The sequence below is a fragment of the Scyliorhinus canicula genome, chromosome 13 (genome assembly GCF_902713615.1).
Source record: "Scyliorhinus canicula chromosome 13, sScyCan1.1, whole genome shotgun sequence".
Lineage (NCBI taxonomy): Eukaryota > Metazoa > Chordata > Chondrichthyes > Carcharhiniformes > Scyliorhinidae > Scyliorhinus > Scyliorhinus canicula.
In genome coordinates, this window is record NC_052158.1 from 114,055,521 (window position 1) to 114,553,416 (window position 497,896).

Below are 497,896 nucleotides of genomic sequence, written 5' to 3' on the forward strand. Positions count from 1 at the left end.
GGTGGGAGAGTAAGCTGGGAAGAGAACACAAGAGTCACAATCTACCAGCCTCATTACGCCTCATGAAATATAACAAGATCACATGAGGCATAATAATCGAGATCTTGCCCACAATGGGCAAAGGATCCAGATTTGCATATAAGTGTGCAGTCAGGCTCATTTAAATATGTTTGCGCTGGAGTTACCCAAGACGTGGGATCTTACAGCTGTACCTGAGTGACCCTGAGCAAGCACTGTTTAGCACTAGTGCACACCAATGTGGAGTAGGCATACTGGCACTTGGCGGTGGAGGTCTCTGAGGCAATTGGGAGCTCCAGGGTGATTTGCACCCTGATACCACCTGGGTACTGTGCCACTGCCAGCCTGGCAATGCCCCCTGGCAGTCCTGCCCAGGTACCAGGCTGGCAGTATCAAGGCCTGCTGGGAATTGGGTCAGGGATTGTCCTGCCTGTGGGATGTGGGGGGCTTGAGTACCCCTCATTGTTAAGTTGGGATGTTGTAGGGGGTCTGGAGGCAGTGGTGGGAGTTTCAGAGATTGAGGTGCCATTAAAAATAGCGCCCCTTCCTTCACTGGCGAGCGGAGCTTGTTAATGCAGGAAACGGGATGAAGTGAGGCCTCAGCAGGGTATTCCTCGCCACAGCCCAGGAATGAAGCAAAGTCCCATTTAATAGCCGGTTCGTTCTCGCTGCTGCCAGTGCTGGGAAAGACCCAGCTAAACGTACACAAGAAGGGACTTTGTTTCATTTCTGTTTAATCGCGCCTAAGAGTCTGGAAAGGGTGAAATGGCAGATGGAATTTAAGATGAGAAAGTGTTACATTGTCCACTTTGGCAGAAGTAATAGAAAAACATTAGCCGGGATTCTGCAATACGGCTAGATGTTGACGCCGGCGTAAACACCGGATTGTATCACGCCGGCGTCAACAGGCCTCTTGTCCCAGTGATTCCATGGCCCATAGGGGGCCAGCATGGTGCCAGTGTACTCCACGCAACACCGGCACCGATATGCGGCCCTGGGCTGCGCGTGCACGTGGCGGCTGCTTCCGTGCCCGTGCAACATGGCGGAGCCACACAACGGGCCAGCATGGTAGAAGGTAGCCCCCCCCCCCCCCCGATCGCGCGTGCCCATGGATCGGTGGCCCCCAATCGCAGGCCTGGTCGTCAAGGAGGTCCCCCCAGAGTCTGATCCCCCTCGCCCCCCCCCCCCCCCCCCCACCAGAACAGACACCACGCCCGCGGGTCCGAGCTCCCGCCGGGTGGAACCATGTTCAAACCACACCAGCGGGAACTCGCCCGGTCGACCGCGGAGAATTGTCGCGGGTGCCACTTTCAACGGTTCCTGACCGGCGCCGCGTCGATCATGCGCGCGTGGTTGCCAGCGATTCTCCGGTTGCTGGAGAATCGCGTCCCGGTGTCAGACCGGCGTCGCGGGCCATCTCGGCGTCAACTCCGATTTCCGCGAATTATCCCGGCCATTATTTTATTTAATTGGAGAGGGATTGCAGAACTTACTTTGCTGTACACAGGAATCTGAGTGTCCTGGTATCTGGATCGCAGTAAGTATTCAGCTATAGAGAGTGACGGGACAGCAAATGGAATGTTGTTTATTACAAGAGGATGAATTAGAAAAGTAGGGAAGTTTTGCTACAACTGTGCATGCTATTGGTGAGACCACATCCGGAATATTGTGTGCAATTTTGGTCTCCTTACTTAATAAAGCATATGGGGGGTGGAGGGCGGGGTGGGGGGTTGGGGCTTGACATCAGGTGATGGGAGGTTTAGAAACTCAAAAAGAAAGGTTGAGCTATTGGAACTGTATAGTGGTGTGGGTAAAAAGAGGTAGTGTGGTACAAGAAGGGGGAGGGAATTTAACAAAAAATGTACATCAGTGAATAATATCACTACAGGGAATAGGAGTAAAATCATGAAATTAAAAGTTCTTTGCTTGAATCACAAAGCATCTAAAATAAGGTAGATTAACTGGCAGCACAAATAGAGGTAAATGATTTAGATCTAATCACCATTACAGAGACATAGTTACAAGATGATCAAGGTTGGGAAATAAATATTCCAGAGTAGACAATGGGCGGAATTCCCTGTCTGTTCATGGCATCGGGATTCTCTGGTCCAGCTGCAGTGAATATGAGATTTGGCTGAGTGCAAAATTCTTTGACCACCCGAGCAGCAGTAGCTGGGTGGATTCACATCCGAGAATCCCAGCCTATATTTCTGAAAGACAGACAGAAAAGACAGACCGTAGGCCGGTTTAGCTCAGTGGGCTAGACAGCTGCTTTGTAATGCAGAACAAGGCCAGCAGCATGGGTTCAATTCTCATAACGGCTTACCCGAACAGGCGCCGGAATGTGGCGACTAGGGGCTTTTCGTACTTCATAACTTCATACTTGTGACAATAAAAGATTATTATTATTAGAATGGCAAAGGAGGTGAAAGACCCCTTTTAGTGTAGGGCTGTCGTGAGAAGGGCAGCTAGCTTCTGAAGATCATGAAGTAGGATCAGTATTGGTGAAAATTAGGAATAGTAAGAGTCAGGAAATACTGATGGGAGTAGTTTATAAGCCCCCTGACAGTAGATATCCCATTTGACAGAGAATTAAGCAAGAGATCTTGGCAATTGCAGAAAAAGACATTTAATAATTAAAATTGGAATTTTAATCTACGTACAGGCTGGGATAATCAAATTCGCAAGAATGGTCTTGAAAATGAGTTTGTAGAGTGTTTTCCTGACAGTTTCTTGATCCAATACATAGTGGAACCAACTATGGATAAATCTACCTTAGATCTTGTATTGTGTAATGAAGCAGCGTTAATTAATAATGCCACAGTAAAAGATACTGGGAAATAGTGATCAGAATATTATTTAATTCCATGTTAAGTTTGAAGGTGGCACATTTCAAGCACAAAAAAGAATCCTAAAATTAAGCAAAACCAATTACATAGGTACAGGTGGAGAACTGACTAAAGTTCATTTGGCAAATAGACAAAAACATATGGTGGTAAATGAACAGTGGGAAACATTTAAATAAACAATTCAAAATGTTCAACAAAACACATTCCATTGAACAATGAAAACTCAGCAAGGATATCCACTACTCACTCGGCAAGTTCAGGATAGATGAGATCAAAAGAAGAGGCTTACAATGTAATTTTTAAAAGTAGATTGGGAATGTTTTCAAAACCGGCAAAGGGGCACCAGAAAAACTGATAAAAAGAGAAATAGAATATGAGAGTAAACTGGCCAGAAATATAAAAACAGTTTGTAAGGGGCCGGTGTAGACTCGATGTGCTAAATGGCCTCCTTCTGCACTGTAAATTCTATGATTCAAAAGAGCTTTAATGGTCCAGAATTTTATGGGTTATTTTAGAGTGCACGACAGACCCGGAATAACATGAAATTGCGTGAGAAAAATTGGGCACACATCCCGGCGTCATCACACATTTGCGCGATATTTTGGTCGCCGGGCAGGCGCACGGATTCAAAAGCATGCTGGCCGACAATTAACCATCTAGTTAAAACAATTCAAAGGGCAATCGACTGGAATTTGATATTGCCTGTGCATGTTTTAGGTCGCCGTATTAGCAACACAGGCAGGCCCCATCCCGTTTCTTTCACTTTCCTCATCGGCTGTGTCCAGAGCTGTGTCAAGCTTGTAACTGACACATGTTTGATTCATTGCTGGACAGACCAAACCAGCCAGACTGAGAAAGCCAGAGGCTTTGCAGCTATTGCTGGGTTCCCCCCACATCCAGGATGCCACAGACTACATTCTTGTGGCCACCAAGGATACAGCCAATCAGCCGGATGACTTCGTGAATACAAATGGCTACCACTACATGGACGTTAAGATTCTTGAAGTCTGCGCAAGGTACCCAGGAAGCTCCCATGATGCATACATCATACAACACTCCCGTGTGCCAAGGCTGTTCATGGCTCCAGCTCAGCTAATGGCGGGCTGCTGGGTGACAAAAGTTATCTGTTTAAAAGGTGTGTCATGCGTCCCTCCAGCAGCCTAGAACAAAGGTGGAAGAGAGGTACAATCGGTGTCATGCCACTACAAGGACAGTAATTGAGAGGACAATAGAGCTACTGAAGGTGAGGTTCCAGTGTGGCCTGCAGTACCCTCCAGAGCAACTTATTGCCATGGTCTGCTGTGCTTTGCACAACCTGGTACTGGTAAGTGTGTCCCATTCGAGAATGAGCATTCCAAGGCAGCTCCACACGCCTCAGAGGAAGATTCTAGAGGTGGATCCGATTGAGGATCTCCGGCAGGCACAGGGTGAGGACAAGGAGCCAGACATCATGACCTTTCAGAGAGGCAGGGCCACCATGCAGGTGGTTACTTCAATGCTCCTTTAGTTAGGCTTGTCATCCTGCTCGGTGCAAGGGCCCCACCTCCTTTGCACGCATTTATGAAAATGCCATGCCATGATCCCAATGTCACCTCACAACCTTGTAATAACATTTGCTTCCCCTGCCATCTACCCTATGGCACTGAAGAGGCCTGCACCCATCAAAAACATAAAGGTGACTCGGGGCATTGAAATAAAATCTTGATCTATATTTTTCACAGAGATGCAAGCAAGGAACAAATATAAACTGGCTGCCAGGTTGTACTGATAAAATGAACTAGTGTCACCAGTGAAAACCCCACCCTGTGCTCATGGTGCCTTTAGCCTATGCTTCTGAGTGCTACATCGTGGTTTTCCCCTCGTTGCCAGTGGCATTGAAGACAGATTGCTGACTCTACTGTCTTGTCGGCACTGATGAGCTTGATGATCGTGCTCTGGATTACAGTGCCTGAGCAGGCACCACCTGGGAGTCCCAGCGACATGCCTGAACGCTCCTTAGTCATTGCAGCCTCAGAGAATTCCACAGTCACTGGCAGAGGGGAAGAGAACAGTCACCCTGGTCCAGAGCACCATGAGCGGAGGCCATAGAGATGACAGGGAGCTCATCCACTAGTATGAGGGACGTCTGCACCTTCATTCTCACCATTAATGGAAGAGCACCTAGCAGCAAGTCTAGGTTCTCTCATTATCCATCTCTCACACTGGTGGTGTCCTCTAAAAATCTCTGCTGGGGTGTGGACTTGGTGGTCCCAGGGTGACCCCAGGAACCCTAGATTTTCTTCCTAAAGCTGCATCTCCGTGACAGTCATCACTCTCTCAATGGAGGGTGGTGTGCACTAGGTGCTCAGGGTCAACGCAGCTCTCGGGCTCCTCATTGACTACTCCACGACAGAGACCAATGCATGCAGACCTTCTGGATTCTCCACCAGATCTTCCTGCACACCCTGCTGGACATCCAGCATTTCCCATCTGATGAACGACTCCAGAGACTCATCGTGTGTTTCTGACTCAGCCTCATCTCAGGGGCTGGTTTAGCTCACAAGGCTAAATCGCTGGCTTATAAAGCAGACCAAGCAGGCCAGCAGCACGGTTCGATTCCCGTACCAGCCTCCCCGGACAGGCGCCGGAATGTGGCGACTAGGGGCTTTTCACAGTAACTTCATTGAAGCCTACTCGTGACAATAAGCGATTTTCATTTCATTTCATCTGAGTGCCAGCAGTTCTCTGACTACTAGAACCCTGGGCACTCTCTACCTCTGCTAACTTCTCATGCAAATGTGCTGTACCCACCCACAGTGCACTATCATTTGAGGTTTGAAAGGTTCAGCTTGTGGAGTAAAGCCCAGTTATGGGCTACACAGATCCAAGGTTTCAGAAATTAGAGGGTGAGAGAGGAAACGGCAGCAAACCAAGCCGAGCCTCTTTGGCTGGTGGATTCACTGGAAAATGTTCACTTTTAGCCAAATTTATCTTGTACCCTGAGAAAGTATCAAATATTGTGAGTTTGCTCATTGTGTTGTCATTGAGGAGGCCAGGTCTGTAACATGTAGGAGTAGATCATTGGTGTAGAGTGAGCCCCAATGCTCCACTCCCTCCCGGTGTATTCTCCTCCATCCTTCGGATGACCTTAACGTTATCGAAAGAGGCTCAATGGCCAGTGCAATGAGCAATGGAGAAAGGAGGCAGCATTGTCTAGTGCCCTTGCTGAGCGGAAAATAGTCTGAGGAAGCCATATTTGAGCAGATGTTGGTCTTCAGGGCATTGTACATCAGACAAACGCAGGATGAAAATTTCGGGTCAAATCCAAATCTATCCAAGATCTCAAAAAGGTGGTTCCACTTCACCATATCTAATGCTTTTTCAGCATCTAAAGATACTGTGCCTTTAGGTTCCCGAGCAGCAGGGGGAAAGGACAATGTTCGAGAGCATCAGACATTGGTCAATGACTATATGCCTTTAATAAAACATGTTTGATCTTCCAATATTATAACCAGAAGACAGGGCTCCATTCGGGATTATAGGACTTTAACCAGTGGGTAACGTCTGTGTTAAGGAGTGAAATGGGTTGGTATGGCCCACTCTATTGCCCTTTTAAGGTGCACAGTGATTATGGCTTGGGTGAAGGTCGAGGGTGGTCAGCCAATCATTGAACATGTCCAATAGTAGAGGTGTGAGTTGCTCTGAGAACTTCTTATAAAATTTGGTTGGGAATCCATCCGGACCGGGGGCTTTGCCAGATTGCAGCAGACCGATACATTTCTGTATTTCCTCTGAGCTTGAAGGGGATTGCCATTCGTGTTTCCTATCTTCCTCAATGGTTGGGATGTTTCGACCATCTAGAAACTTCGTCATGTCCGAGGTGTCTGGAGGGGGCTCTGACACAAATAGCTCATGGTAATATGAGCTGAAGGCCCATATCAGTTTGTGTGTGTCCAAGTCGGGGATGGCCCTATACACCTTCTTTGCACATCGTCCCAATTGGGACCGTATACACTTAACAGCGCCACTAACCTCCCCTCCAGCTCCCCTGTCACAAGCACATATCTACCCCCCTGATCTGCCACCACCTTCTCCATCTGGAAACGTTCTCTTTTGCTGACCATTACCGCTACCCCTCGAGCCCTTCCGTCACGTCCAGAGTGAAACACCTGACTAATCCAGCCCTTTTTAAGTCTCACCTGGTCCTTCACCCTCAAGTGAGTCTCCTGCAGCATTGCTACATCGACTTTCAAACTTTTAAGATGCGCAAGCACCCTTGACCTCTTGACCGGACCTCCTAACCCCCTTACGTTCCACGTGACTATCTAACTGGGAGTCTCTCACCTCCGCCACCCTTCTTATCCACCATCATCATATCACCGGGCCCTGCCCCATGAGCCTGACCCGCCCCTTTCCATTATTAACATTGAACCCCTTCCCCCCCTCCCAAAACCCCCCCCCCCTACATTTCCTCTCGAAAAAACATCTCCCAGCATCCATCTCTTCCGCCCCCTTGCTCGTCTCATAGGCCCACTGAAACCTGCTAACCTGACTCCAATGTCCGCAGCCCTCCTCTCCTCACCTCCATTCACTAGCCGACTTTAATTAGCTAGCGCGGGTGGCTCCCCCCGCTAAGGTATACCGTCCCCTCCCAAACAGTCCCAGAGAAATAAAAAACAAAAACAATAATCCAACCCATACAATTCTCTAAAATAAGATATAACCGTCGCAACACAGAACGCCAATCAACCCAACCAATAACTTGAAATCTGTAACAATGTGAAGTGAAGTAAATTACAATACACGTCAGTAAAAAGTAAGTTACAGCATTTATACATTTTCCAGCTCCCCAATCACAGTCCACAGTCTCTCTTCCAGCTCTGCTCCTCACGTCTGTCCCAAGCCTTCTGCCCTCACAAACGCTTCAGCCGCCTCCGCTATCTCTAAATAAAAGTCTTTGGCATCATACGTTACCCTCAGCTTCGCCGGTATACCATATCAAATCGCACCCCCTTTTTGTACAATGCCACCTTCACTCGCCCGAACAACGCTCGTCTTTTTGTCAATTCCGCCGTCAAGTCCTGGTAGATCCGAACTCCAGCAACATCCCACTGCACCTTACGCTTCTGCTTCGCCAAGCTTAACACCTTCTCCTTCATGCAGTACTTATGGAAGCAGATAATTACTGCTCTTGGCGGCTCATTCACTTAGGCTTCGGCCTTAATGACCGATGAACTCGGTCCAGCTCATACCGGGAGGGGTTTTCACCCTCCCCCATCGACTCCGCCAACTTCTTAGCAAAGTACTCTGTTGGCTTTTGTCCCTCTGTCCCTTCGGGCAAGCCCACAATTCTCAGATTGTGCCGCCTCGAGCAGTTCTCCAAGTCCTCGAGCTTTGCTCTGAGTCCTCTGTTGACCACCACCCTCCCCAGCTCGTCCCCATTGAGGTGAACTGGTCGCTGTGCTGCGGCACGGCCTCCTCCACTTCATCTTCTCGCCCTGCTCTCTCACCTCGGCCTCCTCTACCAATGACTTCAATGCAACAGCCATCTCCTTCCTCAAAGCCTCCATGTGCCTCGCAAACTGCTTTTCCAGCTCCACCACTATCACCTCGGTCATCTCCACGAAAGTAGTGTGGCCCCACCATGCGGCATCCGCCATCTTGGTGCGACTCGGCTAATGTTGTCTGCTCATACGCTGCAGGAAAGGATGTCCCACATCGAGACCTTGCAGACGCTGCAACAATGGATGAACGGGCATTACGCCAGGCAGAATGTTCCCTTCCAGTCAGGGAACACTTCAGCAGTCAAGGGCATTCGGCCTCTGATCTCCAGGTAAGCGTTCTTTCAGGACGTGTGACAACGCAGAATCGCCAAACAGAAACTTATCGCCAAGTTCCGCACACACAAGTATGGCCTCAACCAGGACCTTGGATTCATGTTGCATTACATTCACTCCCCACCATCTGACTTGGGCTTGCGAAATTCAACCAACTATCCTGGCTTGAGACAATTCACAACTCTTTAACCTGGGATTACCCCTCTCTCTGGATCTGTAAAGACTTAATTGCCTGCAAATGCTCGCATTCAAAGCATTGTCTGGCATCTTTGACTTTGTCTATATATATGTTTCTGGAACCTACCTCTTCATTCACCTGAGGAAGGAGCAGTGCTCCGAAAACTAGTGATTTGAAACAGACCTCTTGGACTTTAACGTGGTGTTGTAAGACTTCTTACTGCGCTCACCCCAATCCAACACTGGCATCTCCACATCATGCACAGATTTAGGCAGGAGAGGTAAAAGACCAGGCTTGGCTGTGATGTTTCCTGTGGTCAATGGTCCTGCCAAGAATTCACTATCATAATCAGATGGATGTATAGAAGGTAAAGAGGATGGTCAGCCCCATCAAAATCTATCACAAAATCGAATCAACGCCATTCATACAGCTGGAGCAAATGGAAACATAAGGGAAAAAATTATTTTCAAAAGGCAATGAGCACCTATAGAAAGAAGAACTTGTGTTTGAACATCGTTTTGTTCAATAACGTAGGAACCTGAGAAGACCAATGAATCCTCAGGCTTGCAAAATAATTCAGGTAGATGACAGCTAATATGGCCATTTTTCCGCATTTACTCCATATCCCTTGATACCCATACCTAACAAAAACCTCTTTGTTTTGAAAGTTCCAATTTGTCACAGAATCAGCAACCTTTCGGGAAGAGTATCAAATTTCCACTGCCCAATGTGTGAAAAAGTGCGTCCTGGTTTTGGTCCAAAACAGCCCAACTCTAATCTTAAGATTATGCGCACTTGTTGCGGGCCTAGATAGGGTTCTCGATCAGAGGTTTGGTGCAGACTCAATGGGCCGAATGGCCTCCTTCTGCACTGTATGGGTATATCATTCTATGATTTCACCCCTAGCCCTCCCCCAGCACCAGAGAAAATAATTTCTTTGCACGTACCCTATCAAATCCTTCCAGCATTTTGAACACTCGCCATCAACATATCAGGTTACAATGGCTACTTCAGGAAAAAAAATCAAAACAAAACAAAATTGACCTCAGTGCTGGGATCAAACATGACATCAGTGGAAATGTGGTTGTATGTACAGCTCTGATACTCAATTATATAATTGTGGAATTTGTAACAGAAATGTTATCAGGCTGCATGGACTTTCCTCCACTTTTAAAATCTGGGTTTCAGTTACCTCTGGTAGTTTTGAGTTGTCCTGATGGAGCTGTGCATTTGAGAGCTCCGTCAGTAAAAACATGAACATTTTGCTAGAAGCATCCATTCAAATCTTTAAATGACACAAATAATTCATAAAAATGCAGTCCCACATTAGTAAATTATTGACAATAAATTACATTGAAATAATTGTTTTTTGTGTGAATAAAATTATGTTATCAAAAACAAATCTCCGGGAACTATTTTAAAATTCCATGAATTTAGATTTTTAGCCACAACTGGTTATAAACTCCCAGATGCCTCTTTTGTAGCCAGTCGGTTATGGTGAATGCACATATTAGCGTCCTTAAGCTGGTTACACATCACCAGAGAGCAAAACGCACAATCACGCCACTGCTTTCCCAGACGTTGACACAAACAGCTTCAGACAAAAGTCACCTTTGAATTGTTTGTGGACGTAATACCGACAGTTGAAGTGTTTTCTCATTATTGCTTTGTCCCTCCCAACTTTAATATTTACACACACACGCACACACACTATGTAATGCAGAAAACAGCATATTGAACTCTATTCCATTGGCATCAATTATTACACATACATGAAAAAGCTCAGCTGAAAGAAATAAACTCCCTACGGTGGTTTGACCCTCCGAATAAAAAAAACATTGAGAGCTCAACTCCCTGTTTCGAATCAATATAGTTGCAGACTTGTTTGCTAAACAATTTTAAACAGGAATAGTTTCAGGCAGGAGCGAAAGCTTGTGTTTCTGAAGCTTTCTCTTTTTATCCCCCATTCCCAATATTCGTAAAATGGGTTTTAGACTTAAAACTATACTTGAAGCACTGCAAAAAGAAGGCACTCTGGCATTCCTGTTGCTAGTTCCACTCAAAGATGTGAGCCACAAAACACATTTACCATCAAAAAACACAAACAATATCCTCTACTTTGAAGGGCTCCTTGAACTCAAGGGGATCATGTTATTTAGACTGAAAAAGAATGGAAATGTTGAAGGAATGTTTTACAGGAAAAAAAGACTTATGAAAATATCTAATTAGAGAAGGGAAATACCAAGAATTGTAGCTAGAGTCGGGTCCATAGAATCCCTACAGTGCAGAAGCAGACCATTCGGACCTCTGAAAAAGCACCCTACCTCGGCACCCCCCCCCCTCCCTTTCCCCATAATCCCGTAATCCCCTAACCCCACCTAGCCTGCACATCTTTGGGATGTGGGAGGAAACTGGAGCACGCCGAGGAAACCCTTGCAGACACGGGGAGTACATGCAAACTCCACACAGTCACCCACAGCCGGAATCAAACCATGAATCCCTGGCGCTGTGAGACAGCAGTGCTAACCACTGTGCCACCATGTCACCTTCCCTTCCCCCCCCCACCTTCATGCCCCTTTACTGCCATGCTCCCCCGTCACTATCATAGGCCATGGGGCTCATTCAATAAGGCTCATTCCCATGAATAATCAGGCTCATTCCCTGCCTGCCCCGCTTCAGCCTGCATACTAGTGGCTCTAGCCCCGCCCCATGAACACCATTAAAAAACAACACCCTCACCAGAAAGCACCATGAGTGCTGAAAAATTCCCCAACTTGCACCCTCCACTGTCCCCACCACCAGCCAGTGGGGACCTGACCAATGCTATAACCTGCGGCTCATTCACAAAAAAGGAGGAATTTGGAATCTATATTTCGTTAACGTAGCCTTATTCACAAAACCCAGAGAACACAGACTAAGGTTTCCTCCCCCCACATAGGTGGAAACCAGTTCTTATACACACTTAAGAATAATTTGCTAATCTTTCCCCAATTAACAATAGCTGCTGTAATTTACAACTAGAGCATTCACTTCATTGCAGGCTGAAGCGTGAAATGGAAGAGATCGAAAGGCAAGATACAGGAGAAAACAATACATTTTTTTTAATCTCCCATAATTAAAACCTTGATTTTCAATGTCAGAAAGGTTGTTTGGTAATTGTTAAGACTTAGTATGCTCTTAAAACTCACTCACAAGCCCTCCATGTTTCTGTTGTGTTCAGTGGATATCTAACACTTCACACCATTCCATGTATTTCAATGTTGAGTCTCTCAATGAACCTGCTGGAGGAGCAGGAAACTCGGACTGCAACATCTTGATTTCAGCATTAACTGCACACATGGTCAGTTGCTCTCTGATTTACTCTTCAAATGCTTTGTCGTTATTTTTACCACAAAATCCAGACAGACACATTTGACAACTGCATTTCAAAGTGGACACTTTGCCTCACACAGTTTCTCACAGAGTAATGTGTAATTGCGAGAGTGCAGAGCAGCATTCGCAATGCCAAAAGTGTAATCGTACCAGCGTAGTGAGTTACACATTTGCATCAATAGCTCAAAATCATACCGTTGCACACACTTTGCGGGTAGGCTGAACACACAAATTGCAGTAACACATGAAATTCACAGTGGTAATTGACATAATCTGGATATGTATTTTCATTTGATTAGAATACAGCATTGAACAATATCAAATAGCTGAATCTGATATGAATCTCTGAATCCCATCCCAAAATGTGAGAATAGTTTAGCTCCCAGCAGAAATCTCACTCAGCAGGAGTGAGAAAACCTGAACACAGGGGAAAAGAACTGCTGCAGCCGCTATTTGTAGCAAAATCATGCAAACATCCTTTTTAAAATATATATCCTGTTAGTGAACATAGCAACAAGAGCTATGAGTTCTTTTGCCGAGCAGCTCTAAACTCCCTTTGCAACAATACTGTGAGGGACTGATCAGCACAGTCAGCAGAGGGTAAATTTCAGTGGTTACCCAAAATTTGATTCGTTTTTCCTTTTCCTGATGTTAATGTTATCAATAGTAATACAACAATAACAGAGACAGCCTGGTCCTCACTTTGAGAACTTCAATATGCTCCTTTAGAAGCTCTGTCTGTTTCTCCTCGCAGTGTAGTTCTGCCCATGTGGTGTGTGGTGAATTATACTGTATTGTAATTCACACTGTATTGCATTGCATTATATTATGTCCTTGTGGGCTCTGTACGTGACCCGTTGCGCGGCTCTGCCCATAGGGGGAGATGAGGAGCTTGTACAGGGCTCCGCCCTTGGCTCTGCCCATGGCTCCGCCCATGGCCCCTCCCACTACTGGAAGTATAAAGTGCTGCAGCCGTAAGCCTGCTCTCAGTTCCTCTGGTCACAGGCAGGCTCAGTTGTAAGACTATTAAAACCACAGTTTACTTCCAATCGTGTGTCTAGTGAATTGATGGTCACATCATGGTGAAACAACATTTTCAGCGGCAGAAGTACAGCAGCATCACAAAGAGACAATTATATAAATTGTGTCAGAGCGGCATGGTGGCACAGTGGTTAGACCTTCTGCCTCACAGCTCCTGGGACCCGGGTTCAATTCCGGGCTTGTGTGACTGTGTGTAGTCTGCATGTTCTCCCCGTGTCTGTGTGGGTTTTGTTTGGGTGCTCCGCTTTCCTCCCACAGTTAGAAGGGAGGAAGGTAACCAACCACAACCCCCCCTCCACCCAACAAAAAAAAGGGAATCCCGAAGCCCGAGGCAGACCCAGCGAGAGCAGAGGAGCAGGGTAAGTGAGAGCAAACCCAGGGGAAGGAACAACAGCGAGGAAAGAAAGAGAGACAGACAGATGGCTGGAGGAAAGAAAAACACCAAGGTGAAGGGACAGCGAGACGCAAGCAGCAGCAGCAGCGAGGGTGAGGCGCGAGCAGCGGCCGTGCAGGCAGGCGGCCCCACAAGGCGGGACGGAGATACAGGCGAGCCTGAAAGGGAAAACAATGGCGGACCAAGCAGCAGAACGTGAGCTGGACGCAGCGACCAGCATAAATGAGGCGCTCTGGTCAGAGCTCCAAGCAATGATGAAGGAAACGACGCACAAAATGCAGCAGACCATCGAAGGCCTGGAAAGGGAAGTGAAGGCACAGAAAAAAACGATTCTGGAGTTGGAGAGGGCCGCCTCGGACCAGAGTGACAGGGTAATAACCCTAGAAGCCGAGGTCAAAAGATTAGTAACGGACTTTCCTAAGAAGGAAAGTGGAGGACCAGGAAAATAGGTCCAGACAGCAGAACGGTAAAATAGTAGGTCTGCCAGAGGGAATAGAGGGCAGAGACCCAACAGGCGACATCACCCAAATGATGGGCAAGCTAGTGGGAAAGGAGGTATTCCCAAACCCACCGGAAATAGAGAGGGCGCACAGGTCGCTCCGGCCCAAGCCCAAAGCTGGGGACCAGCCCAGAGCAATTATTGCGAAGCTGCACCGGTTCCAAGACTGGGAGAGAATCCTAAAGTGGGCCCGGCAAACGAAACAGAGCACGTGGGAAGGGAAGACCATAAGGATGTATCAGGACATTGGGGCAGACCTGGCCAAAAAAAGGCCTGAATTCAACAAAGCCAAATCAGCACTGCACAAAAGCAAGGTAAAATTTGGGTTATTATTCCCGGCCAAACTCTGGGGAATATTTGAGGGGAAAGAGCTGTATTTTAACACCCCGGCGGCGGCTGATGAGTTTGTTAGAGTGAACAAGCTGGGGGAGGAGCACACGCAACTGCAATGAAAGACATGGGGATGGAAAAGGAAGGGAAAACCAGAACAAAGAGCGGAGGACAGACCGCAAACAAGGAAATGAAAAAAAAAATGAAAATCGCTTATTGTCATGAGTAGGCTTCAATGAAGTTACTGTGAAAAGCCCCTAGTCACCACATTCCAGCGCCTGTCCGGGGAGGCTGGTACGGGAATCGAACCATGCTGCTGGCCTGCTTTAAAAGCCAGCGATTTAGCCCAGTGAGCTAAACCAGCCCCTGGACTCATGACAGTGCACATGTGTGTTATGCCTTGCACAGGACTGTGCTGTCTTGTCTCAGAGCTTGTCTCCCTCCTCAATGCAATGGGGGGGGGGGGGGGGGGGAGGGAGTGGAGCGAGGGAAATGAGGGTGAAGAAAGCAAACAGGAGGGCGAGACAAGGGCCAGTAGGAGAAAGGTTAAACAGGGCCAGAACTGGGCAAATACTGGGAGGAGGGCCACCGTAACAGTGACGAGCGCCAGCACGGGATGGCAGGAAGGAAGGAGGGGCATGGTGCCCCTCTCAGGGGAGGGGGAGCATCTGGCAAAAGGGGGGGGCACAAGGGGGGGGTGAAAGCTGGGGGACAAAGGGACAGGGGCTGGGGGGGAAAGGAGTCTGGGGGAGAACGCAGAACAAAAGAGAAGCAAAGAGAAGGGTGAGATAGTGAAGCAATACAGACATAGGCCTCGGCGGGCATGGAGCAGGGCGAGGAACCAAGAGGGTGCCGTAAACAGCCACTCGAGAGGGCATCAGGGCAGAGGGAGACCCCGGAGCGCAGGGGCACATCCGCGTGGCGTACATACAGCAGGTGGCCACATTGGGTGCCCCTGGGCAAAGGGAAATCCCTGAGTGCTGGGGCCCGACCCTATGGTGAGAGCAGTGACCCTGGCCATTGCGGATGGCCCCCTAGCAAAGGGAACCCCGGAGTGCAGGGGCGCGTCCACCAGGTAAGTATGGGTGATCCCACAGGACCGGGGGGGTCAGAAACCCCCCACCAGGATTGTTACCTGGAATGTAAAGGCACTCAACAGCCCAGTGAAAAGATCCAGAGTGGTCGCCCACCTAAGAAGCCTAAAAGCCGACATAATCTACCTACAAGAGACGCACCTGAGGGTGAAGGACCAACTGCTGGTAAGGAAGGGCTGGGTGGGACAGACGTACCACTCATGCTACGAGACGAGGGCGATGGGGTAGCAATATTAATTAGCAAAAGGGTGAGGTTTACGGGAACCAAGACAGTTACGGACCCAGGGGGAAGGTACATCATGGTCAGCAGTGTCCTGGAAGGGGCACCTGTCGTACTGGTAAATGTGTGCACTCCCAACTGGGACGACTCAGAATTCATAAAGAAGAACATGGCGGAAATCTCAGACCTTGACACACACCAACTGATTATGGGGGGGCGGCTTTAACTGCGTGCTGGACCCACTGACCGACCGATCAAACCCCAGAACGGGGAAAACGTCTGGCATGGCGAGGGAGCTAGGGGCCTTCATGGAACAGATGGGGGCGGTGGAATAATGGAGGTTCCTGCACCGGGAGAAAGGGAGTTCTCATTCTTTTCACAGGTACACAAGGTATACATCCATATCGACTTCTTTGCAGTAGGGAAATTGGTGCTTCCAGGGATCACGGGAACGGACTACTCCGCGATCGTTATCTACGACCACGCTCCACATTATATGGATGTGAGGTTGGAGACAGGCCGGGCCCAGTGCCCCACATGGAGGCTGGACACAGACCTCCTGGCCGACAAGGCTTTCTACCAAAAAATATCGCAGGCCTTAGGCGATTACGTTAGTAACAACCAAAATGGGGCGGTCTCACCCTCCACGTTCTGGGAGGCATTGAAGGCCATGATCAGAGGAGAGATCATAGCCGACAAGGCAAGGAGAGATTGGGAAGAGAGGGTGGCCAAGCAACATCTAGTGGACTCCATTCTGGAAGTCGACAGAAAGTACTCCGAGGCTCCGACTGGAGAGCTGCTGGTGGAGAGGAAAAAGCTGCAAATGGACTTTAACCTGCTATCCACTAGGAAAGCGGTGTACCAACTCCGCCAGACACGGGGGACCTTCTATGAACACGGAGACAAGGCTGGCCGCCTATTGGCTCGCCAGCTGAGAAAGCAGGCAGCCACGAGGGAAATAGCGCAGGTTAAGGATAACCCGATAGACTGGTAACAGAGCAAAAGGAGGTCAATCGGGCATTCGAGATCTTCTACCGGAGACGGTACACCTCCGAGCCCCCCGACGGGGATGCGGGAATGAAACAATTCCAAGACAGACTGGAACTGCCAGTTGTGGGGAAGACAGACGGGGGGAGCTGGAAGCACGAATAGACCTGGAAGAAATCATGGGGAGCATCAGCTCCATGCAGGTGGGGAAGGCACCGGGACCCAAATGGAGCTACGTCCTCGAGGTACTGGAACGGTTTGGGCTAGGAGCGGGATTCACCGCCTGGGTGAGGCTCTTGTACAACGCTCCCAAAGCGAGCGTCCGAACTAACACCACCAGCTCTGAATACTTCCAGCTACAGAGAGGAACAAGACAGGGCTGCCCTCTGTCCCCACTCTTGTTCGCGCGAGCGATCGAACCCCTGGCGATAGCCCTGCGGGACGCAAAAAGCTGGAAGGGAATCCGGAGAGGAGACAGAGAGCACAGAGTCTCACTCTATGCAGCTGACCTGCTCCTCTGTCTTGAAGCCATAGGAGGGACTGAAGGCAATAGTGCAAATACTGAAAGAGTTTGGAACCTTCTCGGGCTACACACTTAACCTGGGCAAAAGTGAAGCATTCCCAGTGAACCCAAAAGGGGGAGGGACAGAGCTGAAGGGGCTCCCATTCAAAACAGCCCAGAACAGATTCCGTTACCTGGGAATCCAGATAGCCAGAGACGGGACACAAATCCACAAGTGGAACCTGACCAGCCTGGTGGAGGAAGTAAGAAAAGACCTTCAACGGGGGGCTCACTCCCACTCTCCCTGGCGGGACGAGTGCAGGTGATCAAGATGAACGTACTGCCAAGGTTTCTCTTCCTGTTTAGATCCATTTCGATCTTCATTCACAAGACCTTTTGCCAAAACATAGACAGGCTAATCATGGCGTTTGTGTTGGGGAGGTGGGGGGGGGGGCAAGAACCCGAGAATTCCCAAACCGACACTGCAAAGAGGGAAAGTCAGAGGGGGCCTGGCTCTACCGAACCTACAATACTACCACTGGGCAGCAACGGCAGAAAAAGTGAGGGGATGGGTACAAGAACCCGACACAGATTGGGTACAAATGGTGGAGGCATCCTGTAAAGGAACAACCCTCTGGCCCTGGCCACAGCAGCACTCCCATCCTCAACAAGGTACACAACGAGCCCGGTTGTAGCGGCCACGCTGAGAACGTGGACCCAGTTGAGACAGCACTTCAGGATAACCAAAATGTCCCATATGGCCCCCATCTGTGGCAATCACAGATTCCCCCCAGCCATGCTAGATACCACCTTCAAAAGGTGGAGGCAGGACGGGGATACACTGACGGTCGGGGACTTCTACTGGCGTCACTGGACGAACTGATGAGGAAGTGGAAACTAGCCAGGACAGGAATTGAGACACCTCCAAATAAAGCACTTCCTCCACAAAGAGACAGTAAGGTACACCGGGGCCCCAGATAACACATTACGAGAAGACCTGATAGGCACAAGCAGCGAGAAGGGGGGCTATGTGGGAAAATATACGGACAGCTACTGGACAGAGCCCGAACACCACTGGACTGGATCAGACAAAAATGGGAGGACGAACTGGGGACAGAGGTGGGATGGGGACTCTGGAACAAAGCACTGAGCAGGGTGAACTCCACCTCCTCCTGCGCAAGGCTAAGCCTAATGCAGCACAAAGTGGTGCACAGAGCGCATCTGACCAGGACCCAAATGAGCAGGTTCTTCGCAGAGGTGGAGAACAAATGTGAACAATGCCAGAGGGGCCCGGCCAAATATACCCACATGTTTTGGGCTTGTCCCAAGCTTGCTGGGTTCTGGACAGCCTTCTCTGAGGCAATGTCCAAGGTTGTGGGAGTGAGGGTGAAGCCATGCCCAGTAGTGGCAATCTTCTGGATATTGGAGCAGCCAGAGCTACACATGGGGAAGGGGGCCAACTCCCTTGCTTTCACTTCCCTAATCGTACGCCGGAGAATCCTGCTCGGCTGCCGATCGGCAGCACCACCCAAAGCTGCAGACTGGCTCGCTGACCTATCGGAATTTCTCCACCTGGAGAAGATTAAGTACGCCACCTAAGGGTCAGAGGAAGGCTTCCTGGATACTGGGGGGCAGTTCGCGGTCTGTTCTAAAACCTGTTCGAGGCCGGCACCCAGGAGTAAGCCAGGGAAGAAAAAGATGAAGAACCAAAGGACTGCGCAACCCCGGGGGCCGGGGGGGGGGGGGGTGGGGGGGGGGGGGGGGGGGGGGGAATGGGGAAACCACAAGAGGAGAGGAAGGGTGCTGAAACCAATGGAGGGGGGCGGGGGGAGGAAGGGGGGGGATATCATAGACTGATCCAGAGGGCAGCAAAATGTACGTACAGTTAGTCAAATGAAGGTCAGAACAAATCTCCCTATAAAATAAAGCAAATTAGCGCGGGCAAGAAAAATGTAATGTAGATGAGTAACAACTGTTTATAAATATGAGAAAAGCCAATGAAAAGATTTTCAAAATAAAAGATATGCAGGTTAGGTGGATTGGCCATGTTAAATTGCCCCTCAATGCCCAAAGAAATAGGGTTACAGAGATAGGGCGGGGAGTGGGCTTAGGTAGGGTTCACTTTCAGAAGTACAGACTCGATGGGCCAAATGGCCTCCTTCTGCACTGTTGGCACTCTATGAATAGCTTAGAATCCTGACACATAATGAAGGCAGAAACATTTCCTTGTAGATGCATCTAAACTTAGAAATGTCCCAAAACAGCAAAGGGTTCCACTCCCTCATTGTGCAATTGATGTGTGGCCATGCTCAGGACATAATGCAGGTTAATGACCAGTATCCTGGCAGCAGTGATATACCTTTATTCTGCACTAGTCTACTGGACCATTATTATTTAAGCCACGTTGAACAATCAGAGGATGGCTGCTTGAGAACACGGGTAATCTACTGGCCACCTGGCTCATGGGTGTGTAAATCCACTGACACTGAGGCAGCATACGGCTAATGACAGCCGTGCTACCACACAAAATGTTACTGAGCAGACCACTGCAATGCTGAAGCAATGTTTCTGATTGCTGGAACACTCTAGAGGAACCATTATAGTACTTTCCAAAGTACACATCATGATTCATCATGGCCTGCTGCATTTTGCACAGCCTCACCATCATGAGAGGATGGCCAGGGCCACCAGGTATAGAACAAACAGCTGAGGGGGATGAGCAGAGGCAAAACAACATGTCCCCTTTTTGATAGATTCTCCATGATCGTCGATCTGACTTTGGTACCATTCTCTGAAAACCCGGCCAAGTGTTGACACCGACATAAACACCGGAGTGGTGTATGCCGGCGGCAACGGGCCTCCTGGCCCAGCGATTCAGCGGTCCTCAGCGGGCCAGCACGGTGCAGGAGTGCTGCACGCTGCTCCGGCGCCAAAAGGCGGCCCTGCACGGCTGGCGTGGGTCCGCGCATGTACGTGGTGGCCTTCACCACGCCGCACCAAGCAATATGGCGGAGACCTACAGCTGGCCCACGTGGAAGGAGGTAGGCCCCCTCCAGATCGCGGTGGCCCGCCGATCGGCAGCCCCCGATCGCGGGCCTGGACGCCATGGAGGCCCCCACCAGATTCAGATTAGGACGGCAACCGTGGCCGCGGGTCCGAGTTCCCACCAGGTGATACCAGGTTGGAAACATGCCGGCGGGTCTCGGCGAGAATTAAGCCGGTCGATCACGGAGAATCGCCATAGGGGCCTCTTTCAGCGGCGTCACCTGGCGCCGCATCAACCGCACGGGCGCCGATTCTCCCGTCGCCGGAGAATCGCGTCCCAGCGTCAAAGTGGCGTGGCGGGAATTTCCCACATCACCACTGATTCTCCGACCCAGCGTGGGCTCGGAGTATCCCAGCCCTTACCTTTCTTCTATTGCTGACCATCATAGCATCCTCTTGATCACAATACAGAAATAAAATCCATCATGAAACAAATACTCCCAGGCAACTTTGTCAAGGAAGCAATCCAAGATTCCACACAAAGGATACTAATTAACCTCCTTCATTTTCTTAATGGCTGGTGGAAGGCTGCTAATTTTCAGTGATTGAGACTGCAGGTAGCCTTGCAGGGTGAAAGCAGCTCTGGCTGTAGACTGTCTGATTTTGGTCTGCACAATTTCAGAACCCAGCTCTTCCCCGGGTTCCCTAGTGGCGGGACGGGCGAGCTACACAAAATGCCACAGATATTGGCGCGACTGGAAGATTCCACCAGTAGCCAAAGGCGAGCCGCCTCTGCCACCGGAAAACCCATCGAGGGGGTTGTGGTGAACGTATTGTACTAACCATTCACCACTGTATTATTACATTGTATCACGCTGTTGCCCATGTGGGCTCCACCTATGGATCATTGTACTGTACTACACAGAATGTATCATGTTGGTGCCCTTATGGGCTCTGCCCCTGGCTCCGCCCCCTTGAGGGGAGGTATAAAGAGCAGCTGCCCTGCCGGCGGCTCTCACTTGCAGAGCAGTCGCAGGCAGGCACTGTTCTGGTCGATTAAAGCCACTGTTCACGTTAACTCTCTGTCTCGTGTGAATTGATGGTCGCATCAGAGGTGTGGAAAATCCTATCTATTCTCTATCTCTCGAGGAAAAATACAGTGAGAATAGCACAATTTTACAAGTCATAAACAGAAGAATAGTTCTTAATTCTCATGATCAACTCATGAGAAGCACACACTGCAGTCCCGGTGAGGAATGCATTTTCACCTCGCAAAGTGAGGCGGGTTCAATAGCTGGAATGATATGTCAGGATTATTGCAGGATTTCCGTGAAGAGATGGATTCTCAGCAGGTCATGAAGTTAGTTGCCTTTTGTTTTGATACAAAGAGGTCGGTTTGCTGTACAGGTGGATTTGGAAAGGATCAGACTTACAGACTATCTGATGTCGCAGTCTCTACATCTTCAAGGCCTGGATGTTGGTGCCCTTACTGCTGCTGTTGTTGTCCTGCATTCTGCAGACAGCTTTTGAGGTTTCTTTTCAATAAAAGAATGACCAACATAGCTGCCTGACCATGTCGTCCTTCACAGCTCCCTTCCAAATATGGCATTGGTCTAAAGTTAATTCACTACCTCGGTTTTTTAATGTAGAGACATTCACCCTAGGGTTCTGAGACAATGAGCATATTTTGTTCTGAAACGACCCATTCAAGTCAGGAAATCTCTTATGAATGGCCTCAAGATGTTGTCACCCCTTAGCTTGCAATGTGTCCTTTTTTTCTTTTCAGGCAGTGTGGGAAGCCGAATTCAAAGATCGGGTCAGGTGACTGTAGACAGCCACCTTTGCAACATTTTAATGTCCATTTTTAAAAGCTGGATGTCCTGAAAATACCAAATTGATTACAGTTCCTGCTTTAAATTATGTGTAGTGCCTTTACTGGGTTTGACTGAGAGAAACAACTGCTATATCGCTCCCCACACTGGTTCAATCTGAAAGCAATCTTGAGAATATGATTAGTTTAAATAGTGAGTTCTAAGTGAATAAAAATCTTCCAGGAAGAAAATTTCAGAAAGATTACAGCATATCATAGAATCATAGAATCCCTGGAGTGCATAAGGAGGCCATTCAGCCAATAGAGTCTGCACCAACCGTCCAAAGGAGCACGCTACTGTGGTGAATCACAATCTAGTAATTCACACTGTGTTATATTGTATGTGTTGTGTTCTTGTAAGCTCGGTATACGAGCAGTTGCGCGGCTCTGCCCATAGGGGGAGATGAGGAGTTTGTACTGGGCTCCACCCTTGGCTCCGCCCATGGCTCCTCCCACTAACTGGAAGTATAAAGCTTTGCAGTCATGAGCCTGCCTGCCAGTTCATCGCGTCGCAGGCAGGTTCTGTTGTAAGACTATTAAAAGCACAGTTCATTTCCAACCACGTGTCTTGTGAATTGATGGTCACATCAGCTACCTAACCTTTAGACACTTAGGGGTGATTTAGCACGGTCAATCCAACTCACCTGCACACCTTTAGACTGCGAGAGAACACCGGGGCACCCGAAAGAAACGCATGGTCACCCAAAGCTGGAAATGAACGTGGGTCCCTGACGCTGTGAGGCAGCAGTTCGAACTACTGTGCCACCATGCTGTGCCTGTCATATCAGGAATGCCGGGCTTTCTCAAGTATTGGGCCTTAATAAAGCGCTTCAGATCGTGCTTCACGCGTACATCTATTTCCATCTGTGCTCCCGGCTCAATACTGCCTGTGTTCTGCTTTACGGTCTATGTGTTCTCGACTCACTCAGATTATGTCTCTCTTGTTTTACTTTTCTTTTTTTTTGTAAATCATTCCACTATTCCTACACAGCAATTCAGCACCCACCCCACAACCTCAGTGCTGGTATTTTGATCCAGTTTCTAATTTCCACCCGGACACTCCTCTCCCACACCGAGCTGCGCCAAGTGCACAGCCAAAGCTTTCCTCAGCTTATGCGGAATGTCCTCTCAATTTTCTCAAAAATTGAATAAGGGATAAAGTCAAGTTCACCTTCATTGTTTAACATTAGCGTTCTGCCAACACTTGTTTTGCAAAAGCTGTGGAAGTAAAACCAAAACCAAGAAGCTACAGTTTCCACCTCTGATTTTCCAACAACGTTATTCTGGAAGTATTTCAGGCATCTTTTGTGTTGTCTAGATTGTAATCATGACAAATGTCTCTTAGTGCCGACATTTAAGTGATTGCATCCAGCTGCTTATGTCATGCACAGTAAATCTTGTCAGCAGAGCACAAAATGGCAGATTCCCTGAACCCACAGGTTCAGCTTCTACGCCTTACACAGGCAATAAGAGATATAAACAGATTGGCAAAATAAAAGCAAACACCAAATCAGCCCCAATAAGGGAACAAACCAAAAAAAGTGTTAACCTCTAAACTGTCTGAACCAAACATCCACATTCTACACATAAACAAAATTCTACCGTGCTTGAAGAAACGTTGCTTTGGGATGGACTCGAAAATACTTCAAATTCATTGGGCGAGATTCACTGGTCTTCCCTCACCGTGTTTGCCGGCGGCCGAAGGCGGCCTCCTATTGGCCAGTGGCAGGATCTTCTGGTCCTTTTCCTGTCAATGGAATTTGATTTGATTTGATTTATTGTCACATGTACTGAAGTACAGTGAAAAGTATTTTTCTGCGGCCGAGGAATGTACACAGTACGTACACAGTAGACACAAGAATAATCAACAGGGAACATTGACAAATGGTACATCGACAAAACAGTGATTGGTTACAGTGGGGAACAAGGTGCCAAACAAAGCAAACAAAGCAAATACATGAGCAAGAGCAGCATAGGGCGTCATGAATAGTGTTCTTACAGGGAACAGATCAGTCTGAGGGGGAGTCGTTGAGGAGTCTTGTAGCTGTGGGGAAGAAGCTGTTCCCATGTCTGGATGTACGAGTCTTCAGAATTACTGTACCTTCTGCCTGATGGAAGGGTCTGGAAGAAGGCAATGCCTGGGTGGGAGGGATCTCTGATAATGCTGTCTGCCTTCCTGAGGCAGCGACAATTGGAAACAGAATCAATGCGTTGGGCTGAGTTCACCACAGTCTGCAGTTTCTTGCGACCTTGGACTGAGCAGTTGCCATACCAGGCAGTGATGCACATCTGTAGAAGTTTGTGAGAGTCGATGCAGACATGCCAAATTTCTTTAGCTTCCGCAGGAAGTAGAGACGTTGTTGGGCTTTCTTGACCGTTGCATCAACGTGAGTGGACCAGGACAGATTGTTGGTGATGGTGATACCCAGGAACTTTAAGCTATCGACCATCACCACTTCTGGGCCATTGATGCAGATGGGAGTGTGTGTCGTGCTGCGCTTCCTGAAGTCGATGATCAGTTCCTTGGTTTTTCTAACATTTAGAGAGAGGGTGTTTTCGGTGCACCCATGCAACCAAGTGATTTATCTCCCTCCTGTAGTCTGATTCGTCGTTGTTTGAGATGCGGCCCACCACAGTCGTATCATCCGCAAACGTATCGATTGAGTTGGAGTTAAATCTTGCCACACAGTCATGGGTGTATAGGGAGTACAGTAGAGGACTAAGCACAGATCCTTGCGGGGCTCTGGTGTTGAGGACTATTGCGGAGGAGGTGCTGTTGCCTATCCTGACAGATTGCAGTCTGTTGGTGAGGAAGTAAAGGAAACCGCTGCACAGGGGAGGTCAAGTCTAAGATTGTGGAGTTTGGTTATTAGACTTGTTGGGATAATGGTGTTGAAGGCGGAGCTGTAGTCTATGAACAGCAGTCTTACATAGGTGTCCTTGTTGTCGAAGTGCTCGAGTATTGATTACAGAGACAGTGAGATAGCGTCTGCTGTGGACCGGTTGTGGTGATAGGCAAACTGCAGTGGATCGAGACCGTCTGGGAGGCTGGCAGTGATCCATCTCATGACTAGCCGCTCAAAGCATTTAATGATAACAGAGGTTAGGGCCACCGGTCGGTAGTCGTTGAGACAGGCTACCTTGTTCTTCTTTGGTACTGGGATTATGGTGGCCTTCTTGAAGGAGGCGGGACCTCAGAGCGGAGGAGTGAGGTGGTGAAGATATCTGCGAATATACTCGCCAGCTGGTCTGCGCAGGCTCTGAGTGCTCGCCCAGGGACTCCGTCGGGGCTCGTCGCTTTCTGTGGATTCACTTTCAAGAAGGCAGCTCTTACTTCTGAGGCTGCAATAGTGGGTATGGGTGTGTCCAGGTCTGTTGGGGCAGGTGGCACTGATACATTGGCTGACTGTTCAAAGCGGGCAGAGAATTTGTTCAGATCATCGGGCAGGGATGCTCCACCCCCAGATATTCCGCCTGGCCTTGCTTTATAGCCTCTGATCTTGTGTAAGTCGTCGTGGGTTAGTGTCATTGGCCTGGGACTCTAGTTTGATGCGGTATTGTCTTTCTGCATTCCTGGTTTTACGTACGTCATAACTGGATTTCTTATTTAGGTCAGGGTCGTCAGACTTGAACGCCTCCGTCCGGAACTTCAGCAGGGAGTGAACCTTTTGGTTGAGCCAGGGTTTCCGATTGGGGAATACCCCTATTGTCTTCTTCGGTACACAGTCCTCGACACACTTACTGGTGAAGTCTGTGACAGTGGTTACGTACTCATGCAGGTTGGCTGTCTTGAATATGGGCCATTCCACAGTCTCCAAGCAGTCGCGGAGGATGTCCTCAGATTCCTCTGACCAGCACTGCACAGTTTTCTTGACTGGCTCAGCAGGCTTGAGATGCTGTTTGTAAGCTGGAAATAGAAATACCGACTTGTAGTCGGATTTGCCAAAGTGAGGTCGGGAATGGAGCGGTAGGCTCCTTTGATGCTCGTTCCCATTGAATCCCATTTCCCATTGAATCCGCCCCATGCTGCCGAGAAATCCGGGCAGGGTTGCGCAGTTGGCAAGATCAGAAGGTGCCACTGGCGTGAACAGTCAGAAGCTCTTGCCTCTTGTCTCTGTAACTCATTTCTACAATTGCATAAATGGAATATGAACTCCCAATAGCCAAGCCCTGAAAGAGAGATGAGGATTTAAATCTACGGTCAGGATTTAATGCCACCCCCTCCCTCACCACCACTCCATGGGATATTTTGAGTATAAAAACTGGCAAGTCATGTTGCAGTTGTATAGAAACTTGGTAAGGCCGCACTTGGAATAACGCGCACAATTCTGGTCGCCAGACTATCAGAATGATGTGAAGGCTTTGGAGAAGGTGCAGAGGAGGTTTACCAGCACGTTGCCTGGTCTGAGGGTGTTAGCTATGTTGAGAGGCTGAATAGACTCGGACTGTTTTCATTAGAACGACGGAGGTTGAGTGGTGACCTGATAGAGGGGCATGGATAGAATGGATGGGCAGGCACTCTTTCCCAAGGTGGAGGGATCAGTCACCAGGAGGCATAGGTTTGAAAATTAAATGAAAATTGCTTATTGTCACAAATAGTCTTCAAATGAAGTTACTGTGAAAAGCCCCTAGTCGCCACTTTCCATCGCCTGTTCGGGGAGGCTGGTCTGGGAATTGAACCCGCGCTGCTGGCCTTGTTCTGCTTTACAAGCCACTAGTTTAGCCCACTGTGCTAAACCAGCCCCTAAGGTCTGTGGGGCAAAGTTTAGAGGAGGAGATGTGCGAGGCAGGGTGTGAGCGCCTGGAACGCATTGGCAGTGGAGGTTGTGGAAACAAATACATTAACGGCATTCAAAAGGCATCTTGACAAGCACATGGATAAGATGGGTACAGAGGGATAGGGCACAAGGAAGTGCTGAGGGCTTTGGCAAAGGTTGGTGTCATGACCGGTACAGGCTTGGAGGGCCGAAGGGTCTGCTGCTGTGCTGTATTGTTCTTTGAACTTTGTTCTTTGTTTTTGTGTGGTTCCGCTGAACTGAATGGAGATTTAAATAGGCTTGAATCCCTGGCCTATATCTACACCAGAACTTAGAAGTGCTGAGTAAATTAGCTAAGGCAACCTCCTAATAAAAGCGTCTACTGGTATATGGTGTTATGAAAAACAAGTATATTAGTATAGTATGTGCACATAATACTTCAACTGTTAGTTTCTCCTCATTTTATTTTTCTATATTGATACCAGATCAGGTCCTGAAAAAAGACCTTGATGGCAGAGATCTGGCGAGGCTGAATGGGACATTCTCACGTTTATCTTCATACAATACTCACATGAAATGCAATTTTTCAGTATTTAAAGAGTCTCTGAAACACTGTTGTCAATGGCAAGAAAAATCGTGAATAAAATGGTGCATATAAATTATTACCATGGGTTACTACCAGAGTGACTGACCTTGTCCGGTACTTTTTCTACATCACTAACATAATAAAAGATACATTGTTCAGCCAATGTACAGGAAAGTGTTCCACATTCTGAAAATTTTAACTAATCATAAATTTTATATAGCAACTGAAGCCTGAAGCTTTTTTCCTTCACTTGGTGTTCTAGCTTTGAAGTGATCTTAATTATTTATGTTAGACCCTGAGTCTTAGTTGACTTAATGTCGGATGACAGGGGAATAACTCTTTAGTTTTAATGTGAGGAATTTTGTTTTTGGTAGATTTTTCAAATAAAGTATGCTTTCATCTCATTAAGTTAAAATAAAGTGCTGTTCATCATTTGGAAAATGTTTTGTGCACATGGTTTTGTTTTCAATGTACTAATTAAAGGAATGAAAATGTACTCTGAAATAATCAACTCTACGTAAACCAATATTGGAACTTCATCATGGCCTATAACTGAGATTATTTTCTGTGATTTGACATCATTATCATGATAGTGGCCGGGGTTCTCCGAGGCCGCGCCAGATCAGAGAGTCTGCGGTGACGCGGGAAATTCCCGCCACGCCGCTCCGACGCCAGCATGCAATTCTCTGTCGACAGAAGATTCGGCGGCAATCGTGCCCGCGAGGTCAGCACGTCGCCGGTTGGAGGCCACTGAAAGAGGCCCCCGTGACAATTCTCCACGGTCGACCGGTTGAATTGCCGCCGAGTTCTGCCAAGTTCTGCCGAGTCCCGCCGGCGTGGTTCCAACCTGGTACCAGCCAGCCGTAGCTCGTATCGCGGCTGCGGTGGCAGTCATGGTGGGGGACAGGGCGGACCTAACTTGGGGGAGTGGGCTCCACGGTGTCCAGACCCGCAATCGGGGGCTACTGATTGGCGGGCGCCTACAATCTGGAGGGGGCCTACCTCCTTCCGCGCGGGCCTGCTGTAGGTCTCCGCCATGTTCCGTGACGCCGCTGGTGATGGCCAACACGCGCATGTGCCCGCATGAGATGGCCGTCACGTGCATGCGCCGACGTGGGTCCACTCATGCGCGCAACGGCCGCCTCCACACTGGCGCATGCGCGGACCTGTGCCAGCAGTGTAGGTCCACCTTTCAACGCCGGAGCAGCGTGCAGCACTCCGACACCATGCTGGGCCCCTGAGGACTGCTGAATCGCTGGGCCAGGAGGCCCGTTGACGCCGGCGTACACCACTCTGGTGTTTAAGCCGCCGTCAACACTTGGCCGGGACTTCGGACAATCGTGGCCAGTATCTTTACAAAAAGTCTCAGCTCAAAAGGCAGAAGAAGACCGAATCCACATCCACAGCGATCCACATCCACCCCCAACAGGAGATTATTGAGGATTTGATTAACAGTCTTGGTGATTCATTTTGTACTTTCCCCTTTCTAGAGCTCTCTCCCATCAACAAAAGATGAGCTAGATGGAGTGAATCATCTTTATAATATGCAACTATCTTTGTGATTATTCTGCAGCATGCAACCTAAGAGAAAGCGATAGGGGAAAAAAATCATCTTCCTTGAAAAACTCCATTTAGTAGTTACAAAGTACCACAGATAGACACTTGGGCCCCATCCTGCCTGGATTCCTACAATTTTCTCCTCAGCCAAAGGGACAATCTGGATGGCAAACCTTTTCAATGCATAACTGACTGAGAGAAAAATCATACAATCTATAACAATAATATTAAAATTTTGTCTGTTTGGACTGGTTTGATTTGGTCGGTTTAAGGGATGAATCGGATAGTGGGTCTATTTGGTGAGTGACAGCTACACACCTGGCACTGGAAGATGATGGCAGGGGTGGTGTGGGTGGGGAATAAAAACAGTGGAAAATTAGGGGAACCCAACAACACAGTTACCCTGGCTGGAAAAACTGTTTCAGTGAGAGATGTGATGATATGGATAAAATGGAATGGGATGGATGTGATAATGGGATTGGTGATGTTGTGACAAAATGGTGAGGAACATTATTTGACACAGTTTATTATTTGAAAGCTGCTCTTTGGCCTAAATATGACGAATTACCAGATTTGAATACAAAAGTTTTAGAAAAGCTGTCAAGAGAATTAAAAGAATATATTAGCATTCATTTTGTAGATGAGGAAGATAACAGTCCATGCACTTCAACAATTCTGCACAGTTTAACTTCAATGGGCACTCCACTGCACAAATTTATACTCAAGGACAAAGCCATTATAATGTTGCTATAAACTATGAAGCCTATAAAAGGGCATTACCATGGAGATGGATGAGTAGTTAGAAAGTAGTTTTCTTCAATGATAGGTGCTGAAATAATAAAGGGCAGATTTCAAGAAAATTGAGCATTTAGACCTTAAATAATCTTGAACCCATCAGCTGTAAACCTGTCTTTTCAACTCAGGAAAAAACAATCCCCAGTAAAACTTTCATACTCTATGACTGTTAACAAGTCACAAAACCAGACTCTTGATACAATTTTGATTTATATTCTTCTGCCTGTTTTTACACATGGATAGCATTATGTAGCTTTTTTTCCAGAACAAAAAGCTTTCATTCTGTAAAAGCCTTTGGCGAACTAATAACTAGAAATCCTCCAACCATACAAGTACTGCTGCAATAAAGACACTAACCTACGAAAAAAAAATGCAAGTCAATGGTAATAAGATTTGAATGACCTTTTCTTATTCATCTTTCCAATCATTTGACACCAACTTTCTCTTGTTCTTAACTATTTCAACTGATATTTCCATGAATGACTCAGATCCAGATCGGAGGACCTATTCCGATTTCAAACAGATCCTAATGTCATTAATAGGGGAAAGGGGATGAGACGTGACTCACATGAGGGAAACCCAAATACAGCAGGGCCATTTAAACTCAGTGCTGGGTTAAAACTGAACCCATTATTGCTGTAACGAAGGACTTATTCAACAGTGTGAAAATTGCATATTTCTAGAGTAAATTTTGATGCTCTTGGATAAAGTCTGAACAACTTTCCTTTTAAAAATAAAAAAAGCAAGTGTCAATGAGAGGTAGGAAAAAAATCTGTTCTCACAATTATAATAGCTGGTTGTTCACATTACACTAAGAATTATCATTATGCTATTATGAAAGCTTTGCTGATTTCCACAACCTATAATTATCCCAGCAGGGGTCCTAAATTCACAGTATGATTGACAGCTCTAAGAAGTTATTGAAATATAAGCTGTCGTTAATATTTGGTAAAGAATACGAATCTGCTTTTATAATTGATTAAGTAGCTGAGGGGATTTAAAAGTTTTCAATGGGCTTTCATGGATGGGCAGCACGGTAGCACAAGTGGATAGCACTGTCACTTCACAGCACCAGGGTCCCAGGTTCGATTCCCCACTGGGTCGCTGTCTGTGAGGAGTCTGCACATTCTCCCTGTGTCTGCGTAGGTTTCCTCCGGGTGCTCTGGTTTCGTCCCACAGTCCAAAGACGTGCAGGTTAGGTGGATTGACCATGCTAAATTGCCCTTAGTGTCCATAAAGGTTAGGAGGGATTACTGGGTTACGGGGATAGGGTGAAAGTGAGGGCTTAATGTGGTTCGGTGCAGACTTGATGGGCCGAATGGCCTCCTTCTACACTGTATGTTCTATGAAATGTTTTTTCAATGAAAGTCAAAATTGAATTGATATTTAGAACTTTATCGTATTTAATCTCAATATGGTTCCAGAGGTTTTTGCCCATAGTGGATACTGGGTGATTTGGCATGGATGGTGTAAAGGCAAAGGGTGGAGGGTAGGTTGGCATGAGTTGGCAATGGGCCTGTATTTTTGGATCAGCATGAATTATATGAAGAGCCAATGTCAGTGGCTGGGAGCATAGGTTGACATGGAGGATATGAAGGCCCATAGTGATTGGTAGAAGTGTGTGTTAGCAAAATCCAACTGGTTTAAATCTTGCAATTATGGGTGGGGAGTGAGTTGGAGAGGTGAGGTATAAGTCCTTAAAATATGAGCAACAACTGAATGAAGTCTCAATGCATGAAGGTAAGCTGTTCAAAAAGCCTGCTTCAACATTCAGTAGTCATGTTTATCTTTGGGAGCATGATAGCACAAGTGATTAGCACTCATGTTAAGTATACTGGGACATTTTACTATGTTAAAGGTGCTACATAAATGCAAGATGTTGTTGTTGAAGGGCCGTGAAGGCAGGACAAACACAAATCTGAGTGTGGGTGCCATCAAGGGACCCACATTTATCATGGGTCACCTGAAGTGGGGTGGCATTGGCAGCCAATTCACTCACGCCTTAGAGAGCTGAACCATTCTGCAAGAGATTCTCCTCAGCAGGTCAGGCAAGGTTACACATCATATAACTTTCCTTCTCACCAGGATACCAGTACACTCTGCGTCCTCTTAAATCAACAATTCCATAGCTGACCCTTTACAATGTCTGTGTTTAAAGTAACCTTCAGTTCTCTATGCTGAACCACAGCTTCATCATTACTTAGGGTATTCTATTAGCATCCAAACAGTGAGAGAGTAGCAAATCCTCAGCGTAATTATAGAGATGTTCCAAAGCTATTGAATGGTGATATTGAGGAACTTTAATTAATCAAATATTGACTGGTATAATGTGAGAGTATGGAGTAAGGAGGGGGAGTTTCTGAAATATGTTAAACAAAGCTTCTTTGATCAGTATGATCTCAGCCCAACTGAACAGGAGACATTACTGGATTTAGTGGTGGGGACTAAGGTAGGCCAACTGGTCAAAGTGTCTGGGCACTTCAGTCAGCACCGATCAATTACAACCACTTAACTATTCTCATCCCGTTTTCCAGCACTTGGCGCATAGCGTTGTATGCCTTGGCATCACAAGTCCACATCTAAAAACTTCTTAAATGTTAGAGAGTGTCTGCCTCCACCACCCTTTCAGGCAGTGGTATTCCAGATGCCCACCACCCTCTGGGTGAAAGGCTTTTCTGCACATCCCCACTAAACCTCCCACCCCTTGCCTTAAATCTAACTCCCTGGTCAGTGATCCCTCCACCAAGGGAAATGTTTGTTCCTGTCTACTCTATCTATGTCCATCATAATTTTGTACATCTTAATCAGCCCCCCCCCCCCACCCTCACTCTCCTCTGCTACAAAGAAAACATCCCCAGTCGATCTGATCTCCCTTCATAGCTAAAACTCTCCAGCCCAGGCAACATCCTGCTAAATCTCCTCTGCACCCTTTCCAGTGCTATCACACCCCTCCTATAATGTGGATTCCAGAACTGCACATAGTAGCTGTGGTCTACCAATGTTTTATATAGTTTTAGTATAACCTCCCTGCTCTTAAACTATATGCTTCGGTTAATAAAGGCAAGTATATCATATGCATTCTTAACCACGTTATCCTACATTAAGGGGCCAGTGTACCTGTACACTAAGGTCCTTCTAATCCTCAGTGCTTCCCAGGATCCCACCGTTCATCATGTATTTCCTTGCATGTTTGTCCTGCCCAGGTGCACCATTTCTCTCTTATCCAGATTGAATTCAATTTGCCACTCATCAGCCCACCTGACCAGCCTGTCTATATCCTCCTGTAATCTATGGCTATCCTCCTCACTATTTACCACCCCACCAATTTCTGCAACATCAGCAATCTTACAGATTAACCCTCCTACATTCATGTCTAAATAATTTCTATAAACCACAAACAGCAAGGGCCCCAACACTGATCCCTGCAGGACCCCACTGGACACACACAGGCTTCCAGTCAGAAAAACACCCTTTAATTACGACCCTGTGTTTTCTGCCACTCAGCCAATTCTGGATCACGTTTGAATTTCCTTGGATCCCATGAGCTCGTACAATTAATTTCCCATGTGGGACTTTATTAAAAGCCTTGCTGAAGTCCATGTGGACTACGGTAAATGCATTGCCCTCATTTACACACCTGGTCATCTCCTCGAAAAATTCAATCAAGTTGGGCAGACATGACCTCCCCTTACCAAAACCTGCTCCTGATTAATCCCTGCCTCTCCAGATTAGTTCTATCTCTCAGAGTTGCTTCTAATAGTTTCCCCACCATTAAGGTTAGATTGACTGGCCTGGTTTATCTCTTCCTCCCTTCTTGAATAATGGCATCACATTGGCTATCTTCTCGTCCTCCGCCAACTCTCCTGTGGCTCGAGAGAAATTAAACATTATTGCCAGTACCCGGGCTATTTCCCCCTTTGCTTCACTCAATAGCCTGGGATACATTTCATCTGGTCCTGGGGATTTATCTACTTTTATGCCTGCCAGACAACTCACAGCCTTCTCTCTGTCTATGTTCATTTCTTTAACTTTATCGCTGTCCTTCTCCCTGATTTCTATGCTCACATCGTCCCTCTCACGAGCGAACACGGCCACAAAGTATTCAATTAGAAGCCTACCTACATCCTCCAGCTCCACTCACAAATTACCACTGTGGTCCTTGATGAGTCCCACTCTTTCCATAGTTATCCTTTTGCCCTTAATGCACTTGTAAAACAATTTAGGATTTTATTTTACCTGCCAGTATCCGTTCATGTCCCCTTTTTTCTCTCCTAATTTCCTTTTTAATTTCCCTCTCGCACATTCTAAACACCTCTACAGGTTCTGCTGTTTTGAGTCCTCGATATCTTCTATAAGGCTCCATTTTTCTCTTTATCCAATGGTGTGTATCCCTCAATATCCAGGATTCATTGGACTTGTTGGTCTGACCTTCTTTCTTTATTGGAACATGTTGGCCCTGTACTCTCCCTTGAATGCGTCCCACTGTTCTGTCACAGTTTTACCAAAATGTGTCTGCTCCCATTTCACTCTGTCCAAATCATATGATATTATTAAGTTTAGAACTTTGATTTCAGGCCCATCCTTGCCCTTTACCATAATCTAACCGAATTATAATTGCTGTCTGCAAACTGCTCCCCCACTTGGCTGGCTTTGTTACCCAAAATTTAGTTCCCTCTCCTGTAGAATCTTCTACGTACTGGCTCACAAAGTTTCCCTGGACTCATTTTAAGAATTCCACTCTAAACTATTTACACTATGGCTACCCCAGTTAATGTTGGGGATTGAAATCCCCCACTATCACTACCCTATTATGTTTACACTTCTCTGACATTTGCTACATATCTGCTCTTCTATTTCTCTTGGATGGTTAGTGGGCGTATAGAACAGTCCCAGCAATGTGATTGCTCCTTTTTGGTTTTTAAGGTCTACCCATATGGCTTAATTTTAAGAGCATTCTAAGATTTCATCCCTCCTTACTGCTGTAATTGACTCCCTGATCAAATTGCAACACTCTCTCCTCTTTTATCCCATTCCTTGTCTTGCCCGAAGACCCTGTATCCTGGAATATTGAGCTGCCAATCCCGCCCCTTTCTCAACTATGTCTCAATGACATCACAAAGTATAGAATAGCAATGGAGGAGAGCATGAAACAATCTAATATACAATGTTTAAATTCGAACAAAGCTAATTTTAATGTGATGAAAAGGGATCTAGCCAGGATAGAATGGGAACAGGGAATGGCAGCAACAATGTAGCAGAATAATGGGTGATCTCTATGGAAAATATGCTCCATGTACAGGCTAGGCACATTCTAATAAGGGCCAAAAGGTAAGAGGGTCAAAAGCAGGGATCCTTGGATGACAAAGAAATAGAGATAATGATGGATCAAAAAAGTAAAGTGTATGAACCATATCAGGTAAATTCTCCAAATGAGAATCTCTGCTTTCTTTCCCTATATATAAATGACTAGGATCTTGGGAATAAGAAGTAAAATTTCAAAATTTATCATAGAGGATTATACAAATCACTTTAAACAGGATATTGAGGCTAGCAGAGGGCAGACAAGTGGTCAATGGAATTTAATACAGAGATATATGAGGTGGTCTATTTTGGTAAAAGGGATAGGAAGAGGCAATTTAGACTAAATGGGAGCAGCACGGTGGCGCAGTGGTTAACACTGCCTCACGACGCTGAGGGCCAGGTTTGATCCCGGCCCCGAGTCACTGTCTGTGTGGAGTTTGCACATTTCCCCGTGTCTGCTTGGGTCTCACCTGCCACAATCCAAAGATGTGCAGGGTGGGTGGATTGGCCAGGCTAAATTTCCTTTTAATTAGAAAAAAGGATTGGGCACTTTAAATTTATAAAAAAAAATACATAGACTAAATGGTAAAATTCTAAATAGTGTACAGGAACAGAAAATCCTGGGAATCCATGTGTATCAATCATTGATAACGGTAAGACATATTGAGAAAATACTTAGCATAGCATATGGAATTCTCGAGCATGGTTTGATACCACCGCGTTGCGACCGGCGCAGATCTGGGAACTTGGGGTAAATAGCAGGAAAGGCGTATATTGAGATTCACGCAGGGCACAGACCAATTTGTAATACCCTCCCGCTCCCTGTGGAGAGTTCCAGATCTTGCCCAAAAATGGCAAGCATATTATTAACCCTCATTTGCATTAATTTCAATCTCGGCAACGAGATAGAAGCTCAAGGGCACCTCAGCTGCAGGTCCCGGGGGCCGAGGTGGGGGGGGGGGGGGGGGACACACGACGACACACAACTCATGGGGGTTGTACTTAGTCGGGGGTTGGATCGTCCCAGGTCCGGGGCGCCCCTGGGCGGGGGCGGGGTGGGGGGTGAGGGGCTTTGTGCCTGTGAGGCCTTCAAGCCATGTTTAAATATTGTGGGGACAACCACAGCTGCTACCTGGGTCCTACCAAGCACTTCAGGGCTGCTCTAGCTTCTATGCTGAAAGTTAATTTCAATGCCTTTGACTCTGAACAGCCTCTAGCTTCACAGCCTCTAGCTATTGCACATGAGGAATTAGACTTATTAATTGTGAAAGCACTTTCACCTCACAGCAGCAGTTGCCACTGTTGCTGGTTGCCGAAGCCTAGAGCCTGCTGTTGCTATTTCTTTCCTTTTCTGTAACCGGAAAGATGGACAAGAGTTTCTACAATACCTAGGTCCTGGAACATCTGGCTCAGGGGACGTATGAATCCAGAAAGCAATCCAGTTTGAATCAAGAACTCGCTGCGGGACCTGGTGCGTGAAATGGATCCAAATGGGAGTTGAAGTATTGCTTTTGCAGATTGCTGATATTTTTGTTGCTGATGTGGTGAGTGCTGCATGTAGCTGGCATGTCACTGCGGGTTAAACATGCTGGAAGTCAAGGATGATCAACTGCACCTTGAGCGTCACTGGAATATATGGATGCCAGGATTTGGTTCCAGTAAAATCGGGCCGCTGGGAGAGCCTGCATAGCTGCTTCACCTGGATGGAGAATGGCACCGATATGTGAAACAAGTCACAAATACATGGACAGATCATTTCTATCACAATGTTCTGGAGAAGATAACGCCAGAGCTTATCTCACAGTGGGTTTTCATTATTGTATTGTGACCCACTGACAGTGCTCACACCCTGGAGTGATGTTACACAGACGCTGGGACAGTGGAGCAGGGTAATCAGGGAGGGGGGGGGGGGGGCTGTGTTGCAGGGTCGGGGATTGGAGGGGGCGTGGCCAATGGGGGAGAAGGGGCAAATGGATGGGTGGGAGGGGAAATGGGTGGGAGGGTGGGAATCGGGGGGTGTGGCCAATGGGGGATCGGGTCACCAATGGAAGAAGAGAGTAATTGGTAGGGTGGACGTGGGTGAGCTGTTGGACAAAGCCTCATCCTATGAGAAACAGGCAAGGATGAGGGTCTCCCTGGTGCTCCGGGCATGCCAGACAATCGCTGCCACTGCCCGTCCTCCATCCTCTAGCTGCTCCCATAGGTCCTCCCTTGGCTCGTCCTCCAGCCTCTCCTGGTCCGGCCCCTCCTCACCGCCTCAGACGAGACCACATGTCCCTCCTCCTTCTCCTCCATCCCATCGCCCCACTGCTATGCCAGTTTGTGGAGGGCAAGGCAGATGACCACAAAGCGGAAGAGCCTCTGGGAGATGCACTATACTGCAACACCAGAGTGGTCCAGGCATTGGAATCACACTTTGAGAGGCTGATGCACCATTCAATGACGGGTGGCAACATGGGCCTCATTATATGGGCTCTCCGCATCGAGCTCCAGCCTCTGCACTGGTGGCATCAGCCAGGACCTCAGCGAATACCTCTTATCCCCCATGAGCCAACCCATCATCTTGGGGTGGTCCTTGAAGTCAGCGGAGATCTCCGATTGTCCTGGGATGTAGCTGTCATGCACTCTCCCTTGGAAGTGTGTACACATGTGCATGATCTGGAGGTGGTGGATGCTCATGAGTTGAACATTCAAGGAGTGGACCCTTTGTGTTTAAAAAGGGCTCTTCCTGATGCCCTGGTGCGCACAAGGAGACATGCAGCCATCACCCCCTGGACCTGGGGCACCCTGACATATCTGGTCTCCGTGGCAGCACGGATGCCCCTATGCACCAAGCTCTGTGAGATTCTGACGGCCACCAGGAGTGGGTGTCCTCACTCATTCCCCATGGTGTCAGGTGCATCATGATCTGGCAGATTTGTCACACTGTCCCCCTGCTCAGCCTGAGTCTTCGACGACATGCCCAGTTCGGCAGGACCTCAAATGGCAGGCGACACCGTTACACACGAGGCCTGATGCAGTGTCTCCTTCCCACCTCCTCTCCATCCTGTTGGGCAGCCAGCTCACCATCCTCACCGGCTGCCTCCTGTTCCTCTGGGGCAGGCTCCACTGCTGCATGGTCCTCCTACTCAAGCAACTGCAGCTCGTACAGCCTTAGTGCATTCCCCAGGGCTGCAGCGGCTAGGAGAAAGGCCACCATTGTTGGTTGAATTCCAATATCCACTGTCTGCAGTGGGTGAAAAGCCAACATGTTGGCATGGTGCATACTACGATGCCCATCAGGTTTCAAAGGGCTACATGGTGGCCTCCATTTGCACTGCAGACCGTGCCCCACATTCCACCATCTCCACACCCTTGGTTCCGCCGGGTGCCTGGCATCGTGGGGGCCACTGGCCCTGGCGCCTGTCCCTGCTGCCAAGGATACCCTCAGCTGGTGCTGCCCTTGCCAGCGGTACACTCCACAGTCCCCGTTCAGCGCCCCTTTGTAGGGGCTACTGTGGGCGTTGCCTGTGTCTGGGCCGTGTGATGCTCCGCCGGCGGGTGGTGGCCAGTTGAGCAAGGGCGGGTAGTATGGCGGAAGTGGGGCGGAGGGTGGAGTGTGCGGGATCATGGGGTTGGGTACCCATAAAGCCGGTGTCACTCTGCAGAACCAAAGGCCACAGTGGGTGGTCAGTTGGGTGCACAGCAAGGTTGCTGCCTTGCGACCTTAACAATGATGGTCCATGCCTGGACACCCCAGTTCCATGTGGAGTCACCCTGGCCACGCAGCCCATCCCTTGGTCTCCCCCCCTCCAAGCCAGCCCAGCCAGTATCAGGACCGATAGCCCACGATCGCACCTCTGCATGTCCTACCTTCTCTCTCTCCCTCATCAGCCACTGCGTCTGTTTCCCGATTTTTAAAAGCAGAAGTGAACCTCGCTGTTGGGAACAGCCCTCCCCATCCCCGCACAGACAGAGGATCACGCAGGCCCCGAGAATACTGGGTCAGGTCCACTAATGATATGCGAATGGCATTTACTGTACGTGTGGAGTAGAACGCATTGATGCCACTGTCCAGGCACCAGAGAATTGCGATTTGGCATGAATCCGGCACCCGCCATGATTTTGGCATCAAGACTCATTATCTGCCCCATCGCCTTTCCCGATTTCAGCATCGGCCGACAAAGAGTCCCGTCCCTTATCTGTACTCTCTGTCTTTGTCAAAAAATCCGTTGCTGTACCAAATAAATATTTTTAATGCTCTTCCATCAATCACATGATGCAGAAACAATGGGTAAATTTCCATTCCAAATGTTTGCTAAATACAGCCACGGGCATAAATACATGAAGCATTGTGAAGGCTGATAAATTAGCAGTAACTTTAAATTTTTCATTTGCTGCCGCTGCTTATGGAACCTAAAATGGTCGATTATCTTGACATTTCCCAAACTCATCAGCATAACTGAGTTGGCTGTATTTCATATAACATGGACCACACAGATAGAATTGGTAAATTCCTGTACTGGCTTGTTCATGTCTAATTATGTCAATGGGGTGTTATTTAAAAGTTGTAGTCTGGCCATGAATTCTCTGAATATTATGGCTGTTGGATAAACCCTGCCACTAGCATCCAGAGCCTAATTTGCTACGCCATAAGCCCTTTTGAATATTTAGGTGTTCATTTCTTTTAGCCAAACCTTCACTGGAACAAAACCCATTCACACCTGCACTGTATAGTCTCAATAATCAAAATACTAAAAGCAGGAGAAGGCTCCAGCATCCAAAAGGTCAATGGGGAATACAACTGTTATTCTTCGTTTGACTTAAGCAGAAAGTAAAGTAGCAATGATTCCCAGAATTGCCATGTCAATGTCAAAAACACATTGCTTGAGCAGCATCTATTTATTAAAAGATTAATCTTACACAATTATATTTATATTGACAACTGCAGAATGTCAGAAACCCACAGTTTAACCCTGGAAAGATATTCTCTGGCAGTGATGGATAATTGTAGAATGCAGCCTGACTACTGCCTCCCAACCATATGCTCTTTCCCTCTGCCTTTAGGAAGGACAAGCTTCGACACAGTGTAAAAATAGGCAGCTGAACTTTTGAACCTAGTTCTTAAGGTCCTGATAAAATGCCATCATGTTATAGAAGTCTGTAGGTCTAGTTTTTATTAAAAGGGCTTTACCCAGAATAACCAAAGGTTTATCTGTAATATGTGCCAGAAGTAACATTCACGGTTCACTGGGAGGTCAGTAGGTTATATTTTTCACATTATATTCACACCCTTCCTGTCCACATGCCACTTTCAATTAAACACATTTTAATATTTGAAGTATCCATGCGGCTGCACAGCAACAGACCACACATCACAGTCCACTTGGCGCATCGCACATGTGACAAGATGACCTGTTTCTCTAAGATTATATGCTTCACAAAATAAATTGTTTTGACTGCATTTTAATTCCGAATAATTTGTACAGGCTACGCAAAAATATATTAGAGCTAGCTTTAAAAAATCTGAGACATGTTGGCACAATGATTTGCACAATCCAGAAAATAAATATATAATCTTGATTTTCCAATTGATGTGCTTAGGATATACCACAAACAATACACGTATTGTACTTGGCCATTTCTCAATAGATTTATCCTGGCACAAGATTATTGTTGAGCTTTTACTGGGTTCAATTAGCATTGAAGCCAAGTCCACGAGTTGAGGCCATCTGGCCCATTAAGGGCTATGGCTCCAACTGTTCCTCTCTCATAGCACAGGTGCAGAGGGCCATAGTTTTTCTTGTTAAGCACAGCACAGAATACTAATACTTCATCACACAGAGCCCTGCATAGTGACATAAATTGTACCATAGGTGTACTATGTATGGTGTAGAAATAACTGAAAATAATGTAGGAAGAATCTGGGGGTGATAATGGTTTCAACATTTCGCCTGTCAACTTGCTATGGAGCAATTATAAACAAAACCAACCAAATACTGGGTTACACTGTCACGTCAGGAGAACATTGGTTCAAATATGTTGTGTGGAAACTATTCATACTGAGTTTTTATTACCAAAACGTAAAGGAAACGATCAAGTTGTAGCAATGGCGCAAAGAAGAGTCTCAAGAGTTGAATTGCAAAGAAAAAAATTGGGAAATCTGAGGGAGGAGAAACCTTAATGTTGAACTTTTCTTATTTAAAAAAATCCAGACAGCTGCAGAGAACATGTTTAGCTTTGTATCTAAACAACATTTTAGCCTCTTTCTTAGCTATTTGAACATCACATGAATAATACATGCCACCCATATTCCTCCCTCTGTATAGACAGTATAAATTAATTCAACACTGAAGGCTATACAATGTTCAGTAATGACAGATTTACCTGTGGATAGTCAATGCTAATTAAAATTAGAGCTGAGTCGATTCAGGGCTAAATTTGTGAATAAGAAATTAGTTAAAGGGTAGAAAACAGTGAGTAAAACAGTGAGTACTGGATAGCCAAGTAATTTTACATTTGGAGCATTCCGAGTAGGGTGCTTGAGGGCTCACCATTTGGATTACTACTCTTTTTAATTTACTATCATGACTTGGATTCTGAAAGTAAATAAGTTGATATTACATATGGGAGCATATTAAGAAAAGGTAATGGAATTGAACAAGGCATCCCAGACACTACAGGATGAACAAAACAAAATATGTGAGTGGGCTGAACAATGGCAGATGAACTCTTATGCAGACAAGTACTGCATCTAGGAAGAAAAATAGATTTTGTGATCTTATGATTATGTTGACTTGTGTTAGAATTTATTCACAAACCAACATCTACTGTAAGACAATTCAGTCCGTTTTATGTCCTCCTCTCAGTTGCACCAATTCAGTGACAGCCATGTGTGGATCAGGCAGTGGAACATTATCAAGTTATCATGAGAAACTTCACTGAAGGCTGTAACTCTGCCCTCACCTAACATCAGTACACGCGACCCATCCATTAGTTGCTAGTGGATTGCACTTAAGACTGGTAAATGTTTGATTTACTCCTCTGTTGCCCAGGGCCACCAAGAGTATTCAGAACATCTATTCGCACTGCGGCTAGAATAAGTTAACTCAATGCAGCCCAACGAGCTGAGAACAGAACCTTGCAACTCCTGCTCTGTTTGAAAATCACAATGGTCATCAAGGTAACCAAAATATTTTACTTGCAGTTACTGCTTCTTCAATGATCTCAGGTCACCTTGAAAAAACAAAGCTTACATTTTTTGAAAACAGAGAAATAGAAATACAGAGAAAGACGACCAGTGGCGGAAACAAGTGTGATTAATTTACTTGGCTCTTTAAAAACATTGATGCCATCTATCATACAACATCTGTAAAAAAGATTTGCTCAAACCCTCAAAATTTCTGATTAAAATATAAAAGGTCTGTGTTTGAAATTAGTATGGCATGCTTACTGTATGGGTGCATAAATACACCAAAGAACTAAGATGAAAATTTATAATCTTCTTGATCCAAAGGAATGCTCAAAGAATTAAAAATCACCAATTTCGGGACTGTATGTAGGAGAGTCATGTGAAGATTTATTTGATACAATACACATCTCATCATTAGGCTGACCTGGTAACACAAAATGACAAAGTCAAGAGTTAGTTATGATTAGTGCTATGAGTGACTCATACTCCATTAGACTCCATAGTGTATTCTGTTTACCGCAGATGTTAAAAATTAATTTGCTGAAGACATAAAACCAAAATGGGATGTACAAGGCACATAACCTCTGTGCAGATTGGCTCCAGTGAAGTCAGAAGTAGTAACACAGACACAGAACAGTACAGCACAGAACAGGCCCTTCGACCCTCGATGTTGTGCCGAGCAATGATCACCCTACTCAAACCCACGTATCCACCCCATACCCGTAACCCAACAACCCCCCCTTAACCTTACATTTTAGGACACTACGGGCAATTTAGCATGGCCAATCCACCTAACCCGCACATCTTTGGACTGTGGGAGGAAACCGGAGCACCCGGAGGAAACCCACGCACACACGGGGAGGACGTCCAGACTCCGCACAGACAGTGACCCAGCCGGGAATCGAACCTGGGACCCTGGAGCTGTGAAGCATTTATGCTAACCACCATGCTACCGTGCTGCCCCTAGTGTGGATAATGATTCCATCCCCTTATGATTTGGGTTTATCTCATTTAAGCTGTGAAGACTCTATTTAAATTAATTTTCAAAGAAGAGCTCCAGTATTTGAAACAGCACCCACATGAAATCAGGAAAGCACTTTGCTGATGTGGCATTATCACACTTGGTACAACTTTTCACAGACCTTATGCAAAAACCTGCAGCGATTCATGAACCCCACCTATTTCACTATTTACAGCATGACAGACTTCTACAATATTACTCTTCTACATGCACAGTTTATGATATGGAATCTATTGTTGATGGTATGTTCAAATAATGCATGTAAAGCATCCCCATTTTTTGTTTATGCTTCCAAAGTGTTACACTTAAATACCGATAGATAACAGAGCCAATTTTACTTACAATAGTATTCATCCATTTACTTCCAATTCATTCCACCTATTGCATTGTTCCCTTTAGCTCGAGCCCCAAGAGAGTCCATGGGAACCAGGTATAGTGATCAGCAGAAGATACATGAACATGTATGTGATAGGACTAACTCTGCTCAAGTTTACTTCCTAGGACACAGCATTTCAGCTCAGGTGGTCAATAGCTAACAAAACTTGCTCATCAACAACAATCAAATGTATACACCATTCAAGCCTGGAGTAGAAGTCAGGAATAGCAAGAATGTGGTGGATGGCAAAGATTATTGAATCAACCATAACAGTAAGTATGAACTCTTGATTTAATTACTGAGAAGAATTTGTCATGAAGAAGATCAAATTAAGTAGATTCAGTTCTTTTGCTGCTCTGCAAACACAACAATTGTACTGTTGCATTAGTTAGAAAAATACAATATTTCTTAACATGGAAAATCTTTATATTACTTCTGTGCGAATGAATTTCATAGCCTGGAAGAGAGCAGCATTGTTACCTTTTGTTCAGTCTCTGAAACCCAATTCCACTGTCATGGATTTGGGAGAAATAGTGTAGAATTGTGCTTCTTTTTTTGTTTGCAATGTTGGTTTTGCGTCTTTTAGTGACTCTGTTCTACTCCCTCCTTATCTTTTGATGAATGTATTTTAAAATTTGATTTTCTCCTCCACCCCCTGTGGATTGGAGGGTGAGAAAGTTCAGATTAACCTTCTACAATTTTCAGAACTCTAACCCTTTGCCACCCAACCCCAGCCTATAATGACCCATTAACAATATTGTCACAGCACTATGTGAGCAGATGCCAGATTAAATATTTCACAGATGAACTGCAGTTTAGAACAGCGACTGTGGCAATAGCACATCATCATATTTTAATTGTATCAACATGACAAAGAAAGAACATTCACCATTTTCTGAGTGCTATAGAATTATTCGGAAAATATCCATTTTAAGATATTCATGGATTATTTCCCCCTTGCGAGTAGATAAAAAGAAACATTTTGATTGGAAACCTTCATCAGAACTGAAAAGATAAATGTCTTAATAGGCTTGAGAAGAAAAGAGGACAACATAATGTAAAAAGATAATTTCATTGAATCAGTGGAAAGACAGCAAAAGGGACAAAAGAATTTAAAGTAGCAAAAATGGTGAAAAGGCACAGAAGAGACTTGCACAAATCAGAAGCCACAACAAAGGGGGAATTGTATAAAGAATGCAGGAAATCTCAAGTGAAACAGGAACATTTTAGACGTGTACAGTAAGCTCCCTTGTCCTGAAAACAAAAAAGGAATATGCCTTCCGCACAGCTGCTTTGATAACGTATTTTTCTTTTCCCCCATTTTTAAAAACTTTTATACTTGTAGATCTACTTATAGATCTTTCCTATATATTTTCAACATCTTAGATATGTTCCTTTGTTCTTTTAATGACTTCCTATTGCCTCATTGAAGTGCTCTTTTAAATATTCTGCCTGCTATAATATACCTTGCTCTATATTAGGACTGGGCATTTAATATTACAAAGTATAATTGATAACATTATTTACATATTTGACCACAGACCCTGAAATACTTGCAGAGACTTCGAAAAGGGGGTGTAAAATTTGGCCCAACCAACGCGGAGGTCCATGTTGGTGAATCCAGGGTACGAAAATGGTTTTTTTCTTTTAAGTATCATGTTGCATAATTTCAGAGGCTTTGATGGATGTAGCATTTGCACTGTCAAAAAGATTAAGGGAATGTACATTCAGTCCTCTAAGATCATAATGTACCAAAATGCATTCAAATGCTAATTTCTTGCATTTGTTTGGCCATACAATGATTTATAGCAATGGCCCGAGAGATTCATGCTCCAACACCTATTTTCTGGCATTAAATGACCTCCTAAGCCTCTAACATGGCAGACAAGAATACACTCGTTAGTTCATTACAAATCAGAAACTCAACACCTGCCAAACTGATAAAGACCAAAATGTTGTATGCAGTGTCTAAGACAGACCAGTAAGAGGCCCTTGCCTGCTCGAGGACCTCCACCCCAAAAACATTGCAACCCCCGTATTCAAAGAATACAATTTACGGCCGGCAACCACTTTACCCCATTTGCTGATTATTATCCCAGCTCACCACCCTAACCCCCCCCCCAACCATTACCCCTCTCTCACTTGATAATTTTATCCCTCTTTCAAACCCACACACATAGACTACCTCTTGATCTAATCTCTTCCCCCTCCCCCCTCACTTTCTTTACTGCTTATTTTGTGCACCTCTGTTTCATCACTTATCCAAAGACTTCTGTTGGCATTGCAGTGGCTTGATCTTCAAACCTGCTTCGCCATTGAACTAGCCAATATGGTCCATTGCTCACTAACTTGATGGAATTGTGGGCTCAGGCCTCAATAGTGGGTGCAGCTCAGGCTTCACCGCTCCAGTACAGCAATTGATCATTTGGTGGTTCACACGCCCAAAAATGGGCAGACCCATTTTCAATATATATGTATTTAAATCATCGATGGTTGTTAATATTGTCTGCACCAAATGCTCACAAAGTTTAATCAAATAACTAGAAAGCCACAGTGCTCACTGAAAAGAGACTGAAAGGAAGCGGGAGAGACACATGTGCATCCTTTCCTATCAATTGGGAAATCAAATAGAAATAAAAGCAAAACAAGTTAGCATTCTTAAAGCAGGATTACAGCTGTTCTGAAGGAGCAGGGTCAATAGTTCAGCCAAGATGAGAACACACAATGATGGCATTCACACAGTAAGACAACTTTAAAAAATCTTGTTAACTGGTCAATGTTGCACATTTAAGTAAAAGCTTTTACAGAAGCTTGCACTTGACTTCCTATTGCAATCTCGGAACTTATCACAGCAATCATATTTTTGATTCAAATGAATAGGAGTGGGAAGTTGGGAGGAGCTGTGCAAAAGGATGGAGGGAGAAGTCTACATTTTCTGACTGGTTTAACTGTGTTGCTATTAACTCATTTAAGATTAATAGATCAACACAGAAAGTTAAATTGGCATCAATCAGAGAACTTGGTTCGTAAGTGACAGACTGAGATTGATTCTTATGTGTTAATGTATCATGGAACAAGAAACAAGGGTGGGTAAATGTAGCTGGCCCTGTAGCAACAATTATCTAATTGAATGACAGAATAGGCTCTAGGTGCTAAATTGCCTACTCCTGTCCTTACATATTGATCACTCAATGGAGCGATTTACATTTCAGTTATAAGGAACAAAACCTTGCCACATTTCTTGAACTTAGGGCAACGACATACCAGTATGTGACTGGATATATAGAAATAAACTAAGCAACCAAATATTTGGAACAAAAATTCCAAATTGAGTTTATTTCAAAAATAATTTCTACAAATGCCATTGAAGGAGCAAATTCTTTATAATAGTGTTTAATAAGCCAAATATTTGCTACAGAGACAGGTAGCTCAAGTTGGGAAATTTCCCAACTAGATGCACCCACCTCAGCACAAAGTGCCCAGAACCCATGCAGTCATCATTCCTGCAGTGGGGTGGAGCCAGGGGCAGGATTGCCTGCCTCCCCAAGCAGCAGGTTGAAAGTAGCCACACGGGCAGTCGATTGCTGAGGTGGGCAGCTTAACTGGTCCACTTTGGTTCTCTAAAATTTAATTCCAGTTGTTTGATTACATTATAGGCTCTCTAGCCCTCAACTCTCACACCCACCAACTCCCACCCATTTCCAATGCTTCCTCCATGCTCCTAAGCCAACTCAGTGTCCAATTCATGCCCCCATCACTGCCATTGTACCTTATAGCCCCCATGCCAACTCAATTTCAATTCACACTGCCCAGCAAACCCCATGGTCCCTCATACCCTCCCTGCAATCTCATGGAACTTCCATTCCCATTCAACAAGTATACGCTATGTACAGGACCACTGAACACTATAGTAATAATGTCATGTTCTGCTTATAAAAAAGGTAACCATTAAGATCACAGAACCATAAGAAATAGGAACAAGAAGAGGCCATTCAGCCCCTCGAGCCTGCTCCACCATTCAATAGGATCATGGCTGATACGACATTCCTCACATCCGCTTTCCTGCCCTTTCCCCATATATCTTCCCTTACTAATCAAGATTCTGTCAATTTTAGCCTTAAATATACACCAGGGCCGGAAACCTCCGGTTGTCGGGATTCACTTTTCCCGCCGGCAGCACACCTCCACCCGCAAGTTTTGTGGCAGGGTTGGGTGGTTACAATGTGAATTCCCATTGACAAATGGTGGGAAGATATAATCTGCCACCAGTTAACAGCGTATGGCCAAGAAGCATATGGCTGGAGAACCAGAGAATCTAGCCCAATGACTCTGCCCCCACAGCTCTCTGTGGTAAGGAGTTCCAAAAACTCTCAATCCTCTGAGAGAAGAAACTCCTCCTCATCTCAGTTTTAAATTGACACCTGTTTATTCTGAGACTATGCCCTCTGTTCCTAGACTCTCTTGTGAGGGGAAACATCCTTGGATTGGATTTGTTTACTGTCACATGTACCGAGGTACAGTGGAATGTATTTTTCTGTGAGCAGCTCAAACAGATGATTTAGTACATGAAAAGAAAAGAAAATACATAATAGGGCAACACAAAGTACACAATGTAACTACATAACAACGGCATTGGGTGAAGCATACAGGAGTGTAGTATTAATCAAGTCAGTCCATAAGAGGGTCGTTTAGGAGACTGGTAACAGCGGGGAAGAAGCTGTTTGTGAACCTGCGTTTTCTCAGACTTTTGTATCTCCTGCCCGATGGAAGAATTTGGAAGTGAGTAAGCCGGGTGGGAGGGGTCTTTGATTATGCTGCCCGCTTTCCCAAGGCAGCGGGTGGTGTAGATAGAGTCAATGGATGGGAGGCGGGTTTGTGTGGTGGACTGAGCTGTGTCCACGACTCTTGCGGTCTTGGGCCGAGCTATTGCCATTCCAGGCTGTGATGCAGCCAGATAGGATGCTTTCTATGGTGCATCTGTAAAAGTTGGTAAGAGTCAGTGTGGACATGCTGAATTTCCCTAGTTTCCTTAGGAAGTAACGGCACTGTTATGCTTTCTTGGTGGTGGCGTTGGCATGGGTGGACCAGGACAGTTTTTGGTGGTGTGCACACCTAGGAATTTGAAGCTGTCAACCATCTCCACCTCGACCCCGTTGATGCAGACAGGGGTGTGTTACAGTACTTTGCTTCCTGAAGTCAATTACCAGCTCTATAGTTTTGCTGGCATTGAGGGATAGATTGTTGTTGTTACACCACTCCACTAGGTTCTCTAACTCCCTCCTGTACTCTGACTCGTCGTTGTTCGAGATCCAACCCACTATGGTCGTGCTGTCAGCAAACTTGTAGGTGGAGTTGGAACCACATTTTGCCACGCAGTCGTGTGTGTATAGCACCTCTCAGCATTGATCCTGTCAAACCTCTTAAGATATGTTTCAGTGAGATCATCTTTCATTCTTCTACACGGTAGCACAGTGGTTAGCACTGTTGCTTCACAACGCCAGGATCTCATGTTCGATTCCCAGCTAGGGTCACTGTCTGTGCACACTCTGAACGTTCTCCCTGTGTCTGCGTGGGTTTCCTCTGGGTCCTCTGGTTTCCTCCCAACAGTCCAGAAAGACGTGCTGTCATGTGAATTGGACATTCTGAATTCTCCCAGTTACCTGAACAGGCGCCGGAATGTGGCGACTCAGGGCTTTTCAAAGTAACTTCATGGAAGTGTGAATGTGAGCCTACTTATGAAGATAAAGATTTTTTTTTTTTAAATTAAATTCCAATGAGTCGTGTCCCAATCTGCTCATAAGGTAGTTTATTCTATACCAGGGATCATCCTAGTGAACCTTCTCTGAACTGCGATTTAACTAAAAAAAACAGAGTCTGTTCTGGGCAGGAATCGATGGGAATGACCCAATTTTTCTAACAACACTGATATTTTTGTCCTCTGGCAGGCAATGCCGTGTCAACGTCGCACTTAGCCACATCTCTTGCGCTGAGGACCTTCGATGAATGGAGCTCAGAGTGTCATATTTAAATGGGGCCCTGATCTCTCGACCCCTAATGCAGCCCCTGGACCCCCCTGTTGGGGGTCCTCAATCTCCCCCTCGCTCGTACCCGACAACATATCAGCAGGGTACCCCTGAGCCCGATCCCTGGCGCGAGCAAAACGCTAGCCTGGCACCTTGGCACTGCCAGTCTAGCACCTGGGTGGCACTACCTTGGTGGCCTAGGTGGCACTGCCAGTGTGCCAAATGACAGTGTCAAGGTGCCCAGGTTACACCAGCAGTGCTGGGGTGTCGGTCTGGCCAGGGGCCGACCACCTGGGGACCTCCGATCACCTGGGAGACCCCCCCAAGTGCCGTTCCACCTGGTCCTCATTTGTGGGGACTAGTGCTAAGCGACGCCTGACTAGGATATCCTCGGCAAGTCCGATATATGCCGGGTGGCCAGTCTATCCAACGGCAGCATAGCTAAGTGAGCTTTTAAGCTCTTTTATCTATTCGAGTCTGGGTCCTGGCCATTGCGGGCCGGATCCAGATCTTGCGACATCTCGTGGGATTTCTTTAGATCTTAGAATGTGAAGTGACCATCAGGAAACTTCCCCGCCTAGAATCCCTGGCACATCCCTGTCCTCCAGTGTCCAGGACTTAATGCCATTTAGCTCCCGGCAGTGCATCTTCTGGCCACTGCAACACTGTACTTGGAGAAGCTGGCTGGCAGCTCTCAAAGGTGGGTCTCCCTCAGGTGTGAGGAGCGGAAGTCACGCCTTGTGCCAATCAAAGCTGATTAGAGGATAATATGGCATTGAGGCTGCTGGAGTTGGAAGGTATGCCCTGCCAACCCTTCAGATGGCCGGGGCTCGGCCCCCACAATCCTGCTAATTCAAGCCCTTGAAACATTTGCAATCTTATTAGTATGTGTCAACAATCTAGAAACCACATCAAAAGGACAATCTGTCATTGTAACTTCTTGAAACTGTCATTCATTCTCAAATGAGTGGAACGACTGTGCTGAAATCCATTGGCACTTGAAAATCTGCTCAGCATTCAGAATGGCCATAGTTGTCTAAACAATAGACTGCTCCTTGGAAGGAAAGAACATGAAGTGCTCATTTCCATTTCGAAGCGGAGTGCGGGTAAGGGACCAGGTCATTAGATTTTTGAAATGCTCAAACTAGTTTTTACAAAATCAACTGGAGCCATTTAAATCACAGCAGAAAGAATGGCTGCACAGGCTGACAGGAACCTTTGTAACGCTTTTCACTACATTGGCTGACCGCGCTCTTAAAAGATCTAGGGCTGAATTCTCCGCTATCAGGATTCTCCATTTTGCCGGCAGCCCGGGGGTTTCCCGATAGCATGGAGCTGCCCCATTGACCAGCTGGTGAATCAGAGAATCCCGACAGCGTGCCGCACCAGTGAGGCGGGGCGGAGAAACCCGACCCTACTCTCTATGATTTCTGTTTACACAGCTGAAGAGAATTTTTTTTTGCTTGATTGATATCTTTAGGAAGTTATAAAAAGTTGCTATTCTGTAATCTCTTTTGTCAATGCCTCATGTTTATTTGCGCAAGATTATGAGGGATGGCATTCTTTAAGCTTCTGCTATTAATGGTCTGTTTGACACGATTTTTATGGTTGTAGTGCACCAGTTTTCCCCCCAATCATAATGAGTGGGAAAAAGTGAAGGGGCGGAATTCTCCGCAGGGGGACGAATTCGTGAAGGCTGTCGTGACCTCGGCTGAGGTTCACAACGGCCTCGGAGCCCGCTCCCCGCACCTAATTCACGCCCACCCAGGGGGATAGGAGCAGGCCTCCGTCTTTCTCGGCAGCGACCTCGTCACACCGAGAATGTGAAGTCATCCGCGTACGCGCAGGTTGCCGGTTCCAATCCGCGCATGCGCGGATGACTTCATCGCGCAGATGGCACGAACCCGCGCATGCGCGATGCCGTCTTTCTCCACCGCTGCCCGGCAAGACGTGGCAGCTTGATCTTGACGGGCGGCGGAGGAGAAAGTGTGCGTCCGTTTTGGACGCTGGCCCGACGATTGGTGGGCACCGATCGCGGGCCTGTCCCCTCCCGAGCACAGTCTCGGTGCTCCCGTCCAAATCGGGCCCCTAGATGCCCCAAACGGGCATCTGGCACCAGTTTCACGAATGCAGCGACCAGGTGTGGTTGCTGCCGTGGTGAAACGGGCGTGAAGGGCCGGCCACTCAGCCCATCGGGCTCGGAGAATCGCTGTTCGCCGTGAAAAAGAGCGAGCGGTGATTTGTCTGAGCGGAGGGGGGGAGGGAGAATCGCTGGGGGTGCCAGTGGGGTGTAATAAATGTCGGGAGGCCCTCCCACGATTCTCCCACGCCGCATGGGGAGCGAAGAATTCCGCCCAAGTTGTTCATTTTGGAAGGGAAAACAAAAGAAAAGAGTATTATTTAAATGAATACTAACTGCAGAAAGCTGCAACGTAAAGGGACTTGTGCATGAAACACAGAAAACTAGCACACTGGTGCAGCAGGTAATCAGGAAGGTGAATGAAAAGTTGGCTCTTATTCGAACAGGGTTGATGTATAAGAGTAAGGAAGTCTTTCTGCAACTATACAAGGCACTGGTGTGACTACACCGGAAGGACTGTGAGCAGTTTTTGTCCCCTTATTTAAGGAAAGATATTGGACGAGATTTACCGACCGCACCCCGTCGGAATCCGAACGGGATGAGGCCAATGGATCCGGGAGAAGCCAAAAGGGTGGGGGGGGGGGGGGGGGGGGGGGGGGGGGGGGAAAGCCGAGGGAGAAATCCCAGAGATTCGAGTCCTTACTCCTATGAGGAACAGGCCCTGGAAATCGAAGGTTTGCCCAAGGAGAGAGTGGTCACTGACAGCGAGGTTGGCCTGCCCCGGAAAGGCGAGGATCCACTGCCCCTTCACCTGATGACGTCTCAAGTAAGTTGTTCATGTCAGACAAAATGATCTTTCCCTCTAATGGACCATGTGTTCATTCTCTCGCAGCTGTGAAGCTAGAGGTTGCTCACAGTCAAAGGAACTGAAATTGAATTTTGGATAGAAGCTGCAGCAAGGCTCTGTCTTGGAAGAGTATTATGGGACAGACAGATTGCAGCTGTGGTTGCCCAGGGCGACCCCCAATCTGGAATACTTCAGCCCTCTTGAGGGATCCCCGAGCAGTGTGGCAGCAGCACCGGTGCCCTTAAGTGAGATGCCAAAAAATGGAAAGGGTTACTCACTTCCTCACTTCCCCTTAGTAGCCATTGGGCCAGGTTCACTTCTTCGAAAAGGAGTACTAAATGACGCCCGTGTAACTTCCCGCTGGGGAGTCGGGTAATTCCTGGGAGGCTGCTGCATTCACCTTCAATCTTATTAAAGAAATTTAAATTAATGTAAATGAAGACTAATGATATTCTCGCCATTTTTCGGCGTGGCCTCGCCATTGGAAGCAGGCTGGGCCATTTGCAAAATGGTTCGACATGAATCTCGATTTTTCCCTCTCCCGCTATTCATCCTCGATTCGCATCGGGTGAAAGCTGAATCATGCCCATTGTTTAGTCAGGATTTAGGTCTCTTAAGCAAGTTTTGACTGTTATTGAAGTAAGTGAGATAACTTACACAATGCTACAGTATATGCCTCCAGGTATAAATTAACCATTATAAGGGATTTGTGTTTTACACACTACATTATCACTTTGAACATGGAATTTGAGAATATATAAATCATAATCAGTTTTACGTCGTAGAATTTTCAAAAAATGTAATCTTAGATGTTAACTTCATTTTAGAAGCACTGAATGTTAGGAAAGTGTTCCATAACTGACTAACCATGCAAATAATTTCACTCAACACACTGTTCCTTTAGGTTCAGCAGGGTAGCATGGTGGTTAGCATAAATGCTTCACAGCTCCAGGGTCCCAGGTTCGATTCCCGGCTGGGTCACTGTCTGTGTGGAGTCTGCACGTCCTCCCCCTGTGTGCGTGGGTTTCCTCCGGGTGCTCCGGTTTCCTCCCACAGTCCAAAGATGTGCGGGTTAGGTGGATTGGCCATGCTAAATTGCCCGTTGTGTCCTAATAAAAGTAAGGTTAAGGGGGGGGTTGTTGGGTTACGGGTATAGGGTGGATACGTGGGTTTGAGTAGGGTGATCATGGCTCGGCACAACATTGAGGGCCGAAGGGCCTGTTCTGTGCTGTACTGTTCTATGTTCTATGTTCCATTCCCTGAGAGGGCATTGACAACCATGGGTTGGTCCATGGTTATGCTTGGCAAAGTACTGCAGTATGGCTGACCATGAAGCCCACCCACTCTTCGCCATATGCAAACGATTTGCAGGTTGACAATCCACTGTTTGGCCACCTTATGAACGCACCTTCCATGGCCATCAAGTCTTGGGTGGGACTTGAGCCTAGAGCCACTGGCCCAGAGGCAAGGATGCTACTCAGAGTGCCACATAACCATTGTCAGCACACTAGAAGGAAAAGAATAGTCCTCTGGCAGCTGAACTGGTTCTCAACAGCCTTCTGTGGAAACCACAAGCTTATCACCGAAGCAAAACATTGGTTGGAGTCATACTTAATAAATGAGAGCTAAGGCGCAGTGTACAGGCGGAACGTCTGACATCTAGATTGGTTTTATTAATTGAATTTCCATGCAGCTGTCACTTCAGCAGGGCTACAGCCATTGAATTGTACCTTTTTATTTTAGTTACAGCAAATCTTTAAACTAGTACTATTGAACTTCCTTTAAAGAATAATCCCATGGGCTGAATAAACTGAATAATGTCCCTGGCCAAAATGCAAATCCTAATAAAGTAATGCAGTATGACATATTATTGGCAAAGACCTGCATGCAAAATACATTTTCAATGCAGCTTAAAGGTAGAATAAAGCAGTAAGAAAATACTGAAGTAAAATAATACTATTTACTGGAATTAGAATTATTCCTTTTTAACCTTCTCCAGGTGGTTTGAAAATAACCAGTATAAACGCCACCGGTGGATAGAATTACAGGATAAAGATTTTGAGAGAATTGGCGCTGTTCCAATGATGGTATTCCATGGTTAAGGCCATTTTGTTATAAGTAATGTACAATCAATCCTATCATAAGTTATTAAGTGTCCTGGGATAAAAGGAAACGAACAGGACAGAATCAGAGCGTTGGATAGTTTTGCAGTAGTTTGACGGTTTTGAGGTAAATGACTACCTGGCAGACAGAACCTAACAGACACAGTTTAACATTCTTGACAGCATCATTAAATCCTATTGATGTGCAAGCTGAAATTCAAAATACTGAAACAATTTGAAATATTCTTTACAGTCAGAGTCATGGAGTTTTACAGCACAGAAAGAGGCCCTTCGGCCCATTGTGTCTGCCCTGGCCATCAAGCACCTATCTATTCTCATCCCAGTTACTAGCACTTGGTCCGTTGTCTTGTATGCTTTGGCATTTCAAGTGTTCATCTAAATGCTTCTTAAATGTTCTGAGGGTTCCCACCTCTACCACCCTTTCAGGCAATGAGTTCCAGATCCCCGCTACCCTCTGGGTGAAAAAGCTTTTCCTCAAAACCCCTCTAAATCTCTGACTCCTTAACTTAAATATAAGCTCCCTGGTTATTGACTCCTCCACCTCTTCCTATCTACTCTATGTCCCTCATTATTTTGTACACCTCAATTGGGTCCCCCCTCAGCCTTCTCAGCTCTAAAGAAAACAACCCCAGCCTAACCAGCCTCTATTCATAGCTGAAAGACTCAAACTAGGCAGCAACCTGGTGAATCTCCTCTGCACTCTTTCTAGTGCAATCACATACTTCCTATAGTGTGGCAACCTTTATGTCCTTATTACCTAACTCTGAATTGGCCCCATTTATATGAAGTTTATTTTATATGAAGTTTATAGGCATGTGGTCAACTTGTTGCAAGTAGATTTGTCGCAAAATATATGTGTGCGAAGCATGGGGTTATGATCTTTCAATCTCTACAAATTATACATTTTGTTAATTCCTAACATAAGTTCAGCCAGATAAAATTTGAAGTGGAATTTGGCAGCCTTGAGCTAGTGACAAGGTAGTAACATTTGAGTGGTAAATTGTAAGATGAGAATTCAGAGTTACGGGTCATATCAGCTGCACCTCATTTGCTGAACTTGGAGGTATTTATACATTTTCTCTCCCAGTTGAAAAACATGTTGGAATAGTGTCCATTTTATTGGATGCCTTATGTTTATGGAGAGCTTCTACATGTTCTTGCTGATTCTCTTACTCCCCAGTAACAATTTTACATGTTCCTGCTACTTCTCAATCGTTCCTTTTTAGTTTTCAGTTCTCGTTAATGATTTTTGTTCAGCAGCTAAACAGGTTAACTCTAGTTCTCTACCTCCCTCTTTAAGCCCCAGTGGACATTTTGAACTATAGTATTGCTCTTTTCTACTGCTCGGTTTACCTTAAATTCAAACAATTTGATTAGCCTGTTCATCTATGCATAATATTCTATCCTGACCTCATTTTGCTACCACTGTTACCTATTACGGCATTGTAATCTGAAACAGCATAAGGTTAACTGAAGATTAACCTTTACATGCTGGCTTAACACAGCATAAGTGACTTTCATTTTTCTATCTTCTGAGGAGAGATCGTTAAATCACGAACTAACGTAAGTCTATAGTATGTCATTTCTTTTGATCAATTATCCATATATTACTTAATAAATCTATCTGATGGCTTAAGACATGGTCTACTGAAGTATTTATTCTGCAAGCACCAAAAATCAAGGGCAATTGCATGACGGCACATGGAACAATTCCAGCTGAAATACCTTGACATGCATTTTTGGTTAGCTACAAGCTATCTGAATATTAAGCAGCTAAAGGCACATGTCCGGTGAAGATTCACTAATGGGAATGGCCTTTGATGCTGAATATAAGAAAAATATATCTGGTGACAAGGGCGGCCTGCACGAGACCATTAATGTGAGCAAATTACAATTAAAACTGCAATTTCAAGTATACAATCTGTATTTTCAAGCATTTAAAAAAAATTCACAATGCCTGTATTTTACCACTCAAATTCAGAAGCAAAGACCGATGTAAAAAAAAGATATGGGGCGCGATTTAATGAAATGGGAACAAAGTCCCATAGTGACCACGTTTAGCAGTGTGTTTCCCAGCGCTCACAGCTCCGTGAAACACAGCATTATTGAACGGCACTTGGAGTAGATAGGGAGCCTCAGTGGGGAACGCGCGGCCAAAGGTGCACATTTTCTGTACCGAGAAGCTCCGCCCGTTGGACTTCTGAGTGTAGCGAGAGATCGGGATACCATTTTTAAATGGCGTCCCAATTCTGGAGCGCCCAACGCAGCAGGTGGCACTACCGGGGTGGCACGCTGGCACTGCAAAGGGTGCCAGACTGGCAGTGCCAAGGTGCCCAGGCAGTGCCAGGGTACAACCCTACCCAAAGGGCATGCACCTAAACGCCTCCGATCCCCTGGGAGACCCCGCGAGTGCCCTTTTATCTGATCCCTCTTTATGGAGACCAGTTTTTTTTTCAAAAAATATACTTTATTCATAAAATCTATAATAAACATTACAGAACATTTTGAATTGTCTTGACTATACATTTCCATCAAACTTACACATTCCCTTGACTTTCTTTCATTCAAATGGGATGACATTACACATATATCCCTCTTTACGTTACAATTCTTTCTTAAATATTTACATTGTCGTGTTTCTTTTATACATTGGAGTGTTGAAGACCCAGACCGAGGGGTTTTACACTGTTACCCACCACTCGGTGTACATTTGTTGGAAGACCTTACACAGTGGTCTTTCCCCATTGCGCCTTGGCGGCAGCTGCCCCAAGCTTGAGTGCGTCCCTCAGCACATAGTCCTGGACCTTGGAATGTGCCAGTCTGCAACACTCGGTCGAGGACAATTCTTTGCACTGGAAGATCAGCAAGTTTCGGGCAGGCCAAAGAGCGTCTTTCACCGAGTTGATGACCATCCAGCAGCAGTTGATGTTTGTTTCGCTGTGTGTCCCCGGAAACAGTCCGCAGAGCACAGAGTCCTGTGTCACAGAGCTGCTCGGGATAAACCTTGACAAATACCACTGCATCTCTCTCCAGTCCTTCTTTGCAAAGGCACATTCCACAAGGATATGGGTGACCGTCTCATTTCCCCCACAGCCACTCCGGGGGCAGCGTGCAACGGTGCTGAGCCTTCGGGTGTACATGAAGAATCTGATGGGGAGGGCCCTTCTCACCACCAGCCAAGCTAGGTCTTGGTGCTTGTTTGTGAATTCTGGCAGTCTGCTCAGGGAACCATCCAACGTCCTCCACAATCTCCTTTTCCCTTAGGGCCTCAAGGACATTACGTGCCGACCACTGCAAATCTTTATGGAGACCAGTATTGAACAGCGCTTGCCCCAGGCTTCCAAGGCAAAGGAGATAGATCCCGATACTTCGGCTGCCTCGGGAAACTGCATATTGCAGCGAGACTAGCTCTCTCACTCTAATATACAGATTTGCCAAAACATTACCCAGCCCACAACGGTCAGGATTTACATCGCTATGCTGTGATGTGGGCTGGGTAGATCCCGGAAGCGGGTTCTCCTGGCTTCTATCAGCCACATTGCACCATGGCCCGCTGCTTTCCAGGTGCAGCGTGGCCCACCGATCGCGCCCAAGTTTTCCAAGACCCTCTCCAAGTTGCTTTTATGACAAGTGGGCAAGTTGTAGATTTCTTAAAATTGTAACTTTACTTTGAGTGCTGCTCAAAATATTTCAGCTATTTCTCTTCATTTCTGTATCTGAAGTATTTGATCACCATAGGTGGTTAATAACAAGGGGCATCATCCAGGCCAAGCCCGGTAGCCTCTGGAAAGGTGCAAACTCAGCTGCAAACATCAGTGGTTATAACTTGATAAAATGTTAAAAATAGCAAGTTTCTTTTTAAATGTAGATTCTCGATCAAGTACTACCAGAGAACTGGGCTATTTCAATAATTAACAAAACCAAATTCCTTCTCCTTGTCAGTGGACAGTGATTGCAGTGATTTTCAAATGTAATTACATTTTGCAGAATCCTCTGCCCTCCACCGTTTCCACCCCAGGTCACCCCGCGCCGTGGCTATTTTCATGAAACACATTCTGTAGGTAGCTCTCTGGAGGCACATAAGCTTTAAAACAAATCAACACCTAATGACCATGTTTAAAATCTGTACCATTTGATAAATAGGTGAAAAATTCTAAATTATGATGTATCATTGAGGTGGTCTGTTCACAAAAATAAACATATGTAACAAGACAGCGCTCAAATGTAGGTCAGACAAGTTGCTTTATTTTATTAAACCTGCTCATCTCCTACAATTCTTTGGAAAACAAGATTAAGGGGGCAATTCTCCGAGCCCCGCATCGGGCTGGAGAATCGCCCCAACAGCGCCACGACACCCCGACGCAGGCGCACGACTCTCCGAGGTGCGGAGAATTGGCGCCATTTGCCGGATGGGCCAACCGGCCGTGCTGATATAACAGAGTCCCGCCGGCGCCGTTCACCCCTGGTCGCTGCCGGCGGGAACTCTGCGGAAACGGTCAGGGGGCTCCTTCACCGGGGGGGGCCTCTAATGGGGTCTGACCCTCGATCGGGGCCCATCGATCAGCAGGCCGACCTCTTGCTCCACGGGCCTACTTTCTGGCGCATCCAGACCCTGAACACCGACCCCATGTTTGGTCAGGGCCGGCGCGCATAAGAAGTCCCCCGCGCATGCGTAGGTTGGCGCGGTGCCAGGCTGGAGCAGCGTGAACCGCTCCAGCGCCGTGCTGGCCCCCTGTGCGGGCCAGAATCCGTCGTGCCCGGGCCCGGTTCACGCAGTCATGAAACGCAACGGCGTTCATGACGGCGCGAATACTTGGGCCCAATATTGGAGAATCGCCCCATTAGTTTTACAAAATTACATTGCTTTTTAATTTATTTTAAAAATAAGGGTTTTTTTAATGTACGCAAATGAAAACTATCTAATTAGTTGCGATGCAATACATTCAGAAATATCAAAATTTATATGAAACAAAACACTACCTGCAAATGAGGGGCTGGATTCTCCGCCGTCGGGATGTTCCGCGGGTTTCCTGACGGCATGGCCGCCCTACAATGGGAAACCCCATTGATCAGCCGGCAAAAACGGAGAATCCCGCTGGCATGCTGAACCAGAAATCTGGCACGGCGGGACGGAGAATCCAGCCCGACATGTGTACCAAATTCCATCCTTTCGCTGAAGCCCAGCAGATACACACAAAATCAGAACCATAGACACAATAATTATAATCCTTATTATTGTCACAAATAAGGTTACATTATCACTGCAATGAAGCCACTGTGAACTTTGCAATACATTCTCATCATACACCACATAAGCATTGCCCCCAAAGTAGTTTTCTTTTGTCAATGACAACTGATAACTAACTAACATGGTTAGCTAATAAATATTCATGGTCTCATGTACCATATATGTATTTACTACTGTTTTAAGTATTTTACTCTGTTCATTAGTGCAGTAAAATTTCAAAACATTCATCGCATGGAACTGTGCATGTTAAATCTATTTTACAATAGGCTGGAAGGATACTTGATATGAAGCTGTGACTTTGTTTGCATTTGGCAAGTTTTGCATATACCTGTAGGACATTTATCAATCATAAAGACTGATTCATGGCCACCTAGAAGTGCATTGCCTTCAGCATTTACACAACATTAAAGTTGTAATCTCCCACAAGTACTGTGATTACAAATTACACTGGCTCATCAAAAACATGCTCGCAATTTTCTGAATGAAAACAAAAGATTTGTTTTTTCTCCCCCCACATCTGACACATTACTGAAGGACACAATTCATTATGTGCACAATCTATTTGCCTGGTTTCATTGTCTCTTGGGTAACCTCATTCTTCAAATGAAGGAGAGATGGAAAAATAAAACAGTCCCTTTACAATTCGCATAAACCTCCCACCCTCCAGCTGCCTCACACTGAAGCGCACGGCAGTCCTTGCCTTAATGAAGATAAATTTTACAATATCAAATATGTCATTTTCAATATTTTGCTTGACGAGGCAACTCACCCTGAAAATATGGCTCAGCGCAATTATCAGCAGATTATATTTCAGTAAAAATGTTGAATTTCTGTCTCAGGCAATTCCAAGTTCTGATACTTGCCGTGACTTCGCGGATGAAAGAAAAAAAAAGAAAATATCTTGAAATAATTTAGATTAGTCTCCACTATTTCCAGTTGTTATTTCCTGAACCATAAAAGGCCAAAACAACCAAGTTGCATTCAGTCATTATGTGTTGTCCGGGTTGTGTTTTTGGGTATAAACTAGATATAGAGAGGAATATTAGGAGACTTCAGCCGTAACTCCAGCAGGTCTAGTTTAAATTGGATAATTATATAATTTGTGCCCCTGGACGATTCTTTCAATTTGGGGCTTCACTCACAGCACACACCTCACTCACATACAAAGCAACAAGCAGCGTTTTCACGCTGACATGTTTCCACGACCACATGTCACCGCATCGGTATTTTCTGACCAAAATCCATATATTTTTCAGCTCCAATTGTTTTGAGCGGCTATCACCCAAGAATGCCCCACATTTTTCTTTGTGCATATTCCCAGACTTGCATCCAATAAACAACACTCGCGTCCTGAGTATGCATGCTCACTTCCTACTGGAAAAACACATTTTTTTGTTTACTTTCCTTTCTTCCTACAATAAATATATCCAAAGTGTTGATTTACCACTGTATGCAGAACCAGTGGTTTTCACATCATGTAAAACAGGGGTGGGCAAACTTTTCCGTGCAAGGGCCACATTCAGAAATTCACAATTCACAAAGGGCCGCATAGTATATTAAGTAAAATAATTACTTCACCCGGTTATGATTCTGGGCGCCTCATATAGAACATAGAACAGTACAGCACAGAACAGGCCCTTCGGCCCTCGACGTTGTGCCGAGCAATGATCACCCTACTCAAGTCAACGTATCCACCCTATACCAGTAAGTAACCCAACAGCCCCCCCCATTTTTTTTTTTTAATGACTTGGTGGGCCGCAGAAATACCTTTGGCGGGCCGCATGCGGCCCGCGGGCCGTAGTTTGCCCACCCCTGATGTAAAACCTTCAGATATTATTTTTCGTGGTAAACAGGTTCACATTGTGAAATGTAATTCCCAAATATTGGAAAAACCTGGAATTACTCTAAAATTATATGGAAATTATAACACAGAAACAGACTGTTTTGTCCAATCATTATTGGTGTTCATCCTCCACAAGATTTGTAGTCCTAATCCCATTTTTCTGCTGTGTTCCCATGTCCCTTTACTCACAAGAGTGTGGAACAGAAGAATATAAGCACTGAGAGCAGAAGACCATGCGTTCTGTCGAGTCTGCTCCACTATTCATTATGACCATGGCTGATCTTGAGTTTCAACTCCTTCATAATCCTTATAATCCTTCATAAACTTCACTATTTCAATGAGATCACCTCTCATTTTTCTAAACACAGATCAAGCTCACTCAGCCTCTCATTAGAGGAAAGTCATCTCAGCGCAGGGACTAATGTTAATGCTAACCTTAATGTTCTTCCAACAATGAAAATATATTGTTCCTTAAATATGAGGACCAAAATTACGCACAGTACTAATTGTAGTGAGACTTCTTTATTGTTGTACTCCAATACCCTTGCAACAAAGGCCAACATGCCATTTGCTTTCCTGACTTAGATACATTTCTATCTCTTTGCCTAAGTCATTAACATAGGATATAAATAGTTGAGGCCTGTGCGTTGTTCCTCCTGACACTCTACTAGTCTACCAACTTGAAAATTCCCTCATTTATCCTTACCCTTTGCTTCCTGTTCATTAGCCAATCCGCTAGACAGGCTAACAAATCACCCACAATCCATGAGCTTTTATCTTGTGTATTGAATTTTTGTGCAGAACCTTATCGAATGCTTTTGGAAACCCAGTTATACTACATCTACTGGTTTCTCTGTATCGACCCTTCTAGTTACATCCCCAAGAATGCTAATACATTTGTCAAACAGAATTTCTCTTTAATAAAATCATATTGACTTGTTCCAATCATGCTATACTTTTCTAAGTGCATTGTTAAGGCATCCTCAAGAATAGATTCCAGTACTTTCATCATGACTAATGTCAGGCTAGCTGGCCCATAAATACCTCTTTACTCTCCCTCCTTTGATTAATAGTTTTTAAACTGCTGGGACTATTCCAGGATCTGTGGAATTTTAGAAAATCAGAACCAGCACATGCACTATCTCTGCAGCAAGTTAATTTAGAACCCAAGGATGTGTGTCATCAAGTCATGGGGGTTGTCAGATTTTAGACCTCCTTGGGTTGCTGTGGTAACTTTTCCTCTGCTGATATTAATTACCTTAATTTCCTCATTCCTTCCTCTGAAATTACTAATCCGATATGTAAACAAGTGTCTTGAAACTTAAAGACAGATGCAGGGCTGGATTCTCCATTTCTGTGGCCAAGTGCTGGCATCATGGGAGAATCGATGATGCTCCACGATGGAAAATCAGCACGTATTCCTCACTGATTTTTGGACCGGTGAGGGGCTAGCACTGGTGCTGTGTGGAGCACCCACGGATCGCGCAGAAAACGGCCGGAGAATCGCCATGTCACGGGAGGCGCATGCACAGGGCTGACAAGCTGCAGCCGCCCAGGCCGATGCCCCCACCAGTCACACCGGGAAACATGACACCAGCCGTGTTGGACAGCATACCTACCCACTTTGACTCCACAACCCACCCCCTAGCCACCCCCCATCACTCCCCCAAGCCCTCTCAGAAGCCTCCTGGCCAGCAGCACGGATCCTGGCTGAGTGTGGTGGCGACGGACACTGTCCACAATCAGCACACAAGGTTCCCAACTTCTGGGACGACACATGGCCCGTGCCATCGGGAAATCGGTCCAATGGGGGCAGAGCATCACATGTGGGCCGGCTGATGACGCGCCAACGGCGTTGTGACTGCGCACGTACCGATGATGCCGATTTGGAAGGGGGGAGCATCGCCAACCAGCCTCAAACCAGTACCTGCCCCGATTCCGGAGTCGGAAGCCTTTCCCCACCCGATCATTGATCCCGATTTCGCTGTCGGGCTACAAAGAATCCCGCCCACTGTTTTTTTTCCATTATTCATTCATTTATTCAAACCTTTCTGTACAATAAAGTAAACTAACGCAGGTAAGAAAATGTGATGTGTATATACAAATGTTTATAAATATGAGAAATGCCAATAAAAAGATTTTTTAATAAACTATCCTTTGTTACATTTCCATCGTCCTCTGCACATTAACGTCGCACAACCAAATATTGTTCCCATCATGCCTCTGTCATTTCTCATGATATATGCTTCTGTTCAAATTCATCAACTTCCCAAAATCAATCCATCTTGTACCTTCTCCAACTCTCCCCACATGCAATATGTGCACAAGCCCTACTCTCCTGGTCGGCGCAACATCGAGGGCCGAAGGGCCCGTACTGCGCTGTAGTGTTCTATGTTCTCCTCTTACGTGCTCAATCGTCACTCATTAATTCCAGCTTCAGGAAAATCCATAATTGCAGGGAAAGGACCAGGGCAGGTGTCAGGAGTCCCCAGCATCATCACTGCCCACACAGGCAAAACAAGAGACCCTGGAGATCACGGGTCCAGGCAGAACCATTATTGTTGTGGATGTAAAGGCTGGTGGTGCCCTGTAAATAAACGCATTGGGGAAGATTCCAGGAAAGTGAGATTCACTAGCATAAATGAACTGCACATTGAGAGAGTGAAACAGCTTCTTTTTCATGTAGATAATAGCATTCAGAAAATAAGCAAAAAATACCACATGGGTGCAATTTGTAGCGAGTTGAACCTGTGAGAGTCCTATCACTTTATACAATTGTAGTAAACTGCACACTGTCCATGGGGAAATGGATAAAAGTGCTTTCTGGTAAAAGCAATTAATTGAAAACTTATTTTGTGCATCTGTGCGCGGCTGATTGGTAAATGTTATTCAGCCCTCAGTAATAGCCTGCAATGACCTCCTAGCATAAAGGTCAAAGACAACTGTGCCTTTAACAGCTGACATCTGGTGGAAGTGACTGTGATTTACATTTGCTGGAAATATGCAGCTCAACGTCCACAGTCATTGCTCGGTGGATAGCTGCAAGTTTACACCTTGCTGATAGATTCGGATTTGAGGGTGCCAGTGAGGAATCTATGTGCCTCCATTGCTCTCGGACCAACCTGCGAGAGGAAATGATAACCCCACAAAAAGTGGAACAAAACAAGATGGCAGGGTTGCTGACTGCAGCAAAATAATTTCAAAAAATGAATCATACCTAATTTTCAAATTCCTGTTGTCGACATTGATAAATTCTGTCTCCTCTCATGTGGCAACTCTGATTAAGGGCAGAATTCTTCCTTGCCCCTTCCAACGGATTCAATGGTAAGGGTGGCATGGGGGGGGGGGGGGGGTGCAGGGGGTAGGTGAGGGAGCGCTGAATTCAGCAGGAGTCCAAACATATATTTCAAGCCTGAGTGAGTTTCCCATGGGAGCTTCCATTGGTGCCCACCATGGCAGATCGGGAATCTCAATGGTGGCTGACGTGAAATCAATTTGCTTCCCACTAACCGGAATTGCCCCCCCCCCCCCCCCCCCCCCCACTCCCAATTCTCCATGACACTCTCACACTCTCATCCTGGAGACAGGTGGGAAAACATATTGGTCCAGAACACGCCTGGGCTACAGTGTGAAAGTTGGGGATGGGTGGGGGTGGGGGGGGGGGGATGGTGGGGGGTAGACGGGGGCGGAGGAGTGGGGGGGGGGTTGGGAGGGGGGTGGTCTCCATGCAGCAACTTCTGATGTCAGAGTTACTTTGTAACCTCAGCACCCGTAGCATCTTCCATGGTCTTTGCTGACTTTTCCCACTTGCTTCGGAACGTTGGGATCTTCACCAAGTGCTGGTAGACTTGCAGCAAAAGGGAAGGAGGGAAAGAAGGTTAGGTGTGAGTGGAAGCTCTTGGGGTGTGGCGGGGGGGGGGGGGGGGGGGTGAAGCTTCAAAGGGCAGAATGGAAATGTAGGGAGGGCTGTGAGTATGGGAGAGGAGATGAAGATGGTAGCGGGTGAAACTGGGAGAGGGATGAAGATGACAGGGAGTGAAGCTGGGAGGGGAGTGAAGATGGCAGGGGGTGAAGCTGGGAGGGGAGTGAAGATGGCAGGAGTGAAGCTGGGAGAGGGATAAAGATGACACGTGAAGCTGGGAGGGGAGTGAAGATGACAGGGGGTAGAGCTGGGTGGAGGGGGTAGTGAAGATGGCAGGGAGTGAAGCTGGGAGAGGGATAAAGATGGCAGGGAGTGAAGCTGGGAGAGGGATGAGGATGACAGGGGTGTAGCTGGGTGATGGATGAAGATGACGGGGGGAAGCTGGGAGAGGGATGAAGATGGCGGTGTGAAGCTGGGAGGGGAGTGAAGATGACGGGGGTGAAGCTGGGAGGGGAGTGAAGATGACAGGGGGTGAAGCTGGGAGGGGAGTGAAGATTACAGGGGGTAGAGCTGGGTGGAGGGGGTAGTGAAGATGGCAGGGAGTGAAGCTGGAAGGGGAGTGAAGATGGCAGGGGGTGAAGCTGGGAGGGGAGTGAAGACGGCAGGAGTGAAGCTGGGAGAGGGATAAAGATGACACGTGAAGCTGGGAGGGGAGTGAAGATGACAGGGGGTAGAGCTGGGTTGAGGGGGTAGTGAAGATGGCAGGGAGTGAAGCTGGGAGAGGGATGAAGATGGCATGGAGTGAAGCTGGGAGAGGGATGAGGATGACAGGGGTGTAGCTGGGTGATGGATGAAGATGACAGGGGGAAGCTGGGAGAGGGATGAAGATGGCGGTGTGAAGCTGGGAGGGGAGTGAAGATGACGGGGGTGAAGCTGGGAGGGGAGTGAAGATGACAGGGGGTGAAGCTGGGAGGGGAGTGAAGATGACAGGGGGTAGAGCTGGGTGGAGGGGGTAGTGAAGATGGCAGGGAGTGAAGCTGGGAGAGGGATAAAGATGGCAGGGAGTGAAGCTGGGAGAGGGATGAGGATGACAGGGGTGTAGCTGGGTGATGGATGAAGATGACAGGGGGAAGCTGGGAGAGGGATGAAGATGGCGGTGTGAAGCTGGGAGGGGAGTGAAGATGACGGGGGTGAAGCTGGGAGGGGAATGAAGATGACGGGGGTGAAGCTGGGAGGGGAGTGAAGATGACAGGGGGTGAAGCTGGGAGGGGAGTTAAGATTACAGGGGGTGAAGCTGGGAATGGGATGAAGATGATTTTTGTGGGTTGAAGAAGTCCAGGTAGAGGTAAATGTCATGGGAGAAGGAGTTGGGGAGGGAGTTCTGGCAGCTGAAGGCGTCCGGGGGTGGAAGGGGTAGTGGGATAGAGAGATCCAGCTGTGTGTGACAGTTTCATAAATGAGGAAGGTGTGAGGGAGTGAGTAAGGAACAGTGAAAGAGGAGGGGGAGAAGGATTGAGAGTCGATGCAAGAGTGGAGGTAGGGAATAGAGTGAGGAAGGATGAAGGAGTAAGGGAAGGAGTCAGGAAAACTGGAGGGGTACGGGTTGAGAAAGGAGTAAGGAATGCTGAATGAGGAGGGGGGGAGGACAGAGTCAGGGAGGATGGAGGAGTGGAGGGATAGGATGAAGTGAGGGAGGATGCAGGAGTGGAGGGAGAGGATGGAGTGAGGGAGGATGCAGGAGTGGAGGGAGAGGACAGGGTGAGGGAGGATGGAGGGGTGGATGGAGAGGACAGAGTGAGAGCGGATGCAGGACTGAGGGAGAGGACAGAGTGAGGGTGGATGCAGGAGTGGAGGGAGAGGACAGAGTGAGGGTGGATGCAGGAGTGAGGGAGAGGACAGAGTGAGGGAGGATGCAGGAGTGAGGGAGAGGACAGAGTGAGGGTGAAGGGAGGAGTGAGGGAGAGGACAGAGTGAGGGTGAAGGGAGGAGTGGAGGGAGAGGACAGAGTGAGGGAGGATGGAGGAGTTGAGGGAGAGGACAGAGTGAGGGAGGATGCAGGAGTGAGGGAGAGCACAGAGTGAGGGAGGATGCAGGAGTGGAGGGAGAGGACAGAGTGAGGGAGGATGCAGGAGTGAGGGAGAGAACAGAGTGAGGGTGAAGGGAGGAGTGGAGGGAGAGGACTGAGTGAGGGAGGACGCAGGAGTGAGGGAGAGGACAGAGTGAGGGTGAAGGGAGGAGTGTAGGGAGAGGATTGAGTGAAGGAGGACGCAGGAGTGAGGGAGAGGACAGTGAGGGTGGATGCAGGAGTGAAGGGAGAGGACAGAGTGAGGGTGAAGGGAGGAGTGGAGGGAGAGGACAGAGTGAGGGAGGATGCAGGAGTGAAGGGAGAGGGCAGAGTGAGGGTGAAGGGAGGAGTGGAGGGAGAGGACTGAGTGAGGGAGGACGCAGGAGTGAGGGAGAGGACAGAGTGAGGGTGAAGGGAGGAGTGGAGGGAGAGGACAGAGTGAGGGAGGATGCAGGAGTGAAGGGAGAGGGCAGAGTGAGGGTGAAGGGAGGAGTGGAGGGAGAGGACAGAGTGAGGGAGGATGGAGGAGTGAAGGGAGAGGGCAGAGTGAGGGTGAAGGGAGGAGGGAGAGGACAGAGTGAGGGTGAAGGGAGGAGTGAGGGAGAGGACAGAGTGAGGGTGAAGGGAGGAGTGGAGGGAGAGGACAGAGTGAGGGAGGACGCAGGAGTGAGGGAGAGGACAGAATGAGGGAGGATGCAGGAGTGAGGGAGAGGACAGAGTGAGGGAGGATGCAGGAGTGAGGGAGAGGACAGAATGAGGGAGGATGCAGGAGTGAAGGGAGAGGGCAGAGTGAGGGTGAAGGGAGGAGTGGAGGGAGAGGACAGAGTGAGGGAGGATGGAGGAGTGAAGGGAGAGGGCAGAGTGAGGGTGAAGGGAGGAGTGGAGGGAGAGGACAGAGTGAGGGAGGATGGAGGAGTGTAGGGAGAGGGCAGAGTGAGGGTGAAGGGAGGAGGGAGAGGACAGAGTGAGGGTGGAGTGAGGGTGAGGACAGAGTGAGGGTGAAGGGAGGAGTGGAGGGAGAGGACAGAGTGAGGGAGGACGCAGGAGTGAGGGAGAGGACAGAATGAGGGAGGATGCAGGAGTGAGGGAGAGGACAGAGTGAGGGAGGATGCAGGAGTGAGGGAGAGGACAGAATGAGGGAGGATGCAGGAGTGAGGGAGAGGACAGAATGAGGGAGGATGCAGGAGTGAAGGGAGAGGACAGAGTGAGGGAGGATGCAGGAGTGAGGGAGAGGACCGAGTGAGGGAGGATGTAGGAGTGAAGGGAGAGGGCAGAGTGAGGAAGGATGGAGGATTGGAGGGAGAGGACAGAGTGAGGGAGGATGGAGGCGTGGAGGGAAAGGACAGAGTGAGGGAGGACACAGGAGTGAGGGAGAGGACAGAATGAGGGAGGATGCAGGAGTGAAGGGAGAGGGCAGAGTGAGGGTGAAGGGAGGAGTGAGGGAGAGGACAGAGTGAGGGAGGATGCAGGAGTGAAGGGAGAGGTCAGAGTGAGGGTGAAGGGAGGAGTGAGAGAGAGGACAGAGTGAGGGTGAAGGGAGGAGTGAGGGAGAGGACCGAGTGAGGGAGGATGTAGGAGTGAAGGGAGAGGGCAGAGTGAGGAAGGATGGAGGATTGGAGGGAGAGGACAGAGTGAGGGAGGATGGAGGCGTGGAGGGAGAGGACAGAGTGAGGGAGGACACAGGAGTGAGGGAGAGGACAGAATGAGGGAGGATGCAGGAGTGAAGGGAGAGGGCAGAGTGAGGGTGAAGGGAGGAGTGGAGGGAGAGGACAGAGTGAGGGAGGATGGAGGAGTGAAGGGAAAGGGCACAGTGAGGGTGAAGGGAGGAGTGGAGGGAGAGGACAGAGTGAGGGAGGATGGAGGAGTGAAGGGAGAGGGCAGAGTGAGGGTGAAGGGAGGAGGGAGAGGACAGAGTGAGGGTGGAGTGAGGGAGAGGACAGAGTGAGGGTGAAGGGAGGAGTGGAGGGAGAGGACAGAGTGAGGGAGGACGCAGGAGTGAGGGAGAGGACAGAATGAGGGAGGATGCAGGAGTGAGGGAGAGGACAGAGTGAGGGAGGATGCAGGAGTGAGGGAGAGGACAGAATGAGGGAGGATGCAGGAGTGAGGGAGAGGACAGAATGAGGGAGGGTGCAGGAGTGAAGGGAGAGGACAGAGTGAGGGAGGATGCAGGAGTGAGGGAGAGGACCGAGTGAGGGAGGATGTAGGAGTGAAGGGAGAGGGCAGAGTGAAGAAGGATGGAGGATTGGAGGGAGAGGACAGAGTGAGGGAGGATGGAGGCGTGGAGGGAAAGGACAGAGTGAGGGAGGACACAGGAGTGAGGGAGAGGACAGAATGAGGGAGGATGCAGCAGTGAAGGGAGAGGGCAGAGTGAGGGTGAAGGGAGGAGTGAGGGAGAGGACAGAGTGAGGGAGGATGCAGGAGTGAAGGAAGAGGGCAGAGTGAGGGTGAAGGGAGGAGTGAGGGAGAGGACAGAGTGAGGGTGAAGGGAGGAGTGAGGGAGAGGACCGAGTGAGGGAGGATGTAGGAGTGAAGGGAGAGGGCAGAGTGAGGAAGGATGGAGGATTGGAGGGAGAGGACAGAGTGAGGGAGGATGGAGGCGTGGAGGGAGAGGACAGAGTGAGGGAGGACACAGGAGTGAGGGAGAGGACAGAATGAGGGAGGATGCAGGAGTGAAGGGAGAGGGCAGAGTGAGGGTGAAGGGAGGAGTGAGGGAGAGGACAGAGTGAGGGAGGATGCAGGAGTGAAGGGAGAGGGCAGAGTGAGGGTGAAGGGAGGAGTGGAGGGAGAGGACAGAGTGAGGGAGGATGGAGGAGTTGAGGGAGAGGACAGAGTGAGGGAGGATGCAGGAGTGAGGGAGAAGACAGAGTGAGGGAGGATGGAGGAGTGGAGGGTGAGGACAGAGTCAGGAAGGATGCAGGAGTGGAGGGAGAGGACCGAGTGAGGGAGGACGCAGGAGTGAGGGAGAGGACCGAGTGAGGGAGGATGCAGGAGTGAGGGAGAGGACAGAATGAGGGAGGATGCAGGAGTGAGGGAGAGGACAGAGTGAGGGAGGATACACTCACTTTTCTTCATTACAAATGGCATGATGTTTATATTCAAATCATTCTGACACAACCCTGGCCATAATTCGCAAACAAAAGAATAGATAGATATTAAATAATTGGACAACCACGGGAGCTATTGAACCAAATACAGAGTCCCTCCGTAGTTCACGTTTGCGTAAGGAAAAGTGGCATCCTCACTGATAAATAAACTGACATCAAACCACCTCAACCTACAGTTGCATTTTTAAGAGAAAATTAGCAATTAACTGCAATTTAAATAAAATAAATTCCAGTGAGACCAAACCAGTATAATGTAAGTGTTATCGCTTGCGATTCTGAGTCGTTAAATTAAATACAAAAACATCTATCTTTTAGTTTCTATATGACTTGAATTTTTACTGTCGGAAGACACGGTGCAATATCAATTTCAGAACTCAAGAAAAAAAACATTCAACACATAGAATTTGTCTGTGAAACTTAGCTTTCATCTAACTCTGGAACTGGAGCACCTTCACCCTGAATACAAAGGTCCTGCTTTGAGAAAGACACCCAAAGTTCAGCTAATGGTTATGAAAAATGATATTGCTCAGGTTGTAACTGAACAAATATCTAGGCATAAGAGATGAATTTATATTTGTAAATTGTATTTTTTAAAGTAATGCAATTTTCCTGTATTGCTGTTCATGGTGACTTGACAGCTGCACTGCACTGTGAGCAATTTACCACGTGACGGATAACATCAAGGCCAATGATTTTATATCATTGAATAAGTCAGTCATGTTCTGTAGACTGAACAAAGTGAATGCTGAACCACAGAACATTTAGTTTAAATAATTTATTGTAGAACAAATGTGTGATAAGATAACTTGGATTAATAAAATAATAACCAACTAACATTACTTGATTATTGTGGAACTACTGCAAAATACGTCTATGCTCCAATACAACCTACACCCAACTCCCAGACTACAGGGTCACATGATAAGTTTACACTGCCACCTAGTGGTCAGAGGTCGTGCATAACATTATGTACAAATTTGCCTTCTGCATATCATCGCAATGTCCACCTACATTTAATTGTAACCTCCATACTGGTCATTTGGATCAATTGCTACTGCTGGTCCTTGGAATTTTTCATATTTACAGCTTTCCAACTTCATTCTTTGATTCTGATTCCTATTACACATGATGTTTTCCCCATTATGTTACCCCAGTCATATTTTATTAACTCACTCAAAATCAAACAAGATCAAATCAGATTTCTTTTAAAGTTTGTTAGTTCACGGGATGTGGCCGTTGTTGGCTGGACCTGCATCTATTGTCCATCCCTCACCTTCCCAATGCCATTAGCAATTTTAACCTCCCCCCCCCCACCAACCCGCCTCGGCACTTGGCAACATCTGAGGCTACCTCCAATCTGCATCAGGATTGGTAGGCTTGTCCGCATCCCACACTGTCCACTTCCAGCAACCCCACCCCACCACCCCTCCGGAATGAAAATCCCAACATTTGGGGAAATTTCTCCTGAGGCGGGTAGCATGAGTCGGGAAATATCTCAACTCCCGTTGCCTACCTCAGGAGCAAACGCTCGTTTTTAGGTGTTGTTCCACATAAATCAATGGATTCTCATTCCACCAGTCTGTCAGACTGCCACAGACAGTAAGATAAAAACGATTGTGATGTGTTAGGCAGGTTGGTTCGATGTGGACTGCACTCGATGCAGGGAAGTTAGAAACAGACGTCTAACACTGGCGAAGATCCAACACTGTTTTATTCAACTACAGAACTGCTGTACATATTCAGCTGTGGGTCGACACTATACTGATCTGACTGGTGACCTTGTAGTAGCCTGACCAGACTTACTAGCTACCGCATGGTGTTTGCACTTGCTAGATCGTGGAGTCTGACTGTCTCAATAGCTAGCTCCCGAGGGAGCAGGAAACCTAGTACCCTCTGACTTTATAGTGGTAGTGTCCTGAATGGTGATTGGCTGCACTGTGTTGTATGCTTACTGGTCATCCTATGTGTCAATCACTGCCTGTCTGCATCTTATTATATCCATGAGTGGATGTTATGACAGATTGCTCAATATGACTGTGTCCATAGATGTTGCTTTGTTATTGTTACAAAACAATTTAAAATACAAGCTCCTCTCAGCGAAAGCCCAAAATGGGCAAATACATTACAACCTGGAAAATCCTGGACCAAAGAATTTGGAAGTCTGGCACATGAGACTTTGGCCTGTAACTTCCGCAGGGTGGCAAGCTCCATCGGATTGCCACTCTCACCCGACTTACCCACACTGGGATTCTGATGCCCCTGTTTCACCCAACCTTCCGCACTCAGGCTGGATGAGAAAGGAGCAGCGAAGCTCGCCCCCGGCTGCATCCATTGTGGTCAGTCCGGGATGGTGGGAGTCAGTCCGGGAATGTGTGGGATGGACTGGAGGGGGTTTCAGTTCAGGAGGAGGGGGTCAGTCCGGAAGAGGGATCATGGATCAGGAGATTGTGAGGGGGGGGGGAGGAGGACTGGGGAGGGGGTTGGGGGGGGTGGGGGGGGGGGGGTGGGTCAATAGTCCATTCGACTAGTTCATAGACAAGAAGGGGAGATAATCCCACAGCCCAAGCCAATATTTATTCCTCAATCAATATCATGTGATTATTTTTAAATTACTGTTGATGGAAGCTTGCTGTGCACAAATCGGCTGCCATATTACCTACAGTACGCCACTTCCAAAGTAGTTCTCTGGCAGTAAAGTGCTTTGGGGCATCATGTGGCCATGAAAAACACTATATAAATGCAAGTCTCTCTTTCATAAAGGTATGTTTCAAATTGCTCAATGTGTTTTAATGCTAGGACTATGCTAGAAAATAAATATTGAATACTTCTATTAGAACTTAGTGATAATAAGCAGCTTTGAAACTTGACTGGTTGGAAGTCATTTATAAAACGCATGGAATTCCAAAAGGATAGTTTGAATCACAGAGGAGGGATGCAGTTTTATTTGTTGAAGGCAATATGATTGCACTTGAGAAGGTTAACAGGAATGAGTTATGTACAGTTCTATCCCAGAGTTGATGCAAATGTATTACTCAGCACATGCCATGGGTCTCCAGGGTAACACAAAATTATGAGGTATTCCCAAAGTGACTTAGTAGGAAATGTTGGGCTGCATCACTTCTTAATTGGTCAGAATTAAAAGGAAGGCAGAGTTTCCCGCCAAGCCATTCAAAATGTATGAGACCCTCACCGTTACTCCAGCAACCACTTAACTTAGGTGGAAGGAGGTAGGCCATCTTCCAATCTCGGGAAGGAGTCCTGCCTCCGAGAGCTGTCAGCCATTGATTGACTAGCAGCTTTCTGATCCCAGCAGGGCTACTGGAAAAAGCCGGTAGACGGATGAAGAGTAAGCCATGGGAGCTTGAGGTGGGACAACGAGAGGAGGTCCTGAGGGATGGTGGGCAAAGAGGGTAGGGATCAAGATGCAATGGCTTGGGGAGAAGGGTATCTCAGGCGGCGGGGGGGGGGGGGGGGGTAAGGCATTGGGGGAGACCCCCAATCAGACAAGAGGACTGGTGACTGAAGAAGACCCTACCTCCCACGATTTCTCACCCGAGACCCCAGCAGACTTACCTACCAGGCTTCTCCCCAAATTCCTCCTGCTAACCAAAATCTGCATGCAGGGCAGGAAGTAGCCAGCAATCAGCCATTTAAGGGCCTCAACCAGGGCAAGGGTTAGTGGGCCAGCCAAAGGTGCAACCATCACTCGTAAAATGGTGGCAAGATCAGTACGGAGGTAGGAAAATCACCTGTATAATATTACTGGTCCCTGAAGGGAATCTTAAAATTCTGCCTATTGGAGTTTGTTGGTGAGGTAACCAGGAAGTACCAGACAGATAGCCAATGGGAATAGGCTACCTATGGGAAGCCTGATATGCAATGTCAGATTCCCCAAATTATTGGATATATAAGCCGTAGACCTGCAACAGTCCCTATGAGCCTCACATGTCCCAATTGGGTGTTTAGTATGTTGGGTTTTGAGAGCCTGCACCTAAGCTTCAACAGGATCTGAAAATTAATGGCCCACAATTGCTTTTAAAATAATGATGACGCTAATAGCATTCAGCTTTATTTATGTGTTAATGCTACAGGAACTTCAGGCTAGGGCAGATGCACAGTTAAAAGCAGAAATCCAAAGGTTGGTATCTGATACTTACTTTTAGCTTCATGAAAACAGCATCTCAAGCATTGCCTCTGTATTGAAATGTATGAAATACTGCTAGGTTGCTGCATTTGCATGGGCAGTACAAACTAAAGTCACTACAAAAATGAAGTCCATTAATTTCAGTCTAAGGTTCCTTTGGATGGCTGTGATAAATATGAATAATACCCAGTCAGCCTCTCGGGCACTGAAAACTAAAAATTCCAAATTTGTAATCTCATTCCTTCAAATTTTAGTAATAGTTTCAAATATAAAAGGTTTTAAACAATTTACTTTTCCTTTCTGTTTCTTTTTATTATTTAATTTAATCCCGCCATTCTTCCCTTTGCTTCATTTCAAAAGCCGATTTGGGATTGAATTCACCCATTCGAACTCACACTTCCTTCTCAGTCCGAATGCAATAGCTTGATCTGCTTAGTTTTGGGGGCTACATAGTTGTTTGCCCTATTCACTCCGGTCCCAAATGGCCTGTTTCCCTCACAGCCCCATTATCATCTCACGCAAACATTTTAAAAACCCAATTGTGCAAGGGCAAGTCCCTGCCAGAGTAAATTATGGACTGTTCTAATTAATGGTATGCCCTATGATGCAATTGAACAGCACTCCAGCTGCAACACACCTGTTTGGAAAAGCGCCAATTATAAATTAAAGCCATCAGCCCTCCCCACACACCCTTGGCTATCCAGAACCTTCCCCCCTGTGCTGGAAAATTCCCTGGCACAAATTTACAGGAAGCAGCCTTTGAACCTGCAATTCCATCCCTGGTGCCCCTGGCACATCGTAGGGACAATGCAGAAACATCAGAAAGGTTCTTCAAATGAGCTGACCACTCATTACCTGGTAAGATTAACTTATTCCTTTACAAACACATGTGAACACCTAAATAGCCCTGGCAGCAATGAGTAAGATTCAGATTAGTGGTAGATAATTATTTTTAAAAATTCATTACGGGACAATTGCTGCTTAACATTTTCATTAATGGGGATTTAGATACGCTCATTAACTGGACTGGACTAGTCTTTATTCACGAATGACACAAACATGAGAACAGTTAATAATTTAAATTATTAGGTTGCAGTCTGAGTTAGCCTAGTTAGGGACTAGGCTCTTGTGTTTCTGAGATGCCCTTTAATATGAATGAAAACCTGCATTTGGAGAACTCCACCTATGTTTATACCATGCCGAGGCACCCGTTAAGAGGTTAAAAAGGGCCAGAAAACCTAAGGCCAATTGTTTGTCATTCAGTAATGGTGCATAAAGAATGAGATTGATCCGGAAAACAAATGAGGCTTTTGGTTGCCAGCCTCGGACCACTGAGAACAAAGAATGTCATAAAAAGTTGGTTTTGGTCATTGCACATAGTAAAGGTTATCTCTGATCTCTGGCGAAAGTAGAGAAGAAGAGAATCAGACTGATGCCCTGTCTGAAGAGTGCTTCATTATGAGGGGAGGCTCCAAGAGTTAGATTTATTTAATTTGGAGAAAGACAGGCTCTGAGGAGGGGTTTGAACTTAAATTCATGAAGAGATGAAGACTTACTTCAATGTTTCTTATGTGGATAGTGCGAATAGAAATAAAAGGTATTTAAAAAATCTGAAGCAAAAAATTAGACTCTGGAAATGGTTCATTTCGCAATGTAATAGGAACACAATTTGCATATTAGAAGTGGCCGGGCGTCACTTCAGCTGCCCAGTGGTAGATACCTGTTTTTTAAAAATCAGAAATTAAATTACCCTCAAGCTTTTATTCTTTCTGAAGAAAATAGTTTTGAAATATGGGGTATTAAAACTACTGTGTAAATGTTTTCACATTGAAATATGGATCTGTGAAAGGAGAGTTAACAGATATGAGAATTAACTATTGAACTATTCAAGATGGCACACTTGCTTTGTAAAGTTGAAAGCTATTTTGTGGGAATAAGTAACTGGAAAAAACACAATTCCTCCAATTCTATTGGTTTGATCTCAGGTCAGGGCAAGAAATGGGCAGCTGGAAGTTATGTCAGGTGCCAAACAGTCCCAACTGAGATAGTGTGAGGCCCCAGACATTTTAACTAGTCAGGTTCCCACTCAGAATTGTGGCAAGGGACAGGCAGAAGGAAAATGTAGAGCAGCAGAAGGTCGCCACCAGACACATACGAACATACGAATTAGGAGCAGGAGTAGGCCACTTGTCCCCTCGAGCCTGCTCTGCCATTCAATAACATCATGGCTGATCTGATGGTTTCTCAACCCCATATTCCTGCCTACCCCGATAACCGTTCACCCCTTTGTTAATCAAGAATCTATCTAGCTTGGTCTTAAAAAATTGAAAGGCTCTGCTTCCACTGCCTTATAAGGAAAAGAGTTCCAGAAACTGACTATTGTCTGAGAGAAAACATTCCTCCTCATTGCTGTCTTAAATGAGCTTCCCCTTATTTTTAAACAGTGACGCCGGATTCTAGTTTCTCCACCAAAAGGAAACATCCTTTCCATGTTCACCCTGTCAACACCCATCAGGATATTAAAGGTTTTGATCATATTGCTTCTTACTCTTCTCAACTCCAGTGGATATATGCCTAACCTCTCAAGCCTTTCCTCACCAGGCAGCTTGCCCATTCTTGGTATTAGTCTACTAAATCTTCTATTAATAGCTTCTAATGCAAGCAAAAGTTCCCTCAGTACTCTATTTAATTCCCATATGTGGTTCAGGAAGGTCTAACAATCAGGGGGAGTTGAAGCTAGGTAGTCTAAGCATTCCTCGCAAGTGAAGCCATGCATTCCTGGCTCCTCAACATGCAGACTAGAAATAAAAGTAAAACCATTCACCTCCTTGGGCATCTGCTGGACCTGATTGGTCTGGCTAGAAAGCCAAAAAAGTTTCCTCACACAGGCCTCTGGCTAAATCTTCAGACATGAATTTGAATATTTCAAGGGCGGTGCTAAATGAGCAGTGGGTGCCCTTACCGCCCGGTGGAAAACTTAAAACGTTCAGAAAGGAAAGGGGACTCTGTCAGGTAAGTTCCATCAGGAATATTAATTGCTTGCCCGTCATGTTTTCACAGAGTGGCCAATCACTGCTTAAATGTCGAGATGAACTCGTTAAAATCTAACGTTATACTTAGATCATCATAACAATCATAAAAAAGTAGTGTGTTGAGCAGTAATAATTTTGTTTTCAAGTAAAAACTGTTAAAACATATAGACTATTATTGGAATTTACTACAATTTTTTTTGATAAACAGCTAGTGTTAATGGGGCATTTTTACATCACCTATAAAATCCAGAGATGTAAAACACATTGCAACAAAGAAGAGGTAATCTCACTCATTAAAATAGTGGCAGTGCTACTAGGGGGTGAGCAATGAACTCAATTCTAGACTAGAAATTGGGCAATTTACAGTTAATCTATCAACAACCAGAGGTCATCTACTGTGGATCATTTGGAGATGGGTTCACCATTCCTGTTTTTTCAAAAAGGTGGTGGTAGACATGAATATGCTGGGAGAGTACATTTACCAAACATTCACAAAGCATTTCATTTTCTAGCCCCAACAATACAAATTAATTCAAATTTCCATCTCTCAACTCGGAATATCAGAATTCCTTTCAACACACTGCTACACACAGAATCTGACTAATTGGTCCTTTCCACAGTTGACCAGTTATCTTGTGCTGTCTTTCCTAATAGCTTTCAGTTTAAAGTCTACAGCAAAACACATGTGGCATCAGCTAGAGAAAGGTCAACATTTAATTCTTGCGCCTGTTCCATTAACTGTTTCCTAACTTGAGAGCTCTTACAGTTTTTGTTCATATTAATCTGAAAAATATGTTTAGCCTGGTTATCAAGATCACAAGATAATTACAGATGAGAAAGGCTGGCGGCTGTTGCAAATTCATCCAACCAAATGCATCCTATGTTTTCTTCAGTAGTTTCTGAAATTGTTTCAGAGATTTTTCCTCCGCTATCCTCCACTAGCTTCTCCTTGCTAATGAGGTGGCCTTTCAATGACCCCACAATCCAATGGAATCAGCACTGGACAGTGTCTCTGGGAGCTCACCCTTTAAGCAGGCGTCTTGCGAACCTTGACTCCCAAAAGGCTTTTGGTAAGGGTCCATACATTTCTCATCATTAAAATCAAAACAAGGAACAGGTGGGTGCAAGTGAATTGCTGGCACAACCTTGGGGAATGGCTTCCTGAGGGGTGGGGGGAGGGGCCTGTGGCCTCAGCCAGTAGCCATCACTTGTCATGTAGAAACAGCGGTGACCCAGCACACCTGGGTTTCAGCTGCCATCCTAGGGTTCTACTGGAGTCACAATGTCCCGTACCCTTTGACATGACGAGCCACTTTGCTTCCTCATCCAACTCGGTGCACTGAGATATAGAATTGTCCCAAGAAAACATCTTATGTGCAAATTTTAATTTTCTTTACAAGCATATAGCTATTTCGGAGCAGTGGGCTAATCGGTCATAAATTTAACAATCAATTTATACTGCTTTCAAACTTGCTTAAGTTGGAACTATTTCACTATTGTATTGCCAACAAAGGCTGCCTTTAAACCTAAAAGAAATGCGTTTACAATTCAAGTTCTGATCCACCCTCACTGACAGCTGGTCTGGATCAGCTCTGGATAAAAGATGTTACACAGGGTTCATGTGAAACAGTTTGGCAGTTGCAGACTTCCAGTTAGTTGCTAATCCATAACATAGACGTGTGAAGTCTTTGGTAAATGTCTGTCAACTCAGCATTTGGCGCACAACTCGGAGAAAGAAAGAGAATCACTGTTGCACGCATCCACTCACTGGACTCCCATCCACTTTTCCAGATGCATGAAACGATTCATAACTATAAGTGAAGCTAGATTTAATCCATATTCAGGATCGTCCTTGGGATGCTAAGGTATTGAGCCATGCAATTGCATTGCACCTTAATTGGCTGAGATTTCACTGAACGCATTGCATGAACGTTTTCGGTTACTCACAAATCTAGTCATTCGTCGAGTAGTAAATAACAGAATACCGTACTTATAACCCTTGAATTCCTGTGCTTACTGTGTGAGCATTTTGTTGCATAAAAGTAGATTTGAATGCTGCTAATATTCCTGAAGTGAAAAGGCTGGAAAGACAGAGAGCTGGATGGGATGTTAGGGGAGGATGTACAAACTACCACAGTGGGAGTTCTTGAAGCATTTTTGTGCCAAGTTAAAAAAAATTAGTAACAGTAGAAATCCCCATTAGTTTATACTCCCAGCGATAAAATTACAAGTTTATTAATTATGAACATTCTCTGTATTTTACGCACTCAATCAAAAAAATGCCCTAGTTCCATTATTCCATAATGCAGAACACATGCTTGGCTGAACCAGGAAGGCTATTCTGCATGATCATGTTTCATTTATTGCTATTTCACCTGAGGCAACGAGATACAAAGGACATCAGTGCCTCAGTCAGGGATGTTTATTAACACTTTGAATGCTATACTTCTCTTTAAATCACTCACACAGCAGTAAAAGCAGCAGTATGCTTTATATAATGTCCTCAGTGATTTACTTTCTAAAATAGCTTTCCTGCTACCAACATGGCCCTTAATAAAAGCAAGGATTGAATTAAGTCCGTGGCCATCAATGTTTATTGAAATGTGGACGAGCTGGGCAGTCTAAAGTTTGAAATTCCTACCCATCTGCGGCCAAATCCTATTCCTCAGAAAGTATACATGATGGAGACATTGCAATCAGTAGATCACTTGGGTTGATCTCGAGGAATGGGATAACTTAAGGATTTGTGAAATTAATTCAGCAAAGATAGATTTTGTGTGCAAAAACATAGAGTCCAGCGCAATGATACAGTGTGTTCTATATCTAGTATATCATGCTTGAAGACAGTGGCTTGGAGCTATGGGGCGGGATTCTCCAGCCCCGCGGTGGGGGCCGCGCAATTCCCGCCATGCCCCCCGACGCCGGGACGCGATTCTCCACAGAGTGGAGAATCGGCACCATTGGTGCCGGCGTGGTTGGTGCGGTGCAGGTCAGGAGCCGCTCTATGCGCCCCCCCCCCCCCCCCCCCCCCCCCCCCACGATTCTCCGGCCCGGATGGCCGAGCGGCTGTAAAAAAAAACCCGAGCCCTGCTGGCACCGTTCTAACATGCTCCAAACCAGCGGGACCTCAGCGTTGAAGGGTCCAGGGGTGGCTTGTGGGGGGGGGGGGGCTTCCAACCTGGGGGGAGGCCTCCGATGTGGCCTGGCCCGCGATCGGGATCCACCGATCGGCGGGCCGGAATCTCTATCTCCCAGCCTCCTTTCTTCCGCGCTGGCGCCTGTACGCCTGCGCCATGTTGAGTCAGGGCCAGCGCGGACAAGGGAGACACTGCGCATGCGCGGACATCGCGGCGATGGGACTGCACATGCCCAGGTTAACATTTACCATGAAACTTCATTATTATTGACACTAGTAATGAATTAATGAAATGAATTAACAACTTCTTGGGCAGTCCCTCAGGGTCAAGGATGACTTGTTTCCACTCTGGGGAGGTGGGTTCTGCAGTGGCAGAATAGTCCAATCCTGGATCCACAGACATTGCCACAGGTTTCTCAGGTGGTGTTTGATGAGGTGAGCGGCTCTGGATTTGACGCTCTCTTTCTGCTGTTTATGCTTGGCCTCCGCGTGTTCCACCCTGTGACACTCAAGGTGATTGGTACTGTGGATATTAGCCTGGGAGAGGAGGCTCACATTGGTACACCAATCCCGCCAGTGGATTTGCAGGATGTTGCAGAGGCAATGTTGGTGATATCTCTCGAGGGATTTGAGTTGTCCACTGTACATTGTCCATGTTTCTGATGCACACAGGAGAGAGGGGACCACGACTGTTCTGTAGACCATGAACTTTGTGCTAGATTTGAGGTCTCAGTCTTCGAATACTCTGTTCCCCAGCCGTCCGAAGTCTGCACTGGGGCATTGGAGTCGATGCAGGATTTCATCGTCAATGTCTGCTCGCGCCGAGAGGAGGCTCCCGAGGTCTGGGAAATGGTCTGTATTGTCCAGGGGCTCACCGTGGATCTTGATGGCAGGGGGAGGGTGGGGGAGAGGGGTGCAGTTTTGTGTGACAGGAGCGGGCTGGTAGAGAACCTTTGTTTTCCGGATGTTTAGTCTAAAGCCCATTCTCGCCTATGTCTTGGTGAATGCGTCGGCCTCTGGCTGTGCACACACACAGGCGTTGCCCCCCCAAAAGAGAAAAATGGTAAGAGACACATTAATATTTATCGTGAAACTTAATTATAATTGACACTAGTAATGAATTAATGAAATGAATTAACAATAGTAGCTTTTGAATGTTCATTAAAAATGACTTTACTTGCATCCCACAGTGAAACTATTGAATTACTCCAAGAACTCTGTAATGCAATGCCATGCTGAATGAGGCTCTAGCTCGAGTTTAGTGTAGTGCATGCTAATTTTGACACTTATAGTGTAAGGATTAAGGCCGCTAAATAATGAAGTGTTTCTTTCTTTTATAGATCGTTTAACAGCAGACTATCGTGCTTTTGATACGGTGTAGCCAGCAGCAATAGAAATTGCCTCTGACATTGCCTCTGTGCTACATCAAGTACGAGAAATCAATACTAGAATGTAGAAAGGGTCAGATCACATGAGGTTCCAAATATCGCCACGTCTGACTTCCACAAATGATTAACTTGTTTTGATTTCTACCAATTCTAATTCTTTGTCTCCATCTGCTGGTTGAATAGTGTAAAGTCATACAAAGAGCAAACAATCCAAATTTTTGACCCTGGAAAAATGTCCACCCAATTTCTAATTGAGAGGGCAGGCTGACAAACGAGTTGAGGTGACAAACAGACTGCCAGGTGCAGAGGCGGACTGGCACAACGCCTGTCTCTATGTAATGGCACTGTGTTGAAATGAATAAAAAGTGGAGCTGAGTCCACAAAAGATCAGCCATGATCTCATTGAATGGTGGAGCAGGCTCGAGGGGCCAGATGGCCTACTCCTGCTCCTAGTTCTTATGTTCTTATATAAAATCCTCCAAAACACACCCCTCATATCCCAAACACCGCCTATACCCATCCATACCAACCCATGCCAGCCCATGACCCCCATCCATCTCCATGATCCCCACGTCACTAAATCAACTCAGTTACCCTCTACCTACCCCTCACGGCCACTATGTCCAAGTGCCAATCCACGTCCCCACCCACCAACTTTATCCATGCCCCCTCCATGCCACTCACCTAGTATCTTTGGACAGTCCCTTGACACCAGTGACATTTCCTGGGTAGCATAGACAAGTTTGGCACTTCCAGGATAGCTTTGACAGCTAGCTCCTTAATATTTCCTTAATGAATGGACTGTTCCCGCAGTGCTCCATGACGGATAGACAGTTTCTGGACAGATAGTTGATAGCTGGACAACTCCTTAACATTTCCTTGACAGCTGGACATTTCCTTGACAGCTGGTTGGTTCCTGGACAGTTGTTTACAGCTTGACAGTACCACTGAGATTGTGTGTAAAAATTGCATGACCTTGTTCACTTTCAACAATCCCAAAGTGTGGGGGCGATTCTCTGAGCCCTGTGCCGGCCGGAGAATCGGAGCAACGGCGCCACGACGCCGGCGCGCGATTCTCCGAGGTGCGGAGAATAGGCGCTATTTGCGCCGGTATGTTTGGCAGGGCACCGGCCGCGGGCTCCTGGAATCCGTGGGGCTGCCGATGCTCCGGCCAGAATGGATCGAGCAACCGCTCCAACACGACAGAGTCCCGCCGGTGCCATTCACCCCTGGTCGCTACCAGTGGGAACACTGCGGGAACGCTCGGGGGACAGCCTGTGGGGGGGGCGGAGGGGAAGCTCCCACACCGGGATGCGGCTTTCGATAGTGTCTGGCTTACGATCGGGGCCCACCAATCGGTGGGCCGGCCTCTCTGTTGGTGGGCCTCCTTTCCTCCGCCGGCAAAGTTATGTCCCTGTGCCATTTTTGTGCAGGGTGGCCTGGGGGAGGATGGCCACTGCGCATGTGCTAGTTGGCGACTGCCCAACTACGCATGCGTGGGACCCAAGGCGCCACGTCTTACGCGGTGCCGGGTCTCCGATGCCGTGCCGAGGCCCCGCCCCTGCAAATCGCGCCACGCCCCTGCCAGCCCCACGGAGGCTCCAGAATAGGGGTTTGGGAACGGGCGCCGACGCCGGAGTAAAACACTCCGGTTTTTACTCCAGGTTCGGCACGTAGACTCCCGTTGGGAGAATCCCGCCCTGTATATCATCTCTCCCAATGGTATCCCAGAACTCTATCCAAAGCACCCTGGCTATCCATAAGGTTTCATCAAGTTCAGACTTCCTCTTACCTGTTCGAATCTGCACACTCTGGATTCCACATTCCTGTTCTTTCAAAATTCCACTTCAATGGAGGCAGCTGGAGATTTAATTGGATAACTGACTCATATAAAGCGTATGGCATATAAAGCGGCAAAGATTGCTGGGAGATTAGAGGACTGGGAAATCTTTAAGGGGCAACAGAAAGCTACTAAAAAAGCCATAAAGAAGAGTAAGAGTAAGATAGAGTATGAGAGTAAACTTGCTCAGAATATAAAAACAGACAGTAAAAGTTTTTACAAATATATAAGACAAAAAAGAGTGGCTAAGGTAAATATTGGTCCTTTAGAGGATGAGAAGGGAGTTTTAATAATGGGAAATGAGGAAATGGCTGAGGAACTGAACAGGTTTTTTGGGTCGGTCTTCACAGTGGAAGACACAAATAACATGCCAGCGACTGATAGAAATGAGGCTATGACAGGTGAGGACCTTGAGAGGATTGTTCTCACTAAGGAGGGAGTGATGGGCAAGCTAATGGGGCTAAAGGTAGACAAGTCTCCTGGCCCTAATGGAATGCATCCCAGAGTGCTAAAAGAGATGGCTAGGGAAATTGCAGATGCACTAGGGATAATTTACCGAAATTCACTAGACTCTGGGGTGGTCCCGGTGGATTGGAAATTAGCAAACGTGACGCCACTGTTTAAAAAAGGAGGTAGGCAGAAAGCAGGAAATTATAGGCCAGTGAGCTTAACTTCGGTAGTAGGGAAGATGCTGGAATCTATCATCAAGGAAGAAATTGCGAGGCATCTGGATAGAAATTGTCCCATTGGGCAGACGCAGCATGGGTTCGTAAAGGGCAGGTCATGCCTAACTAATTTAGTGGAATTTTTTGAGGACATTACCAGTGCAGTAGATAACGGGGAGCCGATGGATGTGGTATATCTGGATTTCCAGAAAGCCTTTGACAAGGTGCCACACAAAAGGTTGCTGCATAAGATAAAGATGCATGGCATTAAGGGTAAAGTAGTAGCATGGATAGAGGATTGGTTAATTAATAGAAAGCAAAGAGTTGGGATAAATGGGTGTTTCTCTGGTTGACAATCAGTAGCTCGTGGTGTCCCTCAGGGATCCGTGTTGGGCCCACATTTGTTCACAATTTACATAGATGATTTGGAGTTGGGGACCAAGGGCAATGTGTCCAAGTTTGCAGATGACACTAAGATGAGTGGTAAAGCGAAAAGTGCAGAGGATACTGGAAGTCTGCAGAGGGATTTGGATAGGTTAAGTGAATGGGCTAGGGTCTGGCAGATGGAATGCAATGTTGACAAATGTGAGGTTATCCATTTTGGTAGGAATAACAGCAAATGGGATTATTATTTAAACGATAAAATATTAAAGCATGCCGCTGTTCAGAGAGACTTGGGTGTGCTAGTGCATGAGTCACAGAAGGTTGGTTTACAAGTGCAACACGTGATTAAGAAGGCAAATGGAATTTTGTCCTTCATTGCTAGAGGGATGGAGTTTAAGACTAGGGAGGTTATGTTGCAATTGTATAAGGTGTTGGTGCGGCCACACCTGGAGTATTGTGTTCAGTTTTGGTCTCCTTACTTGAGAAAGGACGTACTGGCGCTGGAGGGTGTGCAGAGGAGATTCACTAGGTTAATCCCAGAGCTGAAGGGGTTGGATTATGAGGAGAGGTTGAGTAGACTGGGACTGTACTCGTTGGAATTTAGAAGGATGAGGGGGGATGTTATAGAAACATTTAAAATTATGAAGGAAATAGATAGGATAGATGCGGGCAGGTTGTTTCCACTGGCGGGTGACAGCAGAACTAGGGGACATAGCCTCAAAATAAGGGGAAGTAGATTTAGGACTGAGTTTAGGAGGAACTTCTTCACCCAAAGGGTTGTGAATCTATGGAATTCCTTGCCCAGTGAAGCAGTTGAGGCTCCTTCATTACATGTTTTTAAGGTAAAGATAGATAGTTTTTTGAAGAATAAAGGGATTAAGGGTTGTGGTGTTCGGGCCGGAAAGTGGAGCTGAGTCCACAAAAGATCAGCCATGATCTAATTGAATGGCGGAGCAGGCTCGAGGGGCCAGATGGCCTACTCCTGCTCCTAGTTCTTATGTTCTTATGTTCTTATGTAAACCCCAACCTGACTGTAGTGCCGTCTCCACTAAGATGAGAAATGTCATGTTTGGGTGAGGGATGAAGAATTTTTGCCATTTCCAAGATTTCCAGAGATTGTCTTTGTTGTAGTGGCGATCAGGGCCAAGGAAGACATTTCTTAAGAGCCTTTCATGTCCGATGTCCAAAAGTACTTTTCGACCAACAAAGAACTTTTATTTAAAGTGTTTGATTTGGAGTGGCTTTTACTTTTGTATTGTGGCTCAGTGGTTGCTGTGATATTCACTGACAGAGGGGAGGTTAGGTAGGACGTGTCACTGAGTGGGAATTGGACTTGCGATTATTGGCATTACACACAGATGAGCTCTTCATGCATAGCTGAGCCAGAAAGAGGCTGTCTACGATGCTTCCTCCCTTTCTCTTTCTCCTCATTCTCTTACTCCTTAACTGCTTGCTGTACATTGATGCCCCCTCATGATGTACAGCAGGCAACAGAGACCACAATGGATTTTGAAAGCCACTCGGACCAATACACAGGGCTCCCCTAGAGTAATCTAGGCAGTGGGGGAATTGCTGCGGCATGCCAAGGGTATACCATACTTTATGTACAGCATGGTTTTTACTGAATGCATGCTGCACACATTTACATGCACCGGAGTCATCAACCATGTCATCAGTGGATACCCTCGTCTCCCATTAACCACCCTTTGGCATTCCATGGCAGTACAATTCTAGGTGACACAGTGAACTGACACAGAGATAATAGGGGGGATTCTCCGCAAACCAGCGGGGTGGGCCACTCCGGCGCTGAGGAGTGACGTGAATTTGCCCGGCATCGGGCCGCACTGAAGGTGCTGAATCCTCTGCACCTTCAGGGGCTAGGCCGGGGCTGGAGTGTTTGGCGCCGCGCCAGCTGGGACGGAAGGGCTTTGTGCCACGCCAACTGGCGCTGAAGGGCCTCCACCGGCCGGCGTGACTTGGCGCATGCGCGGGAGCACCAGCATGCCCTGGTCTCATCCCAGCACAAGCGCCGGGGGGTTCTTCTCCACACCGACCATGGCGGAGGTTGACAGTAGACGTTGCAGAGGGAAAGAGTGCCACCATGGCACAGGCCCGCCTGCGGATTGGTGGGCCCCGATCGTGGGCCAGGCCACCGTGGGGGCACCCCCCGGGGTCAGATTCCCCCCCCCCCCCCTCCGAGAACTCTGCAGGCCGCCCGTGAAGCCAGGTCCCGTTGGTAAGGACCTGCTGCGATTTACGCTGGCAGGACCCGCCAAAAAAGGGTGGCCACTCGGCCCATCGCAGACCGGAGAATCGCCAGGGGGGCCGCTGGCCGCCAACCAGCGTAGCGCGACTCCCGCACCCGCCTAACCCCCGGCGCCGGAGAATTCGGCAGCCGGCGGGGGTGGGATTCACGCCGCCCCCTCAGCGATTCTCCGACCCGGCAGGGGTTCGGAGAATCCTGCCCAAGGCTTCATAACTTCTGCCAGGATACTAGGTATCGCCCTGAATGATTCACTGCCTGTGGTCACTCAGCATCTTGCTGTTGAGAGAGTGGAATCCCTGTGTGTTCTGATACCTATATATTTTTAATTCATTTACGGGATGTGGGCGTCGATGGTTAGGACAGCATTTATTGCCCATCCCTAGTTGCCCTTCAGGAGGTGGTGGTGAGCTGCCTTCCTGAACCACCGCAGTCCCTGAGATGTAGGTACGCCCACTGTGCGGTTAGGGAGGGAGTTCCAGGATTTCAACCCAGTGACAGTGAAGGAATAGCGATATATTTCCAAGTAAGGGTGGTGAGTGACTTGGAGGGGGTGGTGGGGTTCCCAGATATCTGCTGCCCTTGTCCTTCTAGATGTTAGGGACCGTGGGTTTGGAAGGTTCTGTCTCAGGAACCTTGGTGAGTTACTGCAGTGCATCTTGTAGATGGTACATACGGATGCCACTGTTCGTTGGTGGGGGAGAGTTTGAATGTTTGTGGAAGTGGGAGCAATCAAGCAGGGCTGCTTTGACCTGAATGGTGTTGAGCTTCTTGAGTGTTGTTCAAGCTGCACTCATCCAGGCAAGTGGAGATTATTCCATTACACTCCTGGCTTGTGCCTTGTAGATGGTGGACAGCCAGGGAGTCAGAATGTGAGTGACTTGGCGTAGGATTCCTAGACTTTGACCTGCCCTGGTAGCCACAGTATTCATATGGCCAGTCCAGTTCATTTTCTGATCAATGGTAATCCCCAGGATGCTGATATAGAACAGAGTTGGCGTGCAACACAGAGTGATGTATATTCAATCAATGGTATCCTGCACCATGGGGAAACCTAAAATCCTAGTGAAGACACATGCTTGCTCCAGCTGCTTCTCTCCAGCAAGGTGTTAAGAACCCCCCTGATGTTATCTGTGAGAGTGTCTCAAAACCCCAAATGGTAACTTAAAACATTGGTTCTTCGTGATGTATTTTTGTTAGATCTCACGAGGCTTTGCGAGCCGGGTAGATCCCGGAAGCGGCCATGCTGCGCCGTGGCAAGCTGCTTTTCAGACGCAGCCTGGCCGTTGAATCACGCCCAATATCTCCATTTTCATTCAATTTTAGTGGGCCTACATTGCTCTTGACCACTTTCTTTCTCTCATTTCTTCTTATTGATTTTGATGTCAGTTCCAAGTTTATTTTTATAATCATAATAAGATGTCACAATTCAAAGTAAAACATATAAAAATGAGAAAGCCTATGGGCTATATTTATGGGGAAAGGTTGGTGCCTGAAATTTACAAGCACTTGCCAATACACAAGCTTCACTCACTATCAGAAATTAAACTCTAGTTCTGATTATTTACATCAAAGAGCAAACCACCATAGATTCAACTCAACCGATTAACAAGATAACCCATTGTGTATTCTGGAATAACACTCCCATACTTATTGAATTTTACATTGTCCAACTCAATGCAAACAGCCTCAATGGGGACATGGTTAATCTTCCACCCAACTTCTTATACCCACATTTATCCATATCCCTTAATGCCTTCAATTAACAAAAATCAATCAGTCTTAGATTTAAAACTTACAATTGATCTAGAATCAATTTCCATTTGTGTAACGGATTCCAATCCTAGTTATCTAATTATTAATAGTAATCTAATAATAATCTTTTTATTGTCACAAGTAGGCTTACATTAACACTGCAATGAAGTTACTGTGAAAAGCCCCTAGTCGTCACATTCCGGTGTCTGTTCGGGGACACAGAGGGAGAATTCAGAATGTCCAAATTACCTAACAGCATGTCTTTTGGGGCTTGTGGGAGGAAACCGGAGCACCCAGAGGAAACCCACGCAGACATGGGGAGAATGTGCAGACTCCATACAGACAGTGACCCAAGCTGGGAATCGAACCTGGGACCCTGGAGCTGGGAAACTACAGTGCTACCCACTGTGTTACCGTGCTGCCCTATTGCTCCTTGTGATTTAACCTTTGGGTTTCAGTATCATTCTGGTAAACTCCCACCAAAGCCAATCAGTGGAATTCGCCGTCAACGGATTCCTCCAGGGGTGGGTGGGGGGAGTGGGGTACAGATTCATCAAGGGTGCCTTTGGTTCAGCATGGACAAGATAGGCTGAATTACCCTGCTCTGAGCTGTATCATTTATATGGCTCTATGGTCCCTGGGGAGCCCAGAACTACTCAGACCACTCCCAAGTGTGGTCCAGCCAGTGCTTTGTATAGTTAAAACATTACATTTACCCCCTTTTACTCTAATCTTCCACATGCAAAGACCAGCATTCCATTTGCCTTTTTGATTATTTTCTATACCTGTTCATGACATTTTAATGATAAATGTACCTGCACCCACAAATCTCGGCAGGCCTCTGATATTTCTAACTTTTCACTATTTCAAAAGTATCCTGTTCCATCCTTTTTAGGTCCAAAGTAGATGACCTAATGTTTGCTTACATTGAAATCCATTTGCCACAGTTTTGACCATTCACTTCATTTATCAATGTAATTTTATACTTTCATCCATCACCGTTTACAATGCCATCTATCTTTGTGTCATCAATGAATTTGGATATGTGGCTTTCCATTCCATTACTTAAATCATTAATAAATACGGTGAACAGATGAGACTCCAACTCATATCCTACTCGGAAACCATCCGTCACATCCTCCCAATTAGAGTCCTTGTCCATTATCCCTATACTTTGCTGCTCAGCCGGTTTCCTAATCAGGTTAATAGTTTGCCTTCAATTCTAAGAACTTCAACTTTAGTTAAAATTCTCTTCTGAGGGAGTTGATCAAATGTAACACAGTACTGGTGCCTCATTTTTTAAGTTTTGCACATTTTATTTCCTGTAAATGAATTGGATTTTTTCCCCTTTTCATGATAAACATCTGTTTCCGCTTAGCAGCTCAAATCTCGGTCTCGAGTGAAGACTGAGGATAGAATTTCTTGTTGCAACTTTGATGGAAACCTGGGAGAAACAGCGAAAATGGCTGTTTACGGATTCCTCTAGGGTCTCGAACACTCTTCCAATGAAGATGTGGCAGGAGATCAGGAGAAGCACCGTAGAAATTCCAGACATGTGTAACTGGTTTCTCAATACCCTTTTGATTTATTTCCAAACAAAGTCGTATGTAGCTTGCACTGTGCCAAAGTGATTGGGGAATGGGCGGGGAGCAATGGAGACAGAGTTTGACACTGAGGATTGAGCTTTGATGTGCAGTCAAGTATTTGCAAAATTTACTGTACACATTACAGTAAAAAGGAACCTTTTGTGAATAGTTTGCCAGCGGGCATAACCGAACAATTGATAAAAAAGTGCCTAATTACAAAACCAAGAGATATACAAGAATGTTTTTTAAAAATGTGGCACAAAATGTACTGCCGTCCAGAATTGGAACAAAACAGATCTATAGACATATGCTAACTGCATGATCTAAGGCTTCTGAATGGTGATGGACAACTCCCGCAATGATTCACTACTCTAAGAACAGATTGTCTGTGTTAAGTTCATTCTCCACATCAATCATTTGATCCTGTTAAGAGCTTTTTCTGATTAACTGATTAATCAAATATGTTGCTTTGCATACATCTTCCTTAAAAACCAAAGGAATGATAAACTAAGAACGTGTGTTGAAGAAATCTAAGTAACCCTGTAAGTTCCATTTGTATCGAATTGCTGCATACAAACAGCTGGGGCCATCACCTTCCACACTTGCCTTTTGCAACTGCACTGATTAATGGGCTGTCAAATTAAACAATACATTGGCAGCTCTAAAATATAGCAATAGTTATTCAGAATTAATGAAGTTCAATAGGTTTGTGACTGGGTCAGCACAAAGCACATCTACCTACCATACGACCCAGGTGTCAGATATCAGCACTCCTTCCTCTGAGTCTCCAGATTATAGGAATAACCCCACATGATGACATAGCTGAGGCACCAGAGCAGTCGTGCAGAAGTGCTGCATTGGTGTAGGTGCTGCCCTTTGGCTGTTGTGATTCAAGTGAGTGGTAAAGATCCCATTTTGTTTGTCAAAGAGGAACAATATTCTGGCCAGTATTCCTCCCTCAACCAAACCTCCACAATTAGACTGACTGGTCGTTTATCTTATGGATATCTGTGGGATCTTGTACAGCACAGTATGACTGCTATATTTGCCTTTTAACAGTTACGACACTCCCAGTAATAAATTTCACGTGTCGAGTTTTGAAGTATTTTTGAGATGAGAAAATCTGCTCTACAAATGCAATTCTTTTATATTGACTGGAATTCTCCTATTGCCCAAAATTTCAAATCGGTGCAGTGGAGTGCCTTCAATGAGAAATCCCATTGACAAGTGGCGGGAGTAGTGAGTCCCGTCGGCAGGGAATGGCGCACCGCAGAGAGAGTCGGGGCTGGGGACTGGACCAGTTCAAGCAGCAGGGTGGTGCAGTTGTCAGTTTGGTGAAGCTGAAGGGGTTGCTTACTCCTTCAATATGGGACAAAGCAAAGCCAATGAGCAGTGTTTATTTGCTCAGTGCATCTCGGAAGCTGGGATTCCGCCGGTGATTAGAAGATGGAGAGCAGCTTTGTAATTCCATTGGAATGCAGTCTTGAAAGAAGAGATTGAGTAACTTGGAGGTGAGCAGTCGTTGGGGCAATTTGAGAAGGAGTTCTGTTGCCCGACAATTCTTTACAGGCAGAATAAGCAGGAGGGCCTAAAGGCTGGATTGGACTTCACTGTTGAAGGGAAATCAGAGGTTAAATCCTCACTGGGAAGGTGCTGAGGAAAACAGAGTTTTGAAGGAATTTTGTGACTCATAATGATCAATGACATCTGGATGGATTGCTGAGAAAATTTGTGAGATAAGTCTTGGTTGTGCCATTTGGTGTAGTTTGTTCTTGACCACATGTTGATTCTACATGTTATAATATAAGATAGATTGTATTGACTGTTTGCTTTGTTGACTCGTGTGTAGTAAAATAAAATTGTTTGTTTAAAATAGTGGAATCTTGTAGCTTTATTCTCCTCGTAAATATCTTGGATTTAAAATGTTGTCTGTTTTAAATAAAATATTACTGGTCCCTAACTGGATCATAAAAAATTGAAGGCCCTTAAAGGGATTTCAAATGCATACTGATACCAGTGCTGGGACTTGCTAAAGTTAAGGCTAATGGGATCGCACTGTGAATTTTACCATACATAAAAATCAGAATGGCTTTGTCAGTTAAAAAGATATTTCTAGGAAGGGAAAATGTATCCCTGGAAGATTTGCAACCATCAACCAAGACTAGGTTCAGAGCATTAGCAGAGAAGTTAAAGATTGAGTTAAAAGCACCAGGCTAAAATAAGGAAAGTTGTGATTCTGGCAGATGTCATTAACCTAGAAGCCATCTCTGAGTGTTTTAAAATTGACAGCAAGCAACAGTGTTTTGAAGTGAAAAATAACTAGCCCAGGGCCTAGATATGTCGGTTTCAGAGATGCAAGAATGTCGAGAGCTGTGTGAGGAACTAAGATCTCCACCAGAGAAATTAGTTAGTGTAGAGAACCAACCTTCAAGCGCAAAAACGGTGAATTGGATAATGAAAAATGGGAGCTGGTGGATGTTGGTCGCAGGAAGTGGAACACTTGAATGAGGATTGGAAACATCTAAATGATAAACCCATGGAAGCAAATTCAGCAAAGGTAGATCATCAGGTAAAACTGAGGGCAGCACGGTAGCACAGTGGGTAGCACTGTTGCTTCACAGCTCCAGGGTCCCAGGTTCGATTCCCGGCTTGGGTCACTGTCTGTGCGGAGTCTGCACGTTCTCCCTGTGTCTGCGTGGGTTTCCTCCGCGTGCTCCGGTTTCCTCCCACAATCCCCGAAAGAAGTGGCAATTTGGACATGCTGAATTCATCCTCAGAGTATCTGAACAGACGCTGGAATGTGGTGACTAGGTGCTTTTCACAGTAACTTTATTGTAATGTTAATGTAAATCTACTTGTGATAATAAAGATTATTATTATGATGATGAACTTCAAGTATCAGAAGTCGTTATAATGTATTGTGCAAAACAATTCTAATAGGACCCAAATCTGCTGAAATATGGAAACTTTGTCATGAAACTTTGTCTTGAACTCCAATGCAATCTCGTGAAGAAAAGCAATTGGAAGAATATATCCGGAGCAGGATTCTCCAGTCTTGTCTGTGGCGGGCCCCTTTGCAAACGAGTACAGTACATTTGGCGTTCCAGCCAAAACCCTGTTCACTGACAGCAGCACTGGAAAATCCCAGCTGTGAAAGAAGAGGGAAGATTTTGGCCTAAGACTTTAAAAGCAACAAAACGTTAATGAGTAAATTCAAAAAAGTCTAAGGAACAATTAGCATAGAAAATGAACTGAATGCCTGTGTGAGGTTATAGGCCCATTGAGTCTGCGCCGGTCAAAACAACCACCCAACGATTCTAATCCCACTTTCCAGCACTTGGCCCATAGCCTTGTATGTCTTGGGATCGCAAGTGCACATCTAAATACTTCTTAATTATTATGAGGGTCTCTCCTCCACCACTCTTTCAGGCAGCAAGTTCCAAACTCCCACCACCCTCTGGGTAAAAATATTTTTCCTCACATTTCCTCTAAATCTCCTGAGCCTTACCTTAAATCTATGCCCGCCGGTCATTAATCCCTCCACCAAGGGGAAAAAAATTGTTCCTGTCTACTCTATCTATGGCCCTCATAATTTTATACATCAATCATAGCATTATAGAATCCCTACAGTGCAGAAGGAAGCTATTCGACCCTTTGAGTCTGCATCGACCCTCTGAAAGAGCACACCTCCCAAGCCCATTCCCCTGCCCCAATCCAATCACCCCTTAACCTAACCTACACATCTTTTGGGCACTGAGGGCAATTTAGCATAGTGTATCCAACTAACCTGCACATCTTTGCACTGTGGGAGGAAACCGGAGCACCTGGAGAAAACCCACGTAGACACAGAGAGAAAGTGTAAATTCCACACAGACAGTCACCTGAGGCCGGAATTGAACCTGAGTCCCTGGTGCTGTGAGGCAGCAGCGCTAACCAATCATGTCCACTGTCAGTCTGCTCTGCTCCAAGAAAAACAATTCAAATCTATCCAATCTCTCTTCATAGCAGGTTGTCTAACTTGTATAAGGGATCTTCGGAGGACACTGAAACAAAGTCAACTGAACTCCTACGAACAGTTGGGGACCGTCATAATAAGACACAGGAGCAGAATTAGGCCACTCAGCCCATCGAGTCAGCTCCGAATCTATTGAAACAAGCCAATGAAATCCTTGAAATATCTTGATCACCTGGTTGAGTAGATGCCTTCAGGAGAAGAGCAGCTGCTGAAGTAACTAGATCACCAAACTTGGGACGGAATTATTAAATGAGAGAGTAACCAATTATTTGGATGAAATTAGGAAAGAAGTGGGAATGAAAGTTCTACTTTTCAAATGTCAGTGTAAAGATGAAGGCGTGCAGAAGGCTGTGGCACATCTCTCAGCTAAACTTGAAGGCGCCATGAAGGAAATTCACCTTTTGCAGAAAGGTACTGGTGAGGTGAATAAGAATTCTTCAGTGCTCAAAGGAGAACCAGAGATTTAAAATGCAAGTGCCAGTCTTCTCTGATCAGAATCAAGCGCCTGGATTCTCCGTTTCTGAGGCTAAGTGCCAATTACGGGAAAATTGGCATAAAATCCTCACTGATTCCGATACCGGTAAAGGGCTGTGAAAAGGGGGAGGTTGCATGAGAATTGGTTTGCATTCCACCAAAAAGGCTGAAAAACATGACACACAATAGAAACACAAGCTGGGTAAGATGCTTCTAAAAAAAATGTCAATGTTTCATCACTACCTTTGGTTGATCATGAAAAAGATATGCAAAAAGCAAGGTATTGCTGATGTTCTGCCCAGAATTTAAAGAAATGGGGCGGGATTCTCCTTCCCGCCAGCCCTGTTTTCTGGGGTGGCACGTCCAAACCAGCAGCGGGATCCTCCGTTCCAGTAGCCGGCCAATGAGGTTTCCTATAGTGGCCCACCCCACATCGTCGGGAAACGTGCGGGCGTGGGTATGCTGCCGGTGGGGCGGAGGATCCATCTGACTGAGATTCCTGCAGAGGGTGTTTGGGAGAAAATGCTGGCTCTGTATAGTCATAGAATCATAGAATCCCTACAGTACAGAAGGAGGCCCTTTGACCCATCGAATCTGCACCGTCCCTTGGAAAGAGCATACTACCTAGGCCCACATCTCCACCCTATTCCCGTAACCCAGTAACCCCACTTAATCCTTTGGACACGAATGATAATGATAATTCTATGGTGTTAAAATCCTGCTAACCCTACATTTTAAATGTACTTGTTTTGTTTTGGTTAAGGCCTTGTAAATCTGTAAATGCGAGGTGTGCCATTGTGAAAAGTGAAAAGGTTGCCTGTTCAATATGTAATAAGTTGCTTGTTAATAAGTTTTAATAGTTAGGGCAGCATGGTGGAACAATGGGATGGCACTGCAGCCTACGGCACCAAGGTCCCAGGTTTGATCACGGCTCTGGGTCACTGTCCGTGTAGAGTTTGCACATTCTCCCCTTGTTTGTGTGGGTTTCGCCCCCGCAACCCAAAGATGTGCGGGCCAGGTGGATTGGCCACGTTAAATTGCCCCTTAATTGGAAAAAATGAATTGGGTACACTAAATTTATTTTTAAAAGTTTTAATAGCAAGAACTACAGTGGAGCTTTTGTTTTCCTAAGGAAAAAGAGTCTGAGGGTATTGAGCCATGGTGAGTTAGCACCAGTAGGAGGGACCACTGGTTGGCTGGTGATTGGAACATGTAAGTATACGGAATATATTAAGTTTGGTTACTTCAGACCGTGCATCAGAACAGAGGTTGACCTCTTGTAAGATTTAACAGGACACAGATCACTTCTAGCAGCAATTGTCAGCTCAATGACGCTGAAGTGATTGACTGCTCTATGAAGCTGGGAATTGGGGCAAAGGAAAGACAATGAGTTGTGGTTGTATGCTCAGTGCAGCAGACAAGAAGTTACTGGTCCATAACTGGACCGTAACATTATATATCACACTTTTAACATAAATGCCAAAATATGTTTTGTTTCTGAACACCATCGTTCATTCAGAGTGCAGAATTTAAAACATGCTTTATCATATTCCTTTTGTGCACGTTGAACAGAATGTTGGAGACTTTCCTTCTCAATCATTCACCTCGCTAACATGATGAAATAAATCCTGTTCAGTTTGTCTTAACTGATCCTGTGAATGTTATCTTTGCAAAACAAGCGGGTAATCCGAGGTGTCCGTATTTGTTAAACCAATGAAGACCTAAACATATTATTGCCTTTTGCTGAGAAAGAGACATGCCGTTGAATCTATTCATCCCGCATTCCTCACTCCTCAGGACAGATGCAAGAATGTCAAATTTCAAAAGGAACAACAATTTATACTGCATGAGAAAAGGGCGCTGAATGGTTGGCAACTCTATTCTGATTGGTCAAGGCATTGCCAATTAGAATGCACCAGGGAATTATTGTCCCCCAATTTTTTTGCTTAATTCAAAAAAGGCACAATGCCTGGGTATGTTCCCTTTGCCTGTAGGAGATGGATCCCTGCATATGAATGCATGTAGTTTCTAGCAAGCATAAGTGATTGTGAATCTGACTGATAATCTGAAACATTGTTTAGGAATGAAGCTAAATTAGGCAAAAACAACAGCAAGAAGAATGGATGGATTTATTTTAAAAGAGGGCCCTCCAGTGGAAATGTATGAAGCTGCTTATTCTTTAATATTGCTTTTTATCGTGTTTGCTCGTGTTGGAATTAATTCCAAAAACTTCAAAACTCAAAATTTAAAGTGTTATTTTTATTTCGACATGACATGCTTGGTAACACAAGTAAGACTCTTTTATGAACTCCACTCCTGAGTAAAGAACAGCCGATTCACCAAGATGATACAACTTGTATGATTGAGAAGTGAGTGAAAAACTTTTCCTGATGCTGCTCCTATTTATTAAAAAATTGTGTTTTACTTTTTTGCCAACATAAACTCAGAATAAGTACAGTCTGTACTATATCCTAAATTAAGATTTAAAAATTCAAAATGTCAAGATGCTCCACTCATCCCTGGAGGATTGCGACAACAAAGACTCCTACATCAAACTCTTATTCATTGACTGGCTCCACCTTCAACACCATAATCCCAGCCAAGCTCATATCAAAACTCCAAAAACTAGGACTTGGCTCCTCCTTCTGCAGCTCGCTGCTCGACTTCTTGACCCATAGACCACAATCAGTAAGCATAAATAACACCTCCTCCAGTGGGTTAAACAGCTGGCTTGTAATGCAGAACAAGGCCAGCAGCTCGGGTTCGATTTCCGTACCAGCCTCCCCGAACAGGCACCGGAATGTGGCAACTAGGGGCTTTTTACAGTAACTTCATTGAAGCCTACTTGTGACAATAAGCGATTATTATTATTATGATAGTCCTCAACACCGGGGCTCCACAAGGCTGCATACTTAGCCACCCTACTATACTCCTTACATGTGGCAAAATTTGAGTCCAACTCCATCTACAAGTTTGCTGATGACACGACCATAGTGGGTCGATCTTGAACAATGATGAGTCAGACTGCAGGAGGGAGGTAGAGAACCTGGTGGTATCATGCAATGACAACATTTTTTCCCTCAACATCAGTAAAACTAAGGAGCTAATAATTTCCTCAGGAAGCAAAGTATTGTACACACCCCTGTCTGCATCAATGGTACCAAGGTGGAGATGGTTGACAGCTTCAAATTTCTAGGTGTGCACATCACCAACAATCTGTCCTGGTCCACCCACATTGACACTACAATCAAGAAAGCACAACAATGCCTATACTTCCTCAGGAAACTAAGGAAATTCAGCATCTCTGTATTGACCCTTACTAATTTTTACAGAAGTACCATAGAAAGCATCCTATCTGGCTGCATCACAGTTTGGTATGGCAACAGCTCGGCCCAAGACTGCAAGAAACCACAGAGTGTCACGAATACACCCCAGTCCACTGGGCGGCATGGTGGCACAGTGGTTAGCACTGTTGCCCCACGGCACTAAGGACCAGGGTTCGATCCTGGTCCCGGGTCACTGTCTGTGTGGACATTTGCACATTCTCCATGTGTCTGCAAGGGTCTCACCCCTACAACCCAAAAGATGTGCCGGTTAAATGGATTGGCCATGCTAAATTGCCCATTAATTGGAAAAAGAGAATTGGATACTCTAATTTTTTTTAAAAAAGAACACAGCCCAGTCCATCACACAAACCCGCCTCCCATCCATTGACTCTGTCGACACTTCTCGCTGCCTTGGGAAAGCGGGCAGCAGAATCAAAGACCCCTGCCAGCCAGGTTATTCTTTCTTTCAACGTCTTCCATCAGATAGAAGATACAAAAGTCTGAGAACACGCACTAACAGATTCAAAAACAGCTTCTTCCCCATTGCTACCAGACTCCTGAATGGCCCTCTTATGGACTGAACTGATCTCTCCACGCATCATCTTTACTGTGTAGCACTCCACCCATATGCTTCACCCGATGTCTATGTATTTATACTGTGCATTTATCGTTTGTCCTATGTTTCTCATGTATGGAACGATCTGCCTGGATTGCATGCAGAACAATACTTTTCACTGTAGCTAAGTACATGTGACAATAAATCTAAATCTATCTTATTTGTAATGGTATGCAAATATTTTAAGGAAATATTTTGATCGCAATAAGTATGTGAGGAACTATCAGCCTATGAAACATCATGGTCATGTGGCAGTGGGATACTTAACTAACAGACGGTGCAATTAGGAGCCCAATTTAAAATAAAAGCCGGCAGTGAAAGGAAGGCAAGAGTTTCCAGATATACAAGGTAAAAATGCCTTTTCAAGGACTCCTTGGGGGCCAGGAGTGCTCCAATTGACACCTTTAAGCAACAGCTCAGCCATCCTCCATCGATTGTAACTTCTCTCTCTCCTGCCCTGCCACATTTGCTTACCTCCATCTACACCATCACCAGCCTCACTCAAATGTTTTTTTTACCCACCCCCATACACACACACACACACACACACACACCCAACCCACTGCTTCAAATGCCAACTCCTCCAAACACTCCCATTGCTGGGATGTCCCTATCAATTCCCTCCAGCTGCTGATTACTACTCCTGGCTATGGAATAAAAATTGATGGTGCGATCCTACCGGCCCAGTCTTGCCAGGTTCTTGAAGCATTTGCAACCTTCCCCATACACTCCCCTGGACAGAGGCACACTGAGAATCAAAGAGAGAAAGAGAGACAGAGAGGAAGGCATTGAGAGAAACATCAGAGGGGAGAGACAAACAGAGAGCAACAGACAGACAAAGAGAGACAGAGAGAATAAAATAAGAAAGATTGGAGAGTTAGATTTGTATCCCAAGATTTACAAGAGTATCGAGGCAATTTGATTGAAATCTTTAAGATCCTAAAGGGCACTGAAAGGGTAAATGTCCAAGAGGAGTTTTCTTGTAAAAGGATCTAGAACTATTGGTCGCTGTTTTAAAATAATGGGGTCACTCATTTGAGGTGAAGAGAAATCTTCCTTCTCAGAGAGTCGAGAGTCTTTGGAACTCTCGTCCTCAAAAGGAAGTGAACGCAGAGTCTATGAATATTTTTGAGGCAGAACTAGATAAATTCTGGATTAAGAAAGGTGAAAGGTTATCAGGGACAGTAGGAATGTGGGGTTGAGGTTACAATCAGATCAGCTACAAACTTATTGAATGCGGTGCAGACTCGAGGGGCCGTGTGGACTACTCGTGCTCCTAATTTGTATATTTGTATGTAGTATGAAAGCTAGTCTCAGCAATGGTGACCATGAAACTATCGTTAATTGTTATAAAATCACATCTGGTTCACAAATTACCTTTAGGGAATGAAATCTGCCACCCATACTCAGCCTAGCCTATATGACTGTAGGCCCATAGCAATGTGGTTGACTCTTAACTGTTCTCCTAAATGGTCCAGCAAGTCGTTCAGTTTAAGGGCAACTGAGGACCGGTGACAAACGGGACTTGACAGTGACACTAATATCCCATCAAAGAATACATTTTAAAAATGGAGAGAAACTCAATAGCCACATACAGGGACAAATAACGGGTTTGATCATTTTGTCACAACTACATAATAGGGGTTTCCTTAAAGTGGTCGGTGAGCTAAGAAATTGTGTGTGTATGTTCTCCCCTTTTAATTTATGTGTGGCTCAATTTAAAATAACACACTTTAGACTTAAATAAGATAAAACATCAGTTGATTACAAAAACTAACTTTACCTAAGTTACTTAGTAAAAATAATACATTTATTAACTGAACTTTAGATCCAAAGATTAGAAGCACACAAAGGTGAGAAGATACTTAAAGATGACTCTGGGGACTAAGTCCCCACGCCGGTGGGTAAACCGGTGCCAACCACTCCGGTGTCAACAGCCCCCGAAAGTGCAGAATTCTCCGGCGGAGGGGTTGGCGTCGCTCCAGCCAGCAGCAAAGGGACGGCACACGTTCGAGCATGCGTCGAAGGGTTGGCGTGATTCTGCGCATGCGCAGACCGGCCGGCGTATTTTGGCACATGCATCATAGTTCTCTTCACCGCGCCAACCATGGCGAAACCCAAGGGCCGGCGCAGAAGTAAAATGTGCCCCCACGGAACAAACCCACCCGTAGATCGGTGGGGCCCGATCGCGGGCCAGGCCACCCCCCGGGGTCGGATCCCCCCGCACCTCTCCAAGGATTGCCCTCGCATACTCACCTGCCAGGTCCCGCTGGTGTGTGAGTTGAGTGATTTACGCCGGCGGGACTGGCCAAAAATGGACGGCTGCTCGGCCCATCAGGGCCCGGAGAATCGCCGGTGGAGGGGGGGCCATTGCCATCGGCCATGGACTGGCATGGCATGAATCCCGCACCCACCCGAAAAATGGCGTTGGAGAATCCGGGATTCGCCGGGATTCACGCTGCCCCCCCGCCCCCCCCTCCGGAATTCTCCGACCGGCGTGGGAGGTTGGAGAATCCCGCCCAAGATTTCAAATCAGTCACATTGAGATATCATTGCAGGCCTGTTGCTTGAATTCCTTCTTTCCAAAGCGAAGTAGTTGAAATCTCGGGTTCAGTTTCGCAGCTGCAATGGCTTCTGTGGTTGAAGAGTTGAAGCTTGCCTTAGCAGGTGGACTCAACAAGCAGAACAGGTCCAGTGAGTGAAGGCTCCTGTTTTCACTTTTACAGTATACGGTCCTGCATGTGGTAGCTCTTGGTAGCCTGATTTAGTACAGAAGTATATCAGATATTCCTCAAAAACCTTCCTCGGTCTCTCTCTTTCTGCTGAGAAGCAGTTTCTGTTTCAAGGTGTCTCTTTCATTTTGGGCGCAAACGGGGTTGAGGCGCAATAGATGCCGGGAGATCCCTCTTCCGGGATCTACCCGCTCCCCACGCCTCGTGAGATCTAACGAGATCTCGCAAGACGTCGCAATCTGAATCTCGCCCATTGTGGGTGAGATCAATATTTGGTAAATTTGCATATTAGAGTGAGTAGCTGGTCCCACTCTAATATATGCTTGGCTGATCTACCCGAGGCCCTGGGATCTAACCCCTTTGCCTCAGAGACTTTAGGCGAGTGCCATTCAGTACTGGTCCCCACAAACTCTCGCGGTGCCACCTGGGCCCCAAGACTGACGAATGATGCTTCCAAATTAGGTATGGACCGTTCAAACAGCCTTTCTCCAACCTGGGGATTTTTGTTTTGCTTTCCACTAAAGTCCTTGGGCGTGATCCAATGGCCACACTGTGCCTGAAAAGCTCCTCGGTGTAAAACAACAGGGCTATGTGTGGCCTCAGTCACGCATTCTCCGCTGAGACCCCTTATACAAGGTATGTCACATTGTATAGCCATGTCTTTCCTGGCACTGCGAACACTGTGAAACACACAGCTAAACGCGCTCACAATGGGACTTTGTCCCCATTTTAGTGAATTGCGCCGAAAATTGTCTTTGTTCCGAAACAAAATCAGCAAATGAAAGGAGTTTAATTACACTTGTGGAACACTCATTCAACTTGATGAAATAAGCAGCCTGATGAGGTTTTGAACCAACACAGAAAGGTGTCAAGTTGTCTGTCCAAAGATCCCGGGCGCGATTCTCCGCTGCCCACGATGGGTCGGAGAATAGCGGGAGGGCCTCCCCGACAATTTTCATGCCCTCCCACTATTCTCTCCCCCCCCCCCCCCCACGGCTGCCCCACGACACGAATCGCTGCTCGCCGTTTTGTACGGCGAACAGCGATTCTCCCCAGGCCGATGGGCCAAGTTCCCAGGCCTTTACGGCTGTTTTCACGAACGCAATCACACCTGCTCTCACCGTTTGTGAAAACGGCCGCAAAGTGCCGTCCCGGACAACCATGGCACCGATTGGCACGGCCGTGGCATGGGCCTGCGATCGGTGGGCACCGATCGTGGGCAGCGGGTCCGATACCCGCGCACTATTTGTTCTTCCGCCGCCCCGCAGGATCAGTCCGCGGGGCGGCTGAGGGGCATGACGGGCAGCGCATGCACGGGTTTGACGCGTCTGCGTGATGACGTCATCGTGAGCGTCAGCCGGCGTGACGCTTGGCGCGCGGAATTAGCGACGGCCGCGAAGCCCGCGATGCCGTGCTTCATGGGGCCCCGCTGCTAGCTCCGCCCAGGGGGGAGAATCGGGTCCTGGGAGAGGGCGCGGAGAATCACGCCCTTCTCTGAACAAAAGTTTTTTTTTAGCAAACAAGTGCTTTTTAATCATTTGTATGTTTGTGACAATTTTATGTGAAGGATGGGTTTGTTATGTGACTGGTTAGCAAAGGTATGATTACTAAATATAAAAATCAAATCACTTTGCCCCTAATCTTATGACTTCTGCTGTAGCAACGTAAGATTCAATTTAACAAATGTTAAAAAGCGTGTTTCAAAGTTCTCTAGTCTAAAGGAAGTACTACAATGTTCAATTCTGGTCCTAAAACCTATCTACTTGTCTTGGACACACTTAAAATCTTGAGACGGTTTATGAACTACAATTCAGCTCGATACCAGGATTTGGTGGATTTCAGAATGCTTGCTTCCATTGATGTTTTGTTCATTATTCACTGCCTTGCTAGACTAAACAATGAAAAATTAAAACTGAGACTTTCTGTATGAGTGGAGAGTAATTTCATTGTGATTAAAATGTTATCCCATTCAATTATATGATAAATGATTGGAGCATTTCAATATTTGTATAATAGTTTCATTAAATTCATTGTTTAGAAAGTTCCACTGATGTATCAAATATCTCAAGTGGTAAACAAAGCTAAAGTACAATTAAATGGCCCATCATTTATTAACATTACCTAAAACACAAGATTGGTTTTGACCAGTTTACATTGTCCTAGCAATCTTAAACTATTTAAAGTGTTTAAAAAAGGAAGCGCACTGGGCAAGTCAGGGTTGAGGTCACAAATTACCAATTATATGTGGCCCAAATTGGGTTGCTTCTTCCTTTCATGCCCATAGGTAATCTGGAGTATTGGCCATTTAATCTGGAGGTTTGGACAAGGGCTGCTCCCTGAATTTTTATCATTCAGGAAGTAGGTTTCACCATGAATCCAGGCTGGTAGATTTTTTTTTAATTCCCAGTGTTATATTCAGGAGGATTGAAATGAAGCAGTGGTAGGTGGATGGGAGAAGGATTGTGAATCGAATGAAAGTGTACGATAACACCAGAAGGAAAAAACACAAAAAAGGAAAAAATAGAAAAACGGGAAAATATCAGTACTGGTCTGAACTGGTCTTGAATATTTTAAAGTGGAACACCAGCAAAAGAGGGAAGTAAGGTGGGCGGGATTCTCCCGTCTCCCAGCCACATGTTTCCTGGTGGTGGGAGGCAGCACACCACTCGCTGGCAGCGGGAATTCTCTGCTCCCGCCACTGTCAATGGGAATTGCCATTGAAGCCTCCCCACAATTCCAGGGGTGCGCTGCCAGAGGAACCAGCGAACCCCACCTCCAGCCGGAGAATTCCGACCAAGATTACTGGTCCGCACTGTTTTTCCTTCTGGGAGGAAATGAGCAAAGTTGAAAAATGAAGATGGATCAGGCTCTAAGAAGTGGACAACAACAAAGAAAGTTTCCCTGGATGTATGGGGTGGGGAAAGGGTTGTCCAATCCTCAATTACAGGGGTCTTCATGTGAGGGTGCTGTCAATTTGGGGGTTCAGGGGATCAGCGGGGGAAGCACTCCTCCTTCTGCTGGGCCACAAGCAGTGTCGTGAACATAGAACATGCAGTGCAGAAGGAGGCCATTTGGCCCATCGAGTCTGCACCGACCCACTTAAGCCCTCACTTCCACCCTATCCCCATAACCCAATAACCCCTAACCCTTTTGGGCACTAAGAGCAATTTATCATGGTCAATCCACCTAACCTGCACATCTTTGGACTGTGGGAGGAAACTGAAGCATCTGGAAGAAACCCACGCAGACACAGGGAGAACGTGCAGACTCCTCACAGTGACCCAGCGGGAAATCGAACCTGGGACCCTGGCGCTGTGAAGCCACAGTGCTATCCTTGTCCCTTACACAGAGCTTAATTTGTTCCTAAACCTTCAGTTACTGGTCACCAACTGTAAAATCTGCAAAGCAGCTTAACTCAGAGTCAGCCAGCTCTGATTGAAATTGTCATAATTCTCCCAGGGAGACTGACCACCGCAATCCCATTTTCATACAAGTGGATAGTTTGGAGATGGCTGGAGGCCAGGATTCAAATTGTTTAAATTTTACCATCCGACGCAGATGCAGTGTTCGCATGTGAAAATTCAGCTCTACATTTTTCACACGTTCCTTATGCGCGCTCCACCAACTGAGAAATGCCAGTGAGATTAAATACAAATGGATGCAAATCAATCAGCTGCTTTATTTTACAGACAGTGAACAAAAATACAGAATGACAGTCAAAGCAATTTCTATTTACCGTAGTTCAATCTAAAACTTCTCAAAAACTGAGGAAAAAATATACTAACCACGGTACCCTATACCCCTTGTGATCTGACTCAATTGCATTTGACACTCTCTTTCTCGCTAACTACTCGTTTCTGCAAAATTGACCTGCATTTTAGTACTTCCCAGCCACAGCCTTGCACCTCAGTTTCGCAGATTGCCCAAGTATCTCTTTTTCCATTTGTACTGCAGCAAGTGGCAATCATCCCTTCAACCTATTTCCTGTTAAAGGGTTCGGTTAATAGGCCTGTCAACCAAACCGACTCCATCCTCTCCCACGATGATATTCTCAACAGAGATTTCATACTGGAATCACATCAATAAAATTAATGTTTCAAATCATTTTTTCACCCTGATCTTGGTCTTAATCTGTGTTTAGTTATGTATTTCTTTTCAATCATATTTTCATTCCCCTTTTCGAAGCTGTTATGGGTTTTCCTTCCATCACTATTCATGGTAGATCATAAAACTTCCCTGCTTAAAAAACATATAGATTTTCCTAGTTATCTTACCAAAACCACTCCTAACTTTAAAGACAGTTGTCAGATCTCTGTAATTTTCCATGAAATAGGGAGAGAAACACTCAGGGAGTCAGAGAAGCAATACACACAGAAATATATAGAGAGAGAAAGTGAAAAGCACAGAAACAGCGTGACAGAGAGAGGGTGAAAAGCGTAAACATACAGGGAATGGGTAAGCAAAAAGCACAAACACAGGGTGAATGAGAGAAACAAAGATGCAGAGAGAGAAAGAGAGAGAGACAGTATCATAGGCACTGGGAGGGTGAGAGAGAGAGAGAGAGAAACACACAGTAAGAACTAGAGAAGTAAAGACAATGACTGAGAAATGCCCAGGCTCCTGATTTATTTTGCCTCCCTTTGAGGAAAACCTTGGCTTCCATTCATTGGATTAGAATATAACTCCCCCTGCACACCAGAAATGGCGTAAAAGCAGAGGTAGTACGGCCGTCCCATGCCCGCTCTTTTTCCATAGTTCATAGGGCCATCAACTAGGTGATTGAGAAGACCTCCATGAATAATCAATGCAAATCAGGGCCTCACAACATACATAGAGCTCTGGGTGCCATTTTCACTGCCTACTGAGGAAACATGCATATGGCAGTTTGGGTCAGTAAAACCTGACAGCACAGCAAAACAATCCTCGGAGTTAAGTTCCAAAATTAGGAGGATCAGTGGTACTTCAACTTCCACAACAATAATGTGTGCCATTGCTGCACCAGTATCTCCAGGCCCCAGCCCCTCTCAACTCAAGATGGCAAGTTGTTCACTCACAGGTGGCACTCACAGCCTGCTATATATTTCATAATAATGGCAGGTTCTGAAAATGAACTGGCCATGTCCCCCTGCAGAACTAATCATGCGATGGTTAAAATCTACCCAAACTATCCCCCAGTGTCACAGCTGACATTAGGAACTCATCGTATTGGGAAATCATTGGTCCGACTTATCTGAATTTTCCCATCTATGGTGCAACGCACTGTGCTATTGCACTGTCAAAATTCAATTTATAGAACTGTCAGCAGTGACATACGAAATGAATGTGCTTACATAGTTAGATACCATTTCCAATTCAAGGATGTGTTATAGTCTATTGGTAACTAGATTGCTTTCATACAGGTCTATCTTCTTCAAGCCAATGGAATGTAAAATCAGGTAAGGTGTATAACAGACTGCTGATCCACCACCATCAATTTGTTTTGTCCTCATTAAAATTGGCAATTACCCCAGATGACATTGTACTATACCATTGTTCAAACAGAAGACCTTTTAATTTTGGGCTGCTTTATCAAAGACCATGCCATATTTTTTTCTTTACAGGTAAAAATGTAACATTTTTTACAAAGTAAACATAGTATAGCAAATCAATCACTGCTGCTGTAATTAAATACTCCATACAACTGTTAAAAGAATTCACATGTAACAAATTATACTGATTTCAGTTATTGCACCACAGCATAAACCCAAACCCCTTAACCACATTCCATGACTTACAGGTGGTTACATAAAAAGTGATGTAGTGACCTTGGAGACTTCTGATATTGCTTTTAGATTTCCCCACGTTTACTTAAAACATTTTTCTACCATTACGTGCTTCAAATTGAAAGGTTAATCATTTTGAACGATATATTTATGGACGGAGTCTACTTATTGCTTTCCCTCAGAGTTCCAAACGAGATCCTTCAGCAATCTCTGCTGTACAAACATTAATAACATTTTGCACACACTATAATTCCTAAACTCAAGTTAAGAGTTTTGGGCAGGTTTTTATCTCACATAGAAGGACAAGATTCATGAAAAGCAAAGTCCAAAGTTGCAGAACCCGAACGGGAGAGACAACAGGAACACACGGTACGGTAGAAATGGTTTATTAAAATATACACAGAAACACGAAAACTACTACTCCTCTCCCCGAAAGGCCACCCTCCCTGACCTGCACCCAGGTCAGGGTTTTTATGCAGAGTAGGGGAAATCCCGTCCCCAATTACCAGGGGAGTTCATACTCAGCTGTGTAAGGGGGAAATCGAATGGAGCACAGTCCTTGGCCCCCAAGGGGGTCATAGCACCTCCTCCCGCCCCCGGAGAGTCCAGAGGAACGTCCATGTCCTCACGATCGTTTGGAGAGCAGACGGCAGTCTGGCATTGACGGGGCAGATCCGGAAGGTGTGTAACGCACCCGGTGACCAACATTTTTGGGAGGAGCGTTAAGGCAGGGGTGGTGTGGCCAGCAATAGTGCCAGTGTTGAAGGCAGCTGGTCGACCTGCAGCGGTCGCGCAGTACAACATGGCGCCGGCCGTGCGCGGACCCGACCCTCCATCCACGACCCCACAGGCCAACCCCTGGTCAACCCCCACCAGTCTCCACAGCCCTCGCGGAAGCTTCCCGGCCACCGGCACGGATCATGGACGAGTATGATTTGGGTATCGGAATGGATTCTCCACCTGATTGCTGAGTACGATATAAGTGTCGGGCAATGGAGAATCCCGCCCTTAGTCTCCCAAACGGAGAATCTAGCCCTTGTTTTCCACCGAGTGAAGCTCCATCTTGTCGATCCAGTACACTAAACAGGTGACTTCTGGACGCTGGCTTGTTCAAAACGCCGGAGGACTTTGGCCAGGTTCTCCAAATGTTCTTTTTCCAAGGTTTTTGAGTGAGAACTCAAAAGCTATTTCATGGGCATCACGGCAGCACACGTGGCTAGCACTGTGACTTCACAGCGCGAAGGTCCCAGGTTCAATACCCGGCTGAGTCACTGTCTGTGCAGAGTCTGCACATTCTCCCCGTGTCTGCGTGGGTTTCCTCCGGGTGCTCCGGTTTCCTCCCACAAGTCCAAAGCCGTGCAGGTTAGGTGGATTGGCCATGCTATATTGCCCTTAAGTGTCCAAAAAAGGTTAGGAGATGTTATTGGGGTTATGGGGATAGGGTGGAAGTGAGGGCTTAAGTGGGTTGGTGCAGACTCGATGGGCCGAATGGCCTCCTTGGGCACTTGTTGTTGGAAGCTCACCACTATTCTTAGGAGTCCTCCTATACCAAAAAGGGACGACATTATAAATGGTGAACAGGGATTCTCACTCCCTGACTCCGATGCAGGCTTCAGTGGGTGCTATTCAGGTCAAACTATATTTTCAAGTTATCCCCGGTATAACCCATACCTTCACAGAAGATTTCATCTACTTACCACTTAGTAGCATTGATCCTGGGTCCCGCATTGCTAAGTAAGTAAAGTAGACTTTGGAATAACCACTGTTTCAGGTTAAAACTTTTAAGTTATTTGATTATTATATATTTTTTTCTTTTAAAAGATGCAATCACTGTCTTTACATAAAAGTAAAAAGACCTTGGTTCTGGATATGCCTCGTTGGTTGAAAGGACCTTCAGGCCCACCTTGACAATCAATCTTCTTTAAAGTCTGGTCTTCTTTAGATGTATTCGCTGGTTAGCTCGGTTGCTATGTCCTATCTTTCCCATGTACCGAGCTATGAGAGCTGGCTCTGCTGGCTGTCTCTGAGCTGACTCTGAGCTGACTCTGCCTCCTCTTTAAATTTTGGTCTTCCTCAGATGTATTCGCTGTTTTAGCTCGGCTGCTTTACTCTGTCCTATGACCGAGCTGGCTGTAAGCTGACTCTGCTTGCTTCTGTTGTTCCTTCTCTGCTTCTCTCCCCTCTCTGCTTCTCTCTCAGGGTTTATATATTTTTCTAACAGTTATTAAGTTTTTATGACTTTATTGTAAAGTAACTTTTATTTCACTTGGATTGTAAAAGGTACCTTTAATCTAAATTTCTCAAACACAACTAAGTGTTCATTTTGGCATGACCTCAGCTCTCAGGTCTCTAATTACATTGTTTCCTTTGTGATGTTCAAAATGCTTTGATTACAATAGGGGTGTGAATTTTGGTTCCTGTCATTTCTATAGTTTTATTATCGAATTGTGTCCCCAGCTCATAATTTTGACTTTGATTTGGGTCTAATTTGTGTTCTTGTAGACAGGTTGTCTCCAGTTTTCTTTAATTTACCTGGTGTTAGCAGAATTTTACACCTATATAACCCCCCCCCCCCCCCCAGTAATTCTTTTCTATCTGCTGATTTTGCTTCAATGAAGGTGTGAATCATTGTTTTTAGCGTAATGCTAAAAATCCACCTGGTTATAACTTGAAAGGTTTACATTTATCACCTAACTCAACTGAAACCCTCATCGATGCTTTTCCAAATGCTTACTAAGATGATTAATTTCAATAAAGGTGTGAGCTATTGTTTTTAGCTACATACAAAAATCCTGCTTGTTTGCTTCACCTGTTTGGAAGAAGGAATCTGCATTTTATAATCCTGCTCTTTGCAGCTGCTGCTAACCCTTTATGGGATATTTCCCTGTATCCTCTCATGTTTCTCTCAGACCAGATATTGCCAGACTTCCATGTTTCAGATGACACATTTTTCAATATTTTCAATTACACACTGTATGTTCTATGATTAAGCAACAATAAAAATACTTATTGAAGTAAAAGAACGATAATGAAGCACTCCAAAGAACAATATTATCCTTCGACACATTCACAGAAAAGGATGAGAAATACCAAAGCATCTGTTTATTCATAATCTGAAACTCTGCTGAGACCCCCCCCCATTTCCCAAACAACAACCATGAATCTCTCGGTCAAATCTAGTCAGTGACTATCACACCATACAGCCTAAGTGACCGGGTCTTGAGAATGGTCTTCTGTTCAGAAAAAAAAGATCTTTTGCACAAACCTACTTTTGCCTTCAGCGCTTTACCTCTAGCTGGGTTGTTTCCTGAGGTTGTCTGCCCCTCTCTCTCTCTCTTGCTGATGCTTCTTCAAAACCTCATCTATGACTAGCCTGCTCCCTGGGTCAGAGCATTCTGACTACTAATTGTATCAATTCCTATTCTTTCCTGTTCCTTCCTTTACTTAGTTGCTGCCCAGACATGGTTTACAAAATACACGGCAATTTGATTTAACTTATGCAAAAAAAAAGTCACTTTAATAGCAAGAAGCCTCGCCAGTGATATCTCGCACCATTACATTGGTGATGAGAGTAAATGATCACAAGTCTGAAAATTTGTGGGGGAAGAGGTTGCATCGGAAATTTCCAAGAAACGGAAAAGATAAGGTCGGCAGAGAAAAACAACAGAGAGTGAGAAATAATGCTTTTGAGAGGGAAATTTGATCCTTTCGACCAATGGGCCAAAAATGTGAGCCACTATATCGAGAGCGCAAATCTTTAAGGTTTTCCCAGTAAACGTTGCCAACCTAGCCGTTGTGCTGCTTACACTCAGGCTGTAAGAAACTTTGCATCTGGTCCATCCTGGATACCTGGGAGAATTGTGGCAAAATCGGGTCCCGTCTCGTAGCTGGTTTAGCACAGTGGGCTAAACAGCTGGCTTGTAATGCAGAACAAGACCAGCAGCGTGGGTTCAATTCCCGTACTGGCCTCCCCGAACAGGTGCCAGAATGTGGCGACTAGGGGCTTTTCACATTAACTTCATTGAAGCCTACTTGTGACAACAAGTGATTATTATTAAAAGGGAGGCGAGTGCAAAAGCATGCAGATCAAAAAAGGAGCAGAGATGCTGCAACCCCAATGACTGAACATCTGGATCCAGTGGACACTACCAATACCGCTTCAGTGGAACCTGAAACAAGGGAAATGGGTGGACTCACTGCTGAGGGGACTGGAGCAAAGGCACCTCCAACTCACCTGTTGGGACCTTGAGGCAACCTCCTGCTGTTGACAAAGACACTGCCTGACTGGTGGAGAAACCAGTCAGGGAACTGAGGCGTTCCACCGAACCTAAGAAGTTCCCTGATAAACTGATGGATTGTACTGTACTATCCCCCCTTGGTGGTTCTGCCCTCTTTGTACATAGTTAATTGTAAATAACCTGTGATATATGTGTGATGTATATGTTGTCATAATATCCACTCATGTATATAATGAGGTGCAGACAGGCAGTGATTTACATACAGGACAACCAGTAAGCATACAACACAGTGCAGCCAATCACCAGACAGGACACTACCACTATAAAGCCAGAGGGCACTAGGTTTCCTGCTCTCTCTGGACCCAGCCATTGAGACAGTCAGAGTCCATGAGCTAGCCATTGCAAACACCATGTGGTAGCTAGTAAGTCTGGTCAGGCTAATACAAGGTCTCCAGTCAGTTCAGTACAGTGTCGACCCACAGCTGAACATGTATATCAGTTCTATCATTGAATAAAACAGTGCTGGATTTTTTCCAGTGTTAGACGTCTGCTTCTAGCTTCCCTGCATCAAGTGCAGTCCACATCGAATCAGCCTGCCTAACACATCATATGTGTCACGGGACTTAAGGGGGGAGGGATGGGATAATGTGGCTCCTTTAAGGGGCGACCTTTCACTGAGCACATAACCCACTCGCGGCCTATCCGATGGGGAAAAGCAAGGGGGGAGGGGGGGGGGGGGGGGGGGGGGGCTAGCAGCAGGGGCTGGGGCAGTGTGGACCCAGACCTGTTTGATATACCTCTGTGCCTTTATATAGTTAAACCTCACTGTTGTTTCCAATAAACTGCTTCATTATACAAGAAGCCTTCTCAGCGCTATTACACTTAGCAAGCAAAATTAGGCCATGAACTCCATAAGGTGATTTGGGCAGATGACCAAATTCATGAAAGAAGTAGGAGAGTTGGAGAGATTTAAGGTAGAAATTGCAAAGCCTGTGGCCATTTCAGGCATGACCTTCACCTGTGGAACAATTAAAATCAGAGGTGCACATGAGGACATTACATTTAAATTGATCTCATCAGCACTAATCTGAAGTGATAAACGTAAAAAAATACTGCATGTGCTGGAAATCTGAAATGAAAAAGAACATTCTGGGCAAAGTTTGCAGTTCAGGCAGTGTGTGTGTGGAGAGAGAAACAGAGTTACAGAGCAGAATTTTGTGAAGGCAACAGGGGTCTTGGTTGCCAGTCTGTGTGACCCAACATAATCTCTGTTGGGGAAGGCCCTCCACATCTTGTGCCTCTCAGGAAATTGATAGACCAGTGACAGACCTTCATCTGGGATCAAGGAGCCTGGGCGCAGAGGTCTCACCTGCCGCGAACAACCTGTCGGCTGCTCTTCTCGACTCAGCAGTGCCACAGAGGAGGCAGTGGCTGGTGCCAGAACTACACCCACCGGAGGGGTTAGATCGAGGAGGGTTGCAGGCACAGGTGGTGGGAAATTGATGATGGCGGAGGGGAAGCAGAGTTGGCAGCAAGGGCACGGTGAGACATCATGATGCAGGGCCCGCAATCAGGTGCTGAGTGCATGACTGTCTGTGTGAAGTTTGCACTTTCTCCCCGTGTCTGCGGCGTTTCCGGCGGGTGCTCCAGTTCCCTCGCACAGTCCAAACATGTGCAGGTTAGGTGGATTGACCGTGCTAAATTGCCTCACAGTGTCCAATGGGTGAGTGGGGATTCAGGGCTAGAGCGGGGATAGGGACTTGGTTGAGTGCTCTTTCGAAGGGTCGGCGCAGACTCGATGGGCTGAATGGCCTCTTTCTGCACTAGGGATTCTATGATAATTGAATAAGGGATCCTGCCACAAACATGCTAGAATTTGCTTGCCATGCTCCCTGCATGGTAAGTTCCCACACACCAGTACTTTACTACTAGCGACAGTGGGTTTCAATTGTCCATTTAAGACTTTAATTGGTGACAGGGCAGCAAGGCCAGCTATGGGTCTTCCCATCACAGACTTAATCAACCCTCCCTCCTGATTAAATGCCCCTCCCCCACCAACCTCACCACGTGGCAGAGCACAAGATTTTACCCAGTGTTTCAAGTTGATGACCTCTCGACAATTCTTTGCAGTTTCAAATCTTTTCCTCCTTTCGTTACCACTGATGTTTATTAGAACATCTTGAAGGACATTCCGGCCAGACGAAAGGTCATTGACCTAAGGCGTTAACCTGTTTCTCTCTCCACAGATACTGTCGGACCCGCTGAGTGTTTCCTGCAGATAATTTCTAGAATGTTCTACTTTTAATTATAATGTGAGGCGAATCTCTTTCAACAAATAAAGCTACATGATAAGGTGTATGGCTTTGAGCCAAAGAGTAGAGACCTGCCCTAAGTTGTAAAACTGGTTTCATAAGAGGTGGATGCTTAGATATTATGGGCAAGCCTGAAGTATTGTTCATTGTTTATCATACATACTCTTGAAGTTAGAGTCTAACCATTCCACTGGATGGAATAGTGTGTGTGTGTGTGTATGTGTGTGTGTGGGGGGGGGGGGGGGGGGGGGGGGGGTGTAATAAAATTATGCAATTCAATTTATTAGCCTGAGGTATTTCCGTTTCTATGCGGGAGCATTTTATCTTTATTATCTTTCAAGTCACTGAGGCTTCTGTTACAGGCAGGTGGAGGCTTAATGGAAATGGAAAATTCCAGCCATAATGCTATTTTTAATGGAGCTTGAGTTGCGGCCTGTTTGGTCAATAATCCACCAGGAAGACCTGGAGGAAGGTAGCAGAGTGGCCAGAACAAGTTAGTTTCTTAATTTTTGAAATTATTCCTCGGGACCAACAGCTTCTCCAAGATCTGCAAGGAATCCTTCTGCTCTTCAGCTGCAAACATTCCTCCACCTTCCCCAATGCCAATGCCAAACGCAGAGCTTACCGAATGCCAGGGGCTGTTCCTTTGGGCCCCCAGTGGTGTCCGACTCCAGCTCGCTGGCCCAAACAGTATTCCTGACAGCATTAGGTGGGAAAAAGATGTGCATATGGGGTTGGTCTTCCTAAAGAACAGGAGGTTAAGCTGATACAGCTGAAGGTGGTATATAGAACACACCTTACAAGAACGAGGATGACCCGGCTGGGCAGAAGATGTGTGTGAACATTGCGGGGGTGGGGGGGGGGGGGGGGGGGGGGCTGCAAACTACGTTCATTGTTTTGGAACTGTCCAAAGCTGGAGGATTACTGGAAGGAGGTTTTTAGGGTAATCTCTAAAGTGGTGCATGTGAAACTGGACCCAGGCCCTCAGGGGGGCCATATTCAGGTTGTCAGACCAGCTGGGGTTGGAAATGGGTCCGCCCGAAGGCAGATCCTGTTAGTGTGGAGATCAACCTCTCCATCCTGTGCCCTGGTATGGTGGGGGGACCTGCAGGAATTCTTGACTCTTGAGAAAGTCAAATTTGAACTGAGGGGCAGGATGGAGGGGTTCTACAACTCATGAGCGTTATTTGTTATGCACTTTTGACAATTGGATTACATCGAACATTAGGGAGGGGGGAGGCACTGGGAGAGTTGGAAAAGGGGGACTGTATGTGTAAATGGTGACTATGGGTGAATCCTGATTCCATTTTGTCATTTGCATATGTTAACATGCAAGCTAATGTCTGGGGTTTGGTGGGAGGATGGGATGGGATCATTGTTATTGATATGGAGATTGACATTGAATTCGTTTCTGATTATTGTTTATTGTTAGGTGTAAATTTGGGAGAAAATGTGAAAAAGGAGAATAAAATTTTTTTTAAAATAAAATAAAATAAGCTATATATACGTGTTATACACAAGCAAGGCCAGTCGCGTGGGTTCCTTCCCGTACTGGCTGAGTTTATTCATGTAGGGCTGTCTTCGCAACCTTGGCCCTCGGCTGAGGTGGGATGATAACTTAAATCACCATCAGTCAACTCTCCCTCTCAAAGGGGAAAGCAGCCTATGGTCATCTGGACCTATAGCAACTTTATCTTACTTACCTTTACACAAGTTGACACGGACAAAAGATATAAGGGAAAAGAGTCCATCAAAGAGTGAGTCTGTCCAGGGACCTTCAAGGGCTCATGGACCACTTTAGCCTCCCCCAGCTGGCTCCACCATCTACAAGGTAGTCTTGTCTGTAGAAGACAGGCCATATACCTCACCAACTCCCACCTGGCTGCTGGGAGTGTTCAAAATACTCTGACCTCCTGGCTCCCACTGCTCTGGAATAGCCACAGGAACACCTACATCACTAGTTAGACCCATCTGTTTTGGAATGGGTGTTACTGTCTCCCGGTTCCCCCTGTGGTCGACATGCTTTCACACAGTCCAACCATTGAAATTTACCACAGGTCCAGATTGGGACATGATCCGGACGGTTCACACGAGTGGGCCCGAGGCAAAATTTCGAATTAGAACCCTGTCACCCACCTGGAACGATCTGCCACCCTTCTGTGAAGTATGTTGAGGCCTGAGGTGCCTCCACCCTATTGTCAAATTTCAAAATATCAAGTCCAAAGGAGTTCTGAGGTGACGGCCCATAAGCAATTCAGCCGGCGTATCCTCCATGGTAGTGTGGGGGTCCGTATTGTAGACCAATAGAAAGTTGGCCAGCCTTTGGTGCAACAGCCAGTCTGATTGCTTTGCCTTGGCATTTTTAAAAATTTGTATTTCCCTTTCCACCAGCCCAAATGCAGGTTAATATGGGGCTGTTCTAGTACGCCGAAATCCATTTGTCTGAACGAAGTGTTGGAAATCTTCTCCAGTAAAAGGGGTGCCATTGTCAGACACAGTGGCTTCTGGAAGGCTGCATATGACAAATACACAGTGTAAGGCATCCACAGTAGACGCCAAGGTCGAATCTCCCATCTCTTGTATGGATAACCATTTGGAATGAGGAACATCCTGTCTGGGAAAGGTCCTGCAAGTCGGCGTGGGCCACTCCCTGGGGTGGAGATTGGCTGAAGGAGATAACGATTACTGAGTCTGGCAGGGAATGAATTGATGGACCAGGTTTTCGATAGCCATATTGATTCCTGGCCACCAGATAAAATTGCGAGCCAGAATCTTCATTTTGTTTGGCCCAGATGTTGCTTCCTCGCATCGAAATGAACTAAAAGGTTTGAAGATTGGAGAGCTTGTTTTACCAAGCGGAAAGCTTTCTCCCACTGCTCCTTCCTTTGCCAACATTGGTTTTTTTGTAACCGGTATGGTGGCACTAATTTCATGGTCGTTTGGAATGAACCTATCGTAATAGTTCATTATTCCCAGGAAGGATTTCAACTCGGCTACATTCTTGGATGCTGAGGCCTCTCGTATGACTTTGACCGTTTCTTCGATTGCATATAGACCTGTGGCATCCACTCGGAATCCCAAATATGTGACTTCTGTAGCCTGGAAGGTGCATTTCTTTAACGCCTCTTCCAAATTTGACATGTGCTCTTCGTGTGTGACTCGAGTAACTAAAACGTTGTCTAGGTAGACCATAACTTTTGGGATACACCAAGGAGGTGTTCCATGGTACACTGGAAAATAGCACAGGCCGAGGAAATGCCGAAAGGTAGACTCATGTGCCAAAATAGGCCCCTATGTGTATTAATCGTGGCAAACATTTGGGACTCTTCATCAATTGCTGGTACCTGTGGCTGAGGTTCAGTCTTGGAGTTGGTGAGACCTCCTGCCAGCTTGGCGTAGAGGTCCTCGATTCAGAGAACTGGATACTTACCTACCCTGGCAGTTTGGTTGATTGTCAGCTTATAGACCCCCAAATATCCTTACTGATTGGTCTGGCTTCAGCACGGAGACTATGGGGGTTGCCCATCTTGGAAAATTGTACGAGCTTAAATATTCCCAGTTCCTCTAATCATTTAAGCTCAGCTTCTACCTATTGATGCAGGGCATAATGGACTGGTTTTTCCCTGAAAACCTTCGGTGTTGGGTCCGTATTGACATAGATTGCGGCCTTCAAACCTTTGATCCGCTCTAACTCATTGTGGAATACTTCTTTGTATTTCCGCAGAATGCCTTGAAAAATGCTGTTTGAAATTTTAGAGATTTCCAACCAATTTAGTTTAATTTGCTGCAGTCAGTCCCTTCCCATCAGACTTGGTCTGTGTCCCTCAATGGAAATTAAAGGCAACTGGGCCTCTGGTTCTTTGTGAGCTATTAGTGCACTGGTGGTCCCAAGAATGTTTAAGGTTTCAGGGTATAAGTCGGCAAATTGACCGTTGAGCTACCTAAATTCAGGGTCTCAGCCCCTTCTCGAATGTAACCAATTGTCTGCTCCCCCACAGCCGTAACCAACGCCTTGATGGTGACCCCTCTCTTCAAGGGTCTTCCATTCACTTGCAGGATTATTTCAACTAGGACCGTCTTTTTCACTTTGATGACATTCAGACAGTACATTTCATGCAGAGCAAGGCCAAGGCCAACAGCCTGTACTGGCTGAGGTTATTCCTGAAAGCTCCGCTTTCTCAACCTTTCCCCTCACCTGAGGTTTGGTGATCCTCAGGTTAAATCACCAGCAGCCAGCTCTCCCCCTCAAGGGGAAAGCAGCCTATGATCATCTGGGACTATGGTGACTGTACTTACTTTATTACTTACATTTCGTGCTTCACCTCAGAGCTCTTCTCCACTTGGTTCAGTGGTGTTGTGGATTTCTGCTGTTCCTGGGTTTTTTGGCATCAGTACACAGCATCAGCCTCAATTACAATGAAAACAGACAAACTGGCAACAATGGCCTGCCCCATATCGATAGCAATCCACCTCTCTCTTAGGCCGATGACCCAGTCTTTTCCTGTTCGCTGACGTTGTTCCAGTCCCGAGGACCGTGTCTGGTTCTCTGCAGTTCTTGTTGGTCTTACCGGGCACCTTGCGGCCATACTGCCCCACAACTGATTCACTTTCCCTTCTGACAGGCTTTGGAGCTCAGCTGTGCCTGTTTTGGCACACTCTGTCGCCCGAGCTATTTTGATTGCTTTATCTAACATGGTTTTTGTTTCAACCAGGAGTTTTTACTGAATGCTTAGATTTTTAATTCTGCACACTAAATGGTTGCACAGCATATCGCTGAGCGCTGCACCAAACTCACGAGCCTGGCGACAAATGCAGAGGTGGACTCTTCTGGGTCCCGAACAGGAGAATTGAATTTGTTCCGCTGGAGGATGAGCGATGGCCTGGAGTTAAAATGTTCCTTGACCAATGTGACAAAGTGGTCGAAGGTTTTTGAGTCGGGAGCCTCTGGAACGCCATATTTTTTTATCAGGCTGAGGGTTTGAGTCCCACAAACCATCAAAAGTTATCACGTTCTGCTTGTCTTCTCCTACTATTTCATTCACTGTTGTACTGGCTCCTCTCTTCGGACCCCTTGGTGAACCCGTCCAACTTCCCATTTGTTGGCATTTTCACTCACTTTTTTGGTGCTACTGTTAATGCTTCCAATTCTCAATTGCCTTTGGAGGTTTGTCTGATTTGTTGAAGTGACAAACTGTTTGCCATGTCTCTACATTGTTGGAACCTTCCCTTAATGTGGGAGGTTGGTTTGAAGGGGGAGTCAGGTGTCCACATCCAAGTGGTCTTGTATGGTGATTTTCTGAGCGTCCCCTTCACTGTGGTTGGGTTTTCCATGTGGAAGCAGTGTTTGTGTCTCTGTTGAGGCAGCGCTGTCATTTCCCTTGCAATGGCTTGCAGTGTGGGACGGTGGCTAATGTGGTCACTTCAGGTATTCTTCCCTTAGGGTTTTTTTTTTTCTCTTCATCTGGGTGAGCAGTGTGTTTTGAATCCTGGTCCGGTGGTCTATTGTACCTCACGGGAGGGATTCAGCCAACTCCTGCTACCCGCCAACCACTCACAGGGTGTCCAATTATTGGGTGTCCTACAATTCTTTGTATCTTTGGTGAGGGGCTCTCCCCGGGCGTGGCTGGCATTGTGGGATTACGAACCCAAAGGTTGGGTGCTGATCATCTGTTATCCTGTGGGCCCCTCTTGGTAGTTCTGGCTCTCCTTCCTTTTTGTTTTCATAGAATCCCTACAGAGCAGAAGGGGACCATTCGGCCATCGAATCTGCACCGACCTCCAAAAGAGAACTCTACCCAGGTCCACTGTCCCGCCCACCTGGCCCTGTCCACACAACCCCGTAACCTAGCCTGCACATCCCTGGACACTAAGGGGAAATTTAGCATGGCCAATTCACCTATCCCACACATCTTGGGAGGTGTAAATGACATGGATCATAACCCATACCAGTTGCTGTTGGGCCCCACTGCATAAATGTGTGGAATGATGTTGGTTCAGCGATGGGTCTGACACTGGAGTAACATTTGCGTTGTGTGATTTATACGTAATATCTTCTTAGAACTGGAGTTCTCGTTTATTTTTATTGCATGTTTCCTTCCTTTTAGGGGTATCCCTGGTTTTAGTGTCCAGGGATGTGTAGGCGAGGTTACGGGGTATAAAGAATCTGTGATTGGTTCCTGCACGGGTGCAGACAGGTCCAGCGTCCAAGGAGAGGAGATTATGGTGTGTCATTGTTGATTCTGGCATTGGTGGAGTGGTGGGTGGCGTCTGCATGTTCTCCTCATGTCTGCGTGGGTTTCCTCCGGGTGCTCTGGTTTCCTCCCACAAGTCCCGAAAGACGTGCTGTTAGGTGAATTGGACATTCTGAATTCTCCCTCAGTGTACCCGAATAGGCACCAGAATGTGGCGACTAGGCAATTTGCAGTAACTTAATTGCAGAGTTAATGTAAGTTATTTGCTAGTTTAGCTCAGTGGCATAGACAGATGGTTTATAATGCAGAACCAAGTCAGCAGCGCGGGTTCAATTCCCGTACCAGCTTACCCGAACAGACGCCGGAATGTGGCGACCAGGGAATTTTCACAGTAACTTCACACTTGTGACAATAAAGGATTATTATTAAATTGTGACATTAATAAAGATTATTATTATGTATTGGTGCAAGCCCGAACATGAAAACTTTATCCTGAATTCTCATGGCGGCTGCGAGTATTCACTGCGTGGGAAGATGTGCACCATTCTACCATGTTTTCACTGCGTTGTCCAGTTGCTCCCCTTGTTCTCTGGTTGTGCTTATATAAGCATCAAGTTATGTCTAATGATTGGATAAGCTCCTTATGCTGCTGTTCTCTTGTCCTCCTCCGGATTCATGTATGTGGAGCCTTTCTTTTTGCTCGTTGTGCGTATCATTGTGGGTTTGTTGCGATGTTTGTTAAAATGTAAAACCTCAGAAAATATACTTTTAAAAAATCTTATTCATGTTTCCAAATCTCTCCATGTCCTCCCCGCTAATCTCTGTATTCTTATTTGGCTCCACAACCCTGAAGATCTGAGTTTGTGGAACTCTGGCTTCTTGTATATCCCTGATATTAATTACTCCAATATTGATAGCTAGGGCCTCTCTAAACTTTCCACCTCTCAATCTCATTCCCAATAACAGTTTCTATTTATATTGCATATTTCATGTAATGAAACATTCAAAGCATTTCATGGGAGCATTATAAAACAAAATATGATACTGTGTCAACGATGGAGCAGATACTGGATCAGATTACCAAAAGCTTGGTCAAAGGGGTAGGTTTTAAGAACTGTCTTAAATGAGGAAAGCAAGGCAGAGGCACAGAGAAGTGTTGGGAAGAAATTCCAGAGCTTGGAGCATAGGGAACTGAAAGCATAGCTGCTAAAGGTGGCCTAGCAGCAGGGAGAGGGTGGCAGGGTAGCGCAATAGTTAGCACTGTTGCTTCATAGTGCCAGGGACCCGGGTTCAATTCCCGGCTTGGGTCACTGACTGCACTTTCTCCCCGTGTCTGCGAGGGTTTCCTACGCGCACTCCGGTTTTCTCCCACAAGTCCCAAAGACGTGCTTGTTAGTTAATTTGGACATTCTGAATCCCCCCTCTGTGTACCGGAATGTGGCGACTAGGGGATTTTCACAGTAACTTCATTGCGGTGTTAATGTGAACCTATTTGTGACAATAAAGATTATTATTATTATTATTAATGGTAATGTCACTGAGCTAGTACACTGTAGGCATCCTATGATTCTATGGAAAGAATTTCAAAAACAATGTGGCTGTACCTGCACCACATGGCCTGCAGCAGTTCAAGATAGCAGCTCACCTCCACCTTCTCCAGGCAATTAGGGATCAACAATAAACGCTGGCCTCGCAGGCGATGCCCACACCTCATGAAAGCATTTTTTAAAATTGGGATTGCGCGAGAGGCCAGAATTTGAAGAATGCAGTTATCTCAGAGGGTTGTGGGTTGAAGGAGATTGCACAACTAAGGAGTGGCAATGCCATCAATAGATTAGAAAACAAAGATTAGAATTTTAAAACAATGGCAGGATTCTCTGTTCCCACCAGCAACACACCAAGCCCGCGGTTTTCCGGCAGCGTGGGGTGGCTTCAATGGGGATTTCCATTGACAGCGGCGGGAGCAGACAATCCCGCGGCCAGAGAACATCACGGCGCCTTCAGCCACCGAGAAACACACAGGTGGCAGGCTGGAGAGCCCCGCCAAGTGTGTTGTTTTGGGAGCTAATGTAGGTTAGTGAGCACTGGGGTGATAGAGGAAAGGGACTTCCTGCAAGCTCAGTCATGGGCGGCAGAGTTTTAGATAATTTTAAGTTTACAGAGGATAGAATATGAGAAACAAACCAGAAGTGCATTGGAATAGTCGAGTCTAGAGGTAGGAAAGGCATTGATGAGAGTTTCCTCCTTAAAGATGCTCCTTAAAACCTAATTCTTTCACTAAGCTTTTAGCCATCTGCTGCAATTTTGCTTTAAATGACCCAGTGTCATACTTTGGTCTCTAACGCGACTGTGAAGTAGATTGGGATGTGTAAAGTCTCAGGCAAGCAACCACTCAGAAGCAATGTCTGGAGAAAAGTTTGGTTTTATTCTGGTTACGATACACTCCTCCTACTTCCCAAAGTATCTCCCACGCCCAGCCCACACTTGGGCCGGGGTATTCATATCCCAGAAGTCTTAGGAACGGAGGTTGCCCCAGCAAACCCCCCCCCCCCCCCCCCATGTAAAATTCAAATGTAAATTTCAAGATGAGATTGAATAAATTATTGGCGCAAGCTTTTACTGGGCTGTGTTGAAAGAGCAGGGACATGTGACTAATTAGATATTAAAGGCTCAATGAGCCAAATGGCCTCCTTCAGTGGCTGTAACATTGATGAATGCAGATCAAAGCAGTTAAAATGTGGTGATATAACCACTGTAATTATGTGTACGTGCAGTAGGGGGATGTATGGCTGTACCTGTAATACAGGTTCCTCCGGTAAGCCCCTGCCGGCTAGCTCCGCCCACAGGGAGCTTATGTATAAATATGCGTGTGAGTCACTCAGACATTAGTCTACAGTTGCAGATGGAGGAATAGCATCGCACAGCAATAAAGCCTCGACTGTACTAGTCTCTCGTCTTTGAGAATAATTGTTAGCGCTACAATTTATTGCTGTGCGATTTTCCTTTCACCATGGACATCAGAATCAAGCCTGACCATCTGCAGCTGGATCCGCAGTCGCCTCACGCCAGAAAAGACTTTGTTCACTGGCTTGCAGTCTTTGAGGCCTACATCTCTTCAGCGGACCCTCCCCCAACGGAGGCTCAGAAAAAGCAACTCCTGTACTCCAGACTTAGCTCAAGTGTCTTTCCACTAATTCGCGATGCGACTGACTACACTACAGCTATGGAACTGCTCAAGGAGAACTATGCACAGTCGACGAACACCCTGTTTGCGAGGCATCAACTCTCTACTCGCGTCCAGCAGCCAGGTGAGTCGATTGAGGACTTCTGGAGGGCCCTTATACCTCTGGTACGAGACTGCGACTGCTGGGCCATCACAGCCACGGAACACTCTGACTTACTCATGCGCGATGCCTTTGTTACAGGCATTGCATCGGACCCCATCCGGCAACGACTGCTGGAAGGGGTCGCCCCCGACCTCGCGGCCGCAAAGGCCCTGGCGCTTTCTATGACGGCCACCTCCCGTAGTGCGCGATCTTACTCCGCTAGCCACTCGCCCCACCCGTCCTACCCCTCGTGGACCCCGCAAATGGCCCACCAGGCCCACCCGTCCTACCACTCGTGTACCCCGCAAACGGCCCCTCCAGCAGCCGCCCCGGCGCACTATGCCTGCGCTGCCCACCGCACCGCGCTCCCTGGGGGTCCCCACTGTTACTTCTGCGGTCAGCAGAAGCACCCCCGCCAACGCTGCCCGGCCCGCACAGCGACCTGCAAAGCTTGTGGCAAGAAAGGCCACTTTGCAGCGGTGTGTCAGTCCCGGACGGTTGCCGCTATCACGCCCCCGGTCCCCTCACCTCAGCCGCTCGCTCAATGGGCCCCGCCGTCCACTTCCCCCAACCCCACGTGCAATCAGTAGGTGGGCGCCGCCATCTTTCGCCGCCACCGCCATGTGTGCTCCATGGGCGTCGCCATCTTCATCCACCACCGCCAGGTGCGTTCCATGGGCGCCGCCATTTTGTCCCGACCCCACAACGTGCGCTCCATGGGCGCCGCCATTTTACCCACAGGTACACCAGATGCCGCCATTTTGTTCCTCCCCCGGGACGAGGCCACGGGACATGGGTCGCTACCGCTCCTCGTTGGACTCATCTGACTCGACGGCCGATCGCCCGCTACTCGCCTCCGTTACGCTCGATCAGTCCCGTCTTCGCAACCTGGCACCCTCTTCCACATCAGTGCTGGTCAACGGTCACGTGACCTCCTGCCTCATAGACTCCGGGAGCACCGAGAGCTTCGTCCACCCGGATACGGTAAGGCGCTATTCCCTTGCAGTCCATCCCGCCAACCGGCAGATCTCTCTCGCCTCCGGGTCCCACTCTGTCCCGATCCGGGGTTTCTGCCTGGTTAAACTTACTGTACAGGGCGTGGAATTCAACCGTTTCCGTCTGTACATTCTCCCCAACCTCTGCGCGCCACTCTTACTAGGCCTGGATTTCCAGTGCAATCTCCAGAACCTCACCCTCAACTTCGGCGGACCCCTACCTCCCCTCACCGTTTGCGGCCTCGCGACCCTCAAGGTCGAGCCTCCCTCACTCTTTGCCCATCTGACCACAGATTGCAAGCCCATTGCCACCAGGAGCAGACGGTACAGCACCCAGGACAAGGCCTTCATCAGGTCCGAAGTCCAGCGGCTGCTTCGGGAGGGTGTCATCGAGGCCAGCAACAGCCCTTGGAGAGCCCAGGTTGTAGTGGTTAAGACCGGGGAGAAGCACAGGATGGTCGTGGACTAGAGCCGAACCATCAACTGGTACACGCAGCTCGACGCGTACCCCCTCCCCCGCATTTCTGATATGGTCAATCAGATTGCACAGTACCGGGTCTTCTCTACTATTGACCTGAAATCCGCCTACCACCAGCCCCCCATCCGTAAATTGGACCGTACCCACACTGCCTTCGAGGCAGACGGTCGTCTGTACCAATTTCTTAGGGTTTCCTTCGGCGTCACGAATGGAGTCTCGGTATTTCAACGAGAAATGGACCGAATGGTTGACCGGTACGGACTGCAGGCCACCTACCCGTACCTCGACAATGTCACCATCTGCGGCCATGACCAGCAGGACCATGATGCCAACCTTTCTAAATTCCTCCAGACCGCATCTCTCCTTAATCTCACGTACAACAAAGAGAAGTGCGTGTTCCGCACAGACCGCTTAGCCATCCTCGGCTACGTAGTCCAAAACGGACTACTGGGGCCCGACCCCGACCGCATGCGCCCCCTCATGGAGCTTCCACTCCCCCACTGCCCCAAGGCCCTCAAACGCTGCCTTGGGTTCTTTTCTTATTACGCCCAGTGGGTCCCACAATACGCGGACAAGGCCCGCCCACTTATCCAGTCCACACATTTTCCCCTCTCGGCCGAGGCACAACAGGCCTTCGCCCGCATTCGATCTGACATAGCCAGGGCGGGGATGCACGCAGTAGACGAGACACTGCCTTCTCAAGTAGAAAGCAACACTTCAGATGTCGCACTTGCCGCCACGCTGAATCAGGCAGGCAGACCCGTGGCATTCTTTTCACGCACGCTCCACGCCTCCGAAATTCGACATTCCTCTGTTGAAAAGGAAGCACAGGCAATCGTTGAAGCGGTGCAGCACTGGAGGCATTACCTGGCCGGCAGGAGGTTCACTCTCCTCACTGACCAACGGTCGGTAGCGTTCATGTTCAACAACACGCAGGGGGGCAAGATCAAGAATGACAAAATCTTGCGGTGGAGAATCGAGCTCTCCACCTTTAACTATGAGATCTTGTATCGCCCCGGCAAGCTCAACGAGCCCCCAGACGCCCTCTCCCGAGGTACATGTGCCAGTGCACAAGTGAACCTTCTCCGTGCCTTGCACGAGAGCCTTTGCCATCCAGGGGTCACTCGCTTGTACCATCTAATCAAAGCCCGCAATCAGCCCTACTCCGTCGAGGAAGTACGGACAGTCACCAGAGACTGCCAGATCTGTGCCGAGTGCAAGCCGCACTTCTACCGGCAAGTAGAGAGGGAGAACAGGACAGTATGGAGGGCCGTCCAGCCGTCCAGTTGGCCCTACGGTCCAGGAACCTCCCAGCCGCTCGCTGGCAGCAGGTCCTCCCTGACGCGCTCCATTCCATTCGGTCACTACTGTGCACCGCAACTAACAGTACACTCCATGAACGTGTTTTTGCCTTCCCTAAGAAGTCTACATCTGGGGTGTCGCTCCCGACGTGGCTCACGACTCCGGGCCCAGTCCTTCTCCGTAGGCATGTCCGGCACCACAAGGCAGAACCCCTGGTGGACAAAGTACGCCTTCTCCACGCCAACCCTCAGTATGCCTACGTGGAGTTCCCCGACGGACGCCAGGACACAGTCTCACTCCGGGACCTGGCTCCCTCAGGTGCCGATCCCATGCCCATGCCCCTTTCTCCCCCCGCGCCAACCTCCTTTTCCCCGGCACCCCCCTATTCATCCCCACCAGGTCCATCCCTCGTTCCCCCTGCCCACACTGGAGGACACGGAAGATTTCGGCTCGCTCTCGGAGTCATCCCGCCATCAGCCAGCACCAACACCGCCAACACCTGCACCATTGTTGCCATCACCGCCTGTGCCGACGTCGCCACCACAGCTACGCCGATCACAGCGGAACGTTCGATCGCCGATTCGGCTTAACCTGTAACCTGCTAACCGGATGGAATCTTGGTTTTCTTTGTTTGGACCCTCTTGTAAATAGCTCATCCTTTGTATTATAGTTACACGTCACCCCCGCCGGACTCATTTTTTACAGGGGGTGAATGTGGTGATATAACCACTGTAGTTATGTGTACGTGCAGTAGGGGGATGTATGCCTGTACCTGTAATACAGGTTCCTCCGGTAAGCCCCTGCTGGCTAGCTCTGCCCACAGGGAGCTTGTGTATAAATATGCGTGTGAGTCACTCAGACCTTAATCTACAGCTGCAGATGGAGGAATAGCATCGCACAGCAATAAAGCCTCGATTGTACTAGTCTCACGTCTTTGAGTATAATTGTTAGCGCTACATAAAAGCAGCTGCATGCTCTCCAATAGCTTTCCCTCCAGGCGTGTGATACATTTTTTTCGCATCCACAAACTCATTACAGACCAGGGGCGGAAGTCTCCGGTCGGAGAATCGCCCGGGGCCGGCGTCAACCCACCCCCGCCGTGTCCCGAATTCTCCGCCCCCTGAGATTCAGCGGGGGCGGGAATTGCGCCGCGTTGGTCGGTGGGCTCCCAGCGGCGATTCTCCGGCCTGCGATGGGCCGCAGTCCCCCCGCTGACAGGCCTTTCCTGCTGGCGTGGTTTAAACCACCTCTGGTACAGGTGGGATTGGCGGCGTGAGCGGGCTCCGGGGTCCTGGGTGGGGGGAGGGGGGGGGGGGGGGGCTCGGGCCGATCTGACCCCGGGGGGGTGCCCCCACCGTGGCCTGGCCCGCGATCGGGGCCCACCCATCGGCGGGCGGGCCTGTGCTGTGGGGGCACTCTTTTTCTTCCGCCCCCACCATGGCCTTCACCATGGCGGGGGCGGAAGAGACCTCCTCCCCTGCGTATGCGACGGTATGACGTCAGCAGCCGCTGACGCTCCGGCGCATGCGCGGATTTACGCCGGCCGGCGAAGTCCTTTCGGCCCCAGGTGGCGTGGCGCCAAAGGCCGTTCACGCCAGCCGGCGGAGTGGAAGCCACTCCGGCGCGGGCTTTCCGGAGAATTCCGCACCTTTGGGGCGGCCCGACGACGGAGTGGTTTACGCCACTCTGACATGCCCCCCGCCCCGCCAGAATCCCGGCCCAGGTTAAAATTGACCTCAAGGGGTTCTTTGCAAGTTCAAATGTTTTCGATCCCTTGTTGGTGCGAAAATTATGAGAACCCATTTCAAGTAACTATCTTGGCCCTTTTTGTTAAAATGCAGAAGGTGTTGGGCACAGAATGTACTTTGATGGTCTGCAATGCCCATTACCAAAGGTGGCTGGGTAGCACCACTACTGACAGATTTGACTGAGTCCTGAAGAACACATGTGCCTAACTGGGCCTGCCGTAGGTGGTGAGGGAACCTACAAGAGTGAAAATTGTACGTAACCTCATCCTCATAGATCCGTCTGTCACAGATAGTTACTGCAAAGAAGCAGACCATTTGGTCCTTTGAACGGGAGTATTCTAGTGGGTCTCATTACCCACCCTTTCCCATAACCCAAGGTTTGTTTCCCTGAAGGGAAAACTCCCTTTCAAAAGGCTTATGATATCTTCCTCCATCAGACTCTAAAGTGGTGCATTCCAGATCGCGACTGTCCACTACATAAAAATGTTTTCCTTGTGTCACGCTTGATTCTCTTGTCAATCAATTTAAAACTGTTTCCACTGTCTCCTCTGCCAATGGGACTGGTTTCTCTCTGGCCAGAATTATATGCTTCCCTGAAAACAGGTTTTTTGGGGGGTTGGGAGGGTGGATGAGTAGCCTAAAATAGAAGGAAAGAAACATCTTCAGGGTTCCTGCCCGCTCTGTCCACCAAGCGATTTTACTCTTGAGTGGCCAAAGCCTTGGATAGGCAGCCACCCTTATCACTGTTGAGGCCCTTAAATGGCCACTTAAGGGCTTTGACTTGCCCAGCCTCAAGTTTTAGGCTGGTAGGATAATGGTTTGGGTAATGTCCGAAAAATACTGGGCCTAGATCTCCAGTGGGAACTGTGTGCGGGGTGGGGTGGTGGCTCTATCAGAAGCCTCCACCTGGAAGCCCCCATTTGACCAACCCCCTAGCTCCTAAGGTCCAGATAGCTGCTGGAACTTCCTATCATTTCAGTGCTGCAGGCATTGGTTGTCCACTGCTTCAGGCCTTTCTCCAACATTCTCACACCCGATCGCTCATTCGTAGTTCTTCCCCCATGCCCCCCGCTCCAGGCTTTCCCTATCCTCTTCGCCCTGGGAACATTTGGACTTACCTTTTCCTTGGGTTCTGAGACTTAGGTTCAGGCATCTTCCTCTCTGTCCACTACAGCTGAAGGGATGGGAGAGCTGCTGAGTGAGGGGCAAAGGTCCCCCCTGCAGCCATTTTATGCTCAATCACGCATGAAATGGCTGCAGGGCACTGAGAGTCAGCTCATCAAATGACAGGAAGGGAGGCCACACCCTCTGAAAAATTCAGGCCCCTATCTAGCTCAGTGGGCTAGACAGCTGGTTTGTGATGCAGAGCCAGGCCAGCTGTGCAGGTTCAATTCCCGTACCAGCTGAGAATTCTTAATTCTCCCTCTGTGTACCCGAACAGGCTCTGGAATGTGGCGACTAGGGGCTTTTCACAATAACTTCATTGCACTGTTGATGGAAGCCTACTTGTGACAATAAAGGTCATTTATTTTTTTTATTTTTTATTCTGTCGGGACCCCTCATGACTCTGAATACCTCTGTGAAACCTCTTCTCGGCTTTCTCTTCTTTAAGAAAACAACACCAACTGCTCCAATATGTCCATGTTGCTGGAGTTCCTCGGCCATGGAACCATCCTCAGAAATCTTTCCTGCACCCCCTCCAAAGCCTGCATGTCATTCCTATGCCACGAGCCCAGAATTGGGAAAAATACAGCAGGTGTTGTTAGAGCTGTGTTTTAGAAAGGTTCATCATAACTTCCATGCTTTTGTACTCTATAGCTGGGAGTTCCCCGGGTTGTGGAGTCGGGTTGGGAGGTGGGAGGAGTGGGAAAATGGTTGTGGAAGGTGTCAGAAGGGAAGTCCAAGCAGTTTACTTTGTGAGCAGATATTAACAGAGGCAGGCAGGCCGATGGGAGGAAATCATGCTGGAACACAACAGGAAGGTAATTAAGTCCAATACAGTCAATGAACTGCTATTTTACCAACTTTTGTTTTCCATTTTATGGGGGACACAGGGAACAGCAGAGCTTCAGAGCCAGCTATAAGAGGTTGGAGGCTCAATGGAAGGTCGGTGTCGGCTGACAATTGCAAGAGGTCCTGCAGCTTGGTTGACAGTGGCAGTCTGTAGCAATGGCAAACATGGCAAAAAAGCAGAGACATTCTCGCCAAACTGAGCCCTGATGAACGAGGAACTGACCCTGATGGGAAGCAGTGGACAACCAATGCCTGCAGCACTTAAATGCTTCCTGGCACTAAATTTCCCAGTCTCAGGATCATTCCTGGGATCTTTTGGAAACATCTGTGGGATTCGGACTGCAGAAAGATACGGAAAGACGTTCCCCAGAGGTCAGTATCAGGAACTCTGCTTTTCCTAATATCTATTAATGACTTACACTTGGGTATAAAGGATACATTTTCAAGATTTGCAAATGGCACAAAACTTGAAAGTATTGTAAAACTTTAGAAGACACTTGTACAGGCTGGTGGAATGAGTGGACAAATGTCAGATGAAATTTAATACAGAGAAATTTGATTTAGCCCTTGTAGTCTTATGGTCCCTGGTCAGACCCTTAAGCTGTTGGTAGGATCTGGTTTGGGACCAATAACGTTTTGTTTAAAGTAGGCAAAGTTTAGATTTGAGACACTTGCTCAGTGAATAAAGCCGCAAGATTCCACCATTTTGAACAAACAGAAATAAACTTGAACATACAAGGTTAGAACGTTAAAACAATTTACAATATCTAACTTATACTCTGACATTCAGTGTAAGTATAAGATACATGTGAATTAACAGGCAGACTGTGGTCAAACACACAGCCCTGTTCAATAAATACCAAATGCAACCAAAATGGATTTCTCAGCAACCCAGACTTCAGCAACAATAAGTCAACCAATCTCACTGTAACTCCATTTCTCTCATGATGGTTTCTAGTCTTCAACTTCGCAGATCTCACCTTGGATTTCTCTAAAGGTGTTGATAACTCGGACAGCAACAATGACACCTGGCAAGGTTTTAATTTCACCTACCGCGATCTGTTTAACTGGATTTCTGATTCTCGCTCAAGTACCAACAGCCAAGCACAACTTCAGCACTTCGGCCTTCCTCCTCTCCATGAGCCCCGGCTTCTCTGAAATCCCAAATATCGCCACCAAAGGGTGGTCCACCTCCTCTCCACTACCCTGGCTTAGACCATGAACACTCTCGCCCAGAATCTTCCCAAATTTTTGCAACCCCAAAACACGTGCGTGTGATTCACTAGCCCCCCGCACACACCTCTCACCTCATTTGCTACCCCCTGAAAGAACCCACTCATTCACACCCGAGTCATCAGGTTCTGCCTTCTCGAGGTATTCTCCTGCTCCTCCACCTTTGCCCTCAACATTTTACACAAGTCCTCTAGGAGCCCCACCTCTGCCTCCAGAGCCACCACACGATCAATGTGGTCCGAGATCACTCCTTCGATCGCCCGGATCTGCAACCCCTGCACCTCCAAACACTTTTCCACCCGTTCCAACGAACTCTTCAGGGGTGGGCTACAGCTCCTTCGATGGCCTTCAAACGATCCTCCCACATATCCGCTACTGGCAGAATTCCTCCATAATAAAAGCCATCAACTGCTCTAGCTGGAGCCTTCCACATTGCAGCAGCTCTTGCCCCACAGCCATCCTTACGCTGACTGCAGCAGCACAGGTTTCCTCCAACTCTTTGGCCAGGTCTCTCACTGTCTTCTGCCGGGTTTGGTAACCAGTGGACATACCACTCCCAGGGGAAACTACTCCAAACTTCACCAATGCCTTTTCAGCAAAATGTCCCCACGTATCTGTGGTGATTGTGTATCAGTGTAGATGCAATACAACTGAGCAAGCACTAGAGGGAGCACGGGAGAGCTATAAATACATAGGGACAGGAAGTGAGGACACTTCACGGAAGGGAGAACTGGTAGCAGGACACAGACACAGGCAGGCAGGCAGCTTTTGAGGTAGCTATAAGTTAAGCTCTGAAGACAGAACAAATTCACAATAAAGCATCTTCTCCAACTTTGAGACTACGAGCTTTATTAAGATACAAGGAACAACACATGGTACCAGAAGTGTCTTCAGAAGCTTAATACAAGATTACTCAAGGAAAAGCTGCAGACACAGAAAGACCAAAATGGCATGGAAACCTCCTACTGGACATTCGACTTGGGAAGACCTCGCTTACTCGAGGATGTGGGTTGGACGCCCACCTCAGCTGAACATAACCGGTAATGTAAGAAATGTCTGGAAAATATTTAAACAAATGTTCGATTTTTATATCATAGCTAATGATTTAGCAGCAGCCTCAGACGAAATGAAAATAGCACTGCTCATCGCAGGACATGAAGCTAGAAAAGTATATACTAGATTTAACTACTCAAAAGCTGAAGACAGCAACAACTTACAAATAATACTAAAAAAAATTTGAAGAGTACTGTATGAAATTTGAAGAGCACTGTATGCTCAGAGGCCAAACTGCACAGAGACTGAGTGATGCAAAACTCAAACAATCACTATCAGAACAGAAAGGGTTCAGTCACGAAATTGCGAGTGAAAACTACAGATCAAAAGGAAGAATACATTTTTCACAAAGCCAAAACGTTGAAATCCAGTACAGATCGAAAGGAAAAGGTAACTTACAACTTTCAGAAAGAAAAAACGCTGAAATCCACGATAAAATGGCGTCGGAGCACATTTTACAGTCTCTGGGGCACAAAGAACGAAGGTCTGCATCTGCACATGCGCAGGAAACAGAAGCTGCGCATGCGCAGTTAAAAAGGTTGTTGTTGCTGATCGTTATGCGCATGCGCAAGCCGTGCATGCGCAGTCTCAAAACATTTTGGTCGCGGATCGTTATGCCCATGCGCAAGCCGCGCATCCGCAGTGGACACAAAACCGCACGGTAAAGGAAGGCCGATTTGCGCATGCGCAATCGATTCCTACGCATGACGTCACGAGCGTCATGACGTCTGAGGATCCGGACCACGCCCACTTAAAAGGGAAATGCCCGAAAATTGAAAGCAAGATATTTAAAGCTGTAAAACCAAATTTTCTTGCCTCAGAAGACAGAAAAACGCCTGAACTTAAAGCAGCAGTTGAAAATAACTCTCACAACACCCTGGAAAAAGCAGTCTGCACCACCCAAAGTGAAGAAAAAATCCGAAACAAAAAAAGATGATTTGTTTTTCGAACAATACTACTCAGACATGGCTGAGTTATTCAGATATGCAAAAAATGATGAAGACAACGATACCAAATCCGAAGCAAAAAAAGATGATTTGGTTTTCGAACAATACTACTCAGACATGGCTGAGTTATTCGGATATGCTGATCACAGCATCAGCGACATGGTCGCAAAGCTCAACACGAGTCCACTCGTGGTAGATGAATCCAACACCATGGTGCCATGGCAGATCGTCGATACATTGGATGACAGCAATACCCAAGACGAAGACGACGCCACACAGAGAGCACAGAAAGACTCCACAGAGAGAGCAATGACAGGCTCCACAGTGAGAGTGATGAAAGACTCCAAAAGGGAAGCAAGCAAACACTCCCTGGCGAACACCATGCATGAACAAGACCATGAAGGTCAACCCGCCTTATCTGAGCAACCGCAAGCAGACTATGAAAGTCTACCAAGCTCACATAATCAAGAAGAAGACAATGTACAACTACCCACTGCATGCAAAAACAGTGACAAGGTGATTACACTCGACATACAGGAGGTATAGGATCACAGCGAGACTGACAGTTCTCAGCTTGTCTGTACAGAAGCACAGAGTAGGGCCACCCAAGAGTCCAGAGAGACCACGCCAATAGAAACCATGCAGATTTTGACTCCGGAAGAGGAGCACCAAGAGTCCAGTGAGACCACGTCAATAGAATCCATGAAGATTTTGACTCCGGAAGAGGAGCACCAAGAGTCCAGAGAGACCACGTCAAATGAAATCATGAAGAATTTGACTCCAGAAGAGGAGCACCAAGAAAGCAAAGATGAGGAATCAAATCCACCACAAATGACTGATGTCACCAGCATCAATGCAACATCAGATCATTCTCACCATTCTCGAGACGAAACGTTCAATGTAACAGATTCCACAAAAGACACTCGCACCAATAACTGTGACAATGACTCAAATTATCCACACGGGACCCTCATTGAGCATAAGCCACAAGAAGCACAGCAGAAACGAGAACAACAACAGCAAGAACAAAAGCAACATGAAGCGCGATAAGAACAACAAAAATCGCAGGAAGCACTGCAGAAACAAGAACAACAACAGCACCAACAAAAACTACAAGCACAATGACAAAAACTACAAGAAGAACAACAAAACCAACAAGAAGCATAACAAAGATAGCGACAACAACAAAGACAGAAACGACAAAAACAGCAGCAAGAACGGCAACGAAAACAACAAAGACAGGAACGACAGAAACAACAGCAATGAAAACGACTTGTACAAAATGGTACAACTCTGCACATGAAGGACAATGCCACAGCACACTGCAAAGCAATGACAAGACTACAAACATGCCATGGGATGACAACGAATCGCACAAACTCACATCTGCTCCAGAACAAGCAAGCACACCAGCTTTCAAGGCAGATGACATACTAAATCGATACCACAAGCACAGAAAAAAGTCCATGTCAGTCAACATCAGTGGTTCACCCATGGAAACACCATGGGATGACGTATTGGTTACTTAAATTAACAAGAACACTGGCAACATTCACAACGGAGTTGCAATATCAATATCACCACGTCAACAACAAAAAAAAGAAAAAACTCAGTGAACAAATGCATCACGTTTGGACTCATAAATGTTTTTATTAAGATTGGACTCATAAATATAAATTGGCTTTGTAAAATATGCAATAGCACCGTCACTTATATAGATACACATATCATAAGTAATCTAACTGTTTTGTACAATTTTCTTTAACGATGTACAGAAAATATGTAAAGAGAAAAAGGGGGGATGTGGTGATTGTGTATCAGTGTAGATGCAATACAACTGAGCAAGCACTAGAGGGAGCACGGGAGAGCTATAAATACATAGGGACAGGAAGTGAGGACACTTCATGGAAGGGAGAACTGGTAGCAGGACACAGACACAGGCAGGCAGCATTTGAGGTAGCCGTAAGTTAAGCTCTGAAGACAGAACGAATTCACAATAAAGCATCTTCTCCAACTTTGAGACTACGAGCTTTATTAAGACACAAGGAACAACACAGTATCGGGTAAAAAGAGCTCTTTCCTGTGTCTACATGCAGGAGCTGCCCTGTGTGCGACCACTCATACCATGGCCGCCACTGGAAGTACGTGGCTACAGAGCTGAGGAAATTCAGTAAGATGGATAGGTTGGAAAATCTGGGCTTGCTGTACTAGAAGAGAAGTTTAAGAGGACATTTTATAGGGGTAGACTGGACAGAGTAGATATAGAGAAAACTTAATTGATGAAAGGATCGTGAACCAGGGAGCACACATTAAAAATGATTGACAAAATAAACAGTTGCCACATGAGGTAAAACATTTTTATGCAATGCATGTTTGGATCTGGATGAACCACCTGAGAGTTGGGTTGAGGCACATTCAATCATGGAGCATAAGAGTGGGGACGTTTTGCTGCAACTGTGCAAAGTATTGGTGAGATCACATCTAGAGTACGGTGAGCAGTTTCAGTCTCCTTAATTAAGGATATTATTTCATTGTAGGCAGTTCAGAGAAGGTTCACTTGAATGATGCCCGGAATGGAGGGATTGTCTTATGAGCAAAGTTCAAACAAGTAGGGACTCTGCTTATTGGAATTTAGGAGAATGAGAGGTGATCTCTTTGGAACATCAAACCATCTCCCTCGCTTCTGGGTCGCACTCGGTGCAGATACGGGGGTCCACTACCGCAACCCTTGCAGTACAGGGTGCCGAGTAAGCCGATTTTAAGTTATATGTACTCCCCGACCTCTGCACTCCTCTCCTGTTGGGACTTGACTTCCAGTGCAACCTCAGGAGCCTAACTCTGAAGTTCAGCAGGCCCTTACCCCCACTCACCGTATGTAGCCTCACGACCCTGAAGGTTGACCCCCCCCCCCCCACCCCCCGCCCCAGCTCTCGCAAATCTCCCCGCGCTTCGCAAGCCAGTCGCCACCAGAAGCAGGCGGTACAGCATACAGGACACGACTTTCATCCGGTCCGAGGTCCAGCGACTCTTGCGAGAGGGGATCATCGAGGTCAGCAATAGCCCCTAGAGAGCTCAGGTGTGGTTGTCAGGACCGGGGAAAAGAACCGGATGGTTGTAGACTACAGCCAGACTATTAATCGGTACACGGACCTCGATACGTACCCACTTCCCCGGATTGCAGACATGGTTAACCAGATCGAGCACTACTGGGTGTTCTTCATGGTGGATCTGAAGTCTGCACACCACCAGCTCTCAATCCGCCCGGAGGACCGCCACTACACGGCCTTTGAGGCAGACGGCCGCCTCTTCCACTTCCTCCGGGTCCCCTTCAGCATCACAAACGGGGTCTCGGTCTTCCAAAGAACGAAGGACCGAATAGTGGACCAGTACGGGCTGCACATTTCCGTACTTGGACAACGTCACCACCTGCGGCCACAACCAGCAGGACCACGACGTCAACCTCCAGAGATTTCTCCAAACCGCCCAAGCCCTTAATCTCACTTATAACAAGGACAAATGCGTTTTCTGCACAACCAGACTAGCCATCCTCGGCTACGTCGTGGAAAATGGTGTTCTAGGACCCGACCCCGACCTCTCTTGCAACTCCCCCTTCCCCACTGCTCGCCAGGCCTTCAGCCGCATCAAGGCAGATATTGCCGAAGCCGCGATGCGCACGGTGGATGAGTCCGTCCCTTTCCAGGTGGAGAGCAATGCGTCAGAAGTCGCCCTCGCTGCCACCCTTAACCAGGCGGCAGACCAGTAGCATTTTTTTCACGCACCCTCAACACCTCCGAAACTTGACACTCCTCGGTCGAAAAAGAAGCCCAAGCCATCGTGGAAGCTGTGCGGCACTGGAGGCACTACCTCGCTGGTAGGAGGTTTACCCTCGTCACCAACCAACAATCGGTAGCCTTCATGTTTGATAATACGCAGCGGGGCAAGTTCAAGAATGATAAGATCTTGAGGTAGAGGATCGAACTCTCCACCTATAATTGCGATATAGTAAGCTCAACATGCCCCCAGATGCCCTGTCCCGCGGCATGAGCGCCAGCGGGCAATATGACCGACTCCGGGCTATCCACGATGACCTCTGCCACCCGGGGGTCACCCGACTCCTCCACTACATGAAATTCCGCAATCTGCCCTACTCCACCGAGGAGGTCAGAGCCATGACCAGGGACTGCCAAATCTGCGTGGAGTGTAAGCCGCACTTCTATCGACTGGATAAGGCCCACCTGGTAAAGGCATCCCTGCCATTTGAGCGCCTCAGTATTGACTTCAAAGGCCCCTCCCCTCTACCAACCGCAACACATATTTCCTCAACATCGTTGACGAGTTCTCCCGCTTCCCCTTTGCAATCCCCTAACCCGACATGACCGCGGCCACCATCATTAAAGCCCTACATAGTGTCTTCACCCTGTTCGTCTTCCCCACGTACGTCCACAGCGACCGGGGTTCGTTGTTCATGAGCGATGAACTTCATCAGTACCTGCTCGGTAAGGGCATCGCTTCGAGCAGGACTACCAGGTATAACCCCCGGGGAAACGGGCAGGTGGAGAGGGAGAATGCGACGGTCTGAAAAGTCGTCCCCCTGGCCCTACGGTCTAGGAATCTCCCAGTCTCCCACTGGCAGGAGGTTCTCCACGACGCTCTCCACTCCATTAGGTCTCTCCTTTACACGGTCACAAACGAGACCCCTCATGACTGCCTGTTTATTTTCCCCAGGAAATCCACCTCCGGGGTCTCGATTCCATCCTGGCTGAAGACATCGGGCCCGTCCTACTCCGCAAACACGTCAGGAGCCATAGGTCCGACCCCCTGGTCGAGAAGGTCCAGCTCCTTCGCACCAATCCCCAGCACGCATAGGTAGAACACCCCAGTAGCATGGCAATTATACCATGCGAAGCAGCACGGTAGCATGGTGGTTAGCATAAATGCTTCACAGCTCCAGGGTCCCAGGTTCGATTCCCGGCTGGGTCACTGTCTGTGTGGAGTCTGCACGTCCTCCCCGTGTGTGCGTGGGTTTTCTCCGGCTGCTCCGGTTTCCTCCCACTGTCCAAAGATGTGCGGGTTAGGTGGATTGGCCATGCTAAATTGCCCGTAGTGTCCTAAAAAGTAAGGTTAAGGGGGGGGTTGTTGGGTTACAGGTATAGGGTGGATACGTGGGTTTGAGTAGGGTGATCATTGCTCGGCACAACATCGAGGGCCGAAGGGCCTGTTCTGTGCTGTACTGTTCTATTCTATAAACCCCGATGGCTGACAGGATACGGTCGCGCTCCGGGACCTGACACCCGGATGTTCCCCGACCACCACCCCAACCTACCCCCCCCCCCCAACCTACAGCGCCCCGCCCCTACATGGCCTCTACACCTCTTCCTGTGCTCCCTTCCCCCTTCACCGACCCACAGGAACGAAGATCCAGAAGACACGCTCCCAGAGTTCATGTCTGTGCCTGCACCGGCGAGTTCACCACCCACGCCCGCGCCGATGAGTTTGACACCCGGGCCAGAGCTCCGGCGATCGCAGCGCACGATCAGGGCGCCGGACAGACTGAATCTGTGAACCCTTCTATCATGGCAACTGAACCATCTCTTCAGATGGCCAATGCCCTGCTCAGTGGTTGTTCAAGTTGTCCCTTTGTAGCTCTTGTACGTCCCCTTTGCATCTGTACTTGGATTCCTCACAGATGTAAGTAACCCGTTACCGAATATTCATCCCTAAAATGCACAAAGGGCCTGAGCAAGGCATTGGCCTTCTAAAGGAGCATTTCCTCCAAATATCAGTGGCCTCAACTGTCACAATCTCCATCAGGTGATTATGTAACTATGCTATACCACTGGATTGTGACTTCATTACTAACTGGGCACAACTAGCCACCAACATGAGTGTATCTGCGCTAGTGAAGAGTACAGGGAATAAGGTGACAATGTATTATTTGAGGTTTCCTTCTTCTCCTCCTCAGGGATGGAGGTCTGTCAAATAGGGTGGGACGTTCCATTCTCTGCGGCTTGTTTTCCGGTGCTGGAGATGGCTCACCATTGGCCACGGGTTGGATCTTCCGGTCCCACTGGTTGGATCTTCCGTTCCGGCCGATATCTACAGCATTTTGTGTTGCTCTGCTGTCCCACCACTCGGGAACCTGACACTGGGGGTTGACTTCGGTGGGACTAGAAGAATCTGCTGGCAGGGTGAGCTTGACCCATCCATTAGGCGCTCACACTGGCTGAGTTCCACACCCGTTTCACCATTCGCGATTACCAAGGCTGACTGTATTTATGACTGCCATGCCTCTTCTTCCACAGGTGAGGGGTTGGCCATGTCGAGAATGCCGTTGTGGTCCTTCATCTTTCACTTGCATTGTGAGCTCTTTCCTCCTTTAAGTATATAAATTCCCATTGTTACTTATTGATAAAAGACACTTCCAATGTCTTTGTAAATGGTGACCAAACTGTCTATCTTGGTGGCAGTCAGCACTGACTGTGCAGGAGTCACCTCGGTTTGATTGTCCTCTTTCATAGAGAGACTAACATGCATCTGAAAGTCAATGCTGGTGCCTGTGCATCTCCATTAACTGCACAGCAACCTCATCTGCCAACTTATATTCAGTCAAAGTTAAGGTTGCAAGCTCAATATTTTGCAGTGCACAGACCTTGCCAGATGCATTAGATCATTGACCCTATATCAGCACTGCAGTCAGGTATGGGGAACAATGGACAATCCCTGCTATCTCCATGCAGGCCTGCTAGCCTTGGAAAGCAGGTCTCCTCCATCTGTCCCAAGGAAAGGCTTTTCATCCATGCCCTTGAAGCCTGGAGAACACAACAGATAAGACTAAAGACCAGTTAGTAACATAGAGTGGTTAGTTTAACTTCTGCCATTGAGAAATTATTGGAATCCATTATTGAGGAAGTAATAACAGGACACTTGGAAAGTCAAAAGGCAATCCATCAGAGTCAGCATGGTTTTATGAAGGGTAAATCGTGTTTGACTAATTTGCTTGAGTTCTTTGAAGATGTAACAAGCCAAGTGGATAATGGAGTTCCTGTATATGTAGTATATCTGCACATCCAAAAGGCACTTGATAAAGTGTTGCACAGAAGGTTAATACACAAGGTAAGATCACAAGGGATTAGGGGTAATTTATTCGCTTGGATAGAAGACTGGCTAACCGACAGAAGGCAGAGAGTCAGGATAAATGTATATTTTTCTGGATGGCAAGGTGTAACTAGTGGGGTGCCACACAGTTCAGTCTTGGGGCCCCAACTTTTACAATATACATTAATGACTTGGATGTAGGATAGAAGATAATATAGCCAAATTTGCAGATGACACTAAAATTGGTAGGACAGTAAGTTGCAATGAGGAAATAAGAAATTTACAAATGGATATGGATAGGTTAAGTGAGTGGACCAAAGTTTGGCAAATGGAGTTTAACAAGGATAAGCGTGAGGTTATCCATTTTTGTCGGAAAAATAGGAAAGCGACTGATCTGAATGGAGAGAAACTTCAGAGTACTTTGGTGCGGAGGGATCTAGGTGTCATCCTATATAAATCACAGAAAACTAGCATGCAGATACAGCGGGTATTAGGAAAGACAAATTGAATGTTGGTCTTTATAGCTAAAGAAAGAGTATAACAGTGGAAAAGTGTTGCTGCAACTGTGCAAGGCATTGGTGAGACTGCACCTGGAGTTCTTTGTAGTTTTGGCCCCCTTATTTGAGGAGGAATGTAATTACATTAGAGGCAGTTCAGAGAAGGTTCATTCGATTAATTCCAGGGTTAAGGGGTTTGTCTGATGAAGAGAGATTGAGCAGCTTAGGCCTATACTCTCTCGAGTTTAGAAGAATGAGAGGAGATCTAATTGAGGCAACAAAAATGCTAAAAGGTATTGACAAAATAGGTGCGGAGCAGATGCTTCCTCATGTGGGACAATCTAGAATGAGAGGTCAAAATTTTAGGACAAGGGGTGGAAGATCTAAAACAGATGAGGAGAAATTACTTCTCTCAAAGGGTCATGAATTTTCGTAACTCACCACCCCAGAGTGCGGTGGATGCCGGGACATTGAGCAAATTTAAGGAGGAGATGGACAGATTTTTAATTAGTAATGTGTTGAAAGGTTATGGAGAATGGGTGGGAAAGTGGTGTTGATTCTGAGATGAGGGGCTGAAGTGCCTTCTCCTGGTCTAATTCTTATGTTCTTTTGTTCTAGGAGCAGCAATGGACCATTGAGCCTGCTCCACCATTCAATACAATAATGGCTGATCTTGGGCTTCAACGTCATCTTTTCCACCCACTCCACATATTGTATGATTTCCAGAGAGATCAAAAATCTGTTCATTCTAGTCTTAAATCTCTTGAACTGCCTGGCTGCCAGACAGGAAACCACAAAAGAAATTCAAATGAAACCATGCTGTTAATTTCGACCTGAAATCTGCATTACCTGATTTTCCATTTCTTATGACCCTGGACCAATGACCCTAATGTTTGGGACCGATAAAGTTTTGTTTAAAGTAGACAATATTTGAGATTCTTGACACTTGCTATGAAAATAAAGCCACAGGATTCCATGGGTTTGGCACAAAAAAAAAGCTTTACAAGATCAGAAAGGTAAAACTATTTACAAAATCGAACTTACACTCTGACATTCTGAGTTAATATGAGGTACAGGCAAACTGTGGTTGAAAACCCTGATGGGAGTTATGTATAGGCCACCCAGCAGTAGTCAGGATGTAGGGAAGAAAATAAATCAGGAGATAGAGCATATAAAAAGGCAATATTACAATGATCATGGGGGACTTCAATATGGAGGTGGACTGGGAAAACCAGGTTGGTAGTGGATGCCAAGAAAATAAATTTGTGGGATCTTTAAAAGATTTTTTTTGGAGCAGCTCGTTGTAGAGCCTACTAGAGAACAGGCAATTCTGGATTTGATGATGTGTAATGAGGCAGACTTGATTAGGGATCTTCAGGTGAAGGAACCCACAGGGAGCAGTGACCACAATATGATAGAATTTACCCTGCAGTTTGAGAGGGAGAAGCTGCAATCAGATGTAACAGTATTACGATTAAATAAGGGTCACTGCAAAGACATGAGGGAGGAGCTGGCCAGAGTTGATTGGAAAAGGAGACTAGCAGGGAAGACAGTGGAACAGCAATGGCAGGAGTTTTTGGGGATTATTCGGGAAGCACAGCAAAAATTCATCCCAAGGAGGAGGAAGCATGCTAAAGATTGGACAAGGGATCTATGGTTGATGAGAGAAGTCAAGGATAGCATAAAAACAATGATTATTAAAGATGAGATCGCAAAGTATTTGGATGTGCATGGTAAAATAGGACTGAGTCAGCACGGCTTTGTCAAGGGGAGGTCATGTCTGACAAATCTGTTAGAGTTCTTTGAGGAGGTAACAAGGAAGTTAGACAAAGGAGAACCAGTGGATGTGATTTATTTAGATTTCCAGAAGGCCTTTGATAAGGTGCCGCATAGGAGACTGTTAAATAAGTTAAGAGCTCATGATGTTAAGGGTAAGATCCTGGCATGGATAGAGGATTGGCTGACTGGCAGAAGGCAGAGAGTGGGAATAAAGGGCTCTTTTTCAGGATGGCAGCTGGTGACTAGTGGTGTGCCTCAGGGGTCTGTGCTGGGACCACAACTTTTTACAATATACATTAATGATCTGGAAGAAGGAACTGAAGGCATTGTTGCTACGTTTGCAGATGATACAAAGATCTGCAGAAGGACAGGTAATATTGAGGAAGCAAGGGGGCTGTAGAAGGATTTGGTCAAGCTAGGAGAGTGGGCAATGAAGTGGCAAATGAAATACAATGTGGAAAAGTGTGAGGTTATGGACTTTGGAAGGAGGAATTTAGGCACAGACTATTTTCTAAATGGGGAAATGCTTAGGAAATCAGAAGCAGAAAGGGACTTGGGAGTCTTGTTCACGATTCTCTTAAGATTAACATGCAGGTTTAGTCTGCAGTTAAGAAGGCAAATGCAATGTTAGCATTCATGTCAAAGGGGCTAGAATACAAGACCAGGTATCCACTTCTGAGGCTGTATAAGGCTCTGGTCAGACCCCATTTGGAGTATTGTGAGCAGTTTTGGGCCCCGTATCTAAGGAAGGATGCGCTGGCATTGGAAAGGATCCTGGGGAGGTTCATCCCTGGAATTAAGAACTTGTCATATGAAGAACGGTTGAGGACTCTGGAGTTTAGAAGGATGAAGGGGGATCTTATTGAAACTTACCGGATACTGCAATGCCTGGATAGAGTGGACGTGGAGAGGATGTTTCCACTTGCAGGAAAATCTAGAACCAGAGGACACCATCTCAGACTAAAAGTACAATCCTTTAAAACAGAAATGAGGAGGGATTTCTTCAGCCAGAGGGTGGTGAATCTGTAGAACTCTTTGCCGCAAAAGGTTGTGGAGGCCAAATCACTGAGTGTCTTTAAGACAGAGATAGACAAGTTCTTGATTAATAAGTTGATCAGGGGTTATGGGGAGAAGGCAGGAGAATGGGGATGTGAAAATGTCAGCCATAATTGAATGGTGGAACAGACTCGATGGGCAGAGTGGCCTAATTCTGCTCCTATGTCTTATGGTCTTATGCTCACATGGTCTTAACGCACCACGATATGCAATACAAAGAAAATGCAGCCAATGCAGGTTTCATGGATTTCTCAGTAATTCGCCCAGATCTCGGTAAAATCCAGATTGTTAATTTACATTATGAGAATCAGTGATCATTTTATCAACTTTTGGAGGGTAAAACTTTCTCTAGTCTGAAAAATAACCACTCCTCTCTGTTTTCTATCACTTCACCCATTTCATATCCATCCTGCCACTGTTCCTTTTATTCAATGGCCGTCAAATTTGCTGCCCAGCCTATTATGTGAGACTTTAAGCAAACAATTTTTGTGAAATCTATGTGCACCACAAAAACCACATTACCCTCATCAATACTCTTTGCTACCGAGCAAAAAATTCAATCAAGCTATGTAAACACTATTTACCTTTCCCAAATCCCTGTTGGTTTTCGTTGATTATTCCATAATTACTGTGGCTAAAGTGTGTGTGTGTGTGTGCGTGTGTGTATCTGGAGGGGGTTGGGCAGGAAATATCTGTGTGGGGGAGGTGAGAGGCATGCAGGTGCGGGATTGAGAGTCTGGGGGAGGTGAGAGGCATGAGGGTGTGGGATTGAGAGAGTATGTGTGCGTGTTATGTGTGTGGGGGAGTGAGAGCGTTGTGTGTATAAGCAGGATTGTGACAGTGAGTGTGGGACTCAGGGTATGTGTGGGGGATGGGAGCGAGAGTTTATGTGTGGGTTGTCAAATATTTGGAGTGAGAGTTTATGTGTATATGGGGTTGTCAAATATTTTATTTTAGGAATCACATTTATCTTATTTCATCGCATGGTTTCAAATATTCTTTTAAAAATTGTGCTTTTAACAAGTGAATTATCAAACTATGATTGCCTGTCACACAATACATTATTTCAATTAATATTTTGAAAAATACTTACATTTAACAAAAACAGGTGATCTTTTCTGAGATGCAAAGATGTTTGCACTCAAAATGAAAGATATTTGGGCAGCACGGTGGCGCAGTGGTTAGCACTGCTGCCTCACGGCACCGAGGTCCCAGGTTCGATCCCAGCTCTGGGTCACTGTGTGGAGTTTGCACATTCTCCCCGTGTTTGCGTGGGTTTTTCCCCCACAATACAAAATAGGTGCAGGGTAGGTGGATTGGCCACACTAAATTGCCCCTTAATTGGAAAAAATGAATTGGGTACTCGAAAGTTATTTTTAAAAAATTAAAGATATTTAATTCAAAGGGAGTCTGATACTGTTGAATTTCCTGTCACACCGGGCTCTGATTCTATGTGAGCAGGTCACCAAATAAAAGATGGCTATACTGCTTTACACAGAGTTCTATGCATGCTTACATAGTGCATTCATGTTCATGTATGCTTCTGCTGTTCTAACATTTAAACCCAGCAGAAATGTAGTTAATAGTGTTGATTTTTACTCGGGCTGGAAATTTTCCAAAGCCAGCGGTAATCCATCCGACCTCCCCTGGCCTAGAGAATTCAAACTTCCCGGGTTCATTAGCATTTTTGGCTGCTGACCCCGACATAAAGTCAGCAGGAATAAATTGGCGGCTAGCAGCTGGCAAGTCCATGGACTCCAACTATTGTCAAGGTGTAAGGATTAGACTATGAGGTCCTCCTTAACATGGATTTTAAAATTCCATTATGGTGCAAGAACATTATCGGGTTGTTCAATATAATATAGATCCCTCGGGGTTCGAATCCCAGCTTGGGTCACTGTCTGTGCAGAGTCTGCATGTTCTCCCTATGTCTGCATGGGTTTCCTCCGCGTGCTCTGGTTTCCGTCCTGAAAGACATGTTGTTAGGGATTTTGCACATTCTGAATTCTCCTTCAGTGTACCCGAACAGGCACCGGAATGTAGCAACTAGGGAATTTTCACAGTATCTTCATTGCAGTGTTAATGTAAGCCTACTTGTGACAATAAAGATTATTATTATTGAATTATGTGAAAAGGTGAACACCAATAGCACACATTAAAACACCAAAAGGCCAGACAGAACGGTGTCTATGGAACATCAGTCCTTGTATTTCTTAGGAAAGCAATTATACTTAAACCAAACAGAAATAGATTATATTTTGTGACCAAATTTTATGTGATTTGGGGTTTTAATCCCACAGAACAATAGTTTAACAAGCATTGTCAGAACTATATTAAATAGTTGAACATAACTGGTTATCTTTTATATCTTCCTTCAAGCCATGTACACCATTCTTCACAGCAGCTACATCAATCTATTTGATGCTATCAATGAAAGATTTTATTTCATACCTTGGCTCAATTTCAGATAACAATGCTGTATAAACACATGATCCATGACATTTTAAAAGTTTAGGGTGAAAAATAATAATTTTCCACATTTATTTATTGAAATGAAATGAAAATCACTTATTGTCACAAGTAGGCTTCAAATGAAGTTATTGTGAAAAGCCCCCAGTCCCACATTCCAGCACCTGTTCAGGAGGCTGGTACAGGAATTGAACCGTGCTGCTGGTCTGCCTTGGTCTGCTTTCAAAGCTAGTGATTTAGCCCTGTGCTAAACCAGCCCCAAAGTCCTGAAAGATGTGCTGTTGGGGAATTTGGACATTTTGAATTCTCCTTCAGTGTACCGAACAGGCACCGGAATGTGGCGACCAGGGGATTTTCACAGTATCTTCATTGCAGTGTTAATGTAAGCCTACTTGTGACAATAAAGATTATTATTATTGAATTCTGTGATTCTGTGAAACTCCAATAAAGCAAAGATTAATTTCAACAAAAAAATTATTGATACAATTTCAGATTTCTTTAATTCATTCTCTGGATGTGGTCATTGTTGGTAAGTCCAGCATTTACTGTCGAACACAACTCGAGATACTGATGGTGGGTCTTCTTAAATTGTCGCACTCTGTGTGGTGAAAGTATTCCCATGATGTTGTTTCAGTGGAAATTTCAAGATTTTGACAAATCAATATTGAAGCATTGGTGACACTTGTCCAAGTCGGAATGGTCTTGAAAGGGAACTTATAGGTGATCCTTTTCACATGTACATACATTTTTTTAAATTAATTTACAGGACGTGGGCATTGCTGGTTAGGCCAGCATTTATTGCCCATCCCTAGTTGCCCTTCAGAAGGTGGTGGTGAGTTGCCTCCTTGAACCGCTGCAGTCCCTGAGGTGTAGGTACTGTCCTTGTTCCAGGTCGTGGAAGTTGCAGATTGGTGAGGTGTGAACAAAGGAGCCTTGGTGAGTCATTGCAGCACATCCCGTTGATACCATGCGCAGCAGCTATGGCACTATGATTGCCCAGAGGGAGTGGATGTCTAAGTCAGTCAACATGGTGCCAAACAAATGGATTGCTTTAGCCTGGATTGTGTAAACCTTCTGGTCTGTTATTGGAGCATCCAATCAAGTGCAGTATATTCCCTCATACTCCTGACTTGTGTCCTATAGGTAACAGAGAGGCTTGGGGGGGGGGGGGGGGGGGGCAACACAAAGTTAACATTGTATTCAAGTCTCCCAAATGGCTCAACAAACTTCTCTCATGAGAATTTACCCATAAATACGAAGAATTTTCCATGTACCATTCTCAATCTTTCTTGGCTTAGCTGCTTTCAGCAAGGCAATGGTAGGAGTCCGCCTAGGGTTGAAGGGGCAAACTTGGCCATTTGTTTCTATTTGGTTTTGGGGTGTGGGCGTTGCCTTGCAAACTCAGCCTTATTGTCCATCCCTAACTACCATTGAAGATGCGATGCCGAGTCACATTCTTGAACCAGTTTAGCAGTTAGCCGCTAAAGTAGCTGGTAAATATTGACTGAAAAGCATCAGAATTCTTACCAGATATCCCGTATAAATTTTCAAATACTATTTTTAATTAGTAGGTCGGAAGCATGATTTAAAAAGATTAGTTAAAAATTGACTTCGAGTACAGGTATATATATTTTTTAAAAGCTGAATGGAACACATTGCTGGTGGCTTTCTTTTGAGATTTCTTACCTGACTGAGTAATGAGCTTTGCAAAATAAAAGAGTAAAGATTAAACCTTCCTGAGTGGTAGCTCAATGCTGGTGGCGGGAAGGGTTGAAATTTAACAGGTTACGTTGTGGATCGGATTTATTTGGCGCTCGTCCCAAAATTGAAATTCGTGCATTAGAAACATTAAAAGTCACATTCTTGGAGCAATTGCGTTTCCTCCTCTGCAGCCTGGAGTTTGGCATACTGTGAGGGGAGGCCTCCGCCATGGACCCGCTCCAGGAGCAAGCTGAATGCTGGCTTGGCGCCCTGGAAAGCCGGGCCAGCCTCCCGGCCGCAGCAGCGACTGTGCCACAGGCCGGTGAGTGAGAAGATGGCCAGCAGCAGGGCCATGTTCAGCGCGACGTGCCAGCAGAAGAAACTGGTGACAAACATGAGGTTGGTCATGTCGTCGGCCTTCCAGGGTCTCCCCGTGAACGGCCTGTAGAGGATGAAGGCGGCGTGGAGGAGCCAGGTGCCTTGGGTCATGACCAGGCAGGTCTTGGCGAACCAGAGGACGGGGTCGTTGGGTCTCCAGATCTCGGCGGTGAGGATGAGGCAGACGAGGAAGCAGGCGAGGAGCAGCAGGCTGTGCACCGAGTTCTCCACCCGCTCCTTCCCGTGCATGTGAGAGTACAGGAGCAGGGCTTCGGTGTAAAAAGCCAGGGCGATGGCAATGCTCTCCACCAGGACCACACGCCTGGGCAGACAGGCCTGGCTGATGATATCCACCCAGCCACTGAGGGCGAAATAGGAATACATGGTGGCGTGCTGCCACTCGTTGGGGTGTATGAATGGGTAGTCGGCCCTCTCTCTGTTGTAGAGAGTCAGCTTGTACACCCCGGGCGGGTAAAAGAACTCTGCCGCGACGGCCAGGGTACCGTACACAATCTTCATCACCCCTTCAGGAGGAATCCGCTTCAGGCAGCCCCGCAATCCGGGCGGCCGGGCGGGAGACACCAGCTGCATCTTTTGGCCCCGAAGCACCATCAGGGAGAACTTGAAAGCGTAGAGAATGCCGAAGGAGAGGAAAGCCAGTCCCGGCGAGATGTGACCGATAAAGGTGCCCATTCCGCCGCCCGGGTGCTCCTGTTGTGTGAATGAAGGAAGGCTACAGCGTTGAACCTGTCAGACCACATACAGAGCGGCAGGCTGCTTAATAAAAACATTTCCTGGGAACGCCTTTTTAAAGCTTTCCTCCGTAAAGCACCTGTGTCCAGAGCTGTCAACTTTCCAAAGACTAATTTCACTTGTTCAGTAGGAAGTGAGTAAGGTTTATCGTAGTTAAGTGCAATAAACAAACTGAAAGCTGATTAAGCTTCATCCCTTTTGTTTTACTGGGGTCAAGGACAGCAATGCAGATGAAATGTGTTCTTTTGCCAAGTTTCTTTAGAACAAAGAATACAGCACAAGAACAGGCCCTTCGGCCCTCCAAGCCTGTACCGGTCATGATACCACACTTGGCCAAACCTTCCGCATTTCCTAGTGCCGTATCCCTCCAAACCCCATCCTATCCATGTATTTGTGGAGATGCTTTTTAATGCATCTGCTTCCACAACCTCCTCTGCAACGCCTTCCAGGTACTCACCACCCTCTGTAAAAAAAACCTGCCTCGCACATCTCCTCTAAACTTTGCCCCACGGACCTTAAACCTACGTCCCCTGGCGGCTGACACCTCCCCGCCCTGGGATAGAGTGCCAGCCCATCCACTTTATCCATGACTCTCATAATCTTGTAGACCTCTATCAGGTCACCCCTCAACCTCTGTCATTCTAATCAAAAAACAGTCCCAGTCCGTTCAGTCTCTCCTCATAGCTAACACCCTCCAGACCAGGCAACATCCGGGTAAACCTTCTCTGCAACTCTCCACAGCCTCCACATCCTTCTGGTAGTGTGACGACCAGAATTGTGCGCAATATTCCAAGTGCGGCTTCACCAAGGTTCTATTCAATGTAGCATGACTTGCCAGTTTTTATACTTGATGCCCCATCCAATGAAGGCAAGCATTCCGTGTGCTTTCTTGACTACCTTGTCCACTTGTGTTGTCACCTTCAAAGATCTGTGGACCTGTACATTCGGAACTCTCTGGCTTTCTATATTACTAAGAGTTTTGCCATTTACTGTATATTTCCCCTCTATGTTAGACCTGCCAAAATGCATTAACTCACATTTGTCCGGATTTTTCTTTTAGAACAGTACAGCACAGAACAGGCCCTTCGGCCCTTGATGTTGTGCCGAGCAATGATCACCCTACTCAAACCCACGTATCCACCCTATACCCGTAACCCAACAATCCCCCCATTAACCATACACTACGGGCAATTTAGCATGGCCAATCCACCTAACCCGCACATCTTTGGAGCACCCGGAGGAAACCCACGCACACACGGGGAGGACGTGCAGACTCCACACAGACAGTTACCCAGCCGGGAATCGAACCTGGGACCCTGGAGCTGTGAAGCATTTATGCTAACCACCATGCTACCATGCTGCCAATGGATTAAACTCCATTTGCCATTTCTCTGCCCAAGTCTCCAACCTATCTACTGGCTGAGTTCCCGACGGCATGGTTCTAACCACGTGTTGGCCGTCGGGAACCATGGGTGGCGGCTGCGGACTCAGTCCGCAACCACTCTGGTGGGGGGGACAGGGGACCGAGCACCGTGGGGGGCCTCATGGGTGGCCAGGGCAGCGATCGGGCGGCTTGGATCCGCGGGTGTGCGCCATATCGAGGGGGGGGGGGGTTACATTTTGCAGCTGCCTCCATGGTCCGAGTCGTTCAGGGAAATGTCAGTCACGTAACAGGTGATTGGTTAATTAGACAATCAATTATTCCAAATTAATTATCTTTCCACTTCTCTTGTCCCACGTTCAAACTCCCTACGTCATGTCTGGTCTCAGTTACGAGATTGTTTCAAACTCGTTTAATGTACCCTCTTATCAGTAAGAGTATTTGCAATACAGTATTTGTAACATTTGAGACAGTCATGGACAGTATTCAAACGAATAACCAATTTTATAACCTACTCATATTTCCACAATTCAATAAATTTCAAGAACCATTTTATTTTCCAGAATATTTAGCAAATATTTCAAAGGACCCCTCTCTATAATTGCTGAATCCAACACCCCCATTCCGCTCTGGTCCGCAGTCTAATCATGCGTCTTGTCTTGTGTCTTACAGGACCTGCTGGTGATGGGGTGGGTCCTCTGACATCCCCTGCCCCGAGCCACTGCCACAGCAGGAGCCCCCTCGTGAGCTGAGCAGTGATGCTGAGAGCAGTTTGGACACCAGTCCTCCAACCAAGATGCAGGACATCCCGGAGCTTGAGTCTGAGGATGGTAGTGATTTTCCGTCACCTCCAGCATTCGAGAGACACGCACCTCGGTTGGGCACTTTAGTGAAGAGGCTCCTGGGACACTCTGCTGCTCACCGCACAGCTGCTCCGGTACAGCAGGGGGAGGTAGGAACTCCCGAGGGGGTGGACAGTCAAAGGGCAGGCCGACCCAAAGAACTAGTTGCCGTTCCAGAGCTTCTGGAACAAACAGTCCCATCTATAGTGGAGACGCAGTCGCAGAGCCAGGGACTACATGAGGAGGTTGTTGGCAGGTGCAGTTGGAGGAGTCCAACCGTGTACAGGAGCAGGAGGTGGTGCCAACAGTACGAGCCACCCAGCCCAACACTGCACAGATGGCATCCACGGTGGAGGCATTGGGGGCAACGGTTTTGACTATGAATCAGCATGTCCAAGGCCTGGGCCACTCTGTGGAGTCGCTTGCTGAGGCCCAGGGCAGGATTGCCGCCTCACAGGCGACCATGTCCCAGAGCCACCTGGAAATCTCAGCGGCGCTCCTGAGCATGGCCAGTCACAACAGGCCATGGCTGGGAACATTGGTGGCATTGCCCAGGTGCTGGCCGACGTGGCGCAGACACAGAAGGAGGTGGCCCAGTCCCAGAGGGAGATGGCACAGTCACTGGCTGATGTGACACAAACACTGAAGGTGGGGGCACAGTCGATGGGTGATGTGGCACAATCCCAGATGGAGATGATTCACTCTCTGTGCACCCTTGGCCGCATGAACCCTGGTCGAGACCAGAGTGGGCCTCCAGGACTGGCAGTGCCAAGGGGTTGGAAGTGTCAGGGGATATCGCCGCTCACACCCCCATCCATGTAGTAGACCGGGGGCCATTGGGCACCCCGAGGGAAGAGGAGATGATGGGAATATGCTGGTGACTCTGGCAGAGGAGGTGCCAGAACAGCGCAGCACCTCGGACCCCCCCTCCAGTCACCGGTGAATTTGGTGGGCAGCGGGCAGAATGGGTGGCACCTTGCCATCCAGGACATCCGATCAGCAGCCGAGCCCATCCAGGCCCGGTCGCCCCACAAGACGCCCTACTACAGGTCGCAGGGCAGGAGTCACAGCAGGCTGCCTCCACTCCTGCTGTACTGTCTGGGGAACCACCTAGGAGTAGCGTTAGGGTCCATCAGGTCAGAAAGTTAGGGCCCATAAGACCGACGCACTGCTCGATCAGGCTTCTGGTTGCTGCGTGGGCGTCGTTGGAGCGGGTCTCCCCGTCAGTCTGTGGCCTCCAGATAGGTGTCACCAGCCATGGCTGCAGCTCATGTCACCCAGGAGCCAACCCCCCAGCCGGGGGGGGGGCATCTCAAACATGTCAGGAATCATCGATTGTGCCAGGATGAAGGCGTCACGCACACTGCCCGGGTATCTGGTGCAGATGTGCATAATGCGCAGCTGTGACAGTATCCCAGGTGGGATTCAGCACATTGTTGGAGGGTCTCCTGCCAGCCCGAGGGTACAGCATTGTTCGACTCGCCTCCAAGACATCCAGCATACAGGACAGGGCCCTCACTGTAAATCTAGGAGCTGGTTTCCTCGCTGCCATCCTCCTGACTTAACTGAGAGCAAGTGCCGTGGGAACCATTTAAATGCAGCGCCTCTTCATTGAAGTGCTCAGAAGACTCCCGGGCAGGATAATCAGATGCATCACGCCTCAGGTACGGTGTTTTTCACATTGGGAAAAATACATTTTCTAAGTGCCTGAAATTTGCGGTCTGGACAATGTCACCAGAGCCGGAGGGAATCACACAGATTTTTGCGCCGAAAATTACACTTTGTCATTATTTTGGAAAATTCAGCCCAAGTCCTATATGACTGTTCTTTGGAACGTTAACCCTGTTTTTCTCTCCACAGATGCTGCCAGACCTGCTGCATTTTTTTTACTTTAACAAGAGATTGTGTTATAACCTGCCTGCTTACCACTGGCTGGGGACTAATGGCAATCCCACAATCCTTTGGGAGTATGAGCTTCCCCAATGAGGGGGGGCGGAGAAATCATTAGCAGATTCCCTGCATAAATAAAACTGGCCAGTTTGGAACCAGCTAGAGGAGAGTGAGCAGCAACGGAGCTGCTGCTGCTGCTGCTGCTGCTGCTGCTGCTGCTGCTGCTGCTGCTGCTGCTGCTGCTGCTGCTGCTGCTGCTGCTGCTGCTGCTGCTGCTGCTGCTGCTGCTGCTGCTGCTGCTGCTGCTGCTGCTGCTGCTGCAGCAGCATATATGTTATTATAAATAAATATTATTTCTTTCTATCCTTCAACTCGTGCTGGATTCTTCGTGGCCCTCACAAAACTGGTGACGAGGGTTAAAGTGGATAACTGTCTACGCTGCTGAAGCCAGCTCCCTGGATTTTTGTTGGATCCAGGTTGGAAGTTGTTTTCTATTCCACCATGCCTCTGTATGGACATTTGGATGTTTTTGGCGCTGCGCTGGAAAGTTGGAACCAGTGCGCACAACGGATGCGTTACTATTTCCGGGCAAACAACATCACCGAAAACGTGTGCCAGGTGGTCATTTTGCTCACTGCCTGCGGCCCACATACGTTTGGGGTGATTCGGAGCCTTATGTACCCAGCTGTGCTGGGCACCAAGGTATTTGATGAACTTGTGAACTTAGTGGGGCAACATTTTAACCCAACCCCGTCCACGATAGTCCAGCAACCCCAGGAGATTCCCTTGCAGTTTCTCTGCAGGCTACGCAGGATTGCGGAGTACTGTGACTATGGTGAGACCTTGTCAGAAATGTTATGCGACCGTTTGGTTTGTGGTATTAATGCGGTCACCCAGAGAAAGTTGTTAGCTAAGCGAACATTGACTTTTGAACAGGCCATTCAAATAGTATTGTCCCGAGAGAGCGCACAACGGGGAGTGCAGGAGCTACAGGGAATGGAGGTGCACGCCTTGGGGCGCAACCCCTTCCGTCCAAAAGTGTCTCCCCGCACCCCTGCGGTACCTTGGGTGAGGCAACGTCCGGATCGACGCCAGTGGCCGTCGGATGTTTCTCCCCGAAGGGAGCCTTCTCCAGAACTAATGGATGAGGAGCCATGTCCGTGTTGGACTTGTGGGCGCCGATCCCGTCGCGGATGCCGGTCCTGGGGCTGCCAGTGGCGCCGTCATTCCACCAGAAACTGGGGCCAGCCCAGGGGCCGTACCTTCCATTTTGATGAACCTGCGGCGACTACTCCCGAGGACGTGGAGACGGAGGACGACTGCCTGCAGCTGCATTGTGTGGCCCCCATTAAAGTGACAGTACGGGTCAATGGTCACCCGCTTGAGATGGAGTTGGACACAGATGCAGTGGTCTCCGTGATCGCCCAGAGGTCATTCGACCGCATCAAGCATGGTATACAGACCCTTACATTAACCGACACACAAGCCAGGTTGACCACCTATATGGGGGAACGATTGCACATTGCAGGAACTACGATGACCCCTGTTCTTTATGGACGCCAGGAGGGGCATTCCCACTTATCGTGGTGAGCGGCCACGGGCCCAGCCTGCGCCATTTGCAGCTGCAGTGGCAGCACATCCTCCAAACAGGTTCTGGACTGTTGACAGAGGTGCTGGGACGGTACCCAGTTGTAATCCAACCCGGTTTGGAGAAAATAAAAGGGGCCGTAGCCCGTATCCAAGTCGAACTAGGAGCCATGCCGTGCTATTTCCGGACGGGCCTGGTGCCTTACGCCTTGCTCGAGAATGTAGAAGGGGAGCTCACTCATTTGGAGACCTTGGGTATTATCAGGCCCGTCCGTTTCGCTGACTGGCAGCACCAATTGTACCTGTAATGAAGCCAGATGCCACAGTTCGCTTGTGCGGCAACTATAAATTTACAGTGAATACGGCTTCCCGGCTCGACTGATATCCAATGCCTCGGCATAGAGGATCTCTACGCGAAGCTTGCAAGCGGACTCTCGTTCACGAAATTAGATATGGGTCACGCTTACCGACAGTTGGAGCAGGAACCTGCCTCCCGGACGTATGTAACTATTAATACACACCGGGGCCTGTATGAATATACACGGTTGCCCTTTGGGGTATCCTCTGCATCGCGTCATAGAGGGCATCTTGAGAGGTTTACCGCGTGTCGCTGTCTACTTAGACGACGTTTTGATTACAGGGACGTCGGAGAAGGAAAATTTGGAGGCTGTCCTTGGATGCTTTTCAGAGGCTGGAGTCCGTTTACGTCACACAAAGTGCGTCTTTCAGGTGAAGGAAGCAGTCTACCTGGGTTATTGGGTGGACCGCGAAGGTTTGCACACCGTTGCAAAGAAGGTGCGCGCAATTCAACAGGCCCTGCCCCGACTGACTCTTCGTTCTTTTCTCGGCCTCATAAACTATTACAGGAAGTTCCTCCCCAATCTGGCAACTACGCTGGCCCCGTTGCACCTTCTGCTAAAGAAGAATCACACCTGGGTTTGGGGTCAGCCGCAAGAAACCGCTTTCCGGCGGGTAAAAAACAATTGTCTTCATCTGGGTTACTAACCCACGATAATCCTGGAAAGCCTTTGCTCATACGTGTGATGCATCCCTGTATGGTATTGGGGCCGCCCTGTCCCACAGGTGGAGAACAGGGCCGAGCGGCCGATAGCTTTCGCCTCCCGCACATTGACTGCAGCGGAAAATAAGTATGTGCAGATCGAGAAGGAGGGCCTCCCGGTGGTCTTTGCGGTGAAATGCTTCCACCAGTATGTGTATGGCCGCCACTTCACTATCGTGACTGATCATAATCCTCTGCTGGGACTTTTCCGAGAGGATAAGCCAATATCGCCCATTGCTTCCGCACCGATCCAGCGCTGGGCTTTGTTGCTATTCTCTGGAGCACAAACCAGGTTCCAGATAAGGAATGCCGAAGCACTGAGCTGATTGCCTTTATCGATTGGCCCATGTCGACCCCCACGACCGGTGAGGTGGTTGCAATCCTAAATTTCATGGGCTCCTTGCCTGTCACGGCATCACAGATCCGTGAGTGGACCCAGATGGAGCCAGTCCTGTCAAAGGTTCGGCAAATAGTCCTGTATGGTCGGCAGCATAGACAGCTCCAAGCGAGTTGCGGGCATTTTCCTCCAAGCTGTCAGAATTTAGCGTGGAAGACGGTATCCTCTTGTGGGGGACGCCTGTGATTGTCCCAGAAAAAGGACAGGAGCTGATACTGAGGGACTTGCTCAATGGGCATCCAGGTGTGACCAAAATCAAAATGTTGGCCCGGAGTTATGTCTGGTGGCCAGGCCTCGACGCCAACATTGAGATTGATTGGTGAAATAGCATGTGGATCCAAGATGGCTCTTTAAATTAATCCTTAGCGAGTTCTAGTTCATGACAATCGTCGAACATACTTATAATGCTCATTCATATTACAAAATACTAATGGAAAACTTTGTGAGAAGACAACACTGGTAGTATAAAAATGTCCTAGTTAAGGACTATTTTCTTCCAAAATAAAGCATATGGAATATTAGGATGAATACCTGTGCCTTCAACTTCCCAGAGTGAATTTATGATATTAACTTGCATGGTTTAGCATGAGGACAATAAATTAATCGTTTTTGAAGCAAACAATATGAGCAGTTTTGACCTCCAATTAATTATTTTAGCAAATACAGAAAAAAAAGTCATAGTTGGAAGGGGATGGATTAGCAGATCTTCATGGGCCATTAGCAAACAATCATTGGAGGCTGGCTGTAAAATGACATTGCAAAGGCCGAGGTGTTCATACCTGGCAAAGACACACCCGGTTAATGACATAATGAGCTGGATTAGCTTTTTCAACTCCAAGGCAAGTGACCATTTCATTACGATTTTTATTACTTTTAAGCACTTCAAACACTTCCATAAACTTTCAAAAGCATTAATAAACTTTGATTGCCCAGTGACTTTCCCTGGGAAAAAGTTGGGAATGGTGCACAGATCTCAGATCACAGATTGGGGCAGCACGGTAGCATGGGGCAGCACGGTAGCATTGTGGATAGCGCAATTGCTTCACAGCTCCAGGGTCCCAGGTTCGATTCTGGCTTGGGTCACTCTGTGCGGAGTCTGCACATCCTCCCCGTGTGTGCGTGGGTTTCCTCCGGGTGCTCCGGTTTCTTCCCACAGTCCAAAGATGTGCAGGTTAGGTGGATTGGCCATGGTAAATTGCCCTTAGTGTCCAAAATTGCCCTTAGTGTTGGATGGGTTTACCGGGTTATGGGAATAGGTTGGAGGTGTGGGGTTGGGTAGGGTGCTCTTTCCAAGAGCTGGTGCAGACTCGATGGGCCGAATGGCCTCCTTCTGCACTGTAAATTCTATGATCTGAAGGAAAGGAACTAAGGTGTGTGATCGATAGACTGGAACTAGTCACAATACCTACATATTCAGAAATGTCCCAGTGCCCAAGCTTGTTACTCTTACCGTGCACCTTCAAGGTTGGATTCTTGATGACAAGAGCCGCCCATTGAAGAGATAGCTATTGAGGAGCCTGAAAATAACCCAAACCGCCAGATTATATGAATTAGGGGCAGGAGAAGGCCACTCAGCCCCTCGAACCTGCTCCGCTATTCAATAAGTTCCTGGCTGATCTTATTGTAATCTCATCTCCAAATTCCCACTTCCCCCCTATAACCTTTCATCCCCTTGCTTATCAGCAATCTACCTCTGCCTTAAAAACGTTCAACGACTCTGCTTCCACCTCCTTTTGCAGAAGAGTTCCAAAGACTCTAAATTAACCTCACCTTTTTTTTTAAACTGTGTCCCCCTAGTTCTAGATTCTCCCACAAGAGGAAACATGCACATCCACTCTGTCAAAATCCGCAGGATTTTATGAGCTGGATTCTTCAGCCACGCCGGCCGCAAGATCGGCAGGGACGGTTCACGGACCATGTATAGGTCCATTGACCTCGGGTGGGAATTTCCGGTCGGCAGGCGGACAAAGCCGCAGCATCCCATCCTGTAAGATCAGCTCTTTCTTCTAAACTCCAGTGGATACCAAAATCCAGTGGGCATCACGGTAGCATGGTGGTTAACATAAATGCTTCACAGCTCCAGGATCCCAGGTTCGGTTCCCGGCTGGGTCACTGTCTGTGCGGAGTCTGCACATCCTCCCCGTGTGTGCGTGGGTTTCCTCCGGGTGCTCCGGTTTCCTCCCACAGTCCAAAGATGTGCGGGTTAGGTGGATTGGCCATGCTAAATTGCCCGTAGTGTCCTAAAAAGTAAGGTTAAGGGTGGGGTTGTTGCGTTACGGGTATAGGGTGGATACGTGGGTTTGAGTAGGGTGATCATTGCTCGGCACAACATCGAGGGCCGAAGGGCCTGTTCTGTGCTGTACTGTTCTATGTTCTATACAGGCCCAGGCTTTCTTCATAAATGATTTCCAATCTTAAATTAAGCTGTTTTTCGCTTTATTACATCAGTGATGCCAGGGGTTATTATCTCTGTTCTCCTAAAGATTTATTGAACTAATTTACTGATCTTTGGACTTCCTCGCTGTGTAATATTTGGTTAAATATCGTTTGTGATTGAAGTGGGTCTTTGTTCGGTACTAGGCTTCAATGGCGCTAATTGTTTCATGGCAGTTTCCCTCTGCTGACAGGAAGCCCAATGCTTTCAATGTATTTACAGTAATTTACTTCAGCACAAATGAATTCAAAATCATTTAAGAATTGCCTGTGAATATTAATCGGAAGCAGTATATTCCTTGTGTATAATTCACTGGTGTTAACAGATGTGGATGCAGTCAGCTCTGATGCCAGCTGATACCAACTCTAAATCAATATTAGATCTACCGCTAGTTGTGGGCAATCAGTGCAAATTAAAAGAAATATAGGTCTGCTTCTTTATAAAGGCAGGATTATCATCAGAGCTTCCTCAGTAGTACACTGAGGTACACCACAACTTCCAGTTTTCGAAAGTTGGACATTGAGGTGCTGTTTGGACTCCAAAGTCGGGCCTGATATCAAAAATCCTTTTCATCTTTTGAAATAATTCCTCCATGGAATGTGGGCTTGGCTGACTAAACCAGCAATTATTGTTAATCACCAATTGCCCTTGAGAAGATGGTGGTCAGCTCCCTTCATGAACCACCGCAGTCCCTGAGGTGTAGGTACATCCACAGTGCCGTTAGGGAGGCAGTTCCAGGATTCTGACCCAGCAACAGTGAAGTAACGGCAATATATTCCCAAATCAGGATGGTGAGTAGCTTGGAGGGGATCTACCAGGTGGTGGTGTTCCCATAACTGCTGTCCTTGTCCGTCTAGATTGTAGTGGCTGTGGATTTGGAAGGTGCTGCTTAAGGAATCATAGTGAGTTCTTGTAAGTACATACTGCTGTCATTGTGCATCGGTGGTGGAAAGACTGAATGTTTGTGGATGGCTTGCCAATCAAGCAGGATGTTGAGATTCTTGGACATTGTTGGAGTTGCACTCACCCCGACATGTGGAGAGTATTGATCACACTCCTGACTTGTGCCCTGGAGATGGTGGACAGACTTTGGGGTGTTACTCGTTACAGGATTCCTAGCCTCTGACCTGCGCTTGTAGCCACAGTATTTATATGGCTGGTCCAATTCTGTTTTTGGTCAGTGGTACCCCGAAGATGTTGAGTAATTGCAATTCATTCTTTCTAACGAGCTGAACAGTGACATTAACAGAAACCGTGGCCATCAAGTCCTGAAGAGGGACTTGAGCCCAGAGCTTCTGGCCTGGAGTTCAGGACACTACCCATTGCCCAGGATGTTGATCGTGGGGGATTCAGCAATGATAATACCATTGAATTTCAAGTGGCGATGGTTAAATTCTCCAATGTTGAAAATGGTCATTGCCTCATACTTGTGTGGGACAAATGTTACTTGCCACTTGTCATCCCAAGTCTGGTCCAGGCCCTGCTGCATTTGAAGGTGGACTGCTTCAGTATCTGAGGAGGGTACAGTTGAACTAACGGCCCTCAATGTCTGCGAGTTAGACCCTCTCGGTGCGAATGTCAGGCATGGTTCGCTAAACCCTAGACACTCACCCCAATCCCCCCCCCAAGAGCAAAGGGACAAAGGAATGTAGCACAGAACCTCACTCAGACATGGGGCAGGGAGTCTGCATGCTGGCAGCAGACAGACAGGAGTCAGATAAGCAGTAAGCTGAGAAGCATCACAGAGCATTCCTCACTATGAGTCATGATCATCTGTTGCATTGACTGGGCAGCAGGCACTTAAGGACTCGCCAGACCCAGCACTTTGATAATTAAAATCTTGACCACCTTCATCCCCTGGTCGCAGAGGGATCACAACAAACTTGGGGGGTGGTGGTTGGAGGGTGGCGGTCACACTGTCAGACAACAAGCTGGTCCTCCCCAATAATGCAAGAGGCGATGGTGGCACACACTTGCCCCACCTGGCCTCCACCCTGCGACTCCTCAGCACTCTTGTGTGACTCCCGCTTGAACATCCTCTTGTCCGAGGACATGTGCCATTGCTTGAGGTCGTCCACAGGTATGTCCAATGAAGAGGCATATGAATTGGCCAGGAAAATCAACAGACCTGAGAATTGGGGGCAGTTTAGAATTCAGCAAAGGAGGACCAATGGATTGATCAAGAAGGGAAAAATAGAGTATGAGAGTAAGCTTGTGGGGAACATAAAGACTGACTGAACGTTTTATAGGTATGTGAAGAGAAAAAGATTGGTGAAGACAAATGTAGGTCCCTTACATTCAGAAACAGGAGAATTTATAATAGGGAACAAAGAAATGGCTGATCAACTAAATACATACCTGAGTTCTGTCTTCAGAAAGGAGGACCATAAATAACATACCAGAAATGTTGGGGAACACGTCGCGAGAGGGAGGAACTGAAGAAAATCAGTATTAGGAGGGAAATGGAGTTGGGGAAATTGATGGGATTGAAAACTGATAAATCCGCAGGGTCCGATAATCTGCATACAAGTGTGCTTAAGGAAGTGGGCTGAGAAATACTGGATGCATTGGTAGTCATTGTCCAAGATTATATAGACTCAGAATGGTTCCGACAGATTGGAGGGTAGCTAATGTAACCCCACTATTTAAAAAGGGAGGTAAAGAGAAAACGGAGAATTATAAACCAGTCATCCTGCCACCGGTAGTGGGGATAATTCTAGAATCCATTAACAAAGCATTTGGAAAACAGTGATAGAATCAGACAGAGTCAGCATGGATTTACGAAAGGGAAAACATGCTTGAAAAATCTAGAATTCTTCAAGGATGTAACTAGTAGAGTTGATGCGGGGGAGCCATTGGATGTGGTTTATTTGGACTTTCAGAAGAAAGCACATGGGATTGGGGGTAGTGTATTGAGATATATAGAAAACTGGTTGGCAGACAGGAAACAAAGCATGGGATTCTCTGGAAAGATTTCTAAGTGTTGTCGCGAGCGGGATTTGCTGCGAGCTTCCAGGCGCTCGGCCCAGCGAGGCCAGCAATGCTATACATTAATTGGTCCACTTAACAAAACCTTACCGGCTTCTCGCCGCAAATGAAGGCTTGCCATTGGATCTGTCAGCACCGCCAGCCCTCCATTAAAAGGTCGAGTTGCACTTAAGCAGCATTTACGCAGCCAAACCTAGCCAGCTCGCAAAAATGGCGTTGAGGAGACCAGTCCCAAGATTTAGGGATACTGACCTGGGGAGTCTGATAGACGCTGTGGAGGCCAGGAAGGATGTCCTGTTCCGCCGAGAGTCCAGGAGGGTTAGCCATAGGGCAGCCAATGCTGCCTGGGATGAGGTAGCGGCAGTTGTGAGCACCGAAAGTGTGACTAGGGGGACTGGCCTCCAGTGCAGGAATAAGGTTGATGACCTACAACAAGCAGCATGAGTGAGTGGACACAAACGCCACACCTTTCCCCCCCCCCCACCCCCCCTGGGAGCATCCACCTCTCAACTCTCCACGGACTACCAACCCTCCCTCCATCCTCCTCCCCCTCCCACCACTGTGAATCATGCGTGTGGCTAACGATGCCCTCGCTGTGTCTCCTCTGGTAAAAGCTGTCCCGTATTCATTGGGAGAGAGCCCAGACTGGCGGAGGTGTGGCAGGTTAGGTGGATTGGCCATGATAAATTGCCCTTAGTGTCCAAAATTGCCCTTAGTGTTGGGTGGGGTTACTGGGTTATGGGGATAGGGTGGAGGTGTTAACCTTGGGTGGGGTGCTCTTTCCAGGAGCCGGTGCAGACTCGATGGGCCGAATGGCCTCCTTCTGCACTGTAAATACTATGAAACATCAGAATCCTCATCACCTTCAAGGGGCATCGAAGGCCACAGGACGTGGTAAGCAGCTGGCTGCCTCCACCTCTGATGTGTATCCTGGGGAGACACCTAGACAGAGTGGTAGAGCTAAGAAGGCCAAGCACATCGAGGATCTCTGAGGGCACTGTGGGAAGGGGGAACGGGGTGGAGGGCAATGCAGGGGGTAGGGAGGGGTGGGGGAGTGTGGGGTGCGGGACCATTGGGAGAATAGGGAACTGTATTACAAATGAAACACCCTTATGCACAACTAGTATGATGCGCCTGTCACTTTCCTCCACAATGCAGGCCGACTTCTGAACCCGTTGCCATCTGTCCAGGCATCTCCCTGTCACCGGGCACACCACATGCAGGTGATGGGTGTGAGCGAGGACTCAGCAGACAGGCAGGGGTCAAGACTGGCATAAATTGAAGAGCATTGGGAGGCAATGACTCCCACATACTACATCGCCCACCCACCCATGGGAATCCACTTGCGTTGTGTGAAGTGCTCACTTAACCATGTTTGCCAAGTCTATTAGCAATAGCCTTCAGCTACTCGGCAAGAGGTCTCAGCCGTCGGTGGGACTTATGGGTGGTCAGTGGGACAGACGGGCAGGGATAAGTGTTGCCCCCAGAATGGGTAAACATGATCCAGGGGTTGGCATGGTGGTTTCGCGAGCGGTTGCCCTTCCACCAGTCCCTCCTCTCCTTCCCATGGCGGCCGACCCCTGTGTGGAGGGTCCCCCACCCACACCTGAGGACACTAGGGTGTCAATCTCCGCGCCCCCAGGATCTATGCTTGTGAGCAAAGATGGCTACTCACCTCCTCAGCTCACCAGAGAAGCCCTTCCGCCAAGTTCACATTTTAAAAAAGGAGCACTAATCGGTGTCAGCGTGACCCCCTTGCTGGGGAGGCCAATGAATGACGGGAGGCCTAGGGCGTGGCTCCCGTTAATTGTATGGAAATGGGGCTTAAGTTGTAATAATTGGTTTCTCGCCAGCTCCCGATTTCACCTGTGGAAATGGGCCAGTTTCATTGTAAACTGGTGCCTGGTGTGGTTCTCTTTTCCTGCCTCTTCCGCTGTTCACTGGCCTTGTTTCGCTTGAGCGAGAGCATAACGAGGCCGGAAAAACGCACCCAAAGAGTAGAGAATAAAACAGTCTTTTTCCAAATGGCAGGCAGTGACTCGTGTGGTGCATGTGGTATGGGTGCAGTCGATTGCCTCATGCAGCAGTAGCAGATCAGCTATGCTTTCAAAGCCTGTATCCCTCACAACCTGCCGGGCCTGGTCCAGGCCAAAATGTATGTCGTCCAGAGCCCTAGCATAAAGTGCGTCCATGATCTCACGTACAGGTGGATACCTGCAAAATCCAACACAGGTCAGCGCGGAGTCCTGGAAGGATACCGTTATGTCCAAGTTCAGGACTGCCATAACATTCACGGCTACGGGGAGCAGGTATCCTCCACCACCACTTGGCACCAAGTCCGCAAGGATGTGGTACATATACCGCCCAATCTCTTTCGTGAAGTGAAAGACATTCGAGTCCTGTACACCTTTGTATTAAAAATTTAATTTCTAATCCTCTTTTATTTTCCAATTAATGGGCAATTTGGCATGATGGGCCCAGGAAGATCACGATCGGAAATCTCACAGTCGCAAATCCCGTTTTTGGCCTCTCGGGCCTGACAAGATTTACACCTACGGCTAACGTGGCCGCTAAATCCCGTCCTCTGTTTCTCCGTCCACAGATGCTTCCAGAACTACTGCATATTTTCAGAACTTTTTGCTAATTTAAAATACTTCTCTACATAGGTAACACAAGCAAAATTTAAACCCCAGTTGTCATAAAAGTTAGTTAATTACAGAGATGGATTAGTAGCTGAGATTATATATGCTTATATCTTTTCTTTTTAAATCGGAAGATAATCTTGTCTGGAATTTTGCATAATGTATTACGACCAGGTGAAAAAGTGTGAACTGATTCCCCTCTATTCAACCTGTTTGGTTGGTCACAACAATGGTTTAATGTTTTTTTTCAGAAGGTTACGTCTTTTCTGAATCCAAACGTATTGAACTACTTAAGCTGTGCGCAATAAGATGTCAATCAAAGTTTTCTTTAGATAAGGAAAGAGCAAATTTATTAACCACTAAACCAGAGGGGAAAAAAATAAAAACATGTCCAGCATTTGGCCCTCATGCTGTCATTCAGATACACACAAACACACATACACACAGTCATACAGGTATCAGAGATAAGGGAGGTTGGAGCCTAATAAAAAAAGTTAAAAGAATATACAGTTACGTGTCTTTTGATTGTCCTTGAGCTGCAGATTTTTGAACATTGTGGCCGATGTGGATTAGCTGGTTTCGTGGATACAGTCAGATGTAGATGTTACAATTATTGCAAGACTCATTTTGCAGATAGACCTCTAGTAAGGTTGCCTTTTGAACCAGGTAATACACCTGTTCAAAAAGATAGACGGGGAGGGAGAGAGACAAGGAGAGGGAGAGAGACAGGAAGAGGGAGAATGTAATTTCTGAATGCTGTTTTGCAATCTCAGCAGTGACATTTTATCGTTTCCAGGGGTTTGGGGTGGGCCTGGCTGCGGCAGCCATTGATTCAATATCCATAACTTTGTTATTCCTTAGTGATGAATTCTGGTGGGTCTCCAAATTCTCAGAAATGTTCCTCTCTTCACATTCCCCTGAGGGTGCATTGTTGGCTTTTTCACTTTCATGTTGGAAGGTGGCTTGCATTTTTAAACAGTTCCTTCTGTCTCATTTCAAATTGCAAAAAGTCAGTTGAAAGTTGGAAAATCATATTTTCACAAATAAAGGGGCAAAGCCTCAGGACAATTACAAGAATAGAAGGTGGGCTCGCTGATGTGTAACTCAAACACTGTAGTAAAAAGATTTTTTTTTATAAATTGCAGTAGAAATATAATTACAGGCTGGGTTGTTTTTGCAGCTATACATGGTTAAGAATATTGAGTAGAGGATTGGGTAGAAAACGTTATTTCACAGACTTCAACTCCATTTTATAATGGGTTTCAAACTATATTTTTTATTTAATATTTCCAATTAAAGGGCAATTTAGCATGGCCAATCCACCTACCCAGCACATTGTTGGGTTGTGAGGGTGAGACACAGGGAGAATGTGCAAAACCCACACAGAGACCCAGGTCCAGGATCGAACCCGGGTCTTCAGTGTTGTGAGGCAACAGTGCTAACCATTGTGTCAACATGCCGCCCTGGGTTACAAACTGCTTATATTGCCCAAATCCTCTGGTCAGCATTGATGCTGAACGCACTGAGACTGCCCAGGCAGGTATCTGTGACCTGACCTTTTTACAATTTTTCAGCCATGTTTTCCAAACCCAGCTAAAGCACCAAGGGTCAATGCAGTTTCGCCAGGGAAAGATGTCAGATATAAAAAGTTTCAGGGGAAAGGCGATCACATCCCATTTTACGACAGTATCGATCCAACGCTTTCATTAAGTGAATTAGTGAATGGGTGAGCGGGCAGGTGGGTAGTCAGCTGGTTGGAGGGTAATCGGGTTGGGGGCAGTTGGGGAGGATAGTCACGTTTTATGGAGTAGTCAAGAGGTTAGGGGGGAGTCAGGTCAGGAGGGTGACTATGGGATGGGGGAGGGGTGGTGTCGACGACATTATTCAGTTGAGTTACATTTCTTCACCGCTAAGTTAGACCAGGTATTAATTAAACTTTAACATTTCTTGAGTAAGTATGCAGCTGAGTCCCGTGTATCTGGCCCAGGGATGGAAATATCTGCAGGGGAACCGGGCAATAGAATCAGCTAATCGGAAGTTTCAACTTCTCGGGCAATTTCAGCGTACACCTGTGCATCAGGACTTGGGGTCCTTATGTGCATCTCTCAACTTACAGCCTTCCTCCAGCTATCTGAGGATGGGGAAATGTGGGCCATTAATTTGGCAGTACCTCTCCTTCCTAGCCATTAGAGGTCACCTTGCCCATTCAATGTAGCCCAAATCAAGCGCATATGTACACCCCTTGAAAATATTACCCATGTAAAATTCTACCCCATGATTTTTGGTCTAAACAGCTGGTCTCAGAGATGTGACTTTTATACAGGTATATGTTTTAATAAGATCACCTCTCATTCTTCTAAACTCCAATGCGTATAGACCCAACCTGTTCGTCCTGTCCTCATTCCAGGAATCAACTTAATGAACCTTTGCTGAACTGCCTCCAATACAAGTATATCTCCCCTTAAATAAGAAGGCCAAAACTGTACTCAGTGGTCCAGATGTTGTCTTGCAACTTCCTTCACAGTTTGTAATAAAAATTCCCTACTTTTATGTTCCATCCCCTCTTGCAGTAAAGGCCAACATTCCATTTGCCTTCACCCAGATCGCTCTTGAACATAGCATTCCATAGAATCTCTCCCCATTGAAATAATACTCGGCTTTTCATTTCTTCACACCTTGGGAACAACTTCACATTCTTCACATAATACTCCAATGGCCAAATGTTTTCCCTACTCACTGAAACGATTGATACCCCCTGCACTCTCCTCACAATTTGGTATCCTACTTATATATACAGTAAATTTGATAATACACATAGGGGTGTTTCTCCACCCGTGTTGTGTCCGGTGCACACCTGGTTATCTGGTTATGCTGGGAGACCCGATTCCGGGATTCTCCCTCCCCCTTCGCCGGTGCGACCAGACATGCTGACCATATTAGGGGGCTTGGAGACATTGGAGCCCCTGGGTGGTCAGGGAGATGACATGGTTGGCACTGCCACGGGTGCGAGGGAAGCATTGCGCCAGAAATTGGTGGGGCATGAATGGGTGTGGGGCATCTGGTGATCCCATAGTGGGGAGCTGCTCAACTGGGGGTTGGGGGGTGGTGGAGAGGTTTGATGCTGGCGAGGATGGTGGGGCAGGGGCGACACTGAAGCCCCAATGCCGCCGATATGGGGCTATTGCCTATGGCCTTTACTGTCTCTGTAGGGTGCCCGATCACTGTGAAGTCAGGCTTGCTGGCATGTTCAGACCCTACCCCTCTCAGTGCTTGTGCAAATCACACCCCCCCTGCAAAATAATTTGTAAATGTGCGTGGATTGCAATCTGAATCACGTTGTGTACAGTTCTGGTCTCCTTACTTGAGAAAGGATGTACTGGCACTGAAGGGTGTGCAGAGGTGATTCACCAGGTTGATTCTAGAATTGAGAATATTAGCTTTTGAGGAGAGACTAAGTAGACTGGGACTATACTCATTGGAATTTAGAAGAATGAGGGGTATCTTAAAGAAACATAGAAAATTATGAACGGAATAGATAGGATAGAAACAAGGAGATTGATTCCACTGGTGGGTAAACTAGAACTCGGGGCATAGCCTCAAAATAAGAGGGAGCAGATTTAGGACTGAATTGAGGAGGAACCTCTTCACCCAAAGGGTCGTGAATCTGTGGAATTCCCTGCCCAGTGAAACAGTTGAGGCTACATCGATAAATGTTCTTAACGCAAAGGTAGATAGATTTTCAAACAGTAAAGGAATGAAAGGTTACCATGAGTGGGCGGATAAGTGGAGCTGAGTCCACAAAAGGATCGGCCATGATTTTATTGAATGGCGGAGTAGACTTGAGGGGCCAGATGGCTTACACCTGATCCTAATTCTTATTTTCTTATGAATATCCTGCTGTGAATCGCACTTCGTTTCCTGCCGGAGACCACACCTCAAAATCTTTTGGAAGAATTGTGTCTGCAGTAGACATTAATGTGGATTGAAAACAACTGAGGCCCCTGTGACGCCCCCTAGAGTTTCAGGTTTCTAATCTGAAAATGACCCATTTCTCCTATGTTGCCTGTCACTTGACAAATCTTCTATGAATGCTAATGTCACCATCAACATCAGATCATATGGAATGACTTTTAGAAATCCAAATACTCCGAGTTGAATTTGCCCAAATTTGGTGGTGTCAGTTTCGGCAGAAAAACTGGCACAAATCCCAGCGGCGCAATCTGGACAGCAATTTTTAGGCACTTTGGAAAACAAAATTTCCCCACATCCAAATCAGGGTGATGTGTAACTTGCATTGAAACTAAGAGGTGATAACGTTCCCATGAACCTCCTGCCTCTATCCGAAGTGGCGGAGGCTACAGGTTTGGAAAGTGAGATTGGGAAATTAGCTTTTGTCATTTAATGTATGGCAAGTGGCATTTACCCAGAGTTCCAAGCTGATGGCTCAACCTTTCATGATATACACCAATGACTTAGAGGAAGGAATAAATAGTTGTAAGTGGAGATGCACTGGGTTGCAATGAGGGGCCAAAATCCCCACCGCGTCCTACCAGCAAAAAGGTCAGGGGGAAACCAGCCCATGAACCCGACAGCTGCCCCAGCATCATTTAACATTGGCTGGAGGCGGGACTACTGTCCTTCCTCAGAAATCTTGCCTTAGCTGTTGGCAATATCCCAGCAATGCCACTGAGGGGTCTGATGAAAAGCCATTGACCTAAAATGTTAACTTTCTCTCCTCAGGTGATTTCTGACCTGCTGATTATTTTCTGGTTTGATAAAAATAGAAATCTTTGGGCAACGTTATGTGGGTGGAAACCAAATGTCACAAATTTTTGTTTTTCCTCAGATTTGCACCTGAGAAATAGGTTTTAAGAACAAGAAAGCTCAAATCAGTTAAACATAATTTTCGGCCTTAAATATATTTCAAATACAGCAAAACAGTAGGTATTGATTCAGCCAATGAAAATGCTATTACTTTCAAGTTGAATAATTACAACTAAAAAACAAAAATAATTGCCATTATTTTTTTTAATAAACATTTTATTGAGATTTTTTTAGTATCACAACAACAATCTACAATGCACATGAAACTATAAACATAGTGCAAAACCCATCTCCGTCCCTTTATTAACCCCCTACTCTAAGCTAAACTAACCCCCCCCCCCCACTCCTGCTGACAATTAATTTTCCGCGAAGAAGTCGACGAACGGTTAGGGGCTGGTTTAGCTCACTTAGCTAAATCGCTGGCTTTTAAAGCAGGCCAGCAGCACGGTTTGATTCCTGTACCAGCCTCCCCGGACAGGCGCCGGAATGTGGCGACTAGGGGCTTTTCACAGTAACTTCGTTGAAGCCTACTCGTGACAATAAGCGATTTTCATTTTTCACCTCCGGGTGAACCCTAACAGTAACCCTCTCAAGGCGAACTTGATTTTCTCCAAACAGAGAAAGCTAGCCATGTCCGGTAGCCAAGTCTCCGATTTCGGGGCTATGAGTCCCTCCAGGCTAATAGTATCTGTTTCCCTGGGCTACCAGTGAAGCAAAGGCCAGAACGTCTGCCTCTTTCTCCTCCTGGATTCACGAGTCTTCCGACACCCCGAAAATCGCCACCCCTGGACTCAGTGCCGCCCTTGTTTTTAACACCGTGGACATCACATCTGCAAACCCCTGCCAAAATCCCCGAAGCTTCAGACATGCCCAGAACATATGGATATGGTTCGCTGGTCCTCCCGCACATTTTGCACACCTGTCTTCCACCCCAAAGAATCTGCTCATCTGGGCCACTGTCATGTGAGCCCGGTGAACGACCTTAAATTGTATCAGGCTGAGCCTGGCACATGTTGTGAACGCATTGACTCTACTCAACGCATCTGCCCATAGACCATCCTCTATCTCTCCTCCCAGCTCCTCCTCCCACTTGCACTTCAGCTCCTCGGTCTGCATCTCCTCTGACCCCATAAGTTCCTTGTAAATGTTCGAGACCCTCCCTTCTTCTACACACCCTCTGGAAACTACCCTGTCCTGAATCCCCCTTAGCATTAGGAGTGGGAAGGTTGACACCTGTTTAAGTAGGAAGTCCAGCACCTACAGATACCTGAATTTGTTTCCCCTCACCAACCCAAACTTCTCCAGCGCCCTCATACTCGGAAAGTTGCCCTCTATAAACATATCCCCCATCCTCTCAATCCCTGCTCTCCGCCATATCTGGAACCCCCATCCATACTTCCCGGGGCAAACCGGTGATTATTACAGATTGGCTATATTCGCCGCCCAGTAATAGTTACTAAAATTTGGCAGCGCCAGCCCGCCCTCTCCCCGACTCCGCTTAAGTATTACCTTCCTTACCCGTGGGGTCTTGCCCCCCCCCCCCCCAAACAAAGCCAGAGATCACTTTGTTGACCCGTTTAAAAAAATACCGCGGAATAAAGATGGGGAGACATTGAAACACGAACAGGAATCTCGGGAGGACCGCCATCTTCACCATCTGCACTCTCTCAGCTAATGCTAATCCCATCTCTGAAAATAGTCCTTCATTTGGTCTACTAGCTGGGCCAGATTTAATTTATGCAGCCGGTCCCATTCTTGCGCCACTTGAATGCCTAGGTACCTAAAGCTTCCCCATACTAATCTAAACGGCAGCTCACCCAATCGCCTCTCCTGTCCCCTCGCCTGGATCGCAAACATCTCACTCTTCCCCATATTTAGCTTATACCCCAAAAACCGGCCAAATTCCCCTAGAATCCTCATGATTACTTCCATCCCCTCTAATGGGTCCGATACATACAGAAGCAGGTCGTCGGCATAGAGCAAGACTCTGTGCTCCACCGGACCAGCCCCTTCCAGCCCATTGAGGCTCTCAGAGCAATTGCCAATGGCTCTATAGCTAGAGCTAACAACAGTGGGGAGAGGGGGCATCCCTGTCTCGTCCCCTGGTGCAGTGTAAAATAGTCTGATGTTGTCCTAGTCGTCCGTATACTTGCCACAAGAGCCTGATACAGCAACCTGACCCAGTCAATAAAACCCCGCCCAAATCTGAACCGTCCCAGTACCTCCAACAGATAATCCCATTCTACCCGATCAAAAGCCTTTTCTACATTAATTGCGATCACTATCTCCACCTCCCTACCTTCTGGAGGCATCATGATCATGTTTAACAACCTTCTTACATTGGCCACCAACTGCCTACCCTTAACAAACCCCATCTGGTCCTCCCCAATAACGTCCGGACCACAATCCTCAATCCTGGAGGACAGAATTTTGGCCAGCCGTTTGGCGTCCACATTCAACAGGGATATCGGCCTGTAGGACCCACACAGCTCCCGGTTCTTGTCCCGCTTCAGAATCAGCGAAATCGTGGCCTGTGACATCGTCGGGGGCAGCACCCCTCTTTCCCTTGCCTCATTGAATATCTTCATCAACACCGGCCCCAATATCCCAGAGAACTTTACCCACCTGCATGGCCTTCAGACCCTCCACTATCTCTTCCAACCCGATCAGGGCCCCCAGCCCTTCTACCAGCTCCCCGTCCAGCTTTGGGAAATTCAGCCCCCAAGTGCCTCATCCCCTCTAGCCCCGGAGGGGGTTGCGACCTATACAGCCTACTGTAGAAATCCCTAAACGCCTTATTCACCCCTGCTGAATCTCCAACCAGGTTCCCACCTCCGTCATTTACTTTCCCTATCTCCCTGGCTGCCTCCCTCTTTCTAAGCTGCTGTACAAGCATTCTGCTGGCCTTCTCTCCATACTCATAGATCGCCCCCTCGCATTTCTCAGCTGCTCCACCACCCTCCCTGTGGTTAACAAGCCGAACTCCGCCTGTAGCCTCCACCGTTCCCTTAAAAGCCCTGCCTCTGGGGTCTCCACATATCTCCTATCGATCTGTAGTATCTCCTTAACCAGTTGGTCTGTCTCTGCCCTGTCTACCTTCTCCCTGTGGGCCCCTATCGAGATCAGCCCCCTCGAACCACCGCCTTCAGTGCTTCCCAGATCACTGCTGCTGAAATGTCCTCCATGTCGTTGACCTGCAGGTAATTCTGAACACATTTCCTCAGCCGCTCGCACACCTCTTCGTCAGCCAGAAGTCCCACATCTAACCTCCAGTGCAGGCACTGGTTACTGTCTCTACTAACCTGCAGGTCAACCCAGTGCGGAGCATGGTCTGAGATTGTGATCGCCGAGCACCCCGTGTCCACCACCCCTGCCAGTAAGGCCCTGCTCAAAATGAAGAAATTGGTCCCGGAGTACAGCTTATGAACGCGTGAGTAGAAGGAGAACTCTTTCACCCTCGGCTGCCCAAATCTCCATGGATCCACCCCCCCCCCCCCCCCCCCCATCTGCTCCATGAACCCTTTTAGTTCCTTTGCCATTGCTGGCACCCTGCCCGATTTTGAGCTTGACTGGTCCAAGCCAGGGTCAATAACTGTGTTGTAGTCCCCTCCCATGACCAACCTGTGCGAGTCCAACGGCAGCCCGACAGCGGTATCTTCCCCAGCATCCTCTTTATAAACTCCACATCATCCCAATTTGGCGCATACATATTTACTAATACCACCTGCACCTTCTCCAGTTTCCCACTGACCATAATGTACCGACCTCCCACATCCAAAACTATTCTACCCGCCTCAAACATCACCCACTTACAGATCAGGATCGCGACCCCTCTAGTCTTTGAATCCAGTCCCGAGTGAAAGACCTGACTGACCCAGCCTTTCCTCAACCAAACGCGATCAGGTCCTCTAAGGTGCGTCTCCTGCAACATTACCACGTCCGCCTTCAGTCCCCTAAGATGCGCGAACACACGTGCCCTCTTGACTGGCCCATTTAACCCTCGAACATTCCAGGTGATCTGCCGAGTTGGGGGGGCTCATTGCCCCCCCCCCACCCCCCTTCGCCAATCAGCCTTCCCCTCTTTTGGGCCCACCTCCAGCCCATGCTCCCCGCCTCCACCGGCCTGCCCCCAGGCAGCCTCCGCCCCCAACCTCCTCCCTTGGCCCAAGTCCCTCCCTCGTCAGCAGAACATTTCCCCCCCCCTCCCTCCCAATCCCTTTGATAATCCGAATATATGCACACCCCTACTGCACTTCCGTGAGCTAGCCCACCCAGCTAGCTTGGTGGCCCCATCACTGGTGCCGGATGGTCTCCCACCTATTGTTCCCTCCCCACCACCACCACCACCTCCCCTCCCCCCCCCCACTCCGCTCATACAAACATACTCCAACATCAAACAATCCCCACACAATTGCCCGACAAAAAAACACCAAAATCTAAACAAGCACACCTCCATCCCCCAACAGTGCAATAATTGCCACTGTTAAATGATGTGTGGAACTTAAATTGGTAAAACAGCAGAGTTAATCTCTTATCCTGAACATCATATGGTCCAAAGCTTTGGGCAGGATTCTCCGTCCCGCTGGTGTGGCACACCATCGGGATTCTCTGTTTCGCCGGCTGGTCAATGGGGTTTCCCATTGTAGGGCAGCCCCACGCCGTCGGAAAATCCCCGGGCTGCCGGCAAAACAAAGAATCCCAACAGCGGAAAATTCAGCCCTTTGTTTTTAAATTAAGCCAGAGAGAGAGAAATATGAACCATATACTAAATTATGCACAACATAAACAAAATTGTGCATTTTTCAGCTTGCCACACCATTGCTGAAAATATCCTCAGCTGACCAGTTTGGTTTGGTGGAAACCCCAGATGAATAAATGTATAATTGGGGTTACTGCCAATCTATCAGCAGAATTATACAGCTGGCTGGAACTACTTGACTATTTGTATCAATTCCTGGCACCTTGAATAATGACTAAACATTGATGGCTCAGCCCTGATGAATTCAATTGTAATGAGAATTCCCAACTAATTAGACATTATGTAGGAGGTTCAAAAGAACTTAAATTTTCTCAGAGCATAATTATGCATACATCTTAAATGCTAGAAGCAAGGGTTATTGGTTAAACATAGGATTTTACACCCTAGGAAAAGGGTGAATATCTGAAATTTATTAATTTGTAAAATACCGAATTATAATTATTGATTTAATTATCCTTCAACTGTATTGAGTATTTCTCTGCACAGCTATCCAGTGGTAAGTATTCAAAGCACAAAACTAGCTGAACAACATATCTGCTGAGGGGATTCTCTGTCTTACTAGAAGCTTGCAAAAGAGCATTTCTTGCCAAGTACAGGCACTGTGCAATTTGTGCAATAGTAACCTTATATCCCTGAGCAGCAAAAATACCCCCTCGAGTTTAATTGTTCCCATTCCCTGACCTTGCAATGCTGCTGGGCATTCTTAATGCTTCACAACTGATTTGTCGTATGTTCTTATACCAGACTTAAACCATCAACCAGAAGCTTATAGTTTGTATTGAAAAATTAAGACCACATTATAAAATCATATTCAAAAAATGCTTTCTCTACTGGATTCCACATCAATTACATCACCGCTCTAAATGCTTATGCTAGAGACCAAACTGGGGTTGAGAAACAGCTTCAAATTTACATCTCAAAATGCATCTCAAGTTGTTTTAAAAATACATTGCAGCTACTCTAATCTATTTAGAATTAAATATTATGCTGTTCTGCTCAAATCACGGTTGCCCAATTAACCTTTAGCCTACAGGAAATCAAACACAGACAGAAACATAGGAACGGAAGTATATTCATCCTTGCAAGCCTGCTCCATCAATTTGATCATGGTTGATTTATATCTTAATTCCATTTACTCACAATTTCATGTCATTTAAAAACCTTACCTAATAAAAATAGATTAATCTCAGTTCTGAAATTTTCAATTGACCTAACCTCAACAGCTTTTTTGTGGAGATATTTCCAGATTGTCAGTACCCTTTGTGTGAAGGAGTGTTTCCTGACAACACCCCAGAACACCCTCGCAGTAGTTTTAAAGTTATGCCCATCACAAGGCGTTCTGAATCTTTATGACATTCAGATGACCTGCACTCTATGAAATTTGGCAATATGTTTGCTGCTTCGAATCAGTGCAAAACAGAACACAACCCATATATGCGGTGATTAGTTATATTACCAAAACAAGAAGAAACAAAAAATTTTCAATGGAATAACGAAGCAAAGAGGTCACGACATACATTAGAAAATAGCAAAAATATTGAAAACTCAGAAGTCTATAACTATTCCCCTTCTAGGCCTATGAAACCAAATATTTCAAAAGTGCACTGTAAGAATGCATGTGGACAATCAAAGTGACCCAATGAAGTGGATTATAATTGGCCTCCAAATATAGACTAACCTAGATTGGGAGCACTCCCTCGACAATCACCCTCACTCGCGTTTGATGTAGCTACTTTACATTGACACTTATTTGGGATCTGAGAAAGTGAACCAGGAAAATGACTTAAGATATTGCTTTTACTCAGATAGCCTGTTAAATTATTTGTTGGCCAAGTTCTAACTACTGTATATTATAAATTGTATTTTCCCACTTTCAGAACATACTATAGAACCATAGAATCCCTACAGTGCAGAAGGAAAGACCCTCTGAAACAGTATTCCACCGAAGCCCACTTCCCCGCCCTATTCCTATGATCCTTTAACCTAACCTAACATCCCTGAACACTAAGGGACAACTTAGCGTGGCCAATCCACCTAACTTGCACATCTTTGGACTGTGGGAGGAAACCAGAACATCCAGAAGAAACCCACGCAGGCACAGGGAGAAAATGCAAACTCCACACAGGCAGTCACCTGAGGGTGGAATTGAACCCGGGTCGCTGGTGCTGTGAGGCAGCAGTACTAACCACTGTACCACCGTGCCGCCCCACAAATTTCACCATCTCCCCTGACAGGATTCGAATCCGGATCACCAGAACAATACACTTGGTCTCTAGATTACTAGTCCCCACTGATGATACCATTACATCACCGCATCCAGGGCAGCAGTGCTTAGCACAGTTGCTTCACAGCTCCAGGTTCCCAGGTTCGATTCGCAGCTTGGCTCCTGTCTGTGCAGAGTCTGCACGTTCTCCCCATCTGTGTAGGTTTCCTCCAGGTGCTCCGATTCCTCCCACAGTCCAAAGATGTGCAGGTTAGGTGGATTGGCTATGCTAAATTGCCCAAAAAGGTGGGGTTACTGAGTTGTGGGGATAGGGTGGAGGTATGGGCTTGGGTAGGGTGCTCTTTCCAAGGACCGGTGAAGACTCAATGGGCTGAATGGCCTTCTTCTGCACTGTAAATTCTGTGATCCCCTCCAAGAGAGGTGCTTTTTTATACTCCATGCAGAAGACTACAAGGGTCGTTATACTTTATCAACTTATTTACAAGTTTATTCAGAACTATTTAATATGCAGTACACATTAGAGTGGATAAGTACCTTGCAATATTAATGGCTATAAAAGATTGGGCGACCTGGTAGCACAGTGGGTAGCACTGTTGCTTCATAGTACCAGGGACCCGGGTTAGATTCCCAGATCAGTGTGTGTGCGGAGTCTGCACATTCTCCGTTTCTGCGTGGGTTTCCTCCCACGAATCCTGAAACATGTGCTGTTAGGTGAATTGGATATTCTGAATTCTCCCTCTGTGTACCCGAACAGGTGCCGGAGTGTGGCAACTAGGGAATTTTCACAGTAACTTCATTGCAATGTTAATGCAAGCCTACATGTGACACTAATAAAGATTAACAAAGGCTCCAAACTCTTCCAGGAGTTGCATTATTGCATTTTGGCCATTCTGTTGGTGCAAGACGTGAAGGAGCAGGTCATCCGCATAAAGCAACACTCTGCTCTCTGCCCCCTCTTTGAATTCCCTTCCAGCTTTTTGCATCTCGTAGAGCAATCGCCAGAAGTTCAATTGCTAGGGCAAACAGAAGCGGGGATAGTGGGTATCCCTGCCTTGTGCTTCTGTGCAGCTGGAAGTGCTCAGAGCTAGTGGAATCTGGCCAGTCTGGTGGAGGAAGTAAGAAAGGACCTACAGAGATGGGCCATTTTCGACAAGGAAGATCAAATGACTTGGCGTTTGTGTGCGTGTTTGTGGGGGTGGTGGGGGAGGAGTGGTACGGACCTCAGGATCCCTAAAAGACACTGCAAAGGAGGAAAAATACGGGCGGTTTGGCCCTGCTGAATCTACTACATTTCCACTGGACAGCCACAGCCACATAGAAGAACCCAACACGGAATAGGTGAAGCTGGAAGCGTCCTCCTACAAGGGAACAACCCTCCGGGCCCTCGCCACGGCAGCGTTCCCAACCCCCTGACAAACTATACATCCTGCCCAGAGGTGGTAGCCACACTGAAGACATGGAACTAAATGAGGCAGCTTTTCAGTTTACCTGAAATGGCCCCCATCTGGAGCAACCACAAATTTCCACCAGCCATGCTCAACACCACCTTTAAAAGAATGGAGACAGGACAGGGTTCCAACAGTAAGGGAGTTTTAAATAGGGGACATGCTTGTGGCCCTGGACGAACTGACGACAGAGCTGGAACAACCGAAAGGCCTGGGATCTTCAAATTAAACACTTTCTCCGCAAGGAGACGGCAGGATACACCAGGGCCTCGAGAGAGACACACTACTGGAGGAAATAATAAACACAGATAGTAAGGGGGGGGAACTGTGGGAACATTATACAGACGGTTACTGGATAGGGCAAGATTGCATTTGAACAAAGCCAGACATGTCATGCTCCTCGTGTGCGATGTGGGAGCTCAGGGTCACGTCCGCTGTCCCTGGCTCCTTCACGTGCAAGAGGTGTGTTCAGTTGCAGCTCCTGTTAGACCGCTTGATGGCTCTGGAGCTGCGGATGGAATCACTTTGGAGCATCCGCGATGCTGAGGAGGTCGTGGATAGCACGTTTAGCGAGTTGGTCACACCGCAGGTGAAGCTTACTGAGGGAGATAGAAAATGGGTGACCAAAAGACAGAGCAAGAGTAGGAAGGCAGTGCAGGTGTCCCCTGCGGTCATCTCCCTGCAAAACAGATATACCGCTTTGGATACTGTTGAGGGAGATGGCTCACCAGGGGAAGGCAGCAGAGGCCAGGTTCATGGTACCTTGGCTGGCTCTGCTGCACAGCAGGGCAGGAAGAAAAATGGCAGGGCTATAGTGATAGGGGACTCGATCGTAAGGGGAATAGGCAGGCGGTTTTGTGGACGCAATCGAGACTCCAGGATGGTATGTTGCCTCCCTGGTGCAAGGGTCAAGGATGTCTCGGAGCGGCTGCAGGACATTCTGGGGGGGGGGGGGGGGGGGGGGGGGGGGGGCGAATAGCCAGCTGTCGTGGTGCACTTAGGCACCAACGATATAGGTTAAAAAAAACGGGATGAGGTCCTACAAGCGGAATTCAGGGAGTTAGGAGTTAAACTAAAAAGTAGGACCTCAAAAGGTAGTAATCTCAGGATTGCTTCCAGTGCCACGAGATAGTCAGAGTAGGAATGTCAGGATAGATAGGACGAATGCGTGGCTTGAGAGATGGTGCAAGAGGGAGGCATTCAAATTCCTGGGGCATTGGGACCGGTTCTGGGGGAGGTGGGACCAGTACAAACCGGACGGTCTGCACCTGGGCAGGACTGGAACCGATGTCCTAGGGGGGGTGTTTGCTAGAGCTGTTGGGGAGGGTTTAAACTAATGTGGCAGGGGGATGGGAACCGATGCAGGAAGTTGGAAGGTAGCAAAACAGGGACAGAAGCAAAAGGAAGTAAGGGGAAAAGTGCAAGGCAGAGAAGACATAGTCAAAAATCAAAAAGGGCGACAGTATAAGGTACAGTGACTGAGGGGAGCTCAGTGAATAGGCCCAGTAATACTAAAAGGAATAAAACTGGAGATGTTAAGATTCAAAACAGAGGTAAAAAAACCAACATAAGTGTACTTTACCTGAATGCTCGTAGTATTCGGAATAAAGTAAATGAGTTGATGGCACAAATCATCGTAAATGACTATGATTTAGTGGCCATTACTGAAACATGGTTAAAGGATGGTCACGACTGGGAGTTAAATATTCGAGGGTATCAAACTATTCGGAAGGACAGAATGGATGGTAAGGGAGGTGATGTTGCTCTGTTATTTAAGGATGACATCCGGGCAACAGTAAGGGATGACATCGGTGCTATGGAGGATAAGGTTGAATCCATTTGGGTGGAAATCAGGAATAGTAAGGCGAAAAAGTCACTGATAGGAGTAGTCTATCGGCCACCAAATAGTAACGCTATGGTGGGGCAGGCAATAAACAAAGAAATAACTGATGCATGTAGAAATGGTACAGCAGTTATCATGGGGGATTTTAATCTACATGTCGATTGGTTTAACCAGGTCGGTCAAGGCAACCTTGAGGAGGAGTTTATAGAATGTATCCACGATAGTTTCCTAGAACAGTATGTAATGGAACCTACGAGGGAACAAGCGGTCCTAGATCTTGTCCTGTGTAATGAGACAGGATTGATTCATGATCTCATAGTTAGGGATCCTCTCGGAAGGAGCGATCACAATATGGTGGAATTTAAAATACAGATGGAGGGTGAGAAAGTAAAATCAAATATTAGTGTTTTGTGTTTAAACAAAGGAGATTACAATGGGATGAGAGAAGAACTAGCTAAGGTAGACTGGGAGCAAAGACTTTATGGTGGAACAGTTGAGGAGCAGTGGAGAACCTTCCAAGCAATTTTTCACAGTGCTCAGCAAAGGTTTATGCCAACAAAAAGCAAGGATGGTAGAAAGAGGGAAAATCAACCATGGATATCTAAGGAAATAAGGGAGAGTATCAAATTGAAGGAAAAAGCATATAAAGTGGCAACGATTGGTGGGAGACTAGAGGACTGGGAAATCTTTAGGGGGCAACAGAAAGCTACTAAAAAAGCTATAAATAAGAGTAAGATAAAGTATGAGAGTAAACTTGCTTAAAATATAAAAAGACAGTAAAAGTTTTTACAAATATATAAAACAAAAGAGTGGCTAAGGTAAATATTGGTCCTTTAGAGGATGAGAAGGGAGTTTTAATAATGGGAGATGAGGAAATGGCTGAGGAACTGAACAGGTTTTTTGGGTCAGTCTTCACAGTGGAAGACACAAATAAAATGCCAGCGACTGATAGAAATAAGGCTATGGCAGGTGAGGACATTGAGAAGATTGTTATCACTAAGGAGGTAGTGATGGGCAAGCTAATGAGGCTAAAGATAGACAAGTCTCCTGGCTCTGATGGAATGCACCCCAGAGTGCTGAAAGCTATGGCTAGGGAAATTGCAGATGCACTAATGATAATTTACCAAAATTCACTAGACTCTGGGGTGGTCCCGGTGGATTGGAAATTAGCAAATGTGACACCATTGTTTAAAAAAGGAGGTAGGCAGAGAGCAGGAAATTATAGGCCAGTGAGCTTAACTTCGGTAGTAGGGAAGATGCTGGAATCTATCATCAAGGAAGAAATAGCGAGGCATCTGGATAGAAATTGTCCCATTGGGCAGACGCAGCATGGGTTCATAAAGGGCAGGTCATGCCTAACTAATTTAGTGGAATTTTTTGAGGACATTACTAGTGCGGTAGATAATGGGGAGCCAATGGATGTGGTATATCTGGATTTCCAGAAAGCCTTTGACAAGGCTTTGCTGCATAAGATAAAGATGCATGGCATTAAGGGTAAAGTAGTAGCATGGATAGAGGATTGGTTAATTAATTGGTTAATTAATTAAGAGTGGGGATTAATGGGTGTTTCTCTGGTTGGCAATCAGTAGCTAGTGGTGTCCCTCAGGGATCCGTGTTGGGCCCACAATTGTCATAAATGATTTGGAGTTGGGGACCAAGGGCAATGTGTCCAAGTTTGCAGATGACACTAAGATGAGTGGTAAAGTGAAAAGTGCAGAGGATACTGGAAGTCTGCAGAGGGATTTGGATAGGTTAAGTGAATGGGCTAGGGTATGGCAGATAGAATACAATGTTGACAAATGTGAGGTTATCCATTTGGTAGGAATAACAGCAAACGGGATTATTATTTAAACGATAAAATATTAAAGCACGCCGCTATGCAGAGAGACCTGGGTGTGCTAGTGCATGAGTCACTGAAAGTTGGTTTACAGGTGCAACAGGTTGATAGAAGTCTACAAAATTATGACGGTATGGACAGAGTGGATAGTCATAAGCTTTTTCCCAGTGTGGAAGAGTCAATTACTAGGCGACATAGGCTTAAGGTGCAAGGGGCAAAGTTTAGAGGAGATATGTGAGGGAAGTTTTTATTTTACACAGAGGATAGTGGGTGCTGGAACCCGCTGCCAGAGGTGGGGAAAGCAGGTATGATAGTGACGTTTAAGGGATGTCGTGACAAATACATGAATAGGATGAGAATAGAGTGGTATGGGCCCCGTAATTCTAAAAGGTTTTAGATTAGATGGCAGCATGGTCGCCGTTGACTTGGGAGAGGTGAAGGGCCTGTTCCTGTGCTGCACTTTTCTTTGAAAATGACTTTAAAGCTTTTTCTTATCTTTGCATAGTGGAAAGAGAACTGGAAAGGCCTGTTGTTACTTTGTGTGTGGCACAGACGGGGTCTATTTAACACCTGTTGAAACCAAAGCTATCAGCAAGTGCTGCCCAAGTATACGCTTTAAAAATAGTGTGTAAAAATGGCTATACTTGAACGTGTGCCCATTTTCTCAATTCTAAAGTATGATATCTTAAATACAGATGAATTCTACCTATTTATTAATGTATTTCCTTCACACAAGGACATTCGCTTCAATTTTAACTCTGACTACATCAGTATGCAAGGGAAACCAGGATCAGCGACAAATTCGAATGTCAAGGCCTAGCAAGGTTTTATCTCCTAGGATTCATTTCCTGCTCAATCCCAGAAAGAATGACTACCCGTCTGGCAGTTGGAAGTGGGAATTTGGGTGATAGGAAGCAGCTGCCAGAGACTCATGGGGTCGGGTTTGAGAGACTCTTTGGTGCAGAACACAAGACTGGTGGGGACCCTATTAAGGCCCCTTTCCTGCACCAAGTAAAACCTTCCAATTGGCAGGCAGGCTCCACACTGCAGCCAAAACAGGCAGTATCTGGAGAATAACATCCCCTTAGGAAATCCCATGCACCATCATGGTGATCAGGCCAAAGCTATGGCCTCCAGACATCTTAAGGAAGTGTTCCCTCTCCAAGATCGCAGCCAGTCAACTGCTGACTTCTTTTAAAAATGAAATCATATGACCTGGTCTTCAGAGGCCTCCTCCATCTGTCATAATGTCAACTCATGTATGTCATGAGATGCAGACAGGCAGTGATTGACACACAGGATAACCAATGAACACACATGACACAGAATAACCAATCACCAGACAGGACACCACCACTATAAAGCCCACAGGGCACTAAGGCTCTCCGTCTCTCACAGGACACGGCTAAGGAGATAGTCACAGTGCACAGACCAATGAACATCATCACCATGTGGTAGAGAGCTAGTCCGGTCAAGCCAGTAGGAGGTTATCAATTAGGTTAATAGAGTGTCAACCCACAGCAGACTATTTACAGCAATCAGCAGGTTCAATAAAACAGTGTTGGACCATCTCCTGTGTCGGAAGCCTGTTTCTCACTTTACCGCATCCAGTTGCAGTCAATGTTAGACCAACAGATAACACATCATGGTACCAGGGAGCTATTAACTCTACCGAACCTACCTCGAGTGAATCTGCAACGACCAGCACACAGTCATCCAGCGGCATGGAAAAGATCCAACCTCCTCCGCAACTTCGGCTCTCCGGTAACCTCGACGCCAACTGGAAAGTCTTCAAACAGAAGTTCAGTGTAGCATGGTGGTTAGCATAAATGCTTCACAGCTCCAGGGTCCCAGGTTCGATTCCCGGCTGGGTCACTGTCTGTGTGGAGTCTGCACGTCCTCCCCCTGTGTGCGTGGGTTTCCTCCGGGTGCTCCGGTTTCCTCCCACAGTCCAAAGATGTGCGGGTTAGGTGGATTGGCCATGCTAAATTGCCCGTAGTGTCCTAATAAAAAAGTAAGGTTAATGGGGGGGGTTATTGGGTTACGGGTATAGGGTGGATACGTGGGTTTGAGTAGGGTGATCATGGCTCGGCACAACATTGAGGGCCGAAGGGCCGGTACTGTTCTATGTTCTATGTTCTATATCGAAGCCTCCGTCCTCGAGGCAGCATCAGATGCCCGAAAGATCGTGCCGTTCCTGTCGACTGCGGGGGACCACGCCATCCACATCTATAACTTGCTCATGTTTGCTGATGGCGAAGACAAGACAAGTTCAAGACGGTTCTGCTGAAATTCGACAACCACTGCAACATTGAGGTGAATGAGAGCATCGAATGGTACACCTTCCAACAGAGGCAGGGTAAGGATGAACCTTTTCAGTCCTCTTGACCCATCTCCGCATCCTAGCGCAGTCATGTAATTATGACTCGACGGCTGATTCCATGATCCGGGATCAGATCGTTTTCGGGGCCCAGTCCGACTCCCTACTCCTCAAAATCAAACAGTTGACCTTCGCCGTCGCCATCAAAACGTGCGTTGTCCATGAGCATGCCAGGAATCGTTACTCCCGCCTCAGTGCGTTAGAAAATGCAAAACTAGCCTCCCACGAGGCAGAAAGGGTGCAGGCCATCACAAAAATGCAAGGCCTGAGCATTGAGGAGAGTGGCCGTTTCGCACACTTTTCCCGGGTCCCTATGCATGCGCGCCACGACTGGGTGGACGACGAGGCCGAAGATGATGCATATGTGTGAACGTCGGCCGACCGCACTGCGCATGCGCGATGGCACACAGAACGCGCTGACGTCAGCGTCATGAAGTGTTCAAATTGTGGCTCCGCCCATTTAAAGCGGCAATGTCCAGCCAAAGGAAGGCGATGTCGACAGTGTGGAAACCCTGGGCATTACACGGCCTTATGCAGGTCCGCTCTACCGACCAACAGCCAGCGATCCCAGCTGCAGTGCAGATGTGTCCGCTGCGTACAACAAGGCATGCAGGATTCAGATCCCGACAGCCCAACGGACCCCGATGCTGACTGCCTCGTGTCTCCATACCGGGTAGGCATAATCACCACCCGCGAGCTGGCTTCCACCGTGCCTGCAAACCGTCTTTCAATCCTCACTGTGGATCCTGACGACGAGTGGTGTGCTGTCATCATGGTTAACCAGTCTCGCATCCAATTTAAATTGGACACTGGCACATCTGCAAACCTCATCACAGTCGGACCTCGACAGCATCCATGACCAACCTAGCATCCTTCCACCAGCCTGCCAGCTCAACTACAATGGCAATGCCATAGCTGCCAGTGGATCGTGTTGGCTAGGTGTATCTCACAAGGCAATCAAAGCGACGTAACGATTCGAGATCGTCTGGCCTGACAAGACATCCCTACTCGCGCATGCAAACTCCTAAATCTGGTCCAGCGTGTCCATGCCATTTCCTCGACACCGGCGACTGCCTCACCCAATGTAAATCTTCAGGCTGAGATAGACGACATTCTCACGCAATACCATTTTCATGGAATGGGCACGCTCCCATATCGTTATAAGATATTGCTCAAACCGAATGCCATCCCAGTCATCCATGCAACACGCCGGGTGCCGGCTCCGCTCAAGGATTGTCTGAAAACGCAGCTACGAGAGCTCCAAGACCAGGGTATTATCTCAAAAGTCACGGAACCAACAGACTGGGTCAGCTCCATGGTCTGCCCTCTGGTGAACTCCGCATTTGCATTGATCCCAAAGACCTGAATCGCAACATCATGCGCGAACACTACCCGATCCCAAAGCGTGAAGAGTTAACCTGTGAGATGGCTCATGCCAAATTCTTTACCAAGCTGGACGCCTCCCATGGATTCTGGCAGATACAGCTGGACGAGTCCAGTCAGAAGCTGTGCATGTTGAACACTCCGTTCGACAGGTATTGCTATAACTGCATGCCTTTTGGTATCATATCAGCTTCTGAAGTATTTCATCGCATAATGGAACAAATGATGGAGGGCATCGAGGGGGTGCGAGTCTATGTGGATGACGTGATTGTCTGGTCCACGATGCCAGAGGATCACATCGCTCGCCTCAAACAATTTTCCAGAGGATTCATGAAAACGGCCTCCAGCTCAACAGGGCCAAATGCTCATTTGGTCGGTCCGTTATCAAGTTTCTGGGTGACCACATTTCACAGCAGGGTGTGCAACCTGACGCTGATAAGGTGCTGGCAATCAATGCCATGAAGACCCCAGAGAACAAAAAGGCGGTCCTCCGTTTCCTCGGGGTGGTGAATTTTCTCAGGAAATTCATTCCCAATATGGCATCCCACACCACAGCCTCCCGACATCTCGTAAAAAAGTCAACAGTTTTCCAGTGGCTTCCCGCACATCAAGCGGAGTGGCTTGAGCTGAAGGCGAAGCTCACCACAGCCCCAGTACTGGCATTCTTTGACCCAACCAAGGATACCAAGATATCCACAGACGCAAGCCAGGGCGACATTGGGGCAGTGCTCCTCCAGCGAGACGACTCCTCGTCCTGGGCTTCAGTGGCATACGCCTCCAGGGCCATGAGTCCGACCGAACAACGGTATGCCCAGATCGAAAAGTAGTGCTTGGGTCTCCTGACAGGAATAGTCAAGTTTCATGACTACGTATACGGCCCGCCAAAGTTCACGGTGGACAGACCACAGGCCTTTAGTCCACATAATCCAAAAGGATTTAAATGAAATGACACCTCAGCTGCAGCGGATTCTTCTTCGTCTCCGCCGATATGACTTTGAACTTGTCTACACACCGGGTAAGGAGATGATCGTTGCGGATGCCCTATCCCTATCCATCACCACACCATGTGAACAGGGCGACTTCATTCGCCACATTGAAGCACAGGTGGAGTTGTGTGCCAGCAACCTCCCAGCCTCTGATGAATGAGTTATACAAATACGCGAAGAAACTGCCAAAGATCCCCTACTGCAGCGCGTGATGAAGCACCTCGCCCATGGCTGGCAAAAGGGGCAGTGCCCCCAGTTCTTCAAAGTTAAGGATGAGCTGACGGTTGTTGAGGGGATCCTTCTTAAACTAGATAGAATCGTCATTCCCCAAAGCATGCAAAACATGGTGCTCAGACAGATCCATGAGGGTCCCCTGGGGGTCGAGACTGGGTAGAGCTCGGCAGGCAGTCTACAGCCAGGACATTGCCAACACAGACCTCAACTGCACAACATGCCAGAAGTTTCAACCAGCTCAGCCCAAGGAAACACTGCAACAGCACGAGATCATGACCTCTCCGTGGTCCAAGGTGGGGATAGACCTCTTTCATGCCAATGGGCGTGATTACGTGCTCCTGGTCGACTACTTCTGCAGCTACCCGGAATTGGTGAAACTGTCAGACCTCACGTCCAAGTCCATCATCAAAGACTGCAAAGAGACGTTTGCCAGGCCTAGGATACCACTCACGGTAATGAGTGACAACGGTCCATGTTTGTACAGCCAAGAGTGGTCCGGCTTTGTACGATCCTACCACTTTAGTCGTATCACATCCAGTCCCCATTATCCGCAATTAAACGGGAAGGCCGAGAAAGGGGTTCACAGTGTCAAGCGGTTGCTGTGCAAGGCTGCAGACTCAGCCTCCGATTTCAACCTTGTGCTATTGGCATACAGGGCAACCCCTCTTGTCGACTGGTTTGTCTCCGGCGCAGTTACTCATGAACCGCAACCCGAGGACGACTGTTCCAGTCATCCATGTTCCAGACTTTGACCACCTCACGGTGCTGCAGAAGATGCAGCGATCCAGGGACCAGCAAAAGATCACGTATGATGCTCATGCCACGGATCTGCCTGCGCTGGCTCCAGACGATGTTGTTCGCGTTCAGCTGCCTGGGGGAGGTTGGCCAGCCCCAGCTACTGTCGTCAGGCAGGCTGCTCCCAGGTCTTTCGTTGTCCAAATGGCTGATGGTGCCATTTTACGGCGCAACAGGAGGGCTCTGCATAAAGTTCCCTACCCATCACCCAACCGCACTTCTCCGCATGTCATCATACCTCCTCTGGACGTCTTGCGCCACGAGGTCACCGATCTGGCAGCGATCCCACTTGTCCACAAGGCCTCCGAGATGGCAGCCATCCCGCCTGTCCAGAAGGTCACCGAGATGGCAGCCATCCCGCCTGTCCAGGTGCCGGCGCCCCCCCTCTACCTCTGCGGCGATCGACAAGAATTCGTCACCCACCACAAAGACTGAATCTATAGACTTAAATATTGTAAATTCTGTTCAGTTTGCTCTGGATCTGTACGATAGACATATGTTAATTCCCATGTACATATGTTCATTCATTCCCCACTTGTACATAGTTATGCATGCACATACAGCCACGTTCCAAAATTTACTTTAAAAGGGGGAGATGTCAATATCCATTCATGTATATCATGAGATGCAGACAGGCAGTGATTGACACACAGGATAACCAATGAATACACACGACACAGAACAACCAATCACCAGACAGGACACCACCACTATAAAGCCCACAGGGCATTAAGGCTCTCCCTCTCTCACAGGGCACGGCTAAGGAGATAGTCACAGTGCCCAGGCCAATGATCATCACCATGTGGTAGACAGCTAGTCTGTGACAGTGAGCGCCCCTCTAGCCATTAATTGTCAATCTTGCAAATTTATTACTGCGGGGTTAGGACCCAATTTTGATCTCCCAAGTTAGGGACTTCAGCCCAAACAGAAAATCGAGCCCAAGATTACAGTCCATCACATTCAGACAAGACTTTGGGCAAGAATTCTAACTGAGGAAGCAGGAAACCTGGAACCAGGGCGGGCAAAGGTTTGCATATAGAGATCCAGAACAGCAATCTTGCTGTTCCAGGCTGCAGGGGGAAAATAACTTTCTGGGTCTGTTCTAGCTCTCAGTTTAGTTCTTGGCAGGTATTGCCCGAGATGCGAAGAAAACAACACTGCTCCCCTACTCAGGCTTAAGTTGTACACCAGGCCTCGAATAAGGCATCGGGGCCCAATGAGCACATTGAAAGAAATCCTCAATGGCATGAGGTAGTAGGTGTCCTTCCCACCTACAATTAAAAATTTGTTGTTGCTCTAATCAGGGAGTGAAGGAGGAGATACACCAAACTAACTCTCCCTCACCTCAGCCAAGTTTCTAATATGATGTGGAGATGTCGGCGTTGGACTGGGGTGTGCACAGTAGGAAGTCTTACAACACCAGGTTAGAGTCCAACAGGTTTGTTTCGAATCCTGAGGAAGGTGCTGTGCTCCAAAAGCTAGTTATTCGAAATAAACTTGTTGGACTTTAACCTGGTGTTTTAAGGCTTCCTATTAAGTTTCTGATAGGCAAAGAAGTTAAAATTATGATGCTTCTCACGATATGTCAAGCTGTTACTAGCTAGATTTTAATAGTAGTTTTCTTTAAAAAAAAAATGCAAACAGACAGAAATTACTTAATTTATTACTGGCTTTAACACAGCAATGCCAGACTTCAATACAAAACATACATTTAATGTATATTATTTCACATTGTGACAACATTCATCACAATCATGTTTTTCTTCAGTTTTATAACATTAATTATTGATGTATATATCCAAGTCTGACAATGCATAAAATGTGCTTTTGTCTTAAAAACTAATTTAACACTGATCTATTAGCAAACATTCACATGATATGGTGTGCAATTTAAAATATATTTTTCAGTATGTGTACATTAAATAATATTTGTATGGAGCAAACAGGAATACACTTCATTCATTTGTTTATTTTATATAATCGTTCTATTGTTTACCTGATTTCTTTGTTACAGTGAAAGTCATTTAATTTTTACAGTCGCCAACATGTACAAAAAAAAATAGATTGAACGGAAATGTTCACATTAAATATGGTAACAAGTGTGCATGTCATATGATGCTTGAAGTCTCACAATAGCAACATTGACTGGAGATCTGAAAAGAAAAAAAAAAGTTAAATTTTTGAGCAAATAAATAGTTTAAAGGAATTTCATTACAAAGATGAATCAACACTGCATTGGAAATAGAACAGGGCTGGGAAACAAAGAATGATCAAGAGCAAGTTACAAAATGGTAATTTAATTATGTGTTCAGATGATGAAACGGAGAAACAAGTCTGAACGGCTCATTATATCTGAATCGCAGGATACTATTACTCTTAGAGGGCCAGAGCATAGGGTGCCGGGCCCGTAGAATGGATGGCAAATGAGTCATTAAGACCCATGTGTATTTATTTACATTTCTCCCCCACGCAAGATTCTCAGTCCCACGGAAAACGTGATCCGAGCATCCCGGGATGGAAAATCCCTCCCCATGTATTTGTACTGAAAAGTCTCCTGCAGGCAAGGCTTGGGTATGCCAGGGGACCGTGTATATATGGGAGGAGATGATAAGGATAGGTTTCCTTGTTTTTTCTTTTGCCAGATGCCTTAGAAAATAGGGTTTTTGCAAATTGTGGTAGTCACCTCTTATATTTGGGCTTTGTAACTTAAACCCTCATTCCTTTAAGGATAAACCCTAAAAAGTACAAGAGGAAGTCCAAATGTTGATGGCACAAAATCCATACAAATAATCCTCTCCTGGAAAATCAAATTCGTACATTAAAAATGATGCATGCTTATGCTTTCCATACATTCAGGTGGCAGAATTAATTTGAAATCAAAGTTACACTTAGATTTTTAACAGATCAAAATCTGTTACTTTCCTAAAAAATACCTTGCCAATCACTCTCCCACACCCTTCTTCTACCCACTCCTTTATTAATCCCTTTCAGAGGCCCTTTCATGTTTGTAATATCATTCTTTTCTTTTCCTTGCAATTAATTCTTCTATTGCCCTGGTTGAAGCTAAAGCTCTCCTCGCATTCCCCATTCAAAATCACAGCCTTCTCCCTTCCAAGCAAGTTCCACCGATATATTCTTCTATTACCAAACTCCCAACTTCATGGGCAGGATTCTCCATTGGCTGACACCGAAATCGGGAAACGCGATTGTGCAGAGGATCGGTTCAGACACCGGAATCACGACGGGTGCCGATTTGACACCAAATTGCAATTCTCTGTCACCTCAAAAGTGGCACCATTGCGTTCCGAAACGCATATACAGTAAACACCATTTGCATATTACTTGTTCTCCGGGGCCTCCGTGATTCTTTGCCTCCGATGGGCTGAGTTCATGACTGCGCGGTTCACTTATGCTTTGATAAATCGTGAAACTGGCGACCTGGCCATCCGCAGTGCCATCCGTTGGACCTGGTTGGGCATAGGGCTATGCACCGTGCTAACATGTCAGTCTTTCATACCCTGCAGACAATAGATATTGGAATTCAACTAGCAGTGATGACCTTCCTGCTAGTCGCCGCAGCCCTGGGGGATGCCCTGCGGCTGTCCGAGCTGAAGCTGGAGCTGCTCGAGGAGGAGGTAGCTGCAGCAGTGGAGCAGGCTCAAGAGAAACAGGACGTAGCCGCCCTGGAGGTGAGCCAGCTGCCCAACAGGTCAACGAGGAGGAAGTGCAAAGGAGTCCTCATGTGTACCGGCAGCACTTGTCATTTGAGGACATGTCAGACCGGGCATGCCCTTGAAGACTCCAGCTGAGCAGGAAGGCAGTGCGATCAGATCATGGCACGCCTGGCACCATGGGGGATGACACCCGCTTCTGGTGGCCATCAAGGTGACGTTGCCCTGAATTTTTAAGCCACAGGGTCATAGAATCTGCAACCCCACCTAACCTTTTTCTAACTGGTTAGCATGCACAGTCGGCACAATATATCCATTTCAATGTGGAGCACGCCCAGCAGGATGCCCAGGAAGCGGTTCCGGTGCCTGGACCACTCTGGGGGGACCCTCCAGTATGACGCTGAGAGGGGGACACAGACACACAGAGATACACACACACACCTCCCCTGCAACCCCCTTTGTTAAACATACCTGCCACACTATGGACCATGGATTGGCAGTAACAGTGGGTTTGGTCCATGGGATGGGAAGGATGACAACCCGCTCCGCGATGAGCCCTGGTGCTCCACATCATTTGATAATGTACAACTCGGTAGCACTTTCCACCATCCACCTGGGTGATCCCTGCATGCGCGCTGGCCATTCCATCACAAGGTGCCATCGGATTTCTGGGTTTGCGGTGGTAAGGATAGTAGAGATGGTCGGGTGGAGCCTGGCCACCCACCATATCCGCCCATTCTGCCCCCAGCCCACCCCTCAGACCCATCTGACAGAGCAGGTTGTAACATTGTGAACAGAAGTTTAATGTGACAATATAGGGGCTAGTCGTGTCCTAGCCCCTATAACTAAACTGTGGCACTGTACCTGCTCCAACTTAACTGGTGCCCAACTTCCTGGCCTACGGACCATAACTCAACGTCGAAGTGGATCCACAGACGGTACATCAGGGGTGCTGTGATTCCCACTCTGTGACCTGGGTCCCCATTGGCGGGCGTCAGGTGGCGGGGAGAGTCACAGGGGATAGCTCCACTCACATCCCTGCGGCGTCTTCTGGGGCGACCGGGACTGGATGGGCCCGGCTGCTGATTGGGTGTCCCAGATGGTGTGGTGCATCCCTGTTCTGCACGTTGCCCACCAGATGTGCCAGGGACAGGAGTTGTGGGGGTAGGTGCTGTTGTGCTCTGGCACCTCCGCTGCGGGAGCTACCAGCACAGGCCCCTTCACCACCACCTCCCTCAGGGTGCCCGATGGCCCCCGGGAAACTCCATGGATGGGAATATGAGTGGAGCTATCCCTTGAGGCTCTCCCCCGCCACCTGTCGCTGCCAGTCCTGATTTTCAATTGCGAATCTGACGAATCCGGCACCGTGGCTCATTGGCGTCGGTGTTAACCCCTCAACAGTCACTGAATCCGTCCAGATGCGGCGCCAGTTTAGCTGTCGTGGAACTCCACGAGTCCTGCACTCCTGCAGTCCACGAGTCAGGCACGGACAATCCAGCCCATGTTTCCACTCCCACCTCAAAAGACCCGTTCCAGCTTCCCCTTCTCTCCTGTCCATTTTCCCCTTTCTGCTTCTAATGGAGAGAATTCCAGCCATTGCATACTGCAGGCAGAAACTGCTATTCTTGCTAGAATTCCTCTGCACAATATGCAGCACCTGAAAGTATTCCCAATAACAGTCAGGTAGGAGCAGAACAGTAGGGAACGTGTCCAACGATGTCAATGCAACTGCATTCAGATAGTGGGGATAAGATTTCACGAGGATAAATACAAAGTCTGAGCTACTAAGTTCAGGAAACAATTGATGCAAAAATTTTACCTCTTACAGACTAGTTCAATAAAGGTTTCCAAAAGAGCATCAGATAATTACTTGAATAGAAACAATATGCAGGGGTATGGAGAAAAGTGCAAGGGAATAGCACAAAGTCATAATACTCATTTGGAAAGGCAGTGCCGCCATGATGGGTCAAATGGCCTCCTGCACTATAACAATTCTGTGATTTTGAAGAGTTGCAGGAATAAGTAAAACATTTCTCAATCTGAAAGATAATGGCCACGATCTAATGGCCCCATTGACCATGGGCGCAAATCCCGTAATGACTGCTAAATTTTGTGCGAGATCGAAAATTGGATTTGCACTGGCGAGATCTCAGAATGAAATCTTCTCTGTCCCCCGCTGGTGACATAATCAGGTTCACACCCAGGAAGAGAGTGAGCCTGATTTGCATAAATGAATATATGCGCAGGCTTGACGCTGTTCTAGTGGCTGGGGGGGGGGGGAGGGGCAGAGATTGCTCTTCAGCGTTTGGGGGGGGGGGGGGGGGGGACTTGATATCCATGGGGTGGGTTGCCTTTAATTCAAAATCAGAGATCGGGGCGCTTTTAAAAACGGCGCCCGATCTCGGGATGTCCAGCTTTTAGGCCAGGCTCCTCCAGCTGACTGCGAGTCTCACCTCCCAAATGAAATTACACAGAATGCAGTTCAATATGGCGAGAAAAGCTGGCTGTGTAGCCTGCGAACTTCACGCTGATTTTCTCATCTGAGCCAACACTCTATTCATGTTTGGAAAGACTCTTGCCAATGTATTTGCCACAAAGACATGTGGAAAATTCCTTTATTATTCTCCTGGGAAACTATTCTTGGTTTAAAAAAAAATAGTTGATGTGTGGAACTTAGCCCCATTTATGCAGAAGAAGATGGACCAAAATAACATAAGGAATACAGAAGAGTTATTGTCCCACGAAACCCAATCCTTCTTATAGATAAACACATTTACCTACCTTCTTACTCTGCCCCTTCAATCTCCCCAATCTCCACCTCTTTATATTTTCCTTCTATTGGTCTTCCCTTGTTTCACAAGTCCATCATCCTTTTGATGTGAAAGTTCTACTTGGTTTACCTTCATATTCACAGTTTTATATTTTTCTTTCTTAAAAATATTCTTTCCTGGCCTTTGAACCCTTTACTAGTGAACAATTGCTGGCATTAAGTTTATCAATTCCTTTCATAACTATAAAAAAATATTGTTGAATCTGAAACCTCTTTTCCAAAGAAAGTAACCCCAGCTTCCTTAAGCAGGTTGGTTTCCGACAAAATTCCTTGAAATTTCCCAGTAAATTTCTAAGTTGTCATTTATTGTTTTAGTTTAAACGTTTTAATTTTGAGCTATACATTTTGTTCAGATGTGGAATCAGCTGAAACAGTAGTGCAAATTACCTTTGCCAAGAACACCAAGATTCAAGTTTTTGAGACTCCAGGCGAATAACAAGAATTAATTGTAATTAATATTGGATGAGATAGAGATCTTCTTTAATCATCTTTAGATAGTTAATAGTTTTATCACATACTTAATTTACACGGATTATAATACACGTACAAGGTTATGTTGTAAGTACAGTAATGTTTTGTGAACAGAAAAAAGTTCATTACACGTGCAATGGATTAAATATTAGTGCTTACATTTTTAAGTGGTAGAATTAAACGATAGCTAGCTCAAAATGTTTTGAATTTCAGATAGTATTTCTTACACAATCAACGGTTAATATATTGTTACAGGTAGTATTAATCCAAGATTATCTGATAAAGAAAGTTAAATATTTAGTTAAAACATGCTTATTTCGCTTTTGTTGTCATGAAACACTTCCAATAAACATCATGCCTAATTTTTTGTTGTCCAATGAAAACAAGTTCAATTGGTTCAGTCTATCCTGATGAGTGTGTTTTAACTGTTGCTCCACTGATTAATTTCCAATGGATAAATGTATGTCTGATAACAAAAGAAACATGCAATGGTCCAGAAGCGGCCTGACAAATTACACAGGATTAATGCAGATTTTTTTACTTGTCCATTGGTCGATTGTCATAAAAACCCATCTGGTTCACTAATGTCCTTTAGGGAAGGAAATCTGGCATCCTCACCTGCTCTGGTCTACATGTGACTTCAGATCTGCAGCAATTGGGTTGCCGCTTAAATGCCCTCTGAAACGGCCTAGTAAGCCAACTGCTACAAAGTGAATAAAAGGGTATGAAATTGGACGGATCAGACAGCATTCACCTAGGCACCAGAAACGACAATGGCAAACCCAGCACTGTTGACACTGCTAAGTCCTCCTTACTAACATCTGGGAGCTTGTGGAAAAATTGGGAGAGCTGTCTCACAGACTGGTCAAGCAACAGCCTGACAAAGTCATACTCACAGAATCATACCTTACAGATAATGGGCTGGATTTACCAGCTCTTCACATCAATGGGACATTCCACTTCCAGGTCGACCCACGGGTTTCCAGGCGACGAGAGATGCAGTCAACGGGAAATCCCATTGATACCGACGGACCGGTAGATTCCACTGGAAAACACGCGGCAGAGTGGTGGGTAAATCCCACCCAACTTCTCAGACACCGCCATCACCATTCCTACGATTGTCCTGTCCCAATGGCAGGACAGACTGTGCAGAGATGGCGGCACATTATTGTGCAGTATGGAGGGAGTTGCCTTGGGAGTTCTTAAATTGATTCCAGAACCCCTATGATTGTCCTGTCCCAATGGCAGGACAGACTGTGCAGAGGTGGCAGCATATTATTGTGCAGTATGGAGGGAGTTGCCTTGGGAGTTCTTAAATTGATTCCAGAACCCATTAACTCTTCCGGCATCAGTTCAAGGAATCTTTCTGCTGATTACCAAGTACCATCCCCTCCCACCTCCACGTTACACCAAGTAATAGTTAAAGTCATTGGCTATGGGCCCTGATGGTGCTCTGGCAATGGTGCTGAAGATTTGTGCTCCAGAACTAGCCGTGTCTCTAGCCAAGCTGTCCCAGTGCAGCTATAATACTGGCATCTACCTGGTATTTTGGAAAATTGCCAATATGTTCTGTACACAAAAAGCAGGACAAATCCAATTTGGCCAACTACCGCCCCATCAGTCTACACTTAATCATCAGTAAAGTGATGGAAGGGAACATCAACAGTGGCACTTACTTTGCAATAACCTGTTCACTGATGCTAAGTTTGGGGTCTGCCAGGGTCACTCCGCTCCTGACCTCAGTACAGCCTTGGTTCAAACATGGACAAAAGAGATGAACTCCAGAGATGAGAGAAGAGTGACTGTCTTTGACATCAAGGCAGTATTAGACAAAATATGGCATCAAGGAGCTCTAGCAAAACTGAAGCTAATGGAAATCAGTGGGAAACCCTCCACTGGGTAGACTCTCGCCTAGTAAGATGGTTGTCGTGTTTGGAACTCAATCACCTCAGCTATAGGACATCACTGCAGGAGTTGCCCAGGGTAGTGTCCTAGGCCCAAATGTCTTCAGTTGCTTCGCGATGACCTTCTTTCCATCATAAGGTCAGAGGTGGGGATGTTCGCAGATGAGTGCACAATGTTCAGCACCATTTGAGACTCCTCAGATATTGAAACAATGCATGTTAAAATGCAGCAAGACCTGGACAATATCCAGGCTTGCACTGGCAAGTAGGAAGTAACATTCACAGCACACAAGTGCCAGGCAATAACCACTGCCAACAAGAGAGGATCCAATAATCGCCGCTTGACATTCAATGGCATTACCATTGATGAATCCCACTACCAACATCCTGGGATTATCGTTGATCAGAAACTCATCCGGACAATTATATAAATACTGTGGCCATCAGAGCAGGTCAAAGGTTCAGAATCCTGCAATGAGTAACTCGCCTCCTGACTCCCAAAGCCTGCCATCACCTACAAGGCACAAGTCAGGAGTGTAATGGAATACTCTCCACTTGCCTGGATAAGTGCAGCTCCAGAAATGCTTAAGAAGCTTGACACCATCCAGGACAAAGCAGCCCGCTTGATTTGCACCCTTCCACAAACCCTCAGTCTTTCCACCACCGACAATAGTGGCAGCAATGTGTAACATCTATGAAATACACTAGAAAACTCACCAAGGCTCCTTCAACACCATCACAACCATTACCATCTAGAAGGTATAAGGGTAGCAGACACATTAGAACACCACCAAATGGAGGTTCCCCTCAAAGTAACTCATCATCCTGACTTGGAAATAAATCGCCATTCTTCATTGTCGCTGGGTCAGAATCCTGGAACACCCTCCCTAACAGAAATGTAGGTGTACCTACACCAGAGGCTACAGTAATTCAAGAAGGCAGCTCACCACCACTTGCTCAAGGGCAATTATTGATGGAAAATAAATGCTGGTCTAACCAGCGACAGCCAATCTCGCAAGTTAGTTCCAGCGTCCAGTTCTCAGACTGGCTGACTCCTGATGGTTTTAAAAAGACATAGATGGCACAGCCCCTCTCTGCAGCTGTCGCCTTGTTGATGTTCTTTTCAGTCTGACCACGTCTCTTCTGGGTCTTGGGATAATACAGGATCTCAGTATCAGATACCAGTTTTGGTCACATGGTCAACAGCCATTGTACACACAGATTGGCTTAAACTAAAAGGTCACTGATGTACAGTCGGAAACAGATGCTGGTTTTTCATCTTTTTTTAAAACTGTGCACAACTGGTTTCACCAGTTTTCTTTTGTTGAATTTCAAACCTGACTGACTCGGGTGTTTTGAGTAAGCTTCAAGCAATGGTAGTTATGAATGCTACAGATATCATCTTGGTGTGCCCATACCCATAATTAACCCATTTGTAACACCGGAAGTTTGATAATCTATGTTGAATAAGCGCTGACCATCTACCACCACTTAAATGTGAATCAGTATTCATTTTAATCAATAAATCATGATTCCTCAAACTTCCATATTCCTCAGTCTATGTGTAAAGTTATGAATATGGCATCCTAGGCATGACACTTAATAGCAGGCCCACTAAATACTTCCACAGAGAACAATCAGTAATAGCACCGCAATTGATTCCCTTTGATAATGCACTGGTCTCACATTCAAAGATACATTTACATTGCAGCTAATGGACACATCCATTTGGCAGACCCAAGTTATAACTATGCACTGTAATTCACACTGAAGCCGCTGATGAGGAGCAGGAAAGATTTGTAAGGATGCATGTACAAAAGTTCTGCTTCTGTTTTTAACGTTTAACAATTGGTTGGGAGCATTGTTTTGTTATTATTAATACACTGGAAAGATTCTCAGTAGTTAGGTGGAATGTCTGGACATTATAATGTGGCTTTGCTGGCGTCTATGGAGTTCATTTGGTGAAATTTCAAAACTGAGTTGGCCTTCCATCTTTACTTTCGTCAGTCAATCAACTGAGTTGGCCTTCCATCAGGGCTGGCCCAAGGCACCGGCAACTCGGGCAGTCGCCCGGGGCGCCATGTGCTAGGGGGCGCCAGAGACTCGGGTCCCGCACATGCGCAGTTGGGCCGGTGCCAACCAGCGCATGCGCGGTGGTCGCCCTCCCCCAGGGCGGCTCCCTCCGCCCCGCTCCGCTCCGTCCGCCCTCGGGTCCACCCCCGCACCTCGGGCCCGCCCCCCCACCTCGGGCCCGCCCACTCCGCCTCGGCCCCCCCCGCCTCGGCCCCCCCCCCCGCCGCCCCCCCGGCCTCGGGCTCGGCCCCTCCCCCCCGCCTCGGGCTCGGCCCCCCCCGGCCTCGGGCTCGGCCCCCCCCCCCGGCCTCGGCCCCCCCCCCCCCCTGCCCCGGCCCCCCCCCCCCTGCCCCGCTCTCCCCCCCCCCCCCCCCCGGCCCCCCCCCGCCCCCGCCCCCGCCCCCCCCCACCGCCCGCCCCCGCCCCCCCCCGGCCCCGAAGGGCGCCGAAGTTCAGCTTGCCCGGGGCGCCAGCAACCCTAGGGCCGGCGCTGCCTTCCATCATTACTTTCGTCAGTCAATCAGTTTAAGGCATTATAATAAAGAAAAGTACAGCCCTTCAGCCCTCAAACCCTGCGCTGACCATGCTACCCGCCTAAACAAAAACCTTCTACAATTCCGGGGTCCGTATTCCTCTATTCCCATCCTATTCATGTATTTGTCAAGGCGACCCTTAATCGTCACTATCATCCCTGCTTCCACCACCTCCTCTGGCAGCGGGTTCCAGGCACCCACTACCCTCTTGTGTAAAAAACTTCAGCTTAAACCTATGTTCCCTGGTAATTGACTTCTCCATCCTGGGAAAAAACTTCTGACTATCCACTCTGACCATGCCCCTCATAATTTTGCAGACTTCTATCAAATCACCCCATCAACCTCCATTGCTCCAGTGAGAATAAACAGAGGTTATCCAACCTCTTCTCATAGTTAATGCCCTCCAAATCAGGCAACATCCTGGTAAACCTCTTCTGTATCCTCTCCAAAGCCTCCACATCCTTCTGGTAGTGTGGCAACCAGAATTGAGCACTATATTTCAAATGTGGCCTCAGGTTCTTTTTAGATACAGCATGATGTGCCAATTTTTATACTCAATGCCCCGGCCAAAGAAGGCAAGCATGCCATATGCCTTCTTGGCTACTTTCTCCACCTGTGTTGCCACTTTCAGTGACCTGTGCACCCAGATCCCTTTGCCGGTCAATACTCTGCCATTTATTGTATATTTCCCACCCGTATTAGACCTTCCAAAATGCATTACCTCACATTTGTCTGGATTAAACTCCATCTGCCATCTCTCCGCCCAAGTCTCCAAACAATCTAAATCCTGCTTTATCCTCTGGCAGTCCTCATCGCTATCCGCAATTCCACCAAACTTTGTAAAATCCACAAACTTACTAATTAGACTAGTTACATTTTCCTCTAAATCATTTATATCTCCTACAAAGAGCAACGATCCCAGCACTGATCCCTGTGGAACACCACTAGTCACAGACCTCCATTCAGAAAAGCATTATTCCACTACTACCCTTTGACTTCTATGACTGACCCAGTTCTGTATCCTTCTTGCCAGCTCACATCTGATCCCGTGTAACATCACCTTCTGTACCAGTCAGCCATGAGGGACTTTGCCACAGGCCTTACTGAAGTCCATGTAGACAACATCCACTGGCCAACCTTCATCAATCAATTTCGTCACTCAAAAAATTCAATCAAGTTAGTGAGACACGACCTCCCCTTCACAAAACTACGCTGCCTCCTGCTAATACGTCCACTTACTTCCAAATGAGTGTAAATCCTGTCTCGAAGAATCCTCTCCAATAATTTTCCTACCACTGACGCAAGGCTCACCGGCCTGTAATTGCCTGGATTTTCTTTGCTACCCTTCTTAAACAAAGGAGCAACATTAGTTTTCTCTAGTCCTCTGGACCTCACTTGTAGCCAGTGAGAATACAAAGATTTCTGTCAAGGCCCCACCAATTTCCTCCCTTGCCTCCCTCAGTATTTGAGGGTAGATCCCATCAGGCCCTGGGGACTTATCTACCTTAATATTTTTCAAGACTCCCATCACCTCATCTTTTTGGACCTCAATGTGACCCAGGCTATCGACACACCCTTCTCCAGACTCAACATCCACCAATTCCTTCTCTTTGGTGAATACTGATGCAAAGTATTAATTTAGTACCTCGCCCATTTCCTCTGACTCCACGCATAGATTCCCTCCCCTGTCCTTGAGTGGGCCAACCCTTTCCCTGGCTACCCTCTTGCTCTTTTTAGATGTCAAAAAAAGCTTCGGGATTTTCCTTAATCCTGTTTGCCAATGACTTTTTGTGACCCCTTTTAGCCCACATGATTCCTTGCTTAAGTTCCTCCCTACTTTCCTTATATTCTTCACAGGCTTCATCTGTTCCCAGCGTTCTAGCCCCTACAACTGCTTCCTTTTCCTTTTGGATCAGGCTCTCAATATCCCTCATTATTCAAGGTTCCTGAAACTTGCCATACTTATCCTTCTTCTTCACAGGAGCCTGCCAGTCCTAAATTCCTATCAATTGACATTTGAAAGCCTCCCACATGCCAGATATTCATTTACCCTCAAACATCCACCCCCAATCTATACTCTTTAGTTGCTGCCTAATATTGTTAGAATTAGCCTTCCCCCAATTTAGCACCTTCACACGATGACGACTTATCTTTATCCAACAGTACTTAAAACTTACTGAATTATGGTCACTGATCCCAAAATGCTGCCCGACTGAAACTTCGAACACCTGGCTGGGCTCATTCCCAATACCAGGTCCAGTACGACCCCTTCCCTAGTTAAATTATCTACATATTGCTTCACGTAGCCCTCCTGGATGCTCCTTACAATTTCTGCCCCATCCAAGCCCCTTTGCTAAATGAGTCCCTGTCAATCTATACTTCAGTTACATTGCCATGGGTAAACAAGAAAGGATGAGGGTGATAAGTTCCCCAACAACCAGAATCAGGCGCATGGGATGCAACTCAGATGAGGAAAAGTGATTTGATAGATTGGACATAGGTCACAGACTCCAAACGATGATTAAGGCATACACTGGAAATAGATAAGAATTTGGCCAGAAAGAAAAACAGCCAAGAGACATGGGGTAGAATTTTACAGCCCCCACCCTTGTCGGCAGGATCTTTTGGTCCCCGCTAAAGTCAACCCCTTGTGGCAGTAGCAGAAGGGTGAGCCACACAAAGCCCATAGACTTCGGCGACACTAGAGGATCCTGCCACCACAGCGTGGCCACAGGGAATGAACTATAGACTCTGCGTTTGAACTCAAGACTTGTAAGGTGGGGCAAAACAGTGGTATTGATCCGATACATTTCTATCTTCTCAAGTTAGCTTTGAAACAGGGTTAATTTTAACTTCTATGCATGGGCAATCATTTCTTCTGTCACTTTACCTTGTATTTTTCTGCTGGATTTGATGTCCACTTTCAGCAATCATCATCCATACTTCTGTTCACTGTTGAAATCTGGGTTGGGGGAGGTTCAACCAAGTAGCTGTATGATAATATCATCATTATCTAAAGCAGAAAATATGGTCAGATGAATTTAGACAGTTCATTATTATTTAAACTTCAAGGGCACCATTTGCAAAAAGATTAGGATTAACGGTGCAGGTAAATTCAGCAATTTTAAAAAATCATTCCCATGTTGTGAGAGTTGCTGACAAGACCAGCGTGTATTAGCCTTGAGAAGGTGGAGGGGAGGTGCCTTATTGCTCTGCCACAGTTTATATGAAGGTATGCTCAGTGCTGTTAGATAGAGACTTCCAGGATTTTGAAGCAGTGACATTAAAGAAATGACAATACATCTTTCCAATACAAGATGGTATGTGATTGGGACGGGAACTTGGGAACTAGGCTTGCTGCTCTAGATTTTCTAGATGGTCGAAGTCATGATTGAGAAGTTACTATGAAGAAGAACTAGATGAGATATTGCAGTGTATTTTGTAGATGGTACACAGTGGAGCCACGGAGCACCAGTGGTGGAAATGTGAACATTTAAGGTAATGGATGGGGTCAATCCAACTAACTATTTTGTCCTGGATGGGATTCCACTTCCTGAATGGTGATGTTGCTGCATTGAATTGTATCCTTTAGGTGGCAGTAATGTTTTGAGGAGTCGGTGCCAGAGTCATTTACCACAAAAAAACCTGCTCTTGCAGGTTTGTCCAGTTAGGTTTCTGGTCAATGGCGACCATCTTTATCATCCTAAGCCTGAATTTGGTCCAGATCCTCATGCATGCAGATATGGACCACTTCATTATCTGAGAAGTTGTGAATGGTGCAAAACACTGCAATCTCAATGAACAGTCCCATATATTACTTTATGTTGGAAGGAAAGTCAATGAAGGAGCTGAGTATTGTTGGGCCAAGGACACTGCCCTTTAGGAACTCCTGCAGTGATGTTCTGGGACTGAAATGACTGGCCGCTTATAATCACAAACATCTTCCTTCGTGTTGGATATGACTCCAATCTGTGGAGAACTTTCTTCCGGATTCCCATTGGCTTCAATGTTAATAGGGCTCCTTGATACCACACTATCAAATGCTTCCTTGCTGCAAAAAAACAGTTATCCCACCTCTGGAATTCAGTTCTTTTTCCGCGTATGGAACGAGGCTGTAAAGCGGTCTGGTGTTAAGTGGTCCTGACAGCACTCAAACTGAGCATTCATGATCAGGTTATTGATGAGTAAATCATCCGGACAACAGCATTGACAACATTGTCCATCACTTAACTGATGATTGTGAGTAAACTGATGGGACGGTAATTGGCAAGAATCGATTTGTTCCTTTTGTGGACAGGACATGTCTGGGTAATTTTCCAATTTGTCAGCTGGATGCTAGTGTTGTACTGGAACAGGTTGGCAAGAAGTACTATTGTTCTGCAGCACAAGTCATCAGCACCACCACCAGCTTGTGTTGGGTCTTTGTTGTATCCAGTATATTCAGCTGACTCTTGCTATCACATTGGCTGAAGACTAACATTTGTGATGGTGGAGATCTCAGGAGAAGGCAGAGATAGATTATCCACCTGGCATTTTGGTCAAAGACAGCTGAAAATACTTCTGCCTTGTCATTTGCACTGATGTGCTGAGCTCTCACATTCTTAAGGATGAGGATCTTCACAGAGACGCCTCGTCCCATATATTTAATTGTCTACCACTATTCCCAACTGGATGTGGTGGAATTACAAGAGCCTTGATGTGATATGTGGGATTGCTTATCGCCTTCCATAGTATGCTATGTCTGTACTTTAGCATACAGGTAGTACTGTGCTGTAGTTTCATTTAGATTGGAGCCTCCTTTTTAGGTACACCTGGTACTGCTCCTGGCATTTAGTTCCACATTCCCTAGTTGAAGCAAGATTGATCATTGACTTGATGGTAATAGATGAATGAAGGTTATGTCAGTCCATGAGTTTACAGATTATGGAGGAATACAAGTCTACTCCTAATTGTCCATAGTACTGCCGGGTTGAGTTGTGGGTTCTGTTCTAGATCTATGCTATTTAGCAAGGTAACGATGCCATAAAAAACAACTGAGGGTGTTCTCAGTGCAAAGAAGGCTCTTTACTTCTACATGGATTAAAAACTCCTTCCAACATTACCATTGATAGTTGCATCGGTGACAGGTAGATTGGGGAGGGCATGGCCAACAATGTTTTTCTCTCGTGTTGGTTTGTTCACCATTTTATGCAGGCCCAATCTGATTGCTATGTTTTTCAGGACTCAATCACCTTACTAAGTGGTGCTACTGAGCTACTCTTGGTGACGGACATGAAGATCACCAACCAGAGTGCATACTGATTCGCCAGCTAAGGGAAGGCATAAATGGCATTCAAGAGATGTCTATTCCCATAAATAAAACCGGAAAAAATAAAACTGGAAAATGCTGAGCTTAGGAAATCAGAAAGCATTGGTGGATAAACAAAGTTAGTGTCAGCGAGGATGCATTCGATGCTGACTGTGATATCATAGAATTTACAGAGCAGAAAGAGACCATTTATCCCATCGAGTCTGCATCGGCCCTTGGAAAGAGCACCCCACTTACGCCCATGCCTCCACCACATCCCCATAACCCCACCTCACCTTTTGGACACTAAGGGGCAATTTAGCATGGCCAATCCACCTAACCTGCACATCTTTGGACTGTGTGAGGAAACTGGAACACCCGGAGGGAACCCACGCAGACACGGGAAGAAAGCGCACACAGGCAGTGACCCAAGGCTGGAACTGAACCCGGGGACCTGGAGCTGAGGCAGCAGTTCTATTGCACTGTCCTACTGCCCGCTTAACATTTTGGACTGCAGTCTTTGCACCTTCCTATGATGGTTCCAGCAGAGGACAAATGGAGACCAGAGGCAAATAGTCTAGAGTAATTCCACTGCAGCCACGCTCTTTTTTCCATCAATAACTGAAGATATACCTCTTAAGGTCGGACATCAGTTCATTAACTGGTGTTATTTTTAAATAGGCCTGTCAACCTCATACTGCTTAGCCTCAACCCACTGACAGCGCTGACCACCCCAGCATGCTCTGCCAATGCTCAAAACCCCACCCTCCCCATTCTCAACTTCCTAAAAATTCACAACCATCCCCCTCAGTGTTCATCCCCCCCCCCCCCCCCCCCCCCCCCCCCCTCACATGGTGTGGAGGATTAGCTAATGGACAATGACAACAAAGTGGAAGAGATCCTGCAAACAATCCCTTCACTGATAGCTTGGTGGTCACGGCATTGTCCAGTTATGTTCCCTCAGGAATGTTTGGCACTTCACTTTCACACACAGCATGATAAATTCAGTCCTGGATATGAAACTACCGTTTATTTGCAGGATGCTGAGCCCAAATCACAACTTTTGCTAGGATATTGAATGAGTCGTGAATACAATCCTTCCTGGACGAGCTGTTATTCATCACGCAAACATTTCTGTGTGCTATTATGCAGTTCTGGACGCAACATCACGCTTTGATCAGACCTCACCGAACTTTTCTCTAAATTGGACAGCTTGCCTGATGTGATCAATCTGCTCCACGCCAAACGGGGATCCAGTGTTGCTTCAAGCCACTCAAATTTCCTTCTGTATGATTCAAATGTTTGACAATGTTTAACCCCCCTCCCTCACCTTATGAAAATGCACAACTCCCCCTTCCTAACAATGCCGGCTTTTCTAACGTCAGCTGAACAGGAGCCAGGGATTCCAGATGGTGAGTCAAGAGAATGGATGTGGAAGGGGGTGAGAACTATCTAGCGAGGGCAGTGGTGAAGGGGCTAAGCACTTGAACACTGCCTGGAGGGGGATGAATATTGTCAGGTGGAGTGGTAGCATTACTAGGAAGGGGTAGTTGGGGTGAACATTACTGTGGGTCTGCAGTGCTTTGACACACCAGCAGATTTAAACAAGTACAGGCAGGAGAAAAGGATGAGAGGAGCGAAAAAGAAAAAAAAGGAAGGTGTGTGTTACGGTGGAAGGCAGGAATTAAAATGAAAGATAGTGCAAAGCAAAATGGGTCAAGTATAATAAAATAATAAAATGGGTCTAGACGAGGTATAAATAGCAGAAAAAAGGAGGGTAGAAGCTGTGGTCTGAAATTGTTGAGCACAATATTGAATCCAGCATGCTGTAAGTGCCCATTTAAAAGATAAGATGCTGATCCTTGAGAGCACATTGGGATTTATTGAAACAATGTATAAGACTCAAGGCAGAGGAATCAGAGCCACAGTGGACAAAAAGTGACCAGAAGCTCAGAGTTCTTGCTCGCAGACTGAACAGACATTCTGTAAAAGGTAAGTGTTATGTAAGTGAGATCCTTGTTATGTATAGTGTCTACGATGTATTAAATTGAAAGCAAAATTAAATTGTTATTTCACCTGGAAGGAGAGGTCGCGGTCTTGGAAGGTGGGAACGAAGGAGGTAAATAGGACAGGTATTGCATCTCCTACACTTGCAGGAAGCTGCCATAGAAAAGGTTGGAGGTGTTGAGCTTGTTTTAGGAGTAAACAATGTTGTAGAGAGAACTATCCCTTCAGAATGCTCAAAGGGGAGGGAAGGGGAAGATGTGTTTGGTGATGGCATTACACTGGAAGTGACGAAGGATGGTTAATTGAATGTGGAAGGTGAGCACAGGGGGAACCTGTACATCTGGGAAGAAAGGGTAGTGGTGAGACAAGATTTGGAAATTAAACATGGTCAAGAATACCGTTAAATATGGAAGTGGAGAAAAATCCTGGTTGAGAAAAAAGGAAGACAAATCAGAAACACTGGTAGCATTGTCAGATGAGATGCAACAGAAATGGAGAAACTGAGATAATGGAATTGAAGCCTTATAGGAGGCAGATTGGAAGAAGTGCAGGAAGGTAGCTTTGGAGGTTTGTTGGCTCCTAGTGGGTATTAATTGATAGCCTATCCCCAGAGCTAGAAACAGAGAATTCATGGAAGGAATGAGTCAGAAATGGAACACGTGAAGACAAGGGAAGGGTGGGGATTGGAAGCACATTTAATGATTTTTTTCAGTTCAGAGCGAGAGGAGGAAACAGCATCGATACAGTCATTGATGAGCCAGAAATAATGATGGTGGAGGGCATCTGAGAAGGACTGGAACAAAGACCGTGACACATACCTCACGAAAAGGCAGGCATTGCTTAAAAAATACACTTTTAGATCGAGCAAAGGCCCAAACATATTCCCATGGCAGCATAGTCAAAAGGAGCAGTTTATTCAATGCGAGATCAAGTTCAGCAAGGTAACAAAATAAAAAGAAGTACGGTGGCGGATGAGGGCTTGCTGGGATTCTGTTTAAGGAAAATTCAATTAAGTTCCAGGCTATCCTGGGGTGTGAGGGGCACAGAATGGAGGTGTAGGTTTCCTTACCCTTGTTTGACCTGATGCTATGAGGCTTTACAATCTTGAGTCATTCAGATCTTTCGAAATCACGTCCTCCCAAATGTGCCACCAGTTTGGTGGGTCTGTCTTACCGCTGGAACAAGGTATACTCAGCAATAGTTGGTGAAGGAGTCTGGGACGTTGACTGGAAAGTATGATTTTGATGAGCATAACTATATCATGCTGTTGTTTGAGGAGTCCGTTACAGGTCTCCCAGTTTTAATACAAGCCCCCAAGGGTTAATGAGTTAGTTTATCCACCCTTCATTCCTCACTAAAAACAGATACAAGGACAGATATAAAGAAAATTGTTTATTTACCCTCTAATAATTTTAAAAGGACCAGTGTTATTTTGTCAATTGGTATATGCTATTATGAATAGTAATCCATAAGCCTGATTTTCCAATGTTTAGGCAAGAAGTTGATCTACTTTGGACCAGAAATGTCCCAAGTTCTATTATTTCATTTGGAGTGTGCAGTAGGCATTCTAAAATTGGACTCATGATCCCAGGCCAGAGGAGGATGTTACAAAATCATCAGCCAAGGCTTCAAGCTCCCAGCTGCTATCCATTACGCACAGAAAAAAATAATGAGGGAAGAACTGAGTTTAGCTCTGATACCTCAGTCACATTGCTGTGTATTTTGATGCAAAAGGAAGGCATTGGAGTTGGGGGAGGTAGGCTGGATGAACCAGAGATGGTCCTTCCCTGTCAATCATTATTTTATAAACAATCAAGGCTGATGAAACAGTCAATATAAGGAACCTGCAGAATGTCTGATTGACAGCTGAATTCCAAATTATACACCACAAATTACAAGAACTAGAAATTGCAAAGTAATTCTTATTCTCGAGGTTCATTCATTAAAATTTTACTTACAGTCAGAAGTGTTAGTAAACCCATCATGACTCCTAACATAACGTAAAGATTATTAGTTAATCCTCCTGCCCACATGGGACCCAATATAGTGGCAAGTCCACCAATTGAACGACGGAATCCTTGACTGAATCCTGGAAAGGAAAAGGGAAGCACTAAGAGCTGGACACCCATACACAAAAGTATCGGTACCATATTTTCAGACAAAGTTTGCATATGATCACTTGAATGTTAGAAGTACAATTAAAATGATTAAAACCTGTATCTTTAAAATATAGCAAACCATGGTCTATTTACAATTCATTGGCGATTCAGCTCCCTACCACCACACACAAAAAATTACCAATTAAAAGTAGTGCTGAGAAAGGGTAAATTCATAATTGTTATTGTCGCAAGTAGGCTTACATTAACACTGTAATTAAATTACTGTGAAAAGCCCCTAGTCTCCACATTTCAGGGCCCAGTTCCGGTACATGGAAGGAGAATTTAGAATGTCCAAATTATCTCACAGCACATCTTCCCGGACTTGTGGGAGGAAACAGGAGCACCCGGAGGAAACTCACGCAGACATGGAGAACGTGCAGATTCTGCACAGACAGTGACCCAAAAGGGAATCGAACCTGGCGCTGTGTAGCAACGGTGCTAACTACTGTGTTACTGTGCCGCCTTAAGTGTAGTTAACAGGCCCTATTGAACACTCTGGCTGGTATAATCTGTTAGTTTACATCTGCAGAGGCATGTTAGCTTTGCAAATACAGCCTATAACCCTCAGATATACTAGGGTGAGGGTGGCAGCATGTGGCAAGAGTGAGGCCTCAAATCAAAGAGAACAGGTGAGAAAATACCTGGTGGAGGGAGTACAAAATTAACTCTTCCTTAAATGAACAATAGCACCACTGGAACAAGCAGGCTAATGGGCTACATAGACGGTACCCAATTTGAAATGAAAACAAGTGGCAACCCAGTGACTGAAGTACATAACAGAAGTATGGAGTGTGTTTGGTCAGGCACCAGAGCTAGGCACATGTTTTGAGGAAAGTTGATGTGGCAGTTCCTTGAATTCTTGTATTGTGGGAAATTTAACAACCTCACCAAGAACAGCTGCATATTTCCCCTGGCCTTTCCTTCCAGTTTCCTCCAGTGTATGATAGTCCTGCATTCATCACCCTTGTGATGCCAGAAGAGCTAGCTTAAAATGATGGCTAAAGTCAAAGTGAAACCTGCTAGCGGGGAAATACAGCCATGTTACCTTCAGAATCAGATTTTGGAGGACCTCAGGTAACATGTTGATGCGCGATCAATAACTACTGAAACGAGGATGTAGTCCGAATTGAAGGCTTTAATCAACAAGTTGTTTCCCCAGCAGCTCGAGTACAGAAAGAAGGCCGGCTACTGGGAAACACATGTTCTTATACCCCGCCTCACTGGGCGGAGCTACCTTACGTTCTGACCAATGAAAAGCAAACACTTGGGCCAATGAGCAGCGAGCCTTCTCCACCAATGGTAGCTCACACTCCCAGGTACCGTAGTACCTCTAGTCATACTACCACACATGTTAGGGCAACAGGATAGATTTTAGACTGGTACTAGGAATTGGCTCAATGGTATCAAATGCATTTGCTGTAAATATCCATGATTTACATAAAAGAAAACCACTGTCATAAGGTTTAATGTCAAGAAATCTGCTCATTGTGTTTGTGAGAATGCTTAGAAATCAATTTGCAACAAGGCACAGAGTTCCTTCCATAACTCCTTACTAAACTGTTGCTTCCATAAACTGACCTTTTTTGAGGTTCTCGGCTCTGATGCAATGTACCCTGTGTGCCTCATAAGACGGCTTAAAATAAGCCCACAGGATCCAGGGAAACGTAGAAAACTCAACATAAAATTGTCTCAGTGACATGGGCGAACGCCCTGGAGAAAGTGAACTCCTCCTCTTCATGTGCGAGGCTTAGCCTCATCCAGTTCAAGGTACTGCACAGGGCTCATATGTCCGGGACGAGGATGAGCAGGTTTTTTGGGGTTGAGGACAGGTGCATTAGGTGTTCGGGGAGCCCAGCGAACCATGCACATATGTTTTGGGCATGCCCGGCACTGGGGGAGTTCTTGCAGGGGGTGGCGAGGACGGTGTCGAGGGTGGTAGGGTCCAGGGTCAAGCCAGGCTGGGAACTCGCGATATTTGGGGTTGGGGTGGAGCCGGGAGTGCAGGAGGCGAAAGAGGCCGGTGTTTTGGCCTTTGCGTCCCTAGTAGCCCGGCAGAGGATCTTGTTGCAGTGGAAATATGCGAGACCCCCAAGCGTGGAGACCTGGATTAATTACATGGCGGGATTCATTAAGCTGGAGAAGGTCAAATTCGCCCTGAGGGGTCGGTACAAGGGTTCTTTAGGCGGTGGCAGCCTTTCCTCGACTTTCTGGCTCAACGATAGGGAACTAGGTCAGCAGCAGCGGCAACCGGGGGGGGGGGGGGTATTGTTTATGTTAATTTAATTTATTTTTAATTTATTCTTCGGGTTTGGGGGGGGTGGGGGGGCTCGTTATATGGGTTGTTACGGGTCCGGGGGGTGTTTATTATTGTTATTATTATTGTTTTGTTGTTATACATTTTTCAAAAATTTCAATAAAAATTTTTTTTTTTTTTTAATTGTCTCAGTGGCAGGAAATAAATTGCAACTGTTGATGAATGTTTTTGTGACTAGAAGTCTTTTTCCAGTAGGCTTCTGCAGGGCTCAGTACTAGGTCTCCTGTTTTTTTGTGGCATGCATCAATGATTTAGAAGATCGAGAGGTTTGCAGACAAGTACAAAAATTGGCCACATAGTTGATAGCGAGGAGAATAGCTGCAGACTGCAGGAAGATATCAATGAACTGGTCAGATGGGTAGAACATTTGCAAATGGCATTCAACCCAGAGAAGTGCGATGTGATGCATTTGGGTGGGGCAAACAAGGCAAAGGATTACACAATAAATGGGAGGATACTGAAAGGTGTAGAGGAATTGTGGAAACTTGAATGTCCATAGATCCCTGAAGGCAGCAGGACAGGTTGATAAGATGGTTAAGGTTTATGGGATCCTTTCATTTATTAGCCAAGGCATAGAATATAAGAGCAGAGTGGCTATGCTGGAACTTTATGAAACATTAGTTAGGCTGCCAACTTGCGTACTATGTGCAGTTCTGGTCATCTCATTACAGAAAGGACATAATTACATTTGAGAGAGTACAGAGGGGATTTGGGAGGATGTTGTCAGGACTGGAAAACTGCAGCTATAAGGGAAAATTGGATAGCCTGAGGTTGTTTTCCTTGGAACAGAGGAGCCGGAGGGAGATTTAGTTGAGATGTATAAAATTGTGTGGAGCATGGATAGAGTGAATGGGAAGGGCCTGTTTACTTTAGCAGAAAGATCAGTGACTAAAGGGCATGGATCTAAAATGATTGGTAGAAGGATTAGAGGGGAGAAAAGGAGAAAGGTTTTCACCCAAAGGATTATGACAATTTGGTATTCATTGCCCGAAAGGGTAGTAGAGGCAAAAACCCTCAATACTCATTTAACATTTGCCTGGATGTGAATCTCAATACTGTAACCTGCTATAGATCAATTGCTAGAAAGTGGGATTGAGCCAGGTGCCTCATTTTTCAGCTGGCATAGGCACAATAGGACAAGTGGCCACTTTCTGTGCCGTAAACTTTCCAAGATTTTCTCTTCCTCCTGCCTCTGTTCCATCTCTATTATTAAGACACATACGCGCAATATTGTTATTATACCCCATTGAATAGGCTGTATGACAGAAGTATATGAAGCAAAAGGCTCAAGTTGTTGAAACTTCTAGAATCCTTTGTCAGTTGCGAGGCCAAGAAAGAATTTTTCGAATTGCTTTAGTTGAAGCTGACGTTTCAAGTAAAACAAAGCAGATATTCAAACTCTGAATTCGACCATACTGCAGCCATAATACTCAAGGTAATGAAGTGGGTGGATATGGATATCGACTGAATTACTCTAGCCTGGATATCGCTGAGATTCATTAGTTTGTTACAGTTGTATCCAACCAGGCAAGTAGAGTGTTCGGAAACAGAATCACATTCTTGACTACAGCTTCTTATATGTTAAGACCCACAACTTCTACCACCTAGAAGAAGGGTAGCCGATTCTGGGAACACCACCAACTTCAAGTTTCCTCCAACCGTCCTGACTTGGAACCACATTGCCATTCCTTTACTGTCACTGGGTAAAAATCCTGGAACTTCCTTCCTAAAATCACATGGGCATTTTAAGAAGGTAAAACACCACCATCTTCTCAAGGACAATTAGGACTGGGCATAAATGCTGGCCTAGCCAGTGACACCCACATCTCATGAACAAATATAATAATAATAATAATAATCTTCTATTGTCACAAGTAGGCTTACATTAACACTGCAATGAAGCCACTGTGAAAAGCCCCGAGTCGCCACACTCTGGCGCCTAGTCAAGTACACAGAGGGAGAATTCAGAATGTCCAATTCACCTAACGAGCACGTCTTTTGGGATTTGTGGGAGGAAACCGGAGCACCCGGAGGAAACCCACGCAGAGACGGGGAGAATATGCACCCTCCACACAGACAGTGACCCAAGCCGGGAATCAAACCCTGGCGCTGTGATGTAACAGTGCTAACCATTGTGCTACCGTGCCGCCCACGTGCCTTAAAAGATAGGCTTTTAAGGGAGAGCAGTGAGCCACTAGTCACAGAATTTGTTACAATCCCAGTCGGTGTTATAACTAGCTGGGGCGATCCCAGAATGGAACCCTGCTCAAAGGACCGCAACTTTTACTTTTTAAAAAATAAAACATGGAGGAACAGAGCCACAGGACGGTTAATTAGTCTTAACAAGAAAAAACTTTTATTAAATATGAACATTTTAGATTATGATACAATACTCCTTTACTACCCCCCCCCCCCCAAGCTTAACAAATACACACCAATTTTAAGATTAACACGGGTTACACAGCTTATCTTAAGGTACAATTGTCTCAGTAACACAATGTCCCATTAAGCACACAGATCGGCTATGGTCAAATACACACACTCCGCACTGAAGCCCAAGTGTCTGTGGATGTCTCCTCAGAATCTCCCAAATGATCATCACGTGGGAGCTTCCAAACACCACCCCCAAAAATACAATTTTTATTCTTACATAATAATGCTTTCCATCAGTGGTTTGAATTCCAATCTCCAGTCCAGGTTTTTCAAATGACTCTCTTAAACAAAGCTTCCGTTCTACTTTATCAAAGTGAATCCAGTCCAGGTTTTACACCACCCCCTTTAGGATTTGACTGCTGTACAAACTGTTCGGTTAACTCTTGATTTCCAGATTCTATTAAAATAGCATCAAGCCTTTGATTTACCTTTGAACTCTGCTTTCCCACTTTAAAATCGGGTTCCTGAAATTGTCTCTTTAACTCAGAACACTTGGTTTAATCTTCCTATAATTCTTCTGAACAATCCTTTCTTTCTTGTGGCAAAGTTGAGAGATGTTCACTCCTTAGTATATTATCTCCAACCGTCAACAAATTCAGCTAAAACTAAGAACAAAGGAAATCCTCTCTCTCTGGAAAGTGGCCCCTGTTGCAAAGCAACCATTGCTAATTTATTTACTCTTGATGCCGTAGCCCTCTCGGAGTACAGAAACAGAGTTGAACCTGAACCAACCTCCACACACATAAACACCTTTTTCCAGCATGAATTTAACTATAGGTTTTACCCTTCCTTCCATGGAAACACTAAATTAACCCCACTTAAAACTATACCTTTTTCCAACGTTTACCTGTATAAATATAAATCCTTTAAAACTACCTTTGTTTTCTTCACACTACCCTGCTTCAATTCTGCACTTACCGCTATGGTTTGGATATGGTTGATCAGGTTAAGCTTCTGTCAATGGGAATCACCAAGGTGTAGATGGTGGGCAACCAGTGGGCATCACCAGCTGAGCCAGCATTTACTGCCCATCCCTAATTGCCCTTGAACTAAGAGTCAACCATATTACTATGGAGCTGGAGTAGACACGTGGACCAGACTGGGTAAGGACGGCAGATTTCCTTTCCTGACGGATATTAGTGAACCAGATGGGTTTTTGGCTTTGTGGCCATCATTGGACTTTTAATTTCAGATTTTTTTTTTTGATGGCATTGAAGGTTATGAGGAGTCGCTAGGTTCTCTTACTTGAGTATTCCATTACAGGTGCCACAAATATTGCTTGCCATGCTAGGTGAAGCCTGGGTATTTTCCAGGTCCTGCTGTCAACTGGCATGAGCTACTTCATTGGGAATGGAGATGATCACACCAGAAGCATTGGTGAACAGCCCTACTCCTGATGATATTTCTTTATGTTAAGCCTGGCATATGTATCTCTTTGTGGACTAATGAGTAAAACAACTGTGCGGTTTACAAATTCTACTTAAAGGCACCACCTTTAAACATGTGAATTTGATAATGTTTTTAAAAAGAATTTTTGAAACAACTGCTTAATAATAAAACTGATGTCAAATTCAAAACGTAATACCCAGCCTCATGGACTGTGTTGTGTTAAAAAGGTTATGGAGGGGCAGCACGGTGGCGCAGTGGGTTAGCCCTGTTGCCTCTTGGCGCTGAGGTCCCAGGTTCGATCCCAGCTCTGGGTCACTGTCCGTGTGGAGTTTGCACATTCTCCCCGTGTCTGCATGGGTTTCGCCCCCACAACCCAAAGATGTGCAGGGTAGGTGGATTGGCCACGCTAAATTGCCCCTTAATTGGAAAAAATGAATTGGGTACTCTAAATTATAAAAAAAAAGGTTATGGAAAAACTCCAATGGGACACATTATCACCTACTTTCAATATACATACTCTAAGAATGAGGGTATAGGGAAGAGAAACTACAACCAACTGACCTTGTGTTTTCTCTGCTGTAACTTTTGAAAACAAAGACACTTGAGAAACAGCAACAAATGGCAACCCCAGAATTTGTAGAAACACACCTACCACAAACTCTGATAGCAAAATGGCAAAACTCCCTGCAAAGAAAAAAGACAAGAGGTTTGCATTTTTAAACATGATGTGGAGATGCCAGCGTTGGTCTGGGGGGAGCACAGTAAGAAGTCTTACGACACCAGGTTAAAGAAAGAAACCTGGTGTTGTAAGACTTCTTACTGTGCATTTTTAAAAATTACTTAAGAGCATATATAAATGCATCCATAACTGGACACAATAAAGTTTGGAATACCTTGTAAACAATAAGGCAGAAGCTGGAGTTGTGGCAACCTGTCCTGTGAGCATGGGACTGGGAGCTGCACTGTCAAAGTACAGCAGGAAGGGATCACTCTCCTGATGACCCTGGCCATATTCCAAGGGATGGATTCATTTGCATGATAAAGCTACAGGACACTGAGAATTTGGAGCAATGCCTTGCCATTCGCATCAGGAGACTTGTACCGTTAATCACAGTCGTAATATACAATTGTGAAGCTTACCAACTGTGCTTTATGGTGGTAAAACTGAGAAATAGCATTTATGATCAGGGATGTTTTAAATTAAAACAATAGACCAAAAATGATTAGGCATTTTTAATTAATTAACATTACTCTACATGCAAAATCATCAGACACATATTGGAGGCTTATTCTGCGACCTACCTGTTCACATTAGGTAGAACAGAAGGATTCATTTCATCTTGTTGGAGTTCACTTCAATTGTAAAGACTATGCAAAATTAATTGATTTATATGTAAATGCTATAGTTTCCAAATGTCAATCACCCAAAAATTAAACTTTGAACCTATCTGGAGGAAGCAATGGGCATCTTAAAGAAATTACGGGCGGAATTTACCAGCTGTTGTCGCCGGCGGGTTATTCCAGTCCCACCGATGGCACACGGGTTTCCCGGCGATGAGAGGTGCAGTCAACAAGAAATCCCATCGTCAACAGCGGGACCAGAAAATCCCACTGGCGGGAAGCCTCCGCTGCTGCAAAACATGCACCGGGTTGTGCGGTAAATCCCGCCCCCTACTTATTTCTGTACCAGAAATTATACTTTGTATTAGAAATGTTTTATTCTCAAAAGCGTAATGATGGGAAGTAACAAAAAGACACAGAGGGAACAAAATTCTTACCTTTTGGGTTTGCCAGGAAAATCAAACACCAAATACAAGAAATGTTGCACATGACGAGACCCACTGCCAGGATTACTCGGTCTGTAAACCGAGTGCTTAGCCACCTCACAAGAAAGAATCCAGCTATTACCTATAAAACGGAAAATTTTAATGTTACCACCGAAAAGAATGCCAAAATGTTTCTAGAGTCTAATATTAAATACTACAAATAGACAATATCTGTATTTAGATAATAATTTAATTTCCTTTTTTTCCCCACCAGAAGTCAAGCATCGTGTAGAGTAGAATTCCAAACAATGAGTAGGCAATAACAGAACTTTAGTCCAAATTCAGATGCAAACAAGAAAGTTTGTGACATCCATTCCTTCCACTACCAAACTTTATAGAATTATCTAACCTTAATTCAAAGTTGCTTAATTCACAGATCATATCACCAAAATCTTGTTCAAATACTCAGTCTCATTTTGCTGTCTTACCCATGTTGCTTAATTTCAATTTTTGGATACATGTTTCAAGATTTTAAAATGCCAGTATTGTCACTCCTTACAAGGGTTTTGTCTTTGAATCCTTGTGGACAAGGCTGCATGGTGTACAGCATCATGGCGTTTAAAAAAGCACCAAGTAATAAAAGTTTGATTGCATCCAAGGCAGCATTTATGGTGCAACTACTGATTTAAAAATCCAGGGTGGTAGCATTCTCACGACACGCTTAAATCAATTGTTGGCAGGGTTCTGCTTGACATTGTGATGCACCTACATGTATAAGACCATCACTTCCACTGAATCATTTCACTTCTCTCTGGAACCAGGTCAACCGAAATCTACTCTACTGGAATCGCTATAGATGATTGATTGGTAAAGGTAAAATCTACAGTATTTCTTCATGACTTTGAATGGCAATTTTTACTTACCTCTACACCACATATACAGTACATCAAACTGTTCTCCAATTCCCCAAACTGAAAATACTTTTGTGTAATAGGAGTAACCATTGTCTGAAATGAAAATTCAGCATATTTATTTAAATACATTTAACATATTTTATTTGAAAAGGTAAGACAAACAGCATTCATAAAACTTCAAACTCCGTATCCAAAAACTTCAAATCATTGCGCACAGAAATTATCAGCGTGTCATTTCATTTCTACTGTAGTAATTACATTAAAAACGTTTTGGATGACTTTGCAATGAATAATTAGCCATTCAGTGCCAATGTCATCACACAATGGTGGTCACCAGGCACAAATCCTGGTACAGCAAAGCTAACTGAACACTACACCTTGAAAAAGTAAGCAGTAATCTCAGAGTTTAAACAGAGTTTGATGCTGGTGTGTAGGGGCTGTGGGAAGGGTGTTGATATATTCACAGTATAACCATGCAAAGATTTTGTTTTCCTGCAAACAATATATTTCAGGTTGTTAATTTGAGATTAACAATCTCTAACAACTCGTCTATTGAGCAAGGTAATTTAACTGACATAATGTGGTTTTAAATGGTGCTGGGTTAGAGCAACATTCTTAATCTGCAATACAGTGATAATATTTTCATGAATGCACCAAATGCATGACCTTCCCAGGACCAACCTAAACATTATATTTACAATGCATACAGGATGTTGAAAATTATGTTTGGGACAGGGCAAGTACCTGAGATCAAAAGTCCACACTGCCCTTCCCAAGAGTAAAGCTGCTTTAAAAATGTAACAAAACTCAGGAACTAGCTAAAATTTAAAAAATGCATCATCCACTTACACGGCAATCTGCTGTATGGAATTAAAACTGATATTTTTTTTCGAGAAAAAGTAAAAAATAACAAATACAAGTGCAGAGAATTAAACGTCAGTTCAACAACAGCTCTACTATCCATCATTCAGCTGCGTCCACTTTAGTAAAGCAACAAATCCAAAAACCTGCAGAGCAACCCTTAAAACTGCTAAAGAGCTTTAGGTGGCAAGCGTCACCTTAAACTTAACATTGGTTTGCATCCGATTCAAAATTATGTTCTGGTTAAATCTACTTACATACCTCTAAAGCAGTCTGATTGAATAGTGTGATGAATTGTGCAGTAAGGACAACCACAACTTCCTCTCGTAGATACTCTGAAATGGGAGAATAACACTGCACTGATTATAGATGGATGTTTCAATAACAAGGGAAAATTAAGAAAATTTTAATTTTCACCAGACTGATGTCTTAAGCTGCTTTTAGAACACTGCAGCTACTTACTTCAATAAAAATATTGTGGCACATCGTTTTATAGGGACAGAATTAAACCAGTTCTGAATTACATCTGTTACTTAATCTGGTCGAGAGACAGCAATCTTAATTTATACAAATATGGGTATTATTATATTCATTTGAAAAGACACAATTGCACGGAAAATATCCTAAGAATTGATTTAAAATTATAATATACCTTTCGGTAAAAGAGACAATGTGAAGACCAAAAGTTATAATGCAAATGTTCACCATTTGTTTGTTATGGGAAGATTTCGCATTGCACAATTGGAATAATCTTTTGTCCACAAGGTGGCGCATTGAGACTGCCAAAAAAAAACTCTCCAAGGACCAGGGCTGTATGATCAATAAAAAAAAAAGAATAAAACTGACATTAATTCTAAAGGCTTCTTGGAGTACATCAAACCACAGGAATGCTTTCCATTATAAATTCTGCCACTTTTTTCTATATCAACAATAAAACGGAGAATTAAAGGGTGCAATTTTGTGGGTCCGTTAGCCATGGGCGCAAATCCTGGAATGGCTGCAATATATGGCGAGAGGCCAAAGACGGGATTTGAGCCGAGGAGATTTCGGAACATGATCTTCCCGGATTCTCCCTGGTGATGCCTTTTCTGTGCGTGATCCTGATTCGAATGCATTTCAAGCCAATTTAATATCATGAGCGAGTTTAAAATCAGATATTCTGGCCTCACTGAATCTTCCAACCCACCAGCATGATGTCACGCGGAGGCAGTGGCGTACTGGTATAATCGTCTGACTAGTAATCCAAAGACCCAGAGACATGCTCTGGGGACCGGGTTCAAATCCCGCCATGGCAGATGGTGAAATTTGAATTCAGTAAAAATCTGGAATTAAAAAGTCTAACGATGACCATGAAACCATTGTCAATTGTCATGAAACTCCATCTGCTTCACTAATATCCTTTCGGGAAGGGAATCTGCCATCCTTACCTGGTCTGGCCTACATGTGACCAAAGCCACAGCAATGTGGTTGACTCTTAAATGTCCCCTCAAGGACAATTAGGGATGGGCAATAAATGCTGGCCCAGCCAGTGACGTCCACATCCAATGAACGAATTTAAAAAAAAATTACAACTGCTCTATAAAAACGTGGACCAGGCGCCATGGGCTCTGAGGGGGAGAAAGGGAGGTTAGTACTGCTCTCCACCTTGTTTAACAGTGCACAAGGGGGAAGTTATTGCTGGACAGCTGTGGAGGGGGGATAGTTCAAGGTTGCAAGAGTTTGAGGTGTCGGTCTGGGGTGAGGGAGCAGGTCGGAAATTACCTCTGGGCTGGGGGCTTTCAGTGGACCTGCATTGCAAATAAGCCTGTTGTAAATTCAGTTCACAGCACTGAGCAATTCTGCAGCCTGCCCGTTTTAAAAGCAATTCATAGCCCACAGTGAGGAAAGGTTCTGTTTACAGAGCACTTCAAAGGCCAGAGTGAAGGAAAAAAACTCTTTGTTTACACAGCTGCTGACTGCCCTCAGAGATTATACAGCAAGGCTTTTCATCTGAAAACCTTTTCACTGATGGCAATGAATCTTCAGCTTGTGTGCCAGTGAAGCAAAAATTAATTCACAGATAGTAGTAGCAAATGGCCTGGGGACCTGGACCAACTGGGGGAGCAAAGATCATGAAGTTTGGGGAAGGGAGTGATGAGACTGTAGGTTGTCAGCCTGAGGGCTAGCTGGATGTGACCTCAAGATGGAGAAGGCAGGAAGTGATGATCAAGCTGGGGGGGGAGAGCGCTGAGCAATCACTGAGATAATGCAGTGGCTGCCCAGGAGTGCTAAGACGTGACAGCGATTAAAAAATTGGATTACTAAATCAGAGTATGATCTGTACTTGTTAGTGTAGCCTTTCCCTACCTCAGAGAAGTTGTGCCTTCTACAGTCCCAAGAGTCTTGCTCGTCTAATTGCCCATCATCAGTTGACTCTGCAATATCAGCTACCCACAGTCTCACAGTTAGGGTGAGGGGTTGAAACCTTAAGTGCAAAGGGATGAAGGTTGGATGCAGGGCATCGGGAGGGAAAGTGTGGAGCACGTGAATATCCTGGGAGATCCAACAGCCCTCAAGGTTCACACAGGCATTCAGTTTCCACAACACATGATGACCCCCACTGCTGCTGATATTGAGGGAGAAACCTGATGCAAGCCCATAGACGACTCTGATAGGGTGACGGCAGTGATCGTGGCCAGTAAAGCAATGAAGTGTAACGGACAGCAGAGAGGTGAGGCAGCGCTGGCTGCTAGAGACTGTGTACTCTTTCTCCCATTTCTCTCAGATTACAGATTTGTCTCAGAATGGAGCCAGCAGAGCTGGCAATAATTTAAATAACAGCACTGCAGGCAGACAGACAACACCGACTCCAAGAAGCCCAACCCAAGGAGGACTCTGCGCCACGGGACAGGAGGCCGCAGGTCAGGCTCAAGACCAGCCATCAGGCCGAGGACCATGTATCACCGCAGACTCCGTCTGCACAGAGACAGGCAGAGGTAACTCTGTCATTTTCTTGCAGACCTGGCGCCACTTGGAGGAGGAGGGCACCTGTTCCCTGTGGCCACGCACGTCATGGCATTCCTGAACTTTGTCACTGGCTATTTCAGGTCTCATCCAGTGATTTTTGTAGGTTATCTCAATCATCAGTCCACAAGTGCATCTTAGAGATCTGTATTCCCCAACATCTCCACTTTGACCTTGACCAGGCCCAACAAGATGCCCGGTTTCGGGATTCGCTGCCATCACTGGGATGCCTCAGATCCGGGGGGGGCACATGTGGCCTTGACAGTACCATGGCATCAGGGAGTTCCCTTCATCAATCATAAGAGGTTCCTGCGACCAGCGGATGAACATCATGCACATGTGTGCAGACTTCCCTGGGAGAATGCATGACAGCTTCGTCCTGGGTCATTGGCAGATCCCTGGGATCTTTAAAGACCATCTCAGACTGCTGAGATGGTTCTTGGGGGGCAAGGGCTATCCATTGAGGTAATGGCTGATGATGCCAGTGCAGACGGCCAACACCTTGGTTAAGCCCCATTGGTTAAGCTCACAGTGCCACTTGGTCAGTAATCCATGGTGCATGGGGCTGCTGAAGATGCATTTTTGCTGCCTCAGCTGATTCAGCAATGTTATTCAGCATAGACCCCTGAGGATGTACCACATTACCGTTGTCCGTCGTGCCCTCCACAACCTCATCATCATCTTTATTATTGTCACAAGTAGGCTTACATTAACACGCAATGAAGTTACTGTAAAAAGCCCCTAGTCGCCACATTCCGGTGCCTGTTCGGGTACACAGAGGGAGAATTCAGAATGTCCAATTCACCCAATAGCATGTCTTTCGGGACTTGTGGGAGTAAACCGGAGCACCCGAAGGAAACCCACGCAGACACAGGAAGAAAGTGCAGACTCCGCACAGACAGTGACCCAATTCGGGAATCGAACCTGGGACCCTGGCGCTGTGAAGCAACAGTGCTAACTATTGTGCTACCGCACTTTGCAACCTGGCATAGCAGCTAGTGACATGCTGGAAAAGGAGAAGGAGAAGGAGGAACGAGCCACTTCCTCTGAGGAGGAGGAGGAGGACCAGGAGGGAGTGGAGTAAGAACCCGAGGAGTACAGGCGACAGCAGGGTGCGTCAGGGCAGGAGGACCAGGGATGCCTTCATAGCCACCAGGTTCACTTATTAGGAGATTTGGTGTTCCACAAACCACAACACCTCCCCCCTCCTCCACCCCACAAACCTTCAATCCCGCCAACCCCCCCCCCCCCCCCCCTTTGAAATTCTCATTGACATATCACCTAGGGTGATGGGTCTGGGTTGACCATGTAAGTAAGGCAGGAGGGTGATGTCAACTCGATCCGAGGAAAGCGGAGATGTTCCTCAGACTCCACTTATGTCTGATTAAATGGGGAGAATAACCATCCCTATGGGGCAGCACGGTAGCACAGTGGTTAGCACAATCGCTTCACAGCTCCAGGGTCCCAGGTTCGATTCCGGCTTGGGTCACTGTCTGTGCGGAGTCTGCACATCCTCCCCGTGTGTGCGTTTCCTCCGGGTGCTCCGGTTTCCTCCCGCAGTCCAAAGATGTGCAGGTTAGGTGGATTGGCCATGATAAATTGCCCTTAGTGTCCAAAATTGCCCTTAGTGTTGGGTGGGGTTACTGGGTTATGGGGATATGGTGGAGGCGTTAACCTTGGGTAGGGTGCTCTTTCCAGGAGCCGGTGCAGACTCGATGGGCCGAATGGCCTCCTTCTGCACTGTAAATTCTATATAATTCTATATATGGGAAAGGGGTCGAAATCAGAAGAGTTGTGGCTTTGAGGTGCAATGTTATTTAATAGTGATTTGTGACAGCGCAACATTATTAATACCGTTATTAATGGCATCTACCTTCACCCATACCCACTCTGAGCACCCACAACTTCTTAATCTTCCCTGCCCTACCACTACATCTAGGTGTCAATCCAGTATGCTGCCTTCCATTTCCTATGGCCTGAGATGTGGGTGTCCTCTGGAGGGGCCTTCTTTGAAATTTGATTAAAATCTAATACATACTTTAACACAACTGAAAACCAATAAGCAGAATACATGGATGGTCCACAGCACAACCACCTTTGAATGAGTCATTCAACAAGCAAAGGAAGTTTAAGTTTCAAAACAATTCTACAAATGAGTTGGGTGGGGCAGGAGTTTACAAATGGGTTACAGTTAATAATTTGCAAATACCCACCTTTAGTGGCACTAAAATACCCACCTTTAGTGGCACTAAAATTGTGGAATGGATTATCATTCGTTTTGCAATCTTCATCAATGTGTCCATTAGGTATATAGTGATAGTCATCTACTGTGCTATTTTCACCATCCACTTCATTAGTTGGTGGGACACGTGATTTTTCATCTTCATTAATGCTACCATACCGATTGTTCTCTGCAGCTGCATAGTTCACATCATCATCATCATGAACCAAAGGTTCTTCTTCCTCCACAGCTGAAATTAGTCTTCGTTGAGAATTGTGTTTGCAAACCAATGGAAGGTCATAATACATAAAAATTATTATCACTTGAAGAATGATCCACATAAGACACATGAACAACTGTAACAAAATGAACAAAAACATATTAGTGTGTGTGTAAGAGATTTCCGTGCATAGTTAAGTCTGAATACCTTTGACATTCTGGCACAATTACCATGCAAAAATACCTATTCAAATGCTTTCTTGCAACTTATCATAAATAGTACATCATCCTAATAGAGTAGGTTGAAAGTTTGTGGTGAAAATTGGTACCCTGTAGCTCAACATATTCAGACTTCTAGACATCACTGTTTATTGTTACATATTTATACAATCTTGAAAATGTTGTTTTCTTTACATCTGCAATTCATTTCCATAATAAGTCACAAGTTGCATCTCCTATAACTGTGCCCCTGCCCCTCCCTGCGCTCCTTGGCATAGAAGCTCACAGCAGTCTGTCGCCATTTCAGAGGGGCTGTCCTTGCTTAGTTTCACTTATCCACTAGCAGCCAGAGCATCACTAAATTTTAGTTAGTTGCTTCTCTTTGCTATTGCCTTCAACACAGAGTTATTCCCAGACATGCTACAACTTACAGAAAATGCCACAGTCCCTGTCCCCACCTACAATAATTTCATAAGACCCTCCCTCTGCAAACTCGACTGGCTTTCCATTCTCCGGCTTGCAGAATTAAAAATGGCCTGCACCCTCAGCTTATCACACTTAAATGATCTTTTTCTGCCTTATGTCCTTGTTGATTTCCTTGCTCCCTCTACTCCATCGTCAACAGCTGCTTATGGAGCAGCAAAGGGCCTGCGATCTTAAATAAAATAAAACACTTTCCTCCTTACTGTAAAGCACAAAGATGTAGTCATCCATTCAGAGTGCTATATCAGGGCATTTCAAATTTTTTCTAAAAATATACTAAATTGTATTTTTTTGGATTTCTAATATGGGCGTGATCGAACAGCTACGCCGTGCCCGAAAAACAGCTCGCTGTGGTGCAACGTGGCCAATAGAAGCCGGAAGACCCTGCTCTTTGGATCTACATGGTTTGCAACACCTCAAGCGATCTTGCGAGATGTTGCAATGTAAATCCCGCCCATTGTGGGCAGCATCACTTTTTGGCAAATTTGCATATTGAAGCGAGACAGCTAGACTCACTCTAATACAGTTTCCCAAGGCACCCGAAGCATTGGGATCTATCCCTTTTGCCTCGGAGACCTCGGGCGAGCGCCGTTCAGAACTGGTCTCCACAAACGGGAACCAGACAGAACGGCACTTGTGGGGCTCTCCCAGGGGATCGGAGGCCCCCAGGTGCATGCTCTTTGAACAGGGTGGTACCCTGGCACTGCTAGTGCCAGCATGCAATGCCACCTGGGTCCCAGCCTGGCATTGCCAAGGTGCCTAGGTTTCCCTGCCAGCTGGTAAGGGCACTGCCAGAGTACCAGGTTGACACTGACAAGCTGGCATTTTCAATGCAGTTGCAATCCGATCGGGGGTGCCTGGCACGATTATTGGAACGCATCTCTCACTACACCAAGGAGTTCTGGCGAGGCGAGCTCCTCAATGCAGAAAAGGGGGCTACGTGAGACCTCGGCCGTGCATTTCCCGCTGAGGTCCTCTATCTAATCCGAGTGACGTCCGAGTGTGTTGTGCTTCTCGCGCTCGCTGTGAGACTTTGTTCCCATTTACTTAAATCCCGCCTTATCTGTTTTGGTTTAAAATACTTAAGGTAGTTCAGAAGAAATATTCACTGCTCGAGAAAGTTTAGCGTTAGCGTTGCAGCATTTCAAAATTTATGTTGCAAGCATTGCTTTGAAGGAAAGTTTATAATATACTGACCACAATCCTTTGAAATTTCTGGAAACGTTTCAAAACCAGAATGTTCAGGTGAATTTTATTACTGCAACCACATACTTACAAATTTGTTGTGTTCAGTTGTTGAACAAGATCATAAATTTTATTTTACCAGAATATCATGGCAATAGGAATACGTAAAGGTAAATTTCAAAGAAGGAGAAGGGCAATGGGAAAAATTGAAAAAGGAAATAATGTATTTCAGGAAAGATGTGAAAGCTGTTCGAGGAGACGCAATGGAAGACTTCCCTGGAGTGTGCTGTGTGCTGAGAGAGAACTGGGAAAAGAAGCAAAGTGACCTTCAGCCAACCCAGAAAGCGTTATGTTTTCTCCAGAAAGTAAGGTTTTGGTTTAAGGTTTTTTGGAATTTCCAAACAGAGTGGAAGAAGAAGAGAAGGCCTGTGATAAACCTCCCCTACAGCAACAGTGGGTCTTTAGGTAATATTACTGGAATTATTGATAGATTAAATATCGATAGGAGATGGTTGCCTAAAGGAGTGCTTGTGAGTCAAACCAAGTACAAATCTTTTTGGGGGGGGGGGGCATGTTCTGTAAGACTAATTTTAACTGTGCAAATTAAATCTCGTGTGTTTTTTCTTTTCTTGATAAATGTTTTAACGCAATATTTAAAATCTTCAAAAGTGTCACTGGAATTTATAGCTTCTGACTTCAGTAGACATATCTTCTCTTGGTAAATTACAAAAAGAAACAGGTTGTGATAGATTGGCAAGTTTCCCTTTCGGATTTGGTTTGCATGACACTTAGCCTCTGCGAGATCATGGCAATTATAAATATGCCACTAATTATTATAATTATTCTTAATTCTACATGAATTCACAAAGCAAAAGTTTAAAAGAACAGAGTAATTCTTACCCCAGGTGACGTGTATTTATTTACTTTAAATGGTCCCAGGTTGAAGTTACAAAGTCTCAGGAAAAGATTAAATCCTGGTCCTAAAGGAAAAGCATAAAAACAATTTGGATCATTTTTTTAAGCATTGGTGGAATAACTATTCATAGTGAAGATTTTAAAATGACCACTGGAGGCAGAACAAAGAACAAAGAAAAGTACTGCACAGGAACAGGCCCTTCGGCCCTCCAAGCCTGTGCCGAACATGCTGCCCGTCTAAACTAAAATCTTCTACACTTCCTGGTCCGTATCTCTCTATTCCCATCCTATTCACGTATTTGTCAAGATGCCCCTTAAATGTCACTATCGTCCCTGCTTCCACCACCTCCTCCAGCAGCAAGTTCCAGGCACCCACTACCATCTGTGTAAAAAAAAAAAACTTGCCTCGTGCATCTCCTTTAAACCTTAAACCTATGGCCCCTAGTAATTGACCCTTCTACCCTGGGAAAAAGCCTCTGCCTATCCACTGTCTATGCCCCTCATAATTTCGTAGACCTCTATCAGGTCAACCTCAACCTCCGTCGTTCCAGTGAGAACAAACCGAGTTTATTCAACCGCTCCTCATAGCTAATGCCCTCCATACCAGGCAATATCCTGGTAAATCCCTTCTGCACCCTCTCTAAAGCCTCCACATCCTTCTGGTAGCGTGGCGACCAGAATTGAACACTATACTCCAAGTGTGGCCTAACTAAGGTTTTATACAGCTGCAACATGACTTGCCAATTCTTATACTCAATGCCCCGGCCAATGAAGGCAAGCATGCCGTATACCTTCTTGACTACCCTCTCCACCTGTGTTGCCCCTTTCAATGACCTGTGGACCTGTACGCCTAGATCTCTCTGACTGCCAATACTCTTGAGGGTTCTACCATTCACTGTATATTCCCTACCTGCATTAGACCTTCCAAAATGCATTACCTCACATTTGTCTGGATTAAACTCCATCTGCCATCTCTCCGCCCAAGTCTCCAAACGATCTAAATTCTGCTGTATCTCTGACAGTCCTCATTCACCAACCTTCGTGTCGTCTGCAAACTTACTAATCAGACCAGTTACATTTTCCTCCAAATCATTTATATATACACTACGAACAGCAAAGGTCCCAGCACTGATCCCTGCGGAACACCACTTGTCACAGCCCTCCAATCAAATAAACACTCTTCCATTGCTACTCTCTGCCTTCTATGACTTAGCCAGTTCTGTATCCATCTTGCCAGCTCACCTCTGATCCCTTGTGACTTCACCTTTTGTACCAGTCTACCATGAGGGACCTTGTCAAAGGACTTACAAAAGTCCAGATAGACAACATCCACTGCCCTACCTGCATCAATCATCTTTGTGACCTCTTTGAAAAACTCTATCAAGTTAGTGAGACACGACCCCCCCTCTTCACAAAACCATGCTGCCTCTCGCTAATACATCCATTTGCTTCCAAATTGGAATAGATCCTGTCTCGAAGAATTCTCTCCAGTAATTTCCCTACTACTGACGTAAGGCCCATCGGCCTGTAGTTCCCCGAAATGTCCTTGCTACCCTTCTTAAACAAAGGAACAACATTGGCTATTCTTAAGTCCTCCCGGCCATCACCTGAAGACAGCGAGGATCCAAAGATTTCTGTCAAGGCCTCAGCAATTTCCTCTCTAGCCTCCTTCAGTATTCTGGGGTAGATCCCATCAGGCCCTGGGGACTTATCTACCTTAATATTTTTCAAGATGCCCAACACCTCGTCTTTTTGGATCGCAATGTGACCCAGGCTATCTACACACCCTACTCCAGACTCAACATCCACCAATTCCTTCTCTTTGGTCAATACCGATGCAAAGTATTCATTTAGTACCTCGCCCATTTCCTCTGGCGCCACACATAGATTCCCTTGCCTATCCTTCACTGGGCCAACCCTTTCCCTGGCTACCCTATTGCTTTTTATGTACGAAGAATAGTTAATGACCTCAAGATTTTAAGATGTGAAAGGTCTGCACTGAGATGACTGCGGATCTCTGGAAACCCTACCACAGAGAGTTGTGCATGTTCCGTCAAAGCTGTAATAGGAATCAAGGGTTATGGGGAGCAGGCAGGAAAATGGAGTTGAGGCAGAAGGTACTGAACAGCAGAGCAGGTTTGAGGGGCTGAATGGTTGACCGGTCTTATTCTTATATTCCCATGAAGTTCATACTGAAGCAAGTTCATGGAACTCATTGTGCAGAAAACTGTGGAGGTCAGAAAGAGGTAAGAAAGTGATAGATAGGTTCTTGATTAAGATGGGGATCAGGGGTTATGGGGAGAAGACAGGCGAATAATGGGCATGAGAAAAATATTAGCCATGATTGAATGGTGGAGCAGTCTTAAATGGGCTGAATGGCCTAATTCTGCTCCTGTATCTTATGGTATGACAAGTTCCATTTTCTTAAGGGAACTGTCAATTAACTACCCAATTTTTAAAAAACAAAATCAATCAAGAAAAAAATAAATTATTTGAAAAGATATGCAAATTGTTACATTCAAGATTAGTTCTGAAAGGTGATCAATGTCATTTTGAATTGTACCACTTTTTTGCAGTTAGTTATATCCACCGTCAGCACCAAGCAATCCAAGTGTTCAACAGATGTGAAAAATGCACGCCCTCCTTCTGGGCTATATTTATGATTCAAAGAGAAACCCTGGGGCAGCAGGGTAGCATGGTGGTTAGCATAAATGCTTCACAGCTCCAGGGTCCCAGGTTCGATTCCCGGCTGGGTCGCTGTCTGTGTGGAGTCTGCACGTCCTCCCCCTGTGTGCGTGGGTTTCCTCCGGGTGCTCTGGTTTCCTCCCACAGTCCAAAGATGTGCGGGTTAGGTGGATTGGCCATGCTAAATTGCCCGTAGTGTCCTAATAAAGTAAGGTTAAGGGGGGGGGTTGTTGGGTTACGGGTATAGGGTGGATACGTGGGTTTGAGTAGGGTGATCATGGCTCGGCACAACATTGAGGGCCGAAGGGCCTGTTCTGTGCTGTACTGTTCTATGTTCTATAGCCCAGAAAAAACCATGAGCAAGAAAGGGCAAAACAAGTGCAAGAACAAGTCCAACAGTGGGCATGTGGAACCTTGTAGGTCGGAGAGAACAGCAAACTGCAGAAGGTTTGATCAAATTGGAAGTATCATTTCTCGCTCTAGGTGATTAGGTTTAGAAGGTGGAGAAATGCTGGCCTGAATTTGAAATACCATGCTATAACATCATAGAGATAGCACAGGCATAGCTCAAAAAAAATAAGGACAGGCATGGGTACCGAATATTATTGGCTACAATGTGCTCAGGAAAGAAAGGAAGAGGGGTAGTAGTGTTGATTAAGGAAAATGTTACAGTAATGGAGAATGAGGATATCTTAGAGGGTTCAAGGATGAAATCTATTTTCTTAGAGCCAAGAAAAAATATAGAGGAACTATTACTCTTCCAGGTATTATACAGGCTACCAATGGGAAAGATAAAAAGGAACACATTTGCAATGAAATTATAAATAGATGCAGGAATTATAGACTTTTAAAAAATTTATTCAGGGGATCTGGGCTTCACTGACCAGGCCAGCATCATTGCCCTTCCCTAATTACCCTTGAGAATCACAGAAACTCCACAGTGCAGAAGGAGGCCCATTGAGTCTGCACCGCCCCTCTGAAAGAGCACCCTAGGCCAGCCATGTGCTTGGGATGTCAGAATCCTGACTACCAAAGCAAATCTTCTTTGCCCTGCTCAAGGAATGCTTCTGAACAAGAGGATGACAAAGGAAGCGCTTCAAAGACACTGAGTTTCAAAGACACCCTGAAGGCTTTTCTCAAGATAGGGCAGGGTGTCTTTGAAGTGCTTCCTTTGTCGTCCTCTTGTTCGGAAGCCTTCCTCGAGCTCAGCAAAGAAGATTTGCTTTGGCAGTAAAGACTCTGAACTCATGCAACATAGACGTCAACACTTGGAAAATCCTTGCTCAGAAGAGACTTCCTTGGAGGAACCTCCTGATTGAAGGGACACAAATCTTCGACAACACCTGACGACAGGAGGAGGCCTGGAAAAGGAGCCCGAAAAATGAATCTCAGTGCTCTAGAGTCCAAAAACCGATCCCATCTCCCGGAAACACCAACCAAGTGTGGGGTTGAAGATGCGGATTTAGGATCGAGCTCATCAGCCATGCAAGAACCGACAGAACCCATGACCAGTAACATGGAGTTTCTTAGGTGGACAATCATACTTGTTAGAGAGTGATCGCTGAAGAAGTAGATTAAAGTAATTATGCAACTGGCAGGAAGGAAAGTGGGCTCCGGTGAATGTTCTAGATCAGTTATGTCTCTGGCTGGACGAGGAAGGCTTCATTACTGAATCCAGTTGAGGGTAATGAGGTAGATCAAGTAGTGGAACATTTAAAGGCACAGTGATCAAAGGTTTAGGTTAACTATTGAAAAGAACCAGAGCAATTCAGAGTAAATTGGGGCATGCAAAACTTCAATTGGGCGAGAACAGATTTGGCCCAGGTAAATTGAGATCAAAGATTGTCCGGCAAAACTGTAACAGAGCCATTGAGTGGATTTAAAGAGGAGAAAGCTTGGGTACCGCCAAGGTGGATTCCCATCAGAGAACCAAAGCCAGAGTTTCCTGAATGACGAAAGAGACAGAGAGGGAGGTGAAGCAAAAAGTGGGTGCATAGGACAGATGTGAAGTTGATAATGGAAGAAAGAACCAGTTTGAATATGGAATGTTCAGAGGGGAAATGAAAGAAATGTTCAGGACAGGAGCGGAAGTCAATTTAAAAGGCATAAATTTCTCAATAGAAATGTGCTTTTGATTTGTTTCCTCTTTTATAAGTGGTAATGTATTTCCCAACCCCTCGGTTTGGTGAGATCCAATTTCTGGGTCGCAACATTGCCTCCTGTGCATAAGTACAGTAAAAGAGGAATAGAGAAAATAAAAATTTACAAGGCAAATATTACAGAGCAAAGAATTATTGTTTCATGTGGGTTCCAGGACCTTGAATCAAAGTCTAATGAGGTATTTATTCACAGCTGGAATACAACAACCATTACTATCATCCGGTGTATCAGGTACAATACCAGTGACTGGAGGTTCTTCCTACTGATCCTCATTGACTTTTGTTATGCTTTCTTGGTACCACACTTTATGAAATGCTGCTTTGATGTTGAGGAAGAGTTACTCTAGGTCAGGTTGAGCAGAACGCAGGGTGGGAAGTAGTTAAAAAATAAATAGGCCTGTAACTTCAGCAGTGCCAATCTCAGTCAGATTACCACTTTTGATGGGCTTACCGCCGCTGGGGTTCCAAAGCCCCAATCTAAACCAACCTTCCTCACTCAGACTGGGTGAGGCAGGAGCAATGAAGCTCGCCACCAGCCTGCTGCATCGGAGTGAAGTAACAGGGATGCAGAGGGCTAAGACATGCCCCTTTGGTGGGGGGAGGAGGGCGTGGTTGAGGGTCAGTCTGGGAGAGGGGAATGTCGGTCCGAGAGAGGAAGGGTCGGACCGGCTCTCACTGGAAAGGGGGTGGTGTGGTGGGCCCTGCTTGTACTGATCTGATGTGCCGCTCAGAGTCTTGTCAGGCAGACAGAGTCACAAGTGTCATTCAATTCGGGAGTTTGGAGATTACCGTCATCATTTAACTAATAATGTGGGCTTCTTGAAAGGATATCCCGTCCTTTAATAAGTATTAATTATTTATTCTTTATTGAGATTTTGGCTGTGCTCCAGTTAAGAGAACTATAGTGCCATCCGGTACTGTTTCCAAAATACTGCACGGAGATGTCAAATAAGTTGCTTGAATCAGTTAATTGATAGTCATTTGACCTCAGATATTGCCCCACCATACACAATGTGTCATCCATTGCACCGTGTAGCAAGTGTTTTTATTCAAATTCTCCTTGGTACTCAGGTAAATGAAATAATGGTTGTTTCTGCCATACTAACTGAAAAGTTTGACTTGAGAGCAACACTAAATCAAGAATTGTACATTTGACTTCGTAGTTCAGAAAATTATTTTTCAAAGTATATTTTTAGCCATTTTGACTGAGGAGCATAATGATCAATGAGAAAAGTGTCATTCCGTTGGAGAAGGGTCCTATTACAGTGTTATAATAAACATCTTCTGATTTGAATTATATGTATGGATTTCTTTATCAAGTTGTGAGCAAGCGTGAGTGACATCCTCAGTAGCATGGGCTTGCACGGGTTTCAGCACTGGCCACGAGGAGCTTGTGTATATTTGTGTAGATCTGCTGCTAGTTTATAAACTGTTACTTAAATTTTTTTCATATAAGTGAAGATGATTCATTTCACAACTCATTTGACTACCTTTTTGTGGTCAAGTTACCACAGGTCCACATTCAAGACCTGGATAAGTGTGTATCAAGACCACAGAAATAGTTCACTCATTACTTGTGGCTCTAATTAAGGCAGCTCAATATCTCCATTGAAATGGCACTAGGTGGATTCTTTATTAAGGGGTGAAAGGTTATTTGGGGTAGGCAGGAACGTGGGGTTGAGGTTTAAATCAGATCAGCCATGATCTTATTGAATGACGCAGCAGGATCGAGAGGTCTACTCCTGCTCCTACTTTATATGTTTGTACTATGCATTCCATAGCTTTGCATTACCACTACCTATATATTAACACTTACCAATTAGGAGCCCAGCTTGTCGTGCAGCCATGACGACAGCAAATACTGTAGCCCGTTCCTCTGTTGTGGTCGAACGAGTAAGGTATCCAAAAATGCATGCACCAGCTCCTGTACCTATACCTGTAAAGTAATAATTACAGGTCTTTTTAGCAGATGAGCTAGTTAAAGCACCATTTACTGCAATCAATCTTTAATAGTCAATGAGTCTTGCCATTTAGACAACAAAAATGATTAGTGGCAGACAGCAACAATCAGTAATTTTGCACAAAAGTTCGATATTAACAGCTTTTCACAGTGAACATTACTTTTACTTTGGTTTAAAATATTAGGGTGTTTTCTTTTGCTGAAGGTTAAAATGTGACCCCGATGAACTACTTCCTTGGTGATAAACAGATGACATAATTTTTCTCCATTGAAGAATAAAAAAGCAAGGTCAGAAAATAAATCATCTTATATTTACATAAAAGGTTCTGAATTCCGAATCCTCTTTCACAACCTATTGCCAAAGCAGAACTTTGGACTGTTTCAAAAGAAAATCAGATAGTTTGTTGAAGAGAAATGCGAAAGGATATCGAAATCAAGCAGAATTGTTGGAACAAACCTGGTTGCTCCTTTGATGAGCAAACACACAAATCTGATTGGTGGGTCAAAACAGTTTGATTCTGTTCTATATACCATCATCAATATAGACATGTGCAAGGCCAGTAAAGACCTCCTTTCAATCCATCTGGCTTGCTGGAGTTCAACAACAAAATGCAGAGTTCACTACCTTTATCCCTTAATTAATTTTATTGCAAACTGTCTTTCAATACCCTCTTAAAATCAGAGATTATCAGCTTCAATTGCCTCACTGAACAGTTCATCTCAAGCATTCATCAACTATTTTGTGATATAGTTAAATGTGATCTGTCCATTCTTTTCCTTCATAAACACGATCCCATGGCCCTTTATATTATTCATGAAATGGAGATAAACCGTTTCTCCAGGTAGAACTTCTTCATCTCCTTAAGGACCTGAATCACACCAGTGTTCCCCTTTCATTCATTTCTCCAACACCCATATACTCAGCTTCTATAGTTTCCCCTTGCAGTTCAGATGTCTGATACCTGGTATCAGATCAATAACCTTTTGCTGTACTTTTTCCAGTACCATGAAGTCTCTCCTGTAATACGGTGATCAGAACTGTATACTTCAGATGGTGAAGAACAAAACATCTTTTATAAGATATTCCTCGTGTCTGATCCCTTGCATTATACAACCGAAAATCCAATTTGATTTTTTTTTAAACCACTGCCACACAATGAAGATGGTTTCATTAGTGTGCACAAATGCCCCCAAATTATTCTTTGGAATTCATCCAATATCCTGTTCATCAATAAGTCTATTTTACTTCTTGCGCAGTATGATGAAAACTAACACCATTAGTTTATAGTTTTACACTTATTCAGTGCTTTCATTCCTAGTCTTATTGCTTTGCATTTTTGACACTGAATGTTATTTACTATTTCTCAGTCCAGTCTGTATAGATTCTGCTGTATCTGATAGGTCTATCAATTGTTTGCAAACTAAGCATCCTCGTCACCTTTATTATTGGAACATTTTGACAGTTTTGTCTCCCCTCTCACTTCAAAATCTCAGAATTATAGAATGTATATATATATCAAAGACTTAGTTGGCGGAACTTACGATTTAGTTCACCTTTCCTACAAAACTCAATTTCCAAGACTGATTCTATCCTTTCCTTGATTCCTTGCTCAGGCTGAACTCAACTGGGCTTAAGCTTTGTTCAATTCTGGGCTGAAGTTCAGATCCAATATCATCCCCAAGAATATCTGCCATTTCTAGAATATTAGTCATCTATGTCTCTATGTCAAACCTACTCTTGCCAATATTTTTGTTTCTGCAAGTTTAACTGTTCAGAGGATTCCCATCTTCAGACATTCATGCTATATGAATTATAGGATTCTGCCACCTACATCCATTCCAATACTAAATCTAACGATCCATCACCTCTGTAATTGCTACCCTCCAGTGGCTCACATGCTCCAGCAAATTAATTCCAAAATCCAAGTCTTATTTATAAATCTCAAGAATGAAAAGTGCACAAATAAATAATTTAGGTTCAACACTTGGGTGTATGATTCAGTAGTTTGAAGGCTGCAGACCCAAATGCTACTTTTATCTTTAACAGCTGTTGAAAGAAGGTCAGAGTGATGATACAAAGATAGGTAGGAAAGTAAGCTGTGAAGACAACACAAGGGGGCTACAAAGGGATATAGATAGGTTGAATGGGCAAGGATCTGGCAAATGGAGTATAATGTGGGAAAATGTGAATTTGCCCATTTTAGCAGGAAGAATAAAAAAGCTCATTATCCAAATGGTGAGAGATTGCAGAACTCGGAGATGCAGAAGAATTTGGGTGTCCTGGTGCATGAATAACAAAAGGTTGGCATGCTGGTAATTAGGAAAGGTAATAGAATAATATCATTAATTGTGAGAGGAATTAAATAAAAAAATAGAGTGGTTATGCTTCAGTTATACAGAGCATTGGTAAGATCACATCTGGAGTGCTGTTTACAATATTGGTCTCCTTATTTAATGAAGAATGAAACATTGAAGCAGTTAAAGTTTCACTAGACTAACGCCAATAATGGGTGGGTTGTCTGTGAGGAAAGGTGGGACAGGGTAGGTTTGTTTCGGCTGGAGTTCAGAAGAGTAAGAGGCAACTTGATTGAGACCTTTAGATCCTGAGGGGTATTGCCAAGGTGGATGTGAAAAGGACATTTCCTCTTGTGGGAAAATCTAGGGGTCACAGTTTAAAAATAAGGGATCACCCTTTAAGATGAAGATTAGGAGAATTTTTTTCTCTGAAGGTCTTGAGTCTTTGGAACTCTGTTCCGCAAAGGGTGGTGGAACCCAGGTCTTTGACTATTTTTAAGGTAGCGCTAGATAGATTCTTTAAAAGCAAGGGGTGAAAGATTATCGGGGTAGGTGGGAATGTGGAGTTGAGGTCACAATCAAATCAGGCATGAGCTTGTTGAATGATGGAGCTGGTTAGAAGGGCCAAATAGACTACTCCTGCTATTAATTTATGTGCTATTGGTCCATTACTTCCGGGTTCCCCAGCATTTAGGAGGAACCCCAATGATGTGCTGGGGAATCCCTCTCGGATGTTCCTGTGTAAGGGTTTTGAACAAAGAACAAAGAAAAGTACAGCACAGGAACAGGCCCTTCAGCCCTCCAAGTCTGTTCCAACTATGCTGCCCGTCTAAATCCCATCTTCATCACTTCCGGGGTCCGTATCCCTCTATTCCCATCCTATTCATGTATTTGCCAAGATGCCCCTTAAAAATCACTATCGTCCCTGCTTCCACCACCTCCTCCGGTAGCGAGTTCCAGGCTCCCACTACCCTCTGTGTAAAAAACTTGCCTCGTACATCTCCTCTAAACCTTGCCCCTCGCACCTTAAACTTATGCCCCCTCTACCCTGGGAAAAAGTCTCTGACTATCCACTATGTCTATGCCCCTCAATTTTGTAGACCTCTATGAGGTCGCCCCTCAACCTCCGTCGTTCCAGTGAGAACAAACCAAGTTTATTCAACCTCTCCTCATAGCTAATGCCCACCATACCAGGCAACATCCTGGTATGTTGGTTTGCATTGCTGGTTTCCCCAGCAATTGCCTAGAAGTGCTAATTCCCTCTGGATAGTTGCACTGGGCTGAGAACCATCCGGCAGAAGTGATTTTAATTGCTAACTTTGAATGGTTCTGCCAGTTTTATCCTGATCATTACTGTCCAAGAGTTATTTACTCTGCAAGAGTTAGAAGAAAAAAAATCACAACTCCTGAGTAACTATTTAAGAAGCCCAGATTGCACGTAACCCCCCCCCCGCAAAAAAAAAACACACTACCTGATCCACCCTCTCCCCCACCACCGACATCCCGGCCCTCCCAGACTGACCCCCTCTTCTTTGAGAAGATCCTGGTGATACCGCCAGAAGATATCCTGAATGCCAATATAGACATTACATTCAGTTGTTTGACTGTTGGCTTATAAAGTATCTTACCTGGGTAATTATGCAGAATTGCTTCTTGAAGCAGTTTTGTAATTAAAATGATAGCAAATAATACAGTATTGCTGGAGGAACTGTCTGCAGTTCTAATTTATTAAGTTCACTACAGATATGGCAGTTGTAAAGAGTGAGCATTATATACACTCCCAAATTAATTATTTTATACTAATTGGGTGCTGGATTCTGTGCATTTTCTGCCTACTTATTTAAATGTGATACTGTATTATAATGTTCCTTCCAAATCAATGATACTGCAATAATATACTTCACTCGCGTTTTCCTTTACAAAAACAGGAAGAGAAGATGACACATATCGCCAACTTCTTTCAAATAAATCTGTATTTAGAACCCCAAGTTTCACCCAACATCTTGAGGGCATTAAAATTACATTTTTATAGGAGAGTGACCGTACATATATAATAAAACAAATCAAGATATTGAAGAAAGATTAAGGGAACTTTTCCTGGTCAATAATACAGCTGTTGATAATTCAACTTACCTGCTACAAGACGACTACCAAGTAGTAACCATTTTGAATAACCCATGAAGTACATAAAGTTGCCTAGAAACAAAGGTAATTATTTTAATCCAAAACAATTATATTTTGCCTTCGTTACAATTCATCAAAATACTCTTGCAGCCTCTCTACAGTTTGATTTGGAGGTTTTACAGTGGGTGGCTGACTCTAACAGTCAAACAACTGAATACTCTCAAAAAGGTAAGAAAATACCAGAGATATACACAAGATCAACCAGCTGTGGAAAGAGAAAGCTTTGGAAAGAGAAATGAGAAGGGAATTATTTTTCTTTTTCGAATGGGATTGATTCACATTGGCAACATCAAGTCACACTACACTATGTCTGTTCCATTGAAGGATATCAACCAAAATTCTTCACAAATCATTCACTTTCAGTTATTAACTGCCCATATGTACATTTCTGGCATCTATTAAAACACAAATTATTGGCAATTTCCGACATGTCTGGAAGCATCCATGGTGAGGGAAACTAAGTGAACAATTCATGTGGATGATCTTTCATCAGAATCAAAAAGCTTGGATTCAAGGAATGAGTTACATGGGCGAAATAAGGAGTTTCAAGTTCCGATATAAGACCATAAGACATAGGAGCAGAATTAGGCCACTCGGCCCATCGAGTCTGCTCCGCCATTCAATCATGGCTGATATTTTCTCATCCTCATTCTCCTGCCTTCTCCCATAACCCCTGATCCCCTTATTAATCAAGAACCTATCTAACTCAGCACAGCGGTATAGTGGCTAGCACAGTTGCTTCACAGCTCCAGGGTTCCAGGGTCGATTCGGCTTGGGTCACACTCTGTGCGGGTCTGCATATTCTCCCAGTGTCTGCGTGGGTTTCCTTCAGGTGCTCCGGTTTCCTCCCACAGTCCAAAGATGTGCAGGTTAGGTGGATTGACCATGATAAATTGTCCTTAAGTATCCAAAAAGGTTATATGGTGTTACTGGGTTACGGAGATAGGGTGAACTTAAGTAGGGTGCTCTTTCCAAGGGCTGTTGCAGACTCGATAGGCCAAATGGCCTCCTTCTGCACAGTAAATTCTATGATTCTATTGAGTTTTAACTAAGTGTGCCCCAGTTGGCTCTAATGTGTGTCCCTGGCTGGATATCACCTTGATTGATAGGAATGGCTTCAATTAGACAGGGAGCACTCCAAAAGCAGGCCCCAGGATCAATAGGGCTGATCCACAATCATGGGATTGTGGCTCCCCATCCCCTAAAACAGGATTTTAATTCCTGCCTTAGAAAATCTGGAAGTGTAAACAAGTTAGGGTCAGGGTTCAGATTTTTAAAATGGCCTAACCCACCCATTTGTGAGTGCTAAAATCAGCCATTTGATTGGATTTCTCTCATTCCCTAACAATTCCCCAATGCTCTCTATTGTGTACTTTTTGAACATTACAACTGATTCTGCATGAAATACCTGTTCTATAAGTTACTGTCGTGCAAACTGGGTAGAGATGCGGGCCGGAATTCTCTGGCCGTTGGGATTCCATGTTCCCACCGGCAGCACACCCCTGTCCGTGGGTTTACCGGCGGCATGGGGTCTCTTCAATGGAAAGTCCCATTGACAAGTGGCGGAAAAAGAGAATCCCGATAGCAGCGAACGACATGCCACCGGGAAAAACATGGTCGAGGGACCGGAGAATCCAGCACGGGATAAGAAGCAATACATTTAAAATAGTTGCCAAAATACTGCACAAACTTCCACTACCTGAATGCAATCAATGCAGCTTTTGTCTCCCGCTCCATTATCCCACCCACAATTGTTCTCTGCTCCTGAACAGCCACCACTATTTACTACATCCGTCAATGGACAAAAAGGACGGGCAGAGTTAACTTACCTGCAATCTCAAATAAGTTAGCAAACAATATGATGGCTTTTGTCCTCTGTAGTCTATCTGACACATGTCCAAAGATGGGGCTTGCAATCAGCCCACTAAAACTGAACGCAGATAGCCCGAGGCCCAGAAAATAAGGTTCAGCATCAAGAGTCTGAAGATATGCCCAGATTGTTGGAAGTATCACAGCTGAAAGAAACAATAAAACAACACATTTTAGATTGCACCTGGATTACAAAAATCACAGAATTGTTACAGTACAGAAGGCGGCCATTCGGCCCAGCGTGCTTGCACTGCTCTACAAATGCTCTATTCACTTTGTGCCATTTTCCCATCTTTTCCCCGTAATCCTGCACACTTTTCAGATAACTGTCTAATTCCCTTTTGAATTCTTCAATCGAACCTGCTTCATTTTCACTACACGCATTTCAATTTAGACAACCAATGTATCTTCAGTGATGTTGCTTGTGTTAAATCTTAGCATTTGGGTGAACCTACCATTCGGTTGCCCAGGTGAGAGACAGAGGTGCTATATTTCAGAAAAAAACTGTGAAAGATCAAACTGGAGCTGATCTCCACACTTTTATAAGCATCTATTTAGACCTACACATTGCAAGAATACACTTCCAAACCCAAAAGCACATCCTCAGTCTATTTAAAGCAGTACTAGTGAATCCCTAGTTACCCCACTTACATAACATTAAAAGGATCCTTCACTCTCCTTGTGTTCATCCCCAGCATTTGTTTCAAGTCACCAAGGTTAATCTGTAATAAACTTTTCGCACTCGCTCACATTTTTCAGTATACATTATTCCATAGGAATGATTATCTAGGTAACATAATGGATATGCAACCTTCAATATGCCCACTGTATGGACTTTTACTTAATATTTTTGCCAAATTGAATCCCACGTCCATTGCCTCCACAACAGCTATTGTTTCAGCAACTAAAGTACTTTTCATAAATCTGCTTTATTTTCTTAGGTCCACAAGCCACATTTCCCACACTCGGTGATAAGATACATTATGAAACTAGCTGCACCAGAATACCCAACAGGAAGATTAGCATGTGAAACATCACTAAAAATGACTAGTTTCATGTTCTCTGGGTCACCCGAGGATTGGAATTTAAATACGCAGTTCTCCATATTTCATTTTTTAATATATATTAATTGCTCTTAGAACATCCGTGACTTTGGGTTTTTCCATTGTCACACACTACTCCATTACATCAAAACTAACGTCTGATCTAGTCTGGCCACCCAATCAGCTCAATTGCAATTACTTTGTCTCATTTTTGACGTAACGTCATCTCTTTGTGATGACTTAACATGATTAACCAGGATAGGAATAACCCACCTGGAATGGGATTGTTGATTTAAATTAATTCCAGACATACTAGCACAGGGTTAGCACTGTTGCATCACAGTGCCAGGGTCCTAGGTTCAATTCCCGGCTTGGGTCACTGTCTGTGCAGAGTCTGCACGTTCTCCCTGTGTTTGCGTGGATTTCCTCCGGGTGCTCCGGTTTCCCTCCACAAGTCCCGAAAGACGTGCTGTTAGGTAATTTGGACATTCGGAATTCTCCCTTTGTGTACCCGAACAGGCGCAGGAATGTGGCGACTCGGGGCTTTTCACAGTAACTTCATTGCAGTGTTCATGTCAGCCTACTTGTGACAATAATAAAGATTATTATTACTCTGTTTAATGTCTAAACCAATTTATTTAAAAGAGCCACACATTTGACTTGCAATTTTAACCTCTACTCCAATCTAATTATTACTCCCAAATTCCGCAGCAGCATCCCATAAGAAATCATCAACATGCCTCGTGAAGATACTGGAAATATTCCCTACTGATACCGATAAAACATTGCAAAACCTACTTTTAAGTTGAACACATTCAATTTTCAACCAAACAAATTTCACTGAAGCAAAATCGCAGCCTGGAAGCATTCTTCAGTCCACAGATGCATTTATTTTGTTTCTATAACTTTCTTTCTGCACTTCCTACCTCTTTAGGCAATTTCAAAAACACTTCTCTCTGAAAGGTAATACTCTGCAGAAACACAATTTTTATGCTCATTGAGCTACACATGTGGCCATAAAAACTAAAAAAAAAAATGACATTCTTTTCCAGCTGCGGCAGTGTCCACTAACATCTGCATCATCCAGTCACTCTTCAAAACCAGTAACAACTAGTCGACAAGTTCCATCTGTAAGGACTTGCAGTATAAATCTAACTAGAAGACAAAGCTGCCTCAGAATAAACTCCAAACTCTTGCCTTTCCTCTATGAATTTGTCCCCAAGTTTCTTGGCAGCCACCAAAGATGTGCCACCATGAGGACATCTGCTTCTAGTTTTCTGCAGACTATTCTGCAGACTTTATTTCATTATATAATCTATTTAAAATACAGCATCTATGTGCACTTTGCACTACTGTGAGATCAGTTCTTCTTGCACTATCTTGCAGAAGACTTCATAGAATCATCATAGAATTTACAGTGCAGAAGGAGTCCATTCGGCCCATCGAGTCTGCACTGGTTCTTGGAAAGGGCACCCTACCAAAGCCCACACCTCCACCCTATCCCCATTACCCAGTAACCCTACCAAACACTGAGGGCAATTTTGGCCACCAAGGACAATTTAGCATGGCCAATCCGCACATCTTTGGACTGTGGGAGGAAACCGGAGCACCCGGATGAAACCCACGCACACACGGGGAGAATGTGCAAACTCTGCACAGACAGTAACCCAAGCCGGGAATCAAACCTGGGACCCTGGAGCTGTGAAGCAATTGTGCTAACCACAATGCTACCGTGCTGCCCCAATAAAAATTGCTTATTGTCACAAGTAGGCTTCAATGAAGTTACTGTGAAAAGCCCCTAGTCGCCACATTCCGGCGCCTGTTCGGGGAGGCCGGTACAGGAATTGAACCCATGCCGCTGGCATTGTTCTGTATTACAAGCCAGCTGTTTAACCAACTGTGCTAAAACAGCCACACTGCAAATAAGTGCTTTATACACAGTGCTCTCACTACCAGTACATTTCACTCTGCCACACAACCAATGAAGTATTTTTGAAATGTAGTCACTGTTGTGAAACGCAGCAGCCAATATGCATTCAGCAAACTCCTGATTTTCCCTAAGGGAGTGGGTTGGTTGCATTGCAAACTGTTTGGCGAATGACGCCAATTTTGTTTTTGGCCTCTCACGCTATTTACTGGCCTCGTTTCACTTGAGCAAGAGCTCAACAAGGCCGGAGAATCGTGCCCATTATTATGTATATCGCCTTTCTCAGACTTCTGTTTATCATGTGGCCTTTTGAAGAACCTTATTCTCCATTTTGGGCAGTTCACCGCAATTATACGTTGAGTGGCACCTGACGCACCTTTTAACTATTCCTTGCGCTTTCCTATGATTCATTTACTCATCACTGTTGTTCCAGTTCTGTTGTCTGCTGTAATAGACAGATCTGGTTCTGCTTGTCGTTAATCTTTCCATTGTATTGACTCTTGCTCCCAGTATCTGGACCATTTTGAAAGTTGGCGGTCATTGAGCTCTCTATTCTTTGTGTCACTGTGTTATGTTCCATGAAGGCTGAAGGAAATGACTGTGACCCCCAGGATCTTTTTCAAGGCAGCAGATATCTGATCCAAAATGAACTCTCTCCCTTGCAGGCATCAGTCCATATAAGCCAACCTAACATAATCCAACAATTTAAACACTAGTACAAAAGCAAAATACAGGTAATACCAATCCTGGAAATCGGAACTGAAAACTAAAAGTGCTGCAAATATTCTGCAGCATCTGGGAAGATAGAAGTACAGTATACCTCAACAATCTTTCTCATCTGAACTTTCATTCAAGAACTTTAGTAGAAAATCCAAACTTTCCATCATTATCCAACTGACAGGCATTCCTCTCACAAAATACTTAGGGGACGATCTACCAGTCACATCCCATTGGAATCAGAGCGGAACAAGGCCGGTAGACACTGGAGCCTTCCCCAGGATTCTTGACGGTCATTACACCTCATGAGATCTTCTCGCGAGATGTTGCAATCTCGCCCATAATGGGCAGGACCCAGGCTGGCACACGGAAACTCTATTAGCCGTGCTGATGGCCTCCCGGCATCTACCGGCCTCACCAAGATCTCAGCTAGGTGCCATTTAGCACTGGTCCCAATAGAAGGGGAGCAGGCGGAATGGCACACGAGGAGATCTCCTAGTAGATGAGGCCCACGGGTAGACGGCCTCCGGCAGGGTAGCACCCCTGGCACTGCTGGTGCCACCCAGGCACCTTGTCATTGCTAGCCTGCCACCCCGACAGTGCCATCTGCTCAGCTGGCAGACACTCCCAGCATGCAACTTTGCCCATGCTGGGGATCGGACCCAGGGGTACACTGCTGGTCTGAGGTGGGGTGTGGGGGGCCTGCCAAGGACCCCCTTATAGGTGAGTTGGGGAAGGGGTCCAGGAGTCATGTCAAGGGGTTGGGGGGGGGTAGGGAGATCGGGATGCCATTTAAAACTTGTGTCCCGATCTCTTCCTGCACGGAGGAGCTCCGCTAAAGTGCAGCCTCAGGGACTTAACCAGCAGGGCCCCAAGTAGCAAGTGTGCTGTCAGATAGCTGGGTCATTCCCAGTACAATCCCGCCAAGAATGGATTCTGATTTTTCTTTGGTTAGATCACATCCATTATTTCTGATTTTAGTTCTTGATAAAATGACAATGCCAAGGCCATATTTTATTTTATTTTTGGTAAGGACATATACACATAGCCAGTTCATTCTTTCACTGGTTAGATTTCAGGAATATCAGAGAATAATCATTACACTTATTTTCTGTCAGTTTCAACAATGGCCACGAAGATCACAGTTTTCCATCTAAACGTGTATTTTCTCAGTTTCCAATCTTCACCTTCAGGCAACCTGCCTCTGCTACAACGTTATATGCCAGAAAGTCCATTGGTGAAAGATAGACCAGAACTAATCTTCACACAATTTCATATTTATTTGTAGAGTTGCACAATTCAAGGAAACACCTCCTAACCCAAATGTGCTGGTTTTCAGTTTCAGTCTGTGTCTATTTGTAGGGTCGGTTTAGTTCAGTTGGCTAGACAGCTGGTTAGTGATGCAGAGTGAGGCCAGCAGCGCGGGTTCAATTCCCATACAGGCCATGCCTTCTCTACCTTGCCCCTCGCCTGAGGTGTGGTGATCCTCAGGTTAAATCACCACCAGTCAGCTTGCCCCCTCAAAAAAGAAAGCAGCCTATGGTGATCTGGGTCTCTGGTGACTCGTTTATTTTTCGGGCCACAAATCAACCCCAGTTAATGCCCACCATCTGAATTCAATTAACAATGTTTGTGCAAAAGAGAGAAAAAGCAGAGCAAACGAGCAGATAGGCGGAGGAAAAAAAAGTGAGAAACATTATGCAAGAGGGAGAGGAAGCGTATGGACAAGAGCAAAAAGGGGAGAGGGGAAGTCTAGACAGAGAAAGACAAATAGTGATAAGGGCAAGAAACAGCAGGTGCATGAGAAAGGAAAAAAGAAACAGTAAACAGAGAAGAAAAAAAAAGAGTGAGAAAGAATAGACAGGAGCTAGCACAAGCAGAGCACAAGACTAGCACGCATGAGCTCTTACCTCACATACAAAGGAAAGGTACTAGAGACAAAAATAATCAGAGGCAGGAAACACCAATGTTTTGTTCATAAAGCAATAGGAGCACAAAAGCAATTTCACATTTTAGCTCATTAATTGAAACAAGTCATAGACAGGCACGGAATTTACAGTGCAGGAGGCCATTCGGCCCATCGAGTCTGCACCGACTCTTGGAAAGAGCATCCTAGCCAAGCCCACACCTCCACCCAATCCCCATAACCCAGTAACCCCACACAACACTAAGAGCAATTTTGGACACTAAGGGCAATTTAGCATGGCCAATCCACCTAACCTGCACATCTTTGGACTGTGGGAGGAAACCAGAGCACTCGGAGGAAACCCACACACACACGGGGAGAACATGCAGACTCCGCACAGACAGTGACCCAAGCCGGGACCCTGGAGCTGTGAAACAACTGTGCTAACCACTATGCTACCGTGCTGCGGTACCGTTCCGTTTCTACTTAATTCAATTATCACATTGAATATGTATTTCAAGTTTCAGATACAGTAGTGCATTGTGGGTTCTCTACCAAAACAATTTATAAATTAAAAATGATAGCTTTAAGAATGAATTTGTGGAAGCGCCTCAATGGGCTGATTAAAGTATCCAGATGAGGTTTATAATAAAGCACTATTTCTGCAAAAAAATTTTAAAATTGGTTTATTTCTGCAAAGAAATGACGAATTAGTATCATTATCAGTGCAGACACAGGATACCACAGGCCTTTTAAGTTCCAAATCGTTACCTTCACTCCAGTTCCATCCAAGTCCAATGATTGCTGTGTGCCCATTGCACAACAGTCTATTTTAAAACATTGCTGCATGGCAGTGAACTTAAATTAATGATTTGATCACATTTCTCCAATATTTACAACTCAGAAATTGTATAGAGTATTCAAACATTGGGCTGTGAAAAATTAGGCAATTAAATTCCGCCTTGTAGACCCCAAAAGTACTTGTATTTAAAAATTAACTAATCAATTTTGAGATCAGCTATTAATATTTACCCTAAATGAAGTAAACCATTCAACAACAGGTACAAAAATTTTTTACTTTATCACGTCAAAGTAGTAGTTAATGATTATTGCAATACCCTCAGAATCAATTCGTCATCTTCAGTAGCTTTAAAATAATTATATATTTTGCTGGTTAAAAATGCTGATCCTTGGATCATTTTTATCACATATCAGCAATGGGAGTATCCACAAGCTCATTAGGATTGATTTCAAATATACAAATGGAATTAGCTGGAAAATTCAATTGTCATTCTTGAATAATTGCGGCATTTGTAATATGTACTCTCTGCAAAAGCTCAATTTTAGCTCAATGTCACATGGTAGTCATTCTTCCTCCCAAGGTTCAATAGTTCAGTTAACATTTCTACCCATTTTGTTGAATATTTATAGAGCAGCCTGCTGCCATGCTACAAAAAACAGAGCAACTATAGAATGTTAGGTTTGCATAACCTTATATTGTACTTTGCTGGTTTTGGTTCCATTTTTCATAAGATATTAGGGGCCAATTAACATTCAAATCATATTTTTAAATCATCAGCAGTTTGGTATCTCATAAAGGTGGAATGGAATAGGAAATTACTTACACAATGCATTGTTTTAAAATATCACCTTACTTTTTTAAAGTTCAAAATCACAAAGAGCTGATATGTTGTCGTATGTCTACAATACATCAACTATTCCATTGTAATGTAGACCAATAAGATACGAACATTAGGTTTTCCTCATGAAATGACAACATAAAATCAATTTGATCTTTTGAAAACAAAATATAGTCATTACTGGCTACAATTCATGCATGCATCACAAGCTCAATAAGTATTTGCATTGGGCGGGCAGAGTAGCACAGTGGTTAGCACTGTTACTTCACAGCGCCAGGGACCCAAGTTCAATTCCCGGCTTGGGTCACTGTCTGTGCGGAGTCTGCACCTCCTTCGAGTGTCTGCGTGTGTTTCCTTCAGGCGCTCCGGTTTCCTCCCACAAGTCCCGAAAGACGTGGTTAGGTGAACTGGACATTCTGAGTTCTCCTCAGTGTACCCGAACAGGCGCCGGAGTGTGGCGACTGGGGGACTTTCACAGTGACTTCATTGCAGTGTTAATGCAAGCCTACTTGTGACACTAATTAAGATTATTATAAAAATATCAGTCAGGAACATCAGAACATGCCTGGTTACCAAAACATGTTTTATTACTTAATTGATGTTTAAGATTTCCTTGAACAAATTAGTAAAAAAAAATACCCTCAAAGATTCCTTCAAGATAGCGATTTATAGCAAAATAATGCCTTTCCTCAATAACCCCTGCACCATCAGCAATTTGGCTGGTTCCAAATCAAGTTACTGAATATTATTTGCATCAGATTTTGTTAGATAAAACAAATTTATGAGAAAGGCAGCACGGTAGCACACGTGGCTAGCACTGTGGCTTCACAGCGCCAGGGACCCAGGTTTGATTCCCTGCTGGGTCACTGTCTGTGCGGAGTCTGCATGCTCTCCCCATGTCTGTATGGGTTTCCCCTGGGTGCTCAGGTTTCCTCCCACAGTCCAAGATGTGCAGGTTAGGTGGATTGGCCATGCTAAATTGCCCTTAGTGTCCAAAAAGGTTAGGAGGAGTTATTGGATTATGTGGATAGGATGGAAGTGAGGTCTTAAGTGGGTCGGTGTAGACTCGATGGGCCAAATGGCCTCCTTCTGCACTGTATGTTCTATCCTTTGGAAAGCTGGAAAGGCAGAAAATCCGAACAACTTATATTGTTTATAACATCTAAATTGGTATCAAGCTAAAGATAAACATTTATGTAATTGAAGGAATTAATAAGGCAATTGTGAGATTAATATTTCCTACTATCCTACGAGCAACTAATCTGTAAAGGGGATGAGGAAGGGAAAATATAGCATTTGTATAAGTTACAAGTATATCTCCAAAAATCCAAGTGAATATCTCACTTGTAAAAAATAAAAATCACAACATGTACACTTCTCGGCAATGAAGAATGTAAGGGTTCAAAAACAGCTGTGTGTGAAATTATTCCTCAATTGGAGAGAATGGCTTACCCCCCATCATTGCTGTAATATCTTTTACATTGGAAAGTGTTTGAAGATATGGCTGTTTTTACACTGGCCCTGAACCTGATGTACCCTTTATCAGAGTTGACGATTGGCTGTTTTTGATTAGGTTTGTAGAGAACAGATTAATAGAACAGCAAAAGGATTTCTCAATTTAAGGCACCATATCATAAAATAGTAATCTATAGCATGAATGGATTTCATCTGCTAAGTTGCTCCTCCAGCTTTACTAACCAAATCAAGTATTTTCCCACGTTACCAGATCTAGAGCAAATGGTTAATTAACAGGTTTCATATTAAACAACAATTAAGTTAATGTTTCTAATAAGTAACTTCCAGTTTCAGTGCGCATATTCCAAACTTTGCTTCGGACCCAAATCACCCGTACGGCTTCCAAGAACAGTACATGGGTATCCAGTTTAGTAAATATTTCTGTTATATGGTCACACTTTTAACATTGTGAGAACTAGATAACAGCAATTTTGGGTACTACAAACTATTCCAGCACACAACATTCTTCTTCCATCTTCATCCTAAGCTCCAGGGTAACATATGCAATGCAAAACAATGGTGTCTAATGCGTTGGAACAAAATCTCAGGGATGGTACAATTAACGGTGCTAGAATTCAGAATTGGTCATTACACCACATGTCTCCAGTCTCATTTGCAAAAACACTTCTTGCACAGTTACATAATGATATTCACTTATTAGGAATGTGGGACGTTAACGAGATTAACAGTGATTTTGAGATTAAAATAAAATAAAACAAGTAATAAAAGTCTGGCAGACATCGAGAGGAATAATGAGGTGCAATGTGTCTCATAACAAGATTAGCAGGAGTCCAGAAACATTGAAGTGCAAAAGGCCACATCAGAAACATTTCCTTCCAGAGGTCATTGGGGCTACACAAATGATATGATAACTTCGAAAGGCAAGGAATTTGAGAGGGAGACAGCAGAAACCACAGTTGGGAATATCAAAGAGACTAAACAATATAACTGCTAGCACACAACTTCCACTGGTGCCCATGAAGTGAACGGTCACACACACGGTGGCTCCTGCTTGGAGATTTGGTTTTTGGTCCTTTTTGCCCATTCAATGAGTGCTATTCAGGTGTACAAGTGGTGTAGTTGGCGAGTTTAGATTCCTCCTTTAGCATGGGATTTCTGGAGGCTATAACACAAGGAATAAGTCAAATAAGGGGTCCTTGTATGAGTCAGAAGGCTCAGGAGTCACAGGAGGGGAGAAAATGGTAGAGGCCTCGCTGTCATTGTTGCCCTTTCAGTGGACAATTGAGGGGCTGGTGGAATCTCTGGTGGAGGAGTTTAAGAAGCAGAGGCAGGCAGTCACGCACCATCTAGCAAAGGTGACTGAGCACAGTCGTGCAGCTCTGGACAGGGTGAAACAACAGTTGGAAATACAGGGATCGATGATTCGGAAGGTGGAGGAGACCGTCACGGACAATGATGATCGCATCCTTGGAGGTAGAAGTGGCGATGTTGGCGGAGGAGCAGAAGGCATTGAAGGTCAAAGTCAACGACCTGGAGAATCGCTCCAGACATCAAGATTTGAGAATCGTTGGGCTGCTAGAAGGTGCAAATACCACAAACGTGGCGAGAATGTTTGGGAAGCTGGTTGGGGGGGGGGGGGGGGGGGGGGGGGGGGGGGAGAGGGAGTCTTCACAAATCCTCCTGAAGTGGACCGGGCCCACCAGTTGTTGCAACAGAAGCCCAGATCCGGCGAGCCGCCATGGGCGATCATAGTCTGACTTCACAGATATTCGGATAAAAAGATCCTGAAGTGTGCGAAGGACAGTCGCGATTGCAGATGGGAGGGCCACACTGTCAGAATTTACCAGGACGTTGAGGCAGGACTGCAAAAAGGCGAATGGGGTTCAATAAGGCCAAGGCAGCTCTTTACAAGATCAAAATGAGTTTCAGCGTGGTGCACCCAGCTTGCCTGCGGGTCACATTCATAGACAGGGACCATTATTTTGACATACCAGTGGAGGCAAATTAGTTTGTAAAGAGACACGGGCTTCGGGAAGTTTGAACGAAGTAGTTGGTTACACCTGAGGGGGCATTATATAGCAGTTTCACCCAGGAAATAAGAGTGATATCAAGGGCAGCAGGGTGGCACAGCGGTTTTCACTGCTGCCTCACGGCGCCGAGGTCCCATATTCGATCCCGGCTCTGGGTCACTGTCCAATTTGCACATTCCCCCCATGTTTGCGTGGGTTTCGCCCCCACAACCCAAATATGTGCAGGGTAGGAGGATTGGCCACGCTAAATTGCCCCCAATTGGAAAAATATTAATTGGGTACTCTTAAATTTATTTTTTTTTTTAAAAAGTGCGACCAAACCCAAAGCGCCCCAAGACCTCGAAGAGGTCGCACCACTCCACATGGTCAAAGGCCTTCTCTGCATCCATGGAGATTATTACCTCCAGCAACATGACCACATTCAAAAGCCTCCTGATGTTGGACGACAACTGTCAGTCCTTGACAAATCCTGAATGGTCCTCAGAGACTACTTCTGGTAAATACCCCTCCAAATGTTTTGCCAGAACCTTTAATATTTTTGCATCAGTGTTTAATATTGAAATAGGCCTAGAAGACCCACATTCAAGGGGATCATTGTTCATTTTCGGGATTAGAGGAATCGAGGCCTGTGGTAGCATTAACGTTCCCAGTAAGTGCGGCACCAACAAGATGCAAACTGTTTTTAAAATTCCGCCGGAAATCCATCCGGCCTCAGTGCCCACTCCGATTGCATGGAACCAATACAGTCTCCAACTTTCTCCAACCCTAATGGAGCCTTCAGCCCCTCCCTCTTCACCCTTTCTCTATTGGGAAGGCCAATCTGTTCCAAAAACGCTCCGTCGCCGAGCCATCCTCCGGCGGTCAGACTTGTATGGCCCTCGACAAAAAAACCTCAAAAGCTCCGTTAATCTTACCCGCGGTACATGGCGGCGGGCAGGGGTGGGAAGGGTGGGCGATATGTTCCTGGAAGGGAGCTTTCCGAGTTTGAGGAGCTTGGAGGAGAAATTTGGGCTGGTAAGGGGAAATGATTTTAGGTATCTACAGTTGCGGGACTTTGTTCGTAGACAGGTCCCATCTTTCCCACGCCTCCCGCCAATGGGGATCCAAAACAGAATAGTCTCTAGGGGGGGAAGAAGGGGAGGGTAGAGTCTCTGATATTTATAAGGTGCTCATGAGGGAGGAAGGGTCCCAGACGGAGGAACTGAAACTTAAATGGGAGGAGGAGCTTGGCGGGGAAAGGGAGGACGGGCTGTGGGCAGAGGCCCTGAGTAGGGTAAATTCGACCACGACATGTGCCAGGTTCGGGCTGATTCAATTTAAGGTCGTTCACCGGGCCCACATGACGGTGGCTCGGATGAGCAAATTCTTTGGGATAGAGGACAAATGCGCTAGGTGCGCGGGAGGACCAGCGAACTACGTTCACATGTTTTGGGCATGCCCTAAGCTTAGGGGGTACTGGGAGGGATTTGCAGGCGCCGTGTCCTGGGTGCTAAAAACAAGGGTGGCGATGGGTCCAGGGATGGCAATTTTTGGCGTTTCGGAAGACCCGGGAGTCCAGGGGGAGAAAGAGGCCGATGTTTTGGCCTTTGCTTCCCTGATAGCCCGGCGACGAATACTATTGGCGTGGAGGGACTCAAAGCCCCCGAAGACTGAGTTGTGGCTTGCGGACATGTCGAGTTTCCTGGGTATGGAAAAAATTAAGTTTGCCTTGAGGGGATCTGTACAGGGGTTCGCCCGGAGGTGGCAACCATTTATTGACTTCTTTGCGGGAGAGTGAGTGTCAGCAAGGGGGAGGAGGGGTAAGAGTAGAGTAGAGTAGGACGGATAAAATGGCGGGTAGTACCGGTGGGAGAGGAGCGGGCTTCTGCAGTATGTTATGATTGAAGTATTGAATGTACGTGGATGTTTGCACATTTTTGCCTTTTTTGCTTTCTTTCTGTTGATGTCTGTAACTGTTTACAAAGCCAAAAACTAAATAAAATTGTTTATTAAAAAAAAAATCTTATCCGCGGTAGCAACCAGCTCTCCCCCTCATCTTTAACCCGAGTTATTTCCCTTTTGGCTGCCTGCCGTCTCAATTGGTGAGCCAATAATCGACTGGCTTTATCCCTGTACTCAAAATATCCCCCGCAAACGCCGAAGCAGGCTCACCGCTTGCCCCGTCGATTCAAGCTCAAACATCATTTGTAGCCTCTTTCTCTCTGCCAATAACTCTGCTGTAAAGTATTGCGGATCCACCTCCAAGATTAAGTTTACCAACCTCTGCTTTTCAGCCATGTCAGCCTTAACATTGTTGGCCTTGTACATTATCATTTATCCTCTGATCACCGCATTCAACGCTTCCCAGAATGTGGAAGGTGAGACCTTCCCATTCTGGTTGGAATCTACATAATTCCTTATTGCCGAAGCCACCATTTCACAATTCCCTTATTTGTCAGGAGTGATGTGTCCAACCTCCATGGTGGGCACTGGGCTCGGCCCATCTCATAATCTCATATCCACATAGTGTGGAGCATAGTCCGATATTACTATCGCCAAGTAACCAGCTCCCACCATCCCTGGGAGGAACACCTTTCCCACTATGAAGAAATCTATTCTGGAGTAGACCCAGTGCAATGGAGAGAAGAAGAAAAACTCCCTCTCCCTTGTGTGACTAAATCTCCATGGATCCACGCCTATCTGTTCCATGAACACAGTCAACCCTTGCCATCCCAGAAGTAATTAGAGACCTGGGACTTGACCTGTCCATCCTCGGGTCTGATACACAATTGAAATCTCTACCCATAATCAACTGGTCTGAGTCCAGACCAGCGATGGCTGCCAACACACTTTTGATAAAATCTGCGTCATCCCAATTTGGTGCATAAATGTTCACTAATTCCACTTGTGCACCTGCCAGCACCCAGCTCACCATAACATATTGCCACCCACCAAAATTCTCGTCACCATAAATGCCATCCTCCTGTTGATCAAAATCGCAACTCCTCTCGACCTTGAATCAAAATTTGAGTGGAACGTCTGCTCCACCCACCCTTTCCTCAGTCTCGTCTGATCATTAATTTGCAAATGTGTCTCCTGCAAAAAGACTACCCCTGCATTCAAAGTCCTCAAATGAGTAAACACCAGAGACCTGGGACCTCGGCGCCAATAGCCAGCAGTGCTAACCACTGCGCCATCGTGTGGCTCATACCCAAGACCATTCAACCAGACCATCAGGTCCCCTAACATTCCACGTCACCAACCTAGTGGGGTGTGTGTGTGTGTGTGTGTGTGTGTGTGTGTGGGGCACACTCCGGACCCTCCCTCTTGTAAAGTCAGCCATATCCATGAGGACCTCCAACTGGGCCCCAACCTGCCTCAAATCCAGGCTTGCCCACCACCACCCTCACATAGGCCCATACGTAAAGATACCCTCAGGACCATTTGTAAAGAGACCCTCGTCGCCAGCATTTTATCTACCTCCCCCTTCCGACCGCGTCCACCTTGGCTGTCCACCCAACACCCACCCCCTTTCCCTCACCCTTCCAAACATCTGCTAATCGTCCCTCCCAGCTCAATTAGGCACCCACTCCCTCCCTCCTCCCAGCACAGAAAACCCAGCCAACCTAAACCCAAAACAGAAACCACTACAAGCATTTAGCCACAGCCCCCACCCCACTTGGCTTCCATTAACTAGCAAAACTGCTAGCCAGGCGGCCCCATCCAGTAAGTCAGAATAGAGAGCAAAACAATAATAGGGAAATTCCAACCAGAAAGATCCAGACACACACTTACCCCAGTCCCTCATCCAAACCAAAAGGACACATTAGGCAAAAAATAAATAAAGAAATAGAATCCATACCCCTCATCGACAAAGCAAACTATCACGTGTGAGAATAATGCACGAGAAGAACACGGTACCCCGCATAGCTAAAACACAAAAAGACTGACAGGAACTATAAACGTGACTATGCAAAATTCAAAGAACTCCAAAAACATCCCATAACCACAATCAAATCTCTCCTGGTCCGCTCCTCCTCACAAACACATTTGCCTCCTCCGGCGTATTGAAGTAATGGTCCTGGTTTTTAAACGTGACCCACGAGTTGGGTACACCATTCCGAATCACACCTCATTTTTGTAAAGCACCGCCTTGGGCATGTTGAACCCAGCCCATCACTTTGCCAGTTCCGCCCCGATGTCCTGGTAAAGTAGAATACTCTGCCTTCCCCAGCAGATTTCCTTGGTGACCTTCGCCATTTCAAGATCGCTCTGTATCGAGAAATCAATGAAGGCGGACTACGACTTCCTGTGGAGGATTCCCAGATTTCGGTTTCTGTCGTAGTGACCGGTGGGCCTGGTCCACCTCGGGAGTGTTAAGACCCCCTCCCCCACCAATCTTTCGAACGTCTTCACCACAAATTCTGTGGCTTTTGTGCTTTCAATGCCCTCCGGTAGCCCAACAATCCTAAGATTTTGGCGCTTGGACCTGTTTTCTCGGTCTTTAACCATGGCTCTTAAAAGCTTTTGGGTCTCCGCCATCAACAAAACCTCGGCCTCCAGAGACAATCTGGACACGATGATCCGAGACCGCCTCTTTCATTTCACGGAACTTCATGCCTTATGCCTCCATCCGCTGCTCACCCTCTCCAAAGTTAACCGAAGGCGGGACCACCACTTCCTCGATTTCCCGAGAAACATCTTCCGCATCCCACATCGGAGGAGAGACAAGCAAGTACAAATTTGCTTCATTCGTGGAGAGTAGGTTTGTTGGGTGTTGCACGTTTTGCTATGGGTGTAAAACGCGTTTATTGGGGTGTATTAACTTGCCTCTGTTAAAGGCCGTGTGCTTAACACCACTAGGCTCTGTCTATGTATCTTTCAGCTCGGGAGTCGCCAGGTGCCGTATCTAGACACCTCACAAATATCTCAAGGTCAGGTTCAAAGTAATAAAACGATACACCGATTAGTAAGTTCCAAACGATCAATATTTATTATACAATTATAATAAATACGCATGCACACACTAAGGGACTAAGCTATGACTAAACTAAGCAATCAGAATACTTAACTGCACAGGAACAGGCAAGGTCAGGGAGCGAGGCCTTCGTCCCGGTCTTGGTCTGCAACCTTCAGAAAGCGTGCTGGTCACTGGGGGTCTAGCGGGCTTGGTTCGCGTAGCGAGCGTCGTATTGGCACTTACGGTTCGGCGGCTGGTGCTCAACGGCTGGAGTCAGGATACACGATGGAGTTCTTGGTCAAAGCCGGAGCACGAAACAACAGACAGGACCATGTGTGGGGGTCTACTTTTATAGGGGTCCCCAATGTCCTTGCCTTTTCCTGGGCGGGCTTTACCTTCGGGTATCGATTGGATCGCTTCCAATCGATATCTTTTGAATTCCTCCAATGTGAGGGTCTTTCTCGATGGTGGGGGCGGTTTCTATAGTGGATACTTCTGGTGCCGTTCTGTCTGGACATCCACTTAAAGTATCTATTCAAACACAAATGTTGCCATTGTGTGTGCCCAGATCTGGATTGCCTCATTAATATGCAAAGCGTTTTGCTACTAACACCTTTGGGTTTGAGATCTTCCACCTGGCCAGAAACTAGTTTTGCTGCTTGCAAAATGCTAATGAGTGTTTGCAGGCTTGGCTAAACTGCGTTTCCCTGCAGTCTTAGCAATTCTCCATCTTGTTTAGTTCAGTGTCCATTTTAGGTGGCTACAGTGGCTACATGGGTGTGAGGAATTTGAGGAGAAGTTCTAGCTCCCTGGAGGGAATGTTTTTAGGTATTTGGAGGTACGGAACTTTGTGCAAGAGGAACTCTTTCATTTCAGCAGTTGCCGGCGCCCATTCTTATGGATAAGGTGCTGTGCCTTGATGAGATAGGGGTAGGGAGAATATCAGATATTTATGGGCAGTCGATGGAGAAGAAGTAAAGGGAAAATGGGAGGAAGAGTTGGAGGGTGCTTTTGAGGAGGGGGGGGGGGGTGGGGTGGAGCGAGGTTCTGCATAGGGTAAATTCTACCTCCCTGTATGCAAGACTGAGTTTAATTCAGTTTAAAGTGGTACACAGGCACACATGACCAGGTCTGAGTGGGTTCTTGCCGGAGATACAGGATAAATAAGAGTGTTGTTCAAGGGGGCTGGCGAACCACGCGCATATGTTTTGGTTCTGTCCCTCAAGCTCTGGGCTTCCTTCTTTGAAACAATGTCGGAGATTTTGGCGGTTAGAGTACAGCAGTGCCCAATGGTAACAAACTTTGGAGTGTCGGACTTGCCGAGGCTGCAGGAGGGGAAGTGGGCTGACGTCTTGGCCTTGAGCACTCTGATAGTCTGTAGGCAGGTCTTGCTCAGGTGGAATGCGTCGACGTCGCCTAAGTCGAAGGCGAGGCTGGGGGACTTGGTAGATGTACACCACTGGGGGATCGGAGGAGAGGTTCTATTCAAGGTAGATGCCATTCATTATCTTCTTTGAGGAGCTGGTTGTTTTCAGTAAATGGGGGGTGGGTTCCAGATAAATAAAGGAAAGGTGGAGCTGGGTTGTGGGTAGTTTTATAAAAAATATTTAAATCTATTTGTCCTATCCGTACGTTGTAAAATTTAAAATTTCCTGAATTAAAATATTAAAAAATAACTGCTTACATCCTCATGGGGAGAGGCTAGTTCTTCATCCAACAGTCAAAAATGACAGTTCCATCTATGCTGTGAGCCACGGAGGCCTGTTCCATCTAACATTTAGAGACATGGTAGACTGCAGATAATTTCCTCTAAAACACACGGTTTTGTGCTTTCACTGAACCAGGAAAACAAGTGTTCCCGGACATGGTCACCTGAACAATATTGTGTGGTAACTATTAACTGGATTTGACCTATAGAGTTACTAACATTGGATTCTGCTTGGGAACAGGAGTGTCTCAATGAGTTCAGGGAACATGAGTATATTTTGGGAACCAGAGGTAACTTCAGATGAAATGCTGTGTTTAGTTATTCATACACTCAAGTGTCATAGCGCCGTTCCTTCACTTCATTCTATAGCAGGATCACAGATAATAATGATGCCGACTGTGCTTGAACAGCCAATAGATACCCAGATGTAGAGAAATTGCAAACAGACCCTCCGGAAGGTTTTCCTGATTGTGTAGTGACAACATTACAGGCTCAGAAGTTAAGACAAAAGAGGGAGGAATTGAGAGCACAGGATGCGACAAGTGAGATCAGGTTGAGATCAAGTTATCTGATATGCTCTTTAGTGAGCTGAATAAAGATGAAATAGTCACAGGGAATGAGCAGATGTATTTAATTCAAAAAGACTTAACGGACTTGTGAGCTGGCAAGGAATGATTTAGAGACAGCACAGCATGGAATGAATACAATGGCTGATAGGACAGCAGAGACTCAGTTTTATAACAAGAGAAAAATGCTTCTGTTATTACTCGTGTCAGGCAAACCAGATTTAGTGGGCCACATTAAAACATAGTTGAGAGAAGTAAATTATCTGATACGCACACCAGATAGACATAAACTGCTTTCATATCAATATGCTTCAAAAGTATTGAGATAGAGGAGATGAGGACAAGCAGGAGGTCTTGATAATAAGGAAACAGGGAGAAGAAGGGTTAAATTCAGACAGTGACTTCCCTAAAGTTCATTTGGGTAATGAGGAAGCCCTGAAAAAAATCAAACAACCGGTTAAGTCATCATCCAGATAAGAGCCGGAGCAAATTGAAAAGAGTTACTACAGACCTAGAAATGTATTTTTGGTACACATTAGGTAGAACAAAGATAGCAATACAAGGGGACACAGCTCCGATAAAACAACATCTATATAGGTTAAATCCAGAAAAGTTATCATAAGTACAGAATTAAATTGAATATATGATCAAAAATACATTATTTGATTTAGTTCTGGTAATTGGATGTCCCTGATCATACTGGTTCCAAAACCAGATTGAACACAAAGATTTTGGATGGACTGCAGGAGAATGAATACTGTCACTAAGAGGGATTTGTTTCCTATTCCACATTTGGCTACCAAATTGCATCAAAAGAGTTGGACAGTCTAAATTCATCAAGACGACAGACTTGCTAAAGGGCTATTGGAAAGTACCTGTGACTGAGACAGCAAAGGAAATCTCCGCATTTGTAATGCCAAATGGAACATTAATAAATAGTCCTTATTAATTGTTGACTCAATGGCTGGACTGGTTCCTCACTGGGTTGTTCATGGTTCGTCACATTATTCCAAACCAAAATGAACCACCAAGAACCAGTGTTTCAAGTTATCCTCCTCACAGGTAACACAATATACCACATGATATACCACATTTAACAGGAAACTGTCTCAAATGCTATTGTCAACAAGAGCCTTGAAAACTTCTTAAGAGATGTTTCAACACTTGAATAAAACAGCATGGTGATACCCAGCATGCATTTCATATTGATATACCCAGGCAATTAGCCACTGCCATGATCAGAAAAAACAATTATGCATTTTTAAATTAAACACTAATTCTAATTGATGACACTGAAAAGAAAACAGAAACCATTAAAACTCACTGGAAAGAGAGCGCTTTCTGCTGTAACAGAACTCCTAATTTTCCATGTAACTTTACTCAATCGCGGGGCATCATGATCTTGTGACACAAAACAACAGCCAATGGTGCATTTGCATTAGTTGAGTGCTTTTGGAATAAAGTATTTGCTCAAGAATTGAATACCAGAGGAATGCTTATTTAAATTGTAGCCCCAACCAGGGGCTGGTTTAGCACACTGGGCTAAATCGCTGGCTTTTAAAAGCAAACCAAGGCAGGCCAGCAGCACGGTTCAATTCCAGTACCAGCCTCCCCGAACAGGCGCCGGAATGTGGTGACTAGGGGCTTTTCACAGTAACTTCATTGAAGCCTACTCGTGACAATAAGCAATTTTCATTTTCATTTATTGTGAATATTTAGAACCTAAGTGAACAAAATTATAAAATGAGCTAAACAATCAATCAGAATTAAAGGTTGCACAAATTAAGACCCAAATAGAATAAGGCAGGGTGAGACTCCCTTCTTTAGGGAACCTCACTCCACTCTGGAGTCAGGACAAACACTGACTGACTTTTGCAAAACAAAACCAACATCCCCTGTTTTGTATTCTACTGACTTGTCTGCATTTTCAAAGCAATTTATTGTGCTGTCCTCTAACCAGAGAGGAAGGTACAAGAATGTGGAATGGTTTATTTGTATGGTACTAAACTCAAAGGTTTCCTAACTTGAAATTCTATAGCAGTTCGACAATAGCTAATATTTTAGAATGAAGAGGCTTGGCAGTGTCATCAATCGGACTATTCTACAATAGCCTTAATAATAATCTTTATTGTCACAAGTAGGCTTGCATTAACACTGCAATGAAGTTACTGTGAAAAGCCCCTAGTCGCCACATTCTGGCGCCTGTTCGGGTACACTGAGGGAGAATTCAGAATGTCTAAATTACCTAACAGAATGTCTTTCGAGACTTGTGGGAGGAAACCGGAGCACCCGGAGGAAACCCACGCAGACACGGGGAGAGCGTACAGACTCCGCACAGACAGTGATCTAAGCTGCGAATCGAATCTGGGATACTGGCGCTGTGAAGAAACAGTGCTAACCAATGCTCTGTGCTACCATGCCACCCTACCGTTTCAACATGTACACTATTATTTATTCAACTTTATCTGTAACAACATAATTTACCTTCCATACATGTCAATAAGCTTTAAATATAAAGACCAGAGGCGGGATTCTCCAATAATGGGGCTATGTCCCCACTCCAGCGTCAAAACACGAGAGTTTCACTCTGGACTTTCTTGAGGAGGGGGCCAGCAGGACCCCAGAGTACTCCATGCAGTTTGTGTGTAGTCAATTTGAGAGATTAGAGGATCAGTTCTGAAATAACCCAGACATTACTGTTTTAATCAGTCTAACATATCATGCGTAGCTATTTAAGAGTACATCTGAAATGTACAAAGTCTCAGGCTCTAACCGTAAGTCAGAGACATTCACAAGGGTCCCAGGGAGCAGGGAGGGATTGCTGATCAGAAATTGAAACCTCCTAGGCAATTTCCATGGAGATGAGCACATCAGGACTTCTGCGAGGCCGCGATGTGCATCTTGGGTCATATGTCCAGTCTCCAACAAAACGAAGACCTGAAAATGTGGATCAGTGCGACTGCACCAACCTTACATCGACACTCTTAATTTCTCTCTTCGTAAAGTGAATCAGAATTACACCTTTCAGCGATTCCATCAACGGTTCAGCAGATGAATATGCTTCATGATGTGATACAGTGATAGATACCTAATCTCGTTCCTGATCTATGCCGAGGTATTTTCTGTGCTGTAGCATCAACAGGAAAATAAAATAAGGCAAGTTCCATTTACGATGGTTACCCAGTGACTTGTCCGATAAACTATCTAAGTGTATAAGATGGGAGCAGAGGACAGGTCCGTTTTCAGTAGTCAAATAGCCAACCAACAGGCTCGCATGAAGAGTAGTCACTTTAACAAGGTACTGCAAGGCTGCCTATAATCCAGGTCTTTACTCCAGCATGGTGCATCTGTTCAAATAAGAAAACGTGCAACAGCAGGGGTGAAAAAAAACAATCCGATTCCAACTTGCCTCATGTTTCCCAAGATATTTAGCAAGTTTATACGAAATTTCAGAACCAAAATGTACATCAATAATTTCTTCACATCACTTCTCAGATAAAATGCTACACTTGCACAACTTCACTTCCCCTTGTCGTATGGTGAAATTTTCTGTTAGGACGTAATTGGGAAGTTACACCCAAAATTAAATTCACTTACACCTAAATTTCCTGCCAATTTCATTAACATGACAAGAAGGTAGAAAGTGTAAACAGACAGAAATGAGGGGAGTATGAAAATTAAAGTTTTAAGCCATTTGACTAATATTCATATGCATTGATGCAACATGTTTAAGAAGATAGTATCTTGGAAGATTTCAATATCATAAATATTCAACAAAGCAGAAAATACAGATTTGTTTAAGGGCTGGGCAGCACGATAGCATTGTGGATAGCTCAATTGCTTCACAACTCCAGGGTCCCAGGTTCAATTCCGGCTTGGGTCATTGTCTGTGTGGAGTCTGCACATCCTCCCCGTGAGTGCATGGGTTTCCTCCGGGTGCTCCGGTTTCCTCCCACAGTCCAAAGATGTGCAGGTTAGGTGGATTGGCCATGGTAAATTGCCCTTAGTATCCAAAATTGCCCTTAGTGTTGGGTGGGGTTACTGGGTTATGGGGATATGGTGGAGCTGTTGACCTTGGGTAGGGTGCTCTTTCCAAGAGCCGATGCAGACTCGATGGGCTGAATGGCCTCCTTCGGCACTGTACATTCTATGATAATCTATGATATAGTTTTAAGTCACAAAAAGATCTCAGAAAATAACTTGCTCCATTCTGTCTTTAAAATTCTGGGTGCAGTTTTACACCCATGTACAAACTGTGAAATTACAGGATATTCAAATTTATCAACTCTTCAGTCTGTGGACAGACTTAAAATAAACTAAGCTACATTTAATTGCAGGGATTTTAAAAAAGGGTATAATAGCGTGTCAAAATTTGGTCATTACACAAGTGCGTGCGTGCACAAATAAACTGAAAATTTCACCCCACAGAGACAGGAAACTACCACAGACAAATTTGGTATCTACAGAGAAAAGATTCCATAGAAAATCACAAACCAGTGCTGCAATCAGGCCCATGTGCTGCCCTCCCATCACTCATGAGAAACACTAAACATGCACAATGAGCCAAATCCCATTCAGGCCCCAAGATGTGGTAAACCTTGTCTCCACCTTCCGCAGATGTGTCATTCTTCAGGTTCTCTCTTCAGTTGCACTGCCTCAAAGAGTCTCCATGCTGCCAAATTCTTGCAGTCCTACGACAGTTTCATCAAAGTCCAGACCCCCAACCCAGTTCTACCAAACCCCATCATTGCCAGCGAACCAAAAACCAACATTACCTCGCACATGTAGCCAAACCCCATTTCCCTTCCCAAGTACTGCTAAATGTCAGGTACCTGATCATTGCATGTTGCATATCATCATGCTGCGTATTCTCAGCTTTCAAAATAGAAAGGAGTAAAAAAAATGTACAGCTCAAGGTTGCCACATAGTAATGGTCATATTTGTGCAATACAATCCCAAAGCACCAGCAAAAATCCAAAATTAATAAATTAATAAAAATAGAATTTGGCTTCTTCAGTCAATGCAAATCAGCAGCCTCAATTATTATCAACATGACATAAACAAACTTGTGCATTTAATAAGGGTCATTCCTGACAAAACAATGAAGATAAAATCTTTCCCAAGTCATTCTCTGTGGGCAGGATTCTCAGGTCCCCCAGCCGCATGTTTCTCAGCCGCAAGCCATTCGCTGGCAGCGGGATTCTATCTTCCTGATGATTGTCAATGGGATTTCCCATTGTAACCACCCTGCGCCACGGCAAAAACCACTGGCGGGGTGGCACTGCCGATGGGAAAAGTGAACCCCAGAGACTACCAAACCCACAAATATGTTCTCCACTGCTGAATAGCTGATTTAAATCCTACAGCAGTAAAATGGTTATGACAAATGCAATTGTATGATTAAAGTAGCACTGTTGGATAATTACAATAATGGGTGGAAATGATAATGTGAAATTAACCTCAGTTAAGATTATGTTGTGCTGCGACTTAATAAAGCAAGCCAGGACAGACTAATTAATTACAAACCAGTCATCGTAACCTGAATGGTGGACAAAATATTGGAAAGAGATTTAAGGACAGGAAACATTTTCATTTGGAAAGCCACTGATTATTCAAGGATAGTCATAATAGATTTGTTAAGGAAAGATCATGTCTGATTGAGTATTTGAGAAATTAATCAGTAGGGTTGTTGAGGTTAGCACATTTGAATAGTGTACATGGATTTTAATAACGCTTTTTGACAAGATCCCATATGATAAACTAAAGCTCATGGAATCCAAAATTGGTAACGTGGCAGGAAATAAAGGGTCAATGGGTGTTTTGCAGTCTGCGAGGTTATCACCAATGGGATTTTACAGGGTTCAGTACAGGATCCCTTGCTTTTCATGATTTTTAACCAAGGATTTAGACTTGCATATCGGGGGCCGGCATGATTCAGAAGTTTGGAGATGATAGGAATATTGGCCACGGGGTTAACAGTGAGGAACGAAGCTGTACACTTCAGGAAGGTAGCAATATCTGAGAGATGTCAGGTAATGCATTTTTGGAGGACAATAAAATAGGCAACGGAATTCTCAGTAAATGGTAGAATACCGAGAAATGTAGAGGAACAGAAGGACCTTGGAGTGCATGTCCACAGAACCCTGAAGATAGCAAGATAGGTCAATATGATGGTTGAGAAGGCATATGGGATACTTGCTTTTATTGGCCAAAGGAGTAGAGTAAGGAATAAAGTGGTTATGACAGAGCTACATAAAACATGGCGGCACGCTGGTGCAGTAGTTAGCACTGCTGCCTCACGACGCCGAAGACCCATGTTCGATCCCGGCCCCGGGTCACTGCAAATTCTTCCAGTGCCTGCGTGGGTCTCACCCCCACAACCCAAAGATGTGCAGGGTAGGCGGATGGGCTCGCTAAATAGCTCCTTAATTGGAAAAAAATTGGGTACTTTAAATTAATTTTTTAAAAGAACTACATAAAACACTAAGTTAGACCAGTTAGGTTACTGCATTACAGGCTGTAATTGCACCGGACAGAGTACAGACGACGATTTATGACGGTGTTGCCAGGGATAGAACGTTTTAGCTGTGAAGTAAAACGTGATAAACTGGGATTATTTTCTTTGGATCAAAGGAGACTGAGAGGAGGTTTAATTGAGATGTATAAAATTATAAAATTATGAGGGCCTTAAACAGACTGGATGGAACGCATCTATTTCACTTAGCATTGAATTAAAGTAATTAGTGGAAGGATTAAAGGGAATGGAGGAACATTTTCTTCAAGAAGGTGTTGGAGGTCTGAAACTTGTAGAGGCAAAACCCCTTGGCTTATTCAAAAATAAGTGGATATGCACTTGAAATGTCATAACCCAAGTGATATTAGGCAGGTAAACTGTTTTTTCAGCCAGTGGACACAATGGGCCAATGGTCCTCTGTGCTGTAAATTTTCTACATTTTTATTAGTTTGCTGGTAAGGAACATTGATTAATCTCTGGTCATTTTGTCCCTCCTAAATGGTGAGGTTACCACCCCTCATAGAAAGCTTCACATATCAGGACCAGGAGCTTATCATGCATAGGGGACACATGCAACTGTGAGCCCAAATGGATCTAAGGCATTTGTAAATACTAAATAAAATATGTACAAATCTCAATACATTCCTTAACATTTTATAAATACATATATTTTACTTTCATTTAATAAGATGTCCCTAAGGGGTTTGCAATTAGTATTGGGTTTGAAATCTGGAGATCATCTCATTTTCCCTAATGCTACACAATTTTGTAAATGAAAACAATAATGTTCACATCTCAAAACAATAGCACGCTATTTAAGTCAGCAGACCGATTCCCTTCCATGCTTGTCATGTCACATCTGTGCCAATGACTGCCCCTGACCACATCCACCTTCTTTCTCTTAGTGGTTTTGAAAGTTGTGAGTTTCAACAATTCTGTCTTCATCTCCCTCTCATAGCCTCCGTCTGACTCTCAATCACTGAAGATGCGTGATCTGTCTGCATATTCCACATTGTGTCCAATTTAATCATTTAATTTTGTTGTCTTGCTCACTTTGGGAATCGTAAAGCTCTTTTCCCCAGTGACACTTCCCCCAAAGGCAAAAAATCTCTGGCAGCACGTTTTAAAATTGTTATTGCTTGTTGCGAGTGCACAGCCGTTAATGGCATTTCCAGACAAAATGTCAAAGTGACAGTTGCACTACTGAGCTGCTGAACAAAAAATGAAAATGAAATGAAATGAAAATCGCTTATTGTCACGAGTAGGCTTCAAATTAAGTTACTGTGAAAAGCCCCTCGTCGCCACATTCCGGAGCCTGTTCGGGGAGGCTGGTACGGGAAGGGAAGAAGTTTAACAGTAGAATGCAAGCATTAAAGATAACAGCGTGGATTAAAGTGCAGACAGATCTGCCATTATTATTTTTTTGCCTCGGCGTGTTCATGACTTTTAACTAATCCTTCATTTAAAAATAAGTTGGCAGGCGAGCACGCTGATTTGCCATGAGGCTGAGCAGGGAGTGTTTGAAACATAATTATTCAGTAAAATGTCCTTTCCCCAAGAGTCTCTGCTAGCCGACCTACACGTTTGTTAAATGGTTGCAGGTAAATTTGACTGAGTGCTGGATGGCTACACAGCGACCCACAGCATGGCATTATGACTGAAAGTCTACCTGATGAAACATTAGCAGGTGCCCTGCACAGACGGATCGGACTTTCTCCTCTCCCTGCTGGAGCTGCAAAGCCCGGGCACAGGCTGGAAGACACAGATGTGACTGTTTACAGCCTCTTCATGCAGGCGGCCAGCGGGATATTGGGATGCAGCGAGAGGGTCTGCTCCTTGCTTACCGTACTCGATGCCGCTGAAGAGGAAGAGCAGACCGATGGTGATGTTGGTGAGCCTGCGCTTGGTCCGCAGCTCCATGGCGACCTCCCTCTGCCTTCCAGCCGGCCGGCCGTCGGACCCAAGGACTGCCCGCCACCAGGCCGTCGGACACGGCAGTTGTGCTCTGCCTTCCCCGCTCTGCCTTCCCCTCCCCACCTTGTGGGGGTAGTGCGGACAGAGGCCGCACTGACCTGAGGCGACTTTCAGCTGTCAGCCGCGGCCTGCTCGATGTCCCTCAGGCCGCGGTGGTCACCCGCCGCTAGCTCCACGGTGAGAGCGTGTCACCTGCATCAGCCCCGCCCCGCACCACCTGGCCCCGCCCCGCACCACCTGGCCCCGCCCCACCTGGCCCCGCCCCGCACCACCTGGCCCCGCCCCGCACCACCTGGCCCCGCCCCGCACCACCTGGCCCCGCCCCACCCCTTCCCTCCTGGTCCCACCCCTTACCTCCTGGCCCCACCCCACCCCTTACCTCCTGGCCCCGCCCCTTAACTCCTGGCCCCACCCCTTAACTCCTGGCCCCACCCACCTGGCCCCACCCACCAGCAACGGCCTCACCCCTTATCACCTCCCCCCCCCCCCAATAATAGGGCTACCTGACCAGGCCCTTACCACCTGGCCCCGCCCCAGCCCTTACCTTCTGGCCCCACCCCACACCTCCTGGCCCCACCCCCCGGCCCCACCCACCGGCAACAGCCTTGCCCTTATCACCTCTCCCCCCCAATAATAGGGCTACCTGACCAGGCCCTTACCTCCTGGCCCCACCCACCTGGCCCCACCCACCGGCAACAGCCTCGCCCCTTAACACCTCCCCCCCAATAATAGGGCCACCTGACCAGGCCCTTACCATCTGGCCCCGCCCACCATGTGAGCCGTCCTGCATCAGCCCCACCCCTTACCACCTGGCCCCACCCCTCACCACCTGGCCCCACCTACCGGCAACAGCCTCGCCCCTTAACACCTCCCCCCCAATAATAGGGCCACCTGACCAGGCCCTTACCATCTGGCCCCGCCCACCATGTGAGCCGTCCTGCATCAGCCCCACCCCTTACCACCTGGCCCCACCTCTCACCACCTGGCCCCACCTACCGGCAACAGCCTCGCCCCTTATCACTTCCCCCCCAATAATAGGGCCACCTGACCAGACCCTTACCATTTGGCCCCACCCACCATGTGAGCCATCCTGTATCAGCCCCACCCCTTACCACTTGGCTCTGCCCACCTTGACCACACTCTATATGCCCCACCCCATACTACCTGAAACAATAGGGAGATGCCAGTGTTGGACTGGGGTGGGCACATGAAGACGTTTGACAACACCAGGTTAAAGTCCAACAGGTTTGTTTCGAATCATGGCTTTCGGAGCACTGCTCCTTCCTCAGGTGAATGAAGAGATAGGTTCCAGAAACACACACAATATATATATATATATATATTATGTAGACAAAGTTAAAGATGTAAGACAATACTTTTTACAGTTCCAGAGAGAGGGATAATCACAGGTTAGAGGTGTGGGTTATCTCAAGCCAGGACAGTTGGTAGGATTTCACAAGCCCAGGCCAGATGGTGGGGGGTGAATGTAATGCGACATGAATCCAAGGTGCCGGTTGAGGCCTTAGTGTGTGCGGAACTTGGTTCTAAGTTTCTGCTCGGCGATTCTGCATTGTTGCGTGTCCTGAAGGCTTACCCAAAGATCAGAGGCTGAATACCCTTGACTGCTGAAGTGTTCCCCGATTGGGAGCATTCCTGCCTGGCAATTGTACGATGTCCGTTCATCCGTTGTTGCAGCGTCTGCATGGTCTCGCCAATATACCACGCTTCGGGACATCCTTTCCTGCAGCGTATGAGGTAGACAACGTTGGTCGAGTCGCACGAGTATGTACCATGTACCTGGTGGGTGGTGGTCTCACATGTAATGGTGGTACCCATGTCGATGATCTGGCATATCTTGCAGAGATTGCCATGGCAGGGTTGTGTGGTGTCGTGGTCAGTGTTCTGAAGGCTGGGTAGTTTGCTGCAAACAATGGGTTGTTTGAGGTTGCGCGGTTGTTTGAAGGCAAGTAGTGGGGTTCAAGTAGTGGGAGTGTAGGGATGACCTTGGCAAGATGTTCGTCTTCATCGATGACGTGTTGAAGGCTGCGAAGAAGATGCCAAGGTCATCCCCATGACCAGTTGTCTTCACTAACACTCTCAGCAGCTTTGCTCACCATTTTACTGGTATGTCAAAATTCACCAGCATCTCCATGTTCCAATACAGGCCAATTGGATCCATTATTTTGTTGATGTTTGATTGTATATCGCTGAAATGCTAGAAGCCTGACTTTGAAATCTGCAACACCTAATTTTCTTGCTTCTTCCAGGGTGAAGATTTGGATAGATCAGTAAGAAATGGCAAGTCCATTCAGGCGATTCTGCAACTTCATTTCCAACTGCAGCCTCTTGCTCGGCTTTTCTCAGTTTGCACACTTAGGCATCTGCCAAAGTTGTGTAGAAAGATTCTTTCAATCTTGAACATTCTTCTTGGATATTTTCAATTCACGAGCTGCGGCACAATTATTTGTCTGCTCTGCAATCTCAATTATTTTAAGTTTGAACTGGACTGTGTATCAAGCCATTCCTTCTCAGCACTATGTTGCAATTTTGGAGGGCAAGATTGGTGGAAATGCAGCACACACCAGTGAGGTGGTAGCCTTGACAGCACTTGTTGATGCACAAGTACTAGGAGCTGGACAACTGCCTTCAATGGTGTGCCAATGGTGTGAATAATTTTGCACCACGATGAGTTTGATTTCAGTGGCAGGAGGGTGTTAAGTTCAAAGAGAATGGATCTTGGGCAGCACGGTGGCGTAGTGGGTTGGCCCTGCTGCCTCATGGTGCCGAGGTTCCAGGTTCGATCCCAGCTCTGGGTCACTGTCCATGTGGAGTTTGCACATTCTCCCTGTGTTTGCGTAGGTTTCACCCCCACAACCCAAAGATGTGCAGGCTAGGTGGATTGGCCACGCTAAATTGCCTTTTAATTGGAAAAGAATAATTGGGTACTCTGAATTTATATTAAAAAAATAAAAGCCAGCAGTCAACGTTTACACAAGATCAACCATTACTTGAGTATATACGGTAAACCAGAAATAAAAACAGAAAATGCTGGAAAGAAGTGCAGCACTTTTTCTCTCTCCACAGATCTCGCCCACCTACGGAGTATTTCCAACACTTTATTTCCGATTTTCAGTATCTGCAGCATTTTGCTTTTGTATCTAAACCAGGTTGTTTGGAACCTTGGGTGTTACATTTGATCCTTCAACGACACATTCACTAAGACTGTCTATTTCCACCTCCACAACATCACCTGACCTATCCATGCCACAGCTCATCTGTTGTTGAAACTGTCATTCGTATCTTTTTTACCTTTATTCCTGCTTGTTCCAAAACATTCCTGGCTGGTCTTATGCATTCTATCTTTCATATGGGCGGCACAATAGTAGTGGTTAGCACTGTTGATTCGCACCACCAGGGACCCGGGTTCGATCCCCCATCTTCGGTCACTGCCGGTGCGGAGTCTGCACGTTCTTCCCATGTCTGTGTGGGTTTCCTCCTCCGGGCGCTCCAGTTTCCTCCCACAAGTCCCAATGATGTACTGTTAGGCGAATTGTACATTCTGAATTCTCCCTCAGTGCACTCGAACAGGCACTGGAGTGTGGCAACTGTGGGATTTTCACAGTAACTTCATTGTAGTGTTAATGTGTGCCTACTTGTGACACTGATAAAGATTATTCAAATGCAGGACATTCAAAAAGCTGCCTAACTTACACAAAGTTCTAATCACCTATGCTCACTGACCTACATTGGCTTCACGTCAATCAATATTTTATTTTTAAATTCTCATCCTGTTTCAAATTCCTCCATCGCCTTGTCACTCCCTATCTTTTTACTCTCCTCCAGGCTCACAACCATCGGAGATATCTTCACTCCTCTAATTCTGACCTCTTGAGCATCCTCACCGTACCTTCAGTTGTCAAGCTCTGCAATTCCTTCCCTACATTTCTTTGCCTTGCTATCCTCAAGAAACTTCTTTAAAACCTACTTCTCTGACCAAGCTTTTGACTGCCATTTCTATCTCGGAACTCATGACCTTGAAATGTAATCCTGAGCTACAGGAGCCCTAGAATAGGAAGTCATACTTAAAGATAAGGATACGTTCCTCAGCCGCAGAAAAATACTTTTCACTGTACTTCGGTACATGTGACAATAAATCAAAATCAATCAACCAAGAGGGGAGGAGGCTTCAGTGAAGCATATATAAACACTGATATGAACTGTTTGAGACAAATGGCCTGCTTCTGTGCTATATATCCTACATGATCATGAAGAAAATATCTGCATAACCTCTTCTGAATTCCAGCCTTGGGATAAAGGGTAACATTATAAAATTATTGTTTTTGATTATTTTTTGTTTGAGCACTAATGTTTAGTGATTTTTACATGGAACATCTGTTATAAAGAGCAGAGTTCCATCAAGTCAGTCAACTCAGATCACAAAGTAGAAGGACAATGTACAAATACCATAACAAGAGATTCTAACCATCTCCACTTGACATTATCATCATTGAATGCCTCACCATCAGCATCCTGGAGTTGGGAATTCTCTCCACTTGCCTCGAAGAGTTTGGCTCTGATAGCACTCAAGTAGGTTGAAACAATGAAGGACAAAGCAGTCCACTTGATTGGCACCTCATCCACCACCTTAAACATTTCCCTCCACGGTATACCATCTAGAAAATGTACTGCAGCAACTCACCAAGTCCTTCAACAGCTCCTTTCAAACCAAGCTCTACCACCTATGAACTGCACCACCTTCAAATCCACAAAATTCTTGGAACTACATCGCCGTTCCTTCACGGTCACAGGATTAAAATCCTGGAATTTCTTCCTCACAGTACAATGGTGCACTGACACCAGATGGACTGCAGCAGTTCAAGAAGGCAGCTCACCACTGCTTTTCAAAGACAATTAGGGATAAGCAACCAATTTCTGGCCTTTCCACTGCAAACATCAGTTAAAGGAGTTTTTTGAAAATGATGTGAGCAGGCATTGAGGCAAGAGTGTTCAGAATTTCACACCGCCGGATTGTTATGTTGGTTCCTCAGCTCCGTCCCGTCCTGAAGCCATTTTCCCCAGGGTGGGATGGAGGAGCAGCAGAACCACCCACAAGCCTTCAGTTCCCCAGAGATGTTGGGGAACAGTGCATGTTTGTGCCTTGAGGAAGCTCCTCAGGGATAGTTGTGGGGGGGGGGGGGGGGGGGGGGGGGATCATGGTTCTGCACTTTGACAGATTTGAAGTTCCTCCTGTCTACATGCAGCCGAAGTGTGAAAGGGTTCGCCTCCTCCAATAGTGGCTAGGACTTTTTCTTTTGACTATAAATTTATAAAAATTGGAGAAGACACTTCCATATTTGAGCACCCTCACTGCAAAGTTATCCTCCTGTTGCTGTTTCCAAGCTGGAGAGCCCACTACTGGCCCTCCAGCTTGGAGATGGCCTCGCATCCCTATTTCAACAGCGTACCTGCTCTCTGGCCGCTAAATGACCAATTCAGTGAAAATCACACATTAATGACCGTTTCCCACAACCCCCATTTGAGCCGGACGGAAACAAAATGCAGACTTCTGACCCCTATTTGAGCTGGACAGCATCATCCTGAAGGCTACAGGGAAAATTCTACTCTATATCTCTGCTGCCCTTATGGCCAAATACCACGTTTTTTAGTTTTCCTTTTATGCATCTAAGAAATTCTACTTTGTCCATCGTCTCCCAACAGTTGACGAAAGCAACTGATCCCTTTTCTCAGACCAAACTTATTGAAAAATAAAACAGTATATATTGTATATGGCATACTGACTCATTAAAAAAGCCTTTACTGTTAATCATGTGACACATTTTTATTTAGACACTGGAGAATTCAATTACCGGTAAATCCTTTTTTGTACATTCGTTATTACAAAAAGCACACTTTTGTTTCACTTAATAGCAACTTAATAAAACTTTCTTTAATTTCACACAGTGAGGCAAATAAGTTTCCTTAAGTGGTTCCTTTCCTATCTCCTTTAAAACAGGGAAACTGGAAATGTAGGGCAACATTTACACATTTGGTGTGATAATGGTTTGTTGACTATGGCAACAAACAAACTTGATTTCATTGATAAGCCAAGAAACTTTGGGATAGCCATCATTTTGTCAATGCATCTTAAAAAGCAAGTTTCTTCATTAGCAGGTACACTCTGGAATCCACCTCAAATCCATGTAAATTATTTGCATCGCCTTGAAGCCTCATTAGGAGACCGCCATATGACACATAGGCTGATCTGAAAGGAGTGAAAATCCACAGTAAGTATTTCTGCAACATTTTCAAGAAAATTAAAATTTAAAACATTAGCTCCACACTATCTCGAAGCATACGGGATGTATTAACATGCTGAAGCACTAGTATCCAGGGCAATGCTTCAAATCCGTATGACTCTAGCTCTGAAGAGGAGTCGTATTAGACTGGAAACGTTAACTTTGTTTGTCTCTCCACTGATGCGAGCAGACCTGCTGAGTCTTTCCAGCCCTTTCTGGTTTATTTCAGATTCACAGCATCCGCAGTATTTTGCTTTAAAGAACGGTAGTGTACTAATGTCTAGTTCTAGAATTTACATTGTAGCCCAGCACTTAAGCATTTTTTTTGGGGGGGGAGGGGGGGAAGCAGTAGTGTTGTGATAATGTCGCTGGAAAAACTATTCAGCGGCCCAGGCTAATGCTCTGGGGGCGCTGTATCAAATCCCATCAGGCAACTGGTGGATTTTAAATTAAATTAATAAAATCTGAAATTAAAAGCTAGTCTAACAGTGACCACAAAACCAGTGTCAATTGTTAAAAAAAACCATCTGATTAATTCATTTGAAGGGAAGGAAATCCACCATCCTTATCTGGTCTGGCCTCAATGGTGACTTCACACCAGCAGCAATGTGTCTGACTCTTAAATACCTTCTGGCCCAGCTATCCACTCAGTTGTATCAAATTGTTACAAAGTCTAAAAGGGATGAAACCAGACAGACAACCGAACATTGATCTGTGCACCAGAATCAAAGGCACACCCAGTCCTACAAAGCTCTCTGGACTAACATCTGGGACTTGTGCCAATATTGGGAGCTGTCCCACAGACAAGTCAAGCAACTGCCTGATACAGTCATACTCACAGAATAATACGTTATGGGCAATAGCCAAATATCACCATCACCCATCCCTTGGTATGTCTTAGGTCTTTGTCAGGTGATGAGGGACCCAACAGAAAGAAAAACATACTTGACCTGATCCTCACCAATCTATCTGTCACAGTGGAATCTGTCTATGACAGTACTGGCAAGCGTAACCACTGTATAGTCCTTAAGGAAATGAAGTCCCATCTTCACATAGAGAATTCTCTCCATTGTGTTGTGTGGCACAACCACCATACTGAATGGAATAGATTTCAAACAGACTCAACTCAAAACTTGGCATCTATGAAGTGCTGTGGATCACCAGCAGCAGAAGAATTGTATACAATAAACACAATCTGTAATCTTAGGACCCTGCATATCCCCCACTCTACCATTACCACTGGTAATGGTCATTGTCTGTGCGGAGTCTGCACGTTCTCCCTGTGTCTGCATGGGTTTCCTCTGGATGCTCTGGTTTCCTCCCACAAGTCCTGAAAGACATGCTGTTAGGTAAGTTGGATGTTCTGAATTCTCCCTCCGTGTACCCGAACAGGTGCCGGAATGTGACAACTAGGGACTTTCACAGTAACTTCACTGTAGCGTTAATGTAAACCTACTTGTGACAATAAAGATTATAATTATGCCATCAAGATGGGGGGTCAACTCTGCTTCAATGAAGAGTGCAGGAGGGCGTGGCAGGAACAACATCAGGGATGAGTATCAACCTGGTGAAGCTGCAACATAAGACTACATGTATGCCAAATAGTGGAAGCAGCTTGCGATAGACAGAGCTAAGCGGATCAGATGTAAGCTCTGCTGTCTTGCCATATCCAGTTGTGAATGGACAATTAAATAACTAACTAAGGCGCCATAAATATCTCCAGCCTCAATGATGGGGGATCCCAGTGCTCAAGGCAAGGCTGAAGCATTTGCAGCCAACTGGCCTCCTCCTGAAGTCCGGAGCACCACTGATGCCAGTCTTTAGCCAATTCGATTCACTCCCCAGATATCAAGAAACAGCTGAAGGCACTGGATGCCGCAAAGGCTATGCACCCAGACAGCTTTCCAGCAATAGTATTGAAGACTTGTGCTCCAGAACTAGCCGTGACCCAAGCCAGCTACAACACTGACATCTACTAAGCAATATGCAAAATTGCCACGGTATGGCAAGTCCACAAAAAAGGAGAAATCCAAACCAGACAATTAATGCTCCATCAGTCTACTCTTGACCATTAGCAAAGTGACGGAAAGTACTGTTGACAGTGCTATCAAGCAGCACCTACTCAGCAATAACCTCTGCACTGACATTCAGTTTGGGGTCCACCAGGGCCAGTCAGCTGTCGACTTCACTATTGCCTTGGTCCAAACAGTGACAAAAGAGCTGAACTAGAGATGAGGTGATGGTGACTGTCCTTGGCATCAAGGCAGCATGTGACCAAGTGTGGCATCAAGGAACCCGAGGAAAACTGAAGTCAATGGTGATCAGGTGGAATACTCTCCACTGGTTGAAGTCAGACATAGCATAAAAGAAGATTTTAATGATTGTTAGAGGTCAATCATCTCAGTCCCAGGACATAATTGCACAAGTTCCTCAGGCTATTGCCTGACAATATTCAGCCTTGGACAATATTCAGCCTTGGACTGATAAGTGGTCAGTAACATTTGCACCACACAAGTGTCAGACAATGACAATCTCCAACAAGAGAGAATATAACCATCTCCCCATGACATTCAATGGCATTTCCAACACAGAATCTTCCGCCATCAACATCCTTGGGAGGCGGGGGGCTTAACACTGACCAGCAACTGAATTGGACCAGCTATCTAACAATTATGGCTACAGAGAGGTCAGAGACTGGAATTCTGTAGAACAAGATACCTCCCGACTCCCCAATGCCTTTCACCATCTACAAATAGAGTGGAATACTCTCCACTTGCCTGGATGGATACAGCTCCAAAAAAAAGCTCAATACCATCCTCGACAACAATGCCCGCTTGATTAGCACCCCATCCGTAAACATTCACTCCCTCAACTTCCGATGCATAATGAGAGTGGTGTGTACCATCTACAAGATGTACTCCAACAACTCACTAAGGCCAAATCCAGCACCTCAACCACTTAGAAATTCATGGGTAGCAGATGCATGGGAACACATGCAGATTGCCTGCAAGAATTTCTCCAAGTCACATACCATTCTGGCTTGAAACTATGTCACTATTCCTCTGCTGTGGCTGGGTCAAAATTCTTTCCAACTGCACTGTGGGTATTCCTATAACACAAAGACTGCAGAAGTTCAAGAAGGCAGTTCACCACCACCTTCTCAAGGGCAAATAACAATGGGCAATAAATGTTGGGCTAGCCAGCAACACCCACCTCCCATGAACAATTTTTTTTGAAATTTGGGTGCTCAATACATCCAGATTTTACCAAATTATCTCCATGAACATTTGCAGCATCTATTTTTAACTAATACAACTCACCATTTAAATAAATGTACAGCCAATTTCTGTTAACCTCAATGCAGTAGACGATATTATACTCACAGTCTAGTGGCTGCTTCAGTCGAGCTCTCATCACCTTCTATTCTATAAACTTTTCCATACATAACATACTCAAATTGGTCAGCCCTGTTACAAAACAGAAAAGAAAATAGCATTTAGTAACGTGAGAAAATAAATTCTGAGAAACTGAAAATTTACATTTTTGGACCCAGATGATTCTAGGCTAAATACTGCAGAGAACAGTGTTTACTATTACCAGCCTACTTCAATTTGATGAACTCAACAATAATTGTTCCATCACTACAGAAAGCAAGTGTTCCAATTATTTTTATACAGCGATATCTGAACTGTTTAAATTAATTTCACATAAGACATTGTGCAACCAAATCAAAAGTACTTTGATATTGTCCTCTGAACTATTCTGACCAAGACCCATTTTGTTACAAACCGTGTCTTGGAAATAGCCTTGATTACAGAAATGAAAATCAGCCAGAGATCATGCTCTTGATGAAAACTCAGCAATAGTGTTTGAAATAGAAGCATATGAAAATACACGTGTATATGAGTGAATAATGGGCTTCCCAATCTTTGTAATCAAATCATGTGTCACAATTTACCATCATTGCTCACATGTGAATAATGAACTGCAATTGCGGTTGTTGGGTTAGGCGGTGTATGTTTGTAATGTATGCCTCTGTTAATAAAAGCTTATGTATAAATATAATGTTCCAGTTCCATCCTTCAATGCCTAGCTATACGGAACAGAATATCCAGAATTCTAATTCTTTAATTAGTTAAAATGTTTTCAAAATCTACACTTTTCTGGAGTAAAAGGACCCAGTTCTCTAAGGCTTTCATGGTAACTAAAGACTTTAAACAAGTCGTTATCTTCAGAATCCATTCTGGGGCCTTCACATCACACAGCATTTGAGGAAACCAAAACCAATCAAAGTGTTCTAGGCCTAACAAAGGTCTTTATACAAGATCAGTACAGTGTGCCTGTTTTGTAACGGACTGTCTTAGCAAAATAATTCGAGGTTATTGGCTCAGTGATAATGATAGAATAGCGATACATATCCTTGTCAGAAGGGTGTTTAATTTCGAAGGGAGTTTGTAAGTGGTGATGTTCTTACAACATTGTCCGTCTCCATGGCAGATGTCACAGCGGTAGGTGGTACTGCGAAAGTAACCTCAGGTGAGTTTCTGAAGTTCAGTAAATTATGTTTACTGCAACAGCAGGGGTTAGTAAAAAGGTAAAGTTGCCTAGTCCAAGATGACCATGGGCTGCTTTCCCCTTTAAGGGGAAAAGTTGAGTGGTGTTGATTTAACATGAGGATCACCACAACTTAAGGCGAGGGGCAAGGTTAATTAATAAGGTGGGCCTTCATGAATAACCTCTGGAAGAGTGGTTTTTGTGTCCTGTGGCAATGATCAAGTAAATTGCTATCCTGGATGGTTGAACATTTAAAAAAAATATACAGCGACATTCTGGCTGTGCCCATTCGGGTGACTGATTTTTTTAAAATTTAAAGTACCCAGTTCATTTTTTTTCCAATTAAGGGGCAATTTAGCATGGCCAATCCACCTAGCCTGTACATTTTGGGTTGTGGGGGCACAAACACAGGGAGAATGTGCAAACTCCACATGGACAGTGACCCAGAGCCGGGATCGAAATGGGACTTCGGAGCCGCGAGGCAGCGGTGCTAACCACTCTGCCACCGTGCTGTCCTTCATACAGGTGAATGATTAAGTATTCCAACCCTTGACTTGTTGGCACTGGAGCAGCCTCCTTCTGTAAGATTCAATGATTGTTTGATTACCTTGATGGCCGGTCATCTGTGGGGTTGTATTCTCCATCATCCGGCGTTCCATCTTCATACAAAGTACTCGCTATTACAAGACGAAACTTGTCACCTGAATAAAGGCAGTAAGAAAAATAAACTTTCAATATGATGGGGTGAAAAATATTGGGTCTCACAACTCCTTCCCTGGCCTAGTCTATACCACCATCCAAAACTTGAGTGAACTCAAAATACATTTTTGTTGTGCCGTGTCTACAATTATTTTGTCTCCTTTTGAGAGTGGCGTGATTGAATCAATAAATTGACTGATACTGTTCACTTCAAACTAACTCCAAATCGATACAACATTGTATGTAAACCAAAAGAGCACAAACTGTCACATTACATCTGAAGGATATTATAAATTATATTTAAAGGAAACTTCTTGACCAAACAAAACATTTCTACATGTCCTTATGTTATTACACTGGAGACTTTTGACTCCTGATAAACAACCTTTTCAATTAAGCATTTCAACAAGTTCAACGTAATGAAAATGGGATTTCATACCACAAACCTCCATTACATTATGATCAAATCAAATTATTCCACGGAACTGAATTCATCAAATCAAAGAAAATAATTATTAAAAGTGATTTAATATTTCTGGGCTTTAGCAAATTGAACATCAGTTCTGTGGTTTGTATTGAATGGATGAACATCAATGTAGTCTCAAATAATTTTGGCTTCACTATAACTATAATTGCTAATGAAGGTATATTTTAAATCTTTATTAACATTAAAAATTTCAATAGCAGCAAGAGCCTGGTGAACATGTGCAAGTGTGCACTCTCAATAATATTGCTGTCAAACTGAAAAGCTTTTCAACTATTCCATTGTCGTGTTGATTCAGCTTTTCTGTAACTGAACTTGAGGTTTAGAAGACAGTAATTACAGAAATATATTTAAATTCTTACCAAGTTCAACAGGGTAAATCTGAATGTTCACATCAAGTATCAGGTCCATTTTAAAGGATTCACTCTCACAGTGTAGACGTGAAACTGTTAAGACAACATAAAAATTCTGTCATCTTCACAAATGTCTCTAAATATTAAAGAAGTAGCACATTGGCACAGTGGTTAGCAGCACTGCCTCACAGCACCAGGTTCGATTCAACCTTGGGTGACCCGTGTGGAATTTGCGCATTCTCCCCCATGTCTGCTTGGGTTTCCTCTGGCTGCTCCGTTTTCCTCTCAGTCCAAAGATGTGCAGGTTGAGTGGGATAGGGCGGGTGAGTGGGCCTAGATACAGTGCTATTAGATACTCTGCTCTTTCAGAGGGTCAGTGCATATTTGATGGGTCGAATGGCCCCTTCTACACTGTAGGGTTTCTATATTGTTTTCATTAGTCACTTCGAATAGCCATCGAACACTAACACACAGGTATCTAATGCATAATCAAATATTAGAAAGTTGTTACAGTTTGCAGGTGGGTTTACCAGTGCTGTTGGGAGGAATTTAAACTAGTTCAGCAGTGGAGGGGACACAATGTGTTAATGCAATAGGGACACAGCAGGTTGAGTTTCAAGGGACTAAGGCGAGGTTGATGGCCTCTACTTTAATCCCAGGAGTATAATAGGAAAGACAGATGAGTTAAGAGCATGTATCAACACATAGAGTTATGATGATGTTACCATTACAGATTCATGGTTGAGGGAGGGGCAGAACTGGCAGCTCAACATTCTGGGTTATAGGATTTTCAGGCAGGACAGCGGAGAGTGTAAAAGAAGAGGTGGTGTTGCATTATTAATTCAGGATGCTGTTACTGCAGTAAGGCGAGAGAATATCTCAGATGGGTCTTTAACGAACCTTTGTGAGTAGAGTTTAGGAATAGAAAGGGGGCAGTCACGCTGCTGGGAGTGTATTATCGACCACCAAATAATCGTCGGGCAACAGAGGAGCAGATATGTAGACAATTCACGGAGGTATACAAAAACAATAATAGAGTAATTATATTAGAGGATTTTAAATAACCCAATATTAATTGAGATAATCATATTGTAAAGGATTTAGAGGGAGCAGATTTCTTGAAATGTATTCAAGAGGTTTTTATATCAACACGTCGAAGGTCCAACAAGGGATAATGTGGTGCTGGCCTATTTCTGGGGAACGAAGCTGGACAGGTGTTTGAGGTAGCAATCAGGGAGCATTTTAGTGATAGTGACCGCAACACTATGTTTTAAATTTGTCATGGAAAAGAAAAAAGATGGTCTGCAAAAAAGGGTTTTGGTTTGGCGGAAGGCTGATTTTATTAAAATAAGGCCGCATTTTGCTAACGTAGACTGAGAACAGCTACTTCTGGGTAAATCTACAGCAGAGCAGTGGGGGAGCATTTAAAATGGAATTGGTGAGAGTTCAGGTCCCAGTAGGGTGAAATGTAGCAGCAACAAGTCCAGAGAACCCCGGAATATTCAGGACTGGATAGGAAGGAAAAGAGGCTTTGATTGGGATTACGGGAGTTTTCTTTGTTGGTGAATGTTTGATGGGCCGAAGGGCCTCTTCTGTATTGTATGATTCTATGAATGTATAGGATACTGATGAAACCACATCTGCAGTACTGTGTAGTTTTGGTCCCCTCATTTAAAAAAGGATATAAATGCATTTGAAATCATTCAAAGAAGGTTCATTTGATAGATTCCTGGGATGGGGAGGGTTACCTTATGTAAAAAGGTTGACTGGGCCTGTATCCATTGGAGTTCAGAAGAATGAGATGTGGTCTTATTTAAACCTACAATATCCTGAGGGGATTTGACAGGGTAATACTTAAAGGATGTTTCTCCTAGTGGGAAGAGACTAGGACCAGGGGACACAGTTCAAAAATAAGCAGCTGCCAATTCAAAATAGTGAAGAGGAGATTTTTTTTCTCTCTCACCGAGGTTTGAGAGTCTTTGAACTCTCTTCCCCAGACAGCAGTGGAGGCATGGTAACTGAATATTTTTCAGGCAGAGGTGGATAAATTATTAATTGACAAGGGAGTTAAAGGGTATCAGGGTTAGGTGGGAATGTGGGTTTGAAGCCACAATCAGATCAGCCATGATCGTATTGAATGGCAGAATATGTTCAAAGGGGCTAAATGGTCTGCTCCATGGGTTCATATGTTTGGAATGAATGATGAAATGAAATGAAAATTGCTTATTGTCACAAGTAGGCTTCAAATGAAGTTATTGTGAAAAGCCCCTAGTCGCCACATTCCGGCACCTGTTCGGGGAGGCTGGTACGCGAATTCAACCGTGCTGCTGGCCTGCCTTGGTCTGCTTTAAAAGCCAGCGATTCAGCCCTGTGAAACATTCATAGGAGTGAAATTTTATTAGATAGTACAAGTATTATCGGTTAAAACTTCTTTGCAAATATCACAGAGGGTTGCAGGACTGGAATTATATGGTTCAGGAGGGGCAAGTCATAGAGGAGTTTGAAAACAAAAATGAGAATTTTAAAACCAAGGCATTGTTGACTGGATGCTAACGCAGGTCAGCGAGAACAAGGATGATGGGTAAAAAGGTCTTGCCGGAGTTAGGGCATAGGCAGCAGAACTGCCAAGTTTACAAAAGTCACAGCAAGGGAGAGAGGCCAAAGGTCCGTTCACTTCTTTTAGCATCCTAGGATGCAAGCCATCAGGGCCATGGCTTATTCTCCTTTAGTCCCATTAGTTTGTCTAATACCACTCAAAAGGTCCATTCAAATAATCAAGTCTATAGATAACAAAGGTATTAATGAGGGTTTCAACAGTACGTAGATCAGAAAGTAGGAGAATCTTCAGATACGAGGGATGGGATTCACTTCCAGGATTCATCGCTGGGAAGAATTCAGGATCAGATTAGATTGGATTGAATTTATTGTCACCCGTGCCTAGGCACAGTAAAAGGTATTGTTCTGCGTACAGTCCAGACAGATCATTCCACACATGAAAAAACATAGAACATACGATAGATACACAATGCAAACACATAGATACAGACATCAGATGAAGCATACGGAGTGAAGCATTGTAGTTAGAATGGTTTCACAGCTTCAGGGTCCCAGGTTCGATTCCCGGCTTGGGTCACTGTCTGTGCGGAGTCTGCACGTTCTCCCCGTGTGTGCATGGGTTTCTTCCGGGTGCTCCTGTTTCCTCCCACAGTCCAAAGATGTGCAAGTTAGGTGGATTGGCCATGCTAAATTGGCCTTAGTGTCCAAAATTGTCCTTAGTGTTGGGTGGGGTTACTGGGTTATGGGGATAGGGGGAGGTCTGGGCTTGGGTAGGGTGCTCTTTCCAAGAGCCGGTGCAGACTCGATGGGCCGAATGGCCTCCTTCTGCATCGTAAATTCTATGAGTGGAATACTACTCAGTAGGGCAGATGCATGGAGAGATCAGTTCAGTCCATAAGTGGGTCATTCAAGAGTCTGGTAACAGCAGGGAAGAAGCTGTTTTTGAATCTGTTAGTGTGTGTTCTCAGACTTTTGTGTGGGGCGGGTGAATGTAGAAAATCTGAATGAAGGAATGTGGGAACAGGTTGTACAAATGTGATCGGAATTATTTTCTGGTAAGATGAATATTTGGTCAAAACTGAGACTTTTACAACCTTCCATAAGTCGAGGAAAACACACGTGCAACATTACAGGACATGGCTATGGGAGGAAATTGTTGGACTCGATACTGAACGTTGAAAGAAGCACTGGAAGAGCGTCAGCATTGCTGGTGACAAGTTGTTCGTTTGCCTGTGTCAGAGCTGAGCTGCCCGAGTCCCTTTCATTGAAAGACCCCATGGAGCAGAGGGAAGCTCAAGCAGTGTGCCGCTCATCTCCTTTCCTTACCTCGATCAAACTTTATGCCTTCCGGGTCAATATCTTTCACATCAAAGATATCCTCAAATAAAATCCCCGCCATCCTTGTACAAGAAGTTTTAACTCCGAGCAGACATGAACAAGAGAAATTGCAACCGCCAACGAGCAGGCCTCTGTACGGTTCCGGGGAGTCTCTCTAGGTATGCCGGGATACTGGCAGACCAGGCCCGTCTCCCAGCCGACTGGCAGCAGTGCAGTGTGAGCATATGACCGCAACCCCGCCATCTTTGATCAAGGCGCTGCCACGGCTCTGTAAATACTTTCCGATAGGGTGTTTTCACTGTCCATAAACACAGAAGATATTTTTTTTTCGGTCTCCATATTTTTCAATGTCTCTTAAAGCTGTATCGACAAAATAAATTACAGTACAAACAAACATAAATTCAGTAGGTGCTGGAAATCTGAACTAAATATTCGGCAGGTCTGCAGCATGTGTGCAGAGAGAGAGAGTCAATGGGTTGTATTTTCCTGCAGGTTTTCTTCATCCCAACATTGGGACCAAACGGACGTCCCGAGCCCGCACTTGCCGGGAGCCAGCCTCCTTTGTCCAACGCTCTCTCCAGCAGCACCGTGAGATGCACTGCAACACTAAATCTCTTTCAGCAGCACTTTCCAAATGAGTCCACAGCCTTAACCAACGAGAAGGAGAAGGACACCGGGCCGAGTTACCACCGATTGCAAGTCAATTAACAGAACAATAAAATATTGATTTCCTTGACCAAAGTATTGGAGGATAGGTTCAAGGAAGTAATGATCAACCTTTATTTTGGTTTGGTCAGACTTTACCTGAATACTCTATCCAGTTATGTTCATCAAGCAATAGAAATAAATTGAAGTAGTGGAATCAATTCAGAGAAGTGTTACCATGTGAAATCCCAGTGTCAGAGTTGAAGAAATCAAGTATATGAGGATTTAAACAAGACTGGTAGATCTGCCTAGCTTTGGCTAGAGGAGGAATCTCCCGGGTAATCCTCAACATGAAAGTTAGTTTGTGAATTAGAAGTTACCGAGTTGGGAGAAAGGAAAGGAAACAGGCTATTTGGAGTGGAGAATAGCTCTGAACTAATTCTAGAGAATAAAATGTCGACTGAAAGTGGGGGATTTCTGGCTATTTTTTAAATTAGATGATAGAAACTTTATTTAGTTTAGACTATAACTTGCTAATTGAACTGTGCTTAGACAATGTTATTTTTCATTTGGCCTTGTGATCCATCCATAGAACATAGAATATACAGTGTAGAAGGAGGCCATTCAGCCCATCAAGTCTGCACCTACCCACTTCCACCCTACACCCATAACCCAATAACCCCTCCTAACTCTTTTGGTCACTAAGGACAATTTATCATGGCCAATCCACCTACCCTGCACATCTTTGGGCTGGATCCAGTCATTCACTGGAAATTCAAATATCTTTTTACAAGTTATCAGTCTTAATAGGGATGATATCTGAGATCAAGTTTATGAGGATGATAACTAAGATCAGGTTTATGAGGATGATAATTAAGACTGGGTTTGTGAGGATTTAAACAAGACTGGAAGCTCCACCTAGCCTTGGCTAGAGGGAGGAATCTCTAGGGCAAGACTCTTCACACCAAGAGAGATTAATATGTGGAATAACCCTCCAGATAAATAGTGAAGGTGCTTGACGATCTCAAAATAATTAGATTGTATAAATTATTAATGAAAAGGTCATTTGACCCCTCATTTTATCCAGAACGTTCCTCTGTTGCAGTATCAGCTTTCAAATGATCCTAGAGTTTTCATCTTCCCCGCTCTACCCAAGATACCATTCTATGTATTGACCATATTTTATTTGTAGAAATTCCTGTTCGATGCCAGGTATTTTCTTTCAAGGTTTAAAAGCCCATAGTTTGCCTGACAGGTGCATTCGGTTTGCTGTCTACACTGAGAGTGCAGAGGATCTGACACTATTATATACAATTGGCCAATCTCAAAGGCCTAGTCTAAGTCATTACACCTAGTTAAAAAAATAACACTCACATTAATAATCAATTTGTCAGGGAATGGCCAGGGAGCCAATCTGCTTTTTTGCCTCAAATCTGGCAGGATCCTGGCAGGCAGTGAGGCCTATCATTGCCCCAACTATCATTTCCCTCCCCTGGTTCTGCCCAAAAAGCTGCTCATTTCCCAACCAACACGTGTACATGGGAATGGAGCAGGGCCCTTCCAGAACTATGAAGTGGATAATTCCTAGTCGGAATGTTTAAAACTGAATTACATACTGCATATGACAAAGGTGAGGGAGGACATTTTTAAAAGGAGAAGAAGGTTGCAATTGCAGGATTATTTTAAGTAGCCTTGTAAAGAGATAAGGTCATTGGTGAGTTGCTTTGAGAACACACTGACCATACAATTGAACCGAAAATTCTGATTAACTATAATAAATTATACCACAGTGGCAAATGGAGACAATTCTACAGTCAGCTGGCTTGGTTCATAGCCCATTTACCTCTGACTCACAAAGTTGTCGATTCAAGTGCAGAGTTAGACTGACATTCTAATGCAGACTGAGAGAATGTAGCATTGCCAGAGGTGTTGCCCTATGAATGACATGTTAAAATGAGGCACTCTCAACCTGTTTGTAAGGAGGTTAAAGAAATCAAAACAATACTGCAGAAAGCCCAAAGGAATATAGAAAATGCAAGGGCAAAATTAATAGGAAAACAAAGAGAGGCATGGAAAATATTGGCTAATAAAATCAACAAAAAAACAGCCAACTCAGGAATCAGTCTGGTAAACATTCTCTGCACTCCTTTGATAGCAACAACATCCTTTCTTAGATAAGAAGATCAAAACTGCGCACAATATTCCAGGTGTGGCCTCACCAAGGCCCTGTATAACTGTAGCAAGACATCCCTGCTCCAGTACTTGAATCCCATCGCAATGAAGGCCAACCTATCATTTGCCTTCTTTATCGCCTGCTGCACCTGCACGCTTAGGTTCAGCAAAGGGTGTACGAGGATACCCAGGTCTCATTGCACATTCACCTCTCCTAATTTATGGGCATTCAGATAATAATCTTCCCTCCTGTTTTTGCGACCAAAGTGGATAACCTCATATTTATTCAAATTATACTGCATCTGCCATTTATTTGCTCACTCACTCAACTTGTCTAAATCACACTGAAGGAACTCTGCAACCTACTCACAGCTCACCCTCCCACCAAGTTTTGTGTCATCTTCAAATTTGGAGATAATACATTTAGTTTCTGCATCTAAATCAGTGGCACAGTGGTTAGCACTGCTGCCCCACATCACCAGAAACCCAGGTTCGATTCCAGCCTCGGTAACTGTGTGGAATTTGCACATCCTCCCCGCCTGTGTGGGTTTCCTCCGGGTTCTCCAGTTTCCTCCCACAGTCCAAAGATATGCACGTTAGGAGGATTAGCCTTCCTAAATGATTCCTTATTGTCCAAATGTCAGATGGGGTTACGGGTTAGGGTGGGAGGTAGGCCTAAGTGGAGTGCTCATTCAGAAGGTTGATGCAGACTTGATGGTTGAATGACCTCCTGCTGCACTGGAGGGATTCTATGATTAGTCTGAGGTGTCATGTGAAAAATAAGAACAAGAATATCGATTGGTAGATTGTCAGAAACGTGATATAACATTCTAATACGAATTTAGAGATTGGATTAATTTTCTAGAGAGATCATTTTATCTCATATATGGGGCTGAGAGTGATGGCATTGATCAAGCCAGCATCTGACTGAGTGTGAAACCAAGGAGCGCTGGCTAAACTGAAGTAAATGGGAATCAGGGAAAACTCTCCAAATGTTGGAGTTATACCTAGCATAAAGGCGGTTGTTGGAGGCCAATCATCTCAGCTTTGCAGGATTTCCTCAGCTTAGTGACCGAGGCCCAAGCATCCTTATGTGTTTCAACAATAACCTTCCCTCCATCATAAGGTCAGAAGCGGGAATGGTCTCTGATGGTTGCAGCCATGCAACAAGACATGGACAACATTCAGAATTGAGCGTCGGCACGATGGTGCCAGCATGGGGAGCCGCCAGTATTGGCTGAGCCAGATGATGCAGGGTCATCCGTGGATCGCACAAAGTGAACCCTGGGGCCCTATGTGCACCGATCAGGATTGGGAGGCAACCCGGACCCATCCCATGGAGTGGTGACAGTGACCACCAGCTCCCTCGAGTTCCACTCCTCTGATGAGGCAGCGTTTCGTAGTCAGCACATGGGACGGCACGGCACAGCTGTACATGTGCCGGCGACAAGTGCGCCAGGGTTCTCCGGCCCCAGAGTGCCCAGAGGTTGCCTGCCAGGGGCATCAAAGGCCACAGGACGAGGTAAGCAGCTGGCTGCCTCCACCTCCGATGTGCATCCTGGGGATACACCTAGACGTAGTGGGAGAGCTAGAAGGGCAAAGCACATGGAGGATCACTAAGGGCACCATGGGAGGGGTGAGAGGGTGGGGCATAGGTAGGCAGTGAGGTGGAGGATATGGGCGACACCATTGGAAGGATGGGGAATTGGAAAACACAATAAACACCCTTTATCATAAGCAGTATAACACTTCTGTCACTTTCCTCTGAAATGTGGCCCGACCTCTGAACCCTTGGCCCAACTCTCCAAGTATCTCCCCCCACCCCAGAGCACTCACCCACGTTCTGGCCGCGGACATGTTCCCGGAGCTGTGTCCCGTCCCGGGGTGTTCGGATGTTGGCTGCTGCATGTGTGGTGTTGCCTCCTGCAGTGTTCAAGCACAGTGTCCAGGCATTAAAGTGTGACTAGGATGCTAGGCAAGGACTCCCACGTGCTACATTGCCCGCCCACCCACGGGAATCAATTTGGGTTGTGTGAAGTGCTCACTTAGCCACAATTGCCAATTCCCTATTAGCAAAGCCTTCAGCCACACAGCCAGATGCCTCGGCAGTGGGTGGGGCTTATGGGTAGTTTGTGGGGCAGAGGCTCGGGTTGAACCTCGAACGGGTATCCATGATCCACGGGTTGCCACGCTGGTGCCATGAATGGATGCGCCCCCTTTCCTATGAGCGAAAGTGCAACGAGGCCGGAGAATCGCGCCCAATGGATTTTGTATATGCATGTGTGCCAGGAATAACATCCATTATTGCTTTAGTAGCCGAGGGCAAGGTTCGGGGTGGGGAGTCCATGGAATGTCACTTGTAAGAGTGCGAGATTATGCAATCAACTACTCACAGGCTAAAGAAATAAAAATGTCTCAACTATTATCAGTAACTTTATTGTTGCTGGCAAATATTTTCTACAGCAGGTTTATCTAGCCTGTCATACCAGAGAGAGTGCAATTCAATATAAAGATATCTGCACCAAATGTTTTACTTACACTGACCAAAATAACTAGTCTGACTACAGTTAGTTGTATTTTTTAGTTATGGAATCATCTATCTACCATCAAATAGTTCATGTATTTTAATTGAAAGAAATTAGCCAGGGAACTGAAATAACCAGGAGCAATACGCAGTTGCGCAAAACAGTTTGAGAATTTTCTGCTTCCCTTGTTAATGTTGTACCTGACTGATGGAACTATCTGCTCACTGTATTACCTCTTGTATAATTCATCAACAGTCAAGTGGAAACTACCGCATCAATTGCCATTAAAGTGCGAGTCAAAACGATCATTCTGAGTATCATCTGTCCAGGGATTTTTTTTACTCAAGGTTAGGAGAAAAAAAGAGAGGTCATCTTACATAGAAATTGCATTACTGTAATTGAGAATTTGTATAAATCAGTCATTTAAAATATTTTCTTTGTTTTATACACATAAATAAAATTGGTAACATTAGGTCTAAATTTAACATGGTTGTGCCTGCTTTAGGGGTATAAAATGGGTGCAGTAACCAACTTAGCAGCGCAGAGGTCAATGGCCAATGTGTGTGGGAGTTCAGGGCACTGCTGAATTAGCTGGATCCTTTATTTAGGCGCATTTTCATGTTGAAATGAGGCTTCTGTGCTCATTTCAGAACAAGGCTTAAATTTGTTCGTTCCTGTCAGAGTTTGTGCACCTTGAATAGCTTCAACCAACGATGCATGAAGAGACGATGAGAGGTTGCGCTGAAAGAGGTTCACAAATGTACACAATGTTGTTTATTGCTGAGTTAGAAGTCAGAGGCTGCTTCCTCCTGTCTTCACAGAACAGCAGCAGCTACTATCAGCTCACCTCCTAATCATCTTCCCTTCCTGCTCAGCATTCAAACTAACCACTAGGCCTCAGCTACGGCTTATTCAGGCCCCGACTGATGAGCAACATTGGGTGCATGTTTAAAATTAAAGAACAAATAAACAAATTTATTCTGTAAAGGAGACATTCCATTAACAGCAATCTGATTTTTGTGTTTACTCGTATTTATCTGAGGAAAATAAATGTAACTATGTTGGGCTCGCAGTTCAGTAATTCTTCTCCGGGTTAGGAGAGTATTGTTAATAACTGCTGATGATTCTGTTGTATGGTCATGAAAGCCAGTGTTCCAACTGACAGATGCACATTCCAGAAACCACGAGGGTCCTACCCTAATTTTGTACAGAAGCTAATTTTTTTCTGACAATAGTTACAGCTGAGAGAAAAGGGACTACGTTGTCTATTGCACAAACAACCTTCATCAGCTGTGAAAGAAATATAGAGTGTGGGCACACCAAAGATGTCTTGAGTTTATAGTTGTTGGTGGCATTTTGTATTTTTGTGTATGTTCTATCCTTTTATGGGATGCGGCTGTTGCTGGCAAGGCCAGCATTTGTTGCCTATCTTTAATTAGACTTGAGAAGATGATGCCACCTTGTTGAACTGCTATATTCCATCTAGTGCAGGTCCACCTGCAATGCTGCAGGGAAGGAAATTGTAGGATTGGAATCCCGTGACACTGAAGAATTGGCAACATGGTCGCAAGTCAGGATGGTGGGTGATCTGGAGGGCAACTTGCAGGTGGTGGTGTTCCCTTATGTCTGCTGTTCTTGTCCTTCCATGTGGTAGATGTCACTGGTTTGGAAGGTGCTGTCAATGAAGGCTTGGATTGTTGCTGCAGTGCATCTTGTGTATGGTATACCCTGCTACCACTGTGCATCAGTAAGCGAGTGAATGTTTAAGTTGGTGGATGGGATACCAGCCAAGCAGGCGTTTTTTTCCTGGATGATGTTGAGCTTCTTGAATTTTATTGGTAATGCCATTGGATGTGAAGGGGAAGTTGTTAGATTCTCTTTTGTTGGAGATGGTCATTGCCTGGCACTTGTGTAGCACAAATATTACTTGCCACATATGAGCCCAAGGCTGAATGTTGTCTATTTTGGCAGGTATAGCTTCAGTAGCTGAGGAGTTCAGCAGGGGATTGGGAACCTGAATTGTAGCTCCAGTACACAAGAATCTGAGAGTAGTGAGGTCATGAGTAAGGTTTCAAAGTTGCAGGAGTGTACCGGCAGGAAGGAAGGTGGTCTAAAGTGCGCCTACTTCAATGCCAGGAGCATCCGGAATAAGGTGGGTGAGCTTGCGGCATGGGTTAGTACCTGGGACTTCGATGTTGCGGAGACATGGATAGAGCAGGGCGAGGAATGGTTGTTGCAGGTGCCGGGGTTTAGATATTTCAGTAAGTTCAGGGAAGGTGGTAAGAGAGGGGGAGGGGTGGCATTGTTAGTCAAGGACAGTATTACGGTGGCTGAGAGGACATTTGATGAGGACTCGAATACTGAGGTAGTATGGGCTGAGTTAAGAAACAGGAAAGGAGAGGTCACCCTGTTAGGGCTTTTCTATAGGCCTCCGAAAAGTTCCAGCGATGTAGAGGAAAGGATTGCAAAGATGATTCTGGATAGGAGCGAAAATAACATGGTAGTTGTTATGGGGGACTTTAACTTTCCAAATATTGACTGGAAACACTATAGTTCGAGTACTTTAGATGGATCCGTTTTTGTCCAATGTGTGCAGGAGGGTTTCCTGATGCAGTATGTCGATAGGCCAACAAGAGGCGAGGCCATATTGGATTTGGTACTGGGTAATGAACCAGGACAGGTGTTAGATTTGGAGGTAGGTGAGCATTTTGGTGATAGTGACCACAATTCGATTACGTTTACTTTAGCGATGGAAAGGGATAGGTATAAACCGCAGGGCAAGAGTTATTGCTGGGGGAAAGGCAATTATGATGCGATGAGGCAAGACTTAGGATGCATCGGCTGGAGAGGAAAACTGCAGGGGACGGACACAATGGAAACGTGGAGCATGTTCAAGGAACAGCTACTGTGTGTCCTTGATAAGTATGTACCTGTTAGGCAGGGAGGAAGTGGTCGAGTGAGGGAACCATGGGTTACTAAAGCAGTTGAATCACTTGTCAAGAGGAAGAAGGAGGCTTATGTGAAGATGAGACGTGATGGCTCAGTTGGGTCGCTTGAGAGTTACAAGTTAGCTAGGAAGGCTCTAAAGAGAGAGCTAAGAAGAACTAAGCGAGGACATGAGAAGTCTTTGGCTGGTAGGATCAAGGATAACCCTAAAGCTTTCTATAGGTATGTCAGGAATAAAAGAATGACTAAGGTAAGAGTAGGGCCAGTCAAGGACAGTAGTGGGAAGTTGTGCGTAGAGTCCGAGGAGATAGGAGAGGTGCTAAATGAGTATTTTTCGTCAGTATTCACACAGGAAAAAGACAAAGTTGTCGAGGAGAATACTGAGATACAGGCTACTAGACTAGAAGGGCTTGAGGTTCATGAGGAGGCGATGTTAGCGATTCTGGAAAGTGTGAAAATAGATAAGTCCCCTGGGCCGGATGGGATTTATCCTAGGATTCTCTGGGAAGCTAGGGAGGAGATTGCTGAGCCTTTGGCTTTGATCTTTAAGTCATCTTTGTCTACAGGAATAGTGCCAGAGGACTGGAGGATAGCAAATGTTGTCCCCTTGTACAAGAAGGGAGTAGGATAACCCCGGTAACTATAGGCCAGTGAGCCTTACTTCTGTTGTGGGAAAAGTCTTGGAAAGGTTTATAAGAGATAGGATGTATAATCATCTGCAAAGGAATAATTTGATTAGAGATAGTCAACATGGTTTTGTGAAGGGTAGGTCGTGCCTCACAAACCTCATTGAGTTCTTCGAGAAGGTGACCAAACAGGTGGATGAGGGTAAAGCAGTTGATGTGGTGTATATGGATTTCAGTAAAGTGTTTGATAAGGTTCCCCACGGCAGGCTATTGCAGAAAATACAGAGGCATGGGATTCAGAGTGATTTAGCAGTTTGGATCAGAAATTGGCTAGCTGATAGAAAACAAAGAGTAGTGGTTGATGGGAAATGCTCTGACTGGTGTCCAGTTACTAGTGGTGTGCCACAAGGATCTGTTTTGGGGCCGTTGCTGTTTGTCATTTTTATAAATGACCTGGAGGAGGGCGTAGAAGGATGGGTGAGTAAATTTGCAGATGACACTAAAGTCGGTGGAGTTGTGGACAGTGCAGAAGGATGTTACAAGTTACAGAGGGACATAGATAAGCTGCAGAGCTGGGCTGACAGGTGGAAAATGGAGTTTAATGCAGAAAAGTGTGAGGTGATTCATTTTGGAAGGAATAACAGAAAGGCAGAGTACTGGGCTAATGGTAAGATTTTTGGTAGTGTGGACGAGCAGAGAGATCTCGGTGTCCATGTCCATAGATCCCTGAAAGTTGCCACCCAGGTTGAGAGGGTTGTTAGGAAGGTGTACGGTGTGTTAGCTTTTATTGGTAGAGGAATTGAGTTTCGGAGCCATGAGGTCATGTTGCAGTTGTACAAAACTCTGGTGCGGCCGCATTTGGAGTATTGTGTGCAGATCTGGTCGCCACATTATAGGAAGGATGTGGAAGCATTGGAAAGGGTACAGAGGAGATTTACAAGAATGTTGCCTGGTATGGAGGGAAGATCATATGAGGAAAGGCTGAAGGACTTGAGGCTGTTTTCGTTAGAGAGAAGGTTAAGAGGTGACTTAATTGAGGCATACAAGATGATCAGAGGATTAGATAGGGTGGACAGTGAGAGCCTTTTTCCTCGGATGGTGATGTTCAGCACGAGGGGACATAGCTTTAAATTGAGGGGAGATAGATATAGGACAGATGTCAGAGGTAGGTTCTTTACTCAGAGAGTAGTAAGGGCGTGGAATGCCCTGCCTGCAACAGTAGTGGACTCGCCAACACTAAACGCATTCAAATGGTCATTGGATAGGCATATGGATGATAAGGGAATAGTGTAGAGGGACTTTAGAGGGGTTTCACAGGACGGTGCAACATCGTGGGCCGAAGGGCCTTTACTGCGCTGTAATGTTCCATGTTCTATGTTCTATGAGTACTGGACATTGTACATTAATCCAGGCAAGTGGAGTGTACTTGTACCTGACTTGTACCTTGTCGATGGTGGACAGATTTTTTGAACTTTGAAGATGACACAAAGCTTGGTGGGAGGGTGAGCTGTGAGGAGGATGCAGTGCTCCTTCAGTAAGATTTAGACAAGTTGCGTGAGTGGGCAAATGAATGGCAGATGCAGTGTATGTATGACTGGTCCAGTTTATTTATGTTCAATGGTAATCCTCAGTATATTAGTAGTGGGAGATTCAGAGATGGTAATACCATTGAATGTCAAGGGGAGGTGGTTAGATTCTCTCTTTCTGGTGATGCCATTGCCTGGTTCTTATGTGGTGTGAATATTACTTGCCATTTATCTGCCCAAGCCTGAATGTTGTCCATGTCTTGTTGCATGACTGCTTCAGTATCTGAGGAGTTGCTAATGGTACTGTACATCCTGCAATCATTAGTGACCATTCCCGCTTCTGACTTTATGATGGGGGGAAGGTTATTGTTGAAACACATAGGATGGTTGGGCCTAGGTTACTGAGGAAATCCTGCAAAGCTGAGATGATTGGCCTTGAACAACCATCTTCCTTTACACTAGGTATAACTCCAACCGTTGGAGAGTTTTCCCTGATTCCCATTTACTTCAGTTTAGCCAGAGCTCCTTGGTTTCACACTCAGTCAAATGCTGGCTTGATCAATGCCATCACTCTCAGCCCCATATATGTGATAAAATTATCTCTCTAGAAAATTAAGCCTAATTCTAAATTTGTATCAGAATGTTATATCACTTTTCTGACAGTCTACTAATAGATATTCTTGTTCTTATTTTTCACATGACACTTCAGACAAATCATAGAATCCCTACAGTGCAGAAGGAGGCCATTCAGCCATCGAGTCTGCACCAAACCTCTGAACGAGCACTCCACTTAGGTCTATCCCCGGCCTATCCCCGTAACCTCATCTAACTTTTGGACACTAAGGGGTCATTTAGCATGGCCAATCCTCCTAACCGGCATATCTTTGGACTGTGGGAGGAAACCGGAGCGCCCAAAGGAAACCCACACAGACAGGGGGAGGACGTGCAACTCCATTTCGAGGCTGGAATTGAACCTGGCTTCCTGGTGCTGTGGGGCAGCAGTGCTAACCACCGTGCCACTGGTTTAGATGCAGAAACTAAATGTATTATCTCCAAATGTGAAGATGACACAAAGCTTGGTGGGAGGGTGAGCTGTGAGGAGGATGCAGAGCTCCTTCAGTATGATTTAGACAAGTTGAGTGAGTGGGCAAATGAATGGCAGATGCAGTTTAATTTGGATAAATGTGAGGTTATCGACTTTGGTAGCTAAATTGGGAGGGAAGATTATTATCTGAATGCCCATAAATTAGGAGAGGTGAATGTGCAATGAGATCTGGGTGTCCTCATACACCAGTTGCTGAAGCTAAGCGTGCAGGTGCAGCAGGTGACAAAGAAGGCAAATAATAGGTTGGCCTTCATTGCAAGAGGATTCAAGTACAGGAGCAGGGATGTCTTGCTGACCACACCTGGAATATTGTGTGCAGTTTTGGTCTGCTTATATGAGAAAGGATGTTGTTGCTATCAAAGGAGGGCAGCGAAGGTTTACCAGGGATGGCAGGACTGACTGGTGTTACAGGAGAGATTGAGTCGATTAGGATTTTATTCTCTGGAGTTGAGAATAATGAGGGGGGATCTCATCGAAACACAAAACTCTAACATGATGAGACAGGGTAGATGCAGGAAGGATGTTCTCGATGGTGGGAGTGTCCAGAACCAGGGGTGACAGTCTGAGGTTACAGGGTAGATCATTTGTGATTGAGCTGAGGAGAAATTTCTTCACCCAGAGAATGGTCGGCCTGTGAAATTCGCTACCACAGAAAGCAGTTGAGACCAAAACAAGATCAGGCTATTAATGGATGATCAGCCATGATCATAACGAATGGTGGAGCAGGCTCGAAGGGCCAAGTGGGGGCAGCATCAGTGGTGTACGGAGCTATTTTGGAAGAGGATAAGGTACCACTGGAAGGGATCAAAGCAAAGTGGGAGGAAGAGTTGGGAGAGGTTATAGAGGAGGGGGTCTGGTGTGATTTGCACCGGAGAGTGAATGCCTCCACCTCATGTGCGAGGTTGGGGCTGATACAGCTGAAGGTGGTATATAGAGCGCACCTCACGAGGGCGAGGATGAGCCGATGTTTTTGAAGGAGTAGAAGATGTGTGTGAGCGTTGCGGGGGGAGGGCCCGCTAATCACTTTCATATGTTTTGGTCCTGTCCAAAGCTAGGGGAGTTCTGGAAGGAGGTTTTTACGGTAATTTCCACGGTGGTGCGCGTGAAACTGGACCCGGGTGCCCGGGAGGCCATATCCGGGGCGTCGGACCAGCCAGGGTTGGAAACGAGTGCGGAGGCCGATATCATAGCCTTCGCCTCTTTGATCGCCCGAAGGCGGATCCTGCTGGGATTGAGAGCAGCCTCTCTACCCTGTGCCCTGGCGTGGCGAGGGGACCTGTTGGAATACTTGACCCTTGAGAAGGTTAAGTTCGAACTGAGGGGAAGCTCAGAGGGGTTCTACAAGTCATGGGCACTATTTATTATGCACTTTCAAGAACTGGATAACATCGAACATTAGTTGGGGGGGGATGGGTGGGAGGGTTGGGGGGGAGGGGGGTTGTGTATATTAAGGATGACTATGGGTCATCCCTGATTCCTTTTTGTCATTTGTTTATGTAAACATGCGGGCTGATGTTTGGGGGTTGGTGGGAAGATGGGATCATTGTTATTGTTATGGGGTTTGACATATTTGTTGCTGATTATTGTTTTGTTGTTGGTGGGTGTAAATTCGGGAGAAAGTGTGACAAAGGAGGAGAATAAAAATATTTTTTAAAAAAAATAATAATTAGAAAGAAAAGAGAGAATGAAGTGCAGGAGGAAAGAGAGTCAAGGTATGTTGACATGTTTAAAATTTTAATAATAATTGCTTATTGTCACAAGTAGGCTTTAATGAAGTTACTGTGAAAAGCCCCTAGTCGCCACATTCCAGCACCTGTTCGGGGAGGCCGGTACAGGAATTGAAGCCGCGCTGCTGCCTTGTTCTGCATTACAAGCCAGCTATTTAGCCCACCGTGCTAAACCAGTCCCTATGTTGAGTAGAATTCTCCCATTTGGGACTAAGTCCCGTGACGGGGTGGGAACATGGATGTTTACCGTTGTGAGGCCTGAAGGAAAACACACTATGGGCACGATTTACCGGCCGTATCTCGCTCTACTTGGTGTAGCGACTAGGCTGTTGAATCACACGAGAGGCATCATATGAGATTCGCGACACTTGAGATGTCTCGCAAGATTCAATCGAGCCACATGAGATGTCACAATCTAGATCTCGCTCTCGCTAGGTGAGATCTCAATCAGCATATTTTAATGACCTATTAGGCTAATTTAAATATGCATGTACCAGATTATCCCAGCAACCAATAGCTAATGGCTTCCCAAGTGAGGATTCAATTGGGCGCCGTTTAGTACTGGTCCACGCAAACGTGGACCAGGCATAACGGCACCTGGCGGGTCTCTCAGGCCTTTAAAGACCTCTCGGTGGTAGGAGACAGGGCAGGGTGGCACCCTTCCTTTCACCCTCTGGCATCTGGGCACTTTGGTACTGCCAGCGTGGCACCCTGGCAGTGCCACCCTGGAAATGCCAGCATGCCTACGTGTGACTGCCTGGGTGGCAGGGCATGCCAAGGGTTGGGGCCTGAGGGGGCCATACCCATGAAAGGGGGATGAGGGAGGTACGAAGGGTGCGTGGGTGCAGGGCAGGTATGTGCCATGTGGGTGCATTCAACAGACCCGCTGCCAATCCAAACGTAGATGGCGTAACCAGTTCTATCCCAACAAACGTGGCCCGCTGCCATGAACTACTACCAAACGCAGGTTCACCAACTGTTGCCCATATTCGACCGGGACCACTGAGGTGCCTGTGATCGGCAGGGATCCCCCCCCCCCTACGTATAAGTGACAAGGCAGGCATTGGTGCCTCGAAGGGTCAGTATTTGAAGGCCAGAACCAGATCCGGTGGAAAGTGTGGCGGCTGATCGTGGATACCGCGGCTCCAGTATCGCGCTCCATTCAAATCAAATGCCCATTTACGTGCAGGGAAACCTGAATCGGGACGACCCATGGTGATGCCACACGGTGCAACTGTTGACAGGTGCGCGGGACGTCAGTGTCGGCCCCGGACTGGTGCTCCAAAGTGTCTCGGGCTGACGTTCGAGGGCTCCGATCGATGTCCGTGTCCTCTTCCTTGCTGCTATCCACTTGGGATTCACGTTGTGGTTGGGGTCGGGGGCGGAGCACTCTAGAAGGGCCCACTTCAACACCAGGAGAAACTGCAAGGCACAAGATATGACGCATGATTGGATCGTGGGTTGGGGTGGTGGGTGGTGGTAGAAGAGGTGGCTGGGGGATTGGGAGGGGGTGGTGACAGATATGCCATGGGGAACCATAACTCAGCAGGGTCTCACTTGCTCAGCCAATCCTGACCTCCGGGCCCACCAACCAGGCCCAGTACCTGCTGCTCCACTGTGGTGAGGTGCCTCCGGCGGTCCTCCTCCAGTCTTTTCCCTCTCATGGCAGTTGTGGTCTGACTTCTCCTGGCTGGGGGGAGGGGGGGTTGACAGAAAGCGCACAGTGTTAGACGGTCGGATGCTTGCAGCACAGGGGGCGGGTAGCTGGTGACCTTTGTGGCCAGAGCACCCGGCTATGGCGACTGGTATAGGTACTGGCATGAGATGGCTTGGTTGCCCTCTGGGTTGTTCAGGGTGGGGAGGGGGATACAGTTGTGTGGGACTGGAGCTAGTGCCAGGGGTATAGTGCTGCCTACTCTCCATGGGAGGCATGCAGTTCTTTGCGACACTGCTGGCTGGTCCTGGCGGTGGTCCCATGGCGCGAACGGCGTCTGGCATTGCGTCCAGTCCTGGTGGACAGGTGGCAACCTCCTTCCCATCCTGGAGTACAAGGTAGCCCGCTCGTATTCCACATGGCGCCGGTGCTAGTCCATTAACGGTTAATGAATTGCTTCCAGAGCAGTGTCAAACCTGCTGTTGCAGAAGCCCACTGATTCTGTCCCGACGTCAGCACTTAGTTTCTGAAATGTAGAATCCCGACCGGGATCTTCCGCTAGTGCCTGCCATGGCAAATCAGAAAACCCGCTGGAGGCCAGCATGAAACTGATTTGCATCCCGCTAATGCAATGCAGATGAAGGCCCAACAGGAATCTTCCCCCGCACCCGAATACCGTGCCACCAGTGGGAAAACATGCTAATCCAGAACACGTTTGGAAGAACGTGACGTGCAGCGGTTCTCTCCTGAACAATGCCTGGGGCTGCCACCTGAGTTTGGCATGGAGGCTGCCAGCGACCCTGGGATATCACAGCAATGGGTGGGGGTTGTAGCTACAGATGGATCTTCTAGCTTCATTGCCATCAGGAAGGTCCATCATCCAGCGACAGAGTGTTTCTGGCAGTCCATCTTTTTCAGAAGGTCCATTTTCTTTCTTCAACGGTTGGTTGGTGATGTTGGGCGCATTTTCAATATGGCACCCACATATGATAATGAGACCCCTGCCATCATGTCTGACCCACCACAGAATATGGCTCAAAATCCTACGGTGCATAATTAATTAGGTCTGGACTGGAAAATATGGGGTGGAATTCAACCAAAAAATTTCTCAGTGCAGGATTCTCCAGCTGGGTTTGCCCAGCGACTGGAGAATCCTGCCTGAGGTCAATGGATTTTTCCATTGTTGGCATCCCACCTGTGGCATTCTTGCGGCAGGCGTAGCGGAAGAATCCAGCCCTAAGTGCCACTTTGGGTGTGTTTGGTGGGGTGTTTCCCTCCGGCATTTTAGGTGAGAGCCACACCGCTCATCAGTTTCGGGGGCCCTGGAGAGTTTCCCACCAGTCTCCCACACAATTCGACATTTTTTTCAACAATGGGGAGCTGAACTCGCCGGCGAGAACAGCTACCTTGTGATTCAATTGCCATTTTGAATGGATCAAGTGAGCTTGAGTGTCCCCACACCCCTACCCATAGACAATATCACCCCCTGCACACATGGGCATTACACCCCCCCCTCCCCCAAAGTGAGGACACCCTGCTGTGGGATTGCTGAGGGAACCTCTTTTGAGGCTTACCCAACCACACTTTCCTACCCTCCCTTCAGTATCCCAACCTTTCACCTCCCTGTTATAAACCCCATGGAGGTCAAGGAATAAGGACAATCCAATTCCTCATGAGCTCCATTTAATATGAACTCCCCCGGTAACGGGAGCAGGGCTTCCCCTTAACAAGGGGAGCCCTGACTAGTATAAAAATCCTCACCTGGGTGCAGGTCAGGGAGGGAGACCCTTTGGGGGATGGAGAGTTGATTGTATTGTTAATAAACCTTGTTCATTGTTTTCTACCTGCTGTTTCATGCATGCTGCTCGGCGGATTCAACACTGGCGATGAGGATAAAGTGGAGATGTCATCGGTGCCAAGTACTACGTGCCAGATCCACTTTGTCTAGGCCTCAGGAGGCATCCAATTCATCAGCCGAAATGTCGCACATCGGGAAATTAGAACCATTTAATGCAGGTACCGATGACTAGACGCAGATGCAGTATTTGTCTCCGCACCAACGGGATTGTAGGGAATGTAAACTGTTAACAGCTTGCCGGGGGGGGGGGGGGGGGGGGGGGACCTACATCCTCATCAGAAGCTTAACACACCCAGATGTGCCAGATTTGTGGTCGCTCCCCGCTTTCGTGGCCGTGGCCCTAGTTGGGGAAAATTTTGATCTCAAGTGATCGCTGATCACCTGGAGTTCCATTTCCACACGACCACTCAGCCCCAGGCCGATTCTACAAGCGATTAAGAAAGTTGGCCGAAACATGTGAGTTTGGTGCTGCACGCGCTTAGTATGTGAAATCCGCCACACAGCACATGGAAAATCTTTTGGCTGAAACTAATCTGGATCTACAGAGCATGGTAGAGATAGCTATCTCCCGGGACAGCGCTAAACAAGGCGTCCAGGAACTCCTAGCAATGGTGGTGTTGAGTTCGGGCCACCAAAATGTACGCAGTTCAAAACGAGCTCCCGACCGTGGGACAGTTACCGCAGAGACCAGGGGTGGGATTCTCCGACCCCCCACCGGGTCGGAGAAACGGTGGGGGGGGGGGGGGGGGTGTGGCGTGAATCCTGCCCCGCTGCTCCGACGCCGGCTGCCAGATTCTCTGGCACCAGTCTTTGGGCGGGGGTGGGGATCGCGCGTGCCGGTCGGGGGCCGTTGGCAGTTTGCCCCCCTGGTGATTCTACGGGCCCCGATGGGCCAAGCGGCCACCCGTTTTTGGCCAGTCGCACCGGCGTGAATTAGAACAGGTCCATATCGGCGGGACCTGGCTTTGAGGGCGGCCTGCGGAGTCCTTGGGTGGGCGCGGACGGATCCGGCCCCGACGGCCCCCCACGGTGGCCTGGCCCGCCGGCCGATCGGTGGACCCCGATCGCGGACCAGGCCACCGTGGGGGCACCCCCCGGGGCCCCCCTCCAGGACCCCGGAGCCCGCCCGCGCCGCCTGCTCCCGCCAGTAAGGTAGGTGGTTTGATCCACGCAGGCGGAAGATGCATGACAGCGGCGGGACTTCGGTCCATCGTGGGTCGGAGAATCGCCGGGGGGGGGGGGGGGGCACGCCGACCGGCGCGGAGCAATTCCCACCCCCGCCGAATCTCCGGTGCCGGAGAATTCGGGACACGGCAGGGGCGGGATTGACGCTGGCCCCTGGCGATTCTCCGACCCAGTGGGGGGTCGGAGAATCCCGTCCGCAGGTGTCAGTTCTAATTGTTGACAGTTATCACTGACTCTGACAAAAGCAAATTACTGCGGATGCTGGAATCTGAAACATTACTGACCTGACATTTGCACCAACGGAATCAAACGTTGGCTTCCTTCACCTTCAAAATGTGTGAGGTGAAAAGTAAAAAGCTGGAGGGAAGTCCGAGGGGTCAGCAGATTGGTTCAGAATGGCCAATAAATTCATCCAAACGGGGCACACAGCTGCTCCAACAACAGAAACACACCTTCGTTTGGAAAAGAAATCTAAAGAATAGTTTCTCACTTCTGCTGAAGGCTTATCGTGACGCATCTGACCTCCGACATGAACATTTAACTTACACTTGAGCAGAACTCGAAAATCCCCGGACTCAGCGTTTGTTATGTTGGTGAATGAATTGAATTCCAGAAAAGAACACAGTCCGGTGGCAGTGAGCACTCCTCACGCGTTCATTCTGAATTACCATAACAATGCAGGGAGTGGCGAGCCTCGGTACATACAGCAATGTCACTGGTGTAACCCTTCACTTGATCTGCATACAAGTAGCAGGCAGCTTTAAAACTTCAGGGATAGTGTGGCGCTTGTACAGTGACATCCGCCTTTGACAGGACTAACACTAAACCGCTGTGTGGGATGTTCAGATCACAACAGTAAGTTGCTGCTTTACTCATTTTATCTTTGCTGCAGTAAAATCGGCAAATGCAGCCACGTGGAACTTAATCTGGTAATCTGGTGCTATTGAGCAGATTGAGGAATGAATGACGCCTGGGTCACTGGGTTGAGTATTTATATCGTGTTTTGATTCAAGCCTGCATCTCAGCTCATTCATTCGGACGATTAATGATTATGATTCCGAGTTTAATTTTGACGATTCCTTTGTGTGTGTGTGTGTTTTTAAAAATTAAATGTCCTCTTGTGTCAGGCAGGTGGTCTGAGAAACGTCTTGGTACCAGACTAGGCTGGGGCGAGAGAGGAGCTATATATAACTGGAGTCTGGAATTAGAAAGAGTTGGCTCTGGCAAAACTTAGTATGAATTAGAAAACTAGTGTACAAATCCTTATCGATATTTGTTATTAGACATGTTAAACAGAAGCGCCAAAAATCACCGAGATTTACAGCACATACATTTGAGAGTGGCATAGTTTCACATTTATTATTGTGTTGAGTTTTTAAATAAGTTTAGACTGTCTGACATATTTGGAGAATGTCACGCATGGCAACAAATTAAGATGTTTTAATTCTTAAATTTAGAAATTCACTCTGTCCCCGATAATCGTGATAATTCCTCATACAAGACTTGGAGACGTAGAGGGGCGAATATCGAAATTTGCTAATTGCATCAAAATTAAGGAACACGGTAAAGTGTGAGGAAGAGTGTAGAGGACTTCAGGAAGATGTAGACAGGTGGCTGAGTAGACAAATGCAGTGCCGTGCAAAGTGGATAGTCGTGAATAATTGCCAAGTGTGCATTATGTTATCATAGACGTACAGGGTGGTTTCGTCATGGTTAAGTTGGTATGATTTGGACACATTTGGAGTTTGTGATTTCTTATAGCTAAATATGTCACAAGTCATTTTATGTTATGAAAATGTGTTTCTCATTATCAAAGGGTTGAATAATGTTGTCATATTTCAACCAACAATAACTTGCATGGAGGAAATGAGATGAAAAGGGAGACATGTCGTGATTGCAAACAAAGGACCTTTGCCCTCTGTTAATTATCGAAATATCGGACAAAATGCTGGTTCTCAGTAATGGTGACCATGTAACTACCAGATTGTCATTTGGAAAAAAAACATTGGATCCATTTTCCCTCTCCCTGTCTGGCCTATATCTGACATGAAAGCCACAGCTTTGTGGTTGACTTTTAATTGTCCTCGAAAAGAACATGGCACAACATGGGGCGACACGGTGGCACAGTGCTTAGCACCGCTGCCTCACAATGCCAGCGATCAGGGCCGGCCCAAGGCACCGGCAACTCGGGCAGTTGCCCGGGGCGCCATGTGCTAGGGGGCGCCAGACTCGGGTCCCGCGCATGCGCAGTTGGGCCGGTGCCAACCAGCGCATGCGCGGTGGCCGCCCTCCCCCAGGACGGCCCCCTCCGCCCGCCACCCCCCCTCGGGCCCGCCCCCGCGCCTCGGGCCCGCCCCCCTCGCCTCCGCCTCGGCCCCCCGCCTCGGGCCCGCCGCCCCCCCCCACCTCGGGCTCGGCCCCCCACCTCGGGCTCGGCCCCCCCCCCCGCCTCGGGCTCGGCCCCCCCCCACCTCGGGCTCGGCCCCCCTCGGCCCCGCACCCCCACCGGCCCCGCCCCCTGCCACCCCTGGCCCCGCCCCTCCCCCGGCCCCGCCCCCCTACCCCCCGGCCTCGCCCCCCCTCCCCCCCGGCCCCGCCCCCCCTACCCCCCCCCCCCCCCGGCCCCGGCCCCGCCCCCCCCCCCGAAGGGCGCCGAAGTTCAGCTTGCCCGGGGCGCCAGCAACCCTAGGGCCGGCGCTGCCAGAGATCCAGGTTTGATTCCGACTTCGGGTGACTGTCTGTGTGGAGTTCGCACAGTCTACCTGTGTCTGCACGAGTTTCGTCCGGGAGTTCCGGTTTCCTACCACAGACCAAAGATGTGGTCATGCTAAAATTGTCTCTGGGTTGGGAAAGTAGGCTTGGATGGAGTGCTGTGTCAGAAGGTGGGTACAGACTTGATGGACCGAATGGCCTGCACTGGAGAGATTCTAAAAAAATTGTTGACTTACCTTCTTAAGGAAAGGTAGGGATGGGCAATAAATATTGGCTTTAGCCAGTGACACCCTATGATTGCATTTTTTAAAAATCCTCCAGGTGGCTTGGGACAGTGGATCAAAAGTTGGTACTTGGATGAGACAATATATATTTAGAATTACAAACATAAAGCTCCCTATTTAGCTTTCTGCCTCACTCTACTATTTAATAAGACGATGATGCAAATACTCACCAGGTCAGCCAATATCTGTGCAGAGTACAGAGGAATTAATGGTTCCGGTATTAGTTCTGACCGTGAACCCACCCCTGAACTATGAACTTTGTTCTCTTAACAGATGGGGATGATCTGCTCAGTGTTTGATTTTCAGTTGTACCAGATTTTCAGCATCTTTGTTTTTCGTCATTCAATCAGATTTATATATTGTACAAAGTGATCCAATACCTTCTCACAGAGAAATACATGAAACTTGAATATTTTGATCAATTATGCAGAGTACTTGTAAAATTATATTTTGTTTCAAAATGCTTTAATGCATCTTTTCCATTTCAGATGGCTTCTAATGACCACATTAGTGTGGAATACTCTGGGGATCCCCATCCTGGGGACTTAATTGAAATATTTAGACCTGCATATCAGCATTGGGCTCTTTACCTGGGAGATGGATACGTTATTAATGTGGCACCTTTAGGTAAGATAAATGAAGAAGAAGAAAAAAATGTGCGGCACAAGCTTTGTCTCTGCTCTAAATTTTCAAAACTAACAACTAATTTGAGTTTAAAATGGCCCTTAAGAACTCTACCACGTTCAATCTTAAATCTTCTGTGTTAATCCTGATATATTTTGACACTCAATCTAAATGCCGACATCATAGAATCATAGATTTCCTCCAGGGCAGAAGGAGGCCATTCGGCCCATCGAGTGTGCGCCGACCCTCTGAAAGAGCACTCCATGCAGCCCCCCCCCCCCCCCCCCCCCGCGCTATGCCCGTAACCCTGCAAGCCAACTAACCCTTGGACACTGAGGGGCAATTTATCAAGTCCAATCCACCTAACCTGTACATCTTTGGACTGTGGGAGAAAACCGGAGCATCCGGAGGAAACCTATGCAGACACAGGGAGAATGTGCAAACTCCACACAGACAGGGCCAGAATTGAACCCATGTCTCTGGCACTGTGAGGCACCAGTTTTAACCACTGTGCCGCCACATTCATCATATCCTATTCCCTCCCATTCTTGTAAATAACACACACATCTACCTTTCCAAAAACAAACTGATTTCAGACAGTAAGGGAAGAAGGGGTTGTCAGTTTAGTTCTCCTACTCTGTCCATAACATGGTCTTATGTGTTGCCGATGCCCTGTCCAGTTCTAGCTCCGGTACAGGTCTGTGATGACGTCAACAGCTCTGCACACTGGACTTTTGTTGACTTGTGGAGGTCAAACACATACAGCTGTAGTTTATAGAAGGCTGAGCTGGCACAGATAATCTAGTGTTGGGTGTACTCATCGATGATGACATTTTGAGATCACTGTGTCTCCTGCCAATGCCAGATGGTCATCGGCAAACCCAAAGCTGAATCTTGCCAATGACAAGAGCAGCATAATAGCACAGTGGATGGCACTGTGGCTTCACAACGCCAGGGTCCCAGGTTCGATTCCCCACTGGGTCACTGTCTGTGGGGAGTCTGCACGTTCTCCCCGTGTCTGCGTGAGTTTCCTCCGGGTGCTCCGGTTTCCTCCCACAGTCCAAAGACGTGCGGGTTAGATGAATTGGCCTTGATAAACTGCTCTTAGTGACCAAAAAGGCTTGGTGGGGTTATTGGGTTCCGGGGATAGAGTAGAAGTGAGGGCTTAAGTGGGTCGGTGCAGGCTCGATGAGCCGAATGGCCTACTTCTGCACTGTATGTTCTATAGAACATAGACCAAAAGCAAGTGTTTAAAGCAGATCAACAGCTGTGTTGACATTGGACGAATTTACATGATTATAGTAAATCATATTTATAGTATGGCTATTATTTTAGCAGACATAATTCAATATTTGCAGTTCATTAAAGATGAATTGATTACTGGTGACCTTCGAAGATGGTAGATTTCCTGAACCAAAAAAAATGTTACTCTCTTAATAAATCTGTCTTTTCCATCCAACAGAGGAGGGGCCACCTGCTTCATTCACTAGTGCAAAGTCAGTTTTCAGCAGGAAAGCAATGGCAAAAATGCAACCACTTAAAGATGTTGTTGGGCAAGACACTTTCAAAATAAATAACAAATATGATGATAACCACACACCTTTGCCAGTGGATGAAATTGTTCAGCGAGCAGAGTTTATGGTTGGTCAGGAAGTGTCCTATGATTTGCTTGGAAATAACTGTGAACATTTTGTCACCTTACTACGTTATGGTGAGGGCGTGTCTGATCAGGTACGTAGCTTGCCTCAAAAGTGTGTCTCGCGCATGATTACTTTGCAGAAGGCCAATGTAACATATTCACTTCAGATAAGAAGACACTCGTTGGGCGAGAGTCTCCACCAGCGGAAATATGGACTGGTTCCCACTGGTACTAGGATCGTCACTCAGCTGCTCTTCACATACCGTTGCCATACAAATTTATGCATGGCACATGCATGCCTGTTTGCGTTCCCTTCACGGTCATGGGCCTCCATTTTCAATGGGCGTCCTGATCCCAACGTCCAGTGGCAGGCCCCCCCCTGCACCCCACATGGAAATGTCATCTCCCCTGCTGACAAGGGGAGGACCACCAACCCCTCAGCAAGGAGGGGGATCCTGGGGGACTAACGGATCACTGCCCCATGCCACGCATGTATGAGGATGACTCAACCCCCATGGCACCCCCCTCAGCCACCCACCTGCCAGCCAACCCCCAGATCCCCCCCCCCCCATTCATGTGTGGGAGTAGACACTGGTAGGGTGCTCATTTGAAGGGCCGAATGGCCTCCTGTACTGTAGCGATTCTATGGATTCTAAGAAGACTTGCCTTTTCTTCATACATGCTCCCTCAGTCAATTATTTGAAAACTGCTGCTTCTCGACCTGTCAGAACCTTCCCAGAAAGCGCACAGCACTAAAAACCTCTGATATCCTTTGAAATGCTAAGCATTCATTCAATTTCACAGAGCAGGACCTTTCACTCGCCTTTGATTGACATCTTAATTGGTTTTGTTTGGTTTTTTTTTAATTTAGTGTACCCAATTATTTTTTTCCAATTAAGGGCAATTTAGCATGGCCAATCCACCTACTCCGCACATTTTTGGGTTGTGGGGGTGAAACCCACGCAGACACGGGGAGAATGTGCAAACTCCACACGGACAGTGACCCAGAGCCGTGAGGCGGTTGTGCTAACCACTAGGCCACCGTGCTGCCACATCTTAATTGTTTAAACACAGCTGTCAGAAAGTTTGTTTATTTATCCTTCCCTCCATGCTTGAAAGCATCAGAAGTACCCCACATTGATTCTGTAAATATTCTTGTTATGATTGACAGCTTCTGACCATTTCAATTATTTTTTGAAAAATATTTTATTGAGGCACATATCTATATATAATATATATATACATGAAACACAACCATAAAAAAGCAAGCAAACAGGAATGCAAATAATAAAAACAAATAAATACCTAACACCCCACCATCCTGCCTCCCGCTCCCCAACTCCCTCACCTTTTTATAACCCCCCCCCCACAGACCCCCTCAAGGAGAACTTTATCTTCTCCAGCCTGAGGAACTCTGCCAGGTCGCTCATCAAACCCCTGGTTTCGGCGGTCCCGAATCCTGCCATTCCAATAAGATCCATCTCCGGGCTACCAGGGAAGCAAAGGCCAAGACATTGGCCTCTCTCGCCCCCTGGATCCTCGCGTCTTCTGACATGCCATAGATCACCACTTCTGGACTCGGGACCACCTTCACCCTCAAGACCTCCGACATACTATTGGCGAACCCCTGCCAGGATTCCACAAGCTTCGGACAGGCCCAAAACATGTGGACATGATTTGCAGGCCCATCCTCGCACCACCCATACCTATCCTCCACCCCTTCAAAAAACCTGCTCATCCTGGCCACAGTCACAAATGCCTTGTGAGCCACCTTGAACTGGATAAGGCTAAGCCTAGCACATGACGAGGAAGCGTTCACCCTCCTCAAAGCCTCCTCCCACACCCTAGCCTCCACCTCCCTTCCGAACCCTTCCTTCCACTTAGGCTTCACTGCCCCTATCTGGGCTCTCTCCCAATCCATTAACTCCTTATAAATTTCCGACACTACGCTAACCAACCCTCATTTTTGACAACACCTTGTCCTGTAACCCCTGGCGCGGCAGGTGGGAAAAGGTCGGTACATGCCTCCTGACAGAATCCATCACCTATAAATACCGTAACCCATTTCCGCGGGGCAACTCAAATTCCTCCATCAACCCCTCCAAACTTGAGAAGCTGCCCCCAAAGAATAGATCCCCAAATCGCTCATTCCCTGCCTGTTGCCACCCCCAAAACCGCCCATACAGCCCCAACCCCTGGAGCAAACTTATGATTCCCGCAGATCGGTGCCGAAACCAAGGCCCCCTCCAGCCTCTGGTGCTGCCACCACTGACCCCATACCCTCAGGGCCGCCACCACTACTGGGCTTGTGGAGTACCTGGCCAGCAAGAACGTTAGAGACGCTGTCAACAGTGCCCCCAAACTCGAGTCCTTACAAGTGGCTGCCTCCATCTGCTCCCATACCGACCCCTCCCCTACTATCCACTTCCTGACTATGTCTATATTCGCCGCCCAATAATAATTCATCAAATTTGGAAGAGGTAACCCCCCCCCCCCCCCCCCCCCCCCCCGCCTCCACTCGCCCCTGCTCAAGCAACAACTTCTTCTTCGTGGCTTTACCTTCCAAACGAAGCCCGATATCAGTGCATTAACCCTCCTAAATAAAGCCTTTGGAATGAATAAGCCGTTTCTTGGATGGACGAGAGTTCCCTAAGGTGGAGGAGGATCTAGTGGAGGGCTGGAAGACCCCACTGGGCTGGTGGAGTTGTTGGAGGGTATGGAGGCAATGCAACTGGGAAGGCCCCGGGCTTGGACGGGTTCCTGGTGAAATTGTATTAAAAGTTTTCAGCGTACCTGGGGCCCTTGCTAGTAAGGACACTCAATGAGGTGAGGGAGAAGGGGGTGCTCCCCCCTACGTTATCACATGCATCGATCTCAATAATTTTAAAGAGAGATAAGGATAAGGTGCAGTGTGGGTCTTACCGGCCAATTTCAATACTAAATGTGGACACTATGTTGCTGACCAAAATCCTGGCCTCATATTAAGGACTGTGTGCCGGGGGTGATAGGGGACGATCAGATGGGGTTTGTAAAAGGGAAGCATCTGTCAGCTAATATAAGCCGGTTGTTAAATGTTATAATGATACCCCCTCCCCCAGCAACTTCTCCAGTATTCTGGCTACATACAAGTCCGCTTCCGCTCCCTCAATGCTCTCCAGCAACCCAACAATCCTCAGGTTCTGTCTCTGGGAGCGGTTCCCAAGAACTTCCACCTTCTCCTGAAGCCGCTTCTAGATATCTCTCAACACCCCGTCTCGACCACCAACGAAGTAAGCTGCTCCTCATGCATGCTCCCCCACCATCTCCTCCACCTACTGTATCATCTGGCTTTGGATCTCCAGCCTCAGCTCCACATGGTTGATCCCTGCCTTATATAGGCCACCGTCAGGTCCTCCAGAGATTCATTTACCTGCTGGGTGAACTTCTCATTCAAGAAGTCCACCAGACGCTCCATAGACCATGGAGATGGTAGGGCCGACCCCTTGCCCTCCATCATCTTTCCCTGTATCGCAGGAAAAGTTCCTTGCTCCAACAGCTCCTTTAGCCTGAAACGACTTCTGGTCCATGAATCCATCTACTGGTGGGATAAACTCTTCCTCCACCACTCCTGCACCTTTTTCCATCAAAACATCTGCCCGTTAATCGGGGTAAAGGCCAAAGATCACCATCACAAGCGGGAGCTGCTTAATATGCGACCACTCACACTATGGCCACCACCGGAAGTCCTTCTGACCACTTCAATAATGCTAAGTGCTTTCTGAAGTTAGGAAACAGGAAATGAAACCACTTAGCTGATTTGATGTGACCAGGAGCCCACTACGGCCAGTGGAGAATGGGGACGGGTCTACCGGCCGGGGCTGATTCCACTTTTGGACTGACGTGGAATTCACCGCTTGATCAGAATTCCCGATCTTAGTGCCGGGGAATGGAGAATCCTGCCCGTAAGCTGCAGATCTCAGATTGATGCAAGAATCACTGCAGATTTGGATTTCCTCTTGGTAAAGTATGATAAGAGTTCCTTACTCTCTTACCTTCGGAAGAACATCCATGGATAACTACAGCAATATAATAGTTTTGCTGAATGAGTATCACAGCCAAAGGTGTATATGAACACACCAAAAACCCAATAAAAACATTTTAAAAAAAAGTATATATGAACAAACTACTTCTCAATTTGCAGAGAAAGGATGTTAACAAGATTTTGCAAAATATCAATTTCTAATTAGCTTTGAAGTAATCAATAGATTTTTAAAAATCACCGTATTTTGAAACATTTCTTTGGTATCTAATTTTTAATTAGAGTTATGACAGGTGCCATTCTTAATTCTTTTTTGCTTCCAAGTGTAACTAACACTTTATGAATACCCCAGCACCAATTAAGTCATCCCCACAATAACATATATCACAGAGACATTGGGCGGAATTCTCCCCTACCCGGCGGGGCGGGGGGTCCCGGCGGGACGGAGTGGCGTGAACCACTCCGGCGCTGGGCCTCCCCAAAGGTGTGGAATTCTCCGCACCTTTAGGGGCCAAACCCTCACATTGAGGGGCTAGGCCCGCGCCGGAGTGGCTCTCACTCCGCCGGCCGGCGTGAACGGCCTTTGGCGCCCCGCCAGCCGGGGCCGAAAGGCCTTCGCCGGTCGGCGGAAGTCCGCGCATGCGCCGGTGCGTCAGCGGCTACTGACGTCATACCGACGCATGTGCAGGGGAGGGGGTCTCGTCCGCCCCCGCCATGGTGAAGGCCATGACGGGGCGGAAGAAAAAGAGTGCCCCCACGGCACAGGCCCGCCCACCGATCAATGGGCTCCGATCGAGGGTCAGGCCACTGTGGGGGCAACCCCAGGGTCAGATCGCCCCGCGTTGCCAATCCCGCTGGTACCATAGGTGGTTTAAACCACGCCGGCGGGAAAGGCCTGTCAGCGGCGGGACTTCGGCCCATCGCAGGCCGGAGAATTGCCGCGGGGGGCCCGCCGACCGGCGCGGCGCAATTCCCGCCCTCGCCAAATCTCGGGGTGGAGAATTCGGGACACGGCGAGGTGGGATTGATGCTGGCCCCGGGCGATTCTCTGACCCCCCGCCATTGGTCTGAATTTCATGCTTCCCCGTGGGTGGTTTTTTGGGTAGGGGAGGGTGAAATAGAAGGAATGGGCTTCTGGCTGTGTTCCCGCCCGCCCCACACTCTTGACCTACCAAAGCCCGACTTCAGTGAGGGAGCTGATGATTTAAATGTTGCTTCCGTAAAAAGTGCCTGTGTTGAACGTGTCCCACCTCCATTCCCCCCCACATGAAAATGGGAAGTGTCATGCTCAGGGCAGGGCTTATGATTTTCACCCATTTTTGCCACTACAGAGAGACTTTTCATCATGACGAAAATCTGGGCCTCAGTGTTTTATTGATTTTTTAAAGGTTTACAAAAGTTATCATTAACCCATCATTTTAAGATATCTTTCAAAAGGATTCAAACATGATCAACTGCCAGTGCAAGAACTTTGCAACTTACCAACATTTCACATCAACCAACATATGATGTAATCAATAGGTTCCCACACTCATTGACCAGTTGTATTGAAGTTTTGTTAACTACACTTTTGTTTCCTCAGGCAAGCAGAGCTATCAGTGCCATTTCCTTTGTAACAGCTGCTGCTGGTGCCTTTTCAATGATTGGACTATTTCAAAATAGATCAAGGCAAAGAAATTATTGAAAGATGTTCGAGCAGAGGAGAGTGATTGTATATGAAAACTGAGACAAACTAAAAATAAATGATCAAATATGTGGTTTGATGTCTTTTGTTACTATAGTTTAGTCAGTTTTAAAACATTATATTCAACCATTTTCAACCAGATAGTTCATTTATTTTTCTGAAAAAAATAATTTAGGCAATTTTAAATGATCTTGGCCGGGATTCTCCGAAATCCCAGCTAAGTGTTGACGCCGGTGTAAGTGATTCAGTGGCCAGCACGACGCCAGAGTGCTGCACACAGCTCCAGCGCCGATATGTGGTCCTCCACTGCCTGCGCGGGTCCACGCATGCGCGCTGGCAGTTTCCGCGCTGGCGCATGCGCGTGGTGGCCGTTTCCACGCCAGAGCCGCGCAACACAGCGGAACCCTACAGCGGGCCCATGCGAAAAGAGGTAAGCCCCCTCCAGATCGCGGGCGCCCGCCAATCGGTTGCCCTCGATCGTGGGCCTGGACATCATGGAGGTCCCCCCTCGGGTCCGACCTCCTGCTGGGTGGTACCAGGTTGGAACATTGTTAATTAATCCTCTCTCATTGCACTATACCCAATCTAGGATGACCTGTGCTGTCTAGTTGGTTCCTTGACATATTGGTCGAGAAAACCATCCCTTGGACATTTCAGGAAATCCTCCTCCATCAGGCTTGATCTTTTGACATTTATTGCCTTTTTAGAATTACGATGTAATGTGGCCCCTTATTGATTTTTGTCTTTAGTTTCTCTGCCTTCCACTTTCCTCTTTACTGTCTTTTGTTTCTGTCCCCACCTTACTTCCCTCCAACCTCCTGCATCGATTTCCATCCCCCTGGTGATGGGAGCCACTTTCTTGAACCGCTGTAGTCTATGTGGTCTAGGTACAGCCGCAGTGTTTTTTACTATTGCCGTAAGGTACAACTGAGTGACTTACTAGGCCAGTTCAGAGAATCAAGGGGCAGAGGTGAGTGAAGTGGCCATCACGAAGGCGAATGTGCTGGGGAAACCAAAATGTCTGAAGGTAGATAAATCACCTTGAACGGATGGACTACACCCCAGGATTCTGAAAGAGATAGTTGAGGAGATTATGCAAACATTATGGTGATCTTTCAGGAATCACTGGAGGCAGGAAGGGTCCCATAGGATTGGAAAATGGCTAATGTAACATCCCTGTTTAAGAAGGATGGGAGGTAGAAGACAGGAAATTATAGGCTGGTTAGCCTGACTTTAGTTGTTGGTAAGATTTTAGAGTCTTAAGGATGAGATTGCGGAGTACTGAGGAGTCCATGGTAAAACAGCACTAAATCAGCCTGGATTCATCAAGGGAAGGTCATGCCTGACAAATCTGTTAGAATTCTTGGAGGAGAAGTAAACAAAGGAGAACCAGTGGATGTGATAGAACAAAGAACAAAGAAAATTACAGCACAGGAACAGGCCCTTCGGCCCTCCCAGCCTGTGCTGATCCAGATCCTTTATCTAAACCTGTTGCCTATTTTCCAAGGATCTACTTCTATCTGTTCCCCGCCCGTTCATATATCTGTCCAGATGCATCTTAAATGATGCTATCGTGCCTGCCTCTACCACCTCTGCTGGCAAAGCATTCCAGGCACCCACCTGGGGGCGATACCCATGCAAACAGGGGGAGAATGTGCAAACTCCACGTGGACAGTTACCCAGAGCCGGGACCGAACCTGGGACCTCAGTGCCGTGAGGCAGCAGGGCTGACTCACTGTGCCTCCATGATGCCCTACTGGCGTCCCTTCTAATACCCCACTCACAATCATATATCTCCCACCCAGTTCCCTCACTTCCTTCGCCCTCACAAACCATGTTTTTTTATCATCAAATTGCTCCGAGTGAAAAACCTGATCCACCCACCCATTCCTTAGCCTAACCTGGCCCTTCATGTGGAGATGTGTCTCCTGCAGAAAGACCACCTCCATTTTCAAGCTCCTAAGGTGCGCAGAGACCCGAGATCTTTTAACCGGTCTATTGAGCCTTCGCATGTTCCATGTTATCAGCCTTACCGGGGGCGTATGCCTCCATTCCCCTGTACCATCTGTCATCCTCCCCTTTGGCTCTTCTCCAACTTCGCCTCATCGTGTTCCCCCCCTACCCTCCTGTCATAATATACACATAGGTATATGATGGTGCACAGACAGGCAGTGATTGACACACAGGATGACCAGTGAGCACACAGAACACAGCAGCCAATCACCAGACAGGACACTAGCCAGAGGGCACTAGTTTTCCCGCTCTCTCGGGATCCAGCCTCTGAGACAGTCGGAGCTCGTGAGCAGCAACTAGAACACACACCATGTGGTAGTAAGATAGTCTAGTCAGGTTAGCCTCAGGTCTCCAGTCAAGTCAGCATAGTGTCAACCCACAGTTAAAGCATGTATGATAGCGAAGAGTTTAATAAAATCGAGTTGCATTTCTTCAGGTGTTGGAAGCCTGTCTCTCTCACCACTGCAGTAAACGCAGTCCTCGCAGACCCAGCTTATCCAACACATCATGGTACCAGTGAGTCATGCTCGTGTTTGACAGACCTACCTTGAGATAATCTGCCTGTGACCAGCGATCAGCCATCTGGTAACATGGACAGCATCCGCCCTCCCCCGCAGCTCCGCATCGCCGGCAACCACGGTGCTAACTGGAAGATTTACAAGCAGAAGTTCCAGCTATATCTTGAAGCCACCGACCGCGAAGCCGCATCGGATGCCAGGAAGATCGCTCTCTTCCTCTCCACAGCCAGGGACCACGCTATCCACATCTTCAACTCCCTCACCTTTGCTGAAGGCGAGGACAAGACAAAGTTTAAAACAGTCCTGCTGAAGTTCGACAGCCACTGTGACATCAAAGTCAATGAGAGCTTTGAACGCTATGTTCCAGCAGAGGCTTCAGGGTAAGGATGAACCTTTTCAGTCCTTTTTAACCCATCTCCGCATCCTCACACAGTCGTGCAACTATGGCTCCATTTCTAATTCCATGATCCGGGATCAGATCGTTTTCGGGGTCCACTCCGATTCCCTTTGCCAGCAGCTCTTTAAAGTTAAGTAGCTCATCCTTACCATTGCCATTGAGCCCTGTGTCCTCCACGAACACGCTAACAACCGGTACTCCCATGCCAAGGCGGCACAAACGGCAAACGACAATTTTAAGCTCCGCTCTGCCACCCATACCCCTCATTCACCTTATGCTAAGCGAAGCCCCCACTCAACCCCCATGGCCCCCAATACCAAGCAATACCCTTGCACTAACCTTCCCATGGCCCCTCATATCTTAAAGCCAAGCTCTTCCCTTCCACTCACCCAACCATTGCCTTTCATACTCCCAATGACAAGCTATGTGCCTCACCCCCTCCTATTCCGCCTCATACTCCCAGTGCCAAGCTATGACACATCCATGCCCATACACTGTAGAGAACCGAAGAACTCTGTAGTGACAGCAGGATGTTTAAAAATAAGCTTTTTAAGTAAATAAATTTAACAAATCCTTTTTTAACTTTTTTTTCCAATTAAAGGGCAATTTAGTGTGGCCAATTCATCTATCCTGCACATCTTTTTGGGTTTTGGGGGTGAAACCCACGCAGACACAAGGAGAATGTGCAAACTCCACACTAACAGTGACGTAAAAATAAGCTTTTAAAAAATGATTCATTTTTAACTTTCTACTATTTTAAAAAGTCATTTCACTATTAGGCAATAAAAGTGTCAATCATCCAGACTCTTTAAAGTATCAGTAACAGAAACAGCAAGAACTTGAAGCCAATGAACCTGTGTAAAGAAACATTGTGAAATTTATCATTGAGATCAGAGAGCCTAATGATGGTCCGTAGGGGTGGGTAAGGGGTGCATAGCTTGGCATTTGCGAATGAGAGGCCATGGAGGCTGGCGGGGGGTATAACTTGGCATCTTGGTCATGGGGGGTCATAAGGCGCATAGACTGGAGAGGCATAGACTGGGTAAGATGCATGGGGGCAATCAGGGGTTGGTGGCAGTCATGAGGTGGTATGGGTATATGTGGAGTGAAGCGGGGTGAGGGCTGAAGGGCTTTTGTGTTTTTATTTTAACTGAGATAGAGTCCTACAGCACCAAGGTGGATGTATTAAACAGCTGACCTCTGCACTTTGGAACTGGGCCTGACCCCAGCCTGCACCCCGTCCCTGGCAATGAAGTTCCCACCTGATTTGCAGATACTTTCTCCTGAGGTGAGCGAGCCGAGTTGGGTACTTTCCCAACTCCCATCTCGAGGATGAAAATTCAGGATGTCATGTTGCAGGAATGCATTATCAGTAAGATTACGGGTCAACAGATCAAATTCAAATGTCTTTGTTATTGCTACCTTATAAAAATTTAGTAAGAAATCTTACAGCACCAGGTTAAAGTCCAACAAGTTTGTTTTGAATCACTAGTTTTTGGAGCACTGCTCCTTCCTCAGGTGAGGAATTCACCGAAGGAAGCTGTGCTCCGAAAACTAGTGATTCGAAACAAACCTGTTGGACTTTAACCTGGTGTTGTAAGACTTCTTACTGTGCTCACCCCAGTCCAACGCCGGCATCTCCACATCATGATTATAAAAATATTCCACTGTTAAGATGCCAAAATCACTGTTTACATTTCTTAGGCAATTATCCAAATGCAATTGAATAATTGACACTCTAATTGTAACATAATTTTTATTTGAAATGTTGCACATTTTCACAATTTTCAATGAGGTGGAAAGCAGTTAAAATTGAGAGGCATAACAAGGCTGCTGCTTCCTTCATTAAGTCAATAAAAACTCTGGTAATTGTTGGAAGAACATGTTCCCACATGTATGAATTGATATCGGGAGCACCAGAAATGGTTAAGCAATGAACATGAACTATGTAGACTATTTGCTATTTGTTATTCATGATCTAGGACAGCATTGCAATTGGAAGTAAAGACTCAGCTTATTCATTCTTCCCAACCAATCTGCACTGTGTTCTTCAGCTTCCAGGCAAATTTAAACTTTGTTTCAGAAAAGCAATAGAAACCAGTGAGTACAATATTGTTTTTCCAAGAAGCTGTGATGTGTAAGTTTTTATTCAATAGTTTGTGAACGAAATGATGGTGTATTTTGACTCTAATAATGACATTATGAGGGTAATAGCAGTAAACAGAGTCCTTTGTCACAGGATAATTAAGGATTGCCCAAAATGCTCAGATAATTTTCAGAGTATCTATATCATATGAAATTTAATTTAATTACTTTAAAAATCATTTACATGAATCTCACATTCATTATTGCACTTAATTATAAAACATGTTTACCAAAGACTGTTCGTCAGTCGGAAATGTTTACAGGTGGAATTATGCCTCAATGCCAAGTTAAAATTTGCTGTATTGTTATCAAAAGTATTTTAAATGCTCTCTTTCTTGCAGCCTTCCTCCTCATTTTGCTTCGAAGTGGAATTTGCATTTCCATTTGACGCCTGTTTAGAGATTTTGTCATGTTCATAACTCTTATTAGAATATACTTCCAAAGTTTCTTCATCCATGATGCAAAATGTTGTGTACTCTGTATCATCTTCTGGAGGCCAGTTTGGCTCTTTCTTTATTATTCTTTGCATCTTCTTGTAACGCTGGGTAGATTTTACTTTACAACACCTTTTTAGGAACACCCTGAGGCATCTGTTTTCTATTATGATTTCCTATTAAAACAACATCAGCCTTATTTCATTAATTAATTTTTCTTCAATTAACCTGCAGATTTTATTTCCTTTTAGATCAAGTACCTTATTCTTTTTTAAAAAGGTGTGGCTATTTCAATCTAAATAAAAATATGTCACTTTTCACACTAAATTCCCTAAGTTTAAAGGGCCTCACCCCACAACCCAAAGATGTGCAGGATAGGTGGATTGGCCACTCTAAATTGCCCCCCAATTGGAAAAATTAAAATATATATATATTAAATTATAGCCAATTGGCTTTCACCATTGTTATGGTTGAGTAAGTAGATGCAAGCTTTCTGATACCGAATATAAAAATACCTATAAAATATATGCATAATTTAGTTCCCTTTGTAACAACATGCCTTTAGTGTTATAAATATAACATTGATATTAATCTCAATCTCTTGCAGCATTGTATATAGGAAGTCAAGACCAAGAGCAGGACTCTCTGTTTGGGAGACGAAGGGCTGGATTCTATGACCAGCGACGCTGGAATCGGGAAACGTGATCGAGTGGAGAATCGCAAGTCAGCCGAAAATCGAGGTCGCGCCAGGCCCCTGACAGAATGTCATGCTCTCGTGCCTCAAAAGTGGCGTGAATTTATTCCACGCCGCATGCTGGTGTGGGCATGAAAATTGTAGAGTAAACGCCATTGGCATATCATTAACGAGCCCAATCCGGCAATTGCCGTGCCCCCCCACGATGCTCCATCTCTGCCGGGAGGAATTACCAATAGCCACGTTCATTTGCGGTCTTTAAATTTGGGAAACAGGTGCCGTGGCTGCTAAGGGAGAGAGAAGGGGTACGAAAAATGTCCAACATCGCTATTGTGTGCTGATAGTTGTGCTGCTGGCCGGGGGGCTTCTGCCAGGGCTGGGGGAGTAGCGAGGGTGGCCAGGTGGTGGGGTCAGGTGGACAGGCAAGGAGCACCATTGCCGCAGCCTGTAAAGCAGCCATGCGGCTGAACATGCCGCCGTCTGCCAACTGTGAACCTAGCGCCATGTGTCGTACGAGTGATGCCCAGGTCACCCCAGCCCCGGTATGCTCTGGCCCCAGCCGACCCATCAACAGGGTGGGCATGCTCCAGCACAACCAGTGTCATCATCTCGGTTGGGTTGAAGATGTGTAGGGAGCGGAGTATCTACATGCAGTTCCCGCTTATCAGGCTCTTGAGTGCTGATCCCAATACCGTTGAATCATACGCCAGCATTTGGCATTGTGTTAGTTCCACGTGGTGCCTGTGATTGCCCACTAGGACATCCTGAATCACTCCAGGACTAGCGCCACTTTCAGGGCTGTAGAACTCAGAGCGATTCAGTCCTGATGTCAGCACAGTCTCGGAAACGGAGAATCCAGCCTTAAGTGTTTATGCCGGGACTGAATTGCACGCAGTTCACATTCCCGTTGAGGGCGCTATTCGATAAGAGAGTCAAGCCATGCAAATTGGTCAGACTACCAGCATGAATTCAAAGCATTTTCCAGCCCAGCAGGTGTTCTAATCACTGGGGCTGGAGTTAGCGCTAAAGAACCTGGCAGCTGGAACTGTTTTTACGTGCTTCACTTCCCACACATACTGCAGCCACCAAGATGGTTCAGAGAAGACCTGTCCCACACCCACCGAGGCTGGGCGACTGAGGTGGACCCACAGCTCCATGTCAGTGCGGACCAAATGGAAACCCTCGTACCCAAAATGGGACGCAGATTCAAGCCTGCCCTCCTGAACACCGCCTGGGCGATGATGGCAGAGGCAGTCAGCGCTGCCAATCTCACCTGGAGGAGACAGCTGGTGATCCGGATGGTGTGGGATCATTGGAGAGGCTTCTGCCCTGAGAGGGCAGGAAACCAGGGAGGGTTCCAAAGGTCACATGCAGTTGTCCTCTGGTTGGGATGAACTCTGCTAAGCCCCTGCTTCCTCCGCAGTGGGGCTTCATTTCCGAGGATTTCCAACACCTGGTGGGCACCTTATCGAGCTGGGCCACGCCTATACTCTTGATGCAACTACTGGGTATGGTCTCCAGAAGGGTGGCCTGGGTGGGCTCCCAGATGACCAGAGGCCTTCTGAGGATTCAAAGTACACAGGCAGCACTCTGCAGTATAAGCAGCCAGAAGTAATTTGTGCCCATGAGACTTCTACACCTGAGAGAGGTGGAGGATCACAGAAGGGCAGAGCATGAAGTGGCCAACCTGCCAATCACATTTAAAAGCAGGAAAATGCCTGTTTTGCACCCACCCCCTTCCCTGGTGCGGAGGGCAAAACTCGTTTTCACTGTCAAGGACGGACTGGAGCATGGCACCGAATCAGCGGCAGGCACAAACCTCGATTTTTGCCGGATACTTGATTCTCTGCCTGATCACGATTTCTGTTTCCGGCGAGGCGGAGAATCCAGGCCCAAGTCTAGCTTTGAGATAAAGCATGTGAGGGTTAAGCAACAACTCGGACCAGGCCCCACTTTCCAAATCATTCTTTCTGTCCTTATTTTTTTGTTTCCGTTACAAATTCCTATGTTCACAATGATAGTGACAACTGCTTATGTAACACTTATCATGTTGTAACCACAGTAACTAGTGGTGGCACGGTGCTCTCCACTGGGAGAAGGTGCAAGCACAGGCTGACAAGTTTTCCAAACCAAAAGTGGATGTCAGAACTTGGAAAGAGCACACAAAACTCCATACAATTAATCTACTCTTCGAACACCACCTGCCCTAAACAGGAATCTTACTTTGGACTTAACAATCATCTCAGAATCCAGTGAACTAGGGTGGAAGCAAGTCGTTCTGTCCTCAATCCCGAGAGACTGCCTAAAAAGAGATCAGCACATGGGGGAGAAAGGAATAGAAAGATATGTTGATAGGTGTAGACAGAGTGGGGTGACAGGAGGTTTCTGCAGTAACGTAAGTGCTAGTATAGACCTGTTGGACAGGATGGCCTATTCTATGAATTCTCTCTAATTCTATGTAAGATTCATAAATATCAATAATGCATACTTGTGGCATAAATAAGCAAAAGCAAAACTGTACCCTACTTACCTCGATGGCCATCATAACAAAAAAGTGAACAAGAACCATAACTAGAAGGTAAACCCTCCAGCTTCTTGGAGTGCAAACAAGCTAAGGAAAGAAAAGAAAAGAAATGCAATTTCATTTATTCAATCGCAGTAAGTCATTGGAACAATGAGCCATAATGGTTTATAAACCATTGTGAATACATGTCGTTTGGTAGTATTGGGAATGTGGCCTTGGTGTCTTGGGCAGTTGGAAGGAGAAGTGGGATGTACAAGAATGAAGTGGTGTTACAGTCTTCAAATATTGGGGAGGAATCTCCTTGGGCCTCAAAGTAGTGGTTGGGAGCCATACGATTCTTGGAGCACTGCGAGTGCTCAGTGGGAATCTGAAAGTGGGAGGACAGTATTCTTATGATCTTGGATACTCAAGATGAGAATAATCGGACATGTGATATTGGAGTGGACTCTTTCTCAGTTTAGGAGTACTGAATGCTGCTGTGCAGAGAGACCTGGGTGTGCTTGTGCATGAGTCGCAAAATGTTGGTTTACAGGTGCAACAGGTGATTTAAAAAGCGAATGGAGTTTTATCCTTCATTGCTAGAGGGATGAAGTTTAAGACTAGGGAGGTTATGCTGCAATTGTATAAGGTGTTAGTGTGGCCACACCTGGAGTATTGTGTTCAGTTTTGGTCTCCTTACCCGAGAAAGGACGTACTGGCGCTGGAGGGTGTGCAGAGGAGATTCACTAGGTTAATCCCAGAGGTGAAGGGGTTGGATTACGAGGAGAGGTTGAGTAGACTGGGACTGTACTCGTTGGAATTTAGAAGGATGAGGGGGGATCTTATAGAAACATATAAAATTATGAAGGGAATAGATAGGATAGATGCGGACAGGTTGTTTCCACTGGTGGGTGAAAGGAGAACTAGGGGACATAGCCTCAAAATAAGGGGAAGTAGATTTAGGACTGAGTTTAGGAAGAACTTCTTCACCCAAAGGGTTGGGAATCTATGGAAGTCCTTGCTCAGTGAAGCAGTTGAGGCTCCTTCATTAAATGTTTTTAAGATAAAGATAGATCGTTTTTTGAAGAATAAAGGGATTAAGGGTTATGGTGTTCAGGCCGGAAAGTGGAGCTGAGTCCACAAAAGATCAGCCATGATCTCATTGAATGGCAGAGCAGGGGTCATATGGCCTACCCCTACTCCTAGTTCTTATGTTCTTATGAATGGGAGGTGCCTTGAGTGGGAACAGTGAGAGAAGCATTGTAAGTTTATAAAACAATAAAAGTAGTATTGCAATGTCTGGAAAAACCAAGAAATGGCTAATAAGATTTGGGGGTAGTGGACAAGACATTGGATTCTGCGGCAATTGGTGAATTGGAACAAGGGACTGGATATATGACACCAAAGAATGGGGAAGGGACTGAATAACAGGAGAGTAGAATCCTGAAGGTCCCATTGGATTGAAGTGGGGTGGGGTGTTACTGTGTGGTCGGGTAAGATATAATTGGAAGGTGAGGATCTGAAAGTATTCTAGGGAAGAATGGTGAAAGAGAATTGAAGACCATCAGTAGAAACTTTTGGACTTAATCTCTGCCTGAAGAGCAGGATACGCTCGGATCAGGAAACGGGCGAGCTTAGCCAGAGCTCTTTTAGTTCAGTTATAGGAATGTAGATGACCAGGCAATGCTATTCGCCAAGCCTCACTCTTACCTGGAGATCTGGCTGCCAGGTCAGAGAAGGTGCAGTGAGTTGAACTCACGCAAGGAGGGTGAAGAAGAGACCAGGGTTCAAGGAGGCCTGGCTAGAAGTGACCAAGGAATTCAGTAGCAGAAGTGTGATTGCTCCAACCTGTAGATAGTGCACCAAGAGGATCCAGACCCTGAGGAGGGTCTGGCAGGTGAGTGTAATATGATTTCAGTTGCCAAGGCATACACTCTGAGTTTCCCAGCATTCTCCTGCACAGCGGTACTAAGGTCAACACATCTTGCAGCTCCAGTAATTTCTCTCTCTGCATGCATCTGAATAGGCAACATTCAAACTCACAGCCATGCCCAACAAATACCCTTTAAAATGTTGTCTTACCATCCTCTACACAAAAGCCATTACAAACACTCACACCTCTATGTTTTCTCTTCTTGCAGGAGAAGAGCACACAATTTGATGCATGGCAGCAATCTAGAGTTGTGGCTTTACCATGACAGGCAGTGGCCCTTTTCCACTGAGCTGGAAGTCTTGCTCCAGCAGACTGCAGATACCAGCAGTGACCTTCCATGAAAGTCTGAACCTCCTGAGGTACTGGTGTTGATACATGTCAGCAGAGTAGATTATCTGTCTGTGGACCCTATATTGGGGACATCACCTTGTTGGAGCTGGTTATCTGTGGACATTTCCTCGGATCTGTGGAGTGGCATGCAACTGAGAAGGCAGCTGGTGTTGCCATTGGTATTGTTCCTGCTGCTGCTGAAGCTGGGGTGCTGATGTGAGCTCTGCACTTGGACCTTATCTGTAGGTACATGAAGTGCTTTCCAGCAAGTTGGAAATCACCTGCCAGACAAGTATAGGACTCTCTGAGAGTGGAATTGTTTTGAGCAGCAGTCTCTTAATGGCCATGGCTGCAGCTCTTCACTATAACTGATGAAAGCCTTCCCAGCTGAGTCAGTTTCACTAACAAGTTCCTCCAGCTGTGCATTCCTCTTGTTGATACTGGCAAGTTGCTGACGGGCATCCCAGGGTCACAGTGGCTAGCACTGCTCCCTCACAGAGCCAGGGTCCCAGGTTCGATTCTGACCTTGTGTGACTGTCTGAGTGGACTTTGCACGTTCTCCTCCGAACTAGGGGTGAATCCAGAACTAGGGGGCACTGTTTAAAATTAGGGGTCATCCTTTTAGAACAGAGTCGAAGAGAAGTGTTTCCTCTCAGAGGATTTTGTGACTTTGAAACTCTCTGCCTCAGAAGGCAGGAGAGGCAGGGTCACTGAATATTTTTAAGCTGGAGGTAGATAGATTCTTGTTAGGCAAGGGAATTAAAGGATATCAGGGTAGATGGGAATGTGGAATTCAAAACACAAACCGACCATGATCATATTGAACGGCGGAGTAGGCTTGAGGGACCAAATGACCGACATTTTCTCCGATTTCCTGTCTTCGTAGGTTCGTAAAATACTGACAATTATTGTACCAACGGGGGAGAGAATATAATTTTAGTGAAGGGGCAACGCAGGCTATTCGGCAACCATTTATTTTCCATTCCTGCTAAGTTGAATGTTACATCTTATGGCTTCACATACTTACATCCAGTGCATTGTATAAAGCATCCTGTTCACCGAAAAGGAAATACAGACACGTTCCAACCTGAGCCAAAAGGACAATCATAAAAATATCTGGAATCAAAGAGAGAAGGATAGGCAATAAATGAAAAAGCCAGGGAACTAACAACCTTCTTCCCTATTTCCGACATAGATTAACCAGCAATTTGTATCCAGCATTATCCAATCTTACTACAGAATTTCCAGCATCAATGAGCTAATTTATTGTCAGGGCTAATTCAACGCTCCCAGCAGAGAGCGGCATCTGTCAAAATCACATCATGGTACATCGCAGGTACACTGAAAATCGAAGCCTGTGTCACCATGGTGCATCTTCTGCGAAGAGCACTCCTCATCAGGAATGGAAAACAAGCCCCTTTAATTCCTTATAATTGGCAAATGACCACATACATGTCCAGCAATCCTTGTTCTTTGTGCAATCTGGAGATAATGGTTCAAATGAGGAATACAGAAGCAACTGAGCAATGAGATAAGATCCTATCACCATCATAAAACAGCCAATCTGTGTTCACTAAGTTGGTGGCATCATCAGATTAGACTGAAATAGAATCTGATAAAACTCCTAACCAGACCTCTGATGGTGGCATGTGTGGAGTAGTCGCACATGATGTGGCTCCCACCAGGGTACCTTATTTTTGGCCCTTTTTGCCCAACTTTTGAAGGTTTTTTGGTTAAAACTTCACTAATTCGATGGGATAAGGTTCCCACATAAGATGAATGTCCAGAAAATCCAGGACAAGGAAGCCAGCAAATAAAGATTTGTTGATGGTTTCAGAAGCTTCTCAAGGCTCTGCTGTGAAAATGGCAGAGGCCACTACCACGTCTCTGGCCACTCCATTGACAGCCCAGATGCTTCCAGGCATCTTGGCAGTGAAATTTCACAAACAGCGTCAAGCTGTCTCTGAGGACCTCCACAAATCAATAGAGGAGGCCCTAGCTCCCAATCAGTCGTCATTAGCGAAGACTGATGAGATGATAAATATGCATGGTCCATAATTATAGGATGTATAGGCTGCTCTCCCAAGGCAGTGCAATCACATTGTCTCTTTGGAAGCTGAGATGGTAATAATAGCCAATGTAATAAAGCACTGAGGGTCAGGTGGATGATCTGAAGATTCGCTCCAGGAGACATTTTTTCCCGCTGGATGTGAATTGGAACTGAGCTGTGCTGTTGGGAGCGCAAATCATGAAGTGATTCAGTATTGCTAAACATGCAAAATAATACATGGCGAGGAATACGAGGAATTCCTGAGAAAATCCAGCTATTGGGTCTCCATTTTGAGCGATCAGCCCACGGCAAGGTCCCACGGCTGGCCACCCACCTTCATCACAAAGCAGCCCCCCCCGCATCACGGAACAGTCCCCCCATGCCCACATTTACTGTGTCCCCGTTTCTCCCAGTATGGGGATGACCTGACTCTCCCAGAGATCCCCTGAATAGGGAGACCCCCCTCCACAAGCCCCCTAAATACGGCACCCCACCAAAGATGTCCTGAATAGGGGGACTCCCCCAATGACCCACTAAATAGTGGCCCCCAGAGCCCCTTTAATAGTGGAACCTCCTGAGATCCCTGATCTAAAAAGAACCTCCAGAGACCCCCTAACTAAAGGGAACCCCCCCCCCCAAGAGACTCCTGACTAAAGGGATCCCCCAGAGACTCCCCCTAACTAAAGGGCCTCCCCCCAGAGGCTCCTGACTAAAGGGATCCCCCAGAGACTCCCCCTGACTAAAGTGACCCACAGAGACTCCTTAACTAAAAGAACAACCCCCCCTCCCCACACACACACACAGAACCCCCCTCACCCTGCCCAGAAAAGAGAGACCCCTGTCTGGAAGCTAGAGAGAAGCCCAGACAGGGGCAGTGAAGATAGACGTACACCTGGTGGGATTCCAATCATTCCCCCTTAACGCTTAAGTGATTTTAAAGTGTTGCACTGAAAATTGACAGCACTTAACTCTCTTTGATGTGGTTGATGTTTGTAAACATTGGGGTTACAGGACTTAGAGTTTAAAGAAGATGACTGAAGAAAGGTTGACACCTGTGTTTGTGGAAGTTGTCAATCACAGCCTACTAGGAGAAATTAATTAATGGTTTGCAGCTAAAGGATATGAGGGGTTTGAACACAGGCCAATGCTTTTTCTTTCCAGGAATAGACACATGGTCCTCTGTTTGAACCAGCAGGTGTATGCCCAGGTGAGTCAGTGGCAGTAGTTCTTTTCACTGCCGCTGACTGGATTGCTCACTAGCTTCCAGTCAGGGGTCTCTTTTCTGGGAGGGGATGGGGCTCTTTAGTTACGGTATCTCTGGGGGGGGGGGGTCTCTTTATTTAGGAGGTCTTGTGTGGGTCGCTAATAGGGGTGGTCTGGTGAAGTTGGGGAGGGCATGTCTGGAATTGTAGAAGGTGGGGGAGGGTGGTGCTCGGTGGATTTTGGGGGTTACCCCTTTGGTCCACGGTGAGGTCCATCACATCAGGGCCTGTTGTAATCCGCGTCCACATGATTGCCAGCCTGGAGGACCAGAGAATCATGACGGCCCGGAGAATTTGGTGCCCGGCCCGCTAAGTGGATGCAAATGGGACTTAATGGCGCGGGGGCAAGAACATCTATTCCATCGCTAGCAAGGGGGGAGAGTATCGCTAACCAATCGGCACCTGGCACCAATCCCGTTTTGACACCTGTTGCCAAATTCTCCACCGCATCAGGAACCCCGCTAGCGACGCTGGGCGGCAGAGAATCCATGCCAGAATCAAGCGATTTCTAGAGGGAATGGTAGGCCGATTACATCTCGAAGATGTTTGGGAAGATGGTGGGGAGGGTGGATTGGGGTCCGCTGTCGAGCTGGATCGAGTTCACTGGTCACTCAGGCAGAAGCCCCATTCCGGCGAGCCACCACGGGCAATCATCATGAGGTTCCATAGTTTTCGGAAGAAGGAACGAGTCCTGAGCTGGGCGGCATGGTGGCACAGTGGTTAGCACTGCTGCCCCACAGTGCCAGAGACCTGGATTCAATTCAGGCCTCGGGTGACTGTCTGTGGGGAGTTTGCACTTTCAACCTGTGTCTGCGTGGGTTTCCTCCGGGTGCTCCGGCTTCGTCCCACGTCTAAATATGTGCAGGTTAGGTGGATTGGCCATGCTAAATTGCCCCTTAATGTCCAAAAGGTTAGGTGAGATTACTGGGTTACAGGGATAGGGTGGAGGCGTAGGCTTAAATAGAGTTCTCTTTCCAAGGGCCAGTGCAGACTCGATGGGCTGAATTACCTCCTTCTGCACTGTAAACTCTATGAGACTACAAGGGGAAGGCCACGCCATCAGGCTCTATCAAGGCATCGGCGTGGAACTGGCGAAAAGACTGGCGGCGTTTAACAATGCCAAGGCTGCGTTGTATAAAGTTCGATATGGGGTGGTACACGCTGCATCAGCCTCTGAGTCACTGAGGATTCGAGGGACTAATATTTCAATGCACCAGAGGAGGCAGATGATATGATCAGAAAGCATGATCTGGGGTGAGTTAATTGTAATTTTCACGAGGCTTTGTATTTTTGGGGAGGGCATGTAATTATGAGGATTTGTTGGGGTTTCTTGTGCAGGTTTGTATGACCATAAGACCTTAAGACAAAGGGGGCAGGATTCTCCCCTACCCAGCGGGGCAGGGGGTCCCGGCGGGATGGAGTGGTGTGAACCACTCCGGCTTCAGGCCGCCCCAAAGGTGTGGAGGTCTCCGCACCTTTAGGGGCCAAGCCCTAACATTGAGGGGCTAGGCCCGTGCTGGAGTGGTTGGCGCCTCGCCAGCTGGCAGGAACGACCTTTGGCACCATGCCAGCTGAGGCGGAAGGGACCGCCGGCCGGCAGAAGTCCACACATGCACCGGAGCGTCAGCGGCTGCTGACGTCATCCCCGCGCATGCGCAGGGGAGGGGGTCACTTCCGCCTCCACCATTGTGAAGACTATAGCCAACGCGGAAGGAAAAGAGTGCCTCCATGGCACAGGCCCGCCCACCGATTAGTGGGCCACGATCGCGGGCCAGACCACCGTGGGGGCACCCCCCGGGGCTAGTACGCCCTGCGACCCCGGAGCCCACCCATGCAGCCTGGTCCCGCGGTAAGGTAGGTGGTTTGATTCACGCTGACGGGACTGGCATGACAGCGGCGGCACTTCAGCCCATCGTGGGCCGGAGAATTGCTGGGGGGAGGCCCGTTGACAGGCGCGGCGCAATTCCCCCCCCCCCCCCCCCCCCCCCCGAATCTCTGGTGCTGGAGACATCGGGAGACGGCGGGGGTGGGATTCATGCTTGCCCCCGGCGATTCTCCGACCTGGCAGGGGGTCTGAGAATCCCGCCCCTGATCAGAATTAGACCACTCGGCCCATCGAGTCTGCTCCTGCATTCAATCACGGCTGATATTTTTCATCCCCATTCTCCTGCCCTCTCCCCATAACCCCTGATTCCCATATTAATCAAGAACCTATCTATCTCTGTCTTAAAGACACTCAGTGAATTGGCCTCCATAGCCTTCTGCGGCAAAGAGTTCCACAGATTCACCACCCTCTGGCTGAAGAAATTCCTCCTCATCTCTGTTTTAAAGGATTGTCCCTTTAGTCTGAAATGGTGTCCTCTGCTTCTAGTTTTTCCTACAAGTGGAAACATTCTCTCCACGTCCACTCTATCCAGGCCTCGCAGTATCTTGTAAGTTTCAACAAGATTCCCTCTCATCCTTCTAAACTCCAGTGAGTACCGACTCAGAGTCCTCAAACATTCCTCACACGACAAGTTCTTCATTCCAGGGATCATTCTTGTGAACCTCCTCTGGACCCTTTCCAAGGCCAGCACATCCTTCCTTAGATATGGGGCCCAATACTGCTCACAATACTCTAAATGCGGTCTGACCAGAGCCTTATAAAGCCTCAGAAATACATCCCTGGTCTTGTATTCTAGCCCTCTTGACATGAATGCTAACATTGCATTTGCCTTCTTAACGCCGACTGAACCTGCACATTAACTTTAAGAGAATTGTGAACAAGGTCTCCCAAGTCCCTTTGTGCTTCTGCTTTCCGACGCATTTCCCCATTTAGAAAATAGTCTGTGCCTAAATTCCTCCTTCCAAAGTGCATCCCACACTTTTCCACATTGTATTTCATTTGCCACTTCATTGCCCACTCTCTTAGCTTGTCCCAGTCCTTCTGCAGCCCCCTTGCTTCCTCAATACTATCTGTCCCTTTACAGATCTTTGTATCATCTGCAAACTTAGCAACAGTGCCTTCAGTACCTTCTTTCAGATCATTAATGTATATTGTAAAAAGTTGTGGTCCCAGCACAGACCCCTGAGGCACACCACTAGTCACCAGCTGCCATCCTGAAAAAGATCCCTTTATCCCCACTCTCTGCCTTCTGCCAGTCAGCCAATCCTCTATCCATGCCAGGATCTTACCCTCAACACCATGATCTCTTAACTTGTTTAACAGTCTCCTATGTGGCACCTTGTCAAAGGCCTTCTGCAAATTGAAATAAATCACGTCCACTTGTTCTCCTTTGTCTAACTTGCTTGTTACCTCCTCAAAGAACTCTAACAGATTTGTCAGACATGACCTCCCTTTGACAAAGCCATGCTGACTCAGTCCGATTTTACCATGCACTTCCAAGTACTTTGCGATCTCATCTTTAGTAACAGACTCTAAAATCTTACCAATGACCGAAGTCAGGCTAACCGGCCTATAATTTCCTATCTTCTGCCTCCCTCCCTTCTTAAACAGTGATGTTACATTAGCCACTTTCCAGTCCTCTGGGACTCTGCCTCCAGTGATTCCTGAAAGATCATCACTAATGCCTCAACAATTTCCTCAGCTATCTTTTTTCGGACTGTGGAGTAGTCCATCTGGTCCTTCTGACTTATCCATCTTCAGACCTTTCAGTTTCCGTAGAACCTCTCCTTAGTAATGGTCACTGAACTCACCTCTGCCCCCTGGTTCTCCTGGAGCTCTGGCATCCCACTGGTGTCTTCCACCGTGAAGACTGATGCAAAGTAACTAATTCAGTTCATCCGCCATTTCTTTGTTTCCTATTATTACATCTCGAGCTACATTTTCTAGTGGTCCAATGTCTATCTTTGCCTCTCTCTTACCTTTTAAATATTGAGAAAATCTCTTCCTATCTTCCTTTATATTACTTGCTAGCTTGCACTCATACTTCATCTTCTCCCCCCTTATTGCTTTTTTAGTAATCCTCTGCTCACTTTTAAAGGCTTCCCAATCCTCTGGTTTCCAACTAATCCTCACCACTTTTTATGCTTTTTCTTTAGCTTTTATGCTGTCCTTAACATCCCTGTTCAGCCATGGATGCCTTGTCCTCCCCTTAGCATGTTTCCTCCTCCTTGGGATGAATTTCGGTTGTGCCCCTAATAACCCCCGAAAACTCCTGCCATTGCTGTTCCACTGTCTTCCTTGCTCGGCTCCTTTCCCAATCAACTCTGGCCAGCTCCTCACTCATGTCTTTCCAGTTACTCTTATTTAATTGTAATACCGTTACATCTGATTGCAGCTTCTCCCTCTCAAACTGCAGGGTAAATTCTATCATATTGTGGTCACTGCTCCCAAAGGGTTCCTTCACCTTAAGTTCCCTAATCAAATCTGCCTCATTACACATCACCAAATCCAGAATTGCCTGTTCCCTAGAAGGCTCTGTCACAAGCTGTTCCAAAAAAACATCTCTTAGACATTCCACAAATTCCCTTTCTTGGTTGGGATCCACTACCAACCTGATTTTCCCAGTCCACCTCCATATTGAAGTCCCCCATGATTATTGTAATATTGCCTATTTTACATGCCTTTTCTATCTCCTGATTTATTTTCTGCTGACTACTGCTAGGGGCCTGTACATAACTCCATCAGGGTCTTTTTACCTTTGCGATTCCTCAAGTCTACCCACCGAGATTCTATGCCTTCTGATCCTATATCGCTCCTTGCTATCAATTTAACTTCATGCCTTACTAACAATGCAACCATGCCCCCTTTGCCCATTTTGATATGACATATATCCTTGGATATTTAGATCCCAGCCCTGATCCCCTTGCATCTATGTGATGACCATAACATCGTACCGGCCAATTTCAATGTGCGCAACAAGTTCATTTACCTTGTTCCGTATACTGCGCGATATTGGTTACTGCGCATTACTGTATGTTATTGGTCGCATGGGATGGGGTTTTTTCTTTGATTATTAAAATTGGATGTGGGTGGGGGGTTCGTTCTTATGGCTATTTATTTGTCTTTACTCTCGGTGGGGGCTGCCCTGTTAGCTGAAGAATTATCTAAACGGTGTGAAGTGGTAGGGGTAACTGTAGCTCATTATTTTATTGTAGTTTTAGATAATGAGTGTAGGATTTTTGCTTTGTCTAGCGTTAGGGGTAGTTGGGTAGAGGATAAAAGTTTTTATTTGCCTTTTGGTTGTTTGATTGTTTACTTGGGTGGGAGACGGGAGGTGGGGGAGGGGTTCGAGGGTAGTGGTAGTTTTATGGTGGTGACTACAACTTGTTCTTTGGGGGGTTAACAGCCCAGTAAAAGGGTTAAGGATATTTGCTCACCTGAAAAGTTTGAATGCTGATGAGGTATTTCTGCAGGAGACCCATTTGCGGGACAAGGTTATGGAACCCAGACAAGGTTATGGAAGGGATGGGTGGGACAGGCTTTTCACTCAGGTTTCGATCAAACATCAGTGGTGTGCATCTTGGTGGTTCTAGTTAATCTATATTCTCCAAATTGGGATAGTACAGCTTTAATTAACAGGCTATTATCTTCTATTCCTGATGTGGACTCGCAACAGCTAATTTGCGGGTTGGGGGGGGGGGGGGGGAGGAGGAGGACTTAAATTGCATTCTATACACTCGATTGGACCGATCTAGACCTAAATCTCTGATTCCATCGGGGTGGCAAAGCATTATTTTGGAGCCGATGGGGGGATGGGGGCAGACTCGTGGCAGATTTTGCATTCGAATGATAAGGATTTTTCTTTTTTCTCACATGTCCATCAGGTTTATTCTCGGATTTACTTTTTTGTGGTGGGAAGGTCCCACCTTCCTGGGGGTGAGACCTACCCACTCGGCAATTGTTACCTCAGATCACACCTCACATATCGTGGATCTGGTGTTAGAGCCGGGTCCCTTTCAATGCTCGCAGTGGAGATTGGGCACGGAGTTGTTGGCTGAGAAAAGATTCTGTAAGTGCACATCGTCCGCCATTGGGGAGTACATTACGTTTTATAAGAGTGAGTCTATCTCACCTTCTACGCAGTGGGAGGCCCTTAAAGCAGTCATTAGGGAGGAGATAATTTCCTCCAAGAAAAGGAAAGGATTGGAAGGGTGAGCAGCAGAGGCTGGTGGATTCCATCGTTGAGATGGACCACCAGTTCTCGCTTGTCCCTACACAGGAGTTTCTGGCAACTAGGAAAAAGTTGCAGATGCAATTTGAGTTACTCTCAACAGGTAAGGCCGTGAGCCAGCTGCAATGCTCGAGGGGCAGATTCTATGAACACGGGAAGAAAGCCAGTCGACTTTTTGAACACCAGCTGGGTCTCCTGGGCGATTGTGCAGGTAAGAGACCCAGGTTGCAGGTTGGTTTCTGCCCCATCGAAGGTTAATGCTGCATTTGAAGCCTTTTTATCAAAGCCATTATAGATCGGGACACCTGGAGGAGAGTTTGCCCATGATACAGTTTCTGGAGGGCTTGTCTTTCCCAGTGGTAGAGAGGGAGAGAAGGGAGGAGTTGGAATCCTGTTGGATCCTGAGGAGATTATGAAATGTATTGGCTTAATGCAGTCGGGTAAAGCCCCAGTCCCGGATGGATTCTCCATCAAGTTCTGTCAGAAATTTGTGGGGCAGTTGTTCCCATTGATTTTGAACCTGTTTAATAAGCCTTTGTCCCAGGTTGTATTGCCAATTACACTGGTGCTGGCCTAGGTTTCCCTGATTTTGAAGAAGGATAAGGGGTGCGATCTCTGCCGGCGGAATTCTCCGTTTCGCCAGCGCGTGGGTGTTTCCCGACGCCTTGGGGCTGCTCTACAATGGGAAACCCCATTGACCAGCCGGTGTAATGGAGAATCCCGACAGCGGGTCGGGGCTGAAATGTGGCGTGGCAGAGAATCCAGCCCAAGGACTCTACAGAATGTGGGTCTTTTCAGCCTATCTTGTTGCATCTGGATGATAAATTGTTGGCTAAAGTGTACGCAATGCAGTTGGAGCCCTGCCTTCCAGGGTGATCTCGAAAGAACAAACAGGTTTTGTCAGGGGTCAGCAGCTGTCGGTCAATATGCACTGATTATTAAATGTTGTTCTATCCCCCTCTCCAGTGCCCAAACCGGAGGTGATTGCCTCAATGGATGTTGAAAAAGCATTTGTTATTGTTGAGTAGTTGGTATGTATTTGAGATTTTTTGGAGGTTTGATTTTGGGCCAAAGTTTATATCATGCATTTGTCTTCTGTCAAGGAATCCACTGTAAGCGTTGCACAAATGCATTGAGCTCGGGTTACTTTCAGTTGAATAGGGGTCGGAGGCAGGGATATCCATTGTCTCCGCTTTTGTTTGTGTGGTGAATTATAAATACTAATAATCCACACTGTATTGTACAACATGTGTTGAGCCTGTACCTCGTATTAGATCACGTGTAGTTGCGCAGCTCTCCCCATAGGGGGCGATGAGGAGCTTGTACTGGGCTCCACCCTTGGCTCCGCCCCTTAACTGGAAGTATAAAGGTTGATGTTGTGACCCTGCCTGCCAGTTCATCTGCAGTTCATCTCGTCACAGGCAGGCTCTGTTATAAGACGATTAAAACCACTGTTCACGCGGGATGCGGCTAGGGAGATTGGTGGAGTGAAGGATAGGGGTGGGAATGTGGTGCGGCAGGGGGCAGAGGTCAATGAGGTCTTTAGGGACTTTTATAGGGAAGTGTACCGGTCGGAGCCGCTGGCGGTGGGAGGGGGAATGGAGAGTTTTTTGGACAGGCTGCGATTTCCAAGGGTGCAGGAGGAGCAGGTGGAGGGACTGGGGCACCGATCGAGTTGGAGGAGCTGGTCAGAGGGATTGGCCACATGCAGTCGGGGAAGGCGCCGGGACCAGATGGGTTCCCGGTTGAATTTTATAAGAAATACGCGGACCTGCTGGGCCCCCTGTTGGTTAGGACCTTCAATGAGGCATGGGAGAGGGGTGTTTTGCCCCCGACGATGTCTCGGGTGCTGATTTCCCTGATCCTGAAGTGTGATAAGGACCCCTTGCAGTGCGGATCATACAGGCCAATTTCACTGCTGAATGTGGACGCCAAGTTGCTGGCGAAGATCTTGGCCACTAGAATAGAGGACTGGGTGCCGGGGGTGGTACATGAAGATCAGACGGGTTTTGTGAAGGGGAGGCAGCTGAACACTAACGTGCGAAGGCTGCTAAATGTGATAATGATGCCGGCAGCAGAAGGAGAGGCGGAGATTGTGGTGGCATTGGATGCGGAGAAGGCCTTTGACAGGGTTGAGTGGGGGTACTTGTGGGAGGTGTTGGAGAGGTTCGGGTTTGGAGTGAGGTTTATTAAATGGGTGAGTTTGCTGTACGAGGCCCCGATGGCGAGTGTAGCGACAAATGGGAGGAAGTCCGAGTACTTCAGGCTCCACGGTGGGACGAGGCAGGGGTGCCCACTGTCCCCCTTGCTTTTTGCGTAGGCTATTGAGCCTCTTGCCATGGCTCTCAGGGAATCGAGGAGGTGGAGGGCTTTGGTGCGAGGTGGGGAGGAGCACCGAGTGTCGCAGTATGCAGACGACTTGCTGCTGTATGTAGCAGACTCGGTGGGGGGGAATGCTGGAGGTGATGGAGATTCTTGCTGAGTTCGGGAGTTTCTCGGGCTATAAATTGAACCTGGGCAAGAGTGAGCTGTTTGTCGTACACCCGGGGGATCAGGAGGAGGGGATTGGTAGGCTCCCGCTAAAGAGTTTTAGGTACCTGGGGGTTCAGGTGGCTAGGAGCTGGGGGACTCTGCACAAGCTCAATTTTACTAGGTTGGTGGAGCAGATGGAGGAGGAATTTAAAAGGTGGGACATGCTGCCGTTGTCGTTGGCGGGTAGAATACAGTCCGTTAAAATGACGGTGCTCCCGAGGTTTTTGTTTTTGTTTCAGTGCCTCCCCATTTTCGTTCCGAGGGCCTTTTTTAGGAGGGTGAACAGCAGCATTCTGGGATTTGTTTGGGCGCACGGGACTCCGAGGGTAAGGAGGGTCTTTTTGGAGCGGGCCAGGGATAGAAGGGGGCTGGCGCTGCCCAACCTCTCTGGGTACAATTGGGCGGCTAACGTCTCGATGGTACGTAAGTGGGTAATGGATGGGGAGGGGGCAGCGTAGAAACGGATGGAGATGGCGCCCTGTGGAGGCACGAGCCTGAAGGCACTGGTAACGGCGCCGCTGCCGCTCCCTCCAACGAGGTACACTACGATCCTGGTGGTGGCGGCTACCCTCAAAATTTGGGGGCAGTGGAGGCGACACAGGGAGGAAGTGGGGGGCTCGGTGGAGGCCCCGCTGTGGGGGAACCACCGGTTTATCCCAGGGAACATGGATGGCGGGTTCCTGGGGTGGCACAGGGCGGGCATTAGGAAATTGGGAGACCTGTTCAATGACGGGAGGTTTGCGAGCTTGGATGAGCTGGAGGAGAAGTTTGAGCTCCCCCCGGGGAATATGTTCAGGTACCTTCAGGTCAAGGCGTTTGCTAGGCGGCAGGTGGAGGGGTTCCCTTTGCTGCCCCCGCGGTGGGTAAGGGATAGGGTGCTTTCGGGGGTGTGGGTCGGAGATGGGAAGGTGTCTGACATCTACCAGGTAATGCAGGAGGTGGGGGAGGCGTCGGTAGAGGAGCTGAAGGCTAAGTGGGAGGTGGAGCTGGGGAGCAGATTTGAGCAGGGGACATGGGCGGACACCCTGGAGAGGATGAACTCCTCTTCTTCATGCGCGAGGCTTAGTCTCATCCAGTTCAAGGTGCTGCACCGGGCCCACATGTCCGGATCTAGGATGTGTACGTTCTTTGGGGGCGAAGACAGGTGTGTCAGATGTTCAGGGAGTCCAGCATGTTCTGGGCATGCCCGGCACTGGAGGAGTTCTGGAAGGGGGTGGCGAGGACGGTGTAGAGCGTGGTGGGATCCAGGGTCAAGCCAGGCTGGGGACCCGTGATATTTGGGGTTGGGGTGGAGCCGGGAGTGCAGGAGGCGAAAGAGGCCGATGTTTTGGCCTTTGCGTCCCTAGTAGCCCGGCGGAGGATCTTGCTGCAGTGGAAAGATGCGAGACCTCCGAGCGTGGAGACCTGGATTAATGACATGGCAGGATTCATTCAGCTGGAGAGGGTCAAATTCACCCTGAGGGGGTCGGTACAAGGGTTCTTTAGGAGGTGGCAGCCTTTCCTCGATTTTCTGGCTCAACGATAAGGAACTAGGTCAGCAGCAGCAGTAACCCGGGGGGGGGGAGGGGGGGGGGGGGGGGGGGTGGTTTGGGGGGATAGTGTTTAAGTTAATTTGATTATTGTTAATTTAACTTATTTTGTTGTTCATTGGGTTTGGGGGGGGGGTGGGGGGGGTTTTTTATATGCGTGGTTACGGGTGCCGGGGGGTGTTTATTATTATTGTTATTGTTATTATTGTTCTGTTGATATATATATTTCAAAAAATTCCAATTAAAATTATTTTTTAAAAAACCAAAAAAAAACCACTGTTCACTTCTAACCACGTGTCGCGTGAATTGATGGTCTCATCAGTTTGCTTTGGCAATCAAACTGCTGGCCTAGTTTTAAGATCTTCAACTGAGTGAAATGGGATAAGGTGGGGAGGGAAGGATCACAGGGTATTCAGATAATCTGCCTCTTTATATCGCGGACCCAGTCTCCCACACAAATAAGATAATGAGGCCACAAAGGAGTTTTTGCTCCTTCTTGTGGTAGCGGTTGAATTTGGCCAAGAACGAATATTTTCTGGTAAATCTCCCAGCTAGGGGAGCTGATCTGGGGAAGTTGCCTTTTCGTCTTGCCAGATCTAGCTTTAGTTAGCTGGGAATCAAGGTGACCCATAAGTGGGCCGCATCTCATAAATTAAATTATGTGAGTGTGGTGAATGAGTTTAAATCTGGCTTTCGGAAATGGGATAACCTACCCCTATCCTTGGTGGGCAGGATTCAGACTGTTAAAATGATTGTCCTCCTGAGGTTTTTATTTTTTTTTCAGTGTATCCCTATTTTTTTCCCCAAATCTGTCTTTGCTAGAGTCAACAGGTGATATCTTCCTTCATTTGGGTGGGCAAGACCCCAAGGTTTCGTAGCGCATTTCTTCAAAGAGAGAGAGAGAGAGACAGTCGGATGGCTTAGGGTTACCTAATTTGTTATTTTATTACTGGGCATCTAATATTGAAACGGTACTGGGGTGACTCAAGGATCCCAATTCTGTATGGAGGCAGATGGAGGTGAGCTCTTGTCATGGTCCTAGCTTGGAGGCCCTGCAAAATTTACCTCGGGTCCGGTAGTAGTGGCCATTCTGAGGATTTAGAGGCAGTTTAGACAACATTTTAAGCTCAGCTCCTTATCGCTGTTAGCCCCTATTTGCAGGAATGTTTTCTTGTGCCAGCAAGTTTGGACTCAAAGGTCACAAATTGGGATAACATTTCAGAAGCCTGAGCAAGGCTTGTTTTCAAACGAGACATAGCTGGCAAAACAAACTGATAACAAATTATTGATTGAGGTAAGGAACTGAATCTGAAGCTAGAGGATGATGGTGAGAAGTGTAGCCATTACTTGGTGATTGGCAAAGGAGAGGTTGTATAGAATAAGACAATAGTAAGAAAAGTGAACTACTTGCCTCGCCACCCTATGAGACAATACCTCAGTTTGCCAGGACAGATAAGGATCAAGAAAACGAAAGGCAGATGCTGATTATTCCCTCGAATGGCAGTGCCATTATGGTGGATTTTCGTTGTAGGTGTTCTACCAATCAATTAGGTCAATCCAGTCCTGTCACCACACCCACACAAACACACACACACACACACACTTCTAGCGGAGGTTGCTGAATAATGGGAATTGTCATTGATTTCCCCGTGGGACTCATGGAGTACGAACTCCTCAGGTAGGTGGTGGAGGCCACCCGCCTGGGTCTCGTTATGAGCAAGGTAATAAAAGCAGGCGCAACTCAGGGCCTTGTCCTCCCAACTAGGATTGTACTGGGAGTGAGATGCTGCAGACTATTGCAAATATGTAAATAAATCCACCTTTGCTCTGAGTTATTATAGAAATATTTGCAAATGCTACTCTCCCTAGCCAAATGGTAGGACAACTAAGGAGAGTTCCCACTGTAAGGTGATGATCCAGAAGGAGAGATGTAATTAATATTTTCAGTGGTATTTAGTGCACTTAGGATATAAAATGTAATAAATTGGCACATCAAATACTGCATCCTGGATTTCTGAAAATGCATATCTTAATGCTAAAGAATAGCTTCAAAACAATTATTAAGTTCATACATGCATCTATATTCAGCTGAAAATCAGAAAAGAAAATAATTTCATTGAAGCTAATTGAAATAATAAACTGCCTTACAGTTAGTATAGATTGGTTTTCGATATGGCTTTCCTTTGCTGAATACAATTGCTGTTGTTATACAGTTGAAAAGGGATAGAAGGTACACAGTGGTATTCTCATAACTCCGATAGCTATCTTCATTTTTTGCCAGTGGGGTGGCAATAGCATTTGTCGTCTTGTTAATTGTAGTTACATCATCATTGGTTAGATTTGTGGGTTTACAAGCTCTACAAAGAAAAATAACCAAATCATTTTAAATACAATTATGAATTAATTTGTATTATTGATCGTATAAAGCCTTTTTGCCAAATATTAAAGTGCATCTGTCCCTCTTCAATGCCCCATAACCATTGGAGGTAGGTAGAAAAAGAAACATGACCAGGTTCATTGCCATCTCTTGAGTACTCCAGCATAAAAAGTCTTGTGTGATAGGTTAGTATACATTGGCAAAAGTTCGATGAGAGCTGGATTAGTGTCACAGGAACACTTGGTCCATTATTCAAAAAGGCATTAAAGTCAATTCCTGGGAGAGAAAATCAGACAAAGCATTAAGCAGGCTGCTGATTGATAATCATCCAGTTTTTGCATGGGGTACCTCTATGCTGGAGACGTGAACAGAATGTATCATTGCAGATGGTATAAATAAACACTCGGCAGATAGGGTAGTTATAGAACATAGAACATAACAGCACAGAACAGGCCCTTCGGCCCTCGATGTTGTGCCGAGCAATGATCACCCCACTCAAACCCACGTATCCACCCTATACCCGTAACCCAACAACCCCCCCTTAACCTTAAGTTAACCTTAAGTTATAAGGTAATTATATATACAGCTTTATAAAGCAGAGATCAAACCTATCCAATGGTTTGAATAGTTGGTGGGAATGGAGAATTAGGGAGACTGAGTGAATATTAGCTACTTGCATTTCGAGGCGGCTTTTGATAATCATAGATTATCATAGAATTTACAGTGCAGAAGGAGGCCATTCGGCCCATCAAGTCTGCACCGGCTCTTGGAAAGAGCACCCTACCCAACGTCAACCCCTCCACCCTATCCCCATAACCCAGTAACCCCACCCAACACTAAGGGCAATTTCGGACACTAAGGGCAATTTATCATGGCCAATCCACCTAAAGTGCCACATGAGGCATTAAGTGAAAATAAAATACCTCATGGTGTAGAAAATGAGATAGAAAGATTATATTTTAAAGAAGGCTTATGAAAAGGGGCCTTTTAATGGATCATTCAATGAGCTTAATTAATGAATGAAATGCTCGATTGTTCAGACCCCTTCTGTTCATTATATGTGCCTTATAATCAAGAAGAGAGCATAGGCAATATAATAACTAAATTGGCAGATGACACCAAATTGTGTAGCAAAATCACTAAAAGGGGAAAATAGATCGAAAGTTGATATGGATAAATGGGGGGGGGTCCCAAGTCTGGAAAATATCTGTCAATGTACAGAAGTGGAAAATTACAAACATATATACTTAAAATAAGGGTAAAGAATTTAACGTGAATGGCCGTTAATTATAGATGAAAGGAGGAAGAATTGGAAGTGATTATTGGCTGTTTCCTCAAGCATCAAGTTCAGCATGAGGAGGCCGCTGTCAATGTTAACAGGTCCATTTGGCCAATTCATTACCAGCTAGGACTATAATTATACGGTTATACAATACTTAGATGTGACTTTATTTCTTTCTGGTCCTGATGTCCTTAGGAAGGACAATTTGATATTGGAAAAAAGGCATATTAACATCAGAACAAGGAACAGGAGTAGGCCATTGAGCCTCTTGAGTCTGCTCTGCCATTCATGGATGATCTGATACGTAGTAAACTAGGGTCTGGTTTAGCACAGGGCTAAATAGCTGGCTTTTAAAGCAGACCAAGGAGGCCAAGCAGCGCCGGTTCAATTCCCGTACCAGCCTCCCTGAACAGGCGCCGGAATGTGGCGACGAGAGGCTTTCCACAGTAACTTCATTTGAAGCCTACTTGTGACAATAAGCAATTTTCATTTCATTTCATTTCAACTGAAATCTGCATCCCGCTGACCCCAATAACCTATCACCCCCTTGCTTAACAAGAATCTATCCACATCTGCATTAAAAATATTCAAAGACTCTGCTTCCACCACCTCTTCAGGAAGGGTGTTCCAAAGTGATGGGTTGAATGGTCTCCTTCTGCACTGTAGGAATTCTATGATTTTATGATTCTATGACATGATTATGTGAGATAAATAATTTCACCTAATCTCCGGTTTAAATGGGCAAACCCGTATTTTAAACAGTGACCCCTAATTCTACATTTCCTCAAAAGTGGAAACATCCTCTCTACATCTACCCTGTCAAGATCCCTCAGAAACACATGTGTTTCAATAAAGTCACCACTTACTCTTCTAAACTCCAGTGGATGCAAGCCTATCCAACCTCGCTTTAGAAAACAACCCACACATTCTTGGTATTAATCTACGAAACCTTACCTGAGATGCTTCCAACACATTTACCATCCTTCCTTAATTAAGGAGACCAATGCTGTGCACAGTTTCCAAATGTAGTCTCACTAGTACCCTAAATAACTGAACTTTTGAATTCAATTCCCCTCGCAAGAAATGATAATATTCAATCAACTTTCCTAATTGCTGTACTTATATATTAGGCATGGAGGGCAGCATAGATGATTCCTGGCCTGATGGGATTGAATTATAAAGATAGACTTGATTCCTTGAATTTTTACTCATTACGAGGGTAAGAGTTAATAATTCTATAAAATAACATATGAAACTGGAATCTCCTGGAAATTCCTTAATCATCCATGGGGGGTTAGAGAGTATATTTTTCCGAAGAGCTTCAGGTTTGGTTACAAATCTCGAATTTCTTGTCTCTTCCAGGGGGAGAAAAGGAATGACTGACAGGTGATCATGAAATCAGTTGATAGCTTTCTCTTCCTGCAAACTGTTAGGAAAACAAAGGTATTTTTAAGGGAATTAGATTTATATTGGTAAACTTTATTAAAAAAAAGTATTGTTTTAAGTGTGTTTAATTTAATATTTCTATGCTTAGAAGGATAAAACCTATAGTTAGATTCATGTTGGACAAATATGCTTGTATGTGTGGGGTTGGTTAAGTTCCAACTGTGTTTCTATTGTGCTTAGAGAGGGCTACAGAATGAAGAATAAGCAGGTCAGCGGGGGAACATGGGTGTTGCTTAGCAATTGGGGCCTTGAAAAGTTTAGAGAAACTATTAAGTTTTAGTTTCGCGAATTTGATGGCAGTTGGAGATAGATAGTGAGAGAGAATGGTCTCTTTCACACAAAATGCCATTTAAGCACACAAGATGACTGTGGGAAATATGCTAAATCCCAAGTGAATGTTTATGAATGTCTCCTCAGAATCTTCCCAGATGATTGTCACAAGGGAGTTTCCAAACCCCACTCCCAGAAATATGCTTTAAAATCTTCTCTCATAATTACGCTATCCCTTAGCGGTTTGCATTCTGAAATTCAGTCCAAGTTTTCCAAATTAATCTTTAACCTAAGCTTCTGATCCACTTTTAACAGTTATTCTAATCCAGGATTGTAGACCAACCCCTTTATGTTTTCTTTGTCTTAACTGCTTTTACACCAACTCGAGATCCAGCCACTGATTTCTATCGTTATTTCAATTCACGTTCCACAGACTGTAGTACAATCTCACAAATCTGAAAATCACTTGAGGTATCTTTCTGGTGCCTCAGCCTTCTTCTCAGATCTGTCTGTCTTCACTAAACAATTTTCTGTTCCAGTACCATAAACCTCAGACTTCTTGGAAACTTCTCTTAATTTCTCTGGTTTACTTAACTAGCTGCTCTTCAGATCTCTGCACTTGTTTTCTTGACCATTTCTCTATGGTATGGCTTTTCTTCCAGCAAAGCTGAGAGAGCTGTTCCCTCTAAACCAGGTGCTTCTGGAAAAACTGTGAGAGCTGCCTTCTCTCTCACTACCTCTCTAAGCACACAGTTGGAACTTAACCAACCCCACACATACAAACACATTTGTCCAGCATGAATCTAACTATAGGATTTATCCTTCAAAGCATAGAAATATTAAATCCTAAAACCTGTGTGTAATTATTAAGCTAAGGAGGGAAGTAAAGGCATATTATATAAAACAATTTGTTCTTATTTAATTTTTTTAAGTTTCTTTGTTGTTTAAACTAATTAGTGTTCCTGTGACTCTGTTCCTCCGTGTTTTATATTAAAAAATACAAGTTACGGTCTTTTGAGCTTGGGTTCCACTCCAGCATCTTTCCATCCAGTCATAACATAAATTGGGATTGTAACAATACATTAAACAACTAGGAAAATGAACCACTCTCACACACATCCCTCCAAAAGGAGTACAGGTAGGGGAGACTTCAAAAATGATTTCAGACTGGTGTAAAAACTGCAGCAGAAATATACAAAAAGTTAGGGAGTAATGGGAGTCAAATTCAGCAGCAGCTCTAAACAGGTTAAAATGAATCTACAGCCATTCTGCATACAGCTTGATTGACATTAATGGAAGAACTAAATCTAAGTGAAGTTTAAAAAACTTGGTCAATCTTTGTTGGTCATTTTACTGTAATTCTTCTTCAGTTCCTGCACCGTGATCCCCACCTTGGGTAGGGGAAAATGGCAGTTCCTGAATCAACCCCAGCTGGAACAGGGAGCGAACACCATGCTGCTGGCACCAATCTGATTCACACTGTCCATCCAGCCAATTGCACCAACTACCTCCCCAAGGAGTCAGAGTTGGCATGGCAACATGCACTTTTACATGCATGTTGTAGTCCATATCTGTGAATGGTGGTGATAAGAGGGGCCCCAGTTTTCTCTTCATCATATGGTTGATCAGGAATCTCTCTTGCTCTTAATGGCTGCTATTGATCTCTGTTGGAAGGATTGACAGATTGACACCCAACCTGTTTGGCCACACCATTATGAGCACATCTTCTTTGGCCATCAAGTTGTGGAATAAGATTTGAACCCAGAGTTTCAGGCTCAGAGGAAGGAATGCTGCCCACTGCACCACAATATCTCTTCTTACTCCACTATCAAAGACAAATTTCACCCAGATTCATTCAAAAACAATATTTTCCCCCAATGTTTATGAATGGAAGAGGAATTGTGAAAGTTTCCAGCCTAAGCCACAACTATAAAGAAGAAAGCTTCACTGACCTGTCAAATTAGTTTCCTTCATAGCCAATTGATTTTTTTTAAAATGTGACTTTTGCTGCAAGTTACATTTTTAGATTTTATCCTTTTTTAAATTATTGCACGAGATGTGGGCATTGCCGGTTAGGTCAGCATTTATTGCCCATCTCTATTTGTCCTTACGAAGGTGGTGGTGAGCTGCCTTCTTGAACTAATGATGTCCATGTGATGTAGGTGCACCCACAGTGCTGTTAGGAAGGTATTTCCAGGATTCTGAAGCAGTGACAGTGAAGGAATGACAATACATTTCCAAGTCAAGATGGTGTGTGACTTGGAGGGGAATTTGCAGGTGGTGAGTTCCCATGTATCTGCTGCCCTTGTCGTCCTATGTGATAGAGGCTGCAGGTTTGGAAGATTTTGCCTAAGGAGCCTTGGTGGTACTGTAATGCATCTTGTAGGTGGTACACACCGTTGCCACTGTGCGTCGGTGATGGATCGGGTGCCAATCAAACAGCTGCTTCATTCTGTATGATGTCAAGCTTATTGTGTGTTGTTGGAGCTACAATCATCCAGCCAGCTGGAGAGTTGATATTTGTGCCTTGCAGATGTTGGACTGGTTTTGGGGAGTGAGGATTTGAGTATTCTGATTAAATAAGTTATCTAATGATACTCCAATTTTTTTTATCATAGCCCTGTAACAATATGAAAACACAGGTTGAGCATCCTTTATCCAAAGTTCAAAAAGCTCTGAAATCTGTACTTTTATTCGAGCGCCGACGTGATGTCACGAGTGGGAAATCCCACAAGGCTCTGGAAAGGTTCCCGGGTAATGCGCAGGTTTCAACGCGCTGCAACCGGTTAGAAACCCTAGTTGGGGCTGCCTTGGCAATTCAAACCTCATCACAGCCAGATGTTAGTGCATTAAATTATATTACTCACCGATCTTTGGTAAGTACACAACATATTTCGCCCACTCAAACATTATATTCTAAAATCCCAAAAAATTTCCAAAGTCCGATACACACCCGCTCCCAAGCATTTTGGATCAGAGATGCTCAACCTGTGTAGCTTGATGTCAATGAAGTGGCGGAATGGGTTGCTTTATAACTTATTTATAGTTTTTTTAAAAGTTTAGAGTACCCAATTCATTTTTTCCAATTAAGGGGCAATTTAACGTGGCCAATCCACCTAACCTGCACATCTTTGGGTTGTGGGGGTGAAACCCACGCAAACACGGGGAGAATGTGCAAACTTCACACAGACAGTGATCCAGAGTTGGGATCGAACCTGGAACTTCGGCGCCGTGAGGCAGCAGTGCTAACCACTGCGCCATCGTGCTGCCCTCTACTTATTTATAGTTAATGTAAAAATATATTAGTGGCTCTTGATGTAATAAAAGTTTAGGAAAGGCAACTATACTCATATAGAATTTGCAAGTTTTAACAAAATCAACATCCAAGCTGATTATAATAATAATCTTTATTAGTGTCACAAGTAGGCTTATATTAACACTGCAATTACTGTGAAAACCCCTAGTTGCCACATCCCGGTGCCTGTTCGGGTACAGAGGGAGAATTCAGAATGTTCAATTCACCTAAAAACACATCTTTCTCGACTTGTGGGAGGAAACTGGAGCACCCGGAGGAAACCCACGCAGACACGGGGAGAACATGCAGACTCCGCACAGACAGTGACCCAAGCTGGGAATCGAACCTGGGACCCTGGTTCTGTGAAGTAACAGTGCTAACCACTTTGCTACCGTACCACCCGCGTTATTATTGATCACGCAAGTCATTGTTTTTTATATTTAAATTGAGGGTTGGGGGGAGGCAACCCCGGATAGCCCAGCCTCATCCAGTGGCAATCTTGCAAGAGAATGGGCATGTGGTCAGTTAGAGGGAAGGACCATTTCCTCTGACAACTCACTTGAGAAAGGATGAAGAGGCAGTGGATCCTCACTGCTGTGGCATAGGCCAACCTCGCCAGTGACTGCTCTCTCCTCAGTCAACACCGCGACCTCTGGGCCCTTTTCCTCATAATGGGGGTGAGGACTTTGATGTCTGGAACCCTACCACCCATCTGGGCCCTTTTCCTGCCTGTTATGGGCCAACTTCTCCTGCGGGGACAGAGAAAGGGCATTGTGAACTGCATGCTTTTCACAGTAACTTCATTGCGGTGTTAATGTAAGCCTACTTGTGACCCTGATAAAGATTATTATGCTTGATGCATCAAGGGATGTCTATGTCAGGTGGCATGTGCGGGCACCGTCCCTGGGCATTGAAGGGCTATGCTGGAGTGTGCCAGGGTATATCGATGCACCATCACCATGATCAGGTATGGGAAGGGGTTACGAGGTGTCAGCCGCTGACTTGTTGGGAGGGGAGGTGTGAGGGGTTGCCGGAGGCCAATGGGGTGGCAGGCGGGAGGTTGCGCTCGATATGACACTTTGTACTTTTCCTGTTAAATTGCATCCTTTGTGTCACCGTGTTCTCTAAACTGAATCTGGAAGCAAGAACTGCAGCAAGCCAATAAAGCCTAGCTTGTTAAGTATTAATTTTGTGGTGAATAAATATTTCTTGAGTTACATCGCCAGATCGTCTCATATTGCCTGAATGGTTAAATTCCCAAAGGAAAAATTAATATTGAACGTGTGCAGACTCACAGATTTGGAAGTTAAACAGCCCCAAAAAACTAACATGCTTCCACTGCTTTCTGGGCGTGAAATTCCACAGACTACCCTACTACTAAGAAAAGCATCCTCCTCATTTCTATATTGAAAAGGAGACCACTTATTTTAAACTGTATGCATTAGTTTTAGTCTCCCCCCACAGAATAAAACATCTTATCAAGTTCTCCCAGGGTCTAAAATAGAACTATAGAAATGTTAGGCACAGTAAGAAAACATTTAAGCTCATCCTTTCTGCACCAGCCGAAATATAATAAACTAGCCATCCATTCTAATCCCACCTTCTAGCACCCGGTCGTAATTTTGCAGGTTACAACACATTTGTTGCAAACCCAAGTACCTTTTAAATAAGTAAGAAGTCTTACAACACCAGGTTAAAGTCCAACATGACTTCTTACTGTGCTCAAGCCAGTCCAAAGCCGGCATCTCCACATCATGGCTTTTAAATATGATGAGGGTTTCTGCCTCTCCTACCAAACCAGGCAACAAATTCCAAACATCCACCACCCTCTGGGTGAAAAAGTTTTTTCTCATACCCTCTCTTATCTTTCTACTAAACATCTTTAATCTGTACCCCCAGTGGAAATCCACATCTAAGGTTCCCCTTTACCCACCCTGACTGTTACTTCCTCAAATAACACAATTTCCCTTTCATAACACCATGTTGACTCTGCCTGATCGCATTGATTTTCTTAATTTCCTGTGATAATTTCCTTAATAATGGATTCTAGCAATTTCCCTGTGACACATGTCTTATAGTTTCCTGCTTTCTGTTTCTCTCCTTTCTTGAATAAAGGTGTTACATTTGTCTTTTTCAAACCTGCTGGGACCATTGCAGAATCTGAGGATTTTTGGAAGATTATAACCAATGCCTCTTACTAGCACCACAGCCAAGTACAGGCCATCAGGTGCTGGGGACTTCTCAACCTTTAGGTCTTGTAGTTTTTCCAGTATATTTCCCAGGTGATGGCAGTTGTTTTAAATTCCTCCCTCCCTTTCACCTCTTGATATTCAAGTATATTTGGGAAGTTCTCTAAATCTTCTCCAGCGAAGACTGGCACAAAATATTTTTTTAGTGTTTCTGCCATTTCCTTGTTTGCCATTGTTAATTCCTCAGGCTCACTCCCCAAAGGACCAAAACGTATTTTAGCTATGTTTTAAAAATTGAATCATTTGTAGAAATTCACACTATCTGTTTTTGCATTTCTAGCTAGCTTTCTCACTCTTGTTTTAGTTATTCTTTGCTAAAATCTGTCTAATCTTCAGACCCACCATCAATCTTCACTGATTTAGAGTATTTCTTTCAACTTTAGGCTAACGATAACTTCCTTATTTAGCCACCAGTTTTTGCTGAGAGTTATTAGATATCTCCTTAAACATTTGCCACTGAGTCTCTACGATCCCACCTTTTAACCTATTTTCACAGTTCATTTTAGCCAACCCTGCATCCATACCCATATAATCTATTTAGGTTTAAAACACTTGACTTAGACCCACACATCGCGCCTTCAAACTGAACATGAAATTCTATCATGTTATGATTACTGTTGGATACATCACTCCTTTACTATGAGGTTATAAATTAATCCTGTCTCATTACACAGGATCAGGTCTGGAGTAGCCTGCTAGTTGAGGCAAATTACATAAATGCAGTAAAAGAGCCGTTAGAATGCACTAGGTTGAGAAAGGAATAGAAGGATATGGATAAGACGAAGAAGGCTAGGGGGAAACACTTGTGAAGCATAAATACTAATGTGAACCTGTTGAGCCAGATAGCCTGTTTCTGCGGTGCAAATACTTTAATAACGTAAGACAGGTTAATGCTTTGTACCTGGAAATATCTCTGTGTGTGTACCAAGGTTGTTGCTGAACCATTATGAATCCAAACACATGCAATACCAGGCTAAAAACAACATTGAGAATAACTGACAGCAGTAAAGGTGGAGAGATGAGCTGGCCAGGGGGTCGATTCGAGTCCAACTGTGGATGTGCATGATTGAAGCTCACTGAAATACAAACAAACATTTGAATTGGCTCCTGTCCATTCATTTACACAAATATCTTAGATCTGCTGAAAAGCAGATCTTTGGGCAACGTATTCAATTGTATTCAATAATATTCAACAATATTCTCAAATATTTAATGAAAAATTATATACCATCACCATGACAATATTCAAGAATTAAAGAATAACAAATCTACGATTGAGTCACAGGACTGCAACATATTCAACAGGTCTCACTATTTTAAACTGGAAAAGCAAAGAATTTGAGTGTACATTACACTATTGAATACACATTTTATGATTCACAACACCAACAAACCAAATTTGGATTTCTGTGAATTTAGCAGTTGGAACGTATTCCACTGTCATTCCCAAATTGGAGCAAGCTTCTAGCTCACTGATAACATTCCCACCTCTGAATTTGAATGTGTTGGGCTAAAATTCCAGGCCAGACAATGGTTCTGGGTTAGCATCCAATGAGATACTTACAGCTGCTAAGTGTAAGGGGAGGAATGGGGTGGGTGGGGGGGGGGGGGGGGGGGGGGGGGGGGGGGTTAAAAAGATTGTTTCAAAAAATTCTTTAAGATGGTAACTTGGTAAAGTTTGGATAATGCAGATGAAAATGGTTTTACCACAAAAAATAAATCAGTGTCAATCTGCTACCTTTAATAATAATCTTTACTCGTGTCACAATTTGGCTTACTTTAACATTGCAATGAAGTTACTGTGAAAATCCCCTAGTCGCCACACTCCGGCGCCTGTTCGGGTACACTGAGGGAGAATTCAGAATGTCCAATTCACCTAACAAGCACGTCTTTCAGGACTTGTGGGAGGAAACCGGAGCACCCGGAAGAAACTCACTGAGACACGGGGAGAACGTGCAGACTCCGCACAGACAGTGACCCAAGCTGTGAAGCGAACCCTTGAAATCTAATGGCTAAGCGTGACTGAAAAAAATAATTCCAATGCGGTATAGATTGTGGTAGTGGTCAATTCCTTAGTAAACTGATTAACAGTTTCATTCAAAACCATGCATAATGCACTTTTTCTGCCCAAAAGCTGCAGTTTAATTTTTTTAGCACCTCCTTGATGCCAGAAATCCATACAATTGGGAAACTCCCAATAGTGATTAATTCACCCTGGAACTAGTGTTATGGTCAGACCTGGCTTCTCGGGTCAATGTTTTGAAAGCCAGCGCAATACAAAAGTTGCTAAAACTCAATTTGTTGCAAACACAATTTGTGTTTAAAATTCCGTAAGCTTTCGCATCAGTTGCAATAATATCAAGGGAATTGCAAGCAAAAATGCCAGCACAATCATTCAGAAACTCTGAGTTATGCTGTTGTTTGCTGGGCTGCTCCAGAAGTACGTTGGAACACAAATTATCCCAAAAAACAAAATCCATTGGTACCAGCTGCAAAATTCACTGAGACACAGCAGTAACGATACTTACTTGTGATACCGATAATGGTTGTAATAGCCAGATCCTCAAACAAAAATTGATAATTCCCAAAAGTATTTGCTTCCTAAATTGAAAAATTAATTTTATATCAATACATTGAAGATTTGTAGCTTGTAAATTTAATGTTAGAACAATATCTACAGACTCTGCAGCTGCTAAGACTGTTGCCAGTGTGTATGGGCAGAAAGTAGGTTGTACACTACAAAAGTAACAGTAACACAAAATACATTTCTCTACTACATTAGCATGCAGGTGACAGCCAAAAATAATACCTCAATTTGATTGAAACTTTTATATACGTTGCTTCATAAAATAGTTGAAGTTGTGCGATTTCAATGGGCCAGGATGAAATCCTAAATTGGCACATTTAGGGTGGCACTGCTGCCTCACCGCTCCACGGACCCTGGCTCAATTTTAGCCTTGGGTGACTGCGTGGAGTTTGCACTTTCTCCCCATGTCTGCGTGGATTTCCTCCCACAGTCCAAAGCTGTGCAGGTTAGTTGGATTGGCCAAGCTAAATTACCCCTTAGTGTCCAAAAGGTTAGGTGGGGTTACTGGGTTACGAGGATAGGGTGGAGGTGTGAGCTCAGTGGGGTGCTCTTTCCAAGGGCCGGTGCAGACTCAATGGGCCAAATGGCCTCCTTCTGCATAGATTGCAAATTCTATGATTCTATTCTTTGTATCATGTTATGTGAATTTTGTAGACTGGAGTAGCCTTGGTTCAATTTTTGGAGTGTTAACGGATTTCAGCTGAAGTGGCCAGGACAGTAAGCCTCGATATTCTTGGTTAGGAAAAAATAGGCCAATGCTTGACTGACGTTCAATCACCCTGGCGAGAAAATGTACATTCTCTTTGACTGAATTTAATCCCTGGATTCACACAATAAAGACTGGGAAATTGTACACAATTACACAGACTGACAACATCTAATGGAACCATAAACGTGATTCAACATCTTCAAAAGCAGAAAGAAATAAGGTTGAAGGATATATATAACAAGTGAGTTTTGAAAAAGTATAAAACTTGTTTAATTGAGATTCTTTATTAGAAATAATATTCAGCAGGTCAGGTGAATAATTAGAATTTTAAGAAAAATCAAAGTCAATGTAATGTCGCATTAAGTAAGTGGATTCAGATTTTCCTGGTTCAAATATGTTTTTTTTAGCAGCAACCAAACATTCTGATGAAAGGTGATCAGCCTGCAATGCTAACTCTGTTCCTTCCTGCGTGGATGCTGCCTGACCTGCTGAGTATTTCAAGAGTTTTTTGTTTTCAGTTCAGATTTCCAGCATCTGGAGTGTTTTGCTGTTGTTTCAGAAAAATAAATTTGTCTTTTCTTAATTCCAGTCTTTCAAATCTGAATGGATTTGATGCACTTTATAAATGGTGCTCTGAGTTTTAACCAAGGTCTTTAGAATCTACACATAAATATGTATATAGAAAATTTGGCCGAGTGAAATTAAAGCGTGAACATTTTCCAATTCAGGAAAAGTAAATTTTTAAAAATACTCATACCCAGTACAGACACAAAACCCCAACATACTGGATCAAGCTGTAGAGAGCCATATACTTAAATATGCAAAATGAGGAGACCAGTGCTGCCCTTCCCTCCCTGTTGGGGAAAAGAAAGACAATATAAAGACATTTATCATTCAGCCGTTAATAAAACATTATACATGTCTAATGATTTTCATTCTCCAACTTGCATGACTGGGCCTGAATCCATCCCCTTCTCAGGGACAGTCAGTGATTACGTCTTTCTGGACGTCATGTGACTGAAAGACATAAGGGGCGGGATTCTCCCACCCCTGCCGGCACCGGGTATTTGGCGGGGGCGGGAATCGTCCCCCCCCCCCACCGGCGATTCTCCAACTCGTGATGGGCCGAGTGGCCGCCCGTTTTTGGCGGGACCTGGCTGCGCGGGCAGCCTCCGGGGTCCTCGAGCGGATCGGGCCCCGGGAGGTGCCCCCACGGTGGCCTGACCCGCAATCAGGGCCCACCGATCTACGGGCGGGCCTGTGCTGTGGGGGTACTCTATTCTTCCGCGTCGGCCCCTGTGGTCCTCCGCGATGGCTGACGCGGAGGTGACCCCCCCCCCCCCTGCGCACGCACTGGGATGATGCCAGCACACGCTGGCACTCCCACGCATGCGGCACCTCGCACCGGCCGGCGGAGGCCCTTCGGCGGCGGTTGGCGTGGCGCCAAGCCCCTTGCGTGCTGGCCGGCGTGGCGCAAACCACTCCAGCGCCGGCCTAGCCCCTGAAGGTGCAGAGGATTCCGCACCTTTGGGGCGGCCCGACACCGGAGTGGTTCACGCCACTCCTCAGCGCCAGAGTTGCCCGCCCCTCCGATTCCCGCAGAATCCCACCCAAGATGCTCATCGTCTGAGTTATAAGTTCTATATAATGTAACATCCACTGTATCATAGCCCAAGAAGGCATGTTTACACTGCTGATTTCAGCAGAAACACTGCACATCTAATAGTGTGAAGGTGGGTACACTTTGATTGAAAAATTAGCCATTTCAATGTGAGGCTTTTTCTCACTGCTTAAAACTATTCTGGAATGTATTTCTAAGGCAGAGTAATGGATATGCATGCAGGGCGAGATCCTGGATTATTGTTTCAAGGTATCTTGTGTTCTATTGAATTAAATGCAAGAATGACAATGACTTACAATGTTGAAGGAGCTATTTATGTTCCACATTTAAAATCAATAGAATTTTAAGCCGAGTAATTATTTCTGGCATGAGGCTGAAACCAGGCATAATTCAGGGCAATGTGATAGTAACATTGAAAAATTACAGATTATTCGCTGAAGGGTGTACCACACCCTTCCCCCACCCCAACCAAAGTCACGGCCATGCAAACAGGTTTTAAATGTAGGGATAAGTGCCATTAAGGCGATTCATTAGGTAACAAGCAATCATCTGGACGGCAGTATATTTTGGAAAGCTTCCTCAATGCATGCTCAATGCATTTTTTTATGCCCACGCAAACGTGAGCCAGTGGCAGAATTTAATATCCCTCCAGAGGCAGACAGGAAGGGTGAGGATGGACATCCCATTCCCGCCCACCTCTTTCCACATTTATGCCTTCCCACCAGTCTCTATACACAACCTGGCCACCCCCATTCTGCACCTTGCTGGGGTCTCACAGTCATGCTTATCCAAAATCCCCAGACTTACCTCAAGTCGAGTACCATCTTCACTTGCTCTTTGGGACGTATTGTGGTCCCAGCAGTGGCCACTACCTTCTGGCACTGCTGGATTGACTCACAGCACTCTGGCCATGATTTTCTTCCCTGAGGGGGAGAAATCCCACTCTTAACTAATTAATGCTCACTCAGTGTAATATCACTGTGTGACTGCTGGATTTCACGAGGTGCCTAGTGTCTTTTAGGGGGTGGGGGAGCCACGGGTAATTCATTCCTCTGTAAAATCCACCCTCATGTTGCAGTGTTCCATTGACTACACACACATTGCTTTGCGGGTGCCACTTATGCCACTGCCCTATACCATAATCGAGAGAGATTCCATTCCCTCAGCCTTCATCTCCTGGGTGATCACAGGCAGTGCACCATGCAGGAAAAAGCCTGTTTCCTGGAGTATTTATTTTGTGACAGTCCATTATGCCAGCTCCATTTGGGTCACTTTGGCAAACTAAATAGTGGGTAATGGGTGACAAGGACTGTCTTCTGACAATACAGCTGATGCACATTCAATGGACACGAAACGTAGATAAACTCCGAACGATAGGCTTTAATACACAAGAAGTTGACCCGGCAGCAGACGTACAGAAGAATGGCAGACTGTCGGGGCACACGGGTTCTTATACCCCGCCTCGTAGGCGGAGCTACCTACCTTCCAGCCAATCGGCTGAGAGGCACATGACATAGCTGGGCCAATGGACAGCAAGTCCTCTGCACCAATGGCAGCTCACACTCCCAGGTACCATAATACCCCTAGTTATACTACCACAACAGCTAATGGATTTGGTGCCTAATTCATGCACACATGCACAACTTGTTAACAATGAAAGCCATACTTCTACAGGAAATGGATCAGAACAGTCTAGTGGTGTGCTGAAACATTAGTCCACATCTTCTGCTGGTCTCTGGATCTTTGGAGACCGTATGCATCCAGAAGATGCACAACAGGATCCCTCAGAAATCCCAATGTACTGACTCTGTTGAAATTTCCCGGGAAGTTTGAACTGCTTATGGGCAATTCCACTGCTCTCCAGGGTCGATCAAAAAAGTCTCCAAATCTGAATTAGATTAGAGTCACAGACTTTGGCCAGTTCCTATTTACTTACCCAGGCAATGTTAGCCAGAAAATTATAAGTCTAACTCATGTGTAAACTATACAATATCCCGCTCCGACCTTACCTCCCGACCACACCATGACTAACCTCTCAACACTCAAAATATCCCTGACTTGATCTAACTAGCTACCACCATCTCACTGACCTGACCTGACTTGCCCCTAACTTGACAATGCATCCAGACCTGACCCACATTCCCACCCTACCCACCTGCCACCCTACCTACAGAAATAGCAGGCAGCCAGCATGAGAGAGACAGAGAGACAGACAGCTTCTTCTTTCAGGGTATAGAAGCTTCTGCATTCAGACAATAGGCAACAGAGTAGAGAGCAAGAGCTGCTTTCACCTTGACGGTCTAGTGGTATCTCCTGGGTTCTCTCTGAAAAACCCCACCTGACACAAATCAATTGCTGTGAGTTACTGTCTCTGGCCAATTCATTGGCCACCAGCCAACCAATAGAAATGAACCCTCCAATCTCTTGGGTGCCATAAAGTCTGGGTTCTTCTGCTCAAAATACAAAAGTTTATAACAAAGTGTACTATTTTGACACTTCCTTAGTTATGCTGCTTAACGTAAAGATGCATCTCCATTATCGATGCATGAATCAAAAACAATAAAGACAAAATAAAAGATATAGGAACTTAGGAAATCAATGGGAAGTGCCCTTGGATTGCATACACAAACATAAACTAATCATTCTTTTTTATTTTTAAAATATTTTTGTTCTCCTTTTTCACATTTTCTCCCAAATTTACACCCACCAACAATAAACAATAATCAGCAACAGATATGTAAATCCCCATATTAATAGCAATGATCCCATCCTCCCATCAAACCACAAACATTAGCCCGCATGTTCACACAAACAAATGGCAAAAAAGAATTAGGGATCACCCATAGTCGCCATTATCACACACACACCCCCTCCCCCGCACCCACACGCCCCAACTAATGTTCGATGTTATCCAGTTCTTGAAAGTGCACAATGAATAATGCCCATGAATTGTAGAACCCCTCCATCCTTCCCTTCAGTTCAAACTTAACCTTCTCAAGAGTCAAGAATTCCAACAGGTCCCCCCGTCACGCCAGGGCACAGGGTGGAGAGGCTGCTCTCCAACCTATCAGGATCAGCCTTCGGGCGATCAACGAGGTGAAGGCTATAACATCTGCCTCCCCACCCGTTTCCAACCCTGGCTGGTCCGACATCCCGAATAAGGCCTCCCAGGGGCCAGGGTCCAGTTTCACGTGCACCACTTCAGATATTACCCAAAACACCTCCTTCCAGTAATCCTCTAGCTTTGGACAGGACCAAAACTTATGAACGTGATTAGCAGGGTGCCCCCCAACCCCGCAATGTTCACACACATCTTCTACTCCTTCAAAGAATCGGCTCATCCTCGCCCTCGTGAGGTGTGCTCTGTATACCACGTTCAGCTGTATCAGCCCCAATCTCGCGCACGAGGTGGAGGCATCCACTCTCCGGTGCACCTCACACCAGAACCCCACCTCCATACCCTCTCCCAACTCTTCCTCCCACTTTGCTTTGATCCCTTCCAGTGGTGCCTTCTCCTCTTCCAAAATAGCTCCGTAAACCACTGACACCAGTCCGTAAACTCCCTTCTCCAGTCCCCCTGTCATCAGCACCTCCTCCAGCAATGTGGAGGCCGGCTCCACCGCAAATTCTGTATCTCCTTTAAGGCAAAATCTCGAACCTGCATGTATCTAAACATTTCCCTCTGCTCCAGCCCATACTTCGCTTCCAGCTCCTTCAATCCTGAAAACCGACCCCGGAGAAACAAATCTTTTAGCGTCTTAAGCCCCTTCTCTTCCCATTTCCGAAAACATCCATCCCACTTCCCTGGCTCAAATCTGTGGTTCCCCCGAATCGACATTCCCCTTGACCCTGCCCCCAACCCGAAGTGTTGGCGAAACTGCCTTCAAATTCTCAATGAAGTTATTATTACTGGACTCTCTGAGTACTTCTCCGGGGTTATCGGGAGCGGCGCTGTTGCTAGTGCTTTCAATCCCGACCCCTGCACAAACTCTCCTCCATTCTGACCCACTGGGAATCAACCCCTCTGACCCAGCTCCGCACCTTCTCCACAGTCGCCGACCAGCAGTAATACATCAGGTTCGGGAGACCCAAACCCACTGCCTACCTTCCCCTCTATAGCAGCATCTTTCACACTCTGGCCACCTTCTCTCCCCATATGAATGAGGTAATCCATCCCTCAATCTCCCTGAATAAAGCCTTTGGCAGGAAAATTGGCAGGCATTGAAAAATAAACAGAAATCACGGCAACACGTTCATTTTAACTGCCTGTATCCGACCTGCCAGTGACAGAGGGCGATCATCCCACCTTGACAGATCAGCTTGCACTCTCCCCACCAAACCAGAAATGTTGTATCTGCGGAGCCCCCCCCCCCCCCCACTCCTGGGAAACCTGCACCCCCAGGTACCTAAAGTGAGTCCCTGCCCTAAGGAATGGCAGCCCCCCACCCCTGGCCGAGACACCACAAAATACTCACTCTTGTCTAGATTTAGTTTGTACCCCAAGAAAGACCTAAACACTCAAAGCAGCTCCAATATTCCCCCTATTGACACACTCGGTTCCGACACGTATAACAGAAAGTCATCGGCATATAAGGATATCCTATGCTCTATCACCGCCCCACGCACAATTCGTTTCCATACCCCCAAACTTCTTAATGTGATGGCCAACGGCTCAATCGTGAGTGCAATCAACAGGGGGAAACCAAGGACATCCCTGCCTAGTCCCACGAGCTGATGTTGTTTATGCGGACACTCGCACTCGGCTCCTTATATAGTATAAACTAATCATTCTTATACATTCTCTTACTCACTATATTCTGTGTTACTTGGACTATCTTAGTATTCTTACTCAGTGCTATCTCCATAAGAACATAAGAACTAGGAGCAGGAGTAGGCCATATGGCCCCTCGAGCCTGCCCCACCATTCAATGAGATCATGGCTGAACTTTTGTGGACTCAGCTCCACTTTCCCGCCCGAACACCATAACCCTTAATCCCTTTATTCTTCAAAAAACTATCTATCCTTATCTTAAAAACATTTAATGAAGGAGCCTCAACTGCTTCAGTGGGCAAGGAATTCCATAGATTCACAACCCTTTTGGTGAAGTAGTTCCTCCTAAACTCCTTCCCCTAATTTTGAGGCTGTGCCCCCTAGTACTGCTTTCACCTGCCAGTGGAAACAACCTGCCCGCATCTATCCTATCTATTCCCTTCATAATTTTATATGTTTCTATAAGATCCCCCCTCATCCTTCTAAATTCCAACACGTACAATCCCAGTCTACTCAAGCTCTCCTCGTAATCCAACCCCTTCAACTCTGGGATTAACCTAGTGAATCTCCTCTGCACACCCTCCAGCGCCAGTACGTCTTTTCTCAGGTAAGGAGACCAAAACTGAACACAATACTCCAGGTGTGGCCTCCCTAGTCTTAAACTCCATCCCTCTTGCAATGAAGGACAAAATTCCATTCGCTTTCTTAATCACCTGTTGCACCTGTAAACCAACTTTTTGCGACTCATGCACTTGCACACCCAAGTCTCTCTGCACAGCAGCATGTTTTAATATTTTATCATTTAAATAATAATCCCTTTTGCTGTTATTCCTACCAAAATGGATAACCTCACATTTGTCAACATGGGTGTAAGATGGTCTTTGAGGATGATCCCCAAGCAACTGACCCCAGAAGATCCAGCTTCAGATGGCACCATCTTGGCATGGGCAGCAACTACCTTGGTTAGCAGGCTGACATGCAACTACAAGGAATTGCAATGATGGGAGGATAAATGCTGTCAACCCGAGAGAGCTCAGAAGGGATGTGCTACTGACCTCTCACCCCAGAGCAGTGCCATGTAATCCTAGTAATTTGCTGGAGGGCAGATTGCTGGACTGCTGTGACACCCTGCAAGCCCCTTTGCACAAGAACTGTGATCCAAAGACTTAATTTTAAAATTTTATTTATTTATTTATTTTTAAAATATTTCCAATGAATGGGAAATTTAGTGTGGCCAATCTACCTACCCTGCACATCTTTGGGTTATGGGGGTGAGGCCCACGCAGACATAGGGAGAATGTGCAAACTTCACATGGACAGTGACTCGGGGCCAGGATCGGACGCGGGTCCTCGGCCTCATGAGGCAACAGTGTTAACCAATGCACCGCCATGCAGCCCTTCCAGAGCTTAATAACACCAGATTGTGTGACTTTAGTCTGACTTCTGAACTTCTGCTGAAGCACCCGGACGTCAGATAACTGATGTTTGTTTCGTAATGGAGGTTGCAACATTGGCCATCAGATGTTGCATCATGGTTGGGTCCATAAGTGTGAAAATAGCATATAACTTCCATGCTGGGAAGGTTGGGCTTCAAACCTAGCACTGAGCTTTGCAGAAGTTTGGTGCTGAACTCTTTCAGGCTCTTTGAAGTTGACTGCAAACATTTTGGAAGGTTTCCTAATGTATGAAGCCTTGAACTGTGCTGGTCCATCTGCATCCTTATGCTGAAGACTTTCAGCTGGGTTTCTAAAGGGTAAATGGTGTCCACCTTGCCCTTCGGTGGGTGAGCTTGCACTTGAGGCAACCTTGTTCATTGTCCTATCAATAGCAGACTTGTGCTAATGTCTCATCATGTACTAATCCTGCCGTTAAACTATCCCCTAATATACGTGGAAATACGTGCGAAATCATAATATGAACTGGTGTCTGTAAGTGTGAAAGCAAATTACTGTAATTTGTCCTCATTATATTTCTCTAGCTGGTGCTTTTTCAATTAATGACCAAGTCATGTTGCTTCCATTCGTGTGATTCAAGAGAGAAAAAGAGAAATCGAGAGAGAGAGAAAGAGGAAGGTGTATTAGTGGCTATTGTATAATCTGTTTGGGTGATGTATTTTTTTTCATAGTTGTATAGCTGACAGTGTGTGCAAGTTGTAAGATGCAGGTCTTGTGGCAATGCTAAGTCTATGAGGATATGGTGAAGCATATGAAGGTTTGGTATGAGTCCTGTTTGAGATTGTTGGTAGATCAGTTTATGGGGTATGGCCAGTTCAGTGTCTAAGGCTATGTGCAGTTGCCATGATATAGCATTTGAAGATGCACCTTGACCACACACGAGTCCATTATGAACTTCAAATGTTAATACATTCTTGCGTGACACACCAGGGTGTTTGGCTGCTTGCGTTGCCTTTCGACCATTTGTGTGGCCGGCCCTCTGTGTGTCCCTGGATATGGAGTATTGTTCCTACTTTCCAAACAAGACAGATATGCTTCTCGCATGACTGGCCAATAGCTGATCCAGTTACAATGCACCTGTCCTTTAAGAGGTGCAAGTGATCTCAAAACCGTGCTTTAATATTACAATTTTGGGCCCCTGCTGATGTGTGCAGTTAATGAACAGCAGAACCACGTAATAGAAATCAACAGGATAGCAACAAGTTAGCATTTCAGTCAGCAGTCACAGATCATTCATGAAGCCCATTGTTAATTTTGAGATGCTATTCAGTAATACCCACTGCATGTCTCAGCAAGGATTCGTAATTCTGATTGGTTAAGGAGACAGACCGTTGCTTGCCCTGTTCGCTCTTGGTCACAGGTTCCTGTAGTTGATTCTCCACTGTCCTGGTTCCAGTTGCATAGTGTGAAACCCGACAGAAAGTTTGTAGGCATACTTATGTGCAATGACTACATCACAATTGTCTGAAAATTGTGGGCAGTAAACAGATACTATTAATTATCTTACCACTTGGAGTCAATAGTTAGTGGTGAAAAGGTCATTCTTACCACTCAGCAATACATCTGAAGTTAGACAGTAAGTGATAGAAATTGACTATTCTAGTCAGATATAAGAGGTTTAATTGAGAACTCATTAAGAATAATTAACTATAATCATATTAACTATGAGAGTAAGGGAAGCCAAATAGCTGGAAACATTTTGCAAGTTGCTTGAGACTTGCTTAAGATTGTAAGAACAATGACATCAACTATCTAAAAGGCCCCATTGTTATACAGTAACAAACTGGTAGTTCCATCTCTATAGTAACAGCCAGTCTAGGGCTGATAATTTCTGAACAAAAACTGGGGGCGAGATTCTCCCAAACCGGGAGAAATCGTAAGGCTGGCGTCAAAACCGGGCGGGTTTGACACCAGCCTCCACCCCCACGACCGGGAACCGATTCTGGTCCCCGGTCGGGGCTAGCATGCCGCGGCCGTGAACTCCGAATCGAATTTCGTTAAGCCCGCTTGCCAGAGTTTGCGATGGCTGACGCGTCACATGATGTCAGCTGCGCATGCGCTGATTGGAAGACTTCAACCCGCGCATGCGCGGATGACGTCATCGCGCATTTGCGCGAAACCCGCGCATGCGCGGGCCGGGATGCCCCTCAGCCGCCCCGCGAATGGATACAGCGGGGCGGCGGAAGGACAAAGAGTGCGCGGGGTAAGTACCCGCTGCCCACGATCGGTGCCCACCGATCACGGGCCTATGGCACCCTTGGCACGGCCGTGGTACTGCCGTGCCAATCGGTGCCATGGTTCCCAAGATCCGAACTTTACGGCCGTTTTTACGAACGGTCAGACCAGGTATGTTTGACGTTCCTAAAAACGGTCGTAAAGGGCATGGGCTTCGGCCCATCGGCCAGCTGAGAATCGCTGCTCGCCGTAAAAAAACAGCGGGCAGCGATTCGTGTCGGGAGGCGGGCGTGGGGGGGGAGGGGGGAATAGCGGGAGGGCGTCAGACTAGCGTGGCCGTAAAAATTTACGACCCCCACTATTCTCCGCACCGTCGTGAGTGCGGAGAATCGCCCCGTGTGTTTCTCAAATAATGGGCACGATTCTCCGATGCCGCGCGGCACTGGGAAAGCCATCGTGAACTCGGCCGAGTTCCACGACGGCGTGAAACGGCCCCATTCACGAGCGATTCTGGCCCTGGAAATGGGCTAGGAGCGGGGCCGCGGGAAACACGTGCGGGGTGACGTCCGAAGGCCACGACGCCCGAATGACGCCGCTCAACGTCGTAAAAGGGCGCGAGCGACGATAACAAGGGAGGGGGTGAAAATGACGGAGCCATGGAGGCCGCCCCGAGGTTCGGTGAGACTGACATCGAGACCCTCCTCGATTAGGTGGAGCAGCGCAGGGGCATCATATGCCCAAGACGAGGGCATCGCCACCCACCCAGCGCTGTGCGACGGGCCTGGCGTGAGGTGGGCATAGCAGTCAGTGCTGTGGGGCCGACCCCTCGGTCTGGGGAGCAGTCCCGCAAGAAGCTGCACGACCTCACCAGGGCTGCCAGGGTAAGTGCCATGAGGGTGCCCCCGGGTCACAATCATCCCCCCTCCCCCCCCCATGTCCCTCATCACCCACCTCCACCCCAGGCACGAGGGGGAGGGGGGGCGAGAGTGAGTGGAGGGTGGTTAACAAAGTTGTCACAGACCCACATGAGCGCTGCGACCCCCTGGAGAGATGCCATGGTGTAGCTGCAACTTTCCCCCCAACCTGTGCCAATATCTGAACGCCCTGATGATACCTGACGAATTGTGATGATCTATCTATGACCCACCAACAGGACAAGACTGCTCACAACAACCGTGAGCGGAACAGAACCGGAGGGGGTTCACCCATCATGCACCCCCTGACAGTGTTCGAGCAGAGGGCACTGGACCTTGCTGGGGGATCTGCCACCCGGGAGGTCGCGCTATGCGAGGTTGGAGGTGCAGAACCAAGTGAGACAACCCTGCATGACAACCCCTCCCCCTCACCCAGCCCATCCTCTGTGCCCTCGCACTCTGCCCACTGGACCCCCCATCCTCTGTGCCCTCACACACTGCCCACTTGACCCCCATCCTCTGTGCCCTCACACACTGCCCACTTGACCCCCCATCCTCTGTGCCCTCACACACTGCCCACTGGACCCCCCATCCTCTGTGCCCTCACACACTGCCCACTGGACCCCCCATCCTCTGTGCCCTCACACTCTACCCACTGGACCCCCCATCCTCTGTGCCCTCACACTCTACCCACTGGACCATCCAACGCCCGGCTGAGCGTGTCTAACTAACCCCGTATTATTTTGTTCCCTCGGGCGTGCTGACGAACATCCAGGGCCGTCTGCTGCCACACACAGGCGCCCATCCGCCACGACCACCGCACCCAGGGCCGCACGCCAGAGCATGGCAGGAGGTCAGCCAGGAGTGCCATCCGCCAAATCGGGGACTCAAGAGCAGGACGCACACAGGACGGCGACACAGTCAGCAGACTCACCTGAGGGAGAACCAGACATGGGCCGCGTGCGCCCTGCGCTCGGATATGACTGGGATGAGGATTCTGCTGGTTTTATGACTGACGAGGACCTAGAGCTTGCGGCACTGCTGTCTCCCAGACCATCCACCGTCCCAGAGACACTCACCTCGGTTGGGCAATTAAGTGATGAGGCTCCTGGGTCACGGTCTGGTGTGCACCACACAGCTGAGCTGGTACAGCAGGTGGAGGTCGGAGCAGCCGAGGGGCTGGACGGTCGGAGGGCAGCCCAGGCCCAGGCCCAGCATCCAGCTGGCGGCCAGACGTTTCCCGAGTTCCTAGATTTACTCGACCCACCTGGACACCCGATGCATTTTGAAACCCAGGGACACAATGACGGGATGAGGGCTGTCTTCCAGCAGCTGCAGACGCAGTTAGAGGAGTCAAACCGCGTCCAGGAGCAGGGAGTGGTGCCGCTCATGGCAGCCACCCAGGCCGACACCGCACGGGTGGCGTCCGCGGTCGAGACAATAGGTGAAACGGTTTTGGCCATGGGTCAGGTTCTGCAAGGCGTTGGGCTTAATGTGCACGCGTCATCCATGGCCCTGGAGAGGGTTGCCCTCTCACAGGCAGCAATGCACCAGAGCCAACATCACATTGCCGGCGCGCTACGTGCCCTGGCCGAGTCTCAGCAGGTCATGGCCCAGTCCCAGCACGCCGTGGCACAGTCCCAGCAGTCAGTCGCGGAGAGCATCGACCGCCTGACCAACGTGCTGGATGGCGTCGTGCACTCACAGGTTGAGGTCGCCCAGTCCCTGGCGGGAATGTCTCACTCCCTGGACTCCGTCTCAGCGAACCTTCGGACCCTGGTCGATACGCTTGCAGGCCTCCAGGACTGGCAGCGCCAGGTGTCGGTGGGGCACCTCCCCGCTCGCACCTCCATCCCACAGTGAGGCCCGGGGGCCACCGGGCTCCCCGAGCGAGGAGGAGGTTCTGGGGCCCGTCCCATTAACTCCATCACGGGACGTCCCGGAATTCTCGGCCTCCCCCCGTCCCATCCCTGGTGCATTGGGTGGGCAGCTGGCAGAGCAGGGTGGCACCACATCATTCGAAACGCCCGCAGAGCAGCCTGGCCCATCAAGGCCATGTCGCCCCAGGAAACGAGTGCCAACGAGGCGACATGTCGCAGGACGTGATTCTCAACAGTCCGCCTCCACTCCTGCTGTACCATCTGGGGATTCACTTAGACGTAGTGGTAGGGCCCGTAAGGCAATGAAGAGGGACACATAGTAAGTTGGCACGGGTGAAGGGCACAGTTTAGTTGTAGGGGCTAGGGCATCGGTACTTAATATTCACCATTAAACTCACTGTTGCACCTAACTTGTCAGACTGTGTGATTTTTTCCTTGCCACGGGGATCGTGATGGTCACCGAGTGTCGCTGGGGTTGACGAGCGGTGAAATCTCGGAGTTGTGTGCTGACCGTCTGCACGACTGGTGATGCAGGTGGTAGTGGTAGTGTTCAGCGATGCCGTCGCGCGCGACGCGTGAATCTTGCAGCCACCAACGTGTCGTGTGCCCGCTGTCCTCGCCGGAGCCGTCGTGCAGCCTTCTGGATATTACCAGCACCCGGGTCGTGTCTGTGTGCTGCGTCTGGCGCACCACCAACCTCGGAGACTGGAAGGAGTCGGTAGCATAAACGTTAAGTGCCACCGTCACCTTGAAGCAACCGGTATCGCGTGTCCTCCTCCGTTCCATGTGGGGCGAGGTGCACCACAAGGTGACAGATATGGGCGACCGTCTCTCTGCTCAACCGTAGTCTCCTCCTGCAGGTGATGTCCGGCAGTGTCTCGAAAGAGATCCGGGCACGGTACACCCTAGGCCTCGCTCGTCGCCTCTGGTGCCCTGGCTCCACCATCAATGTCTCCTCCTCCTCCTCCCCCCAATGCTGCTCGACGACGGGCCACGCCGCGGCCATTCCCTCTGCTGCTGCAGCTGCCCCTGCATCCACTGTGGGATGTCGCTGTGGACGCTGCTGGATGTTCAACTGCAGTGCAGCGGCTCCAACCACTACACTGAACATTGCCGTTTGGTTTGAATACATTATGATCACCTACAGAAGGGTGGTGGGGGGCAGAGATACAACATGTTAGACGGATGTTATTCGACACCTCAGCAGCCGCCTGCCATGGGATACCTGTGTGCCCCGGTGGCCTGGTCGCGCTGCTGACACGCGGCCAGCCTAACCCCTGGTCACTTTCAGCATCCAACGGGCAGTTAACAATGCATCCTCCTCACCGGTGCGTCAGTGGCCTGTGCCCATCAGCCACAGGGAAACCAGCGTCTGTGTCCTCGTCACCGTCCTGCCATGGCAGGGCGGCTGAGATGTTGCAGCCGGGGGTGGACGACCCACTCCACTCACTCCTTCTCCCCCCTCCACTCACTCACTCTCCCCCCTCCCACCTCCACTCACACTCTCCCCCCACCTCCACTCACTCACTCTCCCCCCTCCCACCTCCACTCACTCACTCTTCCCCTCCCACCTCCACTCACTCACTCTCCCCCTCCCACTTCTCCCTCTCCCCCCCCACTTCTCCCGCTTCCCCCCCTCCCACTTCTCCCTCTCCCCCCCCCCCCCCCCCCCCCCCCCCACTTCTCCCTCTCTGCCCCCTCCCACTTCTCCCTCTCCCCCCCTCCCACTGGCTGCTGCGTTTTCGGGGATGCCTTCCACAGTTTGCGGAGACTCCGGGACGGTCCGCTCACCTCCTCACTGCTCGTCAGCCAGCACGACTGGCTGACGACTTTAAAAAGCAGATGTGGACGGCGACGATGTGACCTGGCGTCACGACGTCGGGACTTCGGCCGATCCGGGCCGGAGAATAGTGGGGGTGCCGGAGAATCGCCGTTTTGGGTGCATCGGGCGATTCTCCGTGGTTTTGCGCGTGAAACACGACGGAACAGATTTGGCCATTTGGGAGAATAGCGGGAGCGCGTCGGACTGGCATCACGTGAAAAACTGGCGCAACCCGCTATTCTCCCAACCGGCGTGACATCGGAGAATCGCGCCCAATGTCTAGATGCAGGTGTGGATAAGCTGGAAAATTGGCAGGCGTGGAATGAGAAATTGGCACTAATATATTCAAATACATATATCGCTTAAAATTGATGGAGAGATAGTTTGGCCGAATTGAGTGAATTATAAATTAATTAAAGCCAATCAGAGGTGAAAAGAAGGCAAGACATTAAGGTAATAATTTCCTTTAGAATAATTAACCCAGGATGGAAAACTCATTCCGGAATCAATCTATCATTTTCTAAAACCCATTTCCTTGCTGCTTTTGCTAAATCGCTATCTTTCTTTTGTTTAAATCATTCAGTCATTTTATACTGTGTGTTATGATTTGAGGAATTACCACGATCTGTGTTTTAAAACTCAACCACTGTAGTCGCTAAAGACAATCAATCTGACTAGCTTGCTAAAGGGCTAGTCGGAACTCTCTGAAGGTTATATTGAAAATAAAGTTACCAGTGGGCATTACAGCTGACAAAATAAAGGTCCAATGGACTTTGCCAAAAAGCACAGACTTGACCTCTGTTATTTGGGAACTGAGAAGGGATAATGGATATCCAGGGTTCCGAATAGCCACAGAGATCCATCAGTAAGGCTACAGAAATCACATACTCAATGAAAACTAGCACAGTTGTGACTTTTTAAAAATCTGTTGCATCTTAAATGTGCCTTGCCCAATGACTGATCCATTTATGAAGACTGAAATGGCACCCACACCCATGCTTCCAGATGTTCCAGATGGGATGATTGCAATCTGAAAGGCAGATAACTCCTCACCATCAAAGTACTACAAATCAAGCATGCTTCTGATTCAGGCAATATTTCAAGAGACATAATGGAAAGAAGCAGAAAGACTAGTTCCAAAACCTACGAAGTTATATAATTCACAATTCTGTACCATTATATTAATTTTTGATTAGCCAAGATAATTAAACGAATATCTTTGTCAATGTTCATTCTTTGTGATGGCCTGTCACTTATATTGTCACCCGTATAAATTAATTTCTGTGGTGTTGTTACACGATTAACTGGATTCTAAAGGCTTATTCTGCCCTGTGCTTTTAAGAGGAATCGCATAATAAGACAATTATGAATTCTTATAATTTGTGCAGAGTTTGAATAGATATTAATGGACTTACTTGATAAGATGTGGAATACAGTCAATATTAGGAATTTTTGAGGTAAATGGTGAAGCTACAGAGGCCTCTTGTTCAGACAGCGAGATCCCTGCATGAGCAGTCTTCAAAGCCTAGAAATAAAAATATTTAAACTCTTGCAGATCTGCAACTCTTTACGTTTTCAACCCTACCCAGATTATTCTTGTAGAAATGTTGCTTTTTAAGCTAGAGTCGTGATTTCGTTGATATCATTTTGCAGTGAACTGTAAATATAATGCTGAGAAATTGAACTTATGAACAAAACGAGCAGCAAGGCAGCAAAGAAATTGCTTTGAGTGCCGATCCCAGCCAACCTGAAGCCTGATGAAAATACAGCCTCATTTGAATCAAGCAAGTGAGTTTCAGAATGGAAATAAGGTGGCCAGTGCACATCACCAGTCGGGGCTTCCCAAATACCAGCCAGCTCTATGAGCTGAGACAACTGCAGGTAGGTCCTTGAAGGTTAGGGGAAATAAGAGCCTTGAGATCATGACCTCAAATTCGTAATCCTGGACTGGATTCTCTGGTCTCCCAGCCGCATATTTTTCGGAGGCGCACCGTTCGCTGGCAGCGGGATTCTCTGTTCCCACGCCTGTCAATGGGATTTCCCATCATAGCCACCCCCATGCCGCTGGGAAACCCACGGGCGGGGGTGCGCTATAACGGAAACAGAGGATCTCTATGGCAGTGAATTCCGGCCCCCAACTCTCATTTTTCACCAATAAAACAGGCAAAATGACATTGAATTTCTCATGCAAACCACTTGGTAAAATCACTTGTCAATTTTCCTCAATGTTCTTCGCTGTAAACGTCTAAGTAGAAAATCATATGAATAGACAATGACCACAACAATTGCTAAACGAGATTAATTGATGGCAAATCTGCCAATAGCCATGATGATGAGGGCTCACCAGTTACAGTAACCAATGGGACTGGGCAAAGTTGACATGGATTTATGAAAGGGAAATCATGTTTGACAAACTTACTGGTGTTTTTTGAGCATGTATCTGGAGAACCAATGGATGTGGCCCATTTAGGTTTTCAGAAAGCTTTTGATAAAGTCCCACATAAGAGGTTACTGTGCAAAATTAAAGCACATGAGATTGTGGATAATGTATTGACATGGATTGAGAATTTGTTCGCAGATAGGAAATAAATGTGTACTTTTCTGAATGACAGACGGTGACTAGTGGGGTTCCACAGGGATCGGCGCTTGGTCCCCGCTATTTACGCGAACCATCAATGATTTGGTTGGGGAACCAAATGTAATATTTCCAAGGTTGCTGATGACAGAAAACTTGGTGGAAATGTAAGTGGTGAGGAGGATGTTAAGAGGCTTCAATGTGAGTGGGTGGCAAATACATAGCAGATACAGTATAACATGGATAAATCTGAAGTTATCCACTGAGGACGAAGAAACAGAATGGCAGAGTATTATTTAAACGGTGACAAATTAGGAAATGTTGATGGACAAAGGGACATGGGTGTCCTTGTATACCAGTCACTTAAAGCAAGCATGCAGGGGCAGCAAGCAATTAGGAAGGCGAATAGTATGTTGTCCTTCATGGCAAAAGAACTGGAGTATCAAAGCAAGGTGTCTTACTGCAGCAGTACAGGGCCTTTGTGAGACCACACCTGGAGTAATATTAAAAAAAATTCATGATACAATATGCCTTTAATTCCCACTTAGCTTAACAATTACACACAGATTTTAGGATTGAAATGAAACTCACTTCTTGTCACAAGTAGGCTTCAAATTAAGTTACTTTGAAAAAACCCTAGTCGCCACATTCCGGTGCCTGTTCAGGGAGGCTGGTATGAGAATCGAACCCGTGCTGCTGGCCTTGTTCTGCTTTACAAGTCAGCTGTTTAGCCCACTGTGTTAAACCAGCTTAACACGAATTACAAAGTATGTGGGTGGCACGGTAGCACAGTGGTTAGCACTGTTGCTTCACAGTGCCAGGGACCCCGGTTCGATTCCCGGCTTGGGTCACTGTCTGTGCGGAGTCTGCACGTCCTCCCAGTATCTGCGTGGGTTTCCTCCGGGTTCTCCGGTTTCCTCCCACAAGACCAGAAAGACATGTTTGTTCGGTGAATTGGACATTCTGAATTCTCCCTCTGTGTACCTGAAAAGGCACCGGAGTGTGCCGGCTCGGGGATTATCACAGTAACTTCATTGCAGTATGAATATAAGCCTACTTGTGACACTAATAAAGATTATAAGATGATTGTGTGCAGTTTTGGTCTCCTTATAATAATCTTTGTTAGTGTCACAAGTCCTGAAATGCTAAAAGTCACACTTCAAATGCTTAAACTATAACAAGAAGACTCAAGCAAAACTCCATACTCAATTAGCTACAGGGGTAAATGTTCTGGTTCTGCTCACCGCAGGAACCGCTGTGGTTGGATCAGACAATTTGACGGACTATTGACAAGCCTGTTGACTTCGGCAGGAATTTCCAGTCTTGAGATAGGCGGAACGAGAAAATCCAACCAACAGACTCTATCACAGAGAAACCGCTGCTGCTCCGGGGTTTTTTATCCCGCCCTTGGGTGACGAAATTAGAAGAACATAATGGACACACACCTGTTTTCCCCATGTGATGAGATACGAAAAGCAGAGGCAGCTTAAAATCACTGTCGATTGGACTTTTAATGACCTTGAGGTCCAGCGTTTACTGAAAGAGGGGGTCATCGAGGCTAGCAACAGCCCCTGGAGGGCACAAGTGGTGGTAGTCCGGTCAGGGGAAAAGAAACGGGTGGTCGTGGATTACAGCCAGACCATAAACCGCTTCACGCAGCTCGATGCGTACCTCCTCCCCAGCATAACAGAAATGGTCAATCACATCGCATAATACCGGGTATTGTCCACGATCGATCTGAAATCTGCCTACCACCAGCTCCCTATCCGCCCAGAAGACCACCTCTATAATGCCTTTGAAGCGGCCTGATGGCTTTTCCACTTCCTTAGGGTCCCCTTAGGCGTTACTAATGGGGTCTCCGTCTTCCAGAGGACGATGGACCAAATGGTGGACCAGTACGGGCTGCGGGCTACTTACCCGTACTTGGACAATGTCACCATCTGCGGCCATGATCAGCAGGACCATGATGCAATCCTCGAAAAGTTTCTGCAGACTGCCTAGGCCCTCAACCTGACCTCCAACAAAGAAAAATGCATTGACACAACCTGACGAGCCATCCTCGGCTACGTCATGGAAAACGGGGTCCTCGGGCCCGACCCCGGCCACATGCGCCCCCTCAAGGAACTCCCCCTACCCCCTAGTCTTAAGGCCCTCAAACGGTGCTTGGGGCTGTTCTTCTATTATGCCCAGTGGGTCCCCAAATACGCGGACAAAGCCCGCCCACTCATAAAGACCACAGTTTTTTCCGTCACGGCCGAGGCCCAGTCAGCCTTCAAGGCTGACATTGTCAAGGTCTCTATGCATGCGGTGGACGAAACCATCCCTTTTCAGGTCGAGAGCAATGCGTCAGATGTCGCCCTGGCCGCCACCCTCAACCAGGCAGGCAGGCCAGTATCATTCTTTTTCCGAATCCTCAACGCCTCCGAGATCCGGCACTCTGCAGTTGAGAAAAAGGCGCATGCCATTGTGGAGGCCGTGCGGCACTGGAGGCACTACCTGGTCGGTAGGAGGTTCACCCCTATCACTGACCAATGGTCGGTCGCCTTCATGTTCCATAACGCGCAGCGGGGAAGATCAAAAATGGCAAGATCTTGAGGTGGAGAATTGAGCTCTCCACCTACACGTACGATATTAAGTATCGTCCAGGGGAGCTCAGCGAACCGCCAGATGGCCTGTCCCGCGGCACGTAACCAACACGCAGGAGGATCGCCTGTGGGCAATGCACAATGACCCTGTCACCCGGGGGTCACCCCGCTCACCCATTTACTTAAGCCCCGCAACCTACCCTACTCCTCCAGCTTGCCAAATCTGCGCGGAGTGCAAACCGCACTTCTACCGACCAGGCAAGGCTTTCCTAGTAAAGACCTCTGGGCTCTTAGAGCGACTAAACATGGACTTCAAAGGGCCCCTCCCGTCCACCAACTGCAATACCTATTTTTTAACCGTCATCGACGAGTTCTCCCGCTTCCTATTCGCTGTCCCCTGCCCCAACATGACCTCGGCCACGGTTATAAAGGCACTACACAGCATCTTCACCCTGTTTGGTTTCCCCGCTTATATCCACAGCGACCAGGGTACATCGTTCATGAGCGATGAGCTGCATCAGTACCTGCTCAGCAAGGGCATCGCCTCGAGAAGAACGACCAGTAACAACCCGCAGGGAAACGGGCAGGTGGAGAGGGAGAACACGACAGTTTAGAGGGCTGTCCTTTTGGCCCTACGGTCGAGAAGTCTCCCAAGCACTTGCTGGCAGGAGGTCCTACTCGACGCGCTCCACTCCATCAGGTCACTCCTCTGCATGGCCGCGAATGAGACCCCTCACAATCGCTTGTTTGTCTTCCCCAGGATGTCCACCTCTGGGGTCTCGCTTCCACCTTGGCTGACGACTAGGACCCTGTCCTTTTCCGGAGGCACGTGAGGAGCCATAAGATGGACCTTCTGGTCGAGAGGGTCCAGCTGCTACATACAAACCCCCAATACGCCTACGTCACGCACTCGGACGGGTGGCAAGATACCGTTTCCCTGCGGGATCTGGCACCCGCTGGTTCACCTACTGAGCTCCCCCCCCTCGCCAATGTTTCCCCTTGCATCCCCACACCGCCTGTCGCAACCAACCGTGCCCCCCCATCGCTCCTCCTCCTCCTTCCCCCACGCTGGCCATGTAACCCCACCCCCCACCCCGCACCGCACAAAATCTCCGACTGCCGTGCTCCCGGATGTACCCTCATCGAAGAATTTGGTGTCTGCCGCACCACTGCCCGAGCTGAGAAGGTCGACAAGGACGATCAGGCCCCCAAAGAGAATGAACTTGTGATCCCACTTCACCCCCAACGGACTCTGTGTTATTCTTAAACAGGGGGTGAATGTGATGAATGGCTAATGTGCCTTTAAGACCGTGCACGTAATGTCCCTTTAAGACCGGGTTTGGAACCCTGGGGGACTCTGCTTCCGGCTCCACCTCCCAGGGGCCGGATAGAAGGTGACATCCTGTGGGCGGCGCTCAGTGAGCACTCATCTCCCCGGCAGGCAAAGTTCTCTGTTTGTTAAAGCCTTTGTTTTACAATAACACTCTCTCGTATCTTAATTGAGGGTATATCACCTACCTATTATCCTGCTCATCTCACAAGATTCAGATACAGCTCAAGGTCTCACCAGGCAAACCTTAAGAGTATTCAAAAGAGGAACCTCAATTTCTGCGCATTTTCATTTGATTATTTCTCTGATTCCTTTAAATTCCTCACTCTAGATTGCTATTTGACATCAGTTCTAGTTTTATTTTACAGAAAGGCATTAACAGTGGTTTGAGAGTTGGATTACTACAGCTTCAGAGCTGGGGGGAGGGGTTTCCAAGCCCCTCCCCATGTGGCGTGTTTCTTGATGCTGGCAGCCCACGTTTGGCCACCGTCAGGATCTTCCGGTCCCGCCGCTGTCAAGGGGATTTCCCATTAAATCCACCCCCACCGGGAAATGCGCGGCAGAGGTACAACATTAGCATGACCGGAAGATCCCACGGGCAAGAGCGGCCGGAAAATCACCCCCTCAATTAATTTATAGGTCTGGGAGATGGATGATGAAATTAGGGAAAATTAATTGACTTGTCTTTACGTTACAGGTATTAGCTGTGAATAATTTCACTTTCTTATAACCTTGCAGATTTTTTTTATCAACACAGAAACTGTGATGTGGGGCAGCACGGTGGTGCAGGAAGTTGGTCCTGCTGCCTCACGGCGCCGAGGTCCCAGGTTCGATCCCTGCTCTAGGTCACTGCCCATGTGGAGTTTGCACATTCTCCCCGTGTTTGAGTGGGTTTCACCCCCACAACCCAAAGATGTGCCGAGTAGGTGGATTGGCCATGCCAAATTGCCCCTTAATTGGAAAAAATGAATTGGGTACTCTAAGTTTATTTTTTTTAAACTGAGATGTGCACTCTAGATAAACGTTTAAATTTGACCTAAACAATTCACACTTTGAATGACTTAACTTGAACAAGGTGATTATCCACCACCATACCATCCATATCAGTACAAATCATTTACTGCAAGATTGAAAGACCAAATATTACTCGGGTTTCTTCACTTTATAACTGTACTTTATAACTGTACTAAATCAACAAAAGAAAGTTATTTATTTCTTATAGGTAGAGCGTAGTTCATGTTGCACCAATCTTCAAGTTTTGTTTATACTGCTAATGCATTTAATTTATTAACCAATGTTTTTTTTATAGTACCCAATTCAGTTAGAGTAGTCAATTCTTTCTTTCCAATTAAGGGGCAATTTAGCCTGGCCCATTCACCTATCCTGCACATCTTTTTGGGTTGTGGAGGTGAGACCCACGCAGACACGGGGAGAATGTGCAAACTCCATATGGACAGACATCTGGGACTGGGATTGAACCTGGCCGTGAAGCAGCAGTGCTAACCGCTGCGCTGCCGTGCCACCCTATTAACCAATGTTAAAGATTAATTACAGTGTACTGGTTCCGCGTAAATGTTGGCATAGCTTCTGTGATATTTTTTCTCACTACTGTCTATCCTTGGTTGTAATGTATCTTTTAAAGATATTTTACAGAGATTCTATTTAATGTGGTCTTAAGCAAAAAAATGATAAACATTTATGAATGGAAGTTTACTTGACTCTGCTGATTAAAGTACCAACTGTACTTACCCCACAGTCATTTGCACCATCGCCACACATTCCCACATAATAACTGGAAAATAAAAAAACAGTCAATTCCAAGAAAGGTTCAATGGGGTTTTCTAGATACTGTTTTTCAAGAATGTACTTCAACTAAACTACATTAATCTACAGGCAAAGCCTCTTTTGAAATTTTACGTGTGGTTTTTGAAAGCGCTGAAAGTTAATTTATTGCATTGCTTCAGATATATGATACTAATTATGCTCATAGACCTAAAGATATCACTCCTGCACTGAAATAACATTTAGAAGAAATGTTCACTCAGATTACTGCAAAAATAACTAGGGGATAATTAAGTACTAATTTACACAACGTTGAGCAGTAAGTGGACACTTTGATACTTCCAGGGGCTATAATGGAGCAAGTATTCTAGAAGTATTGAGGAAACAGCTTGATTCTATGAAGCTAAATAATAGGTTTGTTCTCGATGGATGAGTGAACATGCAATTAATAGTCTTTTGGATCTGAATCTATCTGGTGATATTGATTCTGCAGATATTTTCTCAACCTATGTTTGACAATACAGTTGTAGAGAACAGCAACACAAAATTGTTGCCATAAAAATGCAGAAGATTTGCTGAATTATCAAAGGAAACTTATTTGCCTAAGAATTGCCTATGATTGAAAATAAATGATTTTAACTCTGACTTTAGATTTATGAACAGATCTCTCCCAGAGACAGGTAAATACAGCTAATTGATGATAAGAAGAATATAAGGACATTAACAATAATCCATTGTAGACTTCCAGTGGCGGCCATGGAGGAGTAGGTCGCACATTTGATAGCTCCCACCTGTAACGGACTTTTGGACCTTTCCCCTCCGTTCTTGTCAGATTTTATGGGATAAATCAGTGAAGAGTGAGACAGGAAGGAGAAATCCCCCTCCGGTGTATGGAGAATTGGACCAGAAATGGCTGTGTGAGATGACAAAGAGGAGACACAAGCAGAGTTGGTAACACGGGACAGCATGGTGGAGGGCAAGGGCCACGGGGAGACGGCACAGTAGTCGACGGAGCAGCTGGTGAAATTTTTCGAGGATTGCTTCGCCAAGCTGAAGAAGGATACGCTGGACCCGATTAAGGCTTCGGTTGATCAAGTGGTTCAGAATCAGGAAACCCACGGCAGAGCGATCCAGGAGGTCGAACAAAAGTTGTCCGAGCACTAGGAGTATATAACCGTGCTGGAAAGCAAGGTGGGGATGATGAACGACCGCCAGAAAAGAATGCAGGAGAAGCTGGAGGACTTGGTGAATAGGTCCAGGAGGCGGAATCTCAGAATTGTTGGCCTCCCTGAAGGCAGAGAGGGATCGGATGTGAAGGCCTATGTGACGGACATGTTGGAGAAGTTGATGGGGGGTGGGGTGTTCCCTCGGCCCCTGGAATTGGACAGAGTGCACAGAGCCCTCACGAGGAAGACTAGAGTGAACGAACCGCTGAGGGCCATGGTGGTACGTTTTCACCGTTTATGGACAAGGAACACGTTTTGCGGTGGGCCAAGAAAGAACGGAGCAGCAAGTGGGAGAACTGTGAGTTGCACATTTATCAGGACCTGGGAGCGGATATGGCCAAGAGGCGAGCTGGGTTCAATCTGGCATAAACGACCCTCTTTAAGAAGAGGGTGAAGTTCGGGATGCTGTAACCAGCCCATCTGTGGGTCACACATGAGGAACGGGACTTCTAATTTGAAACACCAGACGAACTATGGACCTTTATTAAAGAAATGAAGCTGCAGGTGAATTAAAAGACACTTAAGCCTTGGAGAAGTACTGTGGCAGCGATTTGGCTGCATTGCAAAAATTTAAGTAGCTCTATGTGAAATAATGGGCTGTGTGGATGGTTAAAGGTTGATCTGTCTTGCAGGGACCTTGTTAGAAGGGGGGATGGGCTTTGAATTTAGTTCTGCTTTTTGGGTGACAATTTTTCTAAAGTGATTGTTTCTTCACTATTTTTGTTCTATTGTTTGTTTACTGGGGAATGTAATGTTTTAAAAATGTTTATTCATGTGGGGGGAGAGAGGAGAGTACAATAGGGAGACAGACTGCTTGGTGCCAGGGAGCTATCGAGTCAGCATGGGTCAGCTGACTCTCGGAAGCACAGTGGGGAGTGGATAGGTGTTAAGCTGGAGTTTGACTTGGAGGATTGGGTTTTTAGTGTTGTTGTGAGGCGGGGGGGAGCTGCTTTGCTGACAGGGGAGGAACTGTTACTCGGGGACAAATGGGAGGTCGGGAACGGCGACAGCCCGAGTGGGGACCCGGGGAAGCGGAGGGCGCGAACTCGAGGCTGGCCTAAACAGGGCGATGGATAGTCGGCGGGGGGGAGGGGAGGGGGAGGTTGGAAGCCCCCCGTCCAGGCTGATCACATGGAACGTGAGAGGACTGAATGGGCCGATCAAGAGGGCTCGCGTGTTCGCGCATTTGAGGGAACTGAAGGCAGACATGGCAATGCTACAAGAGAGACACCTAAAAGTTACAGACCAGATGAGATTGAGGAAGGGGTGAGTTAGCCAAGTGTTCCCCTCGGGACTGGACGACGTGGAATTTATGAGGCGGGTGTTAGGTGAGATCCCAGACTTAGAGTCACATAACCTGATCATGGGAGGGGACTTCAACACAGCCATTGATCCGGAATTGGACCGGTCAAAATCCAGGACAGGGAGGAGGCCGGCTGCGGCAAAGGAATTGAAGGGTTTTATGGAACAGATGGGGGGAGTAGACCCATGGCCGAGGATGAAGGAGTTTTCCTTTTTTTCACATGTCCACAAGGTACACTGTCGCATCGACTTTTTTGTTCTGAGCAGGAAGCTAATACCGAAGATGGTGGATACTGAGTACTTGGCAATTGCAGTATCGGATCATGCCCCGCACTGGGTGGATCTATGGATTAGTGTGGAGAGAGGGCAACGCCAGCTGTGGAGACTGGATGTGGGGTTGCTGGTGGACGAGGGGGTCTTTGGGCGGGTTAACAAGTCCACCCAGAACTACCTGGAAACAAATGATACGGGGGAGGTCTCTGCAGCGACGGTCTGGGAAGCTTTGAAGGCAGTAGTCAGAAGGGAATTAATCTCGATACGGGCCCACAGAGAAAAGGTGGAACGGGCTGAGAGGGATAGATTAGTGGAAGAGATACTCCAGGTGGACAGGAGGTACTCGGAGGCCCCGGACGCGGGGCTACTGAGGGAGCGGCAGAGGTTACAGGTGGAGTTTGGGCTGTTGACAACAGGGAAAGCAGTGGAACAGTTGAGGAAGGCCCGGGGTGGGGGGGGGGGGGGGGGGAATCTATGAGTATGGGGAAAAAGCAAGCAGAATTTGGCGCACCAGCTCAGGAAAAGAGAGGCGGCCAGGGAGATTGGTAAAGTAAAGAGTAGAAATGGTAATACTGTCCTGGAACCAGCGGGGGTGAAGGAGGTGTTCAAGGACTTTTATAGTAAATTATATGAGTCGGAACTCCCGGCTGGGTTGGAGGGGATGAGGCAATTCCTGGATCAGTTGAGGTTGCCAAGGGTGGAGGAGGACCTGGTGGAGGGGCTCGGAGCCCCAATTGAGATTGAGGAAATAATCAAGGGGCTGGAGGGCATACAGTCGGTCAAGGCCGCGGGGCCTGACGGCTACCCGGTGGAATTCTATAAGAAGTTTTCAGAGATATTGAGCCCACTGCTGGCGAGGGCATTTAATGAAGCAAGAGAGAAGGGAATCCTTCCCCCAACAATATCGCAGGCCTCAATTTCATTGATCTTGAAATGGGAGAAGGATCCGGAGCAATGCGGGTCATACAGGCCGATTTCTCTACTGAATGTGGATGCCAAACTGCTGGCTAAGATACTGGTCATAAGGATAGAGGACTGTGTCCCGGTGGTGATAGGGGAAGACCAGACGGGATTTGATAAGGGCAGGCAACTCAAGGCCAATGTTCGAAGGCTTCTAAATGTTGATGCTCTCAGGAGAGGAGGAGGAGGTGGTGGTAGCAATGGATGCGGAGAAGGCTTTTGATCGGGTGGAGTGGAATTACCTGTGGGAGGTGCTGGGAATATTTGGGTTTGGTGAGAGCTTTATTGACTGGGTGCGCTTGCTCTATCAGGCACCAGTAGCGAGTACGAACCGGCTGAGGTTGGGGTATTTTGAACTACACCGAGGGACGAGGCAAGGATGTCCCCTCTCCCCATTACTATTTGCTCTGGCCATAGAGCCATTGGCCATGGCGTTAAGTGTATCAATTGAACATGGGGAAAAGCAAGATGTTTGCGATCCAGGCAAGACGGCAGGAGAAGAGAATGGGACAGCTGCAGCTTAGAATGGTAGGGAAGAGCTTTTGATATCTGGGAATCCAGGTGACCCGGAAATGGGAGGTACTCAACAGTAGTAGACTCGCCAACTTTAAGGGCATTTAAGTGGACACTGGATAGACATATGGATGAAAATGGAATAGTGTAGGTCAGATAGGCTTCAGATGGTTTCACAGGTCGGCGCAACATCGAGGGCCAAAGGGCCCATACTGCGCTGTAATGTTCTATGTTCTATATACAAGTTAAACCTATCCCAGTTGGTAGAACAAATGGAAGGGGACTTTAAGAGATGGGACATGCTCCCGCTATCACTGGCGGGGAGGTTATATACCGTGCAAATGATGGTCCTCCCCAGATTTCTGTTTGTCTTTCAGTGCCTCCGCATCTTCATCCCTGAGGCCTTTTTCAAGCGGGTGAATAGGATTATTTTGGGCTTTGTGTGGGCGAGTAAAACCCCGCGAGTGAAGAAAGTGTTGCTGGAGCGCAGTCGGAGGGGAGGGGGGTTGGCGCTGCCGAACTTCTGCAATTCCTACTGGGCGGCTAATATAGCAATGATTAGGAAGTGGGTGGTGGGGGAGAGGTCGGCATGGGAGCAGATGGAGGTGGAATCATGTAAATGCACCAGAGTGGGAGCATTGGTAACAGCGCCTCTGCCGTTCTCGCCGGCCCGATACTCCACAAGTCCAGTGGTAGTGGCGGCTCTGAGGATCTGGGGGCAGTGGAGGAGATATAAGAGAGTGGAGGGAGCATCGATTTGGACCCCGATTTATAGCAACCACAGGTTTGTACCGGGTAGGCTAGATGGCGGGTTCCGGAGTTGGCAGAGGGCAGGAATTAGAAGGATGGGGCATCTATTTATAGATGGGAGCTTTCCCAGCTTGAAAGCTTTGGAGGATAAATATAAATTGCCAGCAGGGAATGGTTTTAGGTATTTGCAGGTGCGCAACTTCCTGAGAAAACAGGTGCCGGCCTTTCCGCTGCTGCCACCACAGGGGATACAGGATAGAGTAGTTTCCAGTACCTGGGTGGGAGAGGGGAAAGTATCGGATATTTACCAGGAGCTTTCAGAGGTGAAGGAAACTCCGGTGGAGGAGCTCAAGGGCAAGTGGGAGGATGAGCTAGGAGGAGAGATAGAGGCTGGTCTACGGACGGATGCCCTAAGCAGGATTAATACCTCCTCATCGTGCGCCAGGCCGAGCCTAATACAATTTAACGTCGTCCACCGGGCACACATGACAGTGGCTAGGATGAGCAAGTTTTTCGGGGTAGAGGATAGGTGTGCGAGGTACACGGGAAGCCCAGCAAATCATGTTTATATGTTTTGGGCATGCCCGAAGCTTAGAGGGTTTTTGCAGGGTTTTGCTGAGGCAATGTCCATGGTGCTAAAAACACGGGTGGTGCCGAGTCTGGATGTCGCGATCTTTGGAGTGTCGGAAGGTCCGGGAGTTCAGGGGGTGACGTCCTGGCCTTTGCCTCCCTGGTAGCCCGGAGATGGATCTTATTAATGTGGAGGGACTCAAAGCCCCCGAATGTAGAGACCTGGGTTAGTGACATGGCTGGGCTTCTCAGTCTTGAGAAAATAAAGTTTGCCTTAAGGGGGTCAATGTTCGGGTTCTCCCGGAGGTGGCAGCCATTCGTCGACTTTCTCGGGGGAAAATTAAAATGTCAGTAGATGCAGTATTCCGGGGGGGGGGGGGGGGGGGGGGGGGGTGGATTGTTGTTGTATGATAGAGGTGACTGAAGATTGGGCTGGGGGGGGGGGATGTTTATTTTATCATGTTGATGTCATTGTTTTTGTTACTGTTATAAAAAATTTCAAATACCTTAATAAAATATTATTTAAAAAAAAACATTAATCCATTGTAAAGTATTATGCAGAGATTAGAAACTTTATGAGTAGTCTATCTTGCAACTATATTGCTCTATAAATGAAATAATCTGATATCAGAGTTGCCGTTTGCCTACAGCAAACCAACTGAAAACCATGCAGTTAAAATCATGGTAAATTAATGTTCACAGCAAATGGGGTTCACTGAAGGCCATTTTTTTGCTTTGACTTAGCATGTCTTTATTTTACTCAAAAACTATGCCTTTATCGGGCAGCACAGTGGCACAGTGGTTAGCAGTGCTGCCTCACGGCACCCAGGACCCGGTTCGATCCCGGCCCCGGTCTCTGTCCGTGTGGAGTGTGCACATTGTGTCTCACCCCACAACCCAAAGATGTGCAGAATAAGTAGATTGGCCAGACTAAATTGCCTCTTAATTGAAAAAAAAACTATGGGCTGGATTCTCCGCTGGCGAGATTCTCCATTGAGCCGGCAGTGCACCCACACCCTATGCCTTTATAAAACTTACTCCAATTTTTGAAATTCCTCAATCAGGCTTCCCTTCTGGTTTGGTGACATTCTGGCAAAAACTGTAGCACTTACAAGCAACTGAAATAAAAATACAATTGAGAATGAAACATGCACAAGGAAATCATTAAAGAAAAATAAGCATAAAATAATTATACAGATGTCCTTTGTATTAGATGACTTACCTTAGGTAGTAAATGATAGAAGTGTTGCACTAGAATGTCATAGGATTTTCCAGTCATGACAAAATGGAAGTTTCTCTTCTCCACCCTCTCCATAGGAATTTTAGTTTCCTTGAACATATAAATACCTTATTTTGTTTTTAATGCTATTCGACAAAATCATAGAACCAAAATATTAATATCTTTGGTGTGTGTTACAGAGTGAAGTTGTTCAGACAGTGTTAGCAGCAATGAAGTTAAAACTTTTGTCATCTATAAGGAACATTTGAACAAATAATTCCTGCAGTAATAATGAATTGAAAGCTTTAATTTTACAGTTTAGTACTAACCAATTTATTTTATGTCCCGTAAAATTGATAAATCAGTAACCCAGTGGTGAAAAATCCTCATAATATCACAATGCTTGTTACGTTATCCCATAAACTACAGGCCAATTTCACAATGTACTGGCCAATGTATATACACAAACATAGTGATTTGAAATAGCTGACTGAATTATAAGTCAGAAATTCAAATTATTTGTACTGTTGGCATGCTTACTGGGGTATTGTTCTCAAAATTTATAATGCTCCTCAGATGACTCGCTGGCAGCTAATTATCATAGAATTTTCATTAACTGCAACATTGATATGAGTACTAGCCCCTCATTCTCAGTCAATACTTACATCAGGACAAATCTGACCACCATTCTTGTTATTTTCCATTAACTTCCAGTTGATGACAGCTGGACCTGATTCTTTTGTTTGTGAAGCTTCTATTAAAATGATTTTGTGAGTTAGTGGAATCATCCCAGCATTCCTCGCCACCGTAACAGCTGTCTGCAAGTTGTCACCTGTGGAAAGTGGCTGCAATTTAAAAACAGTTTGTAACAGTCTCACTGTTAAATGAGAAAATATATCTGAAATTCATCCGATTGTTGCCCAATTGCTTGAGTAGTTCATTCACCTATTCACTGGTGTCGCATGCGTTTCAAACCCTCCTCCCACAGAATTAATGCGCAAATTAGAAAAAGTAAAAACAAAGGGCGGATTTTTCCGCAAGGCCCGACGTCGCCGTGAAACCCGGAGAGGTTCACAACGGCGTCGGAGGCCGCTCCTGGCCAGCTATTCTCCGCACCCCCCCCCCCCCCACCCCCCGGGGCTAGGAGGGCCATGCCGTAAATCTCGGCCTCCGGGAATGACGCGGCCGGCGCGCCTAATGACGTCATTCGCGCATGCGCAGGTTGGCCGGCTCCAACCCGCACAAGCGCGGCTGACGTCACGACGGATGACGGCTCAAACCCGCGCATGCGCGGTTGCCGTCTTCCCCTCCGCTGCCCCGCAAGACGTGGCGGCTTGATCTTGCGGGGCGGCGGAGGGGAAAGAGTGCGTCCCTTTGAGACGCCGGCCCAACGATCGGTGGGCACCGATCACGGGCCAGTCCCCTCCCGAGCACGGTCGTGGTGCTCACTCCCCTCTCCGCCACCCACAAGCCACAAAACAGTTGTTGGCGCCATGTTCACGCCAGCAGCGACCAAGTGTGGTTGCCGCTGGCGTGAACCGGTCGGGAACGGCAGGCCGCTCGGCCCAACCGGGTCGGAGAATCGCGGGTCGCTGTGAAAAACGGCGGCCCGCGATTCTCTGAGCGGCATGTCGCGTTTTTGGGGGGGTGGGAGAATCGCGAGGGGTGCCAGAGCGGGCCTCACGCGATTCTCCCACCCGGCGTGGGAGCGGAGACTCGCGCCCAAAGCTTTCCTTAATAAATATGTATCTTACCCTAACAATATTGGGAGAACATGATGAGCCTTAATTTTAAGAAATGCATTAAATTATTGTAATTGACAAGTTTTCAATTCAACATAAATTGTAGCTAATGTATTTGCCTAGGCTGTGAGAGTCAGCGATGGACCGGGCCAATTGTGATCTTACCTCCCATCCACACCAATCACGAGAAATAATTTGGAATGGGAACTTCAGCTAATTTTCTCCTTTCACCTCAGATCAATTATTACAACACTACATTGTTTGGAATTGGCTAGTTCCATACGGATGAATTTGGGACTTTTCTGATTTGTGTGGCTCGCTACCCTAACTAGGTAAGCCATCAGGTACACAAATTGAACAAATTGAGTAAGCCATAATACATTTCTCAAGCACCTGTAATCATAACTGTTCGAATCCTGGCATTGGACAGCTCAGTGAGAACAGGAATTGTCTGTGGTTTCAGTTTGTTCTCCAGAATCAGTAACCCAAGAAATACTAGGTCAGACTCCACGTCTTCCCTGTTATAAATTGAGAAAAAAACAAAGCAATAATTACAATTTTTATGCACATGATGTACATTCGAAGCTGTACCTTTTTCAGTTAAGTGCTTTGATCTAATACTCTGCTAATAGTTCAGTAAAAATAGGATTTAGGTATTGTGTACTGGTGGAATCGCATCATATATTAAGCTTATTGGGGATGTACATTTTAGTTTAAAGACATGGAATAAGGACACTGTACCTTCATAAAATGGACTCCAGAGATAAGGTGACTTATTTTGTGGCTTCTGTATAGAGACAGAGATATCTGACCTTAGCTGGGATTCTCCCCTACCCGGCGGGGCGGGGGGTCCCGGCTGGGACGGAGTGGCGTGAACCACTCCGGCATCGGGCCTCCCCAAAGGTGCAGAATTCTCCGCACCATTAGGGACCAGGCCCACGCCAGAGTGGTTCCCGCTCCGCCAGCCAGCGCGAACGGCCTTTGGCGCCACGCCAGCCGGGGCCAAAAGGCTTTCGCCGGCCGGCGGAAGTCCGCTGATGCGCGGGAGCGTCAGCGGCTGCTGACATCATACCTGCGCATGCGCAGGGGAGGGGGTCTCTTCCGCCCCCGCCATGGTGAAGACCATGGCGGGGGCGGAAGAAAAAGAGTGCCCCCAAGGCACAGACCCGCCGGCCGATCAGTGAGCCCCGATCGTGGGCCAAATAGCGGGCCTGACCCGTGGGGTCAGATCCCCCCCCCCCCCCCCCCCCGCCCAGGACCCCGGAGGCCACCCGCGCCACCAATCCTGCCGGTACCAGAGGTGGTCTAAACCACGCCGGCGGGAAAGGCCTGTCAGCGGCTGGACTTCGGCCCATCGCGGGCCGGAGAATCGGCATGGGGGGCCCGCTGACCGGCGCGGCGCAATTCCCGCCCCCTCCGAATCTCGGGGGGAAGCGGAGAATTCGGGACACACCGGGGGCGGGATTGACACCGGCCCCCGGGCGATTCTCCGACACCCCCGCCCCCCGCCCGGGTCGAAGAGTTCCGTCTATCTCTGGAAATAGTGACAGAAAATCAAAAGGCCTTCCCACATGCTGAATGACTTTCCTTCACCATTTCAACAGAGGATGTTTAAAATTACAATCGTTGTTAGTCTTGTTGTCCCCGTGAAGATGAACTTCAAACATTTCAGGGTCTAATCACAGCTGGATCGTTGATGAGTTGTCAGATACCTTTCATTGTGTGGCAAACTGCTTAACCATCAACATATTGTGTGGACAATGGAAAGAAAGCATTGATGCTGTTGCCATGTGACAGAAACGGGTTTGTGATAAGAAATACTTATAAGCACTGTCCCCGCTGCTGTTCTCACTAGCAATCGAACTGCTAGCAATCGCGCTCAGGGCAGCAAAAAATTGGAGGGGGATCCGAAGGGGAGGCAGAGAGCACAGAGTCTCACTCTAGGCAGATGACCTGCTCCTCTACATCTCGGACCCGCAAAGCAGCATGGACGGAATAATTGCGCTCCTGAAAGAGTTTGGAGCCTTCTCGGGCTACAAACTCAACATGAGCAAAAGCGAGATCTTCCCAGTACACCTGCAAGGGGGGGTGGGGGGCAACACTAAAGGGGCTGCCGTTCAAACAAGCCCAACACAAATTCCGCTACTTGGGGATCCAAATAGCCCATGACTGGAAAGGGATCCACAAATGGAACCTCACCAGTCTGATGGAGGAAGTAAAAAAGGACCTGCAAAGATGGAACACACTCCCACTCTCCCTTGCGGGGAGAGTCCAGACGATCAAAATGAACGTACTGCCAAGGTTCCTCTTCCTGTTTAGATCCATTCCGATCTACATCCTCAAGGCCTTTTTCAAAGCACTGGACAAACTAATCATTGGGGGGGGGGGGGGGGGGGGGGGGGGGGGGGTTATAAAAATGCTAGGATCCCAAAGAAGGTCCTACAATAAACAAAATCCAGGGGGGGGGGGGGCTAGCCCTCCCAAACCTACAATTCTACCACTGGGCGGCAACAGCCCGAGCGATGTAAGGGGATGGATCCAGGAGCCAGAGGCCGAGTGGGTGCGCGCGGAGGAGGCCTCCTGCGTGGGGACCTCCCTCTGGGCCCTCGCCATGGCAGCACTCCCATCTCCACCCAAAAAACACTCCAGCAGCCCAGTGGTGACAGCCACCCTCCAATCCTGGAACCAACTGCAGCAGCAATTTGGCCTGACCAAAATGTCGGGCAAGGCTCCCATCTGCAACAACCATAGGTTCACACCAGCACTGACTGACGCCACCATCAAAAGGTGGAGGCAGGACGGAGGGACACTGACAGTCAGGGACCTATACACAGATGGTAGGATCGCAACACTGGATGAACTGACAGAGAAATTTTGGCTAGCCGGGGGAACGAGCTACGGTATCTGCAGTTCAAAACCTTCTTACGAAAGGAGACAAGGACGTACCCACAACCGCCATGACAGACACTACTGGAAGACTACTGGATGCAAGTATCCTAGATAAAGGGAACTGTAGCGACATGTATGACCAACTGGTAGAAAGGGCCGACACCGTACTGGACACAAGAAAGAAATGGGAGGAGGACCTGGGGATTGAGGTAGGGTGGGAACTCTGGAGCGAGGCACTGCATAGGGTCAACTCCACCGCCACGTGCGCAAGGCTCAGCCTGACGCAACTAAAAGTGGTACATAGAGCCCACTTAACAAGAACCCGCATGCGTAGGTTCTACCCGGAGGTGGAGGACAGATGTGAACAGTGCCAAAGAGGCCCGGCCAACCACGCCCACATGTTCTGGTCTTGCCCCAGACGTGTGGAGTACTGGACAGCCTTCTTCGAGGCTATGTCCAAAGTGGTGGGGGTGAGGGTGGAGCAATGCCCGATAGTGACGGTCTTCCGGGTTTCAGACCAGCCAGATCTATTCCTGGGGAGGAGGGCGGACGCCCTTGCCTTTGCCTCCCTGATCGCCCGCTGTAGAATCCTGTTTGGCTGGCGGTCAGCAGCACTGCCCAGAGCTGCAGACTGGCTGTCCGACCTCTCGGAATCTCTCCAAATGGAGAAAATGGAATTCGCCATCCGAGGGTCAGACGACGGCGTCCACAGAACGTGGGAGCCATTCATGCAATTGTTCCGGGACCTGTTTGTGGCCAACGAACAAGAGGAAGAATAGCCGGGTGGCCAAGAATCAGGGGAAAATGGTCGGGAGTCGGAGGAAGGTAGCCGGGGCATGGAGGGGCGAGATGGACTGGGGGGGGGGGAATGGCTAAACCTGAGGAGGGATGGGCGAACCACGGGGGGGGGGGGAAGACAGCTAAACCTGGGGAGAGGGAGGCGAAACCGTGGAGGGGGGGTAACGGTGAGAGGAGGGCCGGTGGGGGCAGGGAAGCGGGAGCCGGAGGGAGGACACGGGATGCCAAACGTGCATGACATCTCCAGGAGCGGGGAACGAGGAAACTGGAGATGGAGGACGGGAGGAGCGGCAGAAGTGGGGGCGAGCGTGGGACGGCAGCGAGACCCGTCCGGGAAGGGCGGGCGACAGCAACACACAGCACAGCCAAATATTGCACGCTGTGATTTTCTCCCCGGCGCCCAAAGGTGTGCTTGCCCCCCCAGTCCCCGCCCCCCGCAGGCAGTCGCCTACTTCAGTGGTGTGGGTAATTTTGCCAGATGTACAGAGATGCCGCTGTCAAGCTGATGCACAATACCCCACCAGTTATTCCATTTCATATGTTATTGTATTTTTTTTTATGTTGGGGTATGCCCTTCTTCTCTAAATGTGTGTATATATATATATATATATAAAAACAGGGGCTGTTTAGCACAGGGCTAATTCGCTAGCTTTGAAATCAGACCAAAGCAGGCCAGCAGCACGGTCCAATTCCCGTAACAGCCTCCCCGAACAGGCGCCGGAATGTGGCGACTAGGGGCTTTTCACAGTAACTTAATTTGAAGCCTACTTGTGACAATAAGCGATTTTCATTTCATTATGTGTGTTTCTTATTCTGTGAACATAACGGTAATTATACCTTGTTCAAAAAAAACCCAATAAAAACATTTATATAAAAAAAAAGAAATACTTGTAAGCACCTTATTAATCCACAAGGACAGGCCAGGGAGTCAGTCTGGCATGCAAGGACTAGGTGGAAACCAACTCTTTCCCAGTACAAGGGGGGGGGGGGGGGGGGCCTGCATCAAAAGGCACCTTAGGCAGAGAATAGGGCTTATTCATTTTACCTGTTCTTCACTCCTGGGGGTTTCCCACCTTTGATTGAAAAACCAGAAGCTAGCTGTTGTTTGGTGTGAACAAGTGTGAATTAATCTCCCGAACTCTCGCACCTTAATTTTTCTTCAGTGCGTCAAGAGCGAACCATTCAGGCCGACAATGCTTCAACTATCAGCTTGGGGGCTGATTAGAAGTGACTGTTTTTACCCTTTAAGTAATTCATATTACATCTTTAAAAATCAACTCCTCTTGTGTGTGTTTGTGAGGAGTAAGTAATTTGGGTGTTGTGAGATACAAAGATTTATCATTTCATTCTCCTTAAACCTACAAAAAAGTCAATTTCATGCCTGTTCTTGAGGGTTACATCACTTAAAGGATTGAAATACTCTTCAAAAATATATTTTGTTCCAGTCAGAAGAGAGGCTATGAGAAAAAGGTGAAAATCTATCCCACAATCTCTCCCGGTGCACAATAGATCCGTAAAATGCAGTTTTCATATTATGCAAAATAAAAACTAGGTATTGATAGGATAGATATAGCAAATTACTGCAGATCCTAAATTTTGTAATAATTCCACAATTCTGGTAGCATCTGAAGAGAGAGAAACACAGATAACGTTTTGCGTTCATATGACTCTTCTTCAGAGCAGAAGAGAGGTAGAAATGTGATGGATTATATTGCTGAGAAGGGATGGAGAAGATGGAGCAGAATAGAAGGTCAGGGATAGGTGAGAGCTACAAAAATGTAAAGGGCACAAGACAAAGGGAGTGTTATGACAGCATTAGGACTAAAGAAGGTGCTGATGGTGACATAAAGGTAAGATAGTTATTAGGAGAACAAGTGAAAGCTAGACAAAGGAACCAGTGACAAATGGTCCTGTGGGGGAGGAGGATTTCGTTGGGCCAAACCAAGAAAACAAAGGATAATAAAGGGGTCAAGATGGAGGAGAATGTTCACAGTCTAAAGTCATTGAACTCAATGTTGAGTCCGGAAGGCTGAAACATGCCTAATCGGGAGATGCAGTGTTATTCCTCCGGTTTGCATTGGGCTTCACTGGAGCATTGCAGCAGGCTGAGGATGGCAATGTGGGCATGAGAGCAAGATGCTGAGTTGAAATGACAAGCAATGGGAAGGTTGGGGTCATGCTTTCAGATTGAGTGAAGGCATTCCGCAAAGCAGTCACCCAGTCTGCATTTAGTCTTCCCAATATAGCGTAAACCGTACTAGGAGCAGCGAAAACATAGAACATAGAACATAGAACGATACAGCGCAGTACAGGCCCTTCGGCCCACGATGTTGCACCGACATGGGAAGTCAAAAACTAAAGGCCATCTAACCTACACTATGCCATTATCATCCATATGCTTATCCAATAAACTTTTAAATGCCCTCAATGTTGGCGAGGTCACTACTGTTGCAGGTAGGGCATTCCACGGCCTCACCACTCTTTGCGTAAAAAACCTACCTCTGACGTCTGTCCTATATCTATTACCCCTCAATTTAAGGCTATGTCCCCTCGTGCTAGCCACCTCCATCCGCGGGAGAAGGCTCTCACTGTCCACCCTATCTAACCCTCTGATCATTTTGTATGCCTCTATTAAGTCACCTCTTAACCTTCTTCTCTCTAACGAGAACAACCTCAAGTCCATCAGCCTTTCCTCATAAGATTTTCCCTCCATACCAGGCAACATCCTGGTAAATCTCCTCTGCACCCCTTCCAAAGCTTCCACGTCCTTCCTATAATGAGGCGACCAGAACTGTACGCAATACTCCAAATGCGGCCGTACTAGAGTTTTGTACAACTGCAACATGACCTCATGGCTCCGGAACTCAATCCCTCTACCAATAAAGGCCAACACACCATAGGCCTTCTTCACAACCCTATCAACCTGGGTGGCAACTTTCAGGGATCTATGTACATGGACACCGAGATCCCTCTGCTCATCCACACTGCCAAGAATTTTACCATTAGCCAAATATTCTGCATTCCTGTTTTTCTTTCCAAAGTGAATCACCTCACACTTCTCTACATTAAACTCCATTTGCCACCTCTCAGCCCAGCTCTGCAGCTTATCTATGTCCCTCTGTAACCTGCAACATCCTTCCACACTGTCTACAACTCCACCGACTTTAGTGTCGTCTGCAAATTTACTCACCCAACCTTCTGTGCCCTCCTCTAGGTCATTTATAAAAATGACAAACAGCAACGGCCCCAGAAAAAATCCTTGTGGTACGCCACTCGTAACTGAACTCCATTCTGAACATTTGCCATCAACCACCACCCTCTGTCTTCTTTCAACTAGCCAATTTCTGATCCACATCTCTAAATCACCCTCAATCCCCAGCCTCCGTATTTTCTGCAATAGCTGACCGTGGGGAACCTTATCAAACGCTTTACTGAAATCCATATACACCACATCAACTGCTCTACCCTCGTCTACCTGTTCAGTCACCTTTTCAAAGAACTCGATAAGGTTTGTGAGGCATGACCTACCCTTCACAAAACCATGCTGACTATCCCTAATCATATTATTCCTATCTAGATGATTATAAATCGTATCTTTTATAATCCTCTCCAAGACTTTACCCACAACAGACGTGAGGCTCACCGGCCTATAGTTACCGGGGTTATCTCTACTCCCCTTCTTGAACAAAGGGACCACATTTGCTACCCTCCAATCCTCTGGCACTATTCCTGTAGCCAATGATGACATAAAAATCAAAGCCAAAGGCTCAGCAATCTCTTCCCTGGCTTCCCAGAGAATCCTAGGATAAATCCCATCAGGCCCCGGGGACTTATCTATTTTCACCTTGTCCAGAATTGCCAACACTTCTTCCCTACGCACCTCAATGCCATCTATTCTAATAGCCTGGGTCTCAGCATTCTCCTCCACAACATTATCTTTTTCCTGCGTGAATACTGACAAAAAGTATTCATTTAGTATCTCGCTTATCTCCTCAGCCTCCACTCACAACTTCCCACCACTGTCCTTGACTGGCCCTACTCTTACCCTAGTCATTCTTTTATTCCTGACATACCTATAGAAAGCTTTTGGGTTTTCCTTGATCCTACCTGCCAAGACTTCTCATGTCCCCTCCTTGCTCGTCTTAGCTCTCTCTTTAGATCCTTCCTCGCTTCCTTGTAACTATCAAGCGCCCCAACTGAAACTTCACGCCTCATCTTCACATAGGCCTCCTTCTTCCTCTTAACAAGAGATTCCACTTCTTTGGTAAACCACGGTTCCCTCGCTCTACCCATTCCTCCCTGCCTGACTGGTACGTACTTATCAAGAACACGCAATAGCTGTTCCTTGAACAAGCTCCACGTATTGTGCCCAACCCTTGCAGCCTACTTCTCCAACCTACACATCCTAAGTCATGTCTAATGGCATCATAATTGCCCTTCCCCCAGCTATAACTCTTGCCCTGCGGGGTATACTTATACCTTTCCATCACTAATGTAAAGGTCACCGAATTATGGTCACTGTTTCCAAAGTACTCACCTACCTCCAGATCTAACACCTGGCCTGGTTCATTACCCAAAACCAAATTCAATGTGGCCTCGCCTCTTGTTGGCCTGTCAACATATTGTGTCAGGAAACCCTCCTGCACACATTGTACAAAGAACGACACATCTAATGTACTCGAACTATATCTTTTCCAGTCAATATTTGGAAAGTTAAAGTCTCCCATAACAACTACCCTGTTACTTTCGCTCTTTTCCAGAATCATCTTCGCCATCCTTTCCTCTACATCCCTAGAACTATTAGGTGGCCTATAGAAAACTCCCAACAGGGTGACCTCTCCTTTCCTGTTTCTAACCTCAGCCCATACTACCTCAGAAGAAGAGTCCCCATCTAGCATCCTTTCCGCCACCGTAATACTGTCCTTGACTAGCAGCGCCACACCTCCCCCTCTTTTGCCCCCTTCTCTGAGCTTTCTAAAACACCTAAACCCCGGAACCTGCAACAACCATTCCTGTCCCTGCTCTATCTATGTCTCTGAAATGGCCACAACATCGAAGTCCCAGGTACCAACCCATGCTGCCAGTTCCCCTACCTTATTTCGTATACTCCTGGCATTGAAGTAGACACACTTCAAACCACCTACCTGAACACTGGCACCCTCCTGCGAAGTCAAATCTGTGCTCCTGACCTCTATACTCTCAATCTCCCGTACTCCAGGTGGATTAGGTGGATTAGGTGGATGAGCCATGATAAATTGCACTTAGTGTTACTGGGTTATGGGAATAGGGTGGAGGCGTGGGTTTAAGTGGGGCTCTCTGTCCAAGGTCCGGTGCAGACTCGATGGGCAGAGTGGCCTCCTTCTGCACTGTAAGTTCTATGATAGCCTCGAAATCGAAGAATCCAGCCCAGAATCTCCCAAATGGAGAATCCAGTCCCAGATCTGTACTTTGCTAAACTACACAGCCTCACCGCTCTGTTAGTGATTTTTAAAAAAATATGAAATTCATTCCTTATGTAAGATGGGAACTAATGTATTTCCAAAATACTTGATATTTACATTTAAATGTGTAAATATTTTGTGTTTGGCACATGTCTGAAAAATTACACCTTTTATAAAGAAGATAAAAAATCTGAGAAGCTTAGTGAATAATAAAAACATGTTAGAAAACTGATCGTGTCTCCTGACATTTAGCATCAACTTTTTAAAATCTATATACCAGTCTCAGAGTTTTACTTGTTATGTGCCAGTTGTATAGTCCTCCAACAGTGTGAATGCTGCAACAACATTGGAACAGATTGTGGGTGAGCAACTGTTAACATTTATTGAATAGTTTTGTGAAAGTTTGAATTAATAAATTTGCAGGTGTCTTTGAGATTGTATTCTGTTCCAATGATAAACTGACATGATCAATGCACTGAAGGAGGAATACCCCGTCCACAGTGATTGGAGTGTGCTGACGTGACCCACCTGTTCAAATTGGCCACTGTGATGTCTCTGCCATTCCAAAGAGACTTAAATGCAAATCCAATAACTCGAAAACCCTGCTTCGTGTAGCGCTGCAATTCAGTTGAGAAACTTCGTGGAACTGCAAGATATGTGAATTTGTGCTGGAAGTTAACTTATCATTATTGCAACACATTCTCCTCACTGATAAGGACAAGTATAAAGAGATAAAAATCCAGATGCACCTGATTTTGGATGTGGATTTCGACTCCCACGCCTAGTCCCTGATTTTAATGTGCGGCCAAGTGTGACCTATGCTGCTGGATGGTTTCATGCTCAACCTTGTTCACGATTAGTACGTGTTCCAGATAACCCCCAACTCTTAAAGGCAGTTTCACTCTCTTAAAGGGGAGTTGTACTGGCTGGAAGGAAGCTGCTGCTGACTGCCAGTGGTACAATAGGCTGCAATTGGAAACAAAGCTAATGGAATGCCAGGGCAGAATCCCAGGTTCAAGGATTTGGCACTGGAACTACTGACTGTCCAGCCACGTCAGTTTAGGCGAAAGAGAAATAAGTTCCACAACACTGATGAAGAAGCACTATCACTCCAACAGCAACAAGCTCAGCTATTGGTATTGCATGTGTTTTATTATAATAATATATATGAATAGTAATCTTTATTAGTGTCACAATTATGGGAATTGCGTGAGTCACTGGGCTTGACTTGGTTGCAGCCAGGTGAAGGGAAAGGGTAGCGAACATGTCAGCTCCCTGGGAGTAAAACCACGCACAGGTTCTGCTGCTGGAAACTCAGATGAGGACTTTGATGGAGCACCATACAGGGGAATGCTGATGACCTCAAACACCAAAATGCTTGGTGTATCGACTAGCCTGCCAGGCAGCCTTCTGTCAATGTCAAAGGAATCCAGCCTCAATGTGTCAGAGAACATCCTTTCCCAGGGGGAAATGGTGGCCAACTTCATGACAGCTGTGCCATATCGACTGGTGACTACTCTCTCAGCTTCCACTGCAGCACACACAGAAACCAATCAGCATCTCGATGCTGCAATGGGCGTTCAGACGGTTGCCATCAGTTCTGCAGATCTTATTGCTTAAAGGGGTATGCAAGCTCTCACAGCGGTCCAGCTATCTGCCCTCAAACAGATCATAGAACATAGAACAGTACAGCACAGAACAGGCCCTTTGGCCCTCGATGTTGTGCCGAGCTTTGTCCGAAACTAAGATCAAGCTATCCCACTCCCTGTCATAATGGTGTGCTCCATGTGCCTATATAATAACTGCTTGAAAGTTCCTAAAGTGTCCTACTATCACAGCAGGCAGTCCATTCCACACCCTAACCACTCTCTGAGTAAAGAACCTACCTTGGATATCCCTCAGAGCACGGCCAGGGAGTGCAGTGAATCCAGGCGTTCTGGGAGTATGGAGGTGGTGCGCTTCATGACCAACTTCTAGATGGCTCGGATTCCTGAAGTGCAGCCCATGGGAATGACAGTGGCTCCATTAAACACAAATCTACTGCCCTCTCTCAGGATGACAGCATTCATCCTCCCACTACTGCCACTCCATTGGTGTTTGCTGTTGCCTGCCAGTCAGCCAGCCCAGATTGCTGCCATCTCTCCTGAGTTCAGTCCAAAGCCGGGCCGTCTAAGCTAGAACTGCTCAAGGTTGTTCTCCAAGATCATCTGTAGAATCGCCCATTGATAATCAGCAGCCTTCTATTAGCCAATAGGGGATAGCATGGAAACATAGTAAAAGGAGCAGGAGTACGCCCATCGGAAACATCCTTCCTGCATCCACCCTGTCTAGTCCTGTTCGTATTTTATCAGTTTCCCTCAGATCCCCACTGCGAAGGAACATGAGGATAGGCAATGGCATCAGCCAGGCAGGCACTAGGGTAATGCATAAATGTGAGAAATTCATTTTTGTTTTTATACGAAGATGTGTTTTGGGATAAAGATGCAATGGAAGGGTTATTGGTGATTGGCTTTATTGCAGGATCCTGGCCAAGGGGTCGCAGTGATGGGATGTCCCATATGCTGTTAACGTGAGGAATGGGGGATCTATGGCAGTGAAAGGATATTTCCTGAGGGATACGGAATATGAACAGTAATTCCTGGACAGCCCATCAAGACTGAAGGATTCTAGCTGTATCCTCCCTGCCTACTTCTCCTCCTTCTCTCCCCCAGAGAAGACTTCAGGATTTCTGGTAACAATGTTTGCACTCACGATGAAATGTTGTAGAGGACACAACAGAGCACAAATAAGTTGAAGAATAAGTTGAAGAACTGCTCCGGTAAGTAGTCTAAAATACCTTCACAACTCTCCAGTGCTCCTGGATGAGGTGAGGGTCTGAAAACCAGCCATGGTCAGGACCTTCCGCGGAGAGCCCTCATTCTCCTCCTTCTTTTTAGAGTTTCCCCAGAGGTTTTGCAACTACATTCTCCATACCTCATGCGGACTTGGTTTATTATAGGTGAATGAACTCTTCCGCCCTCCCCAAGTGAATGTCCAGGCTCACCAAACAACAACCACAATAAGCCACAACACACCCACAAATACTGCTACAGTATTAATAAGACAAAGGCATTTCAGCTGCAGGTTACATGCTTGTTCTTTTCTCGGGTAACTGAACACATGTTTAGCTTACGGTGATTGACATGTATACACTGGCCCTGCACAGTCCAATTTTCTAAATGTACAGAAAATCAGTTAAACTGAGGTCCAATCGCAAAGCAAAAAGATTCACAATGAACATTGCAGTTCATATGACATAATTTAAAGAAGAACAGGGATAGGCTGATACAATGATATAGTACAGAAGGAAGCCATTTTGTCCGTTATGCCTACTCCAGCTTTGCAAGGGTTGATCAAGGGCTGCTACAGACACCTTCAGGTCTCTTTCTTTATGCATCCCTTCAAAATTGTACTCCTCAGTTTGTATTGCTTCTCCTTACTCAGCCTATCAAATTGCATTACTGCACACTTCTGAGCTTAAAATTTCATCTATCATTTCACCAACCTGTCAATGTTCTCTTGAAATTTGCTACAATCTTTCTCATTATTTAGTACACTTTGGAGGTTTTTATCATAAAACTTTGAAATAATTATCTGTTCGCTCAAGTCCAGGCTGTTAATGTAATGTACCAACCTTTAGTGAACACCACTATACAAGTGCCTCCAGTCTAAAAAACAATTGTTTACCAGTACCCTTTGCTTTCTGTTCCTTAACTAATTATAGATCCGCGTTGCCAGTGCCCCTTTAATCCCACAGCTTTAATTTTGCTAACAAATCTATTATATGACACTTTTTCAAGTGCACAACATCAACCATACTGGTCTCATCAATTCTCTCCATCACATCAAGTCATTTTGTGAACTCATTCATTCTGCTCATGTCCTGGGTAACATCCCTCCCTCAACCCAACTCCATCAAAAATAGATTACCTCATCATAATAAGTGTCATAATATACACCGTAAGAAGTCTTACAACACCAGGTTAAAGTCCAACAGGTTTGTTTCAAACACGAGCTTTCGGAGCACGGCTCCTTCTTCAGGTGAAGAAGGAGCCGTGCTCCGAAAGCTCGTGTTTGAAACAAACCTGTTGGACTTTAACCTGGTGTTGTAAGACTTCTTACTGTGCTCACCCCAGTCCAACGCCGGCATCTCCACATCATAATATACACCAGTATATCATGGTGCAGACACACATACTGATTGACACACAGCAAGACCAATCAACACACACAACACCGCAGCCAATCACCAGTTAGAGCACACTCACTATAAAGACAGAGGGCATCAGTTTTCCCGCTCATTTGGGATGCAGCCTCTCAGAAGGACAGAGCTCACAGCTTGCAGCACAGATCTTCACCAAGTGCTGAGTGCATAGACTGGTTAGGATAGGCATAGGTCTTTAGTTTAATCTAACATAGTGTTAACAGTGAAAGTACGTTCAACAGTTTCTAGCTTAATAAAATAGTGTTGGTAGCCTGTATGTGTTACTGCTGAGGTAAATGCAGTCTCCACGGATCCAGAGTACCCAACACATCAATAAGAACATAAGAACTAGGAGCAGGTGTAGGCTATCTGACCCTTCGATCTGCTCCGCCATTCAATGAGATCATAACTGATCTTTTGGGGACTCAACTCCAATTTCCCGCCCGAACACCATTCCTTTATTCTTCAAAAATCTATCTATCTTTATCTTGAAAACATTCAATGAAGGAGCCTCAACTGCTTCACTGGGTAGGAAATTCCATAGGTTCACAACCCTTTGGGTGAAGAAGTTCCTCCTGAACTCACTCCTAAATCTACTTCCCCTTATTTTGAGGCTATGCCACCTAGTTCTGCTTTCACCCTTCAGTGGAAACAACCTCCCCACATCTATCCTATTTATTCCCTTCAGAATTTTATATGTTTCTATAAGATCCACCCCCGCATCCTTCTAAATTCCAACGAGTACAGTCCCAGTCTACTCAACCTTTTCTCGTAATCCAACCCGCCTCAACTCTGGGATTAACCTAGTTGTGGTGATATGCATCACTGTAAATACACAAGGGGTTAATGCAAATACACTAAGACTAAGTAAACACTAGAGGGAGCACCAGAGACATCATGACATGCAGACATACAGCTAATGAACTTATAGAATAGGACACGACTAATGGGCAGTCAAGACACCCAGAGGTGACAGTACCACAAGGGGACAACCCATATAAAAGGACAGGGCACACATGCTCTTTCTCTTTCCACAGGCAACACCAAGAGATCAGAAGCATCACACCCACCGCATGGCTTAGAGCAGACTGGTTAGTTAGACTGAGTTACTATAGCAAGATTAGCAGGAGAGTCAAACTCAAGTAGGAGAATTGTTAACTGTTAAACCTATCTCCAAGCCTGAACCTTCCTTTGTCAGAGCATACATCAAGGAAGCAGCTTATGCTACATGAAGAAGCATAACACAACATTGGTGAATCTCCTCTGCACACCCTCCAGCACCAGTACGTCCTTTCTCAGGTAAGGAGACCTAAACTGAACACAATACTCCAGGTGTGACCTCACTAACACCGCTTACAGTTGTAGCATAACCTCCCTAGTCTTAAACTCCATCCCTCTAACAATGAAGGACAAAACTCCATTTGCCTTTTTAATCACCTGTTGCACCTGTAAACCAACTTTTTGTGACTCATGCACTAGCACACCTAGGTCCCTCTGCACAGCAGCATGTTTTAATATTTTATCATTTAGATAATAATCTCTTTTGCTGTTATTCCTACCAAAATGGATAACCTCACATTTGTCAACATTATATTCCATCTGCCAGACCCTAGCCCATTCACTTAATCTATCCAATTTTTTAATAACTTTTTAGTAGCTTTCTGTTGCCCCCTAAAGATTTCCCAATCCTCTAGTCTCCCATTAATCTTTGCCACTTTGTATAAATCATATCTCTTTGTTTGTTGGTTCATACTGAGAGCAAATAGCTGTTGCATTTCTGCAGATGATTATTGTTACTACACTTCACTGGAATTCATTGTGTTTGAGGCAGTTAGAATTATTTTTGAGAAATATCATTGAGCACTTATCAAATTTAGTTGACTTTCTCCCAACATGTGTGCTGACAGGAATACGTATCATTAATTTCATATATTCAGGAACTAATCATAATATCAATAAATGATTCATCAAGTACTTTCATATTCATGGTTAGCCAATCAAACCTGTTTCAGGTTTACAAAGATGAATAACCGTCTCTGGTGCTCCCTTAAGGTAGACAGTCAGTTTTTCTTTTCCAATTACTTGCGTTACAACTGACATTCTCTGTAGTGCTGGTGAGAATGGATATTGCTTCAGGACTATAATGCCTTCCTTTGATACCTGTAATATACAATAACATGGTCCTGTTAAGGAATATGATAAATGAATTATTCTTAAATATGTTTTGTGTACTATTACTTTGCTGGTATTAGAACCACAGGGTGTGATCTTACCAGCCGCGTTGCGCCCGATATGTAGCGTGGCGTGGCCGGTAGATGCCAGGAGATCCCTCTTCCGGGATCTACCTGGCTTGCCACACCTTGCGAGACCTAATGTGATCTCACGGGATGTCACAATGTGAATCCCGCCCATTGTGGGCGGGATCACTTTCTGGCAAATCTGCATATTAGAATGAGACAACTACTAATTAATCACTCTAATATGCGTTCCCAAGATCTAATCAAGGTGTCAGATCTAACCAATTCACCTTGGAGACTCGGACAAGCACCGTTTAGTGCTGGTCTCCGTAAATGTTGACCCAATGGAACGGCACCCGTGGGGGACTCCCAAGGGATCGGAGGACCCCAGGTGCTTCCCATCTGGGCAGGGTGGTACACTGTCACTTCTGGTGCCTCCTGGACACCCCGACACTACCAACCTAGCACCCTGCACTGCCAGGATCCAAGTTCTTTTGAGGAACGAAGATAGGGCCTGTGGGTGCCCTGCACGGTGGGTTAGTGCTTGGAGGGATGGGGGGAGGGTGGAATTCGGGGGCCATTTTGGGGCTGGAGAGAGTGGAACACCATTTAAAAATCCTCAGTGCAGAAAACAGGACTGCTCATTCGACACTGAGTTCCCCAATCTACCCGAATGACCGTTTGATAGCATGGTGTTTCTCGGCCCTCGAATGCCAGGAAACACCCGTCTAATCGTAAGTTATATGACTGTTCTCATTCGGGTAAATTGCGCCCACAGTGTTTTACAGCACACAAGGCCATTTGGTCTATTGTGTTAGTGTTAAAGAAATGCAAAGCTAATTCCATTAGACACTCTCTCCATGTAGCTGAATAGCTTGTGTAGAACCTGAATAGGAGGGACAACAGGATAGCACAGTCGGGTAGAAATGAACAACAGGTTTTGTTACGGTGTACACACAATAATAAAACTATCACCCCTCTCCCCGAAGAGCTACCCTCTCTGACCTGCACCCAGGCCAGGGATTTTATGCTGAGTATTTCTCCAAACACCAGTACTGAGCCAAGGGGGCCAACACAAGGGATCGTACCAGCTCTTCCTCTTCCTGACTGATGTTGGGCACAAAAAAACAACAGGCTGCAGCTGGATTTAAAACATTTTTATTTCCAAGATGGCACCGGAGCGTGGCTAATCTCTGCGAGCTCTCCCCTACAGATCCTCTTCCTACATTTTTTATAGTTGTTATTATAGTATGTTCTATAATTATTAATTATTAGAGTATGTTCTAGGTATTTATGTATGGAATGATCTGCCAGGACTGTAAGCAGAACAATACTTCTCACTCGGTACATGTAACAATGGCAAACTTATGTAAACATTTGCATACAAATTGATGAGTTAATTGGTTTAAGAGTGCAAAGCAGGAGATTTTCTGATGAACTGAGTTCCTGGTTTGAAGGAAAGCATTAAGTATCGGTTAAAGAAAATCATGTACCTTATTAGCTCCAGGTCCTGGTTTGACGATAAATGAAAGTGCTTCCTCATTTTGCTGTTTTAACATTGTGTTTTCTTTCAATTCCTGTCATGAATTCAAAAATACATGGCTAATTAAACTTTTAGTTTGTTTTAAATTTACATATATCTTAACATATTTATATCCAGCAGCATGTTGGGAAAAAGGCAGTCTGAAAATATTTGGCCAGTGACCTCTTACATTCTTGTAATTAGATGTGCAATCTTAAAACAGCTGGTAGACTGACCAATTCAAAGCATGTGATGTGGAAAGAAGGAAAGGGCTTATAATTGCAGAGAAACCTTTGCATACTTGGGACATCCCAAAGTACGTCACAACACTAATAATTACTTTGGAATTGCAGCCACTGCATATCTACAGGCAGGCGCAATAGCCAATTTCACACCATGAAGTTTCACAAACTGGAAATGAGATTAATGACCAGTTTGTCTGCCTTAGATGAGAGGGAAAATGTTGGTCAGGAGAATGGGAGAATGCTCTGTTATTCTTCAAACACTGTTCTGGGATTTGAAATAGTCACTTAACCCACTGGAACAGGCAAATATGACCACAACTGAAGATGGCAACTCCAACAGAACACAACTTCAGCTAAAAATTCCACATTAAGTCTACTTTTGCTGAATGCAATTTCTTACTCATATTGTTTTGTTAATAATATATTCAAGGATTTAATCAGGGAATATTTTAAGGAGGCTTTCTTTCACACACAGAATAAGATCATTTCAGTTTCCTCTCCAACACAAATTCTTTCCCAACAGCTTTTTTTACTCCAGAAAGTTAATTGGTAAAGAATAGAACTGAAGTCAATCTTTGCACACTTTTACAAGCATTTATTTACAAAATTTAGCATTAAAGCATGCACTTCCTAACCCATCAACCACAGTTTTAGTCTGCGTCTATTTATCGGGGTCAGGGTAAGTCTGCAGTTCATGGTTACTATCTACATAAAAGTAAAAACAATTAATTTGTAATTAACACAGCCAAACTTAACCGTCATGATGAATTTGAACTAAAAATCAAAATGTTAACAAAATGATATGGATTGGGAGAATTTTGACCGTATCCACTTGACAGGCAGCTGATGAGGTTCCATCAGTCCCCTGTTTCACACCCTGCCCAACTTTATTTCCTTCAATGGAACTTAAATGCAGGTGGGATGTAAAAAAGCCGCAACTAATTCAATCCCACCAATTTTCTGTCTAACCAATTTGGTTAAATTACTTCCAAGATATCAAAGTAATTTTAAAATCTATGGACTGTTCAAAGACATTGCAAGCTCCCTGGAACTTTACAAGTCACACAACACAATGCTGAAATAATGACAAAAGTAATAGTTTCATATATGCAGAACAATTCAGCATAGATAAATACCCCAAAGCATTTCACAGACATAAATCAGAAATACATGCTGAGGAAGTAGGAAGGAAGAAAACATTTTAGGAGGGGAAACTAAAAGCTTGGTCAAACAAATGAATTTCAAGGGCAATTTTAAAGGAGAAGAAGGAGTTTAGGAAGGGAATTCCAAAGAGAGCAGCTAGGTGCTGAAAGCCCAGTTAGCAATGGTGGGTCAAAAGGTAGAGAGATATGAGGTCAAAGTAATGCAGAGTCCAAGAGACAAGGTTGTAGGACGAAAGGAGATGCAGAGATAGGTATAAACAGAATTGACAAAATGCTTTTGGACAAACAGAATGCTAAGCATTGGAGTGAAGAAATAAATCTGAGTCTTGAATTGTGAAAATGAAAGTATGCAGTTTCTTTAAAACGTGCCATCTATTTCTTACCCAACGAGTGGTCTCAAACATTTTTAAATCCAGTGGGTCGCCTTGAAGAGTGTTATCTAAGAGCACCAGTGAGTGACAACTGGCCATAGCACCAAAGAATGGCCCCCATGGTAACATGTCTCCATTGCTAAACTTGAATATGTTCTGTAAACTGGACATTTAGAAAGGTCTTATTAGACACCCAAGATTAGTCATCAATCTGAGCTGTTTTGTTCCCCTATGGTAAACAATTTAAAGCTCTTCATTTCTCATAAATAATCTAAAACCACATTGAACCATCAAAATCATTAATGCCTTTTAAGTATTTTGAAAGATGAAAATATTTCTCAAACATGTCCGAAAGTAGTTCAAAATTTGATGTGTCAGTCGAAAAATTTAGATCATGTAACTTGTATGTTGTTTTAAAAAGTGGCATGGTGAAAGGTCCAACAGTATAATTACGAACTGGTTAGATCACTACATTTGCCAAATATATCAAACAATGTAGATAAAGCATAGAAGTTGCTCCAATAAGAATCCTTGGAGTACTATGACTTCTGATATGAAATTTTTCCTATGGTCCATTGCCAGCAGAGAAACCTACCTCCCACAAAAGCTAACGTGTGGATGTTAAAAACAATCTTGCACCAAGCAATTAAACTTATAAAATGTTTTTGGTTCTATATTTCAAGTGAACATACCCTTTCCCTTTAGTTGATACTAAGCCCCACAAATCCAGTCCATCTTCAGTCAGAGTTCCAGTCTGCATAAAGCATAAAATAATAAATAATTCTCGTGAAGTGAACAGTATGAAGTAAAGTTATATGCTGCTCATCACACATATGTTATGCCCTGTGTAATGCTTTGAGTTACTCATGCACTCATGTTTAACATATTTAACAGAAATTCCTCTGTGCTATTTTTGTAGAAACATCATTCAATTTATTCAAAATAGTGGAGATGAATTTCAAGATGAACAAAAATAATCTTTATTGTCACAAGTAGGCTTACATTAACACTGCAATGAGGTTACTGTGAAAAGCCCCAAGTCACCACCATATTAAGTATTTGTACTAAAAGCAAATATTAGAAAATATTGTCGTTGGCTTTCTATAATACTTTCTATCAATCGATTATTGTTTACTCCATCCATTTATTTTTGTAAGAAGAATAGACATGAGATTAAAAGATTTGTAATGGATATAATGTTTTATCTTTACTTTGTATGATTCTAGATGGAGGAAGTCTAATAAAAAATGTATTCAGCCAGCTGTTTGTCTTTCAATAGCTACCTTTTGTTCTGTCACAACGTTAGTGTAGATAGCCAATCTACCCATATGCAATCAGACCTCATCAATCTACTTAGGGGAATATTGTGGTAGTGAGCAATAAAAATAACCAACTTGTTAGTTTGAGGGACGTGTGCTGCTTATAACATTGAACAATGCCAATAGCACCATCTACTGCTGGTATGTTACATTACATTATTACATTACATGTAATATTACATATTACTTGGGTAGAAGACTAACTGCATGAAGATCTGACTAATGGCCAGGCATTCCCTTCACAACAAACACACGGGTCAGAATTTTATGATTGCTGTGCCAGTGTATGGGGAATGATGAGATCAGCATGCCACCTTGCAATATTTCAGTTGGCAGGCATGCACAGAAATTGGAAGCCAACGGCGACAATTAAGCCCATTAATTGCCTGATGCACTAACAATTACGAGACGAGAGTAGAATGTAATCGAGGCTTTATTACAGAGATGTGTGGCCTCCTACAGCAGCTGACGAAATGGCTGTTGTACGGAAAGCACACATATTTATACTCCGCCTACTGGGCGGAGCCAGCAGGCAGGGATCTACCCCGTACCGGTAGTACAGGATCCTTACTGTATTATATCTCATATACGTGATATATACTAACAGTGGTGACTACCACATTCACCGCCTGTTAAAAAAGAGTCCAGCGGGGGTGGTGGAGAACTATATACATACAAATTGCTTTTTAAAAATCACAGAGAATATTACAAATTCAGGCGGTCCAGTGCCTTGATTTGCTGTCGAGAGCACCGCAGTGCTGGTGGCGACGCCAGTGTCGGCTTGGCCTTCGGTGACTCCGGGAGCATGTTGAAATCCTCTTCATCCCCAGGTGGGAGCAAGGGGAGAACGGATTGTCCTAGTGTGGGGGCTGCGGTGGGGTGCGCCGGGGGAAGGGAGGGTAGCACCGGGGCAGATGGGTGGGGGTTTGTGGGGAACCAGCTGGTGCCAGGTCCCTCAGGGAGACTGTGTCTTGGCAGCCGTCGGGGTACGCTACGTAAGCGTACTGCGGGTTGGCCTGGAGTAACTTTACCCTCTCAACCAAAGGGTCCGCCTTGTGGAGTCGCACGTGTTTACGGAGGAGAACGGGTCCTGGAGCTGCCAGCCACGTTGGGAGCGAAACCCCGGAAGTGGACTTCCTGGGGAAGGCAAAGAGAGGTTCATGGGGGGTTTTGTTAATTGCGGTGCACAGGAGCGACCGAATGGAGTGAAGTGCGTCGGGGAGGACCTCCTGCCAGCGGGAGGCCGGGAGATTTCTGGACCGTAGGGCCAGCTGGACGGCCCTCCAGATCTTCCATTCTCCCGCTCCACCTGTCCGTTTCCCCTGGGGTTGCAGCTGGTCATCCTGTTCGAGGCAATGCCCCTGTTGAGCAGGAACTGGCGCAGTTCGTCGCTCATAAATGAGGATCCCTGGTCGCTGTGGACGTAGGCGGGAAAATTGAACAGAGCGAAGATGGTGTTGAGGGCTTTGATGACGTTGGCAGACGTCATATCAGGGCATTGGACGGCAAAGGGAAATCGGGAATATTTGTCGACCACACTGAGGAAGTACGTGTTTTGGTCGGTGGAGGGGAGGGGCCCTTTGAAGTCCACGCTGAGGCGTTCAAAGGGGTGGAAGGCCTTCACCAGGCGCGCATGATCTGGCCGGTTGAAGTGCGGTTTACACTCCGCGCAGACCTGGAAGTCTCTGGTGATAGCCCTGACTTCCTCGATGGATTAGGGCAGATTGCGGGCCTTAATGAAGTGGTAAAAATGGGTGACTCTTGGGTGGCAGAGATTGTCGTGCAAGGTGCGGAGTCGGTCCACTTGTGCGCTAGGACATGTACCTCGGGATAGGGCATCAGGGGGCTCATTGAGCTTACCAGGGCGATACAAAATTTCATAATTGTAGGTGGAGAGCTTGATCCTCCACCTCAAGATGTTATCGTTTTTGATCTGCCCCGCTGTGTGTTGTTGAACATGAAGGCAACTGACCGTTGGTCAGTGAGGAGAGTGAATCTGCCGGGCAGGTAATGTCTCCAATGTCGCACAGCTTCAACGATCGCTTGGACCTCCTTTTCGACGGAGGAGTGCTGAATTTCGGAGGCTTGGAGTGTGCGGGAAAAGAATGCCACGAGCCTGCCTGCCTGGTTGAGGGTGGCGGCCAGAGCAACGTCTGATGCATCGCTCTCAACTTGGGAGGGGAGCGTCTCGTCGACCGCGTGCATCGCGGCCTTGGCGATGTCGGCCTTGATACGGTCGTAGGCCTGATGAGCCTCGGCCATCAGTGGCAAAACGGTGGGTTGAATGAGTGGGCGGGCCTTGTCCGCATAGTTGGGGACCCACTGGGCATAATACGAAAAGAACCCCAGGCATCTTTTGAGGGCCTTGGGGCAGTGGGGGAGGGGGAGTTCCATGAGGGGGTGCATGCGATCGGGGTCGTGCCCTAGAACTCCATTCTGAACAACATAGCCGAGGATGGCTAACCGGTTCGTGCTGAACACACACTTCTCCTCATTGTAAGTGAGGTTGAGGAGAGTGGCGGTGTGGAGAAATTTGGAAAGGTTAGCATTGTGGTCCTGCTGGTCGTGGCCGCAGATGGTGACGTTGTCCAGGTACGGGAAAGTGACACGCAGTTCGTACCGGTCAACCATTCGGCCCATCTCCCGTTGGAAGACCGAGACCCCATTGGTGATGCTGAAGGGAACCCTAAGGAAATGGTAAAGGCGGCCGTCTGCTTCGTACGCAGCATATGGGCGGTCCGCCTTACGGATGGGGAGCTGGTGGTAGACAGATTTCAGGTCCACTGTCGAGAAGACCCGGTACTGTGCAATCTGATTGACCACGTCAGATATACGTGGGAGCGGGTATGCTTCGAGCTGCGTGTACCGGTTGATGGTCTGACTGTAGTCAATGACCATCCTGTTTTCCTCCCCGGTTTTCACCACTACCATTTGGGCTCTCCAGGGGCTGTTGCTGGCTTCGATAATACCTTCCCGCTGCAGTCGCTGGACCTCAGACCTGATGAAGGTCCTGTCCTGGGCGCTGTACCGTCTGCTCCTGGTGGTGACGGGTTTGCAATCCAGGGTTAGGTTTGCAAAAAGGGAAGGCGGGTCGACCTTAAGGGTCGCGAGAACGCAAACAGTAAGGGGTGGTAAGGGCCCGCCAAATTTCAGGGTTAGGCTCCGGAGGTTGCACTGGAAGTCCAGGCCAAGTAGCAAGGCAGCGCAGAGGTTGGGGAGGACGTAGAGGCGGAAGCCGCTGAACTCCACGCCCTGGACGGTGAGGGTGGCGATGCAGTACCCCGGATCGCCACGGAGTGGGATGCGGAGGACAGGGAGATTCGGTTAGCGGGGTATACCGTGAGGGAGCAGCGCTTAGTGTATCAGAGTGGATGAAGCTCTCAGTACTCCCGGAGTCCAGAAGGCAGGATATCTCGTGCCCGTCGACCTTCACCTTTGTCGAAGCGGTCGCGAGGTTGTGCGGTCGAGACTGGTCAATTGTGACCTAGGCGAGACTTGGCTGGTCGTCGGCGGTTGCAGGCGATAAGCGGATTGATGAGGTTCCCAACGGGCAAAGGTCCTGAGGCGGGTAAGATGGCGGTGCCCACGGGCCGCACGTGTCCTGGGGCAGGCAAGATGGCGGCGCCCTTGGGCTGCACGTGTCCTGGGGCAGGCAAAATTGCAGCGCCCATTGGTTCTGAGGCAAGATGGCGGCGCCCACGGGCCACACGTGTTGTGAGTAGAGCAAGATGGTGGCATCCACGGGCCGCACGTGGTCCGAGAAGGGGAAGATGGCGGCGCCCTCTGGCCGCACGTGGGGGGGTGCCGGGACAATAGCGGGCCTGGCACACTGCAGCGAAATGTCCCTTCTTGCCACAGGCCTTGGAGAGCGCACTACGCACTGGGCAGAGCTGCCGGGGGGGTTTTGACTGTCCACAGAAGTAGCATTTGGGACCCCCGGGGTTGGTTGGCTGCCGGGCGGTGCAGGTGTGGGGTTGGCTGGGGGTGGTCACTGATGGGATCCATGATGTGGTGGCCGTCGGCGGGGTCCACGATGCACAGGGGGGTGGGCCGCACGGTCGGGCATAGGCCTGTACGTTGCGTGAGGCGACCGTAAGTGAGAGCGCTAGTTTTCTGTTCACCGCGAGGTCAAGCGTGGCCCCTAAGAGGCGCTGGAGGATGTAGTCAGACCCTATGCCCATAACGAACGCGTCTCTCATCAGCAGGTTCGAATGTTCAGTGGCCGAAACGGCCTGGCAGTCACAGTCTCTCAGTAGGGCGAGCAGGGCACGCCAGAAATCTTCCACAGACTCACCGGGAAGTTGGTGCAGCGTGGATAGGAGGTGCCTGGCGTAGATTTTGTTGGTCCGCTGAGCGTAATTCTCCTTCAGTAGCGCCATGGCTGCTGCGTAGGTTGGCGCATCCTGGACGAGGGAAAAAACGTTGGAGCTCAGCCGCATGTACAGAATCTGGAGCTTCTGTGCTGCTGGGATTGGGTCTGGCGCAGACCCGATGTGTGCTTCAAAACAGGTTAGCAAATGTATGAAGTCTTTTTTGGCGTTGTCTGCTTTTCAGTACCACCACTGATTTCTAACAGTTAGTAATTCCTGTGATGTGGAACAATTGTGCATTTTTAACAATTCCGTATTTTTTAACAATTCCACATTTCCCCCAACCGATAACTGCGTACTGTTTCTGGCATTCAGATGTGATTAGTAAAGATACTGAAAGAATAACTTGGGTTAATATCAATGAGGATGCAGCTGCAGGCGATCCGGCTTGATGTGGAGGTCCATCTCTCAAAAATCTCTGTGTAATCAATTGATGCACTATCAATTACAACAAGACGAGAGTAGAATGTAATCGAGGCTTTATTACTCAGAGATGTGTGGCCTCCTACACCAGCTGATGAAATAGGGAGCACACATATTTATACTCCACCTATTGGGCTGAGCCAGCAGGCAGGGATCTACCCCCGTATCTGTAGTACAGGGGCCTTACCGTAAAACCTATATATACAATATAATACATCAGTGGTGACAACCACATTGCCCAGTTGACTGGGATGTGGAATGGCCCATGTGCTTTTACACTCGGCACATGGGCCAATCAGCCAGGCAACCTTCATTTCTCATTCATTCTACATCCAGGGTGGAGTAAAAGGCCCAGAAGATGTTGGTAAGATGAAGAGTTGGGAGTTTTGCTGTGAGTTTTTTGTATTTGGTTTAGAGATTGCTTCCAACAATTTTTGATTTTATTGGGTCATTCTCGGATTGGTAAACATTTGCAGAAGCTTTCTGCAGAAATGCCTCTTCAGCGCAGAAACTTGTGCAAGCATTTGGACAAACATAGAGATTGTGTGCTCTGCTGAAAGACCTTCTCAGAAGAGGAGGATGGGGCCAGAAGGGAGAGAAGGCCCGCAGGCACCATCGCAGAGTCGGCCATCTGGACACAAGAGGTGCAGCCGGAAGGGGTGGAGGGCAAGATTTAAAGGGAGAAGGTCATGAGAAGGTGACATCGACCAGTAGTTAGAGTGTACTGGCAGTCATGCCAATAGGACGTGTCAGAAGTTTAATGCGGTAGAAGAAGGCTCTGCCTCTTCAGGGACACTGTCACCTCTATCTGCGACATGATCAACCCCAAAATAGCCTCAAACTATGTAGGTGGCCACCCTATGCCAGTGGGTCTGAAGGTGACAGTGACCCTGAATTTCTATGCCTTAGGCTCGTTCCAGTGGTCAGTGGGAGATCTCTGTGGAGTTTTGCAACTCTCTGCCCACAGCTGCATCAAGCTGGTTACAGAAGCTCTGTTACAATGCACCAATAACTTAATTCAAGTCAGGACAGACGAGGCTAGCCGGCAGAGTGAGTCAGAAGATTTGGTGCAATTTCAGGACTTCCCCAAATTCAGGGTGCCATTGACAACACAAATGTTCCAATCTAGGACCCAGTGGGGGAGCCGGGTGCATTTGTGAATAGAAAAGGCTTCCACTCTCTAAACGTCCAGACTGTATATGGCCACAAGAATGAGGTACTGCTCTTGTTTGTACCGGATATCCAGGAAGAAGCAAGATCCCAAATTGAGGACATTTGCGGGAGACAAGGAGACCTTGGTTCAGCGGAACTTCAGTTCTGACTCCAAAGCAAGGAGGCAAAGTGATGGCAAGGGAGATGCCGTCTTTCTGATTGCAGCTGGTGAGGTACTCCTGTCACCATCCACTCATGTCTCTACCTCTGAAATAAACTTTCGAGCCCCTTCTTTGTGTGACACACAACTCCCAGGCCTCTTCCCCAACAATTGCCTGAAGTACACTAAGGAAATTGCAGATGATCTCAGATTTTATTATTGAAGTGTAGTACAATAAATTCACAATTGCACATGTGTCAATGAAAAACAATTTCAGCATGAGCCACCTTATGTGATTGCAGTGACTTAAATTTTCTCTTTTGAGTGCTTGCTGTTTCCCTCGCCGTTAGCTGGATTGGAGGCAGGCGGCAAAATTTTCCGTTTGGGAGACTAAAAGCATTGATTCCGGGACTGAATTATGTGTGGTTCATGTCCCCATTGGGAACGCTATTTCTGGAACAATTCAGGACAAGCCCATGGGCCAGCACTCTGCTAGCGTGAATTCCGAGCAATATCCGTCCCAGTGGGCGTTCTAACCGCTGGGGCCGGAGTTAGTGCCAAAGAGCCTGGCAGCTGGAGCTGTTTTTGAACAGTCCATTTACCACACACTCACTGGAGCTACCAAGATGGATCAGAGATGACCTAACTCCATGATCGGGACTTCGAGGTGGACCCACAGCTCCACGTCAGTGAGAAGTGGAGGGACACCTTGTTCCCCAGGTGGGCTGCAGACTCAAACCTGTCCTCCTGAACACTGGCTGGGAGGTGGTGATGGAGGCAGGCAGCACTACCAAATCACCAAGCTGGTGATCTGGAGGGGTGGGGTGACTGGTGAGGCCTCTGCCCTAAGAGGGGCAGAGAACCAGGAAGGGTGCCATAGGCTACAGTGCAGGTGTACTTTTGGGGATGGCAAGATGGCACAGTGCTTAGCATTTCTGCCTCACAGCGCCAGGGACCCGGGTTCAATTCCAGCCTTGGGTGACAGCCTGCGAGGAGTTTGCACTTTCTCCCCTTGACTGCGTGTGTTTCCTCTGGCTGCTCTGGTTTCCTCTCGCAGTCAAAAGATGCGCCCGTTTGGTGGATTGGCCATGATCAATTGCCCCTTAGTATCCAAGGATGTGTAGGTTAAGTGGGGTTATGGGGATAGGGCACTGGAGTGGGCCTAGGTCGGATGTTCTTTCAGAGGGTCAGTGCAGATTCGATGGGCCAAATGGCCTCCCTCTGTGCTGTAGGAATTCTATGGTTCTATGGTTTTAAAAGACAGACTGCAGCAATGGTGGTCTGAACCAGGCCACCCGATCCCGAGGTGAACACCCAAGTCTACGGACTTGGCACCAAGTCACTACCCGTTACCGCCTCTGGCTACCCCCAGAAAGCCTGACAGTTTTCAATGGTTTCTTTGTGCTTTTTTAGACCGCCTCTCCTCCTCCGCAGCCTTGATGCCCAGTCCACATTTGTAAATACTTGTAGTAATGCACGCCCGTGAGACTTCTGTCTGAGAGGAGCGCAGCATCGTGGAAGGGCAGAGCATACTGTGTAAAATCCGTGAATCACATTTAAATGTATGCAAATGCCGGTTGTACATGCTGCCACCGGTCTGGGGCAGAAACCATGTTATTTCCACCAGCGAGGGACCGGAGCACAGTGCGCGAACCTCGATTTTGGCCGAACGCCTGATCACAGTTCACATTTGTGGCATCGTGAAGCACAGAATTCCACCCAGGTTTCAGACTCTAATGCCTTGCTGGCCTTGATGACTTTGGCGGGCATCCTCTGGTCGCAGCGGCCTGTGTAGGCCCTGTCTGGGTGAGAGAATCCAGTTCCATGGCTGGGCATTCCTCAGTTGTCGGGGTCTCCTCAGATGTGACAGTCACTGAAAGAGAGGCAGAGGAGTTGATGCCATCATTAGGAGCACCCTAAGAGGAACCCCAATTGCATGAAGCTGCAGGTCATCCATTACCATGAGGTTTGTTTGAGCTTTTCTGTTCACCAGAGAAGCATGGCATACCAGCAGAGTCATCTGGTTCCTGCTGAGGTTACTGCCAGTGTGTGGGATTGCAGGTCTGAATATAACCCCAAAACCCCTGATTGAGTTCCTGGAGCTGCCTCTCCATAAGAGTCGCCACTCTCTCTGAGTAACCTGTATCTTCAAAGTTCTGAGCTCATACTATGTTCCACATGTATTCCTCAAATACAGCGGCCATGGCACAGACCCTCAGGGATCTCTTCCAATCTTCACCTGCATCCTGCTGGACATCCAGCATTTGCCATCTGATAGACGACTCCAGAGGCTCATCATCTGCCTCGGACTCAGCACTGTCCTGGTCTCTGCCTCTTCCAGCTCCTCAAGTGAATGTGATATACCTTCACTAGTGTACACTACCATCTGCTCCAATACGCATATGCTCACTGATATGCCTGCACTGGTGCATGGTGCTGAGGGAGGGCTATGTGCACCTGGCTCACAATGATTTTCCGAGGAGAAGGGCTGCCCTTGAGGGCCCTTCTGGATTCGTAGGGATGTTCCATCTAAGGGAGGAAAAAAGAATGTCAGTCTCGAATAGCATTATGTTCTTCAGAGTGCATGCAATCAGGTGACTTCTCAGAATGGATATCTGACTGAACAACGACTTCTGAATGGACAAGCAACAAGGTTTGGAGGATTTCACATAGAAACATAGAATCCATACCATGCAGAAGGAGGTCATTCACCCCATCGAGTCTGCACGTCCCTCTGAAATAGCCCTACCTAGGCCCACTCCCCTGTCCTATCCCCATAACCCTATCTAACCTGCACATCTTTGGATACTAAGGGGCAATGTAGCATGTCTAATCCACCTAAGTTGCACATCTTTGGACTGTGGGAGGAAACTGGAGCATCCGGGGGAAACCCACACAGACACGGGGAGAAAATGCATACTCCATACAGACAGTCATCCAAGGCCGGAATTGAACCCGGTTCCCTGGTGCTGTGAAGCATTAGTGCTAACCACTGTGCCACTGTGGGCCCATGTCAGACTTCTACATGTCTACATGTCTGTAACTCTCTATGTCAGATGTCAACCGCTGTTTTACATCTCTCATACCCTCCCCCAATCTCTTCTGTGTTCACTGGATTCTTACCCTCCTCCCAGACTCCTGCCTCTCTACGACCAGTGCACAAGGCTCCATGTTCACAGGCCATCTCCTGTACTTGCTCTTCCGCCTGACTTAATAACGGAAGATTTGGGACACCAAATATTGTCTGTCCTAGCTCCTGCGCATTGTGACTCCTATTCTCCTTTAAGTACAAAAGTGCTTTCATTAGTTCCGCCTCTACATGATAGAACATACCAACCCCCCCCCACCTCCCCACCCCCCACCCTCCCCCCCCACCCCCCAACCCCCCCACCCTCTCCCCCCCCCCCCCCCCCCCCCATCCCCCAAAGCCGCAGGTTCAGGTGCCCATCACATTGCTGCATCTCACCCTTACATACATGCCAGCCATGGTCCTTCAGGGACAGAAAAACGTGTGCCAAATGATGCTCTGCATTTCACACCCATGAGCATCAACTACCACCCACAAACACATCACTCCACAGTTACACCTGGATTCAGTACTCACCCTGGCAAAGCACAAAGGTTCATTGAACCTCTCCTTGCACTGAATGCAGTCCTTTGCACATCATCATGTCCAGTGACCTGACCTTCCACTTCTGTGCAGACCTTGTTTGCTGAGGGAGATGGCCTCCTCTTCCATCTCGGGACAGCAAGATGTCCTGTCGAGCACTGACTGCCTCCAGCAGAAGCTGCAGACACTCATCAGAAAAGTGGGGGGCTGATTGGCGCCGGGCATTTCAATCGCTCTGGGCTCTGGTATGGGCTTTGGGCTCAGAGGACACATTGCAGGCAAACAGACAGCACAATGATTGAGAAAAGTAGTTAAACCCATGGAAAGCTAAAACACCTTCCTGAGGCTATTGCACATTGACTGTCAGTCTTCAGGGGGCTCCATTTTAACCACTCCCCTGCCCCCACACCCTGATTTGTCCCGCTGCCTGCCCCCACCGGCAATGCTGAGCCTCTCCCAGCTCGTGTTTCACGCTTGCCGCCAGCTAATTGGCAAGTCGGCGCAGAATTACTGTCTCAAGCCAATCACAGGCACGAGCTTGTTTCACATCTGCTTCCAATTGCACTACTTCATCAAACCTAAAATTCAGGCTATGAGACTACTCTCTACTGAGACTACTGGTCCTTTATTTCAGAGAAATCAAAAATCCTACAGTGCAGAAGGAGGCCATTCGGTCCATCGGGTCTGCACTGACCTTCTGAAAGAGCACCTTACCCAAGCCCACTCCCCCACCTTATCCTCACAACCCCACCCAAATTACACATCCTTTGACACAAAGGGGCAATTTAGCATCGCCAATCCATCTGCCTTATTTTAATACCCATTCTTCATCCCTGAAACTGGATACTAAGGACCAGAGTTTTCTCTGAATTACTGACAATTTGAGGATGGTTTGGAGGGCAGCAAGTGGAACAAAATGGGGTAAAATTAAACCACTTTAAAAACACAGTCTAACATTGTTGCAGAGTACTCTCCTCAAAGACCAGGGAACCTGCTCCACCAAATTTAAAGAGAGTTACGTGGGTGCGACATTGCCCATTTTTTCCAACTACAATTTCAAATCAGTCCTACTTGCACGAGTAGGGATTTCCCTGAGACAGGTGCTACTGGATGAGACTATCGACAGCATGAATCAACACCACCGGGAGAATGAGATTTTGGGAGTAAAATGGTATCTAGTATTATTCTTCTGTCCTCTGTCCACATTTGTTGAACTATATAAACAAAAACAGATATGAAGAGATTCAACTACAGTTTTACCAAAACTTAGAGTTACATCTCGTCCAGCCGTTCCTCATTCCATTCATAGTTATAAATCTAACTGAGTGACAGTGATACAATGTGAAATACAAGCTTAAGCCAGCAAGAACATTTGTGTTAATGGAAGGATTACTTTATGATTACTGTGCAATAAATGGAGAATAAATAGAATCAAGTTTAAATGAAGGCACACCTTGTCAAAGCAGATGAGATTCAACTGTCCACAAATATTGATCCTCTGTGGGCTAATGCAAAAGATTCCCTTCTTTTTCAGTCTTTCTTGAGCGTATATTATGCCTATAGTCACAGCAGCAGGTAAGGCAGGGGATACAGCAATAGTTATCACATCTAGTGCTTTCCTCACGACTTTCCCTGCTGGTACCTGTCACCCGAGTAGAATATTGTCAGTCATCTTATAGCAGATCAGGCTAATCACAAGTATTTCTGCAACAGACCAGATGCTATGCAAAACACATTTATTAATCAGTAAGTATTAATCAATAAACACAGTATGTGAACTCCAACGACTGATTTAATTCATTTTGAGCTTGAATTTATTCTCTCGCCGCTGAATGAATCATGCCAGCTTTTTGTTAATCTTGCTTCAGCCAATGTAATTTCAGTGACCTCTTGCACTGGACGTCACTCTCAGTTAGAGACCCAAACAGGGTGATACCCGAGAGCATCTGGAGCATGGGTAAATAGTGCAAGCAACCTTCAGTTTCCTTAACCAACCATGCTAATAAACCGCACAGAATCGAAATATTGGTTAGGATTTGATGTCAAATCAAGTATGAAAAGCAAAGTAAAAATAGAGAAAGAAAAATTAGATTAACAGAGAGAGAGATAAAGTTAGAAAGAAAGAGGTTTTAAAAATTAAAGGTCTCCAACAACAATTAAAAGCTGAAGAAATTGAAATTCCACATCGTAAAAGTTAATTTTCAATGTGAGAAATTGCCTTGCTGTAATTCCATTCCTCCATTACAACTAGGACCGCAATTCAGAAATACATTTTCTTTAAACTCCCATGGCATTTGGGTGTCATTGGCAAGGCCAGCTTTTGTTGCCCGTCCCTAATTGCCCTTAAATTGAGTAACTTGCTTGGCCATTTCTTATGTTCCAAAGAGCTAACCACATTGTTGTAGGTCTCTAGTCATGTTCAGACAAGACCAGATAAGGTTTTGGTAAGATTTCCTTTCATAAAGGATGTTAGTGAACCAGATGGGGTTCTTTTTTAGAACAATCAATGATGCTTCCATGCTTACCATTTCTTTTTTTTTTAATTTAGAGTACCCAATTATTTTTTTCTCCAATTAAGTGGCAATGTAGCATGGCCAATCCACCTTATTTGCACATCTTTGGGTGGTGGGGGTGAAACCCACGCAGACACGGGAAGAATGTGCAAACTCCACACGGACAGTGACCCAGGGCTGGGATTCGAACCCGGGTCCTTGGTGCCGTAGGCTGCCGTGCTAACCACTGTGCCACCGTTCTGCCCCTTATGCTTACCATTACTGAGACTAGATTTATGTTCCAGATTTAATTAATTGTATTTAAATTTCACCAGCTTCATGGTGGGTTTTGCATCTTTTCCCCAGAGCATCAGCCTGGGCCTCTAGGTTACTAGAGGTGTGACATTACTGCACCATCATTTCTCCGATTTGCTGTGTAGTGCTGTGATAACCCTTACGAGGACCATGGGGAATCGCTGATTGATCTCCCTGTGGGCATCCCAGAATACGAGTTCCCATGGTGAGTGGTGGAGGCCCGCCAGCTGGGGCTCGTTGGCAGGACCTTTAAATGTAGCTCCCAAACCCAGACTGGCAGTTGGTGTTAGTCCTGGGACATTTGTTTTGTATGCTGCAGTAGTAACTTTATTTTCAGTTTAAGATAAACCAGTTTGGTTTTTCACTCCGCACCTCCAGGAATTATTACACTGTCAACGAGGGTCAATCACAAGATTCTGAGCATCCTTTTTGAAACTCCCCAACGACAACTCCGGTAAGAAACAAAGCACAGTGGCACAGTGGTTACCACTGCTGTCTCACAGCACCAGGGACCTGGGTTCGATTCCGACTTCCCGTGTCTGCTTGGGTTTCCTCCAGGTGCTCTGGTTTCCTCCCATAGCCCAAGGATGTGCAAGTTAGATGGATTGGATATGCTGAATAGGCCCTCGATGGGGTTACAGGGATAGGTTGGGAGATTGGGCCTAGGTTAAGGTGATCTTTCAGTGGGTTGGTGCAGACTTGGTGGGGCGAATGGCCTCCTTCTGCACTGTAGTGATTCTATGAAAAATAAAAACTTGAAATGCCCTTGTTTGGGAAGCTCGCGCCTTATGATGCGGATGTAGAGGACTGGCCCCAGTATACCGAACACGTACTATGTCTTCCGCGCCGACGGTATAGAATGGGATACAGAAATAAAACAATCCCTTTGACAGCGTGCTGGGCCTTAATGTTCAGCATTATTCAGAGTTTAATTTATTCTGCAGCCCCTGACACTAAAACATTCGATGAGCTTCTGGATTTAGTAAAGGACCATTATGAATCAAGTCCTTCTGTTATCCTCCAACGTTACCAATTCAACACGGCTGGGAGAACCCTGGGGAACCCTTGGCAGAATTCATGGCTAGGTTAAGGAAGCTGGCTGAATACTGCGAGTGTGTCCCATCCCTGGCCAAGATGCTACATGTCTGGCTCGTGTGAAGGGATCAATAATGTTGCGATACAGCAGAATTGTTGGCAAATCACACCCAAGATGTCAAAAGGGCGATAGAATTAGCACTATCATTAGAGAATGGTGAGAAAAGGGCCCAAGAAGTCCAAGGACTGATGTCCTGGCTGAATGTTGAATTGGTGGTGAGTGAGGATCATGGGAGCCTTCACTGCGAATGCTGGGTTTTCTATATGCAGGTCGTCCCCCTACCACCCCAGCATGCCTTCCCCCTCAGACAGTGGTCTTACGAGGCCGATAAATCCCGCAAGAGGCCTCTCGAGTGATTAGCCAGTCTCGTCATGTCCCGCGTCAGGGGCGGTGAGCCCGATAGATTGCACCCGAATACTATTTGTGGAATTTATACTTGCTATTGTTCATAGATTTACCAAAGACAAATGTCTAGATTCCATCATGTCTTTGAATTTGAACCCTCGCAATGAGAGCTGGCAGAAACCAATTTATCCTGAGTAAGTGTGACAAACGCACCCATGATCCCATTGTGTAGCCATAGCTTCGGACTTCTAGATCATTCTGGGCAGACAATAGAACTTGATCATGTGACCCAAATTGTCTTCGAGCAATAACTCCCTGCCTTCTTAAAAACCCTTGGGGATGTTGAGAAAGTCTCCCAGCCTGACCCCTATCCCAAGCCCATAAGGAAACTTGATCTCCTGATAAGAAGAGACTAAAGTGACCAACTTCACAACTTGCTGAACATCCTTCTCTTCAAGGGACTCCTTAAAATCTCTGATATATGACTACAGTTGTTGAAACCATGTTAACTACTCATTTGGAGTGAAAATGCCACCTTTGCCAGATACATGCACTATTCTTTCGGGGGGGGGGGTTGTGCATTCCCACATGTGCATTATAATGTTTGGACGTTTTATATGAATGTGTGAATAAATAATCCGCTTTAGTTAATCCCACAAAAACTTTCTGTTGTCATTAAAATTGAGCACACATTTGGGGAGCCAATAAACACGTACATTTTCCTCTCCAAAACCACAGTGATTACGGATCGTAAGGAAAATGGTACAAGGGTTACAATTCTCTCCCAACCCTATCACTAACAATAATACTCTTTACATGAAACGGTTCAGAGATATTTACAAACAGGAAATTAAGGAGTATGTCAAATTGGAACTGATAGTTTTATTTTTAAGGCAGCATGAAACGTAGTGAAACAATGTACGTTTTGCAGTGAACTCCAAAAGCAAAGACTATCGATTGAAGTGCTAATCGTGACTAATAGAATATCCTCATCAACCTGCCTGTCCCTGACAATATTGGTAGGAGTGACCACCTCACAGTCCTTGTGAAGACAAAGTTCCATCTTCATATTTAGTATAGCCTCCATCATGTTGTGTGACACTGCCACCATGCTGAATGGTATAGATTCAAAACAAATCCAGCAGCTCAAAACTGGGCTGCATCAGGTGCTGTGCGCCATTAACAGCAGCAGAATTGTATTTTACCACAATCTGTAACCTTATGACCCAGCATATCCTTCATTACCATTACCATGAAGCCACGGGATCAGCCCTGGTTCAATAAAGATTGCAGAAGAGCATACTCGGAGCAGTAGCAGACGTACCTAAAAATGAGGTGTCAACGTGCTGAAGCTGCAATACAGGGCTACTTGCATGCCAAACAGCAGGAGTGGCATGTGATAGAGAGCCTAGTGATCCCAAAACTAACGATTCAGATCTAAGCCCTGCATTCCTGCTACATCCAGTCTTGAATGTAAGTGAACAATTGCACAACAAAGAAGGAAAATTACCCCTCATCGATGGAGGAGTGCAGAACATCAGTGCAAAAGACAATGCTGAGGCATTTGCAACCACATTCAGTCTGAAGTGCCGAGTAGATGATCCACCTCAGCCTTGTCTTAAAGTCCCCTGCATCACAGATACCAACCTTCAGCCAATTCAATTCAATCCTTGTTTTGTCAAAAACAGATAAAGGCAGTGGATGCTGCAAAGGTGATAGACCTTGACAACATCCCAGCCATAGTATTGAAGACATGTGTTCCAGAACCAGCTGACCGCTAGCCAAGCTGTTTCACTACAAATAAAGCTATACAACTGCTTGCTGAATGATCAGCACCATTCATAATTTCCTCAGATTCTAAAGCAGTCAGTGCAAACATATTGTACAATATTTAGGCTTGGGCTGATAAATGACCAGTACCATTCACATCACACAAGTACTTGGCAATAACTATTCCAGTAAGAGAGAATCTAACCATCCTCCCTTGATACTCAATGGGATTATCATCACTGAAGCCCCACTATCAATTCCTTGGCGTTACCATTGACCAGACCGAACTGGACTAGCCAAATAAATACTTTGGCTACAAGACCAGGACAGAATTTTACAGCGAATAACTCACCTCCTGACTTTCCAAAGTCTGTCCACCAAAGCAGGAGTGTGATAGAATACTCTCCACTTGCTGGATCAGCGCAGTTCCAAGAAAACTCAAGATGCTCAACACGATCCAGGTCAAGGCAGCTGACTTGATTGCCCCCAACCACCACGTTAAACATTCACTCCCTCCACCACCAATGCACAGTGGCAGAAGGTTTTGTACAATGTACAAGCAGCAACTCACCAAGGTTCTTTCAACAGCACCTTCCAAACCTGTGACCCCTGCCACCTAGAAGGACAACAACAGCGGACACATGGGAACACTACCTCTGCAGGATTCCCTCCATGCAATATACAATGCTGGCTTGGAACTATATTGCCGTGCCTTCAGTGTCACTGGGTCAAATTCCTGGGACTCCCTTTCTAAAAGCAGAGTGGATGTAGCCACTGCAGCAGTATGAAAACACCGGTCATCACCAGCTTCTCAAGGGAAATTAGGAATGGGAAACAAATGTTGGCCCAGCCATTGATGCCCATCACCCACGAGAGAATTTACAAAATGGAATTTTGTGACTCGAAAAGACCACAGGTAAGGCTGTGATCTGAAAACGAGGAAGAGAATCTACAAAACAATCCAGGAAAAAAAACAAATATAACTTCGATTTTATTATTTCTGGTGCATTCACGTGCAGTAACTGTTGTTAACTTACCCCATTTAGCACAAGAATACAGACTGAATAAATCATTCCAATTGTTGCAACAACTGTCAGGCATACCAGGAATCGAAAGGCATCTTGGTACAGTTTGAAATCCATTGGTTTTGGGAACATAATGGACCTCACTAACTCCCCTTTGGTCGTAGTAAAACCTGAAGCGAGATGATTTCATTGATAATAAAGAGGAAAAACTATGAAGGACATATTTAAGTAAATTATCAGTTATCGAGTTCTTCTCAATGGCAACATGATTGTGAAGGATGAAACAAAACTTTATTCTGATATTCGCAAATTACCATTGGTTTGAGGAACCATCATTACTAAAGATACTGCGCACTGCAAACTACTTTATGTTCCTGCCAATAAGGTTTTTACTTAGCGGATGAATAAGCCATCTTCTTCGAGACCTTGACAATGTTAATACTATTAGGATATGAATCAATTCAATCTCAATAATTTCCTAACTATATTTCCTTCTCTCCATTGAGGATTATAGTCTTCCTACCCAGTAGTGTAGCTGAACCTACTGTTGAAATTTGCAGAGCCAAAGTCTTACTCCTCAATAATAGAACACATTGCTGCAGCATCTATAACCTGAGTATCTAACACAAGTTGACATATCGAGTTAGATCTCCATGTGTACCACTCAAGCATTAAGCATCACGTGGATGGAGTGCAAGAAGGAAAGTCAGGTAGGTAAGATTGTGCACAATGAATAAACCCCAGTCATTTTTCTTCCATCAGCTCCTTTATGCATTCTGCCTCGGTGATGATTATTGCATAGATGGTGAAGACAGACACATGTCCCTGCTTAAATGAAGTGAAGCAGGCGGGGAAGCTTGTATTCTGCAACATTTATTTTTTTTCATGTAATACCTTTAATATAGTGAAAATGATCAAGGCACTTCACAGGAGCATTATGAAACAGAATGGCACTGAGTCACATGAGGAGATATTACTTCACTTGATCAAGCGATTGGTCAGCTGGATTTCAAGGACTCTTAATGGAGGAAAGCAGAGACGGTGAAACAGAAGGACAGAATTCTAGAGTTTGGGGACAAGGCAGCTGTCGATGGGACCGATGATAGTGCAGAGATTCATCAAAGTTGCTGACGCAGGATGGGCTGGGTCACGTTTCACAATATTTTAGCTGTAACCTTCCCATTCCCACCCCCTGCAGCCCCTGATTCTCTCTGGCCCCTCATGGGAGATTAATATCAACGCCATTTCCCTTTGCTTCTGATACAGTTGAGAATCTATGGTTAAAATGATGCAGTTTAAGAGGAGCAGTATTTTTACCCTCATTGTAGGGCCCAGGCCAAAAATAAGGGAAGAGTTTCTCAGTGAAGATGTCAGTGAAAGTGTGGAGAATGGACATGTCACCAGCATTGTAAAAGGTCACCTGTCCTCCCTCATAGTCCAGGAAAACTCCGATGGCCCTGGGGTTAACACTTGGAGTCAGGAGGACAGATGAATGTTCCAGAGCTTCATATTTATTCCCGTTTCTCAGCCACACAGCCCAGTAACCACGGTCAGGTTGCAGTATTATCTTTCCCTTCCTACTAGCTGACTCTCTAGTCACACCCACAGCCCAGTCAGTCTTCTCCCCGACTTCCACCTCCCAATAATGAAATGAAATGAAAATGAAAAATGAAAATCGCTTATTGTCACAAGTAGACTTCAACAAAGTTACTGTGAAAAGCCCCTAGTCGCCACATTCCGGCGCCTGTTCGGGGAGGCTGGTACGGGAATCGAACCGCGCTGCTGGCCTGCTTGGTCTGCTTTAAAAGCCAGCGATTTAGCCGAGTGAGCTAAACCAGCCCCAGATTCCTGATGTGAATCCCTGTAATCCCAATACACATGGAACCCGATTAAATCTCTCTGGGTTATCAGGGAGTAGCCGGAATTCCCCCTTACTGGTTTTGACACTGGTCCGGTCCTCAGACAGGATGAGTTGACGGTGAGCTGTGTTTGGGTCCAGGGTCAGTGAGGCTGGAACTGGAGAGATGATCTGTTTCATTCCCTTCCATACTGTGTACAGTAACAGACGTTGAAATCCGATGTATTTCTGTCTGGGAAACATCAGTATATTCACATCTTCACCCCTCTCTGCACCTTCCCCATTCTCAACTATATCCAGGTACCTTTCCTTCAATCTTTTCAGTTCCTTAAGAAAGGAGATATTGTCTTGCTGATCAATATCTACACAAAGCTTTGATATCTTCTCCTCAAGAAAGGCCAGTTCCCCTTCAATTATTTTCAGATTCTCCTCCATTGGTTGCAGATCTTCCCCCTTTTGTCTCCGCAGCTCTTCAATAAAACATTTTTCTTTATAATGGAGGTATTGATGGATTTTAGCAAATTGTGCAGAGATGTCTTTCTCCAGGGATCCAGTGAGTTCCCCCAGTTCTGAAATCTTCATCCTCTGCTGCTGTTTTAATTCACTTTGATTTTTCTTTTCATTCTCCATGGAATCCAAGGATAATTTCAGATGGTCCTTATACTGTTCAACTGCCAGTGGTAGAGGGAGACATTTGTGGGCTGAATGTGGGGAAGAATGTACACATTCGGCACAGATCAGAATCTCATCTACCTCACAGAACAAAATAAACTTCTCCCTGTGTTGCTCACAAAGAGACTGCTGCCTCTGTGTGTCCTCTTTCAGATTCCTCCCCTGTTCATCACACAGAGAGCGATCCTCCTCCAGTTTTAGATCCAGTTGTCGAGTTTTCTCACAGAGATTGACCAACATCCTGTTACTGGTGAAACTTCTCCGGGGGAGAACCTGCTGAAGTTTCCCCAAAACTTCTGGATACAGGATTTACAGAAGTTGTGTTCACACTCCAGCCGCACCGGCTCCACAAACAGAGACTGACAAATGGGGCAGGTTAAATCCTCGCTCAGGTTTAAGACGTGTTTACTGACGGCCATCGCTGTTACTGCTCCTCGTTCTGTTATCCGCTTAGGTTTCAGTTTCATTTCCCCAGAATATCATGAGATTCACCTCACACTCTGTGCCCTTAAAGGGGCACTGTCACCCAGCCAGATTTTCTGGCAAAACAAAATCTATCTGTTAACGTCCATTGCAGAACATAACGGCAGCGTAATTCTTGGATCTGGGGGTCAGATTGAAGATAAAAATCTGGCGAGAGTTCAGGAATTTGAAGAGGGATTCATCCACGTGATGTGACAGAAATATAAGAGGAGAATGATTTCCCCATTATCCCACAGTCAGAGATTCTACTTTTCACCCCTTCACTGCTGATTTTTTAAAAATCTGAAAGTGTTCATATCGGAATCTGAGTGATTCTGCCCTCATCTCTGTCGGCTTCCATCTTATTCCCCAGGGATTTCAGAAGGAAACATTTTTAAACTAAATGCACTGTCCCACTCTCAAACCCCATAAACCAATCATAAACCATTCATTTCTGACCTGCTCCAAATTCACATATCCATGTATTGATCCTAACTTCACCCACTGCCCCACACCCTTCCCATATCCCTCTATCAACTCCACTGGGCCCATTCACCTGTACTCTCCAAATTCCCTGTATTAATGCAAATTAATCTCATTGCTCTGCACTTGTCCCTAACCATGTACCATTCCAAACTAATCCAACTGCTTGGTTCTTTCCCCATAATCCCGTATGAATCTCAGATTAATCCCACTGCCCAATCTCTCCCCATAGCACTGTAGGAATTGGAAAATAATGCCACCGCTCAATCTCTACCCATAACTCTGTATCAACCGCAAACTCAACCCACTGATTTGAACTCTCCCGTTGTCCCTGAATCAATACAGACAAATCCCACTGCCCCACTCTCTCCCCATAGTCCTGTATGCATCCCAAACTAATCCCACTGCCCCACTCTCTCCGCATAGCCCTGTATGAATCCCAAACTAATCCCACTGCCCCACACTCTTCCCATAGCCCTGTATGAATCCTAAACCAATCCCACTGCTCCACTCTGTTCCCATAGCCCTGTATCAATCCCAAACCAATTCTACTGCCCCATCTCTCCCCATAGCCCTGTATCAATCCCAAATTAATCCCACTGCCCCACTCTCTCCCCATGGCCCTGTCTCAATCTGAAACTACTTGCACTGCCCCACTCTCTCCCCATAGCCCTGTATCAATCTGCAACTACTTCCACTGCTTCACTCTATATCCATAGTCCTGTATCAATCTGAAACTGCTCCCACTGCCTCACTCTCTCCCCATAGCCCTGTATCAATCTGAACCTACTCCCACTGTCCCACTCTCTCCCCATAGCCCTGTATCAATCTGAAACTACTCCCACTGCATCACTCTCTCCCCATAGCCCTGTATCAATCTGAACCTGCTCCCACTGCCCCACTCTCTCCCCATAGCCCTGTATCAATCTGTATGTACTCCCACTGCATCACTCTCTCCCCATAGCCCTGTATCAATCTGAACCACTGCCCCACACTCTCCCCATAGCCCTGTATCAATCTGAACCACTGCCCCACACTCTCCCCATAGCCCTGTATCAATCTGAACCTACTCCCACTGCCTCACTCTCTCCCCATAGCCCTGTCTCAATCTGAACCTACTCCCACTGCATCACTCTCTCCCCATAGCCCTGTATCAATCTGAACCTACTCCCACCGCCTCACTCTCTCCCCATAGCCGTGTATCAATCTGAACCTACTCCCACTGCCCCACTCTCTCCCCATAGCTCTGTATCAATCTTAACCTACTCCCACTGCCTCACTCTCTCCCCATAGCCCTGTATCAATCTGAACCTACTCCCACTGCCCCAATCTGTCCCCATAGCCCTGCATCAATCTGAAACTAATCCTACTGTGATTCTGCAACATTTATATAGAAACATTTGCACTCCCAATAATTTCTACTTTTATCTCATAAGGGACAGACCTGTTCGATAGACCACAGCTTTTACTTCACCCTGGCCTGTTGCCTTTGACTGAATCACTTGGGTCCCACAGAAAAGGATGTGACGCTTGTAATCTCCTGTTGAACTCTTCCAGCAATTAGGGGCAGCTACACTTGGTAATGGCGTCTTCGTTACAGGAATACTTTCACCTTATATGGTAAGACCAAATAATAGATCAATCAACAGTTATAATCAGTCAACAGTAATTAATTACTATATTCCAAAATTTGTGATAAAACAATCAAGCAGTAAAAATATTTGAACATTTTCGATTTCTAGAATTGTCCAAATGTCAGGTTTGCTGGATTTTCCACTTCATTATCAATTGGGTGGGGAGGGGGGGGGGGGGGGGGGGGCAAGGTCCTGAAATGATTTGCCAACAGACGGGAGATCACCACAGTCTGTGGTGGTGGGGTGGGAGGGGTGTGGTGAGGGGTGGGGAGGAGAAGTGCTGAAAAGGGGGGAAAACTGTATGCTCCATTCATTCTGAAAGATTACAATTGCAGGGTAAATGGCCACAATACATGAATGGGATCCCTCACCCCTACACGGTTTCACCTACATGTGATTCTAGGCTACATTATGTGGTTGAATGCGATTGTCCTCAAGGAAACTAGTGATGGCGAATTAATTCTTACTTGCGAGTGGCACACGCTTCTCAATAATAACAATAATTACCCCTATCTCTGGATCTGTAAAGATTCAATTACCTGCAAATGCTTGCATTCTAAGCATTGTCTGGAATCTTTGAATTTGTCTATATATATGTTTCTGGAACAAACCTCTTCATTTACCTGAGGAAGGAGCAGTGCTCCGGAAGCTAGTGTTTGAAACAAACACGTTGGACTTTAACCTGGTGTTGTAAGACTTCTTATTGAGGCTCCTGTCAACTAACTGTTGGTAGAGTCCTGTCACCTGTCTTATCAATATGGTGATAACCTCCTTCTTCAAATACCATTCTTCTGATTTCTCTTGTTCTCCAGGGAGAACATAAGAAATAAGAATAGGAGTGAGCCATACAGCCCTCAAGACTGCTCCATCATTCAACATGATCACAGCTGAGCTTTTGCCTCAACCACTTTTCTGATCTTTTACATCTATCTATCTTTCAGACAAAAATGTCTGACTTACACAGAAAGGGATTTCCGACTCAATCTGGTAGTTTCCCCACTGCTTCAATTTTTCGATCCTTGAGGACATTTAATGTCCTCTGCTTTATTGTTCTTGAGGTGGCCACGAGCATATGTACAAGTGACAATCAAGATTATTTAACTTTCCAGTTTTCAGAGTGGAGAACAAATAGGATAGGCTACCACACAAGTGAGAAAGAGAGATTCCTACCTGTAAGCATGCTCTCGTTGACAATGCAGCCCCCATGGGTCAACACGGCATCGCAGGACAATATTTGCTTATTTCCCGTAACTAAAAAAACATCACCGGGTGCCAGCTCACTCGATGGCACTTTCTCATATGCTGTAAATATAAGCAACAAAATGTAAACTATTCAATCCACTTTGGCTTTTTGACCCTGTCCACTTCCAAGGTGAGTCAGAGAAGAAGTAAGTTATTTGTTCAGAATTGGAATATGTTTGGTCACAGAGTTTGCTGTTCTTGAAGAGACCCGATGCTGCCAGTTCAATCAGGAGGCTGGCAGATATGGGCATTGGCAGACCCACTGAGTGCTCCTGATGCAGGTTGGAGACCATGAAGATGCCTTAACTTTGCGGTTTGGATCAGAATCAAAAATGATGAGAATTGAATCAGTCCCTTGGAGAGAATGGGGAAATTCTCTCAAGGTATCATTTGGGCCATAGGTGTGACTTACTGGGCCAACAGCCCCATTTTTGTAGCATGGAGCCTCTCACTCCAATGGCTCCCTGCCTTGCCACAGTTGGTCCACCTCCAGTAAGGTGGCAACCTCTGCATAGGTGTGGGGCTGTTCCGCCAGTGGAAAAATGCCTGCAAGGCTGCAAAAGTGTCCCTCGTTTAGACCTTAACTATCTTAATTGGCTATTGGCATCTATAACATGGACAGTCAATTCACTTCCCAGCCACACCTGAGGGAGAGCTGGCTGGCAGTGGGAATGCTTATATTGGTTTAATCAGTCTCATCAAATTACTCGGTATTAGTTTGGCAGATACATCTGCCCACACACAGTCCAAAGATGTGCAGGTTAGGTGGATTGGACCCGGTCAATTTCCCATAGTGTCCAGGGATGTGTAGGTTAAGGGATAGAGTGGAGTACTCTTTCAGGGGATCGATGCACACTTGATGGGCCAAATGGCCTCCTTCTGTACTGTATAGGTTCTGTGATTTGATTCTAGTGCTAAATTGAGAAGGATCCTGTGAAAATCAGAATGGTGCATTGCAGGAACCTATAAACAACAGCTATTTGGAAGCTATTATTAGGTACATTGCTGGGCAAAGAATTGGCACACCCAAGAGTAGTTCATTACCAGGAATAATATTTCAATGAGTACTAAGGAATGAGTGAAGAATTGTGAAGCAAAAGCAAGCCAAACTGAGCCATTATTTGAATATCCAAGAATAGCTTGAACTATGAAGTAGAAGATGGTCAGAAAAGTATGCCTTTAATCACTGAAAACGCCTCACCTCCATCCTTCCTGCAAACGGTGACCATCATGTTATTGTGAGATTCCACAAGTCTGTACAACTTCATAGATTGCTGCAAACAGTAAAGTTACATAAGAATTTGCTCTCCCTATTCTATTATCTTTTTCAATTCAATTAAATCTTTGCATTTAATTAGTCATATCTCAGAAGGTGCAGTGAAGGTTTAAATGCCAATTAAATGTGCATCTTCTTAACAAATTTCAAACGAAAGGTTTAACAGTTCTGGCATGGTTGGATTCAGGCAGGTGAATTGATCGCAACACCGGCATTGTAAAATATGAATGAAAATAATGCCAGGAAGAGCTTGAAATGCTATCTTTGCTTTAAAACTCACCTGACGCACATCATACACAGAAAAGGCAATGGAAATGAGTGACAAAACTATGAGCACGACTGAATATTCTATGTAGTCCTCTGAAAGCCACAGGCACACACTAAATATTTGAAATGTATAAAATGGATTTAAAACCTGTGACAAAAGAAAAAAGAAGGCAAAAAAGTTATCTGTTTACATTTAAATTGTAAGTAGTAATTAAAGAACACATAAAACAAAATTTACCTCTTTACAAAGAAGCTTCCAAATGGGAACAATTTGGACTTCAATTGTATTAGGTCCAAATATTAATCTCCTGCATTTAAACATTATAGGGTTATTAAAAAGAGGACCCATCTCCATTTTGTTGCCATATAAATATTAAGCAATAATGATGTTGGAAATGTACATAAATTATGACATTGCTCGGTCTTTGTCTATGAAATGAGGGGTATAAACACTAACATATTTGACATAGGTTCACACAATGTGAAAAACTAAACAAATTCAAAATTAAGACAAACACTTAAATTGTCATCAATTGTATACAATATAACTTTTGTCCTCTGTCCGAAAAAAGTTAAATAAATAAAAGCCGATTCATTTAACTTCTGTTTCAGGTCCGTGGTCTTTTGTCAGGATCTATAGAAATTAGAAATGTAACAGTCTTTAAGCGAGCACAGGCATAAATTGGGGGGTTGGGGGGGGGGGGGGTAAACAGAAGGGAAAGCCTGTGATAGAATGGAAGGCAGGCATGATTACATGACAAACAGATAATGGTGTAAGGCAAAAGAGTGGTAATAGGGGAAGTAAAGAACAAAAAATGAGTTCCAGAGGAGGCATAAATGGCAAAAGCAGAGCCATTGCCAGCATTGAGAAAATGGAAGTAATGGTTATGATCTGAAATATTACTTGTTTTTGCCAGTTTTGATGAAAGTTTAACAACCTGAAAAATTGAGAATAATTTTAACCCCAAAATTTAAAAACTAGCCTCGTAATTATGGCCAAAATTCTCTGGCCATTCGCTGGTGGTGTGATTCTCTGGTCCCACTGGCAGCATACCCCGGCCCATGGGTTTCCCGCCTGAGTGGGGTGGCATTGATGGGACATTCCTTTGACAGTGTTGGAGCAGAGAATCACACCAAAATGAATTTGTTTTTCATTTTTAGACCCGGATCAACAAATATATATATTTAGAACAGCGAGCATAGCATGTACAAATAGTCCAAATCTACAAATAGGGTCGATCGGGTTTTCTTCTGACCCTGGTTGATCTTCTCTAAGTTTGACCTTGCCGCTCAGAACTTGTAGATTCAATGTTCTCCATGACATTCTCATGCTTAGGAACTGCTGAACTATCTGACACTACAGCTGACATTGATTCTGACGTAGATCCGTCATCCATCACGTTGTTGTGAAAGTCTTCTCTGGTTTTCAAGAGTGTGCAACAATTTCTTCTTAAAACCAACCCATACTCTGCCTGGACATTGTAGGAATGAGGTGCTGCTTCAAGTACAATGTCTTTTCTCGACCAATTCCCTGAATCTTCTACTCTCATAATGTCATCACTATTCTGAGGTGGTAAATTTATGGACCCTCTATAATACAACCGCTTTTGTTTTGCTTTAATGTTTTGCATTTCTTACAGTACCAATGCATTCTCCTCCTTCTTTGCCAAATATGGAAGTGTGGTGCACAATCTTCTATTCATGAGCAACTCTGCTGGTGATCTACCATATGACAATGGTGATGCTCTGTAACTCAATTGTGCGAGATATGGATCAAATTCGCTGGATATGGATCAAATTGCTTAACAATATGTACACATTTTTCGGCTTTTCCATTGGCTTGAGGGTACAATGGACTCGGAATAATGTGATTGAAATCATACGTGACTGCGAAGTGTTGCCATTCTTTACAGCTAAAACACGGACCGTTGTCACTCACGACGACTTGCGGAATTCCGGGTCGAGCAAAAATTGACTTGGTATGCAGTATTACAATGCTTGCCATTATGCTTGACAGCAGAGCCATTTTGGGATAGTTTGAAAAATAGTCTATCATCATTAAATAATCTTCCCCTCGTATATGAAAGAAATCCATAGCTACTTTCTGCCATGGTGCCATAGGTAAATCAGATATTTGCCTAGGTTCTCTTGTTTGCTTGCAACAATGCGTCTGGCATGTGTCACAATAACTGACCATCCTGTCAATATCTTTACACCTGGCCAGTAAACAGAGTCACAAGCTCTCCGTTTAAATTTTTTAATCTGGAGATGTCCTTAGTATATCCTCTTTAGTACATCCTTGCAAAGAGATTAAGGTATGACTACAGTGTTCGAATGAAGCACCACTCCATTAATGATACTGAGTTCAGATATTATATTGTAGAACTCCATACATTGTCCACTGGGCCAGTGTGAGTTGATGTTCCTCATCACCTTCTTGGTCTCTTCTGGATCTCCCGTAGTTTCGTATCTGATACTGGTAATACTGTGGAAATAAGATTGACATGCAGGTCTATGTCTTCAGCAATTTCCCTACTAATACTTTGTATCAGTCATCTCAATAATGCAACTGCTAAGAACAAATATTTGCCTGGCGTGTAGATGAGATTGAAGTCATAGAAATATAATTTCATCATCAACCTCTGAATGTGGGGAGACACCTGTTTGACGTTTATTTTGATGTTAACCAAAGGACGAGGATCTGTCTCAACTGTGAAATTCAGAAGCCAATAGACGTAGTCGTGGAATTTTTCCAAGCCTACAATTAAACCCAGGCATTATTTTGTGATTTGAGTGGACCGCTGTTCTTTTGTCATCATGGATCGTGATATATGCGTGACTGGTTTCCCAACATCATGTTCGAGTTGCAGAAGAATTGCTCCTAGACCATCTTTGGTCATGTCTGTTGACACTTTAATCTGTTTAGATGTGTCAGAAAATGTGAGAACCAGTGTGGTGGTTAATGAAGTCTTGAGCTTCTACCACTCTTGCTCATGTTGTACAGTCCAAGTGAAATCCGTTATCTTGTGCAAGAAATCACGTAAATGTGTTGTTTTTACTGACTGATTTGGAATGAATTTCCTTATAAAATTGATCATACTCTTCACTCTTAAGGTGGCTTTCTTGTTGTGTGGTTTTGGCATGTTGAGAATTGCTTGAATTTTATCCTTGTCAGGTCCAATGCCATATGATGAGAGCGTGTCACCGAGCAAAGTGACCTCAGTTACGTCAAATTGGCACTTTTGCTCGTTGAGCTTCCGCCCGTTTCCCCTGACGCTCGTTAGAACTTTAAGCAACCTCGTATTGTGCTCTTCTATTATTGAGCCCCAAACAATGATATCATCCATGTCCATTCGATGCCTTCGATTATGTGTTCCATGGCACAGTGAAACATTTCTGATGCCGAAATTATGTCAAACATAATTCTCATTATACCGTCCAAATGGTTTATTAAAAGTGCAATATGTTGTACTCTGTTTCTCTAGCTTTAGTTGTCAGAAAGCTTGAGATTCGTCAAGTTTCATAAAGAATTGTGCACCAGCCATCTAAATACAATTTCCTCCCGCTTTTGTATTTGGTAATGTTTGCTTTTGATATTCTTGTTAAGATCTTTAGGATCCATGCATATGCGAATATCGCCATTCTTTTTCTTTACACAAATCATGGAGTTTAAATTCTTCTAACTTTCTGATTACTATTAATTTCATCATTCTGTCCAGCTCCTTTTTGAAGTGATCCCGAAGAGGTGCAGGTACTCTTCTTGGTGTCTGTGTCACAGATTTTGCATCCTCTTTGAGTTGTATCTTGTAGGTGAATGTTAGTGCACCAAAACCTGTGAACGCATTGCTGAATTTGCTGATAATGTTCTCAGAATCATTGGAGTGTTGGTCCTTTGTGGATGCTATATACCAACTGCATTAGACCTAATTCTTCACAGGACTGATCATCTAATATTGAATCCAAGCCCACAGATACAATACAGAATGGGACAGAATAAACTGTGTTCTTCACCACCACACTCAGGTCACAAGCACCTTAACATTTAATGCTTGAACCACATTAATCTATCAGAGATATTTTGTGAATTCTCCTAATCGGCTGAATTTCTAAATGTTTAAATCAGTCATGCTGATTAAATTGGCTTTGGCACCAGTGTCTAATTTCAATTGATGTGGAGATGCTGGCATTGGACTGGGGTGAGCACAGTAAGAAGTCTTACAACACCAAGTTAAAGTCCAACATGTTTATTTTGATTCACTGGCTCCTGGTGTAAGACTTCTTACTAACTTCAATTGGACCACTGTACCAATCACTTCAAGTGGTAGAAGCCATTTGTCCTCATCAACCACATTTATTTTAAATGGAGTATCAGTTTGCATTTTTTTAAGTGCTGGAGAAATTTTTGATGTCTCCAAAAAAATATTCTTCTCTGTTATTACTCCAACAAACAATGATGTTTCATCATTGGGGACTGTGTTTTCCACTGTAGTGACTGGTTGAGCTTAGAATAACAATTCTGACCAAAGTGAAATTTTTCTTCGCATCTGGAACAAAACTTGCCAAACGCTGGACACTGCCTTAATTTGTGCCTTTGTCCACATCTTTTACACAGAAATATTTTGTCCTAATCTTTACTCTCTTTGTTGGTGTGCGACGAACTGCAGGAACTTTCCCACCCTCTTTTGTTTCCCGCCTTTTTGGAAAGAGGCAGCGACTGGAGTGTTTTCGTCCAAGAAGATGCATCCATTACTTAGAAACATTTTAGAATGCTGTGCTGCTAGCTTGTGAGCCTGACAAATCTTAACTGTTTGTTCCAAAGAAAGCTCCGATTCCCTCAGCAACCGTTCCCTTAGCTTATTTTCATTCACACCAAGTGTAATCTGGTCCTGAATCATGGAAGATTCCACCGCAGAAACATTACAGGTTTTAGCTTTTAACTTTAAATCAGTGATGAAATGATTTATGGACTCTCCTGTTTTGTGTAAACGTGATCTAAACACAAAGCATTCATAAATTCCATTCTTTCTGGGGGACTAATGTGCATCAAATCTTTGAATTACTTTATTAAAACTTTTACTATCTTCATTGTTTGCATATTTAAACCTTTTAAACACAGCAATTGCTTTGGCCTTGCCGCTGTTAGGAGCATCGCTATCTTACACGAATCTGATTGATCTCCTAAATTTACTGCATAAACAGATTAAGTTGTTGTTTTTTTTTAATAAATTTAGATTACCCAATTATTTTTTTCCAATTAAGGGGCAATTTAGCGTGGCCAATCCACCTACTCTGCACATTTTTGGGTTGTGGGGGCGAAACCCACGCAGACACGGGGAGAATGTGCAAACTCCACACGGACAGTGACCCAGAGCGGGGATCGAACCTGGGACCTCAGCGCCGTGAGGCGGTTGTGCTAACCACTAGGCCACCGTGCTGCCCATTAAATTGTTGTTTAAACTCACTCTGTGAAAGTTTTGTATCAGTCTAGAGATGTCAAACTCTTGATTAAATTATAAGTTTGGGTTCCACATGCTGTGATTAGTATGATATTTCTCTTCCCCTTCCTATTTTGCTTGTCTGGGATAAGTACTGCAGGCAGTCAACATATTAAAAAATCTTTGGAGTTTGTATCAAGTGATTCTAATTTGCCATAAAGAGGCATTTTGGTGACTCACTGGTTGTAGACTGACTTCATTTGAATTATCTGAACACAAGGTGTGTTTCCTTTGGACAGCACAATAGCACAAGTGGTTAGCACTGTGGCTTCACAGCGCCAGGGTCCCAGATTTGATTCCCTGCTGGGTCACTGTCTGTGCGGAGTCTGCACGTTCTGCCCGTGTCTGCGTGGGTTTCCTCCGGTTTCCTCCCACAGTCCGAAGGCGTGCAGATTAGGTAGACCGGCCATGCTAAATTGCCCTTAGTGTCCAAAAAAGGTTAGGAAAGGTTATTGGGTTACGAGGATAGGGTGGAAGTGAGGGCTTAAGTGGGTCGGTGTAGACTCGATGGGCCGAATGGCTTCCTTCTGCATTGTATGTTCTATGTTCCTCTTTTGTGCAGCAATTTGAAGGTGTTTCCGAAGTTTCCTCATTGACAAGGTAATATCTGTGTGATTGGCGACCACCAGGTTTGAAGAACAACAAACTCTTTATTTGAACAACTATAACTATATATAGAGTGCTAGGTCGGGCAACCAACCTCTACGTATCCAGGATCGATTCTGCCGGAAAGGACTACGGTCAGCCCCCCAATCACTCGACCCTTCGAAACCTCACCCCTTATGGGCCCGCAACCACAGTGAGCTAGCAATGACAGCAACAACTTTTAGAAACTTGGCTCCAATCCTGAGAATGATTTTATCAAATGGTTTCCTGCAACAATCAATATCTCTGTGACCAATTGCAATAGGCAATCTCTGCTCTTTAAAATTTTCAAACCCCTTTAACATTGCTGAACACTAGTGCATCCAATTTTCCTTGTGTTGATGCAAATTGAAGAAATTACATTGTATGACATCATTCTATTGTGTGATATATTTCCATCATTTGCCCAGCATTCCATTATACGCATTCCTCATCATCAAGGAATTTTGATAAGTGGGAAAGAAGTTGGGGATCTTGTAGAACCGGGGCCCAACCTGATTTCCACCCCACCCATTTCGATTCTGTTTATTCTGGCTTGAAAATTCCAGATTTTTTTGAATTATGCAGTTTGCATGTAAGGAATTACAAATTAGGAATATCTTGTGGATTTTCACTCATTTCTGTTCTGCATGCACACATTTGTAAAATTTCAGCAGAATATTTGTGTAGACCCTTCAAGTTTCTTGACTTTGCACAGTGAGGCGCTAACAATTGTACACAAAGAATCGAGTGAAGTACAAGAGAGGCTTTATTGCTGTGAGATGCTATTACTCCGGCGGCAGCTGTAGAATAGCATCTCAGTGAAGCTAGCGCATATTTATACCCAAGCTCCCTGTGGGCGGAGCTAGCCGGCAGGGGCTTACCGGAGAAACCTGTATGACAGGTACGGCCATACATCCCCCTACTGCAAGCACACATATATACAGTGGTTGTATCACCACACACAGTTCATTCAGATCTTGTGATTTACTAGATTTCCTAGAGATCTTCTCTCGGAAATGCTTGATCTAAAAAATGGAAAATTACTGTTTGCAGTTATGGCGAGATTTTCAAAATCAATATTTATCAGCTCCAATAATGGAAATGAAACCGAGCAAAGTTAGTTGGGCATAAAATCAAATAACAGAACAATTTCTCTCTCGGACTCATACACACATATTAACAGAATGTATTATCAAGCCAAATTATTATTTTTTTTTACTAACTACCTGATAGTTTCTTCTGTGGTTGTTAATCCAGAGCCAAATTTATAACGAATATCAGCACAGGAATGGCTGTCCTCCAGCACTCTGAATAAAGCAATGAGTTAAAGAATACATTTGAAGAATCTTAGAATTAACTTAATTCCAGAAAGACAGATAGATTTGCAACAACTTACTCTGCTCTAACAAACTGCTTTTCTTGAAGGTCCCAGATGTACCTGATCTTTTGAATTTCAATGTACCGTACCTATAAATGTCAGCCAAGAGAATAAATATATTTTGAAAAATGAAATTTAACATTTAAGCAGGCAATAATAAATGCAAATGCTCTTGACCCCTTCTGTGTTAATTAAATTCAGAGCTTCAGAGATGTTGCTGTGGAGATATTTTTAACAACATAAAAAATACACCACTGGGACAAATGCAGAACTTAAAAGGTGGCTCTTACTTTTAAATCGGGTTTCATGATGATTCTGTGAAGCAATGATGTCTCATCAGAGAGAAGTGAATGCTGTTGATCAGCTCTTGGTGGGTTCCTGAATAAAGACAAGTGAATCCACATTACCTTCTTCTTAGTCCAGATTTTAAATTCATCCTGAACAGAAAAGAAGGGAAAAAATAATATTTACCGAATGTGTGTGTTCATTTTGTAAAAATCTAATAGTGAATTCAAATTCCACCACTGGAGCTGGGGACAAATTGCTAATGGACAGGCTTTTATGCTCCATCACCAATGGGTTTGAAGACGTGGGGCACATTAAATCAAGCAGGTGGCTTTCTTGCCACCTTTATGCCTGCCCCAGAGGGGGGGGGGGGCATCAAATGTTCCGACCTACCCTTGGGCCTATTGACGCCCTTATAGTCACTCCAGTATTTTACACTCGGGTACCTCCTTATGAGGCCTTGTGATCCTTCAGAGGTGACCACCTCAAAAACATTTCACCACTTAACCATCTACCCCAGTCTCTTTAACTCAGCCCCCCACAACTCCCAGTCAGCCTCTTGCCCTCATTTATCTCCCTCCCCACAACACCTAACCCTCGACTTACTTGCCAGAATGGGTTCCTCAGCACTGGGGGCTGCTAGTCCCAGCAATGGCTACTGTGCCCTTCTGGGACTACATGGCTGCCAACCAATTGGGTTGGCCAACACCTCTCTGAAGCAAGTTTTCTCCTGAGAAATGGATAAAGTCTTGACTGAAAGCAATTAATGCTTTTGAGAGCACTTGGCTTGATATTCTTCAAAGCCTTCACCAAGGTCATGTAGGGATAGCAAAAACATTGTGTGAGAGCCCAGCAATCAGTCTGGTGGCCAGGCATTAGGAGAACTATTATATTGAAGAAATTATTTCTGTGTGCAGTAAACAGCCAAGTGCAAAAATAACCACTATTACCTTCTACTTTTCTATCAAGGCTTAGGGAGCATTTGGGAATGGATTTATTTGATTATAATGCCTGCCTCTAAGTTTGAAGGGTTTGGGGCATCATGCCAAACAGCCACAGCTAGCAGAATACTGAAAACCAGCTTTGATGTCCTGTGGTGCAGTGGGGATACTTCTACCCAAAGGCTGCAAGTGCCTTCCTCCCCACCCATTACAAAGTGTAAGAGGGGCTCTATAACCCTAATTATTTTGTTACAGAAAAGGGTAACACTTACCGTTGTTCTAAGCAGGATGATGTCAGCTTCTTGCAGGGTGCACTGAATACATTTCGCCCAGACATCCCATTCAGGCTTCCAGTAAAACAGAAGCAGCAGAAATCCACAGGTCAGGACAGATCCTATGACAAACAGGACACTGCGGCAGCGACTGGACTTATAACCAAATATGTCCTGTACAGAACGGCAAGCGGAATGGTCCGTCAGTACATACTATTTTTTATTTATTTTTTTTTAAATTTAGAGTACCCAATTCATTTTTTCCAATTAAGGGGCAATTTAGCATGGCCAATCCACCTACCCTGCACATCTTTGGGTTGTGGGGGCGAAACCCACGCAAACACGGGGAGAATGTGCAAACTCCACACAGACAGTGACCCAGAGCCGGGATCGAACCTGGGACCTCGGCGTCGTGAGGCAGCAGGGCTAACCCACTGCGCCACCGTGCTGAGTACATACTATTAATGAAGAAACTGCAATAGATTGCATTGTGAGATAAATTGCAATGCAGAATAATGGCTCACCTATAAATGTTGGATATCTTGCAGATTTATAATGATAGGACATATAAGATAAAATATGTAATTCTGCCAGTAAAGTGAAACTGTATTAAAGCTTGCTTGTCCCTTTAAAACCATTAAGTTTAGTTACTATGAGTAAGTAGAAGCCTGATGTCAAATTTACTTTATCTCTGAGGGAGGGTTACAAATTGTTCAGTGCTTAGAAGTGCACATCTCCAAATCAAGCCAACAGGATCAAATTGCACAGGTGATCACACGTTAAAGCACGTTTCTAAAAACTCAACTGCCATATAGTGGTGTACAATACAAGCCATAACTAAAGGTCATTGATATGTGGCTTCCCAGAAGATTAGAAGGAACTGCAAGATCCCCCTAAAATATTCTGGAAATCCCAGTTAAAAACAGTTATAATGGAGGACTTTAAGGGTGGCAAAGTTGCCCAGTGGTTAGCACTGCTGTCTACGATGCTGAGGACCTGGGTTTGATCCCGGGTCACTGTCTGTGTGGAGTTTGCACATTCTCCCTGTGTCTGCATGGGTTTCACTTCCACAACCCAAAGATATAAAGTGGATTGGCCACGCTAAATTGCCCTTAATTGGAAAAAAATAATTGGGCACTCTAACTTTATAAAAAAATATATAATGGGGGATTTTAATTACCTTAATATAAACTGGGTAGTAATGATATAAATGGCAGAGAGGACGAAGAGTCAATGAAGTGCGTTCAGGGGCTGGATTCTCTGATTCTGAGGCTGATTCTGAGGCAATGTCCCCACGCCGGCATGGGAATAGTGGCAAGAGAACTGACACAAAACAGCCACCGATTCCCCGTTTTGTTAGGGGCTAGCAGGACGGCAGCGTAGAGCACTCGGCTCTAGCTGCTTATAAGACCCGGAGAATCACCGGTTCCGTGGCCACACATGCGCACAGCGGCGGCCTACTGTGGCCGTGTTGTGCTACATGGTGGACACAGCCCGTGGACCCCCTCCGCAAAATAGTGCCCCCGCTTTGGCCAGCTCGCGCACCCCAGACCACCCCACAACAGTGTCCCTAGCCGCGAATAATGTCCCGATGCCCACGGATCGGCCCTCCCCTGAATGTGGCGGCACTGGACTGAGTCCGCAACCGCCACGCTGAGTTCCCGATGGATGAGACCATGAGAGACCTATACCGTTGGGAACTCGGCCGGTAGGGGGCAGAGCATCGGGGGCGGGCCTCAGGCAATGTCCTGCGGCATTGATACGTGGCGCGGTGTACTCCTAGCGTACTGCCAGTGTACGCTGCTTTGGAGGGGGCGGGACAACTAACACGATGGTCCCTGCTTTGCCGGCTTTTATGATCGGCTTTACAAGCCCACCACCAGGGAAGCTCGTATTCCACGAGCCCCACAGGGAGATCAATTATGGTTTCCCTGTAGGTTTCGTGGGGGTTATGACAAGGAGAATTGTCAGATCTGTTTTTCTCTGGCCCAATGAGGGAGGAGGCATTGCTGGATCTGGTTCTGGTGAATGAGGCGGGTCAAATAGGTTAAAATTGGTTAAGGGAACATTTTCGGAACAGACCATAATATCGTACGGTTTAGGTTAGCTACATGACAAGGAGTCACCAGACTAAAATAATTAACTGGGAGTGGGCCAACTTCACTGGGGTGAGAACAGATCTGGCCCAAATCAATCAGAATCAGAGGTTGGCTGTACTGGAACAATGGGCTGCTTTTAATAATACATTACTTCAGTTACAGTCGACGGGCATTCCCAGCTGGAAGAAAGGTAGGACAAACAAAGCCAGAGCTTCCTGGATGATGAAGCAGAGAAAGGTTGCACATGACAGATGTCAGGTGGCTAATACAATTGATCCATGGCTGAATATAAAAAGTTCTGAGTGAAAGTGAAAAAATAAATAAGAAAAGCAAAGAGAGATTACGAGAAGTAACTGGCAGCTAACATGAAAGGGAATCCAAAAGTCTTCTATTGACATATAACTAATGAAAGGAGGGGGGAGGGGGTAAAAGGAGGAATGGCATTGATTTTTTTTCCCCATTTAAGGGGCAATTTAGCGTGGCCAATCCAGCTAGCCTGCACATTCTTGGATTGTGGGGGTGAGACCCATGCAAACACAGAGTGAATGTGCAAACTCCACATGGACAGTGACCTGGCGTTGGGATCAAACCTGGGTTCTCAACACTGTGAGGCAGCGTGCCACTGTCCCGCCCTTAGGAATGCCATTGAATAGGGAATACTGGTTCTGATGAAATGTCAATGGCTTGAAACATTGGGCAGAATCTTCCAGTAGCAGTGAGGTTGTCAGCAGCAGGACAGGAAGTGTGTGACACTTCCATTTAGAGGTGGGGTGACGTGCCACATATGATCATACAGTGACAAGCCTATTAGCTAAGCATGGGCAAGAAGGACATCAAGTCATGCAGCCCCTCAAGCCTGCTCCGCTTTTGAATAATACCATGGCCGAACTGATGGTAATTTCAAATTTGCATCCTGCCTACCCCCCAATAATCTTTCACCCCCTTGCTTACAAGAATCGATCCACCTGTGCCTTAAAAATATTCAAATATTCTGCTTCCACCACCTTTTCAGGAAGAGAGTTCCAAAGACTTGATGGCCCTTTGAGTGAAATTGATTTTACCTCATCTCTGTTTTAAATGGATGATCCCTTATTTTTAACCAGTGACGCCAGTTCTAGATTCTCCCACAAGAGGAAGCACTCTCTCCAAACCTAGCCTGTCCAACCATTCCTCATAAGACAACTCACCCATTCCAGGTTTAGTCTGCTAAACCTTCTCTGAATTGCTTCCAACACAGTTACATCCTTCCTTAAATAAGGTGACCAGCACTGTACACAGTGCTCCAAATATGGGCTCATTAGCACCCTGTACAACCTCCCTACTTTGGTATTCATTTCCCCTCATAATAAATGATAACATTTTATCAGCTTTCCTAATTACTTGCTGCACCTGCATTCTGGCCTTTTGCCGTTCATGCACTAGGCCACCCAGATCCCTCTGCACATCATCTCTCATCATTTAGATAATATGCCTCTTTTATATTCCTCCTGCCAAAATGGACAATTTCACTTTTTTCCACATTACACTCCATTTGCCAGATTTTTGCCCACTCACTTAACCTATCTATATCTTTTGGCAGCCACACCAGTAAAATTAGAAACAAAGTTTTGTTGACACAAACGATATGTACACTACCTGGTAGATCCCTACCGTCTTCTTGTTCTGGTTGATGCCTTACTGGCTGACCTTTTATACATTGTTGAATTGAAATACCCAGCCCCTAATGGGGGAGCTCAAACTCCGCAAGGAGCACAGGGAAGATAAGCATTCACACACCGAAGGTCCCATGTGAGATATTACACCCTTCATCCAAGTCATTCATATAATTTTTAAACAGTTGTGGTCCCAACTATGGTTCCTACGGCAAAACATCTTGCCAACCTGAAAAAGACCCATTTCTGCCTCCCCTTTGTTTTCTGTTAACTAACCAATCTTCTACCCATGCCAATATTTTATCTCCTATACTGAAAATCTAAGTACAGTACATGCACTGGTTCCCCTTTATCCACAACACCTGTTACTTCCAGTAAGTTTGTTAAAATTGATTTCCCTTTCACAAAACCATGTTGACTCTGCCTGATTAACTTGAACTTATCCAAGTGCCCTTCTAGAACTTCCTTAATAATAGATTCTAACATTTTCCTAATGACAGATGTTAAGTTAACTGGCCTGTAGCGTCCCACTTTCTCTCTCCCTCATTTTTTAAATAGTCAAATTAGATTTGCTACTTCCAATTTAATGCGACCCTCCCCGAACCTAGGGAGTTTTGAAAATTTTAAACCATTGCATCAACTATCTCACTGGATGCTTCCTTTAAGGCCCTAGGACAAAGTCCATCTGGACGCAGGCTCTGGTCAGCTCGCAGCTGCAACAATTTACTCAGTGCCACATCTCTGGTGACTGTAGTTTCCCTGAGTTCCTCCATCCCTTCCATTTTCTGGTTTATAGCTGTTTACAGGATGTTGCTTGTATCCACTATATTGAAGGGGCTGTTAGTTGAGTTGTTTGGATGGCTGATTCATGATGCAGAGTGATGCCAATTCCTGTACCAACTGAGGTTATCCATGAAGGCCCTATCTTCTCAGCCTTGCCCCTCGCCTTAGGTGCGCTGACCTTTACGGACTATGGTGACTTTTCATTTTCAGCGAAGACTGATGCTAAATACCTGTTCAATTAGACACTGAAGAATAGGAGTAGGCCATTCAACCCATCAAGTCTCCTACACCATTCAATATGACAGAGGCTGATTAGACGTTTCAATGCCTTTTGCCCCATAACCCTTTATGTTATTGTTGACCAGAAATCTATCATTTTCTGCTTTAAACGTACACAATGACTGAGCTTCCAGAGCCCTCTGGGGTAGAGAATTCCAAAGATAAGATTCAGAACCCTCTGTATAAAGACATTTCTCCTCATCTCGGTTCTTAGTCCTAGGGGATTTTCACAGTAACTTCATTGCAGTGGAGGGCAGCACGGTGGCCTAGTGGTTAGCACAACCGCCTCACGGCACTGAGGTCCCAGGTTTGATCCCGGCTCTGGGTCACTGTCCGTGTGGAGTTTGCACATTCTCCCCGTGTCTGCGTGGGTTTCGCCCCCCACAACCCAAAAATGTGCAGAGTAGGTGGATTGGCCATGCTAAATTGCCCCTTAATTGGAAAAAATAATTGGGTAATCTAAATTTTAAAAAAAAACTTCATGTAAATGTAATGTAAACCTACTTGTGGCAGTAAACATTATTATTATTAAGTGGCATCCCCTTATTGTGAAATTGTATTCTCTGATTCTAGACTCCCCACCAAGGGAAATGTCTTACCTGCACCTATCTATGTATTCCTTTAAACCTTAATTCATGCCAGTATATTGCCTCCTAACCCATGTGCTTTTATTTTGCTAACCAACCTCTGTGGGGGGCTTCATCAAAAGCTTTCTGAAAGTCCATAATGCTGTGTCCATCGATTCTCCTTTGTCAATTTATTTAGTAATGTCCTCATAACATTCCAACAAATTCTGGTGGCACAGTGGTTAGCACTGCTGCTTCACAGCTCCAGGGACCTGGGTTCAATTCCGGCCTCTGGTGACTGTCTGTGTGGAGTTTGCACTTTCTCCCCGTGTCTGCGTGGGTTTCCTCCGGGTGGTCTGTTTTCCTCCCACAGTCCAAAGATGTGCAGGTTAGGTGGATTGGTCATGCTAAATTGTCTCTTAGTGTCCACAAAGTTAGGTGAGCTTACTGGGTTATGGGGTAGGGTGGAGACATAGGCTTAAGTAGAGGGCTCTTTCCAAGGGCCAGTGCAGAACTGATGGGCCAAATGGCCTCCTTCTGCAATGTAAATTCTGTGATTCTATATTTTGGTCAAACTTCGAATTCCCATACATAAATCCATGCTGACTGAGCCCAATTAGACCATGATTGTCCAAGTGTCTATTCAGCCTATCCTTTTTAACGTATTCTAGCATTTTCTCTACTCCTGATGCAAGCCTCACAGGTCTGTAGTTCCCTGTTTTTCTCTTGTTCCCTTCTTAAATAGTGGGGTGACATTTGCTACTTTCCAATCTTCAGAAACCATTCCACAATCAATAGAATTTTGGAAGATGATCATTAATACATCCATTATCTCTAGAGCAACATTTTTCAAAACTCTGGGATGCATAATATCAGGTCCCGTTAATTTCCCCAGTACAACCTTCTTATTTCTACTAATTTCCTTCAACTCAGCATTCACCCCAGTCCTTTGGATCTCTACATCCAGGAGATTTCCTGTATCTTCCTGGTTAGATCAGGCACAAAGTAATAATTTAGCTTCTCTGCCACTTCTCTATTCACCATTATAAATTCTCCTGACTCTGTCTGTAATGGTCCCACATTTATCTTAGCCAAAAATTTCCTTTTACATCATAGAAGATGTTACATAGAAGATGTTACAGTCCATTTTTATGTTTTTTGCCAGTTTGCATTCATATTCTATTCTCCCTTTCTTTAATAGTTTCTTGGCACTCCTTTGCTGTATTCCAAAAACTTCCCAATCCTCATGTTTATTACTATTTTTGGCAACTTTATAAGCCCTTTCTTTTAATCTTACTCAATCCTTAACTTCCTTTGTCAGCCACGGTTGACTGGCTTTTTGGTTTTTTGCCCCTTTATGTATAGGTATGAGGAACAATGTAATATTTCTTTGCCTCTGCACCTTTTAATGTATTTTTCCAGTTCACCACAGCCAATTTGCCCCTCATGCCTCAATAATTTCCTTTATTCAACGTTAACTCCCTGGGCGCGATTCTCCGCAAATGCAGAGAGTCGTAAAGGCTGCCGTGAAACACGGCCAGCCTCCGCGCCCCCTCCCGGGACCCGATTCTCCCCCCCGGTCGGGGCTAGCAGCGCGGCCCCGTGAAGAACGGCATCGCGGGCTTAGCGACTGTCGCTAAGCCCGCATGCCAAGCGTCACGGCGGCTGACACGCACGATGACGTCAGCTGCGCATGCGCAGGTTGGACGGCTCCAACCCGCGCACGCGCGGATGACGTCATCATGTATATGCGTCAAACCCGCGCATGCGCGTGACGTCATGCCCCTCAGCCGCCCCGCGGACTGATCCTGCAGGGCGGCGGAGGAACAAAGAGTGCGCGGGTATCGGACCCGCTGCCCGCGATCGGTGCCCACCGATTGTGGGCCCATGCCACCTTTGGCACGGCTGTGGTGCGGCCGTGCCAATCGGTGCCATGGTTGTCCGGGACATCACTTTGCGGCCGTTTTCACAAACGGCGAGAGCAGGTGTGTTTGCGTTCATGAAAACGGCCGTAAAGGCCTGGGAACTCGGCCCATCGGCCAGGGGAGAATCGCTGTTCGCCGTAAAAAACAGCGAGCAGCGATTCGTGTTTTGGGGCGGCCGTTGGGGGGGGGGGGGGGAAATAGCGGGAGGTTGGGAAGAATGTCGGGAAGGCCCTCCCGCTATTCTCCGACCCATCGTGGGCAGTGGAGAATCGCGCCCAGTCTTTAGATTGAACGTCCTTCCCAACAATGGTGGGATTCTCCAACCCACCAACCCTGCTTTCCGGCGCGGTGGGCCCCCGCCAACAGCAGGATCCTCCGTTCCGACAGCCGGTCAATGGGGTTTCCCATTGTGGTCACCCTATGCCATTGGGAAACCCACAGGTATGGGTGCACTGCTGGCGAAGCGGAGGATCCCGCCGACGGAGAAACCCACAGAAAATATGCAGAATTTTTCCCAAATTTGTCAGTGTTAGGCTCTGATTGAAAACTGGTGTGTATCTCTCCAGAACCACAGCCAAGTTTTCAGATCAGATTTTCTGGCAGTCAGGGCACAGAGAATCTGGGGGCATGATTTGCGCTGTCACTGTGGCGAGGCAGGCCTGATAGAGCCAGCCAGGTTGACTCAACAGAGATCGGGGAGTCATCTTTTCAGGGTACCCCGATCTGTGTTTAAAATATACTTCCGCCCCACTCCCCACAGACGTGGAGGACACTCTCTCCCAACAAGCATCAAGGTGACCCCACCATGTAAGTATCGGAGACAGTCTTCCCGCACCACACAAGATTGAGGGCACTCTCTTTCCATCCCCATACTGCCATGGGAGTGTACCTTTAAGAAATGGGTGTTTATCAAATAGCTGCAGTGATGTCATTGTGCAGGTGAAGCTGGGTTGCGTCTGTGGCTTTTACTTTTGTTTTGAGCTGGAGGCTGTTTGTGGCTTTGTGTTTTACTTTTGTTTTAGGCAGTTGAAAGCTGAATTCAGACAAGGAAGGTTCATTTTGTCTCTCTCTCTCTGTATGTTAAAAGTTGTCCAGATCACTGGATAATTTAAAAGAGATAATTGTCTTGTGTAAAGAATTTATACTGCTTTGTTAAAAAGGGTGTTTGGCTGATGGGTGTTGTTAGGAAAGTTATTATGGGTTACATATAGAGTACTGTATCTGTGGCGGGTATTTGTGCTGGTAGTTGATAAAATGTTTACTGCGTGTTTATAAAATGTTACCTGAATTCATAGAATAAACATTGTGTTGTTTAAAAATACTTAAGATCTCTGTTGCAGAACACCTGGAAAGTAGGCCTTATGCTCCTCATAATCAAAATCTATTAAAAGTTGTAGGTCAGGTAAACTCCATGATATACTTTGGAGTTTCTAAACTCTGGCCCATAACAACACCATGGGAAATCTCCCCCTTCCCCTCCCCAGCGCCCCACCACTATGGTAGTATCACGGGCACTTCCCTCTCACAGCCATCACTCTCCCCTTTACAGGCATCACCCTCCTCTCTCACAGGGAACAGTGCCAGGGTGCCACTGCCCGGCCTAGACCCTCACCACCTGGGGGCTATACTTACCTGTGTGCCTCCAGCGTGGTCATCACGACTGGTTTTCATTTTTGAAAACTAGCAGTGATTTGAACTGGCGTGCTGTCACGACGGCTGGGTGGGACAATACAGTGAGGGTGGAAGCAATGGTATTAGACCCTATAATTACATTGAAATTAATTTTAAAATATACTAATAAGGCTTGTGCCCTTCCTGGGCATGAACCTGATTGTATCATCAGAGGGAAGGTACCAAACTGAATCTTTTCTCTTCCTACAGATGCCCCAGACTTGCTGAGATTTTCCAGCATTTTCTCTTGGGGGCCTGGAATGCGTCTGGCAAACCAGCATGTAGTATTCACCCGATTATCATTCCTCTGAGGCTGCTGTCCGGGGTGAACACAATAGCACAGTGGTTAGCACAGTCTCTTCACAGCTCCAGGGTCCCAGGTTCGATTCTCAGCTTGGGTCACTGTCTGTGTGGAATCTGCAAGTTCTCCCCGTGTCTGCGTGGGTTTCCTTCAGGTGCTCCGGCTTCGTCCCACAGTCCAAAGATGTGGATGTTAGGTGGATTGGCCATGCTAAATTGCCCTTAGGTTAGGTGGCACTACTGGGTTACGGGGACTGGGTGAAGGTGTGGGGTGCTCTTTCCAAGAGCCGGTGCAGACTCGATGGGCTGAATGGCCTCCTTCTGTACTGTGAATTATATGATTCTATTTGGACAATGTGTCACTGTGCCATGTGTGACTGCCTGCTAAATTACAAATGCAAAAGGTTTCCACTGCAGCATGCATGTAGGCTTGCATATCCCCAAAATCTGGCAGGAATGTACAGTGTTACACAGGCAGTATTCCCATCCTGCTGTCACTGATGCTATGATTTTGATAGAGCGGCATATACAGTACCAGTAGGATATGCTTTATTTCAGATTGGCACATTAATAGGGTCACAATACTGTTATAACCTGCCTGCTTACCACTGGTTGGGGACTAAAGGCAATCCCACAATCCTTTGGGAATAGGAACTTGCCCAAGGAGCGGGCAGAGAAATCATTAGCAGATTCCTTGCATAAATAAAGCTGGCCAGTTTGGAACCAGCTAGAGAGGAGTGAGCAGCAAGGGAGTTGCTGCTGCTGTCCTATATATATGTTATTGTAAATAAATGTTATTTCTTTCATCCTTCAACTTGTGCTGGATTCTTTGTGGCCGTCACAAAACTGGTGGCGTGGGTTAAAGTGCATAGCTTTCTACGTTGGTGAAACCACCTCCATGGATTTTTGTTGGATACAGGTTGGAAGTTGTTTTCTATTACACCATGCCTCTGTATGGATGTTTGGATGTTTATGATGCTGCGCTGGAAAGCTGGAACCAGTACGGACAACGGATGCGTTACTATTTCCAGGCAAACAACATCACTGAAAACTAGCGCCAGGTGGTCATTTTGCTCACTGCCTGCGGCCCACATACGATTGGGGTGATTAGGAGCCTTACGTACCCAGCTGTGCTGGGCACCAAGGCGTTTGATGAACTTGTGAACTTAGTGGGGCAACATTTTAACCCAACCTCGTCCACGATAGTCCAGCGTTACCAGTTTAATACCACTGAGAGGACCCCAGGAGAATCCCTTGCAGTGTTTCTATCCAGGCTACGCAGGATTGCGGAGTACTGTGACTATGGTGAGACCTTGTCAGAAATGTTACACGACTGTTTGGTTTGCAGTATTAACAATGCGGGCACCCAGAAAATGTTGTTGGCTGAGCCAACATTGACTTTTGAACAGGCCATTCAAATAGAATTGTCTCAAGAGAGTGCAGAACGGGGAGTGCAGGAGCTCCGGGAATGGAGGTGCACGCCTTGGGGTGCAACCCCTTCCGTCCAAAAGTGTCTCCCCGCACCCCTGCGGTATATTGGGCGAGGCGGCATCCGGATCGACACCAGTGGCCGTCGGACGTTCCTCCCCGAAGGGAGCCTTCTCCAGAACTAATGGATGAGGAGCCATGTCCGTGTCAGACTTTTGACCGCTGACCCCGTTGCGGACACCGGTCCTGGGAGCGCTGGTGGCGCCGTCATTCCGACAGAAACTGGGGCCAGCCCACGGGCCGTACCTTTCATTTGGATGAACCTGCGACGACTACTCCTGCGGACGTGGAGACGGAGGACGACTGCCTGCAGCTGCATTGTGTGGCAGCGCCCCGTGTGGTCCCCATTAAAGTGACAGTACGGGTCAATGGTCACCCCCTTGAGGTGGAGTTGGACACTGGCGCAGCGGTCTCCGTGATCGCCCAGAGGACATTCGACCGCATCAAGCAGGGTATACAGACCCTTACATTAACCAACACACAGGCCAGGTTGGCCACCTATACGGGGGAACCATTGGACATTGCAGGAACTACCATGACCCCTGTTGTTTATGGACGCCAGGAGGGGCGTTCCCCACTTATCGTGGTGCACAGCCATTGGCCCAGCCTGTTGGGTTGGGACTGGTTGAGCCATTTGCGGTTGCAGTGGCAGCACATCCCCAAACAGTTTCTGGAGGGTTGACTGAGGGGCTAGGACAATACCCAGATGTATTCCAGCCCGGTTTGGGGAAAATAAAAGGGACTTTTGCCCGTATCCAAGTCGAACCAGGAGCCACGCCGTGCTATTTCCGAGCGCGCCTGGTGCCTTACGCCTTGCTCGAGAAGGTAGAAGGGGAGCTCACTCGTTTGGAGACCTTGGGTGTTATCAGGCCCGTCCGTTTCGCTGACTGGGCAGCACTAATTGTACCTGTACCAATTGTACCAAATGAAGCCAGGTGCCACTATAAACTTACAGTGAATACGGCTTCCCGGCTCGACCGATATCCAATGCCTCGCATAGAGGATGTCTACGCCAAGCTTGCAGGCGGACTCTCGTTCACGAAATTAGATATGAGTCACGCCTACCTACAGTTGGAGCTTGACCCTACCTCCCGGCCATATGTTAATACGCACCGGGGTCTGTATGAATATACACGATTGCCCTTTGGGGTATCCTCTGCCTGCGCTATTTTTTAATGCGTCATGGAGGGCATCTTGATAGGTTTACCGCGTGTCGCTGTCGATTTAGATGATGTTTTGATTGCAGGGACGTCGGAGCAGGAAAATTTGGAGGCTGTCCTTAGACGCTTTTCAGAGGCTGGAGTCCATTTACGTCACTCCTCCAGGTGAAGAAAGTAGTTTACCTGGATTATCGGGTGGACCGCGAAGGTTTGCACCCCGTCGCAGAGAAGGTGCGCGCGATTCAACAGGCCCCCGCCCCGACTGACACTTCGCATCTTCGTTCTATTCTTGGCCTCGTAAACTATTACGGGAAGTTCCTCCCCAATTTGGCAACTACACTGGCCCCATTGCATCTTCTGCAAAGGAGGATCACACCTGGGTTTGGGGTCAGCCGCAAGAAACCGCTTTCCGGCGGGTAAAACAACAGTTCTCGTTGTCTGGGTTACTAACCCACTATGATCCTGGAAAGCCTTCGCTCATCACGTGTGATGCATCCCCGTATGGTATTGGGGCCATCCTGTCCCACAAGATGGAGAACGGGGCCGAGCGGCCGATAGCTTTTGCTTCCCGCACATTGACTACAACGGAAACAAAGTACGCGCAGATCGAGAAGGAGGGCCTGGCAGTGGTCTTTGCGGTGAAACGTTTCCACCAGTACATGTATGGCCGCCACTTCACTATCGTACAGATCATAAGCCTCTGCTGGGACTTTTCCGAGAGTATAAGCAAATTCCGGCCATTGCTTCCGCACAGATCCAGCGCTGGGCTTTGTTGCTCGCTGCCTACGAGTATTCTCTGGAGCACAAACCAGGAACACAGATAGCGAATGCCGACGCATTGAGCCGATTGCCTTTATCGACCGGTCCCATGGTGACCGCCACGACCAGTGAGGTGTTTGCAATCCTAAATTTTATGGACTCCTTGCCTGTCACGGCATCATAGATCTGTGAGTGGACCAAGATGGAACCAGTCCTGTCAAAGGTTCAACACATAGTCCTGTATGCTGGGCAGCATAGAGAGCTCCCAGGCGCGTTGCGGGCATTTTCCTCCAAGCTATCAGAATTTAGCGTGGAAGACACTTGTGGGAGACGCGTGTGATTGTCCCGGAAAAAGGACAGGAGCTGATACTAAGGGACTTGCACAATGGGCATTCGGGTGTGACCAAAATGAAAATATAAACCCGGAGTTATATCTGGTGGCCAGGCCTCGACACCGACATTGAGAAAGTGGCCCAAGACTGCTCCATTTGCCAGGAGCATCCGAAGCTTCCACCGGCCGCGCCCCCACATCACTGGGAATGGCTTGGGCGTGCTTGCATGCGAATTATGCCGGCCCTTTTCAAAAATCCATGTTCCTTCTATTAATCAATGCCTAAATGGTTAGAGGTGCATAAGATGGTCGGCACAACGTCCTGCGCAACAATCGAGAAGATGCATTTGTCTTTCAATATGCATGGCCTCCCCGAGGTGCTGGTCACGGATAACGGCACTATGCTCACAAGTGAGGAGTTTGGGAGGTTCATGAAGATGAACGGCATAAGCCATATCCGCACTGCTCCATACCACCCGGTTTCCAATGGGTTGGCGGAGTGCGCAGTTCAGACATTTAAACGAGGCCTAAAGAAGCAGTCTTCTAGATTTATGGACACAAGACTGGCTCGTTTTCTGTTTTCATATAGGATCACTCCACATGCGGTGACTGGGGTAGCTCCCGCGGAACTCCAAATGGGCCGGAGACTTCACACCCGCCTTAGCATGGTTTTCCCGGACATTGGCGCAAAAGTACGCCGCACTCAAGAACAGCAGGGACATGGTTTTTCTCAGCATTGACCGATTCGGCAGTTTGCGCCTGGTGACCCAGTGTTCGTTCGAAATTTTGCTGGTGGTGCCCAGTAGGTCCCTGGCGTTATCTTTCGCTGAACCGGCCCTATCTCCTACCAGGTGCAAGTCAAGGGTCGTCTCCAGCGCAAGCATGTGGACCACGTTCGGTCCAGAAGACCATCTCTTCCAAAGATTCCCCGCCCCCAGAGCTCATTTCTACAGCCAGAGACCAGGCACAGTGGAGAGTATTCCTCACAATCTTCCTCTAGTGCCGCACTCAAAGCCTGCGCAGGTCGTTGCAGAACCGCGTGGAGATAGAGACGCCGAGATGACGGAGGCAGCGGACTCCAACTCCGAGATGGAGACACAGGAAGCCTCAGAGGGGGAGGCCTCAGGCCCACGGGCCATGGATGTACAACCGTTACGCCGTTCATCACGGAAGCGCCATTCTCTGTCTGGTTACGTGCCACCCGATGCAGCGCCTCATGCAAATGGTGTCCGGCTTGCGGTAAAACGAGTCCGATGCCCTCCTTCTGATATGTTGGGTAAGCTGGGTCTGCGAGGACTGTGTTTACTGCAGTGGTGAGAGAGACAGGCTTCCAACACTTGAAGAAATACAACTCGATGTTATTGAACACTTCACTATAATACATGCTTTAACTGTGGGTTGACACTATACTGACTTGACTGGAGACCTGAGGCTAACCTGACCAGACTAACTAACTACCACATGGTGTTTGTTCTAGTCGCTGCTCACAAGCTCTGACTGTCTCAGAGGCTGGATCCCGAGAGAACGGGAAAACTAGTGCCCTCTGGCTTTATAGTGGCCGTGTCCTGTCTGGTGATTGGCTGCTGTGTTCTGTGTGTTCACAGGTCATCCTGCGTGTCAATCACTGCCTGTCTGCACACCATCATATACCTGGATGTATATTATGACACCTTCGCCAGGGTCTTCGGTCGATTACTTGAACTTTGGTGAGGGAGGGATGTTATAACCTGTCTGCTTACCACTGGCTGGGGACTAATGGCAATCCTACAATCCTTTGGGAGTATGAGCTTCCCCAATGAGGGGGAGGGGGGGGGGGGGCGGCAGAGCAATCATTAGCAGATTCCCTGCATAAATAAAGCTGGCCAGTTTGGAACCAGCTAGAGAGGAGTGAGCAGCAAGGGAGTTGCTGCTGCTGTTGTATACATATGTCATTGTAAATAAATGTTATTTCTTTCATCCTTCAACTCATGCTGGATTCTTCGTGGCCCTCACAAAAAATACCTACAACGTTAAGGTGAAAATGTTGACTTTCATGCGGCCACCAAAACAAGGGTACAATGCAATGAAACAAATGTCCACACTCACGATGGAACCCCAGGTTCCCAGCCACAGGTACTTGATAAGCTATAGTGGTGTAAATATGTTACAGTGCCTCTCTGAATCTGGTGGCAATGAGTAACCATGAGCATGTCTGCTGCATCGCTCCTTTGCCCTGACACCTTCCGTTGCATCCTTCCCATCCAATCCCTCATCAACAGCACTGTCTTCCCTTTCCTACCCATCAGAGGAGACATCTGGCTCCCTCCCCCCACCCCTCCCCCCCCGTCCCCCCGCAAATTCCTCTCCCTATGCTGAGCGAGGTTGTTCAGGGCATAGCAGACCACAGTAATCCTGGACAATCCCTGGTTCTGCTTGCCTTGGCAGCCCAAGCAGCAGAAACTCACCTTCAGCAGTCCAATAGTCCGTTGCCCTTGTTGAGGATTGGATGGCATTGTACCTCTCCATTGCTACACTTTGCAGGTTCTGCACTGGTATTATGAACCAGGTCTTCTGTGGCTATCTCCCCCCCCCCCCCCCCCCCCAAGCCCCCATCACCAAGCTGTCAACCCTTCATTTGAGGAGGGGGAGCAAGTAAGTGACACCTGCAAGTTAATGAGGATGTGTGAATTGTGAGAGCTCCCTGGGTAGCACACACACACACACACACACACACACACACGGATTCCAGTGTCATAGTCATAAAGTCTTTGCAGCACGGAAAGAGACCCTTCAGCCCATCGTGGCTGCCACAGCCATCCAGCACTATCCACTCCAATCTCATTTCCAGCATTTTAGCCTTGTCTGCAATGGCATTTCAGGTGCTCATCTAAATACTTCTTAAATGTGAGGGTTCCCACCTCCACCACCCTCCTCAGGCAGTGAGCTCCAGATTCCCCCCACCCTCTGGGTGAAAAAACTTATTCTCGCATCCTCACTAAACCCCCTGCTCCTTAACTTAAATCAAGACCCCTCGGCTGAGGAGAAAAGTTATATCCTGTCCACCCAATCGATGCCCATCATAATTTTATGCACCTCAATCAGGTCCTAGGAAAACGGGCCCAGCCTGAAACACTCCCACCTCGGTTACATCCTGTTGAATAGTGTGGTGATCACAGAGTGGCTGTGTATTCAGAGACAGAAAACCCATGAAGATATCTGGCTAATCACAGGGATCTCGCAGGAGCAGCATAGGATTCTACCCATTTTTTCTGTTTCCTTTTGCCATGATGCTACCAGACCTGTTGAGTATTTCCAGCATTTTCTGTTTCTACTTCAGATATATAGCATGCGCAGTAATTTACTATTGTAGAAGTCAAGTCAACTTGACATAGAAATACTCAATACTAACAATGGACAAAGTGGAAAAGAATTACAACCCCGGTACTAATATCTTTCACTTGAGTGAGTACAAAGCTTGCCAAAAATACAAACATGTTAAACTCAGTGTGACTGATTACTCTGTTCCTCAGTCAGCAAGGGAATAGAACATGCTGTGTTATAGAATTATGCCGTGAGCTACCAGTTTAAGATACTTGTCTGAAGCCCTTTACTGTTATTTTAGTAGAGACTATGGGCACAATGTAACCACCGTGTTGCGCCATCCATGCCGGTTAAATAACGGGAAAGGCCAAAATTGAGATCCACGCCGGGCATGAATCAGTTTGCCATGTAACTGGCCTGCTCCCGATGGTGAGATCTGGAACATCCCCCAATATGGTGAGCATATCATTGACCCCAATTATCACCAATTTCCATCTCATTTGTGAGATTGAAGTCAAACGTAACCGGCCTTCTGGGAATTAACCAGCTCCTCAGTGAGAAATTACATGGACGTCGTTTAGTACTCCTTTTTAAAAACCTGAAGCTGTCACAATGGCTACTCAGGGGACGTGAGAAAGTGAGTGGTCATTTCTTTTTCAGGCATGTAGCTCAAGGGCACTGGAGCTGTTGCCCCAGTGCTGGGGGTGGTAGGGGACCCCCTCAAGGGGCGTTGGGCCTGGTAGGCGGGCTGAAGCGTTCCTGGTCGGGGATCACCCCCTGGGTCGAGGGAGGTGGGGGATGGTGTCAAGGGGTTTCTCATCTGTGAGGCCTTCAAGCCATCTTTAAATATTGTGGATACCCATAACAGGGCCAACTACAGCTGCTGCCTGTCTGTCCTACCAAACACTTCCAGGACAGAGCCCTGTCTGTCCTACCAAACACTTCCAGGACAGAGCCCTGTCTGTCCTACCAAACACTTCCAGGACAGAGCCCTGTCTGTCCTACCAAGCACTTCCAGGACAGAGCCCTGTCTGTCCTACCAAACACTTCCAGGACAGAGCCCTGTCTGTCCTACCAAGCACTTCCAGGACAGAGCCCTGTCTGTCCTACTAAACACTTCCAGGACAGAGCCCTGTCTGTCCTACCAAGCACTTCCAGGACAGAGCCCTGTCTGTCCTACCAAACACTTCCAGGACAGAGCCCTGTCTGTCCTACCAAGCACTTCCAGGACAGAGCCCTGTCTGTCCTACCAAACACTTCCAGGACAGAGCCCTGTCTGTCCTACCAAGCACTTCCAGGACAGAGCCCTGTTCTTGGTTACATGCTGAAGGTCACTTTAACTCTCTTTGAATGTGAGCAGCCCCCAGCTTCACAACTAAAGGCTATTGCTAATAAGAATTGACCTTGTTAGTTGTGAGAGCACCTCACAGCTGCAGGTTGTGTTTGCTGCTTGCTCCTTCTGATGGCTGCAGATGCCTGGAGGCTGCTGTTGCTGTTTCCTTCCATTTCAGTAGTCGGAAAGAAGGACAATTTTTTTTTCTAAGATACTTGGGTCCTGGAACACCAGACTCAAGGGGACGTATAAGTCCAGAAGGCAATCTGGTTTGAAGTAAGAAGACGCTGGGGGTCTGGGATCTATGGGCTCCTGCTGTGGCCGGTGGTGAGTGTGTGATGCTCGGTCAATGACTCCAGAAGCGAGATTGGATGACAATTGAAGGCTTTATTGGACTAGATGTTTTCCCCAGCAGTGAAGGTACAGAATGCAGCTGCTAGGGAGACACAAGCTCTTATACTCCGCCTTACTGGGCGGAACCAGCAGACAGGCTTCACCAATGATTTGCTGTCTCAGGTACCTCCCACACCAATAGTCTTACAGCATCAACCTGGGTGCCGTAATACCCCTAATACCGACTACCACATTCACCCCCTGTTGAAAAAAAGAGTCCGGCGGGGGTGGTGGTCTCGCGTTATACAGTGGTAGGGGTTAAGGTTATACAGTGGTAGAGGTTTAGTTTATGATGGTACCCTGTATACATTAGTACAGTGTTATGCCTCGTTACATGCCGCAAATATTTACAATATTTATTTACATTCAAAATGAAGCAATTAGATCGGGGGCTCTGGTTGTCCTCTGCGATCGTCGCAGTTTCGGCAGTGATGCAGGCACCGGCTCAGGCATCCATGGCTCTGGGAGCATGGCTTTGGCTTCTTCGGCAGCTTCTTCACCCCTAGATGGGACCAGTGGTAGCAGCAATCCACCTGGGAAGGGGGTAGCTGTGGGGTGCACCGGTGGGAGGGAGGGTGGTGTTGGTGGTGGGGGTGTGGGTGGGGATCCAGCTGATGCCAGGTCCTGTAGGGAGACCGTATCCTGTCGGCCGTCGAGGTACGCCACGTAGGCGTATTGAGGGTCAGCGTGAACAAGGTGGACCCTCTCGACCAATGGGTCCGACTTGTGCGCCCGCACGTGTTTGTGGAGCAGGATGGGTCCAGGAGTTGTCAGCCAGGTTGGGAGTGAGGTCCCGGAGGAGGACTTCCTAGGGAAGACAAGGGGACATTCATGAGGTGTTTCATTGGTCGTGGTACACAGCAGTGATCGGAAGGAGTGGAGAGCATCCGGAAGGACCTCCTGCCAGTGGGAGACTGGGAGATTCCTGGACCGTACAGCGAGTAGGACGGTCTTCCAGACCATTCCGTTCTCCCTTTCTACCTGCCCGTTTCCCCGGGGGTTGTAACTGGTCGTCCTGCTCGAGGCAATGCCCTTACTGAGCAGGAATTTTTTTATTTTTTTTTATTTTTTTTTTTAAATTTTTAGTGTACCCAATCATTTTTCCAATTAAGGGGCAATTTAGAGTGGCCAATCCACCTAGCTTGCACCTTTTTGGGTTGTGGGGGCGAAACCCACGCAAACACGGGGAGAATGTGCAAACTCCACACGGACAGTGACCCAGAGCCGGGATCGAACCTGGGACCTCGGCGCCGTGAGGCAGCAGTGCTACTCACTGCGCCACCGTGCTGCCTACTGAGCAGGAATTGACGCAGTTCGTCGCTCATAAAGGAGGACAGCCTATCGCTGTGTATGTAGGTTTGGAAACTGAATAATGTAAAGATACTGTGGAGGGCTTTTATGACGGTGGCTGCGGTCATGTCGGGTCAGGGGATGGCGAATGGGAACCGGAAGTACTCGTCAATCACGTTCAGGAAGTACGTGTTGCGGTCAGTGGAGGGGAGAGGCCCTTTGAAGTCCATACTGAGTCGTTCAAAGAGACTGAAAGCCTTTATCAGGTGCACTTTCGCTGAAAGTGTGGCTTGCATTCCGCGCAGATTTGGCAGTTCCTGATGGCGGTCCTGACCTCCTCGATGGAGTACGGCAGGTTGCGGGTCTTGATGAAATGGAAGAATCGAGTGACCCCTGGGTGGCAGAAGTCCTCGTGGAGGGCCCGGAGTCGGTCCACCTGTGCGTTGGCGCATGTGCCGAGGGATAGGGCATCAGGAGACTCGTTTAACTTCCCGGGACGATACAAGATCTCATAGTTGTAGGTGGAGAGCGCGATCCTCCACTGTAAAATCTTATCGTTCTTTATCTTGCCCCGCTGTGCATTATCGAACATGAAAGCAACCGACAGCTGGTCAGTGAGGAGAGTGAATCTCCTGCCGGCCAGGTAATGCCTCCAGTGCCGCACAGCTTCTACTATGGCCTGGGCCTCCCTTCAAAGGAGGAATGGCAGATTTCTGAAACGTGGAGGGTGCGTGAGAAGAAGGCCACGGCCGTGCCCGCTTGGTTGAGGGTGGCCGCCAGAGCTACGTTGGAAGTGTTGCTCTCGACTTGGAAGGGAAGGGATTCATCGATTGCATGCATTGTGGCCTTTACAATGTCCGCTTTGATGCGGCTGAAGGCCTGGCGGGCCTCTGCTGACAGGGGAAAAACCGTGGATTGGATTCGTGGGCGGGCCTTGTCCACATAATTGGGGACCCACTGTGCATAATATGAAAAAAATCCCAGGCAGCATTTCAGGGCCTTGAAGCAGTGGGAGAGGGGGAACTCCATGAGGGGGCGCATGCGTTCGGGATCTGGGCCTATAACTCCATCATGCAATACGTAGCCGAGGATGGCTAGACGGTCGGTGCTGAACACGCATTTGTCCTTGTTCTAGGTTAGATTAAGGATATTTGCGGTATGGAGGAATTTTTGGAGGTTGGTGTCGTGGTCCTGCTGGTCGTGGCCGCAGATGGTGACATTATCGAGGTACGGAAACGTGGCCATCTCCCGTCGGAAGACCGAGACTCCATTTGTGACACCGAAGGGAACCCTCAGGAAGTGGTAGAGCCGCCCATCTGCTTCAAATGCAGAGCATTTGCGGTCGCTAGGGCAGGTGGGGAGCTGGTGGTAGGCGGATTTTAGATCCACCGTGGAAAAGACCTTGTAATGTGCAATCTGATTGACCAAATCAGATATGTGGGGGAGAGGGTACGCGTCGAGCTGCATATACCTGTTGATGGTCTGACTATAATCGATGACCAACCTATGCTTCTCCCCGGTCTTCACTACCACTACTTGAGCTCTCCAGGGGCTGTTGCTAGCCTCAATTATACCTTCCTTCAGTAACCGCTGGACTTCCGACCTAATGAAGGTCCGGTCCTGGCACTGTACCGTCTGCTCCTGGTGGTGATGGGTTTGCAATCTGTGGTGAGGTTCGCAAAAAGGGAAGGTGGATCGACTTGAGGGTCGCGAGGCTGCAGACAGTGAGGGGGGGTATAAGGCTGCCGAATTTAAAAGTTAAACACTGGAGCTTACATTGGAAGTCTAACCCTAGGAGCGTGGCAGCACAGAGGTGAGTGAGGACGTTGTCATAATATCCACTCATGTATATAATGAGGTGCATACAGGCAGTGATTGACACACAGGATGACCAGTAAGCATACAACACAGTGCAGCCAATCACCATACAGGACACTACCACGACAAAGCCAGAGGGCACTAGGTTTCCCGCTCTCTCGGGAGCCAGCCACTGAGACAGTCAGAGTTCATGAGCTGTGCAAGTGCAAACACCATGCGGTAGCTGGTAAGTCTGGTCAGGCTACTACAAGGTCACCAGTCAATCAGTACAGTGTCGACCCACAGCTGAATATGTATATCAGTTCTCTAGTTGAATAAAACAGTGTTGGATCTTCTCCAGTGTTAGACGTCTGTTTCTAGCTTCCCCGCATCGAGTGCAGTCCACATTGAACCAACCTGCCTAACACATCAGATGTAGAGCCAGAAATGTTTTAATTCCCTTCCCTGGACCGTGAGCTTCGCTAAGCAGAACCCTTTGATCTCTACAGAGTGAGACCCGGAGGCCAGGGAGATTTTTTGGTTAACTGGGTGGATGGGAAGAGAACAGCGCCTTACCGTGTTGGGGTGTATGAAGCTCTCTGTGCTCCCGGAGTCGATCAGGCAGGATGTTTTGCACCCGTTGATGAGCACAGTCGTCGTCGTGGTCCAGAGCGTTCGGGGCCGAGACTGGTCCAAGTCCACCGAGGCAAGTCATGGCAAAAGTTGGAGATTTTCCTCGGGCGGTGTGTGGTCATCCGAATCGGGGTCCTGAGAGTCCAGCCAAGATGGCGGCGCCACTGGTCACACATGGCTGGGGGTGTGCAAGATGGCAGCGCCCATCCGTCGCATGTGGTCCCTGGGGAACAAGATGGCGGTGCCCGGGGCCTGCATGTGGCTCTGGAAAAGGAAGATGATGGCGCCTGCTGGCCGCACGTGGCTCATGGAGAAAGTTGGGGTGGCGGTCCCGGTTCATCCCTCGGAGACCATGGCGACCACCCGGGTCTGGCATGCCGCCACAAAATGGTCCTTTTTGCCGCACCCCTTGCAGATGGAGGAGCGGGCCGGGCAGCGCTACCTGGGGTGCTTGGCTTGACCGCAAAATTAGCAGCGGAGCCTCCCGGGGTTGCCTGGTAGTCGCGCAGCACAAGTTTGTGGGGGGATAGGGGATGCATCCCAGTCGGCCGCGAGGGGGGGGTTCCACACTGCCCAAGGGGCTACCACGCGGTTGGGGACGTATGCACGGGCGTTTTGGGAGGCCACATCCATGGAGCTAACAAGGGCCCGTGCTTCCTTGAGGCCTAGTGTCTCTTTCTCTAGCAATCGCTGAACGATTTGGGAGGACAGCATACCTACAACGAATACGTCCTGGATTAAAAGTTCTGTGTGGCCGCTGGCTGAAACTTGCGGGCAGTCACAGTTCCTACCTGACACCAGGAGCGCACGGTAGAATTCATCCAGCGATGGGGATTCCCGGGGATTTGTCGCCTCGTCGCCAGCAGATGGCGGACGTAGACCTGGTTTACTGGGCGAATATAGTGTTCTTTCAACAGGGCCATCACAGCCTCGAAATCGTCTGCACCCTCGATGAGCGTGTAGATCTCTGGGCTCACCGTCGAGTGAAGAACTTGCATCTTCTGGTCCTACGTGGGTGTAGTTGTGGCCGTCCTGAGGTACCCGTTGAAGCACGCCAGCCAATGTTTGAAGGTTGCCGCTGCGTTTGCGGCATGGGGCTGAGTTGCAGGCACTCCGGCTTGATTCGGAGCTCCATTCTTTAAAATCTAGTCCAATAAATTGATGCTCGATCAATGACTCCAGAAGCGAGATTGGATGACAATTGAAGGCTTTATTTGACTAGATATTTCCCCCAGCAGCGCAGGTACAGAATGCAGCTGCTAGGGAGACACAGGCTCTTATACTCCGCCTTACTGAGCGGAACCTGCCGGCAGGTTTCACCAATGATATTGCTGTCTCAGGTACCTCCCACACCAATGGTCTTATAGCATCAACCTAGGTACCGTAATACCCCTAATACCGACTACCACAGTGTGCACAGTGGGGTTTTCCAGCACAACTTGCTCAGTGGATGGCACTCTGAGAGAATAGAAGCCACGGAAGGGTGGGAGAGGCATGGGGTTTGAGGATCCTAGGGTGGAAACCCTAATGGATTGTTAGTCTCTATCCTTCTCCAATTCCTTACAGACCAAAATAGGTGGCAGTCTTTATCCCGCAGAGTTGCCCTGGCAGTGCTGGTGGCAGCCCAGGCAGCCAGTAGCTGGAGAAGGCAGTAGCTTTGACGCACCCCATCGGGACGAGCAGGAACCCAGTTAGTCCAAGCCCACCAAGATGCTCAGTCTGTAGGATTCTCCACCACCGATGGGTTTCCCCAGATCCAGGGTGTATTTGATGGCACACATGCTGCCTTATGTGCACTGAGTCATCAGAGAGTGCCCTTCATGAACAGGAAGGGGTTCCACTCCCTGAATGTTCAACTTGTGAGCGACTGCCACCTCCAGATCATATGCTTGTGTGCACGCTTCCCAGGGAGCGTGCATGACAGCTACATCCTGGGACACACCGAGATCCCCGATGCCTTTGAGGACCCAGGATGATGGTACCCATTGAGGTCCTGGCTGATGGCGACAGTGCAGAGGCCGGAGACTGAGACGGAGACCCGATATAATGAGGCCCATATTGCCACCCGTGCTGTCATTGAGCGGTGCATCAGACTGCTGTAAATGCAGTTCTGATGCTTGGTCTGCCCTGGAGCGGCACTGAAATGCACCCTCAGAGGGTCTCTCGTTCTGTGGTGGTCTGCTGTGCCCTCCACAACCTGGCATAGCAATGGGGTGACATGCTGGAGATGGAGGAGGAGGGACATGCGGCCTCATCTGAGGAGGAGGAGACGGACCAGGAGGGGACGGTGTACGAGCCTGGGAGGACCCTCAGGAGGAGTCGGAGGATGCTGGACAGGTGGTGGCAAGGGATTGGAGGACTAGGGAGGCACTCATTGCCTGATTCTCATAGGATGAGACTTTGTCTGTCAGCTCACCCCTTCAGCCGAGCCCACTCCTCTCTTTCTTCCCCATTCCCCTCCCTCCTCCCCATTCCCCTGCTTCCCCCCCCATTCCTTGACCCACTATCCCCCCTCCAAAGGGCTATGTAACATTACCCCAGGGTGATGGGCCTGTATCGGCACTGTCATTGGGTCAATATACAAGGCAGGAGAGTGATGATCACTCGCTGTGATGGAAGCTCTTGTGCTCCTCAATTTATGCCACAGTCTGACTCTTGTGTTTCTGCTGACAATGCGCTCACACCCATTCTCTGAATGGGGACTACATTGGGGGCAGGGGGTGGGGGGAGCGGAGGATAATGGGTGGGATGGAGGCAGGTCTGCCGTGAAGATTAACGTGACAGGGGTTTCACAAGTATCAGGTGTGACATATTTTAATTGTGAACATTTGACATTTCCATTCCCCCGAGCTGCAGATAGTCACCCCTCCACCCCCAGTGCCCCTAGTGTCCAATAGGTGATGCTCAATCTTCTTGATCATAAGTGGTCTATTGCTATGTCTCGGTGTGTTCCCAGGATGTTCATTGGAGATGGAGGCAGCCTGCTGCTTTTCGTACCCTGTGGCCTTTGATGCCCATCTTCTGGAGGGCTTGAGGCCAGAGGGCCCCAGCCGACTTACCATTGTCACTGGCATCATCATGCCATACTGTTCTGCCCGCTGCCCTTGAGATGCACTGGTGTCAGGAGAGGGATTCGCAAGAACTAGCAACTGCCGTCGTCTCCTTGGTGCCAGACCCTGGGTAGGCCTCCAGCCTTAATCCTCCCTGATGATACCCTAAGAGCCCTGGAGGTTTCCATGGGACGGAGGGGTGGCTGGAGTGAGCTCCAGTGGCCTCTGCGCCATCTGGCTCCACCAGTCCTGCTGCCTTCCCATTCTCTGCACCATGGTGTTGATGCCCTCAGCAATGGTCCTCAGTGACTGGGCCATGCTCTGGATGCCTCGCCAATGCCCACCTGCATCTGGGACATATCCCTCATCGACTGGGACATGATGACCAGACCCACAGCCATGGCCATCATGGATTGAGCCATGTTTTGGACACCACCACTCACTTGAGACAGGTAATCTGGGTGAAGAGGCAGTGGATCCTCACCTTTGTGGTGCAGGCTGACCTCGCTGTTGCTGACTGCTCTCTTCTCAGTCAACTCTGCGAACTCCAGGGCACGTTCCTCATAAGGGATGAGGATTCGGATCTCAAGTACCCCGCCACCACCATCTTGATGCTGACCTTGTGCTTCAGGTCATTCACTGCAGCCACCCTAGCAGTTTTGGCCTCGGTGCCACACATTGTCGGCATCATCTTTTGCGCCTGTAACCTTTGGGACTCCTCTAATCAGCGATGCACTCACCAGACTGTTACTGACGTCCCCTCCTGAATTTCACAGCCAAGTCCTAGCATCTGCATCAGCTCTGGGATAACCTTATCTAGAGGTCGGGGTGACATCTGTCATGCCTCGATGATGGTCTCCTTGGAACTCTCCTCCGAGGTGTTCTCTTGGGTGACGGGGAAGGGGGGGACAATTCTGGATGGCCCGGCCCCATCAGATGGAGATCCTGTGAGAGAATGGACATGCAGTGAGTGAGAGGGAAGGATCATTTTGTCTGACATGTACAACTCATTTGAGACAGGTCATCTGGGTGAAGAGGCAGAGGATCCTCACTGCTGTGGCCAACCTTGTTGTCAATGACTGCTCTCTCTCCTCTGTCAACTACGTGTGCTCCAGGCCCACTTCATCAAAGGGGGTGAGGTCTTGGATCTCAGGTACCTCATCAACCCCATCTTGACCCTTTCATGCATATTATGAACTATCTTTTCCTGCGGGAACAATGAGAGAGCATTATGAGGTGCACGCTTGATGGATCAGGGGTGACTATGGCAGGTGGCATATGTGGGCACCGAACCTGGACTTGAAGGGGTTATGCTTGCAGATGCCGGAGATGCAGAGGAGCAAGCATGAAGATCAGATGTGGGGGTGGGGTTCGAATTTGGGGCGGAACTGATCACAAGATATAAGAACAGAATGGGAAGCACGATGGTACAGTGGCTAGCACTGATGTTTCACAGCGCCCAGGACCTGAGTTCGATCCCGGTCCCGGGTCACTGCGTCGTGTTTGCACATTCTCCTCGCGTCTGCTTGGGCCTCACACCCACAATCCAAAGATGTGCAGGGTAGGTGGATTTACCATGCTAAATTGCCCCTTAATTGGAATAAAAAATAATTGGGTATTCTCATTTTATTTCAAAAAAATATGCAGAAGCAGAATTAGGACGTCAGGCCCATCGAGTCTGCTCCGCCATTCGATCATGGCTGAAATGTTCCTCGTCTCCATTTTCCTGCCTTCTCCTGGCCAGGAGATGCCAGGAGAGAGGTGGTAACTTCCCCTTGCAGCTTGCTGGAGCTCATTGGTCTTCTTCTTCTTCTTACATTGTACGGTGGTCCTCCTGGTCATGCTGTCCGAACTGACAGCCGCTGCCCCCGTCTCTAGACGGCATTGGTGACTCTGCTGCTAGCCCTTCAACCCCCACAGGGGAACAGGATATCCCACGTTGCCTCCACAGCTTCACCAAAGCAAGGGGCAGGTCTATGTGTTGGCATGCTTGTGTGCTGACTGAGTGAGTGTTGTGGGAGCGCTTAAAATCAGCTCCTCCTTTTTAATTGCGAGATGTTGAAGCACGAGTCCAGCGAATCAGATGGCGAGACAGCCAGGAATGGTGATAAGCCATGTTGAATCGCATCAAAATTACACTTAGAACTGACGCCCTATTTGTATTTAAACAGGTTGACATCCCATCTAAACTAGCAAAGATAGGTATTGCAGATGCATACTCAAAAGTGGTCCTATGATATTACGTCATTCTCAGTGTTTTTTACGTAAAGATAACAAGGGTTGAAACCATTGAGGATGATGGAGTGGTCATATCTAAACCTCCGATCAATCCCTAGAGAGTAGAACTGAGAGGTTGGCCTCGATTTGCACCAAGTTCAGGGTAGGCCCTGATTGTAGGATTCCTGACCCCATTCCTTTGGTTTCCGATGTTTTGGGAATGCTTTTTTAAAAATAAATTTAGTGTACACATGCCCCAATCCCAAACTATGCCCTGCCACCTACCTAAATGGCCCTCATACCCACATACTAAGCTATTATATCTCCATGTCCATTTGCCCACACTACACTATATTATCATGGAATTTACAGTGCAGAAGGAGGCCATTCGGCCCATCGAGTCTGCACTGGCCCTTGGAAAGAGCACCCTACCTAAACCCAAGCTGTCTCCCTATCCCCGTAACCCCATCTAACCTTTTGGAAACTAAGGACAATTTAACATGGCCAATCCACCTAACCTGCACATCTTTGGACTGTGGGAGGAAACCGGAACACCTGGCGGAAACCCACGCAGACATGGAGAGAAAGTGCAAACTCCACACAATCACCCAAAGCCAGAATTGAACACGGGAACCTGGAGCTGTGATGCAGCAGTGCTAGCCACTACGCCACTACGTGCCATCCCAATATAGAACCATTGAACCCTGTAGTGCCAGCCTCATTATGCATTCTTGGCGGAGAGCTCAGAAATCCTTTTGTCTGTTGAAACAGCTGAGACCCAGGGAAAACATGACTTGATTGATATCTCTGGCTCTCTGATCCCTTCTGTCAATTGCACAATATCAATTTGTACAAGATTAAAATGTTTTAAGAGCTTTCAGTTTCTGCGATTGATACTTTAAACGGTCTGGAGGATTGACGCTTTTTATTGGATTGTAGCACAATAAGATTTTTCAAGAAAATGAAAAGTAATGAATGTTTTTTATTAACGCTTTTATTTTACTGCCACTAGTGTAAAGTGGGTGAATAGGCATGGAAGAGCCATAGCTTGACATAAGGGGATATGGGTGTGCATGGAAAGACATGAGGTAACGTGGATGGGACATGGACATCATGTGAAAGTTGCAAGAGGCTGTGACAGGTGTGTGCTAGAGGGCCTTGGTGTTTTATTTTAACTGGGTCAAAATCCACAACACAGCTTGGCACCTGGCAGCCCATGTAGCTGCCTCTGAATTCTTTCCTGGGTCACACAACCTGACTGCATCAGCACTAATCCCCCTTCCCCTCCCAGCAATGAAGATTAGGTCTTCAGAGTAACGCATGATCAATTGTACAAAGACTCAGGTTGGGTACAACTGTGGCTTTATTGCAGTAAGATGTGTGGCCTCCTACAGCAGCTGGCGAAATGGCAGTTGGATAGAGGACACGCATATTTATACTCCTCTTCCTGGGCGGAGCCAGCAGGCAGGGGCTACCGGCGAACCTGTAATACAGGTCGTACCTTACATCACCTAATACAAGGTGCAACAGTGGTTTACCACATTCACCCCCTGTTAAAAATGAGTCCAGCGGGGGTGGTGTAGAACTATATACAGTAGTGAAAATTATGTACAATGTTTTATTAGAAGAGAAAAAAGTCTTTTGAAAGTCCGATGCCAGTTAGAGGTTCAATCGGTCTGGTGCCTTGACGTTCCGCTGGGAGCGACGTAACGGTGGCGGCGATGTTGACGCCGGCGACGTCGGTGCTGGCCTGATGTCGGGTGACTCCGGGAGCGTGCCGAAATCCTCTTCATCCTCTTGTGTGGGCAGAGGAAGGAGGGATGGTCCTGGTGGGGTTAATGTTGGAAACGCCGGAGGAGGGGAGGATGGCGCCTGGCCGGGGAAGTGTGGATGGGTGCAACCTGCTGGTGCCAGGTCCCTGAGGGAGACAGTATCTTGGCGGCCGTCGGGGTATGTCAGATAGACATACTGGGGGTTGGCATGGAGCAAGTGTATCCTGTCCACCAACGGGTCCGCCTTGTGCAGTCGGACGTGCCTACGGAGCAGGACTGGTCCTGGAGCTGTGAGCCAAGTCGGGAGCGACACCCCGGATGTGGACTTCCTAGGGAAGGCAAAAAGACGTTCATGGGATGTGTTATTCGTAGCGGTGCACAGTAGTGACCAGATGGAGTGGTGCATCAGGGAGGACCGCCTGCCAGCGAGAGGCTGGGAGGTTCCTGGACCATAGGGCCAGCTGGACGGCCCTCCAAGCCATTCCATTCTCCCTCTCTACCTGCCTGTTTCCCCGGGGTTGTAGCTGGTCGTCCTGCTGGAGGCGATACCCCTGCTGAGCAGGAACTGACGCAACTCATCACTCATGAATGAGGATCCCCTGTCACTGTGGATGTAGGCGGGGAAACCGAACAGAGCGAAGATTGTGTTGAGGGCCTTGATGACGGTGGCAGACGTCATATCGGGCATGGGATGGCGAAGGGGAATCTGGAGTACTCATCGACCACACTGAGAATATACGTGTTTCGGTCAGTGGAGGGGAGGGACCCTTTGAAATCCACGCTGAGGCATTCAAAGGGGCGGGAGGCCTTCACCTGGCGCGCACGGTCCGGCTGGCACGGAAGAGCGGCTTGCACTCCGCACAGACCTGGCAGTCTCTGGTGACTGTCCGTACTTCCTCGACGGAGTAGGGCAGATTGCGAGCCTTGACAAGGTAGTACAACCGTGTGACCCCGGGTGACAAAGGCTGTCGTATAGGGCTCGGAGTCGGTCTACTTGTGCATTGGCACATGTACCTCGGCATAGGGTGTCAGAGGGCTCGTTGAGTTTGCCGGGACGATACAGAATCTCGTAGTTATAGGTGGAGAGCTCGATTCTCCACTGCAAGATTTTATCATTCTTGATCTTGCTCCGCTGCGTGTTGTTGAACACGAAGGCTACTGACCGTACCGGAGAATCAATGTTTGCGCCATTTTCATGCGCGGCACCGGTGTGACGCCATCCCGCCGTTCGGCGGGAACAGCTTCATCATGGTCTGTGCCGCGCACGTCGATATTCCGCTGAGAGGGCAATCGAGGCGCTTCACACAGGCCCCCGCTATTCTCCGGCCCGGATGGGCCGAGCGGCCAATACGACACAACAGGTCCCGCCGGCGCCATCCACCCTTGGTCACTGCCGGTGGGAACTCTGGGGGGGGGGTCCTTCACCGGGGGGGCCTCCGATGGGGTCTGGCCCGCGATCAGGGTCCACCGATCGGCGGGCCAGCCTCCCCCCCCCCCCCCCCCCCCGGGCCTACCTCCTTCCAGAACACCGGCGCCATGGTGAGAGGGCGTCGTGCGTAAGAAGTTCCCCACGCATGTGCAGGATGGCGTGGCCCAACTGCCCATGCACAGGATTGGGCTGCCCCAACTGAGCATGTGCGGGTTGGTGCGGCGTCCGTTTGGCACCGCGTAAGGATACTGGAGTGAACCGCTCCAGCGCCGTTCTGGCTCCCTGCGGGGGCCAGAATAGGTTGTGCCCAGGTCCTGTCGTGAAACGCGACGGCGTTCACGACACGCGAACACTTAGTCTCCAATTTGGAGAATCGCGACCCGTTTTACCAATATATGTTAAAAATTAGTTAAAGAAAAAGTGGAGGCAGCATGTTGGAGCAGTGGTTAGCACTGGGACTACAGCGCTGAGGACCCAGGTTCGAATCCCGTCCCTGGGTCACTGTCCGTGTGGAGTTTTCACATTCTCCCCGTGTCTGTGTGGGTTTCACCCCCACAATCCAAAGATGTGCAGGGTAGGTGGATTGGCCATGCTAAATTGCCCCTTAATTGGAAAAAAAATAATTGGGTACTCTATATTTATAAAAAAAGAAGAAAAAGTGGGACCTATCAGAGATGAAGAAGGGAACTTGTGTCCAGATACAGAGGCTATGGGAAGGTTTTTAAATGAAAATTTTGTCTCCGTGTTTACAAAAGAAATGGATAATGCAGATATAATAGTCTCCAGGAGGAACACTGTGAAATACTGGATGGGATAATCATAAAGAGAGAGAGGAAGTACTTGAGGGATTGAAATCCTTGCAAGTTAATAAATCACCAGGGTCAGGTGGATTGTTTCCAAGGCTACTGAAAGAGGTCAGGGAGGAGATAGCAGATCTCTGAGGATTATTTTCCAATCCTCACTGGTCACAGGGGATCTACTGGAGAAATGCAAATTTGGTCCCATTGTTTAAAAAGGGATGGAAGGAAATGCTGAACAATTATAGGCCAGTTAGTCTTTCATCAGTGGTGTGCAAATTAGTTGAATCAATCCTGAGAGATAGGATTAACTGTCACGTAGAAAGGTGTGGACTAGTCGGGGTTAGTTAGCATGGATTTGTTAAAGGAAGGTCTTGCCTCACAAATTTGATTGAATTCTTTGAGGAAGTGACAAGAAGGGTTGATGAAGGTAATGCAGTGGATGTGGTGTACATGGAATTTAGTAAGGCGTTTGAGAAAGTCCATCGTGGCAGATTAGTCAAGTTAAAGTCCATGGAATCAAGGGCAATGTGGCAAACTGGATAAAATATTGGCTCAGTAACAGGAAACACAGGGTAATGGTCGATGGCTGCCCTTGCAACTGGAAAGTTGCTTCAAGTGGTGTTCCACAGGGCTCGGTGTTGGAACCCATACTTTTTGTGTTTTATATCAATGATTTTGACCTGAACATGGGGAGCATGATTGCGAAATTTGCAGACGTCACAAAGATTGACCGAGTGGTGGATAGTGTAAAGGATAGCTATAATCTCCAAAATGATATCGATGCATTGGTGGAGTGGGCAATATAGTAGCAGATGGAAGTTAACACAGAGAAGTGTGCGGTCATGCATTTAGGGAGGTAAAACAGTCATAGAGAGTGCACAATAAATGGAAATTTACTAAGTGGGGTAGTTGAAATGAGAGATCTTGGCGCACAAGTACACAGGTCCCTAAAGACAGCAGTTCAAGTAGACAAGGTTGTTTAGCAACCATATGGAATGCTCTCCTTCATTGGCAGAGGTATAGAATATAAAAGTAAGGAAATAATGTTGGAATTGTACAAAACACTGCTGAGGCCACAACTGGAATAATGTGTGCAGTTCTGGTCACCAAATTACAGGAAGGACTTTCTTGTTCTGGAGAGAGAGCAGAGGAGGTTTACAAGAATGTTGCCAGGGCTAGAAAAGTGCAGCTATGAGGAGAGATTGAATCGATCGAGGTTATTTTCCTTGGAACAAAAAGGCTGAGAGGTGACTTAATTGAGGTGTACAAATTTGTGAGGGGAAGAGATAGGGTGGACGGGATAAAATTGTTTTCCTTGGAGAATTCTACAACCAGGGGACATAGATTCAAGATAAGTGGCAGGTGTAGAGGGACATGAGGAAGAACATTTTTATGCAGAGTCTGGAGTTATAGAACATAGAACATAGAACAGTACAGCACAGAACAGGCCCTTCGGCCCTCGATGTTGTGCCGAGCAATGATCACCCCACTCAAACCCACGCATCCACCCTATACCCGCAACCCAACAACCCCCCCGAACCTTACTTTTTAGGACACTACGGGCAACCTAGCATGGCCAATCCACCCAACCCGCACATCTCCGGACCGTGGGAGGAAACCGGAGCACCCGGAGGAAACCCACCCACACACGGGAAGGACGTGCAGACTCTGCACAGACAGTGACTCAGCCGGGAATCGAACCTGGGACCCTGGAGCTGCGAAGCATATTTATGCTAACCACCATGCCACCGTGCTGCCTATGTGAGAGTTATGTGAGAGTCTGGAATTCACTGCCCGAGTTGGTGGTGGAGTCAGAGACCCTAAACTCTTTTTTAAAAGTACCTCGATCTTGTGCGCAGCATGGTGGTGCAGTGGTTAGCACAGCTGCCTCGCGACGCTGAGGATCCGGGTTTGATCCCAGCCCCGGTTACTGTCTGTGTGGAGTTTGTATATTCTCCCCGTGTCTGCGTGGGTCTCACTTCCAAAGAAGGTAGGAGAATTGGCCACACTAAATTGCCCCTTAATTGGGGAAAAAAGAATTGAGTATTCTAAATTTAACAAACAAAAGCATCTGGATCTGCACCTTCAGGGCCTTAAGCTACAGGGCTATGGGCTGGGTGCAGGAAGGTGGGATTAGAAAGGGCACCTGGGTGTCCTTGGGCTGGTGTGGACAAGACAGGCTAAATGCCCTCCTTCTGTGCTGTAACTTTTCTATGATTTTAAAGCTTTTCAGAATGGAAGTGATGGCCAACTCCATCAGAACTCTTGTGGATTCAAATATAATAAACTGATGGGCAACGTATCAGTTCCCATTACAGCACAATCAGCTTCCAGCTGAATTCTGTGTGTTGAAGTGGACTCAGACTGCTGCCATGTAAGGACAGCTTACTATCTTTCACACTTAGATTGTTGCCACCATAGCTATGGATTGCATTGTGAAAAGGGCCTGGAAGACATCCAAAGCAATCCAGCAATCTGTCCTCAATAGATTAGTTTCTCAAGGACAATTAGGGATGGGTAATAAGTCGCATGCTCAGATCCCATGAATGAATAATTTAAAAAATCTTGGATTGTTGAGATGACCCAGGGATGTGAAAGTAGCTCCATGGATCATGAACTGTCCTCTCTCAGGAATGCCACATTCATTCTCTCACAGTCCACCTGTGCCCTTTCCATTGCCTGTCAGCCTGTTAGCCATCCATGCCAATATACTGCAGCCTGTAACTAGGGCTTTTAAGGACAACATTATTGTTGCACAATTTGCAATATTATGATTCAGATAGGGGAATTGCTTCCTGGACATGCTGAGCAGATATTGCCTCCTGTGACCCCTTCTGTCCCTCTGATTCCTCTTCCGGCAGGTTGCCCTGCTCTGTGTGGCCTCTGCTCATTCTCCAAGTCATGCTGTATTCCAAGAGTAATGGCTACAAGCATAGTCAAGCCGGGGAGCAACTAGTTTGGGTTATAGCCTTGAAGTCATCAAAAGCTCCTTGTGAACCTGCCAGACCATTTCCTCCAGACTTTTGAAACAAACAACAGCCAGCAGAAAATAACCAATCTTTACACAATTGATAATCTATTTAAATCGTGCTGGTGGAGGCCCATCCCACTGCTGAATGTGTCTTGAGCTGCACAACATGAAGGGGGGCTGTTACCTGGAGCACTGAACATCAAAATGTAAGACTGATGTCAAATCAGCTTTGTATGATTAACGTCACAATCTAGCTGCTCTGAAAACTTTCAGCGACCACTCATGGTAGGAGCATGAATGCCCCCATCAGGGTGGCACTCGGGTCAGCTTGCCCTCAAAAGTATGAGTGACCACAGCACCCATAGCGCCCAACTGATCCCGATTTCACACCAACAAGGTGAGAACATTATTACATCTTCAATTATCAACAAAAATGTTAATTTCAGGTCTCAATTGAGCAGAGTGCTTTATTTGAACCCATTTTATTAGTTTGTTCAAATTTGTTCCATTTGTACATTTAAAACCAACTCCACTATTTAGTAAGAATTCATTGTTCCTAGATTTTGTACATGAATCAAGCTGTTATCTAAAAAAAACTGTCTCCTTCTTTACATGATTGATATCAATGAAGCCAAAACATTTCATACTAACTAAAATTCCATACCTGATCAAAGAGTTAGTTTGGTAATATTATCCTGAAAGGCAAGGTAATTCTTCCAGGAGTACATGTCCTTAAAATGGGACTGCTCAAGTCCCTGCTTTCTGTTTCAAATGATGAATGTTTTATCTCATCTGATGGATAGTTGAATAAAAATACTCCCACATCGTACAGTCATTTATCCACCAAAATCAAAATACTTAAATTGCATTGTGTCACATTGAGACAGAAACAAATGCTGCATCATTTAGTTAGTAAAATTACTAGAAATCAGAAACTAGATGAAAAATACATTTAAAACTGGCCTGTCCATTTACAGTGTTATTGTATTTATTTGGAAGATACTTATGTCTCTATAATTTCTACTTCTGATTGTACATATGACAATGTCAAATATTTATTCTCCATGGAAATTTATATTAAAGGAAATAGATCAGTATTTATATAAAAACTCTCAGAAACATTCCAAAGTGCTTCACCTGCAAGTTGCTTTGAATTGCAGTACAGTAATTTCTCACTTAAAGTAATAGATACATTCCTGTGAATGACAGATTTTAAGTGACATGACTTTAAGTGAATCATGGGTTCCCATAGAACTCCAAGTTAAAGCTGGAGTTACGTTCCTTCAGAACTTCCTTGACCAGAAAAAGCAATGTACAGATACTGTGCCATACGTATGCAGCAATGCATTCCAAGCTGGAATAATTTGCAAAATAAAATAAATCTCTGGATATAACAGAAATACTGTATAACTTCACATTTTGGTAAGATGAATGACCCAAACAAACGCTGAGTAGCACAGCTTCTGTTTCTCACAGCACTCCAGAAACACAATTAAACTCAACTTTTTGCTTGATTTCCTTTCCCACTCTGCCACTTTCTCATTCCTTCCCCACTCTCTCTTCTTTCTCATTATGTCTCTTATTCCTTTCCCACTCTGTCTCTCTCTTCTTTCCCACTCTGTTGGGGAATTTTCAGTCGCAACCACCCCGAGACTGGAATTTCCCGTCCCGACCTTTAAATGGTCCAGGCGAGTCTGAAAAATTTATCTCTGATTGTCTCTCTCTCTCTCTCTCTCTCTCTCTCTGTCTCTCTTGCTCCTTTCCCATTCTGTCTCATTCACTCTCTCTCTCCTTTGTTACACTTTCAGTCTGTCTGTCTGTCTCTCTCTCTGCTCTCCTATTCTGTCTCTCTCTCGCCCCCCTTTCCTACACTGTCTCCCCCTTGTGGTAGTCACCACTGTTATTTTGTATGTACCACATAAGAGGTGTATTACAGGGTAAGGCCCCTGTACTACAGGTAGGGGGGTAGGTCCCTGCCTGCTGGCTCCGCCCAGTAGGTGGAGTATAAATGTGTGGGCTCTGCGAGCTGCAGCCATTTCGGCAGCAGCTGCGGGAGGCTACACATCTCTGCGTAATAAAGCCTCAATTACACTCTACTCTCGTCGTAATTGATAGTGCATCAATTTATTACGCAGAGATTTTACAGCAATGGATCTCCGAATCAAGCCTGATTGCCTGCAGCTGCACCCTCAAGCAGACAACGCCAAGTCGGCCTTCGCACATTGGCTAGCTTGCTTCGAGGCATACATCGGATCTGCGACTGAACCACCCTCAGAGGCACAGAAGCTCCAGATCCTTTACACACGGCTGAGCTCCGATATCTTTCCCATCATCTGGGACGCGCCGACCTACGCTGAAGCCATGGCGCTACTGAAGGAGAACTACGCTCAGCAGACCAACAAAACCTACGGCGGGCACCTCCTGTCCACGCGGCATCAACTTCCCGGTGAGTCTGTGGAAGATTTCTGGCGTGCCCTGCACACCCTGGCGAGGGACTGCGATTTCCAGGCCGTTTCGGCCGTTGAACATTCTAAACTTCTAATTAGAGACATGTTTGTTACGGGCATAGGGTCAGCTTACATCCGCCAGCGCCTCTTAGAAGGGGCTACCCTCGACCTCACGGTGACCAAGAAACTAGCGATCTCGCTCACAGTCGCCCCATGCAATGTACAGGCGTATGCACCCGACCGCAAGGCCCACACCTCCTGGGCATTGTGGACCTCGCCAGAGAACATCCCATCATCGACCCCACCAGCGATCTTCCCCAGCCACCCCCAGGCCTGCGCTGCGCGGCAGACAACCGACCCCAGGGGACACAAGTGCTACTTCTAGGGACAGTCAAAACACCCCAGCAGCGCAGCCCGGCGCGGAGCGCGCTCTGCAAGGCCTGCGGAAAGAAAGGCCATTTCACTGCTGTGTGCCAGGCCCGCTCGATCGCCGCTATTGTCCCTGCACCCCCCACGTGCGACTCGTGGGTGCCGCCATCTTGCTCGCCATCTTGCTCGCCTCACAACACGTGCGGCCTGTGGGCGCCGCCATCTTACCTGCTTGAGGACACGTGCGGCCCCTGGGCGCCGCCATCTTTAACTCCACCCGCCACATACGCCCGTGGGTGCTGCCATCTTCCCCGTCTCAGGACCCCAGCTCGTTGGGCACCTCATCGGGCCACTCATCGCCTGCAACCGCTGCTGACCAGTCGCGTCTCGCCTCCATCACGATTGACCAGTCCCGACCGCACAACCCCGCGACCGCATCAACGACAGTATAGGTCAACAGGCACGAGACATCCTGCCTTCTGGCCTCCGGGAGCACTGAGAGCTTCATCCACCCCGATACGGTAAGGCGTTGCTCCCTCACAGTACACCCCATTAACCAGAAAATCTCCCTGGTGATGAGACCATCAATTCACGCGACACGTGGTTAGAAGTGGACAGTGGTTTTAATCGTCTTACAACAGAGCCTGCCTGTGATAAGATGAACTCTAGATGAACTGGCAGGCAGGCTCCGACTGCCAAGCTTTATACAACCAGTGGGGGGAGGAGTCATGGGCGGAGCCAAGGGTGGAGCCCAGTACAAACTTCCGTACATTCCCAGTACACCTCCCCCTAGGGGCAGAGCCGCGCAACTGCTCATGTGCCGAGCTTACAGAGGCATGGTACAACATGTGTGATAACAGTATGAATTATGCTATTATGATTCACCACATTCACCCCCTGTAAAAAAATCAAGTCCGGCGGGGATGATGGTTTACAGATTGAGCCTGTCCGGTGGTCGAGTTGTCCGTTGTGATCGGCGGAGCACCGGGGTTGCAGTCCCTTCTGTTGGCTGTATCATCACGGTCGGATGGTGGACTCCGGGGGTGATTCTGTCCGAGCTTCGTACCAGTCTGGTTCAACTGGGGAATGGGGGCACTGGGAGCTTGCGGGTGCGGGCGCGTGGAACATGTGTAGCGAACTGGTAGGCTTGGGGGCGTGAAGGGTACCTCGGCGGTGGTAGTGGTTGGTTTGATCCTGCAGGCGCTAGGTCCTGACGACCATCAGGGAACTCTATGAAGGCGTATTGGGGGTTCGAATGTAGTAGGAGCACTTTATCCACAAGCGGGTCAGTTTTGTGTTCCCTGACTTGCTTCCTGAGGAGCACTGGGCCCAGTGTCTTCAACCATGCCGGGAGCAAAACCACCGTGGTAGTACCCCTGGAAAAGGTAAAGAGCCGCTCGTGAGGGGTCTGATTGGTGGCAGTACACAAGAGGGACCTAATAGCGTGGAGCGCGTCTGGGAGGACTTCTTGCCAATGAGAGATCGGGAGATTCCTGGACCGGAGGGTTAGTAGGACGGTCTTCCAGACCATCGCATTCTCCCTCTCCACCTGCCCGTTGCCCCTGGGGTTATAGCTGGTAGTCCTGCTCGAGGAGATGCCCTTGTCGAGCAGGTACTGACGCAGCTCGTCGCTCATGAAGGACGAACCCTGGTCGCTGTGTACATAGCTGGGGAAACCAAACAGGGTGAAGATACTATGCTGGGCCCTGATGGCTGTGTGGGAGGTCACGTCGGGGCACGGGATAGCAAAAGGGAATCGGGAGAACTCGTCGATGACATTTAGGAAGTACACATTCCGGTTAGTCGAGGCGAGTGGCCCTTTGAAATCGATAGCGAGGCGTTCAAAGGGCCTAGAAGCCTTGATCAGGTGGGCCCTGTCTGGTCTGTAGAAGTGCGGTTTGCACTCCGCGCAGATCGGGCAATCCCTGGTGACGACTTTTATCTCCTCGGTGGAGAAAGGCAAATTTCGGGCTTTAATGTAGTGGGCGAGCCGGGTGACCCCCGGGTGGCAGAGGTCATTGTGGATGGCTTTTAAGCGGTCGCTCTGCATGCTGGCGCACGTGCCGTGGGACAGGGCATTTGGGGGCTCGTTGAGCTTCCCCGGCCGAGACATAATATCGTATTTGTAGGTGGAGAGCTCGATCCTCCGCCTCAGAATTTTATCATTTTCAATTTTGCCCCTTTGCGAGTTGTCAAACATGAAGGCAACCGATCTTTGGTCGGTGATGAAGGTGAACCATCTACCTGCGAGGTAGTGCCTCCAGTCACGAATAGCCTCCACAATGGCTTGTGCTTCCTTTTCGACCATAGAGTGTCGAAGTTCCGAAGCGGAGAGGGTTCGGGAGAAAATTGCGACTGGTCTCCCTGCCTGATTTAATGTGGCTGCAAGAGCGACCTCTGAGGCATCGCTCTCAACCTGGAAAGGGATGGATTCATCCACCGCCCACATGGCCGCTTTGGCGATGTCCTCCTTGATGCATTTGAAGGCCTGGCGGGCCTTAGCTGACGGGAAAAAGTGTGGCCTTAAAGAGTGGGCGGGCTTTGTCCGCATATTGAGGGACCCACTGGGCATAATATGAAAAGAACCCCAGGCACCGTTTGAGGGCCCTGGGACAATGAGGGACTCCGTTTTCCACGACATAGCCGAGGATGGCTAGTCTGGTTGTGCGGAAAACGCATTTCTCCTTGTTGTACGTGAGATTAAGCTACTGGGCCGTCTAGAGAAATCGATTGAGGTTGGCATCGTGGTCCTGCTGGTCATGGCCACAGATGGTGGCGTTATCCAAGTACAGAAACGTGGCCCGCAGCCCGTACTGGTCCACCATTCGGTCCATTGCTCGTTGGAACACCGAGACCCCATTTGTGACGCCAAAGAGAACCCGAAGGAAGTAGAAGAGGCGGCCATCAGCCTCAAACGCCATGAAGTGGCGGTCCTCCGGGCAGATTGGGAGTTGGTGGTATGCAGACTTCAGATCCACAGTTGAGAAAATACGATACTGGGCTATCTGATTCACCTGCAATCCTGGGGAGGGGGTACGCGTCAAGGAGTGTAAACCGATTAATAGTCTGACTATAGTCTACGACCATGCGGAATTTTTCCCCGGTCTTGACGACCACCACCTGAGCTCTCCAGGGGCTGTTACTGGCCTCTATGATCCCCTCACGTAGGAGCCTCCGGACCTCGGTTCGAATGAACACCCAGTCCTGTAGGCTCTACCGTCTGCTGCGAGTGGCTACGGGTTTACAGTCCGGAGTGAGATTGGCAAAGAGTGGGGGTGGGGGGGGGGGATTCGCAGCGTGGCTAGGCTGCAGATAGTGAGTGGGGGTAGAGGTCCGCCAAAGCTGAGGGTGAGACTCTTGAGATTGCATTGAAAATCGAGTCCCAGTAAGAGTGGGCCGCAGAGTTCGGGCAGGACGTATAGTTGAAAATTAGAGTAACTAGCGCCTTGGATCGTTAGAGTCGCGACGGTGCGTCCTTGGATGTGGACAGACTGGGAATCCGAAGCGAGAGAGATAGTTTGCCGTGCCGGAAAAACAGGGAGCGAACAGCGTCTTACCAGATCTGGGTGGACGAAGCTCTCGTTGCTCACGGAGTCGAAAAGGCACGGTGTACTGTACCCGTTGATTTGGACCGTCGTCATAGAGTTGTGGAGATGTTTTGGGCTCGATTGGTCCAGTGTGACTGTGTTGAGTTGCGGGTAGTCGGAGGCTCGGTCGGCTGCGCTGGGGTGGCCACGCGATGAGTGCCCGCTGAGGTCGCAGTCTTCAATCAAATTTTCTGAGTTTGGAGAGGATGGAGCCCAAGATGGCCGCCCCCGTGGATCGCATGTGGCGGGCGGCGAGGAAGATGGCGTCCAAGATGGCGGCCCCCATGAGTCGCACGTGGTCGGCCGCGTGGTGGTTGTCTGCCAAGATGGCGGCCCCCATGGATCGCACGTGGCGGGCGGGGGTGGAGTTGGGGTATAGGCCGCAGCGTTCCAGGGCCTGCGAGTGCGGAGAGCGGTTGCTTTGTGCCATGGGAGGGTTAGGGGCTGGGGCCTTCCTTGCCAGACACACTCTGGCGTAGTGACCTTTTCGCCCGCAGCTGCTGCAGGTCGCGTTGCGGGCCGGGCAGTGCTGCCGCGGGTGCTGGGACTGGCCACAAAAGTGGCAGGCTGGGGCAGCATGGTGGCTGGGCTATCGCACGACGCAGGCCTGGGGCAGTCGCTGGTCGGGGGCCCATGACGGGGTCGCGGAGACCGCAGGAAACGAGGTGAGGCTACAAAACGAGACCTCCATAGTTGTAGCGAGTTCAACAGTATCTTTTAAATTTTGAGCCCCTTTCTCCAGCAGTCGCTGGCACATGTAATTCGATCTAAGACCTGCAACAAAGACATTGCGGACAGAAAGCTCTCTATGTTCAGCAGCATTTACTGTCTGGTAATTACATTCCCGGGATAAGGCTTTTAAGTCTCTTAGAAATTCTTCTAGCGATTCTGTGGGGTGCTGGCAGTGAGTAGTAAAAACGTGGCGCGCGTAAACCTCATTGACGGGCCTCACGTACATTTTTTCGAGTAGGGCCAGCGCCTCTGTATATGAGCCGGTACAATTTAACTGAGTAGATATACGATGGCTCACCCTTGCATGCAGTAGGCTGAGTTTCTGCTCCTCCGTCGTTTCTGTGGTGCTTGCTTCAGCCAGGTAGGCCATAAAACATCGGAGCCAATGTGAAAAGATTTATTTCGCCTCTGCATCCTGTGGGTCGAGTTCCTGTCGATCAGGCTTGAGGGCTGATTCCATAGTCGTTCCTTACTGTTTCTTAAGACGATTAATTTGATGAGACCATCAATTCACGCGACACGTGGTTAGAAGTGAACAGTGGTTCGAGATGAACTCTAGATGAACAGGCAGGCAGGCTCCGACTGCCAAGCTTTATACAACCAGTAGGGGGGGAGGAGTCATGGGCAGAGCCAAGCGTGGAGCCCAGTACAAACTTTCGTACATTCCCAGTACACCTCCCCCTAGGGGCAGAGCCGCGCAACTGCTTGTGTGCCGAGCTTACAGAGGCATGGTACAACATGTGTGATAACAGTGTGAATTATGCTATTATGATTCACCACACCTGGCCTCCAGATCCCACTGCGTGGCGATCCGGGGGTACTGCACCGCCACCCTCACCATCCAGAGCATAGAGTTCAGTGGCTTCCGGCTCTGTGTCCTCCCCAACCTCGGCGCTGCCTTGTGACTCGGCCTGGACTTCCAGTGCAACCTCCAGAACCTAACCCTGAAATTTGGTGGGCCCCAACCACCCCTTACTGTCTGCGGTCTCACGACCCTCAAGGTCGACCCACCTTCTCTGTTTGCAAGCCTCACCCCAGATTGCAAACCCGTCGCCACCAGGAGCAGACGGTACAGTGCCCAGGACAGGATCTTCATCAGGTCTGAGGTCCAGCGGCTGCTGCGGGAAGGTATTATCGAGACCAGCAACAGCCCCTGGAGAGCCCAAGTGGTAGTTGTGAAAACTGGGGCAAAAAACAGGATTGTCGTTGTCTACAGTCAGACCATCAATCGGTACATGCAGCTCGACGCGTACCCCCTCCCACGCATATCTGATATGGTCAATCAGATTGCACAGTACCGGGTCTTCTCGACAGTGGACCTGAAATCTGCCTACCACCAGCTCCCCATTCGCAAGGCGGACCGCTCCTACACACCGTTTGAAGTGGACGGCCGCCTTTACCACTTCCTTAGGGTTCCCTTTGGCGTCACTAACGGGGTTTCGGTCTTCCAACGGGAGATGGACCGAATGGTTCACTGGTACAGACTGCGGGCCACCTTCCCGTACCTGGATAATGTCACCATCTGCGGCCACAACCAGCAGAACCATGACGCTAACCTTTCCAAATTCCTCCACACCGCCAAACTCCTCAATCTAACCTACAACAAGGAGAAGTGTGTGTTCAGCACCAACTGACTAGCCATCCTCAACTATGTGGTTAAAAATGGAGTTCTAGGGCCTGACCCCGATCGCATGCGCCACCTCATGGAACTCCCCCTTCCCCACTGCCCCAAGGCCCTCAAACGATGCCTGGGGTTCTTCTCACACTATGCCCAGTGGGTGCCTAACTATGAAGACAAGGCCTGCCCACTCATTCACTCCACCGTTTTCCCACTGATGGCCGAGGCTCACCAGGCCTTCGACCGTATCAAGGCCGACATCGGCAAGCACGCGATGCGCGCGGTCGACGAGACGCTCCCCTTCCAAGTTGAGAGCGATGCATCAGACGCCGCTCTGGCCACCACCCTGAACCAGGCAGACAGGCCCGTGGCATTCTTTTCCCGCACCCTCCATGCCCCCGAAATTAAGCACTCCTCCGTCGAGAAGGAGGCCCAAGCCATTGTAGAAGCTGTGCGGCACTGGAGGCATTACCTGGCCGACAGCAGATTCACTCTCCTCACTGACCAACAGTCAGTTGCCTCCATGTTCAACAACACACAGCGGGGTAAAATCAAAAATGATAAGATCTTGAGGTGGAGGATCAAGCTCTCCCACTACAATTACGAGATTTTGTATTGGCCCAGTAAGCTCAATGAGCCCCCCGATGCCCTGTCCCGAGATACATGTGCCAGCGCACAAGTGGCCCGACTCAGGACCTTGCACGGCGATCTCTGTCACCCAGGGGTCACCCGTTTTATCACATCATAAAGGCCCGCAATCTGCCCTACTCCATCAAGGAAGTCAGGGCTATCACCAGAGACTGCCAGGTCTGTGCGGAGTGTAAACCGCACTTCTACTGGCCAGACCCGGCGCACCTGGTGAAAGCCACCCGCCCCTTTGAATGCCTCAGCGTGGATTTCAAAGGGCACCCCCCCCCCCTCCACCGACCGAAACACGTAATTTCTTAACGTCATTGACGAATATGCCAGATTCCCCTTCACCGTCCCACGCCCCGATATGACGTCTGCCACCGTCATCAAAGCCCTCAACACCATCTTTGTTCTGTTTGGTTTCCCCGCCTACATCCACAGTGACAGGGGATCCTCATTTATGAGCGATGAGCTGCGTCAGTACCTGCTCAGCAGGGGTATCGCCTCGAGCAGGACGACCAGCTACAACCCCCGGGGAAACGTGCAGGTGGAGCGGGAGAATGGGACGGTCTGGAAGGCCGTCCAGCTGGCCCTATGGACCAGAAAACCCCCGGCCTCCCACTGGCCGGAAGTTCGCGCTGATGCCCTCCACACCATTCGATCGTTCCTTTGCACTGCGACTAACGAAATTCCCCATGAACGTCTCTTTGCCTTCCCCGGAAGTCCACCTCCGGGGTTTCGCTCCCAACGTGGCTGGCAGCTCCTGGACCCGTTCTCCTCCGCAAGCACATGCGGCTCCAAAAGGCGGACCCGTTGGTTGAGAGGGTACAGCTACTTCACGTGAACCCGCAGTACGCCTACGGAGCGTACCCTGATGGTCGCCAAGACACAGTCTCCACCTATGCTCCGCCCAGTAGGTGGAGTATAAATGTGTGGGCTCGCCGAGCTGCAGCCATTTTGGCAGCAGCTGCGGGAGGCCGCACATCTCTCTTTCTCACTTCATCTCTCCCTTTCCACTTTGTCTCTCTCTCTCTCTCTCTCTCTCTCTCTCTCTCTCATGCTTTTGAGGATCAGGCTGGCAGAGTGTGGATGTAACCAGGAGGCCCAGCTCCCTCCCCCTCCCCTCAGCCGGTTATTCACACCTCACCACCCAATTGGCAGTTGGTAGCTTCCCGTATCTGCCCTGTGCTCCTCCTCCCAGGTCTCATGCCTCACTCTCTCCCCACACCCTCGGCCTTTGGTGACAATAGCAGTGGCTTCAGCATCAGAACAAGGTAGCGGCTGGCGCAGAGGGCGACTGTCTTTCCTTGCTATAGAAGTCTTTGTAAGGAAATTTAATATATATGTTCTTGGTTCTTTAATAGAGGGATATGGTCCGAGTAAGGGCAGAAGGTTATTTTTTAGTTAGGGCATCATGATCGGCACAGGCTTGGAGGGCCGAAGGGCCTGTTGCTGTGCTGTACTTTTCCTTGTTCTTCTTCTTTGTTCTTCAATTTGACTAGCAGCTGAAATTGAAGATTAAAATACACATGCACACATCACATCATCATTACAATATATCCTGACTATGCTCCTGTCTGGTCACTTGCGATCATAGTTGTAAAGGAAAAGCTGAATGTTTACCTCTGTGTGGAATAGATAACAACAATATAAAATGATACAGATTGGAGCTCATATGCTGTTGCCCTGGTTACCCAACTGTGGAGGGGAAAACATGTTTTACATTTTTCAGTTTGCATTTTTCATTCACTTTGCATTTGATTGCATTAAACAAGCCTTTTAATTTTGAAATTGCTCTGTCATTGTAGCAAACATACCTGAGAAAAACATACATGAGATTGCAGGTGATGTAAAATGAAAAATGGCAATGCAAATCAAAAGAACGAGTCATAAAGAAAAATCATGCTATAATTAAGTGATGTCATATAGGGTGATTTAGAGTGAGGACTTAATGCCACTTATCATGGAGGCAAAAGCAGCAGGCATTTTTTCAGAGTAAGCTTCAAAATCAGCATGAGGCGAGTGACCTGTTAAACAACTTTGGTGCTGTTGATTTAGGATTGGCCGATGCATGAGGAAAGCAACCTTGGGCTGGATACTCCCCTACCCGGCGGGGCGGGGGGTCCCGGCGGGATTGAGAGGCATGAACCACTCGGACGTCGGGCCGCCCGAAAGGTGTGGAATCCTCTGCACCTTTAGGGGCCAAGCCCTCACCTTTAGGGGCTAGGTCCGCGCCGGAATGGTTGGCGCGTCGCTGGCCGGTGATAAAGGCCTTTGACGCAATGTCAGCCGGGGACGAAGGATCTCCGCCAGCCGGCAGAAGTCCGCACATGCGCGGGAACATCAGCAGCTGCTGACGTCATCCCTGCGCATGCGCGGGGGGGGGGGGGGTCACCTCCGCATCGGCCATCGTGGAGGCTGATGCCCGACGCGGAAGGAAAAGAGTGCCCCCACGGCATAGGCCCGCCTGCGGATCGGTGGGCCCCAATCGCGGGCCAGATCACCGTGGGGGCACCCCCAAGGGCCAGATCGCCCTGCGCCCCCCCTCCCAGGACCCCGGAGCCCGCTCATGCCGACGGGTCCCGCCGGTAAATACCTTGTTTAATTCACGCCGGCGGGACCAGCATAACAGCAGCGGGACTTCGGCCCATCGCGGGCCGGAGAATCGCCGGGGGGGGGGGTGGTGCCCGCCGACAGGCGCGGCACAGTTCCCGCTCCCGCCGAATATCCGGTGCCAGAGAATTCGGCGGCTGGCGGTGGCGGGTTTCACGCCGGCCCCCAGCGATTCTCCGACCCGACGGGGGGGTCGGAGAATCCAGCCCCTTCTATTTTTAGAATGATGTCTTGGGATGTGCACCTAAAATATATGTTCAGGATTAGGACTGGCACTGGCATTGTATAAACATTGAACCCCTTGGAGTGCAAAATGGTTTGAAAGACCTTTCTTTCAATGACTGCAAATATCTTTTGCAAATAAATGCAAATAGGCATGGCGGACATCTTACTTCCAGTAAATACAGCTTGTATGATGTTTAATAGTTCAAAGGATTAACATAAAATGGTAAATAGACCTGTGTTGTCAACACCTGACATGTGATAGGTTCTTGAATTAAATGATTATATGTGAGATGCAGATAATATGCTGTCCATTTGTTAGAAAGTAAGCAGATTTGCACATTCTCCCTGTCTCTGTGTGGGTCTCACCCCCACAACCCAAAGATATGCAGGGTAGATGCTTTGGCTATGCTAAATTGCACCTTAATTGGAAGAAAAAAAGAATTGGTGCTCAAAAAAAATGTTAAATCTTAATAATGCAGGTCATTTAGAAGCACGTTGCTTTTCCCATGTAGAGTTTTTCTACGATGACAGAAAAATGCAAACTGAAGAATGCAAAATATTCTTTCCCCCACAGTTGAGTAACCAGGGCAACAGTATATGACCTCTAATCTGTATCATTTTATATTGTCATCTTTCCTGCAGAGGTAAACATTGTTTTTCCTTTCGAACAAGAAAGCCAGTGACTAGACTGGAGCTTAGTCAGGATATATTGTAATGATGATGTGACCTGTGCATGTGTAATTTTAATCTTCAATTTCAGTAACTAATTAAATATTTATTGAACTCCCCCCCCCCCCCCCCCCCCCGGCAGGATTTCCGGCCATTAGTTGCAGGCGGGATCTTCTATTCCACCAAAGTCACGCCACCAGAGGGATCACCTTCGGCAGCACCAGAAGATCCCGCTAGCTGGAAGGGCCAGAAAATCCTGCCCATTGGCTACAGCAGGTCAATTGACAAATGTAGAATTGCAACTTGGTTAGTATTTGTAAGATTCCAATATGGATGATAATTAGGGCATGCCCAGGCAAACCTCCAATGAAATTTCCCACCTGCTGATGCCAAAAATTATATCTAAGATGTACTAAATCCTGTAACTGGCTCTCACCAATTGTATTTCTATAAAGCTACCCTTTCAGGTCGAATCAGGTCTGTCAGGACAATAGTGGTACAGAAGGTACTGATATATTCTTCCTAGTTCATCATAGAAAAGAATGGTCTATTCAGAATTGATGGCTAGGACATTAAACATTTTAATCACCTCAGCCATAACATAATAGCTAAGGTCTGTCCAGACATGAGTTAATCAATTACCTTCTGTGAATTACTCACCATTGAGAGGTCATGTGATCAGAATCACCAACCCCCACATTGCTTTTGGCAGTCTGAATAAGTCTGCAAATAGACTACTAACACCATCTCTCCCTCTCTCTCAAGTTCAGAGCCTTATTTTTGATAAATCTTGGAATCCACCAGAGAGGTAGAGAATTTCAGTTGAAAGGAACCTCAGGTACAATGGCATCAAGTTTTGGAAAAGACAGATTACAGTTTTAAGGAGATTCCAGTTTCCATTGAAATATGAAATATCTATTTTTTGCCTTTTATCATTTAATCTTAATTTGGCCAAAAGTTATTTCCTCTACTGTAAAACTTGTAATTTTGCATGCTTGTGTATGGTGCAACGGTCGGGACAAGGATTTACCTTTTAAAATATCTTTCTATCTTTATCCGGGTGGGATTTTAGCTTAATAAAATAACCGCTTTGTGTTTAAACTCAAGAAAGACTGTCAGACTGAGTTCTTTGCAACTGGCATGTAAATGGTTAAGCCAGGGGTGGGCAAACTACGGCCCGCGGGCCGCATCTTTATGCGGCCCACCAAGTCATTAAAAAAAAATGTTTTTATTATTATTTTTTAAGGTTAATGGCAGGGGGGGGGGGGGGGGGGGCTGTTGGGTTACTTACTGGTATAGGGTGGATACGTTGACTTGAGTAGGGTGATCATTGCTCGGCACAACGTCAAGGGCCGAAGGGCCTGTTCTGTGCTGTACTGTTCTATGTTCTATATGAGGCGCCCAGAATCATAACCGGGTGAAGTAATTATTTTACTTAATATACTATGCGGCACTTCAAAATTGTGAATTTCTGAATGTGGCCCTTGCACGGAAAAGTTTGCCCACCCCTGGGTTAAGCACTGACACTGAATAATACCGTCACGGTTATAAATTAGAAAAAAAACTGTTATATTCAATCATGAAGTGGGGAAGAAAGGCGAATTCCTGACACATTCCCTCACCTATAAACTTTCCTGTACAGAGGCACACACAACATATTGTGCACCAAAAATCAAGGTTTCAGCCTGCTTTTATATATATGAGCACAGAGGTGTCCCATATTAATATTCAGCAGTTAAATACAATTAACTCCCATATCTTTTTATTAAAACAATATATACAAGGCCAAACGGTACAAACACTAATTTTGTGTTGGAGAAGCAGGGTATCCTCCCCTCAGTACCAACGTACGGGGAGAGGGATAGGATACTCTGAGTATTAAAACAGTTCACAACACAGTTGTACAAAAAACAAATGGTACAAGCATTAAACTTTGCGCTGGAGAGACCAGATACCCTTGCCTTTGCACCAACAGAAAGGAAAGGAAGGGGGGTTTGGGGAGAGAGGGGAAAGAAGGGTGGGGGGGAGGGAGGGAGTTGGATGTTGGTGGAGGGGGGTCCAATAGGACACTGACTGAACTATCTACAGAGGCAGATAAACAAAAGAATCTTAACTCCCAATTGATGTACAGTTGACATTCATCACCTGAGAATAATCCAGCAGAACAGATCACCTGTGACAGAACCAGTTTGCTGCATCGGCCAGCAAATTGTAAAACACACCTGCGCATGAATAACCAGAAGATCTCATCACTGGCCAATCGAGGGCCCCCTCCCACTATCAAGAAACACTTGCAGGGGGCACAGAAATAACCCCCCCCCCCCACCGATATCATCTTCAATATTCATTCAAAACTAACAGAAAATTGCCTTTGTTTAATGCTTCATTGGAAGAATAACATTTCTAACAATACAGCATTGTCACCACTGTACCGGGATGTACTGGGAATACTGCCAACAAGGTTAGCTGGAGTGCATTCCTGCCTAACACTGGTCCCCAATCATATTAAAAATACTGAATTGCTTATTGCAGATCTTGAAGCATTTGAGTTTTAACTACTATGTAAACCTCTCCAAATTTGAAATGCCACAAATATGTATGACTTCAACCTAAAACAACAGTTTTGTTCTTTTTACCATATTCAAGAAGTTCTGAAAAACAAGCTTCAGAGCTGACTAAAACTATCCACCAGATCATGGTGATATTGTCATCAGTATTGTTTACATTCAATTATATATGTGTGTTTTATTGATTTCATGAATTTATATGTCACCAATTCAAAATAGATGATCATTATATTAAGAAAATTTTTCCCCCTTTTTTAATTTAGAGTACACAATTCTTTTAATTAAGGGGCAATTTAGTGTGGTCAATCCACCTACCCTGCACATCTTTGGGTTGTGGGAGTGAGACCCATGCAGACACGGGGAGAATGTGCAATCATCACACGGACAGTGACCCAGGGCCAGGATCGAACCCGGGTCCTTGGCGCCGTGAGGGAGCAGTGCTAACTACTACGCCACCGTGCTACCTTACATTAAGAACATTAACGAAATTTAAAACGACTAAAGTTTCACAGGAAAAGCATGTCTCAATGCAGAATAGATTAAGATGCATTAATTATACTCTGTAATGAGTACTGGTTTAGCTCACCAGGCTAAATTGCTGGCTTTTAAAGCAGGCCAGCAGCACGGTTCGATTCCCGTACCAGCCTCCCCGAACAGGCGCCGGAATGTGGCGACTAGGGGCTTTTCACAGTAACTTAATTGAAGCCTACTCGTGACAATAAGCGATTTTCATTTCATTTCATAATGTTATGAATGATTTGTATTTGCAATAACTGTGCATAACTTATTTTTGGCTGGTGTTTGTCAAAGTTGGATTTAGATCATACCTCTTCAATATTACCTTTACAACAGGAAACCACTGCTAACATTTGTTAACAGAATATTGATTTTGCACTATTGTTTCAATGCACACAATTCACCAGGATAGAAAATAAGATAGATTGTTTCTTTCTTCCTTCCATATCTTTAAATTGTGCTCTTAACAGAGCAGATACAATTATAATTAAATTGTAAATGGTGTTGCTGGAGTAGAACAAATGTGAGTGCAGCCAAATAGATCAATCATAACTGTAGGTTGTATATCTACCAAGGATGCCATAATGAATGGATTCTGGTACTTGTTTGGTAGATGTGAATACAGAAATGATTTTTAAACATTTTAATGAATGCATGATCTCTTTTTGCTCCGATATTCTCGCCACTCCCATTTTTTTCATTTTGTTCTTAAAGGTGACATATATTTTCGTAGATCCTGGCAGACAACCAGCAAGTATAGCACCCAAGTGGCTCCTCTTCATGTGGGAACCTAACATGTGAAGGTTACATGACTATAAGAAGGTAGTCAGAGCAATATCGCAGGGAAGCCTGGACATATGTATTACCATCCTTATCCTATTTCTGCACATATGAACTTTTCAAGCAACAACACGGAGAAAACGGCCACCTAATATTCCTCAACTCTCGGAATGCTGAAGGAAATTGTATTATCAACTATTGTTCTGGATCAACTCTACTGAAAACCCATATACTGAGCTGGGAACTTTATGGACTGTATGGCACCCTAGGATATTGTGAGCCGATTGACAGCCTCTATATTTTTATTTATTTTGTTCTCTTCAGTCATTTCTCTTTACTTTTTTGAGCCAATCTTTTTTTTTATCTTCCCACTTGTGGCTAGGAGGAAATATTATCTGATGTGAAAAATTATATTTCAGGTGAAATTCTATTGTCTCACACAGCAGAGTACGGAACAGATAGTATTCCTTTCAGTTTTAACCTGTTCCTTAAATTTAGAGCCACAACATTTGTAATTTATCCTTCAACTCAGCTGACAAATAAGCCTCAACAGCTTTAGACTCGATCAAAAACAAAATATTTAAGTTTCCACAGCAACCTTTAAGAGGATTGTATGGAATTATAATGAGATTGTTTCATCATGCAGCTAGCTAACAGTTATTGAAAACTTATGGACACATGCGTTACCTTAGAATTAAACTCCATACTCTCACAAAGGATATTGTTCAAAAATGTACTTACCTGTTTTCCTTCCTCTCCGAGATTCAGCAAACCATGGTGACCTTTCAGAATATTTCCCTCCATTAGAAATAACTGCAATCCTGTTTCATGCGGCCACTTGTTTCTTTATGCCCAGCACAGTATGAGATGACTTCAAATCAGCCTTTGCATAACCTGAAAGCACTGGAATTACTTTATTGAAAGCGTTACTTCCTGTCCACTCCTCTCTTATTAGCATAAATCACTAAATTTGTGCTTGAACAATTCAGCTGAATACTGGAACAGTTCCCGACAGAAAAACAGTTTCTTAACCTTTCTAACTTTGAGACGAGCAATATTTTGGTGAGATGTTCGGGAACCTGGTGATATGGGTATATAATGAAAGTGTGAGGGGGATCACCACCTTTCAGCTATCTGCCTGAAAAAATCCCAAAGGATTCCAGTTTATGATTTAGTACTTCCCAAAGCCCATTAAACTATTGTTCCAATCGCTTTTTAAGACTAATTTCAACATTTACAGCTTGAATGCAGATTCTGGGCATCCAGCATGAGAATCTCCAGTAACACAATCACCTGATGGAAGGTCACAGACCTGAACTGTTAACCCCACCTTCCTCACTCCTCAGAATCTGCACGCCTGACAGTTTGCAGCATTTTCCATTTCAACGCAGTGATCACCTTCATTTGTTTTCATATAAAGTCATATGCAAACATCAGAGGTATGGAATGAGAATGGGGTGGAATTAAAGAAGAGAGAAAAAAGACAATTGTAAAATAGGCAGAAGCAGAAGCTCATTGTAAACAAAATCATGCTGAGTGTGAGAAACTACGAGAACATTGTTTATTATTTTTATAAGAGGTGCCCGCCAATTATTATTTCATGAAGGCAGTTCACGTCAGTTTAAGTAACACTTAAAAGACCTGATGGTTAGATACTTAGAATAGTAACATTGGCTCTTACACAGAGTCAAAATGTTGCAGTTGCTGGAAATCAAAAATAAGAAAATGCTGAAAATATATGGCAGGGGCGGCACGGCGACACAGTGGTTAGCCTCACTGCGCCAGATACCTTGGCTCAATTCCAGCCTTGGGTAAATGTGTGGACTTTGCACATTTTCCCATTGTCTGCATAGGTTTCCTCCGGGTGCTCCGGTTTCCTCCCACAGTCCAAAGATGTGCAGGTTAGGTGGATTGGCCATGATAAAATTGACCCTTAGTGCCAAGGTTTTGCAGATTAGGTGGGGTTACTGAGATAGGGTGGGGAAGTCAACCTAGGTAGAGTGTTCTTTCAGGGGTCGGTGCAGAATCGATGGGCTGAATGGCCTCCTTCTGCAATGTAGGGATTCTATATTCAATGGTTCTATGGTCTGGCAGCACCTTTGGAGATAAAAATAGAGTTAATGGGCGGAATCTTATCCAGGATTTGGCAAAGTGTCAAGCTCAGACAGAAAACTGGCATGTAACTCTAATGTTGCACTGGCCAGTTTTCTTGCCAAATATTGAGCCTCTTAGACAACACAAATGTGTGGGTGCGGTTTACACCATTGCTCTGATAGGATGGTGCCTCAGAGCCAGCAACCAGCTCCAAAGAGACCCAAGCGCCATATTTAAAGGGCACCCTGATCAGTGCTGCTCCTTAACGGCCCCCTTTGTGGAGATTTTGGGGGCTCCCCCTGCTGCATTCTCCAGGGCATCCTGATGGTCCGCCTCAGCCAGGAGGAATTACCGACAGTGAGGTTCACTTGTAGTTTTAAAAATCAGGAGCAGGCGCAGTGGCTGCTGAGGCAGAGAGAGGAGGTAGGCGATGCGACCGTGGGCTGCTGATCCTGCCACTGGCAGGGCTGGTTGGGGTTGGGGGTGACTGGCAGGCATGAGGCCGGGGGGAGTAGAAGTGGATGGGTCATGAGTCAGAGAGAACCACTCTGGACAGGGATGTCCAGGCATGGATCGCCATTGCTGTATACTGGAAGGCAGCCACCTTGCTGACGACCCCATTGACTGACCACCTGACCCGTGGTTGTGCAGAGTGACACTGGCCATATGGGTGCCCCCAACCCACCACAATTCGGCACCAACCGGCAGCGGGATATCACGCGGCCGCCCAAGGGAAGCCACCACAGTAGCCCCTCCAGGAGGGCACAGGATGGGCTGGCATGGGTAGAGCCAGCCATCAGTATCCCTTCCGGCAGGGACAGGTGCTGGGGTCAGGGGCCCCTGATGGGGCCAGGGATGCAGTGTAGAGTACAGAGTGCTGAAATGGCCACAGATGGTAATGAGAGACGAGAGAGGGTGAAGAGGGATATGTTGGGGCAGGGCGGCAGTGCAGCCCAGGGCCATTGTATAGCCTGCTGGACCTGGTTGGGCACGGGGATACACACTATGCTAACATGTCTACCTTTCACCCCCCTATAGACAATAGACCGGAATTCAACCAGGAATGGTGGCCTTCACCCTGGCCGCTGCAGCCCTGGGGGATGCACTGAGGCTGTACAAACAGGAGCTGCTCAGGGAGGACCCTGCAGCAGTGCAGCTTGACCAGAGGAACAGGAGGCAGCCAGTGAGGATGGAGAGCCGGCCACCCAACAGGCCAAGGAGAAGTTGGGAAGGAGGCGCTGCATTAGGCCTTGTGTGTACTGGCGTGCCTGCCCTTCGAGGACCTGCTGGACTGGACATGCCGTCAAAGACTCCCGCTGAGCAGGGGGACTGTGCGGCATATCTGCCGGATCATGGCGCACCTGGCACCGCGGGGATATGAGGCTACAATCACATTAGCCATGATCTTATAGAATGGCAGAGCAGGCTTGAGGTACCAAGTTGTCTACTCCTGTTCCTAATTCGTATCTATGTTCGTAAAGTAGGATACATGACAGCCAATTTGTGCAAAACAAGCTCCCACACACATTAAAGTGATAATGACCAGATAACTCCCCAGCTCTTCTTAAAAATAATGCCATGGGATCTCTTTATATCCACCCAAGGCGACAGTTGGGGTCTTTGTCTAATATTTCATCTGAAAGCACCCCTGACAGTGCAGTGCTCCCTCAGTACTGCACTGGAATGTCAACCTTCATTTCTGTGTTCAAGACCTGGAGTGGGATTTAAATTAACCTTCCAAGGCAGAGGCGAGACTGCTGGCAAATGAACCATGGTTTATACTCTGTTTATTGTCAATAACCCCTGAATAATCATGTTTGTAGCTTTTTACTTAGGTCGCTAAACATAAAGGAGAAGTTTTTTTTTTCAGAATTAAACAATTGCAGCTAATTCTTGAAACTTTGACACAAATGTGCTTTAAAACAATAATGCACTGTGGCTGCTTAATCCTTTAGAAGCAGGCATTCACACAGAAATGCAACTTTGGACTCAAGTTTCTGCTGGGTGCTCGAAAAATAAAGAAGTAAAGTTTATTATTTTAACTGCGCCAAGTTCAAAAGATACTTTTAGTCTGGCAACTCACCTGGGGGAAACCTAACAATATCAAGTGGCATTCAGGCATTCGAGCGGCCACAACTGGGGCTTCCCCATGATTGAAGCCCCCAGCCACAGAATTCCTGCCCAATACTGGTCGGCAGTTCTTCATGCCACCAATGACTGCTGATGCAGTAGCAGCTGGTGGTAATGCACCCACAGAAGCCCAGCATAATTGTGGGATCCCAAACCAATGGTGAATCAAGTTGGGATGGGGACTGTGGAATAGTGTTGCATGAGGCGGGAACAGGGGGGATCGGAGTCAACTGCAGTAGGATGGCTTTCAGCAACCATACTCCTGGGCACGGGCAAACCTGATAGGAGTTGCTGGGTGGACTTCCGACTTCTATTTGAGCTTGGAACTACAATTCAATCGTGATGGGCGCATTGATATTGGATGTCAGTTGACTCATGAATGCCAACCCTTTCTGCCCTCCAACTTACTTACGGGATGTTTCGCTGGCATCGGGAGACTGACGTGAGGCCTCTCCAGCAATTAAATGGGTCCAGCCACCTTGATTCCCACTGTGGAGTGATGCATTAAATCCAGCCCATAAACTACTGATGTATCTCAGAAAATAAGTATATGTGTGGCATCTGTGTATACTAATGTTATAACCTGCCTGCTTACCATTGGCTGGGGACTAATGACAATCCCACAATCCTATGGGAGTATGAGCTTCCCGTATGAGGGGGGTGGAGAAATCATTAGCAGACTCCCTGCATAAATAGAGCTGGCCAGTTTGGAATCACCAGAGAGAGAGAGGAGTGAGCAACAAGGGAAGTTGCTGGTGTGTATATATGTTATTGTTAATAAATGTTATTTCTTTGTATCCTGAAAACTCGTGCTGGATTCTTCGTGGCCCTCCCAAAAACTAACATGCCTACTGTAACATGCATCAGAGCAACTCAGAAGTTACATCATTACAGAGTTTCACAGATGGAGAATTGTAAGCTGAAAGTGGACAAGGTATACACAACTCCACGGAAATCTTTTGCAAAAAATAACTTTTAAAGAGACTTTCTTTTCCTGGAGACAGTGGAGTTTCATTTCTTCCTGAAAATTAAATAGGGATTAAGATTTGAATTTGCAATGGCACAGGGAACCTTGTCCACTTGCTATATAAAATTATGGCTACATTGTATGGGAAGCAGCTCTTTACTATTACTACCCTTTTGCACAACATGGGTTATTACGGAGAAGGCTAACAAATATATAAAACTTTTTAAAAGATATTTGTTTACTCAAAATCGCAGAATTACTTAGTGTTGCTAAAATGTAGGTACCTCAGAGATTCTGAACATCAACTTGCAGGATGACATTGTTTGGTAGGTATACACCGACACCAGCACAGCGGTGGAGCAGACATTTCTGTCTATTTATGCATTGGTATTGTCCTTGTATAATTCTAATGACTACATTGTTTTCCTGGATTTGAGAAGCTTACCAATGGTAAAGGGCTGGAACCTGTTCCAGTTGATGTCTCCTCCCTTCCTGCAAACAATTTCCCAGGTCAATTATGGCTTTCACCTGCTGGATGCAAGAACAAACTGACCTATCAGCCAAATTTCCCTGAACTGACAGGATCCTGTGGCATAGAAAATGTCACAGTGACATTGAAAACTATCCCAGTTAGACCGCTCTGTGAGTCAGGCTGCAATAGATGGCAGAACCTGGGTCATTGCATGTGCAGTGAAGTAATCAGACTGAAGACTACATCATTCTGCCCAGGTTGGAAAGGGGTAATAAAATAAAATTCCAGCGGCTGCCGATATCTGAAACCCACCCCCCCCCCCCCCCCCCCCCAGAAAATACTGGATAATCTAGGCAGGTCTGACAGCATCTGTGGAGAGAAAAGGGAGCTCACATTTTGAGTCTGGATGACTCTTTGTCAAAGCTAGAGGGAACTGGAAATGGGGGTCAGAGTTATATTGTAGTGGGGGGAGCGGTGGGGATGGATAGGGGGCCAGTGATAGGTGGAGATTGACCAAGATGTCAAGGACAGAAGACAAAAGGAATGTAAATGGAGGCTATTAAGGCTTACAAGGGTGCTGATAGTGGCACATAAAGAGATTAGAATGTGTGAATGGCAGAACAAAGTTGAGCAGCGTGTCAAAGGGCAATTAGGAACAGTTGGTCCAAGTGGAGCAGGGGGAGGGGGAAACAATGGTGAGGGAAAAACAGGTCGATGGAAGAAATTAAAATAAATTGATAGAAATAAAAATGAAATGAAAACTCGCTTATTGTCACAAATAGGCTTCAAATGAAGTTACTGTGAAAATGGGATGAAGGTGGAGGAGAGAGTTCACAGTCTGAAGTTGTTGAACTCAATGTTCAGTCCGGACGGCTGTAACGTGCCTAATCGGAAGGTATGGGGTGACCTACATATAGAATTACTCAACTCGAGGCAGGGGACCATTTAATGCCCGAGTCTGAAAATTATGTTCTCCACAGACACAGAGTGATTTGAACACAGAGGTGAGAATTTTAAAGTTGCTGGAGCAGACACCATAGGGGATGATGGGCAAGTGGAACGTAGTGCAAGTTAGGGTATGGGCAGTAAGATTTTGTGTCCCTCAATTTACAGATAGAAGATGGGAGGCTGACCTGAAGAGCACTGCAATAGTCAAGATTAAAAGTAACAAAATGTGAGGACTCAGCTTCCTGAGCTGGGAAACCAACCAAAGCTTTAGCTGTTGAGCTCTACTGGAAATTACATCTATGTGACTGTCGGATTTTATAATGCCACCCAAAGTTAAGTAACTTGGATTTGGACAAGGAGGGCGAATCTTGCCATATTTTATCTAAGTGTTGGCTCTGGTGAGAAAACCATGGAGAATCTCACTGGCACTGATGGCTGAAAAACTCACCATATTTCTAACCTTCTCTTTAACAATTTTTCCCCCCCCCATGATTCACGCCACACATGTGACGGTCTGTCTCTGATACTCTCACTCCAATATCCCCTTCAGAGGTGAAGTTGCCAGGTTCTCGTTTTTATACAGCTGTTGTAAATCATGTGGCATGATGAATATACAATAAGGGAGAAATCCTTTCCGGAGGGCTTGCTAATGATATGCTAATGTTTTTAAATGAAGTTCCCGACCTTCTGTGGCAGATTTGACATTACGTCACCGGTGAGGAACCTGGAAAAGGGAAAAATGCACTCTCACTGGCAAGGATCTCGTTTCCCAATTCACGCCATATTTTCCGCCAGCATTGACGTTCCCACTGACAGCTAATGCAGGCTCAAAATTCCGCCTGATGGGTTTCCATTTGGCCCAGACACCGATAGTCCACAGAACTAAACGCCAGTGTAAGTCACCTTTAGGCAAGAAAGAAGGTAAAAACTGACAAAAGAAAATATCAAAGTGTTTGTAATCCCACAGAAGGTCTTTAAAAAATATATGATTATCGATTCTTATTTTATTTTACCAATGGCCTGAATTTATGTTGGGTTATGAATTTTCTACGTGCTTTATGTTGCATACATAAATTGCAACTTTCTGCAGCATTGAAATACAATTAACCACTGGAACTGGAGTTTCCTAATCTTTATAATATATTCTTTTCCTAATGAAAGGCGATTTCATTATTAACATTCAACTTTAAAGTAGGATTACAGCATACCATAATCGTTTATCAACTAATTTCCTCCTAAATTCTGAAGCGATTGACACTTCAAATAATGGGTCTATTTTGAAGATCCTTATGGCCTTTAGCTAAGTACCAAGGTGCAGGACATTTTATTTCTTCGACAATGGGATTGAATAGTCGAAGTCACATCAGCCTGTTCAGCAAACTCTCCAAATTAACCTATAGATAGTACTTATTGAAAAACTTGTGTAAGATACTAGTCATGTTGGCAATAGAAACCAATAAATTACAGAATAACTAGCATGAGTGGTAACAAGAACAAATGTTTTAAATAAACAGAGAACTGCCGCCTGAGATTATTGTTTGCAAAGAAGGCAACTTCATTTTCTCGTCAGCTTGATGCCTTTGGGAACCCATCATCATTTTCCAACCCACAATACTGAGAAACCGTTCAATTAGATTTGTTTGCTGGATATGCAGTGTACAACCTTACCTTGTAGGGACTCCCCCAACCCACAGGTTGGCAAGTGCCAAGTGGACTCTGCCTCCTGGTAGACTCATTTCTTCACCAAAACTCTCAGTTGGTTTAAGGCAACAGTCTGGTGGGTCTGGCAGTGGATTTGAACATGTGGAATGTCAACTTTTGGGTTAAGTGCTTAACCTTTTGGGCTTCAGAAAGGGAAACATTTAAAGTTGAAGCTCTCAATTTTTGAAACCCAACTTTGGTTGGAGGAAAGCAGTAATGGTGAAGAATGCATCGAGAATGGAAAGGCAGGAAGCTTCAGAATTGCTAGGGTGGAGTTAACAACCCAAAGGATTATGTTTTAAGAGATAGTGCCAACATCAAAAAGGGGCTGGGAGCTGTGTTGACATGAATCCACAATTTGAAAGTCCTATACCTCAACTTCCACCCTACCAACCAGAAACACAGTTGCATGCAAAGCAAGAGTTAAAATTATTGTCTTATGTGTTTCTAAGACCACAAATAAGTGTCAAATTGTAATCCTTCTTCATTGGCACTCCCATGTAGAAGTTATGCTGGTCGAAACGGTAGGCCACAAGGTAATCTCCCAACTTGTGAAGAAGTAATACTCATGAAGATTTATGAAACATTTTGGCTTTCATTGGAAGGTTAATAATGATGAATGACAAACATGTATTTGGTTTGGACTTGGATTAAGGCCAATATTTATACAAATAACAAAGCCACAGCTGCTAATAACAACCCCAAACAGAAACTTCAGACACTCTTTAATTTGTCACTGAACTGAAAATAGCAATGTACAGTGTGTGCCCAAGTACTCTTTGTCCCTCAATTTCTCTGTTAAAATGTCCGGTAGCACGCAGAGTTGAATGCACAGATAACATGACTTCCAACAATGAATAATAGGTTTGCAGTGTCTTGAGGCAAATTTGGTACAAAATTAACTGAACATTCTCAGATAAATTTAATACCGGGCCTGTGTTTAGTGAGCTGACTTTAGCTGCAGCATGGTTTAAGAACTGTAGCTGACATCAATGCCCTGGGCTAAAAAAACAGAGAGAACAAAAAAAACAACCACAGTGGCTGCTTCTGATTGTGATCTGAATATTATTCGGAAGATACGTAAAGACACTTACTGTCTGTGCTCACACACACAACTATATCCCTCCTATACCGACCCTGAATGAAGGTAGATGCAAGGATTGTACATAAAGGTGCACTGTAACTAACAGATTACAGCCAGTATTTTCCATTCCGGGCCTAAATCCGGTGGTGGGGGTGGGAATTTAGAGCATTTCCCGCCTTGTGGGAATTTGTGCTGAATCGCACAATGCTGGGCTAATTAATTTTGTAGTCAGAGGTTTTCTGATGTATTAGGTGGTGGTACAGGCTGAATGGTGCATGCCTCGTTGTCGCATTCGGGTGCCATATTTTAAAAGTGCCAGGACTTCAACTTATTTGTCCCAAACCCACCATGGAAGGAGGACATGTTCAAGCGACGCCAGGGAGCTCTGGCCCCTAGATTCACGAACACATCCCTTGATGTGCTGCTCAATGCAGTGGAGGCCAGGAGTGTCCTGTTCCCCAAGGATGGAAGGAGGAGGCCGAGTCATGTGACCAACCCTGCATGGGAGCAAGTTGCCAGGATGGTCAGTGCCCACGACCTCCACTGGGGCAGTGCCGGAAATGCATCTATGACCTCATACGTGTTGCTGGGGTAAGCGATCTTTCCACTGCACACATGCATCTCACTGAATTGTGCAGGAGACATGGGCAAGAGCATTGTCTGTGCAGTCCATGCATAAAAGAGCTGCTCAACATGATATGGTGATGCCTCATAGCCCCATAGCAGACTATCTAGTCTACCCTACAGGTAGAGAGGCTATTGTGGGTTTCTGACCCTTCCACACAGAGAGTTCAGATGCTGTCTGGGAATGGGGCTGGGGTTAGACATTGAGGGCACCAATGAGCACCACTAATGACATGCCTCTGTGAGCCTTCTATCTGCATCAGCTCGATGCTCTGAAACATACTACCCCAAAACCCTTGTGGACAAACCGCATTGCATTAATCACATGGCACACAATCCAGTATTTATTTGGAAGAGTGGAAGCGTGAGATAAGTAGCTGACAATTGTTTTCAACTCCATCTTCTCTATTTGTTCAGGAAAAGAGGGGAAGGCCAGAAGAAGATACCTTATCCAGCTCTCATACCATCCCACAGAGGACATTGGGGAGGATGAAGAATGTGCCCCAGTAGAGTGTCACTGCAGCCACCTGCACCCTCCAGCAGCCCAGAGACACACATTCCAGTGGGTTACTGGACATAGTTCAGACTGGGTCTCACATTCCGGTGGTCACTGCAGAGATACGTATCCGCAGAATGACGAGGCAGGTTCTGACGAGCTCACCAGCAATCAGAGGATTTCTGGGGAAGAGGCACCTGCACCATCAAAGTCAGAAGGCAAGCCTCTGGGGTTGACCCTGCACAAGATGCTGGAGAGGCAGCAAGAGGCGGCAGATTATCAGGCAGTGATGACGGAGGCCCTCAACAGCATGGCACATGAGGCGGAGGAGTCCATCCACATGCTCTCTGATGAAGTGGTTCAATGGGGGAGATCTTACTGTGGCTATGCACGAGGAGGACAGGTCACCTCGACCTTCCTCCAGGTGCCCCTTCTCCTCAGGGAGTCAGGCAGCAGCCCTCGGGCACCCAAGGTGAGGAAGAGCAGCTGTTGGATATCACTGGGACCTGTACTCTGGATTCTCTCTCGTTGTCTGGTGCTTTGGAACCCCCCTTGCCAGTGACTCTTTCAAAGGAAGACACTGCAAAGGGAGCAACTGCCTCACAGCAAGACAGCCAAAATAAATTCTATGATTCTATCCTGGAACAGTTTCTGCAGTGTGAAGATCGACATCCTGGAATCTCTTACAGTGTGGAGATCCACCTGCTAGAATCTCCTGCAGTGCAAAGATCCACATCCTGGAATGTCCAGAAGTGAAGATTCACAGAGTGAAGATCCTGGAATGTCCAGAAGTCTGAAGATTCACCTCTTAGAATCTCCTGCAGCGTGAAGATCCACATCCTGGAATGTCCAGAAGTCTGAAGATCCACATCCTGGAATCTCCTGCAGTTTGAAGATTCATGTGTTGATGATCCATCCACTCACTGCAGCACTTGGTGTTCCAGGTCCCCGGTCGCTGGCAGCTTTGATTCCACAAGCTGCCCCAGACCTTCTTCCAGATGAGTCCCAAAATATCCATGCCATGTTGGTCCGGATATGGGGCGGGATTCTCCGCAGACCGTCGTAACGCCGATTTCCGGCGAGAAAAATCGGTGTACATGACTCCGGCGTCGGGGCCTTCTTTTAGGCCGCTATTCTCCGTTCCCGGAGGGGCCAGCAGCTGACTGACGCGATATGCGTCAGTTTCACCAGCTGCAGAAGTGGTGAGACCCGGCGTTTTTTGGAGGAGGAGGAGGAGAGAGACAGACCCGGCATTTGGGGGGTTTCGGCATTTGTGGGTGGGTGGTGGGTGGGTGGGCGGCGGGGGGGGGGGTTCCGGCATTTGGGTGGGTGGGTGGGTTCCGGCATTTGGGGGGGGGTTCCGGCATTGGGGGGGGTTCCGGCATTTGGGTGGGTGGGGGGGTTCCGGCATTTGGGTGGTGGGGGGGGGG

At 46.5% G+C, this 497,896-nt stretch overlaps 5 protein-coding genes across 12 annotated transcripts; 1 reads left to right on the forward strand and 4 right to left on the reverse strand.

The window, feature by feature from the left end:
* Positions 1–147,238: 147,238 nt before the first annotated feature.
* Positions 147,239–149,690, reverse strand: LOC119976576 (transmembrane epididymal protein 1-like). The gene is made up of 2 exons (XM_038817174.1): positions 148,451–149,690; positions 147,239–147,919 (listed from the first exon to the last, which is right to left on the reverse strand). The coding sequence occupies exon 1, from the start codon at positions 149,534–149,536 to the stop codon at positions 148,613–148,615; it is 924 nt and encodes a 307-aa protein (XP_038673102.1). The 5' UTR covers positions 149,537–149,690; the 3' UTR covers positions 147,239–147,919; positions 148,451–148,612.
* Positions 149,691–189,170: 39,480 nt separating this feature from the next.
* LOC119976025 (major facilitator superfamily domain-containing protein 8-like) lies at positions 189,171–266,178 on the reverse strand. 3 transcript variants are annotated; one of them, XM_038816095.1, is made up of 13 exons: positions 265,847–266,177; positions 239,497–239,682; positions 237,617–237,679; positions 233,045–233,164; positions 226,370–226,449; positions 223,380–223,719; positions 218,401–218,474; positions 217,288–217,371; positions 216,377–216,506; positions 215,160–215,282; positions 208,262–208,392; positions 201,900–202,022; positions 189,171–189,680 (listed from the first exon to the last, which is right to left on the reverse strand). In XM_038816095.1, the coding sequence occupies exons 1-12, from the start codon at positions 265,920–265,922 to the stop codon at positions 201,933–201,935; spliced, it is 1,497 nt and encodes a 498-aa protein (XP_038672023.1). In that variant the 5' UTR covers positions 265,923–266,177; the 3' UTR covers positions 189,171–189,680; positions 201,900–201,932. The 3 variants fall into 3 exon arrangements, with proteins under 3 accessions (XP_038672023.1, XP_038672026.1, XP_038672025.1); XM_038816098.1 differs by lacking the exon at positions 265,847–266,177 and adding an exon at positions 265,672–265,794; XM_038816097.1 differs by lacking the exon at positions 237,617–237,679 and having other exon boundaries at positions 265,847–266,178.
* Positions 266,179–271,790: 5,612 nt separating this feature from the next.
* On the reverse strand, positions 271,791–300,901 carry polr2h (RNA polymerase II, I and III subunit H). Of its 3 annotated transcripts, none has more exons than XM_038816208.1 (5): positions 300,510–300,730; positions 278,372–278,455; positions 277,434–277,527; positions 275,656–275,739; positions 271,791–272,238 (listed from the first exon to the last, which is right to left on the reverse strand). In XM_038816208.1, exons 1-5 carry the CDS (start codon positions 300,514–300,516, stop codon positions 272,121–272,123), a joined length of 387 nt encoding a protein of 128 aa, XP_038672136.1. In that variant the 5' UTR covers positions 300,517–300,730; the 3' UTR covers positions 271,791–272,120. The 3 variants fall into 3 exon arrangements, with proteins under 3 accessions (XP_038672136.1, XP_038672135.1, XP_038672137.1); XM_038816207.1 differs by lacking the exon at positions 300,510–300,730 and adding an exon at positions 282,245–282,491; XM_038816209.1 differs by lacking the exon at positions 300,510–300,730 and adding an exon at positions 300,772–300,901 and having other exon boundaries at positions 271,795–272,238.
* On the forward strand, positions 300,897–311,260 carry plaat1 (phospholipase A and acyltransferase 1). 2 transcript variants are annotated; one of them, XM_038816205.1, is made up of 4 exons: positions 300,897–301,080; positions 303,710–303,848; positions 305,308–305,576; positions 311,085–311,260. In XM_038816205.1, the coding sequence occupies exons 2-4, from the start codon at positions 303,710–303,712 to the stop codon at positions 311,184–311,186; spliced, it is 510 nt and encodes a 169-aa protein (XP_038672133.1). In that variant the 5' UTR covers positions 300,897–301,080; the 3' UTR covers positions 311,187–311,260. The 2 variants fall into 2 exon arrangements, with proteins under 2 accessions (XP_038672133.1, XP_038672134.1); XM_038816206.1 differs by lacking the exon at positions 300,897–301,080 and adding an exon at positions 301,189–301,207.
* Positions 311,261–315,895: 4,635 nt separating this feature from the next.
* Positions 315,896–487,225, reverse strand: LOC119976236 (probable cation-transporting ATPase 13A4). Of its 3 annotated transcripts, none has more exons than XM_038816583.1 (30): positions 486,692–487,225; positions 435,200–435,373; positions 433,992–434,079; positions 433,720–433,790; positions 433,550–433,630; positions 426,440–426,509; positions 426,215–426,349; positions 425,860–425,932; positions 424,587–424,718; positions 423,227–423,394; positions 418,320–418,477; positions 412,718–412,906; positions 400,923–400,984; positions 400,243–400,393; positions 398,423–398,506; positions 396,696–396,852; positions 390,978–391,095; positions 381,715–381,839; positions 380,245–380,411; positions 379,583–379,690; positions 379,399–379,478; positions 372,734–372,776; positions 365,910–366,019; positions 350,615–350,711; positions 349,090–349,162; positions 347,463–347,637; positions 337,791–337,999; positions 323,181–323,269; positions 319,918–319,998; positions 315,896–316,869 (listed from the first exon to the last, which is right to left on the reverse strand). In XM_038816583.1, exons 2-30 carry the CDS (start codon positions 435,262–435,264, stop codon positions 316,579–316,581), a joined length of 3,450 nt encoding a protein of 1,149 aa, XP_038672511.1. In that variant the 5' UTR covers positions 435,265–435,373; positions 486,692–487,225; the 3' UTR covers positions 315,896–316,578. The 3 variants fall into 3 exon arrangements, with proteins under 3 accessions (XP_038672511.1, XP_038672509.1, XP_038672510.1); XM_038816581.1 differs by having other exon boundaries at positions 433,992–434,138; XM_038816582.1 differs by lacking the exons at positions 400,243–400,393; positions 400,923–400,984 and having other exon boundaries at positions 433,992–434,138.
* Between the last annotated feature and the right edge of the window lie 10,671 nt (positions 487,226–497,896).

Coding starts and splice junctions, on each gene's coding strand:
- LOC119976025 (XM_038816095.1), bottom strand. CDS start 265,922: ATGGAGCTGCGGACCAAGCGCAGGCTCACCAACATCACCATCGGTCTG. Junction 233,165..237,616: donor TGGTAGTCGTCTTGTAGCAG/GTAAGTTGAATT, acceptor ATTACTTTACAG/GTATAGGTACAGGAGCTGGT. Junction 223,720..226,369: donor ATAAATACACGTCACCTGGG/GTAAGAATTACT, acceptor ATTTTGTTACAG/TTGTTCATGTGTCTTATGTG.
- LOC119976236 (XM_038816581.1), bottom strand. CDS start 486,754: ATGGAGGGAAATATTCTGAAAGGTCACCATGGTTTGCTGAATCTCGGA. Junction 426,510..433,549: donor ACCACAGAAGAAACTATCAG/GTAGTTAGTAAA, acceptor GTTTAAATGCAG/GAGATTAATATTTGGACCTA. Junction 379,479..379,582: donor TCTATCATTTACTACCTAAG/GTAAGTCATCTA, acceptor TTTTTATTTCAG/TTGCTTGTAAGTGCTACAGT.
- LOC119976576 (XM_038817174.1), bottom strand. CDS start 149,536: ATGGGCACCTTTATCGGTCACATCTCGCCGGGACTGGCTTTCCTCTCC.
- polr2h (XM_038816207.1), bottom strand. CDS start 282,317: ATGGCGGGGATTTTATTTGAGGATATCTTTGATGTGAAAGATATTGAC. Junction 277,528..278,371: donor GATTTACCCTGTTGAACTTG/GTAAGAATTTAA, acceptor GCCTTTATTCAG/GTGACAAGTTTCGTCTTGTA. Junction 275,740..277,433: donor ACAGATGACCGGCCATCAAG/GTAATCAAACAA, acceptor GTTTTGTAACAG/GGCTGACCAATTTGAGTATG.
- plaat1 (XM_038816205.1), top strand. CDS start 303,710: ATGGCTTCTAATGACCACATTAGTGTGGAATACTCTGGGGATCCCCAT. Junction 303,849..305,307: donor TATTAATGTGGCACCTTTAG/GTAAGATAAATG, acceptor TCCATCCAACAG/AGGAGGGGCCACCTGCTTCA. Junction 305,577..311,084: donor GTGAGGGCGTGTCTGATCAG/GTACGTAGCTTG, acceptor TTGTTTCCTCAG/GCAAGCAGAGCTATCAGTGC.